The following is a 519386-nucleotide window of genomic DNA, read 5'->3' on the forward strand; positions in this document are numbered from 1 at the left end:
AAGATGGTCAACACCACCTCTTTCTCTTTTCATATCTTTCTTGCATTTCTGGAAATTCAGATCTTTTACAACTAATTTTGATGTTCTATTGTTTGCTGTTTACCTTTACCCATCTAGTAACTAGGAGCTCATAAAAATAGCATCTCTACCCTCACGTAACTTTACGCTGCGCAATTGTTTTCTATTTTTGTTTCTGTAGTTTTCTTGTACTTCATATAGTGATACCATTTTAAGTATATCTGCATTCAGATACATGACCTCTTCTATCTTCTCTACAGAAGTACACAAATATGAGCTTCTTGGCCTCTATTTGACTTTCTAATAGTTCTCATAGTAAGACAGTGTCTGGGTCCAAAGGAAAAAAGTCCTTTGTCCTCGGCATGCTGTTCCTTATCCTTATATATATATACATTTATGTAGTCTCTTTTGGATCTCTCTTTGATGCCCTTTGCGTCATCAAATGTCTCTTGCTCTGTGTGACTCTTTCCCCTGATACCTTTTGAAGCTCTCAGGTCTTCAAAAGTAATCTTATTTATTTGCTTATAGTCTGGATTTCTCCATCATTCTGTCTGAGATTGCAAGTTGTTTGATTCTCTCTCCTTTCCCTCCCCCTTTATTGTAGCAAAACTCTCTAAACAGACCACACACTTAAAAAACACTTGTTTGAATTCTAGTCAGGAAACCTGAGCTGGATGAAAAGACTGCTAGGTGGGCAGAAAACTAGTTATACTGCTGGGATCAAAGTGTAGAGACTGATGGCTCAGCATCTGTCTGGCAGCTGGTAACGAGCACATCACTGTGAGGGGTTGATACTAGAGCCCACACTGAAGTGCAGGGTTCAGCACCCAGACAGGATAACCTGCAGCACAGGCCAGCAAGTGACTGACTGGGTCACAGCTCTGCTGGAAAGGACCTGGGGGCTTCAATGGGCTGCAGGGTGGATAGTGGCCAAACGGCACACTCTTCATCATGAATAAAAAAGACTACGCTCCAAAGTGACTGCAGCTAGTGAATCAAGGGGAATGCTGGGAGCCGAGGAGAGGGCTACCAGGATGGTCCAAGCCTAGAGCACGTGACCAGTGATGAGTGCTTGAGGGGACTTACTTACTCTGCTGTGGAGGAGATGAAAGCGGACCTAAGAAGGGCAGTTGCAACAGACAACAAATTTAAGGTCTTCTCAGTGGTGGCATGCTGTTTAAGGAGGGGCTAGTGCCCCTGACCTGGGAGCTTCAGATCGAACATCGGGAAGATCGTCTTCATCAGGAATGTGGTGCAACACTGGAGCAGGTTATCCACTGAGGCTGGGGAATTTCTGTGGTTGGAGGTTTTTTGAGATTCAAACAAAGCTGTGACTGATGTGACCTAGTGTTGGTGATAGGCCCACTCTGTGTGTGAGGTTGGACTGGACAGCTTCATGAGGCCCCTTCCAAACAGCAGTCCTATGATTCTGTGAGTAAACATAATGCTCCTTACAATTGTAAGGCAAAACTAGCAATGCATGTTTTTCTTCTGTTTTGCCAAGATGAGTAAAATCATCAACAATTTGTGGTTTAAGTATCTGAGTATTTGTACCAGAATTTGTGGCCAGTTTTTTCACAAACTGATTTCATTTTCCATTGACACCAAAATACACATTAGATGCCTATTGTTTGATTTCTCCAAAGCTTGGCTTTAATATTTGGGTTGGAATTCTTCCCTTTCCCTTATGGTTTTCTTTATGCCATCATCTTCTACCTCTCTAATTTTTGTATAGGAGTTGAAGAAGATGTGGCCAGTGAGTTCACTTTCTTAGTTCAGCTATCTGATTCTGATTGTTTGTGGCTGGAATTCAAGGATTTTTATGATTCTCAGAGCTGCTCAAAAAAAAGAAAACTGATGAAGTGAATCAAATAACCTCATGGAATCAATTATTTTTAGCTTTGATATCAGTATTTTTTGTTTCTTGCAGAGCTATAATTAATTTCATTATTTTTTTAAATTTATTTGGCTGTCTTGAATATATACTATGCACACAATGAAAATTTAAGCCTGAAGTTGAACTTCTCCCTGGATGAGTATAACACAATTCTGATAGTATTTTCACAGTGATTGATTTTGCTGTTGATTTGCTTCAGAGGACATGCATTAATGCACACCACTTTATAATCTTTGTTTTCTTAAAGTACTTTACATCTAGATTAAGAAAAATAGCTAAATTATGAATTTAGATTTTGTGATTAAAAATTTAATTAGAAATAATTTGCTCAGAGCAACTGCTCAAGCTCTGACTATAAATGGAGTTTATTAATAATACTGTGGTGGGTTGAACGTAACTGGGTGCCAGGTGCCCACCAAAGCCACGCTGTCACTTTCCCTTCTTGACTGGAGAGGGGGGAGAAAATATAATGAAAGGCTTGTGGGTCAAGATAAAGACAGGGAGAGATTACTCACTGATTACTCTCACAGGCAAAATGGACTCGACCTTGGGAAACTAGTTTAATTAAGTACCAATCAAATCAGAGTAGGGTAATGAGAAATAGAAACTAAATCTTAAAACATCTTCCCCCATCCCTCCCTTCTTCCTGGGCTCAACTTCACTCCCAATTTTTCTACCTCCTCCCCTCCAGGGGTGCAGGGGAAAGGAAAATGAGGGTTGCGGTCAGTTCATCACACATTTTCTCTGTTGCCCCTTCCTTCTCAGGGGGAGGGCTCCTCACACTCTTCCTGTGCTCCAACATGTGCTCCCTCCCATGAGAGACAGTCCTTCATGAACTTCCCCAATGTGAGTCCTTCCCATGGGCTACAGTTCTTCATGAACTGCTCCAGTATAAGTCCCTTACAGTGAGTGCAGTCCTTCAGGAACAGACTGCTCCAGCATGGGTCTCCCACAGGGTCAGAAGTCCTGCCAGCAAACCTGCTCCAGTGTGGGCTCCTCTCCGTGAGTTCACAGGTCCTGCTAGGAGCCTGCTCCAGTGCAGGCTTCCCACAGGATCACAGCACCTTTGGGCATCCACCTACTCTGGTGCAAGGTCCTTCATGGGCTGCAGGTGGATATCTGCTCCACTGTGGACCTCCATGGGCTGCAGGGGGACAGCCTGCCTCACCATGGTCTTCACCCGAGGCTGCAGGGGAATCACTGCTCCAGCACCAGGAGCACCTCCTCCCCCTCCTTCTTCACTGACCTGGGTGTCTGCAGAGTTGTTTCTCTCACATATTCTCACTCTGATTTCCTCTGGCTGCTATCGCACAGCAGTTTTTTCCCTCTTCGTAAATATATGATCACAGAGGCTCTACTACCGTCTCTGACAGGCTCAGCCTTGACCAGTGGCGGGTCCATCTTGGAGCTGGCTGGCATTGGCTCTATCAGACATAGGGGAAGCTTCTAGCAGCTTCTCACAGAAGCCACCCCTGTAGCTGCCCCACTACCAAAACCTTGCAACGGAAAACCAATGCAATTATTTATCATGGTATGTGTTTCATTAACGCCTCTCCCTATGCAGCGATAAATACACTGCTGTGCAAGATTTTATGTCAGGTGTGCATCAGTCTCATGAGGCAAATCAAACTGAAGGCCATGTCTGCACTGTAACTGTAGGTGTGATTGTAAATTGTGGGCATAGTCTAGCTTGCTTTATTTTGTATACCATGTATACGATAATATACGTGTGAACTCCAGTTTGGCAGAGGTGAATACTTGGTGTACCAGTCTCAGGTATTATATCGGGAGTATGAAGTTATTGCAACATGATCTAGATGGAATAATATATAGCTATAAATACTATATTCCTAATTCTTAGTTTAGATGTAGAAGATCTTTTGACTTGCTCAGAACTTGTGTTTCTTCACAGAATAGTAATCAAGGCTACAGGTGCAAACAGTGGTATCTGTGCTGGGGAATTTATCAAGTAATGGTAAAAGACTTTGTTTAAGACATGGAGAAAACAAGCCAATTTCTTCTCTTTGTTACATCAGGCTTCTCAGAATATCAGTGCTCTCAGAAAAGTAGTTCTTTGAAAATTTTCTCTCACAAATTTTGTTCGTTAAATGTTCTGGAAACTTTCTGAAGAAATTTTCTCCCCTTTAAATCGTTATCTGTTGGAGATCTCTTTCGCTAATTGTCTGCCATTTTTCCATGACCCAGGGAATATTAGCAGCATTTTAGATGATTAGATTAAAAAATGTTTACTAATGCTTAGACTTAAGATTTCATTAGGGCTGACCTTCAGAAGTTCTAATGACTGACCCTTTCTAAGCACCACAGGAGTTGTTTTAAGTACTCATCACTTATTATTAGTGTGAAATTACTGTGAGCAAGGCAGAAAGATGGGAGTTGGGACAACTGAGAGAATTTAAGGTGAATTCTGCCCTGTTTTCTGTTGGGAGGTTTACAGTTGCAAATCTCTGACTACTACTTTTATTTAATTTTATTATTGGTATTTGGATCCTCACTTCTTCCAAAAGGTAGTTAACTTGTAGGGAAGCAAGGATATTGTGGGTAAGCAATTTGTCTAATGCAGAGCACTTTTGTTCCCTGTACAGGTATGAGTACATATTTTAGATTGCAGTGTGTTAACCTCAATGAAATATTTGCTTTTAAAACCCAGATTACCTAAACCCTAGAAAATTTTTACTGCATTTTTTCATCCTTCTTTATTTTCTCAATAATGATAGTAAAGTGCAAGTAATATTTATAAGCAACTAGCTTATGGAAAGGAATTGAAAGAGTTATCAAATTAACATTATAGACATTTCCTTACATGATGGGTATTTTTTTGTCTTGATCATAGGTTTCAGAAGAAGCTTTACATCACAGCACTGAGGACGAAGAGTCTTTCCAGGGAATGGAGCCCTACCTTGTGCGGAGATTATCGTCCCGTAACATCCAGCTTCCCCCCCTGGCTTTCAGGCAGTTAGAACAGGCAGACTGGGATAAAAAGAGTGACACCGAGACTATCCCAAGGCCCACGACTCTTCCACTGAGGATTCCTCCTCTGATTGCCATTACAACAGCCGAGTCTAGCAGGTAAGTTCCAGCAATTTCTTCTTGATTCAACATTTTCAGTGGCAGGTGCAGGACAGCAGATGCTGCTTCTAGGGCAGAAGTTTGTTTCTTTTCTAAATCCCCTAAATAAGTGAAAAAGAAGAATAGAATATTAATATGTAAATTTTGGCTGACACTTGATAATACTGCTTATAAACATTTTGGTCATGTCCAAATACAAACACTATGTTTTCTCTGAACATTACTATTACTTCATGTTCAGAAAGAAGACTTCTGGAGGCTTGAGTAACCATTGTTTCTTATTATAATAAAGATGGGAGCCTTTTTATACACAGAAAAATTTTTACATGATACAGTTTCAAAATAACTTTCAATGAATCATGCGAAGATATTGCCTGATCTGGTATATCTACATCATTTGTAATGTAAATAGTTGAACGTATTTGGTTATAGTGATTTGTATTATAGTTTCTTTATATTACTTCTGTGACTTCTTATTTCATGCACATTTTCTAGAGTAACGTTTCCTGTTCTTAAATGTTTCTGATAATGTCCTATTTTCCATTTTTATTTTCCAAAATGTGTATTGTTTAGTATGAAGTTGTCTCTTTCAATGAGGAAGCCAATGCAGCCCTTTGGTAACCTGAGAATATATAAGGAAAACAAAAGATGAGCACAATGAAAGCTGAAACGCAGGACTTAAGAACTTTTGGACTTATTTTCAGAGAGAATACTATATTCTGAATACTGTAGCTGTGAAAAAAATCTAAGACTCGTAGTATCTGAGAAAAAACATAAGTATTCATTAGGATACTATGGCAAAAAACATCTAATGCTAATTTGAAATTTAGTATCGCCTCCCATATATTATTTCCATGTGGACTACTTTATTTTTTAAACAAGTGAGTCCAGTTCTTGAAACAGGCTCATAGAAACATTGTTTGCATTTATAAAAGCATGTAAACATTTAGATTGTTTGCAAATGTAAATATTATTTGGAGAGGTAAATATAAGGTCATTTAGTAAAGTTTTGAAGATATATTGGTGTCTTGATTTTTTTTGTTTTCTCTCCATGGAGGCTGCAGAGAAGATTAGTCTGGGATACGGAAGGTATGGAAGGAAAATAAGTATAGGTGGAATGATTACAGTTCACATTCCTTGCCTCTCTAAATTTCAGAGTATTTGGCTTAGAGACTTCAATAGTATTTGGGATGTTCTGTGTAAACTGTGTGAGACACAGGAGGCTCTCTGTGTTTTGTTAGCTTTAGTAACTTTGACAAAAAATATGGTCCTAGTGTGATAGAAGGTCATAAAGCAGAATAAAAAACATTACTTCTGTCCCATGAAAAAGTCTAAGTGATTATAGATTTCTGGAGACTGCATTATTTTCTAGGCCGGATTCAAACATGCAAGAGCAAGAGAGTTTGAAGGGTATTCAAATGAATAACGAACATAAAACATACTGGTTATGGGTAACTATCTGCTGTGCTCAGAGAATGATTGCTTCTGTGAGAAGCTTCTCTGTGGCTAAGAATCTGCCCTGGACAGTAAGGTATAACTTTTGTGTCCTGCCTATGCCATTCGTTCCTGTGGTTGGTAGAATGTGTTTTGAAACTGAACAAAACAAGATTTATCTACAAGTAACTTTATTTTCTAGAGTTATAGGGAAACAGCAGATCTACAGATTGTGAATGGAGCTGCCAGGCTGTTTAAACAAACAAACAAACCAACCAAACCTGAACACAGCAGCACAGCAATTATAATTTTGGTGTCTCTTTGTAATATGAAATCTTTAGCTTTTATGATTCTGTCTTAGCTAAAGAGCAATTATGCTGCTACAGGAAGAATATTGTTCAGGAAATTGAATTTCTCTAGATGTTTAGTGCCATTTTTCAGTTGGCTCTTTCAAGCAGCTATGCATTTGCCATTTATGTGCTTGTAATGTCAGCTGAACAGCTGGAGAAAGCTGTCATTTTATCCAACTTCTTGTCTGCACGAAAGTACACAAACTTAGGGAACTTATTATGTTTGTGGAAAGACAGCTTATCTCCATTTCCTTTAAGTGTATGGAAATGTGCAGTTGAGAAAAGGAAACCAAAGTGAGTGGGGGAGACAGGAGGATTCTCTCTCTTCAGTGGGTAGGTGAAGGTAGAAGAGAATTTGGGTCACAGAAATTCATTCTGAGCTGGAAGAATTTCACCGCTGAAAACATCTTAAATTACAAATGGATGTTTTTGGAGAACTATCTGAAAGATCCTGAAGATAGCATTATAAAGCATCTTATGCTGTGATTTAAATACCTGGAATGTGCAAAACTAAGAATAGTGACAGTGGATGTAGTTTTTAAAATAAAATATGCATTCTCTTATAAACATTCACATATGCATGCACACACTCCCTTTTCCACTCCTTTCTTCTCTCTCTTTTTACCTTTACAATGTCTCAGGGTTGTTTCTGATTTTGTGTTAGCTTTGCAGAGGAATGAGCTACACTAATTCAAACAAAGCTTCTCTTTTTTTTTAAAAAAAAAAACAGTAGAGTAGATAAAAATCTAGAAAGTAAATATTCGGCAATGTTTTTCTAAATCATTCACACATTGTAACCTCTTACTCTTCTGACTCTAAGGAGACATCACAGTGTCTTGTCATTCTGTTCACCCTTCTGATTTCTTTCCGTGCATACAGGGAGCCAGATTCAGATTTTTTTCACCGAGGTTAAACAGAGGCAATAATAAAGATCATCATTAAGATGATGGATTTATGTCTTATATTGAAGTTTCACATGCAAAATTGTTAACATGAGCTATAACGGCATATTACCTTGATGAAGTGTAACTGTTGCCAGACCTTCTATGGGGAGGATTACAAACAGGCAGGCGATCGCTTTTGGTATTTCGGTTCTCTTTTTTCTTTTTTTCTTTTTTTTTTTTCAATAAGTAAAATATTTAGCCTGTATATATATAATATTAAATGTGATATTTTGCTGTAAGCTACTATATTTGGAGTGTGCATGTGACCATATGCTTTAAATTTTGCCAGTTTTCCTCAAAGAACTGTAACTAAGATTACTATAGGTTTTGATGTAGGCAACAGCTATGATGCCCATTAAGATGGGATGTACAGGTAGGAAGGGATCAACGGCAGAATACTTTTGCTTTCGTCAAAACAGCTGGTATTAAAAGGGTGGGCAGTGTTTATACATTGGAACTTAATTTTTTGTGGAGATTTAAGGTATTTGATCTTACATCCTTTGTAACAACAACTATTTCAAAGAAGGTTTACTTTTCTCTATATTTCTTTTGTCCAACAGCCGCAGCTACCACCTTGATTCAATACCCAAGCAAATATTTATATTATGATAGTAAGCATGATACCATAAATTTGATTTATTTCTTCAAACATTTGGATATAATTTAGGACAGTTTGTCAAATCTATATGTAATGATGGTATTGATTTGTCCAAAGCTTCATGAAATATGATGCAAGTCTCTTCAGTCACCTTTCTTATGGAAACTGTCTCTTCACATTGTCTAACTCAGAAGAAGAGATGTGGTAGGAGAAGATAGGACAGGGTATAGATATTCTTGAGGTGGCTAGACCAGCATTTGTTGGACGCTAGGAAGTGTAATGGCACATATACATACCCCATCCTTAATGGCACAGATCTAAGATGTCAGAGGCTGATGTAGTCTTTTATTTTCCATTTAAAGGATAGCTTTTTCAGTGACAAAGGAGCAAACTACCTCAGTTGCTGCTGTGACTCTTCTGTCCTCTTAATAATGTGACTGATGTAATATGATGGGAAATGTTCATTGGATGTAAAGTCCAGAAATGTAAAAGTATATCATGTACTTGAAGACTTTGTTAAAAGGGTTATTTGAGAGTTATTTTGGAGTTGAGATGTGGTTAGAAAGGCTCTCAGTACAAAAATACATAAAATAATTTTTTGTGGTTTATTTAGTTATCTGTAATTCAATATGTCTAGTGTTTCTTCTTACTATTTTCCTTATTCTTTGCTCAAACATGATTTGGGAGAGATTCTTACAGTTGTACAGCATAAGATCTATTTTAAATTGCTTTTGTATTGGCTTATATATAACTGAAAGTGTGTACATTAGTGTGTTTACAAAACTCTAGGGAGATACAGGAATGACTTGCATGATAGTTCATTTCTGAAGTATCTTTTTTACAATGTTCCTTCTCTCCTAATTTATCAGTTTTTCCTTAAATTAAGTTCTTTGGATTAAATAGGCACTGTACTACTTAAAAACTTTTGTGCCTTATTATCCATTAAAGAAGAAATCAAAACTGTCAAGATAAAAACTTGATTTAAAATTATCCCCAGTTTTTCTTTCTGCCTTTTAAAGATGCACTTAAAATTTTTAATACCTCTTTTTGAAAGGAAATATTAGAAAATTTTTATTAGCATCATCAATGTAAGTTTGATGCTATGGCAATAGAGACTGTGTCTCCTAACTTCAGACTAAGTATGTCTTAATGTCTACCACTTGCTCACTCATTGTCTTCCCCCTTTCATAGTAATACCTCAAAGACTAGACTTCTTCTTCTGTAGTCATGGCAAGAAAAGCCTTTTCAAGTGTTAAACGACTAAAATGTGTGAATATTGAGCCATAATTTTGCAGTTATTCACTTACTATACCAGCAAAGTATTTTCAAAACAACAGCTAGAACTCCAAATTTTGGTTATTGTTTTAAGGAACTGCGTGTTAGTGAAAGATGATGAAAGCAAGGAAACTGGACCTTAGCAGACCAATATGTAATAAAAATAAAAGCTGGGGAAAAGCTGCTTTTCAGATTTATTTATTTGCAATTCGGTAGAGAAGTGTATATAGTGAAAATAAGTGGGAACTAAGGTTTATATGCTGAAAAAGAAAGAAAAAAAAAGGAAAAATTGCTGTTTCATTTGTTTTTAACTCTGTATTATGATCATGGGCCTGCCAAGCTGTTACTCTTCTCAGGAAGCTTCTCATGGGTCTAGACTGTTTTCAACCGCAGCTGTGTTCCTTGACTCACCTGCCAGTTAAGAATAATGAAGAACAGCACAATATTTCTAAGCACTTTTATTACACATTCTTTATTTTAAAAGCATTGTAAATGTGAACAAATTCTCATGTTAGTTTTGGGAGATCAGTTAGTGAGCAAGTAGTATTATTTTCATTTGATGCATAGGAAAACTTGCACACAAAGGGGTAATGTAACTGGCTAAGGATACAGAACAAGACAGTAATCAAACTATGAACAGAATTCAAGAGGTTTTGGCACCTGGTTTTATGTCTAGCCTATGCTACCTGTTAGAAAGCTGAGGATGGAGCTTGGGAAAAAAAAAAAAAAGATGCCTCAAGTTTATCTCAACCTTTACAAATAAGCTTAGTATGTCAAGTGAGAATTTTACTGATCTGGTTTGAGAAGGTTTTTAATTATTAATAAGAGTTAAGCACGTAACTGTTGTTAATGTACCTGGACTCACATGAGCCTACGTTTCTATCATACTGACTCAGTCTCATTGAACTCTATCTGACTGCAGTATCTGTTACAAAAAAAACCCCATATTTAATTAGTGTGGAAACCGAAATGGAGTCAGCATTTAAGCTCAGATCTATCAGTGGAAAAAATCAGTGGGAATTTGTGAGGTTAAAGAGACATTAGAAGCCTTAATGTTTGTGGCTTTCAAGAGCGTTTTCTGTTCTGGTGAACAGGGTCAACAACTTCTAAGCTGCTATATGTATTCTAGAATCATTTTGGAGAGCAATTTAAAAATAATTCTATTGGTCAAGACTTGCATTGATCAGGTGCTGAAGAGAGGTAATGAAGCTGTGAAGGTAGCAGGTCCCATACCAGAACACTTCCGTAACAGTAATTACTGTGGAAGTAAATACTTGTGGAAGACTTCAGATCTCACACTTATCTCCAGCCCTTCATATCTCAAAGAAAAGAGTCACTTTAACTTATGCCTAGCATTAAGTGGATGATTTAGTTCTAATGCACAGATATACTATGGAGGACAGCAGGTACGGTGTCCAGTCCAGCATTAACCATTCAGAATTGTGGTGTTTTGGTCCTGGCCAGATGCCAGGTGCCCACCAAAGCCACCCTATCACTCTCACCCCCTCAGCTGGACAGGGGAGAGAAAATATAACAATGGGCACGTGGGTCAGACAAAGACAGTTTAATGAAGCAAAAGCCACGCGCGGAAGCAAAAGCAAAACAAAAGATCTTATTCTCCACTTCCCATCAGCAGGCGATGTCCAGCCACTTCCTGGGAAGTAGGGCTCTGGTACGCGTAGCGGTTGCTCCGGACGACAAACGCGAAACGAATGTGTCCCCCTTCTTCCTGTTTTCCCCAGCTTATATTGCTGAGCAGATGTCATGTGGGATGGAATGTCCCTTTGGTCAGTCTGGGTCAGCTGTCCTGGCTATATCCCCTCCCAAGTTTTTACCCACCCCCAGCCTACGGGGGAAATGTTGGGGAAGCAGCCTTGGTGCTGTGTGAGCCCTGCTCAGCAGTAGTCAAAACACTGGTGTGTTATCTAGCTACCACTGCACAGCACGATGAGGGCTGAGTCTCAGGCAGACCCATTACAGAAATCCTATTTAAAAATCAGAATTTTGATCAAATGCTACAATTTTATTCAGCAGTGGTAAAATTTCTAATGTTTCAATAATAAAAATAATATCTTTGCCCTTTGAAATCATTATTTATATAGCATAGACTGGAAACAGACATTACGGTAAATTGTGGATGAATAGTGTGTGTGTGCATGTATTTTCTAATTTAAAAAAATATGACTACTATTTAAAATAGAAATCTTATAATCGTTTCTTTTAATCAACAATAATCAGTAGTTTCTTTTAACCTGAAAAAATCTGAAACCTGGTATAGTCCTCTTTGACTGCAGGGTTATAGAAATGGTAGATAAATTTTGAGATAAACTTTTAAAAAGTCAGGTAACAGCAGATAATAATCTGAGCTGAGGTTATTTTTTGCCTTCGCTGAACTTTATATGATTCCTGTCATTCCATTTCTCCAGTTTGCCAAGGCCCTGTGAATGGCAGCCCTCCAGTGTACCAGGTTCTCCCACCATTCTGGTGTCATCTGCAGACTTACTGAGGGTGCATTACATTTTACTGTGCAGATAGTTGTTGAAGGTGTTAATCACTCTTGGCTCCAGTATTAACTCCTGGGGAACTCCATTCTTACCTACCTGATGCTTAGATTTGGAACCACCTGCTGCTACCTTTTGAGCCTGGTGGTCTAGTCAGTTTATTGTCTGCCTTGTAGTCCACTCATCTAGACTGTATCTTTTCTGCTTGGCTACAAGGTTTCAGGGAAAGTCTGTCAAAAACCTTGCTGCTGCTGCTCTTTTCTTTCACAGACCCATTGCCTTTCTTCATGAAAGTGAATCCGGTTTGTCATGTATGATTTGCCCTTGGTAAATTTATGCTGAGTGTTCTCAATCTCTTCTTGTCCTTCATATGCTTAGAAATTACTTCCAAAAGAAGTTCCTCAATAACATTCACATCTAAAATGAGGCTAAAATAGTTCACCCGGTCCTCTTCCTCTCCCTTTCAAAGATGTTCTTACCATCAGACCTTTTCAGGCTGCTGGGGACCTCTGCTGATCACTGTAACTTTTAAAAGATGATAAATAGTATACGGCCTCACAATGACATTGACCAGCTTTGTCAGCACTGTTGGATGCATCCCACATGGTCCCAGGAACCTCAATGTGACTAATTTACTTAAGCAGAACCTAACTTGATCTTTTGCTATAGTGGGTGGTACCTTCTACTGCCCCCAAACTTTACTTCTGGACAAGGTGACTTGTGAGGCCTGAGAGCAGACTTTGTGAATAAAATAAGGCAAAGACAGATCTGAGTACTTCATCCTTTTCCATGTCTTTCATCACTTAGTTGCCTACTCCATTCAGTGGCCGGCCCACATTTTCCTTTTTGTTCTTTTTGCCTTTGATGTACCTTTTCGTTGTCCTTCATCTCCATTGCGAGATTCATCTGCAGCTGAGCTTTGACTTACTGATGCCATTCCTGAAAAGGCCAGTGATACTACCTTATTCCTCCTCAGAAATGTGTTTCTTCTTGCGCCTCCTGTACTTCTGCTGTTTGCATTTGATCTCTACCAGAAGTTGCCTATTCAGCCAGTTTGGTGTCCTACTATTGTTTCTAAGCCCTTAATCACAGTTTATCCAGCATACCACAGGAAGGTGAGTCATTGGCTGATTATGTAGGATTTTTATGATAAAATATTACTTTAATTTTCAATTGTTATTACATTCCTGTATGCATTCCATAAAAAGGAGGGATTTATTAGTGTGACTACACTCTGTTCTCTGTTTTGGTGCTCTTGTGTCAAACAGAGTAAGAGAGACTGTTTTCTTTTTCATAGCTGATTTGATTGTAGGTATAAAGAAACTGGTGATTGCTAAGCCATCTCTTTAAATGATTTCTCCTGATGATTCCTCCTAGTGTGTTTCTTGCTTATGTGCTTAGTTGATGATTGGTGCCAAGGTCTACAGCTACAATGGCTCACCTTGCAAGGGAAAGCTCAAAAAGTAGAAGACTGCTTCTAGTTATAATTGGTTGAAGTTGCAGTGAGGTAGAGGAAGGCTGGGAATTCATTAACATCAGTTTTATTTTCTGTAATGGGTCATCTTTTTTTTGAGCAGTTAATCAGTAAAATAGGTATTATGTTAAAATATGTCTTTGGGCAATCAGCTAAACCCAGGCCCACACACTACCGAAAATTGTGTGAAATTGAAAATAATGATTCACTATTGAAAATGCAGTGTGAAAATTAATGCTTAACAAAATGATCTCTAAATATATACTTTTTCACTATGTCATATTAATGTCAATTTAGAGATGACCAAAGAAATCAGAAGGCTTATTCAGTTAGAGGAATACATAGTGTCTTCCTTACAAGGACTTTTTCATGTTGGAAATTGTCCCTTTAGATTAGCTTCACTATTGAAGATGTTTGGGGCTTTTTCTGATTTGCATTTCAATCATCCCTACAGCAGCAGCTTATAAATACAAACAAGAAACCTGCTGGATTGTCACAGGCACATAAAGCTGAGGGAAAGATAGGATCACTTCAAGAGGGTGATCCAGCCAGCAGCTGTGGGTGAATCCAGCCTTTAAGACAATTCCAACTAAGCTGTCTTGGCCAGGTCGGACAGGGTGAACAGTTGAAGGAGAGCACAGAGCAGTTCAAAGGCACCTGGTTGTGCGCAGAATGGTGCCTAGCATCTGAGCAGCCAATGCGTACCTGGGAGAGAGAATTAAAGTGGAAGCATATTTTCTGAGCATTTACATGACCCAATCTTCCTACAGGTCTGTGTGCACGATACACTGTTGTATCCTCTATTAAGGGTGATTACAGGCTCTATTTTTGTTTATGTGTTCCTTTCTCTAAATCAGCAGAAGTGACAAGGTGGTGCACAGGCAAAGCATCTGGGCTACGCAGTGAATGAAGGTTTTGTCAGCATTCCTTAGCTCTCTTGCTTCAGTACAATCCTGTGTGGAGTAAAGCATCTGATCACATAACAATTAGAATACACAATTCATAATAAAATTGGATGCTACTTTTGAGAAGAAAATTGATGGATTTTAAGAGATTATTTGGGAAGGTCTGCCTTGGTAAGCATATCAGCTATGCCTGTCCTGTTCTTCCTTTTGTCAGGTAACTGCTTACGGCCAGTGTGGGTTACAGGATGTTGGCTAGAAAAACTCTTTGTCTGGCCAAGTAAGGCCATTCTCACATAAAGTGGATTGGAACAGTTTCTCTTTTCTAGACCATTATAATCAGTTAGTAATACGCATTCCTTCAACTTGATTCTGCAGAATTTTCATCCATATTCAGAACATTAGTAATCCTAACTTTACTAATAAAGTTACACTTGTACATAAGCATATGCATAGTAAGGCCTTCCTTTGTTTTGTGACTGGCTGAGTGCAGATTTAGAATTGCAAGTTCGCTTTATATCTTTTGAACATATTTCCAGTAACATTTCCCATTACTAGCAAATTATGCATTTAATGCAGATTCCAAATCTCACTTTGGAATTGGAACTTTTAACACCTTTAAGGGTTGCTGTTTAGATAGTGTTCAGTATCACATCCAAATATATATAGAATATTTTAGATAGTGGTGATAAGGCACTTCACTTTCAGGATTACACACTGTTGAATACAAAGAATATTTTATAAGGCAACACTTTTATCAAAATGCTATTTGACATAATTTTTTGTTGAAACTTATTTAGAGCAAAAAATTATTTTGTATTTTTAGAGATGGAAATTATTTTCTCTCTTCACTGCAGCGTTTTTTTTTATTTGAAAAATATAGTCCCTTATTAAATAGAAAGCTTAAAAGCAGAAAGTAGGACTTGAATTTATTGAGATGATGCTCTGATTTCCATCAAAAAATTTAAGAGGAAAATTCATAGAGCAGACAATGAATACTATCGCAGATTGGAACACAGGGGAATAAATGGGATTTTCTGGAAATAGAAGGAAGTTAATTTCTTCACAGTTGTAATCAAATGACACTTTGAAATGATCAAGTAATGGAAAGTGGTTTCCACATACATATTTACATTAGGTGTACTCTCTGAGAACAGTGTGTTAAGTACATTTACTCATCTACTGACTTACTTTTTCAGTTTATGATCTAAGGCTCCACATTTTCTTCTGATTCTTTTAAATGTTACAGTTTCCCTGGTCTTCAGATGAACACTCGGTGTTAGTTCTCTGAAAAGTAAACAGATCAGACTCTCTTGAAACTTAAATACACCATAATTTTTGCTTTCCTTAAAATGGTCTTCTTTAAAAGAGATAGTGTCTATAAAACGGAGAGGAAAGAAAGGACTTAAAAATTATCGTGCAAAAATATATGGGAAGATAATTTTTAGTTCTTCTTACAGCAAAGAAAATAGAAGAGCCAAGCCATGAAAGGCTGTAACTCTAGTTTTAACTCTTTCCCAGCAGTGAAACAATTTTATGAGTCTGTTTCTTGAAACTTTTGAGTACAGAGTGAAAATGTGAGCTTTATTAGAGGATCTTCTCCATGTGATAGAGTAAGGTCTGGTTGACTGCTATTGCTTTCAACTAAATAAGTTTCTGTGCAATCTCAAGTAATGGCTTTGTAATGGTCTCATTCTGTTCTCTCTTGCCACATCACTTCACAACAATAATTTTCTCTAATTCAGAAGTAACTCTGGTCTTTTTTCTGGTATAGGTGGCAGGGTGATTAAATGCAACAGTTTGATGATGAGAAAAGTGTGACTAGGTGGCTGTAGAATCTCACAGACTCTACAATAAAAGGTTTCATTATCAGGTCTAACCTGTTAAACATGTCTGTATGTGCTTAACAGAAAATAAATGTATGGTGACAAGATAATTTTTGATAGCTATGTATGATCTGAAATTAAATGAACATGTAGAAGTTGAGACTTCTCAATGGAGATAAATCAGTACTGTGGATTTTCAGCTGTTTTTATCTGGTTTTACACTCCAGCAATTGGATTTTTATGACAACATTGTTTTTCTCTGACTACAACCTTGCTGCCACATTTCCTTCCTTAGTTTCCTTCTGTTACTCTGTTTTGGCTCGTATCTCCTTTCTCCTCCAGATGTTTACGTCTTTCTCATGCTTAAAGGTGCTCATTATAATCTCTATCATTGTCTAAAACATCTATTAATCATCCATATTCTGCTTTTCTTGGTCTGCCACAATGTAAGATAGTTCTCTTTCATGTTCATTATAATTTTTGGAACTATTCCTTGTCTTCGGCAGAAGACCTGAGTTCAATGAGTTTTGAAATTACCACCACTGGACACGTGCATAATTGATGGAGAACACTGAGTAGGCTGTATCGAGTAACTTATACAGTTTATCAGGTAACTTTAATGATATTTAGAACCATGGTTTCCAAGCCATTTTATAACAATGAAATTATAGAACCTTTTGTGCAATTCTGGAAAAAAGAGTTGTCAGCTTTTTCGTGGGTAATGTAAATAGGTGCGAATAGTACAACTATTTTTTGTATAGACAGAGAGAACCACAGCGAGATACTCAATGATAAAACTTGATGTCATCCTATTAATTTTCCTTAGTCAAAGGTCTAATTGGATTTTATAATTACAAAAGTAAAACATATGAAATAATCCTTACCCCTAAATGTTTCTTTTGAGAGTCTTCATTCATTATTTATGCATGAATCAGTAACATCTGCTCCTCTTTATCAAATGTGAATGTGTATTTGTTCTTTTTGATTCACAGATTAATTGGTATAAATTTGGACAATGACTATACTTCTATTGTCTTTATGTTTGATGCTAAAATTTCTTGGTATAGTATATACTTGTGAAACCTGGTTGTTATGCACATAGAGATGGTGGCAAAATCCTGTTTAATTAAATGGTGACAGGATGCGGCCCACACAGATGTACTAAAAGCTGTGTGAGAGATTAATGTAAAGTCATCACTAGTCTGGGGTTTCCTCTGGAGACTATTCTGTAAATTTAGCCTTAATTGAAGACAGAGAAAGAAAAGATCTTAAGATTTTCTCTGTTAAGTAGAAGTGATGTGCTAGCTTAAAGTAAATAACAGTTATTTAAAAACTTACAGAATTATGAAATTTTTATTGTATTAGAAGAGGAGATCACCAAAAAAGAAGGAGGTACAGAAAAAGTCTTTAAAATCCTAGCATTATGATAATAATGTAAAATAAGCAGTAATGATTTCTTTGGAAGTTTAAAAATCTTTAAGCTTTTCATTAACATGCTTTTGTTTCAGATTATTGTCATTGATTTCCTGGATAAAGCAGAGGCTACGTGTACTCAGTCATAGTTTTTAGAGAAGAGTTACAAAAAATAAAGTAGAAGTTGCTGACCTGAAAAGCAGCTGCATCATTGCAGATGAATATACTATAGAGTTAGATTTCTTTCAACACTGGTTGGTACTGAATTTGTATTAGAAGCTTTTCTGTGGTTCTGATGACCTCGCCTCTCAGGATTTTTCTTCTTGCCAAATGCCTTACTGAGTAATGAAATAATGACTGTTGCACTTTTTGGGATCTCCGTTATAGCTATGAACAGGACCCAAGCATCTTGAATCCTAGTCCAAATGTAAGTGGCATTTCAATTACAGGCAGAGTTTAAGATCCATTATTCCTTTGATGCTCTTGGAAAGACATGCTTACCTTTATACAATACTTGCTGACAGATGTGAAATCTGCGATTTCTGAGAAAGGTGAGGAATTACTGGAGTTGCTAGATGTAAGAGTTTTCCCTAGATTTGAGGACAGTCACTTCAATAACACTTTAGGGTTATTTTGCTTATCTTTGATACACCTTGAATTTGGAAAAAAACCCCAAATATTAAAAGTGGAAGTGAGAGCAATCTACCAAAGGCCAAGTAAAGATGAGTAACAGACCTTCTTGACTGGTGATCAAAAGAGAAAGAAAAGTAAACACTAACCTTTTCAAGATATTTTAAGAGCGTTTAGTGGGAGTAGCCCAAGACAATCTGGATAGTAAAGTCAGAGAACATGTATTTCAAAGATAATTGAAATACAATTGCAGATGTTGCAGTTTTCTAAGAACAGTATAGGTTTCTGCATGTTTACTTGAATATAGAATCATAGAATCATAGAACCATTAAGGTTGGAAAACACCTCTAAGATCATCAAGTCTAACCATCAACCCAACACCATCCTGCCCACTAAACCATGTTCCGAAGTGCCACATCTACATGTTTTTTGAACACCTCCAGGGATGGTGACTCCCATATCTCCCTGTGCAGCCTGTTGCAATGCTTGAGCATTCTTTCAGCAAAGAAATTTTTCTTAATATCCAATCTAAACCTCCCCTGGTGCAACTTGAGGCCATTTAGTCTCGTCCTATTGTTTGTTACTTGGGAGAAGAAACCAGCCCCCACCTCATTACAACCTCCTTTCAGGTAGTTGTAGAGAGCGATAAGGTCTCCCCTCAGCCTCCTCTTCTCCAGGCTAAACAGCCCCACTTCCCTCAGATGCTCCTCATCAGACCTGTTCTCCAGACCCTTCTCTGGACACGCTCCAGCACCTCAATGTCCTTCTTGCAGTGAGGAGCCCAAAACAACACTGTATTTAAGGTACGGCCTCACCAGTGCTGAGTACAGGGTCACAATCACTTCCCTGCTCTTGCTGTCTGTTCTATATCTGATACAGGCCAGGATGCTGTTGGCCTTCTTGGCCACCTGAACACACTGCTCATTCATGTTCACCTGGCTCATGTCGACCAGCAGCCCCAGTTCATTTTCTGTCTGGTGGCTTTCCAGCCACTCATTCCCGAGCCTGTAGCGCTGCATGGGATGGTTGTCACCCAGGTGCAGGACCCATCACTTGCCCTTGTTGAACCTCATACAATTGATGTCAACCCATCGATCCTGCCTGTCCAGATCCATCTGAAGAGCCTTCTTATCCTTGAGCAGATCAACACTCCCACCCAACTTGGTGTTGTCTGCAAACTTACTGAGGGTGCATTTGACTCCCTCATCCAGATCATCGATAAAGACACTGAAGAGAAGTGGTCGCAATATTGAGCCCTAGGGAACACCACTTGTGACTGGCTGCCAACTGGATTTAACTCCATTCACCACCACTCTTTTGGGCCCAGCCATCTGGCCAGTTTTTGCCCAGCTTAGAGTACACCTATCCAAGCCATGAGCAACCAGTTTCTCCAAGAGAATGCTGTGGGGAACAATGTCAAAGGCTTTACTAAAGTCTAGGTAAACAACATACACAGCCTTTCTCTCATCAACTTGTCAGGTCACCTGGTCATAGAAGGAGATCAGGTTGGTCAGACAGGACCTGCCCTTCATGAACCCATGCTGGCTGGGCCTGTGTCCCTGGTTGTCCTGCACATGCCATGTAAGTGCACTAAAGGTGAACCGCTCCATAATCTTCCCTGGTACCAAGGTAAGGCTGACAGACCTGTAGTCCTCCTGATCATCCTTCTGGCCCTTCTTGTAGATGAGTGTCACATTGGCAAGCCTCCAGTCATCTGGGACCTCCCCCGTTGACCAGGACTTCTGATAAATGATGGGGAGTAGGTTGGCAAACTCCTCCACCAGCTCCCTCAGTACTCTCTGGTGGATCCCATCCAGCCTCATAGACTTGTGGATGTCCAGGTGGCAAAGCAGGTCTTTAACTGCTTCCTCCTGAGTTACAGGGGGTTTATTCTGTTCTCTGTCCCTGTCTTGCAGCTCAGGGGGCTGATTACCTTGCGGATTGCTTGTCTGACCATTAAAGACTAAGACAAAGAAGGCATTAAGTACCTCAGCCTTTTCCTCATTCTTGGTGGCAACGGTTCCCCCCCCCTCCCCCATCCAACAAAGGATGGAAAGTCTCCTTGGCTTTTTTTGTTGTTAAAGTATTTGCAAAAACATTGTTATCTTTTAACAACAGTAGACAGATTGAGTTCTAGCTGGGCTTTGGCCTTTGTAATTTTCTCTCTGCATGACCTAACGAGATCCCTGTACTGTTCAGTTGCCTGCCCCTTCTTCCAGAAGTAGTAAACTCTTTTTTTTCCTGAGTTATAACAAAAGCTTCCTGTTCAGCCAGTCCAGTCATCTTCCTCACTGGTTTGTCTTATGGCACATGGGGACAGCCAGCTCCTGAGCCTTTAAAGCTTCCTTCTTGAAGAACGCCCAGCCTTCTTTTGATTGTGAGACTTTTGTCAGCTGCTTATAGAATGTTTCATCTGCCTCTTCCTCCTGGTTGTATGGTCTATTACACAGTCTCAGCAGGACATCTGCCTTGTTGGCCTTCCCCCTATCCTTACCCATAAGCACTCAACCTTGTTATTGCAATCGTTGAGCTCTACACAATTGAAACACTCCCTAATATGTTCCACTAACAGCTAGGTAGCTAAGAATGATTGAAGTCAGAGAGATTCAAGCCTAAAACGTTTTAATTTGAGTTTAAACCTTTGAAAAGCTGCAGTGCAATTGACAATACGACATTTTTTTTCAGTCTCAGAGTGACAGCATAATCAGTAAAAAAAAAATTTGCAAAACCTCTCTAGAATGCCTTCTAATGATCCCTGATGATAGTTTAGCGTAACAGAAGTTGTATTCGTGGTAGTCCTGTAATACAGCAGTAGCAATTGCTACTCTCTTTTGCACCAATTGATAAGATGCCATTAGCATTAAAATGAGAGGAATTATTTTGGGTGCTGTCTTTTGACTTTGAATCCTATCTAGATATCCAATAATAAAAATATTTTTGCTGATCATCAGCGTGATTCCAGGAGGTAGGACTGGCAGCTTTAACACAGGGAATTCATTAAGTGTTATCTGGTTTGTTTGATTATAAATTAAGATAACTTTTAAAAATACAGCTAGCTTAGAAAGGTGGAAAAATCCCCTATACCCATAAGAAAATTTGAAGATATTTGGAGAAATCTTCTCACTCTACAAAACACAGAAAGTTAAAATTACAAGCCAAGACTAATTGTGGTAAGGGTTTTGCCAAGAAGCACAATGAAGACAAGAAAAGAAATCTCATGGAAAAGCCGTGATGTATTATGCAGCCTTCAGGCAAACATTGCAGTTCAAATAACATGCACTTGTAGCCTAAATATGAGCTGAACAATCCAAGTTTCAATGAAGACAGTAGAAAAACCTCCTAGTCATTCTAGCTGAAGTACTATCAAATGAAAATGAGCAAAGATTAGTAAATAAAGCCATTAATATCACCACGATATTTTCAGCAAGTATGAGATGTGCAAGTAACAAACAAAAATTTTAATAAATAACACTTTAAAAAATTTTTTGTACCTCAAGTTCATATCCTTCAATGAAGGCCTTTACTTTGGAGAGTTACAGATGGGAGATTAAATTGGCAATATTCACACTCACTTATCAGCATTAATGAATGCTACTTTTCCCTCTATCCTTCAATTAAATAATAAGTAATCCACTGACACACAAAACTACAATTTACTATTCAAACTGCTAATATTTTTGGTTCACCAAAGGCGCGTAATTAAGAAACTTTTTACTGGAAATATAATTTGTTAAGATAATTTAAATCTCTATGATTTATTTATTTAAAAATTGGAAAAATTACTGATAATGATTCTTAACTTTCTAATTAAAAGAATCTGTAGTTTCTGCTGTGTTAGAGATTTTGACACTTGAATTCATTTCAATACATTATATTTTTTTAATTTTTGGTGTGTGTCTGATAAAGTTCAGATTTAAGTACACTTAAGTACAGCTAGTTAATCTGTCCAGTAATTGAAATATATTATACAGGAGAATGTAATTTTCTTTTGAATGATGGTTCCAAGAAGCAAATAAACTCTATTATTCATTCTAATGATGGTGGAGAGTTCTACCGTTTTACTTAAAAAAGAAAAAGTTAAAAATCCTGAAATATTTTTAGGAGGCTTTGAGAGTAATTAACTGAAAACTAGTGGCATGAGCCTTTCCATTCGTTTGTCTTCTGGAAACAATCAACTGAAACACCTGTATTGCTCTTCCTGCAAAGTTACTGTTTTAAGGCTTATTTTAAAAGAATTTTTTAGTTTTCCTCTCTATCTTGATTGATAACATTGGAGAAAACTGTTAAAGCATATGTGAGAGCTTGAAGGAAATAAGGGGATGTAGAGAGGAAAAATGTCTACTTGAGAGTTATTTCAAGCTTAGCCCTACTAAAAATATTGGTTCAGTTGAACTAGTTGAATACCTAGTAGCCTTTTTTGTCTCTTTAAGAAAACTTAAACAGCAGAAATATTTCAGCTGGTGGAAAGGGGGGGGGGGGGGGGGGGGGGCGGGGGGTGTGTGTTTAGTAATCAAAACCCTCATTAGAAATTATGAAACTAATTAAGACAATGAGTAGCAAGCTTCAGATATGGCTTGAGTAATGTAAAGGAACCAGAGAATTATACTGCCCAGTTCTGAATAAACATCTTTTCCAGCTTTATCCAAAAGTACAATCTTTACCAATTAGAATTTGAATGGTCTTGAATTTTCTAGCACCTTTTTCAAGAGATTGGTTACAACTTGAAATCATGTAAAACTCAACTTGGAGTTTGATTAAGCACTCCAATTTTTTTTTTTTTAAATTTTTCCTAGTATTTGTTAGGCCAGTTTGATTTTATGTTTTTTCACTGAGAACTGAGTGAAACTAGGTTTGAATGAGATTTGCTTTTAACTTGTAGGCTTTCTTTCTTTTTTGTAGAAGTCAGAGTAAATTAAGAGGGTTAAACGCTGTGAAGGTCTTAGAGGAAGTAAATGCTCCTCAACCCCTGCGGACCGAAGTAATTATGTTTCATACAAATGTACCCTTAATAAAATATCTTGGATGCTACCCACATTCGTCTGCTTGAAGTGAGCGCATCAATAATTCAACTGATAGGAAAAAAAATAAGCTGGAGAAGTACCTTTGTTGTTCAGACCTTGTCCAAAATGGGCTAGACTCTCACTGTGATTTTTCCACATCAGCGGATGATGTGTAGTTGTATTATTCAGGATCTACTTTGGAAACAAAGTTTGAATCAAGGTAGCACTGTCCCCTATTGCTACTGAAGAAACTCCACAGAGCCTCTCTCAGGGTTTATGCTTCATTTAATCTGCTGCTGCGATACAGAGAAGAGGAGCTAGTGAAAGGAGCACTAACTGTGCTAAATCCCTCCTTTCTTTCTATCCAACTGGGAAAGTAATAACTGTTGCTGTTGTTTCCTCCTCCAGCTGCAAATCAAGACAGTTAAAGAAATGTTTTTAAGATTTGCCCTCTTTTATGTTCAGTAATTATATATCACTAGCGAGAATCTAGCTTGTGATTTTTAGCAGGCTTCTGAAATAGACCAGGCCTTTGCATGTTGCTCCAAGTGGGAGCTTAAATGAAATTGTGATCTTAGTGGGTAAAAAATGCCTTCCATCTCAGTCAGCTCGGCTTTTCATCAGTGGAGCTCTGCATCAGCCTGGGGGTGTCAAAGCCCAGGCTTTAGCTGTGTCTGTCCATGTACCTGCGGTATCAATCGTGTGGTTCTTACATACTCGACAGGTTTTAAATCACCGGGGTAAGAGAAGAGGGCTGGCTTTGTGTGTCTGGATATTTCACTTTTTTTGTGGCTGGGTTGTAGTGAATGTGTTGCACAGGACTGGATTCAGTGCTTTGGTATATAGAACAAGAATACAATCTATATAGAAAGACTGTGCTTTTGCAACTGAAATTTTGATAAGTTCAAAGAAATATCCTCCTAGCACACATACTCTGTAAGAAACAGAAACTGCATGCTCACAAGGAACTGTTACTTTTGGGGTTTTATTCATATTTTGAAAGCCATGCAGTAGTCTGTATTGTAGTAAATACTTAAATGGATATAGTTTCTATCTTACTTTAGACTATAAATTAATCTCCTATTTATACCACACCTATTCTAAGAAAAGTAGATCTTTGAATCAGTTGTGACTGAACACAGGACAAGTTAAAGAACACTCAAAAATATCATCTGTAGGGTAATAAATGTTTTAATTACGCTTACATATAGAAGACACTAGATTAGGTAGCTAATAGGCTTACAGTGCTGGGGGGTTTTCAAAAGCAGAAATTGTTACCCCTCACCAAAAAACTGTATCAAAAATAAGTCCCAATGGAGCTATCTGAAAGAATATTGTTCTGGAAACTGGAAAAGCAGCCTTCCTAATAGGTGATAAGCATCAAACCTGAATAATTATGCAGTTCCAGATTAATCCCCCTTTCATGACGTTAATAGTAATTTTAGTAGAATTAAATTATGGAGTCATTCTATAACTTACAAAAAGCATTCAACAAAAAAGACTATTGATTGTTAATTTCTCTGCAATAGGATTTCAGAATATATCTTGAAAAAAATAGTGTGTTCTTACTGTAACTATCCCTTTGTTTGCAATGGTGAAGAAGTTAATGATTAATGTGAATACATGCTACAAGTAGATTATGAGAGACTTATATGAGTATGTTCTTGTGATATTTTCTTGTTCTATGATTTGTAGTTCTAGATCTAACAACATATTCCACATTTAATCAGACCTTTACTTTTTAAAGCACTCCATTTTTTTCCTCTTTAATAATTCATGTTTTCAGTTGATTTACAGAATGGTGATATGCTGAATTCCTTTTCCATTGCTAGCAGCAGGAATGTGTTTCTGCTTCATGAGTCAGACATGATAAAAAAATTATATGAACAGCTAGTGACTATCCACTGTACCTGAAATTCAATGTTACTGGACTTAAAAGAACTCAGTGAAACTTTATGGTTATATGTAATATATAGTACAGTTTCTTAAGTGCCATTGTGCTGAATTATAACAGGATTACTATCAGTGCTGTAGCCAGCAGTGAATACTACTGAACAAAATCTACTATCATCTAGCATCGGTTCATGTCTTGTGCAGAAAATGCAAGTGATTTTCTCTCACTTTACCACTGTTTACAAGGTATGTAAACTATTACAGAAGTATCTTCTCTGACATGAAGTGGGTGGACATTATTAGTTTCCTAATTAAATTACTGTATATTTTCTTTTCTAATCCAGTTATACTAGCTATCTACTCAATATGTTGACCTTCAATGTTAATTTTTTATCTCAATTTGGAATGGTTTCTATTGCACTTAGACAACATACTTGCCTTATATTCAGGCTAAAAATCAAATACAGTGGTTTGTAAGGACTGCTTGTCATGATTAGTCCAGGAAATGAAGGGACAAAATAAGATGCTCCCCATTATTTTCTGTATGTCAGAATTATTTACCTTCACTGCAGGGTCATCATAAGCGTCTGTTAAGAACTGCAGTGCTGTTCTGAAGGAGTAAGAGATACAACAGGTTTTTTAGTATGCTGTTAATGCTACCACCATCAGCTGAACAGAGCCTTGAAAATATTGCCAAAACCTTTGTAAAAAATATACAAAAGCAAACAAAATTGTTATTTTGTGAACACTATTCTTCATATTTTTCTAAGTATTTCTTGAAAGCGAGGACATGTTTTAAAAAGAGATGTGAAAGGTCTAGAATCATAGCTAACCTAAAATGCCACTTTCTTATGAGGTAAAATGTTACATTTTATTTTATGGATCTCTGCACATTTACATGTAGCATACAGAGAGAGCTCTGAGATGCTACTACAAGGCTAATAGGTAGATCAGGAGTTGTCTCACTCCAATACAAATCTAAAATCTGCTTGTATCCTAGGTTTTGGTAAGACTGTTAAGATTTCATGTAAAAAAAAGGGTTTGCAGCCATAGGATGCATGTGCACAGTTTTATTCTTGTTGTTTGTATGGTACCATAAATTCAAATTGGTCAATAAAAATTCCTATCCTAAAGAGGATACAAACAAAATACAACTTAAAAAAAATCAAAACTTCCATTGTAGCTTGTTAGCAAACTAGGAGCTGTTGCCCTCTTTATGTCTCGACAATTTGAAAGTCATAGAATTGTAGGTTAAACAAATTCTGCAAAATTAATAGAAGTTAATAATACTGTAAAAGTTAAGACGGTCTGCTTTTACATCTCCATTATTTTACAGGAGTATTGACGAACTAATCCATTGCTTTCACCTCCAGAAACTGGTGATTATTTTCTGTATTGGCAATTATAATCACTACAAATAAATACTAATCTAACGTCTTGGTTTGAAAGAGAGGTGTCTGCGGAGGAAGGCAGGAGCCTCACTTGAAATGGAAAATGCAGCCCCCTTCCCTCCAAATTATTATAATTTTGAAATTAAGGGGCCTTCAGGCAAAGATATGGGGAACAGGAATAACAGTTCTTTTTTTATATATACATATATATATATATATATATATATATATATAAAAACACAAGGCAGAAAAAAAAAACCCAACCCGCTGGTTTACACTGACAGAGTCAGAAATACAACCTGACACCCTGTTAGGGTGGCAGTAGCAGTCCGATAAGATGCTGGCTGCAGTCCTCCTGAAGTGATGGATGTAGTTCTGTTGAAGCAGCGATCTTGTAAAAGGGTCTGGTCTTCCTCGGAAGGTCCAGTGGTAGGTAGGTAGCTCTTGTCCTCTGGAACTCCAGTGGCAGAAAAAAAACCTCCTCTGGGAATCCAGTGGAAGAAGGCTGCTAGGGTGATCGAGTTCTCAGTTTATATTTAGCACGGACTGCTTGGCTCCTTCCCCCCCCCCCCGGGTGGAGCATCTCACAATGGGATGGCGAGTCGTGAGGCAGTTCCTTGATGGGCCATTAACAGGAGATAGCCCAGGAGCGAGTTATCGATGAGTCAGGCGATAAGGCATTGTTGTGCCCTGTAACAGGAGATAGTCCAGAGGGGGGAGGCAGGGAGCACCGCCCCACCTGGTCTCAACAGCTCCTGAAGATGGTAATAGAATACTTTTTGGGCACATCTTACACTGTAACCTAGGACATCTAGTCAGCAACTGAAGCTGATCACAAATGATATTACATGACAACGTAGTGTCTGATCACAAATGATCACTATATGACAATGTAAAACTAAGACTTTAGGCTGTGATACTTGTTTTAGTGGTCAAGCAAAACTTTTTGGGTATTTGAACACCATCATGCCAGGCTGATCTGTAAACCAGATCACTGGCTTGGGCTAGATCTGTTCAGCAACCTGTGAAACAACCCCGTTAGTGATCTGGTCTACAGCAAGCTTCTGCATGTTAGTCTGCCACGCCTGAGGAGGTAAGGAATTACTGCATAGTAAGAATTACAGGTGGCAGAGGAAGCATCTCAGTCTGTCCTGGCCACTGATGCCAGACATCTCTCTCCAACAACCTTGCCTTTCTATCTTATCTTTATTTGACATACATGACAAATGTCGTTATTTCACTCAGATGTCTTTCTGTAGCATTACTACAGAAAAAGATGTGAAGTATATTTCTAAGTAGACAAAAAGCTTATTCATTCTTAAAACAATCCATTAAATTAGTCACTGACATCTTAAAATTTAACAGATTACAGCTGCACTTTGTAATACTCTCTTCATTTTAAATTGCTGGTCTATTAAGCCTAGTTATAATTACAGTTTGAATTGCACTTTACAAATATTATCTGTGATTATGGATTAAGATTACAGTTTGAAACAGTAATATAGTTATGACATTGCAAAATTATTTTCTTTTCATATCAAAATATCCTTTAATATTGGGAGCATACCTGTTTCTTAAACTGAGGGCTATATTTATGTATGGTATAGCTATATTAAATAAGTCTTTGTTTATAATGACTGAAAGTTGTCCCATGTGGCCTATGTGAAGGACTGGAAAACTCCATTAATTCTTAGTTAAAAGGTGATGGTGAAGTGAAGGTTGGAGGCTGTCTAGGGCATAGCGATCATGAAATGACAGAATTTTCAATCCTTGGGGAAGTAAGGAGTGGGGTCAGTACAACTGCCGTCTTGGACTTCTGAAGGGCAGACTTTGGCCTATTCAGGAGAATGATTGACAAAGTCCCTTGGGAGGCAGCCCTGAGAAGGCTGGACATACTTCAAGAAGGAAGTACTAGAGGCGCAGGAGCAGAATGTCCCTGTGTGCTGAAAAATGAGTCGGTGGGGAAGAAAACCAGCCTAGATGAATAGGGACCTTTGGCATGACCTCATGAACAAAAGGAGAGTTTATGACCTTTGGAAGAGGGGGTCGGTCTCTCAAGAGGACTATAAAGAAGTAGTGAGCCAAAGCCCAACTAGGACTTAAATTAGCTACAACTGTTAAGGACAATACAAAATGTCTCTATAAATACATTAACAACAAAAGGAGGGCTAGGGACAATCTTCCTCCTTTACTAGATAGAGGGGGAAACACAGTGACAAAGGATGAGGAAAAGGCTGAGGTGCTTAATGCCTTCTTTGCCTCAGTCTTTGGTAGCAGAACTAGTTGTTCCCTAGACACTCAGCCCCTTGAGCTGGGAGGGGGGGCAGAATGTGGCCTTCACAATTAAAGAGGAAGTGGTCAGTGACCTACTACATCACTTAGATGCACACCAGTCTGTGGGGGCAGATGGGCTACATCCAAGAGTACTGAAAGGTGTACTGGTGGATGTGCTCACCAAGCCTCTTTCCATCACCTACCAGAAGTCCTGGCTAACTGGGGAGGTCCCAGTGGACTGGAGAATAGCAAATGTGACACTCATCTACAAGAAAGGCCAAAATGAGGATCTGGAAAACTCCAGACCTGTCAGTCTGACCTCGGTTCCGGGGAAGATCGTGGAGCAGATCGTCTTGAGTGCTATCATAAGTCATTTACAGAACAACCAGGTGACTGGGCCCAGTCAGCATGGGTTTGTGAAAGGCAGATTCTGCTCACTGAACATGATCTCCTTCTATGACAAGATGACCTGCCTGATGGATGAGGGAGAGGCTGTGGGTATCGTTTACCTTGACCTCCGTAAACCTTTGACACTGTTTCCCACAGAATTCTAGTGAAGAAACTGGCTGCTCATGGCTTGGATGAGCACACGCTCTGCTGACTAAAACACTGGCTGGATGGTTGGGCCCAGAGAGTGATGGTCAATGGAGTTAAATCCAGCTAGTGGCCGGTCACAAGCGGTGTTCCACAGGGGTCAGTGCTAGGGCCACTTCTGTTCAACATATTTATCAATGATCTCGACAAAGGGATAGAAAGCACCCCCAGTAGGTTTGCAGATGGCACCAAAGTAGGTGGGAGTGTTGATCTGCTTGAGGGTAGGGAGGCTCTACAGAGGGACTTGGACAGGCTGCATCAATGGGCTGATGCCAACTGTATGAGCTTCAACAAGGCCAAGTGCTGGGTCTTGAACTTGGGCCACAACAACCCCAGGCAGCGCTACAGGCTTAGGGAGGAGTGGCTGGAAAGCTGCCCAGCAGAAAAGAACCAGGGGGTACTGATTGACACGAGCTGGCTGAACATGAGTCAGCAGGTGGCCAAAAAAGCCAATGGTATCATGGCTTGTGTTAGGAATAGTGTGGCCAGCAGGAGTAGGGAGGTGATCGTCCCCCTGTACTCAGCATTGGTGAGGCCACACCTTGAGTACCATGTGCAGTTTTGGGTGCCTCAATACAAGAAAGACTTTGAGGTGCTGGAGAGCATGCAGAGAAGGGCAACAAGCATGGTGAAGGGCCTAGAGCATAAATCTTATGAAGAACGGCTGAGGGAACTGGGGCTATTTAGTCTTGAGAAAGGGAGACTGAGGGGAGACCTTATTGCTCTCTGAAACTACCTGAGAGGACATTGTAGAGAGATAGGTGCTGGTCTCTTCTCACAGGTAATTAATGATAGAAAGAATGGACTCAAGCTATACCAGGGTAGGTTTAGGCTTGACATTAGGAAAAATTATCCTACTGAAAGTGTTGTCAGACATTGAATAGGCTGCCCAGGGAGGTGATTGAGTCACTATCCCTTAATGTGTTTAAAGGTCATTTAGATGTGGTGCTTGGAGATACGGTTAAAGGGGTGTACTTGGTAGAGTAGGGCTGATGGTTGGACTCGATGATCTCAAAGGTCTTTTCCAACCTGAATGATTCTATGATTCCATGATTCAATCCATGTGTCAAATTGGTTTCGTTCTTCCCAATCTCAGAAGAAAAAACAAAAGACTAGCAGGGATGAACTCTTACCAAAAATGGCTATCAGGAAATCTATCTTAGCTTACATCAGTATGTATGTTAATGCAGTTTACACTACTGACCTCAATTCAAACAAAATAGCCTTGTGAAAGTTTACCTACTTTTATACAAGTCTCATTGGCACAAAGCTACAGCAAGATGTCTGTACAAGAAAAAAAAACACCCCCACACACAAAATTCCCCCCCAACCCCCCCAAAAATTTGTCTGAAAAGTTATCTTGTAGTTGTCTAGATTAATTCTGATGCAGTACTTTCCATTCTACTTCCAAAAGTATTGGCAGTGTAACAGAGATAAACTTATACTTCTACTGCCTTTTCTGTGTTTCTTGGAGCTAATGTTTTTTTATTTTAAATGCTAATATGCTTTGGTGTTCTGTCTTGTACTTGGTGTACTTGTACAATTGTACTTGGTGTCTAAAACATTAGGTGCACTCTGAAAATACTGGATTGAATGGGGAATATCAGGAGTTCCCTTATAAATTTAAAGATCAGATCAGACTGATCCAAAGGGTAATGCCAGTGTGACTGTGAGGCTGCTGGTTTTCATTTGTGGAAAGTCATGATGGTTAAGGGAAGTCCCTGCCAGCTGGGAAAAGGTTAATGTTGCACCCATCCTTAAGAAAGGCAGGAAGGAGGATGAAAATACTATAGACTGATCAGCCTCACCTCAGTTGCTGGAAAGGTCCAAGCACATCTCTCAATTTATTCCAGATCTATGAAGGATGTGAAGATAGTCAGGACTACTCAACATACAGATTTACCGAGGGCAAATAATGTTCGATTGACCTGACTGCCTTCTGTGATGAAAAGACTACATGGAAGAGAGAACAGTGGGTGTAACCTACCTTCAGTTTACCAGGGCTTTTGAAGTAATCCCCAAAACCAGCCTCATTTGGAAACTGAGGAAGTCTGGACTGGATGAACAGACTGTTAGGTGGGATCAAAGTGTAGAGACTGATGGCTCAGCATCTGTCTGGCAGCTGGTAACGAGCACATCACTGTGAGGGGTTGATACTAGAGCCCACACTGAAGTGCAGGGTTCAGCACCCAGACAGGATAACCTGCAGCACAGGCCAGCAAGTGACTGACTGGGTCACAGCTCTGCTGGAAAGGACCTGGGGGCTTCAATGGGCTGCAGGGTGGATAGTGGCCAAACGGCACACTCTTCATCATGAATAAAAAAGACTACGCTCCAAAGTGACTGCAGCTAGTGAATCAAGGGGAATGCTGGGAGCCGAGGAGAGGGCTACCAGGATGGTCCAAGCCTAGAGCACGTGACCAGTGATGAGTGCTTGAGGGGACTTACTCTGCTGTGGAGGAGATGAAAGCGGACCTAAGAAGGGCAGTTGCAACAGACAACAAATTTAAGGTCTTCTCAGTGGTGGCATGCTGTTTAAGGAGGGGCTAGTGCCCCTGACCTGGGAGCTTCAGATCGAACATCGGGAAGATCGTCTTCATCAGGAATGTGGTGCAGCACTGGAGCAGGTTATCCACTGAGGCTGGGGAATTTCTGTGGTTGGAGGTTTTTTGAGATTCAAACAAAGCTGTGACTGATGTGACCTAGTGTTGGTGATAGGCCCACTCTGTGTGTGAGGTTGGACTGGACAGCTTCATGAGGCCCCTTCCAAACAGCAGTCCTATGATTCTGTGAAATTATTGTGAGATTGGTCACAGAAGCTGTGTCTAATTTTAAGAGTAAAGGCAACTAGCAATTGTGAAATACGGTCCCATTGCAATATGGGAATGGAGATAAAGAGATGGGAAAAAACTTATTTCTCTTCTCTGAGTTTTTAACAGTTTTGTATCCTATGTGGGTATATCCCGTAGTGCAACTACCTCCATTGTTTATTTCATTCTCGGTATCATTCTCTCCTCTTGTCTCACTTCAGTCTTTCTCCTTCCATCTTCTTCTAATTTCTGTGTCCTATACATGCTGTCAAAACTGCTACGGCTCATGGTAGCATCTATGGTGTCTCGTTTGGAAATAGCCTTGCATGTCTGGATAAATAGCAGGAGAATGAGAACTTGATAAATGTGTGACTTCAAGCACAAGTTTCCTTCAATGGAAGTACTTCTTTGGCCCTTTCCCAGTGTACAATATTTATCACAACTTACTATCTTGTCTGAAATTGGTTGGTGAAAACAAAAGTTATTAGTGCAGGAAAGAAGAAATGAAGGGATGACGGATGGTTAGCAGGATTATCTAGGAAAGCACTGTTGGCTTGCAAAAACAGTGACTGGGATTTTTGCCCAATAGAAACTTGGATGTACATGGTGAGAGGGTGAATATTGATTTTATTGCTGTATGTCTGGGAAGGAAGGCTGACTTTTAAGATGGAGGAAGGAAAAAAAAAAGCACCAGCATATTAAAGAGTTGACATAGGTGTACATTTCCTTTAATAAGAAATCAAGAAGTTTAGAAAGAAATTTACGAGGTTTAAAATGATTGCAGATCTGTGGTGGAAAGGGAAAAAGTATGTCAAGACCAATTATCTGATTGAGGAAGTAGAGTTGTGCATGAAGGTAATCAGAACAGTCTAATGAGTAGATGAACACTGATTGGAAGAAAACATTTTTTTTTTTAAAGGTACTGTAGGAGAGACACTTTTGCAATGCATTCTTGCTTAGTATTGGTACTCTGGCAAATGGAATAGAAGCACCAGACAAATACATATTGATAGTTTTCAAATGAACACCTGCATGTGTCTTTTTCATATTTTGTCAGAGATGTAGTGATTATAATTTTGTCATGAAAAAGAAGAAGTGTTAGATTTTAGAATATTACCACACAGGACAAATGTGAAGTCTACTTTAATATAAAAATGCAAGTACAAAAAAATAAATAAAAATAAAAGCAACTTCCTTCGGTTCTGGATTATTGATTGTACGTAAGCACAAAAGAATCTGAAATGTAAAACTAATTTAAAACATTCTTTTTTAGGATGTAGTTGCAGTTCTGCAAATTTTAACTTTAAATGATTTTTTTTTTCCTGTGTCAGTTACAAACTCCTGAAACTAGTGGTTCATAATATAAAAGCTTCTCTGTAGCAGTAGGCTCAGCATCGCTATAATTAAACCTTCCTTGCATTGATTTACAGCCTGTCTTACTCGCAGAGGGGAGAGAGCTTACTCATCGGTGAAGATGGCAGACCAGGGGAAGGTTTCAAATCGGGCATCAGACGATTTCTGAACTTGATGTAGCAAAGACTGGAAGTATGATATAGGGAACAAGGGGCGGCGGGAGAAGGAGGAGTTTAGGCAGTAAGAACCCGTTTTGAACCAACCGCCAAGTTCCCGGTGAACCGGAGAGTGAGCAACTTTGCCACCTGCCGTCGCTTTGCAGTGCGCGTCCCTCCGGGAGGGAGCCACCTCCGGCCAGCAGCGACTCGCCGGGCGGTGCCGCCGGCTCCCTCGGCGTCAGGGAGGGAAGGGCAGGGCAGGGAGAGCCGCTCCCGGGGAGGAGCGGGCTGGAGCAGCGGCAGGGAGAGCCGCTCCGCGCTCGCTCCTGGTCCCCGTCCCCCCCGCCCTGCCCTCCCCCGCCTGCTGCACACCCCTCCGCACTGATCGCAGCCCTCTGTCGGCTCTGCTCTCCCCCGCGCCGGCTCCAGCACGGCTTTAACTATTTCCGAGCGGGAAGCCAGCCCCTCTCCGCCTCCTCCTCCCCACTCTGCCCGCCTCCCCTCCCGAGTGGCCAGGAGGACCCGGCGGCGCGGCGGCCCCAGCCGCTCCCACACCGGGGCGAGGGGCGCTGCGGCAGGAGCTGTCCAACTTTTCAGCACAGTTTCCCCGCCGCTGCCCGGAGGAAGGCGGCGGCCGCCGCCCCGGCCTGCCCCGACCCGGCCCGCCCGCCCGCCCGCCAGCAGCATGGAGGCAGAGCGCGGCGGCGGCGGCTTGTCCGCGCTGCCCGGCAGCAGCGACGGCGCCGGCGGCAGCGACGGAGCCGGGGGCAGCGGGAGTCTCAAAGCCCCCAAGCATCTGTGGCGGCACGACCAGCACTACCCGCCGCAGCTGCGGCAGCACCAGTTCCTCCAGCACCAGCAGCCCCCCGGCCCGCCGCCGCCGCCTGCTTCGCGGGGCCGCTGCCTGGCCGGGGCTCGCGTCAGGCACCGCGGCTACTCCGACACGGAGCGATACCTCCACTGCCGAGCCATGGACCGCGCCTCCTACGCCGTGGAGACCGGCCACCGGCCCGGCTTGAAGAAATCGCGGATGTCCTGGCCCTCCTCTTTCCAGGGGCTCAGACGGTAGGAGAGGGCTTGGCCCACCGCTCCGGCCGTGCGTGTGCGGGGGCGCGGCGGCGGGGCGCCGCTCTCCCGCCTGCCATGGTTGCTGCCGGCCGCGGGGAGGGGAGCCGGCGGGGCCCGCTGCGGTGCGGGCACAGCGGGAACCCCGTCCCACCGACCCCGCTCCCCGCGGCGGGAAGGAGAAGAAAGGAAGCGCCGTGCGGCCGCGGAGGCTCCGAGAGGGCGATGGGGCTGTGCCGGGCTGCCGTGCTGGGGGACCCGGGGTGGGAGGCTGCGGGCAGCGGGGCAGCTCGCCGCCCCGGGCAGGGCTCGCACGGAGCGGGCGAGACCGGAACTCGGGCAGCAGCGCGTCGTCCCGTACGCGCCTGGCTGCGGGTGGGAAAGCGGCCGCGAAGCACGTGGGTGGGAGCGGGACCGCGTCCGTGCCAGCACGGAGCCGTGAGCGGGGCGGCCGGCAGCCGGGGCCCCTTCGCTCCGCTCCGCCCGGGCACGGCGCCCCACAGCCGCCGCCCGTCTCCGCCGCCGCCCCGCTGCCGCCCCGGCTGCCCCCTCCTCGCTGGAGCTGCCCTGGCTGCCCTACAGCGAACCCCCGGGAGCCCCTACAGCGCTGGCGCCGAGCGGGAAGGACGCAATTCCGGCGCAAAGTTAAAATAATGAGAGCTCTGGGAGGTGGGAGACAGTCTGGCAATTCAGGGTTAGGGTCCTGCTGGCTTGAATAGGCTTCGGCGAGAAAATAGGCTAATGGTGCCTTAGCCGGAGGGAGGAGTCCGTCATCTACTAGTCTATTGTTCCCTGTTAAATGAGCTGTAGATTTATTTCGCAGTGTGCAGCTCACCAGTGCCTGTTTTGCCCTTGATGGCTATCGCAGGCATCTGTTTTAAAATAAAATTCTCTGTCAAAATCAGTAGGATATTGTATTCGATCGACCAATTCATTATTTGGTCTTCATTTTTAGTGGCTGGAACTACTTGCTTTTAGTGGAAAGCCACATGCTTGTATTTGAATATTAAGCGGACACTGTGAATAAAGGCTTTATGGAGAGAATGGTGGGCAGAGGGGCAATACCTGATGCTCAGTTACTCTGTAGATTTTTTATTTCTGGGATAATCAGATTTTTATAGCGTGATATGCTCAATGAATAAATAATAGAACCCCTTCTGAACGATGATTTCTTTGTGTGTTTCTGTGGTACACGCTGTATTCTTTATATGGAGCCTTGACCATAAATCTGAGCAACGTATACTTGAATATTCTCTGGCAGTGTTTGCTCTATTTCTACCTAAAGTTGGCTTCCTTTCCACTTTGTGTGTGATTGAGAAATAGAAAGACGTTCAGTAATTTTAAATTAGAACTACACTTTCACATCAGTATTCTTTAAAATATGTCTTTTAATATCTTTCGTTTTCACGCAGCCATTCTGTTGTTGCACCTTTGTATTACTTGTGTGAACTGATGCTTGTCCAAAGTTAATAGTGTTAAATTTTTCACTGTGTATGATTTGAATGAACAAATTATACATTTCAAAAGTGAACAAATGTTCAGTTTAAGGCTCTTTTCAATACATTCCTCTTTCTTTTATAGAAAAACCACTGAGCATCTAGGATTTTCAGTCTTTAAGACTGAATGCATTTCTGTTTTCTAAATGCAAAGAAGTTTAATTTTTATAAATCATAATGGTTGGTTTGAGTATATTCAGCATTATTCTGTAAATGATAAGTTAGTGAAAGTGGGAATGGTAAGTACACATACGATTTTCTTACTAGGATTTTGGGGCCATTTTAAAATTTTAAATTACAATTCTTATGATGCACATTTAAATAGGAATTTAAAATTCTCTTTGAACAGTAATTTTTTTTTAAACTTCCATTTTTTTAATAAGTGTTTTGACAAGACACGCTACTTTAAAATTAAGGGGAAGTCAGTGGATGTTATTTTCATTTTACAGGATTGGTAAAAATGCTTCAGATGTGCCTCATTTTTAGAAGTATTTAAGCAAAGCAGAGTAAAGAAGCTCAATAAAACTGACCGTTCCATGACTTTCTTATCAAAAATAAATCCTCAAACATTTTGAATGAAACAAACAGCTACAGTATGGAAACATAAAGTGAAGTAACAAATTGCTTTACAAATACGTTCAAAAAATATCAGAAAAGGCTGGTCTTTCCAGGACTTTCATTTCAAGTTCTGGGTCAATTGCTTTTATTCATGGAAAGCGAAGCAAAATATCTTAGCATTCTTGTAAAACCAGTAACTTGCAGAAGACCTCAATATTTTTGAAAAAGACACCAGTCCTTTTTGAAGTATTTCAATTCCATTTTCATATTAAGACTTTTTAATATTTCTCCCTTATTTAACCTGTTTGTCAGAAGAACATTTCTTAATGGGTTCCCATGGATTTATTATGGTCTAGGGTGACAAGCTTGTCTTTCAGAAAACCCCAAATTACTCTGAATATGAGAGGGTGGGGAAAATTGTGCATAGGACTGTACAGAAAACGCGTCATATATTAGAGACAGTATTAAGCATTGGTGGCTCAAGTGTGCAAAAAATATATCTATAGCATTGTTTTTCCAGAATTTCTTTTGTTCTGCTCTGAAGATATCCTAATTCTTAAAACTCCAATGAAAACCATAAAGGAACACTTAAGAAGCCAAATGTACAACTTTGAAGTTTCTTCTATTTTAAGTTTTGTAGAAGACTAAAAAATATGTAATATATTTTTCAAAAGAAATAAGGAGAAGGAATTACATATATTAAAAATTGAGTTTGAACAGACTAGTACATCTTTATTACTTAGACTGAAGAGAGCTAAGATTTAAAAGGAAAAATGAACCAGCAAAAATTCTAGACTGAATTAATTGAAAAACACAATGCGCTTGTAGTTTCAAGAATGAAGTATTTTTTATAACCGTTTTAATGCTTACTCTGGCTCAATATGATCATTGGTGACTTTGTACACAACTTATTTAGTATAGCGCTGTCTTTCCTTCAAGGAATACGATAGCGGTTCATTACACAGAACAATGTATCAGAATCATTGGCTGATGTCTTTTTCTTAAAAGTCAAGAGTATTCCTACATTTTCAAATGAGAAGGTTTCTTAAAAGTCAAGATTATTCCAGTATTTTTAAATGAAAAGGTAAGTGCTTTGAATTCATATACGTAAGAGATATACAAAGGCCAGAGGAGTCAAGAAGATGGCTGGACTATCTGTGAGTTTTTGGGGTTTTTTTTGCCATTTATTTACTCTGTGGTCATAGGCAAGTCAATTAATCTCTCTCTGGCACTGTTTTCTCATGTGTAAACTAAGAAAAGAAATGGAGTCATAACAGGTTTATGTTAAAGTGTTTTTTTAAATCATAGAACAAAAGGTGCTATGTAATAATAAACAGTGCTTGTGGAATTGGGAAATAAATACTTCAATTCAAACAATTTTTCAGTCAATAGAGCAAAAACATTCAGTGTAATAAATGAAGCTGTTGTTCTCGTTATCTTCAAAAATTTCAGGTACCTCTTTATTTCTTATATAACTATCATTATTGCGTGATCTATATTCACACTTTAGATATTTAAAAAAAAAACTTTTTGTTTTTAAATGCCATTAGTCATATGTCAATTAAATCATCTTGCCGTATCATCTTTCTGTGTTCTATTTTTCACTATTGAAATTTCCGATTGGAAAAAATAGAGAAGAAATATCATTGGTCATAATTCCACTAGTCATGGAACATCCCAAGATGTTGTATCCTTAAGATATATCCTAATCTCTTAGACCTTAGACTTCTTTTTATCAGGTTTCCCAGGCTATAATTTTTTACAATAGGTCTCCTGTAAATTTTATCTCAAGTGATTTACAAGTCTAGGCTTCTTCACAAAACCAACTTTTGATTAATATGCATAAGTAACTGCACAAATGTGAGGCAACATTAGCCTTTTGCAATCTAGTAATCCTGGTGCTTGTTCACTAATGTTGCCTATTTAGAACTGTACTTTGATAACTAGCCATTAAAACTAGTTGCTGTCAAAAGAATCTACTTCCTTTCTCTTTCCATTCCTTGTATGCGATGACGTCTGGGGTAACATCCACCACTGCATTGGTTACACGTGGAGATTGCTCCAAAGCATCGATTTTTTCTTGAAGTGTCAATCTTGTCCTTATACCACTCAATAAGAATTAAGAAACCAAAATAACATCCAAGATTGAATGTAGTGTAATATTTCACTGGCCCAAAGCCTTTATTCTCTATTAGGAGAAGAAAGGAGTTTTAGTTTCTCAACTTTCTCAAGTGTGGGATATTGTGCGACACTTTAATCGTTTAGCTACGTAAGCCCTTGGTTTCTGTAGCTACAAATAGGGCACCTGGAAATATAATGGTGCCTTTGCGAATATTTGCAAAAATCTGTTGTACTCCAATAAAATGCACCCTTCTTTCCATCCTAAAACTCGTTCTGTTTTCCTGTTCGGTCTGGAAAGCTGCTCTTGACCTATTAGTCTTAACTACATCCACACAACCTGAGGAAAAGGAAGGTGCTGAAAAGTTTTCCAGCTTACAGACCAATAGAAAATACTCTCAGAATTTAGTAGCAGACTCTAATTAAGAATTCTGTTGTTTACTTCTCTGGCAGTGTTTTATTCCTTTGTTTACTACTAAGTGGTACTGGCACCCAGGATGTTACAATAGTTGGCATATGCTAGCCCTCCCTCAAAGATACAAATAATGTTTACAATTTAGTGAACATTGTTGGATTAGTGTTCTTTATAAATTGTCCATAAAGATAAATTAAATAAGAAACTCATATTGTCAAATGTTTTAAATAAATGACTATAAGGGCCTTATTTTCCTGTTTGGTTCAGAAGGCTTGTTAGACAACAATTTTTGGAGTGTTAAGAGTTGTGTGACCTGACCAATACAAATAGCATTAATTTTCATGATGTTGGAATTTTAAAAAACATTAGCTTTTAAAATTCACATAGTAAAATGTGTTTATTTTAATATGAATGTTGCTGCAAATGAATGGTACCAGTTTCCTAATTTAGTGAGTATAGAAATCTGGTAATTTAGCAGGGCAATCCCATCATAATCAAACAGACTTTAATTAGAACTTAAACACTTTTTATTAAAGACGGAAGCCATGTAAAGATCTACCTTAAAATTACGAACACAACTGTTCTATGTTATTTCTCAATGAGAACAGTGTAATGCAGTTTTTCTTTTAATATTTTTAGAATAGGTTTTAATATGACAACTTTATTTAAGTACTTGTAGAGGTGTCTGTCCAAAAAGTAGTTACGCAAAGGAACACACAGACTTGTGGTGTCAGATCTGTGGCACTCAGCTGATGCTCTAAACATCTCTCCTTGGGACATCAGGTGCAGAGCTGAGGGGCAATTTAGATGGGAATTTTGCATAAAACAGTAAAAGAACCTTAGTGAATTTCTTATAAAAGTTATCTGTCGCGGTTTAACCCCAGCCAGCAGCTAAGCCCCACACAGCCGCTCACTCACTCCCCTCCTCATGGGACGAGGGAGAGAATTGAAGAGTAGAAGTGAGAAAACTTGTGGGTTGAGATAAAGACAGTTTAATAGGTAAAGCAGAAACCGTGTGCACAAGCAAAGCAAAAAGAGGAATTAGTTCACCACTTCCCACGGACAGGCAGGTGTTCAGCCATCTCCAGGAAAGCAGGGCTCCAGCACACGTAATGGTTACTTTGGAAGACAAACACCATCACTCCAAATGTCCTCCCCTCCTTCTTCCAGTTTTGTATGCTGATCATGATGTCACATGGTACAGAATATCCCTTTGGCCAGTTGGAGTCAGCTGTCCCAGCTGTGTCCCCTCTCAGTTCCTTGTGCACCCCCAGCCCACTCGCTGGTGGGTTGGGGTGAGAAGCAGAAAATGCCTTGACTCTGTGTAAGCACTGCTCAGCAGTAATGAAAACAACCCTGTGCTATCAACACTGTTTTCAGCACAAAGCCAAATCATAGCCCCACATTAGCTGCTATGAAGAAAATTAACTAAAACTCCAGCACGTTATCTTAAACTGAGTTAAATAATTTTAACTACACAGTCCTCTGTTAGAGAAGAATTTGGAGCTAGCAGATGTTTGGAAAATGTGAGATTATGTTGGTGTGTAACAGCTGTAAATGTGAGACGAGGCTGGGAATGTTTAGGTCCAAAAGCAAGGAGGAATCATTTGACTGCTCAATAGGTCATCCTGATGGACAAGCTCCAAGACTGAGGTTTTTCCTAGTGGAGGCCAGGAGTTTCATGAAGAAAGGGTGTTAGACAAACCCCACTCCATGTCACTTGATAGAATGATTTGCAAGAAGATTAGTAGGTGCCAACATAAGGGATGTCAATGTTCCTTTGCTAGTTTAACGAGTAGGAAGTATATTTATTACAGCTCTAGAAAAGAAGCACATTGCTACAAGAGTTTATTCTCGTAAACAAGAATGCAGCTTATTTCTGAGAACAAGGGTTCTTTTTTGGTAATACAGTGGATCACCACCATGTCTGTCTCAAATCCAAAGCTCTTCTGTCAATCTAGAGAAACTACATTTAATGGTGATTGTTTAGACTGCATACTAATAGGAATGAAAATGTATAGGTAAGACATTAAATTCTGTTGATGTTTGTTATGAATGCAACAATCCTGTTACCTACATCTCTTACTTGATATATTAAGACCTTAAGTTGTGTACAGCAAGGTTTACAGGAGGGCAGCAGTATCTGTCAGTTATTAATAGCTGGGAGATGCCCCACTGTTGTTCATTCCCCAAGCTCTTTTCAGTTATATCTGTCCCCTCTTCTGTGTCTTCCCAATGACTTAGTGTGTCCTGCTGTGAAGATTACAAGCTAACAATTTAGCTTAATAATGCAGCTGCTATTACATATAAGGGCCTGCCTAGTTCCAGTTATTTTAAATAGGTCTGTATTACAGTATTACTCCATGGTTTCTGTGTGTCTTCTAGTACATTAAAGAAAAATAACTACACACTGATGATAAATAAGTTCGCATGCTCAGTTAACTTAATATGTGCATATAAATGTGAAAGGGACAAAGAGAAAATTAATACATACATCATTATAGAATCGGGGTATCATAGAATGATTTAGGTTGGAAAGGGCCTCTGAAGGTCACCTGGTCCAACCACTGCTCAAAGCAGGTCTATTCAGAACAGGTTGCTTAGCACCGTTTCCAGTTCTGTCTTGAACACTCCCAAGGATGGAGGTTCCACAGCCTCTCTGGACAAACTGTTCATGGTAAAACATTTTTCGAGTATCTAATGAGAATTTTCTATGTTCTGACTTGGGTCCTTTGTTTCACATTATATCACTGTGCACCTCCAACAGTCTGGCTTCATCTTCTTTGTATCCTCTCTCTGTTCAGGGAGGTAGCATAGTTCTCCAGCTGCAGTCTCACAAGTGCTGTTGAGCTTAAATGTCTCTTATGCCAACTATTCGAAGGTTTCGGATGGAGTTGCCATGAAGATTGAAGATTGCAAAATGGGCCTTGAAACCCACTTCTTTGCTTTTGCTGCTGTCCTTATAACCTCTCCCAGATTTGTCTTCTCTAGAAAACAGGTCCATTTCTTCTGGGCTGTACAGTGTAGAAAAACTGCTGGGAAACTCATCTCAAACAACAGCAGAAGGCTATAGATGAAAGAAAAGCAAAAATCTACTGTCTTTGAGGTCTTAAAAATCACTAGAAACTTCAATATATTTGGAATAATAGCCTACCTTAGTTTTTTTATTCCTCTTGAACCAAAGTCAGAGAGCTTTATTATCACAGGGAAGGAAATGTACTTGGTCATTCATGAGGGGGGCTAACCAAACCCGCCACATTAAAAATCTATGTGTAAACAGATATTTGGATGTGTATTTAAACACACACATGCAAAGACAACCAGAACACATTCAGTCATAGGAAAGTAAGTCCAGCTGTTGAATTTAGAGTTAGGGGGATCAATTAATAATACAAGTTTATATTAAATATAAAGAGCAGAGTTTCAGAAGAATATAAAATGCTGCAAAGTTGTGCTCAAGGGATCCGCAAATTCATGAGACAAAGTGTGTTTTCCACCCCCCTAGGATATATTATAATAGAAGGATGAAAATTTCCTGTCAGATTTTGAAACTGAGAAGTCACTGGGTGGGCATCACTCAGTTATCACCATAGGTTATCACACCTATATTTTGGGATGTGGTCATGTTCACTTGTTTACAGCAGCTGACCATAAATAGTGATGAGAGTGAGAAGTGAGAGCAGCTGCTATCAAAATTACCTTTCCTGTTTTGGACATGTTCATTACTGTTTTCAATTGTTAGCTCTAAACTCATAATTTTAGGTTAAACTCATCAACTTCTTTTATTTATTTTTTTTTTTCTTGACTTAGAAAATAAAATAGCACCAAATATTTCAAGGCAACAGTTGGGTTCTCAAGAAATAGTTAAGGGACTTCTTATAGAAGTGAATAGAGGTGCTACTAGAAGCACCTAGCACCTGTGTACTAAGAAAGTATGGTAGTAAATGGAAGGGAGATAAATATTGTACTGAACTGTTCTACTCATTTTTATAATATCAAATAAAAAATATCACACACGTAAGACTGAGATGCTTTTATGCAGATGCACTTTTGTGTGCTGTCTCTCTCTCTCTTTGACACCTGAGATATCATTAAATAAAACAGTAGTGACATTCCATCTAGTGACAGGATAATGATATAAAGGACTTCTACATGTATAGCTGTGCTTCAGGAACGGATGTTCATTTCATTTCCCTCTGCCCACTTATAGACACTTAGATTATCAGCAAATCCATTTCTCTGTGCGCTAGTGTTCTGGGAATTTTTAGGCATAATCTATGCTTGGCTGTGAGAATAAAAAGATTTTACACTTAAAATAGGTGTTTTGATATGTCTACATTGTTTATAGGCTTCCCCATATGCGAGGAGAAGAATTCCTCTTTGATATCGAACGTTACGGAAATTTCACTAAAGATCCATTTTATTTTCATTAGTTAACAAGGAGTAAGTACTGAATACCATAAAAAAAACTACTGAGGTGGTCACCTGAATTTTGGTTTTCCATTAGTATGACTTAGAAAAATGCAAAGTAAACTGATAATTTTAACTAATAATAACATTCTGAGGACACTAAGAAACAAAGGTATTGGATGAGAGAGGTAGAAATTGATTTGAGCAAACAAATCCCACCACTAAATCTTCCCTAAAATTGTCTGGCAAGTCTCACCATCTTTTGAACACTTTTCTGGCTAACTTCCATCCACCTATCTCTACAGTGATTCATTGACTTTCCTTTGGAACTAAACAAGTTTACACTCATACTTACTGACTATAAACCAGTAATAGGAAAGGTGGTCACCTTGAGAGTTATTTTAATAAGTAGGCCACAGAGTAGTTTAGGTGTATGGCAGGAGTTTTTCTGAGCAAAGTGGTTTTCCTCCCACTTCATACTGCCAGAAACACTATGTATCATTGTGAAAATACAAATAAACTAATTTCTCAGATTGATCTTTTGAAGATTAACAGTTTCTTGGATTAAGAAGTATTTCTTATTTACAGTGTGTTTTTCTTCTGGAAAAGTTCTGTAATATTTTAAAAACTACAAAAAATACTTTCTGTGCAAGGCATAGCAGATCTTTTACACATACATTTTAAAACTGTATGGAAAAAATATCTTGGTTTTTATTGATTGTCTTAGAATCATAAAGCTGGGAGAGATCTCATAGCAGAATCAGCTACACCTCTATCAGATCTTTTCTTCTTTGCTTTCATTTTTTTCTTTTTATTCCGTATTTTCAGAGTTCTAATCTGGTTGCTCCTTTCTTCTACGCTCTTCCCAGTTGTGATCCATATCTTTCATTATATAACATGTCCAAAACTGATAAAAGCCTTCAGCTAAGGAAATGCTAGGAGTGGATAGTACAGAAGCATAGCTTAAGTTATGCTTCTGTTTATTTATCCTAGTTTGATGACTGACTTTTTTCCAATAGCATGGCAATGTTGTATCATAATTGTCTTCTAACGCACAGTAACCCCAAACACTTTTGCACAGAACTGCTATCTAATGTCTATCTTGCAGTTGTGCGATTTCCCCCATTTGTCTGTTTCTGCAAATTCTGTGATAATAAATAGAGATCAAGGGCTTCCTTGAGCTCACAAAGCACAAAAATTTACTGTAATCGAAGCATCTTTATTTTTACAATGTAACTTGTAGTATAGGGTCAGTAGGAAGCCCTATTAGATTGCTAAAAGTTTTGATGCAATTTCAGTGTTCTGTAAACAGCTAGAAGAAAAGCTTGTGATCTGATAGTCCCATTGAAATAACAAGCAAACATTGATGCTATAGTAATAGAAGTGTTAGTATAATATAGTGTATTATAAAAATAAAATATAGGGTGGTTTTTTTTTTTTTTAGTAACAGATGCATACTCATAGAAAACAAGGTAAGGAAGTAAGTCAAAGTGCTTCTTTTCTTGGGGCGAAGTATGCAGCAAATAATTAAATTATTCATTGTGAAATTCTTATGTCTGTTAAATAATGCAGCACTATAACATAATCCACATGAATGGAAACAACTGACTAATCCTTACCTGGATCATACTCAGAAGCAAAACTGTATCAGCAAAGTTGCTATCATAAACTTTTTCTATATGCCTGTCCAGAATGTACATTAAATCTTTTCTGACCTATTTAACTTTTAATGATGTAATGGGTTTACGTGGCAAGGTTTTGTTAGCAGAGGGGTTATGGCAGTGGCTTCTGTGAGAAGCTGCTGGAAGTTTCTCCTATGTCCAAAACAGCCAATGCCAGCCGGCTGTAAGAGGGACCTGCTGCTGGCCAGGGCTGAGCCAATCAATGACAGTGGTAGCACCTCTGGGATAATGTGTTTAAGAAATGGAAAAATTATTGCGCAGCAGTAATTGCAGTGAGAGAAGTGAGAATATGTGAAAGAAACATCTCTGCAGACACCAAGGTCAATGAAGAAAAGGGGGAGGAGATGCTCCATGTGCTGCAACCTGTGGTGAAGACCATGATGAGGCAGGCTGTTTCCTGCAGCCCATGAGCGGTGAAGAAGATACCTGCCTACACCCTGTGGGGGATCCCACACTGGTGTATGTAGATGCCTGAAGTAAGCTGTGAAGCTGTGACCCCGTGGGAAGCCTGCACTGGAGCAGGGTCCTGGCAGGACCTGTGGCCCATGGAGAAAGAGAAGCCCACGCTGGAGCAGGTTTGATGCTGGTGACCCCGTGAGGGGGGCTCATGCTGGAGCAGTCGGTTCCTGAAGGACTGCACACCATGAAGGAGACCCACGCTGGAGCAGTTCATGAAGAACTGAACCCGTGGGAAGGACTCACACTGGAGAAGTCATGGAGGACTTTCTTCTGAGAGGGGGACCCCACACTGGAGCAGGGAAAGTGTGAGGAGTCCTCCCCCTGAGGAGGAAGGAGCGGCAGGAACAACAGAGTGATGAACTGACCACAATGCCCATTCCATGTCCCACTGTGCCTCTCAGGGGGAGGAGGGAGAGAAATCGTGAACAAAGTTAAGCCCGGGAAAGAAGGGAGGGGTGGGGGGAAGGTGTTTTAAGACAGTTTTATTATTCATGACTCCTCTCTGAGTTGATTGGTAGTAAATGACATTTTTTCCCAAGTCAAGTCTATTTTGCCCGTGATGGTAAATGCTGAGTGATCTCCCTGTCCTTATCTTGATCCACAAACAAGCCTGTTGTTATACTTTTCTCTCCCCTGTCCAGTTGAGGAGGGGGAGTGATAGAGTGGCACCTGGCATCTGGCCAGGGTCAAACCCATCACAAATTACTATAAATGTGGTTGAAAAATTAATGACTGGATCGAAGAAGAATAGAAGAAGTAAATTGTCAGATGTGGCAAATATTTTTCATATTCTTTTAGTAAACCTCGATGCCCAAAATGTAAATTCTAATACTTGATTCTACCTCTATTTAAAGAAGTCTTCTTTTGTCAAAGTATATCTGCACTTAGTAGGGGTAAGGAATCTGAAAGTGTAATTTGAAACATAGGTCAGGAAAAAAAAATTAATTGGTTTGAGTTGGCAGTAACAAAACTGAAAGAACAAAGAAATTAAACTGGTAGAAACCTAGAGAAATGAGCAGACTGAAATACACATGTACATTTTCTGCCCTTCCAAATATACAAATATACTAGTGCACGAATAGGAAATTAGCTAAGAAATTACACATAAGTAGATGTCAAATAATTTCAATTCACAGAACTTAATCACTTTGATCCTTGCTTTAGATACATCACCTTTAGTTTAAGACTACGCACTATAAACATGCACCAAATAGCGAAAAAGGAATGCTTCTGTTTCTACTTCTGCCTCCTTTTCCAGGAGCTATGTCTAATTGAAGTCTGAATTTCATCGGACTTTGCCTTCTTAGACTTTGCAACAGGAAGGTTTTAAGGCTGAGAGATCCCAGAGCATTGCCATCTTTATAAGCTTATTTATTAGGAGAAAAACTGTTCTGTAAGTACTAAAACAATCTTTGGCTTAATATGAGCCTTAACATTGCTCAAATTCAACTTTCTGACTGGTTTGCCCTTCTTACCAAAAGAAAGAGAAATAAAAGAGAGGTATGCAACAAACAATTCAAACATTCCTGACATTTTTCATCTGTAGTTTTATTCAGATAAGAAGCTGAATGCTTTTTCAAGACACTGCTTTGTCACAGCAGGGATTACAGTCATTAACAATGTGGTATGATGGACTGAACATGTTTCATATGTGGGATATCAAATTCTAATACCAATTTATCCCTATTCTTGCTATAACTCAAGACTGAAGTCTGAATTTTTCTTGAAGTCTTCCAGATTTTTGATGCTCCAGTTTTACTTTAACCTACAGTTTAAAAAACATAGCAATTAATATTATTTTAGATGGAAAAAGCACCCACAACTTTAAATTAAAATTATTAGTGAAAGTCAGTAATGAATATCTCAATACTAACTTCCTCATGTTCCTGAGTTGGAAGTATTATGAATGTAGCAAGTGATTATTTTAAAAACTCTGGATCGAATTCTCTCATTTGCCAAGATAAGCTTAAAGTGCACAGTGTCTTCAAGGGTAGAAAACCCCCTGCAGTCCCATTTTCAGCAGGAAAAAAAATGAAGATGCCAAGGCATCCTGTGCCTTATATTGATTTCCTAAGTAAGTGCAAAGTGTTGCAAAGAAGAATGGAGTCAAGTTCCTCGATGTCTGATCCCCGCTTCTACAGTCTCTTAGCCATAAGGGAGGACATGTACAGCTGTACCAACTCTTACCCCATATGTGAAAACCCAGTAAGATATCAAATATGTATGTGAATATGTATTCCTCAGCATGAAAAAGCATGTTTAAAGACAGACTAAGGTAGTGTCAATGTTCTGTTTTCAAAGTTCTTACCACCATATACATGTAAAAGTACACCATTTGAGCAGACGTTTTAAAACAAATGAAACACAGCTGATGGATTTTGAATAGTTTGGAAGTGTTAAATTCTGCTTTCGTATCTAGTATTCTAGGTAATAATGATGATTAATCAGTTGTGTGTTAAATGTACACCTTGCTTCTTCCTTGCTTCTAAGAAATGGCTTTGTTCTGGTACTTACATAGCTATTTTAGTTTATGACACAGATCATATTAACATTAAGGATGTTAGCAGAGAGAGAAGAATATGTTACTTCAATAGTACCTAATTTCCCAGCTGATCTTTGTGCTTTAATTTCTCTTGTGATTATATCATCCTCAACATACTTAGTGTCTCTTTCTGTCAGTTACATACTATTAAATCTTATTCTTCAACATTAAACTTCTTAAATTTTACTTATTTTAAAGAAGTTAATTCCATATTTATAATGCTGATCTAAACTTAAAAACATTTTTCGGAAAACTGTAGGTAAAATAACTGCTTTCTGAGGAACTGCTGAAATTCACATAAAATGCAAAACAGTGATGAAGTTATTTTGGTGGATTTGGAAGGAACTGGATCAAATCCAGAGAATTTATAGTGTTGTATTTTTATCATAGAATCATAGAATCATTTAGGTTGGAAAAGATGTTTAAGATTGAGTCCAATCATTAACCTAACACTGCCAAGTCCAGCACTAAACTGTGTCACTAAACACCACATCTTTTAAATATTTCCAGGGGTGGTCACTCAACGATTTCCCTGGACAGCCTGCTCCAGTGTTTGACCACTCTTTCAGTGAAATTCTTCCTAATAGCAAATCTAAACATTCCTTGGTGCAACTTAAGGCCATTTCTTCTTGTCCTATCTTTTATTATTTGGGAGAAGAGACCAACCCCCACCTCACTACAACCTCCTTTCAGGCAGCTGTCAAGAGTGATAAGGTTTCCCCTCAGCCTTCTCTTCTCCAGGCTGAACAGCCCCAGTTCCCTCAGCCGCTCCTCATAAGACTTGTACTTCGTTGCCCTTCTTTGGACACGCTCCAGCACCTCATTGTCTTTGTGGTAGTGAGGGGCCCAAAACTACACACAGTATTTGAGGTGCAACCTCACCAGTGCTGAGTACAGGGGCACGATCACCTCCTTGCCCCTGCTGGCCACACTATTGCTGATAGAGGCCAGGATGTTGTTGGCCTTCTTGGCCACCTGGGCACACTGCTGGCTCATGTTCATCCGACTGTCAACCAGTACCCCCAGATCCTTTCCCACTGGGCAGCTTTCCAGCCACTCCTCCCCAAGCCTGTAGCGCTGCATGGGGTTGTTTTGACCCAAGCGCAGGACCTGGCACTTGGCCTTGTTGAACATCTTACAAGTGACCTCGGCCCATCAGTCCAACTTATCCAGATGCCTCTGTGTAGCCTTCCTACCTTCCAGCAGATCGACACTCCCACCCAACATGGTGTGGTCTGCAAACTTACTGAGGGTGCATTTGATCCCCTCATCCAGCTCGTTCAGAAAGATACTGAAAAGAAGTGGTCCCAATACTGAGCGCTGGGGAGCACCACTTGTGACAGGCCACAACTGGATTGAACTCCATACCACACCACTCTTTGGGCCTGACCATCCAGCCAGTTTTTTTTACCCAGGGAAGAGTGCATCCATCGAAGCCATGGGTAGTCAGTTTCTCCAGGAGAATGCTGTGGAGTCGGTGTCAAAGGCTTTATTAAAGTCCTGGTAGACAAAATCCACAGCCTTTCGCTCATCCACTAAGAGGTCACCTTATCATAGGAGGAGTTCAGGTTAGTCAAGCAGGACCTGCCTTTCATAAGCCCATGCTGACTGGGCCTGATCACCTGGTTGCCCTGTGAATGCTGCATGATGGCACCCAAGATGATCTGCTGCATAACCTTCCCTGGCACTGAGGTCAGGCTGATAGGCTTGTAGTTCCCCAGATCTTCTTTCTGGCCCTTCTTGTAGATGAGCGTCCCATTTGCCATACTCAGGTCAACTGGGACCTCCCTGGTTAGCCAGGACTTCTGGTACATGATGGAAAGTGGCTTGGTGAGCACTTCTGCCAGCTCCCTCAGCACCCTTCGATGGATCTTATTCGGCTCCATATGCTTGTGTGTGTCTAAGTGGTGTAGCAGGTCACTAACCATTTCCCCGTGTCCCTTTGGGGGCTTCATTCTGCTCCCCATCCCTGTCTTCCAGCTCAGGGGGCTAGGTACCCAGAGAACTAGTCTTACTATGAAAGACTGAGCCAAAGAAGGCATGAAGTACTTCAGCCTTTTCCTCATCCTTTGTCACTATGGTTCCCCTCACATCCAATAACGGATGACGATTCTTCTTAGCTCTCCTTTTGTTGCTAATGAATTTATAGAAACATTTTTACTTGTCTTTTATGGCAGTAGCCAGATTAAGTTCCAGTTGGGCTTTGGCCCTTCTAATTTTCCCCCTGCACAACCTCACAACATCCTTGTAGTCTCCCGAGTTGCCTGCCCCTTCTTTCAAAGGTCATAAACTCTCCCTTTTTTTCCTAAGTTCCAGCCAAAGGAACTAGGATAAACTACATTGGATAAACTATGTTTATCCTTCATAAATCAAGATGTAGTTGTATTTGTGTATTCTAATTATATAACTTATTTACTGTATAGAACAACTACTACAATAAATACGTGTCTGCTTAAAACCATTTAATGTTGTTTTTTGGTTAATAAAAATGCTACGTAGGTTAAAATGAAAAATATGCAACAACACTTTTTGTATCTTTTAAATTATTAGATGTTAGGTTTTGAAACTAGCACAAATACTTCTCCTTTTTCCTTGGAAAAATTCCTGATTTCTTATATGAGTGACACCTTGTGGATATTAAACAAATTTCATTTGACATGAATAGGATGTAGCTGGTTATTCACAGTGATATAAAGCATTCTTTTATTGAGACACAATATTAAGTTACAAAAGCTAGAAAATATGTATTACTTTCTAACTGACTCAGACACAAAGTGGTTATTTATATCCATTCTCTATATCTGTTATCGTTATCATGCTATCCTTGCCTTGATTTTGATACTGTTGAAGCCTCAACCAGAATGATGACTCGTTCCAAAGATCAAACCATTGTTTAAACCAATAATTTAAAAGATCTTAAAATTTAGGTATATGATAGGATATTGCAGATTCAAAGAAAAGGGACAATAGCTATGGACAGCTTAACCTAGATCAGAATTCCAAAGTGTGCTAGAAAGATTTCCTGCCATATAAGAAGCTTCTTACTTGCTGAAAACTGTGGAGACAAGCGTCTCAGCTAGACTATCCTGGAATATTGGATCAGCAAAGAAACCAGAGTTTTAGCATTTAAGTGAGCAGTGTAGCTGCAAAATACCAATAAATATTGGTACTGAAAAAGTTATGTTCGTTCTTAGAAGGGAAGCATATTTCCAAGCCATTCCATAAACACTGTACTTGCACTGTGCAACTTTTAAATTATATGAACTTCCATTTCTGCTTCCACAGATTTTGTAAATGCTTCTAAGTTTATTTATTTCTGTATGATCTGTCAGCACCATTCTTTCTTGGGACAAGCAGAAGGTCATCTAAGTGGGAGGAAGGCAGTAGTGTCAGATAAAATTGCCTTTTTTTCCTTTACTTAGAAGGAACTTAATGGACCTTTGGGAAAATACTGAAATTTAACTCCAATGAAATTCATGCTACAACTGGTGCAGATACTAATTTCAAGGGGTTTCTGTTCTAAAAGACTTTAATATTTTTTTCTGTTTCTGTTCTTTCATCAGGAGATGTCATCCCTTACTGCTGATATTGAAGGATTATTTTATGTGAAATGCTAACGCTGGATATTACCTGTCATCTGAATAGGCTCAGTGTATGGCAGGATGTATGGTTTGCAATTAAATCTACAGTACTTAATGCCATGTTGAACTGTTTCTGGTCAGGCTTAATAACTTTAAGTCATGTTCATGTAGACTATTATCAATATTTTTGTGAATACCATGGGAAAGCAGCCATTCCAATGGAATTTTAAAGAGAGTAATGGGTTAGTTTTGCAAATCACTTTTTGCTGGATTTATCCCTAGCAATAAGAAAAGAACATTTTCAGCTTTTTTTAAAATTTGACAAGTGTTAATTGCGGGTTGGCATTGTGAGCTGATTTGGAAGTGGGAGCTGTCATGCAGGAAACAAGATGTAAATAAGGTAGGGATAACTAATGAACAATCTCGAAGGGGAAAAGAGCAGCTTGTATTTGATGCTCTAGAATGGGGAAAAAGACAGCAGGGGAATGCACCAAGGGAGACAGAGATGTTGAAGGAATTGATTAGGTAATTTTCTTTGTGGCAGCATTCTATGAGAATAAAGGAGATATAAAATAATGACTGTGGATATTAGTGCTATCTTTACAGATGGATAGGAAAAGTTGCATCTAAGATCTGGAAAATGGGTTTTGCTTTTCAGTGTGCACTTACTATCTTGCATAGAACACCCCTGAACAAGTATCAGTTACAAAATGTACTCGTATTCTTCGGCAGCTACATTCACCATTGTTTAGTTCCTTGCACCATCTAACATGTATAGAAGAGTTTTGCATCATCTGACTTTATTTTGGGAATTCTGTAAGTACAAAATCATATATATGTTACTCTAGTACTTGCTGTCTTTAATTCCAACCCAAACCATTCTATGATTCTATGATTTTTCTAAATATTTGTGTTTTCTGAGGTATTTCAGTAGGAATATTATAACATAATTTTATATAAATATTAAATTGTACTTAACGTTTTACCCATTTGTAAGTGAAATATGAAAAAAAGCCCTGAGGGGTGTCTCTCAGTGTGTCTGGATTGTGCCTATTAGCAACAGAAAAAGATTTTTTCATAGCATGTGAGGTATTCCAGCGAAATCCTGTGTTCATTTTGCCAGGAAGGTCTGTCCTTTCAGCAACATGTGGGTGATTGTGCTCAACTATCTCACTCAACAGTTTGAGAATGAGATTCCCACATCAACACATTTTACTACATTATGGCAAATCTTATTATTATTCCATCAAAACAATCTCTTTTAGGCCATGACCTCTTCTTTGCTCACATTAATGTCTTATTAATCAGAGGAAGTTAACAAATTTGATTTATCCAAGGGATGCCTTGAGAGGTATTTGTGAAACTATAATAAAAGGTTTTCTCTCTGCTCTGCGTGATATTTTCCCATTGTTTCTTAACAGAACATAGTTATAAAAATGACTGAAAAGCATGGATCACAGTAGTTGAAATAAGAAAATTCTTTAACTGTTCTCGTGGATGTAACTTCATCCCGCAGTATACCTAATGTATTTTGAATTATGATAATGTAACAAATTGAATGCAAATTGTAATGTACCCGGCTTCAAATATTTTCTGACCAGATTACAGTTATGAATTTACCTCTTTACATGTTTTTTGGCCAGTTTTCTATTTTATGAAAAAAGGTATATTTGCATGCTTCTTTCAAAGTTACTTCACAAATTTTCTAGGCTCATGTTTGCTGTATTTTTTTTTTTGGTAAGATATTAAGAAATATGATGTAGCTATTCAGAGGGAGTAGTTTCTGCCTGAAGCTGTAGGTACCTATAATTCAAAATCCACTTCAGGCAATCAGAGACAAATACTTATGTATTTAAATCAAAGGAGGAAAAATATAACTGACAAATAGATATAGTTTACATGCAGGCTAATAAAGTTTCATACCAAGTAGAAGTCTATTGTAAGAAGAATATGACAACATGATAAAATTATACCATAGGAAGTTGATTAAAAAGATATCAGTTAGTCACCTGTGTGTAAAAAGAAGTGTCTTATTTGTATGTATGCATGTGTGTGTTTACTTACTATTAGGGCTGTGATTTTCCAGGAAGCCTATGGGAACTAAGCAACAGCTAGCTTTTGAAAACATGGGACAAATAGTTTACATGGAAATTTGTGTTACTGTAGCGCAGAGAGCTTAGTTACAGAACAACAAAAATCAAGACAAAGTGTTAACAATTAAACTCAGTCTTTCCTGAGGGTTGTGCCCTACCAAATGACATGTATAAATAAATAAATATATAAACTCTAAGTATAAATATAGGACTGTAGAGTATTTTCAGATGTACTGACCCCATCTGCTACTGAACTCATAGCTGCTGCAGTTGATTGTCCTATTTAGTGAAGGGTATAAACCCTAAAGCAGATTATGTGGAAGTAATAGGTAAGCACGCTGAATTTCAGCTATTTTGCGATAATTGCATACTTGTACATTGTACCTTCAGAGGAAATTTTGTTGAGGATGAAGCTACTTCACGTTTAGCTTGGTACACTTGGATAGCTGTGTAGAATGCTGTAAAGCACTCTGGCTTACATCCCATAGCTTTTTTATGTGTCTGCATACCCATATGCCGCTTTCCTATAGAGGCCAGGGTTAAGAAAGCATTCATAAAACAGTTCACAATGTACCAAAGTCATTTCTCTCCAGGACAGGAGTTAGTCAAACATTAGTCTCCCTATCCTAGTTGACAGACATTGTCCCAAAGCTGAATTTATAGGTCTTACCTATAGGTATTGTTGTGTAATTTCTTGAATTCTTTATATTTCAGTAGAAATGACAAAGTGAATTGAAGATCTGGGAGTTTTTTGCTTAGGACAACATTCATAGCCCTGTTCTGTAAATGTATGAAAGTTTGTTAGTGTCACCTAGGAATCAGGTATACCCCTGTGAGTTTAAGGGAATATCAGACTGCATCCTATCTGTCAAAGCAGGGCATTTACATCACTATTCAAACACACATTGTGGCTAGACAGAAACAGCAGAGCTAAAATAAGTTTTACTTATCAACTAACTGAAGCAGTATATTTTTTTTATGACATATGTATGGATAATGAAGGTTTTTAAGCTAACCTCAGGGCAGAAGGCCATCCATGTCCAATGGGTCCAGGCTTAGACCTACAGGTTTCAGTTTAGAGTTTTTGTGTCATTGTTGACATTGTGGCATTGTTGGCATGTGTTGTATATATTACAGTGAGAAGATAAGTCATGCCTGCACTCAATATGTTCAAGTATTTATAGGTATAAGCAGAGCAGTTTTTGATCCAGTCTGATGTTTCTAACCTTTGTCTTTTAATTTCACAAAATAGATCACCATAAGATCAATAATATTTATGCATAAAGGATAAAGAGGTGAAAACTTGAACTTAATTCTGAATTGCTTGCCACCTCTGGATTTCAGGGAGGTACTTAAATCAAGCTTAATATATTATACATATTAGGTCTCATTAGTTATTTAACTGATTTTGACAGAAATATATGAAAGTTCAGACTTTAGAAAGACAGGAACCATATTTTAACTACCTGCTTTAGAGCCAGGGCAGTGAGAAAATGGTCTTCCATTTATGTGTAGGCATGCACTCCAAAAGTCTGAACATATATTTTAAATTGTAATTTGAAGTGAAAGGTAGGAGTGTGTTCTAGTGCATAGTAGATCTTTTCAGCTTTCTGAAAAGTGGCAATAGATCCGTCTTTTACAAGGATCATGACTGAAAAGTAGAAAAGTTCTGGGAGGAAATACAAAAGCCTTAGGAGAATCAAAGCAAATTTTCATAATATTGATATACTAAAAAATGTACTTTCCCACATTTGGCTGGGGAAAGAACTGCGAATATCTCATTTACAGTGTTGTAGCCTGAAGTGGGATTACAAACCTCGACTTTTCTAGCACATATTTTAGAGGCTATAGCATGCCAAGTACTTCAATTATTCATAAAGCCCTCACAAAACTCCCATTTTGAAGATATAAAAGTTTACTTGCACAAAGATGGCCAGTTAAAATGGAAGGTCACACAAAATAAGGTTTTAGTCTTGTATAGAATTTTTAAGTTTCTTGTAGAACCAAGGCAGAATAATTTCTCACTGAAGAGATTATAATTTTGAACTCTAATTGAGAAATAACTGCAACTGAGGAATAAGATACTCCACATTTTCTATGAGGTTAGGGTTGAAAGCAAGGAGCTAGTTTGGTATAGTTAATGCAAGATAACACCTATTTGTTAGTTTAATTCCCAGCAATTAGTTAATATAGTTTCATGCAATGGATAAATAACAGATATTAAGGCTTTGGATACCTAGTGGTAATTCTATAGGGTACTATTCATACAGACTTTGTTCAGCACATAAATATCGCTTCACCTTCAGAAGCACTGCATTCATTCAAATGAAAAAAATATTTAGGTCAGAAATCTGGGCTGTTTGGCGGTTATCTATCATTTGAGATAATTTTCAACATAGTGAACCTTGGGTAGATAAGCTTGGCAGGAAATTTTGGAACGTATCTTATCCATCTGTTATTATTATTCGATGTTTCTGTGAATATATAATATTGATATAAGTACACATATTATCTGAACATTCATGTGCATAAGTGATTCTGGTGCTTTACTGAAAATAGATATAAAGACCAGCAACAGAGAGGCTGTAAAAATAAGTTATTCTGGGTTAGTACTAAGGCTTGTGGCACAGCTTTCATTGTCTGTGTTGTATGAAGCAGGGACATTCTCCAGTCTGTATGTATAGAACTTGATGAAAACTGTAGACTCAGTAACACTAGACAGATTAAAATTGAAATACCTTGAGACTAAGCAATGTACATTAATTATGACTGCGACACCTTGAATAAAATGGAGATTAAGTATGCACATGAGAAAATATAGTGATAAGATAACTGAAATAAAGTAAATCAGTAGACACTGTATAGAACACTAGGTTTAAAAGACATTAAAATTCTACACTTTCACTATAGGGAAAGTCTAGTGAAAACAAGGTTTTTTTTTCTGTAGGGCTCAAATTTAAAACCATATATATAATTTGTGCTTGCAGTACCCTATAAATAACCAGATAAATACAGTTGTAAAATTAATTTCTTGTGAATTGGGGAAATACTGGGATTTTCTGTATTCCCTGCTTTTTGGCATACAAAGTGACACACAAGAAAAAGAGAAGTTTTATTTTTTAAACTTACAGCATAAATTCGTACAAGAAATGAGAAAAGTGGAATATGCATCAATTATTGTGTTTTCAGTTTTGCCTTAGAGACTGTAACAGAGATCTACTCAGAGAATGGTAATCGAACACAGGTCCTGTCAAGCTAGCTATTATTCAAATTGTATATGGCTCTATGCATATGAAAAGAAACTTTAAGTCCCAGTCCTGTTTGAATATGGTGTTGATAATTTATTCTTCAGTGTTTTTCCACCGATGTCACTAGAGGCACGAAACTCCTTTAAAAATGCAGGTGAATGGCCAGTTTTGCAATCTGTGAAAGTGTTTTGTTTTCTGAGTTGTACTTTGTTTTTTTGATAGTAAGCCCTGAACTTGATCACTCTTCATGTCCTTGCTGCTTAGTGTGGAATTGACCAAAAATTTAACTGTAGCTGGGTAATCTGAAATCACCTTGATTAGAGGACAAAGTTTCTGAGATGATGAAGTGTTTTAAGAGATGTGATGTTTAAGAGGGTGATGATGCCCCTTTCCAAAGTCTGAAGTTTATTGTGATATCCAAATGTGTATGCCATTTTGTGGGTTTTTTATCATGGAACAAGATTTCTATGAAATTATGCAGAACTAGTTATGTGTTTGGATGGAAATCCACTACTTACCCTGTTTTACTGGTAGTTTTGCCAAATGATACACTAATGCATAGTGTGAGGTATTCTAAATTGTGCAGGGAGAGGGTATACTATCTGAAGACTAGAGAAGAAATATCTTACTTAGGAGAATACCTTTCATTGCCTTGTTTTTTATAAAATCAAATTAACTACCACATATTCAAATGATACAAATTCTCCAAATCTCATGTGAAAAGCTTTCAAGATTTCCAACTACAGAGGAAAACAGCTATGGCAGAGGTTACTTTTGTAAATAGGTGGCTAGCTTAAGACTGCTCTACCACCTTAGGTGATTTGAAAAGCAAATGAAAGATCTGTATTTTAAATCTTGATCTATATATCCCATAGCCAGGCATAAAATAAAACTGTAAAACACTAAACTGTGAAATGAGACGGCTTTTGTGCCCAGGCCTTTTTATAGCTTTCATCAAAACATTACTTTTTTGGAACATCAGATAATAAGACATTTGTAAAATTTAATATTAAATGTTTATGGAAGAATGACGACACAGTATATTTGTAATTACAGAAGTCTGTAGAATGCTGGATTCTAGTATTTTTCACTATAAACTCATATGTGCAGCTCTGTAGAAGGCAACCTATTGTATGACTCATATTTCCTTAAGCGCTCAAGACCGTATGTTTCCCTAGAGAATGGAAGGGTATTCTAAATGCAGAATTCTGTCTGATGGGAATGAGAACACAGAGTTGCAATTTGTACTTCAGGTTAATTTAAAATAATGCTTTTATTGTAGCACAGTTTAGAAATCTTAGTACTTAGAAGTTGAGATACTTTATAATGAAGACCTAAATGATGGTACACTACATAAATTAAATATCATTTCAGTTGCAGGTAATTGTCTTCATTTGAAGACTGTTATCTTGGAAACTTTTGTCTGTGATTTAATCTCTTTGAGGAAATTCTTGTATGTGAGTTATTCCTTTATTAACTCTCTTCTGCGGGATATTCAGTATATCTGGATTGGTACTTTAAGGAGCGGTATGAAAATCTTAGAGCAACATAAAAAGGAAAATTTGTAGTTAATAATATTCATTGTGAGACTACAAATTTTCCATACTGGTATAGAACATTTTGATATTTTCTTCACTTACAGCTGTAATATTTTAACACTGTAATAATGGTAATCCCATTAACCCTGTGCTGTAATTGTGCATCATTAAAGAAACATTATCAAGAAATATTAGAAGAACAAACTTTTTTTTACTTTAAAGTTTATGGTTGCATTCTTTTTGGTGGAATTGAGGTAAAGATATTGAAATGGGTAAAACAATGCAGTTTAGTAATTTTTGCTGTGTTTAGGCTGAAAGTTTTGTGGGTTTGGGACAGTATAGTTGTCCTGAAAAAAGCTAGGTGACATTATTATTTCTGTGTGTAGGACCAAATTCACTACAGTTTTAATTCTAACCCCTGGTACTCAAACTTCCGTTTGTTTGACGGGAAACTGACAGAACAAATTGAAATTCTAATTTATCATTGCTATATGTAAGCAGAATCTCCAAAGATGTACTATAACAAAAACACCCTCACATTCCCCCACACTATGTTTATTGCCATTTAAAACCCTTGTATCTTATGAGACTGTGTTGTGCACTACAATATATAATGTTTCATTAGCAGTAGTTATTCTTCCAGCTTACTTAAAGATGGTTTTGGAACACTTTACATGGCAATGATTACTTGCAGATACTGCCAAATTTCAAATACCTTTTCTCATTAAAGAGTATATGAGCTTCATCTGCCCAATTAAGTCATGGGAAGAGGGACAGAAGAATATTCCATTACATTAGTTTTGTTTAATCATGCTTTCTGTTGTTTATTGCCTTTATGACATTTTAGTGATCGTTTTGCCACAGCAGTGGATTACAATCTGCGGGCACAGTGACTTATGGGCAATACGCATGCCTGCCCCCAATATTTACATTTTAGTAGTTTAAAGATTGCTGATCCGTATTTGTATTAGAATTTTATAACAGAAATATTTTTTGGGGTAGTTATGTATGTCTAGATATGAAGAAAATACGAACATGATATCTGAGGTACAAACTTTTCTTGCCAGTTACTGACATAGAAAATCATGATATTCGGACCAGTGCCACCAACTGATCAGAATATGACAGTCTTCTTACCTAGCATCACGTTTTCTTTGAGTGACAAAATGCATGTATTTCAGAAACAGAACCTGAAGGTAAGGGTATGCAGTACAGAAAAATTGTGGTTAACTCAATTACGGGAGCTATTATATACTATCACTGTGTCTGCTCCAGAAGAGACAGTGTGTCTACTTTACGCATTTTAGATTGGATCAGGATTGTGCTTTTAAAAAACTTATGATAAACCCCTTATCTTATTTTAGTTTACACTGAGTAGGTGTGTTGGAACACATTGGTTTAAATCCTCTCATATTCTAAACCTAAACCAGAAGATGTTAGAGCATACTCTCTGACACTCCAACCACTAACGAGCATTTGGGACCAAAACAGAGGCAGACTGAACTGAAGATCCTGAAACAAATAGCATGGATGTTGGGTCTCCTGTATCTGCTATTTCAGTCTTCAGGTATGCTCCTATTGGGCCTCACTACTTGCTAACGCAGGCACAACCTTAGATAACCTCCTTCACTTTTCTCTTTCTACTTAAACTTATGCATAAAAGCTGTTTATGATAATTATGGTTTTGGCTTGGGGTTTTTAAACAGATCTGAATTTAACCATTTACTTTAAGGCACTTTTTAAGAAGAGATCACCTTTTCAAAAGTTTTCAGTATTTAGAGATTCTCTAAAATATCTAAATGTTCTCTAAAACACTCTAAACTCTAAAATATGATTTTTGCATTCATATATACTCTAATTTTAGAGTTCAGCCGCAGACAGCTGGTGAACATTATGGCCACAGGACTATGAGGCAAATGGCAGAATTTTCAAGAGAAATCTTTTTTGCTTTAGGCACCCAGAAGAATTATCTGTTTTCAGCATTGAAGGACTCCCTTGAAAACCATGGGATCATTTGGCATAGAATTATTTTGAGTATGCGGGCTGAATACGTGTTGTGCTGAACACCTGTTATACTGAATACTCTGAAAATATTTCTTATAGTTATTTGTCATAAAAAGCCATATTTGTGTAAACGTGTGTAAACACCAGTTTCCTCATGGAAGCTGTTATTTAGCGTCATGTACAAAACAAAGAAAACAAATGAAAAAATAGCAGGAATTTTTAAAACTCCAGAGTAAAAAAAAAAAAAAGGCAGGTATTTAATAATGAAAAAAGTGAAATATCCCTATTCCTTATCTAAAATTAGTCAAGTTCTGTTCGAAGACACAGATATAATTTGCCATCAAATAAACAGAAGCAGGTCCCAGCTTAGTATCATACTGTAATAAATTGAGCAACAAGACAGCACCTGTATCTTCTTCTATCAATATACTGTTCTTACTTTATTCCGCCTTTAGTTTCTGTGTTTAAAGATATTTTAAGTTACAAGATACAGGCAGAAGTTTTCTTATTTGTACAGGTCACTCAAAGGAGGAACCTACAAAAAGCCTATGAGTGCTTTGTGTGATTCCCTTTGAGGCCAGCAAAGAGCGTTATGTTTAGCAACTCTTCTGAAAAAAACGGCAGTAGAGAACAGAGAACTTACTTTTAAATTGGATCAGGGAGTATAACAGCAATGACAGCAGAATACTGTTACTTTAGATGGTAGATAATTGCCTCCCAATGTAACTGTTCTGAAGGAATGCTTAACCTATAAACTATTGCATTTAATATAACTTCTGATCCATCCCTGAGTTTACAACTAGAGAAAACACCCAGTAAAGCCAAAAGAAAATGTAGTCCATCACTCTCCTAGAATATTGGCGGCATAAATAGTGTTATACTCTTCCATACAGATATCTGATAAGATTTAAGTATTTCTTCAAAAAGCACCTGAGATTTTAAGATTCTTAATCAACATTTTGTAATACAAATATTTCTGTCAGGATAAGTATCTCAGTTCAAGATTAGCATTCAAACTGATCTAAACCTGACTTCTAAAATCAGATCTGTGATCTCACGTCTGAACTGTCTGCAATTACTGCAGTTTTGTTTGTTTAGTGTATATGCAAATTTAGCAAGCAATGTATCATTATCAAATTTTAATTTCTTTCTAAAAAATAGAGATAAATAACTATAATTTTAGTGTGGTAGAATACCGTTAGTCCTGACTGCGTACCTTGTTAATACCATGGTGTACCCTTTTCTAGCCTTGAAAAATAAGTTTAACGAAGAGCAAAAATAAGACAGACTGCTTAGCTACACGTTGGTATCTTGACTTTGGTATGATTGACTTTGGTGTCTGAAGCAGTACGGTCTCAAAAGTAATCTTTTAAATGAAGTTGGGACTTTTATCAATATTCTATTCTATGTGTGTTCTCTGAGTATAAAGTTCACGCTAAGCCTCCTTAGTGGAACTGCAAACAATTTTCATGTTTAGAAAGGTCTGTTTCTGGTATTATTGATTGAAAAGGTTTTCTTTAAATGATTTATTTAAACTTTTATTAATGAAACCATTCTTCATCTCAAAATACAAAGTTTAAATTACAGAAAATATTCCAAGAATAAATCCTAAAAGTAAGAGTTTTTATAGCTGTCAAAAGGAGGTATGAGCTATGCGAAAATACCTACTTGTAGATGTTTAAGACTATATTCATGTTAGGAAACTTTTTTGCTTTTAAACTTAAGTTTGCAGAGAGGGAAACCTGTTCAACTACAGCCACAGACCTTCTTGAACTTTTCTAGTTGTTGCAGAGGAACTTTAATAAATCTACCTTCCAGCTGCCTCCTTTACTGCAGATGCTATAGAATAAACTAACATGTATTTAGCACAGCTGTGAAATAAATGAGATTCTGTGGAGGTTTTGGTGGGAATAATTTCAACTAACCCAGCTTTCCCACCTGATTTACTATACAAGTGATAGGGCTAGATCAAAGGAAAAAGTAAAAATACACAACTTGAGGAGCAAGGAGACCCAATTCAGAGTACGATCAGCTTCATCTGTAGTAGAATAACATTCTGGGCACCTGAGTTTTGTGTAATTTTTTCTATTTTACCAGTACTTGGTTCTAGGTACAAATTTTGTCTGGGGTTAATTATAGCACAGAATAATCCAGGTTCCCGCAATGCGGAGGCTTTGAAATATTCTGTGCTGAGTATCTATAACTTATAACTGATAATATTCTGCGTAACAGTTGACTTTCTATAGCTTATAAAAAAGTCCAGCTCCCTGGTTGTTGTTGGTTTGGTTTTTTTTTACATTATTATTTTAATGGAATCATTCTGGCATTTAGCTGTCGAATATCTCCTCCTACATCTTTTTTCTTCAATTCATTTGTTTTAGCTCTTGTAGCAAGGCTACAGCAAAAAAATATATTTTACACTTCCAAAGCAATTAGGTTGCTTGCGTTTTTAATGTTGGGGATTTTTTCATTTCTGTAAAAATGTTTATTTAGTTCAGTAAGAAATGTCTAATAGATGCGCTATAAAAAATTAATTGCTTTCATAAGATCTTGTTATTGTTTCATATTCTGAAAGCTTGAGGTAGTGTGAACAAATCTCTTCCAAGCCTCCTTTCAATTCCCTAAACACGTTGTGCATGCACGTATATGTATTTTAGTATGGAGCTTTGCTTGTAAAATTGATTTTGTAGTTTGCATAGTTTTAACTGTGTGGATAAGTGATTAACTAATCTTTAGCGATGTGGCATAATCACAAGAATATGTACAATTTATTTTGTTTCGGTTTTGAAAGTTATCCATGGGGCTGGTTTGGAAATGTGGCGTTGCAACTGCTGTAGTGGGGGACACTGTATTCCAATGTGAGGACTGAAGAGAAAATCAAGTGTAAACTTTGTAGATTGAAGAGTTATAACTTCAAGCAGTGTCCCAGAAAGAGGTTGTCGTGTATTATGAAATCAAAAAGAACAAACAAATATTCAAGAATATTTTGAATGCATTGTGAGGCAAAATAGTTTTTATATGCACAAAACCCGTCTTTTACATTTTAATTGTGATTTTTCATCATCGTTGAATATTCTTTGTAAGAATCTTCCCCCTCTCCACCCCAAAAAAAAGCTTCAAAGAGACTCCATTGTTATAAAACTCATGCGATTGTAATTATTTCAAAAAATTTGTTTACAAAGGGAATTGACTAACTTAACAAAAATGGGCAAACATTATTATTAGGGTGACTATATGCTATTCAAAAGAAGACACACTTTTTTTTTTTTCAATAATAAGGTTAAAGTTTGGAAATCTTAAACCTCAAAGAGAGAAACTATTGTTTTCCCATTTTAGTTTTTAGATCATACCTCAGCCAATACTTTTTTTTTTTTTTTAAATGTTAATAGTTTGCAGGCACCTGTAGGCTTGTTTGCTTGTGATTATTTGTATAGGATTAGCCTAAATATAAAGTGAATGAAACAGGTCAGCTTATAGAAAGTTACAAACTGCTTGTTATGACAGAGAAATAAAAAGGCTGTTACCTCAGAATGCAAATTAAATTAAAAGAAAAAGAAAAATGAGAAATTACAATGTTTTGTTTGTGGAATGGTAATTACATTTTCAATGGGAAGAACTGGAAAGAAAGATTTCTGTGAATCCTTGGTGGGATCGTATGGTCAGTTGATTTCATCATTACAGTGCCACTGAGCTCATTTAAAGAATATGGGGGTGTGGTTTTATTTAGTCTTCATGTTCATGAACCAAATCATTAAGAGCATGACCCAAAGCTGAACAAATCAATTGAAAGACTTCCTATGATTTTGCTAAGCTTTGGCTGCGGTCTATAATATAATTATTGTAACTTTGAGGCAGTATTTCGTATTTTTTGAGCTGCATTTCATTACTTCAGAAACAAACAAATACTGTAATTCCTTGTCATTCTTATCTTAAAAAAAAAAAAAAAAAAAAAAAGGTGAGAAGGAGTTTGAATGTGTTTAAATAAATTTCAAAATATATCCCAAAACTGTAGTAGATGCTGTGACCTTTTGTTGTTGTTGATTTAAAGTTAGCTTTAGGAAGTAGAAATAAAAATCATCCATCTAAACAATTTTTTAAAGCTATTTCCACCCGTGTTAACACATTCCATTGTCTTCTAAACCATGCATTGCTCTTTGTACTGCCATCCAACACAAATATCTGTCCTGGTGAAGCTCCTGTCTCCTCAGAGCAGCAGATTCCCACATGTAGCTTTCTCAGGCTACACCAATAAGCCCTATACAATTTCTATTTCTGTGCTCTTCACTGGATGGGAAACTCATGCTTATTTCTTATCCTGGGTAGACAGTGATTGCTGTGTAATAGCCGTTCCTCCTTTTCATTGTTCTGACTTGTCTTTCTGCACCTGTTTTTGTAGAAAGTAAAACAATTTAGATAACATTAGGATGGGTTTTCACACTAAATCAGAACCCTCTCATTTTTCAAGCTAGGACTTAAAATAATTGTTTATTTTCAACACACAGCAACTTTCTTCCATAATACACTTGCAATTGAAATATTTGCAATTGAAATTGGAATAATATGAAAGACATTATATTCAACTTTGTAAACACATAAACCCGATCTTTTTTAAGGAAGTGGGCCCCCTCTACTGTTAAACACGGGTAAAATGCTGTTGCATGTTTTTTTTTCTTAAGCTACAGCAAATATGAAGAGGATGACATAAGAGGCTTGAGGAAATGCAGTAGCTAACATCTCTTAATTTTTTTTTCCTTCATTAATACAGCATGGGATTATATGTGAAGACGAGGCATGCTATTTTAATTTTATACTTGCAGTCACAATCTGTAGAGTCTCAGGAAAAATGAAGAGAGTTTACAGCTCTCAAACCTGTTTTCATGTTCAGCACTGCTTGTCAATTCTATATCTTGCATGTTTTGGCTACAGAACTTCAGACTGCTACTATTTTTTACCTATACTTCACTCTGTGGGACATCATTTAGGCTTCAGGATTTTATGTATGGTGTGGAAATATGTATTTGAATAATAGATTCTTTTTACAATAAAAATGAACCTTTTAAAAATAAATTTAATCGTAGCACAGAGGGGCAGAGAGTCATGGTTTTACACCGGTGTCTGAAAAAAAAGTTTAATTTTATTTCCTGGTGCTGGTAAAGAAATGAGATGCATCAGGTATGGGTTACTGACCTAATTACTGACAAAGAATCTACAGAAATTATACTGTCGAAGACACAGAGAGGGGCTTCTCTGGGTCAGTTTCATAGATGTTTTAATGACAGCAATTTGGTGTTGGTTTTTTTTGTTGGTTTTTTTTTTTTTAAATTAGCCAGAACTCTAGAAGTGCTTTTATTGGTACTCTTAAAAGGATTTCTTAAGATATGTTCTAACACTATAAAGGCAATTTCCTTATCTCTGCACAAATTTTCAGATCCAGTAAAAAGAACATCACTAGATATATTTAGAAGTCCTTTGAATGATTCAGATTTTATTTTAAAAAATAAAAAGATATTTGTGTTTTCTCTTTTATGTATGAAAACCTTAGAACTTCTTGATAGAGGGTAGGAAAATTTTTATTGTATATGTGTCCCGTTAATAAAGGAGGAAATGGGATTTTCTTAATTTTAGCCTGAGCCAAAACTAGCTGAATATCCTCTTGCTTTATGACAGGATAATGGGATTTGGGCTGCCATACAGTTGCTACAGTTGAAGATAGGAAGTACATAAGAATCTGAGGCAATGTTGCAGGAAGTGCATTCAAAAGACTTTTATATGTCTGTATTTTGAATGCAGTCCTTTATAAATGTTTTCAAAGGTCAGACTTCTCTTGCTGTGCAGTGCTGTCTAGGATGGCAATTATGGGAGGGGGAAACAGTTTTTAAAAAGCTTAGCTTCAAGTGGTGTTTTGAAAACAATATAACATTGTTATTAGAAGTCTCTAAAAGCCTACGCATTTCCTCGAGAATGATTGCATTATTGTTATTTTTAGCTAAACAAGCACATTTTATGCAAGCAGAGACAATAGTCTCTGCTTTTATCTCTTGAAATAACTTCATTTCCTACTTATTCAGGTCCAGATTAGCTTTTAAATCTCCTCTCAGTCCATTCAGAATTGAAGATTACTAAAAATCAGCACCTTTGTAAGAAATGGGATTTGGAATAACTGGTGTTGGGGTGTCATCACTATAAATTTTCAATTCATTGTGGTTTTTCCAAAAATCTGCATACACTTATCTTCCTTTTACTCTCTCTTTCTCTCCTGGTACTTCAGCATATCTAGTCTTTCAGGCTTGCTATATTGTGGTCATATTTTTTATCAAAACTGCACCCTCAAAATTCTCCACTTTCTTTAAAGCATATTTCTAAATTCCTTGCTCTCACTTTCTGACCCCACAAGTAAAATTTGTGCTTGTTGCGGTGCCTTCAGTTATCTATTGTGATCTGTTTTCTTATGGTCTGTCCATTTTTCCCCTCTGCTGTAATATGCAGAACACTGTTGTGAAACAAGACTATTCCTATTGTTTCACCGAGGTTTTCCCCTTTGTTCCTAAACATATTGTTGAATGCAATTACTGGCTATCTTTTTTCCACTACACACGAAGTTAAAACTCAAATTGCTGACCTTCAAATCTTTGCACAGTTTCCATTTCAGAAATTCTTTTCCACTAGCTTTCCCCTCTTGCACGTTATTGTGTCTTTTACCTGTTAATTGGCTGAGCACTATTTTCTCTCTCTCCCTCCCTCCCTCTGAACAGTTGTTTTGGGAGATGCCAATCATTCATCAAACACAGTATTTGGTTTCTAACTGTGTTTTTCTCCATAAGCAAGTCTTTAAGAAAAAGTCTAAGAACAGCACAAGCATATATGATAAGCCTACTTAAGACTTTTTCATTTCCCAGCCATTTTCAGCTGCGGGCCTTTCTGAGCAGGATGTGGGCCTTATTGCATTCACAACATGAAATGGGTTTCTCTTAAATGAAATTGCCTTCAGCTCATCAAAACTTTTGTTATCTACAGCAACTCTTCACAATGAGATCCACAGTTCAACTATTTATTACATGAAGAACTTGAAGAATTGAATAAGTTGTTTATCTGTGAACTTCATCCCCAGTAGCTTCATATTATGCCCAGTTCTCAAATCAGAAAACAGAACAAATCATCCTATCCCCTTTCCTTATACATAATCTTGTAGATGGATTTGCCTCTCTCTCCTGCATTTATTTGCTTACATTCTGATTTTCTTATAAATTTGCAGTGTAGTATCAAGGGCTTAACCTAATTATGAAAACCTGAATTAATTTTAAAAAGCATTCCCTGTTCCAAAATAGAGAGTGATAGGACAGCATGCAGACTCAGAGAGTTGCAAAGGTTGGGAGGGACTTTCTGAGATCTCTAGTCCAGCCTCCTGCAAAAGCAGGTTGCTCAGGGAATTTGCAATTGGATTTTGAATATATCCATGGATGGAGTTTCTACAGCCTCTCTGGGCAGCCTGTTCCAATGTTCAGACACCTTCATGAGAAAGTTTTTTCATGTACGCCCCATTAGAATTCAACATGTTCCAATTTATATCTGCTGCCACTTTTTCTATATCTGTTCAGCTCTGCTAAGAGTCTCACTCCATCTTCCCTACACCTTCCAATTAGGTAGCTGCAGACAACAGTAAGACCTCTGCTTAGCATTCTCTTCTTAAGGATGAAAAACCCCACTTTTCTTAGCCTCATCTTTATGGACTCACTACGGTATGTGAGTGTCTTTCTTGCACTGGGAAATCCAAAACTGAACATGATATTCTCCACGTGGTCTTAAGACAAAGAAAATCACTTCCCTTACCCTGCTGAGAACATTTTTGTTAACATAGCCCAGTATGTTGTTGGCTTTCATTGCTGTGAGGGCACACTGCTGAAACTTACTAGCTTGGTGTCCACTAGGAACCCCCGGTCTTTTTCTGGGAAGCTGTTTTCTAGATAGACAGCAAAATGCCTGTACCTTTTCATGGGATTATTCCACCTCAGCTTTGCATTTGCCTTTGTTGAACTCCATGACATTCCTGTCCACCCTTTTTTCCAACCTCTTTATGTCCTGAATAGCAGTCTTGCCCTCCACTGCATCAACTGCCCCCAGTCTGGTGTTGCCACAACTGCGATTCTCTATTACGAATGCAGAAAACTCAGATTTAGTAGCAGCCTGGAGGTACAAGGGAAAAACAGAAAGTCAGATTTGCGAGTGCTCAAGACTAAATATGTCTGAACAAAGAAAGAAATTTTTTATTATTGGGAAAAAACTACCAGTAACCTCACTAATAAAGAATCTTCAAACTGTATTTGAATGGTGACAAAGTACAAGAGAGTACCTGCTTGCTAAGGTCAGTGCAAAGCAAGTTGAGAAAAAGGCCAGAAAGTGTTGCTAAGGAGTGTTAGGGAGTTTTCAGGTGCAATAATTTTTCTCCCACTCTGGGATCCTATGTACCATACATACCTGATTGGCTTGCCTCTGCAGCTACCACATTTGCCATTTAGCATTTACAGTGCACTCAGAAGAGCTCAGCTAGAAGCAGATTTCTCAGTTTCAGCCTAACGCCTGCCACTTTGCTTCTCCCATAGCTGATATGTCATTCCTCCCATCCTCTAGTCATTTTGTCACCTTGTGTACAAGAAATTATATGCCTGGTGCTTTCAGTTTCATCAATTGAAAAGAAAAATGAAATTCTGTGGACTCATTAGCCTCCTGTGAGGAAAAGAACTGAGGGCTGAACACATTCTATGCTTCACTGTACAGCCAGTATAACAGGGCACAACATATTCAATTCTGTCTGAAATGTACAAATTTTGCCCCTTCAGATGGAAAGTACTGACCAAACATTTTTTACTGACCAGTGATTATGAGCAGATATGGTTCAGCTGGGATAAAGCATCACTGGTCATGTTAGAGATGTACTTGAATTAACTACATTTGATTAAGGCTCTGCACTTTCTTTTGTTTGGGGATTACCTTGTAATGCTGTGTGTAATTTTACACTCTTTGGGGATTTCATTTTATTCAATAAACACAGGGTTTTCTTGCCTGACACTCTTCTTTAAGATAAATTAAGACAAACCTGTCACTTACAATTTCTGTTTTGTGTCCTCCACTCCAAACCCTGGATCACTCTCATTTGTTCCAGACTTTAGGACTTGCAGTTGTGCCTCCCTTCATCTGGACTGCAGGTTATAATTTGTAGCTATGTTCAGAAGGCAAAAATTAACAGGGGAAATAACAGCTGCAGCATGGAAAATTGGAATATGGAAGGGGCCAGAAATAATCCAAAATAATGAACAGAAGGTTGAAGAGAGAGGGAATGGGCTTTGTAATCATGTGTGTGAGTGGATGACCGAAGAGAGAAAGACACTGGGACTGACCAGAAAGCACAACCATGTGGAGGTCTCCATAACCAAAATCCAAACACTACTTTAACTGCTCACTTTCCAGAAAATTAAATCTAAAATCTTTCAAGCTAAACAAAAACTCAAAGATACAAGTTTTTCTATAATGGTGATGACATTTTAAACTAAATCTTATCATGTTATGTTATCCTTTGTAATTCTGGACTTGAAAACTGTAAAACCATTTTGTTTACATACATTCAGGAAAATCGTGAACATAATAGAGTGGTTTCCTTTATGTGCACTTGTTTTTTGCACCAGTCCTCTGACTCTTGTGTGTCTCTTACATCAAAAACCAACTGCTCGTTTTCCCTTCCAAAATTAATCATTACTTCTGTCCAGATCGTTGATGATGTCCATTGCAAGAAATGAGCACCTGGCTTTCATCAGTCCATAGATGAGCCTATAATACCTTCCTCCTAGATTTCTAACCAGTATTTATGTTTTCTTCTGTCTCTACCCCTCACGTTTGGCAGCAGATATCTTTAGAACATCTATAGATATATGTAATTGTTCTTGAAATACTCCTTAAAAATTTGAACTTGTGTTCAAAATCTTGAGAAGTTACTACTACATACAAATTGTTACTTTATATGTGAAAAATTCTGTTTCCTTATACTCTCCCTTTTTCTTACTCCTCCTTTCACTATGGTTTCCTTTAAATTTTGAGCTGTTTATTGAAGATTTTTATTCTGCAATTGTACAGGATTTGCCCCAGTGGGGCTGTAATTTTTGGCTATGGCTCAGAGCTACTGCAGTACGGTAAATGTTAAATAATAATAAAGAACCATTACTAACAAATTGTTAAAAAAGCTTTTTGCTACTTTATTTGCTTGGGTTTACTGTAGTTCTGTACTTCTTCTTCGAGTCCGCTAGGGGGAGGAATTCTACTTGTATTTTCCCAAAAATTTATAGGCGTCCCTTTCGGTAAACTGTGAGCATTTTCTTACTGCAAGCTTTGTAGTTAGCATCGACTTGTCTTGCAGCACATGGCAATTGATATTCATATATCTCTTTAGCACTTATAGATCATTGTCTGTTGTTGGATATTAAGAGAAACATAGAGGTGGGTTTTCAAGCACTTCTTGTTACTGTAATTTTTTGTTTATTATTTATGTGGTGCCAAGTTCCAAGCAATACATAATTAAAACCCCATAAGAATACTCCAAAACCAACATTTCTTGCCAAATAGATTTTGGAGCTTGTGGTGGGTTGACCCTGGCCAGATGCCAAGTGCCCACCAAAGCCACTCTATCACTCCCCCTCCTCAACTGGACAGGGGAGAGGAAAAAAAAATATAACAGGCTTGTGGGGTTGAGGTAAGGACAGGGAGATCACTCAACATTTACCGTCACAGGCAAAACAGACTCAACTTCAGAAAAATGTAATTTATTAGCAATTAACTCAGAGAGAAGTAATGAGAAATAAAATCAAATCTTAAAACTCCTTCCTCCACCCCTCCCTTCTTTCCCGGGCTTAACTTTGATCCCGATTTCTCTCCCTCCTCCCCCCTGAGCGGCACAGTGGGACAGGGAATGGGAGTTGGGATCAGTTCATCACTCTGTTGTTCCTGCCGCTCCTTCCTCCTCAGGGGGAGGATTCCTCACACGCTTCCCCTGCTCCAATGTGGGGTCCCCCTCACGGGAGAAAGTCCTCCATGACTTCTCCAGTGTGAGTCCTTCCCATGGGCTACAGTTCTTCATGAACTGCCGCAGCGTGAGCCCCCCCCACGGGGTCACCAGCATCAAACCTGCTCCAGCGTGGGCTTCTCTCTCTCCACGGGCCACAGGTCCTGCCAGGAGCCTGCTCCAGTGCAGCCTTCCCACGGGGTCACAGCTTCCTTCAGGCATCCACCTACCCCGGCGTGGGGGCCCTCCACGGGGTGTAGGCAGTCATCTGCTCCACCGCCCATGGGCTGCAGGGGGACAGCCTGCCTCACCGTGGTCTTCACCACAGGCCGCAGGGGCATCGCTGCTCCGGCGCCTGGAGCATCTCCTCCCCCTCCTTCTGCACTGACCTTGGTGTCTGCAGGATGTTTCTCTCACGTATTCTCACTCCTCACACCATATAGCAGCAGGCTGATATTGAGTTTTAAATGAGAGTATGTAACTATAGTAAGTGTTGTCTTCCGTAGTCTAGTTTGTCAGTTTTCGAAAGTCACTGCAATGAAGAATTTGAAAGTAGATAATGAGATAAAGTTTGCAGGTGTTTATAGATGGCTTCTCCTAAGTGAAAGACCATCCTGAAGACAGCTTGAAGGCATTTAGTAATGACAGGGGACTGAGGGAAATGGGTATCTTAAGCAGAAATTGACATTTCAGCAAGATGAAAGAAAAAATGTAGGGTGTAATAGTCAGAGAAGACTTCTGGAAGTGAAGACAGGCAGTCTATATCAGCAAAGAAGGAAAAGAGACAGATAAAATTGAGTAGACTGTCATATCAGAACGTAAAATTGAGTAGACTGTCATATCAGAACGTTTGGCTGGGAAAATTATTCTTGTCAGCAGTGTTCTGAATTGCTGACAAGACTGGTTTTGTCAAGGCCAGGAGAAAGGATGGAAGATAATGATTTTCTGGATGAGAGTTCCGGGTGTGTGGACAGATGGGATTGTTACACTGAAAATTGGATGCTAGACACAAACTCACACCGTTTTCTGTCCCGGACATATGGTTCCTCAGGGTTCTCTGTTTACTGTGTTGAAGATGTAAAGCTCTCTATCAGCATAATGACATTCAGAATCTATAGACAGTAACACAAACATAGACTCATAGAATCATATAATGGTTTGGGTTGGAAGGGACCTCAAAGCCGATTTAGTTCCAATCCCCCTGCCATGGGCTGGGCAGGGACACCTTCCACGAGACCGGGCGGCTCAAAGCCCCATCCAACCTGGTCTTGAACACTTCCAGGGAGGGGGCAGCCACAGCTTCTCTGGGCAACCTGTGCCAGTGCCTCATCACACTCACGGTAAGGAATTTCTTCCTAATAGCTAATCTAAATCTCCCCACTTTCAGTTTGAAACCGTTACCCCTTGTCCTGTAGCTACTCTTTGACTAAGAGTCCCCCCCCACCTTTCCTGTAGGCCCCCTTTAAGTACTGGAAGGCCACTAGAAGGTCTCCCCAGAGCCTTCCCTTCTCCAGGCTGAACAACCCCAGCATTCTCAGCCTGTCCTCACAGGGGAGGTACTCCAGCCCCCTAATCACCTTTGTGACCCTCCTCTGGACCCCCTCAACAAGGTCTCTGTCTTTCTTGTGCTGGGGCACCCAGAGCTGGATGCACTACTCCAGGTAGGGTCTCACCAGAGGCAGTGCAGGGCTGGAGAATCCCCTCCCTTGACTTTCTGACCATGCTTCTTTTGATGCGGCCCCTGGTGTGATTTGCTTTCTGGACTGTGAATTCACGTTACGAGCTCACATTCAGTTTTTCATCCATCAACACCCCTAAGTCCTTGGCAGGGCTAGTCCCAAACCACTCATCACCTAGCCTGTATCTGTGGTTGGAATTGCCCCAACTCAAGTGCAAGACCTTGCACTTGGCTTTGTTGAACCTCATGAGGTTCACACGGGACCACTTCTCAAGCTTATCCATGGCCCTCTGAGTGGCAGCCTGTCCTTCAGGCATGTCGACTGCACTGCACATATTATTGTCATTGGCAAACTTGCCAAGAGTGCACTCAATCTCACTGGCCATGTCACTGACAAAGATGTTAAACAGTACCAATCCCCATACAGACCCCTGAGGACCCCAAACAGACCCCACTCATCACTGGTTCTCCACTTGGACATCGAGCCATTGACTATGAGTCTTTGAGTGGGACCATCCAGCCAATTCCTGATCCACCAAGTGGTCCATCCATCAAATCCATGTCCCTCCACTTTAGAGACAAGAGTGTCATGTGGGGACAGTGTCAAATGCTTTGCACTTCGCATCACAGTTTTGGTATCCTCTGACATAAAAAGTTTACAGACAACTGGCTGTTCATTTAGCAAAATAGGTAGAGCTAACTTTTCAGTACTGTTCTTTGTCTTGCACCATCACTGCTATTTCTTGGACCTCCAGGTTTTCCTTCTAATTCCTCTGCCTACCATTCTTCATATGTCCTTTTCTGTGTGTTCTTTCTCTTTTGTACCTTTATTTTTTTCTCTCGAGTTTTTATCTGGAAGCCTGTTTACACTATGGAGCATATTTATTGTGCTGTTAGATAATTTTCAATTGTAGCATTTTTTTCAAGTGTTCATCTTCACAGTTTATGTGATAATGGAAGGATCTTGGACACATTTGCAGGACATAGAAGTTGTTTTCCTGTTTCTGCTTTTTCCATGAGGCTACAAGACTGTCTGACCTTTAGGTTGTCAGGAGAGCTTGTTTTGAATATGAGATATGCATTCTTGCAGTTGAGCGGGGGTAAAAGAAAACCAAACCCTTTAAGCATTACACAGTAAGAGGGAACACATAGAGTGTACTTTCTGGTTCATTTCTCGAATTGTTTCATCAGTCTTTGATGCCGTGTGCCTTCTCAGAGCACTGCACATCACCTCCAGGTCCTTTTCTAGAGATGGGAAATTTAGAAGTGTTTGTAGACCATTTTTCATGGGACTTTCATAGTTTCTGCAAAATAGGATTCATGAAGAACGTTGACAACCGAGTCAGTGTAAGAGTTGCAATATTCACCTGTGCAGAGGTTCCCGGAGACTGGAAAGAGATAACACTTCATCCGCTTGGTTTTCTTAGCCTATATTTTCTCTGTAATCCCTTCTGATCTTTCTCTGTACCTACCAAGCTGTGATCAAAAGGGAGCTTCAAAGAGAAAGCTCTTCAGCGAATCAGGAATGCTTCTTCTGCAACTTCTTACCCACCACGGTGTATATTCAAAGCCCTCTAGTAACCCACTTTTGGGAGCACTTAGCTGTATATTATTTCCAACAGAATGCTGCCATTTTGATACAATCAACATCCCAGCACTGAACCATACCACCGCTCTCCAACTATGGGGTTGGGGCAGAAAAAGTATTTACATTTATCTTTCCTTCCTTCAAGCAATTTAGAATTGCCCTTCTGAAAAAGCCTTCCACTGAGGCAAGCAGATCCCATAAACTTGAACACAATATGATCATGCATTCCTTCTACCAATATCTTCCAGGTTCAAAATTAACTAAACTGTGTTGCTCTCTACAAAACTTTTAATAAAGTTGTGGAAATCCTTGTATGAGGAATTGTGAATGCTAAAAGTTTAGATGGTTCAAGAAATGAGTGGACTAACATAGGCTGGATCTATGGGCTGAGACCAACTGTATGAGGTTTAACAAGGCCATCCCTACAGGCTTGGGGATGAGTGGCTGGAAAGCTGCCAGACAGAGAAGGACCTGAGGGTACTGTTTGACAGCTGGCTGAACATGAGCCAGCAGTGTGCCTAGGTGGCCAAGAAGGCCAACAACATCCTGGCCTGTACCAGCAACAGTGTGGCCAGTAGGAGCAGGGAGGTGATCGTGCCCCTGTACTGGGCACTGGTGAGGCCGCACCTCGAATGCTGTGTGCAGTTTTGGGCCCCTCACTGCAAGAAGGACGTTGAGGTGCTGGAGTGTGTCCAGAGAAGGGCAAAGAAGCTGGTGAGGGGTCTGGAGAACAGGTCTTGTGAGGAGCGGCTGAGGGAACTGGGGCTGTTTAGCCTGGAGAAGAGGAGGCTGAGGGGAGACCTTATCACTCTCCACAACTATCTGAAAAGAGGTTGTAGTGAGGTCGGGGTCAGTCTCTTCTCCCAAGTAACAAGTGACAGGACAAGAGGGAATGGCCTCAAGTTGTACCAGGGGAGGTTTAGATGGGACATTAAGAAAAATTTCTTTACCAAAAGAGTAGGCAGACATTGGAATAGGCTGCCCAGGGAGGTGGTGGAGTCACTACCCCTGGAGGTGTTCAAAAAACATGTGGATGTAGCACTCGTAGACACGGTTTAATGGTGGGCATGGTGGTATTAGGTCAATAGTTGAACTTGATGATCTTAGAGGTCTAGTCCAACCTAATGATTCTATGATTCTATGCTTCTTGTCTTCTACTCTTCAATTATTATTTACTCTTGGCAGCTGTCAGAGAAACTATACTCAGGTAGATGGACCTTTGGTCTGAACCAGTATAGTTCTTATTTCCTTGGTATTTAGCACTCTCCTTAGGTCCATCACACTTATTTCTGGACATCTTCCATCACTGATTGAGGTGATTCTATTTATCAGATTGGCTGTCTTGTGTCCTGACAATCTCATTTGGTGAAAAATGACTTCTCATATGACCATATTAAAAAAATAAATTAAAATATCTACATAGGAGACAAGAGTTTCTTCTTCACTAGTGCAAACTGCTGCCGCTAAAGGAACAGACAGATTCCTTTTTGAATATTGAGGCTACAGCCTGTCTGTTCCTTGTGCCTTGATGTTTTGACTGAGTAGTTACATTTTTTCTGATACTCCTCATTTCAACATCAGCATTTTTAATCAGGTATAACAAAAATCTACTGTGCCTGATAATCTTCTTTTCATTCCACAAACATCTACAGGGGTCTTGATTGTCAGAGAGGGAAGTCGTTTCTATGACAATAGTACTTTATGAAACCAACCTAAATGGAGCTTTGTGGTTACACATTTGTTTCAAGAGACAGTCTTGATCTCTTCCCTAAAGAGGTACACAGTCCCAATCTCCTTTGATAGCAAAGGACTTTTAAGCTTGTATGTGGACAAGATTATGCATTCTACAAATGACTCTAGAGGCGTATTAAAATCTTTAAAGGTAGTCCAATCTTCCTAAAAAGAAAATGGGCTGTCCTCAGGCACCTTCTTCCAGACTGTAGTATTCCACTGCTTTGATTCTGTTTTGGGGCAGGCAGCAAGAATTCCCAGTGCAACTGCTACACTATCTATAGGCACTCTTCTAACCTGAATATGTCATGCCTCGTGTCCTCAATATCAGGAAACAGATAGTAGAAATTCTTTTGATAGTCTAACAGCATTGTCTGATTCTTCCTGAAATAATTTTTATAGCAGAAGGATAAACTACATAACTATGTTAAGGTAAATTATGTATGGAATTTTTTTTTCTTTACTTTTCTACATCTCTATGTTCTGTGAACAGTACAGTTCAATGTTGTGCCCTCGAACTCACAGCAGGCATGAACTTGCAGTATTTTAATGCATTGCTTTTTGACTGACTTCTATCAAGAAAGACCATTTGAATATTCCCTTTTAATTATACATTATGATTATACATTATGTTAATACATTTCACTGAATCAGATACAGTTAATGGTATGACTGCATCAGGGAGCAGCAATAGCAAGGCTGCTCACATGTGCCAGGAGCAGAGGATTCCTCTGAAGCATGCAGGGCGCAGTCCCGCAGCACCAGAGCAGGGCTCGGGAGGGGGACAGCAGCCAGCAGCCCCAGATGAGGACAGGAAACAAGCCAGGTCCAGGGAGTCCAGACAAGAGGAGAAGAAAACGGGGCTGGAGACAAAGTTACCTACAACAGAAGTAGAGCCAGCTGGGAGAGCAGAAAGCAGGGCTGGCCGCTGCCACAATGCGTCTCTGTGCACTTATGTGGGGCTCCGGCACAGAGTGGACCCAGGGCCCATTACTGTGCTCAGGGCTCCACAAGCTGTAAGTGCCTGCCACTTGTGAAATGTTTTCTTTTCAAGCAACAGGGATAATAAAACTTGGAAAGGTAAATCTTCCTGCTACAGAAAATTAAATTAGCTCTCATTATACTATGCTACCTTAGTCACTGAACATAAGATAACCTCAGGAAGAATTTATCTCTTTTTTAGGTTTTTGGTTTTGTTTTTGTTTTTTTCCCCTTGGTTTTACAGTCAAGGTATAAATAGACCTGATATCTACTCTTAATCAAATAGTCTTAATAGACTCAAAATTTATTCTTAGGATGTTATCTAATTATCTCAAATCTAATAATAAAAGCAAACATGAAAATGAGCAAAACAGTGGAATTATAAAATAAAAAATACTAAGCTGCTTCATGATCTGGCCTTTGGATTATCTCTTTCAGTTGATGCGTTTCATGTTTTACGTTCAAAAGCATAAAATTCCCTCTGAATCCTTAGTTCCTCTTCCATTTGCTGGTAAATGTTATTTTTAATAAGCTCTTATATGTGTTCTTTGTTACCATTACAATGAGAATATCCTATCTAAGCACAGAAATCATAGTTTAAAAGTCAGTTTAGAATTTAGAATTCTGCAACTGCAACTCAAATGTTTCACGTAATTTTTTGTCTTGTTAGTTTGGTTTGGTTTCAGTCAGTAATCCAGGGGTGTTAATGTAATAAAAATGCTTAAGGTATTCTATAAAGATCTGACAATTTTTCTTGCCCTTAGCTTTATAAATGAAGAAAAGGTACATTTTCATTATAGTTACATCCAACAAGAACATTTGAAACATTAACTTCTCTGAAAAAAGAAGTGTCCCTTAAACCAGTGATGAAGTGGTGGCACAGATGTGTACAATCCTGTATTAGGTAAGAACTGCTTCTAGTTTAGGATTTTTCCTGTAGAGGGTGACAGAGGACTGATGATTTTGTCCTACTCGAGAGTTTCTGTCCCCACTTGATTTCAGTGGACATAGGCACAGACACAAAACCTCTCTATCATATTAGTTTTGGGCAGTCTTTAAGGTGATTTTAAAGGTCTGCTAGTTATGTTTGCTTTCTGTCATAAATATATTAATTTTCTTTACCTGATATCCTATATACGACACTTTTATTTAAATTCTGTTGAAGCACTTTGGAGTATCTGAGAGCAGCCATACTTTACTTTCATAATTAATCATATTTTTATTCTTCTGTGGTTGTAGATGACATATTATGTACTTTAACAAATTATTTGGGATGTCTTTAGTTAGATGCACTAGAAAAAATTAACTTGTTACTGTTTTCTTTTAAGGTGCTAGTCATATATTACCTTTTTCTACTGTGCGTTGTGCTCTAGTTTGTGGTTACTAGTTTCTTCCTTGCAAAAGTTAAAGGAAAAGTACTCCAAGGCTTTGGGCAAATATTTGGATGAATAAAACTGCTTGTACAAAACCAGATCTCTTATACAAAAAGCTTACAAGCCATATGCAACCAAAAGGAATTTTGAAGGGGTTTTTTTTCTGTACATTCCGAAGAAAATAATGGTATGTAAGATTTATGGGTAGAATTCTGCAGGGTAGAATTAAATTTCCATTTCTATCCACAAAATATTGCCTGAAACCATTTAAGTCCTACTTAAGATGAAGAGAGACATATTACAGAGTTAGCAAATACACAATTACCTACTGTTGATTCCAGAAAGATGTAGGAAAATCATACTTTCTAGGGAACTCTATAAAAGAAAAAGTGTAATACATTCATAGTATCACAATCCCAAGCTTTTCCATGCAGGAAAGGAACATTTTTCCTTCAAAATTGTTCAGAGGGCCTTGTCGTTTGACTCGGACTACACTCAGTCATTCTTAATGACATTGTAGAAGCAAATCCTTTGTGTTGTTTAAATTCCAGTTCTTAGAAATCTGTGAAGTGACCACTTTAACACTTGTACAAAAGATACCGGAGCGACTCTAAGTGAATTGTATGAATGGGTTTCTCAAAAGGTATATTTTCATTATCTACTTGAAATTTTAGCAACTTGAAAGTTCTAAAAATTGTTTTACAATAGTAAGTTTGAATTGAACCATTCATAAGTTCAGCAATCTAAGCAGAAATCTCCAAACTCTTAAGCATCCAGTGGTATTAAAGGTTTCTCAGTAGCTATGCTTTCTCTTTTAATGTACTTATTTTTTGCCATCAAGTAGTAGCTCATCTCCAGACAATGAATTAGTTAGTAACCTTACTGTAGACTTTTAGACTTAATTTTTTAAAAATTTTCTATTCTCTCTTGATTTTATAAATATTTCTTTGAATTCCTCCCAGCTTTTAATACATGGTCAAAGTAACAGATTGGTTGAAATATAACAGATGGTCTAGAATCCTTATTAAGTAAACTTTCTGTGCATGTGTCTGACCTCTCAGAAATGTACTTGTTTATTTGTGCATTATACTCTGGCTTAACCACCATGCCTGGAGGGCCTAGGTTAATTGTGGTTAGGTAAGAGCTTTTGCTTCTGCTAGCTTCAGAAATAAACTCTGAAGTTTAGCAATCTGGAACGTCAATATGTGTTTTGCCACGTACTTGTGATATTTTATAATCCTTAGATTTTTACAAGGCTATCATGTATTCACTGACATCAACAGGCAAAATTATGTTCTCATCATTAAGCTAATTGATTTTCCAAAAGCTCTAACAGTATCTGTCACAGGTCTAGCCCTAAGAAAACTAAGATTACAACCACAACTTGCCTAGCTGCTATACTTTTTAATCAAGCCTATATCCTTATTAAAAACAGACTGAGGAGGTGGGGCTTGGCTTCATTTGTTCTGTGCTCTGACCTCTCCACTGCCCTCTCCTTTTCCTGCTCCTTAGGACTGCTTTGCAGTGCAGTTTATACTTATAATTGTTTTCTGCTCATATGGGCCATGTACTTCAATTGCAATTAACTAATAATTAACAGTTATCTTTACACGTTGCAGTGGCAGGAATGCTGCCTAATGTTTCTGTTCTCTGATGTGTAGAAGTACGTTAATTTCCCTTAGCTTTATCCCAGGAAATGTTTCTTACACAATTGTTTAGAAATTATAGTTATTGCTACTCTGTTTATTCTTATTTGTCATATGAGGTCATTCACTTCTATGTTAATGTGCATGTGTGGGGAATGATGCCTATCTTTTCCTGGCAAGCTAATCTCGCAACACCGAATACATTCTTTTTAAAGAAATATTTCTTTTATATCTGTGAAGTATCTGTTAGATATTCTAACACGTCACAGTGGCTAAGGCCTTTTTTACAAGAGTTGGTACGGTAAAGGCATGTTATTTCCAAATGTTGATAGCTTTCTTTGTGTTGGCAGTCCTTTCTAATGGAAGCTCTTGATTATAGAAGCAGTTTTTCTTAATCTTTTTGTTAAAGTTAAGGAACATCTAATCTTGTTAGAAGTAAATCACCAGGCTATCCTATACAGTATTGACATAACGATTTCATTTATAGCCAAATGTTAAGTAGACTGCTCTTGAGATGACCGCTTCCCCCACTTAATTTGTTTTGTTTTCTTGTATGCACATATGGCAATGTGTGTTTTGAAGCTGGAGGTCTGAAACAAACTGTACTCTGAAAATATCCTTAATTCATTCTCTGTAGCAGCACAAATTGAGAAAGAACTGTAGAACCTTGCAAAGAATTCAGAGAACTCTATTTTCAATTCATTCTTCAGAAACGCATTGTACTGTTCTGTTTAAAGTTTGGAGCTTTTTTAGAAGTTCTGTTACAGGTCTGTATTAAATTTAGCAAATTATTTTGAAAGCATGAAACTAAGTGTTTTCTCTGACATTTGCATAAAGTATTGCTGAAGTCCTTGTGTTTGGATTGCAAAAATCTTCCTCTTTTTTTCTTAGAATGGACCCTGGCCATGTTGTAATACATAGCTGTTGTATCTAGTTGTTTTCTTTTTTTATCATATACCCAGTGTTCACTTATCTCTGTTGTTTCTGCCATGCACAGAAAAGAGAACAAAAATCTAGCAGCTCATTCAGGGGAATCAGCAACTGAACAGTATTTTCATAAACTCGTGACAATATTTCCAAACACTTCTAAAAATATAATAAGAGGAATGACCGACTAAATACAACACACTTTGTTGAACTACAACATGAATCTGAGCTAATACTGTGAAACCAGTTTTTATGAGGAACTTCTCAAGAGTAGAAGTGCTCTAGAATTTTAAGTGACAGCAAGTGTTTTGTTGATGGTGGTAAGCACACCACACCCAACTTTGGGTGTATCACAAGCTGTTCTTTATTCTCTTCTCCTTCTGGAAATATACCTTGAAATGTATGTCTATGTGACTATTATTTGGAAAGTTGACCTGATTGGTCTTTGAATGCCATTTTAGGTACCATTGTTTCATTAGTATTATTAAGATTATTATATTAGGATTATTGAAACTTAGATCATATATGCAGAGTAAACATATCAGCCTGCACTTTCCTTGCAATATGTAGAATTGCACATGTTTTCCATACCTTTGTCTATTAAAGAGTTTTATATATCAGAGTATGCCTCCTATTTCTATGCTAAGCAACCAATCGTCTTTTTAGTCACCTATTGCTGCTCCATGATACCTATGTTCTCCCCAGCAAGGCGTGCATGTAACTGCTGGGAAAACTATCTGATGGGTACTACCCTGCACTTGGCAAATCCACAAATACCATATCAGCTCTTTGAGAATGTGGCAATTGGCAGGTATGAAAATGATACTGTGAACTTTGCTGGTACATAACATTTTATTAGGACTTCATATCACCTATTAATTTCTTCTTTTATCCTTATTTTCTTCGTGGACTGCTATGCTCCTCAATTCGTGCATTAACCTCTCTTTCCAAATAAGACTCACAGTATCATCCAAGATTCTTATTTTCGAATTTATCTAGAATTGCATTTCTCCTCAGTCACACCATACCCTCAGTATTCTGTTACTTGCTTCAGGATATTAAACCACGATATAGCACCCGTTCTTCACAACCAGCTCTGACTTTGTCTTCTTTTCTTTCCACTTCTTCTGCACCATTCTCAGGTGCTCTAGTTCCTCAGAATGATCTGACCTTACAGCTGGTCCTGCTTTGAGCAGGAGAGTGGACTTGATCACCTGAGGTCACTACCAACCTGAATTCTTCTATGATCCTGTGATACGGATCTGCTTGCTTTCAAAGAAACAACACGTCGGAGGGTTGGTTTTTTTGCTTGCATTCCTATGTGTCTGGAATTCTCTGCTTGGTTCCAAGTAAGATATTTTAATAACTTTTCCTCTTCATATTTTATGTGAAAGAGTTCTTTTGCTCCTTGTGAGTGACTGCGTTTACACTCTAACAAGAATAATTCTGTTAAAGGTAATTTAAAATAGCCATATTGCATAATATATTTTATATGTTGATGGGTAGTTGTACTATTAAATTAACTTTATCATACTATGTGTTCAAATGTAGTTGTAATGCAGGAATTACTTTTTAATCCTTGTTTAGTCTCGTTTATGTGAGATCAAATACATGTTTAATCTTGCAAGTATTATATGCAAAACCTATTAGCTTATTCTCTTCTATATGCTGTAGCTCTTCATAGTCTTCACAATTGACAGAAATATGAGCACTTTAAGCCTGTAATATCTAAGTACATTTGTTATAAGAAACATATTTCATAAGAAAGTTTGCAAAAATGCTTAGATTTCATTTTTTAGTATCTTCCAGTGGTCGCTGGAAGATGATAGAAACTACTAGAACTTCTAAATTTTTATAATACTGAATTTCTGTTACAAGGAGGTTCTAGTTCTCTATTTTTGTCCTAGGCCTTGTGATGATTTAGTTGAATGTATAGCATGTAAAATTAAATCTGGTCTGGATATAACTTTTACCTATGCAGCTGTGACTAACAAAAACCTGCAAAATTAGATTTAACTGTGAGTTCCTTAAATTAGAACATTTAATCAGAAAGTGAACCAAATGCCCTTAGGACATACAACATGGATATGCTTAAAGCACTATCGCTATTACATTTTGAGAAAGTGATCTGTAACAGCTTTTGAATGCTCTTGTTTCAAAAGAAGCAGTAAGTACCTTTTTTGGTGGAATTTCACAGACCACATTCATTGATCTCATTTGACGAGCAGCATTGGGGAAGGGCCCAAAAAATTAACTTATGGGGAAAAATAAATTAATTTTCTTTTTTTTTTTGTAATCTTGATTAAAAACTCTGCAGCAATTTTTGGAATTGTACCCTGTGCTTTCTTAACATATACTGTTCTTTACCTGAGGAAGTTTTTCAAAGGAGTGGCTGACAATGTTTTCCAGTTTTAATAATAATTGTGGTGATCTTTGTAGGAAAATTAGATATGTCCTTATTAAAAGACAGTCAAGTAGGGCTGTCCCTTAATTAATCAGAATCTTTCTAGAAAAAAAATAAATATTGTACTTTGCTGTCTTTTTTTAATGTGTATCTAGACACATTAAACTGGAAATAATAATTTTTCCTTATGTAATAGATTTCTTTCAAGGCTTTGTTCTAGCACCTGGGTAGGCTACCTCATGCTAGTGCCCTTTTCCTGCCTCGTCTTTGCCCCAGTCACTGTAAGAAAGCAGTTTGTCTAACTCACATAGTGGTTATTCAATATTACTGGGAGTTAGACCTCTGCTTTTTATTACAGTGAAGGCTATTCATGTTTCTAGTCTATAATAAAATCAGTCCAAAGGCTTTCATTCAACTTCATGAGCATGTTTGAGAGTTTTCATAGTACATATATGTGCTAGGTACTACATAGGTTAGCTTGACATATTGTTAAATCATTTGTATTTTGATACTTTTTATAGTCATTAAGATTATTGTTCTGAGGTTCTGAGCATGTGAAGGTCTCATTTAGTACTTGCAGAATTTTTTTTAAATTTTTTTTTCTAGTATTTTTAAGAACAAGGGTAATAAAACTGCTGATCTGTGGACTAATACTTTCCTCTTCTAGAATTATCTTTGTAACATAGTGCAAATGAAAGCATGATCCCGGCCCCGCTGTAATAAATGTTAATGGTCTTATTGACGTCATTGATTCATTGATCTCCAACGGGTCGGTTTGTCTAGTTTTATAAAGCCACTGCAGCTATCTGAAGCCCATGCTTTGGAATAGACGTCAGATGGCAGTATTTCATAGCATAAAATATTGTAGCTTTCATTATGCAGACTGTGTTGTTTCAAAAAAATACTAGACTCATATGGAATTGCTAGTGGTTTTTTATAAAGAAAGAATAATAGACTAATAGAGAGGTGATATGTTTGTTCTCCGTAGCTATAAAAAAACCATTTTCATATATGATGCTTTTACTTCGTCTACTTCTTGAGGATCAGTGCTATGTGTACCACTTTTCCAACTGAAAAAGAGTGGAAGCAGTTATTGTGTTAGTTATGTGTTAGTTAGGATTTAGTCCAATTCTTTTTCTGTCTCTGTATTAACACTACATTTCCCGTTTAAATTTTGTTTTTAATGAAACGTAGTTTAAAATTTTATTTTACTAGTTTTATTAATATCTGGGTTTTATTCTAGGTCAGTGTTAGCTTTTACATAGTGATTAAATTATAAAATTTTAGAAAAATACACAAACACATAATGCACAGTGATTTCTGCATTCTGTGGTGCCGTTCAATATTGAGTTAAATTTGTAAATACATTGTTATCAAATTTCACATATGACGCAGTACAGTTAAACTTGTCTACATAATGGGCCTGACACCTGATAGCAATGTCATTCTTAATGTAAGCTGACCTTTCAGTTGCTGTTCTGCTCTACTTCTGTCAGCATCATGATGTTCTCTTTAAAACCCTCATCAGGGATTGTGGTTTTGGTGCTAAGTACAAAAGTGATTCCTCTCCATTGTGACAGAATGCTGCTTTTACGGGATTTCTGATTTTGCCATAAGACAGAAAACAGTATTTGCCTTTCACACCTGTGATTGTGGTCACCCCATCAAAAGCCTGAACACTCTGTGTGCTTCCAAAGGAAATTCTTATCCACAAAGGAAAGCTGGATTGTAAGACAAAGTAAAAGAGGAAAAATGTATTGCACTAACAAAAATTACATGTAACCAGTGTTCTGTCACAAAATGGTGATGGTTTGTTCCTGTGAGATGAACAGCAAGCATGGTTATAACTGAAAAGATTGTTGTTGTTCCCTTAAAAATGAATGTGCCAAGCTTAAACAAATATTAGCTTACCTCCAGTTATTACAGGTCTTCATCTGCTATCAGCAAGCTATGAACAAAATTGAACATGTTTATAAAAAATTTGTCATTATCAAGTCATAAAAATGAAAAAATACATCTCAGGATTAATTGACAAAACTTTTTGTTGGATCAGAAAACTGCACCAATATCTTGTTTGTATAATGCCATGAAAAAAAAATCTATCCTAAAAATGAAATTTAATAGCAGTATATATTGACCAAATAAATGCAAGCACTTTTGCCTTTTTATATTTTGGAAGTTTTCTTTTAATATCTTTTGATAGTTTATTTCGCCACTAGCTGTGAACAGAAAAAAGACTCTTCCTTAGTTCAAGTAATGGTCATGATATGATAATATACTGAATTAAGAACATCTCATTAAACAGATGTTAGTAGCTGACATAATCTAATTTCAGTTTGTGTGCAGATCTTAGATGTTTCGTTTTTCTGGAAAATGTAAGGTAGTGGGTATTAGCCTTCGCTAAATGCATTTGAACACTGGTTATGATAAACTAACTTGGGAGGGTGGGGAGGGAGAAGGCAGAACTTAAACCCTTTTACATTATTAAATTGTAGTATTTGCTAGTTAGCTTAAGAGGTGAAAGTTTGTCGTCTTGATTTGTAAGTAGGGACTACAGAGATAAATACTGTAGATCCTGGAGGAAACAGAAGTTGTTCAGCAGTCCCCCTTCCTGTCAGCCTTCCTGAAGGTGCAGGAATAAGCAAATGGAAAGAATAACCAAACAAAATGAGCGCACATCTCATGTTTAAGCCCTCCTCCAGCACTTTTTGTGTACATAACCAGAAGTCACTCAAGCAGCTGCAGCACATTAGTTCCAATAGTTTAACAGGCAGCTTTACAGCTCCGACAAAGGCTATGCTAAAGCAGTTTCTTCCTCCCATGCTCACTGGCTGTGGTAGCTAATAAGTGATCTTTGGCAGCCAGGCTGTGAGAGGAGAGGTAATGTTTAATAGGTTTCTGTGGAGGAGTTAGCTTGCTTTTTCCTTCGTAGATCATTATCTATAGAGAGACGCTGAGGGCCGGCGACACCATGTTGAAAACAGAATAGGCTGAACTGGGGTTGGAGCTCTACACAGTTCTTGGGAACTGATTTAGAAAGAAAATATTTTAAGCAGTTAAGCCAATATTCGATTGTATTAGATCTTAATAACAAACTTCCTCGGGAAACATGGCTCAGCAGACAAGTCCAGACATTTTGGCTGTTCCTGGAGTGGATAATACACGTTGTCAAAATCCATGGTTAAATGAAGATCTTGTGAAGACCCTGAGGGAAAACTTGTTGCAACATGAAAAGCCATCTAGGACATCTAGGAAATCTTCATCTGTTTCTCCCCGGCTCTCTCCAGTTATTTCTCCTCGAAACTCTCCAAGACTTTTGCGCAGGATGCTTTTAAATAGCAACATACCAAAACAACGGCGTTTCACTGTGGCACATACCTGGTAAGCACTGAACAAGTTGTCATGAAATGTCAGATGAACTTTTATTTTGTAGAGCATTTATCTCCTCGATGTCAGTGCTTATATTTGTCAGTTTGATCTCTGCATGAATGCCTCTGGTTGAAAAAGACAGTTCTAATTTGTGACTCAAGTTAATTTCAGACCTAAAGTTTAAAATAATAATTTATATAAAGCAAGAAAATATATATTTGCTTGCATAAAAGCTACTTTATTTCCTCTTCCCCTCCCCAAGAAATAAAAACTGGAATCTTAAGAAGAAAAAGTACTCATTTTGTGCTGTTCAGGCCAGAGCGAGTAGGCAAATTTTTTTTTAATGTATGTTTGAAATATAGTTTTTATTTATTTATTTATTGTCAATTTATGACCCCTCTGTCCATAAGCAGAATAACTTAAGTTTGTTTATCTTTTAACAGCACTAAAATTAAGGAGGACATGATAAACAAAAATGGTGGGAATAGATATTGTATATGAAACAGTGATTTTTATTACAGCAGTTGCTAGAATAAACAGACCAAAGATGGAAAGGGAAACTCTTGTTAAATGATTCACTAGTACTACTATTTAGTTAACTCAATCATTTCTTAGACACGTGTTTGTGACCAAATCTATAAAAGACATTCATTTTGTTGCGTCTACCTTCTGTAAAACAGCAGCATAATTTCATTACTGATTTATTATTTTTTTAAAATGTTATTTATGAGATTATTGTAACTTAATAATATATTCCTGTTTGCTTTGATGTCCTGAGGTCTTGCTGTGTTCTGTTTTTTCCTTCATTATTTTTCGCCCGTTATTTTTCAAATAATAATGTAATATAAAGAAAGGAGGGCAATGAAATACGTGCAAAGAAAGTCATGCATTCTAAGCAACAAATGGCTATGCTATTCAAGTTTATCTTCATTTGTCTGAAATTAGATTTACACCATAGCTATGTGACTGATATGTGCATTGCACGTTGTATACCTTTGTACATAATTCTTTACTATGTATGTGTGTACCTAAAATACTCCTTTGATAAAATAATATTTTTACCCTTGAAAAGGATGAGGAAAAACAAGTGTGCCTTTATACATAAGGAGAATTTGTTCTGGAACTAGTGTACCTGGTCAGAAATTGCACATATAACAGAGAAAACAGAATTAAATTAGGATATTTCTTGTTCCTTTAACATGAACTTTATCCTTTAGTTATGCATAAATCCCAACAATATTAAGGATCTCTAACTGAGAGATTTCAGAGATAACTGCATTATATAGTTTATAAAACAGTCTATACATAAGAACATACAGGATAAAAATAAATCAGCAGAGCTGTTTTACATTGTATGACGAAAATAAATAAGAATTTGTGAAAGTTTACAGAGGGAAATTATCATGTGCAATTACGTGTGTGTTATGACAGTTATTGTACACAATTTAAGATGACAAAGAAAGGAAGGGTATTAAAAGGGACAGATGAAGTGAACAAACAGGTTTGGGCAACATGAAAGGGCAAAGGCTGGCATAGTACTAAAAAGTGAAATTTTGTTTAAACAACGCACTTCCTCTAATGAGCTTCAGAAAGTTTTGAGTTTGGGTAGAGCGCCTTTTTCAGCATGATGTGGAGTGTAGGAAACACTTGGTTTTTTCCCAAATACGTGAAATACTAGGCCTGCAAAATACTGTTGATGAACAATTCATAGTTATTTCTAAATGATTTGTAAGACTGGCTCAGCTTAGCAGCACTTTTTTTTCAGCAAGTAGAGAAGTAGAGAGTCAAGCAGGGAGTTACAACAAATTACCTGAGAACCTGCAAAGAAGAATAGTATTTCAGGAGTAAGGGTGGAGGAGAAAAACCACTAATCTTAAGCAATAATATATGTGATCAGACTTACAGGCATATGAAGGGAAGCAGAAGTACAACTGTGAGCTTACAAAATTTTTTTGCTGCTAAATGCCATCAAGTCCTTACTTACTGATAGGTCTTGGTTATCTATTTAGAAAACTGAGATGCTGTGTGATAGACATGTAAAAACAGTTTTTGAAAACGGAGTAGTTGTCAGCTTAATCCAGAATTTTGTACTATGGAGGATCCATTCTGGTTTTAGTGCACACAGTTTGTTCCACCATAGTTATGACTTTCTTTGTAAGTGCTCTAATTTTCTTGTATTTCTAATTTAATCTGTTTTGTACTTTAAGAATAATTGTTGAATTTGAGTATACATATTTCTTGTTTAGTTCATCGTTCACACAGTTATTAAAAATTTTAATAATATGATCTTATTCAAACAACCAAGAAGTTGGAAAGTCATTCTGACTTTGCAAAATACCACTAGTTTTATAAATTTAGTATTTTCCTATGTTTTTCTTATGATTAGAAGTTTATATATGTGGGTAGCATAAGAACTAAATGTGTAACACTAAAGATATTGCTGTGTGTCACAGTGATGCCAAATACTGCCACCACAGATCCAGTGCATCAGAACAACTCATTTAGATAGTACCCACCTCCCTGATTTCGTCTCTGAAATGCCGTTCAGATACAATCAAGAAGTAGGTGGCAGATTGATGAATTGTTCTGGCAACGTGGTTCTTCCCGCTTCATTTCATAAGGCCCATAGCTCTCCCTCTGTATTGGCCTGGGATGTAGAAATGTTGACACCAAAATGCATTTTCTTTATCATGTGACTGTTATCTTTTTACATGAATAATTGAGTTATCATTTTTAGTCATATGGCACGAACATTCAGTCTTGTAAGGACTGCATAAATGATCTGATTGTCAACTGTGAAAATGTCTTCTTTTTTTGTTATGTGATGAGGTATACAGTCATAGGATGCAACGTTCACATAGATATCCGTTTACACAGTGGGGCAATGGTATATCATGTAAGAGGCATGTACCTACCTGTGGTTAAAAAAGGTGGTGTAGTATGTAAGCCTTTAAGACCTCTTTAAGAAGCCCTATGGTTCTTCTTTCTAGAAAAGTTGGACCATTGTGTCTTCTGAAAACCATGTCTTCTGAAAACCATGTCTTGTATAAAAATTGTCGTGAAAATTGTACACAAACTGGGACATTTACTAGGGAGTGCTTGAGAAACTGATGAAACCATTATTTACAACTGTTCTCACCGTAACAGTTGTGTTCAGGAAGGCATGACTTCATAGGTTATTTTTTTAATTTGTTTTTAGTAGGAGGTTTCCACGCACTATGTTCAGAAATGTGGCTATATAACTTGGTTTTGTTTATAAGAGTGTAATGGAAAATTTGCCAATATTTCTTTCAACTCAGAGTTCATCACTAGCCATTAACCTCAGACATTTTATGAGTCCTTTTTTCCTTCCTTTTCTTCTTTATCCTTCCCCAGCTGTAACTGAATTAATTCTAATACTTGAAAGATAACCCACTAATTATAGGATTTTAGAGATGAAAAAATACAGCACTAAGTGAGTTGAAATAGAAGGTTTTAAGTGGTAGAGATGCATCAGATCTTAATTCTTGTTGGAGAAATTTCTCAATAAGTTACAGCTTCAGAGAGTGTTACAGCTAGTCTTGTCTATAACTGTGAAATTAAAAGTTATTGTGAAATTTTAGCCTGGATCACTCTCAGTCTCTATAGACAATGTCAATCTACAGTCTATAGGAAAAAAACATAACAACTGAAAAGAAACAAGTATTTCAAAGCTTTGTGGCAGGATTTTAAATATACTCTAGCCAAAATCAATTCAAGTTCCTCAGAAATCTGCATTATATTTTATTATTTTAAAAGGAATCATAATGCTTTAAGATCTGGTCAGTATAATGACGCAGCAGCACATTGTGATCATTTGGGCTGGGTCCAGCTGGAGGCCTGTGACTAGTGGTGTTCCCAGGGTCAGTAGTAGGGCCTGTCTTATTTAATATATCCATCAACTACCTAGATGAAGGGACAGAGTGTATCTTCAGCAAATTTGCTGATGATACGAAGCTGGGAGGAGTGGCAGATATAGTGGAAGGCTGTGCTGCCGTTCAGTGTAATCTGGACAGGCTAGAGAGCTGGGCAGAGAGAAATATAACGAAGTTTAACAGGGGCAAGTGTAGGGTCCTGCACTTGGGGAGGAATAACCCCATGCACCAGTACAGGCTGGGGGTTGACCTGCTTGAGAGTAGCTCTGCAGAGAGGGACCGGGGAGTCCTGGCGGACAGCAAGTTAGCCATGAGCCAGCAATGTGCCCTTGTAGCCAAGAAGACCAATGGTGTCCTGGGGTGCATTAAGAATAGTGTTGCCAGCAGGTCGAGGGAAGTTCTCCTGCTCCTCTACTCTGCCCTGGTGAGGCCACATCTGGAGTACTGTGTCCAAGAGAGACAGGGGACTACTAGAGAGAGCCCAGGAGAGGGCTACGAAGATGATTAGGGGGTTGGAGCATTCCTCATGTGAAGAAAGGCTGAGAGACCTGGGGCTCTTTAGCCTGGAGAAGGGAAGACTGAGAGGGGACATTATCAACACATATAAATACCTAAAGGGGGGGCGGGGGGGGGGGAGGCGTGTCAAGAAGATGGGGCCAGGCTCTTCTCAGTGCTCTCCAGTGACAGGACAAGGGCAACAGGCACAAGCTGGAACACAGGAAGTTCCACGTGAAAATGAGGAAAAACTTCTTTACTCAGAGCACTGGAACAGGCTGCCCAGAGAGGTTGTGGAGTCTCCTTCCCTGGAGATATTCAAAACCCGTCTGGACACATTCCTGTGTGACCTGCTCTAGGCTAACCTGCTTTGGCAGGGGAGTTAGGCTAGATGATCACCAGAGGTCCCTTCCAATTCCTACTATTCTGTGATTCTGTATTACTACCCAACACAGAAAAGATAAATGGAGTCCTCTGGTATGTGCTCGACGAATTTATGTATTGTGTTGGTTAGCTCTTCTTATGCCTTTTCTAAGCCACTTATTACCCCAATGCATTTTGGCAGGAGAGATTATTTGGGTGGATCACACATGCTGGGATTTGTGAGAAGAGGCGGCCTTCAGTTACAGGAAAGGAGACTGTTGGCTCTCCAGCTGTGTGAACAGCCAGTGTGTGTGAGATGTCCAGAAGTCTGTGGAATGATGTTTAGATACTTTAAATTGTACAACTCTAGTTAACTCGTGTGGGAAGTCACCTATCCTTTATTTTCCATGAAAAATTCCTTTCTGTAAGAAAGTGAGGAGAAGCAAGAAGCATAAATATTTGGAGCAGGATAGTAAGGTCAGTGCAACATAGCAACTAAATTGTGTCTATTTACTTGGAAGTATGAAGTCATTGCATACATGTTCTTGATTTTTTTGGCCTTTATTATTTTCTTTGAACACTGACAGGGAAGGGGCATCCACAGCCTCTCTGGGCAACATGTTCCAGTGTCTCACCGCCCTCATAGTGAAGGATTTTTTCTATGTATCTAATCCAAACCTACCCTCTTCCAGTTTAAAGCCATTACCCCTCATCCTATCACTACATGGCCTTGTAAAAAGTCCCTCTCCAGCTCTCTTGTAGGCCCCTGTTAGGTACTGGAAGGCTACTATAAGGTCTTCCCGGAGCCTTCTCTTCTCCGGACTGAAGTACTCCAGCTCTCTCAGCCTGTCCTCATAGGGTAGGTGCTCCAGTCCCCTGACCATCTTCATGGCCCTCCTCTGGACTCACTCCAACAGAATCATAGAATAGAATCACAGAGTAGTTCGGGTTGGAAGGGACCTCCAAAGGTCATCTAGTCCAACCCCGCTGCAGCTGACCAGGGACATCTTTACCTAGATCAGGTTGCTCAAAAGCCCATCCAACCTGACCTGGAATGTTTCCAGGGGTCAGGCATCCACCATCTCTCTGGACAACTCATTCCAGCGTTTTACCACCTTCATCCTAAAAAATTTCTTCTTTATATCTAGTCCAGATCTACCCTCTTTCAATTCAAAATCATTGCCCCTTGTCCTATCGCAACAGGCCCTGCTAAAAATGTTGCCCCCGTCTTTCCTGTAGGCCCCCTTTAAGTACTGGAAGGCCACTAGAAGGTTTCTCAGAGCCTTCTCTTCTACAGGCTGAACAACCCCAACTCTCTTAACGTCTCATCAGGAGACGTTCTCCAGCCCCCTGATCATTTTTGTGGCCCTCCTCTGCACTAGCTCCAACAGGTCCATGTCTTTCTTGTGCTGAAGACTTCAGAGCTGGATACAGCACTGCAGGTAGGGTCCCACCAGAGTGGAGCAGAGGGGCAGAATCACCTCCCTCAACCTGCTGGCCACATTTCTTTTGATACAGCCCAGGACAAGGTGGGCCTCCTGGGGTTCAAGCGCACATTGCCAGCTTATGTCCGGCTTTTCATCCACCAGTACTCCGAGTCCTCTCAGCAGGGCTTCTCTCAATCCTTTCAGCCCCCAGCCTGTATTGACACCAGGGATTGCCCCGACTCAAGTGCAGGACCTTGCACTTGGCCTCCTTGAACCTCATGAGGTTCACACAGGCCCACTTCTCAAGCTTGTCCTGGTCTCTCTGGTTGGTACCCTGTCCCTCAGGAGTGTCAACCGCACCACCCAGCTTGGTCTCATCTGTAAACTTGCTGAGGGTGCATTTGACCCCACCATCTATGTCATTGATGAAGATATTAAATAGCACTGTCCCAGTACAGACCCCTGAGGGACACCACACGTCACTCATCTCCATCTGGACATCGAGCCATTGACCACCACCACCCAGAAGCTACCTTCCAACCAATCCCTTATCCACCAAACAGTCCACCCATCAAATCCATATCTCTCCGATCTAGAGAGAGAAGAATGTTGTGGGAGACCATGTCAAGTGCCTTACAATAGTCCAGCTAGATGACATCTGTGGTTCCTCCCTTGTCCACTGATGTTGTCACTCCATCATAGAAGTCCACTAGGTTGATCAGGCAGGACTTGCACTTGGTCAAGCCATGCTGGCTGTCTCAAATCACCTTCCTATCCTCTATGTGCATTAGCACAGCTTCTAGGAGGATCTGTTCCATGATATTCCCAGGCTCAGAGGTGAGGCTGACGGGTCAGTAGTTCCAGGGTCCTCCTTTCTGCCCTTTTAAAAAATGTCCATGTCTTCCTTATTGGGGGACCCAGAGCTGAACTCGATGATCTTGAAGGTCTCTTCCAACCCAAACTGTTTTATGGTTCCATGAACACAGTACTGCAGGTGAGACCTCATGAGAGCAGAGTATAGGCAGAGAATCACCTCCCTCAACTTACTGGCCACACTTTTGATGCAGCCCAGGATGTGATTTGCTTTCTGGGCTGCAAGCGCACATTGCTGGCTTATATTCAGTTTTTCATCCACCAGCACCCCTAAGTCCTTCTCCCCAGGGCTACTTTCAATCCACTCATTGCCCAGCCTGTATCTGTGCTTGGGTTTGCCTAGACCCAGGTGCTGGACCTTGCACTTGGCCTGGTTTAACCTCATGAGAATTCCACAAGCACACTTCTCAAGGCTGTCAAGGTCCTTCTGGATGTCATCTCTTTCCTCCAGCTTGTCAAATGCACCACACAGCTTGGTGTTATTGGCAAACTTGCTGAGGGTGCACTCAATCCCACTGTCCATGTCACTGACAAAGACGTTAAACAGCACTGGTTCCAATACTGAGCCCTGGGAATGCCACGTCACTGGTCTCCACTTGGACATTGAGCCATTGAATGTGACTATTTGAGTGCGATCATTCAGCCAATTCCTTATCCACTGAGTGCTCCATCTGTCAAATCCATGTCCCTCCAATTTAGAGACAAGGATGTTGTACATGACAGTGTTGAACACATTACACAAGTCCAGGTAGATGATGTCGTTTGCTGCTCCCTTATCCACCAGCACTGTAACCCTGTCACAGAAGGCCTCTAAATTTGTCGGGCGTGATTTGCCCTTAGTGAAGCCATGTTGCTATTACCAATCATCTCCTTATTTTCCATGTGCCCTAGCATAGTTTCCAGGAGGATCTGCTCTATGATCTTCCTGGGCGCAGAGGTGAGACTGACTGGCCTGTAGTTCCCTGGGTCTTCATTTTTTCCCTTTTTAGAAACGGGGATTATGTTTTCCCTTTTCCAGTTACTGGGAACTTTGCCAGACTCCCACAGCTTCACAAATATGGTGGATAGTGGCTTAGCCACTTCATCTGCCAGTTCCCTCAGGACCTGCAGATGCATCTCGTCACATCCCATGGACTTGTTCACCTCCAGGTTCCTTAGATGCTGGTTCTTCATTCTGCCAACCCCTGCCTTTGCCTTCTGGGACCTGGGCACTGTGGCTGGAGCATGACGGTGAAGACTGAGGTGAAACAGTTCTTGAGTATCTCTAACTTCTCCATATCCTGGTTAAGCAGGTGTCCCATTTTCTTCGGGAGAGGGTCCACGTTTTCCCTAGTTTTCGTTTTATCACCAACGTACCTATAGAAGCTTTTCTTGTTGCCCTTGACATCTGTGGCAAGATCTAATTCTATGAGGGTTTTGGCTTTCCTAACCTGATTCCTGGCTGCTTGGACAAATTCTTTATATTCCTTGCATAGGTTTCCTTTTTTTTTTTTTTTTTTTGAGTTTGTCTAGGAGCTCCTTGTTCATCCATGCAGGCCTTCTGGTGTTTTTGCCTGACTTCCTCTTTGTTGGGATGCATTGCTCCTGAGCTTGGAGGAGGTGATCCTTGAATATTGGTAACCTATCTTGGGGTCTTCTTCCCTCTAAGGCTGTATCCCATGGTACTCTACCAAGCAGTTCTCTGAAGAGGCCAAATCTGCTCTCCTGAAGTGCAAGGCACTGAGCTTTCTGTGTACCCTCTTCGCTGCCCTAAGGATCTTGAACTCCACCATCTCATGGTCACTGCAGCCAAGGCTGCCCTTGAGCTTCACATTCCCCACCAGCCCCTCCTTGCTAGTGAGAACAAGGTACAGCATAGCACCTCTCCTCATTGGCTGCTCTATCACCTGGATAAAGAAATTATCATCAATGCATTCAAGGAACCTCCTGGATTTCTTGTGCCTTGCTGTCTTGTCCCTCCAACAGATGTTGGGGGTGGTTGAAGTTCCCCATGAGGACCGGGGCTTGTGATTGTGAGGCTGCTCCTATGTGTCTGTAGAGGGCCTCATCTGTTTGGTCTTCCTGGTTGGGCGGCCTATAGAAGCCCCCCACAATAATGTCTCCTGTCCTTGTCCTCCCTTTAATCCTGACCCATAAGCTCTCAGTTGGCTCCTCATCCATCCCCAGGTGGAGCTCCATGCACTCCAGCTGGTCATTGACAGAGGGCAACACCCACTCCTTGTCTCCCCTGTCTGTGCTTCCTAAAGAGCCTGTACCCGTCCATTCCAACACTCCAGTCACAGGAGCCATCCCACTGTGTCTGTCTGATGCCAATAAGATCACAGCCCTGCAGGCATGTGTACGTCTCATTTTATTCCCCATGCTATGTGCATTCGCATAGAGGCATTTAAGCTGAGCCCCCAGTGAAGCTGACTTACTGTCTGGAATTTCCTTGTGCTGCCCTTCAAGTGCTCTCTTGCTGACCTGTGATACCTGTCCAGGCTCCGGGCATCTATTACTGGCACTGGCATCAGACTGGTAGGAATAGGATGGATTGAGGTTCCCCTTCCCCAGTAACTTTGGATGAATATTTGCTGCCTTTGTGATTTATTTGTGTCTGTTCAAATACAGCAAGCAGTGATATATGACATTTTTTTCATCATATAAAGTGGGTTTGTTACTCATGGGTCCAATGTCAGTCCTCCCCTTTGATATCTGTCCCCTCTCCAGCTCTTCTGTGTTTCATTTAGTACTTTCTGATGTTAAAGGGTTTCATGGTTTTGCTCTTTAGGCTTCTTTTTTTTTTTTTTTTTTTAAACATGCACCCCTAAACCTAAATATTTAATATGATTACTGACTGTAAGAATACAAGTATGTGTTCAGTTATATAGAGTACTTTCGTCTGAATTCAGCTAGCCTTTGTCCCCACCCATAGTAAATAGTTTTACAATGACTTTGGCATTCAGATATGAAAACGATAGATGCCTTAGAAGTAGTATAAATAGATAAGGGTAAGGTGTGCCATTTTAAGTGTCAGGAATGTAACTGACATAAGGATACTGATAAACTCAGGTCTTTGTTTATTTTTATTGCACAATATCTTTTCATACACTTTTAGCACTAATTGCAAAAAACAACAAAACTTCAAGTGTTAGTTATAGGTAGATTGCAGAAGAGCAACATATTTAGCTCGATGTGGTTCTACACTGTTCAGTGTATTTATGCTGAAACTAGCAAACTATAGTGAAGCTATACCAGACTGATAGACTTTTTCTCACCATGATTCTCTTCCAATTTTCAAGATATATTTTCATGAAAGATTTTTAGTGCCTGTCTGTGTTTTCCTCTCCTTCACTACTCAGTGCTTTTCAGAGAATAAAAGTGACTGCAATTTGGTGTATGAAAAGCATTTCAAAAGGAAGATCCGTCAAAGCAAAGTAAGATGATAAGTATGCTATGAACACTAGGGAAGGATAGGATCTGTAGTCTCTATACTCAATGTACATTTACTCTATACTAACAGCTGAAATGTTCTAGAGTTGTGCAGAGTATTTCAAACTCCTGTGGAAAAATATTGAGTGTTCCAGAAAAAACATTTCGAAGGGAAGGCAGATTGCAGCATATTTTCCTTATTTAATTATATGCATGTTCTCATGAGATTAAAGGCAGTGTTTAATCAGGTTACAGATGCAATAAAATTTAATTAACAATAACATCCTTTCGGAAGTATTAAAGTAAATGTAAAGTTTAAGAAGAGAAGACTAGTTGAGTAAGATGAAAAAAAATTGCACATTTGAGTATGTGATCTTATTAGTTTCAATTGAATTAAGAAAAGATTTGAGTTTCTTTACTACTTTCTTGCTTTTCCTCATATTTTAAGTTTTATTCATACTTTCTAAAGTAGCTGACCAAATATTATTTAAGTTTTTAGTCAAGGTAGCACCTGGTATATTACAGAAGACTCTCTTCCACTGGTTTTCAGACTCTTTTGAATGAGTTACGTTACTCCTTTTCTGGAACAGTATGCAATTCTCTCCACATATAATGTAAAGATATTCATAATAGATGCATAAATCATTCCCAGGAATTAACTTATTTTGCAATATTGCACAGAGGCATATGACAAATGTGTAAGATAACCTGAGCCACATATCCACTCTTCTCTTCAAAATCTGTTATGTGAAGTGGGGCATGCTTGTGTGGAGGCTTGTATACAAATACACAAGGAGAGTATACATGTTTGATGGGATCTGTGCACACATATGCATGAGTTAGTGGGGCAGAGGCAAGGAATGAGCTAGAGGAACATGATGCTGTCTAGTATCTACTGAATGGCTTCCAATAAGCTGAGGATGCTGCACAATGGTGTTAACTACTGACAAGTTAATTTACCAGAAAGAAATTATACTGTTTCTCCACAGCTGAAACCTGAGGAGAGATGAGGACAAAGTTCATCTCCCCATAAAGAACAGGCAAAGATGTATTTTCCCAAATAAGAGTGATGTTAAGAGTGGAAGTCCTGGTAACAGAAAGAAAACCCCAAACCACTTCAGAAAGATCAATGAACAATCAAAGACTGAATTCTAAGTTTTTATTGTAAAAGGACAACTAACTGTGTAAGGAAGAACAATCTGAATGAGAAAAACCAATACTTATGTCTGGCTAGATTTGCTAGTATAGGCGTTGTCTTTTGTAGCAGTTCCTGTTGCATCTCTCTTTTTCTTCCAAAAGAAAATGCATCTCAGCCATTTTCATTGAGCCCTTCTCTCTCGTGGATGACCTCCTTGCCTGGTGGATCTGGTATTTCTTCGTAACTTTTAATAGCTGAAGTGCTTTGCCTGGGCCATGCTGTTGTCTGATCTATTGTCTTTAATAGTGTGGCCTGTGTTGGACATAATTTAGAAGAAATTTAGCAGAACTGGAACTGAGTTCCTATAGTTATACTTTTGTTTAGTAGTTTAGTCAAAAGCAAAAACTGCTTTGCAAGAGTGCTTTTGCATCGAAAGTTTTTTATTACACTAGAATTGTATTGCAAGTTATATGTAACTGCAAAGGTTTTAACTATTGTACCCTTCCAGCATGATAAATTCCCTGATTTCTGTAAGTTTCCTTTTAAAAAATTGCCAAAAGTTCCAGTAGCTTTTGTAGAATGTTTTTTATTAATTTACTATGTAACATCTTGGGAAGCCAGTTAGACTCAAGTGTGTTGCTTCTTGTTACATCACTCTGATTGCATTTTACAAACTTTCCATCTTCACTTTCAATTTGCCTGTGTATAATACTATTGTATTTCTGGTTTACTAAAACAGGTTAATTGTTCTTGCCCCAGCCCATGCAATCCTGTCTGTTTCTTCTGCAGTTTAACACATTTTCAGCGTTTTATGCAAGCTGAAATTAGTATCGCATGGTAGCCTTTTCCTCTGTTTTAAATCTCAAGACTCCATTGTACCTTGGCCTTAAATTAAAGATTTCATAGGTATTGTGTAGTTCCTTACATTTAACCTCAAAGTTTCAAATGTGTTAAATGGGTTCTTATACTTCTGTTTCATCTAGTACCAAGCATGATTTTTCAAATGGTGGTCAAGGAGAACACTGAGCTTGAAACTTGCAAGAGTTCATTCCAAGAGATAAGGTAACAATTAAGTGAGAAAAAAGAGTGGGAGAGGGGTCTCAGCATCTCTCTGGCAGGCTAACAGTCCCGTAAGGAGCAGCTCTTGGCTGGAAACAGCAGGTTATACTCTGTCAAAGGCAGAGTACTAGCAAACTTCTGATTTATGAAGAAGTGCAGTGAAACATTTGCTAGCAGAAGGTTTATTTCTGTCCTGATCTGGGGAAAATAGCCAGTCTTAGATATGGTCTCTAGCTGGGACAAGTTACTGATGCTTACACTGTGTCTGTAGTAGAGCGTGGTCACTCAGTTGTGGTGGGATACACTGCCAGACCCATCCTTTCACTCATGCCCAACTCATGTTTGACCTTGATCACTAGGTAATATTGGTAATATTGGCATCTCCCCTCACTGCAAGTTTTAGGGAATAATCTCATAAGACCTCTACTGCTTTATACTACTTAGATTAGTACATTTATTAAACGTATAGTGGGTTGACTTTCCATTTTCTAAACACTCAAAATTCAGCAACCACTCTTATCTTCTTTCTCCTTCATCAGACATGGCATGACACTACATGGCTAACATGGCTAACACATCATGTTAGCACAGAATTTCTTTTCTGGTAGTTGTATATTCCCCTCTTAGTAAACATTCCAGATCTTCTATCCAGTATTTTCAACAGTTTACTTTTACTAAGCCTCTGCATTCAGTTTTTTTAAAAAGAACATGTGCAGAATTAATTTGGCAAAAAAGTAAAATTTTGTGCATGCACAGGATGAAGTGTAAGACAAGGACATACTCTGTTTCATTAATTGCTTTATAAAGAAACTCTTGTGGTCACATCATAGTGCTTTAATTGTAACCGGTTTTCCTCTTACATGGTACTTTTCTTACACAGTGATCAGATCTCTTCTGTGTTCTTCAGCTTACCAAAATTATCCCTACTCAGTAAATATTCTTATTATTACAGATAGAACTAATCAGTTAGAATCTCATTGTGACGAGAGTTCCACAGGTATACTTGTGACAGTGAGGTTGATTATTGTAGACTAGTAGTCAGAGACTATTATGGACAATGGATTGTAGAAGTAAATTTGGAATACTTTAAGGTGTAATAATGTGTGAGAATGAATGATGTACAACTAAATCCATTAGCTTCATGGGTCAGACTAAATTATGCTGAAAGATCCAGGAACTTTCATAATGTACTTTAATGCATTAATTTGTCTTTGTGATTATCTCTTGATAGCATTACCTTGATCACTTAAAAAAATCATTGTGGATGAATGAATTGAACATGTAAACTGTGGGGTTTGTGCATATGTGTGGGGTTTTGTGGTGTATGTTTTATTTGGCTTCTGTGATAAATCTGTATCTACTGAACCTGACAAATAATCTGCAGAGCAAGTAGTAGGAGTGCACTAGAGGAGGAATCTCCACAAAGTATTTTAAGAACATCTGTCTATATATTAATTCCCCCTGCCCAAAATAGAATAAGACAGCAAATAAGTTTAATCCAGAATAGATTTTGTGTGATTTTTTTCCAGTTTTATCTGTACAATATATATTTCCATCTTAGATAAGATAAAGGAAAAGTAGGCATTTTAATGTTACAAGAATTTTCCAGTTATATTCAAATAGATAATTGACTTATTATACTATTACCATAAACATAATTTTGCATTATAGAAGACATGCAATCACAGATAACATATGTTGCTTTCTTTAGGGGATGGGGAGGTTCACTGAATGATGAATCAGAAAAATTAACTGTTTATTTCCAGAGTTGCTGTGCAGCCATAAGAACCTTTAAAATCTGCTGTACTTTCCTAAGTGAAGTCATAAGCAATAAAATCTAAGTTATTTTAAAATATCATCTACCTCTTGGACCTCTTCATTATTATGTACATCCACATGACAGAAATTGAATTCTCTGAAGGTGCTAATTACAATCATAGCGTTTAATACGTTAAATAACCAAAAAGAAGAATAATGACTTGTGTAAATGCATGCTGTCGTGGGAAATAGACTAGACAACATAGTTAAATGTGGAAATCCAGCAAGATCACCAAAAAATACTCATTAAAAGGCATAAGAACTGACTACACAATGAGCTCTATTCCCCAAATGAAAAATAATTTACATTGGAAGAAATATTTGAAACTTACAAACAATAGTGTTTCTCCAAGTATGATCACTTGCTTCCAAGGAATGCAATGTATGTAAGAGAGAGCACAGTTAGAAATACCAACTACAAAATTATTATTTAAGAACACTTGTGCACTTAAATATTTTTACTTACTGTGATAGACGCAGTCTGGAGACTTCTGTGAAGTTCTTTTGTGGGTGGACTATATTTGTCTGCAATGATAGTATGAGGTATACATACGTATCGGAGAAGGAGTTGTTGCTGGTGTAGTTACACAACAGTTTGTCATATCTGGTGGCACTAGTGTAGAAGCAGATGTGACAATACCAAGCTTTCAGCCTTTCATCAACAATAGCTTGCCAAGAGAAACAATTTTAAAAGACGTTCATTGGACTGGGGGGCATGGGCTACGAGAAAAATTAAATCCCATCATATTATTGTTGTGGGCAGTTTAGAAAGTAACGCTAAGATTGAAGCATGCTGAGTTCATGATTGGACTGGATCTTTCATTATATAAAAACCATCTCAACAGAAAAAAATTTTTAGGCACGAACTTTGGGATAGAGCTTGTAAGGAATTTTCTAATTAAATATTGGAAAATACTGACTTCTTGTGCCTGAAATACTTAGTTTGAAATATTTCCTACCTCCTTGTCTCCCAAGTAATTGCTGAGAGTAAGGAATGTCTTGTTACACCTTACCTGGAGGCTGTGCAGGAGGGAATTCTACTGAGCTGTGAGATACAAATCACAGTATCATGTATTCTATTCAGATTCATGGCAGTGAATAACAAATATATTATACATGTATTATAATTACATTATTATATGTAATATAATATGTAAAAATACGTAAAAATACCGTGACCCAATAGCAGGTTTTGCCATTACTGCTGTTCTAAATGTATACCTCTTTTCCTTTAAGCCACCTCTCTCCTTTTAGAAAATTCACAGTATACTCAGTGGCCGTATCTGCAAATTATTCTCTATTTTCTCCTTTTACATTATCAAAATTCCTTTCTGATCTATTTTGTGGGTTTTTACTCAGATCTGGAAGCCATCCCTTTTTAAAGATCTCAGTGTGATCTTGACAGACTTTAATGAAATGCTCCATAAAACACTGTTGTGCACACTGCTGTCTCTTCAATGGTGATCCGATACCCATTATCCCACTTTTTCTTCCAGAACCTCCATATCCTACATTGGATTACGTGGAAGTTATTCTTTAAAAAAAAACAGAAATATTTTGCTGGTATCTTGTATGTCCACCAGATTTTGTTAGGACAATGGTCTGACCTTTTCTACTACCTATGCAGAAATCTCTTAATCTGGCTTGTAAACTGAGAGCCACTAAAGGAATGTGCTTCCCAAGAATATAATTTGTCAGTGTTCCTGTCAAGTAAATATATACCACAAAAAAAAGGAAAATATATCTTCACAATTATAAATCTTTTCTTCAGATTCATTGTCAAGGTTGTTTTTGTCTAAGTCATTCCAACTCCCATTTTCTCCTTAATACAAATGATCTGCCATTTCATTGTCCTGATCCTCATCTAACAGTTGTGAGGTTTTTTAATTATAGGGATTCTTGGACGATGATTTAATCTCTGCTCACTTCAGGGGTGTATTACAATATGGAACTTGATCTCGATGCTGATGAATTTAAAAGGCGTGCCTTGTGAACCTTTGGACTATATCACTAAAAGTAAATTTTTTTAAATCAGTTGTTTTTCAAACTGCGAAACAAAAATAGTTTAAGTTCAATGCCCGATGAATTGTTAGGAAATGGTATCCATTACAAAGAACTTTTCATTTGAAATTTAAACTAGACTCTGTATAAACTGCATTGAAAGAGGTTTTCACAACCCCTTCAGTCCCTGGACCATCTGCTGCAAATGCCATCGATATGCTGAGCAGGAGTAGCTCCTTTTCTGATTGTGAAGGACTGGGGGGAATAAAAATTAAAACTCAGCTGAGTCCAAGGGGGAAAGCCTCTACCTTTCATTCTCCATATATTCTCTGAATTATCTAGTTCTCCAGACTACATGCTGCATATAATTACAAAGTTTCTCTAGACATACCTTCCACAGTAAAAAAAAAATTTTGCCTATTGTGGCTCTGCTGCAAGCTGCTACTTGCATGTCCAAAGTGCAAAGATCATCATCAATCAAAAATAAATAAAAGAATGTTATTCATGTTTAAAAGCCTTATAAAAATGTCATCAATTATTTGAATGCACAAAATCAATCATTGTTAAAATACATAGAGAAAGTAAGGGCAGGTAAAACCAGTGACCTTGGTCTGTAAAAGTTGTTTCGTAATATTTTTTGGATATAAGCTTGTGCTATGAGCTGGAACTGTTCAATAATTGCTGTTTCCATTCACATCATTTTGGTAACAGAAGGTTATGCTTTAGTTGTCATAGAGGCAGTTATACAGAAGACAAAAAAGAATTACTTTGAAATGGAAATCCTCTAATATTATAAAGATGATCCTCTCTTTACCAACAAATAGGGTGGCATATGGTAGCTTATGTAAGAACTTATGCTTAGAAAACTTTATTGGAAAGTTGAAGCCTATGTCAGAAAAGGCTATGGCTCTTCCAGATGTTAGTGTATGTAAAGTGAAAGACATAAAATACTTCAGTCAAAGGATGACGTAGTTGCCAGTATTTACTTTTTCTCCAAGACAGTGTCCATTCATAAAACCAAGTAGTTATATAAAATATAATTTAATTCTTTTAAGAGTGTTTAGACCTTGGGCTAGACTTATCTCATTATATAGATTCTGCAACAGTAAGTAATACTGAATAACTTTAGCGTAATTAATTTTATCCATATAATAATTTTGTTGTGTAAATACCAAATTTTACTGTGACAAAGTACTTTTGCAAAGACGTGATCTGCTTAAATATATTACATTTTGCAGACAATAAGGTAAAAGCTTCATGAACAATGGTAGTCTTAGATAAGGTGTTTGAGATGAAAGCCTGGAAGTAGCAGGTTAGCTGGTTTTGGAACATTTGAATGCAGATGAAGTTACATGGGTGATTGTACGGGGCAAAACTTGACCAGCTAGTAGTAATGCCTTTTCAGCAAGACTAAGATTTGAGGCTTAGAAGGGCTGGAGAAAACCAGGTATCATAACGCTGGGGCTTATATGAAAGTTGTCTGATTGAAAGCCACTGAAACTGTCTGACTCCCTTTTTGTCTTCTTGAAGACTGATGATGCCTCAGTATGTTGACCATGGGTTATAATGCAGACCACCAAATTTCAGACTACTTGAACAGGAACACCATTGTTGTTCGTCTATTGTCACCCAGTGTAAAGAGTGAGAAATAATGACTGTTTCTCTAGCAAAGCCCTCTTCTGTGCACTATTTGACAACAGTGGCAAATTATTTTCTCATTAGTTCTCTAGCAAACTTCTTAATTGCTTTCATACTCATCCTGACATAGTTACATGATTACATTGTTGCATGAGGGATTTCGGTAGTAATTTGAAGTTCTTTTACCTTTTCAGTAACTTTGTTGCTCCTAAAATAACGGTACTTGCATCTTACTGCACTTTGATGCAATGAATAATAAAAATAAAGAGTATCATGTTTAGTGTAATATGTGAGTGGTTCAAAATTACTTTTAATAGTGTGAAAAATTAAACTACTTTCACAAAAACCAAATCTGGATAGTTAATTTCCATGTTTGTAACTGCATAAAGAAAAATCTAGCTTTTCTATAAAAAGACTAATACAACGTTTCTTAGGCTGGTAGCTTGTGACTCACTCATCTGAGTAAAAATCATTGGGTAAGGATCAGGAACTATTTCTATAAAACCTGTTTCTGCTGCATTCATTTATTTGAATAGAGTACTAAATTATAATATCTGATAAATATCAACTGCTAAAATAGTTTTGAGGAGGAAACAAATTCAAGAGAATTGACCAACATAGTAGGAGATGAACTTTTGGTACCTCTAAATTTTTCAAGGTGACTTCTAAAGTACAGTTTTAACACTTGAGAAATATTTTCTTGATTAAATAAATAATCTATGGATGAGCACTTAAATCAGTACAGAAAATGATTGTGTCCTTTTTAAATTGTCTATGATATCATTTTGATGTCACTATGATATCACAGTTGAAAAGAAAAAGATAAGCTACAGTTATGCATCTATTTTGCTCCATTGAGATAAAAGCATGATTGCTATGTGATTCTTGTGTACAACAGTCATGTACGTCTACAGAACAAGGTCCCCAGCTCGAAGAGAAGATACGTGCATTAACAAAATATAAAATTTCCAACTCCCACTTGTAATAACAACAGTGAAATAAGTGCTATGGTTACTGAGTCTTGGAAGCAAATTCAAGTAGAGGGACTGTCATGGTTTGAGGCTGGGCTGACAACTAAGAAATGACAGACACTCTCTATTAACCCCTCTCCCCTCCCAAAAGGGATAACAAGAGAGAACAAGAGAGAGAGTTTATGATTTGGAAAAGAAAACTAAAACAGTTTTAATGAAACAATAACAATAAAAGAAAGGGAAATAATAAGAATAAGGAAATAATGAAATATATACAATATGTACAAAACCAATACCGAACCCAATTCCCCCCACCCTGATGACTATATGTCACCACCGATGCTGCAGGGCTGGCACTGGGGCAGTCCCAGGCTAGACTCGGCAGCAGACAGGGACGGGATGCAGGAGCTGGACTCAGGCACTGGATTCAGGGATGCACGGGTCAGGATTGACGACAGAACAGACAAAGTCCTCCTCAGATGTCGGCCATCGAAGAAAAGAGAGGGAGAGACCCTCGTGATCCCCCAGCTTTATACTGAATATGACGTATATGGGATGGAACACTCTGTTGGTCAGGTTTGGGTCACCTGTCCGGTTCGCTCCTCCCTGCAGCTGCAACCTCTTACATGCTTGAGACCCTTTTCACTCCCGGCACCCCAACATGGAGCACAAGATTTAGCCGTGACCTTGGTTGCTACAAGAACAAGTATAAGCAAGGGCCTCTCTGCACACCATTCCTTGGTACGAACTATAAACATCAGGACTTATCACTGCTGGGAGCAGTCACTGTCTAGAAAAACGTGCTCCAGTTTCAGAAACTGCTGTTAGTTAGAGGAGACTTAACTGAAAAGTTAAAGCACTAAATCAGAATTATTTCTGATTTAGACCAAACTAGGACAGGGACATATGGCTTTGTGGATATAGTGTGAGACTGAGTTGAAATATCCTGGGATTTTAAATCTAGCTCTGCCATCAGTTCCCATTCTTTGGATGCAACAGAATTGTTCATATTCTATTATCCCAATTTCTAAATACTTGAAATAAAACATTATAATATTTATCTCAGGAATGTTTCATTAATATTTTTCCAATGCTTTCCAAGTATGAACTGCTATCATTTCTTACAGATCAAAAGAATGTTCACTTTTTGTCTTCTAAATATTAAATATCCATTTATAGTTTCTTAGTTTGTCAACACTCTATGTGTTGTAGGAATCTAAGAAAATATTGTCCTTGTTTTGGACTTTTCAACTGTAGCAGAAACCAAACCAATACAAGCTTTAGGGGCTTTTTCCTTGTGATTGTAAGACTACCCAATGATCTGCAGAAAAAAAATGGTACATTAGTGTAGTGGAGTATGACAAGTACATCTGAACTTGTTTATCTTGCTTGCCATCAGACTTACCAGTTCAGGGATACTCCACACTAGCCTCAACTATGCAGTTTAAAGCTCAGTTGTGTCTGATTTACGGAAAAAGCAGGCAATGCAAAAACATACCTGCTTTCAAAAAGCTATAGACATCCTCTGGGGTTGAAACAAAGCCAAACAGAGTAGTGTTTCTTTCTTCAACACAGAGCGTATGTCCCCTGCTTTGCTCATTATAGTTTCCAATGTCTGCAAAAACTGAGAGGCGACAGATGTTTGCCTCTTTTTGTGACTGTAAAACGCTTGTGTTCTGCTTACCCAAAGAAGTACTGGTCTTATGGCAAAAATGGTTGTGATAACTGTTAAAGCGTATCTCTGTCACAATGTGTGCCATACACAGAGGGAAAATTCTGACATTGCTTAACATTTGAGAAACTGTCTTACAATCTTAAAATCCTTTCCTGCAAGCAATTTCTGAGTGTATACTGGGGAGTGGGTTTTTTGGTTTTTTGGGTTTTTTTGGTTTTAATGCAAAAAAAATTTGTATGTTGTTTTATAATGCCTACTTCATTACTCTTCTGCAGGCTATTAGTTCACAGTTGTCATTGATGGCCCTGCTTTCAATGAAATATCTGTCATGTGAGTGATGAGTCATTCTGTAGTTAAGGGATTAAAACCAATATAGCAAAGTAAAGTTTCTTTGCAGTCTGATACCTCTTTGATATCGTAAGGGATATAAGTTCCCTGAGGCCTTCATATGTGCTACTTCTGCACCTGTAGGCCTCTAAGACCCCTGAATTTTATGCAGATCACTCACTGAAATAGTATAAAGAAATGATTCTGTTTCTACAGCTCTGAAAGCAACAGCAAGTGGGGAAGACAGTAAAAGAGAACGTTCTTGTTCTAATGTTTTTTACACTGGCATTAGAAGCACAAAGTATTTTTGTTCCAGAGCAAAGTAGGAATATTTATATGGTTGCAAAGACATATTTCTTAATGAAAACTTCAAGCTGGAGCAATGCAAATGTTGCACTGCTGTGAACCACAGAGATTCTTCAGGTATTTAGGCTGTTTCACTGCAAAGAAAATGAAAAAATGTAGAAATCTATTTTAAAAGCAAAGTAGTTTAAGCATAACAAACTCAAATTAGACATTGGAACTTGAATGTGGTTCAAATTCTCCTTGCTTTTGTACTCTGGGGAAAAAACATATACAATTAGTGTGATGCTGGCCATTTCCTTAGTGTGAAAAATGTAGAGGGAGGGATGACTACAATGTTATGATATCTTTGCTAAAATAAATGATAATGGATTAATTTCACCAAGGGTATTGTTTTGAAAATAAGCTTTTTTCCATATCCTAAATCCAACAGAATGTAAATATTGTTTCCTTGTGTCTTAAACAAAAAAAAAACAAATGCGTGAACAGTGATTGCTGCCAGTACAGGAGGACATGCATGTGATGGTGGAATGAACAGAAACCCCAGGTCTGAGCACGTAGGATAAGGGTGTGGGTGGTATGTTGTCAGAAGTAGTCTGTTGGCTGTTGAGTTAGAGATCACTTTGTAGTGAAGTGTTGCTGCCCAAAGGGTGTGATACCATGTCCGTGGCACTGAGCAGACCTCCTCCCACGGGCTGAGCCCAGGATTACACATGCTTGAGGAATAAATTGTTTTGATGCATTCGTTGTTATTGTGGAACTGTATATGTAATTAAGGAGTGGAAGTAGGAGCTTTGCTTGTTTGCTTTTAACAGCATTTTACACATTAATACATTCTTATGTTTATGTAGTATTGTGCAAAAGCGACATAAATTTATGTCACCACATAAATACACTTGTCACATATGTTATGACTGAAAACCTATTGCAACTGGGTAGAAGAAAATATGCTACTATTTTTAATAGCTACACAGTTAAATTTGCAGATCTGCAACAGTAAATATTGGTTAAAGGTTTTAAAAATTCTGGTTGCTGGTGATGGAGATTGTATGATGCCTACAAAAGCAAACAGGAACACTCCAGAAAATAAAATTAGTAAGATTAATGTTAACCAATCACTGATAAAATCATTAATTTTGTTTAAATTCTTACTTTATAACTTAAATAGTTTTAATGATTTTATTATTATTATTACTTTGGAGGGAAGTTTCACCAAATAAAGTAAGAACTACTTTGACTCAGGATGAGTATTCCTATTACTGTTCAATACAACTTAGGTAAGTCTCTTTAAATCAAATCTGTGAAAAATTCAGTGCTCAAGCTGCTAGATGCCCTCTGTCAGAATCCTACTTCCTCTCCATTCTCCCATCCATCCAGATCAAATGACAAGCAACTTCCAGAGCTGGCAAAGTTATGTCTTTATCATTTGACTTTTAAATAATTTTAGTAATTTAGACTTTCTCCAAGGAGTGTCTCTACTGATTATACAGACATACAATAATTTAGAACTAAGATGTCCTCCACACATGAAGACTAGAAAGGAAGGTGAAAAAAAAAAAAAAAAAGAAAAAAAAGAGATGAATTGGAATACACGAGATGGAAGAAACAGAAATGCTTAAAATTAAAACCCACAACAATTATGAGTAGTAGCACCTTCCGGAACAATGACCAGCACGCTGCACAGTCATTACACTTGTCTGCTTTGCTTGGAAACTGAAGTGAAATGGCCCCATTTGTTTGCAGCCTGCACCAGGTCTTCCCTGCTGTCGTGTCTGACACGTCAGAACAGAATATGCACTAAGCAGAACACAACTTAGGAGGCAAACATTGGTAAACCCAGTAACTGTGTATTTTTTCTAAAGTGTGATTAGTGCTACTACATTTCAGGATAATATAATACTGCAGAAAAATAAGAGAGAAATTTCCAGTAACATAGGGCTATTTCAGTTCTGTTAATCAGCAGTGTGTTTTCAATGAAAGACAGAGCTAACTCCAACATCCAAAATGGCAATTTTTAATATCCTATCTGAATAACTGATACGTTTCATGCCTGGAAAACTTTGGTATATCATGCCTTTTGCTAAAGCAGGAAGTATTGTGTGTCTTGGACTGTTAAATATTTGCAATATTTATAATTTAAAATATTTCTTTAAAAATAGTAGAATAATCTTAATGAAAGACAGGTGAATCCTATACAATTTAATGGAAACCAGCTGATTTTTGTGTCAAGCATCCTAAAAAAAAAGAATAAAAAATTTAATACATTGGTAATACAAAGGATAATACTGAAGTTTGTGTTACTGATCAGGTTGTTTGTAAAATACTAGCTTTTTCTGTTTAAACAGCAGTAGAATAGAGGCTGATGTTGTTTAATAATGCAGATTCTAAGTAAAGTTTCATTTTATTAGTCAAAGCGTCTTTGGAATATTTTTATGTCTGAACAAAAGAATATTTTTTTTGCAAGTGTTATTTTTCAGTCCAGTGAAGTCAGTGGAAAAGAATACACTGCTGGTGTGAGGCATTCTAGATTCCTGCATGCCTCTCTAAATAGCCAAAATTTAACTGTATCATGCTTTGTACTTAATTCCCAGTGTTAAAGGCCAATATTACTATTTCTGTAGCTGTGTAAATTCTATCATACATTACCTCTTAGAATAAAGTGCATCGTGTAACACCTAAAAGCTGGTAACATACCTCTGTTTCATCAGAGCTTGTTTCAGGTTTTGTGGTTTCACACAGGTAGATAACAGGCTTTTTCTAGCCCACTTTGTAATTTCTTTTGGAAAGAACTCTGTGTTTGTGTGTGTAACATTTGGTACATAAGCTGATAAATGATTGAGAGATAAGAGGAGTACTCAAAGAAGTCAAAGCAACAGCAGAAAAACAAACCTTTTTTTTTTTTTTTTATCACAGTTCATCAAAAAATAACTTGGGCTGTGTCTTGCACCAGAGCTTTATGTTGAGTTCAAAGCTTGTTTCAAGGAGAGACCAAAGTCTCCCTAAAAAGAGTTAAAAAAAAATTAAAACATTTAAGGTGAAAGTAGTAAGTTTTCAGGTCCAGATTATATTCACTCAAGATATCTAAGATAATTCCAATATGAAGCTGTAAAACTATTACTTACATCTATCAGTGAGATCAGTGTTATTACCAAAAAATCAGATGGTGGAAAACATGATGCCAGATTTTTAAAAGAGCTGTTTGTGGAAAGACAGAAGGGAGAATCTAGAGAATTGTTAGCAAGCATGTCTCACTTCTGTCCTGAACGAACTCCAGAAACTTTTAGAATGAAAGTAAATATTTTAGTGCACACGATAAAACAGAGAATTGTGAAATTAACTTTTATAGAAGGGAAGCGTGCTTCAGAACTGGTTAGACGGTGGGGGTGGGGTGGGGTGGGTGTTGTGGTTTGGGGGCTTTTATGGTTTTGTTTCTTTGGGTTTTGTTTGTTTGTTTACATGTAGGGGTTTGAGGGGGGTTTTGTCTTTTTTTTTTTTTTTTTAAGGAGTCAGCAAACATTAGTAAAGATGATCCAGTTCTTTTTGTATATATGGATTTCAAAATAGGTTTTTTAAATGTACTTTGTTAAGAGCTCCTAAAGAGAAAAAGCTGTCATGTAATACTGATTAGATGGGAAACAACATGTTGAAGAAAGTTCATTGAAAGTAAATAAAAATGAATATATAAGGCATAAAAACAACCTTAGCATGCATAACTAACTCGATTTTAACCCCTGATTCTAGAAATCATTGTGAGTAGTCCTTTGAAAATATCAACTTGGTGCTAAGGAGGGTCAAAAGGATACTCAGATTGTTAAGAACTGTTAGAAAAGAAAAAGTGAGAATAGCAAGGAGGGATTGGATAGCTTACGGTGCTTCGGTGTGGAAAAGAGCCTGGGTTTAGGAGAAAATATATAAAATTGTGAACTGCAGAGGAAATGTGAATAAGGAAAAGTCACTTGCTATTTCTCATGTAAGAACAAGGTCACTCAGTGAAATTATCAGCCAGCAATTTTCACAGTATCTTTTCACAGTATAAATTATTATTTATTTTTATTATTTATTATTATTTATATTTATGATTATTTATACTCTCATAGTCTATTTAAAGCTATTCAACACAATGATGACGTGAATTCAACCACAAATTCAGCTTGCCATATTTTGACAGGAAATACTGAGAGAAACCCCATTCCATTTTTGAGGTATTATTTTCACTTTTTAAGTGAGCATCTGTTAGTGGTCTCTGTCAGAGAGTAAAAAAAAAATCCAGCCAGGTGAACTTAAGGTCTACCCCTCCGAGGCTGCATGTGTGTGTGTGTGATTGGGAGGTTGTTTGTACGTCTGTATCCAATCAGTGCAACCTGGAGCAGTCCCAACCAGAAAAGAAGTATTTTGAGAGCTGCTAGTATGAATTCTGGGCTGTCATCTTTGCCTGAAATTATTCACTAACACTAAAGTGTGAAAATTGACTGTATCAGAGGCAAGAAATCCTTCCCTTCCTTTTAATGTTTTTGAGTAACTAATAACAGTCCCTGTGGAGACTTCACTTGCTCACCTGAATTTTGTGTTATTTGCATATATTCTGAATATTTATCTGCCTGCTAGACAGCAGTACCTCAGCCTCATATTCTGTCGATTTAACATCGTTGCTTGTCACAAGAGATCGCTGGCTAATTCATCTTCTTTTGAAGGATTTTGCACTTATTTTCAATGGAAACAACATCATCTCTTATGATCTTTCTTACTTATGACAACACTGACTAAACTGACATAAGGAAAGGGAAAGGAAATGGTGCATAAGTGTCTTGGTTTGAAAAACAGGTGCTGCGGAGGAAGGCAGGAGCCTCCCTTGAAATGGAAAGTGCAACCCCCTTCCCTCCAAATTATTATAATTTTGAAATTAACGGGCCTTCAGGCAAAGATATGGGGAATAGGAATAACAGTTCTTTACTTATATATATATATATATATATATATATATATATATATATATATATAACACTCGGCAGGGAAAACAAACAACCCACTGGTTTACACTGACAGAGTCAGAAATACAACCTGCCACCCTGTTAGGGTGGCAGTAGCAGTCCGATAAGATGCTGGCTGCAGTCCTCCTGAAGTGATGGATGTAGTTCTGTGGAAGCGGCGATCTTGTAAAAGGGTCTGGTCTTCCTCCGAAGGTCCAGTGGTAGGTAGGTAGCTCTTGTCCTCTGGAACTCCAGTGGGGGGAAAAACTCCTCCGGGAATCCAGTGGAAGAAGGCTGCTAGGGTGTTCGAGATCTCAGTTTTTATTCAGCATGGACTGCTTGGCTCCTTCCCCCCGGGCGGAGCATCTCACAATGGGATGGGGAGTCGTGAGGCAGTTCCTTGATGGGCCATTAACAGGAGATAGCCCAGGAGCGAGTTATCGATGGGTCAAGCGATAAGGCATTGTTGTGCCCTGTAACAGGAGATAGTCCAGAGGGGGGAGGCAGGGAGCACCGCCCCACCTGGTCTCAACAGCTCCTGAAGATGGTAATAGAATACTTTTTTTTTTCTTTTGGCACATTTTACACTGTAACCTAGGACAGTAAGTTACCAAGAAACTCAAAAAATTTAGTAAGGTTTGGTGTAAATATTTGGCTGTTTGGTTAACTTGATTGATTTGATTTATCACTTTTACTTGGATTGACTTATATCCTGAACGTGCCTGTGTAAGATTTGTTGTGTTCAAACCCAATAACTTAGAGGTTTGGGGTGTGTGTAGGCGGGGGATTTTACGACACTGCTAAGGCTACTTGTGAAGGCTTGGGAATATCTTATTCTTGTATTATTCCTAAAACTAGACTTCTTTAAATAATGTAAAATCTGCTGTTATTTTCCATGGTGCTTTAGCTCAGCATGTGTGTGACATGCATTAGAAATGTGTAAGGCAAAGAGGCTTTTTTATTCTAAAGACCAGCAAGTAGGGAGGCAGTGGCATGCTGACAGTTAAAAATATCATTCCCAGGAATTTCAGTGAGCATTTAAACTGATTGGACACCATTAGAGATTTTATATGATTACTGTTTATTTGTTTTTAATATTTCTTTTATTGAAAAGAATACAAAAAAGACAAAGACAAAAAAAATTTTGTCACATGTCTTCTCTCCTTAAGGGACGTTTTGAGGTAGTGTTAAAACACAAGATTTAGTCTACTGCAGAAGGCATAAAGCTGAAATAAAGTTATTACTTTACAAATCTTTCATATTCTGCATAATTTTTTAAGGACAGGAAATGAAAATTAATTCACTGACCTTCTATCTACTTTTATCTGGAAAGATTTCAGGTGGTTTTGTGTGTACATACGTATGTATATACATACACTTTATTAAATGATACTATTTTTATCAATTATGTTGCACCTTCTCTGTTAATATTTTATCCATATTTGGTATCTTTTCTAGGAACTTAAGACTCTCTACCTGACCATCTATAGCTGGATTAGAGTATGAGCTAAATATGTCAAGTAGAAGAAATTATACCAGAGGTTGAAATGTTGAAATGTATCCAGCTGAGTTATGCAACTGTAGCTTTGTAAATATATAAAAAGCCTATGTTCACTGTAAGTTGGTTTTAGTGAATGGCAAGATAAAATGGCAGTAGCTGCTGCACACCTCCTTGAATCCACAGTGATTATGTCAAGTAGGATACTCTGTACTGAGAGATCGTGAAAAAGGGCTACACATGAAAAATTTATCAGCAGACCAGAATGTCTAAATTAATGATTGATTAAAAATTAACAGTCAATGAGCTGTTATAACTTCAGTTCTCATGTTATAGTGAAGTAAATTACTGTGTGAATTTGCAGCATGTCTCCTGCTTTCCGTATGTTTGCCATTGGTGCTCCATGTTGTAGTATTTTAACGTGTCTTTTAAGCGTATTTACACAACATAAAGCTATACAGCAGTATTTAGCCACAAAATCAGTATCTATGACACCAATGTTGTGCTGTTCTTTGTGCAGCTCTTTGGAATATGGTCTCTGTTTGGTGTTGCTTGGTCCTACTCTGCTTCCCTGGCCCCCTCTGAGAGTGGCTGCTCGCATACACCCTCTATTCCAGTTTTAGGGAGAAGAATGTGATAGGATTCAGCCTCACTCTCTCCTTCTTACATTGATGAGAAATGCATTTGAACAGAGCACATTTGCAGACCTTTTCTAAGTTTGTTGAGTCTTAAGTGAGAAAGAAGCAAGAGTGGGAAATTCTAGTGAGGGCTGAAGGATTGCAGTGATTCTCATTGCACTTCACATAGCACACCTGAATTCATCCTGCATTACGTTCCTTCTCTCATTGACAGCCTGTTGGTAGAGCAGAAGGTCAGTAAAGCAGTAGGACAGACAGACCTTCCTAAGGAAAAACAAAAAAAGTGTTTTGGGGGTTGAGAGGGAGTGTGTTTTGTTGGGTTTTTTTAAATCAAGTGTATCATAGATGTATGATCTTTGCTAAAAGTGTGATTTTGTTGGGCAAGCCCAGGTATTGTGGTGTGTTTAAAAAATTGCCACCCAACCTGAGTTCAGTGCCTTGGTTGATGTGAGAACTTACTCTTCTTTCACTAAGGAAAAAAAGCTATATTGCATTGTTTCACATGTATTGTATGGTAAAAATGAGCCTGTGAGCAAAAACCACAGAATAATAAACTCATAAAAACCTGCTACCCCAGGGACACCTGTCTGTGTTTCAGGAGGTTTTTAGTAACCACAACGCCTCCACTTTGCCAGCCTGAGCCCCAGCAAAATTAGAATTTTAATTTATACACCCTGGCATGGCAGGTACTTTGAATTATAGCATCCCAGAACTTAGCCTAATGTTCTGTGATTGTGGATAAAAGCTTTAAGCAAAGCTCAATTTGTCATTTGGGCTACCAGTGCAATGAAAATGAGACCTCAGTATGAAGGTTCACAAACTTATCTTGAAAGAAGTTACAATGAGCAACTGAAACAGGCATTCCAAGGAGACTGGACACTATTATGCATAAAATACATTCTCTGCAAATGACTTTGGGGATGTAAAAGACAAGATTAGTGACTTTAGAGATGTTTTAAAAGAGTTAATCCATAAAGGATGTCAGGCTGTGTAGTGTTTGGGTTTTGGTGGTGGTAGTAATACAGTACATTAATAATAGTAATAGTATGTATTGTTACAGACAGTTTAAGAAAATGACTCAATAAAATTGGTGAAAAAGTCATCAGTTGCTTTATTGCAATTATCTGAAATTAGTAGGTGGGTAAGCATGAGTAACTCCTCAGCTTTTGGGTTGAGACCAGTTACTTGAGTTTGCCTGTGAGGTCCTACCTCCCCAAAGCTGATTTACCTATGAAGCAGTCTCATGTGGCTTTCTATTACCGCTGGTGCAAAAAGGAAAGAAAATACTGTATAGGGATTATTTCAGTTTTGCTGAGCAAAGGTATTCCAGCACTATGTTATAAATTAGTCATGAAACAATGTAGATTATAATTATGACCTTTAAAGGAGGTTTAACTGCAATTTGGATTTCTTTGCATAAGGTAATTAGTGCCTATTATTAGCAGAACAAAGACTCAAACAAATCCGTTATTGTATATATTTTTTAGACATTATTGTGATTAAAGTAATTATTCTAGTATAATATTGGATGAAAGATAATATGTCTTGCTAATTTATGGTATTCAATTAACTACATATTACCTTGGGTGCCCTTAAAAGTAGTCATACAAAAATGCTAAAACTGAAATAAGGCAACTTCCTGTTGGTCTAGATGATAATTTAGGGCAGAATCTGAGGCAGAACATTTCTATGTAGCAAACATACCATAAGGTGTAGAAACATACTGTGTACTTTCTTCCTCCTATGACGCCTTGTTCTTTTGATGTTATAGGAGGCACGTTTTGAGAAACATCTTATTACACGTAAGTGTATGTATAAGATGCATAAGTAAAGTGCTTTTAAAAAACTTTCAAACTTTCAAGTGTGGATTCTTTTTGATGCAAATGTCCTTCATGGTTTTGTGTTTCATATTTGAAAAAGAGGGAGAAAATAACACTTTGTGTATGTAACTGACAGACGGTATTTACTTGTTCCTGAGGATGGAAATAACAATATCATTACAAAGAAGGAAAAGACCTGTGAGAGTGATTGATCATGTTATCTACCCTTGTCAAACCTGAGACTGTTTTTTTGTCTGTTATACAAATGCCAGAAGGGTCACAGTACTATCCTAGAAATGCCAAAATAGCCACAGAACTATTATATTCTAGAAAAAATGAATTTGAAGAAGGAGATGTATGAAATAGACAGTAACTGCATAGAGTAGACTGTAGGACATAAACGAGGGAATTTTTTTTTTAAAAAAACTATCATTTAAAGAACAACAATATGGTTTATAATCCTTTCATGTGCTCCCTTTTAAAATAAGCAATGTTTTCGAACTTATTTAAAATGAATATTAAAAGTATGTGCCAAAAATTAGAACTATTTTGATGAGCATAAGAAGTCTTGTGACAAAGGCATTTAAAAGGATGTGATAATTTAGCTGATCTATTCCCCAAAAGAAGATGAATTATGCCCTATTAAGTGTAAATTAGGCTTATTTGTTCAGCCTGTTTCTTTACAGAATCACAGAATCATGGAGGCTGGAAGGGACCTCTGGACATCATCTGGTTCAACCCTCGTGCTCAAGCAGGAGGCAACCTACCTACAGCAGGTTGCCCAGAACCATGTCCAGAGGGCTTCTGAGTATGTCCAAGTAGGGAGACTCCACAACTTCTTTGGGCAACATGTGCTCATCCTCACAGTAAAAAAAAAAGTATTTCCTGATGTTCAGAGGGAACCTCCTGTGTTTCAGTTTGTGCCTGTTGCTTCTGATCCTGTCACTGGACGTCACTGGGAGGAATCTGGTTCCATCTTCTTTATAACCTCACTCCAGATATTTGTACAAATTGGTAAGATATCCCAGAGTGTTCTCTTGCCTTCTTTAAACAGTCCTAGCATTACCAGCCTTTCCTCATATGAGAGATGCTCCAGACTCTTGATTATGTTAGTGGTCCTTGCTGGACTGTCTCCAGTAGCTCCATATCTCTCTTATACTGGACACAGTACTCAGAGTGAGGCCTCATTAGTGCTGAGCAGAGGGGAAGGATCACCTCTCTTAACCTGCTGGCAACTCTCCTAAGGATGGAGAGACCATGAACCAGAGACCACGAACCTTCTTTGTCACAAAGGCACAGTGCTGATTCACATGTGTGTCCACCAGGACCCCCAGGGTCTTCTCTGAAAAGCTGCTTTCCTGCTGGGTAGCCACCAGCAGGTACTGGTGCCTGAGGTTGTTCCTACTCTGGTGCAGGCCTTTACTCTTCTCCTTGTTGAACTACATGAGGTTCCTGTTAGCCTGTTTCTCCAGCCTGTTGAGGTTCCTTTGGATGACAGCAAGACCCTTTGGGAGTATCAGCCACTCCTCCCAGTTTTGTATTATCATCTAACTGGATGAAGGTATGCTCTGCCCCATCATCCAGATCATTAATGAAGACATTGAACAGGATTGGATCCTGCGTTGATCCCTTGGGTAACTGCTAGTTACTGGCCTCCAACTACACTTTGTGCCACTGTCACCACCCTCTGGACTCAGTTGTTCATCCAGTTTTCAGTCCACCTCACTGTCTATTCATCCAGCCCATGCATCATCAGGTTCTTTGTAAGATTCTTACAGGAGACAGTGTCAAAAGCCTTCCTAAAGAAAGTTGTAAGAATGGTTTACATGTTTTGACAGCTTGTATTTCTGTGGCTGCCTCTGAGAAACTGTTTTTGACATCTCATACATAACAGACATAAGGAATATATCTGCAGTTTTGGAATAGCACTGAGATTAAGGAAATCTAAATTCTTTATTAATAGACTTAGAGGAGAATCCTCTCCTGCTCAGGTGATTTTGCATAGCACAAAGTAATTGTTGTGGGGATGAAGATTATTTTCATTTCTTGGTGAATGTCATACCTAAATAATAAGAAAAAATTTTCTGTTCAGTTGGTGTATTCTTTTTTCCCTCTTTAAGACACAATAATTGGTTTGGGCATGAAAAGATCACTGCCATCAGTGGCAGAGAATTTCCTGTGGACTTTCAGAAATGCCTATCCTTTCTGACCTTCTGTTCCAATTAATGGAACTTCTGTGATAGTATACAACATAGTTAATTTCTGTTGCTTTCAAGCATACAAAATGATGGATACTGTTGCCTGTAGTTCCAGTAGAAGAAGACAATAGAAACAGAAAGGTCTATGTTAGAATGTTAACAAGTTTGAATGCATGTCATCAGACTCAACATGAAATATTTATGATTACTTAGAAAAAAACCCAAACATGTTTTTTTATCAACAATGTTCAGCAACTATTCCCTTCTAATTTGCTTTGGGTAGTCCATACACTGAGAACTAATGGGACAGTGAGAGACCACATCCTGCATAGGATTCTGATGTTTAAAAGAGAGTATGTAATGCAGGTGTGACAGCAGGGTTGTTTCTGTAGACAGGTAGTAGTTTCTCAGCTCCTATTTATTTTACCACAAATTCAGTAGGTAGGCAGTCAGCTTCAGGCTAGTTGGAAGTCCTTATTTTAGAAATAAGGGGGAAAATAAAAAAAGTAATATCTATAAAGCCCTTGATAAAGGAATCTGAAAGGAAATAACTCCTTGAACATATAATTTTCCAGTTGAGTGTTTGCATTATTTTTATAACATATTTTCCAGACTTAATAATGAATAAGAAAAGCAAACAAAGTTTGATGAAGTAGAATTAGTCCTTCACATAGACTAAACTAATAGTTCTTTTTTTTGTTGCATAATGTCTGACACATTGCACAATTAGGCTGTCATTCTGTTGGCAGACTTTCACATTCACGTCTCCTGACGTTGTAAACCTCAGTATGCTTTGTAAAGATCTCTTTTTCTTATGTTTAAGCACTAATTATAATGCTTTCAAAGCTACAATTTAAAAAAAACAAACAAACAAACAAAAAAAACCCCAACAATCGACCACACCTTGCACAAGTCAGTACAGATAATGTGTACTTGGGCTTTCTGGTTAATTTCTTTATAATTTCTGCCATCTTAATACAACTAAATTAATCAGTAACTGCAGTTTGCAAAGAATTTTGAAGTCCTTTTAATGCCATGAAATGAACACGAACCATCTGGCTAAACTAGTTTAATTTCTGATGATCCTTGTAGAGTTCTAATATTCCAAATTCATTTCTGGATTATTGTTAATCTTGTTTCCTAACAGGAAAAAAAGCAAATGTTCCTGAAGTTTGAGAAATCAGAAAAGTTGGTTCATCTTTAAGGGAAAAAAATAGAACAGCCGCAAAGAAAACCACACTTGATTGGGTAGTAACCAAGAACACAAACTTGGGCTGGTAAGAAAGAAGGATAATATTCAGCCCTTAGAAAGACTTGAGGGCGTTGGTTGACAAGAAGTTCAACATGACCCGGCAATGTGCGCCTGCAGTCCAGAAGGCCAGCCATATCCTGGACCACATCAAAAGAAATGTGGCCAGCAGGTCAAGGGAGGTGATTCTCCCTCTCTGCTCCACTCTGCTGAGACCTCACCTACAGTGCTGCGTCCAGCTCTGGAGTCCTCAGCACGAGAAAGACATGGACCTGCATGAGTGGGTCCAGAGAAGGGCCATGAAGATGATCGTGGGGCTGGAGCACCTCCCCTGTGAGGACAGGCTGAGAATGCTGGGGTTGTTCAGCTTGGAGAAGAGAAGGTTCTGGGGAGACCTTAGAGTGGCCTTCCAGTACTTAAAGGGGGCCTCCAGGAAAGATTGGCAGGGGTTTTTTACAAAGGCATGTAGTGATAGGACAAGCGGTAATGGTTTTAAACTGAAAGAGGGTAGATTTAGATGTAAGGAAGAAATTCTTCCCTGTGAGGGTGGTGAGACACTGGCATAGGTTGTCCAGAGCAGCTGTGGTTGCCCCCTCCCTGGCAGTGTTCAAGGCCCGGTTGGATGGGGCTTTGAGCAACCTGGTCTAGTGGAAGGTGTCCCTGCCCATGGCAGGGGGGTTGGAATAGGTAATCTTTAAGGTGCCTTCCAGGCCAACATTCTACGATTCTGTACTATAATGTTTCCCATCCTGTCAACCACAAGGAAACTTTACATTTAAAAATCTTTGAAAACATCAAAACTGTCTTTTAAAAACAACAGCATGCATAAGCATACTTGCTGCTCTATTGTCCAGAACAACAGAAAAGTGGAATGACCAAAAACCTGCAGTTAGGAAGTAAATTTTCTTGGCACAATTGTGTCGGTAGAATGACCACTGCTTACTGAGACACATTCTTAAGTTATTTCAGTTGCAATAAATTGAACTCACAAATCAACTAAAACGAATAAACCCCCCTGGAACTATGTAGTATTAAAAATTGCCATTGTTTTATTTTTAAATAAGCACTGATAAGTTTTTGGTGCTACTAAGCATATGAGTACTGTCAGGTAGATATTGGACTTCCGTGCAGGGTTGATTAGACTAGGATATTTCAAGACTGACAAGCACTTGATTGGAGGCTCTAATTTTATTTCAGATCTTTGAGAACTGGGATAGAGCGGAAATTATTTTTTTCTTTTATTTTCTTTGTTATTAAAAGATGATCATAAAATCACTTTTGTTATCCATGGATATATTCAGTAATCAGTATTGAGTCCTTCATGTAATTTGACTGTTAGCTAGCGTTTAGACTTCAGGCAGGACAGTAAAAAGTACTGAGGTAATACGGTTAATCTCCATGAGCAATTAGATTGTCTTCAGGCCTCTGCAGACAAGCTTTCCATTATATAGGTGGAAGTTTCCACAGCTATGTGCAGCAGGCACACCTATCAGTCTGCTAAGGTTTACATACGGGGCTTGATATGTTGGAAAATGTTGACAAGACAAATCTTTCCAACAATCCTTGAATGCTATGGGATTTTTTTCTATTAGGTCATGTCATGCTCTGTGTAACTTCCATTTCATCATTCTTTGGCTTCATGTAAATAATTTTCTAAAACTAATACCAAGACATCAAAAATTCATGTAAACAGAAGAGATGTAGATTAGGAATTTCAACTTGATATTGCTTTTATGAGGAATGATAGAAATTGTGCATGTATTTTAAGGCATTTACGACAATTTATGATTTTTTTTAATTTTTTTTTCCCCAATGTTTAAAACCTGGAGTAAGGGCATTTTTAAGGCAATTACAACTCTTGTAGTTTCCATTTGCTGTGTTTAAATATTTTGTTTGGAAGATCTTTTCAATGGCTAACAGTTTTTCAGTGGCTGAAATGGAAAATTCTGAATTACAATACCTAGTCTTGAGGAAATACCTCCAATACCTTTCCAATTCAAGTGTATGCTGTCACAATGATTACAGTAAAAAGAGCAGGACCATCTACCATTTTGAATGGTCTAAAATATATATGTCTGCTGTTCTGAGTTTGAGTTTGAGTTTGGGATAACACGTTCACTTTATCAAAAGTTGCCTTTGTCTGACAGGTTTTTGCCTGTTGTTCTGGCTGTATATCACAGCTGTGTTGAGGAAAGTCAGTAAGGCAAAGAAGTTTTTCTAAAATTATACACATGTCTTTCCAGCTTTGTCATGCATGTTTTGCACAGACGGGCCTGTTTGCTTGAACCACAAAATTCCTAGGTTGGCAAAAGTGGAGCATTTGTGTTATAGAGCCTTGATAAGGTAAAGGAAAAAGCAAAGACAATTACTGCTCTAACCAGGTTAATGGCCACAGCATTACAATACCCAGTGCAGCAGCTTCACTGCTAATTCATAAATATGTAACATAGCTCAGTTTGTTGCAAGCCCTGACACTGTGTTTTGCTGTACAGCAGTATCTTGCAGCCAATAAAACATGATATGAAGCAAATCAAACAGTCTTACATTTGCTAGTGTCATAACATACCTTTTGTATCAAATCTCATTCTTATCTCTAGTTTGAACTGAAACTGAAAGCTTTCTGTAGCTAAAAATGCCCAGGCATCTTTGTTGCTGTGGAGTACTGGAAACAACTGATTTTATTATAACCTGTAGACACATAGGTACGGAAACATTTGCATGCAGCAACACAAAAAAATTTAGAACAGCTGTACCAGACTATGGACCAACTCTACGCAGTAATGCCTGTATTTGGGCATAAAGCTTGATTTTGGGGTTTGTTTGTTTTGTTCTGTTTCGTTTCGTTCTGTTTTTTGTTGTATGCACACGCATATAGTGGTTTAGAGCCTATTTCACACAACTGTAGAATATAATCGCATTCTGGTGTCCTTTGTCTAAGCATAGGCAAGAAATTCACAGCTTAGAAATCCCTACCAGTTATGAAATTTCTCTTGTTCTTGGTTTTGGTTTTGGTTTGGTTTGGTTTGGATATTTCTTCTCCTCTGAAAGAACCGAAAACAAGAGAATGCCTCATAATTTAATGATATGAAATAACTAAAGGACAAGATTAACCATGTTTATCCGCTCTCCATTATATGTCACATGATTGGGTATTTGAGGACTAAAGTATTATTTCGATCTGATTATTGACTGATTTTTGTGAAGTTGGCCAAGTCAGTTATGTGCTATGTTGGTTTTTTTACTCTGTCAAAGGCAGACAACACATGTAATTGAAGCATCAGACCTATGAACGAATAAACAATTTATTTAGTGTTAAATATATACAATATTGGAACAGTTTTTGGAGTTGTGATATTAGAAATAGTTGAAATTGCAGAGTAGCATTATCAGAAACTAAAACATAAAGCCATATAAAAAAAAGATAAACTTTTAATCTTTCAAATAACCTGCTTAGGAATATGCTAATTCTTCTTACAGCTGTTATTATTGTATTATGTAATTTTGTAGCTAAATCCTTGTACTTATTTAACATATTTTTGCATTGTAACTTATTCTTAAAATTTGAATATAGGGCAGTCTTTTTAGACTTTAAAAGTGATGATTTTCCAAAGTTTAGGAGGAAAAATTCAAAATAAAGTTGATATAAGAATCCTTTTAACGTATCTGTGATTGTACGTGGACAATGATGTGAAACTTATAAATCTAGGAATGAGTTTTGACTGGAACCTTTTGTAGAATTGAGTACAATACTGTGATCTTGTGACAACTTTTAGGATGCTAAAATGCACGTGTGTCTGTGTAGATATTTAAAGGGTTTTATCGTTTGTTTGCTTTGCAGGTAAGTACCATTTACGAAGAAGTACATAGTTTGGTGAGTGTTTGCATTGTGCCCTCCTGTGAATTCATGTCCAGTGAGTACACATAAAATGTCTTGACATTTTGAACTCGTCATGAATTGCTGTTATGTGTGATGAAGTCTTCCTGCTGTGTTCTCTGGATTTTGGATGAGTTCTGTAGGAATAGATTGAGAAGTGTACTGTTGTCCTCTTCTCTGACATGTAGTGCTTTAGATCAGTGCAAACTTAGGTGATATTCATGGCACTTCTGTGGAACTTTTGGGTCCTTAGAACTCAAGTAAGAAAACCTATAGATGATTTAATTGCAGTGTTTGCAATTAGCAATGATATTGGCACATTGCTCTCACTTTACTGCAAATCTGAGGTCTGACAAACTACCTTGAAGGCTGCCATTTTAAACAATGAACTGCAGATCTGCATAAAGATTTATAGTAATGAATCAATAAATACATAATGAGTTTCTGTGGTCTATCCTTCAAAGTTCTTGAGGCTTGTATTCAAAAAAGGTTTTTAAGGAACATACACCTATGATAGAATATGAGCCATTTACCCAGACGTTGTATCATGTTCAGTGGAAGAATATGGTATTCAGGACTGGCTGGAATTTGCAGAAATCAATATTCTGACCTCTAGTGATGTGTTCTAGCAAACTATATCAAGGGCTCTTCTAAAGAAAATAGAGGTCATTGTGTAACATTCAAGGGTACTAATTTGCAAGGTTAAATCATACATTTGAGTTAACAGATGCTATAAACCACTTTAATATTGTTGCATGTTTGGAGATTGTTATTGTATATGTTTTTTTATCATTTATATGAGTATTTGTGCTTTAAAGCATAGGTACAATGATATCTTTAAATACATTGCAACCCAAATGATATACATTCTGTAGGGCAAGCTCACTTTTGTTGTTGTTGTTATTGTTGTTACCTTCCCCACATTCACTCTGGACAAGATTCCAGGTTCAATGTTAGAAATTCATACACACAGTCATCCCTCAGGAGCTTGCTTCTATGCCTGTGTCTTCAAAACATGACCTGTTCTCCCTGGGGGGAGACTGCGTCCAGATACCTTTGGGTGTTCAGGGTTCAGTATAGAGGAAGACTGGAAAAGTCATTTCATCCAGTATAGGTGTTAAGGACTTCTCTACTAAGAAGTTATTGGTCTTAATGATGGTATATGATAAAACAGCATTAACCAGTGATTTCTACAGTGCAACTGTAAACATCCTCAACGTTTGTCAGGACTTTGCTCAGAGGGATTGTTATCTTTAAAGACCTCTCAGGCTGTATCTTAACTGGCAAATAAGATATCATAAGTGGGTATGTGTGTGTTACTGCAGTGTGAAGCAGTCAGTACTGAGAAACCAGTGCCTACATTGCCAGTGTTTCAGGGGTTTTACTTCAGATTAACTCTAGTTAGATCCTAATGACCACAGTGCACTGTGTACGTAGTCCTGGTACATACCTTCTGTTTTCACTTCATCTGTGTTTTGTTTGTGTGCCAGGACTTCGCTATGCAAACCAAGCTGGTAAAGGTGGACTAGCTTCAAACCGTACTCCTGAGTCAAACTAAAATACAAATACAGATGCATCCTTGAACTGTGGGCATATAAACAGCTTTTGGTGTTCCTGATTTTGCTAATCTGTTGTACAGAAAGAAAATAAGTGTATATTCTTTGCAGACCAGTACTATACCACTGGTCTTATCTTGAAGAACTCTGAAATGAATGAAAAATTGTGCTTGTTTCAGAATTGTAAAATTTGGTCAGCTATATATAAAAATGGGTTGTATTTCTTTTTAAGATAGTGTCACAAAAAAAGAAAAGAAAAGGAGGGAGGGAGAGAGAGAGTGTAGATTTGTTAGTTTTACTTAAATTGCTTAAATCACTTGTCACAGGATCATGCTTTAGGATTCTGTTTGCCATGAAATGTGTGGAATTCACTTCACTCAAAATAAGAAAGTAGCAATATGTTTTATTAAGGTATAATGAAAATTTGCTGAAGTTTAATGAATTAAATAGAATTTAACAAAATTTATCAATATTAGCAAAAGTTGTTTTAATATGGATTTATAGAGCATGACTTAAAGTTCAACAGCCAGTTTTACTCTTATTACTTATTATGTAGGGAAATATATATAAAGGTAAATCGATTTACAGTTGGAATAAAACGATTATAAGAAAAACGTGTTGGGGAAAATCAACTTGAAGTTGGTCTGCAATGATTTTACACAGGAATTTGGAGTAGAAGGGATAAAGGAAGCTCTCCTGTTGAGCCTAGAGATTTGGAGAGGACTCCCTCACTCTCTAAACTGCTTCTCAGTATAGGTGTGGCTAGATCCACCCTTAGTCTCTGACTACGGTTTATGACCAAAGGTATAGAGAATAAAGGAGACCCTCCTGTTAAGTCACAAGGTTCAGAATGGACCCCCTCGCTTTCTAAACTCCTTAGAGAGTATGGCAAGATCTGTCACTAGTCCCAGGCTTGGTCAATGCTTATGACTAAGAGGATTTGGGTATGGGAATTCAGTGCAGTGCTTTTGACATAGCATTGTGAGTCTTATATATATGTTACAGATAGCAGCAGTACAAGATTCCTTACCCAATTACATTAAGAATAAACGATTAATGATTAACAATTGATTATACTCACTGTAGTGATTTAGATAAGGATTCAACCAAGTTTCGAGATAAATCACATATGCACACACACACTTACATATATATCATATATATATATATATATATTTATAGAGGTTAACCTATGATTGAGATGTTTCCTTTCTGCAGATTAGAATAAATGTTAGGTACCCAACGATTCAGTGTGTTATGAAATCTAATACAGTGAATTACTCATGTCTCCCTTCATTAGTTCTTACAAGCTGATGGTACTTCTCTTCATCTGTCTTTGTAGACGTAAGATTATCTTCCTCATCAGTCTTTACAGACAGTTTTATTCCTCATTGGCTTTACTAGCAGATGGTCAGAGTTTGGCCTGAGAGGTGTCCCGGCTCAGTGGGAGATGTCGAGACACAGCCCACTGCGATCCCAGAGAGACCCAAGGGGCCTCACCTAGGACTGGTATTTGTAGAGTTGCAAGATGATTGACTTTGGTCAGTATTATTTCACTGTAGCTACTATTCTTGTCAAGCAATCTGGCATTCTTTAGAGTGGGTGATGATCCAGGCAGGAGGAGTTTGGGGTACGTTTCCCAGGCAAGAGGAGCTCCAGGTAGAGTTAGGGAGCACCTGACCACCCCAGCTACTGTATTTGCACCCAGGACAGGAAGGTACCAGAATGTTCCAGCTCCCTACTCCTCAGGCAAGGTCAGAAAATATCAAGCTGCCCCATCCCACTGAATTTTTTTTTAAATCAGACAAGAACATAACAGCTGGTGCCGATATCGCAATGCAGCCCCAAGGAGGAGGGTCTGCACCACCACAGATAGCTGTTGCCACCCTGACCAACCATGTCAACCTGTTAACTGAACAAGCCTTTTCACCTTTTGCAGGTTCAATTTCAAATTTCTTCATAACTCATATTTTGTTTCTTATGTGGAAAACCAGATGGGGTTTATAGTATAATTAATTGCTCGGAAATCCTCCTACTTTATTTTTTTTTTTCTTATTAGGCAAACTGTCTTTGTTTATACTACTATATTACTTTATCATCATCACAAATTTCAACTAAGTTGACAGTTCATATTTTCCGTTACCATTAGAAACAATATATATCGTATAGAAATTATGCAGTAGATTTTATTAATAATGTGTTAATAATTTATTAATAATTAAATGTTAGTTGTTCAGTCAGGAAAAAACAGAACAGCTGGAGAAGTCTTTAAACTAGAAACATCAAACAAGCATCATCTATAATAAGAATTTACTAATGTAGTTGTTCTGGTTGCTTTTTCTGAAGTCCTGTAGTGCAGCTCTTGGAGTCAGCATGGGACTAAAATGAAAGGAGATGTGTTTACCAATTCATTCAGTCTCTGCAGAGTTTCTCTGTTTAAAAGTTGGTGCAGACTTGAAAGGCGAAACATCTTTTCCCACCTATATTAATGGGAATAAGTACACATATAAATAAATCTCTTATTTCAAAATACCTGGGTTTAGGAATTTTCAACATTGTTCTTTGCATATGTAAAGGACAGAGATGATCTAAGGTCACCAAAAAATTTGAGTACGTTTTTATTTGTGTTACTATTCAGAACAGCACTTGCAAATATGTCTAAATTTCATAATTATCCAATGGAATTCAATACATTATTGAGCCGTGGGGATAAAAGGATATGTTGCAGGAATATGCTCCAGTATTTTCATGAACTAAAATTGGCCAGTATACCATGTGCAATCTTTCTTTAACAAGGAAACAGAGGATTAAATTACTGTACCATTACGGAAACAGCCTTTTAGATGAATTTTAAAGTTTATAAGGAAAAAAGGAAAGAATCATAAGATGAAATATAGGACACGTTAGATAATGTAACTACTGTGATAATAAGAATCATGGTTTTCTATAACAAATTTCCAAACAAGAACAGCTGGAAATGACTTCAGAATGGTACAATAGAGCCAATTACATTACAATAATGTGATGTAGTTCAGTGCCTTGTTTTGTATCGCATGATAAATAGAACATAAAATGAACTGCTAAATAGTACAAATGTTGCTTTACATGACATTATGTTGTCAAATTGATAAAGTAAGATATAGAAGAGATACCTAATATAGAAAGGCATTTGTAAGCTCCAATCAATATTAAGAACTATCATGCAGAAACATGAGTACAAATTTTATATTCCAAAAACTCATTCACTGTCTGGAACACCGGAAGTGAAATAATGCCCTCTGGGGGAAAAAAAACAACCCAGTTGTTTGGAAAAGATTACAGAGACTAGTATTGCCTGAACTCATGTATTTTAATCTATAACTACAGTGTTACCACCAAGCTTTTATGTTATTATTTATGTTGTGAGCAGAATAATACAAAACTCTGAACTTTCTTGGTGTAGCATGCATTTTGGAGTTGGGGAGGAAGTACATAAATAGCACACTCATTTTTGCTATTTTTTACCAATAAGTCTTTCAAGTGCATGTTATAGTTTCCTGCTTTCTGAACACGTCAATGTATACCATCTTAAGGTAAACTACGAGGCATGTTGAATTTGCAAAATTAAAATGCCGTGCATTTAAAATACGGGTGGTTACAGATCGAAGCTAGCCAGACAATTTAAGTCTTGTTTGGCTTATCATTTCTGCTGATTTTTAACACAAGACACAGCTAATCGTGAAGCTGCAGTGAGTATATAGCTACCACAAGTGTAGAGGTGAACGTGTGTTCAGTCCTGCATAGGGAAGACAGAGCTGCGATTTTCTGTCTTGTCACTAGATGTCATTATTTTTCTCAAGAGTATAGCTGGTAGGCGTTTGAAAAGCTGTCCGATATTTTGGTGAGTATTTGAAACATAATTAGGTAACATCAGTTGCAAAGAACAGAGAAGTGTCTTCTCTTCTTTAAAGGAAATGAGATGTCTTGGATGATTTGTTTTATTGGTTATGATCTACTGCCTATTTGTGTTAAGATCTGCAGCCAGGCAGCAGGAATGAAGGCTGCCAATTCACCTTGCTCTAGCCACTTCACACTGTACAGGCGAAACTTTCTGGAGAAAGGGGAGCTTCTACCATTGCAGAAAGCAGCTAAGGATGAGTGGGACAGGGGAGAGACTAGGAGACAAAAAGCTAGGCAGCCCAGGGCATCAGGAGAGTAAGACACAAATTCTGAGTAAAGAAAAGAGTGGGGTGCGTGGTGAGACTAGAACAACAGGATAAAGAGAGGCTTTTCCTAGGAATGTGGCTGGGGATGTATTGTTAGGAGAAACTCAAGAAATTTGTTGTTGGACTGAGGGTCAAGTCTAAGGGAAGAACCCACTCTGTGGAGTGGGTCAGCAATATTGATGAAAAGTCATCTTTAGTGATTAAAAGTCATTCTGGTGTATCTGATGTGCCTATCTCAAAGATAAAGTGCAGAGCTCTCTCAAAACAATGCTTGAGTTGTTCTCATCACCAGGCTATGCTGACTGCATCCTCTTAAGTACTCTTACCTACTTCTAATATTCCCAAGGCACTCATTGTTAGAGCTAAGCATTTCGATTTTCTAATTGACTGTCTTAGTCTTTTTTGTTTTACAGTGTGTAGATAGAAGTTATAAATAGTTATAAAGGTTAATGTTGCATGTTGTCTTCTTGCTTGCTGAATGCTAAATTCATTAAGAAAGAAGTAGGTTCTGAAGAACAAATATTATTTGCCCAACATTACTGTTAGAAAGAGAACTATTTCAATTTTCAACACCGTAGTTCATGTAAACAATTTAGTAGACATTTATATTCTGTTTTTTTCCTGAATAAAGACAATTCAATCATACCTTAGAAAAGCAAATTCTTAGAACATTTAAAACTCTGTTTTCCCCTTTCTTAACTGGGTACAGTATGTTAATTCCTATTCCTTCACCAGTTAAATCTCTCATGAAGATTTTCTGAAAATCAGATAGCTAATGCATATGTTCATAAGATAATGGCACACACAGGCTAACTGATATCTCAAGAGCTCATATTTAAAATAACTAACATAGAGGTTTTATACGCTATAACATTCATTTTATCTTCTAAACTCTATGGGAAAAAAGTTGTGACTTTCAAAATTATATTATAGTAGACAGATGTAAGTGGGATCTCAGAAAACTATTTCAATATGAACATTAAAAAAAATATTGTAAGTGGTTCCAATGCAAAATTTGTTACTTTCAAGTCTCTATAAGATATGCTTTCTGAATGGACTTCAGGACAAAATGTGTGTAAAGGGTTATTGTGCTGATTACATCATATCAGTCGGACAGCAACATCTCTAGCATTTTGGAGCCATGTTTTCAAATTCTTTGGAGAAATCCATCTATGCAGGATGTACTGCATGTTTACAAATCTTTTATATTTTGTGAATATTATTGTGTATTATATATGTAAAATAAAAAAATATATCTCACTTCTAAAACGTTTCTTATTTTAAATGTATATATTCTCTCTTTAAATAAGTGCAGTTATATAATATAAAAATACATGTTTATTTTATAAGTTTCTGTACTTGGTTGCAATCTAGGCTATGAATTTTAAGGGGTTTATAACTCAAAGATAAAAGGAATATAAATTCTATCTTGGCAAAACCAAACAGAGGTAGCATTTTCCTTCCGCAGCTGAACTGAATTTTAATAGTGAAACTGATTCATGTTGTTGCAAATTAAAAATTCAGATTAATAATTATTTTAGATAACAGGTTGAACAGGAGAATGATGGGGTGGGGAATGTGAGTCCTTAATGCTGGACTATGTGGTCCAGGTTATGGCTTTGACCTGACCAACAGCCTGCAGTCAGTTCTGATCTGGGGGTCTCTCAATAGTGCCCAAGAGAACTGTTTCTGTCTCTATAATCAATTATTCATTGCACCAGAGAGACTGGTAAAAGACTCGCAGTTTCTTACCTCTGTTATTTGCCTTCTGTTAATTGCCCTTTTTACTGAGCCCAAGAGTGCCTGAAACAGTACTTGGAACTAGTGAAGCTTTTTATAGGCACAGGATACAGGCCACCATCACTGTTTTGCACTGGTGGTTGCCATCAGCATCTTTCAGACCTATCAATAATAACAAAATGGGTTTGGAATATGGCCATGGCTTTTATTTTCTTTTCTTAAATTGCTGCCTTGTTTTTTGAGACTGTGTTTTTTAGTGCCCTTGATAAAACCTTCACTTACTGATGTCTTGAACTGAATTTCATTCCAGCATGCATCATACCTCCTTGTAGTCCTTGCTATAAATAGGAAACCTGGAGCTCTGCAGACTGACAAATGAAGTCAAAACTACCACTTTGTTGTCATATTAATGAGGAACATACCAGCATATTTCTTATTATGTTCAGGCTGGCCTTGGAGGTTTGTCATGTATCTGCCATAGCTTGGCTAATCATAAGCTATAGTGCTTTAAGCCATGAAAGCCCATGGCACTGAACGAACAAAAAGGGATTTAGTTTCTTCAGGATTATAAGCATGAAAATACATTATCGGCAGGAATCTTTTTAAGGCAGCATTGTTCTTTGCTGTTAGAATAAGCAGTTAGAAGCAATGTATCTTTCAAAAAAATTGGATTTGAATAGTTGGGGTTGAAACAGCCATGTTTGTTCTTAATAACTATATTTATTAAACTTAAAATTAGGCTGTGTTTCTATATTTTTTTAAGACACATTTAGTTACGTTTCACAGAAAAAAATTACAAACACATCTAGTGCTGGCCTCTCCCAAAGCCTGAAAGTACCTTAAAAGACAATTCCAAACTCTCACATATTTCTGTTAGCAAAGCCTTCCCACAATAGTGCTATGATTTTGAGTGCCCAGTTTGCATGATAATCAAACATACAAGTGTTTGGAGGCAGTGAAAGGAAACTTTGTTTTGGAAATGGATGGGGTGCAGAGAGATGATCATAATTTTTGCACTTCTCAGTAATCCAATATTGGATTCAATCAGTCAGCTCACTCAAGCAAGTTACCAAGCAGTGATGTACCCTTCATTGGAGACATGTACTAATATCAAAGATCTCTTGGATTTATTTGTTTGGAGACCATGCTGAAGCTGCTGTGATACTAAGAGCCAGCCCTACAGAAATAAGGTAGTAGCAGAAGTCATCAGGGAGATGAGATGCAGCAAAGGAGTCTCCTACAGGAGCTATGCTGAACCCAGCCTACCTCTTTCAAGAACACTAGAATGTTTACAAAGCAAGACGTTGAAAAATTTGTAGAGGTACAACAGTTAACGCTGGTGCAGGTGTTGAGTGGAGGGCTTCAGATAAATGTGATAGTACCAAGGGAAGGTATGGCGCAGGAGTAGAGCAGTGCTAGTTGCCTCCTAATCTTTAGGAATTGGGAAGTGGGGAATAAGAGGAGGTGACAGAAGCAACTTAAAATAATGTAAAAAAGCAGGAAAACATTTTATTTTTGCAACATTTATGTTGCTTCCAGGTGCTACCAATGGATGAGTGCATCTGTTGCTACTCAGGAAAAAAAATGCAAATCCTCATGTCAGATTGGGACCATAGAGTGAGACATTAAAGAAACATCTAAAGTTTCCTAACTTCTGAAAAAGGTCAAGCAGATGTTTATGTTTTGATCTCAGAAAGAAAGAATATACTAGCAGGAAACTGAATTTAAGATGCTAACAGAGTGGCAGTTCACTGAACTATGGTGAGACGGGAATTCTGTCAATCCTATGCTTTCAAAGCACCATCTTAGTTTCTTCTGAACGGTTTGTTCTCCTAGTGATGCTGAACATTGAATAACTTGCCATACGGCCTCTTTGAGAGACCAGCACACAGATGATGTTGGCATATGAATATCAAAACACGCCATCAAATTTGCCACTAGATTTTGTGGCAAATTTACCTGGTTTTATGTTTCCATTTTAATGTGATATAAAACATTTAGAAAACAAAGACTGAAGCTAAGCTTAATGTTTTTCCTGAAGGACAAAATAAATAATTTTATCCACCCAGGACACCTCCTTTTTGTCATTTAATTTCTTAGGAGCTTACTGGAACAGTTAAGAATGAGGGAAGTTTAAGCAAAACAAAATGATACAAGAAAGTAAATTGTAAAATAGTGTAGATTCCTACACTGGAAGGCTATCTACTCACTTCTTTTAGAAATGAGTGTTTAACAGGATGTTAATATTGGAGCTTGCTAATCTAGGTTATGATTATCAGGAAGCTACTAGAATTTTACCAGGGAAGAAATAATGACAGTGCATTCATGAATAATATACAACAGAAAAGGTCATTTAAGAGTCTTATAGACTAGTATTTTGTAGTAAAATACTAGTTTCTTTTTCTCTTTAAATGGAACTTCATAAATGCAAACTCTTCTGTCACAGTGCTGCAGTAATAGCCTCTATTACTTCATAAGCATTGCTGTTAGTTTGTTTTTGTATAATACTATATATACAATGTCAAAGAGGATGGTTATGAGAATTTTAACAAAATGTGGTTCCTTAGAGTAAGCTTTTACTCTAATTCTTCTTGTTACTTTAAGTGAATGTAGATAGTGAAATGTATTTTTCCAATTTTTCTGTACAGTTTTAGCCATAGATTGACCAACAACAGGATGACAGTTTTACCTGTCAATAGATTTATTCGTAAATAAACTGTCATTACAGCAGTTAACATTATTTTCCAGAAGTCTTTGTATGAATAGTAGTGTTGTACACAGAGAACTGTTGATGGGGATATTTAGTATTGGACTGTTTGCATACAGTGTGCTGCAGTATTATAAGTACTATAAGTATTATATGATGTCTGATATCCTCAGCAATGAGGAGAGAATAACAAGTCTGTCTGGAATAAGGGAAAAAGGAAATGAGAAATATATACATCTCTGTGGGAGTCCAAGGGAGAGGCAAAAGAAAACCATATGTGCTTTATCTGTGCAAAATTAAGGTCCTGGATATCCAGATCTGGCTGGAAAATGAGAATTCTCTTTTGGAAGGAGAGCAGATTTTAGTATTACCTTTGTAATCTGGAACAAACCTAAACTTTGTAAATTTTTTAAGATAAAGTCAGGTGACAGTGATCAGCTAGTCCCTCACGCTTTCCAATATGCTAGTGGTTAAAACGGTATGTAATTTTGCTCTAGGAAGACAATGTACAATTTCTCACTCTGTGTGTGCCAGCATTGAGGCTTTAATGTGGTTTTCTCACAACACAGCTGACTCCTCTAACAGTGGACAACCAAGCATTGGGTTCACTGGAATGGTAACCTAAGTCTGCAGATTGATTTAGCACTGCCCAAGTCTGTTTAGCCCTTCACCAACCACAGGGCAGTAGGTCCCATTCTGATTTTGTAGAGAATGAGGACAAAGCAAAATTATTTTAGGGTTTTGTTTTTGGGGTTTTTTTTATGCTCATTAACGCTTGACATGTTTTTTCCTTGCCCCCTTCTCTCTGCCTCTCACCACCCTAGGCTGGATTAAGATCTCAAGGATGCAGAATTTACAAAATCAGAATACCGTAGGTATTAAAATGAGGAAGAATCTGCAATTGGTGTCCTGCTGTTTCTTCCCACCCTCCAGTTAAAAGCGCTGTGAATTTTCTAATTAATAGCAGAATGTGTATAAAACCTATTTTGTGCAATAGTTTTCTTTTTTGTTGTTTTTATTTGTTTTGCTTCTGAATTAGCCATGGTGTTATGTAAAGAGTTATAAACAAAATACATTAGAAGTGTCTAATACCTCCAATTTGCAGCAAAATCTGGAGGTTTTTTTTTAAAATTCAGCAGTGTGAAAGCTCTCTGGATAGAGAAATTTATCTTTCTGATAAATTCTGCTCAATTTTATCTTCATTATACTGCTGATTTTATTTCTCAGGAAGGTTTGGCAACCTACTGAAAACAACTAAACATGCAAACTTTCTTAACCCCAGAGTCTGTCCATCCTTAAGGCAACAGCACCAGGCTTTAGTGAGCACATCTGGAACCTGATGGGGCAGTTTTTACAACACGTACAGCCTTGGCAACTCACAATCTGACCAAATTTTAGCAGATAGTTTTCACCAGGGTTATTATGATTTAATGCTTCCTGAGCAGTGCACACACAGAGCCCCTAGCTCCAGAGCATGGCCACAGTAGAGACTACAGCCATTTCCAGCAGAAGGCCATTACCTCTGTATGACACAGGGTCCACATACATTATATGGGCATGCTCTCAGTGGCACCTCACGTCTAGTATGAGATGTGAGCCAAGAGCCATTGGAGGCAGCTGCCCTCCCTTGTCAGCTCCTCGGGGGAACCAGACTTCAGGGCATCACAGTGCTCCTACTTCAGGCTAAAGAAATTGCATACCAGTTTCACACACTCTGTAAAAGCTAGGACCACCCAGCTCCTGTTTAGTTGCTACCCTGCTTATCTTGGGAAAGAGAAGTCCAGTCTGCCATCCCACTCTGTAAGGTTTGTAGAGTCTTAATCATCTGTTTCCAACTTTTGTAGCAAGTGTTTTACCTCCAGTGGTGGAAATTTGTGCAGAATACTGTCTCCCTCTGTTCTGTACCAGGGTGAGGGATGAGGGGAGGGAGAGAAGGTGCAGGAGTCTTTCTGAGCCTCAATAAGAAAAGGCCTGACAACAAATCACTTAATATGACAACTGCTTTAATAAGACAGAAAAAGAACAGAAATATAGATAGCAAGTAAATCTTGCATACCTTCAGACGCTGGGCACCTTATGTTCATGCAGTGAATTTTCCCACAGCACACTGTGTGGAGCAGAACAGCTTCTGCCTGGGGAGAGGTCCTTTGAGGTATTATATAATTTCCTTACAAGAAAACAACTCTATTCCCGAAGCATGTTCTCATGAGAACTTCTTGCTGTGCTGTTAGAAAGGCAAGGCCACACAGGTGGTGCAGTCACAGTGCCAAGCGGGAGCTGGCTGCAAGCTCCCCTAGTGCAGTTGAGCTGGCTAGGGTTATTCTGCGGCCACAGGATTTGTGCAGCACAGCACTGGCCAGTGCCTGGTCAGGTTCACTATTATGTGGGATCACTACCTACTAAATGTGCAGCCATCTCTCAGTCAGCATCAGTACATTCTACCCCTTGATCCAGATACAGTTGACATTTCCCAAAGATTTAAGTCACAGGTAATATGAATGATGTAGGGGCTTCTCAAGCCCTAAGTAGGAGGCCCAGTAGAGCAGGCATGGCCTGTTAAAGATCCCTGACTCCTTGAATACAATGGCTTCTGCAATATACATCTTGATGAAATCATATCTGGGTGTATTGAATAAATTTAAAAACATTTTTGCCATTTCACTATTCCATGAAAGGCTATGTCACTAAAGATAACATAAAAGTACTAATTAGCAAAGTAGGAACATGAAAAATTAAAAAATGTCAGCTTTACTCTGGACAGCTGGCTTTCATTCTTGCTCCCTGTATACAAGTGTTGTGATGCAGTATTTAATTATTTCATCTTACTTAGTTTTTCTCTTTGGAACCTGTTTTTCTGGCATGCAGGATAGCATAGTCAAGGTTCATGGAAGAATGGCACCAGCTAGGATAGTTTTAAACATTTAATCTACAAACACTGAACTGATATTAAATTTATGTAATATACTTAGGGAAAGTTTCTCTTGAGTTTATTTTTGCAAATTAGCATTAGTACTTTAAAAGACTATGTTCAGAATCCTTTTGTTTTATATTCCATTTTCTTAATATTTTACTTTTTTCCCATTTTTCATAGCCTTCCTATTATTATCTTAACAATACATTTTTATCTCCCACTTTTTCTTATTAATTTTAGTCAGTTTTCCTCTCTACTTACACATTCTTAAACATTTTGGTAATATTTCTTTATATTGAAGAACAGCAAGAAATGTATGTCATTCTTTGCAAACAAGAAAGAAAACATACCCCTTTCTTTGTAAATCCAGTACTAAATTTATTTATTGACAGTATCAGTGATGACATTACAGAAATTAATATATTTTGTGAGTTCTATTATGATAGCAAATAAAAAATCAACAAATACCCGCAGACATAAGAAACATAGAATCCCTGAACCAAGATTAAAATACAATATTTTAAATAATATCATTTATTATCAGTATTTCCTCTGTCATCTGAACATCAAAAATTAATTTGCAAATATATAAAATTTTAAATCTGGCGTATCAGTTGATGGAAAATATGAAGCAGTGTCATGAAAATGAATAAAATACAATGAAGTCTGTAAGTGCAACGGGAAATACGTTTTCAGCCCCTAACAACTGAAATATCTATTAAATATATTTAGCACTACAAGGACTTCTAAATCTAACTTAGTAATGTTGGAAGCTGCATACCTTAGGAAATAAAATGAGACTCTTAAATAGTCCAAGAAATCAACTATTTCATGCAACAAAATGTTAGCTCATGAAACAAAGCCCTATTACTCTCTCCTTTTTTAGGCTGTAAAAGACATCAGAGACACAGATTTATGTGCAGAATTTTTACAACACATTTCCTAGGTGTAGTTTTGGAATAAAAAGTGGTGTCTTGGGGCCCTTTGCTTCAGAAAACAGTATTACTAATGTATCCTGATATTTCAAATATGTTTGTTTCATCCCCAAATGTAGACCCAAAATAGGCTTCTTTAGGAAAAAATGTGCAAAGAAACCATTTTAAAAAGAATCCCACTTTATGAATCTGATGAAACACTAATAGTCTTGTTCAAGCTTTAGAAACGTGATATTGACATCCTGATAGACTGATACAATGCCAAGAAAAACTGAAGCTGCAAGAAACACTTTATTGCAGATTATTCTTCCCACGTCACAGGAAATAAAAATAAAACTAATAAAACCCCAACAACCTTAAAAAGCATAGATTCATTACTATTCCATCCCTACAGAATTGGAAAAAGTTGAAGAAACAACTTTATTAGAAACTTTTTTTCCCACTTTTATTCTTATTTGCCTCTTCAGTCCATTTTTTCTTTTGAAGCTGTTGCAGCTCCAGCTAAGCAGCCACAAAAGATGAAAAGCTTGTGAGGCCAAAGCATAAATATTTAAAACAATTACATTTATTCAGGAAGAGTCTGTTCACAGTTTCTTGGAATTAGATGTGAAGTTATATATCCATTGCTGAATTATACCATCGATATTTGATTTTTTTTTTTTTTTTTGGAGTTTACAGTATGCATAGGCATTTTTTTTTTTGAGTTTACAGAATGCGTTTGCCACACCAAATCTCTGGAACAAATTAGCAATTTAGCATTGTATGTGTTAGTATTGTATGTATTATTGTTGTCAATATCCTTAAGGATACATTTAAGGGCTTTTTGTAAAACGTTGGGTAAAGTCTTAGATAAGCAGGATTGCTTGGCAGATTTTCATTGATACAGGACTTTTCTGAATCACTACTTGAAAAGCTTGAGACAGTGTTGCTCAAAATCATAATCTAATGACTGTGCAGCAAGTTGCAATTCAGTGGGAACTGATCACTAACTCTGCCTGAATGCAATATAAGTGTGAAACTAATAATTACAAAATGGCCAATAATCAAATAAAATCGTAGCTTGACTGTCAAGAGTCCTTGTTTTCCTGAAACAAGGACTGAGTAAAACTGTTATCCATAGAATATGAATTTGTAAAGTGAGTTATTGAGTCTTGTCATGAACATTAAATTTTACCAAAAGAACTTTTTCATGTCACTTCTACAAATGCTAGTAAATTGAAAATTAAATTTCTTGAACTGCCAGTTGCGTCATATCTGCTTAAAGGAAGAATTCCCACACACATTCAGCTGAGAAAGACGTTGTTGGGTCCATAAACTATCATGTAATATGTGTTATCTAATTGATCCTTCTTGGTCAAGAAATATTCTATTAAAATAGTAAAAACTACTGGTGCTGATTAGCATTTATTGCTACCCTGGAAAAGTATTATGTTAAGGAAGAAGTTAATAAATGACCAGAAATTATATCGTATCTAAGAACTCCGAAAAGTAATGCTGGAATAGAGAGACATGCATTATATACGTAATTACACCTAATATAAATTATTATGTAGTTATAATTTTTAATATAATAGAGAAATATATTATTTGGTTTGGACCTCATTGTTCAGCTGCATTGAATCTACTAGTTTACTTAAGTAGAATACTCTCGTATTCTGCTTTTTAGATCCACTGTTAAATCACTACTAAATATTGCGATCTATGCCTGTTAATTTCTTCCCAGAATAATAATATGGCCAGCTATGGCTGACCACTAAGAACATTCCTTAAGTTACATATATATTGCTTATATAATTAGGCTGCAGTTTGTAACTTCAAGAACACAGCATAATCTTCATTCTGGATAAGTATAAAAAGAGTTCATGTTAAAAGTAAGCCACATTCCTCCAAATTAAAAATTTATAAAAAGCAAACCTTTCAGCTACATTAAATTATTGAACAAATGTTTTACATCTTAACAAGTAATGTTCTATCTATTTGTGGTTGAAGATAACACGAGCTATTTTTCACTGTCATAGAATCAATAAGGTTGGATTAGACCTCTAAGTTCATCAAGTCCAATTGTCAACCCAACACCAACATACCTGCTAAACTATGTCCTGAAGTGCCACATCTGCACGGTTTTTAAACACCTCCAGGGATGGTGAATCCACTGTCTACCTGGGCAACCTGTTCCAATGTTTGACCGCTCTTTCAGCAAAGAGTTTTTTCCTAATGCCCAATCTAAACCTCCCTTGGTACAATTTGTGGCCATTTCCTCTCAACCTGTCGCTTGGTACTTGGGAAAAGAGATCAATCCTAACTCACTACAACCTCCTTTCAGGCAGTTGTAGAGAGTGATGAGATCTCCCCTCAGCCTCCTTTTCTCCAGGCTAAACAGCCCCAGTTCCTTCAGATGCTCCTCGTAAGACCTGTTCTCCAGACCCTTCACCAGCTTCGTTGCCCTTCTCTGGACACGCTCCAGCACCTCAATGTCTGTCTTGCAGTGAGGGGCCCAAAACTGCACACAGCATTTGAGGTGCAGCCTCACCAGTCCGAGTACAGGGGCACGATCACCTCCCTGCTCCTGCTGGCCACACTATTTCTGATAGAGGCCAGGATGTTGTTGGCCTTCTTGGCCACCTGGGCACACTGCTGGCTCATGTTCAGCCGGCTCGTGTCGACCTGCACCCCCAGGTCCTTCTCTGCCGGGCAGCTTTCTAGCCACTCCTCCCCAAGCCTGTAGTGCTGCCTGGGGTTGTTGTGACCCAAGTGCAGGACCCCGCACTTGGCCTTGTTGAACCTCATGGCATTGGCCTCAGCCCATCAATCCAGCCTGTCCAGGTCCCTCTGTAGAGCCTTGCTGCCCTCGAGCAGATCACCATTCCCACTCAATTTAGTGTCACCTGCAAACTCACTGAGGGAGCATTCAATCCCCTCATCCAGATCATCAATAAAGATGTTAAACTAGAGCAACCCCAATACTGAGCCCGGGGGGACATCGCCTGTGACCGGCTGCCAGCTGGATTGAACTCCATTCACCACCACTCTCTCTGCTCGGCCATTCAGACAGTTTTTAACTCAGCTTAGACTGCGCCTGTCTGGGCCATGAGCTGCCAGCTTTCCTAGGAGAACACTGTGGGAGGTGGTATCAAAGGCTTTACAGAAGTCCAGATAGATGACATCCACAGCTTTTCCCTCATGAACTTGTTGGGTCACCTGGTCGTAGAAGGAGATCAGGTTTGTAAAGCAGGACCTGCCCTTCATGAACCCATGCTGGCTGGGCCTGTGTCCCTGGTTGTCCTGCACGTGACATGTAAGTGCACTAAAGATGAACCACTTCATCATCTTCCCCAGTACCGAGGTCAGGCTGATAGGCCTGTATTCCCTGGATCCTCCTTGCAGCCCTTCTTGTAGATGGGCATCACATTGGCAAGCCTCCAGTCATCTGGGACTCCCCTGTCGACCAGGACTTGTGGTAAAGGATGGAGAGTGGATTGGCCAGTTCCACTGCCAGCTGCTTCAGTACTCTTGGGTGGATCCCATCCGGCCCCACAGACTTGTGGATGTCCAGGTGGTCATTAACTGCTTCCTCCTGGATTATGCAGGATTTATTCTGTTCTCTGTCCCTGTCTTCCAGCTCAGAGGACTGATTACCTTGAGGATACCTGGTCTGACCATTAAAGACTACGACAAAGAAGGCATTAAGTACCTCAGCCTTTTCCTCATTCTTGGTGACAATGTTCCCCTCAACGTCCAATAAAGGATGGAGGTTCTCCTTGGCTGTCTTTTTGTTGTTAATGTGTTTGCAAAAACATTTTTTGTTATCTCTTACAACAATGGCCAGATTGAGTTCTAGCTGGGCTTTGGCCTTTCTAGCTTTCTCTCTGCATGACCTAACGAGATCCCTGTACTGTTCTTGAATTGCCTGTCCCTTCTTCCACAAGTAGTAAACCCTCCTTTTTTTTCCTGATTTCTAGCAAAAGCTCTCTGTTCTGCCAGGCTAGTCGTCTTCCTCACTGGTTTATCTTGCATTACACGGGGACAGCCTGCTCCTGCTCCTTTAGGACTTCCTTCTTGAAGAATATCCAGCCTTCCTGGACCCCTTTGCACTTCAGGACTGTCTCTCAAAGGACTCTCTCAACCACTGTCCTGAACAGCCCAAAGTTAGCCCTCCAGATGTCCATGGTAGTGGTTTTGCTTACCCCCCTCCTTATTTCACCGAGAATCCAGAACTCTATCATTTCATGGTTGCTAAGCCCAAGACAGCCACCAACCACCACATCTCCCACCAATCCTTCTCTGTTTGTTAACAGTAGGTTGAGCAAGGCACCTCCCCCGGTGGGCACACTTACCAGCTGTGCCAGTTTCCTTTCTGCTGTGTTGTATTTCTAGCAGACATCCGGTAAGCTTGAAGTCCTCCATGAGAACAAGCGCCAGAGATTGGGAGCCTTCTGCCACCCACTTTTAGAATGCTTCATCTGCCTCTTTCTCCTGGTTGGGTGGTCTATAAGAGACTCCCAGCAGGATATCTGTCTTGTTGGCCTTCCCCCTCATCATTACCTGTAAGAACTCAACCTTGTCATCACAATCGTTGAGTTCTATCGCAGTCGAAACACTCCCTAACATACAAAGTCACCCCAGTGCCTCTCCTTCCTTGCCTGTCGCTTTTGAAGAGCTTATAGTCACCCAGTGCAGCACTCCAGTCATGAGAGTCGTCCTACCGTGTTTCCGTGCTCCCGGGTTCTGATGTGATGTGATCTATTGTCACGTAGTTTAATCTAGAGTGCTAGAATAGGTTTCAAACAGTTTTTAGGGTATTTTATACCTTTCATATTTGTGTCTAGCAGATTTTTCTGTTAATTACACTTCTGTTTGTGAAGAGTACAATAGATGAATGGATTTCTCCCATGCTATTTCATTAGTACAATTTCATGAGTAGCAAATGAATAATTACTAAAATAATGCAAGCTGTTTTGGTTTTGGTTTTGGTTTGGCTTGTTTGTTTTCAATTTTTTTTTTTTTTTTTTTTCAAGTAGACCATTGTGTACATTTACTGTCAAAGCTTTGCAGAAAGTTAAAATGTTATCCTAATTTCTGACCAAGCACTTAAAGCAGTATGCTGAAAAGTCAAACTGGCTGCAAGAAACAGTAGCTTTTCAAAGCCCAGGCAAAAAAAAAAAGTTATTCAGATTGCTTTTGGCAATAATGAAATAGAAAAACTGATTAGCTTTCCTGCTTTACCAGCTACTACTTTCCTTATCCTAATCATTTTCTGAAAAGGGAAAAAAAAAAAAAAAAATCAAATCCCACAAGCCTCCCAAGGCTGAATCTCAGTTCTGAAGTCTGAAAGGATACAAAGAAGTCTCCTGCTGTATTTCATGCCAGTTGAAATCCATGCCCACAACTATTTTTCTTTCTATATATAGCATAGTAATTCTTTTCTATAAATAACTCGAATAACACTAAAGTGCTGATTTCTCTATTGCAACTGAATTTTAGCTCCCAGTGAAATTCAGCTTTCCAGAAACCTTGAATAAAAGATGTCATCATCAAATTTAAAAAAGGTGACAGTTAATATTTTAACATCATAAAATAGTATAAAAAGCTAAGAAACTTATTAAATGTTTACTGAATTATGTAATTACTTAAAATATTTGTAGTTATAGTTTATCTTGATTAGTAAAAATAAGCGTGAACTTGAAGAGATGAACATTTCTTTAGGTAAAAACCTGAAAAATGCAAATGCAAACCAAGATTTAAATTGATTATTTAAATCATTATTTCCACATGCTAAATTAAATAATAATTAATTTTTGATATTTAAATGATTTATTTAAATCCGTCCAACAAAATTAGAGGAGCTACTCTTCTGTATCCATGTTTGAAGAACCTTTTCCTAAGTTATCAAGACCTTCTGCCTAATTTCCAGAGTGCGTTTTGGATCCAGACCTTAATCCATTTCAGAGCTTTCTGCTCAGACTGTCCTCACAACATGAATTTTATGAAGACTGAAGAAGTCATCTGTCTATCCTGCAAAGTGCATCAGTTCCTGGATGGGATGCCTAACCCATAAATTAAACAATGCAGAATGGCCAAAGTTGCTCAGGACTCTAGACCAGATGGCATATGGTGTTGTTGCACAGCACTTGGCTCTGAATTCCCTTTGGGCCCTATATGATGCTGTTGTGACAGCAAGGTAATTATTATTTTTTAGATGTTTTTTCAGTTAGAAGTGTTTGAAATAGATAATGACATAGGCTGTAATGCAACCCACTACACTATTGGTTTTACACTGCATGTCTTGAGATGTTGCATGAGGGCATTTAGTAATGTTTAGGGATCAAAATCTCTAGGTTAGTGCTAGAGGACTGTGTAGGTCAAAGGAAACCAAACTTTATGCAGTCTGGTCCATATCACCTGCTGGGAGTCATCTTTAGGGTGAACTACTTCAGCACCCTATCATCGTTTTATCTTGCAGAGAGGTACTTGGAGTGGTCTGAAGAAAAGCCAAGGAGAAAGCAAGGCTCCAGAGCCTGGCTGCTCCTGGGCCACCTTTTCTTTTGCAGTGTGGACACAGCCCATGATGTGAGGCTGGCAGTGTCACATGCAGCAACGCTGTCAGTAGATCAGCCGAGTACAGGCTTCCTTCTCTATGTGTTTTGATCAAAAGCAACTCTGAGCGTGGGGGCTGCATAGTCTGTGGAGTCAGACAAGTTCATGATTTGAATCTTTTCATCTGAATTTATTTGGTTCTTTCTTGGAATTTAGAAGCGTTTTCAGAAATTGATTCAGTACTGGCTACAACTGCTAAACAGGTATAATGTTCACATAACCAAGGACAACTGAAAACCATTCAGCCTCTTCCCTGTATATTAGTTAAATGTCCCGTTTTAAAAATACTTGGGCATATATTTTGGTCATCCCAATGCAGGCTTTGCACTTCCAAATATATGTTTAATTTATCTTGTTCTTATTTGATAGCATAGTAAATGTTGAAAAGAAATAATTCATCATAGATATTGGTTGGTTTCAATACATCACACTCAACCTGCTGTGCTCACTTTTACAGTATATTTTAAAGCTTAAAGCAACTATTATTTACTTTTCTTAAAGTATTTAATTATTTTTAATACAAAATACATAGTTCTGTAATTTGCTTAAAAAGATAATTTCAGGGCTTTTGATTTGAAAGTATTTTCAGATACACTCACTTCTTGAAAGCAAGGAACTAGTAACCATTCATGTTCCCAAACTTTTTCTTTTGTTTCTAATTTGCAATATATTTTTATAATAGCAGTAATTATAAATGCTATATTACTGTCAAATTTTTCTGAAGTAAAATTGAAGAAATACTTCTGAAAATGTTGGATGTTTGGTCTCAGTGAAGTCACGAGTGTTTTAACATATGTCTGACAACAAATGAAAACAAATTAAATTTACATTTCATCCATTAATAAGTATGGTGAGGTATATAATGGGGTTGTTCAGCCTGGAGAAGAGAAGGGTCTGGGGAGACCTTATTGCAGCCTTTCAGTACTTAAAGGGAGCCTATAAGAAAGATGGGAATAGACTTTTTGGCAGGGCCTGTTGCGATAGGACTAAAATAAAACAGCATAGATTCAGACCAGATATAAGGAAGAAATACTTTACAATGAGGGTGGTGAAACACTGGAACAGGCTTCCCAGAGAGGTGTAGATTCCCCATCCCTGGAAACTTTCAAGGTCAGGTTGGATGGGGCTCTGAGGAACCTGGTCTAGCGGAAGGTGTCCCTGCTCATGGCAGGAGCATTGGACTAGATGACCTTTAAAGATCCCTTCGAAACCAAGCTATGCTATGACTCCAATTTAATAAAAGCAATCTTCCTTGTCTTACCAGACCAAAAAGTCCTGTACGCACATTGGTGTTGATAAGTGTTTAAAACCAGAATTGCCACAACTGATTAAGCCCTATGTCAGACTTACCAGTGTTTTGTAGCAAATTTTAATTTCATTAAATAGGGAGAATTACTACAAAGTTTGATGTTATCTACTTATTTAGGGCTAAATGAGAAGTATTTGGAGAATAATTACTGCAGATAGTTAATTATATTTTGCATCTCTTATATAGGTGTCTTTTATGCTTTTTTTCCCCACCTTTGTTAACTGACCATTTAACAAGCTTTCCTGGTAGTTAGATAATACTTACAAATATGCTAAGTTTTATTGCAACTTCAGTTTAAAACAAATGCCATTGATATTTCATTTTTGTTCACATACATAACAGGTTGGAGTTATCTGTCTTAGTGGGCTACAAAATTCACTGCACAAAGTTGGATTTCTTTTCAGATTGACTGTGTTGGAAGGAAAAATAAGATTTTTTTAAAAATAAGAATTTTTTTTGAAGAATAAAGCCTGTATTCATTGGTAAAGCGAATGTATTTATTTACCTCATATACTAGGAATAATAAAAATTATTAAATTCAATAGCAAACTGAAAAAAATATTTTAAATTTACATGCGGAACATTAAGATGGAAACCTTATGTTCTAGTCTTAAAGCTTCCTGAAGTTTGAAAAGAAAAAGTAATTCTAAAATAGCACTTCATTGCATGCCTTCAGGTGATAATTATCCTGAATTAGATTACTTCATTGCTAAATTGAATTTAGTATTACTTTATACATACATACTGATGCTTTGATATATTTTTTTTAAAAATAACAACTAAATCTGATTTTTTGCTCATTTGAATATTGGTATGCATGAATGCACAGTTAGTGCATTATAAAAGGCAGAATGTGTTAAAAGTAATTATGAGTGAAGATGGATTGTGAAAAAATGTGTATCAGGAAATTCTTTCTGAATACTGTAAGACCCAGAAAATGAATGATGAAGAAATTGTATTGAAGACAAGTCACTGCTACTAGTCTTGTTTGCTTGCAATGTGAGAACTACATCAGTATTTAGTACAGTCAAAGGTAAGACCAAAGCCAGCATATGTGTCATCTGATGTGAGAACTTGTTCTGGAAAGCAGAATGGAAGGAATTGGTGGATCAGAGCAGAAATACAAATGCACGTTTTCCAGAGCAATGATGCAATGAGGAAAGCTAATGTTAGTCACCAGCAATGCAAAAAAGGGGATTATAATTAAGGATGAATTTTTGTTCAAAATGCTGGTGCGACCACAACCAGAAGGTTGTCCAGTTCTCGATACCATTACTCGGAAAAAGTGTAATCCACAGATGTTTCAAAGAAGAATGACTTGTAAGTCTGGGGAATATTTTCATGGCATCTGGAGGACTGCTATAGGACAGGTCACTGAATTCTCAAAGGAATAAACAGGAAGGGCTTTATACTTGAAACTAGTAAAGTGTTTCTACTCAAGCAGGCAAAATTACACTCTGCCCATGAAAGATACTGAGTAATTATTAAAATAAGTATTGGATATTAACTGTGGAAAGACTACAAGAGACTACACAGAGCTAAAATATTTAATGTGTATATGCTTTCTAACCTGGCAGGGAAAACTGTGACAATATTGCATCACTGTATAAAGTTAGAAAGATATATAAAGATATTTTAAAACAAATCACTTGAAAGGGAAATGGGCTGTCCAACATTTAAAGTTTTTAGACTAGCACTCTTAAAAATTCAAAACAAAACAATGTCCCAAAATAAAAAACAAAAACCCAACCAAACAACCTAAATGTAACCACTTTGTATTGTTCCAGCTGAAGAACTCCTAAGTTAGACTTCGTTGACATTTGTTTTTTTAAAAAACTTCTGCCTATAGTGATCTCTCCCAGTTTTAAACTGTATGAACCATACCATTCTTACATATCCTACATAGAATTCTAGGAGATAATGTGGGGAAAACTTAAAAGTAATGACAATAGCAAATTGCTTTGCATTTACAACCTCTACATTCTTTTTTTTTTAATAATTCAATATTTTAAATTTTCTTTTTTACCAAATATAGGCTTCCTTTCCCATGAAGTGTTGGATGTCTTTTGAGGTCCCTTCCAGCCTGGACTGTTCTATGCTTCTATGATTCTAAATGGCATTGCAACAATTTTGTAGTTCACCAGTACCTGAAAGGCAATTATTAATTCAGATGTATGGGATTGCAGAAATGCTGGCAGTCTGACCTTCAGCTTGATACAAATGTAGATCAGTGAAGCATTACTTGTCTCTGTACATCAGAAAATAAACACACAAACAAACAAAACACACACAGAGGAAAAAACAACCCCAACTCAAAAAAAAAATCCAACCCAATAAACCATAATTGGCTGATCTTCCCAAGAATTTATTTATTTTTCTTGCAAAAGAAAGACAGCCAATTTATATTTTCCACTTTTGCAAATATGCCACAACCTACAGCATGCCCTTACAGTGCATCCTTGTATGCTTTGTTCAATTGTCCCAGAACATTTTCCATATCATGGATAAGGGCAGTTCAGATGTTTATATAATTTCTTATAAGCATTAGCTGTTTCAGATCATTGTTTTTCTGGAATAATGCTGTCATTATTTAACAGCATTTTTTCAATATGTTTGTGAGCTGATTATCAGACAGAGTATTGAACATGATTGTGCTGTAGTATCTTCAGCTATTTCTGCATATATGTCTCGTTATAAATTGCCTAGAGACTCTGAAAGTTACACAGCTTTTAACAAAGGTGTACAGTTCAGCTGTGTATTTTGAAATAAGTAGAAAAAGCTTCATCTGTGTCCCCTAAGTCTTGCCTTGAGATTTCTATGGCATTGTTGATGAGGGGAAGGCTGTGGATGTCATCTATCTGGACTTCTGTAAAGCCTTTGACACCATCTCCCACAGCGTTCTCCTAGGAAAGCTGGCAGCTCATGGCCCAGACAGGTGCACTCTAAGCTGAGTTAAAAACTGTCTGAATGGCCGAGCAGAGAGAGTGGTGGTGAATGGAGTTCAATCCAGCTGGCAGCCGGTCACAGGCGATGTCCCCCCGGGCTCAGTATTGGGGTTGCTCTAGTTTAACATCTTTATTGATGATCTGGATGAGGGGATTGAATGCTCCCTCAGTGAGTTTGCAGGTGACACTAAATTGAGTGGGAATGGTGATCTGCTCGAGGGCAGCAAGGCTCTACAGAGGGACCTGGACAGGCTGGATTGATGGGCTGAGGCCAATGCCATGAGGTTCAACAAGGCCAAGTGCGGGGTCCTGCACTTGGGTCACAACAACCCCAGGCAGCACTACAGGCTTGGGGAGGAGTGGCTGGAAAGCTGCCCGGCAGAGAAGGACCTGGGGGTGCAGGTCGACACGAGCCGGCTGAACATGAGCCAGCAGTGTGCCCAGGTGGCCAAGAAGGCCAACAACATCCTGGCCTCTATCAGAAATAGTGTGGCCAGCAGGAGCAGGGAGGTGATCGTGCCCCTGTACTCGGACTGGTGAGGCTGCACCTCAAATGCTGTGTGCAGCTTTGGGCCCCTCACTGCAAGACAGACATTGAGGTGCTGGAGCGTGTCCAGAGAAGGGCAACGAAGCTGGTGAAGGGTCTGGAGAACAGGTCTTACGAGGAGCATCTGAGGGAACTGGGGTTGTTTAGCCTGGAGAAAAGGAGGCTGAGGGGAGATCTCATCACTCTCTACAACTGCCTGAAAGGAGGTTGTAGTGAGTTAGGATTAATCTCTTTTCCCAAGGACCAAGCGACAGGACGAGAGGAAATGGCCTCAAATTGTGCCAAGGGAGGTTTAGATTGGGCATTAGGAAAAAATTCTTTGCTGAAAGAGCAGTCAAACATTGGAACAGGCTGCCCAGGTAGACAATGGATTCACCATCCCTGGAGATGTTCAAAAAACGTCTAGAAGTGGCACTTCAGGACATAGTTTAGTAGGCATGTTGGTGTTGGGTTGACAATTGGACTTCATGATCTTAGAGGTCTATTCCAACCTAACAATTCTATAGTTCTATTATATATTTTATAACAAATATTTGCATGATCATGATTGGTTTTTAGATGTCGTTGGAAACCCATCTGGTTCAATACTGTTACAAACTTCATAGCTAAAACATCAGCGTTTAAGGCACACTGTGTCTTTTGGCCTCTTGAAAATTTTAGGTTACTATACCCAAACACAGTGTTTGACTAAACACTGTTTGTGACAACAGTAATTTTCTCTGCCTTCAGGATGCATAAAATGTCAGTGTTAGAATGAACCTCAGGCTTCACATTCTGATCTGAAGGCACAAACCCCTTGTTATATTGTGCCTGTACTTTTGATGAGGCTGTTAATGGGAATTATGATTAATTCCAGCCATGGTGTGACTGTCTACAGCCAGACATTTTAGATGCATTGCTCCTTACAGTTTGTCAAAGCTTTCCACTACTCTTCACTTACAAGCTTGGCAACCTGTAAGATTTGAACAATTAAATTGATCTAAACCAAAAAGGTGCCTAGAAGCACATTGTTTAAGAAATGTATGTATTTTGGTTCTTAAAAAACAAATCTTGAATGCAGTTGCTGAAAAAGGTTTGAAACCAAATGTATGGGTTTGCATACAACCTCCGTTACCTCTCTTTCAGGACAGACATCTGTCTTTTCATTGTTATAAAAATAGAGGACCTGTTTAAATACTTCATCAGGGTCAGTGTAATAGTATTCCAGAAATAACATTTAAAAATCACAATAAGTTTAGAGCAGATGAAGATGCGCCCATAAAACTTCCTTGTCCAAACTTATTTAAAGAAAAGTTATCAAATGTGTCTTCAACCTGAAATTAATTAATTGGGTGGGTAATATAAAACTCAGCCTGCCATAGGATCTTCCTTTTATATTCATGTAAGATCCCAGTCCCATGACTACTTTTGAAAATAAAAAATTGCCATTCCATTCAGTCTTCAGCTCTGTTAAGAAACACATTAAGAACTGATAATTTAAACTATTTCCATGTATTTTTTTCATGTCAAAATCTTGATGATTGCATATTAAGGCTTTAATTATTAGTTAGACTCTCTTTAACCATTATTTACTATCATATTCAAAAATACTGCTTCAGGTTTTTGTATCACATATATCTTCATTAGAAAATTCATGAAGGATCGTGAAATGATCTTCTAGGATACATGTCATGGTTTAAAAATAGTACACTCTAATTGTTAATTCCAATTGGCCCTCAAACACATATTTAAGTATCACAAAGCAATTTATTACTAAACAGTACTACATACACTGCTGCTTTATTGCTTTAACTGTATTAATTATATTTGGCGTTCATTATAAGCTTTATATCTTTAAAGCACTTTATAAAGAATAATTAATCTTTGCAAAATCATGTAAAATAGATCTAACTAAGATTAAAAATAGTTTCTCCAGGAGTCATTTATTTCTGTGTCACAAATCAGGTATTGTATAACACTAAAGTAAAAAACTTTATATTGAAAACTTTCTGGTCATCCTTTTTGATTAAGCTTATGCATAATTGATGAAAAACTGAATATGAGCCATCAATGTGCGCTCACAGCTCAGAAAGCCAATCAAATCCTGGGCTGCATCAAAAGAAATGTGGCCAGCAAGTTGAGGGAGGGGATTCTACCCCTCTATGCTGATCTGCTGAGACTCCGCCTGCAGTACAGCATTCAGCTCTGGGGCCTGCACGACAAGAAAGACGTGGACCTGCTCAATCAGATCCAGAGGAGGGCCATGAAGATGATCAGGGGGCTGGAGCACCTCCCCTATGAGGACAGAGTGGGAGAGCTGGAATTGTTCAGCCTGGAGAAGAGCAGGCTCCGGGGAGACTTCTAGCGGCCTTCCGGTACTTAAAGGAGGCCTATAGGTAAGGTGGGGAGGGACTCTTTATCATGGAGTGTAGTGATAGGACGAGGGGTAACAGTTTCAAAGTGAAAGAGGGGAGATTTAGATTAGATATTGGGAAGAAATTCTTTCCTGTGAGGGTGGTGAGGCACTGGAACAGGTTGCCCAGAGAAGCTGTGGCTGCCCCCTCCCTGGCAGTGTTCAAGACCAGGTTGGATGGGGCTTTGAGCAACCTGGTCTAGTGGAAGGTGTCCCTGCCCATGGCAGGGGGGGTTGGAACTAGATGATCTTTAAGGTCCCTTCCAACCCAAAGCATTGTATTATTCTATAATACTATGATAATTTTTTGTAAAAAGCCTTTATTAGAATCATAGAATCATTCAGGTTGGAAAAGACCTTTGAGGTCATCGAGTCAAACCATCAGCCCTTCCCTCCAAGTACACCCCTAAACCATATCTGCAAACACCACATCTAAACGAACTTTAAACACGTTAAGGGACGGTGACTCAACCACCTCCCTGGGCAGCCTATTCCAATGTCTGACAACCCTTTCAGTGAAAATAATTTTTCCTAATGTCAAGCTTAAACCTACTCTGGTGCAGCTTGAGTACATTCCCTCTTGTTCTGTCTGTGAGAAGAGACCAGCACCTACCTCTCTACAATGTCCTCTCAGGTAGTTTTAGAAAGCCTCCATTTCTCAAGACGAAATAGCCCCAGTTCCCTCAGCCGCTCTTCATAAGATTTATGCTCTAGGCCCTTCACCATGTTTGTTGCCCTTCTCTGCACTCTCTCCAGCACCTCAATGTCTTTCTTGTATTGAGGTGCCCAAAACTGAACACGGTACTTGAGGTGTGGCCTCATCAAAGCCGAGTACAGAGGCACGATCACCTCCCTGCTCCTGCTGGCCACACTATTCCTAAAACAAGCCAGGATGCATTGGCTTTTTTGGCCCCCTGGGCACACTGCTGGCTCATATTCAGCCAGCTCATGTCAACCAGCACCCCCAGGTCCTTTTCTACCGGGCAGCTTTCCAGCCACTCACCCCTAAGCCTGTAGCGCTGCCTGGGGTTTTTGTGACCCAAGTGCTGGACCCAGAACTTGGCCTTAGTGAAGCTCATACAGTTGGCCTCAGCCCACTCATGCAGCTTGTCCAAGTCCCTCTGTAGAGCCTTCCTACCCTCCATTAATGGTTCATTATCGAGTATAATATTTCTTTATGTGTAGAACATGCGTGTGTAGTGTTGAAATATTAACATGGAGTAACAGATATAGACTGAATGAAATCACTGTATCTTAGAGATTCAGAAGATATTCATAAGCCTACGAAACATCTCAGAATAGAGTGTGTAAGAAAAGTTCAATCAGTGGAAGCATTACGACACAGTGCTTCAATGCACTTCAATTTCTGCCTGTTACCTTTTAATAAATTCATGTAAAATTATCTGAAACATGCTTTGATTGTGTTAAGATGAGCTGCACTAATGGCTGCAAGTTAAAATTTTCAACATCTTGAATTAATTACAGAAAACGTACATGCCAGGACTTCATGTTACTTGATTTAGCATCAAAAATTCCATTTGTGTCTGCTGAATTTGAAGGCAAAATACTTTAGTGTGCAATAATTTTATGTATGTCTATTACAGTGCACCTCCTCCCAGTTTAGAACTTTTTTTCTTCAATTAATGAACATAATTTTACTTCTTGCCAGCTGTCAAAAAATGTGATTTTTATGCAGTACGTTTATGCTATAAATGCATGAATAGTTATTATAAATAGTTATTGCTACAACAGTTATTGCAAAATATGTTCAAAAATTTCCTATGAACTTTATTGCTTGTATGTCTACAGACATTTTCAGGGTTTCTTTTTCAAAGTTTGTTCCACCTGAGAAATAAAATAAGATTAGGTTCAGTTATCAGCTCTCTAAAGGATGAGCAAAGGTACTTACTGCTCAAGTAATGGAACTGGGAGTTTCATATCTGTTTCTGAATATTGTTTTCTAAGCACTAGACTGAGACTAGGAGCAGGTGATCTTGGATTTAGGCAGCATTCCCTTCCGTACATATGTCACGGTTTCTAACCAGACACGCCATTACTCACACTTGTAATCTGCAACAGCCACCTCCTTTAGCAACTGGCAATTTTATGTTGGGTATGATTTCTGCACTAACTTTATCTGGCACTGTCCCAATTTAAAAAAAATAATCTGCATTTCAGTGTTACAAGCATAGTGTGTAGGGCTACCAAGATGGTCAGAGAGTTGGAACACCTTTTCTACGAGGACAGGCTGAGAGAGTTGGGCCCGTTCAACCTCGAAAAGAGAAGGCTCCGGGGAGACCTTCTAGCAGCCTTCCAGTACCTGAAGGGGGCCTACAGGAAGGCTGGGGAGGGACTTTTTACAGGGGTCTGCAGTGATAGGATTGAGGGGGAATGGTTGGAAGCTGGGACACGGCAGGTTTAGGCTAGATATTGTGAAGAAGATCTTCACCCTGAGGGTGGTGAGACACTGAAACAGGTTGCCTAAGGAAGCTGTGGGTGCTCTGTCCCTGGAAGTGTTCAAGGCCAGGTTGGATGGAGCCTCGAGTGGGAGGTGTCTCTGCCCACGGCAGGGGGATTGGAACTAGATGATCTTTGAGGTCCATTCCAATCCAAACCATTCTCTGATTCTACAATTCTATGAGTAGAGAAATAGAATACGGGAAAAAAGTGTTGGTTTTCTTTATACCATGGTTTGGTTTTTCTTCTTTAATTCATTAATGATCTCTTATGAGCAAAAGAAACTGTCAATACTGAAGCTAGCTGTGACAGAAGAAGCAAGGTACAGAGCCGTGTATTGGAAAGGAAAGGGAAAGGAAAGGGAAAAGAAAGGGAAAGGAAAGGGAAAGGAAAGGGAAAGGAAGGGAAAAGGAAAAGAAAAAGAAAAGGATGTATGTCCAGCCCTCTAGAGGACAAATTTAGACAATTCTGTTATTCTCCTAGTTTTGAAAAAGACTGCTTTGCCCTTGAATTTTTCTTTTGGAAAATCAGAGCTTATGTTAGTTTTTTAATAAGAGAGTATTGCATCACACCCTTTCAAGTGATCAAACAACCACCAAAAAAAATCTAAAATGTCTATTAGTTACAGTTTTACCTTTTAGAGTTTAAACATTGATTTAAATGAGTGTTTAGAACTGTTTTTCACAATCTTTTGGCAACATAGCATCACTTGAGAAAACTGGAAATTTTCTGAGCCTTCTTATAAGTAGTAAACCTGTGTTCCTCACAACAAAGATCCGTAAAATAATAGAAAAGGTTTTTGGTTGACCTGTGTCAAATGCAAGATGAATAATTTCATTACTAAGAAATTCATGCATTCTTTCCTCAACAGTGTATTTTCTAGACAGTGAGAGTCTTCTGGATGAAGTGGCAATAAAGTATAACAAAAAATAGTAAAAAAAGGTCCAGCACAATTTTCTGTTTAGTCCACCATTGGAACAAGCTTAAAGTTAATATGTGACAAAATACTCTAATATGAGTCATCGCAAGAAGATGTAAGGTAGGCAGATGCTGGCGTCAGGTGTTATTTGCAACTATATATTGCACTTTGATAACAGGTTTATTCAGTTGGCAGCCTAAACCAGTATTTTGTGAAGAAGTCACTCAGTAGCTTTTCAGTTTTAGCTTACTAGTGCAATACAAAGCTGTAAGTCACATTTTCTATACTTCTGTCTTGTATTTAAGGCTCTAAAGATCATTTCCACAAGGAGTTACCTACCTAATCCATGCAAGAAATATCTTGGGCACAGGCTAGTGTGTCATTATTTTAAAATGCAAATCGTAAGGGCAGTAAGAAACTAAGTGTATAGCTTTCCTATCATTCTGTAGGGAGTACTGAGATGGTTCTGTCCCTGGTTATCTACATTAATTGAGGGAGAATATCTGAGAATGGAAACATATCAAGGCTGCTATCCCCCTTTAAGGACAACGTCATTTACTCAAAAAAAACAGTGTGTGGCCTATGATTACTAATAAACATCCATTCTATTTCTTCATACACACAAGTTTTCAAGCTATAGAGTGAAAAAATAAGAATCTTCTCAGAAGACTCCAGGAAATACATATTATGGAGGCCACTTTCTAAGGAAAATATACTTGGGATTTGTACAGACAGATATTTTTGTTTCACATAATTATCAAAAATTACCTGCACAATTTTGAAAACAGGGAACATCAGTAAAACAGACTTTGAAAGAATGCTCTCTTTCTCCTTTATTTTATCCGATATGCCACTTTGTTGGAGAATTTCATATGAAGGCAAACACAAGTAAGAGCTTTTAAAACTTGTTCTTAGAGGAACTTTGGCTACTTATCAGCCTATCAGGAAATAATAGTATTCTAGTAACTTCAGTTAAAAGAAGAAATCTGAAAAATGAACATTTTGGAAAAAATAACTTTCAAATACATCCGTTTTATTTATTATTCTTTCTAATAAGCTCTCTTACATTTTGTCAACATTGCACTTGATAATTATTACTGACACATTGCAAATAATTAATTTTACTATACGTAGTTTTGGATAATAGTAAGAGCAGTGCAGTCACTACGGATCAGGCATAGCGTGTAAAACAAGTGTTTTCTACATCGAATGGTGCTGCCTTGGGTTTCCATAGTGCTAAAAAGTTTCCGTGTTTCTCATGGGTTATGTTTGCAAAACAAAGTAAGACCAATTTATGTCACGACAGCTTTCCAAATTTCCCAAGTGTTAGTAGTACTGATCAGAGGCCTTGACTTAAGAGACATAATCTTCTAAGTGGACCTGTAGATGCCTGCCTTTGTACCAGTCATATGGCCCCGTTTTGAACAATCAAATACCAGAAAAGCATCTAATTTGTTTGGTTTTAGTGTCACAGGGGTGACTTATGTTTGCAGGAGTATTTCAATAGAGCTGGAATGTAAGTAAATTCTCATTTTCTGTGACTATATCCAATATTTACCATATAAGTACATAATATAATGCAACATCTTGTTATCAGTCTCCAGGGATAATGGGGAACTAGGCATCGATTCAACTGATCCTGAAAAGACATCAAATATATGTATGACTTAAAGTGTATAAGTCCCATTGTGTCTCACCATCTCATCTTGCTTAAATAATCTGCCAAATGGACACAATTCTCTGAAGACTATTTGAGTAGCCTGACAGGAGACCAGTCAGTAGTAGAGCTGTCTAAGGCAGCTAAAGTTGTTGTCTGTCTCAGAGATCCCAGTTTTTTCTTCAAAAACATTGGGAGCATACAGCAAAAAAGGTGTGCTTATATTTTGCGTGCTTCATAAAAGCTGATTCTCCAGTTTATAAGCATTATAATTTCACAGTCTGAGATATGTTGTGGGGGAAGACTTCAATTTCTCACATTTTATATATTTGAGGAAATAATCAGTGAGGTTTCTCAGAACTTCTCAGATTTTTCACAATCACACTGGCAGTGGTTAAAACTGTGGATGGCATTGGGTTACTCAGCATTTTCAGTGATGTAAATGCAGTAGGATTTGGATTTAAGTCTTTAGAAAAAGCTGCTATAAGTTCATGCAAATTTGTACGTCAGTCTGCAAACTGGAGAGGTTGCTACTTAGATTGTCACATGTTTATTATTTATTGTACTCCTCTAAATAATAAACAGAAAAGAAACAAAGAATGGCTTTGTACACAGGGAATATTGGCCCATTTTCATTTAATAAATCTCATTAAGTACTTTATAATCAGCTTATTAGTCTGCTTCTGTCAAGAATATTTTAGTCCACTTTTCTGTGTAATGAATAATAATGTTCCCCTGTTTTCTACTTAATTCAGGACTGTGAACCACTTGAAATAAAGATTTTGTCTTTTTTTGTCTTTGTTACCCTAAGTGTCTGTGGTCCTATGTTGCTATAAAATACTATGTACTTGTCACTGAGTACTTGTCCATACACATTCCAACTACATATGCACAAACAACAAAATTTTCATCCAGCAGTATATATTAGAACAAGATCTGTATACTATTCCTGGGACAACGATAAAAGGTCTAGTTTTTTCCTACTGTCTGCAGCTATGAGACAGAACTGCTATCTGAATTAGCTTTCATTTGGGCACTCTGCAATTTAAATTGTGTGGTTTCCTTAAATTCTGAGAGAACAAGAGAAGTTTAGGTGTTGATTCTTAACCACTTTTTACTTAAGAAGCAGACACTGGCTGCAATGTCTTTTTATTATGAGTTTTAGTTCTTGTACTCTAATCCAAGTTACAAATATGTGTATTTTTGTTACAATACAAGTTGTCGCTTTATGTTAGAAATTGCCAGACAGGAATATACAATTGCACATTCACATTTTGCGCACAACTGATCAAAACCAAAGTATTTGGTTACAAAAAGTTATTACCATGATAATTCCTGTCCTACGGAATAATAAAATATTATTCGTAAGAACATCTGTGTAAAGGTAGGAGGACAGCATTGTGAAGTTTGGTGGTCGACTGGTTCTAAAGGCATCTGTGAAAGGTAATTAGAAATTAACTTCAATGTCAGTTTGCAGAAATTAACTTTATTGGGACTTGCACATCCACTGGTAGGGGAAGGGCAATTACAGTTCTATGAATTGAAAAAAATAATACTGGAAATTAAAAGAATGTGCTGCACAGATACAAAAGAATTGTTACCTTGTAGAAGGGGCTCTTCTGCAAGACTGCTTGGATTTGGATAGAAACACCCTAACTTTATTTAAAAAAGAAATAGAACCAGGAAAAGATGTTATTACGAGAAAAAAACTTCCCCTGTTTGTGTTGCAAAAAATCTGTAAACTATGGTAAGGATTGGATAGCCTGTCAAGACACATCTGATGATTGATTTCTTTATCACATACTCAGTGAACCAACAGAAAGCAAAAGATGCAAAAACCATAAAAGCAATGTAAATAAAGAGAAGCAGCATGGACTTGTGTTATAGAGTCGGGTAATTTTGGAATTACAGGAAATGGAAGAATATCTTTCTTTGTCTTAGTTTTACTTAGGAAAATTATTTTAAGCATCAGGACAGGCATGATAGATAATAGGAACAAAGGTATGTAAATCTAAATTGCTACAATTAATATGGAGGCGAACCGTAGACTTTAACGCTCTTAAGTTATGGGGACTGGATGATCTTTGTTCAAGAACTTTGAAAGAACTGGTACAGGAAATCTCAGTCTTGTACTAGGGATTGTTAATAAGATTATAAAATCAGGAATAGTATAGTAGCAAATGTGATACTTAAAGAGACAGGAAGTGATCTAGACAGATACTACTGCTTTTTTCTTCCTTTTCTTTTTTTTTTTTTTTTTTTTTAAATGTTGAAGACCAGAATTATGGGGCATCAAGACAAATAGAAAATGAGATAAAATCATATCTGCTTACTAAATTAAGTTGCTCTCAGCACTCTTAATATTATTTTCCAGACAAAGTAGTAGGTGGACTCATGTAGATGACCTTTGTTATAATGTTACTGGGGAAACTACTATTTAAAATGGAAAACATGGATATCAGTAAAAGAATTTTAAGGCAGATGAGAAAAAATGCTACCAGAGTTCTAGGATTTCACCTAGTATTTTTATTCACGGTTTTCTTAAAAACAGTAGGCTGTAGGAGTGCACTAGTGACACTTTCATATGACTCAATGTTTAGAAACCATCATTATAGAGAAGAATCTGATAACAGGATCTTGGAGTAGTTCAGTAGGAAGAAATGTAATGCTTAGAAGTTTTAAGTCCTGAAACTTCTTGAAACTATGAAAGAAAACAGAAAGTCTGTTGATGCCAATGAAGATAGGCTGACCACAAGGGAAAGACAAGTTCAGTGACTCAACACTACTTACATTACTTTTGTAATTGCTAGCCCTTTTTATGACATAATCTCAATATTGAAATGATTTGGTTTTGCAGGTCCTGAAGGTTTTGACATAATACATTCGTTGATGACTAAGCTACAAACAGACAGGAATTCTTTACTCGTAAATAAAATTAAAACCAACAAAAACAAGGCAAATCAAGGCAAACAAAAAAGGTTTTCATTCATTAGTGTACATTACCTCTCAAATATCTGACTTCATATTCTGATTTCAGAAAGAAATTATACTAATGTTGTTGAGGTTTTTTTCTCAGAAAAGCTATATAAAAGTTTCTAATTTGACAGAAAGCTGGAGGATCTAGATTGTTTAATACGAAAATATGGTATTGCAAAATTCATTAAGGCACCTGGAGAAATTTCAGGAATCTTCACATAGAAAATAGTCTAAATTTCCTCTTATTTCAATTTTCTAAAGGTAAAAGAATTGCAGTATGTCTATTCCCATCTCAAAAGTAACAAGAAATATTTCCCATTAATAAGCAGCTCCAGATAAATCAGAAATCTGCTCATTAATGATTCTGGTAGGGTGATCTACAACTTATAGTTTTATGAAGTTTTATGGGATTACTAAAAAGATAATTTGTGTTCTAAACCATATTACAAATCATAAATTGAAATTTTATTGATCAAACTGTGTATTTGAGGACATCAGAAAAGTGTATTTGATAGGAAAATAAGATATGTCAGGAGAAAAAGTCTCAAAGCATTGTCCTGTATTTTTCATGTGTTCCATTCTACTGCTTTCCCTTCCCCATCCAAGAAAAGACACCACCTAGACAGAAAGTGTCAAAAGAAAGTATGTCTAAGTAAGATTCCTCAAGAATTGTCAATGTGGAGTCTTTTTTCTCAATTTCCTTTTGTAAATAATTTCTGCATTGTTCAATTCAGGTAGTTACCATTCCTTTTGCAAAACATAATTGTGTTCAGAGCACATATCATGTATTGGCAATATAGAAGCAAGCAATCTTCACTAGGCTGACAGGCAAATTAGTAGCAAGTGAAACGCAAACATTACCAGCTTGGGGGGGGGGAGGAAGAGGGGGTTTTTTGATGTCAGACCAAACCCCAAACAAAGTATAGTCTACCTTTTCTCCACAGCCCTATAGAGAGAGAAGGTAAAGCTGCTATGAATGGAGTATAGCTGACCATAAATAAGATAGCTAGGACATAGGAGGCAAAATGACTTGATAAACATGACCTTAAACTACTCCCCATTTTCACAGAATCACAGAATGTTAGGGGTTGGAAGGGATCTCAAAAGACCATCTGGCCCAACCCCCCTGCCAGAGCAGGACCACCTTGAGTAGGTCACCCAGGAATGCATCCAGGTTGGTTTTTAATGTCTGCAGAATAGAAGACTGCACAACCTCACTGGGCAGCCTGTTCCAGTGCTCTGTCACCCTCACAGTGAAAAAGGTTTTCCTTATGTTAATGGGGAACCTCCTGTGCTCCAGCTTGCACCTGCTGCCTCTTGTCCTGTCATTGGCTGTCACCGAGAAGAGTCCGGCTCCATCCTCCTGACACTCGCCCTTTATGTATTTATAAACACTAATGAGGTCACCCTTCAGTTGTCTCTTCTCCAAGCTCTCCTCTTCTCCAAGCTAAAGAGACACAGCTCCCTCAGCCTTTCATCATTTTAATGTTAAATCTCTATTCTGCCAGCAAACTAGACTGGTTGCTTTTCTTCTTCCTGCTTTTTTTAAGGAAAAGAAAATTTGTGGGTCATTAGATGGGCGGGGAAAGGGGTCAAATGGGAAAAAGAGAGAACAATTATCTGCAATTCCTATTAACATCACTTTTGCATAACATGTAAACTTTCTGTTTATATTTGTGGAATTATCTTTAAGGCATCTGAACCCTATCTTATGCAATAGGGAAGAGATGAGTCTGTGGGCGTAACCAGTGCTGCCTAATCTAGAGAGATAGGTTGCTGTGGAGGGCAGTTATTTTTCTTCAGGCGTCACCACTTGGTAGTACCAAGGAGAACAGGACTATTTCTTTTCAAATGAGACAAAAAGGTCATCTCCCTGAGATGTACCGGCATTCCTTTCCACACCAGTCCATCTATTCCGGCTTAAATCTATGTAACTTCAAGGATCTTTTTACGTTAGTTATAAGAAATAAATGGCACAGCAAAAGTATAGTGAGAACTGACATTTACCAAGTGAGATGAGGAACAATAATTATTTTTGCTACACCTGAGTAGCTCTTACTCTTCAGAATGAGATTACCTGAAACTCTCTCTTGCTCTAATTGAAGGGGGAAACAGAGAGACAGAACAAGCTAAGAAGTTAACAGAAGACACATAAAATATTCATTTTTCAAAGTTCTTGACCTGAAGATTCTTTGGACTTCAAAAAGCGCTGGGCCTTGGATGGAAAATATTCTACTCAAATTACATTTAGAGTTGAGCACACCATTTTCAGAACAAAAATATACTTGATAACTAAGATTTTTTTCTTCTTCAGGGATAGCCACAAGCTCTTAGCAGCATTACCTAATTCATGATTCTTGTTCAAAAGTGACTTATATGTTTTTTGAAGTTTTTCTTTTAGTAGTAATTTCAGTGAGATAATTATGGCTCTAAGCTCTCAAGCCCTGAGGGCAAGTTATGTGGAGTGGGTTATATCCACACTGCATAGCACTTATGTAGACCTTCTCTGTATACAGAAAAACAATTTTTCTCTGTCATTTTTCAGTTCAAAGTGTCTGACAGCATGTGAGGCTCTGTCAGAGCCCACTGGAATGGTGTTTCTATAGTATAACACCAAAATGCATGTGCTTTCCCTTATGATTCTTCTTGAAGATGTCTAAGGGTGGAAGGCCTGTAGGGATGCAACAAGACTGTATAGGAAGAATAGAGACAAATAAACCTACTGTTTTCTGGACTGCTTGTAGCAAAGTGCTCTGAAGTTGCACAAGTTCTCTCTGAAGGAATCATTTACTTACTCAGAGGGGTCCAAAAAAGAGTGAATTTCCAGGCAGGGTGGGTGGTAGAGGAAGCAGACAGGACAAAAAGCTAAGTTACTTAGCTTGACATACACTCGTATAACACCTGTCTGTGAGTAAAGCAGTCTAAAATATGCTAAGGAGCTTATCGGGCTTATCTGCTCACTGTGATGAGGATCCTGACGAGACGAATTTGTGCCTTTACTGACTATGGTATTATTATTGAAGATAACTGCTGTGGACCTAAAAAGTTGTACGACTAAAGACCTAGCACTTGGATGATATTTATTTAACTGTAAGCACTGGGATGCAATTCTTACCACTTCATTAATCAAGTTGATATTTAATCTATATGGTTTTCATGGAGAATTTATAAATAATAAAGGGATCCTAACATTCAAAATACAGAAATGAATTCCAAGTATGGGAAATCGTCACAGCCATACATTATATTTTCATAATCTTGCAGATTAATCAATTTCAACATTTAAGTGACTGCTAATTTTTATTCAGTTATTTCTTTCTGTTTTGGCTAATCTCTTTAATGGTTTTTTAAAAATGCATGCAAATATGCCATGTCTTGCTCTTTTTTTTCTTCAAAAGAATTCTTATTTCAGCCTGCTTCCTGAAAGTTGAAATTACCTCTCTGCACAATATTTATGTTAGCAATATGTTTCTTATATCAGCCTGCATCATATACCTCAGACTTGATATCAACGAACGCTCCTTGTCATTGGTAGCATATTTTACGCTCCACAACCATTCATTTCTTGGAGGGCATTTTGAGACTTTTTATATAATTACCAAGTTTGATAAGGTTTTTTTGTTCATACTTGACTGGAATCTACTGGTTGAGGTCACCAGCTTATCTTGCATAGTCTCAAAAAAGCTACTAGTAGTCATAATCACTATTTGCAGTAACATTGATGAAATTCTGTATGCTCTTATTAAGAGCTGGCTTTTCAGCATTTTTTTAAGCATTAGCTTTACCTTCCTAGATACATGTTTTGCCCTGTATGTTCTTGTATTGTCACTTAAATATTTGATTCAATGACTTTTTGTTGCCTCTTTTTGTAAAAATCAAAAGATTTGGTAAGTTAAACTGATCTCTTAAAAAAATTAGTACTCATTCTTAGCATACAAATATGTAGTAGTTGTTCAATATGCCCCCTGGTGTAGTTTGTTTCTCATGACCTGTATGATTTGTATTATATATTTGCATTGGTTTTGTGGATTTTTATATTATAAATCTGACATTGGTAGAACAGCCGTTCTTACCTCTCTTAGCACTGTCATCATTTAGTACGGCCTGTAATTATAGGACAAGGGGTAATGCCTTTAAACTAAAAGAGGGTATATTCAGAGTAGATATAGGAAGACATTCTTTATGATGAGGGTGGTGAAACACTGGAACAGGCTGCCCAGAAAGGTCTAGGTGCCCCATCCCTGGAAACATTCAAGGTTAGGTTGGACAGGGCTCGGGGCAACATGATCTAGTTGACGTCCCTGCTCACTGCAGGGGGATTGGACTAGATGGCCTTTAAAGGTACCTTATAACTCAAATCATTCCATGACTCTGTGATCATGTCCAGAAATACCACAAGGCAAACTCTTCCTCTGGTGTCTGCTAGTGCATTTGCAGCTACGACAAGAGGCAAAGAAAATGCTGTATAGGACTTCAATTTAATAGACACAGACCTTATTCAATTCTTAAGTGAATTTTCCTTTATCTCTGTTAATTGAAAAGCTGATTGCTGTGGGAGGAAGACTATGTGGAAATTAAGAAATGGATATGCAAATAATCCTCTCTTTGGTTCTCCCCTGCCAAAGAACAGAATGGAAAGGTGTGCAACTTTGCACTGTTAACAGGCTGATTAAAAACAAAGGTTTATAGGACATACTCTTCACTCCTCCCTGTTTAGGTGTTTCATAGGACAGTCAGAAATGCAAGATTTCCAAGACCAGTAAGAGAGAGAAAGAGGATAGATCCTCACTCTATAGTCCAATGTAACTATTTATTTGGAAGCAAGAAGTGCTTCCATATGATCTGGTTCCTGCTACAAACATACTTTTTCCATTACCTAGCTAATTTTAGTGGAAGAGTCTCAAGGAGACCTTGAAGAAGGGACTGGAACCTGGGATTCCTCAATCTCAGGGAAGAGCTGTTACCACTTTCAGAATCTTGTTCGTGTCTCTGTCTTTCTCCCTCCAGGTTCTTTATGCCTAGCCTAGATTCTGCATGAATGGGGAAGATGCACTAGACCTTCCTATTGCCTAATTTCTAACAGTCAGAGCACTGTTCTGGTAGGAGAACCAAGTATTCAAAGCAAAGCAAAACTAGCTTTGAACTGCTTTTTTCCTTTTTCTCCCTTTTTTTTTTTTTTTTTTTTTCCCTTGAACTGAAATTGTGCTTGAACTACTTTTTTTTAAAGAGCTTAGTGAACTTGAATAGGAACCAACATACCAAAGTACCTATCTGGTAAAAAAAAAATGATGCCACTAGAATTAGTGTCACTAAATGGTTTTAGCTGTTACATTTTTTTTTCAAGGTGAACTGATCAGCTAACTATTAGGGTGTTGAACTGGAAGAATTTCACAAGTCAGCCTATACTGGAAATGTAACAAAAATTCTTTTCCGATTAAAGTCTCTGACTCTAATTTATCCCTGCTCTGGAAAACTCATATATTGTGTATTCCACTTTGTTGGTGAGTTCTTTAACTGATTGTAATGTTATATAGTAACTTTATATCTGCCCATTTCCCTTCTGAATCCTGCTTCTGAATGAAATTAGTTGACTCAATGCGTGCTATGCTTTGTGCTGAACTTAAATACTAAAGAAAATGAGATAAATTGGCATGTAGTTGCAGAACAGACTCATATATTGTGTATTCCGAATGCATTAGGTGCCAACTCGGTGTTGAGAAGCTCTTTCTGAAGATAGTAAAAGTCATTAAGTAAGTCTAGTGTTGAAAATGTCAATGCCAATGGATGATCAGGCAAGTACGCAGTTAGGTAAGTGCAATATGAAATAATAATGATGGTGCAGATTTGTGTAGCATTTGGTGTAGTTAATATTTCATGACAAGTGGATCTAGCCTAGAGAAAGCAATAGACAACTGGGTTAGTTAGATGTAATGTTTTTTTTCGTATTGAGATTAATCACACATCTTTGCAGTTTTCACAGTTTAGTTTGTATTCTTTTCAAACGTCTCTTATAAATTCCCAAAGTAATTCGGGGGGGGGGGGGGGGGGGGGAGCACGTGTGTGCTTTTTACATAAAACATAAACATGTAACAGTTATAACGGCTTGGTCCTTTTAAAAGTTATACTGAATATTTATCTTTATTGAACATGACTATATGCTTTGTTTTGTAACTTCTTAGTAAGTATCTCAGTAACCCTCAGTGTCTGCTTTCTATCATGGTCGTAGTTAAATGAAAATGAAGACTCAGTCTTCTGCATAGAGTAGTAGGACATAAATGACGCTAGAGCTCCTTTAAATTTTGGAATCTGTTGTACTTTGGTGCTCCAGTTCTTCAAAGTAGTGTAATATACACATGTGTGCAGCTGTACTGGCTCCCTTTTTGTTACTGAATTGAAATAAATACTGTTCTACTGTCAACACATTGTGACATTCAAGTAGTTTAATATTTTATTCTTCCTCCAGAATGTCATCAAATGTACTAGGGCTAATTTGGGGTATTGTAGAATAGAGCCGTGACAGCAACAGAACTGAGCTTAAGGAAATAGGATCTATGAAAATGTGCAGTGCAATATCTTATCAAGTTACTCCCAAGTCCACCCACACCCTAATCAAATACACAGTCTTATCATGTCTTAATGTCATTGAAGTTGCATGTGGCTTCCATACTGCAGGATTTCCTGTCCAAAAGGGCAAGGGGTCGTTTGAAGTTTAAAAAGTCTTAGTGCAGTGTAAACCATTCAAAAAGAATGGCAAGCAAATGATACATGGCCTGGGCATGCTGAAGTGTAACAGCTTGTCTAGAAATCTTTCACATCTCAGTAGAGATCAACACAGTGAACGCTGTTTCCTGCATGTATCTCTTCCTACAGATTTTTGCACTTCCATGAAAAAATTCCATTGCTTTCAGTCATCCGAGGGAAATACGTTGTTTTGGGAAGGCTCTCGCCCTTCGTACTTCCCCAGAGCCCCCGTCCTCCCCCTCCAGCCCTGGGTGGGAGAGGCAGGGCAGGATGTGCTGTGTCAGGAGAACCCACCTAGAGGGCCCCCTTGACGCCAGCACAGCCGCTGCCAGGCAGAGCCCGCACCGCAGCCGAGCCCCGGCTGCTGCAGGGTAAGTGCCACCGATCCCGCCAGTGTCCGGAGCTGCTGCCGCTGCCGCTGCCGCTGCTGCTGCTGGGCGAGGACACGGGGAGCCCGAGGGGTAGGTTGGCAATTCCTGTCAGGGAAAAGGAAGCAAGAGCCTGTTGCCTGCGTTGCTTCAAAATATATACGCCGTCTCCTTAGCTTGGGCTTAATAATCTTCCCGAGGATATTTACAAGAGCGCCAGGAGTGATAACTGCTGTCTGGGAGCTGAACTGGGGAAAAAGGACAGCAGGGAAGGAATGCTTAGGTAACACGGGACTTAAAGCTTTGCTTTCATTTTGCAACGTACAAATTGATGCACGTGGTTTTATATACAGTATAGCATCAAAATAGAACTAGGTTCTGCAGTGAAAGAGCCGATAGCTTAGTCATTTTACTTAAAGGGAGCAGGCAGCCTTCTTATGGGGTTAGACAGCAAAAATGAATTTGATCGTGATATGATCATACTTCACAATGGTATCTAACTGTAGTCCTGTCCTATGGAGCAGAAAAAGCATACTTCCTTCCTTCTTTCTTAGTTGAAGAAATAAACCCACAGTATCAAATTCGGAAAGAAGTTTGGGTTTGTTGTACATGGCTGTTAAACATCACCCTGTTCCCTGGGCTTGTAAGCAAGGAAGACTGCATTAAAGTGATCACTGAGAATATGTGTCTAAGAAGGAAGAAAAAGCAATATTCATTTCTGAACATGGCAAAGCAATCTGAAGTTACACATCTCCCCCTAACCACTGATTTGGCACGGATGACAAGAAACTATGTTTTGACTAACCCTTTCCAACTGTCCAAAATGCTGCATATGAAGATGCTTTAATTCACGGTCAAAGCACTTGGATTTTTATCACGGCAAACTGTTGGTGTTGTCATAACATTTTCTGTATGCTGATTAGATTAATATTTTTTAAGTAGCAAGTGATGCATAAATGGATGGACATGTACCTAGAAAACCCTGTGAGAAGTCTTTCTTCAGATCCTGGGAATTTTTACTTTTATGGATTACAGTAATTCTGGCAATAATCCCTGCTGTTAACTGCTCATGCATTTGTTCTGGAATGCATCTATGAATACCATAACAGATAAATCTGTCTGACAAGGAAAACACTAATGTTGGAAGATCTGTGAACATGATGCATGTGAATAATTTCCCTTTTAGGAGGCATTCATGGATATGGTGAGTAATCAATACACATTACAGACTGTTAAACTCAAAATGCTTGTTTGCAAAATACTGTGGCAACGACCAGATGCTATGTTTTTTCCCTGTATTAATGTCAAATGAGGACTAACTGGGCTATGAGAAAAATGAAAATCTTACAGAGATAGTCGTGATGAAGTAAAATGAGTTTGGCACTCCTTTGTCTTTACAAAACAGGCAAGTCATAAAAATTGTATTGTTATGGTCATGTTTTCTTACATGATAAAAGCCTTTTGAGCAAGGCGACGTATTTTCTTCCTGTATCGGAGGAACACTTCTTTCCATTTTTTTCTTAGCCTGACTTGAAGGAAATAATGAAGACATATTTTTCCTGTGTGATACTGTGTTGTTTGTCTTGGAACTTGTTTATTTATATACATTCAAGTGACCTGAAAACAGGAAAAAATGCTCATTAATATGATAATTCAGTACTCTTTTAATAAATGCATTTGTATGGTAGGTTCTCAACTGTGGCTGTTTCGAAGACAATCATACAACACTAAAACCCTTTTAAAATCATTAAAACATCTGTTTCCTCATTGAACCACAGGCATCTATAGCTCTTGCTCACTGAAAAATCTTTCTGGCAGTGTAGCGCAGTTAACTTGCATATAAATTCTGCCGGTCGTTGTTGCGTCATGTTTTGCTCCTGATGTTGGAAGTAATGTCTTGATAAGTGCTTAACGAAGGCTATCAGCTGAGGCGAAAATACTTCCCCAGAAAACTTTTCTCCTTGGGTAAATACTGCGTCTTTCAAAATATTGGAAGCGAACGTATGATGGAAGATCACGTTAAAAAAGAACTGGGGTTTTAAAAAAACCTCGAGTTGAGAGGCTGGCCTCGGGGTGCGGGTCTGTTTGACAGGTTTGGCCTTGGTGGGTGCGAGCCGCTGCCCGTGAGGACTTGCCGGGGAAACCTCCGGCGCAGTCCCGGAGCCGCGCTCCCCCGGGGAATGTCCACGTTGCGCTGCGGCGGGCCGGGACCCAGCCCGCACCCCGGGCCCGGCAGCGCCGGCGCTGGCGTCACACGGGTGTCACTTGTCGGAGGCGTCGGCGGCTCCGCGCGCAGCCAATGGCAGGAGCCGAGCGCAGCCCGTCAGAGGGGGGGGGGCGGTGCGGTGCCAGGCGCCGGCTGCTGCCCTGCTCCGAGCGCTGACGTTGTCATGAAGAGCGAGTCGGCGCGCGCGGTGCTGCGGGCGCGTTTGTTGGGGGTTTTAATTACATTTCATTCCTCCTTTCTGTACGGCCGTGTTAGTCTGCCTAAAACCCTTCGGCAGCCAACTTCGAACCGCTAAAAAGTGAATAATGTGGTCTTGGATGTGTTTCGTCTTTGTGTTCCGCGGGTTATTTAGCAAAGCGCGTTGGGGAGGGCACTGCAGTCCGCACCTAACGGGAAGACCGTTTCCATTGTCTTCTAAGAATTTGGCCTACGTCGGTCGGTAGTAACTTAGAGAAATTATTTTAAGCATGTTTTAACCCCCAGGGTTTGTCTTCTGACTAAGCGGTTTTCAAACATGAACCCTGAAGTCTACTGAAAGGCGTTTGGAACAAACCAGTTGTTTTTTATTTAATTTCTATAAAGGGCAGTTTCCTTGTTTCCCTGGGTATTCTTTGCCAGCCCCTTGCTATCTGCCACAGCACGTGAACCCATTGTCTAGGAAAGGCTGGCAGAAGTGTTCTCTGGGAAGATACCTGAAAATAATGATATATGCTATGTTTACTATTTTAACTGAACGCAAACTATACCATGCGTACATTGTGCTTACCGAATCATAGACCTCAATTTAGAATGGAAATGTATTTAGCACACTATTGTTCATCTCAGCTCTCAGAGAATTGGCAAATTTGCTTATTCATGCTACAGTAGGTCTGTGAGGAGCATTTATGGGTGCCAGGGTTTTAAGTGGCCAGTCATAGCTTTTCTTTTAATTCTGAACCTTCACAAATGCATGCATTGCCTATGAGGTATGGCAGCGTTTTCCATTGTCCATAGGAACTGGCACAAAGAAAAGTTTTTCTGTGTGTATGTAACCTCCCCTTGTGCTGCTTTCAGATGTCCATCCGTTAAAGGGTGATAATGAAGAGAAAGGAAAGGCTAGCTTTCATGGGACCCAATTGATTTTGTGTTTGTTTAATACAAATATCAGTTGGTCATCTTTAATAATGTTTCCCCAATGCTGATGCAACAGATCAAAGGTTTTTTGTGACCAGCATCAGATACATCGTAATATTTGCAACCTTTGTGTGCATACAGAACCAAGTATTTCAGAAGTAGGACTAACAATTTTCTCTACCTTAGAGACACTGCTTTTTTAAGGTATTTTCTGTACCTTAGAGATGTGCACTATGCCTTCATGTGCTAGTTCCTGCACATCTCACATGGACTATGCAGAGGAAGAGTTGGGGGTGGGGGTGAGGCATAAAAAATGAACCCTTCTGAAATATAATCTATTAAAATGTCCAGGATTTTAGTGTTGTGTAACCTGTTAAGGGGATGAATGTGTTTTTTGTATTTGGTCCTGTATGTGGGTTTAGGGTTTAGGGAAAGAATAGCCAAAAAGTGACAGCCCTGAGAGTAGGATTTGAATGTGGGCCCATAAGCTTTTGGAGTTGTAGTGAGAATTCCAGTATCTGAACCCTCCTGGTAGTGTTAGTAATAGGTGGGAACTGACTACTGGCAAAAAGCAGCTATAAAATATGTATGTTCCCAGGCAGTATGGATGGGAGCACAACTGTATCAGATAGATAAGGGTAGCTGTAGTCTGAATGGACTCCAAAAGGCAGATAACACTGAGACTGGATTAGACAAAAAAAGAGGTAGATTGTAAAGAAGCAAATACAAAATACATATGATTAAAGGGGTGCTGCGGTTGGGGCAAGCGATGTCCCAGGTGAGGATCAAGTTAGTCCTGGCAATAGTGAGGTGTGAAATAGTAGGAGGAACAGGATTTTATAGCTACTTGCCACATTACACACTACACAACATAAATTATGTATTAACAATATGCAGCTTACTGCCATTCACACTGAAAACAATTTTAGAAACATTTACTGCTGGATTATATAACCTAGTTTTCCTTGCAATTACATTTTATCTACCTTTTTGATGCCAAGTCAAATAAAGATAAACACAGTATTCAATTTTGGCTTGCCTAATTGCATAAACAAATACTACACATGCCTTTTAGCTTTACTATAGGAAAAACAGAAGTGAAAAACCTGTGTTCAAGAATATCTGTCTTTAAACTGGTAAAGATTTGAAATTAATCCAGAGATGAATACATTAACTTTTCAGAATCAAAAGTGTAACCTTTTCTGCCGACTTTTGTCCTATTAAGATTGAGTGAAATTTGATTTGGTTACCAAGGCAGTGAATAAAGCAAAAAAAAAAAAAAATCCTTTCTTGGTTCCTTTTTAATACCACTATATTTACTTGATTTGATCATTATTGTTCTATATAATTCATCTAATGCAAACTGGTGCAGATGCATGGTTATACATGTTATCCTTTGCTTCAGATTAATTTGGTGACTAGCTAGCTTTTTGAAAAGCACCTTAGTAAATCCCTAAATGAATGCAACTGTTAATAAGCTTCTGTCTTTTGTTTTTGCCAGTATTCTGAAAAAATGATACTAAATTGTTTATTTGTAGATTTTATAGAACCCCACATGTTTTCAGACAGCCAGAAAAGGTTTGGATTTCCATTGTTATACAGGTTCTTCCATTTTGTGAGAACAGAACTATATGTAACTGAAGAAAACTGATGGAAAATGAGGATCACAATGCTAATGCATGGAATAAACTTTTTGTTACATTCTTAGAACAAGATGGATCACAGCTCACTGAGGTGTCGTGGGGAACTGAGTCTGACCCGTGCTATGCTGTTCTTATGGCATAACTCTTTTTTTCTAACCCAAACCAGGTTGAAATGTTTTATGCAGGTATTTACTCATTTGTTTCTTCTAGATTATTAGCCCTGCAAAGGATTTAGGGGTGTTGGTGGATGAAAAACCGGACATGACCCAGCAATGTGCACTCACAGCCCAGAAAGCCAATCACATCCTGGGCTGCACCAAAAGGAGCATGGCCAGCAGGTCGAGGGAGGGGATTCTTCCCCTCTACTCTGCCTTGGTGAGACCCCACCTGAAGTACTGTGTCCAGCTCTGGGGGCCCCAGCACAAGAAAGACATGGACCTGTTGGAGTGGGTCCAGAGGAGGGACACAAAAATGCTCAAGGGGCTGGAGCACCTCCTCTATGAGACGATGCCGAAAAAGTTGGCATTATTCAATCTGGAGAAGAGAAGGCTCTGGGGAGACCTTCTAGTGGCCTTCCAGTTCTTAAAGGGGGCCTACAGGGAAGGTGGGGAGGGACTCTTTATCATGGAGTGTAGTGAAAGGATGAGGAGTAACGGTTTCAAAGTGAAACTGGGTAGATTTAAATTAGATTGGGAAGAAATTCTTTCCTGTGAGGATGGTGAGGCACTGGAACAGGTTGCGTGGAGAAGCTGTGGTTGCCCCCTCCCTGGCAGTGTTCAAGACCAGGTTGGATGGGGCTTTGAGCAACCTGGTCTAGTGGAAGGTGTCCCTGCCCATGGCAGGGGGGTTGGACTAGGTGATCTTCAATGACCTTTCCAACCCAAACCATTCTATGATTCTAAAATTTTGCGTGTTTTGTAGTAGGGGAAGAAGGAAACCTGCTTTCTGATCTGCTTTTCAGCACAGCATTTAACTAATTTTTAGATATTTTATACTTAAGGCATTAACACAAAAACTGTAGAGGGATATCTCAGTTCTTCCTTTGGAAATCTGTATTTGAACCTGAATTTGGGGAAAAAAGCTCATGATTTCTTAAACTAAGAAGAAATTTTTTTAAGACGAAAGAATTTTGTTTAATCCTCTGTGGCCATTAGATTTTCACAGTACTACTAAGTATGGAAGGTCACCTTATTCCCTGTTTTCTTATGCTCAGTGACAGACGTTACTTCCTTCAGGCATTGTTGAAGTTTATTGCTCAGGTTAGGATGAGTGTAGTAACAAGTAGTAAGATATTGAATGAAACAGTTTCATTTTAAGGTAGCTATTGCCTTTTCCTTTATATTTCTAACACATTGTCTGTCTGGTGGCACCTAACCAGCATTCATCATGACTTTCTGTAAAGTTGCCACTTGTTAAGTTGAAAGTTCTCCAGGTAAACTAGTCGACTAAGCCTGACAACACATCTGGTGGGCAGGTTAGATATGTATCTGTATATGTAAATTACATCCCTCACCACTGAAGTGCTCTTTAGTCTTCAACGCAATAGTTATGGCACGTTTGCATGCCAAATTTCTGCTCAGGCAAGATAATTTAGGCATATGAACTAATGTAAAACTGTCATTGCTCACTTTGGGTGTCCTACAGATAAGTATCCTGTTGAGACTTCAGTCAATTTTTCCAGAATAATGAGATCATTTAACCTGTGTTTTCAGATCACTAATATCTTTATATCGCAGCAACTGATTCAACCTAAACTTTTGTATCTTTTAAGTGTGGACTCTTGCCAAGGCCTGCCTTTTACTCTACTGTCTTCAGCATATGACCTGTAAATGAAGTTGTTATTTCATACCTCTGTCCTTTGGATGCACTAACTGTTTTGTTAATTCGGACTGAAAACACTTTGAAACACTATGTCTCGTTAGAAGTAGAGTGTGTCTTTTAACCAATCATTTTCAGGCTATGTTAGAGTCAAGTTATTTCTTGAAGGATCCTATAAACTTCCAGAAAGTCTTGCTGTCTCTGGATATAGTTTTCATTTATATCTTAGAAACTGAAGTCATGATAGTAGAAACTAAGTTGAAGCTTCTTTTACTCATAAAACTGTTGAGTGTTCATACAGTTCCTCTATAGTTTCTTCACTCTTACCTGCTTCCAAAGAGCCACTTTATATTCTTTGGGCAGAGTTAATCCATACCTGCATTCTGACTCAGCAAAAATTACCCTACTCCTCTACCTCTTAAACAATAGTTTAACAATGAAGAAAAAAAAAAAATTATTATTACATTAAATATGTTCATTAAATATTGCTTGTTATTGATGCTGTTTCATTTATAAAGTATTTTTAAAGTAAATTCTGGCCTGACTTAAGTCGATATGGTCTTTCATTCACAGATGGGTTCACCTGAGGATGGGAAAAGAAATGATCATATTAAATATTCTAGTAAATTAGTAGGCATTTAGAGACCACCAAAGAATTGCCCAGGTCTATACATGAAGGTTTACTATTTTGTTTGATATTTTCAACATCGTATTTGTGGGTGGGGAGAAGAGAAGAGGGAGGGGAGAGAAGAACCCTAAAAATGTTGAAAGATGGGAATTACAAAACTGAAGAAGGCTGGTCAATGAATATAATTTACAGCTTATTATAGTTTCATCTCATTAAAGTAGAAATAGTTTTCACCTCTATACTATGCTAAGTGGCAGTTTTTATGCTGATACTCAGTATTGTCTGCTGAAACCTTAACTGAATGCATGGTGCTTGGCATTGTTTAATGACTGGATTAACTCTTTCGTAATAGCAGAATGATTTAAGATCATTTTTATTTTAATCATTTAAAAATACAAGAATATTTCTAGTAAAAGCTACTAGTCAGTAGCTGTTAATAAACAAAATAATTTTCCCTGTGTGACTCACTCCATGGAATTAACAAAATGGAGTGCACAAAATAAAACATTTCAAAGGAGTGGATAAAATCCAACACAGCATCTGAAAAAGGAGTGAACGATTTTGCTTAGGAAACTCAACTATTTTGTCTGATCCGTTTATGTTATAAAGCATGTAAAAATATTAACAGAAAGAAAGGATGTTTATTTCTCTACTTTTAAAACTGGCTAAATTGATATTCCTAGATTACTGTCAGAATTTATGTTTTTAAAAGTAAGTATGGAAAAATGGTATGAAAATTAGTATTTTGCCTTCTTTAGGCAGTAACCCTCTTTCTGTTGGGAACTGATTAAAACAATTGCCTGAATATTAAACATATTCAAGCACTGGAAAGCTATAGCGAAACTGGGTATACCCAACTCTCAAATTCAGTTATCTGAAGGGAACTGTTTCTTCTAGTTTTAGTTAGCTTAGTTAATCTCTCAAAAGGAGGACCTATAGTCTTCTTATTTTACAACTTTTAATTTTACAGAATGACTTTATTCAGTAATTTTACCCCCAAAAATGTGAAAGGTTTAATTTTTTTTCTAAAGCAGCATGGCCTCATATTTTCAATTGAAGCAATTAGTTTAGTTGTGTTATTTCATATTGTCTCATTTTAATTGGGTTACTTTGATAGGGCAGGTAACAGCTTGTCCACTTTGGGAAAACAGGTAGTTCTTACTGAGACACAAAAAGATGACTTAAACTCTTTTTGACTGCAATGAAATGTAGCTCCTGATTTCATGATTTTTGTATAATGCTTATCACATTCTTAATTTCAGACACTAACAAATGGTCTTTGGTATTTGATCTGAAATACTGACACATTTGGAATGCTGTGAGTAGCTAAGGATTAAATCAGTTACCTATGTTTATCATAACTAACAGAAAGTTTGTGTGTCCTTCACAAGTTGTTGGGCCTGATGCAACAGTTATTTGGTGAAATTCTAAGGTCAGTTCTATGCCTAGTTGAGCAATCACATGATCTTTAGAACATTTTAAGAAAAAAGGTATTCCATGTTGTCGTAACATTTTATATTGCATTCCTTTAATGTATCTTATTCCATGTTATTACTGGATTTATTTTTCTTTACAGATTTATTTTTTTAAATAATTTTAAAGACTGAGTTCTTAAACCACTGATTTTTTAAGAGTGATTTGTTTTCTGGTGATGTCAATATACCCTCTGTTATTCATAAACAATTTAAAGGTTTCAGAGTTTAAGTTCTTTTGAATTGGAAAAAAATACAGCTCATTCGTAATGTACCTTGCAGATTCAGAACTGGACTAGACCTCCAAGGTGAAATAACCTTTCTGGTTACAGCAGAAGCGTCAAGCACAGAGGTTCATATACCCTAGTCGTATGTGTGTCTGGATACTAGGGAAGAATTGTTTCGAAAGTTGGCTTCGTTTGCATTTGTATATTCTCTATAGGCAAGTAATGCCTTCAGGAAGCTGAGTAGATTTCAGTTATCAAACTATTAATTACAGTGTTATTTTCATTCAGTATACAACTAAATACTTGCGACATAAAGACAGCAGGTTAACTGTGGTTTTGATTGCTTTTTTAAGGGGAAAGTTTGGTTCAGTGAATCTGGACTTTAGTTGTTAATCATTATATTGACCAAATACTGACCAATTAAAAATCATCATACCACTTCAAAGTCTAAGTTTTTTATACATAGTAGATAATTTCTGAAATTTTGTTCTCATGGTCTGCAGATTTAAGAATGTCATCTTCCAGTGTTAATTCTTTGGCTATTTCATCTTTAATTAAGTGTAATAATTGAAAAAGGAATGAGGTATGTCATCCATACCTCCGCTCAGAACTTCAGACAAAGGAACAAGTATACTGTCACATTCAGTATCTAGATACATTCAAAAATGTATGGAAATTGATGCTCAAGTGAACTAAAATGAACATATTAAGGACAAAAAAATGCAATTTTAATAGGTTGGATTTAGTATATTGTGAAATAATAATGTACATGTCATGCCATCCTCCGACAGCAGAATTATTTACTAAAAAAATACTGGTGTGAGGACTTAATATATTTAGCTTTGTGTTTGATTGCATCAATTAATCAGTTTATTTATGTTTAGATATCTAAATAGTAATGTAGACTTAAAATTTTGGATCGTTTATTTAATTCTTAAACTCAGATAAAGGTATTTTATCCAATGTTTTTCAGCTCATGGAGGATCTGAAAGTTCCCAACAACCTGCTTGAAATCTGTCACTTCAATGTTTCCTGCCCATTATAAAGTATTGTTTCATGCAGCAGATCTCATTACATAACTGCCATAACAAACATGACCTATAACTGCAATTGAGTTCTCGTGTTTTGCCTTTCCTTAGAATCTTAATTTGTAAATAGGGAGTCTGAACATTTACAGACATTCCAAATCAGCCACACTGTTTCATTTTCCTGCACTATGTTTGGCTTCTGTATATGGCTTACTATATGAAACTTTTTTGCATCTGGCTATCCCATCATGTCATCTTTGTAGTGTCTTACCTTCTACCAGTCTCCAACTAAAACAAACAAACTGTAGTAATAAGCAATAAAAAAGATGATAGAGTAGCTAGTTTCTGAACAGGTCATAAACAAAATAGACATGGTGAAATAAAAACAATCCTTTTCCCCATCTTGTACTTAGGGTATTGAGGTATAGAGATGTTTACACCTGGGGGAAAAGTGGGAGATAAATTCCTTGAATGCTAGTGTAGCATCATACAGAAAAGCATGTCTTCATGTACAGGCCAAGAGATACCCAGCTCTACATCCATTTATTTTTGTAATGTACTTTCAGCCTTTCCTTTCTTGCTGGTTGTCTCTAATATTGTGAGATTAGTTTTCTTGACGGTACTTTAAAACAGAGATCTTGAAATGGAGATTTGGTGGAGGTTACTAATCCACAAATAGCTTTTCTCTCCCTGTTGCTGTTTGGGATTTTGATCTTAAGCGTCCTTGGAATGCTCTTCAGAGTAAAAGTGTGGTTTCCCAAAAGAATTTCCAAGCCCTTTGAATAACTGCCATAGAAAGTGGTGTCTCCTTCCTGGAATATCTGTACTAGACTGAATTGCCCCATGAAAGTATAATAATCCTTGGAATTGCTCAGAGAAAGAGAGTAATTAAAGACTGCTAGTTTTTTTCCCCTTTCTATTCCAACAGTATTTGGAATGTCCAGACCACAAATACTGAAAACACTCTTTCCAATATTCTGTAGATTTGCATAGGGGGATTAGTTTGTGATATTAGACCGTCTTTACTTGTTAGGAAGTTATAGCTGGATAAAAAGACAGTTAAGGTGCTATGTTGGTCTTCTATATAATAAACATTCTCAAGTTTTAAATGCTTTAATGCTTAAATTATTGCAGCATATGTTGATGAGCTATATGCTATAAAGTATCTTTAGCAAGAGTGGAATCTCTATACGCTGTATAATCCTCACAGCCTAATCGTATTTCTTTCTGTAGGATTGCATTTTGCAAGTAAATGTGGCTTGTGGTGAAGTAACTGCCACTGGGAATACCACAGTCATGAAAAGGTATGCATGCTGAGGTGCAGCTGAGCTAATATATAGCTATTTATGGCAACCAAGCAGGAATCAGAGATTGTCATAGTAAGGTAGGGATTGTACCAGCTAGAGGCTCACTCACTTGTTCCATGAAGTAGAAGAAGGAGTTTAGGGATGATGCTTTAGAGCATTGCTTATCCCCTGCAAAGTGAATATAAATGGAAGCTTTAAGAGTTTTTTTTGCATAATGAACATTTTGGAACCATCAGTTCATGCAATTGTATGAGAAGATTGGGTGCTCGGGCTATCATTTCATTCATTATACAGTACATATAAAAAAAAATACCTGAGAGGCAAAATGAATGTGCTTCCTGAAACAGAATACATGACAATGTATCAGGATCTACCTTTAGAACCTGTATTTAGAAACTATCTGATCAGATAGGTAGTGGCATCTATATTGAAAAATAAAATCGCTAAGGAAAACAAACATATTGAGTAATAACTGCAAGATTTTCAGTTTTTCTCTTTGCATCCTTTGCTGAAATGCTTAATTTCTGCCATCTCCCCCCTCCCCCCCAAAAAAAAACCCCAAGGACTGCTTATCTCCTTACGCAGTACTTTTTAATAAAGATTTTGATACTTGGAAAATATAAAATACATAAACATACTTGTGACTGTGAGTTTAAGTTCACTGCTTTCCTGAAATGCCATTTGCTTTCCATATGTTCAAAGGTGTTTTGCTCAGTATTAATCAAGAGAACAAATGCAGAATGCTGGGCAGAAAGAAGTGCTTTGGGACTCACTTTTGAATATGTAACTACTTATATAGGAGATTCTTTTTTTTCTTCGTTTCTTAAAGAAATGAAAACTACATGATCATACATATCTGTTTCCCCCTTTTATAGCTTTGGAATGTGTTTTCTGATTTCAACAAAATTTTAGAATATAGAAGTTTTAAAACTGAAGTTCTTTCAAAAAACAGTGTTGGTTAGAAAATGCCTTCAGTTTGTGCTGTCCCTGAGAGAAGGACTTCTGTGTCCTGGCAGTGCAGTTCCTTGTAGCAGTTGGCCAGGCAAAGCCTTTGCAGAGTTTCCTGTCAGCTCAGTGCTTCTTGCCTCCTGTACCCTCAAACTGAGTGTGTGCAGGTGGGTATGGAGAGGGAGGTGGCTAAGCTTCACGTTCTTCATGCAACAACTTACTATTCTAATTCAGTTGTAATGTGAAAATGAAGCCAGTGGAGTCTGTTATATACACATGGGTGTAGAAATAATAGAGTCAAAGCATCATCAATGCAGACATATTTGGACAGAAATGCAGACAGAATGGAGCTTGCAGTAATGATGAACCCATGTGTCTGTTAGCCAGACATTTTCATCTTTTAGCATCATATTCTGAATATTTTCAAAAGCTCCTCATTTAGATCTTACAGATGCTTAAGCTGCGTCTGAACTCTCGAGGAAGAGTTCACTTACAAAGTGACAGGCTAGTCCAGTTGTGTTATTCTTTCCCATTATCAATAGCGTAGGTAACAGCAAGGATTTGGAAGGCACCAGAAAACCTTTAAAACCTCATCAGAACAACCATGATATCATAATATTTTCCTTACTAAAAATGTACTCAGTATTTTAACTGTCAGTTACAGAAAACACAGAATGAGAAATTAGAAGCATATCTAAATTTCTGAGAAACGTACTTTTTTTTTCCCAGCTATTCACCAGTGCTTGAAGTGCTCTAAAATTGCTGAATTTTCAGGATGCATCAGTTTTAGCTTTCAGGAGCATTAGTTGAGGATGTCAATGCAGTTGGAATGAGATTTGTCATAGTAACTGTGACCGCTACAGGCTTTAAGAGGTATCGTATTTCTGATATCTAGAGACGTTGGTGTCCTGTTCTGTTATCCATGTCAGTTTTGCACTACCATTAATGTTGCTGAGGCGATACTGTGAAGAAAGAGCGAATGTCTTTGCACATCTAGAAAAACATTTTGTCTAGTGTTCTGTCTCTTGTGGGATCCTGCATGAAAGACACATAGAACCATAAAATCATAGAATGATTTTTGTTGGAAGGCACCTTTAAAGGTCATCTAGTCCATCCCCCTTGCAATAAGCATGAACACCTTCAACTAGATCTGGTTGTTCAAAGCCCTGTCCAACCTGACCTTGAATGTTTCCAGGGATGGAACTTCTACCACCTCTCTGGACAACCTGTTCCAGTGTGTCTTCACCACACTCATTGCAAAAAGATTCTTCCTTATGTCTAGTCTAAATCTCCACTCTTTTACTTTAAAACTATTACCCCTTGTGCTATCACAACAGGCCCTACTAAAAAGTCTGGCCTCATCTTTCTTGTAAGCCTCCTTTAAGTACTGAAAAGCCACAATAAGGTGTGCCTGGAACCTTCTCTTCTCAAGGCTAAACAACCCCAACTCTCTCAGTTTTTCCTCAGGACAGGTGCTCCAGCCCCCTCATCATTTTTGTGGCCCTCGTCTGGACTTGATCCAACAGGTCCATGTCTTTCCTGTGCTGAGGGCTCCAGAGCTGGACTCAGTGCTCCAGGTGGTGTCTCACCAGAGCAGAGTATAGGGGGAGAATCACCTCCCTTGACATGCTGGCCACATTTCTTTTGATGCAGCCCATGATACAGTGGGCCTTCTGGGCTGTGAGCGCACATGCTCACATGTGGCTCATGTCCAGCTTTTCATCCACCAGTACCCCCAAGTCCTTCTCTGCAGAGCTGATCTCAATCCTTTCATCCCCCAGCCTGTATTGATACTGGAGGTTGCCCTGACCCAGGTGCAGGAACTTGCACTTGGTCTTGTTGAACCTCATGAGTTTCACACTTCTGAAGCTTGTCTAGGTCCCTCTGGATGGCATCCTGTCCCTCAGGCATGTTGACCGCACCACTTAGCTTGGTGTTGTCTGCAAACTTGCTGAGGGTGCTCTCAATCCCACTATGTCATTGATGAAGCTATTAAACAGCACTGGTCCCAATATGGACCCTTGAGGGACACCACTTGTCACTGATCTCCATCTGAATATCAAGCCATTGACGGCTACTGTCTGGATGCGAACATTCAACCAATTCCTCACCCACTGAACAGTCCACCTGTCAAATCCATATCTCTCCGATTTAGAGAGAAGGATCTTGTGAGGAACCATGTCAAAGGCCTTAAGGAAGTCCAGATAGATGACCTCTGTAGCTTTTCCATTGTCCACTGCTATAGCCACTCCATCGTTGAAGGTCATTAGGTTGGTCAGGCAGGACTTGCCCTTGGTGAAGCCATGCTGGCTATCTCAAATCACCTCCCTGCCTTAGCACAGATTCTAGGAGGGTTTGTTCCATGATCTTCCCAGGCACAGAGGTGAGACTGACAGGTTCCTCCTTTCTACCCTTTTTAAAACATGGTGCAATGTTTCCCTTTTTCCAGTCACTGGGGACTTCACCTGACTGCCATGACTTTTAGGAAGTTAGAATCAAGGATTTTTATGTGAGACTTTTGTGAATTGATGCATTTTTATTTTCAGGAGAAAAATACCTGATTTTTTTGAATCCTTTTTGTTTAGATTAGAAGTCAGGACAGGGAAATAAATGACAGAGATCGTATAGGGAATACAGTGTGTTTGGCAATGTATTTTGTCACTGCACAGAGGTTTTCAACTACTGAACATCAGAATTTCTTATGCACTGTGAAGTTAAATAGCAAATGTCAGAGAATTTTTGTATTCTAGATACGTAATTGCAGTGATGGGAGATGGTTGGCTGCAGAGTCTAAAAGGATTCTTGTCAAAAAACCCTAAATTTTAGAAAAGTCACTCTTTTTGCGTTCCAGATGGTAAGAGAAATTTCATGCATGTGGATCCTTTATCATTGCAGATATTTAAGGGCAAGCTAAACCAACATCTACTTGGCAGATTTAGCTACAATTCTGTTGGATTGTCTAATATTTATCTGTTAGAACTGTGTTGGCAAAATAGAACAAATCAATGGGGTTTAATTGGCCACTCGGACCTTCAGGCTGGAAATTAGAGTACTCCTAAACTCTATCAGACAAGGGAGGCTCTGGAACAGCCTTCCAATAGCATATCAGAGAAAAGCATGAAAGTAATTGACTGTCGCGTTTTAAAAATAGCTGTGAAAAGGGATGTGGAGCCTGTGACAGCAGGGCAACTAGACTGTCACCCAGAATGTCCCTTAGACTTTTAAGTTTCTTTCTGGTTAATGGATTCATTTAACTATGTTTTATTGTCACTCTAGGAGTTTAAATCACCTTTGGATGTATCTTTGAAAGATAACTGCAAATTATATTCTGTGGGGTCTGCCATATTTGTCTGTAATGACTGAGTAGTACTGCCAATCATTTCTGAGGACTAAACTTTGGGTTTAACAGAGATCTGATAGATTTGCTTTAGAAATGCAATTGGTATATTTTGAATAGTTCCTGTATTGTATCTGTAATACAAATAATATGTAAAATATGTAAATGTAATGTTTAAGTGTATTTTAAATTATCTTTGATACCCATTTGTGTTATTTTTCTATTTTCAGTATTAAAGTTGTCCTTTTGAAATAATATATTCATTATTTACCTGTTTGAAAATAAATTGCTATTATCAGCGACTTATTTAAAGTTACTAAAACAAGGGAAGAGAGGTTGTTGCAGCCATAAACAAAATAGATTATTAATCTAATAGATTCAGGAAGATGGTTCAAAAAGTCATTTAAACCTTTGAAAATGGAATTGATACTAGTGGAAAAACCTTTGAAAATGGGATTGATAACAGTGGAAAACTTTTGTGTCATGTTATCTAACCTCATTTTAGTAAATAGTACGTTCTCTGAAAATGTGGTTTCAGTCAATACTAGTAGCAATTTTGGCTTAAATTGTACCTATAGCTTCAATGTGTAAAAAGGCGATGCATAGGAGGAAGTAGTTCTGCGTTGGAACAGTCCGCCAAGCTCAAATGAGAGTTTATGATTTTGAGAGCATCTTCATCTACCAAAAATATCACCAAGGATGAAGAGACTTCTATTTAAGTTTTCTCCCATCCATAGTCCTGTAGAATGCCCTAAATACTAGGCCACATAGTAATCTTATGTGTCTTTATTTCCGTCCTTTTCTCTAAAATGTTATGTTTTATATAGAATGCTCCCATAATAGTTCTATACGAAGGTGAACAGGGCAGTCTGCAAACAGCAGAAGCAATTAAATATAGATCCTATTGTCTCATGGCAGAACTGTTTAATAAATTATGCTGCCCATATCAGCAGCTTCTTATCTCAATAGGCTGTTCATCTCAATGAGAAAAACAGATTTAAAATAATTTATGAATAAGCCAATTTTTTTTAATTAGGTAACTGAATTAAAAACCTATTTACTTCAGCAGCTTTATTTTCAAACTTGTTTTCCCTTTTCTTTGTTAGATTATATTATAATAGAAAAAAAAAAAAAAAACCAACGTCGCATCCTGGACTGCATCAAAAGCAGTGTGGCCAAAAGGTTGAGGGAGATGATTCTCCCAGTGAGACCCATCTGGAGTGCTGCGTCCAACTCTGTAGCCCCCAGTGTGAGAAAGACATAGACCTGCAGGTCCAGAGGAGGGCCATGAAGATGATCAGGGGGCTGGAGCACCTCCCCTATGAGGGCAGGCTGAGAGAGTTGGGGTTGTTCAGCCTGGAGAAGAGAAGGCTCCAGGGAGACCTTCTAGCGGCCTTCCAGTACATCAAGGGGGCCTAGAGGAAAGGTGGGAAGGGACTTTTGATCAGGGAGTGTAGTGACAGGAAAAGGGGTAACAATTTCAAACTGAAAGTGGGTAGATTCAGGTTAGACATTGCAAAGAAATTCTTCACTGTGAGGGTTCTGAGGCACTGGCACAGGTTGCCCAGAGAAGCTGTGGCTGCCCCCTCCCTGACAGTGTTCAAGGCCAGGTTGGATGGGGCTTTGAGCAATCAGATCTAGTGGAAGGTGTCCCTGACCATGTCACGGGGGTTGGAACTAGATAGTCTTTAAGGTCCTTCCAACCAAACCATTCTATGATTCTTTGATAATCTTTTAATACACAGGAATCAGTATCTCCTTGTATCAAAAAACTAGCACACAATCAAGAACAACTGCTTTCTACAATTTGATATAACTTTTGGTGATAGCTTTCAATTTCATTATGTTATGTAATTCAGCCTGATGTGTTATGAAATATGTCTATTAAATAGTCTCAATATAATAATCTATTAAATAGAATATAAAGTATATAATGTTCTGAACATCTATGCATCACAGATCTAATAATTCTATTATTTCTGCTGAATGCTTTCCATATTGTACTCTATTTCCAGATAAAATCTTTTTCTGAAATTCTGATTTCTGTTGTTTTCTAATAAACTAAGTAACTGAAAGAAATGTTGTAGCCTTTTTTGCTAACATGCTAAACAGGTACTACCAGCTTGGATATCTTTCACTGACAGCCTAATTTTCTCTTACATTATTCATGGCTTATTTGGGTCAAATTTCACTTTAGTTCCTTTGTGCATATTCTGTCAAGAGAGTAGTATAGTATCCGAAACACAGTGACAGGCATACCAGGGTTTTTTTCTCTCTCATTCAATTATATAAATAGTTTCTATTTCGTTTTAGCTTGTGTTTATGTTTTTACTGTTCCTCACTAGAGGCAAAGCATAGATTTATGTTTTAAAAGATACTTTTTCAAGAACTTCCAGATAACTTTGTGCCATATTTGTGTAATTTCTGTCATATTTTAGAATGCTGTTGCCTTTTTTATTTCTTTAGTAATGTTTTGTACATTTGCTGCTCAATTGCATTTTCTTTCACTTTTCACAGTTATTTTCTATACTTTTAAGGTGATATTGTCTAGTGGGAGGTGTCCCTGCCATGGCAGGGGGGTTGGAACTAGATGATCTTTGAGGTCCCTTGCAACCCAAACCATTCTGTGATTCTATGATTCTATGATTTGTAGCTCCTGTGAAATACTTATAACTTTTCTTCATAAGACAGAATTGGTATCTGTGGTACATTTTTTCTGTATTGTTCTTGCTGCACATCTTGCTGTAAGCATAATGGAACACCAATACTAATACATACAAGATTGAAAACATGGCTGTTGCTGGAACCTAATCACAGAATCACAGCATGGCAGGGGTTGGAAGGGACCTCTGGAGAACATCTAGTCCAACCCCCTGCTAAAGCAGGTTCACCTACAGCAGGTCACACAGGACTGCATCCAGGAGAGTTTTGAATATCTCCAGGGAAGGAGACTCCACAACCCCCCTGGGCAGCCTGTTGTAGTGCTCTGCCACCCTCAAAGTAAAGAAGTTTTTCCTCATGTTGAGGTGTAACTTCCTGTTCTCCAGTTTGTGCCTGCTGCCCCTTGTCCTGTTGGTGGGCACCACTGAAAAGAGCCTGGCCTCATCCTCTTGACACCTGCGCTTTAGATGTTTATAAGTGTTGATAATGGAAAAAAATCTATCTTTATTTTTTTAAGGGTAGTGTATTCTTGAGAAAACTTTTTCCAGAAAGGATAAGCTAGCAAACTTGTTACCATCTTTTCTTGGTTGGTTTGTGGGTTTTTGGTTTTTTTTTTTTGTTTGTTTGTTTGTTTGTTTTTCACCTGAATCAAGACATAATATCTTTGGTAGAATTTGCAGAATACTTATTACATGATTTTTTGCACACATACCCTACTGCTGTGTTAGACTGTGACTTTAAGTATCAGAAAGTTTCTATTGAATTACATTCTTATTGGTGAGAAGAGCGGGCTTCTAGTACCCAATAGGGCTTTTTAGCTATATATGTGATTAATAGGTCAGTTCTGAGTTCTCTTAGTACTATTTCAGTGCCTCTTAATCCAGCTCTGCTGTAACTAATTTCATTGAGATGTCAGCAGCTATTATTCTCACTAACGTTACTGGTATCACTCTTAAGGACCCGTGTGACTGCTCTTCTCCTCTTTCTCTAGTCCTAATGGTATCTTTAACTTTGCAACAAATCAGACACCTGTTTCAATGTTATTAAACTTCATTTCTACTGTGTCATGATTTAGCCCCTTGACCTTGACATTCACGTCTTATTAAAAGGAGAATCATGTGCAGATTTTCTGAGTTAACTTTTTGATAAACAAGGGCCTGTGTTCTCATCACCATCAAGCAGAAACAAATAAAAATCTAGCCAAAGTAATTTAATGTCATTGATTACATTAACTACAGAATAATTTTATGGATTTGCAAACAAGATAAAAGGGTACATTGCTACAAGGAATATAAGGATAATTAAAATCTTCCATTGCAAATGGTCTTTTGCTTTCTACTAGACATGAATTTGTTTTGACTGAATATTAAATAGAAGGGGTTGAAAGATAGCGGATACAGTGGAAACCTAAAAACTTAAGTTAGTTTTAGGGGAAAGCTTGATTAGGTTATGAAATGAGTTAGATGGTATGATCCAGAAGTTCTCTAAAATCCTGTTAGATTCTAACAACAGATACTAAATGTGGGAAATTGGAAAATTGTGCCAGTGTTAAAAAATCACTTTGCAGAAGCACTACAAAAGTAGTTGCTCTCTCCAATAGACTTCAGCTGAGAGAAATTACCTCTAAAGGTATAGGACAAATTGCTATAATTGTAGGACCAATACATAGTGCATACTTGATTTTTTCTTCTGTCAAAAGTACTTTTTGACAATTTAAATATCTCTTTCATTTCTAATGGCAGCAATGAAAACCTGTGTTAGTTTTCAAATGGCCTATTTAAGTGTCTTTGAAATTGTGAGGTAATCAGTTCAGTGATTTTTTTAAGTCTCAATTCTGCAGAATCAACACTTCAGAGACTTTTTGAATGAGTTTTGTTTTATAATTGTAAAATGACTAAACATCATGTAGTGTTAGTGTTTCGCTTTGCCTTCCCCCTTCTTTTTCTCTAACAATTGCTTACAGGGTTCAAGTCAATGTTCAGGTCTTTGGCATTTAATTCTTTCTCTTTAAGGTAATGTGAATATGTTTTGCCTCTGAAAGGGCCAGTCATTCCTTGTCCTCAGCCTTGCATGCACGTGGTCATGCCTTTGCAAACACTGGCACTGGTGAGCACAGAGATCATAGTGAGATGATTGGGGAAAATTAGGAAGAATGACTTTGCTTTTCCTATGTTTGCCTACAGTCTGTATTTTACATTCATTAATCCATTTAAGAAAATTTCTTGTTTTGGAATTACTAGCCTCTTCTTCCCCAGGTGTGGGGTGGGGTTCTCATACTTTTTCCTGTCTTCTCTGAAGATCTATTCTTTCTTATTTGAAACCTGATCTAATATTTGAATGATAACCTTGGCTAAAAGTGGGAATTTAAAATAACACAGATCCCCCACCTTCCCTTACACCACAAAATACAGCTGTAGCCTTGCTTAATCAAAACTCTGGGGCTTTATTTATTTTTTTTTAAATAAACTACAGTAAATCATCACTTGCTGGCACAAGAAATTGATTTTTGGAACTAATGAAATAATCAATTTCTAATTTTAGAAAATATGGACAGAAGTCAAAGAAAGCTGAGCTTGCGAAATATCTGCCAAAGTCAAGCCATTTATTAATGTATATATGCCCAACTGCAAGTTGCAAATTCGAGAATTGTGTCTAGATAGCTTTTTATTTAATGTAAAATTCCAGAATTATTTTATTTTAGCTAACACCCAAAATTAGTAAGCTGATTGTTTGCAGGCTTTTCAAAGTCAAAAGAAATTCCTGAGGGTAAACATTTTGCATTTTAGAAATAAGAAACAAGATGTTGTGTTAAGCAGCTTATTTTATTATGTAAAATAATACATTGAGTACTGTTAGCATTTCTGCCTGGAAGTGACTCCCTTCCTATATAGAAGGAATAACTTATAGACACTGAGCTATTGTGTTCTCAGTGATTCTCTAAGTCTTTAGCTGCTGTGCTGTGGCAAGGAAAAACCCCAAAACACACGGTAGACCAGTATTCAACTCAGTCAGCTGTGTGTAGTGGTAGACTTGAGGCTCACACTCATCAGAGCCGCAGTGTGGTTATCACTGGTGATAATGTCCTGTGTAAAAGGATGGCTATTGTTGGAGTTAAAACTCTTTTTTTTTAATAACATTAATTTTGTAGCTGTATTTTTACAAGATACTAAATATCCTACAATTACATGTTGTTAATTATCCTGTTAAAAGTGTGAGGCTGATCTCAGTTACAAAGTCTCTGATACCATTCTGAAACTATTGGATTAATTGCTCCCCTGTGAATCAGTGTTTCAGCGGGGTTCTTGAGGTACATTGTTTTCTTGTATTCTTTTCAGAGCCAATTATTAATCTTACAAATTAAATCTTAATAATTCTGTTATAAAAGGTGCTTTTTTTTGAGCCTGCCCTGTGCATGAGTCATGAAAATTAAATATTTTTTAGAAGTATTTATAAATTACACACTGGCCTCTGTTTTTATACAGTAATTATTCTTGACAAAACTATATATCCAGCGTCACTCTATGACTTAAGTATTTGAGAAGATCTGTTTTACAAATCTGAGAATTTTATGCCAATCCAAATTGTGAATTTTCACTAAATCTCATCTAGGAAGATTACTTAAAAAGTTGTCATTTTGCATTTGACCCAGACTTCTTTTTAAATTCAGATTTTTTTAAGATGGGAGACAGAGGACACGAGTCCTCAGAATCCTCCAGGGTTATCTTTTAATTTAGAACACATTTCAGGTAAAAACAAAGGTGACTTATGGATCAGAATGTAGGTTGAGGGAGTAATCAAATGTAAGTCTATAGGTTCTCAGGCTTGATGCTGGTAATTATAATAGGTTAACTATGGATGTAACTAGCATATTTTTTGAGAAATTAAGATCTTTTGATTTGTTTTAGTGCACCACCTATTACTCTGTCTTAGAAATAAGAAACAGATTAAAAAAAAATTGCACGCAAACAGACCTGGATTGGAATACCTCACTCTTCTACAGAGCTCATAGGAAGCTGAAATTGTTCTGGGAGTATGGGTAGGAAGATCTGGCTGGATTTTCTTTCTTTCCTGAGAAGATGGTGTAGGTCCTTTTCTCAAGAACTAGATGGCAGGAAGGCCCCTGCATCCAACTCAACTAGAAAAGGTAATATATGATAGTGCTAAAACTAGGAAAGAATTAATTACGCAGTTTCAATTTTTGTTGTGATATGCTCTATGGTTTATTATTCTTGCGTAACATTCTTTAAGAAAATACTCATTTCTCAAGTTTTTCATAAATTTTATTTGTCACCTTTGGTCAGACATGAGTTTCTTCCCATTTTCAGAAAAGCACAAAAACTTCTAGAGAATAAAAGTGCTATGCCTCGTCTGGTATGGCGAGGGCTTCATGCCCGTCAGTTTGTGTAGATATCTAATGGAAACAGAGTCTTTGCTTGACCAGATTTTGATAACTACCATCAAGAGATAAGACTCATGTTTCTTCAAGGTGGTTCTTTCCACTGTGAAGTACCTTCCTGCATCATGATTTTCTTCAACCGATACGAGCTAAGGTTATTAGCAATAAAAACACATTAAAATAAAATTTGAGGGAGGATGAGATGGCCTATAAATCGCCAAGGTAGCAATGTATTCCCAACGTGCTAAAGGCCACAGTTCCATCTACCATGGCTTTCTCTCACTGCTTGTTTATTTTACCACTAACTTGGAACGTAAGATCTATACAAAGTGTAATTTTTGGAAGGATTAAAAAAAATAACATGATGCAATACTTGAGAAAGGACTTTTCATTTTCCATGCTCCATTAAGCATCCTGTTTGCTTGTCAGTCATCAGAATACTAAAGCTATGTGTGTTTTTAAGTTTATTTTACGTTTGGCTCTATCTTTGTTTCATTATTGGGGAAAAAAAATACCAAAAAAGAGATTATCTGAAAACATTTCCAAACAATATAACATAAAAATGAAAACAACATATTTACAAGTATGTTTTTGGAAAAAAAAAACATTGTGGTGTTGTAACAAGTAAAACTATAACAAAACATCTTCTCTCATATAGAACCTTTGGAGGAAACAGTGAAATGTCTGTAATATCAACCTAGTATCTTAATTTTGGTGCTTTTTTATAGCAGAGAATGCTACCACTGTATGCCATATGACATTAGCAGATGTGAAGCACTGAGTCTTGCAGGGTGGCTTGCAGGAAGGAGTATGTGTCAGAGGTAAATGAATAAATAGAGAATTTTCAAATACTGGAAGCTTCTTGGCATACTCCTTGATATATTTGACACCAGTTCTCCTTGGTTATGATTCTGTTGCACTAGTCACATTAGATCTAGATTTGAGAAGGACCACAAAAGGTTGTAGACCACCTAAGTGTCTTCAGTGACAGTTCATGTGGGAAGATTATAGATATATCTGAAGTTTGAATAAACCCCAGATCTTCCCTGAGGACACAGTGATTTTCTCTGACTGTCTGTCAGCGATGGAGCTAGGAAGATACAAAACAGCTTCTACCCTAAATGCAAAAAGTATATTTTAGTTCTTATTTAAACTACAGGAATTTAACTTTTGCAGTCTTGAAAATTATAGAATGTATACCTTCCTCTATTTATAGGAATTAGAAGTTGCTTTTTTTGGGGGGAAAAAAAAATTGTGTAACATGCAACATCTATTTCCCAGAAGCTGGAAAATGCTTTTCTCTTTCTTAAGGAATCTGGAATTTGGATCTGCAGTTCTAAGGTTCTTACTGTCATTTTGTTTAATAATAACCCGGTTGTATGATGGACACTATTCTAGACAGAAATCACGAGCTGTCCTATTTTAAACACATTTTTATATTTACATGAATAGCTTATTCGAAATACTTCTTACACGAAAAGGCTGAAGGTTTTTTGGTTTTATTTCCATTTTTCTTCTTATTTCCTTATTTATTAATTTTCTTTTTGTATTTTCCAGGATATTTTATTTTAATAGTAAGTTATTGATTTAATATTCCGTGAGAATATTAAACCACATTTTGGTAAGGCAATCAATAATATTCCTTTCTGTTTACCACATTTACAGAGGGATAAATGGAAGCACCAAAAGCGCTTTCTCCTGTAAGACTTTTAAGAAATGTCTTACCTGTTCTTTAGTGTTATATTTGAGTGTAAAGATTATAATAAAGATTAAGATTTTTGTTTTCATAGTACGCATTGTTAAAACTCATATTAAGAAGTAATCCCTGCCAAATACAGGGGTAGGGGTGGGGTGGAAACTCAAAGATGAAAATGCACGCTGAATGCAAAATGGTGGTGGAACCTGGAGCTTAGCTTCTTCCTTCTAATTCTTTAGATCATGTTAGCTGTCATCTTTTCCAGATAGTATTATTTTGGCCTAAGCTTATTGTATGTGTTCAAGCTATATTGTGTAAGAGTACTACAGGATGTAATGGTTGAAACAAAGGGTACCTCTAGACAGGTATTCTATGTAAGCAGATGTCCACAGGAGAAAGTGCAATATAGTACTTCCCACAAGTACTCTCCCAGCCTCCAATTATTTTTGGCTTAAAGTTTCTGTCCACTCTCCTCTGGAAGCTACGTAAACATTTTCATCTATAACATCCTTTGGCAGGGAATACCCCAAGTAACAGCCTGTTTTGTGGGGAACAACCTCCATTTTTGCTTGGAGTACAGATGTTAACGGGTTACATTACGTCAAATCATATCTTTGTCTCAACTGGTTACTCACTGAAATTCAGGTTTGTGAAACTTAGTGAGGGAATGCTGCATACTGTTGTTAGATATTATCAGTTTCTCACTGAAGAAGAGCTTGCTTATGATCTGTTTTTTTAATAAAGTGGTGTCATATGTAAAAAAGAAATAATCTTTGAGGCTGATAGTAGTTGTCTGTCAGCCTATAGCCTTGATTTACCCTCTTTGAGGTAAGATCATTGAGAAAGTCTGAGAAAAAGAACTCTTTTTAACGATTTCTGAATGCCACACAATTCTTTTATTTATCTGTGTTCAGAAGTGGATAGATTGATAGTACCTGATAGCAAAGATGAATATCGGTGGTCTGGATTTTTTTTTCTGTCACCATTTTAAATATTCTTGCAGTAGAAATTTTATTTTCCCAGTTGTTTTTTTTCTGTCTTTGCATTTACACTATATGCTTGGGCTTATTTCCCTTCAGACCCAGGTATGGGTGGGAATAGAGATATAAAGCCAAAAATCTTTTACACCCACTTTCAAAGGCAATGTCAGGACGTGCAATTATCCATCCTTACTTTGCGTACATCCACATAGTGGGACATAATGTTATTAATCTGATTCAGAGTTAAAATGTTCACATATCTCTTTAAAAGTGTGGTTTCTTGCTGTACCAGACCAACTTCTTGCCTTTTAAATCTCAGGTGTTCAAAAAAAATGTCATGATGGGAGATGTGGAAATGAGCAGTTACATTGTCGTGAGCTTGTTATGCACATGCACAAAGAGGCTTTCTAATAGAATTCTCATTTCCTCCCATTAAAAGATTACAGAATGTTCTAAGGCATCATTTCGCATGCAGCTGTTTGAATAAATTTAGCACTATATAAAACTCACTTTTGTAGCAAAAAGTTAAACTTGTTTATGGGCTTATGTGAAAACAAATGTAACTGTGTTAGAAACAAGAAGGTTCGAAGGATCCAAAAGTTAGGAAACGTTACCATTCTGGTGACTTGCACCATAGGGTGACTTTAAAGTTGGCATTCCTATGTGTGCGAGTTACTTGTTCCAAATGCACGAAGGTGTACTATAGCTTCCACAAAACACCTTATACCTTCACTGCCTTGGCAGTTGCCCAGTATTTCTTGTTCAGTAGACAGCCACACACTTCTTTGCAAAATAAATAGTTTAAAACCTGCACCAGATTCGAAATAGCCTATTTCTTCATAAGATTTCCTTAGCTCTTCCCATTGTAGAATCTGGGTGCTTTACAAAGATTAAAGAATGTGCTGAAACAGCACTGACAGAACATTGTTAGATCCACTCTACAGAGTGGGGTTTGAGGTATGAACAAGTGTCTGCTAATGCAAAGTAATTTGAAGTATCCAGAGGCTACTTAACAAGCATGTCTAGTATTTTAATAGTACAAAAGGTAATCCAAATACTGTTCAAATCAACAAAATATCTTTTGCAGTTGTGAATACTCTGTGTTTCTACTAATCTGTCATAAAAATTCAGAGCTAAGTACCCCTCAAAACTGAGGGAGGTACCTATGGAGGTCATCTGTGAGGGGTGTGAATGGGTTTGGGTACCCCATTATCGCATGAGAGCTCAGAATCTCATTCTACAAAACTACTATGTCAGTAATGAACTACCTTGGGATATATACCCAGCACAAAAAATTTCTGGCTGGCTGGATAATTTTAGGCAAAGATATAAATAGCTGAAAAATAACATCTGAAAAGAAGTATCAAGGAATGTTAACTATCAACTGTTCTGATAGTGTTGTCAAGACCTTCCTTTGAAATGTAAATGTAGATTAGTAATAGATTATGTCCCTCCCGTACATGAATGATTTGCACAAGAAAGTAGCATTTTATGCACTTGCTCCTTTTAATGGAATTAAATAATTACCGTGAAATTACTCCTAAAAACCTTTGTCTCCTAAGAAAACTGTTTTGCTTTTCCAAGGATTTATTTTCCTGAACCATTACCTGATAAATAGTAACTTGTCTCAATAATGCTTAATGACGCAGGACCGACCTGGCATTATATCAGGATGTGCAGCTGGCTATTAATTACTGAAAACTCGTCTACAGCTCAGACAAAAGCATTTGCCAAAGATCTGATTCAACAGATTCTTTTTTCTTCTTTCTTCTATAGTACCAACCAAAAAAAAGGAGTAAATAATTCATACTTGGTAAGTTAGTCATGGATACTAAAATTGCCAACAACATGAATGATGATTGCACTAATGTTTTCTATTCTTCTCCTGTATCCATTTTTAGTCTTGAAACAACATAGTAGTTTCTTTTGCTTTTTCCTTCAAACTTTATGGGAGGAAGTAGGGGTTTTCTTTCTTAAGTGTTTATATACAGTGTAAAGATGCATACAGTTTTGCACATAATCTTGGATTTTGTATTTTCATACATGCCTGACAGAGGTGAAGCTGCTGCAGCTCCATGTTGCCAGGTCCACTCAGTGTGCAGCATAAGCGTGCCTTCCCCGTAGGCACATACATGTATACAGTACTGATAAACACATGTGTGTGGTCATGGCCACACAGGTCAGCACAGACAGAAGCACTCAGCAACCAGGGAAACACAAACAGCACCACTGTCCACATCCTGTTGCCCCCTCTGGCTGATGAGGATGAAGGTCCCTTAGTGGATATTTATGCATTGTCAGTCCCTCCAGGAGCTGGACTCAGATGCCCCAGTAGCTACATATCCAGTAGCTGGTCCCTGGTTTCCTCATTTGTGTGAGTATGTGCATGCACACACACACGCACTCACACACACACACACACTTTGGATCCCTTCGTGAACAGAGACCCAACCCCTAGTTGCCCTCCATTCAGACACACAAACATGCAAAAGGGCCTTGTGGTCAACCTCCAACCCCATAGCCTCAATCCCTGGTCCCTCTGGTAGCTGCCTTCTCCAGGTGCCTCATGCCTAGCATACAGCTCCCAGGACATCCAGCCTACTCACTGGCTAGTCACAGAATTGCAGAATCACAGAATGGCAGGGGTTGGAAGGGACCTCAGGAGATCATCTAGTCCAACCCCCCAGCTAAAGCAGGTTCACCTACAGCAGGTTGCACAGGACCACGTCCAGGTGGGTTTTGAATATCTCCAGGGAAGGAGACTCCACAACCTCTCTGGGCAGCCTGTTCCAGTGCTCTGTCACCCTCAGAGTAAAGAAGTTTTTTCTCATGTTGAGCCAGAACTTTTTGTGCTCCAGTTTGTGCCTGTTGCCCCTTGTCCTGTTGGTGGGCACCACTGAAAAGAGCCTGGCCCCATCCTCTTGGCACCCACCCTTTATATATTTATAGGCATTGTTGATAAGGTCCCCTCTCAGTCTTCTCCAGGCTAAAGAGTTCCAGGTCTCTCAGCCTTTCCTCATAAGAGATGCTCTAATTCCCGGATCATCTTTGTCACCCTGTGCTAGACTCTGTCGACTAGTTCCCTGTCCCTCTTGAACTGGGGGGCCCAGAACTGGACACAGTACTCCAGATGTGGCCTCACCAGGGCAGAGTAGGGGGGGAGAATAACCTCCCTCAACCTGCTGGCCACACTCTTCTTGATGCACCCCAGGATACCATTGGCTTTCTTGGCCACAAGGACACATTGCTGGCTCATGGCCAACTTGCTGTCCGCCAGAACTCCCAGGTCCTTCTCCGCAGAGCTGCTCTCCAGCAGGTCAACCCCCAGCCTGTACTGGTACATGGGGTTATTCCTCCCCAGGTGCAGGACCCTACACTTGCCCTTGTTGAACCTCATTAGGTTCCTCTCTGCCCAACTCTCCAGCCTGTCCAAGTCTCACTGAATGGCAGCACAGTGTGTCAGCCACTCTTCTCAGTTTTGTATTGTCAGCAAACTTGCTGAAGGTCACTCTATCCCTTCATCCAGATCATTGATGAATATGTGGAGCAAGACCGGACCCAGTACTGACCCCTGGGGAACACCACTACTGACAGCCTGGCTTGATGCTCGTTAGTGACCACACATGGACTTGCTCCAGTTGCTGGCACCATGGACACAATTACAAGCGGACTGACCCCAGTTCCTGTCACACACAGAACAGATAGCCCCTCATCCAGGAAGAGTTAGAAGTGCAGTTTGATAAGAGGACAGGACAGATTGTGGTGATCCAGCACAGGGCATGGCCAGACAAGGGAACCAACCAGCTCCTTTTAACACCTTATTCCTCTATTTTCCCATGCCTGATGCTCTCCAAGCCATCTTGATCTGTCCCTTTCCCCTCTTTTGCTTTTTCCCCTGTACTTCCCATGTTAAGTCCCATGAAGTCCCAAAGTGCTCTTCCATTTGTCCCATGCCTGCTGGCAGTACCCTCTCAGTTTGTGAGGTGCTGTGGGAAGCCTCTCCCATCGACTCACCATGGTGGATGTCACACCCAGGCCATGGGGCTTAGGCTCCACAGGGAGGGGCCAGGCTGGGGCTCCCTTTCTGTGACTGGGCTATTGGGGTTCTCAGTATGTAACCTCACTGTAATAAATCTTCTTTAAAAGCATATATTAAAAAAGTTACATGAAAGGATGGCATTTTTTTTGTTAAAAAAAAAAGCATATTCTGAAAAAATAAAAACTTTTTATGGAAAAACACAGCACTAGGTACCTGAAGAATTGCCCCATAACTGTAAAGGGAGATTACTAGTAAGGAAATGGCCCTACAAGCTAGGAAATAGGAAGAGAACTGGAAAATATTTCTTTGGATTGAGATTTTACTTAATGCTTTCAGTAAGAGTTTTATTGAAATACTTTGGATGTTTTACAAGCTGTTGTTGCTGTGTTATTGTACAGCTCAAAAAAAAAAAAAGTCATAAATGTCTTTCCAGCTTTGACAGGACCCCTGAACAGGCATTGACAGAGTATTTGTCGGAGCAGATAGGCTCTGCAGTCTCACTCTAGATTTGTACATTTTGTAATATATTTTTGTACACTTCTACAGGTCAGACATCCAAGGAATGCTAGCGGCTAAATGTAGTCTGACTTTACCAGTCATTTAGTTGTTGAAATGAGCTGTCCTGAATAAATAACTGAGCCTGGGAATTTGAAAAATGAGGGCACTGTGGCTGGAGTTGAAGACTTGGCAGAAGTATTTGTAAAGGGGGTTAGTATCATAGGCAAGTAATTGGTTCACACAGCAGTATTTTTTCTGACCTCAAAGAAGGTTCTCCTTCAGAAGATTTTGCAGTTTGCCATGCCCTGGTATTCTCAATTTTAAAGGAAAATGTACACTGTGAAAAGTCTCTTGATGATTCTAACTAAATATTTGTTTTAATATATTTATTTAACCACAGTAGAATTTTTATCAATCTGTTTTATCAGAGCAAAATCTTTTGTTGTAAAAATTACATGAGATTGTGTGTCCCATTTCCTAGAGAATTTGGGAAGAATAAGTTTGTGGTAAGCCATTGATAGGTCTTCCTAGTCTGAAATATATTGAGAGGGCGAAATAGCCATATGCTTAGTTTATACAGACTGTGTAGCTACTTTGTTTTCTGTGTTCCCTTTTCAGCTCTTTTTTTTTTTTTTTTTTTTTTTTTTCCTCTTTTTGCAAGTGGTGAGAACTTGGCAGTAAAGGATGTGAGGAAAGAGGAACTTCTCTACTTACATCTGTAGTGTGCTCCAGCTGATGAGTTGAGCTGAGTGCCCTAGAAAGATGAACTTGCTTCCCTGGCTCCTGCTACCGAGGAGTTGGGAATAGCCAAGTTGCCGTTTAAAAGGGTCACCCTCCACAGCAGTAGCGCAAGGCCATCCTCCAACATACTGCTGTCACATGAGTGGATGCAGCCTCACTAGCTCTGTGTGTGGCTGTGCGAGAAAGGAGAGCTGCTGTTCAAGCAGCCTCTGATTCCCAGGCTGTTGGTCTTCCTCCTCAGCCTTGGGGCCTCCCTCCCCACCCTGGGTCCCCACTGTTACACATGGTGGCCTGCTTCAACAGGCAACTGCAGACATGAAATGGCTCAACACTGCATTGCACTTTCAATTTTTTTCCTAGAAAAGCTGGAAACAGGCTATAAAAATAAAAGCTGAAATTCTTGCACAATTATTTTCTTAGCTGAAATTTTAGAAATAAATTTGAGGTCTCATCAGACTGTGTAGTGATATAATGAACAATGAAACTCCTACAGAACTTGTAGAAGTACTGCATCCTTCTAGAAAAATGTGCTGATTATTGTTGCACTTTGTGTTGTATGAAGGAAGCTTCAAGATGACAATAAATATATGTATTTGCACATCTGCTTCTGTTCATTAGAAAACTGGAACTATTGTTGACAAGATATTTTTATTGAAATCTTTGTAATTGTCTATCCACATTCTTAAATGAAAACTATTTTAAAAAATGGAAGGGGGAATTTTAGAAGTAAATTACAGACCGAAATTCAGCACAAGGAAAGGGTTAGGTATCCAGCAGGTAAATGAAACAGATGCAGAGTAACTTCAGGTAGGAGATGAACTTGGTGAATAGAAATAAAAAACCAGAATGGGAACACACAAATCTCTATTAAGATAATTACCTTAACTATACCCGCAGCACTTCAATATATCCATACAAATTTTCTGGAGAAAATGGCATTTTTTTGTGTAAAAAAATCAGAAACAGCATTAAAGGTCATAAATCTTGTAAATTATATAAAATGCATTACATTAATTTTGAAAGGCTGTCTCTAAGAGGAAAAAGATGGAAATAAAAAATGCCCACTTTGTGAAGTAACTTTGGTAGCATGAAAAGTATACTCATGAAATAAATCCTAAAATTTAGGTATCTGAAGAGAAACAAGAAGTCACTTTAGGTTATAACAACAATTAATGATAAAGATGACTTTAAAAAAGGGGTGTTTAAAATAAGTCAGGTAAGAGTCTCCTTTGATGTATTAAGTAAGAATATCCCTGAAAGCAATTACTTCTGTTTTCAAAATAATCTGAGTAGATTACTTGTTTTGCATGGAAGTCACCTTTAGACTGGAACAGAGAATAACTGACGTGGAGGTAGTTACCTAATAGCCCAAGAATGTGAGGTTTTGAAATGACAGCTGCAACCACCCATGTGGGAAAAAGCATCTATAGTGCTGTTGCCTGAAAAGGCCCCATTCAGTTTCTCATAGAGTTTGTGTAGAAATGTTTTTCCTTACTTGGGAACAGCTGACATTTCAAGGCAGCCCTGGAAAAAAATTAAAACTACATGAAAGGAAGGGAGGTGAGAGAGAACTTTTTTACAGAGTTCATGAACTGTAAACCTGTGAAGTTCATTTCTGTTGTCTGCCTTCTACTTTGACTTAGAAGCTTCAGGACCCTTACGCTTTCAATTATAAATATGGTGGAATAGTACATGATTAGTGAAATTTTACAGCAAAATGCCTTAGCAATTTCTTAAATCTTAAATTTTTCTTCAAACATATGAGTTAAAACCTGATCCTTCTGAGGCCAATGGCACCTTTCTTCTTGGATTTTAAGAAGGGTTTGGGAGAAAATCTTTAGGGATATGAAGATTTGTTAAACATTTTCTGCACTTTTAACCCCTTTGTAACATACTGAAATTGGTTGGGCCGGTGATTTTCTACACAGCCCAAGCATGTGTAACATAGACATTACAATGCTTCCACAGAGAAAGTGACATATTTTCTCATAGTCTATTTAGCAGGACTAGCTAGTACTGCTCTTTTGTCTGGCTGAAGAAGAACATGACAGCTGCAGAGCAAATGTCCTTTTCTTGTGCTGTTTGTGCCTTTCACAATTTTAAAAATTCCATCATAATCCTGCATCCTAAGTACCAACCAGAGTGACTGTGAGGCTTAGTACTCTGCACAAAAACAGGCAGGGCTTTATACAGCAGGCAGGAACATTGCCTGCAGTAAATAATGCCAAGGAAAACCACATGCGGGATGTATGCTTTGATTCTCTAGACCTTTTGTAGTCCTAGAATGAGTAAGTTGGTGCCAAGGAGGTTTCCTCATATTGTTCTATTATGTCTAACAGACTTCTCTATTTTTAAATGAATTTATATTTCTTCTTAAATTAGCTGGAAAAGTGTTTGGAATGAAACTATTCTCTTTCTTTGCATTTGTATTTTACTAGTATAATTGTGAGTTAAAACACCATGTTACTGTTTTCTTCACATTCCGCTATCTTTTGAAAAATAATGATTTTTATATAAATACAGCATATTCATCTAATTTGTCCATCCATAGTCTAGGAGTCTACTGCAGTCATAAAGAATTATATGTCATTTAATCTAGGTTTGAAACCATATATTTAGGGGGGAAACAAAAAGAAAAAAGTTACTTCTGGCATTGCAATTTAGGAAGTCATGTAAGCATGTTCCAAATTAAGCACAGTGATTCCCCTGTTTCTTATAATACGTTCTAGTCCCGTTACTGTTTACGCTGTGCCTTCATCTTATGGCTTCACCAGAATGTCTTTGATCTTTGCTTGAGCCACAGTTGCAAAGGTCAGATGAATATTTTAAGTCATTCTTCAGTTCTCTATTTCTACATAAAAAGAGGAAATGAAAATATTTTTTTCTGCTATGTTTGTTTTCTGTGTTTTGTTGAATCGACCACATTTTTACATTCCTTCTCACTGTATACCACTGTTTATTTTCCAGATTTAATACATAATCATGAATTTTGAAGTTGTATCCACATAATGTCAATAATAGTTGAGAGAATTGACAGACTGTCCTCTTTGGTAAATTTGGGCCAAATATAAAAATATTGCCTGGTCAGTTATTAAACAGTGCCAAAACACAAGAGACAATTTGTGTTACATATATCACAAAAATAAGCAATAAAGGAGAAAGTGGAAGTGTTAAAAGGACAAGTCTTTTCATATACAGACTGATAACACATCTAAAAAAGTTTTGGGCTTAAGATCTGTGACCTTTTTCTCAGCGTAATTTATTCTAGCCAGAGTTATGTGCAGATTTGTTGAAGTATCTAATGCCTATTGATTTTGATACAGGAAGTTATATACCTAAACTGGAGGGGAGAATCAAAATCTCCAGTGTCTTGCTTGGCAGTCAGTATTTTAATTTTCCATGAGAACAGTCTGAAGAGAGTCCAAAAAAAGGTATTAGTTTTCAGAAGCAGTCAAATGGAAATGAAAAATTAATTTACCTATCTGCTTGTCTTTTTTTTTCTCCTCTATCTTATGACTGCTAAATGTAAACTGAGCCTATTTATTGTCAATAAATTAGCTAATCTACTGTATGGATAAATGTTGCATAGGTTCTTAGATAAGTCTGTATGCCACGCCCTGTGCCGCAACATACAGAAAATCTAAATTTAACTTCTGATGTGCTATGCCTACTCCCTACCATGCTGACCAATACTATGTCATTACCTTAATGTGTTTTCCTGGCTGTATTAATTCATCAGGGTCTGACTATGTCTGTCTCTTTTCTTTGGAGTCTAAGGTCTGTGAGGCAGGGTTTGAGTTGGTCCTTGCTGTTCTGTTCAGCAGTTATCTGAGTAGACTTATAGTCTCTAAAATGGGCAGTAGTACAAAAAAGTAATGATGCTGGTAACAGTGGGAGGCACTTGGGGATTCTGTCAAAGTGTTGACAGTTGTCATTGTTAGATCTGAAAAAACTATATTTTTCCATTTCCGAAACTTCTGTTTGTCTACATCATTTGCTCCATTTATCATCCAATATATGGATGTTCCTTTAAGATTTTTAATCTATCCATGTATTAGTCATAAATTAACTTTTATATTGCTTGTCTGCAAAATAATTTTCGAAATTGAATGGAATGGGTATTATTATTTCTACTGGAATGATATGGATGATGGTATCTGAAGAGGTGATTATATAATAGTTTGATACAGTATCACGTATTCCCAGAGAACTTTATTAAGATTTTTATGTAACTTAACAGACCTGTCATGTATAATATCCAGTGAACAGGGTAATCTATTCCTGTTTTTGGCCATCATTGTCTTTAAAATGGTATCTAAGCCAAATTCCTCTGGCTGCAAATTAAGCAAGCTTCTCGTCTAAGCTCAGAGGGCATGGAGAGTAATCAATCAATGTATTTTTTACAGTATTGTAGGAGCAACAAAAAGCTGTTGTAATTTTTTTCCTGGTTTTCCCTTGTTGAGATTAAACATGATCTTTCTTTATGGACATTGATAACATCTTTGCTTAGTGGGACACTTTGCATTAATGTCCAAACAAGTTTATACTAAGTGGTCCTCATAGAACACAGTTTTTTAATAGATTTTCCAGTGTAAAGTCTGGTGGCAGAAGTATGTTGTGGTACACAGCATTTTTGGTGATGATCCATTGGCTCAAGGTCTTCAGGTAGTTACTATTCTGCACTTTTCTTAAAATACTGTGCCTCAAATTGGTATGTTGTTTAATCTGGAGACTTTCTTGGTTCAGATTAAAGAAAAAAATTGCTGCCCACCTCTTGCAGATAATATCTCCAAAAGTGAAATTTTCCTATTCTGCAACAGCATTGAGACTGCTGTGGTGTGAAACTGAGTTGAGATCCAATGTATCATTGCATTAATTTCTTCTTCGGCATTGGTAGTTCTGATTATTTTCAAAAAATACTTTACTTGGTGCTTGTTTCTTAAATGCTGTTCTTCTCAGTATCCAGGTTATCAGGATCACTTGCATGCTAATCCATCTTTCTTAAATGTTTTCGTCCCTTTTCTACTTATAATATCAACTTTTTATCACTTCATGCTTTACTTCAACTCACTAGTAGAATCATCTGGCATGAGACAGTCTGAAGGACTTCAAGCACTATGTGCTTTTGCAACTTTATAGAAGTTGTTAACTATTTTTACTTTTGTCCATAGTACCTGCTTCTGCCAGGTATTAACTGAATCTAGCCCAGGTATCCCTATGTTGTTTCTTTGTCACGTAAAGCAATATCTAAGGCTTTGCTAAACTCAAGACAGATGAAACCTATAGCTTTCGATTTCAACATGTATCTGACCAGTTCCTTCGTCAAGGAAAGTTATAATAGTCTGGCAAGATTTTACGTTATTTTGGCTGGTTATTATAATCTTATTGTCTAGATTCTTAGAAACTGAAGTGATTTGCTTTTAGTATTGAAGTTAAGCTGGCTTCTTTTCCTTTTTTCCTGTTGGTGTTGTGTGCCCTTTCCAGTGCCCTGTGCTCTTACTGTTATTTTTCAGTTCATGAAAAAAAATCGCTTATGATTTAAATGTTATTTCAGCTACTTTCACAAACAGACTGGTGTAAATTTCATTTGGTCCTGCTGATTCTCTACCAAATATTTCCAGTATCATTATTTGGCCACTATTTTTTTAATGGCTTTATACCCAATAGTATCGCTATACTTCTGTTATATTTATATTACAGGGGAAAATAGAATATCCTGTCATTATTTTGACAAATGTCAAATGGTACTTTGATGTTTTTAAGCAGGCTTTGAAGTAGTTATTACAACTGGGAAAAGATTTTACAATAACTCTGATTTATGTTAAGTAAACAAATATTTTTTATCTGCTTTTCTTTTGGATCATAATATCTTAAAAGTATTCAGTAATTTCTTGCTGTAAAACTTTCAGTGATGAGTTGTAGAATCACAGAATCATAAAATCATGGAATGGTTTTTTTTGGAAGGGACTATGAAGATCATCTAGTTCCAACCCCCCTACCATGGGCAGGGGCACTTCCCACTAGACCAGGTTGCTCATCCAGCCTGGTCTTGAACTGCCAGGGTTGTAAGATGCCAGAGTGCCATCTACACTTTTTGGAAGTGTTACCCCTTCTCCTGCCAGTACATTCTCTGAGCAAGAGTCCTTCCCCACCTTTCCTGCAGGCCCCCTTGATGTACCGGAAGGCCACTAAAAGGTCTCACTTGAGCCTTCACTTCTCCAGGATGAACAACCCCAACTCTCTCAGCCTCTCCTCATAGGAGAGATTGAGATTTCATCAGATATTTTATGTAATATGTGTACCTGGGATGCTGCAAGTGTTATGGGCAAATTTTTAGCCCACGTAACATGGCTGATACTGTATTCCCAAAACTAGGCTCTTCTGTTCTTGACAGTGTTCCCTAGGAAAACAAAGAGATAGATTCACTAAATTCTAGTTTTATATGCTTGTGTGAATATGCTCTTTGTCTTGAACATAACTGTATGAGCAGTGTTTTGTATATTTTTCTCACTGGTAACTTCGTACGTCTTTGCATACTCCTTTTGTGATGAAGAGCAGCCAGAAAAGCATTAATTAATTTGGCTAGAAATCGTGATCAGAGTTTTACAACTATGAAGACTTTTTAGTTGTTTAGATGGGAATTTATACTTTTTACTCTTACTAAAGCAGAATTTTAAAATATTGTTAATAATCTCTTAAACATCTTGTGATACTAATACCTGTGAGAGATCTAGTTATGAATAATTCCTATCTTCAACTTAGACACTATATATTCTCAAGATATAGAGAAAAATTAACTAGATTTCACTTTGTGATATAGATTTACTCTGAAGTGTGATCAACTTAATTTCTCAACACTAATTTGTAAAGATTCAGCTGTCAGGTTGAATAGATTTTATGTTTCACTCTGAACAGTTCTACTCTGATGTAGCTTCAAGTCTGCATCAAAGATGAATAAACTTGTATGTTTAAAAGAACAGAGATAAATAAAACAATGTGGATGAGCTTTGATATTCGTCTCAAAGTCATGCTGGTCTGAAAGAAGATAGCAGTGGGTATCTCAGGCATTTTTTCACTATGCTGCTTAGTGTCAGTTTCCCACTGGAAGCCTGTCCCCCCTGTGTATCCTGCATGCATGTGGAACCTTACCCTCCCCACAATCCTCTGTGCCTGAGATAGCAAACTCAAGCATATGGTAGTGTCTGGCAGGCTGAAGTATTTAGAAGTGAGGATCTGGAAAGGGCAACTAGCTTCAGAATATGTGCAGTTTCCTTTCTGCCATATTTAATCACTTTTATTAGAAGCACTGTCTTTGATTCTGGGGTAAGTAGATGAATATATGTTTAAGATTTCTTCATTGGAACTGAACAAGGCTTCTCAAAATAGATAACTACATGCATGGGCAACCATGAAAAAAGTTATTGTCACTTTTGAACACAGTAGATCTCAGAAGATTGAGACAAACTGTCAGAAGAAAATCTATGGAAATTTGGAACCAGCTCATATTGATGAGGTCCATAGAATTATGATATTCTAAAGTGATGTTTAAACTTACTTTAGATCACAAAGTAAACAGTATGTTTAAGGACTCTCTTACAGCTGTATGTTGCACCATTTACCGCAGCATAAGATATATGTTGAAACCACTGCATTCATTATATGTTTAGAGCAAAGGTAAGCAAAGGACTCTGGGTTTGTGTGAGGCTTATTATAATCACTCTGCAATATTATGATAGAACTCAAATGGCCCAAAGAATATACAATTAGTTAATTTTCCACCCACAACTTAGACTTCTAGCAATTTACCAGTCCATTTTATTTCCTTTTGATGGATTATCTAATGAATTAAAATGTTTTTCATCTTTATTCCCACTTACTTGTATTTAAGGTCCCAAAGACACTGGTTATGGGATATTGCTGATGAAAAATAGCCCAAAACTTGAAAGCAAAGATAATTAGGTCAAGTTCTCTCAGGTATACTCTTAAAGCTATTAAGTGCACATAACTTTCTTGAGCAGCTGAGGATGTATGTTGTGTTACTTGTTTAATTTCCTTTTTGCCTTTACCTTTGATGTTCTGAAAAGGTGTAAATGTGATCATTGAAGTGGTAATTTCTCTCTCTTGTAAGTGCATACTCTCTGACACACGTATGTGTCATAGGCTTTTTTTCATGTTAGTTTTTTTATCTTGCTTTTCCAGAATTTTTTCACCCCTATGTAAGAGAGGGAGTAGAACTCACCCAGTCACCTGATATCTCTAACACCATGGCTCTGCAAGCACTAACGCCTTTCTTTACCAGCTTTTAATTTCCGAATATCTTGATCTTCAGTACAGAAATAAAACATTTGAGTTTTAATAGTTCTTTGGGGATTGTCCATTCCTGTTCTTATTCTAATGTGAAAAACTTGAAATAAGAAATTATTTTAGTAGCTTTGCTTGTATTTTATTATTTAAATAGTAAAAAAAGAAAATAATCTTAAAACAATTGAGCTAATCAAGTTTCCATTACTGAGTCACTTGTCTAGCTGGCCAGTTACTTTCTGTGTTTTCCCCCTTTAAATTGTAGGGGTTTTGATACAACAGCTGCCTCCCATTTTTGTACACAGTATTGAGTACCATAACTTACTGAATCCTGTAGGAGTAACTGGAATACAAATCTTAATTTAGAAAATTAATTTACTTGATTCATCATGTTGGCTTTTTGAGTCTTTGTACTATATGTAATAGATCCATTAGTCTTTTGTCTTTTTTTTAATAATAAATAAATTTTTAATAATGGACTTATTTTCTTGAACCTGGGATAGGGTGGTAGGAAGGAGGATAGGATGATACTAAGGAAATCTAATCTCTAATCATGCATCAGTGCCAGAGTTAAGCAGGGAACTGTGTCCTTTACTCCCACTCATGAAGTACTCTGCAGGTCAACCTAAGCACAGGCAATATCTACTTCTTGTTTATTTTATTAATGGCTTTTTAGTGTGCTTTCTCCAGAAGGAAATACATGTGTTTTGCAAATTAGGCCCATAGTTCATGTCACACCTCTTTTTGGCTGTGTAGACTCTATTTTAAAAGTGGTAGCTTATCTCTCAGTGGCAGAACTGCTCTGTATGATACAATACAGCTGTAATTTCCCAAAGTGTATAAAATGTGTATAGTATGATGTAGTGTGTTACCTGCCATCCTGGCTGAGTCACTGGAGGTTTAGGCAGGAGACACCTCCAGCAATGAAACTAAAGGTTTACAGTCTCACCTGCAAAGTCATAATTTCATAGCTGAGATTTGTGCAGAAATCCTGTATGATCTCTGAAATTGGAAAAACCGTCATCGCTGGCATTATGGGTCCACTCACAGCCTTTAGTTAATAGTTAAATGTGATTTTCAAAGAACTACAGAGAATACAATCTGCCTTTTAATTACCTTGTTCCAGAGAAACAAAAAAAGGGCCACTGTGTACACTAAAATGCAAGAAAATTATAGAAGAAACAGTGTTTCATAGTTTTAATTAGTCTGTATGATTCACTGATTTGGGAGATTATTATAGAGTCAAATGCAGTAGTGGATTTCAAATGATACTGGATATTTTTAGAAAGCAGTGGTAACATTTTACTGCTGAGCATACCAGGAGAGGCATAGTCAGATAAGCTTCCAAATGCCATCTGATTTGCTGCAGAGTCCATGCGAGGACTTCCCTCACCCACATACACAAAACAGTTCACAGAGTGGTCTTTCCAGAAATATCTGGGACTTTCCAGCCTGCCCTGAAAGAAAAAAGATTAGTGGCCATGCCCCTGCTTTAACAGCTATTGAAGCTAGGAAATGCGACTTTCAGGATGAGAAAGATCAGTAAATAGATTCTACACGGCATTGCTGTCTTACACACATGTTCATAATGTCTCCTATTCTTTATCGTTGCTGTTCGTAGAGTTAACTTGTTCACCAGTTTGGTACATTTTACTTATTTCCTTAAAATGTGTAAATTATTTTTTTTCCTAGTTGAAGTGGGAAAAAACTGATAATTGAATTAATTATGTCAAACTTTATTTTGCTTTAGCTCATGAATCAGAAAATCCTAAAGCCTTTTATTACTATTGCTTTTAGAGTTTCTTTTGTCTTCATGTCCTTATTTTGGATAATTTTCTCTGTGTACTAGAATCATGTGCAATATACATTATTAAAAAAAGGGGAAGCCAATACTGATGCAAATGAATTGTCACCAGTGAGTACTTGCTAATTTCAAAAGGTGCATTGATAATATTCTGGGCATATTATGTTGGGTTTTTTTTTAATTTATTTAGTTATCTTGGCTTTGTGTATTTATGTCTACAGGGAATTTAATATTTCAAGTTTTTCTTAGAACACTATGATACATACAGTTTCTTAATAGTTTTATATTGCTTTTAGCTCTGCAAGCAGGGATGATGGTATTGCAGTGAGCTAGAAAGCTGTGACAGTCTTCTGAAGATGAATTTTCCAGCATCACTTATGATTTGTGTAAAATACTTGCTTTCACCAGACAGCTTCTGAGAACTTGATCACATTTCACCTTTATCTACCTAATTTTTTAAACAACTAGTCATTCAGATGGTCTAGGTTTTTTTCTTTTTTTACTGTCTAACCCGAAGGGTGAGGCTAATGAGTAAGACAGTAATAATGACAAAAAACAGTTTAAGAAAAAGCTACCAGTGTCTTGAAAAGAAATGTTCAAATTATCAATTAAAAAGGTGCAAAATCAATGTGAAGACACCAACAAAATCTTTTGTAGCTTACTGAGATATAAATGATGTGTTGGGCATGTTGGGAAAGTGAAGATACTTGCTTTTCAAATACTTTTTTTTTTTGCTATGAGAAAAGAGAATTTGCTTATATATTCAGAGCTTGTATAACTGAAGCTCTTCTTTTAGAAGGCGTGTCAAACAGTTTTTCACGTTTGTCACTGACTTTCACCTCCTCCTCACCTCAGGTCATAGTTGTGAGTCGGAACTCTCTGGTAGTTTTTATGGTATACTCTAGTTAAAGTTCTAATCCATAAAATAATGTTTTGTATTTAGCATTATGTTTTTAGTTTCTAACAGTGATTTATTTTCTGTCTGTCTCAAATATATTTAGAAGATGTTTTCTAACTTTTGTTTCATGTTGGCTCTCATCAAATCGCATTCCTCCCTGCACTCCTTTTTCCTAGCATACTTTATAAATTTATTTCTGACTTTGGTGCAACGCTATATCATACAGCTTGTCTTGGAGCTCCCCCTGCTGTAGAATGCCCCTATGATTTATTCTTGGTTGTTTACAACAAATAATACAGCTTTGTCATAAAGCATTTTCTTTGAAATTTTATACCTGTTATAGAGACATGGAAGCTGAGTCATATCAAGGAATTTGGTCCTAGTCATTTAGCAAATAACTGGTAGGAATGACTGCCTAAAGGATGTGGGTTGAACTCTTGCACTTATATTCAATGCAAATTTAAAGTGAAAATGAAGAATTCAAGAAGTTGTTATACTAGGCTGAATTAATTAGGATTTCTATTTCTTTACTTTTTCAAATAACATGTTGATGTTATGTGTTTGTAAGTTAAAACCAAGTGTGGTTAAAAGATAAGACACCAACAGTTTCTGCTTGGCTGGCTGCAGGCCTGAGTCATTTCAGAGTAACATGGATCCCCTTTTAGCCTTGTCATGATACCAGGCCTGGTCTGTACTTTAAACCAGTGGAAGGAAAGCTTCCCTTTGAGAAACAAAATTTGAGACACCTGACTACCCTTAATACTTAATCTAAGGATCCGGTAACAGTCATGATCTGTGAGAAAGAAAAAATATTTCAGTTCCGAAAATTTATACATAAGACAATTTAAATTATCTTCTGCTTCAAAAGCATGCTGATTTGTATACTAAATATTTACCTTCTTCTCCTTCAATGGTAGGATTTTTTCTGTAAATATTGATGTTTCAGTTGATGCTGTGCACACCTACATAATGCATTTCTAAGAGGCAATCAAGAAGCAAAGAAATGTAATTTCCTGCTCCTCTTTCAGCAGTCTCATGCTAATAATGTTGCTTGAACAAATTCCAGGAAGAACATTGATGGCAAAATCAATTCTTTGTTAGGTTGGTGGACATTTTCTAGTATTACTATAATAATAGATATTTCTAAATGCCCTGATGATCTTTCTCCTTACTTCAGAGTTTGGCAGAATTGCCAGACTTGCTGTTTTGTAAAAACATCTTTACCATCTTTTCAACCCACCAGACTGAGAAATCTGAAACTGTACCAAGAAAAAAAAAGCCAAGCTGAAAGGTTTATCTCTGCAGGGAAAAAGAAAGAAAGAAAGAAAGAAAAAAAAAAAGAAAAAAACTATTATATTTGTTTAGTTTATATCTTTAGTAATATACAGAGACTTGAAAGGCTGAGACTGTGATCCTGTCTGTGTTTCTGAAAGTTTTGCTATCTTAAATCCTGCAGAGTTTCTTAAGTTTAACTGATGTAGCAGAGCAAAGATTTATGCAAGGATCTGCTCTGATAAAGGAAGAAAGAGGATTAAACTTTGAAATAAAACACACTGAACTTCAATTTGCCAAATAACAATTAGTCCTTTATCAAGTCTTGCCCAAGAATTATGGTTTCCTATATTTTCAGGACTATGGCAGAAACAAGGAGACATCAGTGCTTTGAAAAGAAGGAAGGTCTTGAGATAAGAGGAAGGTGCAGGCTGTCTCTTCTCCAAAAAAGTATTAACACAGGGACAACCTATGCAAAAATATTTTACCTTTCAGATGCTCTGAGAATCCTCAGCAGTCTTCATTACAAAGCTTATATTCAGAGCTTGCTTTACATCATCAATTTTGAGTATGGACATCTGTCTGCAATATTTTTTTTTTTTACTTTCAGTGCATTAGAAACATAAAATTCAGTCAAAGGAAACAAAAATATCTTGTTCGAACAAGACAAGTATTTATTGGAAACAACTGTACATGAATTGTGACAAAAACAGAGGATGTGAGTAGCAAAGTATATAAATTAGAAACTAATCAGTGTAGAAAACTGATAAAGTGAAAGGATTGAGCAGTGCTCTGATTATGCCTTCATTATGAGGAATGAAAACTATTGTCAAGGCGTTAGACTATATAAGAAAACACAACTCAGCATATCATGTATTAAATATATATGAAATAATTTAAATGGGTTTTTTGTGTGTATTGACAGTCCTCAATGCATCAATAAACTTCAAAGATTCTACACTGGAAAGTAACAGCAACAAAAAAGCTGTACTAGTAGCACACTTCTGTTGATAGATTGAAAAAAAAAAATCATGGAAGATTTGTTGACCTGAATCCATTCATAAGTTGCTACTACACTGGTAAGGTACACTTGCTCCATTAACTAGATGAATTCAGTTTTTGTGCTAAGGAAATGGCTACTTTTTGCACCACTCCCCAAAAAAACAAAAAAGGAAGCAAAAGTTAATGGTGCGCTTGGATTATACCCAAGACCCTGTGAGTCACACTAAGTGTTAGGACCCTGTCTGAAGATGCCGCCATGCTGTAGCAATCCATCAGCTCAGGTGTTGTAAAATATGTTGTAAAATATGTCTCAGTGTTAATGGACACCAGTGATATGAACGTAGACTGCAGAAAAACAACAGAGCTTCCTTAATGCAGCAAGAGTTACAGCATTGAAGAAATTTCTGAGGTACTGCATACGAAATAAAGAACTGTTTTTAATTGTAAGAACAAATTCTCTTGTCCTTAAAAGACTGAATCATCTATTGAGGTGTTTTCAGTGGGAGTTTTTTTCACCTAGAAGCAGATAATTTGGCTCAGTATCACAGTTCGCTTTATACTCAGATTTATTCTTATTCCACTCAGCTTCTCAGCACCACCTCCTGTTAAAAGTGGAATATGTTAAAAAAAAAAGAAAAGATAGCTTGGTTACTTGGATATGATTACATTATTTCCTGCTGTGTCTTTCTATGGTTTATGATGAAAGGCTCTTAACATCGTTAACTTTAAGGAGAAAAAGTAAATCTTCCTTTAATTAGAGAGAAAAAGTAGCAAGCAAATAAAAATACTGCTTGTATATGGGTATTTGTTCATCAGCAGGTTACTGTCATCATCTATGACTGTGAAAATATTGCCAGTAAAGAGCAAAATGCCTTTTACATAAGCATAAGTTAATTGTTTTGGAGCCATATGAAAATATTTTTTCTGGTCATAACTGTTAAAACCCAATAGAAAGGTAGAAATATTGAATAGGAATACTCTGGTATTGTACTTACTCTTTTCTAATTCAGATGACTATTAATTTTACTCACATATGTTGATTTTAAATATTATTTTAAACAAGCTAAAATATGAGCACAACAACACTTCATGAACGTAGTGTTGTTTATAACATTAATGGGTGCTTATTTTTTATATGGAAATATTATTTATTGAAATACAAGTTTCTCTAGCCTTTTGTTAAATATTTTACAAATTAATTTAAGCTGGGTAATAGCTTTCATATTTCTTGCTGTAACTAATTTTGTTACAAACTAATAGAGGTTGAAATGCCTTTTAAATTGCATGTATATAGGGTTTTAAATGATGGAAGGACATACAAAACTTTAGATAAGTGTATTCAAGGTACCTAGGGTATTTTAGAATAAATTATTATAAACCCAAAATATAATCAACATACAGAATATTGTTTGTGTAATCAAAGTGTCCAAAGTAACACATTGTCAGGTTTATTAGTCCATCAAAATAAATATACTGACTCACATGAAAAGGTACTCGTTTTGTAAAGTACTGTTGCACAGCTGAACACACCAATGGAGTTATTACCACTTGCACTGGAGAAGATGAGACAGTATACCAGGAGATCAAGTAGAGAAAATGTGGTTAACGAGCTTCATTAAATTCTGCTTGAGAAGATAATTTTATTCCAAATTTCTAGAACAAAATCCTGAATAGTTCTTCCAAACTTGCAATTATCTGAATAAATAATATTTTTGTTAGAGCATAAAGTATAGTCAAGGTGACTCTCTTGCAGCAGAAGAGAGTTAAAAATGTGACAAAAATTGGACTTCATCATAAAGACTTCTGAGTTGATGAAACAGAATAGATTATTTCAATTGATGCAGAACATTCCTTTAATAGTTCAGACTCAGGATGCACTGCTATGTCTTAATTAAGATTGCTGTCCATGTTAGTTGTATGACATCAGAAGTTATATGACCTCAGAGGTCATATTAGAAAAAGAAAGCCACCTTCCACCCATTGCCACCCCGCTTAGCAGTAAATCTCTCCACCACCTTTCTACCACACCTCACAATCTGGACTGGGATTCCTCCACTAGGCATGTTTTCCAGCCATGCCATAGTGTGTTCAGTGTCTCTGCCTGGTGCTGAAAAGGGCAAAGATGGGCAGAAAGTTAGTTTCTTACTCTGGTGCACTGCCAACACTGTAATAAGGTGTTTGTGATCTCCTGGGACTTCTTATGTACTATTCTTAAAAGATCAGTCACCTTTTAAGAGTCTCTTTAGAAGCACTTATATTTAAATTGTGAGTTAGTGAGACCAGTGTGAATTTTTTTGCTGAAAAGCATGTGACTATCTCAAATATGAGATTTCATTCTATAAATATATTTGTATACTACCCCATTAAAATTTTGGGAGAAAAAGAAGTATTCATTTTAATTTGAACTGTTGAAATCACATTTTACAGAGCTGGTGCAAGGAACATGTTTCAATTTCATTCTCTTTCTGATAATCAAAATCCATTTCAGTACTAATTACAATAAAAACAAGCATTCTATCTGGTTTAATGACTGTCACTGCACATTGAAAATACATTTTTGAATCAAAATGATAGGATTCTCCTGTCTATTATTTCAATAAATAGAAGTACCTGGTATGGTTTTAACATTGTTCTGGACCTCAGAATCATTCTTTTAGAAAACACAGTTCAAACATTTACACCACTGTGAAATGTGTTGACTTCAAAATGGTGTATTTTAACTCAAATACATTCTGTTGAAAACCAGCAAGCCCTGTAGCTTACTTTTGACTTTAGCATGTTTCCTGTAAATACATGGACAAATTTGGCTGCTACATGGTGTAGGATGATAGGATCATTTCCATTAAAATTTTAGGAAAGTTATTATAACTATTCTTTTTCAAACACAGGGGTATGTGTATTTTGCAATATTAAGCACTTTACTCAAGAGTTTAACAATGGGCTTAGATAAGTCTATGAATATAAATCTCACTTCCTTCAGTGATACAGTATCATGATCCAAGATACAAGGTGAAGTTATGTACAACGGGATCCTTCAATATGTGAAATATCTGGCTAGCTAGCTATTGTGAAGGTTCCACTGTCACCTGTGAACATAGTTGTGTCAAGAGTAATATTTTTTAATTTTTCAGTGAAATAAAGTGCACAGAGAATATCACTCACAAAGAATCACTGATCTTGCATGAGAGAAAGAAACAAAGCTCAGGTGAACCTGCCTGGCATTTAGTATTCATATAGTATGTGTGCCTTTGCTTAGCAGCCCAGTTTGATTATTATATATTTAAGAAGTGTCTCAAAAGTCAAAGCTATTTGTATTAAAGTTTTGTTTTAAAGGATTCGTGTTCTTACGGTGTGGTCTAAGACCCTCCATGACTGCAGCATTTTCTTATTCGGGACGCTGTGTTTTGTTAGTGAAGGTATCCTCACCTGCAGGTACAAAATACCTGAGCATAATATGCAGCACAGCAGTAAGTTATGTCTATTTTCTACAAAATTATTAACAGTAAGTGCACAGTCTTGTTTTGATTTGTTTTGTGGTTTGTTTTTTGTTTTTTTTTTTTTTTTAAAAAAAGAGAACTAAAAGCCTTTGCAGCAGGGTTTTGGGAAAGCCTCACCTTTCCTTATAGGAAAAGACCATTCTTTTCTGTCTCTTCCTTCTCCCTGATCAGTGATGGGGAGCAGCACGCTGCTGTCCTGGGTTGAATGTTCAGCTACTAAGGCAAGCTGGTTGTGAAGTTTCACATGCAGGGAGCACTGTGGGGGACAGTGCGCACAGGGCTGGGACTGGGGGCTGAGGGTGCCTGGGGAGGGGGCAAGCCTTAGCAGAGCAGGCATGGCCTCTTGGTACACCCATGACCCTGGCAGCACCTCCGTCTCTTTCTGTTTCTTAATGACATTGAAAGGTTTGCAAACGTAACGTTTACTGCCTAGTTGTAATTCCTACAGTGTCTGCTGAAGCCAGAAATGGATGCGGTTATTGTTGCAGTCGGGAATAGTAAGCAATGAATTCTCTAGGGGCTGAGTAATGCTGTCCATTTCTGAGTCCATCTCTGTGTTTGGTTTTTATTCCATGGCGTCGTGTTAATGACTAAACGGAACTTGGGCTCCTCTTCTGTTTTTTTTGGGGGGGGGTTTACAATATTTGGGAACTGGTTTTGTTTCACAAGAAAAGGCTGTGTGCAGGTGTACTCTTCTGGCTCTGGGAAATGGGGCATCATCTCCAGATCAGGTTGTTTCACCTCTCCTTTAGGTGCTCAGTTAACTAGAAGTGGGCTGTTGGGAAACAGGGGCCTTATAGGAAACAGCATGATAAGAATGCAGTTTTCAGTGATCCACCTTTACTGTTTAGGTTGGATTTTATTTTTTGTTGCAAGTAATTGGGTACTAAATCTTGGCCGTATTGTTGATTAAAGTTTTTGTACTGTGGTTACATCTAATGAGTTGTTCCACTGGGCTGCAAGCAATTATGATACAGACCTTTTTTCTTTAGGGTGAAAAAGATGGTTCTGTGCATATGTGTGAGCAGGATCAACAGTCTGCATACTACAGCTCTTCGTAGGGGTGTAATGCTTATGAATACCATACTATCTATTATTAGTATTTTGATTTGCTGTATTCATGGCAAAATAACGTTTTAGTGAAAAGTGATGATTTGCAATTTGATGTCTTGCTAACAAGGCTTCCAAATTTGTGATATTACTGGAAAATTGTGCTACTTTATGCAAGTATTTGAAGGCATTTTTTCATATATGTCAGCAAACATATGTCGTGAAAACCTTTTTCTATTTGCCCTTGATGCAAAGGATGCTGAGACACTGGAACAAGGAGAGGGGGAGGGAAGAGAAGAGGTTGCAAGAGAATAATGTTGTTTCCTTGGCAACAGGCACTGTGCTGCTCAGGGCACAGGTGGCATCTGTCTTAAAGACTGTTAAACAAAACATATGCAGGAAAATGTGAAACAAAGCTTAGCATTTCTGTGGCAAGAGAAGAATTCTCTCAGCCAGCTGCCAATAATTCCAAGCACTTAAAAACCAACAACAACAACAAAAAAAGAAAAACGCAAAAAAACCCCATAAACCCCCCAAAAAAACCAACTCAACATCTTTGGTTGAGATCTTGAATAAAAATTAATAGGAAATAAACATTTGTGTTTATTACTTAAAAAAAAAAATAAGGTCAGAGAAAAGATATTGGAAGTAAGTGAATTCTAGTAATTACTGGTGCAAATATAGCGAAGTTATGATGGTCAGCTTTAAGCTGGGAATAATTTTGGAAAGAGGGGACTCTCACAGAGGTCAGGAGCGGGCTGTGCAGGTTACAGCTTTTGATGAAACCTGGCATCGCTGGCACTGGGAATGCTGAAAGCAATTTGGAAGTTGGCTTCTGTGGAGCTGGCAGGGAGGATGTTTGCGCTTTTAATTTTTTGCAGTGTAAAGGCAACTTGAAAGTCAGTGTAAAATGAAGAATGTATAATATACTTAAGCAATTTTGAGTCTATATTATGTTCTGAATTTTCTCAATTAGTGATTCACTAAGCTCTGTTAAGGCTTTGTCCTAGCTTTGCTATTCTTCCAGTAGACATATATTCACAGGAATCAAATTCATGTTCAACTTGATGTGAATTAAGATGAACAACATCCTTTCTCTGAGAATGTACTTTTAGACAAAACTGTCTTCGATTAGTTGTCTGGATACAATATTTTTGCAATGAAGCTTTAATTATGCATATGTGGTCACAGTTATGTCAGGAATAGCAACAGTTATGTCATAAAAATACTTGGCAGAGGTGGTATATCTAGGTAGCATGTACATGCTGCAAAAATAGCCAATGCCAATGAAAAGAAAGTAACAAATGGCCTTGTAGACTTTCTATCTACATGAGTGTATCATACTGTCCATAGTAAGTCCGCGTCACTTTTATGCAAGTTGTTGTCTATTTCGCTTGTGTCTTTCTGGTGTTTCATTTGCATCCTCCTTAGATCAGGATTATCCCCCTTTATTACAAGTAGAAACATGCTCAGTGTTTCTGGAATTATGTGCATGAATTAAGTGAAGTAAATTTATGATGTTATTTCAAAGTAGAGAAATAATATATTAAGAATTTCATTTATCTCTTAAGAATCTAGTGATAAGTCCGTTTCTCACTACTGATGTTTAAGAATAGATCAGGCAGGGTGAGTATAAAACAGCAACAAACTAGAACCATAGCAATTTAGACTTGGCTGCCATTTATTTGAAGGATGATTTCATGTCTACACAAAGTTCATGGCAGTGGAAAAAGAGAACTTAGGAAGCCCCCTCATTCTTCTAGAATTGTGCTGGCCTTTTGTGTTTAAGAACTACCGAAGCGAGAAATAACTTACAATTACTCCCAATGGTGTCTTTTTTTTTTTTTTTTCTTTCTGCTCAAAGAAAATAATTGTCAGCATTTAAATGAGATTGCTCCAAACCATAAACAGCATTTCATGGCAGTGTTCATAGAAAAAAGTGGCATCTCTCCAAGGGTGGAAAAGGATTAACAAGATTAGTTTAATATTTCTTAAAGGTTGGAATTATTTAATAAAAATAATGTTACATGTGATAATACTAGAAATAAGGTCATGTTGGCTACCAGTTCTTTTATTTTGCATGCTAATCTATCTAATATGGGATCAGAAAGTAATTCTTCCCTCCATTTAAATGAAAAAATTATCGCCTGGCTCAGTGCTTGAAGGAAATACTTTTTTACTTTTCTTTGAAGTATCCTATCTTTAGCACCTTTTCTTACATCATCATGCTACAATTTGGACTTTGGAAATTCATATGGTTTTATATAATTGATTTGTAAATATGCCTCAAATTCTGTGTTTTAAAACAAAAAGCAGTTTTTGTTTATATAAATCATTGTTTATGTCTGTAAATGTATATACAAGTATATATTTATAAACTTTTCTCTATTCTTATATATTTAAGTAAGTTATATTTTTATAAGTATATGCTTTAAACTTACATAACTGTATACTTCTAAGTATACATATAAACTTTCAGTTATATAATTTATAATGCAAAGAATAAAAATTACTTAATTAAAAAAATTAGGTTTTTTTTCATTTTCATAAAATTATTTTATGCTAGGACTTTCAGTGAAGGCTAAATCACTTATGCTTCTCAAAGTAACTGTTTAACTGTTTAACTGGCTTTAACTGTTCCCTTAAGCTTTAGCAGTTTACATTATATCTATTCTGCTAACATTACAGAGCCTAGTCCTGTATATTGTTAAAACACGCATGATTCTACTCACATATGTTAGCCTCTTCTATGAGGGAAAAAGAAATACTGTGTTTGTTACACTGAAAAATTGGCTACCAAAATTAGGAGAATTCGTGTTTGCTTTGCACTACCTCAGGCGGATATGAAAAAGAACGGTTAGAAAATTTGTAGTCAGCAGGTGGAGGGAGGTGATTCTTCCCCTCTGCTCTGTCCTCGTGAGACCCCACCTGGAATACTGCATATAGCTCTGGAGCCCCCAACACAAGAAAGACATGGAGCTGCTGGAGAGAGTCCAGAGGAGGGCCGTGAAGATGGTCAGGGGGCTGGAACACCTTTCCTGCAGGAACAGGCTGAGAGAGTTGAGTTTGTTCAGCCTGGAGAAGAGAAGGCTCCAGGGAGACCTTTTAGCAGCCTTCCAGTACCTCAAGGAAGCCTACAGGAAGGGTGAGGAGAGACTTTTTACAAGGGCTTACGGTGATAAGATGAGGGGTAATGGTTGGAAGCTGGGAGAGGGCAGGTTTAGACTAGGTACAAGGAAGAAGTTCTTCGCTACAAGGGTGGTGAGACACTGGAAGAGGTTGCCCAGAGAAGCTGTGGATGCCCCCTCCCTGGAAGTGTTCAAGATGAGTTTGGATGGGGCTTTGAGCAACCTGGTCTAGTGGGAAGTGTCCCTGCCCATGGCAGGGGGGTTGGAACTAGCTGATCTTTAAGGTCCCTTTCAACCCAAACCATTCTATGATCCTATGATTCTAAGAAAAGGACTCCAATCATTAAGTGTTTTAAGGGTCTAGATTGTTGTTGACTTGTTTGTAAAAGCTTCACCTTTTATGATTTTTAACAAAAAAAAAAAAAAAAAAAAGAGAAGCTAGACCTTTTCAAGGACAGCCATTTAAAGCAATAAGAGAGAGGGCTTTGAAACAGTTTTCTTTGGGGTGGCAAGGTTTTTTAACCACTGGAATGCTTGGAGATGACACTGCCCTGGGGAGATCTTGACTCCTTTTGTCGTGAAGTTTAACTGGAAATTCAGTTATGAAGCTCTGGAGTCCTTCTTGATCAAACTTCCAATATTCAAAATTAATGTTTCTATGAAAAAGCATTTATGTTGGGGTTTTTTTTTTTCATTTCTTATTAAGCAGAAAATTTTTCAAACATTCTGACCCTTTCTATTTGCAAAACTGAGGTAAAAATAAGGATTTTTCCAGAAAGAGAAATGATAGCAGCAGGGTTGGTGACAGCAGAGTAATCAGGTCATAGAACCCTTTTTTTCCACCATGGACTCACTGTTGCCTTCACTGTCAGCCTGAGCTTTCAGCCTGTGTAACTCATCTTGGCATGCTAAAGATTACTAAATGGGGCAGTCACACAGAAACTGTGGGAGAGATAAACAAAATATCATTAAATAAATGTTAATTTCATAGAAAACTCTGTTTTCTTACCAAATATTTTCAAACACAGCCTGTTTGATTTTGCAGCTTGGAAGTCCTTTTTTTGTTAATGCATCTGCTCAGCCTGTAGGAAGTGTTTTGAAAAACAGGAATGGAGCAAATCACATTTGGTTCAGTGGAGGGAACTTGGAAAGGAAAGCAACAATCTTTCTATTGTGGTTGGGAGCAGTTAGAAACACTGATCACAGAAACAGGCACAGAATGACACAGTGAAATATGTAGTGATACATTGATCTAAATGTATATAATGTACATAAAGTTATATGAATGATACAGTGATACAAGACTACTGAACAGTGTATAGTATCAGTAGACATCAATAGACAAGGGAAGAGCTACGTATGTCACCTGTCTGGACTTCTGTAAGGTTTTTGACATGGTCTCCCAAAACATTCATCTCTCTAAATTGGAGAGATGTGGATTTGATGGGTGAACTGTTCAGTGGATAAGAAATTGATTGGATGGTCGCATCCAGAGGGTAGTGGTCAATGGCTCAATGTCCAGATGGAGATCAGTGACAAGTGGAGTCCTACACAGGCCCGTGCTGAGAGCAGTACTGTTGAATATCTTCATCAATGACATAGTGGGATCAAGTGCACCCTCAGCAAGTTTGCAGATGACTCCAAACTGAGTGGTGCAGTTGACATGCCTGAGGGATGGGATGTCATCCAGAGGGACAAGGACAAGCTTGAGAACCTCATGAGGTTCAACAAGACCAAGTCTAAGGTCCTGTACCTGGGTCAGGACAACCCCCTGGAGAATGAAAGAATTGAGACCAGCCCTGCTGAGAAGGACTTGGGGATACTGGTGGATGAAAAACTGGACATGAGCTGACAATGTGCACTTGCAGCCCAAAAAGACAACCATATCCTGAGCTTCATGAAAAGAAGCTTGGCCAGCAAACCGAGGGAGGTGATTCTTCAAATACATCAGTAGCAAAACGAAAACTAGGGAAAATGTGGGCCCACTGCTGAATGGAGTATGTGCCCTAGTGACCACGGATACAGAGAAGGTGGAGTTACTGAATACCTTCTTTGCCTCAGTCTTTACTGCTAAGGCCAGCTTTGGGAGTTCCAGACCCTGGAGGTAAGAGAGGAAGTCTGGAGAAAGGAAGACTTTCTTTTGGTCGAGGAGGATCAGGTTAGAGATCATTTAGGCAATCTGGACACCCACAAATCCATGGGCCTCCATGGGATGCACTCAAGAGTGCTGAGGGAGCTGGCAGATATTATTGCTGATCTGCTCTCTGTCATCTTTGAAAGGTCATGGCAAACAGGAGAGATGCCTGAGGTCTCAAGGAAAGCAAATGTCACTCCAACCTTCAAAATGGCAGGAAGGAGGACCCAGGAAACTGCAGGCCAGTCAGTCTCACCTCCATCCCTGGAAAGGTGATGGAACAGCTCATTCTGGATGTCATCTCTAAGCCTGTGGAGGGAAAGAAGTTTATCAGGAATGGTCAGCATTGATTCACTGAGGGGAAATCCTGCTTGACCAATCTGATAGCCTTCTGTGATGGCATGACTGGCTGGGTAGATGAGGGGAAAGCAGCGGATGTTTACTTTCACTTCAGCAGGGCTTTTGACACTGGCTTGCACAATATCCTCACAGGTAAGCTTAGGAAGTGTGGGATAGATGAATGGACAGTAAGGTGGATTGAGAACTGGCTGAATGGCAGAGCTCAGATGGATGTGATCAGTGGCACAAAGTCCAGCTGGAGGCCTGTGGCTAGTGGTGTTCCCCAGGGGTCAGTACTGGGTCTGGACTTGTTCAACATACTCATGAGTGACCTGGATGAAGGGACAGAGTGGCCCCTCAGCAAGTTTGCTGATGATACTAAACTGGGAGGAGTGGCTGACGCGCCAGAAGCCTGTGCTGCCATTCAGTGAGACCTGGACAGGCTGGAGAGTTGCGCGGAGAGGAACCTAATGGGGTTTAACAAGGGCAAGTGTAGGGTCCTGCATCTGGGGAGGAATAACCCATTGCACCAGTAGAGGTTGGGGTGTTGACCTGCTGGAGAGCAGCTATGCAGAGAAGGACTTGAAACTCCTGGTGGGCAGCAGGATGGCCATGAGCCAGCAATGTGTCCTTGTGGCCAAGAAGGCCAGTGGTATCCTGGGGTGCATTAAGAAGAGTGTGGCCAGCAGGTCGAGGGAGGTTATCCTCCCACTCTACTCTGCCCTGTGAGGCCACATCTGGAGTCCAGTTTTGGGCTCCCCAGTTCAAGAGAGACAAGGAGCTACTAGAGAGAGTCCAGTGGAGGGCTAGGAAGATGATTAGGAGACTGGAGCATCTCTCCTACAAGGAAAGGCTGAGACACCTATGTCTGTTTAGCCTGGAGAAGAGAGGACTGAGAGGGGACCTTATCAACAATGCTTATAAATATCTAAAGGGTGGATGTCAAGAGGATGGAGCCAGGGTCTTTTTAGTGGTGCCCAGCAACAGGACAAGGCGCAATGGGCATAAACTGGAACACAAAAAGTTCTGGCTCAACATAGGGAAAAACTTAACTTTGAGGGTGACAGAACACTGGAACAGGCTGCCCAGAGAGGTTGTGGAGTCTCCTTCCCTGGAGATATTCAAAACCTGCCTGGATGTGATCCTATGTGACCTGCTGTAGGTGAACCTGCTTCGGCAGGAAGGTTGAACTAGGCAATCGCCAGAGGTCCTTTCCAACCCCCACCATTCTGTGGTTCTATGGAGTAGAGAACTCCACTCTGGTGAGGCCCCACCTGCAGTACTGTGTCCAGCTCTGGGGTCCTCAGCACAAGAGAGACATGGACCTGTCAGAGCAAGTCCAGAGGAGGCCACAGAGATGATCGGGGGCTGGAGAACCTCCCCTATGAGGAAAGGCTGAGAGATTTGTTGTTGTTCAGCCTAGAGAGGAGAAGGCTATAGGGAGACCTTATTACAGCTTTTCAATACTTAAAGGGAACTTATAGGAAAGACAGGCCGTTTAGTAGGACCTTTAGCAATAGGAAAAGGAGTAATGGTTTTAAACAGAAAGATGGTAGATTCAGACTAGATATAAGGAAGAAATTTTTTACTATGAGGGTGATGAAACACTGGAAGAGGTTGCCCAGAGAGGCAGTAGAAGCCTCATCCCTGGAAACATTCAAGGTCAGATTGGACAGAGCTCTGAGCAACGTGATCTAGTTGAAGATGTCCCTGCTAATTGCCAGGGGGTTTAACTAGATAACCTTTAAATGTCCTTTCCAAACCATTCTACAATTCTGTGATTCTATCATATAGGTATGTGTCCAGATACAGAAAATAGAAATAGATTAATTGTGATAACTAATCCATAGAAATTTAATATGAACTCCAACAAGAGTGAAGAAATAGTGCAAATTTGACTGCCTTTTTCACCCAACAACTTGCCACATTTTTTTCTTAAAAGCGTCACAATATTTGCCCTGCTTTGAGCGGGAAGGTTGGACTAGGCAATCTACAGAGCTCCTTTCCAACTCAAGTAATCTAAGTTCTGTGTACATGTACTAAAAGAAGCAACCCAATACATAAAATATTAAATAAAACGTCTGACAAAGACAGATTATTCCTATTTCCTGAATTTTTTCTTGAGAAAATTATAATAGAGAAAATGGGTGATAATCTATTACATTTTTTACACACATTATAGATAGTAATTCACATACATGTTCTTTGAGAGTAAATTCGCAGAAGGGTTAAAACATTTATCAATTGTATTGAAGAACGTTTCAGATTGTAACTCTTGAATGTAAATGCGGTTGTCTTCTAGATGCTTTAGTATCAAGAGACATGAGAAATTGCAGATAGATTATTTTTGGTACCCTAATTATTGACACTTCATAGAGTAGAGCTCTGTCTGACATTCGACACTGTATTTTATTTTAATGGGCATTTTTGTATAATGAAGTCCCAGCTCTTAGAAACATACTTTCCTCAGGCTCCTACGGACAAATCAAAGGAAGTGAGGCAATTTGCCCCAGGTTATTCAATCTTGCTGGGTAGAAACAAGAACTGAACACAGATATCCTGGCTTACAGTCATGGACTTTCATAGGAAAGTGATGCTTCAGTGAAGAAAATAGGTATCTAATTACTTTCAAAACAAAGTTTCAAGCAAAGTATTGAAGAATCTGAAAATATCAATGTGAAGGTAGTTTCTGCTAATTCAATTCATCCTCTCTAAGTGTGGGTGTTATTTGAAGTCTTTAACTACATGAACACTATGTTTTATATGATTTCCTCTATGATGAAATAGTGAATAAATTTTATTTATTTTTTATTTAAAAAGTATAGAGTCCAATTGTAGCCTAAGGCAAGCTTCATTCATCACTGTGATGTGATACAATGTTATCATTGGGGAAGATGCATTATTACATTCTGTTATTGCATTGTCAGATTTCTGCATGATATTAAAAATATCTAAGTATACTTGTAAAGAGGCAAAATAATAGTTATTAGTAACTTTACACTAATCATGTTGATAACAGACATTTTCTTGTCCAAAGATATTTTTTGCTTCTTATCTTAACGCTTTCTATGATAATTACTTAGTATTTTGTATTACTTTAAAGTGTTTGCATATTGCAGTACCAAGAAGAAAGTAGAATGAAAATGTTTGCTGTAGACTAGATAATCTCTAGAGAGTTTAATTTTGATATGTTTTGCTACTCAGAAGTCAGTTTACAGACTTTTGCATAGCACTAACTGATCATCTTGCTGATGCAGGACCATGCATGTTACTTGTTGAATTCAGTATATCTAGACATAAATGTTTATGTTTAATGTGTGCTGCTTACAGATGCAGCATTCACCAGTGATTATCTCAACACACAGATCAGAAGTTATGATAAAACTATTATCTTATAAATCTAAGCAACGTATTTATAAGACATTTCCTATAGAAAAATCTAATATTCTTAGAAAATATGCTGTTAAAATATTTATAACTGTATGTTACTACTAATTAGCACTACTCTGGGATACACAAATTTATAGTGATGAATGTCACTATTGAATTAATTAGAGACAGGTACAACTGTAAATGTTTTCTTGCCAATCAGTATTGCTGTATTACTGACTTCTGCTCTGAGTAACTTTACATCATGTAAAGCTGTATGAATTTTGAATTCTATGCGAAAGGTAGTGCATCTTAGCCGAACATTTTGTTATTTTGCTATTGAGAATAAATTTGATGCATTATTAAGTCATGAAAAGATAACAGAATTTAAAGTCTGTACTTAAGATGTAAAAACATTGATAGGAAATGAAAAAAAAAAAAAAAGTACGTGTTAAACCTCTAGAATTGAGGATCTTTTCTGCTTATGTTTTTTCATAGTTTCCCGTAAAATAATTTTAGCAAGTTATGCTGTAAAAATATTAAGAATAATTCATTGTGCTTCAGTTATATTTACAATTATCCTAAAGAATGCTTATCGGTTCTTATATGAATGAGGCTCTGTAATACAGTACTCTTTAAGGTGCAAATGTTTCTGGAGTTGCTAACAGCTTGAAATCAGGATGAGCATAAAGAAGAATTGACTGGCCACAGATGGGAATATTGATTGCAGAACTAGTGTGTTAGCTATGTGTTATGGCCTAAACTTTCGAATTACCTATCTCTCTTGCTAAACAGTGAGCTGGCTTGTCTCATACTGTAAAGAAATTTTAGGTTGTCAGTTGTTAGGTTTGGTCTATTGTGCTAGATAACATGGATCATAGACTAATTGGTTCAACTAAAAGTTATGGGAAGCAGTTCTTCTGGGCATGTCTGTCATTTCTTGCTAAGCATCTCCAGAGTTGCATGCAGCTGCTCACCTCTTATTAGGCATGTTTCTGAGAAATGCTGTCTGACCCATTATGAACAACATAGCAGCAGTTTCTCACATAAAAGTTCCTGATCCTGCCTGTGTAAGTATTGAGTAAAAGGATACAGACATTATTGATAAATAAGTAGTAATAAGAAAAGATGGTGTCTGTGGAAAAGGATGATACCTAGCATTACCTGATTTGCCATACATTTCTATGTGTGTTCTTTACCTTTGACAGATGTAAGACAGTTTGTGTCATCTTGGTCATCTTTCACTGATGTCATTAACCATTTTCATAACTTCTGTGAATAACACATCATTTTCATTGTCATAGCAACTTTTGAAATCGTTAAAATATAAAGTATCACATGTTGTTTTACTTTGAAATGCAGTCCTATTCAACTGCCAAATATATCAGACACGTCATATTGGTCACATCTTATTGCTAGAATAGTCAGTGATGCAGAAAGTATTACATAATCTTAAAAGAAGAGCTATCAAATCAGGCTAGTATCTACTTGTATTTGTTTTCAAGAGGTATGTTTTTCATTGAAATGTTTGAAGACTATTTGGATTACAACTACTCGACTATCTTTAAATATTAGGCAGGTTGTGAGGAGAGGAATTGCAGTGGTGAAGAGAACAGAGTAGCAGTAGGTAGAAAGCAGTTCAATAGCACAGCTTCCCTGAGATCCTTTAAATATTCTCTTTAAAACATATTTTCTGCTCTAATCCTCGTGGTTCCAGATTGTGTGATTTAGAAGCTTGCATAAATTTCAAATGGGAGCACATTAAGGTGTGCTCATAGTTAAAGCTCAGAGTCCATAGGTATGGACATGAAGTATTCAGGAGATGAAAACTCGTCACTGCTTTATCTTACCTGGTAGTCATGGGAAATAGGCTTTCTGAAAGTGTCTGATCTCCCTGGCATCAGGGCTGTTGCAGCAAGCAGGATGACCAGATGTAGCCAGGACTAAAACTCTCAGTCACTCCACATCATAATGCAAGATCCCTGCAGGACCTGCTGCAGGCGCAGTACTGACAGTACAACGTGCTGCTGCACAGAAAGGCAGAAGCCTTCTGCCCTCGCTCTCCAGGGGGTTGTTACCGAGGGTGCTGTTCTGACAAGAGGGCTAGCAACTGCCCTGCTGCTCTTTCTTCTGTTGATGGCAAATCTCTTCTCAGCCCTCGTTTTTCTCTGCAATGCAGCTGCAGGATCTTCATTGGTTTCTTTTTTTCAGGATGGGGTGGAGATAATTTTGTGAATAGCTACAGGCATATCTCTCTCCTCACGCCTTTCTTACTATCCCCTCACAATGTTTGCATTTGCCAGAGCTTGGCCAGAATAGGAAGCCTGAAAGCACCACTTGGCCACTTCAGTCCAAAATCAGGTAACTTAGTGTAATTCACTTGCAATAGCCATTGAAGTGATTCTTTGTGCTGAAGTGGTTCAGCAGCACTCACATATTCCATTTTACCAGCTTTTCCCTGGAAACAACAGCCTCTCCTGGGAGGACAGGGATGCCTTGCTGTATGAGCTGGGAGAGCAGAGGAAATGGGCTACTGAACAAAAGCAAGAGTCACCACCATTTGCTAAACATATGCATGTCTGAGTCCTAAATTTAATAAAGCCGAATGGACAAGCATGAAGGCAATGAATTTATGCAAAAGTACAGAAAGAAAAGAATATGGAAGAGAGAAAGTATGGGGGAGGAGGAAGGTGTGAAGAAAACAGTTTTGGGTGGTAGAAATATTGTAGACAGCAGTTAACATTTTCTTCTCGTGATGAAAACACATATTAGACCACAAATATCTCTCCTGTTGTCAGTTCCTCTAGCTGTCAGTGTTACACAGGAGTAGAAACATGCAGAGATTACTCTCTATGCCTGATGTGTACTGTCAGCAGTTAAGAATCATTATTTTCAGAGCAGGCATCTTTGAGATTTTCCTGAAGAAGAACAAACAAAAGAAAGTATAGAATGGAAATGCTCTGTATGTCGTGGCAGTGCCATATAGCAGTCAGTTTTCAAATATTCATTATGCAAGTATTTTTATTCTGCAGTCTATTGAGAAGCAAATTATACTTCTCCATCTGGTATTGAGCTTTTCTACAAAAAGGCTGAGAGGATTTGAGTGTGTTTCGAGGGGAGGAACTAAAATTGCTCCAGATTTGTTCTTGTCCTTATAATTCTTCCTCCAGCTGTGGCTTTAATTAGGAGTTCTGCAACAGCACCACCAAGGTCTATCCATCAATGCCAAAGTTCAAACATTATAAATTTACACTGATCTTGCATGTAAAGAAAATAGGTTTACAAAGCTAGAACTTGTTTTTAAAGATGTGTACAAATTTGGGACTTTATGAAGATGTCCATTGTAATATTTAAACTACCAGAGAAGCTAATTTAAACTACCAGAGAAGCTAATTTAAACTATAAGAGAAGCTCATCCTTTCCATCTTCCCTCTATGGACTGGAAAACATACAAATACAGCCCTGCCTAATGCTTCCAGGATACCTATCCCTCTTACATGGCATTAGAAAGCATGGCTGGCTGACAAAATAGGTAATGGTAGACAGACATTACAAAATGACATATTTGATCTGTTATCATACTAATTCAATATAGCAAGCAATGTTATTGTTGTTAATATATTTAATATTATACCTTGGTTTTGTTCCTATGTGTCATTTCCATAATATTTATTTCACTAGGCCCTATCAGAGAAGAACATAGTCTAGCCCAGAATACAAATGTACAAGCCACAACAAGGAATTTTTACAGACATTTCAAAATTGTTGAGGGAATTAAAAAAATAAATCTCAAATGGATTATATCATAAAAGATCAAAAGCAAGTATCGATTTACACATCTAATACACTGATAAAACTGTCTGCTTCTTAGGAAGTGTTTATTCCCTTTCCCAAGTTGCAAAACTGTTTTATAACTTGGTACATACAGAAACAGGAAAAGTTTAACAATACTTACGTGTTTAGAGCATGCATTTTTAGATCAATTGTAGACAATTGATTACAGAGTATCTGGGCTGCACAAAAAATTATGTCAATAAGGAAGCTGTTAGTTTTAAGCATAGAAAATAAAATTTTGTCCTATAGTGCGGGGCGAGCACAGGGTGATTCCTACAGCTGATGCATGGTGTCATGTCAAGGAAAGGGAAAGGTATAAGGAGTGTTCTGGCCTTCTCATTTCTGTTCTCCTTCTATAAAATTGTATTTTTATTATTTGTAACTATGGAGTTTGAATCACTGAATCATGAAATAATTTCGCTTGGAAGGATTCTCTGGAAGGTATCTTATCTAATCCTCTGCTGAAAGCAGGTCTAACATCAAAGTGTGATCAGGTTTCACTGTGCCTTCACCAGTGAAGATTTGAGCATCTGCAAGAGTGGAGATTCCACACAACTTTTAGGCAGCTGGTTTCTGTTCTTAACTATCATCATTGAGAAGACTATTTTTTTTCCTTATGACCATTCAAAATATTACTTTGTGCAAACTGTGACTGCTGTTTCTTCTCCTTCCTCCATGAATCACTGAGAAGCGTCTGGCTCTACCTCCCTATATCCTCCCTATAGGTAGTTCAATACAGTAATTGTATCTCTCTGCCCTTATCCGTGCTATCCAGACCCGGTTCCCTCAACATTCCTCGCTATATGTCTCAGTGAGACGGTCCTCTATTTGAGTCTCACCATTCCTAATGTCAATGGAGAAGTCCTTTGCTTGCTCCATTAATGCTTTGAAGTGCCTGAGATATAAGCCAGTCTGGCAGACAAGCTGATGAGCCCCACTAAGAAAGAGCATACATTAACCTGATCTTGACTCTGTCCAATACAATTGCACAGCACAGCTTCCCGTCTTGTTCCTGGTTTTAGTGCAGCTACCAGAAGCTGTGGCACTGCATGACACCCAGAGGTGTGTGAATTATTTCTGCTGTGGTGGGAGAAGTGGAGGTCTATGAGCTGTAGTTCAACAAGCACATCTACAGTTCTGTCAGAAGCTGGTATCCTTTCGAGGTCTGACTGAAAATCACAAATGTTCTAGCCTTGTATGTAATATCTATAGATGAAGAGGAAAGGGCATAATGAAAGCTAAACTGGTTACCCTAAAACCCTTCCTTGTTGTATGACATGAAATCTTCTTCGTTTTCTAAAAACTGTTTTTACAGATCTTTTGTCACTGAAGCAAGTATGAGGAGAGAAGGAGACAGGTGGTGCTATTTTAAGATAGCGTACAGGGGTGTGTGTCTTGTTTTGATCCTCTGGGTCTGAAGAAGCATCTAAATCTAGTTACACTGCTTGGCAGAGTTAGCTATACTCTATACCAGTAAAATGTGCATTTCTATGCTGCCTTAACACGTTAAAAGAGAAAAAACTTTAAAATGAAGATATTTTGGTAACTGCTGAATTTGCTTTTTCCTTAATGAGAAAATATTCTTCATGGCATTTGTCAAGGTATTTTCTTATAATCTTCTTATTTCCACTATCCCCTAAAGGCCACACAATAGCTATCATAAAGCAAAAGAGGTGTCTAAGAAACAAGTTTTGAAAAAGAGTGAAAATGTAACTCAGCCTATGGATGTAAAACATGAAGTTGTCAGTAGTCAGCTTCTCCTGATTATAAATACTGTTAGCCTTCATGTACTGAGGTCTTTAATTAATAATACTCATTTCTTCAGCCAGTTAAGATCTTCTTCAGCCTGTTTTTGCTGAACACTGTACCTGGCTTCAGAAAAATCTTTCCACTCTTTTTTCCCCTAAGACTTATGTCCAATTTAGAAGTCAGTTTTGTAGTAGCTCTAAATTAAGTCTAATAAATGGCTCTTTATCATACCTTTCTTCTACAGTTATATTATTAATTTCCATTTCTAAATCGTTAGGCAAAAGTAATAAGAATAGAAAAAAACATTTTTAATATAAGATAGTTATGGAATTTTTAGGAATGTATCATACATGCATAATTGCTATCATGCAGATTTGTAAGACCTCTAACAAACAAACACAGTGACTTACAGTAATACAAAATACAAATTCATTTACAGTGAGGCTATGATGAAAAAAATCAGCTGATGCACATAATGAATAGTTTTCTTGTCCTCTCACTTTTTAATAGATCTCACATTTGGGGGTTAGTACATGCCACAGTTTGTGACAGTCATGATGGCCAGGATTCTCAACAGTTTGTTACATGTTTAGAATGATTTTTGCCTTGAGTAGAACTGGATTTAGGTGACAAAGTTTAGATCCTTTTCAAGGCAGTCCGAGCAGTTCGAAAGCAGGCAAGTCACTTCCTTTCTGGTTTTCTCCAGTTGTGCACCTGTCATTGATTAACATCTGAATTGGTGTGTGTGCTTGGATTCTCATTAATTGTCTCTAGTTGACAATACCAAGGGGAATCTGATACTGATGCCTGGAAAGTCCAGATGTTAGGCGAATAAACAACACCAGGGGGTGATTTGGGTTTTTACTGAGGAAGAGATCATGAAAAACAAGCCAGAAAAAGGATGAATAGAAAAGCATAGAGAGCAGTGTTTTACAGTAGCAATGACTTGTAACGTGTGTCAGATCCATTTGTATAGTCTTGTATTCCTCATGAGGCTCTTCAGTGTTGCTTCTGGACTGAGCATTCAGCCATTCTTTAATCCTATTTCCACAGTATTTCTACTGAAAGTGTAATAGATTGGAAATGCAGGAGTTCTGAAAAATAGGGCTTTATTCTTTGGGTTTACATTCTTAGGTTGTAGGAGGTTTTTTGACCAGGAGTCTCCCTGTCTATGTAACTAAGATGCCAGAATATATGATTTTAGACTACTGAAGACGGTATTTTAAAATAGACTAATTCTTTACTGTTTATTGTTGTCAGAATTTGGATAAATTACTAGAGAGAAACACTGTCCTGAGCACTGATAAAATTCCTGGTGGTCTAGCCACATTTTAAACGCAGGGCATTCTTGTTTCCTCTTATATAGCTCTTCCTGTAATTCAAGTGATTTTTATAATCTTTTTCAGTTGTCCCAATTTGTGGCACAGAATTTTTTTATGGAACTAAATAACAAAGGAACTTTAGGGATCATAAAATATCTGCAATACTTAATTTTTAATCTTTCTAAAATTTGATCTATCTATAAGTGTAATGGCTGCAAAACTTCATTTTCTATGAAAATTTGAGGACGCACATTTTACTTTCATGTTTGATACTACTAGATCTAGTGTTATTCAAGAATACTAAACTAAAACCTAATTTTAACTGCAACTGTACAAATATATATGTTGTAGTTGATAATTGAAATAAAAATTTACATGAGGTTGTCCGCAGAAAAAGAGATGTTGTACAGAAGCTGTCAAATATAAGTGCTGTATCAAATATTAAGTATTCTAAGAGACTTGTTAATGAACAGTGCCTGTAAGAAAGAAGATTCATAACAAAATTTGGAAATAATTTTGAATATCAAAGATATACAGTGCCCTTATATATATATGTGTGTATATGTATATATATGTATATGTGCTAGGTTCGCATTTGTGGTGCAGTGACATTAAAAAAATTAGCATTGATACCTAAATAGAAATCATCCATTTTCCTAGTGCTTCTGAAAATACTTGCATATGCTAATGAGGTAAGTAAAAACTATAAGCTTCCATGTTCTAATAATTCCTTTCTTGATGTTCTGTTTTCTAGGTAAGTACTCTCTGTATTCTTCTTCATTAAACTGACAGAAAACCTAACATTCCTCTCTGCCTTCTTGAAGTGCAACAAAAAAGGTAAAAATCAAGACAACAAAAATGAAGGGCCATTTGGTAAGAATTCACTTTGGTTTATGTGCTCATCTGCTTTATTTTTGGTGGAATGTGACCATTACAGAGAATTAGTGTGCATAGAATTTGTGAAAGGAGAGGAGGTGATTATAGCAACTGCTCGTGAAATGCTCATTGCACTTGCAGGCTGCCCAGGTGAACTGCAGGCAGCACTCCCTCTTCTGCGTGGTCCAGGATCACGTTATTAATGTAAAGACTTTTTATTTCCTAAAATGTTGAAATAGAGGGCGTCCAGAGAGTTTTGATGGCAGAAGTCTCTATGTTTGACGGTGATTTGGAGCATATCAAAGATGGAAGAAATTGCCCTTTTGGGAAAAGGTTTACATACAGTATCTGAAGTGGTGGTGATGCTTTTTTTATTAAGTAGTTTGATCTTGCTTCCTTGAATGGAAACAAGGCAAAACCAAACAAAAGTAAAAGGTGAAAAAGGTGGAAAAATGCTTCTAACTGTGGGTCTTTGTAGTTTGTCTCACAACCATTTGGTGAAGCAATCTCAGGGAAAACAGCTGGCCTCCTGAGCTTTTCCAAAATCTGCTTGTCCTGTGTTGATTTGGAGCTATTTACAACATTGATAGCTTCCATTGTAGTTATAGTCACAGGAATACAGGAAGCACCCTTAGACAGCTAGGGCTGTTTGCTTTTAGTTAGGAAGGCTGAGAGGAGTAAAAAGAGGAAGAGAGGAGGAGGAGAGTGAAAAAAAAGATAGTTACAAGGAAAACGATACAAGTGAAGGTTTTTGCAACAGAAACATGAATCTCACACTCGAATTCTTTTCAGGATATAAGCAAAGATGCTGGAAGATGCTCCATACTCTCCAAATGTGAGCTTTGAAAGTCTAGTGGCACTATAGGGGATTCCAGGAGTCCTGGACGTGACACTGAAGGCTGCCATACTGGCAGAGACAGATGTCATCCATCAATTTGTCCTTTCTAGTACCGGTGTCAAACTGCAAAACCCTCAAGACTGGTACTGGCTTAGGAATCTGTATAAGTTTCATTGCAAAACTCAGGATCCTGGGCTTGGTAGCCATTAAAGCTTTTCTTACACATGACTGAAAAACAATTAACTTTAATCTTGCACGAATTTTAGTTTTACTAATTATACTCTGCTTACATTAAATTTCCCTATGCTTGTATTAACACGCATACAGACACACAGGCACACACATACATAACTGAAACTATGACAAAAACTTAAATAAATTATTTTTGAGATTGTCACAGGTTGAGGCTGGGCCAGCCACTAACAGATGACAGACGCTCTCTATTAACCCCTCTCCCCTCCCAAAAGGGAAAAGGAGAGAGAACAAGGGAGAGAGACTTTACTTTTTGGAAAAGAAAACTAAAACAGCTTTAATGAAACAATTACAATAAAAGAGAATAATAAGAATAAGGAAATAAGCAAATACATACAATATGTGAAATATATACAATATATAAAATATATACAAATAGATACATCACCAATACGGAAACCAACTCCCCCCACCCTGATGACAATACATCACCACTGACGCTGCAGGGCTGGCACTGAGGCAGTCCCAGGCTGGACTTAGCAGCAGACAGGGACGGGATGCAGGAGCTGGACTCAGGCACTGGATTCAGGGATGCACGGATCGGGATTGACGACAGAAGAACAGACAGACTCCTCCTCAGATGTCGACCATTGAAGAAGAGAGAGAGACCCTCATGATCTCTCAGCTTTATACTGAATATGACGTATATGGGATGGAACACTCTGTTGGTCAGGTTTGGGTCACCTGTCCGGTTCGCTCCTCCCTCCAGGTGCGACCTTTTACGTGTTTGCGACCCTTTTCCCTCCCAGGACCCCAACATGGAGCACAAGATTTAGCAGTGACCTTGGTCACTACAAGAACAAGTACAAGCCAGGGCCTCTCCGCACACCATTCCTTGGTACGGACTATAAACATCAGGCCTTATCACTGCTGGGAGCAGTCACTGTCTGGAAAAACGTGCTGCTGTATCAGACAGTGCCGTTAGTTAGAAAATATTTAACTGAAAAATTAAAGCACTAAAACAGAATTAGTTCTGGTTTAGCCCAAACCAGGACATTCCACCCCTTATTCCGTACCATTTATGTCATACTCATTACTAGCTTATGATTTGTCTTTTTACAAGAAAGTTCATTAGGTTTATTTAGTCCATGATTATGGGTTTCCATTTTCCATAGCAGTCTCTCAGTGCAGGAAAAATGGCATGAAGTTTGTTACGTTTTGTTGCCCATGGTTTGCAAGTCCATCTCAAAGAAGTTTTTGGACATCACTCCACGAGGCTAGCTCTGGTTATCCTGAAAGACGCTTATTGAACACTGTTAGTATTATGTAGCAGTTAAGACCGTACAGGTCAGAATTAAGTATTCTCACCCAGAGTTAAATTCCCTTGAGGTACACATTGGACTTCACCATCCTTCATCATTACCCACCAAGTATGTCCCGGTCCTTGAACGAAAGCAAACCCACAAATGGGTTTGCCTTTGCCCAAAGCAGGAAATACCCACAGTTTTTCCCAACAAATTCCTTTCACACACCAGAGGGACTTTATCCCCTCTGACTGTATGTAAAAGGTCAGATTGGGCAGGACTGGCTCGGTTAATAGATCATCTGGTGTTAACTAACCAGGTAGCTTGTGCTAAATGCTTCTCCCAATTTTTAAAAGCTCCACCACCCATTGCTTTCAGAGTAGCTTTTAATAGTCCGTTGTACTGTTCAATTTTTCCAGAGGCTGAAGCATGGTAGGAAATATGATATACCCACTCAATACTGTGTTCCTTAGCCCAGTTGCCTGTAAGACTGTTTTTGAAATGAGTCCCATTATCCGACTCAATTCTTTCTAGAGTACAGTGTCGCCACAAAATTTGCTTTTCAAGGCCCAGGATGGTATTCCATCCAGTGACATGAGGTACTGGATATGTTTCCAGACATCCAGTGGTCACTTCCACCATTGTAAGCACATAACGCTTACCCTGGCGGGTTTGAGGCAGTGTGATATAATCAGTCTGCCAGATGTCTCTATTTTTATATTTCAATGATCATACGCCATACCACAAAGGTTTTAACCGTTTAGCTTGCTTGATTGTGGTGCAAGTTTCACAATCATGGATAACCTGTGCAATAGCGTCCATAGTTAAATCCACCCCTCGGTCACAAGCCCACTTGTACGTTGCATCTCTCTTCCTTGATGTCCTGAAGTGTCATGGGCCCGCTGAGCTAGACATAGTTCACCCTTATGTTCCCAGTCTGGGTCTGTTTGGAACACTTTCACTGCCTGATCCACTTGCTGATTGTTTCGATGTTCCTCAGTGGCCCGACTTTTAGGTACGTGAACATCTACTTGACGTACCTTGACAATTAGTTTCTCCAGCTGGGCAGCAACGTCTTGCCACAATGCAGTAGCCCAAATTGGTTTACCTCTGCTCTGCCAGTTATTCTGCTTCCACTGCTTCAACCAACCCCACAAGGCATTAGCTACTATTCACGAGTCAGTGTAAAGGTAAGAGTACTGGCCACTTTTCCTGTTCAGCAATGTCCAAGGCCAACTGGATGGCTTTTACCTCAGCAAACTGACCGTATTCACCTTCTCCCTCGGCCACTTCTGCGACTCATCGTGTGGGATTCCACACAGCAGCTTTCCACTTCCAATGATTCCCTATAAGGTGGTAGGATCCATCAGTAAACAGAGCATATTGTGTTTTATTATCTGGCAACTGATTATATGGTGGGTCTTCTACAGCATGTGTTACCCTTTCTTCTGGTGTCATTATAAAGTCTTTACCTTCCAGCCAATCAGTAATGACTTTTAAGATTCCTGGATGATTGGGGTTTGCTATTCGGGCCCGCTGTGTGATTAATGCAACCCACTTACTCCAGGTAGCATCAGTGGCATGATGAGTAGAAGGAATCTCACCCTTGAACATCCAGCCAGTTTGGAAAATAGCTTCATAGGAAAGATTTTACCTGAAGAAAGATTCAGAGGCTGAAAAGGAGAAGACTAGACAGTATTTACTGCAATTGTAGGAATGATGGATAAGGAACTCTGCCTTGCCTAAAAATAAAAATCATATGGGCAACATTTTCAATATTTCCCTTGTTTTAAAGAATGGTTTATTTAGCTTTTCCGGAACTAAAGACATGCAGACATAGAGGAATACTGCCTTAAAAGGCTGCAGTTTTCTGAAAATGGGAGATCGTCATGTCTATTTTTATTGCAAACTTCTTTTTTGTCTATAATACATAGTTAAAATATTTAACCCAGCTATTAAAATAAATTATTCTTCCAATTAAAAAATTAAATAAGTTTAAAGGAACAGCAATAACAACAAATCAAAAGCCACACATGCTGTTTCTTTTCACATTTAATGTGCTCTTTTTCTGGCCCTCGATACAGTTTTCTCAATGAATCTACATAGCTACTCTATATTCAGATCTTTCAATCGTCTGTATTTTCTCTGAGAATATTAGAGATACAAATACTGGCTAACTTTATAATAAAGACATAATTTTAAAGCTTTTCGTAATAGATATCATAGTTCAGGTCTATAGGAGGTAATGTGCTTCAGGCAGACGGAATGGTTTGGTACGGAGTGCGTTACTGAATCAACCTGTAGAGGGCAATGTGGTGGTTTTGGTATAGCAAAATGTATGTGGCTGGGATAGGGAAATGAGAAAGCTCATTAAGCCTTCATTTTTAGTTTAAAAGTTCATCCCTACTGTTATTATATTTTACTGCTCAAGATACTAAAATAATATCTCTTCTTCTGAGTCATCATTCGATGGAAACTCTCTTGTTCAGTCATTAAAAAAAAAAAAGGATCTTTTTGCTCTGTAGTTCTAGAAAGAAAAAAAGAAGCTAGTAAACACTGCAGTCTTGTAAAGCTTTTGATACACATAAAAATATACTGTCTCACAATATTTTCCTTCAAAATGATGTATTACATGCAAAGAGAGAGGATTAATATGTGTTAAAATATATATTTTAAAAACCCAATCTGTGACTATGTGTCCATTCCCTACAACTTGAAACTTCTTTCTTCTCATTTAAAACACCTTTTGGTGTTTAAGAGAAGCAAGTCCCATGATACAGTAAAAATCAACTGTAAGATACGTATCTGGCAAATCTTACCCTTTTTGTACAAGCACATTTCATAGTGCTGACTGCTTTCTGCCAGAAAATAAGGTTGAATCTGACTTTTGTGAGTTCTTTGACAGGGAGCCTGTTGAGAACTTGCTATTGCAATCCCTGTATTACCATCCTCAAAGGCCAAATAATAGAACCATTCAGAAAGATGTCCCTAAGAGGAAAGGAATTGGGGCTTGGAAGGTAGAATGAGTTTCTTTTGAACCACGCAGAAAAAAGAAATAGGCATATTTCAGGTAAATTCTTCTATTTATTTGTGTAGGGACCACTCAACTGTGCAATTTGTATTATTTAGATAATATCTTGTGTATGCACACAGTATTTTACAGTATCTCATGCATACACAAGAGACAGTGCTGAAAAATGGCACAAACATAACTGAGTGCTCGTAAACACAAACCAAGCTGAACTAAAACACAGCCTTGCTTTGGAGTTATCTCTCTTTTTTTAACCTAATCCTTTTTGGTTTTAAATATTGACATTTTACCTAGAATAGTTCTAGCCACTTCTACTAATGTTTTTCTAACATGTTTTGTCAAATCAGTTTAATATGCAACTCTTCTTTCTGTTAGAGGAAAGCTGGATGCAAATCATGTATTTAGTAGCAGAGTATTACTGATTTAAAAGCTTGAGTATTAGAACTTTTTTTAGGAAACATTTTTCATCTAGATTGCAGTGGGCTTTTACTGGGTTTTGAATGCATTTTCATGGTCATTTCCATTCTTTCTGTGTTATGCTGCAGACACAGAATTAAGCACTAAAAATGTGCTCTTCGAAAGAGCAAATAACATGTCTTCCAACAGGCTGTTACAGGAATTAAAGCTGTGTACTCATAGGGACAAGAGTGTAGTAGATCATAGTATTGGAACAAATGTGCTAATAAAAGAGAAGCAGTCATGGGTAGTGTGTGCTACAGATGATGACAGCAGAAATGGAAATGTATCTGGTTTGTCTTGTTGCACCTGAGATAAGCTGAAAGTCTTTGTTCATATCTCAGTTTGAGGCAAATAGTCTCAGATGTTTAAGATAACATCAGATAATTATAAGGTAACATACTGCATACTTTCCATATTTGGAATGTATGTAAAATGCCTAATACCATGTAGTTTGTTCAGAGAGGCTGCTGAAATAAACCAATACAAATAAATCTGAATAGGGCTAGCTGACTTTGGTACAGTGACTTTCTTGTGGATAGAAAATACAAGGGATCTAGAGGGAAATTATGGGAGCTGAGTTTTGCTGTTTAATTTTAGGTTTGTGACTGATCTGAAAGTAGTAATCCTTTCAGAGATTTTTCTAAATCACTCCACTGAGAAGTAAAAATAAGATACGGTTTTCTTTCCCTACAACACAAACGAGATTGTGGCAGCTTGTATCTTCTACACTATCTGTAACAAATGTCCAGGGCTGTTGGATGTTTTAATATTGTCTTGCTGAGTTCAGAAGAGTAGTCTGTTTCCTGCCTCTTCACCAAGATGGATGGCTTTACCTTTTTCCAGTTTGGGCCTGGAACTAACATGCACAGTCCAACGTGCCAATCTGCAACCTGTCACCAGAGGTCTGCACGAAACTTTCAGCATTTCTGGGTAACCATGGACTACCTGGCTCTTGCTCTCTGTCCTCTCTCTCATCCCTTCCTGCACTGTTTTCTCAGCATGACTCTATTCCCTACCTTCTCCCCTGTTCCAGCCATCCTTTGGGCATATTCTCTGTCTGTCCTCCCCAGCCGTGTGAACTACAAGACTAGCAAAGTGTAAGAATACAACTCTTAGTACAGGTTTAGGGGTTCTTTTACTTTTTTTTTTTAAAAAACAAAAAACCAAAAAAACTAGCAAAAGAAAGAAATACAATGCTAGTTTGGGAGATCCATTTATTATTATCGAGTAGCTCCACATTTTGTTGGGCTTCAGTGTGGTTAATAAGTTTGGATGGATAATTTCATGGAGTTTTTGTTATTAGGCCACAGAGTGGCAGAGTGACAACAGCGATACATACTGGGCCTTTTTTTCAGTCCTGCTATAGAGATTTATTCTAGAATAGTTTGTATATTTTTAAGGTTAAGTACAATGTTCAAGACAGTACTTGTTTTTCCAGTGGGGGCTTCCCAAAAACAAAAACTTGTCCTGTGTCTCCAAATATTTTAGTCTTCTAAAAAGTGAAAAATCATGTTCTGAGATCTTGCTTATGTCGTTGTGATGATAGTATACTATATCACGTTAGTATCCTACAAAATTTAACTCATGCTCCTTCTCCATCTTAGCCTTTTCTGCTTCTAGAGTTTGGCAATGAAATGGAACTGACTTGCCAGGGAAGCCATGATGGCTCTGATTCTCTTTAGTTGCTGGGCTTCTCAACAGAAAATTTGCTCATATTCTGAAACTGTATTTGGATGAGGCCATGTCTTCTGTACTCAGTTTTCCTAGGTACATCTGTATACTTGCTCTGGAAAGGAACTATGATGTACAGTGACTGCGTCAGGGTAGAAATTTAATATGTGCCTGTCTAGCTTCAAGGTTTAGTTTCACATTATTTTGGTCAGGTACTTCATCCAAATGAAAAGTCATACAACTGGGTCTGTTACATACTTCATACCAAAGAATGTTTCTCTTTGTACCAAAGAATGCATTTCTGCCTCAGACTTACAATCACCTCCCGATGACTCGTGAGCAATCTCATTTTGGCCTTTTTCAAACTTGTGCTTACACCACTCCTTTCTGCAGACTTTTTTTTTCCTAATGGTTAGTTTCTCAACTGGAAGAGTACAAAGGCTTTGAGCACAATATTGGCCAGATGTCCCTAAAGGACTCTTTACAGCAACATCAACTGAAATCTGTTACAAAAGTGGTTTCAAAATTCCACAGAAGTCAAGATACTCATTCACCGGTAACATCTTCAGAATTTTACTTTGAGCCTTACTTTAGTATGTCGAAAGAACAACGCTATGCAGATTCTTCTCTGTGGTTTCTGAAAAAGAGCTGAATTTTTCAAAGGTGACAAAGTCTGGCTCAATAGAATGTTATAATTTCCACACAGCCTTTTTTAGTTCTGCCCTGCTGTGATAACAGTGTATCTCTCCCATCAAACATGAAGGCTTGCTCCATCCACATTCAAGCAAGACTCTGCCAACTTGGAGACACAGCAATTCTCAAAATCTTCAAACAAGTAACATGGTGTTCAACTGGGTCAAACATACTAAGTTAACAGGATCATATGAAAGTCTAAGAGTGCCATTACAAGTCTTTTCTGACTGGTTTTGCTGTCACGTCTCATTTCCACAATCCTGAGGCTGTAAAAGCTGTCAGTTGTCTACAATGGGATCTACACTGACACAGAATACAAAAGGGATTGTGACCTTTATAATTCACTCAAATTCAGCTCTGGAAGTAACTTGCCTACCTCTGCCTCAGGGCTTGCAGTGGAATTTTCCTGAAATTTCCCTCTGGCTTTTTACCTGCTCCAGTTGTACCTAAGATGGCATCATGTGTCATCTGATGACTGTTCACAGTTTTATCCTCAGCCCATAGAAAACATTCAAATGTTGGCAAGGGTCACTTTTAGATTTTTTAATTTTAAGATCCTGATTAGAATCAACACTACAGAGCAGAATTAATTTTCTTCAATAGTTTAATGCTCTGACAACACAGGAATAGGTGGCATTTATTGATAGTCTTAGCAAAGCCTATGTTTAACAAGTTTGAATGGGCTTCAAATAAAAGCGAAAAACAGCCTTTGCTACAAAGCTTCAAAAGCTTTGTGATGAAGTTTACTTACACATTACCGTAAATGATTATGTATGAATGGTTGTTTACAGTACAAAAGTGAGATAATGGCTTGATTTTTATTTTTTTCATCACTCCTGTAATTATCTTCAACACATGCTCATCAAATTTGAGAGGGGTGTGGAGTAATTTTTGCAAATACTTAGTTGAGTATATTGTTTTTCTAACTCTTGCTCTTCAGCTTGCCCTTGGAAGCAGTGACTCATTTCATACAATGAAGCCATTTTGAAAAGAATGATTTCCTATGAGATGGTGATGGGTGGCGTTTTACCTTGATAGAAATCAGAATTTATCCGTAATAGACATAGAACAGAAACAGGTATATCCATGACACAGGAAGAGAGAACGACTAACTACCAATTATTTTCAACAGTTTGAAAAGGGAAAGGAAACCCTACCCAACACTTCCTGCAAGAGAAATAAACCCATTCTTTTATTTCAAAAGAAAATCATAATAGCATATCTGTCACAATGCCACATGCAGTAATGCAGAAGCTGTGCCCCTGTGTGTGAAAGCAGGTTCTCTACTGATTTCAGTTGCAAATCAGCACGCAATTTTCTCTGCAATGACTGAAGTTGATTCCCAGCAGATATCAGGAATTGGAATGATGATAGCAAGGAAAAGAATCCAATACTCTGTTTTAGTTTGATGCAATATGGCTGGTGCAGGACAAAAGCGTTACATCTATCACAGTGGAAATGTTAAGGTGCGGTACTTGTAAGATCTCTATGGAAAGAAGGGATTTTGTTTATTGCATGTACACTATGATTTCTGCACTATTTTAATAACTGTGAATATTTTCACCATTTTTCAATTTGCTTTGTCTACTGCAAAATATTTAAAACTCCATACCAAAAAAAGGCATTAAGAAAGTCTGTGTTGCAAACTTTGACAGTCCAGCTTTGGAAAGGATTAAATTGTCCTTACTTTATAAACTTAATTTTGACCCTGCATACATGGACTGATAGTCTTCGGTTGTATAATTGCCAGCTTTTGCAAAGGACCTTAGCCTCATGTATGCAATGAGATAGACAGGACTAACAGGTTTTTACTTTTTCATCACTGTTTGTGACTAAAAAAAAAAAAACAACTAAGTTCCAAAGTCTGTATAACATTGTGAGTCTTGGCCAGGAAAAAAAATTGTTAGTTCCTTTGCTCACTTTTCTTAAATGTTCAGTGGTACGTGAGGCCTTTACAAATGGTCTGTATATTTATCTTTACAGTAACCTGAACAGATAAAATGGTAGCAGTGCTTCTGTTGTCAGACACTGGAAGATTAATGGGAGAAATAGATACTATTTATTTTGGGTGCTGAATTTAAATACCAAGGTTGTGATTTTTCAGTTTTGTTTTCGGGTTTTTTTAATAGCACATCTTTGCTCAGATCTCATCAACATCACTTAGAAATGAAAATGTTCAACATTTCTACAATGGGACCCACTTGTGAAAAGCAGACGGCTCTATTGTAGACATTCATTTGGGGATGTTGCACTAGGCAGTCCTAATGGAAAGACATTAGTATTCTGATGGAATTACGCATCTCATTCTAGAAGTTTGAATCCTTAGCCTAGCAAAACACTACTTTTGTTCTTGCTCTGTCAGTTAACAAGTTGAATCAGTTCACCAAGAGCACAGATGAACACCCTAGCCAGCACAGACTATATGACCAAGAGCAAAAGGGAGGCTGGCAGGCAGCTCAGCTGTATGTGTGCATACATACCCTCACCTTTATCGACACTCAACTCTGAGAGGTGGCTGTAACTTCAAGACTACTGTCAGACACTCAGGAGCTTAAAAGTGATTTTAGCTGAAACATAAGAACAAGAAATCCAAGGTCTGATTCCTAAAGAAACCCTTAAGTCTTTAGAGTGGTAGATCATATTAGACAGCGCTGTTTACAAAGTACTGTGAAAATTCCTCAGAGCAAGAACTCAGCTTGTTAGGACCAGCATCAAGCTATATAGTATATCCTACATCACCTTTTTTTAGAGGAAAAGTTCCTCTTTTTTCACACAGACTTACAGAATCACAGAATGTCAGGGGTTGGAATGGACCTTGAAAGACTATCTAGTCCAACCCCCCTGCCAAAGCAGGACCACCTAGAGTAGGTCACACAGGAACGCATCCAGGCGGGTTTTGAATGTCTCCAGAGAAGGAGACTCCACAGCCTCTCTGGGCAGCCTGTTCCAGTGCTCTGTCACCCTCACAGTGAAAAAGGTTTTCCTTATGTTAATGTGGAACCTCCTATGCTCCAGCTTGCACCCGTTGCCCCTTGTCCTGTCGTTGGACATCACCGAGAAGAGCCCAGCTCCATCCTCCTGACACTCGCCCTTTACATATTTCTAAACATTGATGAGGTCACCCCTCAGTCTCCCCTCCCCAAGCTAAAGAGTCCCAGCTCCCTCAGCCTTTCATCAGAAGGGAGATGTTCCACCCTGTTAATCATCTTTGTGGCTCTGCGGTGGACTCTTTCAAGCAGTTCCCTGTCCTTCTTGAACTGAGTAGAACTTAAGACTCCCTTGCCTTCAGGAAAGGATACCAATCTAGCTTTTTTTTCCCTACCTTTTTTTTTTCCATTCTAGCTTTTTTTTCTCTACCTTTTTTTTTTTCATCAGTTAAACTAAGCTAGAGGCATGCCCTCCTCTTTCACGGGTGATAAGTGTGGAGCATGAAAGCCATGTGGACAACATTTGTGAGGAGTTTGGTATGTTTTGTTTTGAAAGGAAGGTTTTAAGACAGCCTGGTTATATCAAAATAAAACAACCAATAAAAATTGAAAATTAACCAGAAATTATAACCTTCATATACTGACAATTTCTAATGGAAAATACCTTTCGTGAAAATTAGCTGTCCATGGAAACCTGTAATGGGATACATAGTCTTTCACTTGTACATTTTAAATTTTAATTTAACCCTGATGAATAGTGTGCAAATACATGATACATGTTTGGTTTTGGCAAAATAAGAAATAAATCCATGGAAGGTGATATCACATAAAAAGAGCATAGGTATATGCCTAAGAAATGGATTCAGAAATTAGTTGATTAGTAACCTGTACAGAATACACAAGTTTGATCCTAAATGGCCAAATTGCTAATCAGTATGCTACAGAAGTAATGCATATTAACAGCACCTAACATTTCTAAAATGTCTTTATTTTGCCTATTCAGTAAACAATGTTGGCATTGCTACCTTGCTATTCTAAATATAGTAGTAGCAGCTGATGTTCAAGGAAGATGTTCATTTGGAGAGATGAATAAACAGAATTGTTCTGCTGTGTAACTACAGCAGTATGTCATTAATGTTTTTTAATAAGTAACATTATATACAGTGACACTGACTATCTATGGTTGGAGACAGGATTTAATAAGAACTGTTGATTTTTTAATTGCTTCTATTTATCAGCTACTTTATGACCTTAAATAATTTTTCTGTCAGAACAATAAGATTTTTTTTCTACATGATTATTGAAATTCAATCTTGTTTTGTCATTAGGATATAGGTCAAATAAATGGTAGGCTTCTTGGCCAGTGTTGCAAAGGGGGTGCTGAGCTGAATGGACCCAGTGTGGCTATTCTAATGGCTTTATGATATGTAAGGGAGGTAACAGAAGGTCTTCATGAAAGGTCTCTTGGGTATTTAATGAAATAAAGGGAAGAAAAATCTGTAGGGATCAATTTAAAAAAGGTCGGTGTAAGTCCCACATTTCAATTGAAAAAGTACGTATTGACAGAGTTAAAAGAGAGAATGTTAAAAACAGATTCATCTTTAAGGGTAGACAAAATGTTACAAGGTCAAGCCAGGTATATGCCATTAGTGAATATTTGTCTCACTCCTTTGAACCTGGGGTCTTTTCCAGCATGTGTTTGATACATACTTTATAAAACCATTTTTGTTATCCCCACCTGTAACAGATGGACTCATAATATGTCTATGCAAACTGTGCAGTGGTATAAGTAAAAGCTTGTTCTTATTCACAACTTTATTATGTGACCTTTATGTTAGAGACTTTTGTTTGTGTAGTTTTTTGTCTGACACTTCTTGAGATACATAGCATACTTTCTCAGATCACTGTCAGAGTACATATAGCACTTAATAAAAATACATGAGCAAATTTTTTTACAGTTCCTGCAATAATCTTCTTTATAAGTAAATCAGCAGTACATTTTTGAAGAAGTTCATCCTCTAAAAGATAGGAAGAATAATCAAATAATCATCAGTCAAAGGGAGAAGAATTGAAATAACGCATTCCCAGATTTCTTTTGCTTATCTGGTAAGAGTTGTAAATAGTTGCCCGTATTCAGCAGTCAGAAAAGGCTCAACAGCAAGATTTAGAAGAGTAAGTCAAAGAAATAAATATACATAAAGGGGAAATCTTCAAAACAGAGGTGTGAGGAGAAGCTTTATCCAATCTATGAATACAATTACAATTTTGACTTTAGAGTATTTTTGTATATTATAAAGTACTTTGAACCACATCTTAGTGAAAACTTCAGATTCTCTTAAAATATCAAAATTAAGCATTTTTTATTTTTCTGCCAAAATTCCATAAAATTCAATCCAGTCTCAAAATGCTTTTGATATATCCTGATGCTATACTGTTCCATTGATATTTCTCTAGTTCATAGTGATTTGGATATAGTCTAATTACCTGCACACACATTATTTCTGAAACATTATATTAAAGTATGTTCACTTTGGCTGCATACTTTATGAAGGTATTAAAGCTGAAGGTGTGTTTAGTGGATAGTTTTCAAAGATTCATACTTCACTGAGGAAAAAAGAGCTCTCAGGTAAAAACCAAGTTCTGCTGAACATAACTGGTATCAATGAGACTTCAAAATTAGAGTAGCTCTATACTTAAAATCTATGCAAGAAAGGTAAAAAAAATCATGCCTAGTGGGCTCTTCAGACCTGTAGAAAGTGCTTTGCAGTTGATATGATACCCCATCCGATGTGCAACCATAGACCATGAGGTGGGAAGACATCTTTTGTCATGAATTTCCCAGTAAATTAGCATTGCCCCTGAAGAGGGCAAGGTTGCTGGGAGGGAGACAGGAGCATTCCAGCTCTTCCAACCCAGCTGCTGAGGGCTGCCCAGTGAATGCACTGGTTGGGGCACAGGTATCAGCAGTGTAACAGTGCAACCGGGAATTTACCGACACAGCATGGCTCCTGAAGTGCTGCTATGCACGCTTTAACTCCTTCCTCGGAGAAGAATCTTCAAGGCATCAATTAAGTAAATTTTTGTATCTAGAACAAATATTTCCAGTTCCTGTTATCAAATGGAAAGAATCTATTCCACCTCATTAACAAGTAAGAATCTGCTCCATATATAGAAATACTGTTTTACAGGTGTCTTTAGTTGCACATTAAAAAAAAAAACAAAAAAACAAAAAAAAACAAACCAACGAACCACAACCAAGAAAAAAAAACCCTCGTCTTTGAATTTAAACTGATTATTCTTAAATAATTGTTAAATTCCCCTGCTTTTCTTAACTTTTTCCTTTCTTTTTCTTTCTTAACTAAAGTAAAAAAGCTAAAAGGTAGGAGGTTAGGAGTTGTTTGCTTTTTAGGTTTTTTTTCCTTCATAATAGCTGTATTTACATTGGAAAATTGCTACTTTGAGGCTTAGATTAGACTAACTTATTCATTATAGCTTTCTGTTCACAAAGCTGAATTAATTTCTGAAAGATTTTTAACTGCTGATCTCTTATACCCTAAATAGGATCAGATGTAGCCTTATACTATTATTGTCACATTTAAAGGACTAACAGATTTTCAGGTGTTCTCACTTCAGTCATTTTTGTCTTTTCAGGAATATACACCCCTCTTTCCTTAGAGTAGCTGTTAATGCAATATAGAGTTTACCAAACTTGAACTCAATCTTACAAGAGCTGTGCATGCACAATTATATTTCAGTTACACAGACAAAAAAGTTTCAGGACACCAAGAGAATTAAGAATAACCTAAAAAAGGCTTATCTTTTACACTGGCAATTTGTATTAGATGCAAGGAAAGGTTACAGGATAGATGACTGTCCACCTTTTGCCTGGCTTTTTTGTCACTTAACAAAGTCCTATGAGGACTTTGACACCTGCCAAAATTGCAGGACAAATTGCTTCTGTTTGCAGCAAGGTGGTGGCACACAGAGCAGCTGCATTGCTGTTGCAGCCCAGAGCACCAGTCTAATGCAGTCAGTCACTTTGGTTACTTCTGACATGAGAATTAGTTAAATTCAAGTTAAATTCATTCCCAGATCAATCTTTTCAAATAAGTAAATACTTTATTTTCCAAAGTATAAAACACATAGGGCAAAAGGTAAACAAACATATGTGCCCAGAGTTTAGCACCTGAACTTTTTTGGGGACATCATGCAAGAACGCCTGGTTTTAGCAGCGCCTGCTTCCCATTCTGCTGGGTATCCCTGCTACTTTGCTTTTACTGAGACGTTGTGGGCGAGTCCTTGTCGCTTGCTTCTTTTTGCTTCTCTAGTGCTCTGCAGCCAGGGAAAGGTAAACGTTGCCACCCTCTCTGGAGCCAGGCAGAGGGTATTCCCCCTGTGGGAACACTCCCCAGTCCATTGTTTTCTCAAGGAGCCTTATCTTTCTTTTTTGTCTTGTTTCCTGTTGGGGTTCCACCTTTGCAGCCTCCTTTGATTTCATTCCAGCAACTCAAGAGGATTAATATTAGCCAGATAGATTTAGGTGCATATAATATTTATATATTATATGCACAAAATCCCCCCGTTTTTCCAGTTCTCCATGATAGACCTTTTTCTGAACTGAATGCAAATCTCCTTTGTATCCCTCAAATTCTCATGCTACAGTGTAAAAATCACTTCATAATTTGATTGTGTGTGAAAGTAGCACTGAAATACTACTTTTTTGCTTTTTGTAGTTGGGATCTCTAAAAGCATTGCACAGACGCTGAGTTGGTGGAGGCCAAGTAGATGGACTTTCATAAGTAAAGGCAATCCCATAGATAATTTAGAAGTGGCTGAATGTGTAAAAAACCCCACAGTGTCTTTTATAGTGTGGGAAAACTATTTAATATATTCCTGTTGATCAAAGACAGAGTAAATCCTTCTATGAAGTTATACACCTATTTTGTTACTGTGCGTTAGTTGAGAACGAGCTGCTATGCAATAAAAACCATACCACAGAATATAAACCTTATATATGATAAATTATATGTATCTTTTCATCTTTATATAGATTAAATCCTGAAACCGTTTATAGAACAAATCTTAGCAGTCTGAGTTCATACCATGAATCTGAAAAGTTATTCGACCATTTCAAGTGTACCAGTGGGTAGATCATCCTCATTCCACATCAATCTTTTGATAAATGCAAAAGTTGTCTCTCCTGGGCCACCTGCTGCTTTAAATTAAATTCAGTCTGTGGCTTTTTTAGACATTAGACTTAGCTGATTAAGCTGTGCTTACCGTCTGTCTCCACCGAAAAAAGACTGAAGATTAGTGCCCAGGGGTGGGGGAAACTGTTCCTGAGTGACTTTCTGCTTTATCTGCTTAATCAGTAATTGGTTGGAGTATGACTGGGTGGAAATAAGCAGCCAACTTCCTGCATCCACAAGGGTGGCATCTGCAGCTGAGATGAGGAGCATTTGCTTTCCAGGCGCAGGAGTGTTTGGCTCTTCTGGAGCAGCATACTTCAATGAAGTTGATTATGTAGCATTTTTTTTCCAGTTTTCCCAGGAATGCATCTTTTTGGCTGTTAGTCTCTTACTGCTTCTATTGGGATAAAATGAGTTTACCATCTAGCTGTGAGCACCTGACTCTGGAGAAAGTGGCTAGATTCCGGAGTGCTTACATTCATGGATCACCTTATGCTATTAACAAGCCAATTGATATTAAACAGCAAAGGAGACGGTATGAGATTTTGTTGTTCTTCAGCAAAGTGTTTGCATTGTCTACAGCTTGCTGCCTTTAAACCTTCTGTGCTTGTGTGAAGGGACATGCTATAAAGAACCAACTCACTGTGTTGTATTAAATATTGAATCATGCAATAAAAATGTAGTGAAAAAAAAAAAATACAATAGCAGGTAACAGAATAAATATAGCAGCACAAAGTTATATTTGTTGTACACAAAGATATGAACAGAATATTTACCATTTAGACTGGACTGTACTGTATGTATGTGCAGTTACAAATAATTAGACACTTTTTCAGGGAAGAAATGTTACTTAATTTTTTAATACAAGTAAACTAGGGCTATTGTCTCTATTTCAAGCAAAAAATATGCTAGGAGTTTGATTAGTCACAAATTATTTCTTAATTGTATTTGTCAGATATTATGCATTACATGGAATATTTTCTGTCTTTTTGTCTGGAATATGTTTGTTTCATATTTTAGCAAAATAGCTGAAACAGCCTTTTGCATACTGTTCAGTTGCCAGAATTTCTTTCTATTCAGTTTTATCAAATTGTGCCATGAAAAGGTATTTCCTTTATGAATGGAATTGAAAGATGTACTGAAACTTTTTGTGTAAGAAGATCAATCTCCCTTGATTTTGTCCTAGTGGAAAAAACAGGTGTAAAGTTCCATGTGGGATCAGAGAACTGCTGGTTAGTGTTTTAGCAGAAGCTTTTCTGAGTGAAAGGTAGACAGTGAGATTCTAGAAAAAAGGTTACCTTAAGAAAAATGATCTTGTATTCCAGCTGCTTTCCAAAAAGTAGTATCAGGATAAATCAATACTTATAAACTTAAGTCTTTCATATGCTTATATGGTACATAATACTTTTTATTGAAATGACAAGGTTATATGTAGATTTTAAATAGAAGAAGACAAACTTTAACATGGAGAATGAAAAATCTAGTGTGAAAACTTCAGTTAAAACCTTTCTCCAGTTTTCCCCAAAAACGATGCCTTTCCACAATATTTCTGATAACGTAATGTAAAAACAATAATTGTTAAGAAAAGTAATCAAACTAATAAGAAAACTTTGAGTACTATTTCAAGAAAACTTCCCATTTTTTTACATTTTAGGCAATTGCTTTATTGATTTAATGTAAGAGTTTAGAGATCTCCATGATTTTTCTAAAAAATCTACTTTCCTCTTGAATATGCTGTTGGTTCTTCATAGTTTAAAAAATCAGTAGAATACATAACCTTTCCCAAGATGGTATTTCCCTGTCCTAAAATAGTATCAGGCTGTACTAAAGCCTGAATGTAGGTTTTCTGTATTAGAAGGGCATATTACTCTGTCCTGTAAATGATTTGCCACCATATAGACTCCAGTCTTTGGTACACATCAATATAACATGATCATAGCTGGTGAGTATATTAAGGAGAAAAAGAAAAACAACAGTGAAATTCAAATGCTATTGTACAAATTCATAACTTGATTTTACCGCCAGCGTAAGCCAGAGGAATTGCCCCCTTTATATTGTCTTAACAACAAGGAGCGTATTCTGGTCTCTGCTGCCTTTGGAGAACATGGAGGCTGATGCTAGCGTCTCCTGAATACGATGTGATGTAACTGTTGGTTTCCATCTCCAAGGCCTTCTAAGGCATCACACTAATCTGAGGGCACTGTGCTGCTGCCTTTCAGAAAGAAGACTCTCTCTTGTTTAATAACTATACTAGTTAAGATTGTAACCTCTTTTATCATTGATGTAATAAATTAGTCTCAGGGTTTTCATAAAAGAGGTTGATGCATTGTGTGACTGTGTATTCTCCTTTCTTTTATGTGAGCTTAAATCCAAATCAGTTAAAAAACAATAATTAAAAATAGGATCAGGAAATTAAGCTCTCCCACATACCAAGAAGTTTCATAGATCTTTACCTGTTGTTTGACCTTCTGTCGAAAACTCATGCAAACAACAGTGCAAGATTGTACTCCATACAGCTAGAACGCTTTGCTGTCTTTTCCAGGGAGAAGAGGTGCTATGCACAAATTAATTTCAAATGTACACAAAATGTTCATGTGTCATATTTTTCAGGGCACTAGTTTAAGGCAGAACTTACTAAAAATAGTAGGTAAAGAATTTCTAATTATTTAGGAGCTTTTGAGAAAGTAGAACTCATAACTAAAATATTTTGAAGTATTAAGGTTAATGGGAGTATTCATATAGTGGAAACAAAAGAAATTAATTGAACTTTGGAGCCAGAACCTGAATTAGACTATGCAATATTTAAGATGACTGGATCACTAAGAAAATCCTATCTCCTAATACACCAAGTTAGTCTTCCTGAGTGTGGATTTGCAATGAGACTTTTTGTGGCTTATAGAAGAAAATACAGATTTAACTGTCTGGGAGGAGTGTGGATTGAACGAATTTTAGGGAAGTTGTTTGCCATTGGGCAGCATTCATTTATTTTTGGGTCTGGTAATTGTATGAGATAGAAGATTTTCCCTCAAAGATCACATTATTTGTGTTACTTAATGTGCAAGAAGTCTCTCAGCTGACTTGGTTTTTGTCATCAATACAAAAAGGTATCAAAGTTTGGGGAAGTAATTGCATCTGTAATAACCAGATACAGGAAGTGCCAGGTAGTTATATCAAGGTTGTAGAGTTAGGACTATAAATTGTTTTGATACCTGCAGGTCTCTTTTTAGAGGAAAAAAAAAAAATCATTCATATGTGTGCATGTAAACCTTCTACATACACACAACACATATATATTCTAAAATGTTGTCATGCTCGTTTTCATGGCTGTTACCAAAACTGACAAGCATTTTTATATTTTAATAGTGCTTGTTGAATATTTCCCAGTTTTTCTGGAAAGTTAAAGCTTTTTACTGAATTGCATGACATGAAGTTGTTTGGAAATTTTTCAGATTAATAATTCTATTTTGTCTTTAGGAAGAAATGTGTCAAATTTCTGTTTCAAAAGAGATTTTAGTTTTTAGATTTTTGTATCATGAGGCTTCCAAAGGCTAATAGAAAAAACTAAAAAAAGAAACCCTTCAGGTTTTTAATACCAAATACATTTCAACTAACCTAAAATGCAAGCCTTCTAAAATTTTGTGTCACTTGAAATTTCTGTTCTGTGTTAGGATTCTGTTCTTGAATAGGATAAAATTTCAGAATTGCAATACTATGGGTGAAAGCAAAAGGCCTGTTTTTCATATAGGCCTGCATCTGAGTACAGGTAGGGTTTTTTGTGAAATTGCCAAGCTAGTCATCATTTTATAATGGTATCCATGGATATGTTTCAATTGTAGTGACACAGTGGTGGGAGGTAAGACTTCATGTATTAGGTGTGTCTTCATGTCCAAAAAACAGAATGAAGCTGTCAGTGAGCCCCAATATATGATGAACCATGCCGCAAGGCATATTGTATTCCAAGAAGGAATTGATTTGCTTGGAAACTAATTGGTAGGGAAAAACATTACGTATTCAATTAGGATATAAAGGAAGCCCTGCTTTTTCTTCTGTTGAAAAAAAGAATACAGAGAAGAATTATATCCGATATGCAGGAGGAAACTTTGTTTTTTCTAAACACAGCATATAGTATGCACTGCTTGTGCAGTGCTTAGGTGAACTGGTAGACCTGGAAGTGACAACCGAATGAGCACTTGACTAGTCTGATGTTGATATAAAACTTGCTTATTAAAACCCATCATTAATGTTTCTTCGTCAGTAGCACAAGCTGACCTGTAACAGGGGGCTGACTAACTATTTAATTTATTTGTATTCTGTTCTCTGGTTGATGTGAGCAACTTCATTTCACAAGCAGGTCCTGCATTGTGAAATGCTCTCTAAAAACTGCTTTTTGTTTTGGTGTTGTTTTAAGTGTGTTCATATGATGAAAACTGTGTCATATACCTTCAGTTTGCCCTGTTGTAAATCTCCATCGGGTAGATTATTTTGGAAATGATAACTTTCAACACTTCTAGGGTGCTTGAAATAAATGCTGCTTTAGTAGGTGATGGTGTTTTCAAATCAGTTTATATCATAAGCTGATGTAGTACACACTGAGAAAGATCCTCAACTGGCTTATGAAACTGTTCCTTGTGGTAAAATTCCCATTCACTTTCTTACCTCATCCTCCATTGTCATGGATGGTGTTTAGCTGGTTCGGGAGATTGCTTCTTCTGACTTTTCAGAAGATGCCTAAACACCTTATACTTACAGCATTGACACAATCCTCACTCACACTACCTTGCCATTTCTGTCTCTTTTGCCCTGTCCCTAATATTCACATACAATGGAGTAAAAATAATTTTCTTAAAAATTGAAAGTTACTTAAATTTTGTTTGGGAGAGAAGCTTCAGTGAGATTCTGAAACATAATGTAGAGATGTGGATCTCAAAGTAGAACAATAAAAGTAATTGTCACAGCTTTCAACACTACTAGGCAAGTATAGACCCTAAAATGATGACTTAAATGATGAAAATACTATCAGAGTTTTTGTTACCTTCTTTTGGTTTAGTTTCTGGTTAAACAAGATGAATTTTTGGTGACTTTTTGATTACTTCAGCTTTGGTGACTTTCCCAACAAGTCAGGGTTACTGGAGAAATATTGTCCTTAAAAATCCATTTTATGGCATATAATTTTATATGTTGATTGATTTTGTTTAAAAAGAAATAAAGCAGAAGATGCTTTTGAACAGAAAATAAAAAGCAGCCTGAACAGCATAAGCAGAATTAACCCAGCGAAGAAATGATGGTACCATGTATTTTCAGGAATTACAATGACTTGCACAATAACAAAGTAGTTCAGAAATAAAAGGGTTGGGTTTTGTGCAGTTAGAATGTAATTCATTAATCAGTTATTAAATATTATATAGTCAATAGCAATGGCTGGGGAAAAAAAAAAAGTAAGAGAAACTAAGTACTTTGTATTAGTTTAGCATGCAAGTAGAGACTGATTTCACCTTCTCTTCACTGAGAGCAGTGTACTGAATCCTAGTACTGATACCTCTGAAATGACCTGGTTCAGGCAACTCTAAGTTTCAGGGAAATACACCAATGAATGATGACAGATTTATGCACTAGGGGATGTGCAAGCAAAAGTACTGAAATTTGAAGTCTGTCACTTCTACCAGCAAGAATATGAAACGGTTTCATTTGCAAGAATATGAAATGGTTTCATTTGGGGCAATTCTATCACAATTGAAAAGCATCTCCTATCAGTAAGATACAGTTTTATACTGATGACAGCCATGCTTCTTAACGCCTTTAAATGAAAATATCTAAGAATTTAGCTAGTTAATTAATTAATATCTTCTATATTTTCTTGCAGAGGGATAGATCAAGAGAAATAGTGAGGGCAAACAGGGGTCCATCCTTAAAAAGCTGTGGAAAAAGCTGTCTGAAGAAATTGTACAGCAGTCCTCTTGATGGCTGAAGCATCTCTTTGGTAACAATCCTTTAGCCTTTTGCACTGTGAAGAAAAAATACCTTCACTTCAGCCTCCAGTAGTGAGGTTTGAGAGCTTGGGCAGATGTGCAGTCACAAAACAAAACCAGATAACTCAAGCTCTCGGTGCTGTCAGCCAGCTGTTCTTTTCCTAATGTTGAAACAGATGTTTGATCTATTTGTGAATCAATTCCTGAACCATCCGTAGCTGGTTTTGGCCCTGTGTATTAATTTACTTTCCAATTTACTGGGGCAGAAATACCTTCTGCTATTTCTGACTTTTAGCTGATTTAATGCATTTGCAACTGCTCAAGTGCTGTAGTGATTAAGCCCTATAATGATCTCTAAATGGAATATAGGATGATGATTTAATCCTCTTTTCTAACTTTGTTTTTTAGTGAAATACTTAACTTTTTCTTGTCACTTAAACAACACTTAGATATACTGTTCTGATACTTGTAACAGTGGTTCCTAAAATGTTGCTGGTATTAGAATGAATCATTAATATATCTTCATGGACTGGTAAAGCAATTGTATCAGTGTATTTTTTGCCTGTGTGATGTTGCAGAAATATATGATTCCGAACTATGTTCAGGTAAACCAAAGAAGTTGAAAAACCCGAAGATTTTCTATTGAACTTCAGGGTGTACATAAAGGCACTTCATAAAAGGCTGTATTTTCCTGGGAAAAAAAAAAAAAGGAAGAGTGAAGACATAAATATCAACCTTAATAAATGTATATAACTTTTTGTTATTAATATTGATTGATTTGCCTACTAGAATTATTTGAATTAATATAAAAGCCTTTCTGTGATTTGAATATGTGGGTTTCATAGCTAACAACCTGGAGCCCTAGTTCACTTTGAAGGCTCCTAGGTACTATGGTGACTCAGATAATAAGCAGTGATAGTAAAAGATACAGTTGTTAAACTTTGAGATAAATAACCGTCTTATTGATGAGAAACTAAATGAATAGTGGTAGACATGCTTAATACTGATGACTGCTGAAATGTGTGATATGACAGCTCTCTCAAATAAAACATTACTGAGGAAATGTTACTTACCAAAGGGAAGGTAAATGTGAATTGCAGTAAAGTGCATTTTGAAGGTTGTATGGAAATGGCATTCAGCTTCTCAAAATGAACTTATTAGAGCTGTGGACTCTATATCACAAAATAGCATCTCCCAAAGGAAATATCATCAAACACAAGGAAATACGAGGACTGTCACTAAACATGCCATCCTCAAGCTGATAGCTGTAATGGGACCTGTTCTTCTGATTTACCACAGGAACCAGAATATGCTGTCTCAATGAGAAAAAGCAAGCTTTATGATTAGTCAGTGCTAGGTCCATCATAAGTGTCTAGTGCCGTATTAGTGTCTTCCATCATGCTGTGGTATTTCAGAGCTAGAACAGCCAGAGAGTGCCTAGGCTAATTCCCTTTCCTCCTCCTGCAAAAAAACAAAACCAAATGAGCCCCTATCCCAAATCCCTCATTTGCAAGGCATGACAGAGCCAGATATACAGAGAATTTGAAATGGGTGATAAATTGGCCAACAACATTATTATTTGGAAAATGAGAAATGTAGTCCTCAAACCGTTGCATAACAAGTTGCATGAAAGGAAGGTGTCTATAGGAAGAGAAATAATGGTATGGGTTTTCTAACTATGTAGCAAGAGATGTGTAGAAAATGTATTTCACAATCAAATATTCCACAACCAAGAAAAAAAAAATAGAAGTATTAATTAAAATTTTTTTAAATACATTGTTATTCATAATTCTGAATTAACTTTTTATCCTTTTTGTATGGCTCTTAAGTTGTTTTCTTCAACAAAAAAAAATGTGTTTTTAAGGTCAAAAGCTTGAAGAAAAGAGTCTGAGGTAGTAAAAGAAATTAAATTAATATAGCTACGTACAGTAATTAAGCAGCTGGGCTGAGATTCATCTCCACAGTAATTTAAAAGCCAAGCATCTTTGTTAATAGTAATCCAAGTTTCTTTTGTGAGTATTGAAAAGAGAAAGGCATCTCCAGGGTTTTGTTCAAAATTGACCTTTAAGGCAGGTGGAAAGAATCACCTTTTGAAGGTGCCTGTCTTTGTCCATTACTATACGTAGACTTGTAAAAATCTATTGAACACAACCCGTGAAATGACTGAAAGTAAGTGAATTCTGTTCCTAATGAAATGATAGATTTCTTTCATCCTCCATCCGTTGCAGTAGGAACAAGTAAAGCTATCTACAACAGTTGCTTGAGTTACCAGAAACAATGTTGCTTGAGTTACCAGAAACATTGGAAGAGAAGTCAAAATTATTTTTCATATTACTAAAAGAAAAAAAAAATCCAAATTTTTAAGTGTAGCAAAAAATAACATAAAAGCAGTTATAGCAGATTAGACTAGGAGTCCAACAAAAGTGGTATCTTCCCTCCAGTAGTGGCTAGCAGGGGATGTCTATGTCCAAGTATAGAACAGGGAACATGTAATATTTTTGGAAGGCCAGGTTCTTGATTAGGTTGCCAACAGCAATGACAGAGAATGTGTTTAAAAAGCCTTATATATAGGAGCAATATAGTTTTTTACAAAATGGAGGTTAGCTGCCTTTCCTCTGGGTGTGTGTAGTGCTTGCTGCAAAGAGAGTATATTTTGAGACTGAAGCTGTGCTGTGAGGGTGTTCCGGTCTCTGGGATTCTCTTTACTGAAAGAGGAAAGAGTGGAGATCCAGAATTATCCTTGAAGACACAAGTTTCATTTTCAAGAATGGAAAAGACTTTGATTATTACTGGCACAACATGGTACCTCTGTAAGAAAGTTGCTGTTTTAAATGCACATGTGAAGTATGGATCATTACCAATGTATGTAAGTTTTCAAAGAATTAAACAGCTTTTTTTATCTGAATTTAACATCGCAGGAGAATTGATTCTTAGTTATTAGTGGTTATTAGTGTGAAGTTCACTTGACCTTTTCCATTCAGTCTTTTAAATTGAAAATAATCTAAGAATAGCTTAAAATACAGCACTTTTAAAATTAATTAACAGATTCATATCTTTTAAATATTCATCATTTTAATTCAGACTCAACTTGCTTGATAAATACCCTTTGGGAATTAAAACTGAGATAAAACCAAGACTATATGCATTCCAAAAGAAGCAAAACACATCCAGGATGCCTTTGTCTTCAGGGGGGCAAAAGGGAAATGACTAACATGACAAATATCAGAACTACAGACGAGAGGGACATGAGGATTGGGCTAACCTCATGAAGTTTAGTAAGGAGAAATGCAGAGTGTTGGGTCAGAATAAGCCAGGCAGAGAGTGAGTGGCTGAAAAGCAATTCTACAGAAAAGTACCTGGAGATTTTTATGGACACTTGGTTGAATATGAACTAATAGCGCACTTTCACCGTGAGCAAAGCAAGCTGCATACTGAGCAACATTAGGAAGACTGTGGCCAGCACAGCCATGGAAGCAGTTATTTCCCTCAGAATTTGTGAGTTGCTGAAATACTTCCTATCGTTTTGGGGTTCCAGCTAAAAAGGGATTTGGAGAAGCCATCAGAGATCCAGTGGAGGGCTACCAGAGGAGTAAGGAGAGCTTGAAGGAGCTGGGCTTGTTTACTCAAGTAAACAGAAGACTAGGTAGAGATCTAATAGTCTGCAGCTAGTAACAGTCCGATAACAGCTACTGAAAGATAGTTGCAAACTATGATATAGCAAGCTCTTCTTCATAATGGACAATGATGTAAAATGGGCAATGGTCACAAATTGTGGCTTTGGGGGAGTTGAGTGTCTGGTTTTGACGTATTTTTTTCTACTGGGAGGGTAGTGCAGTGCTTTCGTGTGTTGTCTGGAGATGCTGTCAGATCTGCACCCTTGGAGTTTAATATTATTAGACTGAACTAGACAATAGTCATGGCTGAACTGTTCTGTGTTGGTGATAGCTGATTTTCCAACAGGAGGTTGGGTGAGGTGACTTCCAGAGACCCTGTCCAACCAATTTGTGATTCTGTGGTTCATTGCTGCAATATTTGAGTACTTTACAGCAGGAGTTATTTTTCTTCTCAATGAGAACTGATTGATGAAGGACAAATATTGCTCTCTTTTTGTAAATGGCTACTGAATATAGCAAAAGTAAGGTCAAAGTTTCACTCTTAATTTAGGTACTTGACTAGATTCTCAAGGACCTGTGATATAATTCTTCACGTGTTCAGAAAAAGCTTCCTTTAACTTCATGTGTGTTTATAAACTCAGCACTTTAGCAAAGCAAGCTCGGATAGCCAGAGTATGAGGAAAATATAATTGGTGTCTATGACATTTCTTTAGTTCTGCTTTCACTTTCCTTAATAATAAGGTCATCCTTTGTTTTCTGTAATATCCCATCTCATTTACTTCACAGCTTCTGATTTGGGCCAAAAGATTAGTTATGAGACATACATCTTTTCTTGCCTTATCTGTCTGTAGTTCCTCTCCCCTCTGCAGCTCCATCTTAGTGGATGACATGGACTCCAGTGGATAAAAAGTGTACATGCTCCTTTCATTAAAGATTGTAGCACAATGCACATGCACAAGGAGGACAAAGGTAATTTACATAGTCAGTCTTTAGCCTGATGTTTCCTGAAGTGTATGTATTTGAAAGATTGCTAATTGTATACCAATGGTATGTACTCCAATTCTTGGTGTGTTCCTTTTACACAAGAAGGGGTACAGTTCTCTTTGGATCTTAGCTGCTTGAAATAAAGCCAGGTGAACATTTTTTTCAAGAATTGTAACATAGCTAAAAATATTTAACAAATATTAACTGGCAAGCTAGTTAGAGAAATGGTCAGGATTTGATTTATAAAATGGCTGGTGGAAGCCAGAAGTCTCTATATTTCCCCCAGTAACTGATAAGAGGCTTTTAAGGATAAGGAAGAATTTGTCTAATCCAATTCTGTTGTAGATTTTTGAACCCAGGCTTGTTGAGACAATACCATGACCTGTGAGATATTGTAGACATGGAATAAAAGATTCCTCATATTGCCCAATAAATCTATTCTGCTCTGGGAAGTATTTCCCTTCCTGATTTTTCAATTGAAAAGCTGGAATGTTAGTTACTTGCACATTCCTCACCTGCAATTCCTGTCTTACTCTAGATGTTATTTGCCTGCTTAGAAGCTGGAAGGAGGGTATTAATTACCTTTCTTGTCAAATGAGACAACTGGGCCTCTTCAGTGCCTGCAGAATTCACTTTTAGAAGTGTGATTTGCTGAGACATTTACAGTCAGAAGAGAAAGGGAAAAGGTACAACAAGAACTGGCAAACTAGTTCCTTGAGGAAATTGCAGATCATTTTTTTTCTTGTTCTGAGTTCTTTTCACTAGGAAGAGAAACGAGTTAGCCAGTGGCAACTCCTACTGAACTGACTTATTTTTGCTTTTTCTCTCTGATGTTGTTTCATGTATTTTCTTTGTGAGTGGTGGGACAAGGCCAGACTTCATGGAACCCATGAGTTTTTGTATGTACTGATGCATAGACACCTTCTTTGCAGTTTCATTGTGAGTCAGAGGGACTCTATAGTTGTCCTTTTCTGAGCCTCTGGGGGAAGCAGGAATGTAAGGGTGATAACTCTGTAAATTGGGAAAATAATTTTCCAACACAGTCACCAGAACAGCATACAATTCCCACATTCTTCAGTCTGCCATGTGTTAGGCAGTTTTCCAAAGAATACAGTAACTACATAAAACTAAGTGCCCAATACAATTATTCCATCTAACCAAATACTTTATGTGATTATTATGTCGTTGTTCTTATTCAGCAAAACGTGGTCTATTACAAAACAAACTACATAATGCCAAGGCTCTACAACAAAGCCATGGAAAGCATGGTGAATTAAAGGTGCAGAAATTAGACTTTAAACATCAGGTTGTTGTAGTGTACTGTTCCCCCCATAGAAGCCAATTGCTTGATATTGCTAACACTTCTGACACTGAAGTATTTGTCTTATTACAATCTTGGAAAGCAAAGTCATTCTTTTTTTTTTTTTTTTTATTCTGGTTTGATGATTTTTAATTAAATGTTTTCCAGTGTGGGCATTCAATGAACATTTATTAAATTGTTCAGTGTAAATTATTCATCAGGCAATTAAAAAATAATGTGTATTATTTGATCTAAATAAGAAGCTTTTGCTGACAGAGACTGTAATATCATTGTTAAAATAGTCATAGCTAGCAGCCTCTATCAGGTGAACCACATACAAAAGTGCAGGTATGCTTTGAATTTGAAATGCTGAGGCACTCTTAACTACTCTCCTAATGGCTGCTTTTGAAAACAGTTTCAGTAAACTAACTACAAATTAACCTTTAAATAGGATGATCTATGTCTGTATAGAATATTAGAAGCACTATCTACTTCAAAACATATCATAACCCTCAAACCAAGATTAACCTCCCTGTACAGAATGTGTTGCTTTTTGCAGGATGAGGTAACGGATACTAGTAAGATATTGCAGCATTACTACTCAATTGGCAGTGTTTAATTTCCTCTTTAGCTTTGAAGTTAGCTGAAAAGCATTATTCTTGTTAAAACAATGGATATAGCAGTATTGCTGTGCAATAATTTTGGGACCAGCCTTGAGGTGAGATTTTCTTGTTTTTCAAATATTTATTTGCATAGATTTTTTTTTTTTTTTTTTTTTTTTTTTTTTTTTTTTTTTTAAATCCAGAGGAAGTTCAGCTCTTATGGCTGGGGCGGAAGAGTCAGCAGGGGAGTAACTTAATTCAACACTGTCTGTGGTTGTCAGGTGACTGCATCATGTTGTACTGTGGTGAGCCAAGCAGCCTTCCCCTGTTTTGTGGTGACATTGTCTGTCTGATGTCAGACAGTCAGGGTAATCCATGACACCTCCAAAATACTGACAGTGAAAATTTATTAGGTTTGAGATTTTTCCTAGAATAAGACAACAAATGCACAGTGTAGACAGACATAGCAAATCTAGCTAAATTTTGGAAAGGCAGCTCTACAGACAGCAAAAGACTGGTATTTTATGAAAATCACACTTTATTCCCTTATGTCCATTACAGCAGACACATTTGAACAGATTCTTAAAGCAAAATCCATCAGAAAAGTTTGTGGTTGAAAATACGTAAAATATCTATGCTTCTAATGAGGCGAAAAGTTAACAAAAGACAAGAAGCTTTCTGAACTCAGCAAAGACTTCTGTTATAAAGTAGGTGAAAATATTGAATGACACTAGATGACCTATATGGAGTCAAAATCTGATCAGAAAGGATAAAATGTCTTGAAGCTGTCTTAACAGCACAATAGATATGAAATCAATGCACTTTACAGCTGCACTTTCAGATTTCAGCCATGATTGATGACTCAGCTTCATCTGTTACAGTCAACTATCAATTTACAGAAATATCATTGAAGTAATTTCCAAAATATCTTTATTCATTCAACTAAATATTGTCTGTACTCCAGAACTGTGAAGCTGATAAAAACGATTTAATGTACTGGCAACTAATGTTGCAAATCAGCATGGTATTTAACATTTTATTCAAATGTAACCTTGCAATACAATATACAAACACAACTTACTTCTACATAATTTAGAATATCAAGCAACAAAAGTGCTGCCTTATACTTTGCAGATAGGGCAAAAAGAAATCCTGATGTGAAACCTAGTTAAAGATCACTGCTGGGAACTTTCAGATCTCTATTTTCCTTTTATTTGTGTTTTTAAAAGTACTAGTAGTTTTGTTCCAAAATTCTATTTTTAGTGTGAGTAAAGTTTCTGTATGAAGCTCCTGATTTCCTTTACTAGTTAGTGCAGCTAGCACAAAATCCTAGCATGAAATCCCAAGGTAATACAGCCAAAGTCACATAAAATATTCCAGGTAAATCTGGGGGAAGAGCTCAGATTTTTGTATGGGTTTTTGCCAAGACTGTCTTTCTTGTGAGGGAAAAGTAATTTTTGGCTGAAAATATTGGAAATACAGAATACATCATCTCTGTGTGACCAAAATAGTACGTGGTAATGAAGCAATTTCTTCCATAAATTGGAAAGAAAAAAAGGAGAGAAAAAATATTTTAGACTAGAAATCAACCCTGTCCCTTACCCAGAAATTTTTTCCTGGGTTAAAACTGGAGCTCTCTTCAGTCATATTTCCACTTTCATCTCTGTGCTTCTTTTAACATTCCTTACTCCTTCCTTGTCCCCTAACTCCTACCTGTTTCTACAGTTCTTCTGGTAGATTTCTGCCTTCCCTTATTTTCTCAGAGTTGTACAACATTCTATGTGAAACCCTTTTCTTCTCCTTTCCCATGGCTTTAATTAAAACTTCTGCATGCTCAAAAGTTCAACTAGATGCACCTGGCTGCAGGGCTGGTACACTGCTTTTCTCTAGGGCCTTGAGTTATGAGGGAGCATTGCTATACTTCTGAACAAGGAGGCTTTATTTATCTGCTTCAAAAGCCACATTTTGCTTTACCAATAAGTGAAAGATTGCATAATGCAAGACAATATGATCTGGTTTTATAACCTGAAATATAATGTGAAAAAGGCACTAAAGTCTAATAGCTTCTTTACAAGTTTACCCAGTACATCAACTATATTTGTCTGTTCAGCGAACGTGCTCTACTGGTCCTTTCCCCCATGTGTTCTCATCCATACTTCCTCATATTTTCTTTCTGAAAAGAAGAAGAAAAATTCTGGTCAGATCCTTCTCCTACTTTTACTCTAACTTCCTACTACAACTTTTTGGGGTAGGAACGTTGTTCATATAAAACTGTTGTTCACATGTTTACATGAAAGCAAATCATCATGGATGCACAGATGCATCTGACTTCTCTACAGGCAGTCTCTGTCTTGCAACCTCATAACATGCTGAACGGTGGTAGTTCTTGTTCCTGTTTTCATTATCAAAAGTAATATGCTGAAAATTTGTTGGGTATATGAAAAACAACATATGGCATTGTCTTTCATTTCTGTGAGGGCATGAGAGGAAAAGAAGTTTTCACTGACTCTGTTTCAGGACCTTTTTCTAAAACTGTTTTGTTTAAAAATAATCTTCAGTTCCCACTCACTTTTTAGTAACAGGCTGGCTGTCACCATTTCTACACTCTCTTAACTTTTTTTTTTTTTTTTTTTTTTAAATTTAGGACTGAGCAGGTTTGATTTGGGGGGGATTTTTGTTTATTCATAGTAAGTGAAATTCTCAGTCATCTATTTGAAATATCTGTAAAGACTCAGTCCTGGCTGGTGTAATAATGGGCTGCCTCAGTGGAGCTGGGAGGTGGCAGTGTGCCTGTTGCCACTGGGACGGTGATGCTGTATGCACAGGGACACTGAGTGGCCAGGAGCAAAGGGCTGCCCTTGTGCAGGACACAGTCAAAATGTGTGCCTTGAGGTAACTTGGAACTGTACATTTTTGCTTTTAATGCCCCCAGGATTTGGTTCTTTCTTAATGGGCACAAGCCTTTACTGGTGGACTGATTCCCAAGCTGCTGAATTAATTTCTAAATTGACCCATGCTGAGGATGTATGTCAGTGGTTGGTATGGGAATTGTATATTGGAGAGGGTCCCAATATCCTTTTTCACAATTTGGAGTGTTGAAGAGGTGCATGTACATAAAATTCAGATGGTCGCTGGTTTAAAAAAAAAAAAAAAAAAAAGGAAAAAGATTGTATTTCAACCCCATCTACTAAGATTGTTCATTTGAGAAGATGGACATCAGTCAGCTTTGTTGCTGGTATCACCTCTACTTTGAACTACTATATTTGTAACTGCTTCTACCTTACAATCGCATATTTTTGAGATTGAATAATACTATGTTAAGCACTTTTGAGTTGTACACAGCTCACATTTTTAAACCTACCTAGTCATTTTTCTCCCATAAAAAATGTCTAAGCTCCATTTTCTGAGGGATTTAAGCCCTTGATAATCCAGGGATGGGACTTGCTGCAGGTTAGGACAACTGTCTATGTAAAGATGTGATCTATGCATCTATGATATTGTTGGAGCTACTGCAGTCAATGGGCAGGTAGTCGATACTGTCAGAGTAGTTTATAGATCAGCTGAACTCACCATGCAGACACCTGGTGACAGCTAGATGAACAAGTCATTTCAAAGGAAGAAAAAATGAATGTGTTATTGTCATCTAATCTGCATTGTTGGTCTGTGTACTTTTAGTGCACAGTAGATGTAATTTCACTTTGTTTAACCTTTTAGCCTTCTGCTGTGCCTGCCTGAGGATTTAAAGGAGGAGCAAGCACGCTATAATGTTCAATCACTACATGTTTCTATGGATATGAAAAGGGCTGTAAATGTTCTTGTTCTGAGAGATGAGAACTTATTTCCTCCAAAATCCATGTACTTCAGTGGTCTTTTTACTTAGATGCATAGTTCTTTTAAAAGTTTTTGTGTCTTTATAATTATAAAATTGCTTATTAATAGTCAAAATGTTTCTAGTGAAAGTGGGGGCTTGGACACATTCAGATGCTTTTCTCAAATGTGTTATGGTTCAGGTTAGATTTTTTTGAGAATGACTGATTAGCTGTGAAAGGAATAAAAAAGCAAGTTTAGAATATTAAAAAAATATTCAATTTCCATAAAACTAAATAATGTCAACCAGATTTATCTGTTAGATTACATTATTTCTAAATCTTTCTGTGTAGCACTATCACTGCAAAATTTCAAAGCATTCCACACACAGAAACCAAAACTATGAAATATATTGAACATGTACTTGAATAAGTCATTTGAGATGACTATGTCAAAGTCATCCGTGAACTGAAGGTAGTTTAGATGGAGCGTCCATTTCTACACTCACATCTGTAAAACCTTCTAGTTACATGCACATGCATTCAGGTGTTAGGCCACTTTCATACAGTTTATATGTCAATTCAGGTAGTATTTCAATGAAAGTACTTCATGATGGTTGTTTATAAGGCTAGCAAATTTATTTGGATTGCACCATTTTAACTTTACTGTATAACTACAGTTTAGCAAATATTTTGAAATAAACACTAATTTAAATTAAAAAAAAACCCCACCCAACAAGTAAAAAAAAAAAAAAAATCCAAAAAACCCAAGCAAAGCCCCGTTATCTTTAGTTCTGAAGTCCCAGAGTCAAAACTTGTTGAAGTTCTGAGTATATTGGGGGAAAGAATTACCACGTACCAGGTCTACTTTTAAAGTTGTTTTGAAAATCATCCACTTTTGGCCATTCACGGAGATGAGACAATGCACTAAGTGAACCTTCTTCTGGTCTAGGACAGATGACCTTTTGTGTATATTTTGTTTGAAATTCTGTCTATATTTGATAAAGTTTGAAAGCTAGTGTTTTTCAGAACTGCTTATCTAATTCCCTAGCAATCCGATAACTCAGTTTGTGGGAGTCCCATGTTCATGTCTTCCTGCTCAAAGGAAATGAACCCCTGTGTTTAGCTTTCTTAGATACTAATAAACCTCTTGTATCTATATTTTCTGATTAGGATTGTCTTCTGTCTGATTTGGTCTAATCTGGTTGAGAAATTTAAATATTAACTGAGTAAGTGAGTCAGTGGAAGAGTAATTCTTCAGATTGTTAGTTAGTGCAAGTACTAGTTTAAGAGCCTATGGTTCATTGTGCCTGCCCCATCAATTATTTAGATTATTTATTCAAAGATGAACAAAAGGAGGAATACAGATAATACAGGCTAAAGAACCCTAGATCACAATGCCAGAATCCTTCTGTGGCAATCCTTCTAAGGATTTTCTTCTGGTTTTTGACAGAAGATAACTATGATAGGTAGTGATTTCTTATCATTACACTTTTTCTAATTAAAATGGAAAGTCTGAATTAGTGTTTCAAAACATTTACTAGGTCACTAATATTCCTTTAACAGATTGTACAAAATAAAATAGTAAAACTAGAGTTTGATACTCAGCAAAACAGTGCAGTTATTCACTGCTTAACATTTGACCTTATATGTGCAAGTTCATCCTCTTCTGTGTCATAGTAAAATATTTGTCACAGAATATATCTTGTAAGTTTTGATTCCTATTAAAGTATACTGATGATTTCTGTGAGGATGTTTATAATTCTTTTCTTTAAATTTAGCAAATTAAGTATTTGTGGTAGTTCATCATTGAACTATAGCTTCAATTCCTTGTGTGTTGTGAATCATCTGAATGGTAGACAATTTACTATGTATTTAACATGAAGTTTCTCTTGCAAGATACACAGAAGTTGCTACATTTAGAAAGAGCTGTTTCAATGTAGCTCTGCATTTTGCTCACTGCTGTTATGCTAGATTCATTGACCCACTATATCATTGAACTTATGACATGATTTTATCTACTAAAAGATAAACTAACCTAACAAACAGTTATTTCTCCCGTTTTTTGATCGCAATCTGAACTATTTCTCTAGATTAGAGTAATGACCTAGTTAAGGAGGTGTTAATATTTTAGATGCAATTGATCAAAGCGAAAGAAACATTTTTTATTATTTTGAACGCTAGAGGGCGTGAAAAGTGTGTTTCCAGAGAGAAATGCGAAATCCCACAGCTTTCGTGATCTCAAAACCTATTGGAAGCTGGGTTGGTTTACAGCACCACAGAATCACTCAGGCACGAAGGCACCTCTGGAAATCCTCTATTCAAGCCGGGTCACCTGAAGCAGGTGGTTCAAGACCATGTCGCTTGATAAGTTTATGGCTTTTTTTGTAGTTTTGATGTGCTCTGAACATGAATTGACCAAAACTATTACACTATAGTCTTGTGTCATTTTTTATTTCAGTCAAGAAATCTTCAATAAATTCGTTACAGTGATTTTTTTTTTTTTCAAACATCTGCAACAACAAATGGTCTAATGTTACTTTTGGTTCTGTTCAGCTTTTAGAGTGACTTGCAATGCCAAGCATTGCATCTTTATTTCATCTTCTTCCATAAGTTATTTCTCATCATTTATGTTAGGAACTTTACGATACTACTTTCTATACAAAATCTAAATAATAGTGTCCTCATCATCTTCTATTGCAATTCTTGTACTAGGATTGTGCAATTAAATAAGTCACTAAAGCTAAAGGAATGAATTGTAAATACAATTCTTTTAATTTTCAAAGACTTAAGGAGAAAATTAATGGGGATCAGTATACTGAAAAATTAACAAGAATATAATAGAATACTTTTTCCTACCTGTACTATAATTCCTTGTTTAAAGATGCAGTTTGTATTATTACAGGTTTTGACTACATTAGAGTCATATGTTAAGCAAGATTCCAGTCCTAGTTCAGGTGGTGATTTCCTTTTTTGGTTTAGGTTAAACCAGCTAAGTTCCCTACCTCAGCTTCCATTCTTGTTAAATGGAAAATACTTTTTACTTCCAGATGGGTAATTTGCTTTTTAATTACCTACTGGAAAAAAAACAAAAACAAAAACAAAAACAAAAAAACAAACAAAAAAACAAACAAACAAACAAACAAAAACCAAAACCAAACCAAAGAAAAACCCAAAACCAAACAACAAAACAAAATAGATATTTAAAGTGATATCTAATAAGTAGTTTCATAAGTGAGGTTCTCTTTGAATACAAAATGTGTAGTATGTTGGCTCAGTCAATTTATTCACGGAAACCTTTGTGCTTCCCGGGAAACTTGTGTTTTAAACCGATGTTTACTTATTTTAGATGAGAATGCTATCTCCACTCTTTTCTTGCAGGCAACTCTTCTGGGTTTTTTTCTGCCATGTTGACTACCATTCCTCTCTACTCATTTTCAGGAGGTATATTTTTCATGGAGGTTAAAACAAAACCACAGTTTTCTAATTCTCTAGCAAATGTGTCCTGGGTGGCCCTAATGCCTTTCCTCTAATTGTTTCTTTCTTTTCAATAAGGCTTTGATACATGACAGATAAGAACTTACCTATAAATACAGTTTAGCATCTTTGAAAGACAGATTAAGTTGCTTATCTGTGCATCAGGAGAATTGATACATGCTTTTTAACTTTTGTCACGCAGACAAGCAAGGGTGAGTTGAAAAGACTTTAAGACTGAGATTCCTGAAGTCTTGCTGGCAATGTTAATTCTATCTTCTTGTGCTCAGGTGTTGAAGTAAGATCTTTATTTCCACCTTTACAAAAGATCACTTAATACTATATGTGATACAAACAGGATTTTATACATGTTAACAGTAAATTCAGACTATAAACTTAGCTTGTTTCTTTTGCATTTCAGTACTGTCCAAAGGTGTCCTATTTTTGCCTTTGTCCTAAGGCAGGACTTCTCAAATTAGCTCTGATCTGAGTAGCTCTGATGTCACTTCTGTTGCAGTCAGCTAGAAGTAGAATGTGTTCCTGCCAAATAGTTCTTGAAATCTCACTAAAAACATAGGATTAGAAGTGTTCAGGGCAAGAAATGACTCTAATTCATGATTCTCTGACAGTTCTTTGAGGAATCAGAGGATTGTATAATGTACCTAGGAACAACTGAAAGCTTACCCAGGTGATTTGCTGAGTACACGTTTTGATTATTTGTAAAATCCCCTTTCAATGAGCCAGCTCCAAACATGAGTCAAATGTGCCTGGTAATCGTTTACACAAGCTCTTCAGTTTCATTTGTACTAAAATTAGGTTCCTCAGTAATTCTTGGGACACTGTTTGTCCTTGAAGTATATCAGCATCCGTTGAAAGATAAATAGAAGAGCTTTGATTTAAGCAATGAATTAAAAAATAATGACCATAGCATATATTGGGATATTATATGTATTGGGATATATATTTTAGGATATATATATATATTGGGATAGTATTTGTTTTGTAAAATAATTTAGGTGGGTTTGTTTGGGTTAGTTTTTTTTTGTTGTTGGTTTTTTTTTTTGTAATTACAGGTTATACAATTTATTGGAAAATTATCAGGAATAAGAGCATTTCTATACCATGTTACTTAATCTATCTATGTTGTTAAAAAACAATTCTTTCAATTGTAGCTTTTACAGAATTTTGTAGTTTATAACTCTTTAATCTGCAGATCAGTCTACAATGTTTGCATGATGGCCATAGATGAACTTATAATTCTGTACCAAGGAAAACATTTGCCTGCACAGGCTGCAGGAGTTGCCAGTGAGAGGAAACCTTGCTCAGTAAAGGCTCTTTGTGCAAACTCTAGAAAACTTGGCTAGATGCATTTCAATAGCCCTAACATTCCTTCCTGATATAGCTCCTTCCTTTTCTTCATGATTAAACTGACTTATTTCTGACCTCAGGTCTCTCCTGGCTTTCATTCTGATATTCTATTCTTGATGCTCTGTCACCTATAGTATGTAGTGTCTATGTGTGTGCTTAATGAAAGACTTATCTGCTTAGGCCAGTACATTTTTGACATCTCTCTTCTTGCTCTCTGATATTAGTACTTTAATATTTAGGAAAGAATTTCACACTTTTTTTATCTTAGTTGCATTTATCTCTCCATGTGGTTTGCTTCCAGCATAGACATATTCATTTTACTTTCTGAGCAAGAGCTTGCTGCTTCCATTGTATGGCTTTAGTAGCAATGATCAGAGCACCAAACTTTCTCTCATTTTAAATTAGTGACCACTATTTAATGATAATTTCCACACAACATGATAGGCCACAAATAGTTCATGACTGATGGAAGAAAACCCTTCATAAGCACATCTCAAATGGGGTTATATAATAATATGTTAAACTAGTACTAATAAAAAATTAAATTACTATAAAGTTACTGAAAGTGCAAAACTCATATTTTGCGATGTTTTCAGAGTTTTTTAATATTTCCTGTTTACAGAATCAATGTGTCAGTGAGTACATGCTTCTGTGTGTGTGTTTGTATGTCTTTCTTCTAGGTAATTTTTAAACCTGTATGACTTCCATAAAATTTGATGGGTTTGTAAGAATCTGGGAGATAATTGAACTGTTAGAAGTTCACAATCACAGTAGAATAGGTATGTAAAACACACTAGAGCTGCTCTTTTGACAGAAGAACTATAGGCTATGCTGACTATTAATCACCAAAAATTCTTGCAGAAGAGTATTCTTGCGAATTCTCCAACCTCAGGAATACTATCAGTAGTACAAACGACTTCAGAAACTGTTGTTCAAGTGAAAAGGTCTTCAAGAAATACTCCCATTTGATACAAAATTCGGAGCTTCAAAACCCCCTTGCTTTCTAACGCTCTTCACTGAGGTGGGAGGCTAGGTGCGGCTGGGTAAAGATTCGAGATGAAAACTCAGTAACAACAGCGCTGGGCACTGGGGGATGAGTGCTCCAACGGCTAGCAAAACACATCAGTTCGTATACAAAAAAATTATACATATTCATCAGATTTCCTGAGAAGGGCAGTCTTATGGTGATGAGTTCCCGGAATTTATTTACATAGTCCAAGCTTGGGCAGTAAATTTAGGGTTAGGGTCTTTTCACCCTCCTGTGGTCGCTCATAGTCTTCCTCACTCTGTCCGCTAGTTGGATCCTCCTTCTTCAGCACAAGCCAGGTCCCATTTTCTGATGCAACCTCTTGTAACAAGCAGCCGTGTAGATGTTTGCTAGGCATCTCCTTCACGACTGGCATGTGTAGATAGCTTTGTCTCCTTGATGTGTCCTTAATGTCTCCTTGATATCTGGAGCTTTGTCTCCTTGATGTCAGGCAAGATGTTATCTGTTTACCAACTTTGCTCAGCAAATAGCTAAAAACGTCCTTGTGGGGGAAGGAAAACTCAGGAAAACAAAGACACAAGCGAAACTAAACAATGCGAGTAAAGCTTTTATGTATCACAGTGAGGCCTTAGTCAGGGATTGTCAGGGTTTAGCTCTTTCACATTTAGCCACTGTAAGGCAGTCAGATATTTTACAGAAACGTGGGCTGCAGAATTAAGTAATAAAGCCAACGAGGGATGATATGTAATAATAATCAGAAAGAACTTGCACTGGAAAGAGATAATAGTTCTGGGTAGAATCTTATTTAAGCTTACCAAAATATAGTCAGAACAGGCATTTTTCTTGATACTTAGTCCCCAGTGAAATAAATACCCTGTGGTTGGGTTTTTTTCACTGAACACATTAATAGGGCCAAGCTGGTATCATAAATAATATATTCAGGCTTTCTGGCCTGTTAAAATAGATCATCGTGATAGAAAAAATGAAAGACTGAAGAAAATGTGCTTGCCTTTTGAGGGGTTGGAAGTTCAGACTTTCAGTTTATTACTCAAAGTCAGAATTAGGTGGAGTGTTTTCTGCCAGGGTGATTCTTTTTTTCAGGTGGAAGAGGAATACTTCAAAGTCAGGATGCTTCTTTCAGGGGAAAATACCTGTGTATATAAGTATAACATTCTGAACAGGAATAATATAAAAAAATGCAAGTTAGAAGAAATTTTACAAAAATAAACTTCAACTTATCTAACAACTAAATAAAATGTGGAAAATAATTTTATTTAATTCTAGGTCTTATGTATTCTTAGCCTTTCAGCATAAACTTTTTTGAGGTAGCTCTATATGAAATTCTAGACATTATCATGCTACTGGAGAAAACTAAAATGCAAATTTATCCTATATTCTATTGGCTTCCTCCTAATTTTTGTTTTGTCAGTTGTCTGTCATTCCTGTCTCAATAATGGCAAGAGCAGGGAAATAAAAGCTGGAAAAATGTCTTGTCTGTAATAAAATGTGCATAAATATTATTAAACTGTTTAGAATTCAGATTGTGCAAGCCATCTCTTTGAAATAGTGAATAAATATTTTATTTTAGCTACGTAATATTCAGTGACATTTTGTTTAGAGATGTCCAACTAGAACATCAGATAGTGGTTGAAAACAGAAGGAATAATGCTGGGAGAAGCACCTCTAAAATACTGTATGTTTGTAATGTTCTGTCCACTGTAATGACCCCATTTTGAACCCTGTCAGAGTTTCCAGTTGTCGATAAATAAGCATTTTTTAAACAACAAAGTTTATATATTGCTGTTGTTACAATAGTAACTGTAATACCCTTTTTCTCGAAGTACACCACTGCATACGATAGACCAACATGCAGGGCTGTGGCTTTGGGAAGGCTGATGAGGGAAGGAGCAGGACTGCACTGAGCAGGAGCCATGACAAGAGCACACAGGAAAGCTCCATTGCTTTCCACAACTTACAAAGTGTGTGAGCCAGCACAGGCGGGACACAGGAACAACCACAAAACCACAGGTGAAATTAAAAGAGTAAATTTATTTCCATTACCTCACCAAGCGAGGGATCCCTGAAGCAGCACCCGGGCAGAGGCACACGAGCAGGGACGCAGGCACTGCAGATCTCGGTCCGTGCTAGAGAATCACCAAACCTGCTGCCTTCACCTGTTTATCAGGGATTCATGCAAGTATAGTTTACCACTGTGCTTTGATCATTCCCACCCCAGGGCAGGAATCTCAAGCATGTTCAATAGGTATCTATCACAGGCCTATGTTACCTAAATACGGATATTCTACGATATTCTACTTGTCCAACACACAAGGCCAAACAACAATTAGTATGATATATGTGGATTTTGCGTCACTTGAGTAGGTTTACAATCCTCCTCACCAATCTTCTGTTATTTTCCCACACAAAGGAATAACCTAAATTTTTTTTTCTGTTTCCTATGTCTACTGCTACCTCATCTGTCAAAACTGGAATGAGTGTTCCTGTCTGCTTTCAGACAAGTGGCTCAAGAGGCAGTTGAGTTACAGCCCCTGTGCCCCCTGCTGTGATGCACTGCCGCTGTAACATCCCTCCCACCACTCGTTTAGGATAGCACACGTCAAATGCAGTTGACGAAGCTGACCTAGGAGTTTGTCATAGGTTGCACCTGACCGACAAGGTCAAGGCATGAGAGGGAGGCTACTTAAAGAAACTATGTTAGGAGTCATAGTGTCCAGGTCCAGGCTATACTTCTGTCATGTACTCTATTGAACAGCACCATCTGTCATGCATCCCCATGCTGTAGTGGATTCCCATCATATGACCCAAATCATGGAGCTGGATTAGAGTAAAGTGGAGATCTCTGCAAAACCACCATTGCCAACACTGGCGAGCCTCCCAGCTGCAGTCCCCTTAAAGCAGTAATTTTTTGGACACATTGAGAGGAATTTAGGGATAAAGCTTGGCTCTTTGAGTTATAAAATGCATCAGGACACAGCTGGGAAAGTGAACCAGGTCTGTAAAGATAGTTATGCTTATGACCAGACCTGCTTACTACAAAGAGCTTTTACACTTACATAACTCCAGCCGACCATAAAAAGAGTCTAATTTTATGTGTGTTCACTATTAATTTAAGTTTCACATTTTTAATTTTGAAAAAGATTACTTTCTTATTCATTTATATGAACCTTTTCTAAAAAAAGTAACAGTAGTTTACACACCTGGGAGAACAATAAAATAAATGTTTCTTTAATAATTAACTCTTTGTAGAACCTGTAAACCTGAAGCCATCCATAAATGACATGCTATAGTGGTGCCACTGACCAGCTAGGAGTGTAAAGCTGATATTCTAGTATCTGTCAAAAATGTAAAGCAAAAAGTGGCAATCACAAAACTACTCAGAATGTCAAAGATACTGCACCATTTCTGTAAGAGGTCTGGAATATCACTGAGTCCATGATCAATTTTACATTTTATATAAAACTAGGTATTTGTTTACTCACATTACTGAGCTATTTTTTCCACAAAACACTGCCTACAAATAACAGCTTAATGTCAGATTGGTTTATGTTCCTTGAGTGCTTCTAGAAACATTTTCTTTTTGTCTGAAAGAAGAGAAAAAAAATGCAAGAAGAGCCTAGTGACTTCTCTGTAAAAGTAAATATGTATTACGGAGTTATTTGCCTCTATTTCCTTGAATTTCCTTAAACAATGTGATTTGTTTTGATACAGGTTCTACTGCATGTCACTATATAGTGACAATAAGTGGTTTTGATATCAAGGTATAAATTTAGTCTTTAGTAATCTTGTAAGAAGCTTATGCTTATTTCTATGACCTTGTTGCAGTGGGTGCATTAGCAGGTTTAGTGCAATAGTGAAGAAAGGGCACTAAGGAGAGGGAAGAGAGTTCATAATAAGCATTTTTTAAGTTTTCCTTAAAAAAAAAAAAAAAGAAAAAGAAAAAACCAAATGCTGCTGTATTAACATGTTGTACAAAATCCTTTCTAGAAACAGCATATGAAAAGGAAACATATCTGGCAATATTAAATTGTTTACGATGTAATTATAAAAGAGCAGCCTACCCTGTTTCTATTTGCCAGAAGAGAAATACTGACTTTGGCAATGCCCACATCCAGTATTATCATTCAGGTATGTTTAAAGTGATCTATTAATCCCTCAAAATATAATGATATCATGATTGTGAAGAACAGTATATATAGCTTATGATACCCAGAGAGGACCTTGCTAACCATTGTTGGAATGATCACAATTCTATTCCTGTGGAAAACAGATGTTATATTATTATGATTTAGTTGTATAGTATATTATTTAAACTGCTCAAAAATAATGTGACTTTTGACCTGGAAACAGTGATTTCACCCATGAATCCATATATTCAAAACTTATTACAAGGTGTGAAGAGATTTCTTGTCAGTTAACCCTGTAGTGAGTTTGTCAGTGTAACAAAAGAAAAATGGTTCCTCCAAAGAGCAAAATACATCCAGTTATAGTATATTTATAATTTTTCTGAAGACAGTAGTTTCTCATAGTACTCTTTGTCATGAAAATAGTACATTTCATCAGATAATTGATTGATAGACATAATTTATCCCCAGGACTTTATTTTTCTAATTCTCTGACCTTTTCCAGTAGAGCCCTGGAATATATATATAAATATATAATAATTATTATATAATATTTAATATAAAAATATTAATTTTTAATCTTCCTCTGTGTGAATACTCATCTTCTCCTCCATCACTTTTCTTATGAATAAAAATATCTGACTTAACTTCATTTTGAAGATCACCAGAATTAGAGATGCCTCTGCTTACCAGTGCTAGGACATCACAGCCACATTCAGACAGAGTTTGTAGAGGAAATAATGGTGGCCTCCCTAGTGTGAACTCAGCTGGCATCAGAATTAAATTGTAGGCTGTTGTTTGCCTTCAACACTTCTTGCACTAGGCTGAAACAATTGCATGTAAGAGTTGGGGCTTGAATTAAAAATAAAAATTAAAAAAAGCCAGACAAAAAAGCCAAGCCAGGAAAACAAACCACAAAAAGACGCTGAACTGGAATGACCCCAGGTAGCAGGGAACTGAATTCAGTTCTTAAGGTCACTGGCGGTAATTCAGTATGGGGAGTGATGTCTTTGAGAAAAGCTGCCAGGAGGCCTGAAAATTACCTACCAGTCTGAGATGTACTTTCTTAGAGTGGCTGATCTCTCGTAGATGATTAAGCCCTTTCAGAAAAGCTACTTAATGTTATAAATTGATTCTCTTTAGAAACTATGAAGAAGGAAGAAACACTTCAAGAGAGTTAAGCATTAAACAAAGAGGCAATTAAGGGTTTTGTGGGCATGTTTTAAATAGCAGTTTTACTCTCTGGTTACTAGCTGCTTACTGTGACAGGGAGTGGGGGACACATTGGGGGATGTAGTGGATTTTGATTTGGGGTTCTTTTTTCAGGCTTTGGGGTTTTTTCCTGCATACTCCTTAGCTGTCTAATGCCAACCGAAACAGACTATTCAAGCATAATCATACTAAAAATACTTTCAACAGATTGTTAAGAGTTTGAAGGCCTTTGTCTGGGCAGCAGAGAATAATCAGAGCATTGGCTGTATCTGGTCTGCCTTAGTTCTATGGTTCTGTGCTCTTTTGTGGCTGCTATAACTATCCAAGTATTTACCATAAGAGTTCTCACTTGAATAATGCGATAAGTGCCCTGAATATAGGAAACGTTCATGCAAAGGGCAAGTCTTATGCATCAGGAAATCCCAGTTATCCCTTCTAGCCTGTGCTCTCAGCCAGCCACATCTCTGCCAAAGCATACCGTAGGAAAAGGACGTTACCTTACACAGTTACAAGTGCTTCATGATTAGTGCAGGGTGCGTCCAGCACAACTGTCCTGCTTCCCCTCAGGGATATATTTTTTAGACGATCTTAGCATTAACTTTGCCAATGGCCTTTCTGTGGGATCCCTTTGGAACCTATAACCCTCGTCCGTCACCAAGAAATAAGATGAGATTTCGCTTTTTGAAGTCCTACAGGTATCTGTTCTAGTGGTTGACGGTGTAATTGACAGTCATAATAGTTGCAACTGTGGCTCTTTTTTATTATTCTATAGGATTATAGTATCTAAAAATTTGGAAATGTATTAATTGTGACTTTCTTGAGCTTGTAAAGGCTTTGCTGCACATGTATATCAGAAAAATAGTAATTGTTTCTGTGTGAATGGAAAATACTATGAATAAGTGACCATGGAATTTTATGAAACTTTTCAAGCAAATAATAATTTTGAATCTTTTTTGCACTCTGCTTCCCATTGGGGAAAATGTAGATTAAGATTTAGGTCAGTGTTCTTATAAAAATACTAATTCTAAATATTATCAGTACTTATAAATATATTAGTTATAAATATCATACACTGATACTGCATACCAAATCTGAATTAATATTTATACTCAAGGGGATTTTCTATAACCAGAAAACCATGTTTGTTAAAAGTTTTTGTGTTCAGTATTTTAAAAGTATAACCGATGAGGAAAACATGCAGATTCTATTTTTTTTCCCTAGCTGTTATTTAAAAATAACAATAAGAAGTATGCTTTCCATTATTTATCATACTGCTTTTTGCAATTGAACCAATACTTGTTTTCCAGCTTCCTTGCTTTTACCTATAATACATGCAACATAAATTTTCAAGTACAAAATTCTTAAGAAAAGATCCTTCCGTTTAGATATATAGAATGCATACTACATATCTTCTTAGTGATGACTTTTTAGTATTAATTGATGCAACAGCCATATTTATTTGCACATGTGTATAATATCAAATTACTAAGAAGCTAAATGTTTCATGTAGGATAGCAAACACTGTCTATGAGAATATTGTAAAAAACCTGGCTAGGTACAGTCCAATTTCTCTCTGTGTTTTCTTCTGCAAAAGCTTGGTTGTTGCAAAAGCTCCCCCCATACAGAGGGAGGTGGTTTTATGACCAAGAAAAAATAATAACAGATAAAGGACTCTGAATAAAGAACAAAAAGATGGTATCTGTAATATTTTCTAAAAGTTCAAAACTAGATCATACAATTCAATTGAGATTCTTTTAAGCAATCTTCTTATTAGGGATCTTTTTGCTAAAATAAAACTAGCCATATTTCTTTTATAAACTTATATCAACGTTTCAGAAAGAAAAAAAATATTTCAAGTAGTATGTTAATGTATGAACTGATTATTTTGATAATGAACTTATGTGAATATAGCACATTGACTAATTTTTCAATCTAACGAAGTGAGTATAGTCTCAAAAGTTAATAAAAATAAAAAGACAGGAACTCTTAGCTAAGTCCAGAGCTATGAATGAATTCTATCTTACTGTAAAGAAAGTGTAACATGTTTGGTTTTCAGAAGCTTTAAAAAATTAGCATGAGGTCAAAGATAATTTTATAAAAACTGGGTCATAGTTGTATTATTGAATGTGAGCCTTTTTTGTTGTTACTATTTAATTTAACTATAAGTTTTGACTGAGAAGAGGATTAAAAATCCTTAATATACTTATTGCCATGTCACTGCCATGGCTCCATTCACACTGGAGGTTATATTTAGAAGTCTACTACAAAATGTTACAGTACTCGGTCCCTATGTAATTTAATAACTTTGTTTATGTCAACTGACAGTTCTGCTCACATCACTCTACTATCTGATGTCAAGGGGCTTTGGTTTCTAAAACTGAATACCTGATAATACCATCCAGGCTTCCTGTGATGAACATTGTTTAGCAAACCACGCTGTTCTACTTCATAATCTTAATTTAAATTGTGAAGTTGGTCATGATTTTAAAATTTCTTTTGCTACATTTTGGGAAAAAAAAATAGTGTTTCTTCTGTGGGATACTCAGAATCTATTGATTTAATGGGCCATTATGTTTTAATTTACTTTAATATATGTTTTAGTTTAATTTCATTTCTGGGAGATTCTGTGATATGTTGATGCCCCCTTATAGCCAAATAGTGATTTGAGTGTCTTTGCTGATCAGCAAGTGTTGGGGTTTGTATCTTTCAGAAGGTGGTGGAAGAGCCAGGCTACTGCAAATTTTTCCAGAGTAGGAAAAATATATGCCTTGAGACAATGCAATTTTTATAGGAAGAGCTAGAATGCAATGCAGTCACTTAGAGCTCCTCCTCCTCTGCACTTCCCATCAAATAATCCGTAGCTTCAGGCTTCAGCAAATTGTGCTGAATAAAAACAAGAAAGCAGACCGAAAAAACTGGTAGAGATTAATTTCTGATTCAGTATACAACAGAAGTGCAAGTATTCACAGCATTAGATGTAGAGCCAAGGCCAGAAGGGGGTACCGACAGGGAGACTCAGGAGGCTGCCAAACCCTTTCACAATTTCAGTATATCTTTGCAGGCTGGAGAAAGAGAAAAGTTGTTTAGTTTTGTAGGGAGGTATGCCCATCCTGCTCTCTGGCAAATGAACATTCTTCTAGTTCAAGATACTGGACTAGAAGATATGTACAAAATATTTGTGAACCTTTATTATGTTTCCAGAACTCACAGACAAGCTCACTTCTTCCCCCCGCCCCGCCCTTTCTTTTTAAAGCCTTGATTCTCTCTAAACTGAAGCACACCTCTTTTCCTGAAATGCAGACAGGAATTGTGTTTCCTACTGCATTTAACTTTGCTCAGGAAAATCCCACTGATGCGACTGTAAAAACTGAGTCCTAATAGTAACGCAGTTACACTTTAGAGCCTCCTGAGACCTCTGAAGGACAGATGGAGACAGAAGCCTTCTTCATGACCTCTAAATCCTATCATGCATGGATGAAGAAGAACTAAGCACCTATCAGAATTTCCTCCACATAACTTAGGTGTATGAGTAAGAACATGTTATATGACAGTTAATCCTGCTAGATGCTGTACACTCACACCTCCCACTGACTTAATGACAGGTCCTCAGGACTACTTAGAAGATTGTTCAGAGACAGCAGGATCTGCCCTGATTGTGTGGCGGGTCATTAAGTCTTTTTCCACAATGAAGGATTTGTGAATAATTCAGAGTGAAAATCTGCTGAGTAAAACTTGTTTGTGGAGACTATTTTGTAGAGATTGTAAACTCCAAAGTAAAATGGGTGTTATGGAGAAATGACATAGTCAATAATATGCATTAAATTCAATAATCAAAGAATTAATACATTTGTTAAATTATTTCAGTGTCAGAACTACATCTTCATTTGGTTAGCTGTGAAAATACGCTTCCTGAGACACACTAAGCATGAAACTTGTATCTTCATATGGAAAACAAAGAAAGGTTCTTTATTATTTTATGTGAGCTTCTTTTGTTCCCTCCTCTGCTTTCTTTCTGTTTTTCTTTGGCTGCCATCTGGCATGTTTCCTTGGACTAGAGGAATGATCATGTGGCTGAAGCTACTGCCAACACCACTTCTGCAGCCAGCTGCTCACGACATTCGTACATAAGGAGGCAGATTCCCTCCTGCCAGATAATTGTACTCCAGGCTACTAAACTCTTGGGAGCTTGGCTGGAAAGTGGAATATCTCTCAAACAACAATTTTCAGGAATCCCTTCTCTAAGGGGATTTCTTAATGATGTGAAAGCTTTCTTAGTGAGTAGAGTGTAATATTCTAACTTTTTTGTTATTATAAGCCTTGTAATGGGAATAGAAACCAGATTAAAGTTTATGATTTTTTTTTTATTAGGGATTAGAGTCCCAGCACACTGGAACTAGTTTGGTTCTTTTTGACTAGTCCTTCAACATTGTCTGGGAAATAAAATATTCAAATGCATAAATGTAGACTTTTCTAGTGAACATGATGAGTCACACAGTTGATTTCATATTCAGCTCAGAAATTCTGTAATTCAGAGTATGCCATATCACCGTTAAAATGATGTTTTGAGTCTCACTCAGACTTATTTTAGACAAATCTGCATGCCAAAATATCTTCATACCAAATTCAGACATTTGGTTATGTTAATTTGAAATCTTGGCAGCAGTGGCAGAATAGCAAGGCATATTGCTAGTCAGGTTAAGTAGCAGTAGGAAAGCAGGTGCAAGTGAATCATACTTCACACTTGGTGTTGCTGCAGACTTAGTTCCTTGACAAAACTGCCTAGAGTCCCTGATAAAGACTAAACATAAAAAGTCTCTGCACCATTTCCTAAAACCTCAGATCAAGTCCATAGGTCCCCAACAGCTGGAAAAAAACCCCAAAACAAACAGAAGACAAGTAACATGTCCAAAAGTTTCAGCTTTTGCTTAAATTTCTCAGACGTAGTTGATCCTCACACAGATAGGTTGGGTGAGTCTGTCACACTGGGACAAGTTGAGTCTTTGGGTGTTTTATATTGCTGCTTTGGACTAACATTACATAAATGCTTATTCTGTGGGATTTTTTTGTTCTTGTTACTGCCTTGGAAATGATTTAGTTAGTGTGAAATAAAGCGAAAACTGAAGTATGTGTATAGGTATTTTATCGATAAATTTTTCCAGTTTATGCTTAAGTAAATTCTAAAAGCCTAAGCCAGAACCTCTATGAACAACTGTCAGGAAATGTTCTTTTATACACAGTGAAGTAAATTATGATAACTAGTGTCACTATGGTTTACAATAAATAAATGCCTGGGCTTTGCTGTTTATGGTAGAAACAATCCTCACACAAAGCTGACCTCCAGATTAGGCTGGGAGCAGATATTAGTGTCCCTTGGGAGGCAGAAATAGATTACACTAACAATAAACACCAGGAAATATTTTGATTTACAAATTTTAGATGCCCATGGATATTTATGTTGATGTCAGGACTATCTGACTTGCAATTCCCTGATGTATAACAAATTCTAGGAGTGCTATTAATAGATCTATCATTCAATCTGATACCGAATACATCAGGAACAAGCCAATGCTAGTTCAGCATGTACCATGTCAAAATGATGTAATTAATTTCTACATACTGCATTAAGTAAAAAGAAAAGTGATATGGGGCAAACCTACCAATGTTTATTTTATGCCACTGTAGAACATGTTTATGTCCATTGTGAGTCTGAATAGATAAATGTTTTATTGCAAAGGAAATAGAAAAACTGGGATTTCTAATATCTACAGGCCATTTTGTGTTTCAGTTGTCTCCGTGAAAGCCATATATGGGTGTTAATTGAAAAATTCTACAATATGCTAAAAGGTAATTTAAGGCTCTAATGAACCTTTTTTCATGAGGCAAAAAAAAGAAAAAAGGAAATGAAGAGGAGAAAAAACGAAACAGAAACCAACCAAAGAAACCCCAAACAAACACAAAACAAACAAACAAAAGAAAGAGAGACTCCTGCCCACCTAGAAGGGTCTGGTGTACCAGTCTGGTATCCTTAGCTGTAGGGTGTTGTTATATTTCATCACAGAGGTGGTCCATGCCAGCTGATCCAGCTCCTAGTCTGTGACAGCAGCCAGCAGCAAATGTTTAAGAACAGTAAGAAACTTGGTGGGTACGGTATAATCTTCCTTGAGGGAGAATCTCCTCAACATCTTCAGTAGTTTCCTATGTGTGAGTACTCCAGAACTTTCTTGACTGTGTGTACTGCTTACTCTAACCAGTCTCGTTATTTATTCACATCAAATTTTGATAATTTTTTAATTAAAAACTTGATGTATTTTTGGCTTCAGCAGTATCTTTTGACACTTGCTTCCACAGGTGAACTCTCAGTGATGTGCAGGAGTTTCTTCATTCTGTTGTCTTTTGCCTTGGAATATTTTAAGTAGTATTGTGGCCTTACGTTGTAAAGGGTTAGTTGTTTTATATATTTGTATGCCACTCTTGGCCATCAGCTTTCTAACTATATTTTCTGTGCCTCTTTTCACATGGAAAAAATTTCATGTCCATATTATTCATGTTGCAGATCTCTTAACCCCTCCTTCTATTTCAATGCTGCTTCTAATGCAGAGTGACTAGAAATAAAGCCAGAGCTTCTAATGAGGGCACATGGTCTAGATGAATTATAATATTCCATTCTCATGGAAATATAATTTTAATAATGTTTCCATTATAACATTTCCATTATTACCCACTGTCTCATTTCTGATGCAGTGTAACAAATCTGCTCATTAACTAGTTTTGAGTCATGAACAATAAGCTCCAACTCTATTAAATGTCTGGTAGTGTTTATACTGGGCAGACTAGATATTCTGTGTTTTTAACCCTGTTGAAATAGTCTTACTTCCATTACCATGTACTTTTTCTCTTATTCCATGTCTGCCCGTTTTCTTTCCTCAGAGAGAAGTTTAAAAGGACACAGTATTGAGTGAAGGCAACAGCGATCATTGCAGGAGGCAGAATTTCAATCTCGCTGATGAATACCCGGTTTTACAAAATTTTCTATGGGAAGAACTTTTTTTTTTTTTAAGATAAAGAAATATAAAATGGATTTAGGTTTTTTTTTATAGCCTCCCTTCTTCAGGATTCCTAACTTGTTAGGAAGTTAGAAAGTCCTCAGGCAAGCTGCCAGAATCCAGGCAATCACAGAAATCAGGGGTCTCAGCAGTAGGAGGAGACAGATGCTTCCCTTCAACATACTCATACACTTGGTCGTTATATACATGTATGTCATATATACAACACGCACACATGCATGTCTGTGTGTATATATATCCTACATTAAAGGGAGAAAACTAGTAGAAGTTTGCCAGGAAGAAGCTGAATACACAGTATATACTTTATTGTTTATCCACATGAACTCAGCTTTCCTTTATTTATTTTACCTTTGCAACATTTCCAGTCAATACTCAGCTCTTTAGTGGCTTAGTTTTCACAGGCTTTGGTACAAGTTTCTGTTGAAGTTGTAAAAGCAAAATGACACAGCAGAACAAACAACAGCAAAGCCTAAGAATATCTATCGTCTCTCCCAAGCAGGATCAGATAAACTCCTGTCAACACTAGCTGAAGTTACTTAGCTAGTGAAGAAACCTAAAATGGAAGAAAGCAAAACTACTTAAATGGGATATAATTGCCTCCAGATGGAGAATTGGAGGCTTCATATTTTCTTGGTTATAACAGATGTAGGTGAAGGAAAAAGCCAAAGAGAAAAAAGAAAAATGTATAAAACAACTGCAACTCAAGCTATATATGTATTACTCTAAAGACTACTCTCTATGTCTCTATACCCTATGAGTTGCCCTGTGAATCCAATATAATCTGCAGTTGCTGGGAAGCAGGCCATACAAGGTATTTCAGTGTCCTTGTGACACTTCATCTGAAGGCACCTTTTCCTTCCTGAAGCTCTTACCAGACACAACTATGCATCTGCAGCCTTTGTTACAAGCTGCTACAGAAGTACCAGCACCAAACAAAAGCACTTGGGCAGGCTGACACTCTTCAGTGACTTTCTTTCCACTTGCTTTGTCAGGAATTATATATGGCCCACATCAGGTCTGCTGTGAGAATCATAGAATCATAGAATGGTTCGGGTTGGAAAGGACCTTGAAGATCATCTAGTCCAGATGTAGGCAGTGTCACCTTCCACTAGACCAGGTGGCTCAAAGCCCCATCCAACCTGGCCTTGAACACTACCAGGGAGGGGGCAGCCACAGCTTCTCTGGGCAACCTGTTCCAGCATCTCACCACCTTTGTAGTGAAGAACTTCTTCCTAATATCTAATCTAAATCTACCCTCTTCCAGTTTGAAAGCATTACCCATCATCCTATCGTTACACTCACTGATCAAGAGACCCTCCCCACCTTTCCTGTAGTTCCCTTGAAGTACTGGAAGGCTGCTAGAAGGTCTCCCCAGAGCCTTCTATTCTCCAGGCTGAACAACCCCAACTCTCTCAGCCTGTCCTCACAGGGGAAGTGCTCCAGGCTCCTGATCATATTTGTGGCCCTTCCCTGGACCCGCTTGAGCAGGTCCATGTCTTTCTTGTGCTGGGGCCCCAGAGTTGAATGCAGTACTGCAGGTGGGGTCTTACCAGAGTGGAGTAGAGGGGGAGAATCACCTCCCTCGACCTGCGGGCCATGCTTCTTTTGGTGCAGCCCAGGATCCAACTGGCTTTCTGGACTGCGAGTGCGCGTTGCTGGCTCCTATTCAGTTTTTCATCCACCAACACCCCCCAAGTCCTTCTCCGCAGGGCTGCTCTCCATCCATTCATCGCCCAGCCTGTATCTGTGCTTGGGATTGCCCTGACCCAGGTGCAGGACCTTGCACTTGGCCTTGTTGATCTTCATGAGGTTTGCACGGGCCCACCTCTCCAGACTGTCCAGGTCCCTCTGGATGGCCTCCCTTCCCTCCAGCGTGTCGACCGCACCACACAGCTTGGTGTCATCGGCAAACTTGCTGAGGGTGCACTCGATCCCGCTGTCCATGTTACTGACAAAGGTGTTATAGCAGCACTTGTACCAGTACTGACCCCTGAGGAACGCCACTCGTCACTGGTCTCTGCTTGGATATCGAGCCATGACTCTTTGATTGTGACCATCCAGCCAGTTCCTGATCCACCAAGTGGTCCATCCATCAAATCCATGTCTCTCCGTGTTAGAGACAAGGCTGTCATGTGGGACAGTGTCAAAAGTTTTCCGCAAGTCCAGGTAGATGATGTCGGTTGCTTTTGCCTTATCCACCACTGCTGTAACTGCATTGTAGAAGGCCACCAAATTTGTCAGGCACGATTTGCCCTTGGTGAAGCCATATTGGCTGTCACCAATCACCTCCTTATTTTCCTAACATTTTTTGTAGGAAGGTCCGCTCCATGATCTTGCCGGGCACAGAGGTGAGACTGACTGGCCTGTAATTCCCAGGTCTTCTTTTTTTTCCCCTTTTAAATATGGGGGTTATGTTTCCTCTTTTCCATTTTTTTCACCAGACTGCCACGACTTCTCAAATACAGTGGATAGTGGCTTAGCAATTTCATCTGCCAGTTGCCTCAGGACCCACAGGTGAATCACATCAGGTCCCATGGACTTGTGCACCTTCAGGCTCCCTAGATGGTCTCGAACCTGATCTTCTCTTACTGGCAGAGTAATCACAGGGAGTTCATGCTCCGAGGGAAAGTTTGCCAGTTTCTCAAATGGTAAATTCTCTGCTTCTGTATATGACCATTTTAGGTGTACAGAGCACAAGGAGGCTGGCTGGCTGGCTGAACCTCACATCCTTTCCAAAGGAGGATGCATGCCTAGGGAACACTACATCAGTGATCAGTGTTCATTGTTTTGTTTTGTGGCTAGGTTTTTGTTGGTTTTTTTTCAAATTAGAAACAATCTAGTCTCTTCTGTTCAATTTAAAGTTCTGTTTTTCTTCTGATAAACTGAAATGTGGCAACATGTGGAACTCATAATTGCCAATTAAAATATTGCAGATGGAGCAGGATCTGCTGCTTGAACAGCTATGATGTAAAGCAGAAGCATCATGTAGCACTATGCAAATAGTGCAGGTTTTTACCTTATTTCATATAGCACCAAGAGGTATAGGTATTTTCTTATCTTTACTTTTCTTGTCTAAGTGTGTGAAACACGTTTCAGCTTCTAAGTAACCATGCAATTCCATAATTTTTCCTTGCTTTTTGCTCCTCTTACTCATAAAATTAAAAAAAAAAATACAGTCATGCAAACATTAAATGGGAAAGGCAGAAAAGTCAGCTGTTTTAAACAACAAAGTTCATCTGTTTTATATCATGCTTTGGAAGCCAAGCCAAATGTTTCAACATCATTTGTACTCCATTGAACCAGAGACTGAACAGTCAGAAAATTGCTAATTTGAAAACTGGGGTATGTCTGTAAAACTGTAGAAGTAAAATCCAGTGAATTAGGCTTTTACTGGTGGCAGAGAAGAAAATTAAGTTTCTTCTAAACATTGTATAAGGAAAACACTCCTGTGAATTTGCAGTGAGATACCTAGAAGTGGTGGGTTACTGAACAGAAGCATCATTGCACCTGAGGATCAGGAATAAGTTTACATTGTACTAGCATATGTGGTTAATCATATCAGCCTTCAGAAATAAAATACTTATTTTTGCAAATTTTTTTTTAGTTTTAAATAGGAAGGGGAAAAAAAGCACATTCATGTAATTTTTTAACATTAATCCCAGCATCCAGATGGTTCCCTTCATGAGGGAATCATGCAGTCTTAATCAGCATGTAAGCTGCAAACAGTATTTGTACGATGTTTCCTTTTGGTCACATTCTCTGTTTAAGCTCTCTCCCACATGACACAGTATAATGCATATTGGAACACGGCATATTTTGAGGCTTATTCAAATTTGACATAAAAATACATGCAGTTCTGTTCTCTGATAAACTCTGCTTGGGATCATAAAAAGCAGAAGGAATTCTAGCCAGAGTGGTTTTTCAGTGCAAATACAAGCACACTTTAATGCCAAAATAAGACTGTTTATAGATAAGAATATTAATGATACAAGCACAGATAGTATACTAATTTATACTTGGGGCCGATAGCAAAATGTAGTGTGATCTCATTAAAAATCTGTTTCAAGATACAGATGAAATTTCATCCTCGCATGCAGAGAAACAATTACTTCTGTGACCCACCAAAGGCTTAAGTTTTGCTGTCACAGTTATTCCTCCTTGTCTATCCCTGCTAGGATATCATAAAAAGACGTAAAAATTTAGTTATGCTGTGCATACTTGTAAGTCTGGACTCCTAAATACACCAAATATTAGCCTGCAAATCCATATAAAATTTAAATAGAAATATGTAGTAATCCAGGTAGTGTCTGTTAAATACACAATCATGCCATGATATGATTGTCTTATTCATGCTGAATGTCAGAACCTGTATGTTTCTGTAAAATTTTGATGTGAAAACTTTTTCTTAAGGTAGCTTGATGCTATCAGAAAGTGCTAGCTGGACTAGTTTTAGTGAGTGTCATGTGAGGGCCCTGATTTTTCCTTGAATAAGTTTTATTCCAGTGAATAAAACAACTAAGGAATCTTTCCAGCTGGTGAACTGGGACTAGCTGGCATGACAAGGCTAGTGTCCATAAAGCTAACTTCTTCTACTCCCTAAAGCAGAATGTGAGGGGACAAAATAGTTGTCTGGAGAGGTCCTTGGTCCAGGGCTCAAGTGGTCCATGGTAGCTTGCAAACCAAGAAGGATTTCCTCCCTTTCTACTCCATTAAAGTAAACTGATCACAGTTTTCTACTGGACTTTATTCTGCTTGATTATATTACGGTACTGTCAATTCCAGACACACAAGGTTTTGTTTAAAAAGTCTTGGTTTTATTTTTCTTGTCCTAAATTGTTAAATCTGAAAGAGTTTCCCGATACCAGAAAAGCCAGAAGCTTTCTTAAGATGCAGTTTGAGATTTTCATTTAATGTCGGGACTCTAGGAGCTTTAAGGAAAATGCTTTAACCTGTGAGACCGGAAATAACAATTCAGAGGTTGGCAGAACAGGATAATGCGTCTTTGACAGTCACAGACTGAAAACTTTATTTATCTAAAATTCTACTGTTCACAGCACAGAGCATGACCCAGACTTCTTCTCATAATGCCCTACTCTTTCTTCTAGAGTTCAAAGTAGAGAGTTGTTATGTGTTAGTATAAAGGATTCACCCAGGCTGCTATTAGCAGGCAAAGCTCAGCAGCCTCTTCTTCCTTAATATCCTTTCAAGATGCAGATTTCCCAGCTGTATAATGGGACTGTTTTAAAATATAATGAAAGCAACAGACAATCCTCGAAAAGCTGTGCTCTCTCTTTCCACTGAGAGAGAGATTTGCTAAATTTGCCCTCTCTTCACCAATTTGAGGAACAGTTGATCTTTGACCAAGCAGATATTTCATCATTTGGACCATTCGTTTTGAATTGCTGTGTCATTTTGGTTACATTTTGTAATAGCTAATATAAGTTTAAATTAAGGATGATAAAAAGCAGTCAGAGAATGTCAATGAAAATTATTTATTACAGTGCAGAACTGTCTGGTGTTGTAGTTTGCCAGCTTCTTAACTTTGATCGAGTGAAATAAATGGATGATATTAGCAATTTATTCTAAATATTATCTCTTATGATACCCCTAAAAAGTTCAGATAACATTTTCTTTTAGTACAATGTATTTTTTTGATCCTGGAACATTTACTTCACTGTTAAATATCATACACTCTGTTACTATAAAAGGATAAGACTAAAACTGCTTCCAAGTACACACTGTTTCAGTAAGACATGAGCTTGTTCGTGCCAGCTCTTCAGGTTTATAGACAGTCACTTCCCTTAAAATAGCCCTTTAGGTGTTATGGTAATAATGTAAAGCAATGTAAAGGAGTTTGTGGTAACAATTTAAAAGATTCTTAGGCATCTGCATTTAAGTCCTACAGCTCTTAACGTAACTTTGGTGCAGCTTCATCATTTTTGGTTTTCTACTGCATAGCTTAGGAAAATGAAGTATGAGTACACTGTTAGAAAGACATTATGGCTCCATAAACTTAAGGAAAGGGATTTTTTTTCTTCAATAAATTTTACATCTGTATTTTAGGAACATTTTATATTAAATATTTTTATGTATAACCTAAATAATTGTTTTGCATTGTAGCTGTTATTTATTCCTTAATTGAAATCAATGCAGAATTTCTGCCATATTTTTGGAATTTAATTCTGGCTAAATAAATTGCCTGCATTGGTTACCTTCTTTCTCTTTTGTGGTGTCACTAAGTATAAGTAATAGCACTGTGATTTGATTTACCATTAGTAGAGTTAACACTTTGTCCGTAGCACATTTAGGGAATCATCTTCAACTTTCATACTTTACAGGAAGATAGAGAAAACGTTGTCTTTATTTTATGTATTTATAATAATCTAGTGATTTGCTTAGACTTTGCCAATATCTCTTTAAGTTAAAACTCAAAATAGTCTCATATTATTTTTCATCTACAAATGTTGGGTTGCACAGTAGAATTGTAATACCTGTAAACTGAGAGATGCAAATTAAGAAATGAGTAACTGCAGAAAATTCAGAGAGAATTAACTTTTACAGTTTTAATATCCAGCCAAATATCCAAATTTGATTTGCCTATGTGACAGAAAAATATGGGGCAAAGAGTGGAAAGGAGAGAAGAAAGAACTTAGGGGAAGAAAAGCAGGCAGATGAAAGAGGTGGTGTATTGCAGTGACATACAACCACTGTTTAAGCAATTGGTAGCAAAAGCTGTGTCATACTGCTGCAGCTCAATTCTTCTACTTCTTCCTTTTGCAGGGCTGAAATTGTTTCCCAGCTGTCTAGAGCCTTTTAACCTGTAATACCTGTCTTTAGCAAAACAAGATTTGCAGCTCCTTAGGAACAGGAGTTCCTGGAGTTGACAGTCTGCCCCGCTGAGTTACCATCATGGATACAGCTTACTGAGTTCAAGAGATCAAGATATACATTCCCCTTCCCTGAATATAAATTAACCTATTATAATTATTTATATAGTAAATAACCAATAATTTCTGTAATGGCCAGGCATAAGTTGGAACCGTCTCAAGTTGCCAGTAACAAGCAGCAACTTGATGCAGATTTAGATTAGAGTCATATAACAGCTTCATTACAGTTTTCAAGGCAAAATTTTATGACAAATCCCTAGCTGTTTTATAGGCAAACATGGCAGGCCAGTGGTGCTGCCATAAAGAAAATTCTGTCTCTGGGCCTCGGACCGTATTAATAAGATTTGTACATTGTTGTTTATCAGCTCTATAACTCTCACAGCCACTGTAATTGCAGAAGTGTTTATTTCATTTCTTTTTCGAAGTGACACTACCATGGTGAATTTAGTATGAGGACAAAAGCTTTTGTTTATGTTTTTTGTTGACTGATATGCAGGATTTATAAACTACATGTTAATACGTCCGTCAATGAATTTTAATCAAAAATATGGAAAAAACTTAAAGGCTTGCTAGATAAGCCCTTTTAAATTAAAGAAATACCATTTAAGTAATGCTGCTGGAAACTTAATATGCAAACTTAGCTACCTTACTGTCCAGGTCACCAAAGTGGCCTGCAAGTGCTGACATCTCCTGGAATATCAACTCATAGGACCAAAACAGCATTCCTGCTCAACACGTGCCCGTAGGTCTGTACCTTTTAAAGCATTAGGCACTTTAAACCAGTACAACTTGAGCTCCTTCCTCTTTGAACCACTGCAAAGTGATCTAGTCAATGCTGTAAAATCTAGGTCATGTAAAATACCGCCCTGAAACCTTGCATTGAATCTTCAGTCCTTCTGAGATTGTACAGAAAGTTAGTTTTTGCTTGTGAGGAAGTTAAGAGTTTCTGTTGTTGCTGCTTTCCATTTTTAGTTCAAATACAAAACTTGTACTTAATTCTTCCTCTCAAAAAAAGAAAAATTCTGGAGGCCAAGTTAAACTAGACTATGCAGTGCAGGTGTAGGACACTGTTGTTGAATGTTCCTGATCCTACTATACAGAAGCCAAATATACTGTAAATACAACCATACATTTTACTTGTAATTTGGTATGCACTCAAGTTCATGAACAAACTTTTGTAATACACTGCTGTTACTGTCCAGCCTGTTATACAGACTAAAGTACAAGTAAAACATTTCAGGAATTAGCTCTCTGCTATCAATTTGATTTGGTTCAGCTTTGAGACTTCATGCTTTGTGAGATTTTTGATACATAAAATAGTGAAAAATTATGAAATAGTGCTCAGAAAAATACTGCTGAGATAGTTCATCTTCTTGCTAATTATACTAGCAAATTTACAGGGAAAAAGGCTTTCCAGGATCCACATGAAACCATGTTATCTGAACTGTACTGAACCTGTCTTGCTGAGATGACTGTCAGGGAAGTGACATACCATGATAAATAATTCAGATTGATTAAAACCAAGGAAAATACCTGGACAGCGAGAGGTTTTGTGAATTATTTAGCATGAAATTCAAATGGATAGCACAGGCATAGAGATAACTTCATATTTCTAGCTTTTATATGTTGTGAAAGTGACAGCAGAATACACATGAACGAACACACGCCCCTGAGATGTGAAGAGGGTCTCCAGTTGTTCATCCAAATACAGATGTGGTTAATTAAACTGCAAATGCTTTGGCTCAGTCTTCATTATTTATTTTATTTTTTCATTGATGATAGTTATCATATTTTTAAATAAAACCATAGGGCCATATTTGTTAGGTGAGGCTTCTATCTTATTCTTCCTTTAAATATACTTTAAAAAAAAATATTTTAATATAGTATTCGTGACGCTTTTTTCTCTACCAATGTAAATAACCACTCGGTTTACTGGGTTTTTTTTCTGTGCTTTATTTTTTCCTATAACATTGGGATGGTGTTTCCTGAAGTGATAATGCAAAATGAGGCAAGAAGCTGTTATTTGCAATCATCAATTTATAAATCAATTGCAACAGAGTAAAAATCAGTGTGTGTATCTAAAATCTGTCATGTAAACTAAATATATTGAGCAGTTAAATATCACTTTGTGTACTTAATAGGAGTGTCTGCTGTAGCAGGGCTTAGTCGTTCAGGAATAATGGCCTATCAGTTGAGCCTAAAAGAGATCCTAGACTGATTTCAGATATGGATGAGAAAATAAAAAATAAGGGCAGAACTGAGACCTGAAGTCTAAATTGAAGAAAAGCAAGTAAAATATTATTGGAGTATGTTCTGTGAGGTCCTTTTTTTTTTTTTTTTTTTTTTTTTTTCATAGCAATAGTATTTTTTTGTAATATGTGTAAGGTTTTCGATTTAGGGAAAGCAGGTTACTTTTCTGAGTATTCCTGCCAAGGGAAGACCAATACATTCTGTTGCTCCAGTGTGGCTTCTCCAGCTTATTAAAAGGGCTTATATTAAAAAAACTCAAGTGGGATAACTTTGAATGTGGTGGCCTCGCACATAGTCAGATTTAAACCACAGATTCTTGTCTATGCCACAGATTCGAATTACTGAAGTTCTGTCAGTTCCATATATGTCTGGATAAATCCCTTATTAAGTTATTAATTTTGTTTTAAATACTACATATTGCAAGAGATAAAATATCAAATAAGTTTCATATTCAAGGTAAAACTAGACCAAAATCAGCATATGTAAAGCATGAAAGGATGACTGTATTGTAGGAAAGGCCTTAAGGTTGTTTAGAAAAGTGATTTAACTATTCTGATGTTCAGTGGCTTTTTTTTTCATTAAGGTTTTGTTTGCTGATAAGAGTTGACAGAACTTTGTGTCAGGGAAATAACTCATGTTTTTCTAAAGCTCCAATGCATTTTTTTCTTCTTTTCTCTAGTGCTCCATTAACCTCTTCTCCTTCTTAGTATACTGAGCTGAAGGAGGCCTATTTTAAATGGCATTCTCAGAAAACAAAACAAAACCAGAAGGATTTGACTGAGCTGTAAAGGCAAAATTCTTAGGCCCACAAGCAGGGTTTAATGTTTTCATATATTAAGAAGGCCAACGTTTCTCCAAAGCCACCACAATTAACATCTTTTGCAACAGAAGTATCAAAATCCATAGATCCTTAATCTGCTTCAGTGTAATATACTTTATCCCATGCACTGAATGTCATCGTAGAAACTGTGTGAGTCAAAATACAGAAGTTCTGTGATCTAGAATCATCTTTCTGAAGCAGTGGAGTAAGGTCAGAAAAAACAGCAGCCATGTTGTATCTCATCCCTCAGTGTGACACAAAGGACACCTAGCAATATCTTCAAGAGGCAAGCCTAGAAATTAAAAGTTGTCATTTTACAAGACACTAAAATTAATAGAATCCACAGAATACATCTTTTTTTTTCAATCTTATTTTTTCCCCACCCTCTCACTGACACCTTCTATTCTATAGATACTGTTTCTCTCTTTTTGCTTTCCATGGATCTGCTATTTCTTCACCTTCCAGCATCCCTTTCTTCTTCACAGGTGCTGGATTTTTTTTTCTCTATGTCTACTTAATTAACAGAATTAGATTAAACTGAGAACATATTTGGTTCTAATTCATATTAGTCTTTCATTTACTGCTTCTTAGATCTAGATGAAAGGATTGTGTATGCAAACTTTATTCCCTTTTTCTACTACTGTCAACTCACTGTTTGAAAGACATCTTCTTCTGCAAATCTGACTGCTCTAGAAATGTGTTGCATTGATTATGAATTTACAAAATTAACACGTTTAAACTCTTGTTTTTTCAGTAATAAAAAACCTACATTTTTTAAAACTTGGATTCAGATCCTAGAAGAATAATCTCAGATCTTGCCCCATTTTATTTCAAAAACAAACCAATCCTTCTCTGACATCCTTGTTCTTTTAGAAAAGAGCAGACATTGTTTTGGTACAGATCATTGCTGGCCCACATTTCAGAAATACATTCTCACCCCTAACAAGGTTGTGAATGAGCAGACCTGCAGGTACTCTGTGCATTCCTGAGAGCTCAGCGTCCTTCCTGAAACCTCTGAGCATCCAGTCATGTGCAGCCTGGCACACATCTGTGTCAGGCAAGGCAGCCACAGATCTTACTGCTTCATTTGCTGGCACTGTGCATGCAGAGCATCCTGTATTAAAAAAAAAAAAGCATATCAGACAAGAGGACCTGAACCTTTTATGAACTGCGAAGATGAGGACTATAATAATAATTTTAATAGCTGTGGCTTTTAAATGAGTTTCTCATTTGCTTAAGTTAAATTAATGTTTTTCTGTTTCTATGTTATTCCTTTCTCTAGATAGTTGAAAATTTATTAAAGATTAGAAGGATTCTTGAGTCTTTACTTTCCTTAGGTGTCTTTCTGAGGAAGAATATTGGCAGAATTAGTGGTTCTTATCATCTCCTTCTGCGTAAGCCTTTTCAGTAAAAAGATTTCTGTCCAGAGTTTTCTCTAAAATGGTGACTTTTTGAACCATCTAGCCAAGGGCTGTGAAGCAAGTAATCAGTAGATGGCTTGAGTGGGGAAACTGTTACGCTAGGAGGAAAAACAGTGCAGATGCAAACCATGTGTTAGGAGAACTTCCAATGCACTCTTTGGAGGAATTTGGATAAGAAAGATTTGGATAACTAAGCTTCAAATGTTCATAAAATTATTAAATTCATTAACACTGTTAAATATAATACAAAATAAACATAGAAGAGGTCATAGTTTTTCAATGACAATCAGCACAATATGTCTTAGGTTGAGAATTTTTTAGACAAAACATCCTAGTAGCTCATCCTTATCTTTGCAAGAATGGCATCCTCCCTGAAAAATGTTTTATATGCCAAGACCTTTTTTTCAATTGTAAAAGGCAAAAGTGAATCATTTATTTGCGTCCTTGTCCAAACCAACAGAACGCAATGGAGAGAAACAAAAGGGAAAAAAAATCTCAGCCAGTATTTCCCATCTTAAATGTCACCTTATCTGGGTGTTGATTTGCTGGACGTGACTTTGCAGGACTGAGTTTATTTACCTATATAGAAGTTGCTTAAACAGCAAAAATAAATTTCCACATTTTATAACTTTGTATTCCAGAGGCAGAAATGGGCCTCTTGCTGTGATTTGTAAAACTGACAGTGTATTTTGAATGCTAGCTCAAGTTAGATAATAGTTATGAAATATGTGCCTATGAGCATGGAGCATTTTAAAAGACATTATTACAGCCAACATTTAATCTCAGTAGTATTAAACGATGTTTGCAATATCAAATACAACATAGTTTTCTGAATTGCTAAAATTGCATATGAATATAACAGAAAAAAATTTGCTATTGAAATATTTGTAGATCTAAATCTTTCTGAAATTTTCTATATATGAATCAATTATTTTCATGTAAATTTTCACATATTCCTAGAGAAGTTTCATTTTGTAGTATTTTTGTAGGTAATTTAAGGTGGCAATTAAAAGAGAATAAGAATTCAGAATGGTCTTTGCAACCCAGTATGTTTTATTTTTTAACCTTCCTAGGATGTGTAACAGAAACCAAACAAACCACCTTTCAAAGTTACATGTAAAATGCTGACAGTAGAGTGAAAAGGCTGACTCCAGTTTTCCTAGGTTTCATGCAAACAAACTGAAATACAGCCCAGATGGTCTCTAAAGCAACCAATGGCAAGCACATTCTGTTATGCATGCTGCTTAAATTTAGTTTCAAATAATAACTGCTGCATTTATTTTTACTTTAAATTTCTATAAAATCATTAAATATGCTTTTCCAATACAGCATACTATAAATCTTAGTTGGCACAAGGACTTTATTTATACAAAGGAAACCACCAGACACAATTGAATATGTGTGCTCTAATTTTACACTGTATCTGTGACCAGCTTCAACACAGACTTAAAATAATTTAAAATTAGTTTAGTCCTTGCATAACTGTGCCTTAATTTCTTGAATATTCTCACATTTCAGGCATGTGTGGAACAGATTCAAGGTGTGGCATAGACATACTCTTCCAAAGATTTTCTCATTATTTTTATTAGAAATATGATGCAGTAGAAAAAAAGGCAACTTGAACAACTGTGTTTGGAGAACAGGTAGTCACCACAAAATGTAGACAGTGTGACTCTAGATCTACTGAAGTAGCAAAATTTTCATGACCACAGCAACCTAGGATTTTACTCAAACTTATACAAAACAGAAGTCCAAATTGTTGTTCTCTAGTCCTTGTCAGACATGACCATTCTCTGGCTGTTCTAGGAAGAGTACGTTTTGAGGAATGATTTAATAAAGAAGGGGATTATGAAATTTGATGGGGTCTTTTTCTACTGCACACAGGGTCTGCAAGAAAAGCTTTGCTTGAGAAAGAAGTAAAAAATTAGTGACCGAAGCAGTCTTGGTTAACAGACTAAAGGCAACTGTTTGACAAACTGATAGATAGCATGGAGATGAAAATGTCTTAGAGGAAAGAATATAATTTATGTAGAAAATGCAAATTTCATGCAAGAAGGGCATTATACTTTTGAAGCAGTGAGCCAGAAAGACATGGCAGTCTTTTTGCCTAGGAAGTGGTAGTACCAGCCAAGTCCAGTGGGGAATAGGTAGTAAAGGTCTGATCATATTTTAGGACTCCAGAATGAATAATTTTTAGAAATACTGTCCAAGCAGAAGCATTGATACTCAGCTATAGCAAGGCTGGCTTGGCCAAAGTGAGGGATCAAGGCTGAAAACGTTTTAGGGTAAAATGAATAAGTAAGAGTGCTATCCATGTGACAGAAAAACCTATGAGATAATGCTCATTTAAAGCTCAATTAACATTTTGCTTGTACAGGAATATCAGAAAATGGTATGAGAAGTATGGCTAGGCAAAATGAGGTAAGAATTTAATACAGATGGTTACATAATGGCTCCTGAACATAGACCTGGTGTTTAAAACTATTTAAGATAGTGGCTAAGAAAGAAGATGTCAAAACCAGACAGCTACAGAATTGGCTTCAGAGAAGATGTGGGGTAAAAATGAGAGAAAAAAGCAAGATTTCAGTTGGGCAGCAGTGTAGAAATATGAGAAGAGAGGATGCTGAGTGTGAAAAAAATTTTAGAGTCAGGGAGTAGTTTCTGGCTTCAAAATCTGTCAGAGCTCAAGAAGAATGAAAATAAGATTTGGCCAGGAGGAGGTCATCTGAAGCATTGATTGATATAAGAGTAAATTAAATACTGAAAATCTGTGAAGTTTAGACCAACACAATTATGGCTATTTAGAGGACAAAACTCATAACTGATGTAACATTTTTTAACTGTAGTACTTCACAACTGAAAAGTACCAAATTTTAGCGGGTAAGAATCATGACCATGTAGCTCTTCTTATGAAGAATGTGTCAATCTAACAAGTTATGTTATTTGAAAAAACACATTCCTCTGAAGGAAAACTTATTTAGAGGAAAAGTTACTTGCAGTGAGTTGTTTGATTTATAAAAGAGCAGTGAGAAAAGTTTCATATTTCTTCAAATAAGTGACAATTTAATATTTAGGTTTTATTGTGTTTGAGAAAGTAAACTTGAAAAAAATATCAAATTGAGAGGTACCTGGTTAACTGTATTCTTTTGGAGGTACTCTTTTGTAAGAAAAGGAGTGAGTTACTTGCAGGCCGCTTAATTGGTTTGAACTGCTCTTTGTCATATTTGAATGTTATCTGAAGTAGTACATCAGTAATGGACTGGTAGACATGTTGGTCACAGAAGGGAAATGAACATGTAGGACTTCCAATTGCAGTTGTGCATTGATGATTTATTTTTTTTAGGAAACGTGGTGTTGTAAGGTTGATGAAAACCTTTTATTTAAAAAAAAAAAAAAAAAAAAAAGTCAAGAACGAGAAAGACTTGGTGCTTTTCCACTCTTTTTAATTAAAGATTCTTTCTTCTGGATTTAACACAGCAGCAAACACCTAGAAGGAATTTAGCTGGATTAGATTAAATGGTTAAAAATAGAGACAGCTTTGCTAATCAGCTACTGAAGGAGAGCATCAATAAAAGATAATGATTGATTTGCAGTATTAGAAGGCTATAATTAGAGTATGTGAAAGGAAAACACTAGCTAAGTATCAGGTAAAATTTTGCTAGTTTCAGAATTGCTGTCCTACATATAAATATGCCTTTATGGAAACCCATAAAATATGCTGAGCTATTACAAATTTGCAGGAATATGATGACACACAAAGTATCTCTTTTACTCATAGAAGGGCAAAGAGGAAAGATGCACATTGTCTGTGTACAGTGTGGCATTGCATTGGCAATAGTGAAACTCTTGCATCCAATTTATGCCATTGTCGTCATCTCTGGTGGTATGTAACAGTCGGTGTAGCTGTCAGTTTCTTTGAGATTTATTCTGCAACATGCTTTTCTTATGCCTGGTATGTAGTCTAATAAGGGAAAATTCAAACAGATAATGAAATAAAGAGTTCAGATAGAACTAATAAATTAGCCCTGAACTGAGGATTTAGAATCAATAAACATGAGAACACACAGTATCTCCTTTTACAGGTGTCTGGGTATTCAGGAGAAGTCAGTCTTACATAAGTTTTCAGTGGTAGGCAGAAGAGAAGTACTATAGATATATATTCCTTTTGATCACTTTACCTTTTCCCCTCTCTGGGGAGGAAGGGGTGAGAGGTCAGAGTTGTAGCTTTTTTGAACCATGATAGTTACTACGTTAGTTATGGACTGGGGATGTGGTGTCTTGACATTGTTCATCTCTCACACAATCCAAATATGATGAGATGTGAGGCCAAATATGAAAATTTCTGTGAAAGCAAAATTATAATCCTATCTACATTCAGTTCAACTGCTACAAGTAAGAGTGAAGAGGAAAAAAAATCATATTACAGAATTTTATAGTTTTTAGGCTTTTAGTTACCATAGGCAAAATCTTGTTTTTTAATGTAAAATAGGCAGGCAGCAATAGTCCACAGAAAGGCAGACAGCTACGAGGAGCAATTCTCTCTGTCTTAAAATAGATGTCTGAATCATGGAAATAGACTACCCCAGCAAGTACCTATCAGAGTTGTCTATAGCAGGAGCCTAGCTGACCAGTTCAAATCAGCAACCAAACCTTCTGACAGCTCAAGGCTAGTGAGAAAACTCCTCTCTTAGTGTTCCTTGTTTAGCTCTCAGTGAATAATTCATGGCAAGTAATGTACTCTCAGTTTAACCTTCATTTGTGCTCATAGAATGTTCTCCAGTAAGTTGCCACATTTTTAAACACATAGCTTTTTTTCTTTTAATTACAGTTTTGAGTTTGACAATTTTGTGTTACAAATCAATATAAATCAAATACTTCTGCTTTGAGTATTGATATAAGGTGCTTGCTTTTTTCCTTTTTCTCCCTGTACCAGCTAGGTTAGGTCTTTGGAGTTTTCTATACCTCAAAAACAAAGAGGAGATAAACAAGATTAGAGAATTTCATACAAATTCAAATGGAATTTTTGAAACACAAATACCCTAGAGTTGTAGTTCCTCTTCAAGAAAGGCTTAGTAGCATAATGAATAATTTAGATTTCATTTTACTTCCTCACATTTTTCTGGAGGACTTGGAAGTATGGATGATGTCATTCTACCAAACAAGAGTCTTATCCGTGTCTGACTCATTCAGGTCATCGTCCAATACCTGTGGGTGCCAAGTTTCCAGTGAAGAACAGGGGGAAATCCACTCACCTGTTTTGTAGAGAACTGTGCTGTTACACTGATGTAAATACCCCAACTCAGATTTGTTTTCAGGAAGACTTTCTGATAGTAAAAGTTCATTGCTTCACTGCTTCCAAAAAGACAAAACGTTACTGAAACATATTCATTTTAGAATATGTGTGGTTGGAGAAGACAGCTTTGCTGTTAGTGGTACGTTTTTGTTCTACACAAGATGAAGTTGGAAAAAAAAATGCTTTAATATGTAAGATTAGCTAACTTAAAATTTAAGTGTATGTGTAAATTTTCAGGTTGTATATATAAGTTTTTTCTTCTTGAAATAGTGGTATATTTTGTATTCTTGAAATATATACATAGTCTTCTTGAAATGGTGGTATTCCTAAATGACTTCCTTAATCTCCCACTTTTGTGCTTGAATGATGTTCAGCAGAACTATCCCATTCTTCTGAAAAAGATGAAAATGAAAGAGGATATATCCTATAAAATATCATTTTTCTCGAAGCAGTAAGCCTGACACTAACTTTTTTTAGCCCTAATTATGAAATCTTTGTAAAAACAATACAGTTTTCTGTTGCTTTTCCTAGCAGCCACTGCTTCATTAAAAAAAAGAGAAAAAGTGTTAGTCTTTCGTTTTTTTAGTCAAAAACCTGACATATTGCACTTGGAAAACATAGCTACTGCTTAACTCTGTACTGACTCAAGTATGAGCCACTGATGTTTATTTTTTAAACAATTATTTGGCTAAAAAATTGTAGTCCAAGTTTGCATGGAGCAAATAGTTGAAAAACAGAAGGCTTGGTGTAAATGTCAATAGATTTTTCCTTTAATAGTGTAATTAGTGCTGTAATTATTGCACTATGTCCCTTTAGAGCTGACAAAAAGACTATGGTTTTTATAATACAAACCGTATTTTAAAGGTTTATGAATATAGATATGGTTGAGTATCTGGGGGGATTTTTTATGTCTTATTTTTAAAAAAGAGAAAAACAGCCCGGCACACTAGGCAGTCTTAGCTCAGCTGCAGTCCAATGTCTTCCAGTGGGCTAGTGTTTAATTTTAGGCTATTCATTGTTACCCAGTCTCAGTCCAACATTAGCAGATACCTTTTATTCCAACCTTAATGCTAGGTATATCCATAGACCACAGCCATAGCTGGTAACATGAGCTCATACTGTTTGCCTGGAATATAATGTTTGTCAGAAAAAAATATTCTCCTACTTTCTTTTTGAATCTCTAGCAATGAAGCTTTACACAGGTACTAGATCTGTTGTGATAAAGCTTTGTTTCTGCAACCGAGTCTATGTGGAGAAGCAGTGGTCAGTTAATACTGAATTTGCTAATCTCTAATTGCATAATTGACCAAATCAAATGAAAATTGGGACAGAATAAAGGCAGAGGGACACGTTTCAAACCCAGCATATGTCAAGAACCTGGTTTTGCTATGTGAGGGAGTGAAGCACTGTAAGGCCGCTCTCTGAGACGTACCTTGTTTGCTGCTCGTGGTGCAGCTCAGGCAGCAGCACCTGGCAGTTTCAAAGGGTACTGAGAGTGAATATCTTCAGATAAGGCATCATGGCACAATAAGCTATCCTCACATAAGGCCCTCTTTGCCATGCTACCTTTGCCATACTACCTTTTGCACACTCGAGTCTGGGTAAAGCCTTTGTAGAGCACATAGTAATTTTATTTACACTGTAATCACTGAGCAAATAACCCATATTTATTCTTAAGTCAGGCAGCTTGATCCAGGCAGCTAAATCTAAATGATTGTAGAAAGGAAACACTAATACGTACGTTGTATTTCTTGTGTGCCCTTTAGTTTGCCTTTTTCCATTCTGAAGAACTCTAAGCTGTAGTTACTACTACATTTCCCAGTTATTTTACTTATGCAGTTATGTATACCTTTTTCCTCTGTGATAAAGTCACTCCAGTCAAAAGGGAATATGCTGTTATGTCGAAATGAATGGCAGAGTTTAATTCCCTGGCATTCCATCAACATCCTACAAAAGAATATTTAAATCATTTGCTATGGTGAGCAGTGGCAGGTCTTCTGGTGGGTCAAAAATTTCCTTCTTTAATTCTCTGGCTTAACGCTTGTTATTGAAAGTTGTCTCTTCTGAACCTGCACCTGCATTACTAGTTCTCAAACTCACCTGTGCAGGTAGTATAAGAACATCTTGTTAATCTTTTCTGTCCTAGCCTTTTTCGGCAGTGCAGGACGTAAGAGGATAAACTAGTGCTATGGATGAACTAGGATAAACTGTGCAACTCACAGTTTAGCAAAACTGGTATGGCCCTTAGCTTGTGAGAAATGTTTCCCATTGTGGACTATGTGCTCCTAGAGTGTAGAAAGTTTGGGTTTGGATCTCAGTGCGTATTGTTTGTATATTGAAAACTATTTCACATAAACATGTAAACTGGCAAGCTTATATGAAGAAAAGGTACAAAGTGTGCACAAGACCAGATGCAACAGTAGATAAGCGATGTCAGGGATAGTCCTGAGTGAATGAGCCCAGCTCCAGGTTTTTACTTTAATAATCCTACCTGAAATAAACTTATGATGAAACTAAGATTGCACATCAAGAAGCAGCAGCTTCGAGTATACCTTTCATTTGCTAATGTGCATTCCAAACAACATACTTAAGAGCCCAATCATTCTTTAGGTCTTAAGGCTTGATGTTAGGCCTCTAGGATTCTGTTTCTCTTGCTATGTTGCTAGTATCCCTTTGTGTCCTAGAGCAATGCATATTTGCTAGAAATTCCGGAAATTTTCGTGCCAGTAAACAAGAAAAGTGGTATCAGCTGCTACAGGTTTAACTTAACAATGTTAAACTCGAGTCTTGCTAGACTACGGGGGGGGGGGGGGGGGGGGGGGGGGGCGGTGCTTTTCACTTTTGTCTTAAAAACTAAGATTCTGAATCTATTTCTTCAGGTTGTATACAACAAAAGCAATAATAACCTGGTACTTATTGCATGTTTTCAGCCCTTTGAATTCCAAGTGCTTTTCAAGCAGCATGCTGAGCGTTGTCCCTTTGTTTTACAAACAAGGAAGACAAAACTCAAAATGTTTAAGCAAATTTTCCATAGTCTCAAGACAAAGATGTTCCCAAGCATGGAACAGACCAGTCAGTCCTGCGATTTGTTCCCTAAGCCATGCTTTTTCCAATTAATTTTCATTTTCAGTTTTGTGTAATGTAACACTGGCTTGATTCAATTAGTTACTAATTTGAAGATGAGTAACTAAGATGCAAGCATCCTCAAAGTGGGTTGAATCCTGCATTTTATTCTTGGTGTTTTAATTACGTCTGTATCTTTTCTTCCTTAGATAGCTTTATTCAGCCAAAACCTCAGTCTGATGGATGCATGCAGATAAAAAACATTGTTGTTTTTCTTGCTGCTTTTAGTGTTAGTTTTAGCATGACTCCATCTTTTAGTATTTTCATTAATTTAAAATATTTTCTTCCTAATTTTCATTATGCAATCAACACTTGCCTTAATTGTGATGGCATACCATCAAGGGCTCAGTCAGAGAGCCTTATTTTTGCCACCCTAAAAAAGGACTCCAAAAGGAAAAATAAAGATGATTTTTTTGGTTACGGAATTCCACGTACAAATCAGATGCCACAAATGCATGTTTCAAATAAATGCTTGTATTTATGTACTATGCATATTACACATGCATCTATAAAGCTATGCACATCTTTTTATAAACGTGCAGTGTATAATAATGAATATGCTTATATTTATCTTCTTTATAGTCCTTTAAATATATAGCTGTACATAATTTACATCTTGGCATTTTGCATTTAATAACATAAAATGTAGTAGCTCTTACTCATAAAATACGGTTCTGGGAATAAAGAACGCTTCCAATTAACAGAGATACATTTCCATCTTCCGATGTGTTACTCTTAGCTTTTATAATGAAGCTGGATCTGATAATGTGATTTCTTATGTCTTCGAGAAGTTTCATTTACTTCTCTTGCTGATAGCTTCTTACTGACTATTTTAGCAATTAATTAATTAATATAAAAATTTTCCATTGCTATCAGAGTGGAATGGCCATTTCTCTCTTTATTATTTTAATTTCTCCCTCTCTTAATTCCTCAAATTATGAGAAATTGAGAGTTTATATTATTTGACCACTTACCAAGACCTAGGGCCTAAAATAAGTGCTGTGTCTTCTTCTATGAGCACAGTAGACTGGTATGCTCTTATCTTTATTTACATCTTAAATAAAACTGCCATTGATATTAATGGTAGCACAACAGGTTTGTTCCATTTTGCAGGAAGCCTAAGCTTCTAAGGTTGTTACCTGAGGACACACTCTGATTTGACTGGTTGGAATATGTTTGCAATATGGTACTCTTCTTGTTGCTAATTAATATATATTTCACAATAGCACCTGGTGTGAGGTTGGCAGGCACTTGTAGGGCAGGGATTTATTTCTGAGGAGCTGATGAAGGAGACCAAAAGAGAAAGCACGTTAACAATAAGTGTTAGTATTTACCTCTGTTAGTGAACTGCATCTCCATCAGACTACCAGACTTTTTTTCTGAATCTGAAAAACATTGAAAAGCATTGAAAAACATTAATTATATAAGTACCTGTAACTACAGTGTATTTATATTGTGTATTGACATTTAGTATATAAATATACTACAGTATATTTCTAGTTATGTTTTTATTAACTATAAGTAAGAGGTGGCATCTCGACTGATGTGCTTTTGAGAACAAACCATCCTGAGGTATCTGCTGTGTGGCACAGCAGAAGTAGTCCATTCCAGCAGGGTATTGTGAAGCCAGTCACTCAAAAGCTTTTCTTTCATTTTGTGTTCCTTCATTGATATGGGAATAATGTTGATACTTATCAATAATAAATAATCAGCTAAACTTGAAAAAAAAAGCTTTAAAATGGCCAGCTATTCTGTAACAGCCCAGCACCTCTATTTCATATAATTTTTGGTTTTCTTTATGACCTATTCCATCTATTGCAGGAATAAAAAAGTTTCACAACACAGTGCCTGATTTATGTCCACTTCTACAGACGTGTGACCTGCATAGTGACAGACCCAACTGTTGCTGAATGTCCCATGACTGTATGACCCTTTGAGCTAAATTTACCACAGTTGCTCTTTGAGGTTAACTTTCATGATTCCACAGGACTCTTGCAAAAGGTCCTGCGTTAACCACTAGGTGATATTTGAAAAATAGGTGCCAGAAAACATGAAGAATATAGTGCTTAGCAAGAAACCTTATTAACATTCCTTCTGCTGTGTTGGAGCACTTTATATGCAGATGACTGGCAAAAGCCTTCAAGGCAGTTAGGATCTTTGCTGTTGATATACAACGTAGTTGGTAATGCATTTTATTGTAGTACATTTTATTTAAAGTGCAAAGGTTCTAGAGAGTTTTACACACTTTATGCACATTCCTATTTGATGATTTTTTTAATGTTTTGATGCATAGCCTGTTTATCATGTTTTCCTTCTGTTTACCAAGTCTATATACATTTTATAAATACAATTTTTAGTGCTTGCTTTCATTATTAACCTAGCTGCACTGCCATCAAAAGTAATGTACTGCAACACTTGTAAAGACCATACAAAGGAATGGCTATTATGCATGTAACCACTTGTTGAGCCGTAACTTTGTTCTTTCAGTTTAAAAATAATTTTAACACAGTTCAGAGCAAATTCAAGATTTATAATTTAAATGGTTTATTCACTATGCAGTTCTCTGCATTTTTTTCCTCTTCTAAAGCTGAAATGGGAAAATACGCTTACGTTAGTATTTCCTAAAAGGAATTAACTCCTGATAAGTTTTTAGATAGAAATTATACATGCAAGTTTTCTTGTAATGTATAAACTATTCATGTATTTATTGTAACAGGAAAAGATCTCTTTCTGCAGTAGAGTAGAGAGGACATCTTGTTAGAGTTCTTTAACTATGGTATTTTGTCCTTCAGTGATTTATAACAATAGCTGTCTGTATCTGTGTTTGACTTTAACAGTCAACAAGGAATTTTATTTTTACTTAACTTCCCCACAGCGTTTTGAATGTCTCTCAGATAGGGAGTACTTTCTGTTTTGTGGAGTTAGACAACAGTACTTATTCACAGTATCTAGGCAAGGGTTAGGAGAAAAAGAAAGGGAAGAATTTACATTTCTAGGTAAGGCTTTTAGTTAATTTGAATGAAAAATCTTTGTTCCTTTCTTTACTCCACAGAGACTAATTTATCTAGCATGTCTCTAAGTGGAAATTCCCTGCAAAGTCACTAATGTTACTGTAACTTACATTCATTTTTTCCTTTAATTTATTATCCATCGGTATTCTTTTGTTCCTTTTTGGTTTGGTTTTGTTTTTTTTTTGGGGGGGGGGGTTGTTTTTGTTTGTTTTTTTTTTTTTTTTTAAATGTGATTGACCTTTAAACCTGTTGTTATCAAACTGCAAGAAAGAGATAGAGACTCTTTTCAGCTGCCTTCATTCCCATGTGACCTGCAGAGAGAATAGATTCAAAATAGACTAGTTCCTCCCAGGGCAATACAAGACAGAAGAGAAAAGCAGTGTCATTTCCGAACAGCACAGTGCTAGAGTAAATTCTGTATGAAAAAGGAAGGAGTTGCAGTGTGTTAGAATTCTTCTTCCACAGCTTGGATTATTACAGGAGACTGATTTCAAGAGCTTTAAAAAGCAGAGGATTTAAAAAAAAAAACCTTTGAAACGGAGTTCTTCAGGAATGAGCCTTGTAAGGACAACTGATGTTTGACTGCTAGAACTACTGAAGGAATTTTTCAAAATGAGCATTGTTATGAAGCCAAGATCCCGATCTACCAGCTCCTTAAGAACTGCCGATGCAATGTGGTAATGTGTTTGGTTTGTTTCTTTCAAGCTCCCCTTCCTTTTATGACACACAGACATGTCCCAGGAAAGTCACAGGCTTTAGTTTTGACTTGATAGATTTTGCATGCTTTTTGAAAATGTTCAGCTGCTGACTTTCACAATTAATAGTAAGAAACAAAATTATTTATCTTTTTCTTGTATAATACTGTGTGTAGCTTTTTTTTAATGAGAACCCATTACGTATTTTTTTTTAACCCATTACATATGATTTCCTGTTCAGTAGTCAGGTTCAGTCTTTGCACTTACAGGTACTTTCTAAAAATCTTCAGTAGATTTATTTTGGGAACAAAGTTACAATATAAAGCTTGCAGTTCTGGAGGCTAGAGGATAAAATGAAGCTATAGTTTTCATGACCTATTTTGGAATACTTACATGTAGTTTTGCTGCATAAATAGACTGACTGGTAGAGATACATGTCCTGGGAGGAGACAGACTTTACAGTAGTGTGTGTGAGACTGTGCTGTGATATGCTTCATGCCTTTCCCCTCCTCTCAGAGGCGCAGAGGAGTAGAAGCAGTCTGTAATAGTGATCTATATGTATGATTTTCTTGCAGGTTTTTTCAGTTAGCAATCTGCAAAGTTCTGTCTTTTGATTAGTTATTTTTTCTTCTGAAAACTTCATGCTTTGTATAGCCTAATATGCACCATCAGGACAGGTTTCTATTGGTATGTGAAATAAATTCCCTCTTCTCTTTTAATGCCTCCCACATTTTTTTCCTCTCCTCTGTGTTTTTAATAAAACCACAATCATTTTAATAAACAAATAATAGACTGATTGTTCAGGGCTACATATAGCTGCTATAAAATTATGTATTTTAAAATACAGCCTTTGTTTAGAAATAAATGTCTGATGTGCTGCTGTGGGATAGACTAGTAACTAAATGTATTTCTTTGTGAGGAAATAAGTTAATGGAAAATTAGCCTGTTAAAAACTTTATGTTTCAAATAGTCTTGCTTCCAAGTTAAAGCTAGGTCAGTACTACCATTAAAGCAGTTAGTAATTTTTTCTACTATTGCTTTACTAAAACCATTTTGTAGTAAAAGAAAATGAAGTAACTACACTACTCAAGCTAAAGAGTAGTCCCATTTGTTCTCAGGAACTGCTAAGGAAGACTTTTCCTGAAATAACTAAGTAGTGGCTCTATATCATTATTAAAATGTAATATAGTAATACCATGTCGGTAAACTCTCTATTGCTAAAGTTTAACACTCTGCACGGTGTCTCGAAGGTATTGAGCTAAAACATACATACCACAATTATTACGTACAACTGTGCAAATAAATCGGTATCTTTCTGATTAAATTTTCTGCCTTTCAGTTATTTTTTTAACTGATTCCTTTGATTCTTGAAGGAAAAAAAAAAGAAATAATTTCAAAGAAAAAAAATTCTTGTAATCAATACTTGCAGACTGTTTTGACCACCAAGTATTCTGCCTAAAATACCTGCTTGCCTCCCTTTTGTTGTTGATACCTATAGTTATAACTTTGATCTGGTAGGTGAGAATACCTGTTCTGCTAATTGTGAGTTGGGAGTCTCCTGCTACCCTGCCGCTTGGAAACACTATTTGAGCTTGGAGGTGGCTCTTGGGGAGATTCTTGTAGGCTGCCTAGACAGGTACATGCTGATCTCTGGCAGCATGGAGCGAAGCCAGGCTAGTCCTGCCTCAGCCAGAGACCAGAGGAAAACTGGAGTGTGGAGGGAGGAGAGAAGGGGAGGGATCCACCAACTGCCCCACACTAAGCGCAGCTCCTGGCCACCTCTGTGGAGGTGGCAGCTCAAGCCAGCCCACCCTACCCACACCACCCAGCCGAGCAACCTTCATGGTAGGCCTCGGCGAGATTGATTTCCAAATCACCTGCGAGACTTTGGTTGTCACCAGACTCAGGAGGCTGTGGGTTTGTCCCCGTGGGTTTGTGCTGCTCCCTGCAGTTCTGTGGGGCAGGATAGCAACACTGCAGTCTCTCCATGGTATTAACAGCACTGAAATGCTTAGGGACAAGTAATGTGATGAAATCAGGAGCACTGATGGATGTTCAGGCCAAGAGACAGGGAGAGCTACAGCATGTAATTCACCTTTCTTTATCTGTTAACATAGCAAACCTGATGTGTGTTGGAGGAGCAGTGGTGAGGGAGGGGAAGGAGAAAATGGGAGAATATGAGAAGAAAAGCCACAGTGGGGGTTGTGGGTTCTGGGAGCACAGGGACTTGATCAACAGGGTTATACTGAAGTAGGGATATCCCCCTTGCAAGGGCTTGAGAGAAATGGTTCCAGGATGCCCTTGCACTTTCCCATGTGAACAAGGTTCCCATGAAGAACAGAAAACAGGCTCCCAACACATGGAGACCAGTGAGAGGATGGAAGAAACTTAGAGTCAAGGCAGAGGAACCTTTGCTCTCGGTTCCCTGAAATCACACTCACCCTCTATCCAAAGAGTGCAGTAACTTCAGGGTATGTGGTAAAAGCATGATAACTCTTTTCAGTGTCAATATTATGATGCATCTGTAGGGTATCACACACTGGTAGTGTGCAGAGGTGCACCAGCTGGCTTTGAAGAGGTGCAGGTGAGCCCAGGCTGCACTAATGCTTCCCCTTGCAAAGTCTACTCAGTTGGAGCTGGCTGCTGTTTAGCATGACAGTAGGGTCTGTAGGCAAATCTTCTCTTTCTGATGCACCTTGGGAAATTTCTCCTGATGTTATAGTGACTGAAGTAATAGGAGATGGTTGGTATTTAAGCAAATTGAGCAAGTGACTTGTTTAAGGATTATTATCTGTTATGTTAGTGCTGCTCAATTCTGTCACTCATTCCTACTCATTTCTAACTTCAGGATGTGATTGTGAAGTGTGGTTGTGAATAAGAACATTTCTGGGGAATAGTCTAGAAGGGATAAATGATGGTACAGACTTTTCAGCGAAGACAATTGATTTGTCTTGCTATTCCTGAGAAGAAATAGCAAGGTAGTAAGGAAACACTGTAAGATAAAACCTTGCCTGAGACAGAAGTACATGCATTTAAATGAGAATATGCCTCCACTTTCTGGACTATTTGCCACTGAAGAGTAGAGCAGCAGTGTTTCACAGAAAATGTCATGTTTCATGTCTTTTTTTTTCTTTTGTAGTTAGGGAAAAGTTTGAACTTATAAAAAATACTATTTTGGAGGAACTGAATTAAAATTTTGGAAGTTTAAGTGAGGAACTGATGGCAAGTTAAGCAGCCAGGTTGTTGGACAACAGCTTACTGGCTGGAAAAGGTGCAGCTTATCTGATTTTAGAACATCTTTATTTTTTCATGATACAGATAAGTAGCCCAAAGAACTAGTAAGCTTCAGGAGTATTGTCAGCTTTGTGCCACAACCCTTTCTGCGTGATGTGTCTAGAGTTAATAGTTATCTGTTTACTTTGTGGGTTGGCCTTCTTCTGTCTTTATTTATCTTTTATAATATATGTCAATTTGGGTTTTCCTGTTTTTGGAACTTAGGGTTGGCTGATCTGTAAAGGGCACATCCTAGTCTCCCTGGTGCCCTTGAGAGAAGAGGCCTTCGATGATTCAGTCTGTGGTATTCTGTAGAACAATGCATCTGTTCTTATTTAACTCCAAAAGTGGGTGATATTGCGTGTCTGCAATATCATGTTTGGTAGATTGGAAATCACTGAAAGATGTTGTCAGGTATGATTTTCTCACTCTATAATGTATTTATAGATAAGTGGAACAAAACTGATCTATTGGATGAACTTCTCATGCCCGTACCCTTGATCTGTAGGTCACAATAGGGATGCTAAATAAAAGTTTTATTGAATGGAGAGAAGAAAATGCTTGTATTCCTTGAAGGAGTCTGTCTACAGGGCAGAGAACAGTATGTAAATGTAACTGTGAATAGTATTAACAGCATTCATACCACTTGGCTGTGGAAGAGTAAGGTGTTTTATTCCTGTACTGGATGAACCTTTTTCCCTTTCTAGTGTTACGATTGTTTGTGAGAGGCAAGTGCCTGTTGTCATTGTTCCCAATATTACCTGTCCCCTGTTGCCATAGCTTATAAAACTACTCTTGAACAAAAGAGGGTTGGGACCTCACATAATTATCAGTTACACTTTTAGTAGCAGGAGATATTGAATACAGTCTACTGGGAAAGTTCAATGCAAGCTGCACACTGTTCAAACTCATAGGGACACTGAAATACCAAATATCATATGCAGAATTGGGGGGGTTCTGAACACTGAAGAAAGTCTGCAAGTTAGAGGTGAACTTTTGTGCATAAAGTCTGACTTCACCTATATTTGTACACGACTTCATTTAGGAAAGTAGGTTTTCATAAGCATTATGGGCCTCAAATCATGACAACCATATGAATTCAAGGTAGTATATGTGCCTTTACTTATTCTGCCAGTGTCAGTGCTAATGAGGAAGCCTGCATAGTCAGTATTACACTATTTTCCAGAGTTTGATATGTCAAACAGTGTTACTTTTACAAAATGAAATGGGAACAAATGCTATTTTCTCTGGTGAATAAAGGGTGGCAATTGAAGTGTTCTATTTTCTAACAATATAAGACATGTCCTGCTGGGCCTGACCGATGGTCTGCCTAACCTAGAAGTATTCTGTCTTCACCTGCAACAACAGAAGAACATGAAAGCTTGCCCAATTTCTGCAGTCCATTCCCATCATATTGTCCAGCATCTACTAGTGGTGTATTAGGGATGTTACAGGGTTGACCCTTGCCTGTTCCCTTTAGAGTCCATCAAGGACCTGTTGCGCATGATCTCTTTTTTGAATTTGCTGATATGTCTTCCCCCACAGCCTTCTCATAACCTTTCTATGCAGGAAAGTATTTTCTTTGCTGTGCTTTAAAGTGATGTCTTACTGGTTTCAACAAGTGTCCCTTAGTTCTGTCATTGTGGCATTTGGTGAAAGATTCTGTATTCACTTTATCCACCAACCTCATCATTTTGTAAAGCTCAGTCATAACTTGCTCAGCCTTTTTCTGTAGAAACTGGAGAGTTGTAGCCTTCTTAGACTTTCCTAAAGAGGCTGCTGCCCCATCCCTTGATCATTTTAGCTGCTCTTTGTTATATTTCATCAAACACCACTGTGTCCTTGAAATATAGAGACCAGATGGTACGCATTACTCAAGACATGAAGACACCAAGGTTTTTATATGGTGGTAAAATTATGCCTGCCTTTTTTTCTCAGTACCTTTGTTGATGATGCCCAGTATGCTGTTAGCTTTTTTGACTGCCATTTCAAGTTGAGTCAGTGATTTTAGAGAATTTTTACAGTTTTTTCTTACCAATACAATATTTTGCCATGGTGTCATCTCTGCATATTTTTAAGAGCAGAAGTATTAGACTTGCCAACATAAAATCCAGTTACTTTAATATGACTATGATAAGAACTGCTGTCTTGCAATAATAAATGTTATTTAAAAAAAAAAAAAAAAAAAAAAAGAAACAAAAACATTGCAAAGCATGCCAAACAAACCAAATGGCAAAGTTTGACTCCAGCAATGAAAGGGCACTTTCTTAGAGATGTTCTCTTTGAAGAAAAACACATGCAATATTCTTTCCCCACCACGTGCAAGGATATGATGTAATTCTCTGCCACTCACTCTAGTGTACAAACAGTCCACTCTCAATTTTCCTGAAGATATAATCTTGTCTTTACAGCACAGTTTGTTTTCGCACCTCCTCCCTGTACACATCCGTAGATTATCAGGTTGTGGACAAAGCTCCATTCGAGTGTAACTGGACCATGAGGCCGATGGGGACAAGGCACTTCAGTATCTCCCCCTAGCGTAACATAAGAGAGAGGACAGCAAGCTTCATGGAAAGCTCATGCAACTGACAGCTCAGTCTGAATGACCAAAAGCCTGTTTACGGCTGGTTCAGCTGAGGATAGGAAGTGGCCCAAATCTGGATCAATGTTGAGATACCTTGATAGAAGGTATTCCTTTCCATTACACCATGGTTGAACTAGTTGATGGCATTTTTTCGCAAGATGAGGGGCACCTTTCTTCCAATACAATTTCCTGAGAAGCTTAATTAGAATTAGTGTAAGGCATGACAGGATTCAACTCTCCTAAAGATAGATGTCTGCCATACCTGAACTAGTCACCTTGCACTCTCAGTGGACAGAATTACTTGCTTTCAGGTATGACTTACATCACGTATTTTAGATGTCTGCCTCAGGAGTTGTGCTCTTGATGACACCGATTTTATCAACAAAAACTCCACTGAATATAAATAATACATATAAATGGAATCTAACTTGTACATGGGCACCTGCAGATTAACCAGGTTAATTCTTTCTAATGCAACTAACTTAGCTTATGTGAATACATACTTTAATATTTAGTAGTTATAGCATTATTTTATAATACAAGGAAAGTATTCATATAAAACAAGGGAGGTCCAGTACAGAATATAGTGTTTCGGAACACAGCAGCAAGAATAAACCAACTACTCAGGCTGAACATAATATTGAAAGAACCTTGTGCTGTAAGTATGGTCAATTCACATCCTTGAAGTCACTAAGCAGTTATGTCATCATTCTAACGGCAGCACAAATGACTCAACCTCATTACTGTGATTCCCATGAGCTTTCAGCTTTGGTAGGTTTTAATTCAGACTAATATGCACTAGAGCATGTTTCTTAAGCCACATTACAAAACACATAAGGAGATTTCTGCACTCCTTTATTTGTTGACATTGGTGATACTGTGAAGATGTCTGCATGTATGCCTCCAATAGGTGCATGACATGGCTATAGTATGACATGATACGATCTTTTAAATATTTTTTCTTTCATCAAAAATTATAATGTTTTCAAACCTGTTATGCTTAAAAAGACAGAACAGTACAAGCTTTAGAAGCTAAATGGCAGAAACTGATTTTCTTTATCTGACCTCAGTTTTGGGGATTGAAGAAGCACGGAGAGGAACTCATGACTTCAATTTGTTTCTTCTCCATTTCATTTGCTAGTTTTATAACAGCACCTGATGGTGCTCTTTAACACTAATACACTCAAAACCTCAAGCACTAAGTGAAAAATACTTTTCTCTATAGATATTTAAGAAATACTTTTCCCCTTCTATGAAAGTGTCAAGCATTAAAAATAGGAAGAAGATTGCTTCAGAAATACAAATAACTTTGTCAAAATAAATTCAGCACGGATCAGTGGTTTCAGTAGTTTCATTATGCTTTATTTCAATTTAATAATTTTAAATTATTATTCAAATAAACTATTTGAAGAGAAAATCATGTCAGACTAGAAAAAAGGGGGTTATTTTGATGGAAAAAAAGTTTTGATAATTCTGAAATTTAACTTTAAATAATAATAATAATAATAATAATAATAATAATAATAATAATAATTATTATTATTATTATTAGTTTGGGTTTCAGTGGAATTATGTTAATTATCAACATTTTGAAAAAATTCTTATGTGTAATTATATAAGACCCTACAAACCAATACCTCTATAACATGCACCCAGAACATGTTTCAAAGAAGAGACATATGTACAGTGTAAGGCAATATGTGGCAAAGACCTGCATACTGGTGCCAGCTATGCTGCCCTGGGAGCTGGCGGGATGATGCTGTACTGAGGCCAGTGAGCCCTCCACCATGGTGACATGTCTACGCTGGTTTCTGAACCCCACATGGTGTACATCTCATAGCTCCTGCCAGCATCCACCCACAAAAACACCAGGGCAGATTCCAGCAAGCTCTTTCAGGAAATTCTTTCCAAGAGATATATACAGAGAAAAAACAGCCAATTGCTACAAAAACCTCTTGGTTGCTGCTGCTCTGAAGCATCCCGTACACAAGATCAGTTACATAAGGTCATCTTCCTTCTTAGAGCTTTATAGTCATAATCATCTTTATTGTCTCAGAGATTTCCATATTTAGTGATTTGAAGCTTGTGAGCAGTGCTGTCATTTGACATGTGATATTTCCTTGACTCGGCCAAAACCTATTTTCTTCTTGTCATGTCCCTATACATTTGCCTTATTATCTGGCATCTGACTTGGTAGCTAGTTTACTTTTACTTCACCTGTTTTTCCTTTTGAACTCCTGATTTGCATTTAAATCTTCCTTTCCAACTGAGTTTGAAATAGCCTTCCTCTTTTGAATGTCATGAAAATTTGCCATTGCGAGACTGCAACAAAACAGTTGTTTTCATAAAGTTAACTTAATTTCATGAAAAAAAGGTTTGTTTTGGTTTTTGCCTTCAAAACTTCCAGATACAAAATAGGTATTTATACACCTAAAACTGAGCAATAGCATAATCGTGTTGTTGCAGCTTTCATTCTTCCTTTTTCAACCTCTTCCACACTGTTTGACACCCTTATTGCTGTATCACAAATACAGTTATGCTCTAAACAGCTTAATCCTTTTAGTTTGTTTGCACTTTAGAAGCATGATGCCTGTAATCTTGGACAAGTGTGCTTTTGTGGGTGTGTATATATCTACATAAAGTACATAACATATATGATGTTCTAACTTGCAGTTTCCTCTTTTGTAAGGAGGATTTTCCAAGTGTGTCCAGTGTGCTAAAAATTTGATTTAGCTCTCACAAGTTATGTTTCTTCATATTTAATGTGAAGAGCCACAGTGTGATAAAGCCTGTACTCCTTGTGATGTAGATGACCAAATGAAGTGCATCACACTTCCATAAGTGACCCCTTTTGTCTTAACACAGTTTGTAGTCTTACTGCTATAATCTCATAACATTCTAAGATGTGTCTGAATTAAATTTATGTGTAAATACAATTTTCTTTTTCCCATCCTAACTTTTGTTCCAGTCAAGTACTTTTCATTCATAAAAATGTATCTGCATTATTTCCCACTTCTAGCAATTTTGTATAAACCCAAGTCTTATAATAATGTGAAATTCTCAGCTCTCACATTTAAAAATAAAAGTTTTAATGATGACAGAAAAGGTTGTAAATTTGAGTTTGAATTTTCAAAAATTAAAAGGGGAGAAAAAGGTCTGTTATTTGTTTTTAAAGTGTCACCATTTTAAAGACAGTCCCATCACCCATGCTTGTATAGTCAATAGAGGAAACAGCGTAGGTCTAGAGAGCAGTTCAGAAAATCAGCAGTGACATCTCAACACAGACAGGGGCTCCCAGCTTTCCTCTGAGCTCTCTCCCCAAGGACTGCCAGGGAGCCTGGCCTCAACATTCACTCATGTGTGCAAATCTCTGCTCTAAATCTTCCCCACATGATCTATAAACAAACATTTTCTTCAAGTTCTGCCAAGTGATGTTGGCCACTTTTTAGAAAACAAAAAACATCTTTTCATTTTGTGTGTTTACTTCTTATTCTTGATTTCTGTGTATATTTATTTTTCATGCTTTGCATAAAGATGGTATGATAATGCCTTTATCTGCTGGGGTTGCAACGTACATAGGAAAAAGGAAATACGGAGGAAGGATGTCCGATAGACTGAATGCTGTTTCACAAATGCCAGATAGATCTCATCCAATTCCTGTGTACATTTTTTCATCACTTTTAGTCTGTGAAGTCTAAAACTGCATTAAAAAATTGTCGGCAGTATAGCCCCACTTTGTAGACAGAAATATAATAAAGTTGAACATTTAAAAGTTAGCAGGCCTGCACTTGCAGTAGGAGTGTAAGACCACTATTTAAGCTAGCTCTGACAGACTCAATAATGGTGAAATGACCAAAACATGTTCTCTTATGACAAATGAAAATTTACAACAAATGGAAATGTTCTGGTTATACTTATCAGCAGATGTTTTTCAATAGTAGAGGCCATCTTAGTCCCTTGTTGCTGTCCTTGCATACTTTTTTGGCTACCGAAAAGAGAAGCACACAGAGTTAACCTAAGTAGATCAGTAATGGAAAAGGAAAAAACCCACCATACGTTCTTTTGGACTGGAAATGTAACTAAGGCCCTGAAGGGATCCCTTGCTGATGCTGGAGAACCAAGTCCCCTTTTCCACCCACTTCCATTGTAACAGAAGTTTTATTCCAAGCATGTTCAGTGATGTGAAAGCAATTAAAAACGTACAAAGGACTGCTCCACTTGAGCATGCTTCTGTAAAGTACAGCTTGAAAGCAGTTTGTAGTTAGGCAGCTAGGCTGAAAGAGGCATTTAGGGAGATGTTGCTAATGCTTCCAAGTGAGTTTCAGGTTTTCTTCATGTCTTCTTTTATTTTACATTACTTTAGTCTTAAAACAGTACTGAATTCTGAAGTTGAAATATATGTAATTCTATAGTAATTTAATTTCCTACTATTCTTTTTATCTGTTGCAAATCATTCAACCACCTGGGTGTCGAACAATTCATGCAATACAGGCAGCTGTTTCAAATAGACTCTGCTCAGGCCATTCCTGGCATCTTGTGTACTTGGGAACAAATCTTCTGTTCATTTAAATGGAAGAAACTCTATACCATAAATTAAAAAAATGCTTATTTACAGCAGCAGACAATTGGGTTTGGATAGCTTTTCCTTCCTGGCTCATATTCTGGCTCTTGTTCCTTTCTTCTCTAAATTACTTTGGATTTATTTACCCTTTAATACCCACTATTTCACAATCTTATTTTTTCAGAGATTCCAAAAAAGTCAAACCAGACTTGATTGTGTCCATTCTACAAAACTGGGCTGAAAAGAGGAATTGGGTGTGTGTCAGGGACTATTGTGATTTGTTTCTCTCCAGATGAAAACAATGATGGTTCCCTGACTTGTTTTCTGTCTTTATTCTTTAGTATAAACCTCTGTATGGATCAGATAATGAAATAGTAGATGCATGCCTTTTCTGTGACTAAAAAAAAAAAATTCTGCTTAAGTCTTTCTGGCTGCTCTTTGTTTTACGTCTTACGTAGCATGCATTTTGGTTGTCTCGTCCAGAAAGTATTCAGTACTGTAGATCCACTTTTACATTACCTCTCGTAATTTTCAGTTCTTTTCTTGTGCTTCAGCAAACAGGCTTTTAAAATTTGATATGTCCCTTCTCAGCAGAAAATAATATTCCAAAACCTGCACTGTTAAGTATCCCAAAACCCAAGTTTCATTATTACTGCTCATTGTTCAGTGCCCGTTTCAATAGCTACTCTGCTAGCTCTGGGAGACAGTCAGTGTCCAAAGAGCTGACTAGGTTGTTACCTTCTCCCTCTGTGTAAGTCCTGATTTGATACATTTGTCTGCCTTAAGGTGCCAGCAGTTCAAAACCTACTGGTAAGCTTCACAAGAGAAAGAAATCAGTGATTTAGAACCTGAGGACAATAAAGCTGTCTACCAGACTGTTACCACTGTTACCTGTTACCACAGGAAACCCCTGTGATACTAATCTTTTGTTTGTACCCACATACAGAGGAAATCTGACAAGAATCAAGGAGTGATAGACACAGAGGAAAAAAAAATTACAACATTCAAGTGCAAATATACACAGCATAAGGAATCTTTTAAAAGTTAGAATATTTTTGGCAGGTATGGTAAGAGAACACATGAATGGGACCTCTGGCTCAAGCCTTGCTGATGATCAGTGAGGCACTAAAATTGCATAATTAATTACTTTTTAAAAATTCGACCTATTCTGTGTCAGTTCTCAAGCAAACTGTTCAGATGCCCTTCATTTAATGAGCTTGAAAACGATGCTGGCTGGCTCAGTGATATTGAAGCTGTGCTCTTTCCAGCCTAGTCTGCAGAAGTTTATTTTCTGATTTATCTTCTTGGAAACACTGGCCAAGCCAGTGTCTGGTTTGGTCTTTGTTTTAATGCCCCTCTTGTGCCGTGATACCTCAGTGCCATCGGCTCTGAATTCCACACTGTTAAGGAAAGACTCCTGCTTGCCTAGGTTTCAGTATGACTGAAATGACCATTTAGGTTCAATGCCATGTAAGGTCCAGGACATTTGAGAAAATGTACAAAGTGACTCAATTGATACAGGCACAGGCACTGTTTTTATGCTTGGTAAAACTATGATTGGTAACTTAATTGCTGTCATATGTTTTCCATTCTTTAAGGGCCAGAGATTTGATCTGGAAAAATGTTAGGAACTGTCTTGGCATTTGTGGCAACTCAGTTGCTGCAATTACCTATTAAAAGGATTTTATCTCTTACGACTACGTTTCTCTTGGTACCAGCCAGTCTGTAACTGATGTGCATGTTGTTATGCACATGCACAGATAGCCCTTCCAAATGAATCTGACTTTCAGCTCTGGAGGTCTACATTTCCATGGAGTCCTTACTCATACTTATCAGCAGTGCCATCATTTGTCTTTGATTCACAGATAGTGATTACATTTGCATTTCTGGCAAGCAGAGCATTCACAGCTGTGAAGCAATGTATTTTTCTTCTTGGAATTTCCATTCTTGGAAAAGGCTGGAAATGAATAACTAGGAAATGATATTTTGTAAAGCCATCACAGCTTTTCATCTTGTCCAATAGCTTCTCCACCTCAGAAATTCACTCCCCCCTGTGTCAGTAAAGTGACCTTATGACTTTGTTACTGCTATTGTGCATTTGCAACTTTCTCACAATTATTTATTTCAACAGTAAAATATAACTTTGTATTTATGCTGTCAGTATCATTACATGGTTTTAGATGGATGGGAATCATGCATTTTTCAGTTTCTACTAGCTCTTCAGAACGTTTTGCTTAGTCACCTAAAATTGATTTCCTAACGAGTAGTTATTTTCTTACTGGTATTAGAAATAGAAGTCCTGTATAATTTCTTGTAATTGAAAGCAAAACACTGTAACTTTCATCATAAAGAAAGACCAGCTGCTTTCTCTGCCTTCTCTAATTTTTCTGTTTCAGATACTGATCATGGTAATATTTGTGCTTTTGCTACAAAAGAGGATTTTGTTTTAATTTAAATATTCATTGTTAATTAGAAATCCAGAATGACAAATTGAAGAAAAAATTGCTTTCCAGTAACTTTCCACTTACTTTTAAAACTCCGTGGAAGAGACTATTGAAGTACAATAATAATAAAATTATAATATTACTTAAAAATCTCTGAGGTTGTTTTAACTGGAGGAGAAACTCTAAGTGCTAGCAGCTCTTCGAATGTACTTTTCATCATGAGCACAACCCTTTTCTTCAACCTTTCATGAAAAGTATTTGTAAATACATTTTTCTTTGCCAGAGATATTTATATGCAGGATGAGGATCTTTGTTGTATTTCTTCCCCCTTCTCCACACACGTCCAGTCTATTTCACCTTTGTCTGCTGCTCTTCAAGTGTGTAAATATTCTCTATCATGTTATGAATTTTATCATAATAATCCTAGTGAACAATATCTTTTGAGAGCAGCCTTCTGAACCGATTTGACATTGCTATACTGTCTCTGTGTAGCTCAGGACCAGCATCTAGTTTCAGAGTTACCTCCTAGTAACTAGGAGGTAATTCATTGAAGCATTGTATTCATTGAAGCAAAAGAAAAAGCCTCATTTCCTGAAATTTAGCTGTGCAGAATCAGGTCTTATGCAATATTCTTTGTTGCAGCTGCTTGGAAAATAAATTCAATCCAGCTTTCCATAAAGGACGGACTATAGAGACAATCACAAATATTACTGTGTAACATAACAGTTCATGATAATTAAAAATATACAGATATTCCCATTATTCATTATTTCACTTTCAGGTGTCAGGGAATTCTATGAACTTTAATATTTGAAGTACAAACAGAGATTCCCCCTTCTTTCTTCTCTACTCCTTGATGGTTCTGTTTTAATCAAACACTTCATGTCTCACACATCCTTGTAGAAACCTCTGTAATTGAACAAACACAATAGGAAAAACTGCATTGGTATGTCACTCATGCTATTTCATTCACACATTAGAGAGGTCAGATATTAATGAGTTTCTGTCTTTATTGCCTTAATTTTTAACACTCAAAATTTTCAAAGAAGAAAATAGTACAAATGCCTGTTTAATTCACTATGCTTTTTAATAGCACGTCTTTCTTGTGGATGGGCAGGTTCTTGCCTGTTGGCAAAAAGTCATGGCTGAAGGGGGTAAAGAAAGAATAGTACAGGAAAATATGTACCATCGAGGCTTTGTTAAGGCACAACTTCCGGATTCCCAAGAGGAGATTCTTGCCAATGTGCTGTCCTGGCAGGGCTGTATAATACAGTATGCCAAGCATATATTTGGCCACTATCGGGTTTTTCTTCTTTAGACCTCAGTAATGTTTCACCTGCTGCAATAATTTCACTTGTTTAACTTTTTTTTTTTTTTTTTAATTCTGTAGTCCTTTTTTTTTCTTCTGAAAATAAAGGGATCATCTCATTCTGCCTGAAAGGAGAATTCATGATTTTCTGTGTCTTATAGAAAAACAGAACAGAATGCACAGAAAATAGAAGCCACATTTTAAAAAGAAACTAACCAACTTCCTGCCTGAATTGAAAAGATTTTCTTTTTTTTTTCTAAACTTTCCTTCATAAAATTGCTTATAATAATTTTTTGATCATTTTTTTCCACTTTTATTTGTTTGTTTGGGTTTTTTTTCCCATAATTCTCTCCATTTGCTTCCAAATGTTACAGAAATACCAAGTCTAATGTCTTCTTCTTCTCCATTTTTAGTGATGAGAAAGTCTGGTCTTGAAAAGTAAATGTACCAAAACAAGTAAATAAGAAAGTCTTTTTTTTCTCCTGTTCTTATTCCTTCACATTTGCTATGAGGAGAAATAGTAAAATTTCTACATTTCTCTTTTTCTCATCCAAATCTTTTGATAGGTTCTTAAAAAGCAATGTTTGTGATATTTCTACTGCCCTTATTAGTACTCGCAGTAATACTAATTTTAGCTCTTACAAGTATTTTTTTTAGTGACCAGAGGTCTTACCAATTTATGAAGTACCCATTTTGCAGGTAGGGAAATGGAAGCATAGGAGATAAAATGGAGTCAGTATGACTCACTAGTGAAAGAACAGGTTTTTTGCATCCTCTTGTCCTATTTTGTTCCTGCAAAAGAAAAGAATGAAATAAAGGATTTCCTGATAGCTTATATAGTAAAATAGCAGTGTCCCTCCCTTGGCTGCCTGAGGGGGCCCACATCTGCTTAAGGTTTCTCCTTGAAAGCCAAAGACTTTGACCATGAGTTGTGCTCCAGAATCCTAGGCTAGATACAGTGATGGATGGTGCAACTACAAAGGTGCCAGTTGGGGAGGGCACATAACCACAAGGCCACATGTATAATTAGTTCAGCAGAGCTTTGGATATGTAGGTTGAGTTTTGCTGAAAAGAGCTGCTTGAAAAGTACTTTTTATTTGGCAAAACTGTTGACTCTCCTGGGAACACTTCACGGGATAAAATAACCAGATGTCAGGGGAAAACAGTTGGAGACAAAGTTTGTTCCAAAAGCAGCAATGTTACAGTGACATTTTTCCAGCTGTAGGGACTGGTGCTAGATGCTGGCATTTCTCCTCAGTCTCTTGGATTGCACATTTTGTAATGTTTCCAGAGTAATATAATCACCTCCTTGGCGCCAGCAATTATGGCATGTCCTGTCCCATTTTTAGTAATGACATAGATATCAAGAAATAGACTTTTGGAATCAAGTTGCCAAACAGCTTTTTTGGAGAAAGTAAAATAAATCGTATACAATTTTTCTTGAAAATGTAAAATGTCTTAATTCAAAAGATGACCTTATGTGTTCGATTTATTTTGTGGTGTTGTTTTTTTTCTAGTCGTAAACGTATTGCATTTTAATCATTTTATCCCCAGAAACTCCGTAGTTCAGTTGTTACGATTTGACCAAAGTTTGCAATGTTTCTGGTAGTTAAAACATGTAACGCTCTGATGTTAGAGGATGGGCTTGCAGAAGGGGTGAGGTAAGGCAGCACGTTTTGCCTGATGGATAATGGCAGCAGAGGGGCGGTTCCAGCAGGGCGGATGGTTGATGGATGAGCACAGCAGTAAGCAATCGGTCTCTTTCCCTCCCATATTCTTAATGCAAACTGAAGCAAAGTTTGTTCTCTGGAATTGACTTGCACTTACAGATAACTCTGTAATTGATGAGAAAAGCCCGAGCTATCCTTGAATGTATTGATAGTTCTATAGATACGTATTTCTGTATGGGGCAGGCTGAGGTATAAATTTTAGTAAAACACTGGCATTCTTTGTGAGGAGAATGTTTGATTTTGTTTTGCACTACACAGTGATTTTTAACAGCTTTGGGTTGTCAGATCACTCACATTTATAAAGAAATGTAGTTTTTTTCAGAGTCTGTTTCAACCCACTACATCAAATTTGCTTCCAAGTTTGTTTAATACTGGAAAAAAATGCCTTGTTACAAGTAAAGAATGTAAACTGATACTTCTGTTAGCACCTTCCTCCACAGAGAAAGACTAATTTCTTTGGTGAGACATGCTTAGCTTAGCTCTGTGTGTGGCATTTGGACTGTGGCAGCTAGTGTTTTGTTTTTTCTTTGTTGTTTCTAGTTAATTTGTTAATACTTCTTGAGAACTCATAGACTTCTACTCATTTAGGTAATTTACCAAATGAGAGTTTCATAATATGTAATTTTACACCTTATAATATGTTCTTTATTTTGTAATTATCAAACCACTCTATTTATGCCTTTATAGATTTTGCTTTATAGCTTTTGTTTTCAGAGTCTAACAGTCATGGGCGCAGCGGGGATCTTACAGTGACTAACAGACATTTCAAAGACAATATAGGACAACAAGAGATTTTAGTAAGAACATGCTTATATTGTGATAGTAGTTAATCATAATGAGACTATGAATGAGATGTTCCAATGACCTTGAAGTCTGCAGAAGATGAAGTTAATCAAACATGCATTATAACCAAAATGGATCGTGCATTTGTTCATCTGTATGCTAAACATTAGAAAGCAAGTCTGCAACACTGCATTTGACGTCTGACATTTCAGATCATCTACCAGTAATGGCTTTTGACAGTGCTACATTAGGCTAAAAAAGAAAATTGGAGAAAAGCAATGGCAAATGAAAGATTTGAGAGAGGTTACTCCATCTCTCCAACATATGCACAAACATATACACAATAACCTCATATCCATGTTATTATGATTGAAAAGTCAAGCATAAAAGAAGGAAACACCAACATTATGATTGACTTCTGAACCTTGGTTTAGTCCTGTGCATAAATAATTTTATAAAGACTTTACCTTTATGATTCCATACTGCTTTTATTTCACCGAGTGCACAGAATGAATGCTGAAGGGCTGAGATACACTGAGGAGGTATCACTTCTGCTTGCTTCTTCTTCCCCTTTTCCATTGGCATTCACTTTTGGCCACTACTAGAGACAGAATAGTGGATCTGATGGCCCTTTGATCCACCCAGTAGCTGCTCAAATGCTCTGAATTAATTTGTATTTGTAAGTGCTGATGCCCACATGGCTAAAGCAACACCCTTTCAGAATGGATACCTCAGGAATGAGAAGCACTAGTGATGTGTGATAAAGTTGGTGTAGGTGCCTAGTTCTTTATCAGGTGCTCTTCACCTTGGGCAGATACTATTTCCAGTTCCTGATGATAAAAGCACTTTTGCCTTTCTGTAGTCCTTTGCCTGCTGCGGTGCCCACCTCCTGGAGTGAATGAGACAAGTATCCCACTGACAGGGGCTTATTCCTCAGAGTTCTCTTAGATCTGAGCAAGACAGGAGGTTTTAAAAAAATAATACAGTATCACTTAATATTTTTTCAATAACTCAGATACATGAGGTGGGTGATTTAAGGTTGGCCTAAGCATATAACTTTTTGAAATTTATGAAGATGTTCACAGAATTAGCCAAAAAATCATTTTGCAGACACTTGGATAATTCCACTTCTCTGCTGAAAAATATGAGTCACTAGAGTATCTCACAAAACAGCTTCCAGGTTTTATTTTAAATACATAACGTACACATTTCTCTCCCACTTTCTCATCAACAGTTGACCCATTTTCCCTTAAAGAAAAATTGGAAAGAAAATATCAGCACCACTGGGCAGAAGTTAGTAATGGTAAAATAAAATGATCTTATAATGCAGAGTGTGAGGCAACCCTCTTAAGTAATGTTATTAAGCATTATAATAATATAATGTAGTATTAAAATAACGTAAGAAAAATAAGAAAAATAAGACCCAAATCATCCATTATTTTAGGTTATAATTTGTTTTGGACTAGTGATGAGAATTATCTTTCTCGACATACCAGATACTCAATGAATGTGCTCAGGGTCTACAATCAGGATAAAATAAAATACAGTATGAGCACATACACTCATTCCAGTCTCAGCACCCTTCCAAGGCAAGCTTCTGTCCTTTTTGTTTCCCTTTAACGGTTGTTGATTGTTTGTGGCAAAGCTGTAGTCAGGATTGCCAGAACCCAAATCATGAACTGAACCTTGATACATTTAGTAGAAGTCTAGGGAAATGGAAGCAACTAAAAGTTTAGCAATTTTGGTAAACTAAATACAAAAATACAATACAAAATGCAAAATAATACAATACAAAATAAAATCTGAACACCGAGGAACTGAAATGGAAAGGATTTCAATGAAACAATTTTGAAAAGGCAAAGTACAAAACTTCTAAATCTCTTGAGCTTTTAAGCTTTAAACTTGATTTAAGAGATAATTACTGCTAACATATCCCAGAACAAATTCTTGTTGAAGTAAAATTCATATGTGATTTATTGCCAGCAATTGTTTATTGCAATTAGAGGAATGTTACAACAGCATGAGAAAAAAATGTTACTTGTTAAAGATAATTATGTCTCCTTTTCATGGAGCTTTCATTGGCATAGGGAATCCAGAGCAACACTGGAAGACACTTTCTTTGCCTAAAGACACAACTGCAATTTCTTATCCAGCTGCCTCCTGTCCACTCTCCTCTGCAGCTGGCCTTGATTTCTTGCAGATATCCATATGTGCACATCATTCTGGTGAAAGAAACCGTCTTGTATTCTATGTGCAGGGTTCTTATAGTTTGGGCTATAGACCTTCTTCTCTTTGGACCTTTCTGTCCACAGCCCTTACCCATTTTCTGGAAGACACACTTTTGAAGACAGGTTGGCTTAAGTTCAGTTGTGCAAAAGAATAATTATGAGCTGGGTGATGCTGAGGGGTGCAACCTCCTCTTATCAAGACGATAGTACCTCCTGGCTCTTTGGATCTCCTTCTATGCCGCATTCACTGGGATGGGAGAGTAGCCAGGAGTAACCATGACTGCTTTTTCATGTTAGCTTCTGGCTAGGGCCCACTTTGCCAAAAATCTCTGCTACTAAGCACAGGGTACATGTAACCATATCTTCTGTGACCGTGCCAAGTGTTTATTGACATTGTGGCTGTATATGATGATCCTTCAGAAAGATGTGCTTGCCAGGAAGCTTCCCAATGCATACGAGTGTTAGCCTGGGGGAAAATTTATACCTGTTTTCTAGGTTCTGTGTGCTTTCATCAGTACTGTAGGGTATTGATTTAAATATTACAGGTCTGAGGAACTACCTCTTTTCCTACATACTTGCTTTATCATGCCGCTAATTCAGAAAGACTATATAAGCAATTTGGGTACTTCTGATACTGCCATCCAACTGAATTCACAGAAAGAGGAGGCTGACCTCTTTCAGTATTTTGGATTTTCCTTCTCTGGCAGCAGTCTACTCTCAACTATGATCTTACATTCATTTTTATATTTTAGGTTTTCCTGAAAGAAAGGTGTTCTGCTAATAGCTTAGGGGAGCTGCATTTTAATTAGGGTTAGTCAGTATGCTTGATGGACGGTTTGCATATTTTTATAAATCATTAAATAAACATTTTGAATGCTTTGAGATATGATCCCATATCTCATGAATACATTTAAAATAAAAGAAAACTAATAGCACTGTGACTTGAATGACTGGCTGGGTGGATGAGGGGAGGCCAGTGGATGTGGTCTGCCTTGACCTTAGTACGGCCTTTGACACTGTCTCCCACCACATCCTCACAGGTAAGCTTAGGAAGTGTGGGTTAGATGAGTTGACAGTGAGGTGGATTGAGAATTGGCTGAAGGACAGAGCTCAGAGAGTTGTGATCAGGGGTGCAGGGTCCAGCTGGAGGCCTGTAACTAGCGGTGTTTGCCAGGAGTCAGTACGGGTCTGGTCTTGTTCAACATATTTACCAGTGACCTGGATGAAGGGACAGAAGGTAGTCTCAGCAAGTTTGCTGGTGATACAAAACTGGAAGGAGTGGCTGACATGCCAGAGGGCTGTGCTGCCATTCAGCAAGACCTGGATAGGCTGGAGAGCTGGGTGGAGAGGAACCTAATGAGGTTCAACAAGGGCAAGTGTAGGGTCCTGCACCTGAGGAGGAATAACCCCATGCACCAGTACAGGTTGGGGGTTGACCTGATGGAGAGCAGCTCTGTGGAGAAGGACCTGGGAGTTGCAGTAGACAACAAGTTGGCCATAAGCCAGCAATGTGTCCTTGTGGCCAAGAAGGCCAATGGTATCCTGGGGTGCATTAAGAAGAGTGTGGCCAGCAGGTGGAGGGAGGTTCTCCTCCCTCTCTACTCTGCCCTGGTGAGACCACATCTGGAGTACTGTGTCCAGTTCTGGGCCTCCCAGTTCAAGAGAGACAAGGAAATACTGGAGAGAGTCCAGCAGGGGGCTACAAAGATGATTAGGGAATTGGAGCATCTCTCTTATGAGTAGAGGCTGAGAGACCTGGGTCTCTTTAGCCTGGAGAAGAGAAGACTGAAAGGGGATCTTATCAGCACTTATAAATATCTGAAGTGTGGGAGTCAAGAGGATGGGGCCAGGCTCTTTACAGTGGTGCCCACTGACAGGACAAGGGGCACTGGGCACAAACTGGAGCACAGGAAGTCCCGGCTCAACACGAGGAAAAATTTCTTTACTCTGAGGGTGTCAGAGCACTGGAACAGGCTGCTCAGAGAGGTTGTGGAGTCTCCTACCTAGGAAATATTCAAAACCCACCTGGACACGATCCTGTGCAGCCTGCTGCAGGTGAACCTGCTTTAGCAGGGGGGTTGGGCTAGATGATGTCCAGAGGTCCCTTCCAACTCCTACCACTCTGCGATTCTGTGAATTACAGTAAATACATGCTATATAGTCACACTCAGTGCAAGTTGGTTTTGTGTCCCGGTGTCCAATTATTGCTCAGAAAGTAGTCCTGCAGAAAAAGAAGTGGGAATAGTTGGATCAAAACTCACTCTGGAAATTAAAAACAACGTTGTTCTAGAATTTCTTGAAGAAATTAGGTAAAGAGATTTTTTTAAGAAGAGTTTGAAGGTACTTTAGTATTTAGGTCTCATAGAAAAGGTACCTTACAGAAAATAAGTGCAGACAACATGGAATGATTTAAGTATAATTAAATAATGACAATAATAAAGTGGATAACCATCAGTCCTGCTGAGACTGCACTCCTAGAAATGCAGTAGCACTGACAGGCACCCACAGCAGTGGGAGCTGGCAGGTGCCTGGGCCAGCTGGCTGGTGGGCTGCTGAGGAGCACCCCTGGATTTACTGTGTACCCTTTCTCATGTCTGGATTGAGTTGTTCTATTTTTCAGCCTTCTTTACCTCAGGTTACTGAAAATAATTCCAGTTCTTCAATATTTTCTGCATATTTCCTCATTCAGACCTCAACCTGCCACAGATTTTGCCAGACGCCTTGGGGAAAACAGTTAATGTCTCAGTGGCCTTTTTTATTATCTAAAAATGGGCATACTGGTCCCAAAAGGATTATAGCTCGGAAGTGCTATATAAAGTGACTTAAACCTTGTAGAAGCCTGAACAGATTACCACATTTCTTGGAATTATTTTGCATTTTGTTTATCTCGTGTTTTTTGTTTCCATTTTCATGATACTGCAATAATTTCAGCTTCAAAGAAACATCAAAGCATCAAATCGATGTAACAGGATCTGGATTCTGGCATTCATATCTGAACATCACATTAGTAAGAATATGTTCACTTGCAAGAGCCAAGTTCAGAGAATAAAAATTGCCAGGTGAGGGATGATCCTCTTTCCGAGGGAAGAATAAAAGGAATCACAAAAAGAATCCCAGTATGGCTGAGCACAGCAAACAAATTGATTTAATAGGTGTAGCAAAGGCTTGTATGCCAAATGCATAGACCAAAGAGGTATAATCAAGAATAATGAGGTGACATTATGAGAAATACACCTTAAATTGAGTATGAGGAGGCTGTGCAAAGCAAAAGGCCCAAAGGTACGGAATAGAAGTCAAAGGAAACTCCTTGCTTGGGGACTTCATAACAGAACATGAAACAGTTTGTTTTGAGAGATTTGTTTTGAGAGATTTTGTTTTGAGATTGAGGCTAAATTTCCTAAGATAATTGCTAGAAAATCATGGGACAGAAGCTAAGATAGTTGGAGTTCATTTGCTAACTTGTTTGAGTAGACTAATTCTTACAACCCTATTTGCTTCACTATATTTTTTGTACTAGACATGTTCTATTTGCCTGTTACCTGGACTTTTAATATTAAAATTAAGCCTTCTTACACTCTAAATGTTTCCAAAAACAGTTATGCCAAGAGCAAAAGCCAAGTTCTGCTGCTAAAAGCAAATTTTATGAAATGTCACATTTTCTTCTTTTGCTTGCACTTTTATACTTGAAAACCTATCCACACCGCTTCTAAAAATGGAGTTAATCATAGGGCTTGCTTACTGAATCATTTAACTGGAAACCCAAAGCCACAAGGAGTTGGCTTGAATTCTCCAGTGGTACAAGAAAATTCAGATTTAGATCATATGTTCCTTTTGATATAATTTGCTTACACTTTGCAGAAAATATTTTTAAGCAATAGAAGGCAAAAGTTTTTCTTAACTTTGCTACTGAGAAAATAAAAATATCAGGTCACATATAAACTTTTTTTTTCATTCAAATATAGAGAGCTGATGTGATATTCCTTCTAAACTATCAGTATAAATACGTCTTTTTTTTCCCTTCATTTTCCGGAGGTCTTTAGTTTTTAGTAGGCATGGGGGAAGAGACAGAAAGGAAAGTAGAAGGAGAAAACCAGATGTGGTCTCTCCTGCGTCACTGAATAGATACTGTCAGAAAGGAAACATTTTGAAAGTTCCCGAGCAGAGAATTAATTAAGAAGTAAATTGTAGGCCTGCTATTCAGTTGTATAAATCCACTGATTTATTTTTACTTCTTTTTTTTTTTTCTGTTGCAGATTAATCTATTTAACATGTAAATTCCAGTGGGAGCCTATGGCAAGGGATGGTTAGTGACAACTAGTTTCTTTCTAATAAAGAAAACTCTGAAGTTTCATCTTTATTAAACTCTGGAGATAACTATGTCTGGCAAAAAAGGGGACACCCAAATCAACTTTTGGCTCAATAGGGGACACCCAAATCAACTTTTGGCTCAATTTAATGCTTACTTTATTAATAAGCAGTAAAAAGGTCCAAGAGAAGTCATACATAACCGAAGTGCTTCTCCAGTCTAATTAGTGAATGTAAAGTGTATCTGAAAAGAGTATTTCACAAAAAAATTATCATAGAATCACAGAACGGTTTGCATTGGAAGAGACCTTAAAGATCATCTAGTTCCAACCTCCCCCTGCCATGGGCAAGGACACCTTCCACTAGACCAGGTTGCTCAAAGCTGCATCCAACTTGGCCTTGAACACTTCCAGGGAGGGGGCAGCCACAGCTTCTCTGGGCAACTTGTTGCTGTGCCTCATCACCCTCACAGGAAAGAATTTCTTCCCAAGATCTAATCTAAATCTCCCCACTTTCAGTTTGAAACTGTTACCCCTCACCCTATCACTACCCTCCATGATAAAGAGTCCCTCCCCACCTTGAAGTACTGGAAGGTCACTAGAAGGTCTCCCCGGAGCCTTCTCTTCTCCAAGATGAACAACCCCAACTCTCTCAGCCTGTCCTCACAGGGGAAGTGCTCCAGCCTCTCGATCATCTTCGTGGCCCTCCTCTGGAACTGCTTGAGCAGGTCCATGTCTTTCTTGTGCTGGGGGCCCGAGCTGGACACAGTGCTCCATGTGGGATCTCACCAGAGCAGAGTAGAGGGGGAGAATCCCCTCCCTCATCCTGCTGGCCACACTGCTTTTGATACAACCCAGGATGCCATTGGCTTTCTGGGCTGCGAGTGCACATTGCTGGCTCCTATTCAGTTTTTCATCCACCAGCACCCCCAAGTCCTTCTCCGCAGGGCTGCTCTCCATCCATTCATCGCCCAGCCTGTATCTGTGCTTGGGATTGCCTTGACCCGGGTGCAGGACCTTGCACTTGGCCTTGTGGAACTTCATGAGGTTTGCACGGGCCCACCTTTCCAGCCTGTCAAGGTCCCTCTGGATGGCCTCCCCTCCCTCCAGTGTATCGACCGCACCACACAGCTTGGTGTCGTTGGCAAACTTGCTGGGAGTGCACTCAATCCCACTGTCCATATTGCCAGAGAGATGTTAAGCAGCACTCATACCAGTACCGACCCCTGAGGAATGCCACTTGTCACTGGTCTCCACTTGGATATTGAGGTGTTGACCCCAACTCTTTGAGTGCGACCATCCACCCAAGTGGTCCTTCCATCAATTCCATGCCTCTCCAATTTGGAGGCAAAGTTGTCATGTGGGACAGTGTCAAATGTTTTGCACAAGTCCAGGTAGATGCCGTCATTAGCTCTTCCCTTATCCACCATTGCTGTAACCCCATTGTTGAAAGCCACCAAATTTGTCAGGTAGGATTTTCCCTTGGTGAAGCGATGTTGGCTGTCACCAATCACCTCCTTATTTTCCATGTGCCCTAGCATAGTTTCCAAATTATGATAATTTTCTGGTGTATTAGCAAATATTTTGACAGATTCATGGCTGAATTCAGTGAATATATTTAGTGTATATATTAAAACAGAATTAACTACAATGCATCAGTGCAAATTCAGTTCTTATTAGATGTCTGTTCCAGAGGAAAAGGTTTTTGTCTGTCTTCATTTGTTCCTTGCACTGCCTTCTCTGAGAGCTGTAAAATTGATATAACAGAAACATTGCCCACCCCATACAAAATGCTTTCTAATGAGATAGTATCTGAGTAGTCTGTACATTTTTTGAAGAATTGGGTCACAGTGGACGTGATTTCTATAGTAACTGAAATGGTCTGTCCTACTAAAATAACCTATAACTAATGCATAATAAATCCATCACGTCTAACAAAACTTTAAACTGTCCTGCTTTGATTTGAGACACACATCTCCAGGATGCACTGTAATTAATGCACACAAGGTCTAAGAGCACACTACAATCTCCCAGTCACATCCCATCCGACAGGGAAATGAGCTTTCCCCTACCCTGGGCTTTTATACCAAATGATCCTACAACCACACTGTGGGCTTTTTTACAGTTCTCCACGGTGGGTCCCACCAGCTGTGGCGAATTGCTTTTTTTCATCCCGAGCATTCCAAGTAAGAAATTCGGATTCTGCATTTAAAGGGACCATCCAGCCCTCCCTTTTCTCCAGCAGTTACAGGCTGCCTCCTCCAGCGCTGGGCTCCAGTCCCAGGCGCAAGTGATAAATAGCTTACCTTTTCCTTGGAGATGTAAATGAACCTTAATTGACTTCCTTTTGCTTTAAATAAGAGTCTGCCCCAAGGCAGTTGCTACAGGGCAGCTCTTCGGTGATAATTTCAGTGAATTACAGCTGCTATGCCAGAGGCACTCATTCGGTGTGCTGGTGGGATTGTGCTTCTGTTACCGAAATATCGGATCAATAACTCTCTAAGACCAATTTGCAGGTTTTAGAAAGCAAGGCATTCTTTATTGCAGCGCTGGGCGCACACGCGAATCATTTCGCAAAGATGAGCGCACTTTTTGGTCGCATGGTTACAGCCTTTATAGACCTCTCATTGTACATTCATTATCTTTCCCCGAAAAGGCATTGTTATTCCAATGATTTCCCAGAACTGTTTTACATAGGTTCCTTCCCACTTGCGCATGCTCTATCAAGCAGAACTAAATGGGTCTGTGGTCTTTCGAGGGTCTCTAGCCGTTGTCCGTAGTCTTCCTCACGATGTCATCTAGTTGAATCCTCCTTCCTGACCACAAGCCAGGGCCCGTTTTCTGACGCAACCTCTTGTTTGTTCTGCAACCGGAACAATCAGTCCTGAAGTTGTTTGCTAGGCGTCTCCTTAACATCTGGCACGTGTAGATAGCTTTGTGTCCTTGATGTCTCCTTAATGTCTCCTTGATGTCTGTCTGGTATGTATGGCTTTGAGGGAGCTCCTGCTGTTCCTGGGTTCCTGCAGTTACTGTACATTCCTCTTTCATCGGAAAACAGGCTATGCAGAGTTTCACGACACCAAGTTTCACATAGTTTCACAACCCCTAATTCAAGTGTTAGCAAAACCAAAATTCATACAAAAGTAGAAAATTTCACTTCATCACTTCCAGGTGAAAATGCAGGATGGGATTTCTGGGATGTTGAGGTGCATAGATACATAGATAGGTCATGGGCGGGGGGGGGGGGGGCGGGGGGGGGGCGGGGACGGGGACAAGACACACACACAGATGGCTGGAGAGATTGCTTGACACTAGTACAAGGGAATCCTTTGATTTGGGACAAAATTTACTCCTCTAAAATTTCGGTGTACCCTCTTTAATGTTTAAAGATAGCCTTAGAAGATAAGGTGTCCCTAGAGGATCAATTAATTTGGCTCCTGACTATCTCTCCCGCCATAGTTTTCAAGATAGGATAGGCTAAAGGTGCAGAGAGACTTAAAGGGGAATATCAGGAGTGCAATTTGTGTTCTTAAAAAGTCTAGTAAATTCTTCATTTTGGGGTGGAATTTATTTCCTTTCTTCTTCTGCTATTGCTTACTTCTCTTAAAAAACAAACAAACAAACAAACAAACAAACAAACAAACAAAAAACACCAACCAAATCAAACAAAAATCCTCAACAAAATCTACAGGATTCAATTGCTAAACTCTCAGTAATAAGGAAGACCAACATTAAGCTCTTCTATGCAGCCTTAATTGCAAGATCTTGTGCATATTCATTATGATGCCATTACTCCTTACTTAACTAAAAGCTGTATTTCGAACACAAATCTTCCCCTTTTTTCTTTTATCAGCCTTGCAGAAAGTAGGATAGCATTATTTAAGGACTCAAAAGGAAGTTCATAGAGGGTTTCTTTCACTGTGTAAAGGAGCTGTGCAGTCACTAACAATGACGGTGCTCCTGAGATCCAGGACCCAGAACCTCTCCTGTCCTTGCCATAGATTCCTACTATTGCCTGAAGCAAACTATTAATAATCTTCCTAAAGGTTGCCTGTGATATTATTACTTCTTGTTCTATTATGAGGACAGGGAAAATCAGCCATGAATGTTTACAAGTCGTTCAAGAGAGTTCACCACCTTTATCCCCATCTGGGTACATGGTGGGCAAGATGCACAAACAGGATGAATAGCCAAAAAAGGAAAAAAGGCTGAACTTTCATCTTATGTCATGTTTGTCATCACTGAGCACTGTATAAGGCAGACTCTAAGGATAAACATCCACTAATGTCATAAAACATTTTGTCAAAGTGCAGACATAAAAGTTGCTGAACTAGCACAGGCTTTTCAAAGCTTTGGAATCTCTAGAGTTGCAGCAAAGCTCTTTGAACATAGAAAAATCTGTGATGTGTACTGTGTCAAATGCTCCTGTCGCTAAAAGCAGCTTCAGTTTGCGTACGTTGTACAAAGAGCCCGAAGCTGGCTGCGTAACAACGGTGGGAAATTGTCTTTAAAAGGCCGATTTCTGCCTGTGAAACAATAGCAAAACAGTTCCTGTGCCTTCAGTAACAACTTCCGTGCTCTGATGATCTTTAAGGTTTCTTCTAATCCAAACCATTCTATGATTCTATGATTCTTCGTTTTCAAAGACCACCCTCCACCAAAAGTGCAAGGAGTCTGAGGAACATGCTAGGGAGAGAATAACTTTTGTTTTGTCACTGAATGTGCACTTTTTAATTCACAGCATATTCTTGCTGTGGCTTAAAATTTAACAGGAGTGGAAAGATAAATGTGAAGCAACCACGACTGACTTTCTGCAATTTCTGCCCAGGAAAATTAAAGAGTCTATCCTATTTTGTATCTTAAATTTAATTTCTTTTTCAGTGTATGCAGCAAGAAAGAACAAACAATGTGCGTGAAAGTGTTTAATTCCTCATTCTGATTATCTGTTCATTTGATGCAGCGTGATCAGCAGCACTATTTCTTGCAAATAAGACTTGTGATTCAGCCAAAGAAACGACTTGATTTCCAGTCTAATAACACATTTTTCATTTAGAATTCTACAAACTTTGTATCTGCAAGTGATAGTAAATATCTCAGTAAGTATGAGCTAAACAAGACACTTCATTGCTGTAGCACTTCAGAAACTTTTTAATACAAACATATGTTTCTGGCAAAACCAGTGCTGTATTCACATTCCCCTTTGACGTAAACTGAACATTTTTTTTTCTTGATACATATTTACATAAAAGACATTTTCGTTGAACAGTATGAACCAAATCCTAGCTGATATAGTTGGACCCCGTCCATTACTTTTGACACCCATCTAGTGGACACAACACAGTATCACAGTATGAAATTCCTGTCACAACAGCCACGTTCAAATCTTGCACATACTTGTAGATATCTGGTGGTGCAAACCACACGGCCTCTCCCAGCCGATGAAGCTGAAATTTTACCTAATAGACTTTTAAATTTTTAAAAATCACTATTTTTATAATTTGACAGTGACATCATTCATAGAAGCCATTCTTAGTGTCTGACTGGGAGAAATAAGACTGGTAATAAAATGGTCATATCATGTCCACAAAAGGTGGAGAAAATAAAACCAATCTGCAAACAAAACCATATGTTTCTGTAATCCAATAAAATACCTTTTAATCAGTTGAATAATTAAGTTCACTGTTAAAGAAATGAATTTAATAGTCACTCCTTATTCAAAATATTCCTACTGTGAGAAAGACTTACATTTACCTTCATATATTTCCATCCCACTTTTAACTTTTGCTTTAGAGCTTTCAGACAAGTTTATGTATTTAAAATGATACTGACATTGCAGAAGCTAGTGTTATTGAGCACAGGAGTAAACAGTCCTATTTTATCTAAAATTACGCTAAAGTTCTGCCCTCCTGCCCTCAATAGAAAAACAAAACATACAGAATGTTATTTTTTAGGAGTCTGTGTGGTCTTGCAGCTGTTTAAAGAAAAAAATATTTTATTTAGGCAATAAATAGTGTTAGGAAATTTGGATACAATAAGCTCACAGATTTTCTGAACCATTCACTAGTATTGTGAGTATTTTGTGCTCCTGGAATACTCAAGAATTCATAGTCGAAAGATATTGATTGCTAGTGAATAATAGTAGTCATGCTAGTAGTAATGGCAATGTCGTTATTAACTTATAGCACTACAAGCTACAAAGGATGTTTTACTGTAGTATTCATGCTATCTTGCCTTCTCCCGTATGTTTTTCAATACTTTTTTTGTGAGCAGATCTCACAGTGATCACAAAGATGCAACAAATAGAGAAAATGAAAGGCAAAGATGAGATTTGTGTTGTCCAAGACGACCCAGCAGGCTGGTGGCAGAACTCTCATTTGATATCTTACGGATTTAGCTTTGTTAGCTTGAGATTGATAATGTCACGTAGTAGTAGCACATTTGGGGACAGAGAAAAAGTATTCAGGCATAATCAAAAGGCGTAATCAAAAGAAATCAAATTTGGAAAGAAGTGTGTATGTAAGGATTTACTGACAGTGAATTGTTCTGAAAACTACAGTGAAAAGAGGATTAAATTTCTAAGCTTTCTTGAATTTTGTTTAATACCATTTTCTGAATAGCTTTCTTTGGGGAAAAAAAAAAGTGGATTTTGAATACAAAATAAAAAGTATAATCTGGGAGCAACAGAAAGCTTGCAGTTCTAAGAATATGTGCTGAGTAGCAATGAAACAATGGAATAAAACATGAAACCAAGGTCCGTTCTCTGCCTGGCAATGTGTATCTCTGTCAAACTAGGCAATATGTGTTTCTTTGATTAGTTCATCTAACTAATGACAACACAGGAATGCTGTCACTTCAGTAAAACATTAGAGCGGCAACCTCACTGCAACCTCAAGCATATAACAGCAAGAAACAAGCTACTGCAGAGAGTAGCATGTACCTGCTGTGACACCTGCGCCAGGCTGAAGTCTAATCAACAGTTGACATGTACTGAATATTTTCTCTTTTGCTGTTATTAGATATAATTGAAACCCGGTGGGTATCCTTCATGAACAGTTTTCAAAATGAGTACTTTAGATGGGTTCAATACAAATACATATTATGTTGCTAACAGTTACCCATGTTTAAAAACAGTTATCCATGTGAAAGATCTGTTCATCCCTCATTCCTAAATGCTTTAGAGATATTGTTTAAATTCCCATTATTATGGCAAATGAGCCCAGGTAGCCAAGGTCTCATGCACACCTTTCCTACTTGCTGCTGAAACTGATACTTGATTTTATAGAGACACAACCAACTAGGGAAACAAAAGTCATATTCCACTTCTGGCTGGATAAAACATGCTCTGTCCCATCAGATGGAGACATAATCTTGCTAATCGACACATTTGTAACCTCCGAGACTGCATACCACAACACTTTAAGTCTAGAAATGGAACAACATGCTTCAAAAAGACTCTATATGGTACCAAATGCAGCTGTCAGGCTGCTAAGCAACGTGGGTTGCCATGAACACATCCTCCCAGCACTGCCCACCCTGCCTAGTTGCTAATTGATTGCAGACTCCCATTCAAGGTCTTTGCACTGATTTTCAAAGGCCTTTGTGGAAACATCACATACTACGTGAAAGAGCATCTTCTCTTTCTTTCTCTGCCTTCACCCTTCAGACTCTCATGACATCAGTGTTCCCTAGGAATGATAAACATGTTTACCACTCTTAATACCAAATACAATATCTACCTAGAAGCGCTGCATCTAAACTGTGTAGTTCAAAGACAGGAATGTCCACAGAAGTCACACTGCTTGGCAGCGAGCAAAGAACTCATTTCTTTCATCTGATTGTAAAATAGCAATTCTAATGCATGTAAATGTGCCCAAGAACACATGAACACCTTAATCCCACCCCAGCATTTTGTTTATTGGGATTAGACAAAATATGTTCTGAAATATTTGGGTAGTAATGAAATATTAGGGTTGGGTACTTGATAACAAAAAAGCCCTCAACTGCCTCAACAGTCAGAGACAGGATAATGAGGGTCCAGATCAGGAGAGAGGGGGCCTGAGGAAGAAAAGAATTAATCATGTTTCCTCAGGTATAGAGCTTATGGATACTCTACCTGCAGAGAAACATAAGACTTCCTCTGTTCCTAATAGTGGTAAGGTTTTTTCTCTACCAAATTTCCTTCAGACTCGTTCTTTTTGGTTCTCAGCAGTTTTAAAATATATTTCTTGTGTGCTTTGGTCTTTGGCTTAGTAGTGGACTTGACCAGGTCTTTATTTCCCTGTTATCAAGAAGTAAATACCTAGTGATAAATTTGTCAGAAGAATTTTATTACTTTCAAAATTCTTATGTCGATAGCATTAATGTTTTTCTCCTTTCTTTTTGCAGTTTTGATGTGGACAATGGTACGTCATCAGGACGAAGTCCCTTGGATCCCATGACGAGCCCTGGGTCGGGGCTAATTCTTCAGGCAAACTTTGTCCACAGTCAACGTAGGGAGTCTTTCCTTTACCGTTCAGACAGTGACTATGACCTATCTCCAAAGTCCATGTCCAGGAACTCCTCCATTGCCAGTGATATGTAAGTACATTATAAAATACTTTTAGCCTATGTTTTTTCCTCTGTCTTAAGATTTTTCTAGCCACAGTAAATTTCTTTTAAAAATCAAAGGCAGTAATCAGTTGTGCTACTGAATTCATGGATGATTGTTTATTTCTTTAATGAAGCTTATACTTGTTTCTGCAGTTTTCTGAAAGTAAAGATATCATGAGGGTGTACTTGATATGTTTATGCACTTTTTTAGCTTTGACAGAATAATGAAAACAGTCAATACTGATGTATCAAAACACTAAGGAGAACTCTAATTTCATGCTATTAAGTTCTTTTCAAGAGAAGCAATGCAAACTCAATTTCTGCTTCTTAATGTTCTTAAGAAAAAGATTCCATTTATTTGCACTAGGTATTTTTTGGTTTTTAGGGAAAAGATTTACCAGGTGGCAGAAATTAATAAATTCAAGAGAGGCAAAAGCTATTTCAAATACCCTTTTAATTAAAAGGCAAAATTTTAACAAAAGGCCTTTGGAAAGTTATTCTATCATCTCTCACTACTCTTCTGTGATGTGTGTATTTTATGCTAGTGGATCATACTTTTCAAGTATGTGTGGACCCCAGGATGCATGGGTAGTGGAAGTCAGATGCAAATCTCTGTTTATTTGCAAGACAATAAAAACATGCTAAATGTCCTAGCTTCTAGTCACTTCGAAGCAGTAGAAATTAAGAATAACTTCTTTTGTTTGTTTGCCTTATCCGCTCCAAATTTCACTGCCAAGTAGGTCTTTATGGGTCAGTTATGAGTCACTAAATTAAAGGACCAGGCTTCTAAGAGTCCCCGAGTGAGTGAGGAAGATTAAATCATTAAAAATCTGGCATTAATATAAATGATGTTTTTTAATGAGGCAAAACACAATCAATATCCTCTTTAAAAATAACAGAGTACACACAACAAAAGAAAAAAGTTTTCATAATAATGAGTGAAATTTCACCTGATATTTAACTTGCAGTCATTATAATTGAACACTTCTATTTTCAGCTTACAGATAATTATTAGAAATATTGATTAGTCCATCTAATTATAAGTCTCTTTCTATGTAAGTGTCAAGATGAGAATAATTCATACTTTTACAGATGGTTTGTGTAAGGTCCATACTTCAGTTAAGTCCTGTAGATTGAAGTTCTTAGTAAGCTTTGTGCCCAGTGAGACTAACTTTGGTTGAGACAAAACAAGTAAGGAAAGGGCCAATCCATCTTGCCTTGTGATAAAGAAAAATGCATTCCACTTGCAAATAGTAACCCCCTTTCAGCAAATCTTTCTTTTAGTTGGACAAGAGTCAAGCTTTTAGTGTAGCACCTGGATACCACTTGGAAATATTTTTTCATTCAGAGGGGCAATCCAGGTCACTGTGTTGCTTAGATGAGTCATTTAAATTAAAAATTCAATTAGTGCTCCATCATTGAATTCAGAATCCACTTCTGCATTTCCTAGAATTCTGGGTAATATTTCAGCACATGGCAGTAAATTGGATAAACAACTGAATTACTGAAACACTGAGCACACTTCTTCCTTTCGATATTTGTATTTATGCTTCCTTTAAAAATTTTCTTAAAACACATCTGTGTATAAAATTTATTGGACCTCACATCTGTATAGATTTTCATAGTCTCCTGTCACAGAGGAGCTGTTGTACTGAGAAGGTAAATATTCCTGCCACTGTTCAGGATGGGATCACATTAGGAAATGTGAAAGGTAAGTTGTTTTAACCATGGAATATTAATCACATATCAGTAAGCCTAATTATAATAATCTTGATTATATAGAAATCTGTATCACATTATATAGAAAAGAAGAAAAAGAAAACCAAAGAATGAAAGAGAGGAAAGTTCAAAAAAAGATAAAATAGTGAGGAAAAAAATAAACAAAAAATACGACAAAGCTCTTTATATATGGGTTCAAGGAGAAACGGGATGTGCTTATGGAAAGAAAACCCACTGAAGAATATTAAGATGGGGAAACCCCTACAATTCAGGATGTTCCTAAATGAGGTGGAGGCTGGAAGAGTTGTCAAGGGAAGTATCACACAAGTTTTAGTTTACTCCCAAATTATACTGTTTCCCTTTTGCATCTATATACGTGCGTAATTTTAAATAGTGCATGTTTCTTTAGCATGAGCAAAATACATTACAAAACATATACACATCATCCAGGTAATGCAGATGAATTAGTTACACATAACAGTTTAACCTAGAATCCCCTGATTCTTCAGTATTTGCATTACCAACCTAAATATTTCACTTTGTAAAGCAAAGAGAACGTAAAAGGCATGCATCTTGTATTTGGAAGGAATATAACATAAAGATTTCTGTGATTTCCATTATTCTCAAATAGTGTGCTTAGAATAATACATTCCACTTCACTAGCAGCAGGTGAAACAAAAACAAAACTTCAAGATTTTAGTCAAATGTGGAGTGTTGTGATAAAAGACAACCAGTGGATGGCAGCGCTAACTGAATTCGTTATTCTGTTATTATTTATTATTTGTGCAGCTCCAGCCAAGGAAGGGAACATAATTGTGCTCAGTTCTTTGCAAACACAAGATGAAAAGATGGGCCCTGCCACAAACAACAAAGTTGAAGCATAAGATGATAACCAAGAGACTAATATAGTCAGATACTATCCCCAGATGAAGGTATAACATGAGACCCTATGCCCAAAGTAGTAAACCTCACAGAGCAACCAAAGGGAGTTGAGATGAAAGTAACAGAAACAAGGGCAGACAAAGGGCAGGTGGAAAGTTTTTTAAAATCAAAGAGTCTAAAGTATATTTGAAAGTGAGTAGCTGGATTAGCCATGGAAAACCATAAAAGACAGGACGAGTGCGAGGCTGCTCAGGTGAGAGAAGGTTAGCAGGACAAATTTGGATGTAGTTACAGTGCTGAAAGAGGCAGAAGAAGCAGCTGTATGATAAGAAAGAAAAAACAAGTGAAAAGGAACAGGAGTCAGTAACATATTTTTTCAATTGTATCTTGGAAGAAATAGCATGGTCCTACAGAAGTAAAAAAGCAAAACATGGAGATGATATGAGGTGATGAGAAAAAGCCAAGGTTGTGAACTGGAGAGGCAGATGGTTAGACAGGAAGATGCAAAGTCCAAAGCAGAAGAGCACAGATGCATTGTGAAGCCTGGCTATGGGATTTCCACGAGAGAGATGAGGGTGTGCAAGAGAAAGAGAAGTGAATGAGTGAGCTAGTGATAATGAGCAAGCCAATACGAGGAATTACAGGGCAGGATCTGTGATGAGAGACAGGAAGACAAATGTAAAGTGACGGAGAATAAAGAATGGAAAATAAAAAAGAAAAAATTGCCAACAGCACTGTTGCAACACAGAGAAAAAAGGGAACAGAAGCTAGCTGAAAGATGAGCAAAATCATCAGTCTTGTACTGGAAGAATTGTCAGGTTTATGTTTGAAGACATCAATGAAGCAGGGAGCTTTGTGAGTTTCTTGCAGAGATGGCCTGATTACTTAATACTCACTCACCTGTTTGGACTGCTATTGCTGCTCAGAACTTGCAAATGCAGACAGAGGCAGAAGTGGTAACACTTTTTATGCCTTTCTTGCTAAGGGATCACTGCCCTGATTAACAGAGCAAGAGCTCGAACTAGTAGAGAATCTTCATTTCAGCAAAAACCAGGTCTCTAACCAGGTTAAAATATTGATTCTTCGATGAAATTGTTAGCACTCTTATGAACATTAGAAAGAAGCCAATAAGCAGTCCACTGGCTGAGGCAGAGCCCATGTTTTAACTGCCACTCTAAAGGCAGAAAAGCATATGTAGTCCCCCTGCGACCCTGCAGAAGCAGACCAGAGTGTTGCACACCAGACCAGAAGACCAAGACACTCAGTACAGAAGTCTGTCTGAGCTCCACTATGTCTTGTGAATGTATGTAGGGGAAAAGACATTTGACAACAAACACTCCTAAGTCTACCCTTTTCCCATTTCCCCCAAGTCACAGAACACAGCTTGGACACAACATCCTGGTCTTCCCGGGGTGTGGCCAATTGAACCTGACTCAGCAAAAAGTTAGCTGGTGTGGGGAGTTTCACAGGCTTCTTCAGAGAGGCTCAGCACTGTTTCCATGATCAGATGAAAGATCACTATGAGCTCTAACTAGTATAATTAACACAAAATAAACCTTGCTTACAACTTTTAAGCACCAGAACCTAGCCACAGAACACTGACCGTAGGGAACTGCAGAGTCATTGGGCTGGTGATCTGCTAAATGGCCAAATGGTCACCAATACACCCATTCCCCAAACTGGCCAACGTAGTGCGATTCTGCCAATACCTTCTGTAGATAGTAGCATCCATCTCCTGCTCTCTGTTGTAAAAGAAATGTCAAGAGGATGCATTTTACTCCAGGATTTTTTCTGTATAGTGACAGTATTATCCTACCTTCTAGTGGATGTGCTGGTTTGTAGACTGTCTCTGAATGTATCTGCAAACCTTGGCTCCACATTTACCACAAAAAAAAAAAATTAAAAATGCTTTATTTGTAAAAGCCAAATGTGGACTGCTTTGGAACAAAAAGAGCCTCTGTAGTCTGATAAATATGCACACCAACATATAGAGATTTGGGTTCTTTTGTCAGAATGAATTACCCCCTTCTTCAATAGCTGGAGAGATAGTTGTGGGATTTTTAATTTGTGGGGGTAGTTTTTTTTCAAAATAAAGCCAAAATAATCTGTAATTTTGCAAAGAATAAAGAATAACAGAATTTTTCTGGCTGCAATTGTTACCTTAAATAAAGCGAAATTTCAAGGTAGGGAATTCCCTTATTTGTGAGTGACTGGCAGGTCTGGTCCTGACCTGAAGCTGCAAGTGGGCTGAAATATACCTTTCACTGGCATATAGAACTAACAGAGAAGAGAATTTTTGAGGTGAACTTGCACACGTTTCCCAGTTCTCACAGTGTCCTCAGCTTTTAAAAAAAAATTGCATAGTATTCAATCTGGATCAGATTCATAAAGGGAATGTACTTTAAAATAATGGCAAACAAAGATGGCAAACGTGGACAGTTAATAAGGTTCACCTGAGCCTTTAATATGCCAATAGAATAATGAAATGAGGATATCTTTTCTCATCAAAAACAGAAAGCCAGATTACTAGTGACAGAGCTTATTCTTCTGTTTCTGAGCTAGGAAGGCCTGGATTTATCATCGAAATGCTGTGAGTAGGCATCTGAAGTTACAGAGGAAAAAAAAAACCTTTTCCCTGAAGGGTTCTGGCCAAGCTCTAGGACAGCAGAACAGACATGCAGTTACTGAGCAGAGTACTTGCACATCACTTTAACAAATTAGAAATAATTGTCTTTCTTCCGAGGTAAAATGCTGTTGAAATTCCTTACGATTTATCAGATTCTACTCTCGGAATCTGTGATGTTGCTGTATCACAGATATTACTGGCTGAAAAGAGCCAGTTAAACTTCAAAGTCCAGCCTGCTTTAAAAAAATCTTTTAAAATGCATTTCTATGTGCGTTTTCAGCTTACAAACAAAGAAAAAAATTTATTAAATTGATCGAGACATTTATTTGCCCACGGAAAGAAATGTACTTACATGACTTTATAAAAAACAGGCAAATATTTTGTTTCGTTAGGTTTCCCTTTTTTGTTCTTAAGATCTTTTAAATTTAATAAATCTTCAGGTTGCAGCTTAAACTAAGTTAAGCAATTAGTAAGTCACTTACACTTTTTTTTTGCATTATAAACAAAAACATTTTGAAAAAAGACCACTGCGTCCTTTCCAGTTGCTTGGGACATATTACAAATGGAATCCAAAACAAAGAATTCTGTAATATCCAGTTTGTTTAGCTTTAAATAATAAGTTTGTGCTAACTTCATTTATTGATCAGGAAATCAGTTATGTTGTAAACCAAAAGAGAATATTTTTGCATTGAGAAGGCTGCTTTTTAATTCAGGAGATTCTAAGGTGTTCTAATAGGCCTTTTTATGGTTGTTGAATCAGGAATTTTTTTGATGACATGGAGATTGATTTTATCTTTCATTCAGACAATACAGAATCATTATTGGTTTTATGTCCCAGTGCTAAAACCTGATAATTTTCAAAAATATAACTCTCAGTTTTTAAACACATCACTTCTCTTCAAACACTTTTAATGTGTCAGGCTTCTTTTTTCCTTCTTCAGGAAATAAAGGGTGTTTGAAATAAAGCAGCAAGCTACTGCTCCTCTGCTAAACAAAGCAGACTGAATTCCTAAACTTTATCAGTCAAAGACAGCATGTTATTAAAAACATGGTACCAAAACTGATTTGTAGCTGCAATTTCGGCTACTTTACACCCACACTCATCTCTCGGCTTGCTACACAGATCTGCAGTGGAGAGGAGGGAGAATGAGTGTTTTCTGTGTGCGCATGTGTGCACACATTACTGAAGGATGGGAGCAGTGTGGAGAAAGGGAACTTTTTAAAGAGGGACTCGAATGTTTTGGTAGATGCTTCTTAGATTGTTTTTCCACTCAGTGATCACTTACATGCACAGGCTGAGTTTATTTCACAACCTGGAAGAACATGACTTCTTTTTTCACCCCTCAGGGCACAAACAATGCCCTCTATGTTTGTAGTGGCACTAATGCTGTGTTAGCTGTAGAGTTCATTCCCTTAAAATGGTCAATTTGAAATTCTGGTGGTTTTGCCTTGTTTTTCTTTAAGTCATCTTGTTTCTTCTTGTATACATACATTTAGGGGCTTTTGAATTTGGTTAGAGGACCCTTTTTTCTCAACCATGAAGCTGAGACAATCTTCTGTGGCTGGCTGAGAGCAAGCTCATTCAAGCTGGGAAGTTACCTTGCGTAGGTGCTGTTCTTAGCAGCTGTGCTCTCATTTTAGAGAGGAAATCTTTCAGCCTGTGTCAGTAGGAGATTCACATGGAAAGTAATTTATTCTTATTCTTCAGAAGTAATACAATCATATCAGTTCTCAACACTTAAGCATATGGGGCAGGGACAATCAAGCAATCAAATATTTGCTGCTTAAAAGCAGTTCAAGGTAATACATTTTGTTTTCAATGTAACAAGCTAAGAGTTTGTATGTGTCAGCTAATGCAATCAAAACTGATTAATAGTAACTCATTAAGCTGCAGTAACTTGATTGCTTCCAGTCATGTGTGCACACCCACTCACTAATTTTCTCTAACCTAAGCTGAAAACAAACCTATCCTTTAGTCACTGATGCGTGTTTGTTTTACAGCCTTGCTTAGAGCTAAATGATGTTTTCTGTTGTATGAACAGTCCAATGGCACTGCTGAATTGGTCTGGACTCTTCTGAAACTGTTCTATGATTCTATTCTATGATTCAGTTCAGCTCTTTTCTGGTTCAAAGTCCTACCTCCTCTGGCTTAATCCAGCCTGCCCTTCAACACACCCCTGCACTGCAGTAGCTTCTTTTCCCTTGCCATTGCTTCAGCGAACTCCAGGCAGACTGCCTTCTGATTTTAGAAGGAAAGCTATCTACGCCAGTGAAACATGCTTGGCAAGCCATGCTCTGTTTCTCTTTAGGACTGAATAATTGTGTCAGACTTAATGCAGGCCAGTTGCTCAGAGTTGTCCACCATTCTTCTGTCATCCACATGGTCTGCTGTGCTATGGTAGGATTAAAGTACTGAAGCTTATTGGCTGTTTGGAGCAATATGATAGAGGTGATTTCTTGAATTGCCCTGTGTTTTCATATCTTGCACGTCATGCTGGCATCCTTCTATGATGGCCCACTACATCATACCTACATGATTTCCTCAGGCAGATTACCCAAGTCAGATGTGTGAGTGTAGTCTCTTTGGAAAAGGTTGCACATGCAGAATGGGCAACAAACAGGAAGAGCTGGAAGCCATTGTGCAGCAGGAAAACTATGACATATTTGTCATCACGGAAACCTGGTGGGATGACTTACACAACTGGAGTGCTGCAATGGATGGCTATAAACTCTTCAGAAGGGATAGGCAAGGAAGGAGAGTCGGTGGGGTAGCCCTGTGTCTTAGGGAGTGTTTTGATTGTCTAGAGCTTAATGACGGTGATGATAGAGTTGAGTGTTTAAGAATCAGAGGAAAGGCCAAGAAGGCAGATATCACAGTGGAATTCTGTTATAGACCACCCAACCCAAGGATGAAGAGGCAGATGAAATATTCTATAAGCAGTTAGAAGTCTTACAATTGCTAGCCCTTGTTCTCATGGAGGACTTCAACTTACCTGATGTCTGCTGGAAGTACAATACAGCAGGGAGGAAACAGTCCAGTTATCCTGGAAGATAACTTCCTGACATACCTGGTGATGGAGCCAGCTAGGGAAGGTACCCCACTGGACCTGCTGTTTATGAAGGACTTGTGGATGGCATGGTGGTTGGAGGCTGTCTTGGGTGTAGCAATCATGAAATCATAAGAGTTTTTGATTCTTGGAGAAGTGAGGAAGGGGGTCAGCAGAACTGCTACCTTAGATTGGGGGAAACATAGTGAAAAAGGATGAGGAAAAGGCTGAGGTACTTCATGCCTTCTTTGCCTTAGTCTTTCATAGCAAGACCAGTTGTTCTACAGGTACCCAGCCCCCTGAGCGGGAAGACAGGGACGAGGAGCAGAATGAAGCCCCCAAGGGGACATGGGGAAATGGTTAGTGACCTGCTACACCACTTAGACACACACAAGCATATGGGGCTGAATAAGATCCATCGAAGGGTGCTGAGGGAGCTGGCAGAAGTGCTCACCAAGCCACTTTCCATCATGTACCAGCAGTCCTGCCTAACCAGGGAGGTCCCAGTTGACCAGAGGTTAGCAAAGGGACACCCATCTACAAGAAGGGCTGGAAGGAGGATCTGGGGAACTACAGGCCTGTCAGTCTGACCTCAGTGCTGGAGAATATTATGGAGCAGATCATCTTGTGGGCCATCATGCAGCATGCACAGGACAACCAGGTGATCAGGCCCAGTCAGCATGGGCTTATGAAAGGCAGGTCTTGCTTGACTAACCTGAACTCCTCCTATGACAAGGTGACCTGCTTAGTGGATGAGGGAAAGTCTGCGGATGTTGTCTACCTGGACTTTAATACAGCCTTTGACACCGTCTCCCACGGCATTCTCCTGGAGAAACTGGCTGCTCATGGCTTGAATGGGTGAACTCTTCACTGGGTAAAAAAACTGGCTGGGTAGTCAAGCCCAAAGAGTGATGGGGAACGGAGTTAAGTCCAGTTATGGCCAGTCACAAGTGGTGCTCTTCAGAGCTCAGTATTTGGGCTAGTTCTGTTCAATATCTTTTTCAATGATCTGGATGGGGAGATTGAGTGCAACTTTAGTAAATTTGCAGGCAACACCACATTGGGTGGGAGTGTTGATCTGCTTGAGGGTAGAAAGGCACCACAGAGGGATTTGGATATGTTGGACCGATGGGCTGATGTCAGTTGTATGAGGTTCAACAAGGCCAAGTGCCAGGTCCTGCACTTGGCTCACAACAACTCCATGCACTGCTACAGGCTTGGGGAGGAGTGGCTGGAAAGCTGCCCGGCAGAAAACGACCTGAAGGTGCTGGTCGACATGAGGGTGCTCAGATGGCATGTGTGGGACAACCAGGGACTTAGGCCCAGCCAGCATGGGTTCATGAAGGGCAAGTCCTGTTTAACCAACCTGATCTCCTTCTATGACCAGGTGATACACCTAGTTGATGAGGGGAAGGCTGTGGGAATCCATCTACCTGGATTTCAGTAAAGCCTTTGACACCATCTCCCACAGCATTCTCCTAGGAAAGCTGGTCGCTCATGGCCTAGACAGGTGTACACGAAACAGGGTTAAAAACTGGCTGGACGGCCGAGCACAGAGAGTGGTGGAGAATGGTGTTAAATCCAGCTGGTGGCTGGTCACAAGCGATGTCCCCCAGGGCTCAGTCTTGGGACTGGTCTTGTTTAGTACCTCTATCGATGATCTGGATGAGGGGATCGAGTGTTCCCTCAGTAAGTTTGCAGATAACACTAAATTGGGTGGGAGTGTTGATCTGCTGGAGGGCAGCAAGGCTTTGCAGAGGGGGCCTGGACAGGCTGGATCGATGGGCTGAGGCCAGTTGTATGAGGTTCAACAAGGCCAAGTGCCGGGTCCTGCACTTGGGTCACAACAACCCTATGCAGCGCTATAGGCTTGGGGAGGAGTGGCTGGAAAGCTGCCCGACGGGAAAGGACCTGGGAGTGTTGGTTCACACCCACCTGAACACAAGCCAGCAGTGTGCCCAGGTGGCCAACAGCATCCTGGCTTGTGTCAGAAATAGTGTGGCCAGCAGGACTAGGGAAGTGATTGTCCCCCTGTACTGGGCACTGGTGAGGCCGCACCTTGAATCCTGTGTTCAGTTTTGGGCCCCTCACAAGAAGGATATTGAGGTGCTGGAGCTTGTCCAGAACAGGGCAAAGAAACTGGTGAAAGGTCTGGAGAATGGGTCTGATGAGGAGCAGCTGAGGGAACTGAGGTTGTTTAGCCTGGAGAAGAGGAGGCTGAGGGGAGACCTTATCGCTCTCTACAACTACCTAAAAGGAGGTTGTAGCGAGGGGCATGTTGCGTCTGTTCTTCCTGGTGGCGAGTGTTAGGAAGAGAGGAAATAGCCTCAAGGGGCCAGGGGAGGTTTAGTTTGGACATTAGGAAGAATTTCTTCCCCAAAAGGGCTGTCAAGCATTGGAACAAGCTGCCCACGGAAGTGGTTGAGTCACCATCCCTGGATGTATTTGAAAGATATGTAGATGTGGTGCTTAGTGACAGGGTTTACTGGTGGACTTGACAGTGTTAGGTTAACAGTTGGACTTGATGATATTAAAGGTTCTTTCCAACCTAAACGGTTCTATGATTCTGTGATTCTATAAGCTTCCTGAGCAAAGAAGTAGCTAGGTCTGACACAAGCGGCCTTGATCTTCCTTGAACTTTTCCAAAGGTGCTATGATACTCTCATGGGAGATGGAAGAAGCCGGATAGTGTTTCTATAGCATATTATACAGAATGGGGAAAAATAGTAATTCTTTCTATTCTTTGAGTTAGTTGGGCTGATTCTGATTCTATCCTATCCAGCAATCCTGAATGAAGCTTCTGGATTCGGTAAGACTTCATACAGATCACCGTCACTGAGATGTAGTTAGCTGCCCTTATAACTGAGCAAAGTCTCTTGTTTCTAGTCTCCTCAAAAGCACAGGCACTGTGATATGATGCTGGTGATGTACAGGAAGGTACACAGTAACCAGATAATACTTCGTGATACAGCCTGGATTAAGTCTCAAAATAGAGAATTAAAAACACTTTGGTATTCATTGTTCCTTTCCAGTCCTTTAGTCTGTAATGGATATGATCACTCTGCCTTTCCAAGTCTTGAGAGAGCTTCTCACCTCAGGTACTAATGCAGTTCAACTGGAAGTATGTCATGCTTTAGGCTCAGCTGGCAACAAAACACCATGCAGCCGCACGCTCACTCCATCCCTCTCCCCCAGCAGTGGGATGGGGAAGAGAATCAGAAGAAAAAGATGAGAACCTTGTGGGTTGAGATAAGGACAGTTTAATAGAACAACACAAGGAGAAAAGAAACAACAGTAATAGCAATAATAAATAATACTAATGAAATAATATATAAAGCAAGTGATGCACAACGCAACTGCTCACCACCCGTCCCTGATGACTGCTCACCTTCCCAAACGGCAGGCACTCCCCCAGCCAGCTTCCCCCATATATACTGAGTGTGACTTCATTATGATATTGAATATCCCCTTGGCTAGTTCCCATCTCCCAGCTTCTTGTGAAAATTAACTTTATCCTAGCGGAACCCACGACATTATCCACACCTTACTCTATACCATCTACGTAATGCCCAGATCCTACACTTTCCAATTATTTAACACTAGTTTTCATGTCCTTGATATATAGATATATACATATACACAGATACTGTTCCCCTAGTCTATGGGCGATCCCTCTAAAGTGTCTGTTGAGTCCATTTAATCCATGACTTTGGGGCTCCATCTGTTGTAACAGTCTTTCAGGGCAGGAGAGATGGTATTGAATTGTGGCATGCTGCATCCAGAGCTGGCAGCTGGTGAGTTTGTCATGGCCCATTGTGGGAGCTGCGTGAGGACACTGACACAATCAATGTGATCTAACAAGTGAACCTTTATTTCCGTGTTTCCAGTGCAATTTGTAACCCTCGACCACACCCAATAAATACTGATTGGCTTCATCGCAAATAACAGCCCATAGTCCAACCTGATTGGCCACATTATGAGTCATGTTCAAGTCATGTTCACAAATGTTCACACCCATCTTCTTCAAGAAATTAAAACTGCGTCGTTAATGGCGGCTGTCTCTTCTCCTGCACCTGTAAGATGTTCATGCTCCCTGCACCGGAAGTTGTTTATGATTTCAGCAGTTCCAGTACGTCCCAGCTCGGATTCTCTGGAAAGGCTGGATTATTCACATGTCCCTTATTTCATAAATGTCCTCTCACAGCCCATGCTCATAGTCTGCAAGTTGAGGATGTTGGTCTTAAGGAAGTTGCTGGGCACCAGTTGCTGAAGCCAGTTCAATTTACATCACTGCTGCTACTCACTCGGTTTTGTCAAAGTCCATCCTTCATTGATTTGAGTGATTCTTACTGTAATACCATTGATATGACATACAGCAACTGTGGTGGTGATAACACAGAGTGGCAGGGTTATTTAGCAGTTAACATCATATAATTTAATTCACTGGCTATTCTCACCCAGAATTAAATCCCCTTGAGGTACACATTGAACTTCCCCATCCTTCCGCAACACCCACCAAGTGCACCCAGGTCCTTGAGCAAAAGCAATCCCATGGATGGGTTTGCCCTTGCCCAAGGCAGGACTAACCCAAACTGTCTTCCCTAACATACTCTTCACATGCACTACAGGGACTTTATCCCCTCCTATGGTATGTGGGAGTTTTGACTGGGTAGGGTGAGCTTGATTGGTAGATCCTCTAGTGTTTACTAACCAGGTGGCTTTTGCTAAATATGTGTCCGATGTTTGAAGGTCCCACTCCACATTGCCCTCGGTGTGGTTTTTAGCAGACTGTTGTATTGTTCAATCTTCCCAGAGGCTGGTGCATGATAGGAGGTGTGATATACCCACTCAATGCTGTGCTCTGTGGCCCAGGTCTATGAGATTGTTTTGGAAATGAGTCCTATTGTCTGACTCAATCCTTTCTGGTGTGCTGTGTCACCATAAGACATGCTTTTCAGGACCCAGGATAGTGTTCCGGGTGGTGGCATGGGGCACAGCATGTTTTCAGCCATCTGGTGGTTGCTTCCAGCATTGAAAGCAAATGGTGCTTGCCTTGGTGTGTTTGTGGGAGTGTGACATAATGAATCTGCCAGGTCTCCCCATATTTGTATTTCAGCTATCGCCCTCCATACCACAGAGGCTTTAACCACTTGGCTTGCTTGATTGCAGCACAGGTTTCACACTCATGGATAACTTGTGTGATACTGTCTGTAGTCAAGTCCACCCCTCGATCACAAGCCCATCTATATGTTGCATCCCTTCCTTGATGGCCTGAGCTGTCATAGGCCCACCGAGCTATAAGTAATTCACCCTTATGTTGCCAGTCCAAATCCACCTGAGCCACTTTAATCTTAGCAGCCAGATCTACCTGTAGATAAAACTACAGAGTACCCCGTGGTGTGTACCTTCCATATTCTCTCCTTTGAGCAGAGGAGTGTACTCCCAATAGCTGAGATACAGGCCTGTACAGGTGGGGAGTAGGACATATCCTCTTCAAATTGCTGGAACTGCTGGGACAGTTGCTCCACAGCCAAGACACATGCCTGTACAGAGGAAGAGAGACTTGCTTTGTATTGCTGGAGTTGGCTAGCCAATTGATCCACTGTTTGTCCCTTGCCTTCTTTCCAGGATATTACTGCCAATGAGTTAGCATACGATAGTGGTGCACTTTGTAGAAACTTCCACCACATGGGCTGTGTGCATCGGACTTAATCTGGATCTATAGGTAACTGTCCATTATCCAGATCATTATAAATCACCTCCAGCACAGTTAATTTCCTCAGGTACTGGTTACCTCTCTCCATGGTGGTCCACTTGTCTAGTTGACATGTAATATCTTCCTTGAAGGGGTACCTCTCCTTCACGCCTGACAGGAGTCACCTCCAGAGGCTGAGGGCTTGTGTCCATTTTCCAGTTGCCATCTCAATGCCCCCTTCCCTAGACAGGGAGCCCAGATGCTTGGCTTCTCTACACTTTAATTGCAAACTACCAGTCCCATTAGCCCAGCACAGGAGCAGCCAGTGACAATGTGCTCACCTGGATGGACACTGAAATCATTTCACTTATCTTGCTGCTCACTTAGGGATAGGGATCAGGTGATTATCTCTGGTTCTGCCTCTTCCTCCTGTTCTCATGATGACCCTGGTTCACCTTCATCCCTCACTAAGCGAAATGGGTTTTTTGTGTATTCCTTCTTCTGTATAGGTGTGACTAATACCGGCACAGGTTGGTTCTCTGGTTCATCTGTAGCATCTGTCACTGGGCTTTCAGTAGCCACAGCACCTGTTGCTGGGGCTTGAGTAGCCACAGTGTTTGACATGAGTGTTGGAATATCCTCAGTGCCTGTTGGTTTGTTTTTAGGTCCAGAGACCTCTTCCCCTTGAGGGTACCGAAAGTTGAAAAGGGCTCAGTAGGCATGGGCCAGGCTGCAGCACATTGCAATGATTTATGTCTCTCTGGAATTGCCAGGTTGACAGCATACTTTTTCTAAATATTTTACCAGTTTTTCAGGATTTTGCACTTGTTCAAGGGTGAATTCCAAAATGTTGGAAGTGACCACTGTCCTAGGCTCTTGTCCACATCCTCTCACTCACCCTGCCACACATAACTATCCAGCCTTGGGGCAGATCTCTGGATGACATATTAAAAAATATTTCTGTAACCCTAAACAAGACCTCGGACACATTCAGGAAACACAGCAGTAAGAGCATGCTGTTTTGGACATCCCACGGATATTAAAAATTCTCAATAGCTGTTGTAATTAGTCTGAAGGAGAAAGGGGAGCTGAAAGAGAAGGAGAAAATATCATCACCCCACCCCCCACCACCCCCCTGTCTTCCCCATGGATTGGGTGCATTTACTAGTAAATTCTGAGAGAAGGCAACTGAGGTATGGGCATGACAACAATGCTGTATACAAATACCAGCTTAATGTCATGACCACTGATGAAATCATATCATAATTTGACATTACCCAGTACAGCAAAATTAGAGTCCTGATCCCTTTCCCGGAGGTGATAAACATCACCACAGGTGCATATAAGGTTTTACATACACAGTGCATGTAAGGATTTACGTAACATCACCATGTGACCAAATGAACCAACATTGTGATGAGCAACTATTTAACTAATGTAAGAAATGCATATAACAAAATTGTTTTAACATGCTCTGGTCAGATCTGCCGTTATCTTAACCTTTTGGGCCCCATGTTGGGCACCAAAAAGGACTGTTGTGGCTTAGGCCCAGATGGGAACAAAGCACCACATGGCTGCTTGCTCACTCCTCCCCCTGCTCCTCCGGTGGGATCGGGAGGAAAATCAGAAGAAAAAGGTAAAAACCTTGTGGGTTGAGATAAGGACAGTTTAGTAGAACAACACAAGGAGAGAAGAAACAACAGTAATAACAACAGTACTAGTGGAATAATACATAAAGCGAGTGACGCACAATGCAATTGCTCACCATCTAGAACCTGATGCACACCCACCTTCCCTAGCCAAGTGCTCTCCTGTAGCCTGCTTCCCACTTACATACTGAGCATGATGTCAGTATGGTCTCAAATATCCCCTTGGCTAGTTCGGTTCAGCTGTACTAGCTGTGCCCCTTCCCATCTTCTTGTGAAAATTGACTGGATTCAGGAACGCACGTATCGGGATCGAAGGCAGAAGAACGGATGGAATCCTCCTTTGACACAGACAATCAAAGAAGAGGGCTTAACTCTTGTGATCCCTTAGCTTTATACTGAGTATGACATATATGGAATAGAAGACTTAGTTGGTCAGTTTTGGGTCACCTTTCCAGTTCGCTCCTCCCTGCAGGTGCAATGTTTTTACTTGCTTATGACCCTTTCACTTAATGCACTCTAACATGGGGCACAGGATTTAGTCATCACCTTTGTTTCTATAGCAGCAAGTACAAGGAAGAGCCTTTCTGTGTACCATTCCTTGGTAGTAACACTATAAACATCAAGTGCTATCACTGCTAGAAGCAGACATTGTCTTGAAAAACATACTGTTAGTATCAGAAAGTGCAGTTACTTAGAAGAGACTTAGCTGGAAGTAAAATCACTGAACAGAATTAGTTCTGTTCTAGCCCAAACCAGGACAATACCTAATCCATGTTTTTCTTCTGTATTTATTTGACTTCACCTATAAAATGTTATTGGGGCAGAAAAAAAAATATCCTCGCAATTAGGGTAAATGTTCACCTTACTCTCTGTTCTCTGTGGTTTTGCACGTGATATATTTGTGTTCCAGGATATGTGCAAGCAAAACACGAATGTCTCATCTAAGCTGTATTTATAGCATGCTATTGGACAGTAAGTCTGAATCCACCTTGTATACAAAAATAAGTGAATGTCACATTTAACCCAAATGTAGACGTTTACACTGAAAAACGAGACTGCAATAGATTTTCTGGTTCAAACAGAATACTACTTTCATGTTCATCTTCTTTCCTGTTTTGTATGTTGTGTGTAGACAGTATGGATTTTCCCTTGCTTTTATGTTTGCAATGTTTCTATATTCAAAAGAAATAAATTAGAAATGCCCAAATACATCTCTGAAAAAATGGAATCAATTCATGTGACAATGTGATAAAAGCCTTAGTTCTTGCTGTGGAGGACAGGTCAGGGATTCCAAACAGCCACTGTGCCCTAGGGCTTTTCAAAGTCTGTTCGCAACTTTATTCTTTCAAACAGGCTATGTCCCAAGTTTGTAGCCAGAAAATCCAATAAGACTATGCCAATTGCATTTAAGGCCTGACCAGCATCCTCAGCCTGGACGTATCCTGGGGAGATAAGTGAGTTTTTCATTCAGATGGAGGAGTACGGTAAACAAGTATGATCATGCTTTAAACTGGTACAAAGCATCAAGATTCTTGCTACTAGTCTTAAAATTTATGCTATAAAAATTGTATCAAGATTAACCAGGAATTTTATTTTGGCCATATCTTGTCCATGAAAAGGTATGTGTCAAATTGGTGTAAATATATTTTGTACAGTTCCCCCACTTTGTCTAGATAGAGCTCTTATTTTACCTGTTTACATCTCCCATCTGCAATACCTGCATTCAGGATCACTCACTTAGTATTCTTCATGCACGGCTAGAAAGTCTTAATCTGAATTTACTATGGCCTTTACGAAGACAAACCTTATTCAGGACCTTTCCTGCAAAGCACCACACTGGCAAGTGTAGGCTCACATTTCTAGTGGTCTCTAAGGTCTGGAACTCACTTCACCTTAATGGATATCTTGACTTTTTTCTGACCACATTAAAAAAACACCCTCTCTTTTTTAAACTCTATCCTAACAGGTCTGCAGAATGTCTTTCTAGCCACTCCTCTTATCAGACACTAGCCACTCCTCTTATTAATTATCATAGGATCATATAATTGTTTAGGTAGGAAAAGACCTTTAAGGTCATCAAGTCCAATCATTAACCCAGCACTGCCAAGTCCAAACTTGTATTATCCCAAGTTAACTAAGAAATAAATGTTATGCAGACACTCTGTCCATCCTTGTGTTAATATTCGTGCCTGCTTCTCTGCCTGTCCATGCATACATCTCTTAAGTTTCTTTATAGTGGGTGTAAAGTTAATTACTGTCCCGTAATTGGGATAGAAGAGACAAATTAATGCCAATCTTGAGGGAAGAAAGCAGAATTTATGTACTTTTTATTTGGCAGCAGTCAGCTGAACATGTTCATCTGACTTCTGACTTAGCATAGCACTTTTATCTCTTCTCCAGGATGGGGACATTCACAGGTTATATACAGTGAGTTCAAATATGTCTCGTCAGAAAGGTTAGGAAGCAAAACCCAGAAAATTTGCAGAAGGTGAGGCTTCATCACTTTAATGTGGTAAATAACTTGCAATGAGTTATATAATCTTTGGTGTGTTAGTGGAAATTTGGCCTGTGTTTTATGTAACAGCGATTCATCTCATTGTGTGCTTTAGCAATCTTTTTTGGTGGTGGTGGATTCGATAATTTTAAATTTTGGGGCTGTGTGAAAACTATTCTGCTTTCAAATGTGTCTTTCCTTTGAAAAATGAAGATGTGAAGAAGTATGCCAGGCATTCTAGTTAACCGTGTCTATGTGAACAATTTCTTCTAACCCTGAAGGTTAACATCTCTGTCTTATTTAGAAGCTTGTGACATATTGCACAGGGTTTGCACTCCTTCTTGCTGCTTCTGTATGCGGCACTATCCTGTCCAGAATCCTGACAGAATCTTCTATCAGCTTTTGTATCTTCTGAAAAGAAACCAGCAGGACACTCATACATTGCAATATTTTCTACACCACAGTACGCTGTGGATCAATGGCACTTTAATTGAATCGTTCTTACTCTTCTGTACAAAAAATAACACAATTGCTTTAGACGTGTCTGCTCCCTTTTCGAGCACTCTCACCTTTTCCAGATTTCCTGACCCAATTTGGACTGAAGATTACTCACCACAGTATGCAGTTGCTTTTCTGTTCAAGCGGGTCTGGTGCATGCTAAACTGCTTTGCAGAAGCTGGGATATCTGTACTTTCAGTATCACACTGTCACCAAAATAATGGTAATTTCTGGAATTGTTGGTCTTGACACAAGGAGCATTTGAAAAGTGAAAATAAAATCCTGGGTTGCTTTCAGTGCATTAAATTAGTATTTAATAATGCCTTCTTTAAAAAATAACAAGATACAGTATTTTATCAATGTTCCAATGAAATGCAGCCCACCAAGAACTCAAATAGAATGAAGTTTGAAAATTAGAGGAATGGGGTCATGCTATTTTATAGAAAATAAAAAAAACACCCAGGGCAGAAATCCCAGAAAAATGTACTTGTTGCCTCTTAGAAGTGCCTCAGCATTCAAGAGGTGGCAAACAGGAGCACTGAATGGGAAGAAAAGCAAGAAAACACCACCTCCAGTAAGGAAGTCCACAAGAGATTTTGAGAAGGACCATCCTATTTTCATAGTTTTGCCAATCTGCACTTTGGCAGTTAGTAACTTTGTTGTAGCAGTTGCCTGGGAATTTGAGGCACTGATGAATATTTTATGCATTTGTGTCACATGTTGGACATTCAGAGTGTTTGCACTGACAGATGCTTCTGATGCTAGAAAGACCTAGCTCTACTTTATCTGTCTTATTTACAGGTAGAAGCAATTTAATATTTGTATTTTTTGTCCAGTGCTGCTGCTACTTGTAAAGCTTTTCCTCTGCAGAATTCCCCCCTTCATCATTTCCAAATGTGGGAGTTAGACTAGATCAGTAAAAAGTAAGTTTGCACGTTAATTTTAGATACTGATCACTCAGAAAACATACCAATTTCTAAGAATTAACTTAACTCTTTACTTTTTGCCTAAACAATCTGAGTAGCAAATAAAGTGGGTAGGCATGAGGAAGACTGGCAAATAATGTACTTGAGGCTTTAGGCTTTTCCATCTCTGCAGAAGTCATTCAGATGACCAATGCAGGATTCCTTGCTCTACAAAGCTGTGCCTCTTTTAAGCATCAAAACAGAAGAGAAAATGGAGTAGCTATATGCAAATAGTAAAAATATTCTTTATAAAAAGGAAGAAATTCCTTACTGAGGAACAGGTAAGACAGCTGTCACACAGCAGATAATACCATTTCACAGAGTTTGAAGACAAAGAGCATAATTTTTCTGGAAGTGAGGCAGCATACATATTCACAGTATGGCTGTTTAAGTAGAGAACAAGAGATAAAAGGAAAACATGGATATATCTTACCTTATGGTGAAGCCTTTGTGCAGCTATGTAACTCATTAAGCAATACTGATCAGAAATTACAGCTTAGGGCATTTCCTGATGTTTTCATGACCCACTGAAAATATGAAGAGGTACTAAACCCAGCTGGTCATTAACTCCCCTGTTAATGCCCTGGGCTGATTCATATATAGTCTGTAATAACCAACTGGATTTAGCTTCATTGGGCAATTAAAGCCTCTGAGTTCCTCCTGTTGTGCCATGTTTCTTCTGGTTCGGTGTGAGGATCAGGTTTACATACTTTCCAGCCAGACTGGGACTGTGGTTTCACTCAAAGCAACAGCTTGTTCCAACCACTACTGCGAAGACCTTGTCAAAAGTGCAGACTTCTTCCACAGGTTCTGTAAAAATCCATTTCTCTGTTTCAACTAACAGGAATAAGAGATGATAATAAAAACAGCCACACAGATATTAAGTATTATGATAATTTTGAAGATTGGGGAGTTTTGTTTTGTCCTTACAGGCTCTCTGGTTGTACTTACTGCTTTTTTGTTTAGGTTCTTGCAATACCTGCGAGAACATTATTGTCTTGTGGACAGATTATTATATATAAATTATATGAATGACGTAGCAACTCAAACACAAATCATATTTCCCCATTTATCAGAAAGTCTTTTTCTGATTATATTTTCATGGACTTGAAATCCATTCTGAAATACTAATTTTATGCTTAATCTTAAATAGCATTAAAAAATACCAAAGCAATGGTAATTTCTGCTGAAACCTGCGACTTGTAACTCATTGTGATAAATTCACTGCAGGAAAATACAGGAGAATCAAAACCAGAACCATATTGTATTTTAGTCTGGAAAATTTCTTTTCATCTTGATTGCTGCCATACACTAGATATGATAACTGAAAACTCCCAAGTTTTCCCTATTCCCATGGTCCCCTGGAGAGGTCTGACTCCATATCCTCAGTGCTACAGAGGCTACTTTTAAGCTCCACAGCCCTTCAGCCTACTTGTATTTACAAGACTATATTTTTTTGAAACCGCTTCAAGTGGCAGCTTTCAGTGCTGACCAAAGGAATCCCTGTCTCCTTTCCTCCCTTCTCCCCTACAGTGCGTCATCCTGGCACCTTGCCCATACGTCACCCCGTGGTGTGGGTGAGGTTGCCGCAGCAACAGCACACACTCGGTCACACCCCCTACAGCTGCAGAAGTGTGAGTCAGTTTGACAATTTTGCTAGGTTTTTATTCGTCTGCGATGCGCTGCCCAGCCATCTCCAGTTACTCGCCTGTCCAGTGCTCACAAACCTGCTGGTAACACTTAATGGGATTGCTTTCGGTATTTTCATCTCCATCCTATGGGATGAAATCTCTGTAGATTGGTCCTGGGCGGTCGGTCACCTGCCCAACCCACTGCGCAGAAATTGGCTCGTTCATCAGCCATCCCACAGTTGGGCAATAACTAAGTTGATATTTTCTTTTCAAAGAATGTGTACAGCAGTGGTAGTGAGTAACTACAGAAGAATAAAACTGGAGTTATCTACAGCACATTGTAAAACTTGACTTTCATTCTGTTAAAGCAGTAAGATAACTTTTCACTAATACCTAACTTACAACTCTGCTCATTTTTTCAGACATGGAGATGACTTGATTGTGACACCATTTGCTCAGGTAGGCACAATTTTGCCATATTTCTCACATGATCTTGCAATTTAAAGGCCAAATGGCAAACTAGTTACTTTCTGTTGTTAATATTATGTAACATATGTTTGCCTGAAATGAAAAAAAAAACCCATCTGAACAGAAAGTCATAAACCTCCCATTCTTGTTATCTATACCTCTCTTTTTGGTTATCTGTTGAAGTGCAACAACACGATAAACACCTTTAATTGATCTCTTTTCAAATACTGTAGCAGACAGTCATCATGAAGACAAATCTATGCTGTTATTCTGCTTTTTATAATTACAATTTCTCCTTTTGCGCACCTTTTATGCATTCAATTCAAGGTAATTTTTACATCAGAGATAAATTTTACCCAGAATGTTTAATTTCCTTTACAAAACCATCTCTATTTGTTTGATTTTTTCCATTCAGATTCTGTTTCATAAAATATTGGCTCAAAATTCTATATAATTTAAATGGAAACTCCATGATGTTTAGCAATAGAGCTGTCTTATCATGTATGAAAATTTAACATTGATATTCCTTGAACTCACCCATTTTGATAGGTTTTACTCTGTAAAAGACAGGAATGAAAGTTAATTCAGTTGAACCACAGGGGGAAAAAATATCTCTGGAAGTCATATGTGATTGAAGGTGAATGGAAAGAGAAAGGTTGAGTCACACAGCAGTCTCAAATAAGAACAAGGTGTCCAACTTCAGTCTGAATATGCAGGTTGCTTTGGTCTAATAATACGCTGTTAAAACAATAATATTTCATAGGTTATTATATATTTAATTATGTTGTAAACCGATACAGTGTGTATAAGACACTGCTGATCAAACCCTTAATATGAAGAATACCTTGATCTTTTATGAGCAGAGAAAATATTAAGCCTGAGTCTTTTCTAAAAATATAATAAGATCTCTCAAGTAGTAAATACACTTCAGCAATAATGGAAGAGAAGAAATTACAGGAAAACCAAGAAAAATAAAAAAGTAAAACCACTTCTGGTTTTAGTCCGTGAGGAAACATAAACCCTCTAACACTTGAGCACAGAAAAAATACAAATTTTATGGCGGCCAAGCAATCTAATAATATTTACTATATTTGAGTTCATGTTCATTGTCAGTTGAGTTTTTATTATGAATTATGCCACATAGATAGGACATGTTATAGTATGCCTAGAAAAACAGCAAATACTACAACCCATTTTTTTCCTGGAAAACACACCCTATTATTTTTAAGGATGGTTTTGTATTCTTGTGGTCATTGATGGACATGCTTCAGCAACTAGAGAAGAAGCAGTTGAATATTATTGGTACTTGCACCAAGATGCCGTAATTGGTTATTTGAGAGCTTTTAATATTTCAGTACAAAACCCTGTTAGCACTGGTTTAAATCAACCTGTTTTCATTTGCACTGAAGACTCACAGGGTGAGTTATCACATGTCACATTCCCTGACACAAGGGGAATTGAGATGCAGTTGAGAAAGTGTGCCTAATAGATGGGAAGTGACATCTGATTAGACTCTTAGGAAAAATGTAGCCCTTATCTAAAAATGATTTGAATATGCAAAAGTCCCAGCTCCCAGTGGGGCCTGCTCACAGACTACATTTGCAGTTAAGCACAGGGCCTGTCCCTGTGAGTTACGTTACCAGTGTTAGGACCTCACTAAGGACTTCAGAAATTAGATCCCAAGTGCCAGTACAATGCCTATGTATCATACAAACTACCCTTTTAATATCTTCCTACACCAATATTTCATTATGTAGATGCATTTTTGTGTTACAAACAGCAAAAGCACCATTTTAATCTGTTCGGGGCTTCCTGGTGGCTAGGTATGTGGAACACAAGTTCCAGTTATTTCAAACCATCCATATTTTCTTCAATTGATCAGGAGGCTTGTTTCATCTGATCATGAGCCTCCTGGTGGTTATAGTTACAATTTTAATCTTTCAGTTTCTATTCAGCACATCACAGTGGTAGTGCGGCTGCATTTATTAACTAGGGGTAGGGTGGCATGCTGTGTCCCCCACAGAGAATCTGGCCTCAGGACAAGCTAATTTACTATTTTTACCAGAATGGAATTTTGTAAGCTAAAATTTAAAAAATCTATCACAAGGATATTATTAGTTGCACTTCCTAGTATTGTAATATACAGAAACTGCTGTAACTTAATTATTCGTAGAATTTCACTTTTCAAAATAAAATCATTTGAGTGATTTGAAATTTAAGGCTAAATTCTTTTGTCTTTTTATCATCAAAAAAGTTTGATTTTTTAATTTATTTTAATTTATTTGCAATTGTTTGTGTAGAACTTGATTTTGAAAATAATGTTATTTACTTAGGAATTAAACCTAAAGAGGTTTGTAGGTGACTGGTTGCTTTTTGATCACAAATATAACTCTAGAAACATTAATCACAAGTGGAACCTCTGGACAGAGAAACTGTCACTTAAAGCAAATTATAATTAAGAATTCAAATTTTATTTTATGTACCTACAGTATAATATAATAGACTTATAAACATTAATACCTTTATACAATAAATCAAGTTGTTTAGATCCACTGTGGCAAATGGCCAAAGTTTTTATTGTCACTTTTACATTCATTTCTAGGTATGTGGGAATGCCTTGCACTTGCAGAAACTGTCAAAATATGTGCATGTATGCTAAATCAGATGGGATGATGGGCAGATACTGGACATTTCACCCCTGGACCTACAAAACAGTTATCTCACCTGTCAGAAGAACAAATAGAAGGACATACAAACCAGTCATTCTTATCTCCTGAATATTTTCTGTCTGTTACAAGCTTTCACTAAATCCTTCTTTCCTCTTCAGCCTCTTATCCCCTTCCTACCTCATGTATATATTTAAGGGGCTATAAAAAGATGGTTGTACCCTCCTTGACTCAGACCTGTGGAACCCAAATTCCTATTCCTGCCTTTGTTATTCCTAAGAAGGGCTCATCAGGGAACTAGCCCAGTCTGGGCTGAGAAACAACAATGGACAACTCCTGCAAAGACACAGCAGTGATAAACTTCCTCCTGTTCCCAGTCTGGTTCCAAACAACTCATCGTTCCTCTCTGACATCAGCTGAACTGCCTCTCCCTAGTTGGAGAGGTGCATCTTATTATCCTTACATGGTACAAAATTTGTTGCATTTATCCAACTGCCTTCAGGAGACCTAAAACACCTATAACAAGAAGACACTTCTCTACAGCCTCCGCTAGCTGCTGTCTTGCATGAAATTAAGGCCGGAAAGGAAGTAGTTAATTTATGTCGTCTTTCCCAAAGTGCAAAACTTGTAAGAGCCTGCAGACATTTCCCACCTGCTCAGACGATACCTTCCTCTTACTCTGGCCTTCTGCACTAAGTCCCCAAATCAACTGCACCCCTTAAAGGAGCCACTTTTATTTTTCCTGACAGTCTAGACAATCTCATTCCCTTTGTCCTTTGAGGTTTGTGGGGGCTGAATTGCAAGTGGAAGATTCTGTAATAATTTCTTATGCATGAAATATTAGGCTTGAATGAGCTATTCCCAACATGAATACTTTTATGGCCATTTTAAAGAACTAAGTAGTATTGGTGAAAAACTTTCCTCCTCTTCGACTAAGTCTGCCTTTAAACAAATAATGAGTTGTTTATGAGGAAAAAAAAAAAGAAATAAAAGATTGCCCTTGTATTACAGACATGTTATTGTTAAATAAAGGTCAAAGGCTTCAGACAAACCAACCCTGGAAGCCTCTTACAGTTGTTTTGCAATACCCATTCCTTTTTCTTTCAGCACAGTGGAGCAGAGATAAATCAGACTCATCTGTTCAGAAATTTAGACTGAAACCATTTTGTCTGTTCCAGGTGCTGGCCAGCCTGCGTACTGTACGGAATAACTTTGCTGCATTAACGAATTTACAAGATCGGGCACCCAGCAAGTGAGTGACAATTTTTGGCCACTGAACTTTTTGCAGTGATACTTTAAAAGTGTAAACTATGAATAACAATTAGATGTTACAGATGTCAGTCTGTGCCACCAAACCTGCATAAGACATGTGGATGAGTAATGAGTTTGTTAATCCCTTGAAGATGTTATACTTGATAACTGGGATGACAGCCCCCTTGCGTACTAATTGCTCTTGCACTGCTGCCCTTGCACAAAATAGGAGTGTTTTTGTGCAATTTATATGATTTTCAATAAATTAGTCCTATGTCAAAGATCATTCAAAGATGATCATTCAGTCATAGTTCAAGTCTTGCAAATGAACAAAAGCGAGCAGACAGCTACACTTACTGTAAGCTACTTGCATGATCTGAACCTGGAACTCTGCCTAACTCATCCAAGACAATGACATCCCACTTACCCACAGTAGGTCATGATTATAAATTAGACATTATAAATATGATCATTCTCCAATTATGTTACAGCATCACAGTTAACATTAACATTAGTTACACTGGCAAATTTTGTAGTGGAATCATTTCCCTCACCCAAAATGTGCGTCTTTAGAACTTATAACTAATTAGCATTCCAAAGACAGCTGCCTCCTGTTGCATATGCAGTACCCCTAGAAGATATTTCCAGCCCCCTTGATTGGGATAAGCAGACCCTATGTGTCCCCTGCTTGCAATCATCCACACATTATTTTGTGTGGATGACTTACACACAGCTGTGTCAGTCCAGCAACTTCTAGCTTTCTTCAATGGGCAAAGCAGTCCACTGAGCTGTTTGCCCTAAAGATTACTGTGAAAGGCATACACAAAATAATGTGTGAAATGTATATGCAAAATAATACAGTGAAAAATAATTTTAAAAAAAAATTTCAAGTCAAAGAATGTGGGAAGTGCAAGCCATGTCAGTATAATGATAACTATGTCTATAAATCAAACTTTAGGCTAGGTATAAACTCTAGGTATGATTAGGCAGGTTTTTTATGAACTTGTAATTCCTAAAATATTCCTCTCTTGGAGTTTCCAATCTGCAGAGAGGTTTCAGGGTCAGTTGTGAATTCCCTTCTACACTAGAAACAAGAATCTGTTCTAAATGAACATTTGATTTGGCAATGCTAGGGTTTTCTAGTCACAAATAATTTCCCAAGGAAATGTATTTTCTATTACTTTGTTCAAGGATTGAGTCATCTCTGTGTTTATCAGGTTTATATCTTTTTTTTCTTTTCTTCTAAACAGACGATCACCAATGTGTAACCAACCATCTATTAACAAAGCAACTATAACTGGTAAGAAGAACATGACTAAAATTCCTCTGTGAAACCATCATGGGTTTCTAAATTTAGTATTTATTTATAAAAATATCTCACTGAAAACTGCATTTTATTATAAAAACCTTATATTTTTTCCTGTCCTTATATCTGCTTTATTAAAGAAGATTTGAGTCATGTGGTGACTCAAATTGGTGACTTTTAGCATTATATTATGTTAGCTTTCTGATTTCTGTCTTACTACCCTAGTTTTAATTTCTCTCTCAATTTTTTTTTTCTTTATGTACTAGTGTATGATTGTGCCATGATTACCTTCATTAGTAACTTTTTGCAATGAAATCTAGTAGAAAGAACTGGTATGAGGAATGTATTCAACTTTTATTTGGGACATGGAGTTCTGTAGCTATACCGAGGCAAAGTCTTCGCATTACAAGCCCTTAGGCAATAAGTAGAAATTTCAAATCTGACTTTTCTGATTTAGGATGGTAAATTCTATTTCCATAACATTTGTAGGTGTGTAAGGGCAAAAAAAAAAAATGCCTTTGTTAAAGACACTATTATTTCTAAGGAAACATTAACTTGAAAACAGGACTGGCGTTGTAAGTTATGTGAGCAGTTCCGAAAATTTTACCCTGCGGCACTTCTGGTTATTACTATGGCAACTTGGTCTTGGACGTCTTTATGGGAACACATTTTATTTGACCTCTTATTTTTTACATCATGTTAATCCATGTCTTCTTATACTGTGTAATTTTCCAGGTAGTTATATTCTTTATGGTGTGTTGGCAGAGTGAAAGAGCATTTGCTTTGCCTCTGGACGAAAGCATACAGACACTTACTAAACAGGCAATTTATCATTTAAACAAAAAACTTAATGTTTCCACAATTTTCAAAATCACTTTTGTGTTTTTAATTGTGTAATGGATTTGTAACTCAAGGAAGAAATGATACTTAAGCTCTTTTGAGGAGAAGCGTGGCTTTGTCATGTTCAATAGTTTCTGTCTTTAGGCTCTGGAATACGTTAAGATTGTTAGGTTTTTTCATCTAGTCTCACATAATATCCATATTTACCTCTAGAAGATCCAATCTTGGCAGTTCTGTAGAACTTTCTTTTTCTGGGAACTCATGGTGTAATCTGGGCATTTCTGTGTAGGACTTGTGTAGGGAACAGAGTTCAATGTTTGAAAAAGCATCCTCAGTTAAGAATGCACTTCAATCATACTTAAATTCATGGTAATTAAATAAATAAGAAGAGGAGACAGATAAATACTTGAATCAATTATAATCATAATCCTTTGTTAATATATTCCTTTAAGAGGTAATTTTGGGCATCGGTTTCAAATTACTCTCTATGAGACGTTTCAGTTATTGATAGATGTTACACATATTTTTAATTGTGGAATTTGTCTTACACACACAGTTATCCCAAAGCCTGTTATCTTAACTGGAGATATAGATACTGGAAAATAGGGCCCTTTCTTTGGTCCCAAGGGACTAACTTCAGAAAGCTTGCAACACAGTAAAATCCCTGACAGTAAAAGAAAATATGATAACCAGAAGAGAAGATATACATGCATGTGAACACACAGCATGCTTACCTTACGTGGCTTTCCCACAGTTGTTTGCCTGAGGTCAGCTTCTTTTCTCTAGAAGGAGAAGCTGCTCAGACAGCAGAACCCGAGACACACTCTGCTGGAAGATGCTATTGCTCTTTCTAAATTCCTCCCAATCTGAAGGTTTCCATTCAGTTAAACCTCAGAGTGCACTCTACACATCAGAGGCAATAAATAATCTGAAGTTTTAATGGTTAGAAGGAAGGTGGTGCAGTCAGTGCTGCAATTACTCCAGAAAATGCTTCTGTGCCAAGAAATTTAAAGGAAGCAAGAGAAGACAAAGAAGAGTAAGGACAATTTAATCTAATTTAGTTTAATCTGATTTGTCAGAGATGCTGCTGGAATTGCTGTGCCCAAATTATGCATTGAAGTGGGTGAGCTAGGGCCTGTGTGCATTGGATGTAAGTGGCTAAAAGACTTTAATGATACAGGAAAGATATTGGGCCACTATAAAGCATGAAAATGGCTCCAATTAATTTTGACTGTTGAATGGATATTGAGGATGGATACTATTTTGCCTGAACGTATTTGTCCGTTCTTAGTCATAGACTGTTTTTGATATTTCCATAGCACATATTTCATGGCATAAGCACAGTGCATAGAGGCTTTCTTAACGCATATAAAAATCCTAATAAAACGTGTTGCACTACAGCACGATGCCAAGAAGGAAGATACATTACAAATACTTTTCCTGCTCTTCACTGAATGGTTGAAAACCCTTTCAGACGCTACTCAGCTTTTTGAATTCTTCTATGGAATATTTGAAATGTAGCTTGTGCAGATGCTTCCTGCTGAGAAATACTCCTGGTTGTGCTGTTCTCAGAGTTCATGTCATGGAGTATCCAGAACAATACACCAGATGGGTAGAGCCCCACCACATCATGCAGATGGCTCAGCTAGCAATCTCAGCAAGAACTGATCACCAGTGTGACAAACTAGGTGACTGGAAGGCACAGTGTCACTAAACTATGTCAATGCTAAACCAGAAAAAAAGACACTTAAGATGGAGAGTTTATGTTGCTAAGCTTCCTGGAAGAAGTGTCTTTAGGAAGACTCTAACTGAGGAGAGGGATGATTACAGAAAGCAAAAGTGTGACAAAAGGGAACTACTGCAGAAGATAAGGGGCAAATGACAAGAGAAAGATAAAGGGACTTGGTAAAGCCAAGTGACTGAAATAGCAAGTGAAAAATTCTCCCATTTACTATTTTAAGAATTCACCCTGAGGCATAACTGTGGGAGAAAATGCATTAGCAAAAAAAGTAAGAAACTGTGGAATTTAGAAGTGGAGCTGCACAGGAATCAAATGTTCAAATTCTTAGAAGCAACAGCAACTATGGTGGCCTTAACATATGCAGTGATTTTTCAATGTAAGTAGGTAGAAGTTGATCAAAATATGGTCTGTTCTATTCAATATATCCACATGAATCCCTTCTGGAAACTGTGTTGAAAGAAGCCAATAAATATCAATGGCATACTTGATCTTCAGTATTAGCCAAGTATGTTATAGCATGCTAAGTGTTCCTTTTGCAGACAAATTAGGGGGTAGGAGGTGGGAGCTTTTAATGTAACAACAGACTTAGATGGCACTTTTCGTACTTGCTTTAGACATCTAGGAGGTAGGTATCTATTTTGTCAAGGCTCTTCAGAGTCCCTTTATAGTCAGTATGAATAAGCAGACATGCAAACTGACTTATGTTTGATGTCTTCTTTAAAGGCAGAGGAATTGCTCCCTAAAAGTGCCATCTCTCTCCCATGACTGAGACCAGCCTGGGACAACTCCCTGTTTGCTGTACAGTGTTTTCATGTGTGGTGTTCAGTGCTTCAACCAGAAGAGGTGTTCCTCTCACTATGAGTCATATTTTCAAGGCAGTGATATGAACGGTGTTCCATTTCAACTTGATAATAATTCTCTTAACTTGACCAGTGAATTATAAATAATGTTTTCATTTTCAAAAAAGTGAAACTAGATGTGGCTCAAGGATTGAGCTTGCAAGTTTTAATTTTTACCTGCTAAAAAAGTGACCAAACTTTAGATATCTTTTGATTACTACAGTTCTAATAGCTGCATTTCTAAATCAGAATAATTTGAATTAGGAAGGAACCATATAAGGTCTTTCTGGATATGTTTCTTATTTAAAGCAGATAGGAGTTCTTCCAATTTCTCTGTCCGCTAAAGTCAATTTGCAAACTCAGTCTGGCAGCTGCTTTTACGTGCAAAGATTCTGCATGCAGAAGGAGATAAATTTGTCCAAAAGGACAAGTTTCTGAGCCTCTGAATACCATCACAACTACTGATGAACTGGCAAGTATTAGTTAACCTGAAATCATAGACACAGGGTCTGATTCATATATATACATATATTAGCTAGACATAATACCTAATTCATAGTAATATCTTTAAAGTGGATTTAAATGTCAATTACATAAATGGCCTTTTATATTACAAATGCAATGCCAAAGTACCTGTAAGAAGACTTGTATATGTAACAAAGAAGTCAGGTAATTTAATCATAAAGTAAAACATAATTGCAAAATTGCACTTCTTAGAAGTTATTTGGACTTTACAAATTTTGCATCAAAAATGACCCAAACCTATTTCATCAGAAAGAGGAAAATATATGAAATTTTTCAATAAAAAGCTACATTTCATTTATTAAAATCTAGGAAGCCTGTGGCTTAGTGTCAGGAAAACCCTTTCAGATTTTGTTACAGCAATAGAGAAATAAACTATTTGCAAAGATTATGAGTTTATAAATCTAACTGAATTAATTTGCTACACCACGTTGTTTTCATTGCTTCTTATTGGACTTGAGTTACACTCTTTACATGCATGGCTCTGCATCTGAAATCCAGCAGAAGTCAATATCCTGCTAAATAAATTGAATTCTTGAATGTTTTTCATGGGCTTTGTCCAACATAGTTCATTATTTGTTTTTATTAGCTTCAGGTTTCCTATTTAAGCTTATGGTTGTGAAATCAGATCTACCAGTTTTTTGCTAGAGATTTTATTTTATCACATTGAAAGTATAATTAATCATTATTTGATAATTAAATATTAATTAATTAATTAAAGATTAGCCTCCTGTCTTTCAGTATGACACACTTAAGCAAATAGCACTATGGTAAGCTAAACATTTATATTCATACTAAACTCCTAAATAGAAGCAGCTGGACATAACAAGAAAAAACAAAGGTTACAGGATGAAAACCAGTAGGTCACACCTTTGGGCACTGGGAATAATAGATTGAGTGTCTGTTTCTCCATGTAAGTGTATCTCACTCATACCACTTCTGTAACTGAAAGATTTTATTGGATAACAGGACCGAATTAAAATAGAGTAAATTCTTGTTCAATAAGAAGTAACGTTCTTGACATGCTTTAAACTGTTCAAAAGTCCAGAAGGCAAAGTCTGCTGACTCTTCCGCAGCCTGACTGGACTCTACAGTGTACCACTGCATGGAGATGTCCTCAATAACCAAAAGGTCTTTTATTCTTTCCTGTGTCTGGGATTCTGCCAGAGCACAGCAGGTGATAAAGCGAATATGAGAACACATGTGGACAAAACAAAAAGAAAAAACCATATGCCTTACAGAGGTTAATTCATGCAATACTGGGGTAATTGCCACTAGCTTCGGAGTGGGTATATAGGATTGAGGGGATCCTAATGTATATGAAAACAGAGGCTTAAAAATAAAGAATATTTAAGTTTTTAACAAAAGAAAACTCATAATACAGTATCAGTGACACATTTTAAAATGCTAAAGACCTTAGTTTTCATACCCAGATTTAAGCAGATGTACAAAACATGCCCTATTCAAGATGTAATTGCAGTATACATATCACTCCTCTAGGTTTAGACAGCAGGATTACATTTATGAGAAATTCCCACTCCTACTTAATTTGCCCGCTAAATATATATTTATCTTATTGCAGAGAAGTATTCTTGTGGTAAACTGCACTGCCAAATTTTGGCAGAGACGAGGTAAAATGTTCTGAAATCCTCACTCAAGTTTACTGAGTGAAGGTTTCTTTCCTGAAGCATTGGAGAACCTGACACCCTGGTTTTAAAGGGAGATATTTTTGATAAAATGGTGTTTGTTCTTCATGCAGTATGTTGACTGATATGTAAACGTTCTGTTCTTTATACTTTCGCTTATGCCCGTACACCTAATGGATGTTTTGAATGAATTTAACTCACCTCAATTAGTTTAATTTCAGGGTAAATACCACAGAAACTTACATTGTCAAGTGTGAATGTGATTTGTAGCATTTTCACATCTTTCAGTCTGTGGTAAAAGCCATCTATTTGAGAAATTAGCAGATGTGTATCTGCAGATTCACAGCAGGATAAGAGCATACATCACCAGCGGGTGAATTCAAGAATTATAAGTGCTTTATATGAACAAAAGTCACTGGCACACACATGCTGGTCCACTTCAGTTTACTTCCTAGGGGAATATGTTCAATACTTACATTTAGGACCAGAATTCTTACTAAGAGTCAGTTAAATGCATCCTTTTAACTTCTGTGAATGCTTTTGAAACTCCCTCTTTATGTGAACTATGTGAAGACAGCCACATACATTACAAACCTTTTCTCAGACAGACTAAAAAAATAGCACATCATGTAGTTTGATGTAGATTTTAAGCCATGTGAAGAGCAGTAAAACAAGAGAGAGGAACTGACAAACTGAGTGAAAGCTATGTGGAAGTTTATATACCTATATGAAGCTGTTCATATTAATGGAGTCCTGAAAATGTGTTCTTTGGAAGACACCCATAGCACATATACATGTGAGTGCTATTTGTCACTGTCAATCAGATAAATAAGTATTTATCATTTTGTTATTTCTATCCAACTCAACTCCTGCCTTTAAAACCAAAAGGCCTGTTATAAATTCACATCCCAGGCCTAATATTCTATTTTATGTTAAATTGAAGTACTTGTCACAAAAAACAATTTAGAAATCAGAGCTGACTTACTTATCATGGTTTCTTGCATGGCTATTCATATAATTATCATCTGTGCAACCCTATTGCTCTTACATCTCTTTAACATCCTTTCAGAACTTGCACATTCTCTATAAAGAAGTAATTTCCTTTCTAAAAAAATAAAACAAAATATTGATGGTGTTATGTAGACCTCTGTATGGCATAGACCAGTTTGAAAGGAAACTCTTCAGTTGTTGCTTTCTCTTGCTGCTGGTACTTCTAAGAGTCTTTAAGCATCTACAGTGCCATCAAGTTTTGAAACTCAGTAGACAATTTGAAACTGCAGAAAAAAATCCTAAGGAATAGGAAAAAATGTATTTTTTTGTCAGAAAAAAATATTTTATCATAACATAAAGCAATTAACACTGGTCTGTAATCCACTATTTGGATTAATCAACTTAAATTTGGTATTAGTACATAAAATACGAATGCAATTAGAAGATCAGTAGTCCTGCATATGGAATGGAGTTTCAAAAGACTGTGCATTTTTCATTAAGCTGTTGATATATAATACTGAATTTTGTTTGTGGTCTGTATCCTTGTCCAGTTCTAGAGTTAAGTTACTGATCTCAGGGCTTTGCATACTGAAAGGACAGTAGAAACAGATGGTTGAGATGGAAGGAAGATTAAAAACTAAATGACTGGTCTACATGGTGTAGAGTGTCTTCTTGAAAAGGTTTATTTTGATGGGTGGCGATATTGCAATTGCGGGTAAAATCTAAGATATATCTGAACCTAGAACGTACTCCATTCTATGGTCTTTTTAGACCAGACCCCAACTCACATTTATGTGATAAACTCTACTGTGAATGTATGTGTCAAGCTTCAGTTTGGGAAAGGAAATTATACTTTTGAATATCTGGGGTGATGTATAATGGACTAACATTTTTTTCTTGTTGCGCAATGCAGTTTGCATGGCAGTTTGTGCGGAAGGGTGCACAGGGAGGGCAGTCTTCAGAAAAAGGGCTATTTTCTTCTGGGAGCCAGCAGAGGTAGCCTGCTGTTGAAACAAATTGGTTTCCACCTGCACCAACTGAAAGTTGTGGCTGAAACCCACATGGAATTGATTAAACCTTCCCATGCCCAGACTGACAACCCAAGGACTGAAAGAGCTGCCAGACCCAAAGTTGTACAGAACTCCAGAACCTGCAAGTGCCCCTAGAGTCTGAAGGTAGAGGTGGATGTCATGGTTGCAAGTGTGCTCAGCTGGAGGAACTCTTCAAACAAGTGGCCATGTTACAAGAACAGCTTAACAGGCAGTGCAGTATTTGAGTGAGAGATCGATGTATGGTATTGTGCTGTCACAAGCTGAAGAACAGCCCTGCCTTCAGACTTTACAAAGGGAAGGTAAGCTTGCTTCCAGCCCTAAGGTGACAGACTCAACCGACTCATGAGACAAAGGAGACTGGACTCTTGCCTCTGCTTGAGGCAGGAGCAGGATTCTTTCCCTTCCCTCTGAAGTGTCCCTACCAACAGGTACGATGCCCTGGGAATGGAGAATGAAGAGGGAGTGAATACCAGGCAAGAACCAGGAAAGGCCAACCGTGCAAAGTTGGTCCAGCCACCCACCCACATTAGAACTGGTGCCACCAGAAAAGTACACAGTGTGTTAGTAATTGGAGACTCCTTGCTACGAGGCACCACCTGAGCCCATTTGTCACCCAGACAATATCTTCAGAGGAGTTTGCTGCCTGCTGGAAGCTCACACCCATGATGTCATGGAGAGGCTGCCCAGTCTGGTAAAGCCTGCAGACCATAATTTGTTCGTACTATTCCAGGTAGGATCGAATGATGCTGCAATGAGGAGACTCAGAAACATCAAAACAGACTTTGTGTCCCTCAGAACAATGTTAAAGGGACTGGAAACACAGGTGGTGTTCTGCTCTACCCTCCCAGTCAGAGAAGGGTGTTTGAGAGAAAGGAGGCAAACTGAACAGGTGAATGGCTCTCTGCATAGCTGGTGCCATGCTCAGGGTCTCAGTTTCTACAATCTTGGGCATACCTTTGAGAAAGCGGGCCTGTTGACAGCTGACAGCCTCAGCTGACCAAGTATGAACAAGAGCATCCTGGGCAATAAGCTGGCTGTACTTACAAACAGAGCTTTAAATTAGATGTAGTGGGGGAAGGGGATGGTGTTTTAAAAGCACTCGAGAAAAACCAGAAGCTGCTGAGGTATTAGGAAGCAGTGGGGAACCCCCTGAGAACTGCCTCAAGAGCCAGGATGAGCTCCTCTAAAAAGAGGATGTGGCTGATAGCCCAGCTGAAGTGCCTCTATACCAATGCATGCAGCATGGGAAACAAATGGGAGGAGCTGGTAGCTGCTGCCCAGATGGAAAACTATGACCTGATTGCTATCACAGAAACTTGGTGGGATTAATCGTACAATTGGAGTGCTGTGATTGATGACTATAAAGTATTCAGAAGAGACAGGCAAGGAAGGAGAGGTGGGGGACTTGCACTCCATGTCAAAAATTGATTGCACAGAGTTGTCTTTGAAGAACAGCACAGGTCAAGAGCTTATGGGTGAAAATTAGAGTCCAAGCCAACAAAGGAAACTTTGTTGTTGGTGTCTACTGCAGGTCACCCAAACAAGAAGAAGGCGTTGATGAAAAGTTCTTTCTTCATCTGCAGGAAATATCACGCTCACACACCCTGATCCTGATAGAGGGGTTCAACCACCACAACATCTGCTGGAAAAACAGCACAGGGAACTACAAGCAGTCCAGGAAACTTCTGGAGTGCATTGAGGACAACTTCCTAGTACAGGTGACAGAGAACCCGACCAGAGGAGAGGCATTGCTGGACCTATTGCTCATTAATGCAGAAGTTTTTATTGGAGAGGCCAAGACTAGAGTTAGCCTGGGCTGCAGTGATCATGGCCTGGTGGAATTCTAAACCTTGAGGGGTACAGGAAGGGTAGAAAGTAGATTCAGGACCCTAAAGCTCAGAAATGCAAACTTTCATCTGTTTAGGGTGCTGGTGCCCAAGATCCCTTGGGAAACTGCCCAAGATATTTAAGGACATTTTTCTTAGGGCACAAGAGCTCTCAATCCCAATGTACAAGAAGTCAGGCAGGGGAGGCAGGAGGCCAGCTTGGCTGAGTCAAGACCTCTCAGACAAACTAAAACACAAAAGCAAAATGCATAGACAGTGGAGGCAAGGATATACATCCCGGGATATGGCCCGAGAGTGCAGGGAGGGGATCAGGAAAACCAAGGCACAACTGGAGCAGAACTTGGCTAGGGATGTGGAAAATAACAAGAAGGGTTTCTTCAGGAACACAGGATAACAAAGGAGGATGAAAGAAACTGTACCCACCCTGGTAAGCACAATGGGAGACCTGGCTACAACTGACATGGAGAAGGCTGAGGTACTCCCCAACTTTTTTTGCCTTAGTCTTCACTGGCAAGTGCTCTAGCCACACTGCACAATTCACAGAATCCAAAGGCAGGGGCTGGGAGAATGAAGTACTGCCCAGCGTAGGAGAAGAACAGGTTTGAGACCATCTAAGGAACCTGAATGTGCACAAGTCCATGGGACCTGATGAGATGCATCCAAGAGTCCTGAGGGAACTGGAAGATGAAGTTGCCAAGCCACTTTCCATCCTATTTGAAAAGTTGTGGCAGACTGGTGAAGTTCCCAGTGATTGGGAAAGGAGAAACATAACCCCCATTTTTAAACAGGGAAAAAAGGAAGACCAGAGAACTACAGGCCAGTCAGTCTCACCTCTGTGACTGGACAGATCATGGAGCAGATCCTCCTGGAAACTACACTAAGGCATATGAAGAACAGAGAGGTGATTGTTAACAGCCAACATGGCTTCACTAAGGATAAATCCTGCCTGACAAAATTGGTGGCCTGCTATGTTGGGGTTAGAGCACTGGTGGATAAGGGAAGAGCTACTGACATCATCTACCTGGACTTGTGCAAAGCATCTGATAAGTGTTCCATATGACATCCTTGTCTCTATACTGGAGAGACATGTATTTGATGGATGGACCACTTGGTGGATAAGGAATTGGCTGGATGGTCACACTCAGAGAGTTGTGGTCAACAGCTCGATGTCCGAATGGAGATCAGTGATGACTGGTGTCCCCCAAGGGTCCATATTCAGACCAGTATTATTTAACATCTTTGCTGGGGACATGGGCAGGGGGATTGAGTGCACCCTCAGCAAGTTTGCCGATGATATCAAGCTGTGTGGTGTGGTGAATACATCCAGAGGGACCCTGACAGGCTGGAGAGGTGGGCCTCTGCAAACCTTATGAAGTTCAACAAGGCCAAGTGTAAGGTCCTGCACCTGGGTCAAGGCATTCCCAAACATGGATACAGGCTAGGCAATTAGTGGATTGAGAGTAGACCTGTGGAGAAGGACTTGGGGGTGCTGGTGGATGAAAAACTGAGTATGAGCCAGCAACATGCACTCACAGCCCAGAAAGGCAATCAGATCCTGGGCTGCATCAACAGAAGTGTGACCAGCAGGCCAAGGGAGGTGATTCTGCCCCTCTACTCTGCTCTGGTGAGACCCCACCTGCAGTACTGGGTCCAGCTCTGGGGCCCCCAGCACAAGAAAGACATGGACCTGCTTGAGCAGGTCCAGAGGAGGGCCACAGAGATGATCATGGGGGTGGAGCACCTCCCCTACGAGGACAGGCTGAGAGAGTTGGGGTTTGTTCAGCCTGGAGAAGAGAAGGCTCCAGGGAGACCTTCTAGTGGCCTTCTAGTACTTCAAAGGGGCCTGCAGGAAAGGTGGGGAGGGACTGTTTATCAGGGAGAGTAGTGATAGGATGAGGAGTGATGGTTTCAAACAGAAATAGTGTAGATTTAGATGAGATATTAGGAAGACACTCTTCACTTTGAGGGTGGTGAGACAGTGGAACAGGCGGCCCAGAGAAGTTGTGGATGCCCCTTCCTTGGAAATGGTCAAGGCCAGGTTGGACGGGGCTTTGAGCAACCATGGCAGTGGGGGCTGGAATTAGATGACCTTTAAGGTCCCTTCCAACCAAAAGCACTCTATGATTCTATGAATTCAGATAGCAGATAAAAAGAAACAGATTCATATTGTGCAAGCTAGAGCAAACACAGATTTAGCTTCCAGTGAAATCCCTCCAGCTGGTCCATGTATTTCAGTAACCAATTAGCAATGCAGATGTCCTTTGTTTTAGCTAGTTTCAGTTATTCTGTCTGCAATACAATCTCACAATTTTCCAACAAACATTCTGAATAAAGCATTGATAATCATCAGCTTCAGTGAGGTTGAGCCAAATGCCCATCACTACTGTACAAAGTACTTTAAAGAGGCCCATATATTGTTTTTTAAATGATCAATAATATTTTTGCATAAATAAAACAGACTTGGAAAACAGTGATATTTACATCAGCTACTCTTTTCAGTTAATCATTAAAGGCCTTATCTAGGTCATGATAGCTAAAAGGAGAGTTATCTCATTTACAGCCTTATCCACAATAAAAACAAAATCATATTGCTTTGTGAGATACAGGGCACAAATTACATTCAGACTGAAATTCATTCATATGTCTCCCGTCCATAGTAAAAAAAATATGCAGTGAACAGGTAGGGAATCAGCAAGCCAGGAGTCTGCTCCCCACCCAGTCTTTTGTCATTTTGTCACCTTTGGGGGTGAACTACCAGCTTCTTTCCTTGCACATACAGAGTTTATGGGCTTTCAATATTCATAAACAGAGCCCATATTGGCTTATATTCTATTAAAAACTAGCTTTTTGTCACAGTTTGTGCAGCACTGTCATATGCTATAATGAAAAAATACGTGGTTAAAATAGGTCCTTTGAGAAGATAACTATTACATTGTATTTCCCTTCTAAAGGGAATAGTATTTGTGCCCCTAGTTCAGCCCCCTTCCTTGGTTTAGGGAAGAGGCTGTTACTGACAGATACATCTGTGAAGGCTTACTGATACTTTCTCCATCTTGATCTGTAGACGTTTGATTAATGTTGCAAAACTTTTCTAATGGAATGAGAGATTCCAAATGAAATTTTTATCTAGTGCTCCTTTAAGTTCGGTGGGTTTGTTAAACAGTGATTAACTTTCTTGAGGCGGAACAACACGAAGAGGATTGGCATGGTTTTATATAAGATAAGCTGTTTAATGTATCATCTCACATTCAAGGAAGTGAATAAAACCAGGGTGTAAAATAGAATACTCTCTACATTTGATTCTGCACAGTACCGTAGAAAAATGTGCAAAACCAGGCTTTCTATACAGTGAAAGTATGAGAAACCTAAGATTTTTCAGGATCGCCTAGGCCATTTAAACAATCACATGCCCTGACTATACTAATTGCAAAATGGTGGTTTAAATTATGTCATTTGAAAAAGCTAATTAACACGTATTATGAAAAGATACGTTTTCCTCAGTATTACGTGCATCTTTTGTTTTGTACTTCAACACTGATACCTGATAGTCAAATGTGTAAGCTTTCATAAAATGAGAAATTACTTAAACAGAGAAGTACAATCATAGTTTAAAACATTGCTGGCAAGATGACCATGTAATTGAAACTAACCATCCGAATGAACTATTAGAAAATAACTGTAGTTGTTTTGCAGTGTGTAGACTACAACACTTGGCCCTTGTGTATGATACTTAATTTCTTAACAGTCTGTTTTGGTGGAAACTTGTGGTTAGGTTATCAAAGTGTATAGAGACTAGAGAAGGCAGCACAGGGCTGACCTGTGCTTTTAAGCTTCATCCAGCGCTTCAGGTTACTTTTGCTTAATACTGCAGTGTAGTACAGCCTTGATTTTTAAATAGAGTCACACACTTGGAGTTAGAATAGTGATCAGTTTAAAAAGAAAACATGAGAGGCATTAACAATCTCCACATCGATAATCTGATATGCAACCCAATATAGAACTTTGCTTCTTACCTTTAAATTGGTCTCATATTTTGCTGCATCAGTAAAAGTTCCTGTATCACCATTTCATCCAAACTGTCGATTTTACTGGAAAGATAGACAGGATGACAAGCTTCATGTGCTTCCTCTTCTCCTTTCAGTCCAGATGTGTCACTTACGGTCACTAGTAGTTGAGAACTAGTAGTTGAGAAAAAGTTGTATTTGAGAACAACAGCAGAACTGAGAAGAGTGAAAGGTGGTTTGGTTTGTATGACTGAGGTGAGAAGAATCAGAAAGATAAATAGGACTCTTGTCTATGTCATTTTTCTTATTCCTGTTACGAACGCAGCCTGTTGGCTGATGAATTTAGAAAATAAAAGTGTGCAGATGTGGCTTCTGATATGACCATTAGATGCAGTCTGTGCGCACCTTGGTTTCACACTTCATCCACCTTCTAACATCTCTGATCAGTGATACATTATTTTCTGTCCAGTTTAAAAGATAGATTTGAAAGTAGGTCTCTTTTCCATTAACAGGTTACCAAGAAACCAGTCCATTAAAGCCTATTCACTTTCCTCAGTATCCATTTAAAAATTAAGAGCTACATTGAGATCACCCATTAAAGTGCCTAAGTTCTGCTTTTATTATATGCAGGCTCCTGAGTATGGAACCTGAACAAAGCAGTGAACCAGAGCAGCCAGCTGCCAGGGTCAGACAACCTTGGAGACAAGCAAGAATAACAGCTTGTCTCTTGTGGACTAGGAAGTGTTGCAGGTCCCTCCACATAGTCTTTTTTTCGTGCTCAGTTAAAACAATTAAATTACCCTAGGAGTAGTGTTCACAGTTTAGGATCTGCCCCTGTACAACATCTTCTCCACGAGTGACCTCATCACTAGACAACAAGGACAGCCTCCCTTTTGCTCATTTTCTCTTTTCATTTGCTCATGTATTTTGCATTACATTCTGCAAAGTGACTCATCTTCAGCTGGAAGGCGTAATTCCAGGTCTGGCAGTAGGAAAATCAACTTGTGCCTACGGCACTTTCTCAGGAACTGCAATCAAAAAATTCAAGAATCGGAAATGCCTAAAACTCAGGCTTCTGCTCTCAGGCCAGGAGTTCTAACGTCTTCATGCAAAAAGACCTTTTTCACTTATGTTAGGTGACTTGCCTCAGAAGACCTTCGGTGGTGGAAACTGGGAAGTATAGAAGTACCTGGTCAGCATGGAAATAACTGGTGGGCACACCTTGGTCATGTATTGAGATATGTCCCTGTGTTTCATGCTTCCAAGTGGCTGGCTCAGTATATCAAATTCCTATGAACAGCCACAGGCTTTCTTTACAGTCAGGGGAGGCAGGCAGGTGTTTCAGGCAATGAGTGCACTGCAGAGGCTCTAACCCCCCAAGTGCTTAGGCAAGACCTTGAAAGTCATCCGATAGGCATTACTTCGGTGTCATTATTCATAAAAGAGACACCAGCAGTGGACAGCCTAACATAGTCCCAAATATTGTGACATATTCCCTAGCAGAAACCTGCCAGGGGGAGTTGCAACAAGGGATTTACCATACTTACTTCTGGGACTTTGACAGAAATGATAGGAGGCACTGAAAGAGCCAGTAGCTCTTACTGGAGAGCTTTCACTTCAAATGTTAAAAGCACTGGGGTATGAATTCTTTAACATATCCTAATCAAATCCAAACCATAGTGCTCAGGCAGGTTTGCACAGCTCTATGACTCTTGCTTTCTGTTAATAGAATTGGAAACTTTTTGGTTTTTTATCATAGTCCTTAATCAGCTCCTTAAGAAGATTAAGCTCCATCTTGTGTAGGAGAAGACTTTTTGGTACCAGGAATGTCTTGATTTTATTCCCGTGATGATGATAGTCTGAATTAATGAAGCAGCTGTGGCCACATGCATAAAGTTTTAGTTGATACTAACTATTAAAAATTATTCAGAAATATTTACATAGTAGCAAATTGCCAATCTAATTCATTATTCTTTCCCCATGGAGTATTTTAAGTTAATTTCTGCAGCTGATATTCATCTTTGAAAGTGTAAATTAGATATGAAGTTGAACTAATTCTAAGCCAGATAAAAAATGAAGATGACAGACAATAAATTAAGGTAGTGTCTCTTAAATCATAGGATAATATAATAAAAATAAAAGGATTGTTTCTTTAATATTAATGAACAAGGTAGGATTAGATCTGAGTGACAGAATTTTGCCACTAGATAACTTATTGCTATGCTAAAGAAACAGCAAATAACTCAGGAATATATTACAGAAGTGACTACTGGATTAGCAAGCATTTAAAAATTCCCCTTGTATTAAGTAAGCCGTATGCTACTGTCTTACTTAGTGGACATACTGTAGGAACCATTGACTAATGAGTCTTTAATTGAAAGAGAGCAAAGATGACTAGAAGAAAAAGTCCAGGAAGAAGTCAGTGCCAAAGCACTGAAGGAGAAAATAGGCAAATAGTTTGATATAGTCTGGCTACCTGAGCTAACTAAATGTTATCAATGGGATCCAGAAGGTCTGACAGACAACAGGAGGCAGCTACTGGGAAAGAAACCACATTTGTTTGGGGAAGAGTCTTTAATACTATTATTGCTATTATGGTTGTTGTTATTAATATTACTGGTTTTGAATCCCACTTCTTAAAGGGGAAAAGCAAAATCAGAATTTTGGGAAGGTTTGTGTCTTTTTAACTGGAGTTTGGCAAATACAAGGAGTAGCAATTGCAAATGAACTGCACCCCCATCCTCAACTGCTTTTTGTATTCTGTACTTTGTTTCCTAGCAAAAAGGGATCTGTATGATCTATTTCAGCGTTTCAGCTGCAGAAATACTTTTCTTCTCCAGTCTGTTTCTTTTTCTTTTTTTTTTTTTTTTGGGGAATCTCAAAACTTTTTCGGCATGTCAGACAAAAAGCTGTTTGAACCTTGTCACTCCCCATTCAATCTTCAACTCTGAAAATCTATCAGAGAAGGGAGGTGGGCAGAGAAGGATTAGTCCTAAAGCAATCTATGTCTCTGCAGTTCAAGACACTATTTTCAAACAAAGAGCAAGCAGTTGACATATACCATGTGATGATAAGCCATAGTGGGAGAAGACACTAAGAAGAAGCTACACATGTAGCTTCAGTACACATGCCAAAGAAGAGAGGCACAATTCTGTTCCACAAATGCTATTGTCTAAACATACCCACTGGAACACACAGAGTTGATGCTCAAAGGAGTAAATGTTGCCTCAACAAATATGTGTTGTGGCAAGACATGGTGTGTTGAAGTACTTTCTACATTGAAATCTCTTTTCTTCAAAGATGGCATTAGTCTTGTCTGTATAATACAGACTATAAATATAGCAGATTTTCCGAGAATCTCTTTGAAGATTGGTTGTTAAAATAAATACATATTTCTACTTCATAGTAAATGTAGGTTTACTGATAGACATTGATTTTTCGAAACTGTATATTTTAATGTTTCTGTGACAGGCCAGTACTATAAGCATTCATTCCAAGCATGGCTCAGTCCTATAGAGCTGGATTATAAAACATCTACTAAAGCCACATTTCCTTTTGCAAAACAAAAAAGCTCAGTATTCTAAAGAATAAAATGAAAAATTAATACAAGTTTTCACATAATTATAGTTCTTTGACTAAAAATAACAACTCCAGCCAGTCAAAAAATTAAAAATACATCATAAAATATCCATCTTTCTCCCAAGATGACATTAGATGCTGCCTTCCAGAGGAATATTTCAAGATGTTGACTGCTACTGCAATGTTCTGGAATAAATTTCTCAATTTTAAAAAGGGGGGTGAAGAGTGATCCTGCAAAGGGACACGGATCTCATTTTAAAGCAAGTTTTTGTGATTATGTCTGAAAAAGTTCTCCTAAAAATAGATTGATACCATTTCCTTTGGAATCATTAATGGTATGAAAAAGCTACGAGTTAAATCCCTATTTAAAAGAGTCAGGCCTACTATCTAAACTCTGTAATGCATACTAGATAATGAATCAACTGAAATAAACATACGCAATATCTGTACTTAAACCTTATAATCCTCATAACCCTCAGGAGCCTTTTTCTTCTGAAATTCTACAGACTTTGTGTCTTCTACACTTCCTGTAGAAGTGCTAGAAACAAGTGGGGACATTTTTCTTTCATAGCTGGGACGCCAGTCAAAGAAGGCCACTTGACTTCCTCATGTTCTTCATGGTTCCTCCAGGTCTGCCTCGCACACTGATACACAGACCCATTCTGCTTCATTTTAAACTGCGCAATTGAGAGACACTCCCAAATTTCAACTCAATTGGTTTAAAAATTAATCTTTCTTCCTTTTAATTGCTCATGATTTAACTACTTTAAGCCTTGTTTCAGAAAACTTGAGGCATGTATTTGGGTCCCATATATTTAAATGGTACGTAGGCTATGGTTCAACATAGATTTTTGAGCAAAAGGATCAGTAATTCCTGAACCCCATCACTCATTCTTTCCTCTCATTACTCCCTGCAATATGCTGTCAAGTTGCCTGTGCAGACACAGGGTGAAATAATCAAGGAACCAAACAGGCTGAAAAATAACCTGTATTTTTTTCCTTTTTTTCTTTTCACTCCATAAGTTTTCCATTTGATTACTACACAGCTATTCAAATATTCTGAAAACAAATGAATGTCCTGCTGCAAGGACAGATTTAAGCAGCGAATGGTGCGATAGCCTGGGAACTTGAACTTAGATTAAGCAGTACTGCTGCAAGAGCAGTGATGGGTTTACACGGGTTTCTGAAGATACAGATGCATGAAATGTTGCCTTAGATCATTATCTGCCTTTGAAATCCTTAACAGGCATGAGGCACTCCGCATTCCAGAGCTGGAAAACTTCCACAAAAATAAACCTGCTGTTTGGCAGAAAGATGGCCCAGATCACAGGCAAACATTTCTGTATGATGCTGCAGTAATTTAATCTCATTAAAAAAAAAATACACAGATTAAAAGATTTTACAATAGCCACATTTGTAAAATAAATTAAGGAACTATGTAGAAGTACATGAACCCATGAACTTGCCTTTCATCATGCTGGCATCATTTAATCCCAATGAAGTGGAAATCTGAATTGCTGAAAATGAAACTATAGACTGAAATATGGCAGTACGTTTCATACAGCAGAACTAGTTTTACTGGAATCTCAGTTAAACAGATAAATCGAGCTTGGGTTTTACAGTCTTTCAAAAATATTTAGAAAGAAATTGAAATTACACAAAATATCACACCTCCTCTACCTGAGTAACATTTAAAATGCAAAAGCATACATTCAGCCTTCATGCCTCCAAAATGTCTTTTTACTTTCTTTTAACCAATTTGTCCCAAGTGGATTTCTTTCTGAAACAACAGTGATTCAATCTAAAGATTTAGCTGCCCTTTTCTCATATATGTGAAAAAGTCTTGAACATCAAAGTGCAGGAGATCACTATCCAGATGTGACATTCAGACATGAAACTCTGATGCACAGCACAGCAAGTTCATGTCGCTGAGAAAAGAAAACGAAACAATCCCCCATCAACTCTAACACAAATTGTAGCTGAAAAGACATAATTCTCAGATAGAAAAAGTCCAAAGTAAGATGTAACTGTACAGACTCCACTGAACAATGAGTAAAGTGTGTTAAAAACTGAAATGAACAATGATGTTTTCACCCAAACTGCTTAACTTGGAGAACAGTTTGCTGAGGTAAATAGTTTCATCTTCCTTTTGTTGAGAAAATTACTATATTTCATAATTATCCACAGCTTGTTAAAAATTAACTTAGTGAAAATTAACAGTGCTTATTAACTGCATTTCAAAATGTAATCAATAAAATCAGTTGTTAATATATTTGAAAATAATAACTAGACATTATCATGCAGGTTGTTTTTCACTTTGGACAGTGTTTTAAAACTGTTTTGGAAAGTTTTCAATCTTCTCATTGGGAAAAAGATGCAAGATGCAGAGTAACCATTTCCAACAACACAAAACAGTCATGGGACATGAAAGACATTTTCATGTGTTGCTGCTTTTAGGCTACGTTGCTTAGGTCCTCTTGCGTAAGTCTCACCACAGATGAAACCTTAGACAATTTAGTCAAAACAGCAGCAAGCTGAGCATGGAGCTCAGAGCACAGCTGGGAGTTCTGCAGCCTGAGCAGGACACCATGGTCCTGCAACTGTGCTGCCACAATTGCACGACAGCGATTGTTTATGGCCAGCAGCACTAAAGCCTTTGACTGCAACATAGGCGGCCTTCAGACATAGGCTGGCTGTACGGACACAGCATTGCACTGAGACTCGCACCTGGAATTAGTTCTAAGCTTTCTTGTGTGATCACACATGCACTTGTGGCTGCCTCTCTCATGCTGCTGACCTGATTGTGAGGACAAAGCCATTAATGTCTGCAAGATACTCTGACAATCTGGTATTGGCCATTTAAAAATCAAATTGCAGAGAAAGACAAAGGGAGTAACTCTATATGGTGTGATCACACTAGTCTGGAATAGCATTAGGAATACAAGGGGTCTGAAAATGGCTTAAAATAGTCTGCTGGATATATTACAGATCTAATGTCATTTTTTACATTTGTTAAGCAAGTTGCAGAGGGCAGAAAAGGCTTCTGTCAAAGGACAGAATCTTGCTAAAAATTTAACCATTGCTCTTTCTTAATTTCAATTTATTTTTTCCTTTGATTTATTCCCTTAAAACAAAGAATATCTCTATTTTACTCTCTTCTCCTTATGCCTATTTTTCTTTTTCAGTTTTTTCTTCTACCCTTCTCATGACTTGATTTATAATCTGCCCTGTTTTCTCCTATTTAAATGTCTTAACGTTTTTTTTAAATGCAATCCTGCAATGCATGATCATATTTTTATGATCTACTATCTTTATTATCTTTATTTTCCTTCACACCCTCTTTACAAAACAACTTTAGCAGTCACCAAAAACAAAAGAATCTCAGAGGCAGAGGCTTAGAGAGATTAGAATAATTCTAGATCTACAAGGAAAAACTTGATAAAATAAATAGTGTATAATCAGTTAAAATGCAGGACTGGATGCAAGCACCTTTACACCTTTATAAGACTGGATTCAGTTATGTTTCAGTGCTTTTTAATCTATTACATAACAATAGTCCTCAAATCAACATTTATCACTCGTTTTTTTTAATTCTTTCAGAACTGCTGTTTATCAAGGAATGTTTCTATCTATTGGGTATTAAACTCACTTAGAACACTCTCTTTTTTTTTGCCTTGTGTGCAGTTTATGCCAATGCTATAGTTTCACCATTCTTAAATACAAAATGATTTATATTAAATGCCTTATAAACTTTATTCTAGGAAAAATAATGAATTTGTTAACACTAGCTCAAATATTCCTCATGACAAAGCTCAGTATTACAGTATTTCAGCATATTACCATTTTATTGTCTGTTACTGATGATCTCATCATCTGGTAATGCTTACACAAGGTTATTTGGAAGCTAGCGTTAGTATTTCAGCACAGGGGAAGAGGTTCCCCAGCTCATTCTAAGGCAGCCTTCTAAATGAGGAGGACCACAAGATGTATAGATACACCTGAGCTCACTATATTTAGATTGCAGGTACTAACAGGAATGAAGGAGGAAAGTGTGCCTTTCATCCACCTGAGTAAGAGCCCAGTATTAGTAAAGCCCCAGGCTAAAGCCCATGGTCTCACGGCTTCATGGCTATCAGATTAAAGCTGGTTTAGCTACATCTCCTCATGCTATGATCACATCCCTGGCTGCAGTGGCAACATAGCTTTAACCAAAACATACTGCATGTGTAAAGTCCAAACCAGACACTTCCCTGTACACAAGATTGCTTCTAGCAGTTCTCAAACTCAGCTATGTGCTGTGTTGCTAGAGGGTGGACTGTTAGCAGATGGCAGTCAGGCTCATTAATAAAGGCTTTAGTCTTTTTAATTGCCGTAGTAAACTAAAGCATGGACTGTTTCATAGAAAAGATGAATCAGTTGTTTACTGTGTGCAACTGTTTAGCAGAGGAAGAGAATTCAGGAGATAGTGTTCTTTAATTCATTCTCTTCATACAGTCTGTTCCATTAGCTGAGACTGGAAACAGGACTTGTTCTTTAAGGGGGGGGGGGGGGGGGGGGGAAGGTTCTGCTTACTGTATTTTTATGTAAAGGCCTTCTCCATTAAATGAATGTTTTTCATGATACTCGTTTACACAGCCACTATGTCTATCTGGCTATGTTTTAAGACTGCAATTTCCACTTCTTGCCACTACAGAAACTCCTGTAATGCCAAAATACGGCTTCAGGTTTACTAATACTTTGGAAATGTGTAGCTGAGAATAAATGTCAGGCTCTCCTGTGAAGTGGAAATGTTGGCGCAATGGACTGTAGTTCATCACAAATGTAAATGGGAATGGAATTTCTAGGCTACTCCTCAGGCAGAGAGCATGGATCAGCGGTTGTAATTGTGTATGCTAGTTGGATGTATCAAAAATACCCAGCTAAATATTACTTTTGAGGAAATATATATCCTCTGGCTACTAATCCAGGGAAAAAAATAGAATCCGGCTTCTAACTTTAAAATTGCTTGACTTCTACTTTTTAATTTATTGATACTCCATCCTGATGTAGAGTATATAGTAACTTTGTGAATGTGGGTATCTGCCAAATCAATAATGTTTTAATATTTTCATATTAGACTCAGAAAAGCATTACAAGTCTATTTTTTTTTAAATACACTAATAAGAATGATCAATTTTATAATCTTTTCAGATGGTCTCAGAATACCTTTATAAACGTCACAATCATTGGGATTTTATTTACTCTTGCAAGTGCAGAGACAAAGCACTTTGTATGGTGTAGAAATTCTTTACTGGCAGGCTTTGCTGTTATATTGATGATCCTAACTGGAATCTACATCCTAGACAAATAGAATTTTTACCCCATTTAAAAGAGTTACAGAATCAGAATTGGTTTTTATAAGCTTAGGCTCAGAGATCTCACAATAACTTTTGAATTTCATTCAAAATCTATTCACAAAGAGCAAAATATTAATTTCCTTATGCCAGAGACTCAGAGTTCACCATAGGCTACAGCAATGGACTTTTGGTATAAAACTTCCCATCCACAGCTGCCTGTCCTACTGGATCTTAAAATTATTGCACTCAATATAAACAGAATTCAGGCAAAATTGTTTTCTAAGCTTCTGTCGCTGGCCAGTATGCATGAAACCTAACCATTTTTTAAAAGTGTATTTTAATGTGTAGAAAGCTGGATTCCAGTTCACTCGTATCTCAGTTGCTATTCTTGGTTTGACTCCCAGTCTGGAGTTGAAAGAACAACCTGACAGCCGTTTATGAAGACATAACCAGCTGGATAGAATATGGTGGTGCAGTGGATGTGGTTTATCTTGATTTCAGTAAAGCGTTTGACACCATCTCCCACAGCATCCTCGCAGCTAAACTGAGGAAGTGTGGTCTGGGTGATGGGGTAGTGAGATGGGTTGAGAACTGGTTGAAGGAAAGAAGTCAGAGTTGTAGTCAATGGGACAGAGTCTCACTGGAGGCCTGTAACTAGTGGAGTCCCTCAGGGGTCAGTACTGGGACCAGTACTATTCAATATATTCATCCATGACCTGGATGAACGGACAGAATGCACTGTCAGCAAGTTTGCTGATGACACAAAGCTGGGAGGAGTGGCTGACACACCAGAAGGCTGTGCTGCCATTCAGCGAGACCTGGACAGGCTGGAGAGCTGGATGGGGAGAAATTTAATGAAATACAACAAGGGCACGTGTAGAGTCTTGCCTCTGGGAAAGAACAACCCCATGTACCAGTATAGGCTGGGGACTGAGCTGTTAGAGAGCAGCATAGGGGAAAGGGACCTGGGGGTCCTGGTGGACAGCAGGGTGGCCATGAGCCAGCAATGTGCCCTCGTGGCCAAGAAGGCCAATGGCATCCTGGGGTGTATTAGAAGGGGTGTGGTCAGGAGGTCGAGAGAAGTTCTCCTCCCCCTCTGCTCTGCCTCAGTGAGACCCCATCTGGAATAGTGTGTCCAGTTCCGGGCCCCTCAGTTCAAGAAGGACAGGGAACTGCCTGAAAGGGTCCAGCACAGAGCCACAGAGGTGATTAAGGGGGTGGAACATCTCCCTTGCGATGAAAGGCTGAGGGAGCTGGGGCTCTAGCTTGGAGAAGAGGAGACTGAGGGGTGACCACATTAATGTTTATCAATACGTAAAGGGCGAGTGTCAGGAGGATGGAGCCGGGCTCTTCTTGGTGACAGCCAATGACAGGACAAAGGGCAACGGGTGCAAGCTGGAGCACAGGAGGTTCCACATTAACATAAGGAAAAACTTTTTCACTGTGAGGGTGACAGAGCACTGGAACAGGCTGCCCAGAGAGGTTGCGGAGTCTCCTTCTCTGGAGACATTCAAAACCTGCCTGGACACGTTCCTGTGTGACCTACTCTAGGTGTTCCTGCTCTGGCAAGGGGGTTGGACTAGATGATGTTTTGAGGTCCCTTCCAACCCCTAACATTCTGTGATTCTGTGATTTTCAGGCATGACCTAGGTTTGACTTAATTTCTCGGCTTTGCTTGCACTGGGATTTTCACCTTGCTACGTACGTGGCATGAATGATGGGAGTCCTGTCACAACATGCCATTTGGTGTTGCAGCAGTTGTTTCCACTGAAAAATCCAATGGCTGGTATGTATTTATACCTTTGTTGCTGCATCTGGAAGAGGGACGACAACAACAGGCCGATTTTAAAAAATAAGGAATTTAGTCCTGGCTTTAGGGAGCTGTCTGTGAACAGATTAAATCTGGTTGCCACAAATGATTTCTGACACAGTTTTTTCAGTTGTTTTTCAGCAAAGGCCAGGCTTAATCCTGTTGATGCGGCAGGACATGTTTATAAGACATCTGAGCTTTTGAAGAAGAATCACCTATTTTGAATAATGTAGATGTGGAATGGACTCTGGTTTTCTATTTTCTCCCTTACATTTTCTAACATTCTAACAGGAAGAGCACATGATAAGCAAAATGATTCTATGATTATCAGAGTTATAAAATGTTGCTAGATTTCCACTCATTTCTCATACAGATCAACCTGTTTAAGTCCAATTGTCTTCTGTGAAAATTACTCACTTCCTGTAATCGAAAAAAGGGCATCTGAAATGGGTGATGTGCTTGCCGAGCAGGAAAGGAACATGTGTAGTCTCCATATCATTTTTCTGTTCCATCATCTGTGCGTAGCCATCCATTTGAAGAAAAGCTTTTCAAAACAAAAGTAACAACAATATCTGTGAAGTACAAGTATTAGGATGAAACAGTGCAAAAAGCTCATAAGCAGCAGCTGCGTCTGCAGCTCTCGTCTGTCACGCTTTGCCTCTGCAAACACATCAAGGTGCCGTTTCCCACTTTGTGGGCCAAATTGGTACACAGGGCAAACGGCTGTAATTCTTTTGAAAAGTAATGGAGTTTTAACTGTTTTTTCTAGGGCTGAATGTAATTTGGCACTCATTTCTTGGGTCGGTGGGAGTGTTACTGCTTCATCCCATGAACAGTAACAGCGTATATGTGCACAAACACTGCGTTAGCACGCATCTGACTAAAAAAAAGAAACAATCTGGGGACTAATACTGGTATGTAGAAAACCTGGGGTTTAAATGATGATAATGTATTTCACTCTTTTGAGAAATTTTGCTTTAGCTTTAGAGACAAAGACATAAATTGCGATAATTTTGTAAAATTCAGTGTGTTGGATTTTGTACGTATGGTATGCATATGTATAGCATACATCAGGGGTGTGTGTATGTATATATATATATATGTATACACAGAGACGATGGATAAAGGTGTGGATATATAGTAGGGGTGCAGGCAGGAGAGGAAGGCTTGTTGTGAGAACAGACATTTTGGGCCATTTGCAGTAATAGCTGATGAGGATAACCAGCCATCGGCTGAGTCAGTTGTAATTTGCAAACTGGACATGCTACACTGTGTGAGCATTTAAATACATGGATACTGCAGATTTCAGTGTAAATCCAGTTAGACTTGACATCACCAAACCAGCCCGACAAACTAATTGCTGTCCTTCTCTGCCACAGTTTTCCCATCAGCTTGGGCTTGGAATAGATTTAATCTCATAAAATCTCAGAAGGTCTTTGTCCTTTTTGCCTTCTACAATGCAGAATCTGCAGTCTGATGTCTTATCAGCATCCTCGACCTCCCCGCTACCACGCACACTTTAAATGGCCATTCTTTCCATGAGGTTTTTGGAGTGTTGTGCTGGACGCTCACTCTCTGATCCTTGCAGTGGAAAAGCTCCAAAACGAATGCCGTTTCTCAAAACTCGCCACCGACGGTGCAAAAAGACACCTTAAGGTGCCAGGTCTTTCCCTCATACTGCTGTAATTCGGTGTAACACCATGGGAAAACAAAGATGTGGAGCGTGACACGAAAACAGGCATGGAAGGGAAAAGCCTTGACCCCTCGGGGTTAACGTCTTAGATGAGACACTTCAGCTGGCAATTTTTAAAACCACCTGTGTTTTTAGCAAAAAAACTTTTCCCTATCTCCCGGCCCAGCTCCCTGTGGCGCCGGGCAGCGGGAGGCGCCGCCGCCTTCCGGAAGGTTCCCCACTCTGCCCCACCAAGAGGGCATGGTGGTGTTGCGTCAACGGTTGGACCTGACGATCTCAGAGGTCTAATCCAACCTAACGATTCCATGATTCTAAGAGCGGGGTACCCGAGCCGGCGGCGGTACCTCCCCGGCCTGGCACTGCCGGGCGGCTGGGAGAGGGCGGGGCGGAGCGGGGCGGGGCGGGCTGCCAGGCGGAGCCCCCGCACCTCCCCCGAGAGTCCTGCGGAGCGGCGGGAGCCGAGCGGCCGCTCCGGTCACCGCTGGATCCACTCCGCAGCTTGGCGGCGGCCGGGAAGCGCCGCGGCTGCTGTCGCAGGCGGCGCGATAAGAATGCCATTGACGTCAGCGAGGCGGCAGCGGCGGCTAGGGGTAGGGGGGGACGACGACAGACGCGGGCGCGTACACACACACACATGTCCCCGCTTCTCCCGAGCGGGCAGATCCCGTTGTGCCGCTGGGCTGCGGGAGGGGAAGCTGCAGCTCACCCGAGAGGGGCCGGTTGCGCTGATACCCGCCCCGCTCGGAGAAGCGAGCCGCGCCGCCACGCGTGTGCTGAACCGCTTGAACTAACTACACGTGGATGGTTAAAGCAGGCTAAATTAAAAAAAAAAAAAAAAAAAAAAAAAAAAGGCGTGCTGACTAGATTTTCAGGTAAACAAATCTGAAATCGCCAAGAGAAATCCTCGCGCGTTACTGCAGGTGATGGAGCCCCAGGCGCGCTCTGACGAGTGACGGCGCCGGCGGGCCAGGGAGGCTCTCGCTCTTGTGGAGCTGAAAGACAGAGAGCAAATCGCCTGAACCGTGTCGCCGGTGCGGCCCGCTGAATTTTGCAGCCTAGTTCTGCAGCATTTGAAAGCTGTGTGGTCGCGTTGGCGCGCCCCTTTTCGTACCCACTTGGATCTCTAAGGGAGAGAGTCGTTTTAGACGCTCCTGTAAATGTGTGCTTCTGGTGAGGAAGAAAACAAAGTCTGTTAACTGGAGTCGTCTTAAAAAATACTCGGTGGTTGCCACGGTAGAGACTGATGGACTTTCACACACGTTAGAAACAATGTTGAATTTACTGTACTTGAATTTCCCCTAACTCATCACTATCCCCATAGTCAGTCACCAATTATTTCTGTGGAAAAAGAGTGTCAAATCAAAATCAGGTGTATTTTTCTATCTGCAGGCAAATCTCGACATCTCTAACTTAACTCCATCAAATCTATTGTTGCTCCATTTAATCTTATTTATGGCTTTATTGCTTTTTTGATGTTAGGTAATTGTAGTGCCCCTCCCACTCAATACATGCTTAAAAATAGACTTCAAGTGAGATAGCATCTGTACGATGATATATTTCTCTGTTTTAGGCTGGGATTATGTTAGGTACTGCACATAAAGATGTATAGGGGTGTTCTACATTTCTAAAGATTGGGGGTGCTGTGTAATGACTGGGAATTCTGTCCTTCAAATCCACCCGGAGGCATTAACTACAGGGCAATAGTGTCAGGAAAGAGGCAAATTTCCTTATCTAGGACATTAACAGATGATCAAAAAAACCTCCTTTCCTCCTAAACCTCGGGTCAGCAATCTGCTTAGAGGATCTTTTATCTCAGAGTGCCTTTCCCTCTGTTGACTTTGGATGTGTCACTGTGACCTCTGAAAATTCAACTGTTAGCAATGTGAAACTGATCCCATTTGCAAAATGAAAAGTGGACGGATTATGAGATAATCAAGAAAACGTAGCTAAAAGAAACAATCTGTGCCTGTCCAACTGTGGCAATCTATAACGGGATTATAGCTGAATGCTGTTAATTCATGAGTACTTTTCCATAGCCTTGTAGCTGTGGGGGTGAATTCACTTAAATGAAACACTTAACTACGTTCTCAGAGAGCTGTGGTTGCCCTGAAATCAGAATGATTTAGTTTTAGTTAGCAAGTTACCAAGTTAGCAAATGTGACACCCAGCTACAAGAAGAGCTGGAAGAAGGGAGCCTTTGCTGGAACTCAGGGAAAAAAGGAGGGTTTACCACTCTTGGAAGAAGGGACAGGTAACTCAAGAAGAGTATAGGGAGCTTGTTAGGTCATGCAGAGGGGAAATTAGAGAGGCAAAAGCACAGCTAGAGCTCAGGCTGTGAAAGACAACGAAAAATGTTTATACAAATACGTTAACAACAAAAAGAGAACCAGGGAGAACCCACATTCTTCTGTTGGATGCAGAGGGGAACATTGTCACCAAAGATGAGGAAAAGGCTGAGGTACTTAACACCTGCTTTGCCTCAGTCTTTAATAGTCACACAAGCAATCCGCAAGGTAATTAGTGCCCTGAGCTGGAAGACAGGGACCAAGAGCAGAACAAAACCCCCTGTAATTCAGGAGGAAGCAGTTAAAGACCTGCTTTGCCACCTGGACATTCACAAGTCTATGGGGCCGGGTGGGATCCACCCAAGTGTACTGAGGGAGCTGGCAGAGGAGCTGGCCAATCCACTCGCCATCATTTATCAGAAGTCCTGGTCGACACAGGAGGTCCCAGATGACTGGAGGTTTGCCAATGTGACGCCCATCTACAAGAAGGTCCGGAAGGAGGATCTGGGGAACTACAGGTCCATCAGCCTGACCTCGGTACTGGGGAAGATGATGGAGCGGCTCATCCTGAGGGCACTCACATGTCATGTGCAGGACAACTAGGGACTCAGGCCCAGCCAGCACGGGTTCATGAAGGGCAGGTCCTGTTTAACCAACCTGGTCTCCTATGACCAGGTGATCCACCTAGTTGATGAGGGAAAGGCTGTGGATGTCATCAACCTGGACTTTAGTAAAGCCTTTGACACCATCTCCCACAGCATTCTCCTAAGTAAGCTGGTGGCTCATGGACTAGACAGGTGTACACTAAGCTGGATTAAAAACTGGCTCGACAGCTGAGCACAGAGAGTGGTGGTGAATGGAGTTAAATCCAGCTGGTGGCCAGTCACAGGCATTGCCCCCCAGAGCTCAGTATTGGGACCGGTCTTGTTTAACATCTTTATCGATGATCTGGATGTCCTCATCCAGTGCTCCCTCAGTAAGTTTGCAGATGACACTAAATTGGGTGGGAGTGTTGATCTGCTGGAGGGCAGCAAGGCTCTGCAGAGGGACCTGGACAGCCTGGATCGATGGGCTGAGGCCAATGCCATGAAGTTCAACAAGGCCAAGTGCCGGGTCCTGCACTTGGATCACAGCAACCCCATGCAGTGCTACAGGCTTGGGGAGTAGTGGCTGGAAAGCTGCTCGGCAAAGAAGGACCTGGGGGTGTTGCTTCACAGCCACCTGAACACAAGCCGGCAGTGTGCCCAGGTGGCCAAGAAGGCCAACGGCATCCTGGCCTGGATCAGCAATAGTGTGGCCAGCAGGAGCAGGGAGGTGATCGTGCCCCTGTACTGGGCAATGGTGAGGCCGCAGCTTGAATACCATGTGCAGTTTTGGGCCCCTCACTGCAAGAAGGACACTGAGGTGCTGGACGTGTCCAGAGAAGGGCAACGAAGCTGGTGAAGGGTCTGGACAACAGGTCTTGTGAGGAGTGGCTGAGGGAACTGGGGCTGTTTAGCCTGGAGAAGAGGAGGCTGAGGCAAGACCTTATTGCTCTCTACAACTACCCAAAGGGAGGTTGTAGTGTGGCAGGCGTTGGTCTCTTCTGCCAAGTTACAAATGATAGGACAAGAGGAAATGGCCTCAAGTTTTGCCAGGGGAGGTTTAGAGTGGGTATTAGGAAGAATTTCTTCACTGAAAGGGTTGTTGGAACAGGCTGCCCAGGGAAGTGGTGGAGTCGCCATCCCTGGAGGTATTTAAGAGAGGTGTAGATGTGGTGCTTAGGGACATGGTTTAGTGGTGGACTTGCAGTGCTAGGTTAACGGCTGGACTCAATGATCTTAAAGGCCTTTTCCAACCTAAATAATTCTATGATTCTGTGATTCTATGTTTCCTAAGGACATATGACCCATTGTAAAACACCCTGAGCTTGCTTACCTTCTATTTCATTTTCCTAGTTACTTTTACAGCTTTCCTCAGCTTAATCTTATACATCATCTATCTGATACTGTATGAATATCATACTTATTTGCTCAATAATCCATAAAATCTCTTGGAAAAAAGAGGGGTAAATATATATATATATAGAAGAGGTGATGTACAGTGATACTTTCTGTTTTTCTCCAAAGGGATTTGCCTAAAACCCTTTGATAACAAATTTCCTGCTCATAGATAGCTCTGCTAAGGACAAGACAGGCCATATTACTGTATTCCTTTATTTGGTGCTTGACCCGATTTCATTTACCACCTAAAATCCTTACCCTGCATCCGAACTATTGCAATGTGCATTAATCATTACAGTAATTTTATTGTAATTGAGCTGTCCTTGTAATAAGTCTAGAGTGACTCTTCCTTGGTCTGTAATATTTACCATGGATTATTTGTGCGTTATTCAGGTAGATAGCAAAGCATTAATTGATTAATTGCTTTAATCTCTCTTATTTCTGATGCATTTGCTCAAAACATCACAATGCAGGCATACATTTTTATGAATATCATAAAGGTATAAGAACTACCAGGAATGCAAGTGGTTGTGTTTACATCACTTCATGTAATAAAATGTACCCCAGTGATAAAGTTGCAGATCAAGTGTACATTATTAATACACAAGGTAGTATGTGTGGTGCAGCCTAAATAATTTAACCAGGAAATATATACTGTAATGAAGGCGTGAGTCACAGAAGCAGAGGTCTGGCTGTGTTTCCCTGAACTAGTCACAGAATCACAGAATGGTAGGAGTTGGAAGGGACCTCTGGACATCACCTAGTTCAGACTCCCTGCTAAAGCACGTTCAGGTTCACCTGCAGCAGATTGCACAGGGTCACGTCCAGGCAGGTTTTGAATATATCCAGGGAAGGAGACTCTACAATCTCCTTAGGCATCCTGTTCCAGTGCTCTGCCACCCTCAGAGCAAGGAAGCTTTCCTCATGTTCAGATGGAACTTCCTGTGCTCCAGTTTGTGTCCATTGCCCCTTGTCCTGTCGGTGGGCACCACTGAAAAGAGTCTGGCCACATCCTCTTGACACCCTCCCTTTAGGTATTTAAAAGCATTGATACGGTCCCCTCTCAGTCTTCTCCGGGCTAAAGAGCCACAGGTCTCTCAGCCTTTTCTCATAAGAGAGATGCTTCAGTCTCCTAATCATCTTTCTAACCCTCCACTGGACTCTTTCCAGTAGTTCCTTGTCTCTCTTGAACTGAGGAGCCCAGAATTGGACACAGAACTCTAGATGTGGCCTCACCAGGACAGAAAGGGAGGATAACCTCACTTGACCTGCTGGCCATGCTCCTCTTAATGTACCCGAGGATACCATTGGCCTTCTTGGCCACAAGGACACCTTGCTGGCTGAAGGCTAATTTGTTGTCCACCAGGACACCCAGGTCCTTCTCCACAGAGCTGCTCTCCATCAGGTCGACCCCAACCTGTACTGGTGAACGGGGTTATTCCTCCCCAGGTGCAGGACCATACACTTGCCCTTGTTGAACCTCATTAGGTTCCTCTCTGCCCAGCTCTCCAGCCTGTCCAGGTCTTGCTGAATGGCAGCACAGCCCTCTGGCATGTCAGTCACTCCTGCCAGTTTTGTATCACCAGCAAACTTGCTGAGGATACCTTCTGTCCCTTCATCCAGGTCATTGATGAATACGTTCAACATGACTAGACCCCGTACTGAACCCTGCGGAACACTGCTAGGTACAGGCCTCCAGCTGGACTCTGTGCTACTGAGCTCTGTCATTCAGTCAGTTCTCAATCCACCTCACCATGTACTCATCAAACCCACGCTTCCTAACCTTCCTTATGAGGATGTTATGGGAGACAGTATCAAAAGCCCTGCTGAAGTGAAGGTAGACAACATGCACTGCTCTCCCCTCATCCACCCAGCCAGTCATGCCATCACAGAAGGCTATCAGATTGGTCAAGCAGGATTTCCCCTTGGTGCATCCATGTTGATCACTCCTGATAACCTTCTTTTCCTCCACATGCTTAGTCAGCCAACATTGATCAAAGTTACAAAAGATTGGTCCTTTCACGTGGTCCACTGGCTCCAGCCTGAGCTGCTGCGTGGAGCAGTTGCCGTTCTGTGCAGCACATGTAGCAGGGTCATCTTAAAGGAAGTCTGAAGTTTTTTTGTGATGCAACATCTCTACTATTAATGCTGTTCTGAAAGACAACAGCACGATGCTGTTTTGTGGCCTTTCAGGATCAGACTCTTAGAAAAACACTCTTAATTTTTCTTAAAAGTATTAACATTTATAGTGAAAGAGCCACATATTATTTAAAAATATCCTATAAAAATAGATTATTGATATAGTCAACTTTGGCAAACAATGAGCACATATATAATTTCTCTACATTGTTTCCTCCACAAATTCTGTCCTGTGCAGGTTGTTAAAGCTAGAACATGGCTAACACTTAATAAATTGTCCTAGAAAATTTCTTTTTAAATCTGGATGTCGAATATTTATCCTCTGTTACACAATTAGAAATATGAAGGCAGTAACAGAGGGAATGAGGTAAGGTGGACCTTCTGTGTGAGCATGTCAAAATACTGAAGATGTCAGGCTGTCATATTTTTGTCATCTGATCAAAGTTTGCGGGGTCAGGACTCACTGATACTGGCTGAAGTCTGAAATACAGTAAATATTTTAGTACCAGGAGTGTTTACAAGTTGCATCTCATGATACACTTCTTAAAATGTTTTTTTTTTTCAGTATTTCTGAAGATGATTGAGTCTACACTCAGATTTTTTTGAGTGTTGCCATCGCTGATTTAACAACAAGACAGAGAAGCCTCATTTACTGTGGTAGAAACGATGCATATATCCAGACATTCCCAAACTTAAGTAAAATGTCAACATTTCATTGTTGTTTCGTTGTCAGTACTACTGTACCACCAAGGAGCCCCAGGCCTAGGCTAGGGCTTGTACTGATAAGGTGTAACTGGTGGTCTATGTCTTAAAGCGATTTTTATTTGTAATGTAAAGGCAGAAGGCTAGAGATGGGTAGATTCAAAAGAAAGGAATGAGGTGATGGATTTTGAAGGGAAAAAAAAACATTGACGGTGTTATTTGGCTTGAGAAACAATGGACCCAACACAGCAGTAGTCTCATTCTTAGCAACGTTTTGGATGCATCACAGCAATGGAGAATTTAGGGACACAATTTCAATGAAAATAGTGAGGCAGCTTTGGTAACACTAAACAAGATCCTGCATGTGTGAAAGCAAGATAGGAGAACTGCAAATGTGTCAGTTTAAAGGTACAGTGACGTGATCAGTGAGGGAAAATAATGTCTCAGGGTTGAATGAGGAATGAGACTGGGAGGAGATAGCTTGTGAAGTACTTAATACCTAATGTAAATAGCTTATTTTTGGCACACTGGAAAAGAGTTAGCCAGGAAAGGGGTGTCATGAATAATGTGAACATACAGAGACTGACAAGTTGCAGAGTTCAGATCTATATCCATATTTTCCTGGAGTTTTACACCTATTGCATTATCAATTGTCTTGAAGGAGGTCATCATTTGGGTCATGTCAGCTGGCACCTCCATTTGCCAGGTCCTGCTGCAATGCAGCACCTGCTGGGTATCTTCTTTCTTAAGCTCTGAAATGGTTAAGAAGCAGCATCCAATAAGCATGTTTTTATGTAACTTAGTGATGCTCTTGTTACTTTTACTGCCATTGCACTGATTTTTACGTCTCTTCTACTGACAGAAGAAAGGCAAAATAGGCAAGTTGTATGCTGTAGATGTTCTCTGAACAGGTTAACACATGTTCATTACAGGAGCTATGTATTTTCCAGATTTGCTTATGCAGGCCAGAACTATTAGGTTCTGCAAATCAATGTAACCACATGAGAAGCAAATGCAATAGGTTTTAAAGCCTGAAGTGAGTCACACCTAATTGATATAAACAATAGTATCTAGGGTCTTTTCAGCAGTATCTTGAGGAAAATTGGAAAGCCCTGTGCCCCATCGTTAGCCAGTTGTACAATTTAAGGTTCTTTGGTGACTTTATTTAAAGATTAATAGTGAATAGGGCTGTGCTATCATTAAATGGTGCTCACCCTAAATTAAAGAAAACTGTAAGAATAAAAACTGCATGTTTAATTTTTATTTGTGACTTCTGATAGTGGTTGAATGCTAGAGTATCTAGTAAATCATCCTGGGTTTTGTATAATTTCCAATAAAAGAGATAATAGCAAAACAGAGTGTGAGATATAAGCATTCGAATACAGATTTTGTAAGTATTTTCAGTAAGATGATTGAATAGCTCAGAAAATGTTCAAAGACAAAAATCCTTAGGCACACACTAAGGTTGTTAAAGAGAGTTTTTTTAAAGGTCATGCTTCTGTTTAACTTGGTAATAAGATAATAAATCTTTTTTCTAAGTACTTTATCTGAACCTTAAAAATGCAACTGAATGAAAATGTAAAATCAATAATATCTCTTTGTTCTGTTAACGTTATGTGCATGGGACTACGTTAACTATAACAAAAACATCCCTTTATATCAGCGAGTTCCAATAGACAAAGCGGAAAAAAAAGAAATATTTGAATACACTGCCACTTACAGCGTAATAGCTTTTAAAAAATTAATAAGCGTCCTGCCCTGGGTACTGCTTTATTTCTTTGGGTTTTTTTAATTTATTTAATTGTATGGGGAAAAACAGTCCTTTCTTGAGGACTTTGGACAGATCTGCTTCACTCCATTCCCTGTATCTTGTTTTCTTCGGGCCTGACATCAGACTGCTAGATGACATCACTGCAAACCATTAATCTAAATTTTATTGCTAGTGCTTTACATTTGTTTACATTTGAACTTGGCACCCTCTTTGAAGTCTATTGACATTTTATATATTGTTTCCCTTACTCTTTCAACTTTCTTACCAGAGGATGTTGGCTGACACTATTCTTTATCTAATTAGTGTTGTAATAGTTGTTGTGGGATTTTTAATTTTAATTATATTGCAACATGAACCAATTTGTAAGGAATCTTTCACAGAGTGAAATGTGCAATCAGCAAAGTATATTTGTGCTACAGTTTCCCTCCATTTAATTATAGTTTGCTTAACAAATAAATAAGCAGAAATAGCCTTCTGTGAAGGTCTTCATTTGCGCGTGGTGTGGCTGGAGTGGAGAAACTTGACGAATAGTTTGTACTTCTTTGTTGAGAATTTGCAGATTTTTTTTTCAGGCTTTCATCAAAAGAAAGCCTAAATAATGGAAGTTAAAATACTTTTGAAAGGGTATTTATAATCGAGGCAATGGAGAAATTAATGTTAAACTCAGACATACACTACTTATGTATGTTCATGGAGATTTGTAATTTAGTGTTTGTGTAAAGAAGGCTTATATAGTAAATTAGTAAGACATGACAGGGCAGACTCTGAATTCGTGTGTGCATGTGCACAGTGATAAACCACTTCTGGTATCAGAGCTTTAAATGGCAGCATGGGGCAAGGTTTTGATTCTTCTTCAACGTCCCAGCACTGACTGGCTTCACACACTTTGTTTCTGAAAATGAGATGAATTTGGATGAATGGTTCTGAATGTTTATGCAAATTAAAAACTTTAACTGAGTGTCATTACATTGCTGTGTGAGGAAAAAAAAAAAGTGATTAAAAATGCAAATCTGGGCAGATTGTGCAGTGCTTCTCCATGGGGATTTGTAGAGTAGAGTAGTCCTTTGTAGTTTCTGTATAGGTGTATAAAACAATGGTCCATGTAAAAAGCAGGAAGAAAATATAAGAGAATCTGAAACTCACTGTCAAATTTTGGGAGGAATTAGAGCTGTGATTTCAGTTTAATTCTAGAAAGAAACTACTGTTAAAGATACTAGCTGAATTATTTGATCATCTAAAATAGTAAATAGAAGTAATCTGAATTACAAATCATGAATAAACCAAAACTGCTGTTATCTGTATTGAAGTAGGAGAGAAAGTACGAATGACTTTGAGAGTCTGGGAAGATTAAGTCTTGGTTCAGAATGTGAGGATCTAAGGACATTCCCCATTACTGTAGTCGTCTATGGAAGTTATGGTGTCAAATACAGTGGTTCTGTGCTGCCCCATGACAGCCTTTTTCTTTTGGGTTTCAGTTGTCTGTAAATTTCCAAAACATTTAAAATATGAATTACTAATCCCATGGAATGTGCTTTAGCTGTGCCCTAGTGTGTTTTAGGGCTGAATCATTTGGGAGTTTGTAATAGGGTAATAAAACTTTTTATCTCCAATTATTTTATTCAGGACCAGTTTCAGTTGGTAGGAGCTTCATTTGTGGTGGATTATCTGAATACAGTCCCAGGTTCCAAGAAATGCCTGGATTTTGGCCTCATGCTTCACTGTTGAGTTCAATATGCTCTCAACCCATCTAACAACCAGTGTCTGCTTAAGTGATATATTATAAAAGTGTAATTTTATATTTAAGTGTAGAACCAGGTGTTAGCAATTTTGTTGAAATAAATTTAATCTGTGTCTCATGAAATGACAATTTAGAACTTGAGAAAAATATTACAAAACTGAGAAAATTAACTGTCTGTTTTCTTGCACTTTGAATTTCCCCATGGAACAACAGATAACAAGGTTCCTTTAGGAATGCATTTCTTTCAGCATCTACCTTCTGTGTCACATTTGGCTGCATAGCCCAAGCATCTGAGGGCTTTTGTTGTGTTGGTTGTATTGATTAAAATCTTATAATCTTGATGTCTATGCTTTCCTAGTAGTAAGTTTCTGTCACAGCTAATTGCACAGTCCCCTTTAAAATTATGTACATGGCACCAGTGTGTTTCTTTTCTTTGACCAAACTTTGCTTTTTCTCAGGCCTGACGCAGGTCTGCTGGCTCATGACTCAGTTGTGAGCGGCTAATTGTATTTGTATCACCAAGTTGTGGCCTTTGTTAGCACACAAGCATCTCATCAAGTATATCATATTCTTTCTGAATGCTATAGAGATTGCGTTTCTTCTCGCATTCTCTTCCTTCAGGAATTCTTTTTTCCACTTAACTGTTTTGCTAACAGTAAAGTTTTTCTTATGATAAGCAAGCAGATCTTAATTCTTTAATTTGATTCACTAGCTGCCTCAATTGGAAAGCTCCTATATTCTTATTTATTGCAGCAGATATAAATGGAACACTTGCTCCCTTCCCAAGCATAACATTTTGCTCTTTTGGGTACACTGAAGACTGTCATTCAAGTATCACAGCCCTTGGTGGTACGGTGTTATGGAACACTTGAGTTAGATATGTCTTTTATTTTCTCTGAGAGCTTGTCGTCACTACCATATTAACTTGAGCTGCAAATCAAATTTTGCCCCTAAATGATTGTTGTGCAACTGGAGCTGCAAGTCAAATTGTATCCCAAAATTATTCTTGTTTTATGAAGGAAAATAGAAGATTTTGAAAGTTAACAGTGTATCTGTGAAACATTTTAAATAACTTCTGGAGCAGAGTGATTACCAGGTGGAATCCTGGACTGTGTTTCAGAGACCTGTCTTCTGATCACAGTTGTGGGACAAGCAAGGTACGTAGTATAGAATTGGGCAATTCATTTTGCCCCTCTGTGCTTCTCTGTCTGTTGGAATATGGATATTTTAGGTCATGGATTCTCTATTAATGCAATGTTCTACAGTAAGTAGCACTAGAGACTTCTAAGTTTAGTTGTGAATTTCTGTTGAATTTTTATAGTATGTGAAATTAATCCAGCTGACATCAGCTAGTGACCAAACTTCTACAGAAATATACAAGAAGAGTCCATAAAAAGTGGATTTTTTTAAAAATTTAATGTAATTAATATTTCCCATTGCCTCACTTTATTGTTGTATAGTGTAACAAAAAGTCGTTATTAGACTGATAAACATCGTAAATTTATCTAAAATGAATTTGTAGCTATTCTTTATTGCAAAGAGCTATACTGATAACACCCCTGAGCAGATGAATTCTACTGTATTCGAAATCTTACTTCAAAAGGTTCAGTATATTTTTTCCACTTGATCTTCATCTGTAACAATTTATAGAATTGGTGGCTGGCTTTTTTGATGTGGCACTACTCCACATGTGAATGATGGGGAGCTGGAAGGCATGATGAGGGTGCTTGCCAAGAATAATTGGCTTCTGCATTGTGGAGCAGCTCAAGTATTGTGAGTATTGCAGTATGTAATTTGAGTGTGCATAGTGCCTGTAGTTCAAAGCATTTAATTAGTCTGCAGTGGCAAGCTGAGTTTCCTGTTGGCTGGCTCCTTATATGTTTATTAAACAAGCTACAAGCAGCACTTGAGAAAGGGATCATCTTTTCCAGCTATAGGCTTGGGTTTCTTTGGAATAGATGGAAATTAATCTGAGTCATTTTCCTTTCCATTTGGTTTTCTAATGATTGTCACATTCTGCCAATCATTCTTGTGAGTTTCTGTTAAATCTAAAAACCTGTTTGCTGACACATGGAAATTAATGGCAAGAGTAGTTGTGGTGCACTGTGTGGATTGCTAAAAGAATTGTTAGATCCTGATATACATGCTATTTATTAAACTTCAGTAACTAAACTAACAGTCCTCGAAAGCAGGCTTGTGCCAGTTCAGATTCGTGATCTGTAACATGGAGAGACATTAGAGTTCTTTGGCCAGTTGAATCTGTCTTATGTTCTTGTCTTCAAACACTTTTTACATGCTTCTTCCACTCTTGACCCCTGCATATTCTTTTAGACTCTGCTGTCACAGTGCTACCCTTCAACATGAAGGGATGGAAGACAGAGTTTATTTCTCCTAGTCCTCAAGGAAGAGCTCGAAGACTTTAAAGTATTTACATCTTTACCTATCCACAGTCAAAGCTGGCAATTGTCTAAGCTATATCACCTTTAAAGCACCACTATTAAGATTTATTGCCATCTGCCTTAAAGAGTTAGCATTTAAAGAATCAGCCTGAGTATGGCTAGTTTTGTAACACAAGAATTGACCAGCTTCCATTTATTAGAAAACTATTCCTTTGGCAACGAGAGCCTAGTGTTTAGTAAATGTTCCTCCAATGTTGTACATTTCACTGAAAGTGCAGAGTTGTACTTTGATATGAACCTTTTTTTTTGCAAGCCTCGAAACAAAATAGTTGTCACTACTATGTTATTGGTCTAAATACATATTCTTAAATTCTAATGAAACCATGATTTGCTGGTGCATGGTTGTTCCACTGAAACTGCATTTCCGCATACCTTGGCCACAGTGCCGGCGTCGAGAGATCTGTACTCTGTCTCAAGCCATTCCTTCCTATGCTGGGGCCCTATCCTCATCTGTGCCAGTGCTATTGCTTATGAAGGCACAGAATAAACTGGTGAGAAATTAGCCAGGTTAAAAATAATGGGTTTGCAGAATTATTTTTGACAAGTATGGTCCTCTGGTCTACGTCACCATGTGTGCCCAAAGGAAGGGTAGTACACGGATGGCTAACAATGACTGCAGTCATCAGAGCAAGGACAGAACAACCTATGCCAGCATCACCACCAATAGTATGGAGCCATCCCATCAATCCTGCACTTTTAATTTCCCTGATGTTCAAGTGTTATTTTGTTTATTGGCAATGATATACTAAAAAAGTTGATCCAAACTTCAAAACGAAACAAAACTTCAATCGGAAACAATTGGTTTTTAAAATCATTATTTTGTTATGATATGAATTAGACTAAGCTCTGAACAAGGCAAATGGTGGTGGTTCCACTGCAGTCTTCATATCTCAGTTTTATTTTGTCATGAGACACATGACTTCAAAAGTAGTTAAGAGTTGTGTCCAGAGTTTTACAGGACAGAAATTCAGTAGGAGAAATACCTCTGGTAGGATGGAAAAAATGAACAGCTCTGATGACTGAAAGATGCATGTGATTCGGCTTCACTGAACTTGACCATTGGAAGAAATCAGATTGTCTGATTTTGTACACTGGACATACCTTCCTACTGAGAGCTCCCCCAGCACACAGCACACCACCGTGGTCTCTCCCATCCTATGACTCTACTTGCCAGAAAAACCAGGGCAGCCCAAGATGCACTTCACTGCCTTCCTGCACTTGACAAGCAGGGCCACCAGTGCTGAGCCAAGGGCTGTCCTTCCCAATTGAACATCCTGACATGCCAAAAAGAAGATGCAAGGATGTGGGTTATATGTGCCCCAGCATGCTGGATGTGCTCTTCTCGCAGACAGGGGAAATCGCTGCATGATCCATTGCATGGCTTTTCACAAGACAAGGAGGCTGAGTCTTTACAATACCTGAAGTCTTAGGGCTTGGTGTATACAAGATTTTATTTTTTTTTATTTTTTTTTAATTCAAAAATGTAGCCCCGTTTAAGTTGGAACAAGCTGGTGCAGCAAGCGTTCAGCCACAGAGTGATCTGCTTTTCGGAACTGATTCCCTTGTTCTGATTTGTTTGGTTGGTTATATTTAAAAACAAACAGACAAACAAACAAAGAAACAAAAATCATTGAAGTAAATTATTTGCTAAGGAAATAATCATACAATTTGAAAAAAAACCCCTACAATTCCTCTTAAAAACCACCAATATTCTGTTATTTCTCTTTATGAAGCCCATTCTGTGTTGACAATGAACCATTTTAATGGCTGTGTTATTATGAGAGAACTTTGCACATCATGCGAAACATTTTTGCCTTACACATGTCACTACCTTGACCACTTGTCTAATCTCACAGTAACACATGACTTGTCATGTTTGCTTAACTAATTTTGTGTATTTATTTAGCTTCTTACTCATGAGTTTGAATTTTGTTGTCTTTGTATATTTTACTACATTGATGTAAACACATGTGAGCTATGGGTCACATCCTCAGCTGCAGTAAATCATTGTGCCACTATTAAAATCACTGGTACCTACCTATTGGCTAAGATGTAAGCCTTTATTTTTCTAGACTTTCCATTGCAGAGACTTAACTGTGTTTTAGAGGATAAGGTTTTAAAACTATAATCAGGAGTATAAAACACTCTTCTTGCCTTAAAAAAACTATGTACTTCTTTACAGTAGACCAAATGGAATTTAAAGCAGAACACTATTCTGTTTAAGGTTAAAACAGATTACAAAATCTATTAGGATAAAGATGCAATTTAGAGTGCTACATGAGTTATGTCAGAGAGGTTAAGAGAGTTTACCTAATAAAGCCTGATTTAGTATTTCATATGGCAAAAGGTTCAGCTACTTTACTTGTACTAGCTTGTTATGAGTTTGTTTCTACTAAGTAAACATTCCTTTTGAAATAATCAATTTTGAATGTCAAAAGTCTAAAACTCTGCACAAAGGTATGATGTGCAATTTTCCCAATAGTACAAGGAATATCTCTGCATGCTAATGTGCACTGTACACTGTATTTCTCATGGGAAGTTTTCCAAAAGTAGCCTTTAAAATAGTAATTTTTCAGTATCTTTTAAGAAAAAAAAAAAAAAAAGAGAGTGCTATGCAACTGGAGCTAATTTTAGTAGCATGTGGGATGGCAGTTGTTGGAAACCCTTAGTGAAAAAAAAAAGGTCATTTGAGGTGTAAACAAATTGTCATACAGCAGGAGCTTATTTTTCAAATCCTAAAAAAAGAACACACAGCCAGCACTGTCATTTTGCCACCTTTTTTCATTACTCCTGACAACTCTATGGAGTGGCTCTTCAGTGAAATTCTAGTCTGTTGCAGTCGCTGGGACTTTTGCACAAGAAATCAGTGGAGCTGGGGCTTTAATTCATGCTCTTTTCCCATTGTAAAGTTTTATGATCTAATGACTATTTTTCAGCTTGGAACTTGTACCTTGTTTCTTCTTTTTCCCTTTCGGAAAATTTATTATCTCCTTCTGGAGTCTGGCCAAGTTGTGTATCTCTTCTCATTTTATAGCTAATCTTACTCTTTTTCAATCGGCTCACATATAATTAACTGAATTTTATTATCTACAACAATGACTTCAAAAACGGTCAAACAAAATGTTAATCATAAACTATATTTGTTATTTTTTAACCCCTCCCCTGGGAGGCTTGCCACTAGTACATACAGGAAGCTTGGTGTATATGGTGACATCAAAACTAACAGGTCCTTATTTTAAGGACCTTTAGCATGAATTCTTTATTGCACAAGTAGAGACTAAGCATGTGGAAATGAAGGGATCCCCCTGTTTTCCTTGGAGCTTCCACTTTCTCTTACTTTTGGAGATAACACTGACTGCTGGTCTCTTTTTCCTTCACGTATTGCATGAGCTTCCTTTGCAATTAAAAGGATACCATGAGTTTGGGTTGCCCTCACTGGAAATGACTTGTATTTGCCTCTTTATGGAAGAATGTCGTTCAGCCATCCTGTTGTGCTTCTTCCTAATGTGCTCTTTCACTGTCTTTGTATCTCCTATTAGAAAGTATCTTGTTAGTTTATGTAATAGCTGTTTATAAACTATCACTTTCCTCTTCCACATTATTCAGTCTCTCTCCCCTCAAAGAACAATTGGCAGTAGTGCATTTTTGCCCAAGTTTAAAGATGAACTGAAGTCCCTAAAATATAAAAAACAAATAGTACGGTTTAAAAATTGTATTTTTCTTAATTTCCAATACCTGCATTTTAACTGAAACTATTTTAAAATGTCTATTCTTCCCTGACAAAATTTTAAAGACTTGTGTTTCCCATATGTGGGCTGGTATAATCAGTAATGTGTAGAGGAGCTCTGCTCCATTCAGCTGCTGATTCTGTAATTGTTGCAGGAGAAATACTGTGTTGGTTGGCAGAACTCAAGAAGTTTTATTTTTATTTTAAAATTCTATCACTGGAAATGTTAAAAGTCCACATGTGAATTTTGTTACTGTGACTAAAACCATTAGTCATTTTTTTCCTTCTTTAAAAAAAAGTTTTGGATTACTTCCATGGTTCAATTTTGTGTTTTATTTTTTATGTCATACTGTGTTTTTTCCATTTGCTTTTTACCTATTAGACATTCTTTGTCTTTTATGTTATCCTCTACAAAAATATTTTTGGTCCATTCTCGGAAACACGATATATACAAACTTCGCGTTATTTTGTTTTATACTTTTGTGACTGAAGCAAGGGCTGCCAAGGACAAGAATGACATCCCACCAACAGCCTCTCAGTCACCAATGGAAGAGGCACAGAGGGGCCAGTGGTTGCTCTCTGTCTTTTAGAGCTCTTTCAAAAATTACAAGAATTTTTTTCAATTTATTTAACTTTTTTGTCAGACGAGAATATTCTTTAGAAGCTTCATTCACTCATACTTTAAATTAGGATTTGAGTCAGACATTTGGGGTTGTTTTTTAAAATGAAGGCTATATTTCGTACAATGGCTATACCATCTGTTCTTTACCACTGGTTCTTGGCTTCTCAGCACCAACACCACAGAAAAAGTGGTGAGTTTTGTACAGCAAGTACAGCCAGCTCCCACATTTTCTCTTATCTGGTACTTGAAAAAGTTGACTTGTGTCATAACCGCACATCTCTGACACTAAATGCATTAGTACGTAGGGAAAATACCTTATGTGCATAGGGATTACTTTGGTCATGAAAATTAAATGCTGTTGCTGTGCCTTATATTTTCTCGTGTTTGCCCTTACCATGCTTGTGAATAAAAAGATGACTTTCCCTCCTGACTTCATTGTCTTGTAAGGGTAGTGTCTGTGAGAGCTCAGGGTAAAGCTGGGCACCTTCTGTGTGTGTATCACTGCCATGGTCAGTATTATCGTGTCCATGTAGGGTACTGAAACTGGATTTTATAAGGGGAAGAAAGAAAAAGGTTATTCAGAACTCTTATTGATTTCATTTGGCAAAAAGGAAAAAACTATCCATAATTCTTATGATGACATTAAAAAAAATCCAATGACCACATGAAATAATTAGATAAAAAAACCTTTCATCAGATTTTTTTTAGAAAACAGGTAGTTCTGCAATGCTTGGTTTCCTATGGATTTATTTCTGACTATTAGATTCCTTTGTTTGTAACAGATACAACTTCCAGTGGAAGTTTTCCCTAACAGTATATAGCCCTCTCTCCTTTGCAGCTTCTGTGTGCTCTACAGGTACAGAGACCACACTCTACATCTCTTTACTCAGTAGAGGCATTAATAAATTTTTTCCCTTTTCTTAGTGACTTATTTTCAAGAAACTTCCTGGAATCTAGTATATTTGAAATCTCTGCACCTCTGCTAGGTTTGACTGAGGTTGGCCAAAAGATTTAAATGTAGGCAGATGTCCAAAACCAAAAGTATTTTGTGAACTGCTTCCACTGATTTGTACTTATGCAGTATGTGTCTTTGCATGTAGCCAAAGGTCTGGTGTATAGATGAGTTCTCAGAAACTTTCATTTCCTGTTTTTTATACTATTTTTCTGGATCATAGAGAAGGTTTGTGAAAAAAAAAATATTGAATTTTAAAGGTAATTCTGGTCAAAAAGTAAAAGGTATTCACTCTTTTCATGTAGTGTCAGATGTAACCAAGAATTGTCCTATCAATATAGCTGAATTATGCAAGAGAGAAAATGTTTTTAACCATTCCTGAGTAAACAGCTGTACCATATATATCAGAGATTTGATGAGGCTGCAGGAAGAACTTTGTAGTGAAGCTACCAATGTCATTGTGTCAGCTTGTGAGAACTACTTTTCTGTTAAATAAATAGAGCAACAAGCATAGTTGTTCTCAAGTGAAGTCTTGAGACTTGAGAACTGAAGAACACCACAAGACTTACTTTGTTTTCTTTCTGAGCTTTTAGGGAAATATCACTATATAAAGCCGTAGGCAGATGTCTTTATTCAAATACTCATCACAGAGAGAGGTTACTACAGGCTGCTAAAAATTACTGCCCAAATTTGTTTTTCAGTGAAGTAATTTCTGTGTGTGCTTCCTAATATGCATCTGACAAAATCAGCTGATGGAGCTCAGATCAGTGATTTAAACACCTTGAGCTGTCTTAGCTCTTCTTCTTTCAAGCCTATTAGCTCTCCTAAACCTTTTCTACCAGCAATGTAGTGACATTAGTAATTTATAGCAAGGAGCTATTACTGAGCAGATTTGGGCTGAGATGGAAGAGAACATTTCTTCATGGTCCATGTTTGAGCACCAGGTGATTTGATACAGGTTTTGGAAGGAGGAATGTGCTCAGATGCATAAAAATGTTTATTGCACATATTAGAGGTTTATGAAAGTATGCCTAGCATGGAAAAAAATAGTTACATCTATGTATATATATATATATCTATAAAAGAACAAGAATGCTAATGATTTAAAGTAGTGAAAAAATATTACAAAATACAAAAGTACCAATGAAGGGACAATAAATGTAGGTTTGTGAGAACCTGTTTAGCAATGACTGACATTGCTTACTCTTGAGAGTTGTCTGCTATGCTGCCTCTTTTTTGAGGCTTTTTCCTGGTTTTTTTATAAACTTCTTTTGCTCCTAAGTGAGAACAAAAGAAAATGAGCAGTAGTAAAAATTCCTGTGAACTGAGCACCATATCATAGTGAACTTCCTATAACATGGAAAGTTGCTAAATAGATTCTGAAAAAAGAACAACAAAGCCAGCGCTGATTTCCCTGGGCATAACGTCACTTGCTTTATCAAACAACACACGTAAATCTAGTTAATTAAAAATTAGCTAAAATGCTATGAAGAAACTACTAGTGCTTTTGAAACAGGTTCTAACTGATGACTAAGCAAGCTTTACCAAGCAGAACAAAACCATGTTACCAGAAGTTTTGAACTTGTCAGATCTCAAAGGAAATGTAGGGTCACGTTGGGTCACACCGACACAGTGTGTTCAGGAACAGCAGTGGGAGAAGGTGCTCCTGAATCAGGAGTTGGTGTCATTTCCTCTAAATCAGCACTAAGCTACAGTAGTTAGTAGGCAGTCACGTGGCTGTCAGTTTAAAATACTATGATATATTCGTCAGGATATGAAGTTGGTGTTTATAGATGTGTCTGGCTTGCCTGGAAAAATGTTCATAAACCACACTTGTAGTTTCAAGCAGGTCGTATAATCGATGTAGCTTTTTATTATCAGTTGTGCAGTACACTGTACCAGTCTGTAAATGCCATGCCTCTACGCTTGTGTGTCAGTGTTGAGCAAAATGAATGTAATGTAAATGGATGTAATTCAGATATGGTTTGTTAATCCACTCTTTTCCTTTAAAGGAAAGTACTGCATTAAAGTTCTTATTAGATTTAACACTGTTATTTATTTTAAGAGAAATGTGATTTGCTCCTTTGTCAAAATGTAATAATGGCCCCTTTCAAGTTGCTTTAAAAACTGAGAGCTGCACAGCACTTCTGGCAAGAACCTGCTGGCAGCTGCAGCAGTCCAGGATGTTGCATAGCCCGCCCAATGGGCAGCCATCCTGAATTATTCTTTTTTGACTTTCGTCAAGAAATAGCCTTTATTAAGGCCAAGCTTGCTGTAGTAAATGTTGATAAATGTTAAGTAAATGTACAAAATTAGAAATTTACCTCTGAATTGCTAATGGGAAAAAAAATTGTAATTATTGGCAAAATACTTATCTGTTTAGAGAGATTGTTAGTAGAAGGTGGAACAGAATAAAAAAACGTAGACTACATCTGAATTAGGAAAAAGCTGGTATTTTCTTAACAACATTTAACATAGGAGATTTCCTTTGATTAAACCCTTACTGCTGGCAGAATCCCCACAGATTACTTTTGCCACATCTCCCGTGTCTGGACAACTGATTACTCTCTTACTGCAATGTCTATGTATTCCTGCTGCCTTCATACTCATAGCTTGAGTTGCAGAACTTTAACGGTTTTGCACTTGGCTCTGTGGATTTCTGCTTGATTTGTATCCTGGAAGAGACAGTGCAGTTCTTGTGTAGAATATTGGAACAGAGCTATAGGGTCCAGCTACAGGTTTATGTACAAAGAGGAAAGAAGTTACCCATAGTGAAAAATACAGTTATTTTTGTTTCTTTAGGTATGTTCCAATATTTCCTTTGAAATCCAGGTAGATAAGAAAGTCTTACAGAACTGATGTCTTGGAAATGGGACAGCTCTAGCTCACCTGGTAAAGATAACCTTAAAAGATGATTAACAAACCTCATCTTTCAGGAAAAAAAAAAAAAAAAAAAAAAAAAGGCTTGGGATGGAAAAGAACCTGTGGACATGTTCAAATTGTCTCTTTGCATAGATCACTGTCCTAGGATTAAGGACAATCATCATTAAAAGCATATTGGACAAGATTGAGTCATGAAGTACAGATCTTTATTCCTCTTTCTTGCTGTTAGGAAATCAAACATTTTGAGAATTTCTGATTCTTTGCTGTGCCATGTTTCCTTTTGCAACTCTGATGAGGAATCATTAGTGAGCTTGTTAAGGCTCCTTCATTCTCAGGGCAAATTTGCACATAAGCCCCAGGTAGCGCTGCAAAACCTATAGCAATTACCTCTGCTCAGATCCCAGATCAACTGCCGAGTATAGGTGATTATCTTCAGAAGTTCAGAAATCTTAGTTTTATTTTTCATAAGAAAATAATAATTTTCAAAACTTAAATACTTTTGTGGAAGTGTACCAGTATCACTGAAGTATATTCTGGGAAAAATTTCTGAGCTCTATTAGAGATGTTGAGAATAGCAATACAAGGGCATTCCCAGGCTGAAGTATCTCTCTATCCTCATGATCACAGAATCACAGAATCAGAGAATGTTAGGGGTTGGAAGGGACCCCAAAAGATCATCTAGTCTAGCCCCCTGCCAGAGCAGGACCACCTAGAGTAGGATAATGAGGAAGAGGAGGAATCTCAAAAAATACAGTTGTGGTGTGGATCTCAGCATCTTCTCTTGGAGCTGCTCCACTTTGTATAAATAAGTGAAGAGTTGAACCACAGAGATACTGATCATTTTCAGGGCTAGGAGGGGAGAAGCTTCTTTTTTATTATTTATCCAGAAGAACTGGAGCAGAAAAGCTTCAACAGATCCATCTCAAAAATAGCCTACAACCCTACATTCAGGGCATTCACATTGTGTGGGAAACTAGTACAAAATTTTGAGCCCTCTCTGTTCCAGGTCAGTTGCATAAAAATAAGGCTATTTTAGGGTAAGATTTTCCTTTTTTACATTTCAGGAAAAAAAAGCCACAAAATTTGGAACTGGTTTGGTGTTACCCTTCTGTAGAGTAAGATATGTGTTTGTTTAGAGGGTTTTTTTTTAAAATCTCACAAATTTTCTGGGACAGAAAAAGGTTTCCCATCGGTTCTATTCGGACCTTTATGCATGGGAACAGAAAAGAACAAGTTGGGCAATCTTTCTGCAAAAAAAAGCTCCAGAATGAGGTGGATTAGTCATGACTGTATTATATCTCACCTGAATCTTTTTGTTCTTACCCTATTTTTGATCTCTTTTATTTCATTTACCTAAAAATTAGGGGCAGGTCCAGTTAATGTGAGAGTGTGACACTACATAAATCAATGCCAAGCGTTTGGCAAGGGGCTTCTAAAAGGAAATATGAGGGGAAAAAAATCATTCTGTGGGTTTCAGGGAAACGAACTGTTAATTAATATTGTGAAAGAGCTGAAATTTGCTGTACAGGAAAGACTGACACAGTGTTTGTTGAGTTTTCAACTTGACGCATGGAGGAGCAGGTTGAGCTGTCTTGTGGTTTTGCTGGATGACGTTTGTCCGTTGCCTACCTGTCATCCAAAACAGTCTCCCAGCCTGGCCTTTTCGTAGCCACAGAAACAGTGACTGATACTTACAATGTCAGCTTGAGGGTTAGTAGCCTCTGGGATAATTTCCTGAGGCAATATGACACAGAAGTGTGGCAGAAATAATGGTTGACTCATTGTCCAGTGCAAAGAAATTGTATGACTAACACAGTTCATTCAGTTTAAACTACAGGTTTCTTATCTGTGACATAAATCTAGCAATAGTGAGGTGTATCTGACTTTCAAAGGAGTGTTTGTGCTCCTCTGCAAAACCCAAAAATTAAACCAGTGGGAACAGTGTTATCTTAAAACCAGCATAAATAGGAAGTGAGATTGTGCTCAAAAAAACGGGGGAGAAGACCCACAGTTTTGAGGTGTTTGCACCATCTGTTATATAATGAGATCTAATCCTGAATGGGGTGCTTGGGCACTACTATAATAATATTTTGAATATATAAATAAGCAATGACACTAAGCCAAATGAGATTATAAAAATATTTATGATAACAGTTACTAAAACTGAACTAAGTTTGTTAGTCTTAAAATTTGTAGGTAAAAAGATTATTCACTTCTTCAGCAGGGTCAGGTAAGTGTGAAATTTTACAGGAGATGAAGTAGATGATCTGCAGATTTTGTAGGGTGAGGGTCTGATTCAGCACATGCTCACTGGGAATAATCCATCGAGAGCATCCATTCGGACAGAAACTTCACACTTTTCCGTTATCTTTAGTAGGGCACAAGAGTCAGTGATATGAAGTGTGCTGCTAGCCCAAAGGCTGATTCAGACCTCACTTGACATTAGAAGGAAGCATTAAAAACTAAATATTGAAGCTAGAAGTGTTGTTTATTGGTTGCCTGTGTTCTTGGTTTAGGGAAGAGTACAAAAGTGTAGCTCATTTGTGCCATGTAAGTATGCTGCAGCTAATTGTGTGTGAAGTGAGGAACAGTTTCATAAAAGGGAAGGAGGAAAATTCATTCCTGCTACTCCCCTTTCTGCTGCTTTCAGGAATGAAGGTGAATGAACTTGCGAGTTCTTGTATTTTTCCTTTTGCTTTGTCGGAAAGAGAGTAGGCTTCCTGTATCCAGCTGGGGCAAGGCTGAGAGGTTTCCTCTCTCCTGCAGTCTCCTGGGCCCTGAAATAAAGCCTGTCTCCAGCTGCTCTTTCTTGCCATCAGTTCATTTAGTTTGTCTTATCAATATAATGCGAATCTGTTTCAAATTAGAATTACCACCAGAAACACTCGGGACATTTGTAGAGTGCTTTCCTTAGGAAACAGGTGTGTATTACTAACAGCTACCTATTAACTTTTTAAATCATTGACCACTGTTAGCTAAAGCTGATAGTGAGGTAGTGATTCATGAAATTTATTACATATAAGCTATGTAAAAAAGGGTGACTTTATAGAGGAGCCTATTAACACTGTCTTTTAAGAAAAAAACCTGCAGTTTGAGCACATTTCTTGTTAGACATCAGAGGATCTAGATGGAGAAGAGCCAATGCCTTAACTCTTGGAAAGCTTTCATTCAGCTTTGCCATTTTATCAGACACGAGGAATTCTGTTGAGGTTTCTTTGGTAAAGACCAGCTGAAGATTTTTCTAAACTTTGGCATTTATAATTTTTTTATATGCTGTGAGCTCAGGCTGCACTGTTGAGTGTTGTGGAGTTCAGAAGTCAAATCAACCAGCAAACACAAACACTTAGGGAAACAGACTTTGTTAGTTCTGGTACTTACAGATATCTTTAATTTTATTTTATTCTGCAGTGATTTCTGAACATATATTTGTAAAATTTTTGAGGAACCTCAAAACCATACGGGGATCCTGAAATTCTTTCCCTGATGGGACTCCAGATTTTTGAATTTCATTTTGATTTAAACAAATTCCTGTTGGTAATAAAGATTTTGTGATGGAAGAGACTTTCAGGGTCTTGGAGCTATTGACATTCGAGATAAAACCAGCAGTAGCTTGCTTAAAAGTGAAGTTGATGGTTTCTAATGGGCTTGTATTGTTTTTTGACAAAAACTTGAGCTATTCCTTTCTGTTCTGATCATGTTATAAGAAAGTAGAAAAAAAAAAATATTAGTAGGTCTTTTTAACAGTAAAGTTTTACGCGTATAAATTTAGTGATTCATATTTCTTGTTTTCATCGTAATGCCCAGAATTATATACATATGAGTTGAGCTCTTCAGCAAAATCCTGATGCGGACAGTGTATTATACTTTGATCCCTTCTACTAGGGTCAGAGACTATTACAGAACAGCAAACATGGCAGCATGGCTTTTTGAATGACTCACTTTTTGCCAACATGGCTTTTATCTTTTCAACTGCTAATTTAATCACAGAATCACAGAATGGTTGAAGCTGGAAGAGATCTCTGGAGGTCATCTGGTCTAATCCCCCTGCTCAAGCAGGGCCACCCAGAACCAGTTGCCCAGGACCATGTCCAGAGGGTTTTTGAAGATCTCCAAGCATGAAGACCCCACAGCCTCTCAGGACAACTTGTGCCAGTGCTCAGTCACCCTCACAGTAAAAAAGGTTTTCCTGATGTTCAGAGGAACCTCCTGTGTTTCAGTTTGTGCCCATTGCCCCTAATTTTGTTCTACTTTGAAAATCTCTCACGTCTCTCATTATGTTGAATCATCAGCAGCATCCTCCTCAGAAACAAACTATTTTACAGCTACAGGGGGAACTGATCTTGAGGATACATCCTCTCACCTAGAAAAAAAATTTTGTGTACGATACAAGAAATAGCATAAGAAAGCAGCTTGAGCAATGAGTCCATTATTGAACTCCCTGCCCACAAGCCTCAGAGTACAGAATCAACACAATTATTACAACTGTCAGGAAAAAAAGAGATTTAAAAAAAGAAGCAGACCTTTTCTCAAAATGCAGTTAGTTCACTAAAAGAGAGCAATAAAAATGCATGCAAACATTTTCCTACTTGAAAATCAAGAGCTTTCCTCTTTTTCTTTATTTTGAACAAAGTTGACTGCTCGATGGCTTACTTCTTTTCACCAGTGAGTGAGTGACGGTGGTCCTTCTGGCAGATTCTTACAGGCTGTGGAGAAAGGAATGTATTAGTCCTTTGCCAAAGTGGTCAGAGGAGAAGGGAGCACTGGGTAGGGATGTGTGGTAATATAAGAATGTTCATTTGGACTTTTTGGATATTTGCTAAAAGCAAAGAGTGGACTTAAAGATTCACACTGCAAACATTTTGATGTACTCTGTCATTAAAGAATTAAATTAGTTAAATACACTGTATGTGCTGAATATGTGTTTTCCTGCTTGGCTTTAATGAAAGATGCTTTTCTGATAGGCTGCTGTCCTACACCGGCATCGCAGGACTGTTTCTTAGGGTGAATTTGCAAATACTTAATACGGGAATACATCTAGACTTTAGAATAAATTATATCACTATGAGTAACATCATTCCAAAGCCTTTTCCAAGAAGTAGACCAAATGTTTAACAGAAGAAAATAGCAGAAGCCAGCACAAGTAATATCCCCATACCCACACAGTGGAACTGAACTACATAGTGAGAGCCTAATGATACAGTTCTAAATTTGTAAGAGTCAGAAGTGCTTTATTTACTCTGGATTAGCTATAATAGGCCTGTGCCAAGAGCCTGATAACTTCTTCGTAGGTATCTGCAGCCTTCCTGTTAGCTGATTTTGTAAGAATATAAACACATGTTGTTCATACCTTTGCCCTTAAAATACAGTTTTAGGGTACAGAGAGATTGTTATATAGCATACATGTATTTCTCTGAGACCATGAGAGAAATGCAAAACGCTGAGGGAAAAAACCCAACTTTTTCCTAGATCTTCATTTGATATGTGTTTTGTCTGTGTATTACTTTATACAGTCCTTTTTTTATAATCTAAGTGTAGTCAAGCATTTTGACGAATTGTGCATGACTGGACTTTATCATTTTGCTCCTATTATTTCCTAGATGTTACTACGTTCTCTGTTCAAGGAGATAATGCAGTTTCTGTAGCCTAAGGCTAGCACTAGTGGCATTGTATAAAGCAAGCAGTATGTTGAGGGATTCCTCCAGATCATCACACCCTGAAAGAAGACTAGTCCTGGTCATTTGGATGCAGCCTGTCTATGCATAAGGATACTAACCGGTACAAAGGATTTTTCTTCACTAGAGTGGAAATTTCTGAGAACTTTGCAGTAGCTGAGTTGTATTCCCAAAACCTGATCAAGAGCATTTTGTGTTACTTGTGATTGTGGAGGAATGTCTGCAAATTTCCAGCTGTTAAACAAAAATATCATTCATAATTACATTTTATAGACAGACATATGAACACTCTTCACTCATTGAACATACTTCAAAAAGATAGCCTTTTAAGTCAAAATATTTATGATTTTCTCAGTGAAACCTAAAAACAAAGTGGATTTTTTTCCGTTGTAAAATGGGTGAATAAGAAAATGGATGCTATTTCTATGCTGTATCAGTGTTCGTATGGCTATGTTGAATAGAAGGTGCCAACATTGACTAAAATATCAGTCACTTCAGTACATAGGCCATCGGTTAAAGCTGTGAGTATGAACATCCTCATTTACAGAAAAAAATCTTAGTTTGAACCACAGAGGATTTTTCTGAAATGCTGTGGTAGTAAGAGAAACTGAAACTAACTCTTGGCCCAGCAATTCTGTTGCTCCAAACTTCAAGGTTAGACAAGGTAGAAGAGCAAAAAGACGGTCAGAAAATTCAGAAAAGATGTCCAGGGTCTGAGTCTCATGGTAGATCTTCAGTTTGTCTTCATTTAGAGTAACCTGGAGGTTTCCAGAGCTTATTCCAGCTGCCTGGACCCTCAAAAGAGAATACACATGTCGAACCTGTTAGGATCACACCACTTCTTGGTGGTGACCTTGTCTTGCCTCCAAGACATTTCCATTTTAAGGCAAAGTGGTCAAAGCCCGTGGTTGTGCGCTTGCTGAGTCAACTCTTTTCCAGCCTCTTTGCTTCCCTCAGACAGTCTAAACCCATCAGACAACAACGAAGCATCTGTACTTACCTTTTCCTTCTGCTGTGCTGAAATTCCTTAATGTACTGCAAAGGTTAGTACAATACACTTGAGCGCCAGTAGAAAACTCTCATATTCCTTTTTGTTCTCCGGGAATAGTAGGACACCATATATGAAAATCATAACGAACTGTTAAGTAAAGTGGACACTATTCCTAATTATTGCCGTATAGCAATTTTCCCCATTGAAAATTTCGAACAGAAGTTGTTCCTGAATAAGGGTGTGAATACAAGTACAGCTATCTCAGATGCTGTGTTAGGACTGTCTGTGCTAAGAATCAAGTCTTTTATAAAAACAGAGAGTAGAGCACCCTTTTTAAACAAATAGGTGTGCAGCACCAAATCATTATGGCTGAGATTTTTCTTTCTGCTAGCATTTGATTTGTTTTTTCTGTGTACCGTACTGAAAGCTACATGTGGTGGAACTGTTTGTAGTAATCTGTGAACTGTAGAGAACATTTGCTGTCACTTCCTTTTTTCTAAAAGCATATATGAAATAACATGCAAATTGTTAAAGCAACTAGTATTAAACTGTATTTCTCTCCCTATTATGAGATATAAAAAAAACCTTTGAAATTTCAAAAACCTTCTTATTTACAGGATTTAATTTGTTTTAGGACTTCATCATATGGGGGCGGCGGAGGGGGAAGCTTGATCATGTGCCTGTACCAAAAAAACTGATTAGTACATCAGTCCTGGCTGGGAATAATTACAGGGTGCTATCTTAGGGGTAACGCAGAGGTCAGAACCAGTGTTGTGAGACTGTCAAAGCTGTGTGGCTGATAATTATTTTTTTATTCTTAGCTTAGGGGTGACAGGGTGTTATACTTGAAAAGCTGTTAACCTCAACAACATTTTCCACCGCATTGTATAACAACAAAAGTGTGGGCCAAATTTAGAGCTTCTGTACTGTTTAGAAAAAAGCTTTCCTATGGTTGTTTTGCCCTTCAGAACTGCCGGAACAAAGCGGGCATGCTTGTTTGATGGGTACTTTGTCACCAGTTAGAAACCCTTTTATTTCCATTTAAGCTATCAGGGCTGGTCTGACCGCTGTGCAGTCTGAGAACTGTCAGGAAGTGCTGAGTCCAGCAATTCTTTAGCCTAGCGTTGGCCATCAGAAGTTTACTTGGTCTGACTGGTCAGTTGGGTCCCCACGACAGCCACAGACACTTCAGGTGTGGGCATCAGAAACGACAGATCATAAGAAACTTCCTAAGGGTGACGAGACTTCTCTGTGAGTGACAGATTCTGGTTTCTCATGTGCTTTGAGATATACTGGTATGGTGGAGAGTAGATAAAGATTCCTGAATGTAAAGTGCTGTTGGTAACAGATATTATTGCTACATGGATAATAAGAAAAATCAGTTTTAAAATAAATAACAAACTGAACGTTGTATTACTTTCACCTAAATATGGTATCCCTCAAGTTAAAATAAACCTGTTTTCATACTCCTCAGAAAAACCTTACCCTCTCACTCTCTTAAGTATTAGAACGGATGATGTTTGCTTGTGAAGAAAAATGTGTTTCCTACTATCTGATTTTCAAGAACTGCTGAGGGTCAGGCTGACAAAAATAACATCATACAGATACCTCACTTCATTATGCATTTTATCCCCAATTCAATCATTGTATAAGGTCACCAGGTAACTATGCATACGTTAACCGCATCTCCACGTCACCAAAAGCATTTAGTGCAGTACACTTACAAACATATTGTAAACATAGTTGTTTCTGTTTCCAGTACTGATCTTGATGAAATCTACACTGTCAGGGCAGTAAACCAGTCAAGTTCAAGAGCTAGTGAGCTGTGATGTCTGCTGTGTTGCAGAACACAGATTCTCTTTTGATGGATAAACAGGCTGGAAAATCCTGACTTTGTTAGCCAGGGGGATTCTTTCAGATCAGATAGCATTTATAGTGAGTATAACTTACATAGTAAATAAATAAAGACCTTGTTTGGAATTCAATGGGGATGTTCTTTATTATCAGTTAGTGTTGTGTTTGCTAAAGTGGCAGGATAATCATGATACAGGCAGGCACTGGGAAATTTTCTTTAAATACTTCTGCCAATTAATTACAATCCAAACTTCTTCTCACATTGCCCTTTTCCAGACGTGAATGGACATTATTCAAAATTTTTGCAATAGCTACAAGTGTAGCAAAGTGTAGCAGCTGTGAAGGAACCCAAGTTTTTGAGCAAGTGCTCTGAAAAGTAAAAAGATACAAATGTTGTATCCTAGATGCCGAACAGTAATGCACTGAGCTATTTGACGGTAGTCCATGCTGGGGTGTTTTATTTAAAAAGGGGTTTTAGTTAACTTGTTTGCGTGATTTTTTGCTTGCCTGGTGTTTTGAAAATACGGTTAATTTGATGTGAAACAAGTTAAGGGAGATCTTGTAGCTGGCAATAGCCAGCCCACTGAACAAACATTTCTCTACCTTGGAGTTACGTTTGCACATAGCTGATCCAGAAGCATCCATGCCAGGAGTTTCAAAACCTGATGCTTCAGATAAACAGCTAGCAAGTCAACATGCCTGGGCTAAAGCTTGCTGGGCTCCGAGTTTGGTGTGGAGAAGCCTTCTCCCCTTCTGACCTACATCAGAAAAAAACCAGCCAGGCTTTGTAGGTGAGGCTCACACCTCAGACGTGGGATTATTTTTCTGAAATTACTTGCTTACCAACAGATCTCCTACTGTTGGAGAGTTACTGCAGAAGAAGTATCTTCCACTCTGTGAGTGAAACTTCTGCAAGTTTTAAGACAGCCCCAAGGTGACAGCAATTTTGGTTACGCAGGCACACACACACACACACACACACACACGCTTTTGGGTTAGAGCAAACTCTACCGCAGTTATCTGAACGCTCCGTTAACAGCCGGTGCTTCGGCGGGTCATCGTTATCCCCAGCACTTAGACGCGTCTACACGTCTTCCCCACACCTCACCAGCGTTAACCCATTCATTCCCACGACATCCCTGTGGGTAGACAAGAAAATGCGGGTCCGGCGGCACAGCGCGGCCGGTGGGTGCCCGCGGTGGGGCCGGCTCCGCGCCGGGTTTTGCGGGGCTCCCCGCCCCGCGGCGGCTCCCGGCGGGGGCCGTGTGTGAAACCGCCGGGGCGGCGGGGGGCGGCGGGCCCCCGCCAGCAGCCCTGCCGCCGGCGGAGCTGCGAAAACAGGAAGCGGGGTGCCCGCAGCCGGCGGCCGCGCTGATTCATCCCCTCCCGCGCCGCCCCGCCGCCGCCGGGCCCGGCCCGGACTCCCTCCGCCACGGGGCCATTGCGCGCCCGCGGAGCTCGGCGCTGCCCACGAGGGGGAGGTGGTGCGGGCGGCCCCGGGGCGGGGCAGGGCGGGCAGCGGGCCCGGCCGGCGGAAAGTTTCTGCCGGCGCTGGCGCTCGCCGACCCGGCGGCCGCGCAGAGGAGCGCAGCCCCGCCGAGGGGAAGAGCCGCGCCTCCCGGGCTGGCAATATGAGGGAGCGGCACTCATGTGCGGGCACCGGGCAGCGGAGGATGGACCCGCTAGAGTTCGCCGTTAGCCCTGTGAAACGCTTGCGAACTGAGTACGCCTTTCCCTGTCTCTTCGCAGAGGAGGCCTACCAAAAACTGGCCAGCGAGACCCTGGAGGAGCTGGACTGGTGCCTGGACCAGCTGGAGACCCTGCAGACCAGGCACTCCGTCAGCGAAATGGCCTCGAACAAGGTAGGAGCCCCCGGCCCCGCGGCCCGGGCTCTTTCCACCGCGCGGGGCGGGGGTCGCGGCGGCCGGCGCGGGAGCGGGCGGCGGGGCCGCAGCGGCAGCCGGAGGGGCTGGTGGGGGGGGGTGGGGGTCGGGCTTGCAGCGCGGCTGGGCTCCCCCGGGCACGCAGCCCCGCGCGGCAGGAGGGCTCCGCCAGGCGGAGCAGCCCCGGCCTGGGAAACTGGCCGCGGGGCGTCACAGCCCCCTTATTATGGGCGTTGGGGTGCAGGGGCGGCTCTTGCTGTCGTTTGTACAGAGGTCTCTTAAATTTCAAGACAAGCTGAGAAAGTGGCGCAGATCTTGGAGAGCTACACTGTTTCCCTATGTGTATCAATTTACAAACAAGAAGAGATTTAGTTTAAAAACAAAAGTAGATTGGTTTTAGCTGCTGGCGATAATCCCTTCAGTTGCTCTTTTCACAGCATCCCGTTCTGAACTAGGGATCTTCCCTAGCACATGGTGTAGAGAGTAGCGTGAAAAGGTGGTAAGAGGTAGTTCTTGATCCCAGGGGAGCTGCAGGCTGAATTTGATTGTAAATAGTAATGCTGACAGCTCTCATAGCACGATTTGTTGTGAAAGAACACGCTCAGAACCGAGGTGCCGTCACAATGGTTGCGATGGACACCTAGATCCAGAGGTGTGTTTCTGAGGCAGTGCGCCCTTCCTCACCTCCTGCAAGCTGAGGATGTGTGTTAGCCGGGGACCGTGTGCTGGTGTCTGCTGTGATCTGCGTGCGTGCCGGTTTTGCAGTTTGGAATAGACTTTCCACATGCTCCATTCATAAGTACGCTTTCTTTTGTGATTTGGTTTGCAAACAGTATGTAGCTGCATTTCTGGAGTTAATTTTTAAAGCTGAATCAATAAGCTTGCTGTCTTGCTTCAGAATTTATATTTGTCATCAATGGAGTATTTGAGGAGCTACATGTACAATGAGATAGAATAAGAAAGTTTAATTAAAATGGGCTGATTTTGCCTCTCATGCCTGCAAAAGCAGCTAGTGATCTGTATTTTAGCACTATTGAACCATTTTAGTTGCAATTAGGACTTTTTTTTAAAGTCAGAAAATAGTGGTTTTGTCTCAGCTTATGTCTTCTTGAAATTCTGCTGTCTTGCTTTGACTGCCCTTACCAAATATCTGCTGTTTCTTATTGGGTGGTTTAAGTCCATGTTCAGCTCTGCCTGCAAGATGTGAGGTGTCTGCACTCTTGTGTGGTTTAGTCCCATAATATAATAACCCTTGTGCTCTTCTTGTCTTTAGACACCCTTAAGCGGCAATGAAGTCTCTGTCTTAAGAGTTATCTGCCTGGCATTGCCCTATTCTCAGAACTGTGTTCTCAGTTTTTATTGCCGGTTGAAAGAGCTTATTTTTTAGGGCATATTGTCTATGTACTGGCAAGTTACAAAGTCAAGAGTTTCCGGGTCTGTTTTAGCACTATTTGAATCCAGTGACATTGTTTTTAAAGGCAGTAAGATCAGACCAACACGTAAGGCCTGATCTTTCCTTGCTAGCAAGTTTGAATACCTATTGGTTCTGTGATGTGTGATGTCTGTATAGCCACTCTTTCACAGGATCCTGGGCTTTCTTCAAGTATTTATTTATTTTTTACCTCCATAAAAAAGAAAGGATATGCAGTATATTTTAAGAACAATGAGGGCAAGCTGGTTTTAGAATAAGGTAAAACTAATTGCAAATCGTGTCTTAAGTTTTGACAAGTATACTCAGATTTTTACCTAAAAGGATCTGTTTTCAAAATAAAACTTTGGAACTGCTTTGCATCTTTAAATACAAAGGTGCTACATCTGATACTATGTTTGGTTTATATTTCTTTGAACTAGTTAAAGAATGTTTGCTATAGATTACAGGATAAACATTCTTCATGTGTTTATTAAAATTAAAAGGAAAAGTGATTCAGAAAAAAATTTTCATCTTCTTGTTTCCAACATAAGATCATGCAGACGAGGGATCGATGCGGGGTACAGAGTAAGCCTAGTTGTCATAGTTAATCTGAAGGTCAGTAAGGATGACTCCAAGCTGTACATCAAAACTAGAATTTCTAGACGACAGTAGTGTATTTCCTGAGTCTGCTTGATCTAGCAAATGTGGATGTATGTGTCTGAAGTACTTCATTGCTACTTACTGTTCCACGTTGCAGTATTTAGGAAAAGCCTGATACTACTATATTGGGAGGGAATAGCTGTTGTTTGGTTTTGCAGGTCATATTCAATTCTTAAGGTAAACTTTTCCCCCGTTTTTGGGGAAATATGCCCCCCTTGTATAGAAATCTGTGACATCTATCAGTGGTTTGGTTTTAGTTTTTTGGGGTTTTTTCCCCCTTTTTTAAAAAAAAAAAATAAATAAAAAAGTAAATTAGTGCCATTAACCATCATTTGAACAATCTTGAACATAAACCAGCAAGCCCGTATAATACTGTGAGGAAATTTAGTGCAGGAGTACTTTAATTTTAGGTGTGTAATGGGTTGTTCTAAAGAAGAATTTTATTTATAATTATTAAAACGTAGCCAACATTTATAAGGTACCTCCTATTGTAATGTAACTGCAAATTGTGACATCTCCATGGGGCATATAGGTAAATTACACTATTTTAGTTTATAGAGAAACTGAAGTAGAGAAACTTCGCTCAAAGCTGAGAACATAGACTTCAGTACAGCAATGAATATTCAAGAGTACCTAGTTCTCTATCCCAAGTGTAAGTCTTGTAAAATCAGATGACAAACTCAGGAAAAGGAATGTTGTTGATACAGAACATGGTTTCTCACTGCGTCTCCCTCTTTCCCTTTCTCTGGGTTGATTGAGAGCTGCACTGTAAGATTGATTGTTTGGGTTTTTTTCCAGACTCTCAGCTACTTCCCTTATTAATTTCCCACCCCCCCTTTTTTTTTTTTTTTTTTTTTTTAATATAACAGCATTTTCATCAGTGTTAGTTTTCCTTATTTATGTGAATAAATAAATAAACTTATTTGTTATAGTCTGCATTATAGGACTGCAGCATTTTTGCGAGACATGAGGGGTGTAATAAGAATGGAGCTCTGCACAGCTAAGAGTTTTGCTCATTGTGTAAAGGCTGCCATAGTAGAGGAAAAAAAAATCCAGGGAGGAAACAGTATTGTGTGTCCTGAGTGCCTGAAGTAGGCCAGGGAGTGAGTCTTACCTCCAATCCCTCTATGTGCAGTGAGTTGGCAGTCTGAACTGTTGATGGCGTCTGTGTGGAATCCCCTTACCGTCGATAATGCCTGCGTAGGACTCATGTTAGCATATCCCAGTCTGAGGGTATTTATTTTGTTTAGATGCCCCTCGTGCTTTGTTAGCAGTAGTCGATGACGTGCCGGCTTGCAGCTTTGGATGACTGAAAGCGAGATGATACAGATATACAAAAAGATCCTCCTTCTCCCAGCTTAAAATTGCTTGAAGCAGTAGGCACGGGGTGCTCTCCACAATCTCAGGATGAGCCCCGGCATGTTGTGACAGTAAGTGCAACCCCCAAAACTTTGAAAACATGCTCTAGGTCAGGTCTGTAGGAAGCCAACCATGATGCTTGGCTGCCAAAGCTACACCAGGATGACTGTAATATCCAGTTGATGTCCCATTTCCCAGCCATCCCTGTGATAAGCAGATTTCCAAGTGCCCGGGGGCATTGCACATGAAGTAACTGATGGATAGATCTGTGATGCACCCATAGGTGTATTCGCAAATAGATCTGATTTCGAAAGGATGTAGAATTTAAAGGTGTTGTCAATTGCCATTATGTTGTTATGAATCACAGTATGTGGTGTTTTCTTAAATTACCAGCTTCTGCAATTGAGTACCAACAAGAGAATCCCAGCTTCTTTTTAAAAGCACAGGAAGTTGGTAATCCTCATACTTCTTCACAAACCCTGTAAAGTCTTGATAGGCTCTGAAACAAGAAAACAAATAAGCAGCACCTTATATTTGGAAAATTGACTAAAATGTCTTTCATTTTTGGAGACCCGATTCTGATTTTCTGTACCATGTACTGTTAGTTTTGGCTAATGTCAGTGAACTGTGGCTCTGTTGTGTTTTTCTGCATGATGCTTACTTGAACAGAAATAAATCCATTTCAGGAAATAGTTAACAATTTGGGCCTCTAAATGTAGGATCCCAAGGCATGATTAGATGCCTCTATTTAACTGTTCTGATTTCCAGAGATGATAACCTGTATCAGTTTCTGCTAAATTTTGAGAAATACCTGTTGAAAAACATAGGTTTTAGGTGGGTATTAGCTTGCTGATGGTGATTTCTAACTTTAGACACAGGTACATTTTGATACACTTGTACAAGCAAATGATCTTTTTAAATTTTCCAGGTTGCAGAGTGATGTCTTTTAATTTTTTTTTAATAATTTGCTCCTTTTTTAATGAATACTGCCCTCTTCTTTTTCTGCCAAACAAGATAAAAGCAAAAAGTAATATATTTTAAGTTCTCTGGGAGAAGAACTATCTTCTTCCAGTATGGAGTTTGTCCATACGTAGCTTAAGTCTCTGATTCTGGATCTGAGAGTTATTCTCTGAGAGCCAATAAGTACATGAAGAACGCCAGTAATAAAGATGTTGCAATGTTTCTGCTAGAGAGCATTCATTGTAGATTAGTCAAACTTGGAGGAATACTTATAATGAAACTGATATGCAAAAGTGTATTTTCAGTTCTGTAATCATGATTTTGCAAACATCTCTAATGTGTTGCTTTACTGTGTCTGAATAGCTGAATTTAGACATGGAAATTCATGTTGGTTTTTTTTCAGTTTTAAGTCTACTGCAGATGACAGCGTTTTTGCAGGATTTGCTGATAACTGGTAATGAACAAGAGTTTGGAAAAGGTCATTCATTGGGTACTTCTTTTCCACTAGAAACTTAGGTGAATGCCTTTTCTCCAGGAAGCTTTTTTAGGTATCAAAGCTAAGAAAATTTAGGTTTCATTCAGTTTGACCGTGTTAACTATGAAACTATTTTTTAAGTATAAACTATTGTATAGTTGTCCAACTTGTGTACCAGGATGTGCAAAAGCTTACAGATCAAAGCAGAAGTCTACTTACGGATAGTTACTAGTGCTAGTTACTATTAAAAAAGCCTTTCTGAGATTTTTCACTGCTTTGAAGATGCCAAAATCATCAATGTTATCAACCAACTAACTTCCAAAGACTATGCTAAAGTAACAGTTGGCACAAGTGTAAGTGGGATTTTGGTTTGTATTTATGGTCCTGTACTTGTCACTCATTATGCTCAAACAATAATCTTAATGATACTCTATTTAAAAAATTACTTACCTGTAAACGTATAATGTAAACTAAAATTACATTTGAAGGAAACAAAGACAATCTGAAATCTGTTCTCTTACTTTTTTTTACATTCCCTCCTGAAGTCCCCTGCCAATTTAAGCTGTTTTTTAATCACATTTTCCTGCTGCTAAAAAGCACTTTTCCTTTCCTCCTTTACAGCACTAAAAGGCTCACAGAGGCAACAGGGAGCTGACTAACATAATATCTGGGGAAAGAGTAAGGCTAAACTAATTACTTAGTTCAAATAATGGACCATGTATAAATTCCCTAACATGCTTCAAACAGAAGTGTTGTGTTACCTCTGCTGGGTTTTGCCAGGGACAGGGGAGAGCCCTGCTGCCTGCCTGCCTGGGTGACCCTTGCAGGGGTGAGAGGAGCAGTGCCAGAAGGTGCCTCCAGCTTCGTGCCAGCTCTTCACAGGCACCGACCAGTAGATGCAGAAGCAGCATCACGTTCCTGCAGGCTGACAGCAGCTCTCTGGGTTTCCCCATGTGCAGGATGTATGGAGCTGATGACAGGCTCTGTCTCCTGACTTGCTCTATTCACCCACTTATTTTATCTTTGTCTTATTTTGTGGAAAAGCTTAAGTGCTGTGGTGGATGGTAATTTTGTAGGAGCATAAACATGGCTCATGCTACTGGCTCAGTCTTTTATTAACACACTACTTTTTAGTCTTGTCTTTTTTGAATTCTTGCTGCTAACTTTGGGGACACGTTCATTGCACAGTTAAGAGCTTGTCTTCAGAAATTGCATTTTGTATATATCAGCATAATTTTTTTGCAACACTTTTTCCAAATGTGGAAGCTCAACCAGAGTAAAATTGTATCCTCTTCTGTCATAGCCCCCAATTAGAGTGACCTTTTTCCAATTAAGGGACAGGATAATGTTGTCATAGCCTTTTAAGAGGATTTAAACATCGTGGGTTTCAGCTATTGCACATGAAAATTATGTGCTGGAAACCTAGCACTAGAAAAGAAATTTGTTGCTGTCATGACTAAATTGTTGCAGAGCAAGCAGCATCTCCATTTTACTTCTCAGATTTTAAAAAGCTTCGATATCCAGGTGAAAAACTTCACGGGGTTTGTTGTCTGACAGTCCTCTTATATAATGTCTGGCACTTGGCTGGCTGACATGATAGTTTAATTGGTTCTTATGTTCCCAGATCTTTCTAGGAAAATCCGAGGATGTGGTTAGCTCTTTAGAGTGCTGCTTCTGATGAAGATTACAATTAAGGGGCAGCTGTTAGCAAGAAAAAGAAAAAATAGTTATTCGCAGGGGTGCCATTGGTCTGGCCTTGCCCAGAAGTGGGTCTGAAATTGGAGCTGGAGGAGCTTCTTGAAGCCGCTTACAGAAGGCACTTCTGTAGCCCCCTCCCCCACTACCAGAACACCACCAAAGCCCCTCCAGATACCAAACCAGCACAGCAGTGATGAGTGAGATGTCTCTGTGTGTGTGTGTATATATATATATATATATATATATATATAAAACAAGGAGATGGCACTTCGCTGGCTGTATTGTGTAAGGATGTGCTGCAGCAAGATAACGGGTCAAACTTGCTCTCGTGCAGATGGCTTGCACCAACTTCTCCCTATCATTTATGAACACTTCCATCTTCTCAGAAAGAAGTGGATAAAGTCGTGGCATCAGTTTGGCAGTGGCTGAATCTCTTCTGTGCAAATGTGTGCTGCTTCCACAGGGGCTGTTGGGTTGCTGCCAAATGAGAAAAATCATGAAAGTGGGGGCTTTGGTAGTATGGTAGAACTGTAGGTCTGTTGTTGAGAAAGAAGCAAATGTGGTCAGTGAGGGTCAAGGTGTCTGAGTTGTAAGCAGCCTTCTCCTTCTGTAGGTACACAATGGCAAACGTTTGTCTCCCTGGGACATGATGAGCAGGCGTTTGTGATTTGGAAGAGTCTTAATTGGGTGGTGGGGTGAGCCCCTTCTGCAGTTTGTCAGGGCTCTTCTCAAACAGAGGTACACCGCACAGGCTATCATGTTCTGCACCAGCAGGAAGGAGCCTAGAGTTGACCTATAATGGTTGACACAAAGAACATTGGCATTTCATAGAATCATAGAATCATTTTGGTTGGAAAAGACCCTTAAGATCATCAAGTCCAACCATTACCCTAACACTGCCAAGCCCACTGCTAAACCATGTCCCTAAGCACCACATCTATATGTCTTTTGAACACCTCCAGGGATGATGACTCCACCATCTCCCTGGGCAGCCTGTTCCAATGCCTAACTATGCTTTCGGTAAAGAAATTTTTCCTAATAGCCACTCTAAATCTCCCTTGACGCAGCTTGAGGCTATTACCTCTTGTTCTGTCATTAGTTACTTGGGAGAAGAGACAAACACTGGCCTCAATACAGCTTCCTTTTAGGTAGTTGTAGAGAGCAATAAGGTCTCCTCTCAGCCTCCTCTTCACTGGGCTAAACAATCCCAAAACAAGTCAGGAACACTTAATCTCTACAGATTCGGTCTGTACTTCAAATTTTAGTAAAAACTGATTGATTTCTGCCTCTCTCATTTGCTGCTTCTTAAAAAGTCCTGGATGCGAGAGCTGCATAAGAAGGGTGATGCCTTTTTGAGGGTTGCTGTGATTTAACACTTTAGAGCTTTTTAGCTGCTTCTAGGATTGCATAGCTTTCCAGTCACTAATAACTTGATAATTTTTTCCATAAATATAAGCAAACGGTCCATACCAGCGTACAAACAGCCCTTTTTGTAACCTCTTTAATTATAGGAAACACCACAGTATGAAAGATTTTTTCCTTTTAGCGTAATGGCACAGAATAATATAGGCAAAAAGTTACAGAGTAAATAACTAGGACTTGATGTGGGAAAATAACTCTACTTTCAAACACCATAACAGAAGATTTGAAAATTAGGAAGTTCTTCCAGCAGTTGAATTATTTAGTATTAAAATGCAGACATCGATGTGCCTTTTCATGGCATTTACAAAAAATACTTGGAGGAGGCTTTGTGGACATGAGTACTTCATAAGTTCTTGCTCAGTAATAAAGATGGAATTCATGGCTACTGAAAGGCATGATAAGTAAATACTTGTGGCTTCTTGTGACAGTATTTAGAGCCAAGAACTCCTTCATTGTATTCATAGTAGCATGCTGCTGCAATCAGGGTTAGACTGTAAGATATGAAGCATTTCAGAGAGCAATAGCCATTCTTTTCTTTTTTTTTTTCTTATTTTTTTTCTTTTTGATAAATTTTGTGTTTCAAATACGAGGCAGCTTCTGCTATCATATGAAGTTTTGGTACAATGAATGTGGTGCTTGCTGAAACAATTCAGCCTCTGCCTCGTAAAGAAACTGCACTAAGAAACTGTTCTCCTGTCTCAGTGACATTAGTAAGGGGTTTGGTATCAGCTGCCACAATTTCCCATGTTTAGGAGATTTACCATAGAATTAAATGTGGTATGGATGGATATGCCCTGCTCTGAAATTTTTATTTTATTTTTTTTTTAAATAGAGCATATCTCAGTAGAAATTGATCCCAGTTCTAGTTAACTTGCAGCCAGTCCCTCATGTAGCTGCAACACTGAATGTAGGCAAGCTAAGGCGTGACAGAAAGTGATGCTACACATCCTGCCTTGAAACCGTATGAGCAGGGCTGTGGCCAGCACCTGCCTGTTGAGCTGGGGTTCACCTCTGAGCAGTTGAGCTGCAGCTTCCCTATGGCTGCCCTATTGCGTGCCTGGTGGTAGAGCTGTGCTGCCGTGGGGACTGCTCTTCATCAAGATCTCTAGCCAAGAGAGGCAATGCTGTGCTAGGGCAAGTTCTGCCTGTTGTTGGCTCTGCTTGCCTGCTCCAGGTCTTGAAATGAAGCTGCACAGACAAAAGTATCATCTGCCATAAACCACAAGGATCGGAGCAACACTGAATCAAGCTGATGTGCAGGGCCTGTTTACGAGATTATCTACAAATGAAATTTAAACAGCTTGATACTTCTGTTATTTAAGTTGTAACCCACTAATATATGATCAGATAATGAAATTGAGCTGACTGAATACTTCTGTAAGATCCCTCAGCAAGACAATGTTTAAGTTAACCCTCTGCTCGTAATTGCTATGGGAACGGCCTCTTGTTTATATGTTTTTGCTATTGGTTTTATTTGGGGAGGGAAAGCAAGAGGACGGAGGAAAGTTAAACTGGAAACAGAGCTTCCAGTTAGGTTTGATTGATTTTGATCTTTTCTGTAGATAAGAAACATCGGGGTTGCAATTAAAATACCTATGTAATAGTTCATCTTTCCTGGTCAAGGATAGTTCCTAATTTGTTCCAAAAGTATGGAAGAGGCTTATGGATCTATTTAAAACAGTCTAGAATATAAAACACCTAACATCAATGTCTGTGTTAGATTTTCACCTGTGAAACAACACACATCTTTAAGGTATTTTTTTCATCTACTTGTACTGCAAGCTTTGTTTAAAAAAAATTGCCTGCGCTGTGCTACAGGGATATACCATGACATTCGTGACACTGGACTTACAGATCAGAAGTATACTGTTTTGCAGGTTGGGGAACTGAGGTGGAGCACTTAAGATGCACTTGTGGCAGTCCAGGTCTGGAAACATGCTTCAGAGCATCTTGCTGCTGCTTTCACGTGTTCAGCTGTGCTGTCTGGTTAGTGTCTGCATGGCACAACTCAGTGGCAGGACTCCCTGTGCTCCCCACTGCATACATTCATGCATAAGTTAGATTTTCAGCTAGAAATATCATTAGCAGCTTTCCTGAACATCAGAATACAGTCCACTCACATCAACACTAGACGCTGGCAAAATGTTAATGTGGCAGCAATTGCTTTATTGTGTACTAGTCCAGGCTGGTTTTCAAGCTCCTCCGTCATTCTCCCTCAACAATTTAATGTGTGTTAATGCTAGGTTTTGCTTGCATGTGTTCATAAGCAACTTAGAGTAACCGTTGTCATTTTCTTTTTCCGTGAAGTCTGTCTTTTAGAAGAACTCTACAAGCAGATTTTTCAAAGCAATCAAAACAAAGTCTGCTTTCATTTTATTTTGTAATAAACAGCTGGACCTTACAGGATATGTGTACAGTTAACTGCAACCTTGTAACCATTCCGCTGCATCAGTCATATTCCTCAGATACATAGGAGTGTTGTTTGATGGCTATAATGATCACAGAATGTTAGGGGTTAGAAGGGACCTCGAAAGATCATCTAGTCCAACCCCCCTGCCAGAGCAGGACCACCTAGAGTAGGTCACACAGGATCGCGTCCAGGCGGGTTTTGAATGTCTCCAGAGAAGGAGACTCCACAACCTCTCTGGGCAGCCTGTTCCAGTGCTCTGTCACCCTCACAGTGAAAAAGTTTTTCCTTATGTTAATGTGGAACCTCCTGTGCTCCAGCTTGCACCCGTTGCCCCTCGTCCTGTCATTGGACATCACCGAGAAGAGCCCGGCTCCATCCTCCTGACATTTGCCCTTTACGTATCGATAAACATTAATGTGGTCACCTCTCAGTCTCCTCTTCTCCAAGCTAAAGAGCCCCAGCTCCCTCAGCCTTTCATCACAAGGGAGATGTTCCACCCCCTTAACCATCTCTGTGGCTCTGCGCTGGACTCTTTCAAGCAGTTCACTGCCCTTCCTGAACTGAGGGGCCCAGAACTATAATGAAGTGTGGCTTGTAATGTATTAGTTTACATGATTGAAAGGACCTGTTGAAGCAGGTGTTAACGTATTTAAACTAGGCTATCCAGTCTTCTTGCGGCCATGGTTGACTGTACAGCCTTAATACAATAATTTTACCCGGAATTACAGACAACCTCACACTGCCAGCTGAGATACTAATGTTTTCATAAACTTGGTTATTGTGATTCACAATGAACAGTTATAACAGAGATGTCTTTTCTAGTGGCCAAGAGCAAAATGACTAATAATACTGGTAGTTTTAATTACCATAAATCAAATGTTAAGAGGAGGACCACCAAGTGGATAGGTAGAATTTTATCATTAAATACTCTTCTCTTGTTGTATATTGATACCAGTCAATAGATTCACAAAGGCAACACTGCACCAACTGAAATGAAGGTGCCCAATATTTTTTTCTTACTCTTTCTGGAGGTATCGGTGTGTATTATGTGCTGTAAAATGTAAACTGAAAGGTGCCTCACCCTGAACGTTTCTTATATGTAGAAACAATTATTTTTGTAATACATCAGCCACCTACTGGAGCTTCAAAGGGTGGTATAAATGAAGAGTAATTTTTGCAAAGTGGGGATATGATTCATGAGTACTCGCTAACACAAAGGAACCAGGTGTTAGTTTTCGGAGCTGATCTGAACAAAGACATGGTAAACACTCAAGGTGACATTTTGGCTGTGCTCTTTAACAGTGTTTCTACAAACTTCATCCTTGGGACACTGGAAAAGTAGTGTAACTCTATCAGGAAAGAATGGTAAGCAGAAGGCACAATAGGGGTTAGCGTAAGAACAAAAGAAATAGCAAGAAAGTGCTGTTTCATTAATAAAGCAAGAAATAATTTGAAGAGCAGAAAGAACTGAAAAATAGGCTACCAAGTAGATGTTGTGGACTTGAGCATATTTGAGCATGTTTTAATGAAAAATGGGCCAGGCAGACTAGAAGATGGACCTTTAATACATGCAATCTTTTGAGCAGTTAACATATTTTTCTGTGATTGAAAGTTGCCAGACTTTATTGGTGCTTGGTGATTGGTAATTTGATAGGTGATGACAAATACAAGGAATATTTGAATTTTTCTTTTTTAAAATATTTGATAACCTTTTTTTGAAAAAAAAGTTTTGCCCTGCTGTGTGCTTCTGCAAATGATTTTGAAGGATAATGACTGGGCTGTAAGCTTTGCTGCTGCTGGGTAGTTAGTGTTCTTGAGTATGTCAGCAGTATCATGAATCTTTGGCTGTTGTTGGTAAGCTTTATTGCCACAAACATGGCATTGGTGACTCTGTTTCCTACTGTGGTGGTTAAGTCCTGATATATTAGAAGTGATGCGTGGGTAGTGTAAGAGTTACTGTACCTTTGGTTTTGGCCATGTTTCCCTGTGTGCAAAGGGACTTCCCCTACAAGTACACATGAAACAAGCAAAATGTTTTCAGTTTAGTGGCTGAAATGAATAAGACAAGCTATAAAATATTAGATATATTTGAAAGTTGATGATGAGCAGGTTTGTAAAGATGTTTTTTTACTGTGCTCCTGTTAGGTGAATTAAAATGCTTGCCTCTTTGATGTTCCATAGCAGTATCTCGGAACCAGGGGGACAGACAAGTCCCTGAGACCTTGCAAAAGGAGGTATCTATTTTGCTTTCTAATGATGTGGTTCCCTGGGATCCCCCCCTCTTAGCTTTAGCTCACTGATGATCAGCTTTTGCTGCCACAGGAAACTAGAGTTAAAAGGACTTCTTTAGCCAAATTGGGATGTGATATTTGGATGCTGTGTAATGTGTCTCGAAGCAGCCCTTGTATGTGGTGTTGCAGGGAGTGTCCTCGGATTCCCTAGTGTCTCCATCCTCTCCTACATGCTGATCATCTCGATGGTGGCTGCCGGCTCCCACTGCCGCTGCTGCACAGAGGGAGGCACCATAATAGGAAGCACCTGGGCCTGTTATAAACAAACAGGTCTGGAAAAAAGTGCAAGCGTGACGTATAGGGTGGCCATAGCAACAAGCAGAGATGAGGGTGCCATTTTGGAGTAAATGCAGACTAGTGTGGCTCAACAAGAAGCCAGAAAGTGTCTTTGCTTGATGTACAAAGCTGTTCTGTATGTGCATGTCAGAGGTTTTCTAAAAGACGCTACTTGCAAGAAGACAGCTTACAAAAAACAAAATCTAAAATTAGGTGTGTAAGGGTGTCTTTAAATGAAGTTATTTTTCACTTGCAATGGAAACTTTAGCTGGAAAATTTATAAACACGTTTACTCCTGAGAAATATTAGTGTGATGAATTACTTGACAAATCATAGACTATCTTTTCGGATGCATAAACTTTGAAGCCCAGAGCTCAGATTTCTCAGTAAAAGGACAATGTTTTTCTTGTACTATGAAGCATGGCCAAAGTTTTGTATGTCTGAATACTGGACCCGGTTAAGATTACATTTCATAATTTGATAATTACTTGCTTTTCCCTCTTTTGTTAGCATCAATAAAAAGTGTACATTTTCTATCTGGGAGGGATTTTCTGCAGCTTATTTTGGTTGTTGCTGAAAAGGATTCAGAGGCTTTATTATAGGACAGCTCTTAAAGCTCATCACTGTCAAGGTGAAGCAGTTGGGCGATACCTAGAGCTTGTCATTTCTAGCACAGCTTTCAGTACATCCCTGTTTACAGAACTTGATTTTTAAAATTAAATGGCTAGATTTTAAATACAAGAAGATAAAGTGCTCTGGAAAACTTCTGCAGAAACAAATATTGGCATTTGTGGGCTAAAACTTCAGTGATTTTTTCTTTGGTGATCAGGAATATACATCTGTAATCTGGTCTTTGATTCACAAAGCTATGAAAGATAGATCTGTTACAGGAATGATATAAAAATATGAAATAAAACTGCTGATGGGATAAAGTAGAACTGCAGGAAGAAAAATAATTTGATAACTATGTTGCGGTGAATTTTTTGTCTTTCCAGTTGGATACTATTCCTGTTCTTGTGTGTCTTTTAGATTTTGTAGATGTGGTATAAAAAACCCCATGCTGGTGTGCATATGGATTTTAGGTTTGTTCTTGCAACTATTATCAGAGCTTGAAAAATGTCTTGGTTGCAGAAAACTCAAGCTGCCTGACTGACCTAGGTGGAGGATGAGAGGACAGGTGTTGGTCTTACATCTTATTACACCCCATCATTTGAGCAGTGTGTGTGTGTATGATACGGTGCCTTAATTACCCTTGAGGAAGGAGTCATCTGGGGTTTGGTTTTTGTTTTCTTTTCTTTTTTGGTTCCTTCTACAGTGTCTTGGCTGTTTTGAAATAGCACACTCTACGTAAATCTACTTGTTTCCCAATCTGTCTTTTCACCCCATGTCCTGCCCAGCAATGGTCTCTTGCCTTTGCTGATGCATGTATCTGCAAGAGTCTGCCGGGTGGCTTGGTCATGGGCTCGTGGTAGGTGGCAGCACTGGAACTGATAAGATCCATTTTGACTTGTACCTTTTAACTACCAGGGGACTTCAAGAAGTCTACAGACTCGGACAAATAGCTCAGCTTTGCTTCATAGTCCTTTCGCTCTTGGAAAATTTTCTAATCAAGACCTGGGACTTTATTTATTTATACTGTAATTTTAATATGAGGTCATTAATAAAGCAGTACACTGAACAATAGACAAGGCGAATGTGTGTTCTAGTTAGGAAAAGTATGTATTGTGCTTACAGTGGACTGGGCAGCATTGGGAATTCGCGTCACCTAATGTGTGCTGAGAAAACAATCTAAAAATGAGTAACATGATTGGTTTTTAAAAGCTAGGAATATGGTTTTTACACATGCAGCAGTAATTAAACAGTAATTAATAGAATAAGTATATTAATTTTACAAAGCGAATATGAAAATTAACTTTAATATTCACTGAAGTTACCAAATGTTACATCCTATCTCATTTTTGATGTGATTTGCCTTGGACAAGATGTAAACTCCCTAGTTAACTGTATAGTCCTATACAGATGAACTACATTCGTTACACCCTTTCAGTTTTGTTCTCTGGTTTGGAGATTGAGCACAAGTATGGCATGGGGGGGGTTGGAAGGTGGTGCTAGAACTTTATCTAGTGCCTGCTGGAGCTAATGGGAGTCATTAAATTTACTTCATCAGGCTGTGGGTGGAGCCCATAACCAGTTTCATTTAGCATTGTTACCTCTTTGATAAAGAGTTGGTAGAATCAGCTGTTAAGCAGGGGCTTTGGAGGACTGGAGGAAGTTTAATTTGTTGCAGACCGTGAGCCTTTTTAATGTTTCTGTCCTTCTCATGGCAAAAATGGGCTGGTGCATATCTCTGAGCCCCCATGTGAATGGATAGACTGATGTCTTTCCAGTGGTTCATGCGCTGTGCAGAGCTTTCCAGATGCTCCAAACATTGTATGTAAATGTGTAAATGGGCAAAAAGCAGCCAAATTTTCCCCTTTTTTTTTTTTTTTTTTTTTCCCCACTAATAAAAGTGCAAGCCAAAGTTGAAGATGTTGCCATGTCTAGATCTTGTTTTGTTTGATTTCAAGATGCTTTTCAAACTAGGGATGACTTCTATAGAGACTTAAAAGTATCTGTTTAGAGGATTGAAATATGAAAAATGCCTAGTAATAATGAATACTTGAATAACATCTGTGTATTTTGTATCCATATTTTCACCAGATAATATACACCAATCTAATGATGTTATTTTTTCTGTTAGGGAAGCCTAATCAGTTTCCAGTATGTGATGTTGTTTTCATGATTTTTAGTCTAACTTTGGTTTCAAATTTTACATGACTGGCAGGATTCCTTGCAGTTTAATGTTCAGAAGAGAAAATAAATGATGGTAGGTTATCATTGATTAAACAGAGGTCTTACATTTCAAATTAAACTATCTCTAATGCTTTGCTTTGCTATATAAGTTCGTAAGTGACCTAAATTATCAAAGCTAAAGCATATTAATTAATTCATTACCAATGTACATTTAACCATTGTTAAATATACTCACTGGATATAAACCATGAATAACAGCAGTGTTTACAAAAGATGATTACTCTATGATATTACAGTACATACTGGCAATAGCTAAATACAAGCTGCATTTCAGCATTTTCAAAGAAAATACTGATTTAGGAATAAAATTTTTTCCTTGTAAATGTCAATTTATTGGTGCTCTGTCAATCTGGGATTGCTCAGGAGCAACCCACAGCAACATTACTGAGAGGTGAGTACATTGATGTGTTAAGTAAACCTTGGTATCTGTTTGTATATTCAATACTATTTATTCTTCTAGAAAAATTAGCATAAAAATATCTTCTATGTTTGAACAATCAGTTGTGAATAATGCAAAAAGATGTTGTAAAAGAAAAAAAAAAAAAGGTGGAGGATTACTGGGAGGGTGCCTCTTACCTGAAATCAAGTTCTACGCAGTAATGAGAAATGCATACACTTATACTCATGTATTGTGTGACTTGAGATAATCTTGATGCTTTGTTTGGTGTTTGTTTCATTTCCTAACAAGAAGCAGAATTCACCTGAGTGAGAGGGCTCCTACAAAGTCCTTTCAGCTGTTGTGATGAGATTGTATTGGAAACTAATAAGTGTAGGAGTTGTGCTTCAGCAGCTCCCTGTAGCTACCTTAAATAAAACTTGGTGCAAAACCAGCTACGTTTGGGAGGACTCATGGCTGTAGCCCATGGGCTCTGAGCTGGCAGATGAGAACCAGCTCCAGCCTGGCGGGTACATGAGCCATGTGCTGTGAGAGTGGTTCTGTGTTAATGCCCCCGTCTCAAACAGTCTGTGGTGTGGGGAGTGAAGGAACAAAATGTTCACAGGGTAGAGTGACACTGCAGGTCTACACTCATGGAAGAATCAGGCATCCAGTTTCATCTCCTGACTCTCAGTTGTTGTTCCAGATGCTTTGTTTCCAAGAGCCTGTGCTCCTGAGCAAGTCCTATCCTTTGTAGGTTCCTTCCTGCTATATTACGGACGATGAGCTACCTGGAAACTCTAGCAGCTAGAGATGAAGCATGCTAACAGTCCATTTCTTTTAGTGCTTCTCAGCTATTTGTTGCTGCCCAGCTGAGACTCTGCTGTGACAGTCTGAGCACTTGCCTGCTGTGCTCCAGCGCAAGGTTAAACAGGGTTGCCAAACCCAAAGGAACCCATTTGTGTTGGCATAGGACAGCGAGGAGTGTTCTTCATCAGGTGTGGGTGCGTCACTCATCCTTCCCAGCACTTGGCCAACACCTCCTCAGCATGGCCTGGTCTGACCCTGCCAAACCCCAGCTCGGTATGCAGACATCCACGGCTGGTGAACCAAGCACCGCGAGATGGAGCAGAGCGATGGCTCTGCGTGATCCGAACACAGCAGCACCACACCGTGCGCTGTCACCATGACACAAGAAGTCTGCGCCCCAAAAGATGCTTGGATCCTGTGTGTAGGATAAGAGGCAAATTACTGGAATCAGTAGACACGGAGTAAGGAAACACAAATATACCACGAGATTCCTTATGCAAATACTGAGAATTCTCATTAGAGAGGTTTAAATCATGCAGGTAATAAGTATGCAATTCAGGAAACTACAGAGCTGCCTTTGGCCTGGTTTTGTTATCTTGTCTTCATCTCTCTCATGTATTCCAGTAAATCTAACCTCACAATACACCTGACTGCGGGACTGGAAACCACTTTGGTTTTGTGCTTGTTTGCTTAATTTGACCTTAAGGCATGGAAGTGCTCACTTGCACAGAAAAAGAAGCATGACATTTTTGTGTGTTTCCCTCCCTGTGTGCATGAGACAAGGGTGTAACGGATGAGACTAGTTGTTTGTCCTGTTCTGGATGGATAGATCTTATTTTTTTGTGAATCTACGTAGATTTAGAGCATCTAAATAAATAATCAAATTAAATTAAAAGTGTGAAGAACACTTTGGAATGAATATTAGTTGTTGAATAACCCTTGCTGAGATTTTCCCTTAAAAGAACTGTGACACTATCACATGCACTTTAGTCAGAAGCACAACAGCCATGGTTTAATAAGAAGTGGAGCCTGAACCAACAAAATTGCATGAAACAACTTGCAGTCTGCTTTCAGAATGTTAGTATCTGCTGTGGATTATTTACAGGCACTTGCTAAGGCGTGTTTATATCAGAGCTGTACTGAGCTTGTTGCAGTGGACTTCACAGTCTACAAATCTCTGCATTTGTCTGTGGTAGCATTGCTTTTTCTGGTAGGATGGCTCTTACCTTCTGCCTTTTTTTTTGTAAACTGAGAAGTAGTATTTAGAAAGATAGGAAATAGTTTGGTTCATATTTGGTTTTCATATATATCAGAATTAGAAAAAAAGTCATATTTAATTTTTGCTTTTTCACAAAAACAGTACGTATGTTAAGCATGACTGTGGCTTTTAAAAGGATAATTAGAAGACATTTCTTTTCATACAAAAAGGCAACTATTCAACAAGCTTTCTGATGAACTGTCAAAGCATGTGCTTGGCCAGGTCTATGGTAGGAACACCTCATTAAAATAAGAATGTCACATTACAGGAGACGTAAGATTAATCCAGCAATACCAATGAAGCTGTTTTTTGTCTTTACATAGCAAGCCAGTTTTCTGCATGAAAATAGGCTATAGCCATGAAGCTCAGCTTTTACTGGTATAGCTGTATCAGTCTTAGGGCGAGTGTGCCATCCCAACTCTGTGGGTGTGATGTATCGCTCCTCTTTGCACGTTTGTTAGACATAGCGGTCTGCAGAAATGCATAATGTGGGCACAAATGTCCCGTGGCTATGCTACAGTAGATATTTCTGGGGTAGGTATTTACTTGCAGGGTGCATATATATATATATATATATCAAAATATAAATAAGTTATTCAGATGGTTCTGCATTTTATTTTCCTTTTATTACGGACCTATTTCTTAGCCCAATTGACACTCAGGTTGGGGAAAAAAGCCCTCATAAGGGACAGAAGGAGGGAAAACCTGCAAAAGTTTTTCTAGATATCTTTACATTGTTTGTAATAGCCTGAGAGTTGCATGAGATCTGTGGGGTGATCAAGGAGTAAGTGCAGTATTCTTCCTTGTAACTGGGGGCAAGCTCGAATTTTTTACTTGTATTTTTTACCTACTCTGTCAGACGTGGCTCCCAGTGCTAACTAGGCAAATGTTAACTAGATCTGAGCTAGGAAAAGGACAAAAAACTTTATCAAACGTGTTTAAAGCCAAATCTTTTCTGTTCAGTGAGAAAGGAACTGTTGGAACAGTTACAATGCCTACAAATATATTTTAGGAAAAAAATCCTGTTTCTCTTTTCACAATACTTAAATGACGAAGTACTTGTTTGCAGAGGAATATTGTGATACTGGAAGAAATCATCTTAATAATTTCTCTAGTGTGAATACCTTTATGGATTTAGCACAAGTTGTCTTGGAAAAGGCTTAAACTTCACTGTGTTCTTATCCCATAATATGAGTATCCTTATGAGGTGTTAACACTGATGTAGCTTCTAAATCTTACTTATGCAAATAAGCTGTAGAAAAGGGATCTGCAGTTGCAGTAGCTGGGATACACATACAAGTTATTGGAATTCCTGTGCTGCAGGGCATGGGCGGTTAGCTGGAACTAAAAGCATGTATATCTCCATGGCATAGTATTTTTTTTTAATTAACAGCAATGTTCCTTCACCATTGGTATTGCATAATTTTAGGTGCATTATTGAGATGTTATGTCTGACATGTTCACTCTTCTTCTCTTGAATGCCTTTGGACTGAAAGCTTCTGCACAGCTACACTGAAGTAGGCATAGCCATATGAAGGAGATAAATACACTAGATCACTCTGGTCTTTGGAGTCAGATTATTTTTTTCTTTTGCTTTTTGTAAAGTATGTTGAAGTGTGTGTAAAGAATAGAAGCTTACTGCTGAGGAACATAGAAGCAGCCCTGAGACGCCACTTAGATAAGATTTGCCAGTTTTCTATATTAGTTGATCTGACAAAACATCCTTGGCTGGGGCTGCACTTTGTGAATCGGGGAGTGGGTATCAATATGTTGTTTGGAAAATGTCCGGATTCAAAGGATGACAAAGTGTCAGCTCCGTGAAACACAAAATATGGTATAAGCTAAATTGTGTGACTATATTTGAGGCTGAGATTTCCACCCGGCTTTCTCATCGTGCTTTGCCTAGAGGAGGTGGAGAGGCAGGATGAGTTTTTGTTTGCAGATAAGGGGCAGGAGTGAAGGTGGTAGCAGTGTTTTGGCTATTTGGTCGTCATTGCTTCCAAGATAGGAGTGGATGGTTGTAATGGAAAGAATTGAGGAGAAAGACCAGAAATGGCCTTAGCAGATCCACCCCAACAGCAGTATCTAACAAAAAATGTACAAGAAGATGTGGCTAAAAACGGATTGCCATGCCATTTGTGGATGCAATTTTAATCTCTTTCTTTTGCCCCACATGTGATTTATTTTTCATTTGGTTTTTTTTCTTACTTTATTTTGGGAATTGTTGTGGCTATCTCACTGTCCTGTACAAGTCACTGTATATATGCAGTTTACATAATACAAGCATTAGGGGAGGGGGAATAAAGTTTATTCCCTTCCATGTGTAACAGGTCTTGGTTCTGCTCCTCCAAGAGAGGACTTGTGCTAAAAGGAGGTTGGAAGGCCAGAGATTGCATCTTCTGATGGAGTATCGAACTACTTGATTTTCAGATTTGGTCACAGTAAAGCCTGAGCAGCTTGTGTAAGAGGTGTGTTGGAGCGAGTCCTGGAATTGAAGTGATAATTAAATATTTTCTATTTTATTTTCCAGTTTTCCATCCAAATTATATTTTCTATAAAATATAAAAGCAAACAAATTGCTGCCAGGGTATTGCAAGGGAATAAATCATTATAGAAGAGTCCAGGTTAGGGCCGTGTCATGGTGGTGTTTTGTGGCTTCTTCCAGAGCTGTTTTGAAATCTCAGATTTTGGTCTATGTTCCCTGAGCTCATGTCCAGTGCAAGCTGAGCACACATTTGATTTGTGTGCCAGCACCTTTTATGTATACAGAGAGAAACTTAGAGCAAAATAGTTTGGTGTCTGTTGAGAAATATGCTGATATGATGAATTAACTGAGTGGAGTAGGTATTTCCGCTAACATTGCAATAATTTAAGCGTGATTTTAAAAACTACTGCCTTATCCCAGGATATTTGTTTGAAGCATTTACAGGCGAGATGTATAAATAACTCTGGTCTGTTGTTTCACAGTTTCTCCCATTGTGATGCAGACGTATTGTATGTTTGCATCAAGATGCTGTGGATACATATTAACACATGCATGAAAACATTATCTGTATTGTGCTTTTATGATGTGATTGATATATACATTTATCTCCAAGTAGAGTATTTTTTTTAGTGTTGTTTTTAGGGCAAAACTTGAAAAGCCTTCTGTTCACATCGGGTACTGTTCACAATAGTAATTTCATGGACAAAACCACGAGATTGTGGTTACACATTTGATTCTGTCAATTGCAAAGTGGGATAGAAAGATAACCGCCTGAGCTATTCACCACTGCTTTCTGCTAGGGTGACTGCCTCCTCAAATTTGCTGTCATAACAGCAGCTGTCATCACACCCTGATCCACTTTTCTCTGATCTGAATTAGCTTTTAACAGTAGCTTTTTTTGTAATTTACATCATTTTGACAGCATTGAATTAAGGGGAAAATAAATACATAGCAGAATATTGTAAATGGGAAAATATTTGTTGAAATTAAACTCCATTTACTGCAAGGTGGGCTTTTTTAAAAAACCATCATATCCATATTGTACTCTATCATTATGTAGAATAATTCCTGCAAGAAAACGGTAGGTGAATCTTGCATCTTAAAAGATCGCCAGTGGTCCCCTAAACATGGGTTGAAATAGCGTGTAACTTTTGTTGCTCGTACAATTGCTCAGGAGTATCTGTTGAAAATACTGCAGTTGTAGAGAATACCTGTAAAGGTCCTGGTGTGGTATGGTTGAAAACTAGTGGACCACATTGTGAGGTTTTTGGTCTGAAAAAAGTTTAATCTGTTCCTGTATATTCATAGCTACTGCTTATATTATCGCTAGAGGGCAGTAAATACAAACACTGAATTACGTATTTTACCAGGAAATCTTTTTTTTTTTTTTTTTTTTTTTTTTTTTTTTTAATTATTAAAGGAGCCTAACTCTTTATTAAACAGCTCGGTTCCTGGGTTCTACTAGGTATTTCTCCTAAAATAGTTCAGAAGAACATTGTTATCTCAGTCTGTTCAGCAACATAAAATTCTCATATTTGATGCATGAGACTTGCATATTCCCAAACAAAAAGATCTGTAAAATGATACAGCTTAGGCTATTCCATCGTGTTTAATGAATGTAATTCTGACAAGGGAAGGCTGCCAAGAAAGCCTTTTTAAAGCAGTGTAATTATACTATAGTCAGGATCCTTAAAGCTGAGACTCCTTCAGAAGAGTGAGGGATTTTTCCGTTTGCTGCCATCGGTTCTCAGCCACCAGTGGAGTTCATCTCTTCTTGTTATCAGTGTAAGACACAACTTTGTCTCCACTCTTGCTGCTCATGTGGTGTGTGGCAGCAGATTGCTGCAACTGGAACAACTCCCCATATTTGTAATTTTTTTTTTTTTTTAATTAAGATCTACATTTCCTCTCCTTCCATTCAAGGAGTTTTAGGTGGAATGAGTAGTTTGGTGAGGCTGGTTGATTCAGCATAGTTTCCTTGTCCCTGTCTTGCTTCTTCCTCTAGACCAGGTCTGGTTTTTGGCTTGGTTAAGTCCATCCACACGCCTTTGCTTGCTGGGTTTCCTTGCTAAGCAGACTTTCCATTTTGTGGGGAGGCGCTCTGCTAGGGTACATGCCAGCATAAATGCCAGATGGAGTTGCCAATACTGTGAAAACAGTCTTGTTGGAAGTTGGATCCAACAGTAGGAGTTGGATTTGACACGGGTGACTATTGATGTTCTCTGGTGTGTGGAGGTCTGCCTAGAAATGTTTTCGGCTGTTTTCAGACAGGCATCTCATTTGGCTTATGAGATATCTTAAAATCATAGAATAGAATCATTCAGGTTGGAAAAGTCCTTTGAGATCATCGAGTCCAACCATCAAACCTACTCCACCTAGTACACCCCTAAACCATATCTCCAAGCACCACATCTAAACAAACTTTAAACACATTAAAGGGTGATGACTCAACCACCTCCCTGGGCAGCCTATTCCAATGCCTGTCAACCTTTTCAGTGAAAAAAATTTTCCTAATGTCAAGCCTAAACCTACCTGCTGCAGCTTGAGTACATTCCCTCTTGTTCTAACATTAATTACCTGTAAGAAGAGACCAGGACCTACCTCTCTACAATGTCCTCTCAGGTAGTTTCAGAGAGCAATAAGGTCTCCCCTCAGCCTCCTTTTCTTAAGACTAAATAGCCCCAGTTCCCTCATCTGCTCTTCATAAGACTTACTCTCTAGGGCTTTTACCATCTTTGTTGCCCTTCTCCGCACTCTCTCCAGCACCTCGATGTCTTTCTTGTAGTGAGGGGCCCCAAACTGCACACAGTACTAAAGGTGTGGCCTCACCAATGCTGAGTACAGGGGCACGATCACCTCCCTACTCCTGCTGGCCACACTATTCCTAACACAAGCCAGGATGCCATTGGCTTTTTTGGCCACCTGGGCACACGGCTGACTCATGTTCAGCCACTTGTCAATCAGTACCCCCAGGTCCTTTTCTGCCGGGCAGCTTTCCAGCCACTCATCCCCAAGCCTGTAGCACTGCATGGGGTTGTTGTGGCCCAAGTTCAAGACCCAGCACTTGGCCTTGTTGAACCTCATGGCATTGGCCTCAGCCCATTGATGCAGCCTGTCCAGGTCCCTCTGTAGAGCCTCCCTACCCTCAAGCAGATCAACACTCCCACCTACCTTGGTGTCATCTGCAAACCTGCTGGGGGTGCTTTCTATCCCTTCATCGAGATTGTTGATAAATATGTTAAACAGAAGTGGCCCTAGCACTGACCCCTGTGGAACACTGCTTGTGACCGTCCACCAGTTGGGTTTCACTCCACTGATCACCACTCTCTGGGCCTGGCTGTCCAGTCAGTGTTTTACCCAGCAGATCGTGTGCTCATGCAAGCCATGAGCAGCCAGTTTCTTCACTAGAATTCTGTGGGAAACAGTGTCAAAGGCTTTACGGAGGTCGAGGTAAATGATACCCACAGCCTCTCCCTCATCCATCAGGCAGGTCATCTTGTCATAGAAGGAGATCAGGTTCATTGAGCAGAATCTGCCTTTCATAAACCCATGCTGACTGGGCCCAATCACCTGGTTGTTCTGTAAATGACTCATGATGGCACTCAAGATGATCTGCTCCGTGATCTTCCCTGGCACCGAGGTCAGACTGACAGGTCTGTAGTTTCCCGGATCCTCCTTTTGGCCTTTCTTGTAGATGAGTGTCACATTTGCTATTCTCCAGTCCACTGGGACCTCCCCAGTTAGCCAGGACTTCTGGTAGGTGATGGAAAGAGGCTTGGTGAGCACATCCACCAGTACACCTTTCAGTACTCTTGGATGTAGCCCATCTGCCCCCACAGACTGGTGTGCATTTAAGTGGTGTAGTAGGTCACTGACCACTTCCTCTTTAATTGTGAAGGCCACATTCTGCCCCCCCTCCCTGTCTTCCAGCTCAAGGGGCTGAGTGTCTAGGGAACAACTAGTTCTGCTACCAAAGACTGAGGCAAAGAAGGCATTGAGCACCTCAGCCTTTTCATCCTTTGTCACTGTTTCCCCCTCTATCTAGTCAAGGAGAAAGATTGTCCCTAGCCCTCCTTTTGTTGTTAATGTATTTATAGAGACATTTTGTATTGTCCTTAACAATTGTAGCTAGTTTAAGTCCTAGTTGGGCTTTGGCTCTCCTAATTTCCTCCTGCATAGCCTCACTACTTCTTTATAGTCCTCATAGGAGACCTGCCCCATCTTCCAAAGGTCTTCAGGCTGTCTCTTCCTGTTTTTAATGCATACAGCCTTGAAAATGAAAATTGATGGTGCGTTTATCTGTCTTCCTCCTTGTTTTACTTTTTACTGCTTCCTAGGCAATATGCACTGCATCCAGCACACTTGTGTTCAGGATTGATGCTCAGACACCTCTTTGAAGATTTTTAGTGCAGCTTCATAGTCAATCCAGGGCTTGCAGGTGAGACTTAAAAGGCACTGTTCTCCCACCCTCAAAGCTAAGCACGTTCTTGCTGTATTTCCCGTATTACTCATCACTGACCTGTGGAAGGAAGGGCCAAGACTTTCAAGCAAGGCATGTTCGTAGATGTATAAACGGCTTTTGTGATACAAGTTATTTAGAAGGTAGAATTTCTGGAATGGTCATCTCTAATAGGTAGGTTGAGTTGTTGTAGACAAATGAATTATTGGATTTCCTACGTCTCTCAGATGGCTAATGTACACATAACTGTAGAAGTACTGAACTCACTGACTTGTGCTTGACTAATATATGATTTGCATTTGGCTAAAACCTATGTTCTGAAAGACTGCTTTTCTTGATATGAAGATACCAAGCAGCAGAGAATCTACCACTTCACCTGTTATATGTTAATTTAATAATTCTCTTTGTTAATCCACATGTCTTGTTTGTAGTTTGAGTTGATTTCAGCTCGGCTCATTTGAGGCAGTTGCAGCTGCCTTCCATTGCTTTTTCATGCTCCCTTGGTGCTAGTGAACCACGTCTGGTACACTGTGTTTCCTCTTTGTCATGATTCTACACAGTAGCCATATTCTTTATAAGTTAAACAGCCTCGGTTTTTTCTTTTATCATAAAACATTTTTGTTATCCCCTGAATGAAATCTGTAATTTTTTTGCTTCGTGCTGTACGTGATAACATTTAGGAAAACAGACACTAGAGCTGTTTGCATTATTCCATCACTGGAGTCGCCAGAGAGTATCTGTCTTTTTATTTAGCGTCACAGAAGATGCAGATTTTTGGGGGGATCATAGTATCGCTACAAGGTGTGCTTTCTTCAGTGCAGTTCACCGTTTTGTACTCATGGACTGTGTTCTTTACTGCCAAGTATCTTTGCAGTTAAATTCCTCGAATTGTAATTTATATGAATGGTGTCAACATACTAAGTAAGTGAGGCTGCTGTTGGTCACTTCTGCATCCTCATAGGTTATCATCTTCCCCCCCCCCCCCATTTTTCTGTTCTCTGGAAGTTTTCACATTGTGGAAGTTTTCATAGTAGTGACTTAATTCCAGATCACAAATGAAGAAATTGAATACCATAAAATAGTCTCAGGTCTTGCAGAGCCTTACTTAAGACTGTCCAATTAGATGAAGACAGCCTGTTGATGGTTGTTAGAAATGTGTCAATAATCAGGGTTTTAACCCATTCAGTGTGTGCTCTCTCAACAGTGGGAGTGCTGCTGCAGAATGTTATACATTACTATATCAAACGCCCTACATGTTCAAAGGCATAGCACTATATTGACTGGTATTAATTACATTCCTATGTCTTAATTCTTTATCAAGCAAATGCCTAGAATATGTGCATTTCAGCTTTTCCATTGTTTTACCCAGGACTGATGTTTTGTGAAGTGGCCTGAAGTTACCCAGCCATCCTGCTTGCAAATTTTAGTTGGCACAAAATTAACATTTTTGCAGTCTTTCAAAATCCGCTAAAGCTGAACATCACAGCTCCTGGGATCTCTGACACCTCTTTTTATGACTCCTGTGGAGAAAGTTGTCCAGGTTTGTTAATTAAATAATGGCTAACATTTCCCCGTATTAAGGGACTTCATCATCTTTCTGACTTTCAAGGTCATTGTCTTGATTCCTTCAAAACACACAACAGTGCTCACTTGTTTCTGAATTATTTTACTACTCAGTTACTGTTGTTTCAAATGATACCTTTCTCATTTCTATATTTTTTCTTGATTGGAGCCATTGTAGAAAACAGTATCATTCTCTTCTTCCCCCATGTTTTATCTTCATGTACGTATGTGCTTATGAAAACAAGAATTTCCCTTTCACATTTCTACATTTCCACTTATCTCTAACTTCCGGTTTTCTTGTTTTGAATTACTCTAGGTATTTGGTGGTGTGTGGCAGCTATTTGCTGTGCACTCATCTATTCACCATAACCTCCTCTACATCTAATTATTCATTCATTCCAATCTGGGAATTGAGGATGAAAATCAGCCAAAATGATTACTGTAAATGAGTGCTGGTGTGAATTTCCCAGCTATAAATTTCTAAGGTCATACCTTTACATGTAGCCGAAGTCAGAGGGCATGCTTTGTAAGTCGCTGAAGTCATACTAGGGAGACGATTCTCAGTATGGATGCTAGGTAGGTGGCAGCAGTGCGCTCTCGCGGGTGAGCAGAAAACAATACAATACACATGTAGAAAAGCTATTTATATTCAGTGCTACAAAGCTGAGCTGGAAGAATTGGGAGAAATATTTTCCAGAAGTACTCTTAAGGCTACTTTAATGTCTTGCTGAGTCTCTAATAATGGGCTATTAAACACTAATAGTGGGGTTTTATTCAAAACTTAAGTGTTTTATATTTCTCTACCTGTATGCATCCAGGACAGGTATAACTGTGCATATTATAAAGAAAATGTGTCAGTAATGTATTCATTTACATGTTTTTTGTATTACCTATTGTAAGGAAAACAATATGCTTTCCATACAAAAATATGTACTGGATGATTTGTTGACTGTATCCAGTTGTTGCGTTGCTATATACTTCTCTCATGTAAGGAAGAAATTTGTTAATATCATGTTTTGCCCTATTGATTTTCGCAGGTTCAGTTCTTTTTCAAGCATTTCGTGTTGCTGACATTGCTGTGTAGCATCCCCCAAAGAAGTAGAAACCACTTCAGCCAAAACCTCCCTTATGACCGTTGTCGATTAGCATCTTCCCGTGAATCAGCAGTGTGGGCTTAGGCTCAATGCTGCACCTCATTCAGCTTGTCCTTAGACATTTGCTCATTGTCATATTGGGAAACTCTCCCTTCTTTTGATACAGCAAAGATTCTGAAATTTGCTGTAGAAGTGCATATGCCCTGCACAGAGTGGTGCAAGATAATGCATTCCTCCTTTTGAGTTTTGGTCTCTGAATGGCAGATGGTGGAATATTTTATTTAATGCTCTGAGTCAGCTCACTGACACACTCCACTTGCAGTTAATCCTCCTTTTTTTTTTTTTTCTATCATGTATAGCTGTAATTGATTATATTAATCTGCCAAGGTAGAGAGAGCAAAAGTTGAATAAATACAGTGAGAATTTGAGGACGCTTATTATGTCACTTCAGACTTCTCCATGGAAACTTAACATTTACTGCGAATTGTAAGACACATGACTTGCTTTATCTTAACAATAACTGCTTTTATCTCTTAAAATAAAAAAGCAGTTGAAACTGGCAGGCTGGCCCAATGGTCTGAGTAGATCACTTTTTAATCTAGGTGGCATAAAGGCAAAAAAAAATTTAATTGTTACACTACATCACAGACTGCTCAAGAAATCCGTTAGCTCTATTTCTGTTTCTTGTTCACAAAAAAAATCAAAATATTCTTCCCTTCTATACGAAAAATTAAAACTGCTGGGCAATCCACATGAATAGATGCAATACTGATTTTAACTGCTTGGGTGGTGTATCTATTAAAGAGAGATGGTAAATGCTGCTGAAATGAGGAGACCTTAACCCAATTATCTTTGAGTGGCATGTGAATGCTGCAGGCGGGGATACCATTATTCAATGTCATTTGCTGTAAAAAAACCCGAAAACAACGAAATATCCCGTGCCCAGGACAGTGCCCAGCGCTGGCCAATGGGAAATTACCATACATCATGTCACCAGCACCTTGGATTTGTATCTCTTAGGGTGACGTACTATTGGCTGCTAGTTAGGCTCTATGGGAGGGATTACTGGCATCGTTTGTGGCTTCCCCTTCAGGTCCTTATTTGGTAGCTGTTGATAGAGCAAGTCTTTCCAGCAGCTGAGCATCTTGACATACATTATTCATTAAGTCCTGGTGTTCAGCAAATATGCATATCCCTAGCTCTTCAGATATTTCTTCAGCTCATACAATATGTCTCTTCGATGTTGCCTCTGAATGCTTGGAGTTTTACAAATGGCATTTATACAATCAGAACACCATGCGGTTGGATTTCATTTCAGCATGCATCCTGTGCACACAGTTGCTGAGAACCTGAAGATCAGCAAAAAGAATTAGGAGTGAAAAGAAGGAATCTTTCTTCTTGGAAGTCTTTTGCGGTATCAGATAGCAAAGAACTGATTAGCTTAGATTGGTAGTATAGAAAAAAAAAAATGCCTGAGGCAAACTATTTACTTTCAGTTTCTTGGGGCTACATAAAGGTAGGTAGTTGTTTTGCCTTTTAAGAGCCTTGATTTGTGGTGCATGATTGCATGATCACTGGATAGCATGAGTATTTGTGGGTGATACGACTATGGGTGATATGAATATAAAGTAAAAAATCAGAAAAGCAAGCCTTTGTTCAGCAGTGAGAATGAACTGCACAGTATACAATCTTTCTTAGAAACTGTGTTGGGACTTTTATAATAATGTTGCTTCAGTGGATAATCAGACCAAGTCTGAAGCCAAAGGAATTCAGAAGAGTTTTGTGTTCTTTTAGAAAGAGATTGCTACAAAACTGTATTTCTGGACACTAAAAGATTTCGAAAAAAAACCCTCAAAACTGACATACCATACAATAGGAGAGAGCATGAGTAAAGAGACTGAGGATAATGAGTGAATGCATGACTCATACTGGTTTTAATAGCTGAAGAAATGTGAAAATGTGAAATTATCAACAATGTGTACAGCAGCATTTTTTGGTAGTCTCTGTGTGTGTGTGAGACAGCCTATTGATTAACACACTGGAAACTGTCATCTTCTAGAATTGATCTACATTATTATGTCGAACAGCTTTGAGCTATCTTGAAACTGCAATACTGCTAGAAAATGAAATTAAATAAGCTTTTATCTCTTTTATGGAAAAGTTTTGCACTAAGAAATTAAATTAGTATGCCTGTCAACATCCAGAACTGAAATTCATTTAATACAAAACCATGTTTGGGATTTATTTTATCCCTACTTATGGGTTTGTGCTTAAAAAAATTATGCCTTTATAATTGTTATCAAGTGTGTTTAAAAAAAAAAAAAAGGAAAAAGAAACATTATCCTATGCTTGACGTACAGTAACTGTTCCAAATCATACTGCTTTAAAGAAAATTCTGATTTCTCCTGAACTAAATAATGCAAGTGTTGAATTAAATGATGAAAAATAATACAAGCACTATATTCACACATGACTGAATCTCTTATGCTTGCTTGTATTAATACCCACTTTTATCATAGATTATTTTTTTGAGATAGAAATGTAAAACCCTCATTAGGTCATTGTGTCCTATTAGGTCATTGTGACCATTCTCTGTTAATGCAGAATTGTTACAGTATATTCTCAAGGATTTTGATCAGTCATCTGTGAAGAAATTAGATCCCATTATGCTAGCTAGGTGGATTCCTTTCTCGTTTATCGAAAAATAACATGAAATTACTTTCCATTCAGCTAAAAGTAAGGTATTTATTGTAATTTATGTGGGAATTTCCTGCATTTCCAGACAGCTGCCATCATGTTCCTATGGGAAAAATTTAGTTACTGATCTTCAAAAAATGTTCACTCGTACTGTTTAGCCTTTAAAATGGATAGATTTTTTGCTAATTGAAGTTCATCAGAGAGCATGGTAGCTGTAGTTGATTACACATGGAAAAAAAAATCCTCTGTATACAGTGTCCTATACTGTCTATAGACAATGATTTTGCATAAGTACTTGAACACAATTTCAGTACAGTGTTTTTTTAGTTCACAGTATACACATTATAGGAAAAATGTGAAGAGAGGCAAAGAAGATCTGCTTTTTATAACATTCAAAACAATGATTTGGGGTATTTATGAAATTCTAAGGAAGAATGAAACAAGTTAGTCTCAGAGATCATCATATATGTTTACAACCCTTAGTATACATATATTCCTCTTAATTTCTATGTGCTTCAGGCTGTACTTTATTATCTTCTGTTATGTATATTTTGGAGAATGTTTGTTATGTGGCGTATTTACCCCAACTTTCATTGATTATCTTTCCTTGAAACAATGAGCAACAGTATCACAATGTCAGGCTTAGAGATAGGTACCTTACTATAGCTTATGTGTAAAAACCAGTGCATGATCTTGATATTAGTTAAAAGTGCAGGCTTCCAACACAAATCTTTAGTTATTAACTGGAAAGCTGGAAAGTAAAATAATACAGTTTATTCTTTTTTTGAGTTACAAACATATTTTTAAAATCACATTGTTAGATATTTCGGAAACAAAATATAGTCATGTAAGTTTAATGTCCCAAGTATTGAATGAATGTTCCATGGATATATTCTATTCATGCAAGCTTTTAGAAATGCTACCTAGAAAAGAGGCAGCTGGAAAGGTCGAGACTGGAATCTGTTGCCTTGTGGGTTTGGGAGCCAGTGCAATGAAAGGCTTCAAGTGTTTTTGAGTGTTTTGGTTCCAGCCTCCACTGGGCTTGGAGCTTGATTAACACTCAAACTGAAGGACAGGCAGGACGGGGCCATTTGGTCCACGGACTACCTTCTAGCCCTAGCTTCCACCTTCTTGCTGGTGCCAAAGGTTGTAGTGGAGGCAGCCTCTTTACAGTCCTTGGGATGCAGCAGATCACCTGTACAGGAATAGAAAGCCTGGTGGAAGAGGCTTTACCAGGATACGGTGTCTACACCAAGGGTGGTTCTGTGTGCTTCCTCTCCCAAGACAACTAACTGCAGGCTGCATGTTTACTTAAGCTTTTTGTTATGGAGCCAAGAACTTTACACAAAAAGTGTAAAATATTTTAAAGTGTAATCAATAAACCCTATATATATATTAAGCATGTGGCCCAATTCTTTTCATGGTCATGAATGGACTCTAGTTGGATCTTTGCTATGTCTTTGGGGTTGGAGTTTCTTTCTAGTGTAGATGCAAAATCTTCCCAAAATTGTATCAGTGCTTAGGTTGTCATCTGGGAACATGGTTACTGCAAAAGTTTGTCTAATTTTTTCTAGGTACCTTTGCTGACATCAGAAAAGTATTCTATTTTTTCCCAAAAAACCCCGTGTATATTTATTCTAGGTTGACAGCAGTAATATATATGCAGAGATATGCACACATTGGGCTTCAGCCCAGAAGGACCTGAACTACGAAGCTCAGTCCCTCATTTGTGACCTGTTCTTTGGAGGTGACCACTGTTTAGGAAACTGTTCTTTCTCATCAACATACACACCTTTATTCTCATGTATTACAGTTGTCCCTCTGTCAGACTTCCTAGGTTTTTTAAAGGGAGGTAGAAGTGCACACGTACTTTGTGGCTTTGGGAGACTTTTAATGCTATTTGAATATTGTACCTGTGTTTGTGTTGTGGGTCTCCCCCCGCCATGCTGAGGGTGAAATTGTTAAAATCAATAGAAACAAATTAAATGGAAAAAGTTTTAGGATTTTTTCAGACAATATTTCACTGTTCTGTTGCTGTGACATCAGTATTCAGCAGTGAAGAACTCTGTAATTGGCTTGATGGACATTTTATAGCCTGTCCATTTCCAGGGGGAATTTCCTAGACTATAGTCAAGGGCTGTGATATTCCAAAGCGACATATATATGTCGTTTTTCCAATCTAACCATGCCTAGTCTTAACATGGGAAAATCTTTCTTTCTGAGAAAGAATACAATATGCGCATAGATCAGCCCAAAACCTCTGCTTCCTCCCCATGATGAGCTGACAATATCATAATTAAAGTATATAGTGTGTATGGTGTAACTGTTTATTAGTAACAGGAGTTTTGATGTATTATGAATGATTCTCTTCCACTGGGAAAGTACAAGGTGTTCAGCTTTTTAAAATTTTTATTTAACATATTATCTTTAACATTTACTATTAGTGACAAGGTGGTTTCGTGTCTTGTTTGACTTGTTTTGAATAAAGTGCTAAATGTTATTTCTGAGAGGACAAATTATGAGAGTATGGACAGTCTAGCCAAGTTTCAAGCACTTAAGAGACACCTGCTGCATCACTGAAACAGTGTTGACTCACAGATGGAACACAAACTTCTGTGATTTGCAAAAGGATCTTGTGGGAGCCATGTGAGAGTTAGGCAGAGTTTCATTATGAAGTAATTCTGCAGGGATGTATAAATAAGTGGAAAGTTGACACTCTTTGAAGCTGCAACTGCATATGAGTGCACTTGGGCCCAAATGAAATCCTTGACCAATAGGTAAAATCAGGAAAAAGTAGGGCTTTGGGTTTGGTTTTAGTTTTGTTTTTGTTTTCTTAAATTTTTTTTTCCCCAAAAAGACAAGTTATTAAACAACAGAGGATTACGTAACATACAGATATACTGAAACAGGGTATAATCGACAAAAATGTCTGAACATCTCAATCACTGTTCCTCTCTCTTGGGGTTTTTATATGTTCTCAAAGAGCATTATTGTTCTGCATCAGAAACTGCTGTCTCCATATGGTCTTCAACTTTTCATTTCAACGTGGATGATGGTCGTAAGGCTTTGTCATAATTAGAAAATCAAAACAGTCCTCTAAACTGCTTAGTCCAGATGTTGACAAAATAAATGTGAATTAAAGTCTTGTTGCTGTGGCATCAGCAATGTATGAAAGGGTATGAGGAAATCACACTGCTACAGTTCTTCAAAGGCTTCTCCAACTGAATTCACTGTTAGCAGGAGGACCTTGGAAAAGCTGGGAGACTTGCTTTACTGTACATCCATATTCAGCAGCAACACAGACTGTTCATGCTGATGGTTGAGCTTTTACATTCTGGTGGCTTATGAGGTGATGGCAGGTATCAGACTAGTGGGGAACGTAGCATTAGAAAAGACTGCCATGCACTTCAAGTTCTTGTGGACATCCATACAATAAATACTTAGTTGGAAATTCTTAAAGAGCATGTATTCCATAATTTCCACAAGATGATTTCCAGTATGCAATAACAAACCTTCTCCCTACCTACTTCCCACAGTTGAATTTATGATTTTGAGGAAAAAAAAAAAAAAAAAAAGAGTCCTTCCTATTTGTTGTGGCAGGTAGCTGCAGAATAAGCATAGTGCGAAGAAACACCAATTCATTCTTCTTTCAAAGCTGGGAAATTTTTAGTGATTCCTGAGGAGTATGTACCAGTGGTGGCTAGATGGTCTTTTTCCAAAGTGCAGAATGTGACCCAGTAGTGTTGTTCTGCAGCAAAAACAGTCTGGCAAAGTTGGACATCATCAAAACGATTTGCTAGGAAACAACCAGGCAGGCAAGGACCTATTTAGTTGGGATCCAGTGAACTAGCTGGATTAAATTAAGGAAGCGAGGATATTGGAGTGATAATGGATATACTGATGACATGCCTGGAAGTTAATCTGATTTTGTCAATTTCCGACATTTTATTAAGATTCCTATACACGATACTTAATTTAAAGCTGCAGTTTCTGCATACCATCTGGAGACAAGCCATTCCATGAGATCTTCAGGTTTTACTTTGAGTAATTCAGTTTCTAACCTTCATGGGTACAGAAGAAAAACCATGCAAGCGTGACTTAAGTGTGCGTTAAAAGTTTAAAGACAGGCTTTTAAAAATACTCAGAATTTTTGGACCAGTCACTTTATTGCTTGGCAAACTTGTCTTGTTTTTTTTGTAACATTGGACATCAATGACAAACATTAGACCTCACAATTGACGTTGATACTGGTTTCATGCAGAATGTGTATCCCTGTAGTTCATAGTATACAACTGTATTTGCAGTGTGGTTCTAATTATCAGAAATGTCTTGAGCGTTTCCTAGCACACAGCTATATCTGAGATCAAAGCTGAGCCTTTGGCTTGTGACTAAAGTAGTTTTCAGTCTTTGTAGCTCAGGAACTTCCTGAGCTGATGGCATGTCAAGATGGCAGGAAAATGCAGTGGCTAATGGTTAGAGTGCTATATTAAAGGTAATTTTTTTGTTGGCACGCTGTGAATGATATGGTAATTGGTGACTTACAAAGACATTTTGAAGAAAATAACACCTTTCAGTATGCAAGGCCTCTTTGAAGAAAGGGCTTTGATGATTCCAGTGGGATGGAAAGGAGGTGGTTAATGTTTAGTCTAGTGCTTTATCTTGTATAGAAGAATAAATTGCCAGTTTTCAACATAGAGGAATGTTTACAGGGATATAGACTACGGATAGCTGTTGCTTCATGTAATAGTCATAACTGGGTGAACAAGGTGAAAGATGATTCTGAAAAAGGCACAAATCATTTGGCTTTGTTAAGAGGAAAGATGACTGAGAAATCTAACAACAAAATGAAAGGATGGCACAATGGGAAGCAAAATTCAGTAGTGACAGATGGATGCTAATTTACATTGGCAAGAATTGTTTTGCTAATAAATATTGCTGAGTTCTATTTGTTGATAATATCAAGGCAGAGCTATAGTCATTGAAAGTGCATGTAAGGTAGTTAGAGCTGAATTAAGCAATTAACCTGTTGAACGCAGAGCCACAAGATATCGTTTAACCCTGGAGTCTGGAAAGAATCAAGAAAGGCTCAATTATTACCTAATCAGTTACATATTTCGTGGAATGTTAATATCCACTTCCATCCCATAGAGTGCCTGGTGTGAATTGCTAACTCAGAGGGAAAGGGAAGGTGTTTCCACAGATGAGTATTTACGTTGATGTTTCGTACAGATACTGACAATTTTCTGAGATTGCGGAATGGTCAAGTCATTGGGCTGATCCAGTATAATAATTTTAAGCCAGAGACAAGAAAGCCTACCTCTATTCATATTGGTGTGTAGGAAATCAGTAAGGTATTTTGATTGTTTTGAGCAGTGCTGTCAAATATATTTGGGTAGATTAATGATAAGAGATAAGATAAACTCAAAATATTATAAAATTAATTGCAAAAAATGCACAAATAGATTAATTTACAAATATTATAAGAAAACCCTAGTAGAGGAGGGGTCCTATGTAAATATATTTGTATTTTCTCTCCAAATTAAAATTTAAAAAATTGAAAAGACAGTAATACTAATTATTTGATTGTATACATGTGTCTTCTAGTTTTCCATTACTCGTAGGACGCTGTGCTTTAGTACTTGAATCACTTGAAATGCTGTATATTAGGAGGTTAAGAATTATGTTGTTTAATCCATGAATAAGTTAGTAGGGTAGAGCAATGTTACATGTGATTTTCGGTTTCAGAGTTATCTTAGTTTAGTATACGTTCTTAATGTCGTGTCCTTTCCCCAGTTACAAGTTGACTGCGTTTTCTCATCCTAACAAAAACACATCTTGATAGCTAACTTTATGCTTGTTTTGTTTTTTTCCAGTTTAAAAGAATGCTCAACCGGGAGCTAACCCACCTATCTGAAATGAGCAGGTCAGGCAATCAGGTCTCAGAATATATATCGAACACGTTCTTAGGTAAGACTATGATGGGAATTAACCTTTTTGCTTTTTGGATTGTAATAGAGGTTAAAAGCAAGTAGCTTTCCATATCGATTTCTGTTTTCAGAAACTGTACATTTAGTATCTCATTGTTCACTGTACGAGCAGAGACATCATGTTAGATACATTTTCTCACAGCTCAGTTACTTTGTGTATGTGGTTTCCTTGTGTGTGTAATTACAGATAGATATTCATATACATATCTTCATGTAACATTACAACTACTATATTGCTACTGTATTAACAAATTAATATATAATGAATGAATTATGTATTAGAAGGGATTCTTCCACTCTGTTTCCCTTATGAAAGTCACTGCGAAATGGTTTTATTGTGCTGGAAGCACACAAGCACAAGTAACCTCATAAAATCTCGCAGCCTACAGTTCTGATGCTTTGGTATTCCCTACCTGCACGTCAGTGGATAGGTGAATATGACTAAGTCAGCATCTGAACAGACTGTTGCAAGCAGACTTTGTGCAGCTCAAGAGCTTGGCACAGTCGGATGTAAGCATTTAAAAAAAGCCCTACACAGTATCACAAAGAGTATGGTTCTTTCTCTATGGTTCTGCAGAAAGAAGTATATATTTTTTTGCTAAAACTGGTGACATGAATAAAACTTGGTTCCATAGTCTTGATTTTTAACATGAAGATAATCATAGAATACCAATCTCAAACATGTTTTGAGCAAAACACCCTTGGTTCATAAATACTGTGTGTATAAGGGGAGACACAGCTGAATATATCTAAATTAGGATAACAAGTACTGTAAAAAGTGCCAGTCATACATGTTAAGATATATCTTGTTTTATTTGTGTGAGATATCATAACTGGTGCTTTTTGTGATTTTTTGAAAGAAGCGAGTTTTTTCAAATACATTTTGTGCTTCCTGTCGCCATATCCTAATTGGATTGCTTAATGTATCTGTTCGGTTTACCCATGATTGCAGTAGCATGCCTGGAGCACAGCCGGGTTTCAGACAATAAGAAAGGGATGAGCCTCTGTCATGGAGAAGCAATACTGGACAGCTTCAGGAGTCCTGAAAGTCATAGGGTACAGTTGCCTGAGAAAGTGACCCACCTAGGCTGAAAAGACTGAGATACCAGTTTCTGCTTGCTTTTACTTGAAAACTTGAAGCTCATTTTGACAGCGTAAGGAAATGCATCTGCCAGCATTTCACATGAGGCCTCAGTCTTGAGAAGGAAGAGGGCTGGGAAGGCAATCTACAGAATCATTGCTTAGAGTATTTTCAAAATATGCAGTCTTAGGTATATAGGTTCTGAGCAACAATGTGGAAAGGGAAAATATTCTTACTATAGAAAATTCTATTGAGTCTAGTTAGTTAATTTTTTTAATACATAACCTATCTCCTGAACATCTACAGACTTTCTCACGTTTGAAAGTTAGGAACACATCAGGTTCAAGACCACTTATGGAAGCTGAAGGTGCGCAAGTTCATGGGACCTGATGTTATGGCATTTGCAGGTCCTGGGGGAACTGTAGGATGTAATTGCTAATCCACTATCCATCATATTTGAGAAGTTGTGGCAGTCTGGTGAAATTCCTGCCAGTTGGAGAGGAGGAAACAGAACCCCCATATATAAAAGGGGGAAAAAGGAAGACCTGGGAATTACAGGCCAGTCAGTCTCACCTCTGTGCCTGGCAAGATCATGGAGCAGATTCTCCTGGAAACTGTGCTAGGGCACATGGAAAATAAGGAGGTCATTGGTAGCAGCCAACATGGCTTCACTAAGGGCAAATCCTGCCTGACAAATTTGGTGGCCTTCTATGATGGGGTCACAGCAATGGTGGATAAGGGAAAAGCAACTGACATCATCTACCCGGACTTGTGGAAAACTTTTGACACTGTCCCACATGACAGCCTTGTCTCTAATGTGGAGAGACATGGAATTGATGGATGGACCACTTGGTGGATTAGGAATTGGCTGGATAGTCGCAACCAAAGAGTAATGGTAAAAGGCTCAATGTCCGAGTGGAGACCAGAGGCAAGTGGTGTTCCTCAAGGATTCGTACTGGTACCAGTGCTATTTAACATCCTTTCTGGGGACATGGACAGTGGGATTGAGTGCACCCTCAGCAAGTTTGCCGATGACACCAAGCTGTGTGGTGCGGTTGACATGCTGGAGGGAAGGGAGGCCATCCAGAGGGACCTGGACAGGCTGGAGAGGTGGGCCCGTGCAAACCTCATGAAGTTCCACAAGGCCAAGTGCAAGGTCCTGCACCTGGGTCAGGGCAATCCCAAGCACAGATACAGGCTGGGCAATGAGTGGATTGAGAGCAGCCCTGCGGAGAAGGACTTGGGGGTGCTGGTGGATGAAAAACTGAATATGAGCCAGCAACGTGTGCTCACAGCCTAGAAAGCCAATGGCATCCTGGGTTGTATCAAAAGCAGTGTGGCCCGCAGGTCGAGGGAGGTGATTCTCCCCCTCTGCTCTGCTCTGGTGAGACCTCACCTGCAGTGCTGTGTCCAGCTCTGGGGCTCCCAGCACAAGAAAGACAGGGACCTGCTTGAGTGGGTCCAGAGGAGGGCCACAAAGATGATCAGGGGGCTGGAGCACCTCCCCTGTAAGAACAGGCTGAGAGAGTTGGGGTTGTTCAGCCTGGAGAAGAGAAGGCTTCATGGAGACCTTCTAGCAGCCTTCCAGTACTTACAGGGGGCCTACAGGAAAGGTGGGGAAGGACTTTTGATCAGGGACTGTAGTGATAGGATGAGGGGTAACAGTTTCAAGCTGAATAGAGCAGATTTAGATTAGATATTGGGAAGAAATTCTTCACTACAAGGGTGGTGAGGCACTGGAACAGGTTGCCCAGAGAAGCTGTGGCTGCCCCCTCCCTGGCAGTGTTCAAGACCAGGTTGGATGGGGCTTTGAGCCACCTGGTCTAGTGGAAGGTGAGCATGCCCATGGCAGGGGGGTTGGAACTAGGTGATCTTCAGGGTCCCTTCCAACCCAAACCATTCTATAGTTCTATGATCACAAGAAAACTATTTTTTCTGTTCTTCTTATTCTTAAACCCCAAAACCAAACCTGTTTTCCCAAGTGGAGCTATATGACATCTATGAAATTATTCATAGTGACAACAAATATGTTCCTTGTGTAAGAATTAATGCTTCTATATTGAGTATAGTAATATGCAAGGTTTTTATTTTAACCTGTTTTCCTATGAACAGAAAATGTAAGAGAACCTGCCAGTGAGCAAGCAGGGTCAAAATGGCAAGCAGTCTTTTTTGGATGTTCAGATGGGCACAGGATCCTTTTCCCTGTGTGCTCTTAGTTACAAAAGCAAAGAAAGTCCCATGGAATTCCTCCTGACATCTAAAGTCATTCAGACAGACACTTCCTTTCACTTGAGTTAATCTGACAGCTCGGTTTACAAACCTCCCTTTGATGGGTCTAAACTTTGTGCATATGACTGAAACCATAAACATCAAAGCATGAACACGACTCACTGCTCCTCGTCTGTTGTCAGTTTGCACCAGTCAAGAGCTGCAGCGCTCCACCTCCCTCTTTTCTTGATTGTCCATATGAGAGTGAAGTGCGGCAGCGGCAATTGGGGAACTCAGTGCCGTAGGCTAAATAAAGCTTGGTGACATTTCCACAGTGTCTTCTTTGCTGTGATTTGTTTGGAACTTGAGGTGTCTAGCAAATGCAGCTGCTAAAGGGTAATTAATTAAAAAAAAAAAAAAAAATCGAAAAAAGAAAGTGAAGAAGCAAACAGAATAACAATCTGGTAATTAGAAATGGACTCACTACCCTCGGCTGGTTTCCATGTCTTTATTGAAAATGATTATTGCAGGAAGGAAAAAATAGATGTTCCAAAAAGCCCTCATGTTCTTTTTGTTTGTTTGTTTGTTTGCTTGTTTGTTTAATTTCTTTTGTTCTAAGATGTTTTATAAATAGTAGTTTTTGCTAGGCTCCTATGTTAGGAACATCTGTTGTGGATTTTCCTGGTTTTGCTGGACCATTCCTAGAGGACTAGAAAAGGTGTAGGTACATTTCAGCAAAAAAGAGGTAATTTGGAGGGAGTCATTAAAACTCTATGTTGAAATATAGTATGAATAAAAAGAACAAAAATTAACACAGACTTCTAGAAGTTTTGGCAGGAGGGTCCTTTGTTGCACTAATTTGGGTTTCTCTGGGGACTACATGTCTGCAGTGCCCCACAGCTCCATACTGTTCCTACAGCAATCAGTTGGCATTTGCCTAAATATACTTTACTCAGTTTAATCCTTGTCTGAAGTTTTGCTGGCACGTACATTGATGACCTCATATGAAGTGATGCCACTGATACTGCTATGGAGGCAAAAGCCCACAGCAAAATGCTGGGTTTTAGCAAAATGGTCCTTCTGTCAGTATTACTTACTCTGGTTGGGAGGTACAGAAATGCACTGCATTGCTGGGATGAACTGCCTCTACATCCAAAGTGCTTGTAGATATGTCTGGCAAAAGGCATTCTGAGTTCTACAGAATCTTAACGCAAATAGGACTAGCCTCCAAGTATTAGGTCCTTTGAGTCCTGAAAATATTTTGTAAAGGTTTACATGAGATACCATTTTGATTGGTTTTGAAATACTATTTCAGGCATTGGTTATTTCTGAAAAAGAAGACATTTTAAATTTTTTTGCAAAATGGAAGTTTAGATTTCTCTTCAATTGTAATAACACTTTTATAATGAAAAAACTGACCCTCTCTATGGCACTAGGGCTGCAAGACAAGTGGAAATCAGACAGTCACAAGTCACATTTAAAGCCAGTTCAGAAATAATGAAGCAATTTGTGAAATAGAGATTATACTCTTATATACACGCTTATACTTGTTACAGTCTGGAAGAGGTAGACTCTTACCGGGGCTGCTGATTCGAATACCCGTCGAGAGATTAAGGCACAAACAAGGCCATATATTGTCAATACCACTACAAAGATTTATTGTGAGAGAGAGAAAGGGAGAAAGGGAGGAAGACAAGAAGAAGAGCACACCGCAAGAGTCACCACAGGAGATCTGTAGCATCTGGTAGTTTTTCCTGTCCAGCGGTCGTCCAGTCCAGGCAGGCAGGCAGGTCTCAGCTGTGCTCCACTCTGCTCCTCTTTTCCCCTTTCTGCTTCTTCTTGCTTCCCTCTTGCTTCCCTTTGCTTTTCTCCAGAGGCTGCCAAGGGTCCCTTTTTTTTGTACCATAGGCCAATCCGATGGCGACGGGTTGCGATCAAGCGGTAAGATCCAATCCAACAGTGGCATGTTGCTTCCACGCGCTGATCGCGAGCTGGCAGTCTATGCAACCTCCATTACACAGCTTGCGAGCTGTAGTGCATAAGCCGAACAAATTCATGCCTTTAGCTGTTACTGCGTAGTGACAAAAAAAGATTTTCAGGAAGCCATGTCGTCTGGCCCAGGGTCCTGCCACATCTGTCACTATGGTGACTTAAGCCTCTGCTTCCTTTCCAAAACCACAAGGTACAAAGTTTGAGACAAACATAAAGTTCAATGGTCCTAATTCTTACAATACTGAGGCATAGGTCTACATTTATCTTTCTGTATTTTTACTGCTTTTGATATGATGTGTCTGTTGCAAAATCTCCAAACATAAAAATAAATAAAACAAGTTTTGTTAAGAATTACAGTATCTGTAAAAAGCAGCTCAACAGTGTATTTTGTAATATTTGTAATTAATTCAAAAATTATTCTTTTTCTTCCTTCTTTTGAAGACAAGCAACATGAAGTTGAAATCCCTTCTCCAACGCAGAAAGAGAAAGAGAAAAAGAAGAGGCCAATGTCTCAGATCAGTGGAGTCAAAAAACTGATGCACAGCTCCAGCCTAACTAATTCTAGTATTCCCAGATTTGGAGTTAAAACAGACCAAGAAGATGTTCTTGCCAAGGTAGAGAATATATAAATCCTTGAATTTAAACCACTGAATTAAAATAGAGGGTGGATTTGTCAGTATTATGCCATCATCTGCTTATAACTATTGATTTCAAGCTGTAGCACCAAAGCCTGGTCTCACTTGAAATAAATTTGGTGAAGTCAAAGAATAAAAGTAAAACAAGAATCAGGCCATAAGTGTTAATTTCCATGTGAACAGGATTTCATCTGGAGATGCAATGTAAATTAGCATTTGTGAAAGCTGCTTATTCATAAATAATATCTGCAGAATGAAGCGTAAATATGCCATATACTGTCACAGGAATGAAAATATATAGCAGCCCTATGTTTTATGAAAATGCACAACTGGTATATAGCATTAATGCTATCTTTCCAGGTCCTGTCTTTAGCTGTATCATTTTATGTACATCATTTGTGTTTCTGGTTTTAGTGACATTTCCTATGATTTTTTGCACCAGCAGCTAACGGCAATAATCTACAACTGGCATAAAAAGATTATTCATTTCATTTTACAGTTTTGCACTTTGAAATGTGCCTATCCATATGTTTTCAGGAATCTCCTCCTTTATTTGAAAAGTGTTCCTGAGTACCAGGGAGACAGCAACAGAACTGCAGCATGTCTGGAGGTTTCCTCCTCACTGAACTCTGCTGTCACTGGGCAGTGAGATAGCAAAGTGTGTCAGTTCAGCTCATTCAAGATACTGTAGCATTTTTGCCCCTGGAGCAATCCATTTAAGAGGCACTCTTTCCAGCTTAGTGAATTAAAATCTAAAAAGCTGGTAGCTGCAAATTCAAATATTGCAAGGTTAGTAGCAGCAGCTTTCCCCCTTCCTGAGTTTAGTGTGTAACTTTCACAGTGGCAAGGTTTGAATCTTCCTAAGTTTGCTGTTTGTAGCTGTTTCAATCAAAAATTGCTGGAATTTGTGTTAGGTTTCGACGTGTTTGTTTCTTTATTCTCCTCTAGGAACTAGAAGATGTGAACAAATGGGGCCTTCAGGTTTTCAGAGTAGCAGAGTTATCTGGAAACAGACCTTTGACAGTCATCATGCACACGATTTTTCAGGCAAGTAACAGCAGTAGTGTTGCTTTTTGCTTATCTTAGAGACTGTATTTTGTAATCTTAATTGCTTCTCTTTTTCTAGGAACGGGACTTGTTAAAAACATTTAAGATTCCAGTAGATACTTTAATAACTTACCTGATGACCCTAGAAGACCATTACCATGCAGATGTGGCATATCACAATAACATACATGCTGCAGATGTTGTTCAGTCAACCCATGTCCTGCTGTCAACCCCAGCATTAGAGGTAAAATAGGTGGAGGGGGGGAAAGAGACAAGCATGAGAGAAAGGGGCATACTAAGACTCTTCTAAACTGAGTATTAAAGATCTTATTTTCTGCAATATTTTTTAAAAATTCTTGAAATTTCTTTCATGAATTCTGCTCATTTAAAGATATTTTGTGAAGATAAAAGCTTATTTACGTGTAAATATTTGCAGAAAATGTCACGTTTTTCTTTTAACTCATGCCTATTTGTACTGTCATAACCTTTTTCCACTGTAACACCATACGTAACTTGTTTCCACCATCTCATTATTAATACTACATCCTGTTCTGTCATTATTTCCCATGTGGGATTCTCACTAACCACAATTAGTGGAATTGTTTAGGAAAGATAGTGATAAAATGGGATTCCCTCGGTATGAAAGGTGACTTTTGTGTTTGTTTCTCAGGCAGAGTGGAACATGTACTACATTTTCACTAGACTAGCTCTTTCTTTTTTCATAAATATTTCAAAATTGTTTGGAAAAAAATTAACATTTCATAAATTCTTTTCTGAGGAATTCTCTTGTCGAAAGTGCTTAAATCTCTAAAGCAGAAGGAAGTGGAAGAAAGATGGCACAATTCAGGTGTTGGTATAACAAACACTGATATATTGAAGTAAATTGTTGCAAAAAGGCAGATAAAGCAAGCAGTTGAAATTTCAGTAGTTCAAAAGGATTTGCCCTCATTTTCAAGGAGGGCTGCATTTTGACTGTTTTTTATAATGACCAATCCTTCATGTTACTGAATGCTTCTGCTTTACCTTCTTCTTAAAAGGAGGGTTATAAGTGGACCTTAAAATTGTGGGCAGGCCTCAATCCTCAAAGATTCGGGAATTCTATTAGAAGAATTTTCTTTGTCTCAGGAAGAAAAATCAGGTTATGCTCTTAAATCACCACTGGCTTCACCAAACAGCTGAACTGCTTGTTAGTAGAATTTTCGGGTCTTTTTCCAGATCAACTGTTTTTCATGGCCTTGTTCTCAGCAGAGCTTTAGCCAGTAAAATAGCAATGTCTACCCAGTGTCTCTGCTGACCTATGCACTTCTGAGCTTTCTTGATCAATTATGAAAGCAATTATATAATGTGGATGCTTATGACAACAAGGGACTGGGCTCAGTGACATGTCAGGCCCATTGCAGTTCTTTCTTCCTATCTTGCTAATATTCTCGTACAGATGAAAAATCAGTAAATCTTAAGTAAGATGCCTTGTAGTCTGCTGCCATTTCCTTGAGAATAATTTGGGAGATGTGCATCTGTCATGGTTTGAGCCTGCCCAGCGTGCTCCAAAAGCATCACACAGCCACTCGCTCACCCCTACTCTGTCCCCTGAGGGATGGGGAGGAGAAAATGCAACCAAAAAAGGCTCGAGGGTCGAGACAAAGGACAGGGAGGGCTCACACACCAGTTACAGTCACGGGCAAAAGACAGACTCGACTTGAGGATAACAACACACATTTAATACAACCACCTTCAAGGATAGTGAGAGATACAACCAGGTCTTAAATCCAACACACCTCCCCCCTCCCAACCCCCCCTCCGGTGTTCCCGGGCTCAGCTCTGCTCCCTCTTCCCGCCCAGCAGCGCAGGGGCAGGGAATGGGGGTCACAGCCCGGCCGGCACAAGGTGTCTCCGCGGCTCCTTCCCCCTCAGGCCGAGGGGCCCTCGCAGCCCTCCCCGGCCCCACCGCGGGGTCCCTCTCCCGGCAGACAGCCCTCCACCCACCGCCCCAACGGGCGTCCTTCCCGCGGGGCCGCAGCTCCCCAGAACCCCCCGGGGCGGGTCCCTCCCGGGGCTGCCGCCCTCCCACCGACGGGCGGCTCCAGCGCGGGCTGCCTCGGAGCCGCGGCTGCTCCGGGCCCGGGCCCTGCCCCTCCGGCCCGGGGCCCTCCGCGGGCTGCAGGGCGACCTCTGGGCCACCGCGGGGCTCCAGGGGCTGCAGGGGCTCAGCCGCCACCCCCCCCCGCTATGGGCCGCAGGGGAACCTCTGCTCCGGCACAGCTGCCCCTCTCCTGCCTCGCTGACCCGGGGGTCCGCAGGGCTGGCTCTCTCACATCTCCCTTCGCTCACCAACACAGACTGACAAAACAAAGACACGGCAATCAATGGCTTCTTTCACTCTTAAATAGTTATTCGCAGAGGAGCCTTTGGCCTGGCCTTGCCCAGAGGCGGCTCCGAAATTGGAGCCGGGGGAGCTTCTTGAAGCCTCTCACAGGAGCCATCTCCGTAGCCCTCTCCCCCGCTGCCAAAACAGCGCCAAAACCCCACCGGACACCAAACCACCAGTTTCGAGTATAGGACAATAGATAGGAGTCAGGCTGAAATTTTTAACTTCAATTTGTGCTATGGGTTAGAAACTGGTACTTAATGATGTAATAAAAGTGAAGTTATTTACAAACTGAAGCTGAAATACTTCAGACATTACAGAATTTAGTGATGCTGTTGGTGTGAAGTAACGATCGTCTTACTTTAGCCAAACTTGAAATATTTATGAAATTCTACAGAATTGATGATTTTACAAAATGTTGTGATAGCATATGTGTAAAATCTCGTGAGATCTGTGATACATTTCAAATGTGTTTTGCTTGTTCTGGTCTAGAGTCAAAGTAGAGTCATTTTTATTGAAAACATTTTTTCATTGATTACTGATTGTCATTTCTGTTTCATGATTTTCCAGGCAGTGTTCACTGATTTGGAGATTCTTGCAGCAATTTTTGCCAGTGCAATACATGATGTAGATCATCCTGGCGTTTCAAACCAGTTTCTTATCAACACAAGTAAGTTTGATGTTCTGTGGTTTTCTCAAGAATTTCCTGCAAGATCTGCATATAGCACATGAAAAATATGCAATTCATTCCTTGTTTGCTTCTGTCTGTAACTTTTTTCGGTAAATAGATAAGTGTTTGTATTTTAAACTGGATATTATTTTGCATTTCTTGTAACTTTAGAAATAATTTACATAGTGCCCTCTAGCAAGAATTACTGAGATAAGAACTATAAACCTGGCACTGTTTCAATGTATTGGGTGGGTCTTTCCTGGAAATTGGTTGGTTTACGTTAAATAAAGTTATAGGAGAAAAATTAAGGAAGATTAAATAAAAATCAAAAAAGTAAGGCAACAGTTTGTGTGTTTATGTTGGAAGCATGAGATACCACTCTCTACAACTACCTGAAAGGAGGTCATATTGAGGTGGGGGTCGGTCTCTTCTCCCAAGTAACAAGTGATAGGACAAGAGGAAATGGCCTCGTGGCAAGAGAGGTTTAGATTGGACATAGGAAAAATTTCTTTACCAAAAGAGTGGTCAAACATTGGAATAGGCTGCCCAGGGAAGCGATGGAGTCACTGTCCCTGGAAGCGTTCAAAAAATGTGTGGATATGGCACTTTGGGACATGGTTTACTGGGCATGGTGGTATTAGGTCAATGGTTGGACTTGATGATCTCAAAGGTCTGTTCCAACCTAATGATTCTATGACCAAGGATAGCCATGCTTTTTTAAGAAATTCAGGAAACAAGTTTCTTTTTAGCAGACAGACTGGCAGGCCCATCTCTGTCTCTCCCTGGCTGCTATACTTGGTTTTTGATCGCTGCATATTCATGCCTCGTGGACTGAATTTTCTCAGCCTGCCCCTGCAGGCTATGGCAAACCTTTTTTCCTGTTTTTTTTTGTGACTCTCTTGCTGGCACTCCATGTGTGGAGAGAAGTAGCCCTATTGAAATGAGACCCCAATGTCATCTCCAAATTTGAAGCCCAGTGTACTTGCTCTGCATTCCTCAAGGCTGTTTCTCTGCAGTGGTGCATGAACCTCTCCCCCCTCTTTAATCATCTACTAGAAGAAGAAGACTATTAGCTTCATTGAACCTGATCATGACACAGTTATGGAATGGCGTGTTGCCCCAATGTAACCTGCTTTGATTTCAGTGGCGTATGATACCAGTATAAGTGGGTAGCACATTGTAGGTCAGTGCAAGCTCCATCATACGATGTTACTTCTTTTGCTGTCTGACAACTTCTTCTTTTACAATAACTGACCTAGAAGTACGAAAGTTGAAATAATACTAATAATCCAAGCACATAAGAAGAAAAATGTACAGAAATGGAAACATACCTAGGGTTGTGCATTTGACCCATCTGGTTGCATATTTATGGATACTATCATTGATGCACTTAGGTGAATCTGTTGCACTGGTGCTAAAATAGGATGACCCCAAATCAGTGGTATAGTCTGAAGAAGGGAGCTCCTGACTCACTGCTGCTGTGTGTTCAAATAAGACCTCCATTTTAGCTTGCATCTAATTTTATTTGCTTTAATGGCCTGAGGGCCACCCTGTAGTGACATTCAATGTGATGATTCATCTCCATGGAGAAGCATTGGATTTGAATAGATTTATGGTGCTTTATTGGCAACTAGTACAGTTCAGCAGCCTGTTATGGGAAGAGAATGAATCAAGCTTTGTGCACAAAACAGTGTAATACCTAAATTCTTAAAGGTGGGCATGTGTAAGTAAAGTTTTTGTTTGTTTGGTTAATCAGAAATTCAGCATCAGGATATATTGGTGGCTCTGAGGTGCTAAGAGGAAACCAGCAAGTTGTTCAGGTTTCAGCAGGATGACTGGCTAGTTGAAGGGACCAGTGCCATAAAGCTTTCACTTTTAGGCAGACAGTTGAAATTCAGCTAAGTTAGGAGTGATTCTGATGCTGCCTATTTAGTGGCTTAGAAGAAATGTCTGTTTTTTCTCAGTTCAGCTTTTGATAGGGAAGGCTTCTGTGTCAATCAGCTGCCAAGCCAGAAGATGCAATCCTTTTTGAGTTGTTCTGTGTACAAGGAAGAAACCGTAGGGACAGAGACAGAGATAAAGACCATCTAATTTAGGTCTCTCAAAAGCTAAGTTTTCCTAACCTCTAGCTTCCACTTAGTTTTATTTTCCAGTGAACTTACAATGTATTAACATTTCACTAAGAAGTATAAGAATACATTTTAAAAAAGTATAGTAGACTTAAAGTTACTTAAAGTATGTACATATTTGCTGTATTTCAGCTTATTGTTTATAATTACTTACATGTGATATTTCTGAATATTATTTCCCTATTTAAGTATTTAAAGTCTGTAACACAGTTGTCTAAAAATCTGATTCTTCTTGAATGCTATTAAAGAACAAACAAATACAGATTATATTACCATCAGAGGAGACGATTATTTGATGGCTGTGACTCTGTCCTTCCAGACAAATACTCTTGAAGCTTATAATGTGTTACAGAGATTGCCAAGGCAAAACTTTCTTCCAGTTCCACTGCCATTACAAAGTTGAGCACATTTTAGCTCTGTCTGTAGCTCCAGCTCTTCCAAAGTATTTTGGCGATGTTGAATGTTTTGCAGTTGAGGCTCGTCAGAAGGCTGTTTGAATGGAAACTAGTGCCTGTTGTCTTTGTAAGAAAAATAATCAGTAGGGAAGCTTTGTAAATGTTCTGTGAAAGATGAAAGAAAGATCATTTGACAAACTGACTTTCTTTTCCCTTTTACTGTTACGGTTTTGCTGCCGTCAGGATAAGGAGAGGTAGGGGAAGGGTTTTCTGAATCAAAAGATCGATGTATCCAAGACAGAAGAGGAAGACAGCGGGAGAATAAGTAATGAGACTAATGAAATCTGAAAAGCAGAGCTTTTATAGGCACCCCATTGAGCCAGAGGGATTTTAAAACAAAGCTGCTGTAAAAGAAGATAAAATGGACAGAGTAGAATAGACTGATGTATGGTTAGATTTAGGATAGAGCAGCCATAATAAACAGAAGTTAATATCATACATAACAAGTGTGATTGCATAAAAAGTATTTGTTTTTTATGACAGATTCGTTTGCAAGCAGTGTCTTAAAACATACACAAGCTGACTGTAAGGCATTCCACGGTGGAAGCTAAAGCTGTGCAGAAAATTGTCATAACTGCTGTTATTTGTCAGAGCTGTCTGTTCAGCAGGTCTAAGCAGACAAATGCAGACCCTGTCTGTGTGCCTTAGCACAGGCATTGCTAGGAAGGTGTATTTTATTCTCAAAGCCATATGGAGTGATCAAGTTAAGAATACTTCTGTTGGAAAAGGCAGCGTTATGGCATCAGGTGTTGACCACGCTCAAGCATGAGACAGTAGGCAAGGCCGCTGCTTGCATTTTCAATGTGACCTTCCATGAAAAAGACCAGAAGAGTAATTGTTACCACACTACCAACCTTCTCTCAAAATGTCCAGTTGTCATGGGCTAATGACTCGTAGGCCTAATTGGCTAGGCATCTGACTGCTGTAGCTTACTGTGGAAGGACGTGGTTTGAAAACCAAGATGTGTGCTCTCTGCTTGAACTGCAGCAAAGCCTCAGCTGTGTGTTCCCAGGTCTGAGGCTGGATAGCTGCAACTTGACTTAAGCAATGGAATCTTAGTAGTTGTGATAGAGGGAGGCATAAGAAGAGAAAACATCAGTGTGTGTTTTAGTTTAGGTGTGTTTATGCATATAATATTTTCCATGTGATCTCATGCAGATATGAAAAGGTATTCTGAAAAATACTTTCGTTGTCTTTTTTCTAAGGTACACTCCAGGTACGTGTACGCGCTTCACTTCAAAGTGTTTTATTTTCCTCAACATGCTTTGCCTTCATTTGTTAAGGTGTTCAGGCATTAATTCTCTAACTTTTGATTCTGTGTGAACTACAGGAACTCTGTTTCTAGAAGTTCATCTGTAAATCTTGATATGAATTTAATGAATTTGAAAAATCTTAAGGGATTTGGTAGAAGCACAGGCTTTAGTAACATTGTGTGCTGTGATTGTTATTGCAGACTCTGAACTTGCCTTGATGTACAATGACTCATCAGTACTGGAGAATCATCACTTAGCTGTGGGCTTCAAGCTGCTGCAGGAAGAAAATTGTGACATCTTCCAGAATTTGACCAAAAAACAGAGGCAGTCATTGAGGAAAATGGTCATTGACATTGTGAGTTCTGCTTGAGAGTCCCTCTTCCATACTGCAAGTAAATTGAATAATAAAGGACAGAAATGTTTAATGATCAATTACATGTCATTAGACCCGTAACCAATGAAGTAAAAGTCTGAAGTTTTATTGCTTCTTATCCAAATATGAATAGTGGGTTCTTTTCAGTTTCAATAACCATCTATACCTTTTCAGAAGGTATACAATCCTGCTGCAAGCCATTTTTGTACTGACATGTGTGTCAATACACCATCACAGTTAGAAATTTGCTACTGAATTGATGATGAATTTAGGGATCAGATCATTCTAAACAATTCTGAACAATCATTTTGTTGTATTCTTAAAATAACCAAAATGAAAACTTACTATTTTGGACAGTAATGACAGATATACAGGACTCAAACTTTTATAGTGTATTCAGACACAGGAGATATGGGTTCCCTTCACGTCTGTTTATTTATGTGTTCAAATTTTTTTTTTTTTTTTAAATCAGTAGAATAATTTACGTAATATTAATTTATTTGTTTATTTCAAGGTACTTGCAACAGACATGTCTAAGCATATGAATCTATTGGCTGATTTAAAAACTATGGTTGAAACCAAAAAAGTGACCAGTTCTGGTGTCCTACTTCTTGATAATTACTCAGATAGGATTCAGGTAAGAAAATTCATCTGCAAATGGTCATTTTTATTAACTTACTTTATAACATTGGCCTGCCCATTTTCCAGTATGGGTTAGATCAGCTGTCCTTTCTCACACTATGACACCTTCCCTCTACTCCCTTGTGTGTTTCTTATCTGTGGAATAGTCTGTTAGGTACTGAGTGACCCTCTGAGAGAGTAGCGAGGTGCTACAGTACTTCTGGACTAAATGAGGCTTTGGCCTTCCCTTCAAATTATCAGCACCTGATTGGTCTTTCTCTCAAAGACTTACTGTTTCTTCTTAGAGCAGAAGCAGCAGAAGTGAGGTAGTTCATGGCTATTACTGCAAGTGTGAAAAACACCCAAGCACAAGTTTTTGTTGAGAATAAATCTTGCACTACACATCTTTTCAAGATTCTGTTTCACAGCCACCAAAAGTGTAAATGGAAAAGGAGCTGTTTTTCTCCAGTGTAATAACACCGCAGGTGTTCAATCTATTTTAGGTTCTTCAGAATATGGTGCACTGTGCAGATCTAAGCAATCCAACCAAGCCACTGCATCTTTACCGCCAATGGACAGACAGAATAATGGAGGAATTTTTCCGTCAGGGAGATCGGGAAAGAGAGAGAGGAATGGAGATAAGTCCCATGTGTGATAAGCACAATGCATCTGTAGAAAAATCACAGGTAACTGATCTGAGTAGTCAGTTAAATAACACAGTATGACATCTTAACAGAAAATGATGGTCCATAGCCAAGTTTTTATTAATTTCTGAATGCACTATTTCCTTTTTTTCCCTCCTAGTTAATTAATTCAGCTCCTGCGTAGTGAGGGGAGCTGAGATTTTTACTGTGAAAACATAGTGCATGGCAGTGTATTTGCTGAAGGGATTCCATCACTGTTGTGACCTGCAATGTAGGATACACATCAGGAGCGTATTGTACAGCTGCTCATTAGGGTTTACTTCAAAAGCAGAAATTCAAATAAATACAAAGCAGCTGTTTGGCTAATTAGGTACAGTGGAGTTGTTTGGAATGAACCATTCATTTGAAAACAAATCCTTTCCAAGTCCTTATCCAATATCCTGAATCAGACTTGTGAAATATTAAAAGACACTATTTATTACATAAACCAGCATGGTTTCCCTTCAGCCACCTTTAAGGGTAGTGCTTCTAGTGTCTATTCTTAGCATGATATTTCTCATACTTTGTGTGACTTACAGGCATAGTTGCTTATTTCTTTGTGAATAAGAGCTCATCTTAATTTTGTGTTATTTGGAACAGGTGGGTTTTATAGACTACATTGTTCATCCTCTGTGGGAGACATGGGCAGATCTTGTTCACCCGGATGCCCAGGATATCTTAGATACACTGGAGGACAATCGAGAATGGTACCAGAGCACAATCCCTCAAAGTCCCTCTCCTGCACCTGATGACCAGGAAGAGGGTAGGCAGGGCCAAACTGAAAAATTCCAGTTTGAACTAACACTGGAGGAAGACGGTGAGTCAGACACCGAAAAGGACAGTGGAAGTCAAGTAGAAGAAGACACCAGCTGCAGTGACTCCAAGACTCTTTGCACCCAGGATTCAGAATCCACTGAAATTCCTCTTGATGAGCAAGTAGGGGAAGAAGTGGAAGAAGAGGAAAACCAGACAGAACCTTGTGTGGTAGAAGACCATTCCCCTGACACGTAACAATGAAGACACAGTCTCTTTCTCTCTTACCCTCTCCCTTTCTTTTCCTCTTTCTCTCTGGTTTGTTTTTTGTTTGGTTGTTTTTTGATTATTTTTTTTTTTTTAATTAGGTAATGGTTACCAAAGTGTATGTCATATGCTACAACCATGATCACAACACGCTGTCATCTGCTAGGACGTTTGTTGATCAAAACTGACCTTGATGACTCAGTTTGGCACTCAGGAATATTGTAATCAGATTTTTCACGTCCATGGCATCAGAAAGCAGGGGTGAGAACATCTATAAACTACATTTTAATAAGCTGTCCATTTGGCAGATTTGATTAAATAAAAAAATGTTTTCAGAGGAGTACCACCTGCCAACCGAATGCTGGCATGCTTTGATAGTTTTTGAATTCATTGTATTGCACAAGCAAAGCGTTGGATACCGTTCATCATGAGAGGAAACAGACAGAAAATAAACTGAGGTTCCTACTGGAAAACAAATGCACATAAATGATGGGACACAACATGATTCTGTTACTGATAGGAAGATGAGCTGTGGAAATTGCATAATTTTCTAATTTCAAGTCTTCCTGATACGTGACTGAAAAAAGTGTGACCCAGTGGGTTGCACTAATCTCTGCATTTTGTATAGTATGTAAAAGAGAGAACTTTTGTAGAGCTTACTTTTATTATTAAATGTACTGAGGTATTATATTTAAAGAAAAACACTTTCAAACTTCATCTGCCACTGGTTATTTTTTTTTCCAAAGAATAACTTGCAAGTTTTCAGTACAAATCTGTGCTACACTGGATAATAATTCTAGGGTTTTTTCTTTTCCTTCTGTTTTTTTGCACTTAGAATCTCATGGTAATATTAAGCTGTAAAAGTCTATTATGTATTAGTGAGTTCCATGAATATCTTTTATGTTACAGAAAAATCTTTCGGTATGATAACTTTTTTATTTGTTTTTCATCACATTTTTCCCAAATGTGTTAGAGGAACTTACATTGTGCTTTTGCCCTCCTACTGGCCTGATCCTGCCAATTCTGTCTTACTATAGAAGTGGCCCTAGTGAAACCAACTGGGACCATTAAGATTAGGATTTGTAGGACTAGAACCCATAAGAAAGGCAGTAAATTGACATCTGTATACAAAAGCATCTCTTCTGCTTTACTAATAAAATTCGTCCTCTGAAACATGGTTTCCAGACCGTTTTTGGCTGGGAGCTATAGATTCCCAGGCAATAAAGAGCCAATAGGCTAATACAATGTATGGAATATTTGTTCTGGCAAAAAAAGCATTAGTTTAGTATTTTGAATTTTGACTCTCTTAATTTTTTATCTGTGTCAGCTATCTAGTTAAAACATTTTCTAATCTGCGATGTGTACAACATAAAAATAATTATTAGAGTTTTTTCATGTCTTTGTGCAAGAAGAGCCAGGTCAGTCTTTATGTTTTTAAGTAAATGCATCATGAGAGTTGTAGTTTACTTGACATTATTTCAGTCTCATATCTTTTCATCCTTTATCCAGCTTGTGCTGAGGGGATCCTGCTCTTCAGTTCGATTAGTACTGAAAGCTTCTATAACTTGTGAAGTTAAAGGGAGGTAGGAGTTTGTGTTTGTCATTTTCCAGTCCTGAAAGAAGAAGAAATTTTATTTCCTCCACTTTACTCTTCATGAAAATTGTAGTTTTGAGTGCAGAAAATGGGAAATAGTTGTCTAGGGAAGCTAGCAGACTCCCACTCTGTAAAATTCTGGTAAAATGACAATATCAAGATGGTTTCTTAACAAAAGAAGATAGCAACAGCCATTATTTCCCCTTTGAATTCATTTTGTGGTAAATTTGCAGATATGAATACAGGGGGGGGGTTAAGTGTCTGAGATCTAGAATAAAAAACTGTTTAAAAATGTTCAGCTTTTAAATGCATTTTGCATTTTTCTATATCCAGGTCATAGTTTTCTCTACCTTTAGCCCTCACAGGGCCTTAGCACAGAAGATGCTGAAGGAGGAAACAGAATGAAGAGAACTCATGGGGTTTTTTTTCTGTTTTTTACTGTCTTTTTTTGTTCTTCATCATTTCTTCCTGAACCTGATCCATCTGAAAATCCTTTCAGTCCCCAAGAGTGCCTGGAACCTTAATAATGGAAAAGCAATATAAATTCCAAAATAACCAATAGGGACCTGAAAAGGTTTTGTATCTGCACTAATTGAAAGTAAATGAAAAGAATAACACCATATTGTGAATATACACCCATACATATGGACAATCAAATGATAGAAAATTATATCATTTCTTAGAGCTGGGGATATAATGCACTGTACAATCTTTTTTTCCTCTTTTGCCAAAGTGTATTTTAGCATTGCACACTGCTTTGAAACAATACAATTTACAAGTGGCTTTATGTGTTCTGTATATTTTTGCCATAAGAAAATGCAGTGAATGGGGATTGAGTCAGGGGAAAAAAAGAAAATTTAGCTTGCTTATAACAGTATACTTTAGCTTGTGAGTTACTGTACTCAATAATGCTGTATTTGAATTCTTAAATTGTTTTGTGTCATTAAAAAATGATAATGAAAGAATATAGATAGAACAAATAGCATTCAGAAGTTTAAAAAACTTGAATGAAATGGATTTTACAGCAAGCTTTGACAGTTTTCAAATGCATTATTTATTTTATTTGTGCCATGCATTTTTCTCACCAAATGACCTTACCTGTAATACAGTCTTGTTTGTCTCTGTTTACAACCATGTATTTATTGTAATGTACATACTGTAATGTTAATTGTAAATTATCAGTTCTTATTATAACATCATCCTTGTCAGGGTGGTGTTGCTATATTTGGAAACTCTTGGTGAGAGAATGATTATTGTGTATACATATTCCTTGTACATTTTTTTCTCCTGTAATATATTCAATGTCACCTTAGAGCTTGTTTATGGAAGATTCAAGAAAAGTATAAAATACCTAAAGATATATCAATAAAAAAAGCTGCAGGTCTTTGGTCCCAGGGCTGTGCCTTAACTTTAAACAATATTTTCTTCTGTTTTGCTGCATTTGAAAGTAAGGTAGCTGTGGGGCTAGGGCTGGGCATTTCTATTATAGTTTTAGTTGCTAACTGATGGGGTTACTCGTAAGAACTAATATGCATGATACTACAACGAGCTTTCATTCATGGCCCTACTGGAAGTTCAAGCTTTTCCAGACTTCTGGCACTATAATTGTATTGCTTCTCTGATTAGCTTTTTACAGGCTATCATCAGGGATTATTGCAGCCATTTTTTGCTCCTGAAAAAAGAGAAGCCCACAAAAATTGATGCTGTATTTCAGCACTGAATTTCACTGAAACAGCTTTGGAAAGCATCTCTAATAAGTGTTTGATTTTAATGCCTGTTGGGAAATGGCATAATCAGAATTAAAAGGGTATAACCCATAGACTTTTACAGTCATCTGTAATATCCCTTCTTTATTTAGTAGCAGAAATTTTCACTGTATAAACAGAATCCATAAAGTAGGATGAAAGACAAATTTAATCTTGGAAGTGCTTTCCGACACCAATATTAGTGTTATAAGCGGCCAAAGTTTTATTTTATATAGATGTATCTAAAGCTTTGTGCAGGTGTGTAAAGCATAACGCACTAGATCTACAGGAGAGTGGTAAACCTTTAGATGTTTTAATAACACTAGTATTAAGTTTGCAGTTTGGACTGAGCATCTCTTGCTATTTGACTTGTCACATTGCTCCAGACTACTTAGAGCTGATATCAGTGAATTTGCCAGAGCAAGGTAAATACCTCTCCTCCATTCCAGCGATGCCCAGCCCTTGTAGCATGCGACTTCTTTGTGAAAGGAGAGATTCTTTTTCAAGGAAAAACAGAGCCTCCTTTTTGACACAAACTGTAGATTTTAGCAGCCCTGGCCCAAAGGAAATCGATTGCTTTTGTTTTAAATGGTATAAAAGGGACACTATTAACAACAGAAATCCTGAACAATTTTTTGTTATTGTTTTGATTTTTCCTTTGGGTATGTCTCGAGAGTGGCAACTTGTGTGAACATTGCACATGACTATTCTTTCACTGGTTTCTTAGCCTCTCTTACAGCCTATGGGATAGTACTGTACATCGATACCTTCATATGAAATTTTATATGCAATGGAAATAAAAGCATGGGTTGATTCTGCCTAGTTACTGTATTTGATTTTCTTTTGCAAGTTAATTTTTTTCATAGACATCCCATAGTTGTGACATCTTAAGAGAAAGCATATTTCTGGAATAATTTGATTACTGTATTTTTGTCATCATACTGTTTTGCATAGATAAAATAAATGTGGGAGCAAATCAGAAAAGTCAATCAAATGTGGTATTTCGTAAAGAAGTCTAATCCACAAAGGTGCTATACAGTTAAATAGAAAGGCATTCAATCTCAGCTTTCAGGAAATTTTACCATTGCCTTTAGTGGCAAAAGCAGCCCGTCCTGAGAAAATAAAACTTCAGCCTTAAAGAAACTAGAAGACTACAGATTGCCTAGAGGAGCATCTAGGGATATCACAAAGAAAAAACAAAAAGGAGTATCACAGTTAAATATTGACCAGACAATCTGAGCTGTAAAGGGATGATAAAAAGAAATTGTTTTTTAAACTAGAATTCATGAATGACAGCTGTTATCCTGAAGAAGAAATGTGGTCTTAAAGTAGGTCCAGCTCTTGAAGTGGCTTTCATGCACCTCTCTTTGATCAGAGTGAGGGTTTTGTTGTTTGGGATGTTGTTTTAGTTTCCAGTTGAACACAATTCTATGTCTTTGGGTTTGGGGTTAGTTTGCAAGGAGTACCAATCCTTAGGACTCCTTTTTAATCACACTGTGGTGGAAGAGGGGGCTGGTAAGATGAAGGATGCTGCACTGAGCATGGTGGGGCAGATAAACCAGGTGGTACCTGCTGTTGGCAGGCTCATCCTTGCACGTTCCCAGCACGTTTCCTTAATGGGAAAATGGTTTGCATACATCATGGCTATTACGAAGGGAAGCAGGAATCCCAAATTCTTGTTGGCACTACTAAAACCTTTTCAGTAAGGAGCTCAGGAACCACAACAGTGCACATGGTGAGCCTGAAGCTGGCAGGATTAGCCTACTGCTTCCTGCATCCTCTGGTAGCACTTTGTCAGTCTCTGTGTATGGCCGTAATGCGTCAGAATAGGCGAGTTTCAGAGCAAAACCAAAATGCATCCCCTGTTTCACTGCAGTCAGCTGCTGCTATAGGAGTTGAATGTATTTTTGAATTAATGACTCCTCTATTTCCTAATGAGACAAATAGTCTGAATAGCTGCAGCTTCGTTCGCTTGGTCTCTACTGCATTGAAAATGAAAGTCACGTCTGCTAGCACACATAGCGTTTTCTGGGATGACCAGCCCAATTTTTCTACCAGCTGTGAATAATTTTGCTTAGTTTTTCCAGGACAAAAAAACCCAAACCAACCAAAACCCACAGAAGTTCAAAGATGTTCTAAAAGCCTTTAGTTAGTTCAATTTAGTTTAGCTTGCAGGATAAAGAAAATCTCCAGCTTCATCCTGTCAAACTGGTTGAGAAACCTGCAAATGTAGTAACAGGGGGGATAGGAAGTCCAAGCAGAAATCAGAGTGACAAACTGCGAGCAAAACCTGGGCAGGAAATACCCTCCAACTAACATAATCTCATCTTGTCAAAGGCAATCCCATGGCTTGGTTATGGACGTTTTGAGAACTGAGTTTGAGTTCGATTCTGTCTCAGTTCCCAGGTACAAAGCTGTATTTTTTTTTGCTTCTTACACAGCAAATATTCTGAGGTCCTTGGAGTTATTGTGGTAGTAAGAACTACGTATGTATTTCAGATGGACATTTAGAAAGTCAAAAATTATTTGATACAATGCAGAGTTTAGCACAGCTTCAAAGACTAAAAATATGTGATGACTATCTCTGCTAAACAAGCCCTTAGATGGGAGGAGGAAAAGGATGACAACATCATACCTGAGTAAACAGCCCTTAGTGAGAGGGAGAGGGAAAAGACACAGGATGTATGGCCCCACATAGCATTAACTGTATAGTGCTGATGAGCTGTGCAGACAGCAAATGCACATCAGAAACTCACAAGTCACATTGCATGGTTACCTCTAAACATTGAACTTCTTACATCCCGCAGCGCTTACCCTGTCCTCCTCCAGTATCCATGGAGTTCGGATACCTACACTATCAGCATCTCTAATATGCAGCAGAGACCATTGTTTATCTGAAGAAGGCTGGAAAATGCAGCACGTAGTAACCAAAGTACTGTTGGAATGTATGTTGTACATGCATAGGACTTGGCCTATGGCAAATGCCTATAAGCCATCACTACACGGGGCTAGACAGAGACAGTTAAAGGTGGCTTAAAAACTTCAGTACCTTCTAATAGTTGAAACTCTCCAGAAAAATAGTACTCCAAATCTTTTTATTAACTTAAGTTTTCAAAACCTTATCTGACTGAGTGTTGACCAAACTGAGAGCTGTGCATAGCCCATTGCATTCTCAGACTGTGGTTAGCAGCTTACATCGGCTGTCCTGACTTCAGCCAGGGGCAGACGTCCTGAACTGTGATGTTGGTTGAAGCCTGAAACAAAGCCTACTTGATTCAAGGGATCACTTGTGTGCAGAGAGACTGAGCAGTGCCTCTTCTCTGATGAAAACAGCAGTACTAGCTGATGTAGAGCTGCTTTTATAATCCAGCTGGCTGTGGACCTCCACCGGCACCTGGGTTTGTTAGAGGGCCCCACATAAAGCAGTTCTTGGATTTAGGATCTTTGCTGTGACATGGAAAGAGAACAGAAGCACTCTGTGGAGTTTTAAAATTGTATGTATTTATCTATTGCATGTACCACAAAGACAAAACTTGCAGCAAACAAAGAAGCAGCTCTAGCCCTCTTTCAAAGCAAGCTTGCTTGTTCTCCCACTTTCTCTTATATTCCCTCCCATAAGCTGGGGTAGTATGTCTCTAATAACCACATGCATGATAAAGAATCTGGAACACATTTATCAGGTGAGAGACTATCACGGAACCAGTGATACATCATGTGTGCGATGATGCTGTGCTGATGGCAGCTGCAGAGAAATGTCCCTTACAAAGCTGTGCCTGTAAAAAGGATTAAAAAAATGCCTGAGAAGCAGTACATGGGAGGCTATTTAAACAACATTTAGTATTGCTAAGGATGTTATTGGAATCACAGTGTTCAAGTTTGGTAGTGATGCCTGGAAGTGTAGTTTGCGGGGAAAAAAAGTGCAATGGAAAAATAAGTTAACAATCTGGAATCTTGCTATCTATTAGGATTCAAGGAATATGACCTATTTATCCTACCCAAGAGAAGATTAAGATAGGATTTGATCATCTGGGGACAGAAATGTGATGGTCCCTCAGCCCATCTTTTTGTCTACCAGGCAAAGCCCACTGCTAGCAAGGGTGCCAAATCACTGGAAGCTGACATGTGACAAATTCAGGCTGCAGGATGGAGCAGCTGCATCAGCTGTTTTCTTTCACTCTTTGTGCTTGCAGTTACTTCGCTGCAAGCAGGTACCATGGACCAAGACTTGGCGAAACATCACCATTACAAGTGAGAAATGTGCTGTGTGTGCTGGGAGCCACATACACTGCTTAGTGTCACAAGTCCTACCCTTAAAGGTATTTAATGACATGTGCAATCCATTTTGGTTCAGCTTTGTCTGAGAATGGGCTGGTCCTTTGTGCAAATGATGGGGTGGGGGTATGGAGTGAAGGAGAGGGAAGTGCTCTTTGGAAAGGCATTTTCTATTGCAGCAGTTTTCACACCGTAAAGAAATAAGGCTATTTATTGCAATACAGCATAGTATTTTCTTTGCAGGCATAAAGCTTTCTGTCTCTTTTTTCTAGTAAAAGGCTCCAGTCTGAGCTGATATTTTTGTTTAACCTTCTGCATTGCTCAGCTGCTTCCCCACATGCTTGTAGGAGGGAAAGGACACTGATGGATTTAGGGGTGCTGGCAGTCATGTCCCTTCTAATGCCAGTGTGGGGTCCTGGGCTTGTGAGTCACTGGGGGAGGTGGGGCTGCAGTGCTCCAAACATTGCATTGTGTTGTTCACAGCAGTGGTTGTGTGTCACCCTGCATTAGCAGCACAGCATTGGCCCTGTTTTCCTCAGCTGAATCGAGACAGTGAGGTGTAATTGCACATGTGCCTCCCCCCATTTTTTTAATGAGCAAAGCCCTCATCAGCCAAGCTGCCAGTGGAGTGAGGGCATCCAAAAGGACTGGGCTGATCTGCTTCTTGCTCTTACCTGAACATACATTTGGGTTGCCTTCTCCCGTCATCAGGTAGCTGAGTTTGACAGGGTTGATTCACTGAGTTTGTCAGTGGCTGTGTCCAGCTAGGGGAGGAGACACCTCTGTCACATGAAGGGGTGGGTGCAGTTCATGGAGGCAAGCTCCTACTTTCTGCTCTTGTGGTATGACTAACTTGGATGCACAGATGAGTGTGTATATTTTCAAACATCTTTCATTTCCATGTACATCAAATAATGTTGCACTTGGATGGCCTCACCAGCTCCTGGAGCTTGTGCTTCATGGACCGCTCTTTCCCCCATCCCTAAGGAAGGCAGTTAGATTTCTTATTCAGGAGCTGCAAAGCCTCCCTCATGCACTTCGTGCTTAGACACTCCCCACAACCAACAGCTGGAGGATGGCCTGTCCCTGTCCCCCAGTTTCTCACTCTTTGGATGACACCGTGCCAAAATCCCTACAGCAGGGCACACTGCACCACCAGTGCTGGAAGAAACTCTCTTCGGCTAGTGGGAGAGGAAAGTTTTGCAGTCTGTCCAGAGATGTGCAAAAGCACTTTGCTGGGCTGCATGACAATGCATGGTGTCACGGCATCCCACCTCGCACGCTCCCAGGGGCTCCTTCTCAGTGGGAGATGAACACTCGCCATAAGACAACCATGTGTTTCTGCAAGTCGTAGAGCTTATAAGGCCAGTTTTCTTCTGCTCTGTGTTTTTTCTGAAGTTGTAAGCTCCCAGGTGAGCCTGTCCCTGTACGGGTAGATACACGTGTGGGATTTTTCTCCTCCAGCTGACTGTTTATTTTCATGAAACTATGAAAAATTTAGGCCTTTAAATGTGGTAAAATCTGGCTGTGTGTTCAAAAGTTAGAGGACAGCCCTCGTGTTGGTTCATGGGCTGTGTCTCCTGGTGCTGAGGTGGGGCAGGGACTCCACTCCTTACAATTAGCAGCCGTCTCCTAGACCCCAGAGGAAAGAAGTGTTTTGCTGGAGGTGTCGTTTCCCTGGCAAGTACTGTCCATCAAAGGAACACAATGGTTCCTGGTGCATCCTAAATATGAAACCAGTGGCAGATGCTCTCCTGCAGGGTTCTGCCTCCCACCCTCCAGCACCAGGCAGCTCTGGGAAGGGGCAAGGTGCCATATGGAGTGGGGAGAGGGGCAGGGCAGTAAGTGCAGCCCTCTGGTACACTTTGATTAAATTAAACAAGTTAGTGTCTGTATGTAGAGCATGCTTAGGATACAGTAGGTGTCAGCTGGGTTTTACTTTTTTGCTAGGGTGTTTTTTCAGGTGAAGAGTATCTTTGTAACATCTCTGGTTTTGCTGAAGGTTACTCACATAAGCCACCCTCAGGTGCAATTACCTAATAAGATCTCATTGAAACCTATTGAAAATGCTCTGTCTGGGATTGCCTGAAAGTCGAGTATGAAACCCTCACAGAAACACACAAGTGAGGAAAGACAAGGGGAAAATGTTTCAAGGAAATCTAGAGAAAAACAGGGGAAAAAATTTTGAAAAGGAGATTATTACAATCTGACTCAGGGTTTTGACACTTCTTAGCAGAGAAACGACCTCCTGCTGTTGATCTCTGAACTCCCCTGGTGAAGCAGGCACCTGGGCCTTCTTGCTGAAAAGCTGTGGAGCGACTGCAGGGGGACTGAGGGCAGAGAGGGAGAGCTGGGAAAAAACTGAGGAACAAAGCCTCACTCAAGGAATATTTCAACCACAGACGCTCTGCTGGAAAGTTATGTACCCGTATTTCAGGCTGTGCAGTTGCTTTCTTGCTCACGCAGTGCTGCAGCAGACTGCAAGCTCAGCCAGAGTAGTTGCTCATTGCTAAATGCAACATATAGGCTGGGGTGCCAGCCACCAGGAAGCCATTGGAGGTACAAGTACCTCAGAAAACCACCAGTGCCCTAAGGATGAAATGCACCCGCAAAGGTCTCCCAGGTGGGGTGCCAGCAGCAGCTGTGGCAGAAGGGAAACCTGCTGTGCTCCTGTGGGTTGCTGTGCAGAATCGCTGCCCCTGCTGCCCCCTCACTTGGAGTTGGCCAGCATCGGATGTAGTGGTTCATAAATTTAAAGGGTCTTTAAATCTTACTTCCCAAAATGGGAGTGGTGTGCCATGCTGTTTGCAGCGAACTGCAGCCTCTGATCTGCAACGCTTGACAGCACTGCAAGGCCAGGACAGATGTGATGCCAGGCAGTGTCCCCAGCAGGGCCACAGGAGATGTCCTGTGGGAGCCGTAAGACCCAGGCTGTCTCCTAGTGTGCTCCTCCACAGTCAGTAATCAGTATAAAAGAACACTGTTAGTATTCAAACAATTTCTCCATTAGACTATCCAAGCTGAAAAAGCCTTCAGCAGCATGACTTCTACATGAACTGGTCATGGTTTGGTTTTTTCTCCCCTGCAGGTAGGCAAAGAAACTCTGAAACTTGTGCTTTATTAGAAGTATTTAATATCATTGTCCCTTTTTTCCCCACCAAAATTCCCTGTGCAAGCACCACCTTCATAATATAATACCTGCCAGTGCTTCTCACTGGCCCACAGCTGTCCAGAGAGGCTAGTAGGGATGCCCTTTTAAAATATGTTGTTGCAGATCCATTCAGCCCTTGTGTCTGACCCAGGTGGCTTCAAGCCCCAAGCATTCTGCTCTGCTGGGTTTACCGGTCCCAGTGCTCCGCCAGCCAGGGTTGGAGGTGAGGTCCCGGTGCTTGTTCCCATGGGATGGCTGTGGCAGCAGTGCTGGAGCTCGTCTGCTCCAGATGGGTTCTTTGCACAAGCCCATCTTGTGGTGATGCAAGATGTTTCTCTGGCAGGTTGATGGTCTGGCAAAATCCTCAGGCCTTGGTGCTTGGTGAGCAGTGAAAATCATAATCAAGTGCAGTGGCGATGTTGTGCGGGGATGAGTGGGGGTGGTGAGGTAAGCAGGGTGAGATTTTGGGCTACCTGTATTCTGGCTTACCCCCAGCCAGCCTTAAAAGACTGGGGGTTTATTTTTAGATACCTTTGGGCAATTTTCTGCTGCCTCTCTGCAGAGTCCTGCAGCAGTCCTTGTCATCACAGCCCTCCCTGGCAGCACTAAGGGTGCCTTATTTCCAGGGGAACAGACGTTAGGGTTTGGCTCCTTTTAGCAAAAGGTATCCTCACAGTGGTACCCAAGCTTTCCTCTGCTGTACTGTACTCAGGGAGAACGGAGATGAAATCCCAGTGCATTCCCTTCCCCTCCCAGTAGATACCCAGTAGAAGGCAGTGGGTTCCCACCACTTTCTGGGTCATGCACCCATGGGGACCCTCGCTGCAGGGTTGCTGCCAGCTGTGCCATGACCCTGGACTGCACAACCTGCTGCCAGCATGGTGCCACAGAGGAGCAGCTGGGCCAGTCACCAACTGCCACAATGGTAATTTTGTAAGTTCATGGTGGATGGGAAATGCTGGTTTGGGCACACACTAATCTCTACACATTCATTTTAGTATAGAGCAGTATATTCTTGTGAAAAATAAATCAATAGGTGAAAAAACCCTTTGAAACAGCCTTCATATACAAAACCTCATACTCCATTTCAGGTATCACTGTAGGGCTGGTTTGTACGTGGCCTGATGGAGTCGTATGCAGGCCACTCTGCTTCTGAAATTTCCTCCAACAGGATAGAGTTTTGTGCCTGATATAAAAATAAGGGGAGGGAAGGGATGTAATTGTGGGTCACTGGAAATCCAGCAAATTACTCTGAAAGCATTAGTGAGAGCGGGTATGAATCATTCCTTTCTCCTTTGTGCTGCTTCAGCTGAACTGCTCCAGTGTTCAGCTTCATTAATAATTAATATGGTGGGGAAGCAAGGCTCGGCTGCATTGTCTTTTGTCACAGCCAAAGGAGAGAGCACGTCTGCAGATCCACACAGCTGCTCTTGCACCAAAGATCTGTAAAGAACGTCTGAGTGTGTAAGAGAAGCAAACAAAATCTGTGCCTCTTGTTGTAGCTAACAGTGGTAGGCGAGAAAAAGTGAGTGCACCATCCAAGGTGAAGTGAAGCTTCCCCAGGAGGAGGAAGCAAGCACTCAGTAGAAAACACAACCTTGACATCTGCAGCAAGGCTTGCACAGCAATATAACTGCTTGCTAGAGGAGAAGGAAGTACAGGGCCTCTGAGGATCCTTTAATTAACAAACAAAAAAGCCTGAGTTTGTTCATGAGGCAGGTTGCAGCAAGATGAAAGATTGTGCAGCCCCTGGCACCCTGCAATTTCCCAGACCTGCTCTGCAACGGTGCCTGCCTGCGCTGCTTGTCTGGCCCCCACCTGGGCATCTCCTGGGGAGGGCTGATGGGTGGGGCAGGGTGGTGCAGGGGGGCTTAATCCTTGTTGAAGAATTATTTCCCAGTGAGAATGTGAGCATGGAGGGTGATGGTGGATGGAAGGATGCTGGGAGCATCCCTTGCTGGGGGGGAGGTGTAAAGCTCTGCATCCAGCAAATGTTGAGAGAGGCGCCACATCTTGCTCATAAGGCAAGGGAGGGCCCTCCTGCTGTCATGGTCTTGGCATGTGGAGGGAAAAAGTCCTTGGAGGAACGTCTATGGGACAGCTTGTGTAGAGTAAGGCAGGCCCCATCGAACAGCAGTGGTGAACAGCTTAACTGTGGGCATGGCAGATTGGGATCCTATTTTAGTCCATGTACAACTTATTTTATCATTTCTTCTCACCAAGAATAAAGTAGCAACTTCCTTTGATTCAGAGGGAAGTTAATGTCTGCTTACTTTGAGCAATTGTCTATGTCAAGGTGGTGGGCTGGTGTTTGACATCAGCTAGCAACCTTTAGTTCAGCGTGGAGTTTGTTGTACATGCCTGTGAGTTAAGGCTTTCCAAAAAGCTTTTACAGTACAGAAATCACTATTGCTTAGTGAGCTTTTGAAACTAGTAGCTTAGGAAAGCTTATTATGTTTCAATCAGTGAAAAACATATGAAACAATCTACTCATGGTGTGAAAAAGCATATATATGTATATATATACACATATATATGTATATACACATATCCCTTTTTTTACTTGTTGAGAAAAGGAAGGACTGTGTGGGTGTGTGGGTGGACATGTTTCTGTTGTGAAGTCTATGTAAGCAGAAAGCAGCTTCCCTGCACAGCTCATCCGTGCCCAGGCTAGTGAATCTACCTGGAGCAATTCAAGCAGTTATCAGGAGTGAGCTGCTGGTCAGGCTGCCTGTAAGAAATTACTTTCCTTGCAAAAGTGCAAACAAGAAGGAATATACACGGATGTTTATTGACAGTTCCCAAGCAAGGCCTGCAGGCTTTGACTAAACTCACCTCTGCCAGACATGCAAGCTATGGTGGGAGACTATGCACTGCTGTGGCTCGTCTAACTCCTCCAGCTCTGCTGTGAAGGGGCAGAGAGCTGGAGGATAAGCACAGTCCTGTCCTACCATCCCCCTTGCTCTGGACACAAGCAGCAATATACACATGCCTCAGAAGCAAGATTTAAGACAGTTAAGTAACTAAACACAGGTAATTATAAACACACACATGGGCCTACAAGCTAACATCTTCTTGTGTTATATATAAGGATCACAGCTCAGACATTCCTTGAAATGGCTCACAATAATGGAGCAATGGGGAAATCACGCAACAGAACTAACTCTGCCTAGGCTTTAAAAGTATTTCATACACTCCATATCGGCACGGTCAGGAAAGTCCAAGGATCAAAAAGGTAATGGCAATTTAATGATTAAAATAGACTTTGAATTTAACATTCAGTTGAGGTGACTGGAGCAAGGTCACAGCCCTGTGCTTGTGTGTTCATCCTAGCTGCAGGAGGAGTGAGCTGGCCAGGGAGTCACAGAGGATGGCTGTGCAGACTTGAGTGATGGTAAAATACTGTCTCATCTTTCCCCTTCCCTTCCCTTCCCTTCCCTTCCCTTCCCTTCCCTTCCCTTCCCTTCCCTTCCCTTCCCTTCCCTTCCCTTCCCTTCCCTTCCCTTCCCTTCCCTTCCCTTCCCTTCCCTTCCCTTCCCTTCCCTTCCCTTCCCTTCCCTTCCCTTCCCTTCCCTTCCCTTCCCTTCCCTTCCCTTCCCTTCCCTTCCCTTCCCTTCCCTTCCCTTCCCTTCCCTTCCCTTCCCTTCCCTTCCCTTCCCTTCCCTTCCCTTCCCTTCCCTTCCCTTCCCTTCCCTTCCCTTCCCTTCCCTTCCCTTCCCTTCCCTTCCCTTCCCTTCCCTTCCCTTCCCTTCCCTTCCCTTCCCTTCCCTTCCCTTCCCTTCCCTTCCCTTCCCTTCCCTTCCCTTCCCCCTCCCCCTCTCCCCCCTTTCCCCTTCTTCCAATTTCCCTCTTTCCCCCTTCCCCTTCCCCTCCCCCTTCTCCTCCCGCTTCCCCCTTTCCCTTTTCCCTTTCCCTCTTTCCCTTTCCCTTCTTTCCCTTCTTTCCCTTTCCTTTTCCCTTTGTTCAATTTAATGAAAAGAGAAAGCAGAGCAGGCTGTCATTAAAAAAAGAACAAAAATCCAAAACTCTTGTTTACATTTGTTTTTTGTTCACAACAAAGTCATTGGCAGTAAGTTTTGACCATCCTAAAACTACAAAACGAGTCAAAACACGAAGCTGGTTAATCCTATGTTCACCTGCGATTGTCAGTAAGTTTCTTGGACATCAGTGGAGACCCCGTGCAAGCCTGGAGCTTGCTTCAGTAGCTGTGGTAGAGGGACTGACACCTCTCTACTACCCCTCTCATGGCTGCTCAAAGCCTCATTTACTCCAACCCCCTTCAGCTCAACTAATGCACATTAACCAGAGTGCTTTTTTTGTACCACCAAGCCTATCCTATAGGCAGAGGGTAAAGGGCTGTTGTTGTGGCTGTGTTAGGACCATATTAATTTTCCTAGCTTCTACACCCTCACCCCCAAACATGTTACCTCGAAGCTTCACTCCTTTTCCCGTCAGGCACTGAGAAAGGGATTAAATATCACCTCCCCTTCCAGTAGCTAGGCTGTAACAAAATGCCTTCCTCGAAGCAGTGCTCAGCTTCTGGGAGGAGGGAAGGGGCTGGAAGATGTTGCAGAGCCTGAGGGGCTGCAGCCTCAGTGTTCCCCCCCTTCAAACCCACCTCTTGCACAGCTCTGCAGAACTAACCCACTTGTCAACTGTGTTTTAACTGCAGTTCATCATATTCATCACATTTCATTATCACTTCTCACACCTTTCCTCCGAGTAACTCCCCACACTCTCACAGTTTTGGTGCACACATGGGTCCTTTCCTTCTAGGTCAGGGCATTCAATTGCTGTCATTTTCCCTGGTCCCATAAGGTTTCTTTCTTTGTACTTCATATGTCATCACCTCAACACTCTTGCACCTTCTACTTCCTTGGTTAAGCACTGAAAAGGATGTCATTCTGCTCTTTTTTTTTTCTGTTGCTAGCATGGGGCAAATCATCTCTACCATATTGTGTTGTTTGGAATGGATACCTGTAGTGAGTGATATAGGTAAATACAGATACATAACAGAAAAACTTATTCTCTTTGTGGAACTGAGTCTCCCAGAAACATCCTCCTCAGATGTTCCTTCCTGGTAAACATCCTTCAACAGCAAGTATTTTCAATCATAAAGGGTATCTTTGATGCTGCATTAGAAATAAACTCTTGCAGAATTTATGCAAAAGGATTTTTGCCCCATTGTCCGATCAGATCATAAGCTGGCCACTCCAGCCAGGAGATGCGAGGTTCCTTCTGCTGACTCTGGATGAAGAAGATGTTGAGTGTGTGGCATCCCTGACCTGCCTGCTGTACCCCTGGGGGAGAGACCTCTCCCACAGCACAGTCACCCGCAGGGAACATTACCCATGACTCAACCATTGCAACACAAAGCCCAGCATCACTGATGACACTGCCACAGAAGCTGGATTTGTGCAAAGACATGGAAACGTGCACTGAAACAACTAATGTTTGGGTGCCTGTTCCCTTCCCCTGTGTCTGCAGAGGAAAGGGGCAGTCAACTTCTCAAACAGCAGGGATGATGCTCATCAGAGAATATAGAAGCCAGCCCAGTGTAAATGGCATGCTGTCATCACATACTCCTACCCACCCACATGGGTGTAGCTGCGTTCACATTGACGTGATCCACATCACTGTACAGGATGGAGTGGGACGGTTCACTGGGCATGCACACAGGCTCTCTGCTGTTCACTGAGCACGGGGCTGTGGTCCATCAGCACAAGGATGACACCTTGCATTGAAGCACCCAGCAGCCTTCTCTGCTGCCTGGAGAACTGCAACCAGAACAAAAAAATATGGAGATAAAAGTTGAGATGGTCGTTGCAATGTCAGCATAAGAGAAAGGTAAAAACAAAAAACAAAACAAACAAACAAACAAACAAAAACAAAATAAAAGAAAAAGAAAATAAAAGAAAAAGAAAATACAGCCCAAGTGCCCAAGTATAACTGTGGGGATGGCTCAAGGAGGCACAGCAGTGTCACAACTTGTCACGGCTGGTTCTCAGTGCAGAAAGAGCTGGTGATCCAGTTGGAAGGGGCTGAAACCTGGTCTCAAGACCATATTCTGAGCTGCAACTGTTTGGTGGGGACAAGAGCATCTTTTGCCTGCATTAAAGCTATTTGCATGTGCCTGGAAGACGGACAGGGCAGAACAGTGCCTGAGCCACACAGAGGTTTACCACTAACTGCAAAGATACCTGTTAAATCTAAGGTTATATGACTTTGACCACGCTCCAAAGCCCTGCTCGAGCCTACCTCTCCTCACACTGCATTTGGAGAGATAGCCACAACCAGAAGCGGTTTCAGTGGCATATATTGGGAAAAGAAGAGATGTTCAGCCATCACCATGCCTTACTGTGGGCTGTCAGGGTGGCAACGCTGTGCCTGGCCATGCTGGCACCAGATGTGTGGTCACTAGGGCAGGTCACTTCATCTCCCTGTGGGGGAAGGTGGTGTCTACAGGCAGTCAGATCCAGGTGCACCCTCTAGCCTGGCAGAATGGCCCATCAACTGGCTCTGAGCAAGTAATTTCATGTGGGTACCAAGGTAAAATGTAGATGGGGCCAAGTGAATAACTGCAGAGATCACTTCACAGCAGCGTTTCAAGCAGAAAACAGACGCCCAAGACATTGGCTCGCCTGGAAGCAGGGCAGTAGGCTCTGACAGGAGTCTGCCTGCACTGCAATGGGAGAGGCCCTGCAAGGCACTGGAGAAGTAAGAGAGAGAGAAGGGCGCTGCTGTGCAAGCTGGCTTCCTCCAGCTCCTGGAGACAGCCCAAGGCTTTGCCCTATCTAGTGGAGGAATCTCCCAAACAAAGGAATTTCCTCTGCAGCCTGAGTTCCCCCTGGAGCATGGGAAAACTTGTGCTAGTGCGAAATTATGGCTGGGTGCCTTAGTGCTGGTCCTGGATATCCTCCCAGTATTTAATTAGAGACAGTAATGAAAATAGCATGCTATTCTCTGACGCTGAAATGAACAGGGAGCTGCCGACCCAGCAGAGACCATGCTGCCAGGTCTCCAGGACACTCATGACTCACTCTTCAGAAAAACACTTGACACAGAGCAAGACACTCCTTGGGAAACCCCATCTGTATCTGAAAGGATTCCTTCTCCTGCATAGGAGAAATAAGCAGAAGGCAGCAGGGAGGGGGAGAAAAGACAGTCATAAGACCTGTTTTCCTTTAGGGATGTAGAAAAACAATGACTACAAGGCAGTTCTCCCCACAGCCTGTGACAGCTACTGCCCTAAAAGCAAGTTTGCTGACCTAGATTGGAGTCTGTGAATTAGGATGCAAATTGAGCATCACGGATCATTGAACAGGCTCTTTGAGGGCATGTGTGTGCAGTGAGCCACAGCTAGCCAGTTCAGGTGTTCCTCCCTGGGCAATGCGCACTGTGACATCTGCCCTTCAGTGTCATGGGTGCAGCCGTACAGACCTGCAAGTAGGTCACATGGCTTAGGGCCCCAACATTTCAGGGAGCTGACCCGTGCACAGCCTCTGCTCCATATCCAGCCCTGGCAGCAAGCACACCTTTATAGCTACTGAATGCGTTGCAGAAAACTCATCTCAACAAGTGAGGGAAGCAGATTGTGAATGAAGCGGTGGCAATCCCACGCTGACAGCCAACCCCATGTGGATTTGGCCTTGACAAATCCCCCATCTCACTTGCATGACACATAAAATCCGATGAGCGAACACACTAGCTGAACCACCTGAACCAGTGACGTACAAAAGCACAGACACACTGCCTCGTGAGTCATCTTCTATTCCTGCCTCTGATGAGTCCCCTGATACGCTGGTGACATGTTAGTGCCAAACCATGTGAAGCAACGACTGATACCTCCCACCCTCTTTTCTCACCTATATCTTCTGGGCAGGTATATGTAGCTTGACAAGAAATGGGGGATGAAGGGAAGTTTATGAAACGCAAGTTTTTATAGGGAGGAAACCTAAGGTAGTGTTCAGTTTTCTGCTTTCTGGCTGTGACATCTGATGATACAAATACATCTGAATAGAGGCAGCATACGCAGGGAAAGGCAAGAATGTATATCTTCATTAGCCTGCACTGGGTCATGCTGGGCTCTCAGGTGAGTGTGTGCAATGCCCATTAAAGCAGCAGGAGCTGTGCCCGCCTATCCAAGGCAGAATTACAACACCCCCTTGCACCATTTTTCTGCAGCATAGGGTCATCAGTCTGACCATGGCAGAGCTTAACCCTGGGTTGCTCACGTGCAGTCCACTTGATTCTGGCCAGACCTAGCTCCCTTGTGCTGTGGGGAAAAGCATATTCCCAAGTTGTTAGCTTTCTGGACTGACATCCATTGCCCAATTTCACAAACCCTTTGCCCACAACAGCCACAGACTTCCTGTGGCATTGTTGTGTCTTGACCCAGGCTTTTCATTCAGCCACACAGAGGACATCCTGGCATAAAAGCAAAAATTGTGCCAGGGGCTGTTTTGTTTACAACTTACAGCACTTGAAAGTTTTGGGGGGAGGGGGAAGATGCAAAGGGATGAGGATAACACACAGCTGTGAGTCCCTGCTCTCTGCATGGCTTGATGCTCTGAATGAGCATAAGCAAGCAGATCCAGCACATTTAGAAAGTCGAGAACAGAATGGAGAGCTGAAGCTGATGTCTTTATCATGTTTCCAAGAAAGCCATGGTTAGGGATGAATCTGTGCTGACCTGGCAGGACAGCCATATACCACCATGTGCACAGTGGCTTCACTTCTGATTGGTATCAAAGATGGGTGTGATTCTTCCCCCAAAACAATACAAACTACTAAGCTGTTCAAAACACTGCTTAGAAGTGGGACATAAGTGGAGGGCTGGTCTTCCTAGATCCCCATGCAGGTGCAAATTTCGTCTAGCTGTCTAGAATCATAAACATGTCTTGGAACTTTGGGCTTCTGATGAAAACAATGGGAACTAGAGAGTGAGTATTACAGTGTTAATTGATTGCCTCTATTGAATCACCTCCAACAAAACCAGTATCACGTTCTGTTAAGGCGTAGCAGTGCCACTTGATCCTAACCTAATTCAATCAGTTTAAAGTAAAAATCTTGCTATGCAGACCGCAGGGAGCATGTGTAGAAAGAGTCCTATACCTAAAGAATATTTTTCCTTCCAGCTGAAGCTATGAAGGCCTCATTAGAAACATGGAGAGCTTTAAATGCCTGCCATGGAAAACTGATTAGGCTTGCTTTCGGGAAGCTGACAGCAATAAATTCATTCATGAAACTTTTTTCTCTAAGTACTGAAAACGTGTGCTTTAACATGTCACCATGTGACACGAGCTGAAAGCCAGAAGTATTTCACAGAACAGTGGCACTGAATTGCACGTTTGTGGGCATGTGAGGGTTTTTTCTCCCCCTGCCCCGCCCGCCCCTGCTAATATCTCCAGCTTTTAGCAGCTCCTGCAGCAGGAAAACATGTGAGGCTTTGAAGCCTGACAGGCAGCAGTGGGAAGCTGGCCACATTGCCCTGAGATCTGACTCGTGCTTCCAGAGGTACTGGTGGAAGTTGTCATCCTGAAGGAAAATAAAATAGCCCTGAGCCATGGTCAGGTGTGCTCGCTGCATTTAAACCAGGCTGCACTGCTCCAGGCATGTGTAGCATCTTCAGACTGCTTGAGAATGATAGCGGCAGGGGAAATGATTCAGGGGTTTTAAGAGTGTTTCTTCACGCCTTTGTCTTATGTCTTCAAAGTGTGGTTTTTGGAGAGCACAGATGAATGGCAGGTGACTCATAAATGCCTATTTTAAAGACGGGCTTTAGTTAGAGTGTCATATACGAATGCATGAATCCACTGGTGAAAGGCAGTGACATGATCCGGTGGGGAAGAAACCTTCAGTCCTGGTGATGGAAACACTATAGATACCAAAAGTGAAGGCAGGAATTCTTTGTGGTTTCGACGTTGGAGTCATTCAGATGAGAAGAGCCAAAATTCCCAGTTTCCTCCTCATTTACTTATCCACACACAGACTTCAAGGATTGCAGAGCCATTAGACCATGTAACCTGACCTTTTCAGCTCTTGGAATCACATGTAGTCACTCAAAGCAGTGTTTGACTAAAAAAAAGAAAAAAGTTCCAGTATGATATTCAAGTAGCTGGAAGACTTTTCTTTTACCCTTTTATGCCAAAATGCTTTACATTTCTTCTGCAGAAACTGCCTCTTCTGAAGAGACTTCTTTCTCTAGAGGGTAGATTTTGTCAGAGCTGGACTGACAGGCTTCCCAGCTGCATTATGATTCATTCTCTTACTAATCACCTTCAAAAATGAAACTTGCCTATATGCACAAGTCCTGTCTGAGCTGGCAAGACACTTAAGTCCCTGGGTGTCTAAGCAAGGGCACAAAGATGCCACTGAAGACTAGGAAATCCCACCTGAAGCCTCTACATTGCACAAATGTCCAGGTTTCCATGCTCAGTGAGGAATTGGTCAGTACAGCTGTGAGCTGCTGCCCAGTGACGTGTGATTAGAGTAGGGTTTATTTGTATACAGAGTATATGAGCATGGTCAACACCCTCCCGACATCTGACAGAGCATTTCTGTGGGGAAAAGAGAGATCTTTGAGGACCATAAGGTAAGTAACAGTACAGTGACAACGTGCGTTCCTAGAAAGCCTCGTTGGAGCTCAGGAAGGGCACAGCAAAGTATATATAGGTAATACAGGTAATGCAAGTGGTCTTGGGGAAGGAAGTGGATGGCACAGGTACTATACTATATGACAGAGGAGAAATGATACATCAAGCTGGCCTTTGAAAAGTAATACCAATGGTATGTTTGCTTCTGGTTGACCAGAGAGATGATATCAGACCACCAATAGCTTCAGCCTTTTATGAAATTATGGTGAATGGACACCTGTCTAGACAGCTGCAGACCTGAAACCAATGTCTCTGGCAAGGCAAGAGCAAGCTGAAGATTCTGAATAGGTACAGGAGTAAGAAGTACATGGATTTCTTCTTGAGGTGATTCCTGACTATTGCTCAAGTCCTCCTTCCCCTCCAAACCAAGTAAAACAGAATCTGGTTACATCAGACCCAGCTGCATTGGTCTCTCTCTCTGTCCCTCTTTGTTTGTTGGCCTGTTGGGGCCACTCTTACAGGCTTTGGCAACACTTCCTCAGGGGTCAGATTTTGACCTCCTTTCCTCTCTACTTTGCACACCTGGTTTCCTAAATCTTAAACAAACATGCACCTGATGTACACCCACAGATCTCAATGCATATAAATAGAGAGGTGAGAGTAATCTTCAGCATTTAAATGAATAAGGATTTTGTGGTTAACGACTATATCACTACTGTATCCTAGAGCAAGTAATGCACCTACTGGCCAGCACACTCTGGCCTTCATACCACATGCAGCAGCACTAAAATGCCCCTTTTGGAAATGAAACACTATGAACTGGTAACCTTGTAGCAGGTAATTTTAGAAAGATCGAGAAATTCTTGTTTAACATGAGCAGGTGAATCAGACTTCCTGATTCCATTTAATGCGCACTCATAGGTGTGCTACACTGTGTTAATTACCAGTCCTATGTTGAACATCACTATTTATACATCCTGCTGCTTTCTCTTCTTTTCATGTTATGACCTTTTTGCAGGGGCAAGGCAACATTTGTTAGCACACAATGACAGCAGACTTTAATTTTAGTTGCTTTGCTGTCTCAAAACTATTTTTTAAAAAAAACAACTGAACTAAAAAGTCATGTAGCAATGTAAAAAAAATGGAAAGAGCCTGGCATTTAAGTGTTTCATTGGATTATGTTAAATGTTGCTTTTTCTGGAGACTTCTGTTTCCACCATGACCGTATGAAAAGTGTTTGATGAGCCAGAGAGGCATGGCAGAGAGGAGGCTGACTCTCTTGGAAGGCCCTTTGGCTTTGCTGAAAAATGAAAAAGTTACACACTGTGAACTTGCTCCAGAGACAGTCATCACGATAAATGATAGCGAAAACACAGCTATTTTCACTGAAGAAATGCTTTTGTTTTAAACCTGAGAACAGTGGCATTTCTTGATGAGCACTAAGTGGCTATAACACAGGTAAAACCTTAATTTCCAAAAACGTAACATAAAAAATATAGTCTTTAGCATAGGTACTGGAGAATTAAAGAGACTGTAGAATATTTGTAAGATAGCAAGCAGATATTTGAAATTATTTTTATTTGGAGAGTTACAGACTAGTTGTCATGAGACAATGATCACTTGATCAGAAGCCACTGTCTCGTGGATGTGGTGTGTTGTGCAGGAATGTGTTTGGGCATCAAGAACTGGAAGGCTCCAGCACAGCAATCAGCATTACCTCATGGCGAGTCCAAGACATCTCTTTTCTCCTCTGTATGTCAGTGTGCAAATAGGAATTTTCCACTAAAATGACAGAAAATGTCTCTCTCAACGTGTAAGGCTTTTCTCCACTTGGGCTCTCCTTGGGAGTGACTGCTGCCTGAAGACTTTACATGGCTTCATCTCTGCCCTCCGGTCATCAGCAGAGGCATTCTGGCAGAAACAGATAATGCTCCCATTAAAGATGTGGTTACCATCTGCAGCAGTTTTTCGTGGCCCTCCAAGTCCTTGGGATCACTGGATTCTGCAGCAGAGTGTTGTCCACAGTCATTCCTGGGCCACTGCAATTCCTGGACCCAGATTAAGGTGGCCTTCACCCAACTTTAGGGCAGGCAGCAGGGAAGCAGCTGACCTCATGAGAGCATTGGTGTTGTCCCTGGGAGCTGTTTTGTTGTAGGGACTGTCAAGTCAGCCATGGGCTCAGTGACGTCCAATGACAGGACAAGGGCCAACGGGTGCAAGCTGGAGCACAGGAGGTTCCACATTAACATAAGGAAAACCTTTTTCACTGTGAGGGTGACAGAGCACTGGAACAGGCTGCCCAGAGAGGTTGTAGAGTCTCCTTCTCTGGAGACATTCAAAACCTACCTGGATGCATTCCTGGGTGACCTACTGTTGTGAAAACGGGGAAGTCAATCTGGTCTTGTACGACCGGCACCGAACATGTGACAAAGGCAAATCGGGAGACAAAATAGTAATCGTTTATTTACAGCAACATTTGCAGGTTCTTTTGGATTGCCGGTGATAAATTAAAAGCTACAGGTATAACACAAGGTTTATCACTAATATAATAACAACAACACACACCATACGCACACATACACACCAACAACAATAACAACTTTCCCGCTGTAGGCTCGGCTGCTTGGCAAATAGACAAGCCTGTATAACAGGGATACAGTGGAACAAGAGACAATAAAGTCGCGACAAGCAAGAATCAAAGATACACTCAGGGAAGTATAGGAATGCACCTGAGGAGAAAATGTGAAATACACTCAGGGAGGAAAAGTATCTCAGCATTAGCTGAGGTAAATAATATTACCCACATGGCGTCCCAAGTGGGGGGGATGGAGAAGGAGTGAATTCATCAATCTGTCCAGTTGTCGGTATGGTTCCGAGTTGATTCTGTCCCGATTTTTGGGCCAAAATTGGGGTGATATTTATACTCGAAATTTTACATTACATCACCAGGGTATACTTGCAGGTGGGGATGACTATAGACAATCTTATCACTTATGTTAATGCCACAAAGTCTGTCAATTTACACCTGCATGGGGGGGAGGTAGTGGCTTCTTTTGTTCAGGGCAAAGAGAATGGGGGACTGGGACCACGAGGCCTCTGCCTTGTCTCACACTCCTCGGGGCAATTCACATGACACCAGATATCGATCTAGTGATGGTTGCCCCCAGCCCAGTGCTTGCCACTTCGCCCAATGCTGAATTTCATGCTTCCAGGCATGCAGCTACATGGTGTATGTGACTCAGACTTTGGGATTAACTTTGCGCTCTCCCTAGACCTACTCTAGGTGGTCCTGCTCTGGCAGGGGGGTTGGACTAGGTGGCCTTTCGAGGTCCCTTCCACCACCTGACATTCTGTGATTCTGTGATTCTGTATGAATCAGCAGGTTTCCAAGGTCCCTCATCAAATGCAGGTGCAGGACATGACTGAATGACCAGATCACACAACACAAGCCCTATCACCCCGCCCTCCCTGGCCTGCAAAAGCTCTGCTTCCCTTTGCAGAAGAGCAGCAGGGAAGCATCTTCTCTTGCTCCAAAAGGAGGAGCTACAGAGGTGCCTGGTACAAGATGCATTTGTGGTCTGAAGCAGCTCCCATGTTCTCTCTTTCAGCTTTTCTTATTGTTTGCACTTTTCACTCAATATCTGCAAACTTTCACAAACTGCTCTGTACCTGATACTTCCTAATTCTCACATGCCATTTCCTTCACCCAGACACTTCAGAAACGGCTCTGTTCACTGTCACATCTCTCAATAAGGTCTAGGCTTGCAAGCTCTGTCATGTTGCCCCTTATGCTTGCAAGTACCTCTCCCTGTCTGACACCTGGGACCTTCTCTGCTCCACTCTGCGTCGAGATCCTGCTCTGCTTCCTTGGGCTTCACCAGTCAGTCTTAGCTTAAACTGAGAAACTGAGAGTGGGTGGAAACTGCATGGGAGGCAGAATCAGGATGGTGCTGGGAGCAGGCATGAGCTCTCCCAGGGCCACTCTTACCCTGCCAGGGAAGCAAGGATTTTACAGCATGGCTTCTCTACCAGAGACATTGTTCAAAGAGAAAGCCTTGAGTGGTACTACAGCCAACTGATGGCCAAGAAAAAGCAGGGGCATAGGAGGGTGAAAGTGGACATGGCAAGTCCCTTGGCTGGTCACAGCAGTCCTCCCCAGGAAAAGCCACTGCATGGCGGACTCATGCCTGAAGTCAGTTGCTGTGTCACCACAGTTTCTGCATTTTGCTTTTCCCGTTTTTAATACTTCATGCTCTTGTAGGCAATGATCACTGCCATTGCTATACGAATTAGAGCTGGACTCTTTCTCCTAATTGCTTGCTGCAGGCATATTGAAGTGAGATGCTGATATCTGGGAGCATAGCCCCAGCAGAGTCAGACATTGGCAGAGCTCTCTGTGGCTGTGGGCTAGGCCAGGCTATGTCATTTGGAGAAAAAAGGAGTACTAAAGGAGTCACATCTTTAAATGAAAAGTGATGGGGAAGACTGAGAGGGAGAAGCCCATGGCTTTAGTAGATTTTACATGGAACATAAATCCTTCCCTCCCTTCCCCCTCTGTGAGCACATTTTTGGGTAGCAGCATCGGTAGTGCCCTTTCCCTCAGCTGTGCCTCCGAGCCACTTTGGCACACAAAGGGTAAGACATGTGTTCCTCCCCCGAAATCCTTCAGAAATTAGGTCAGCATCCTTTCCAGAGTCATAAGGCAGCACAGGGATTCACTCCCTGTGTGTGTCCCTGCTGAGAAAGATTTCTGTGTTGTCTGCAACAGAGGTTAAGAGTGGACAACACCAGGCACTGCATGAAGGGAGCCTTTGTGCTCCTTGTTGCCCGCCCTGCCGACGCCACGAGACTGGGGCTGGGGCACCCGCACAGCTCCCTGGTGAGGGCAGGAGCATCGAGTGTCATCTGTGTGAGCTGAGCATCTTGTCACCCTGCCTTCTGGCTGGCTGGGGGTGGATCAGTAGGTTGCGGTATTTTAGGTGTGGGGGATGCAAGGAGAGAAACAACCTCTTTTCCCATACAGGAGTGGGGCAGGCTCCCCTGATATTTTAGGAGGGAGTCAGCTGAGCATTTGCAAACAGTGCTGCTCTCTCTCTCAAAGCTTTTAAACCTTCAGTTAACATAAATGCCAGCCCAAGGCCTCCGAACCTGGTGGCCCTCATCTTTGGGGCAGATGGAAGGATGGGGAGCACTGAGATACCCACAGCCTCTGCTCAGTGCAGGATGGGTCCGGTCTGTCCCTAACCACTCCACAGCCCTGTGTATTGTACTGCGCACACAGTGGACCATGGGTCAGGAGTGGACCTGCCTCTCCCGGGTGAGGATGGGTATATATATTGGTATTCCTGCTACTTCACTAGTGGGTCTAAAATTCAGGTTTGCAAGCTTACCTCTGTAATAAATGCTCTGGAAAATGTAAACATTTTCTGAGCATTCTGATGAGTTAGTCTTAGGGCTAGGGTTCTAAGAGAAACCCTAGAAAGTGTGTGAACTGCAATAATATTGTGTGAATTAACAGTTGGATACACCATTTTTGCAGATTATAGACTCATGCACCATGTGGTGAAGCAAAGGTAGCAAGGGATCGTTCACAGTGTGCTAAATGGTGTTTCCTATACACTGTATAGTTTCCTTGCTTTGCATTCTTGGCAAAACCCCTTTCCATGGCATGCCAGGACACTGTCTTCACTGGAGAGTGGGATGTATTATTAGGCTACAAGGAAGGGGGGAAAGGTGTTTCCTGTCTCACCACTGGAACCAGCTCTGCTCCACTCCTATCCTTGGGGTCAGAGGGGGGGCAAGAAATGGAGGGGATAGACATGAAACTTCTGCTCAACACCAACAGCATGCTGTGCATCATGGCCCCACATTAAAGCTGTGTGTTTCCCCCTCTCTGCAGCTGCTGAGGGTGGGAAGCTCACTCTGCCTGCCAGCCGCCTGCCCAGACCACCTCAAGCGGTGGGTCCTGTGCAGCAGCACCTCCTGCTTCTGGCTGGGTTGCAGGAACTGAACAGGAAAGCCTGTTTGGGTGGCCCTGTAAGCCCACCTGGAAGTGTTGGCAAACACACAACTAACCTTGTTGTCTGAAAAATGTGGAAGTTTGGGTAAGCCTCCAAACTTGTCAATGCTGAGGTCTTTCTGGCTGTGGAACCATAATGTCTTGTCCTATGGCTGGTAGGAAATGATTAAAGAGTCTCTCGGCACTAATTCTCCAGGGAGTTTCTAGCCCTCAGTGCTCGAAGCAAGGCTGACAACATGGGAGGTGTCAGGGGCAGATGGAGCACTGTGGTGCTGAGCTTGAATTGGGAGGCAGAGACCAGGGTGCCCAGGTGGGACTGTGGGAGAGCATCTTTGCGCACTTCTTTATGTATACGGGAGAGTTGACAGCACAAAGTATTTCTCCTTCTTGCAATTTCTTCCCTTCACCTAAGCAGCAACTCTTAACGCACTAAACACACGTCTCAGACGCACTTGGAGTATGGATGGAAAAACCCTACGCACCAGACAATAGGAGGGATGGAGCTAATATATTATATAGCTTTTAGGCGCCCATCTCACAGCTTTCCTGGAGTCAGACTCATGGTTTGGGAAATCAGAAGAATGACAATATTGAAATCTATAATTAAAGACAGACTTGAAAAGCGTCAGCAGCTGCCGTCAAAATGTGTGCTGCGGGTGAAGCAGCATGAGGTCTGCGTGGGAAAAGGGGAAAGGGCCAGAATGAAGCAGAAATCTTTCCCACGCTTGGATCCAGACAGGTAAAAGGTAGCAGATACATATATCTGCAAGGGCTTCAACAGATGGCACCGAGCTAAAAAAAAAAAAAAAAAAAAAAAAGCCTTGTCGCCACATCGTGGCCAGGATCGGCCACTCATTTCTGGCGTGGAGAAAACAGCCCTTCTCCCTTCTCTTCTGGAAAAAAAAAAAACAACAAACAAACAAAAAAAACAACCAAAAAAAAAAGAAAAACCAACCAAAAACGGAAAGAAACGAGAAAGATCTGTACACTGACGTAAAGGGAAGCTGCAGGGAATTATGTATGAAACCATTAGCGAAGTATACAAGGGGCACAGCAACCCCAGCTGCGTCCCGAGAGGTGCGGTGGGGGGCGAGGGGCGGCGGGGGATGCGGGGGGCGGCGGGGGGCGCCGCAGCGGCTCCGTCGCTCCCTCTGCTGCCCGCCCCCGCTGCCCGCGGAGCGCCGAGCCGGACGGAAGGGTGAGCCGGCGCCGCCCCGCTGCGCTCGGAACGGGGAACGCTGGGGAAGGGTTGGGTCAAAACGGGCCTCCATTAGGTGTAGTCCCTCCTAGATATGGAGCTGGGCTGTTCCTAGCATCTAGTAGTGCTCGTCTGTACAGCCTGTTCTCCAACAGTCCCTTTTTTTTTTTTTGGCACGCAGCTGTGGGGTAAGGCAGAGGAAGGTGGTCAAAGCGACTGCACGTGGTCGCTGGCGCAGCAGTGTGCCTGCCAAGCTCACTGAGTCCCTGCTTCAGCTCTTGCCCTGATCAGGGGAGCAGCTCCTAGGCGTCATCCCCTTCTGTACCGAGGGACTTTGGCGCTGCATGCCTGCTTGCCCTGTGGCTCGCGGTGAATGATGGGGCAATGCCGCAGATGGAAAAAGGCAGCCTGGCTTGGTGCTCAGGCCTGACACTCAACTGCAGCGATCAAAGTGATGGGAAGAGTGAATTTCACATGATGGGGCAGCTCAATCTATCGACCAGACTGAGCAGCAGCCTGGTGTTGAGCGAGTGGGTTAAAAACGGAAATGTCTTCCCGTGAAAGCTGAAATGACAAAACTGCTCCCAAGGCAAAATGCTCTGAAAAAAAATGTTGCTGTTTGAAGCAAGGCACTTCTTCACTGAACAAAAGAAGTTCAGATTGTTTATTCACCAGAGCTGACCTTTGTAAAGGATTACAGTATTTTGACTTGTTTTGTCCTTGTTTTTAAGGCAAACGAAAAATTGTCATGTCTCAGTCAGGGTAATTTACACATTTGCTGAACCGAATCAGGCAGCCCTTCCAGCCGCTGTGAACATCTCAGCTTCAGAGTCACTTATGGCTGCACAGGTGCCCTCAGCAGCTCTGTGATGAGACACCACTCTTGCTTCCCATCAGCGGGGCGCTCTGTCAGCTCTTCCATCTCTTTCCTCCTCTCCATATTCCCCAGATTGCCTAATTTCCCTCCTTTATCAGGTATTCCCCGAAGCCCACATTCTCCTGTCCTGGTGTTTACCAGCTCACCCCACAGCTCTACATGCTGGTGCCACCTCCCCTGCTGCTGCCCAGATCCAGCTGCATGCACCAAAGCTGCCCCTTTTCATCCCGCCTCTTGGCTGTGCCTAGAGGTAGCTCTGGTGCCCACCTCACTGTGTGCATGCTTCAGCCTCGACCATCTTCTGTGATTTCTCCCAGTACGGATCCCTGTGTTGTTCCCCAAAGCCCATCTTTGATGGTCAAAGTCACTGCTGGACAGAATCAGTTTCTGAGCCTGCCCCTGTCTAAATGGCTTCCAATCAGGTAGGTGAGGGTAACCTGGGGAGGTGGGTGGACGCTCTGGTGATCACAGTAATACCCATAATGAATACAAAATTAATGAATGGCAATCACACCTTTGACTAGCAGTTTTCCCCAGCATGCAGGAAAAGGCCAGCGGTGACCCCTCAGCCTGTAGGCACAGTCAGGAAAATCAAATCGCTTCTGATCCAAATTCCTGTAACTGCTTTCTTTTAAGCAATTTAATGCAAAAAGGTTAATCTTCCCCTTTTGTGTGCCTGTGTCTCCCCTTTCTGTCTGTCAGGTGACAGGTCCAAGGCCAGGGCCCTGCCAGGCAGCTCCGAGTGGCTGCGATGTATAGCGAGGTGCATTTACGGCACACACACGTTAGAGGGCTATCTAATGCAATTATAAACCTCACAGCAGAAAGGCACCCGCCGCTTCTTCCCGAAGGGCCTGGGGAAAAAAGGGACTGGGAGGGAGCTGGGAGAGGTTTGAGCCTGTAGCACCTGTATGGGGTGCTGGGTAACACAAGAGCTGGTTCTTGGTGTGGGACCAGAAGAGATGGTCAGTTACAAGGCATTTCCAGCATCTTATTTTCATTTCAGTGCAAACAAAAGTACTGAGGCAGAAGGGAGAAAGCAAGATTTTAAGATGAGCCCATCAGCATCAGGCAGTTCAATGTTATGCTGAAATAACTAATTTGAGGACTGACCATGCTGACCACAGCAGCGTGGGGCTGCAGCAGCGAGCCCAAGTGACCGTCTCCTGTGGTATCTGTTCCCAGGCGTGCATAGCCCAGAGTGTAAGACCCATGGCAAGCTTTACCAGCTGCACACATCAGGGCTTGTACTTGCCAGAAGCCCTGGGACAAAGGTACTAGGTCATTCCTAACTTTACTTCTATTCCTGAGGAGTATTGCTTTTACACCAAGATTTTGTGCAGCTCTCACAGACCCACCCTCCTCTTTCCCTTTCCCCATACCTTCTTTTAGCACTGTGAGTTGAAACCATTAGCTGAGCTGTGTGACTGCCCACTTATTGGGCTGGAGCAGTATCTTCCGAGCAAATGCAGTGCTTAGAAATCTCATGGCTGGGTTGTGAAGAGTGGCTGAAGGCAAACATGACCAGGAAGGAGGCTGCCCGCAAGATCATAGTTTCCATAGTTTTCATACTTGGAAGTGGCTTTGTATGGTGTCTGTGGTCATCAAAACCATGCAGACCTAGCTGCTTTTTCCTGCTGTGGCTTGTCTCATCATCATTGAGCACATACGCCATGGCTTATTATTTGAGTGCAGCATTTGTCCGCACCTTTTCTGGTACAGTGAATGATTCTTCTGGTTATGTGACCTCATTTTCAAAAAATAAGACTCACTTCCCAGAATCCCAGCACTAAAAGGTCACAGTTTCTCTTTGGAATGTAAGTGGTGAATGGGGGAGAAAGCATCTGTTTGCCTAGCACTGGGAGTCTGGGGTCGCTGACCCAAGCTCATGAGGTTAGCCCACCAACGAGCAAAATGCAGGGGGAAAGTCTGTTGCCAGCACATTTCCAAAATGTAAGTCTGTGATTTCCCCATTTTGCTTTGGTAGCACTTGCCAGGCACCTGCTACTCCGTGTTAGTGATTTCTGCGTTATGGGACTGTGCAGGCATGGATTACCTTTAGCTAAAACTGGTAATTTGCAGGTTAGTAAGTTGTCTCTCTGTCTCCCTTTGAAATGTAATAGCAAAGACATTATCTGCTAATGCAATAGGAAAAATCCCTGCACTTATATTTTGGGAATCTCTATTACTATATTTTAGGAAAGTAATTAGTGGAAGAAGACTGGGAGTCACATGCAGAAGGGGAATTAAGCAATTTCCAGACTGAAATTCTCATCCCAGGGCCAGGTGCTTATGTCCCCTCATATCATGGGACAGAAAGCACCCATATAATAAAAGCAGTTAGCACCCAGCCTATTGACCAAAAGCAAAGGAATCATGACATGAAAGGCTGTGTCTGAAATCCTGCGCATGCCCTGTGTTAAGAGACCTCCTGTAGCCATGAAACAACCACATCTATCCTGGTAGATGATCCCCATTCCCTGCTAAGTGAAAGGAGGCTGTTTAACCACCTTGTCAGTAATGGTAGTGCAGAAGTTTTTATTCTGCATATATGCAAAGTAGCATTTGTTGCATGTTGACTGTAGTTATACAGTAAAACCTTAGTGTTTTTCTGCTTTGCCAAGTGGCATGTGGACGATTATGTGCGTTTGTCTGGGAAAATATCAGGAAACTCATCTTCCTATTGTTAATGACTGAAAAGAGAAACTGCAATTGGAAATGGGCTTTATTTTCTATACAATTTCTGATGTTGTTCCCCAACAGAAATAAAAGAGATGGCCCAAAGGCAAGTTCCATCTGAGACACCCACCAGATGTTGCCTGAGCTGACAGTGGCCTTGCTGCTGCAGGGCAAGGCTGGCTAGGCGGCGTGTCAAGCAGTGCAAGATGCACGGGTTGTGTTGCTGACCTGCAAAGGATCTGGTAGCATTGGGGTAAGGGGCTAAGCTTTTTTCTGCTCTAAGATAAAGATCTTAAAGATAACAGTAAAAATGAAGACATCTTATGGCCAGCTGCGCTCTTAGGGTACATCTTGAAAGAAAAGCGGGGCAGGGTTTTAAAAAATGGCTGCCTGATGTTCTATTCCTAAAACCTTATTTGAACTTTAAAACTTTAAGAGGCTAGTGAGAGGCAGACATCCTGTGTGGCATCCCCAGATGTTCTACAGTTATTCATAGACCTATTTTCTAACCACAGGCTAGAAAACAAGGTTTGAAACAAGTGCATACGCACTTCCTGGGGCCTCAGAAAACCTGGCATGGGCCACAGAGCCAGGTTGCTCTGCTATGAGCATGCTTATGTCTGTGCGTGGCCAAGATGTATCAGGCTAGCTGTACTGTGTAATTAGGGGTGATAATGTGCCTGCCCAAGGTCACTCTTCGCTTGGACATGAGGAAAAGGCAGGAGAGAATGTTCCTGCTTAGGGGATGCCCTAGATACCCTCCCCTGGGGCAGCTGTTAGGAAGTGGAGAGCATAATACTAGAGTTTTTAGCTCTCCAAGAAGATGCTTTTTATCTTCCTAACAACAGGAGGGTCGGATGGGCTTTGGCCCTTCCACACCTTTTTTCAGTGATTGGAATTGTCTCTGATCTCATTTTCTGTCTCACTGTGGTGGGTTGCAGAGCTGCTTGAGCTCACCCTTAGGCTTGGTCACTCATTGGGCTGAGGTGTCTCCTCATCCTGCCACTCCTCCAGCACCTCCAGCACCTCCAGCTTCTCAAGCCCTGGTGGAGCATTGGGACCCCACCCTAGGTAGACCCTCTGGCTAGGACATCGTGGTGGAAAGGACCCACACCAGCTTCCCATCACCTGTGCCTGCTACTGATGACCTGAGTTCACCATGGCTTAAAGCCCAGCTTTTCCTGATGTCAACTAGTTAAGCTGTAAATCTTCTGGCTTACAGTTTAATTCTTCAGGATCTTGCATGAGTGCAAACAGACACAGTAGCAAGGCACTTCATAAGATTTTTGATGGCACCTTTGGTTTTTGCTTTATAGCTCAAGAGTTGCACAGATCTGTACAAAACCAACTAACCCTCACACTTAACTGTGTCAGTTTTCTTATTAACTTGCAGGATCCCTTCAGTTGGGTGTAAGTCCACAGTCTTCCTTGATTTTGGTGGATCACATTGCTGTCATCCACCTATGCTTCACAGGGACATTCTGCCTGTTTGCCCTCCCTTACTCAAAGATGGAAGTCTTTTTTTGTGCCACTTTACATGTCCCCTTTCCAGCATCTTTTCTGACATATTTTTCTTTGGTGTTTAGGAACTTTCTGGCTCTGTCTCCAGCCTTCTGACTGGAAATAAGATAAAATATGACAAAAATGGCTTTTCTTGAGCAAGAAACACTTGTTGTTGAGACAGGTTTTATCCTAGTAGATCACTGTTCTCATCTACCCATCTGTGATGTTCTCTAGTCTAGTTCTGTAAGTTAGAAGTCCCAACAATAACAGCAACTCAAAAATTCTATTGTTCCAAAGTATCCATCAGAAGTCATCTATTCCTTCCCTGTTATCCTCCTCATCTTACCACCCATTCTTTTGTCTTACACTCACTCTAGCAGGCAAAGCAGGTCTGTTAGGGACAATATCACAGAGCAGTGGCATGATGAAGCTGGATGGAGACGACATCATGTTTGCTGGTAGCTGGAAGGAATGAGGGAGTTTCATTCTCAGAGGCGATTTGATGACAAGAGTCCATGCCAGAAAGACAAGCTGTATGAGTGAGGGCAGTGAGCTGCACAGATACACCCCTCAACAGAAACCTACCTGGAGACACAGGATCCCAAGCAATAAGCTACGAAGCATGTGGTGTTGAGTGAGAACTAGGTATTAATCAGGCAATGTTTACTCTTCAGATGAGATGTAAATATACTAGAAAAACTAGGAGGCTTGATTGAAACACAGTGGAACAATGAGAGGGAACGTGTTAAAGGAGTTTCCAGGTGGACTCCTGTGAGCAGGAGCTGGGGGGCACAGGTGACAGTGAGACCTGTTCAACAGATTGGTTGAAGATTAGAGCTTATGTGGAGGGAAAATAAATTCAGGAGTCACAGTAGGTTACAAACTAGCACCAGGGTGTCTGTGTGTGTTTAGAAAAAAGCAATACTTGGACAGTGATATATCACAATTCGTGTGAAACACCACCCACCACAACTGAGATGGCTCATTCAGGCTAAGATTACGTGACCAACTAATAATGGCATTGAAAAGGCACTGGTAGTGTTTAACAGTTTGTACAGTGAAATGTCAACAGAAAAAACTTTGCCACATTTTAAAAGGTCAGCGTATAGGCTGAGACAATAGTGTGATTTTGGTAGTGAAATGTCTAATCTTTCTCCTGCAGACTCCCAGGGAAAAGTCTCCAGTGAATTCTGTGGGACTCAGTTAGAACTACGACTCAGCAGTGCTACTGAGAGGATATTAATGAAATGAATTATTGCAGATGTGGTATTGTTGTCCATTATTTTGTCAAAACTGAAGTAATTCTCTCCCAGTGTTTGTAAGTGAAAGGGAGTAAGTAAGTAGTAAGAGGGAGCAGGGGTTAAGACTATGTCACCACAATTGAGATATGCACAAATATAGTATTTTGAATATTTATTGTAATTGCAAAAGGAAAAAAAAAACTTTTAACCAAAAAATCAAACAAACAAAATCCACTTGGTATACAGAAGTCACATACAAACAGAATATCCAATGGAATACACATGATCTCTACGTCCACACAGAATTAAAACTCTGCACATGGGTAAAACTTGCACTTCATGTTCAGAGCTCCCATGGATGTATGCAGAAGGTTCACAAAATTTGTCACCCAGCATGATTTTAAACCAACATATTTTTTAGAACCACAGTAACTTTATCGCAATAAGAATCGGGGGAGGAGTGATAGATTGAGTCTAACCCCCTCACAAATGTATGCTAAGCAAGTACTTCAACTTTTCTTCAAGAAAATTCAGCAAACAAATCAGCTTGAGGGAGCCAGAACAGCTATATATTTTCAAGGAAAGCATTTATCTTTGTGTATGTAATCTCACGTCTAGAAGGAATAATAAAAGTGCTAGGTAAAATTATCTACCAGCCCTTGAACAGCCAGGTCACTTAGCAATAAAAACTTTAGGTAAAACATCCTCAGTCCTGCAGCAATCTGTATATCTGTATTTAAGTGGTACATCATGACTGTTACTTTATCTGCTGCTTAGCTGCAAAAATACTGAGAATTTCCTTTCTTTATTAAGCAATCCCACAGTTCTCTCCACATACAAATTAATTTCTATCTGGTCTGTATAATTTTGCAGAAGTTCGAATGGCAGAAGATAGGAAAACAGGGAGAATTTTAAGGGCTGCTCAGGTCATTGCAAGTACTGTCCTGTGCTACTTAATGCAATCTGGCTACTTTGCCTTATTAGAGAAACTATTTGATGACGTAGGAAAGGAAACAGATGATTCCAGTAGGCCTTAGAGTTTTGTTCTTTTCCTGATCAAGCTAATTGTCACAAAAATGCATCAGATCAAACTAGAAATCTACTTATGTACCTTTTAATGTAATACTTATGAAAATAATTTGTTATGAAAATAATTTGTTATGAAAATTGTTCATGAAAACCAGTTACTCCCCTTGGCCCAGACTTGGTGGCCCATCTCTATTTAGCAAATTCCCAAGGCGGATGGCATGTTCCTTTGAAACCAGAAATGTAGCCAGAATTAACAGAATGAACTCCTCTGCAGAGTGTGTAGGCACAGCTGGGAACCCATGGCAGATCAGTGATTCAGGATTTAAGGTCACAAATGTAGCCAAAGGTTTTGCTGAAGAGTGATGGCCTTGCTTGTGTGCTTAGAGAACTATTAGAAATATGGAAGGATAACAGGAAAGGAAAAAGAAATTATCAGATGTCTCCTTTTAATGTCATGGTTAGATTCTGGGCTGCATTTTGTTTCCATTTATACCTCAGCTTTGCTGCTAACAGTGGAGTTGTTCAGCATGTAACAGCTGAGTGAAGAGTCTGGTCATCTTAAGGATGTATCTTCCATCTTTAGGATCTAGAAAAGTTAAGAAACTTAATTGGCAGAAATAACTAATTAAGGTCACCGTCTACTGTGCTGGACCATTTCCACTGTGACCTTCAAGCTGTTTCCAAAAATGTTAACTCAGAGCACCAACTGAAGTTTGCCGAGTCACCTACAAGAGTATTGGGTACCCCTATTTAATATTTCAGGTAAATATTATGAGCTAACTGTCAAATTAAGTAAAATATGCCCACATGATATTGTGCAATACAGGCAGACAGAGCATGTGACTGATTCTTTAAGGATAAATAACTCACCGTAACTGCTGAGCTCTAGGAGGTTCTTTTAATGCTTCTAGAGAACATGCTTTAAAAATATAGGCAGACAGTTTAGAAATGGTTACAAGCATCTTCTGACTGACAGCGCTGTCCCACTAGTGTTGGTGTAACATGATAAATTTCAAAAACAACACTCACAACTCTAAAAGTAAAATTGACATGCACTTGCATTAAACATACGAATATCTTTGTCCATTGTCTCATATATGAAAAATAGTTTAAATGACTTAAGAATATTCTTACACTACACTGGTAAATTGTTTGCTCTATAAATTTTGCTACAAGACACATACATCTACTGGAAATCTTAAGCCACACAGCTATCATCAACAGCTTATCACACATACATGACACTTCTCCCTTTCACACAAGTTTATATACACTGAGTAAATAATTAAATATTGCACTTATTGGCCCATGATTCCTCAGTTTTGAGGTATTAAAAAATAGAAAACATATCTATTTTTATAACATATTTTCATGCAACATTTAAGACGTTTGAATTCCACAAACACTAGTATACAGTTTACACATTCTGACAGTTCAACTGAGCCACAACACATCTGACATTACTGACAAAATATTAAACAGGAGTTACAGCACAAACATTTCATTTAACACTAGTTGCAGGTACATGTCAGAATTACTTGAGAAAATCTATCGCCAGAAGTGGTAAGCAATCTCTAGCTTTCATTTCTGCATGTTATGCATGATCCTGAAGTTATTGGAAGATTTGGACTTTTACTCGTGCCCCCCCCCCCCAGTCAAATACCAGGTACCTTATTCTACAAATGACAAGCCATCTACATATGCTGGAACCATGGATAATAAACCTATGGTCTGCAAATGTAACCCAGCTGATTTCTGGTGCTAATGAGAATTTATGGATGAGTTCCACTGTGGCACTTAGGGAAGGCTGCACTCAACACGAACGAGTAACAGCGGGAATTGAATGAGTGTCAAAGATGTACTGCTGTGTATATGTGTATACTATATGAGTATAGTTAGAATGTCTGCTTCAATGAACATCCATGGATAAATAAAGCAAAAAAATAGTAAAGAAAAAAGAAAAGCTTAAATTTAAAGGTGAACTACATTTACCCTTTAATAAAGACAACTGCTAGAAATCATGCAAATAATTGAAATGAGTTTTCTCTTTAAATGAGACTTGACAAATGATGAACCTTGGAGAATCTGGAGTCAGAGTTAAGGTTAAGAGACTATGTGTTTGGATTAAATGGTGTAAATCAACACAGCTTACTCCACTGTTGGCATAAGTGATGATATGTTGCTTTACACCCCCTGAGGGTTTATCTATGAGGATTTACATACTCGTGGCATCACATTGCTAAATCTGTCGTGCTAAAGAAGAACTAGGCTCATACACCCTGTGTCTGTCTATAAAAATCAGGCCAAGGAGGAATCTGTCTGTCAGCAGAGTAGTGATTTAGTTGATGCTCTTAAAAATGCAAGTAACAAAACTTGACTCTCTCAAACAAATATAGAAAAGAGTAGTCAGGGAGAGATGGAGTTTGGGAGGAGGGCTTCTTTTGGAATGAAAATGCAGCATAATTTGTCTGCTATTGAAAAACTGAAGGCATCATCATCAGGTGTAGAATTGGTACCCCTATTTTTTTCTTAAAAATTACAGACTCAAAGTTAGGATCCAACTCCAGCAGATTTTGTGCACCCTGAAATAGCACTTCCTTCCTAAAATAAAAAAGGTGCGGGTGGTATAGCTGAATATACAGAGCTGAGCAGACTTGGAAGAAAACAATCTTTCAGACTGGTGCTCTGGAAAGGCCACATAGATGTAGTTACTCAGGTAGTTTCTCTAGGCATTACATTAAGTATAAGCACAAAGGAACAAACAGTTCCAGGTAACAGTCACGTACAGAGCTGTTCAGAGAGAAAGAGTATTTCTTGTCAGAAAATTAGGCTAGCTCATATGTATTTCAAATACCAAACAAACAGGTCTAAATTAACAAGCCAAAACCAACCAAAAAACGCATACACTATTAAGTTAGTTGCGCTATAAGGGCCAGAATGCTTGTGAAGATGAACTCTTGTCAGAATTGAAAACATATATCTGAAGGTTCAACCCAGTAGGGCTTGCTAGCTGTTCAGCAAGCAGGTGCCAGAAGGCACCGCAGAAACCAGTCACATCCCGTCTCTTGTGTGCCTCCAAGACATTTTCTGAGCACTACCCATCCAGCAAGCAAGACACTGTCAGAGCACGATAAGGTTGGTACATTACCCAGGAACAGGATTAGTCTGCCGCTAAAAGCTTTAGTCCAGATCATAACTTGGAAAATGGGTTGTGTAGTGTTAGTTCAGCTGGCACTATGGAGCTCAGGACCCTCTGCCCAAAGGCATCTAATCTCTCAGAAATTTAATGTGCTCTGTGTATCTCACCAAGTGGCCTAAATAAACCCCTAAAACTGAAGGGATTATCTGTGGCTGGACCAATAATGATCCAAGACTTTCTCTCTTATTTCTGTGCTGAGCATGACAACAAATTAGTGCAAAGCGTGCAAGTACTTTTTCACAAAGAATTGTATGAGCTTAAAGTAGTTTTGGATCTCTTATCCCAGGTTTCAGTTTAATGAACGTGACCTCTTCCATCACTAAATGTAACTCTTTTTAGCCTTATACTTTCTCTTGGTGGAACTGTGCTATACCAGTGGATACATCAGGGAACTAACCAAATGCTGCTTGTCTCCTCCAATAACTCATAGTCAGTGACTACTGGATATGTGTGAAGAACAAACCATTGATTGTTTAAATTTTGGCCCTTGATCAGGTTAGGATGGGATTTCCAAATGTGTTCAACCTAACTCTACTTGCATTTAAGACAATTGCAGTTCTATCACATAAGTCAATAGGAGCTGAACTAGATTGACACAGGCTGCTTTTGGATATTCTACCCTATGAACAGGCCAAAGCATAATTTTAAACAGAAGGAAGATGCCAATCCTGCTAGTTCCCTCAGAATTCAAAGTAAACTTTTAGAATGTTTAGGGAAGGGATAGTAAGTTACTTCTCAAAAACCTTTCTGTCTTTCTTGTTTCTCTACAATAGCCAGGTTCCAGCGGAGAGAGGTGCTGAGATCACAATGCTCCTGATCTAAATGTGACCAAACTTTATAGCAGAAAACTCAATATTGCTCTGAAACATGTGGCTGCAAAAGCCAACCTATGATGGAAAATCAAAGACTACTTTTCCAACAGTAGGTGACCCTGATTGTTAAGAAAAGGTCTACTGGAACTTCCACACATTTTCAGTTTCAGAGGGATGATAGGATAAATTAGGTTTGATGGGACTTCCTGCTCAAACCAGTGTCAACAAGAGGTCTGAGCAGTCTGCCCAGGCATTTAGCCAGTCTGGTCTTGAAAACCTCTAAGGATTTGATGTGAACACTCTAAAAATTAATCTGACTAGTTTTGAACTCTATGACAGTGTCTGAGTGTCAATACAAATTGCTTAGGAGTTTTTAAATACTGACTGGTTCTGCTGCTGTACTCCACGTGAGACTTTTCCTTATAACACATGGCTGGCAGTCAAATGAACAATGTTACTCTGGCAGCTGCTTCCCCACCCTTCCCATCCTATGCAGGAGGTCAGACATGTTGGAGGCCTGGGAGGTTAATTGTCTCAGAAATGTGAAGAAGAGATTCTCCCTCTTTGAGTTTGCTGTTACTCTTCTGCCCATAGTCTTGGTGCAAAATGAAAAGCAATTAATTAATCCTATTTAAGTGAAGAACTATTTATATATCACTCAATTTGTTTAAAAAGATATATGCTAATAATATATTGCCACCACTGGTTAGAGTCTACATGGTCATAAAGAGGCAGGGAGGGTCTGGAATTCATTGCAAGGGAGTAAAATTAAAGTGTGGCTGCAGCAAGGGGCATCTTGAAATCTTTTTTCCTTGTTACAATATGCACAGGAGATGGCTGTTTTGCAGCAAGCATCCCAGAGCAAAGCTGGAAGAATACTTGCACTTTAGCCATGCTGCATGATCTGGAATAGGCCAAGCTCATGTAAGATGTGACTGTCCTCCTCCTTGACTTGCCTGAGATAGCTCAGACTAATAATACAACCTAAACCTTTTCTAAAGGACTTGAGGGATGAAGCTGAGTGCTGTCTGAAGGCTTCACTGCTCCTTTTTCTTCAGCAGGAATAACTGCACATAACAAGAAAAGGACAGAAAACTGCCCACCATCTCGCAGAAACCTTCCTTCAGCTTCTTATTAATTCTTTTTCCAAAGCAGCTGGTTCCTAGTGGGTGAAGAAGTATTAATGAAAATCTCCTAGCACAGTTATCAATATGCTGCCTTAGATGGTAGAGAGAAAAGCAGCATCCTTGGAGAGAGTCAGGGTTATGGTTGGAATAGCACATGCCTCTTTCACCTGGCTGCTCATCGGCCGCAAAGAGGACAGTGCTTTCTCTTATCAGAGTAAACACGTGAAGTCCAGTCTCCATGTCTACTAGGAAAACAGTAACTTAAGTAAACTATCTAACAGGACAGACATAGTTTAAAACCCTAAACTGAAGAAAGAACATTTATTTATTTAAGTTAGGCAGCCAGTGCAGCGCTGTGATGGCGTACCCATTTTACATGTGTCTATATGCCTTGTTCGGAAGTCATTTTTACTGTGTCAAAGTGCATGTAGGTTACTTAATCAGTAAAAAAAAAAGTGACCATTTTCTCTTAGTGTGTTTCAGGAATTATTTACATAAATTACCTTCCAAAGAGTAATGTTTATAGAGGGATTTCTTTGCAGTTGTGAGCGGTTTGCAGTACCTTGTGTTACTTCCTTTTTTTATTTGTCTTCCAATTTTTCCATTGCAGACAACTTAAGAAATGTCAGCCTTGTCCTAAATTCTGCCTAATTGGAACAATAAAACAGCTAATGCTTTTTCAAATATGCCGTTTAGTTAAAAAATGTCACTGTGACGCAAATAAAGCAGTTCTACAAAGTACTGCAGGGCACAGATGTAAGAAACTTCCACCAATTACTGAAACAGTACACTTTTAAAAACTGTGAAATGTGACTATTGTTAACACTTTGTTAAAAAAGAATGTGTGCTTTATTCTGCTATCTTCACAGGCTTTTGCTGATCTTATGAGTGAATGTATTCAGCCTAACACTAGAAATGTCAACAATTTTTTATTACTTCTAAAGTTTTTAAAAATCTTGTGAAATTCTGATTGTCATGTCAAA

At 38.8% G+C, this 519386-nt stretch overlaps 1 protein-coding gene across 8 annotated transcripts; it reads left to right on the forward strand.

Annotated features, from left to right (window-relative positions):
- The first annotated feature begins 34507 nt into the window (after positions 1-34507).
- Positions 34508-477353, forward strand: PDE4D (phosphodiesterase 4D). 8 transcript variants are annotated; one of them, XM_086479631.1, is made up of 16 exons: positions 284023-284042; positions 299148-299165; positions 339627-339818; positions 361459-361495; positions 365349-365422; positions 366672-366721; positions 424153-424265; positions 460717-460810; positions 466553-466725; positions 467695-467793; positions 467873-468037; positions 470729-470828; positions 474866-475020; positions 475553-475675; positions 476163-476345; positions 476943-477353. In XM_086479631.1, exons 2-16 carry the CDS (start codon positions 299158-299160, stop codon positions 477351-477353), a joined length of 1977 nt encoding a protein of 658 aa, XP_086335757.1. In that variant the 5' UTR covers positions 284023-284042; positions 299148-299157. The 8 variants fall into 8 exon arrangements, with proteins under 8 accessions (XP_086335751.1, XP_086335752.1, XP_086335753.1 ...); XM_086479625.1 differs by lacking the exons at positions 284023-284042; positions 299148-299165 and adding an exon at positions 34508-34887; XM_086479626.1 differs by lacking the exons at positions 284023-284042; positions 299148-299165 and adding an exon at positions 87513-87784.
- The last annotated feature ends 42033 nt before the right edge of the window (positions 477354-519386 follow it).

The sequence above is a fragment of the Leptosomus discolor genome, chromosome Z, assembly GCF_034619465.1.
Source record: "Leptosomus discolor isolate bLepDis1 chromosome Z, bLepDis1.hap2, whole genome shotgun sequence".
NCBI classification, from domain to species: Eukaryota; Metazoa; Chordata; class Aves; order Leptosomiformes; family Leptosomidae; genus Leptosomus; species Leptosomus discolor.

Excerpts from the sequence above, each read along its gene's own strand:
- PDE4D (XM_086479625.1), top strand. The coding sequence starts at position 34,508 with ATGGAGGCAGAGCGCGGCGGCGGCGGCTTGTCCGCGCTGCCCGGCAGC. Across the intron at positions 460,811-466,552 it reads TATATCGAACACGTTCTTAG|ACAAGCAACATGAAGTTGAA; the intron begins GTAAGACTATGA and ends CTTCTTTTGAAG. Across the intron at positions 475,676-476,162 it reads ATTACTCAGATAGGATTCAG|GTTCTTCAGAATATGGTGCA; the intron begins GTAAGAAAATTC and ends AATCTATTTTAG.